Source organism: Canis lupus, chromosome 16 (genome assembly GCF_003254725.2).
Source record: "Canis lupus dingo isolate Sandy chromosome 16, ASM325472v2, whole genome shotgun sequence".
NCBI classification, from domain to species: domain Eukaryota; kingdom Metazoa; phylum Chordata; class Mammalia; order Carnivora; family Canidae; genus Canis; species Canis lupus.
Genome location: NC_064258.1, coordinates 46,141,858 through 46,609,678, shown reverse-complemented (window position 1 = coordinate 46,609,678; position 467,821 = coordinate 46,141,858). Strand labels below are relative to the sequence as shown.

The 467,821-nt window shown below is 39.5% G+C and overlaps 9 protein-coding genes, 4 long non-coding RNA genes and 1 other non-coding gene across 44 annotated transcripts; 7 read left to right on the top strand and 7 right to left on the bottom strand.

The window, feature by feature from the left end:
* The first annotated feature begins 18,691 nt into the window (after positions 1 to 18,691).
* Positions 18,692 to 20,341, top strand: LOC112675219 (uncharacterized). Of its 2 annotated transcripts, none has more exons than XR_007402792.1 (2): positions 18,692 to 19,448; positions 19,625 to 20,341. It is a non-coding gene; the product is annotated as an uncharacterized LOC112675219 (long non-coding RNA). The 2 variants fall into 2 exon arrangements; XR_003145819.3 differs by having other exon boundaries at positions 18,692 to 19,484.
* A 38,409-nt stretch (positions 20,342 to 58,750) lies between these two features.
* LOC112675218 (uncharacterized) lies at positions 58,751 to 68,913 on the top strand. 2 transcript variants are annotated; one of them, XR_003145817.3, is made up of 3 exons: positions 58,751 to 59,039; positions 59,503 to 59,625; positions 68,528 to 68,913. It is a non-coding gene; the product is annotated as an uncharacterized LOC112675218 (long non-coding RNA). The 2 variants fall into 2 exon arrangements; XR_003145816.3 differs by having other exon boundaries at positions 58,753 to 59,039; positions 59,523 to 59,625.
* A 1,988-nt stretch (positions 68,914 to 70,901) lies between these two features.
* On the top strand, positions 70,902 to 74,842 carry SLC25A4 (solute carrier family 25 member 4). 2 transcript variants are annotated; one of them, XM_025471812.3, is made up of 4 exons: positions 70,902 to 71,111; positions 72,405 to 72,891; positions 73,425 to 73,565; positions 74,399 to 74,842. In XM_025471812.3, exons 1-4 carry the CDS (start codon positions 71,001 to 71,003, stop codon positions 74,554 to 74,556), a joined length of 897 nt encoding a protein of 298 aa, XP_025327597.1. In that variant the 5' UTR covers positions 70,902 to 71,000; the 3' UTR covers positions 74,557 to 74,842. The 2 variants fall into 2 exon arrangements, with proteins under 2 accessions (XP_025327597.1, XP_048951146.1); XM_049095189.1 differs by having other exon boundaries at positions 70,906 to 71,111; positions 72,411 to 72,891.
* LOC125752686 (uncharacterized) lies at positions 74,694 to 77,258 on the bottom strand. Its single transcript, XR_007402791.1, has 2 exons — positions 76,858 to 77,258; positions 74,694 to 76,265 (listed from the first exon to the last, which is right to left on the bottom strand). It is a non-coding gene; the product is annotated as an uncharacterized LOC125752686 (long non-coding RNA).
* A 6,055-nt stretch (positions 77,259 to 83,313) lies between these two features.
* CFAP97 (cilia and flagella associated protein 97) lies at positions 83,314 to 117,265 on the bottom strand. Of its 3 annotated transcripts, none has more exons than XM_025471810.3 (5): positions 117,149 to 117,265; positions 109,538 to 110,574; positions 94,498 to 94,766; positions 87,277 to 87,427; positions 83,314 to 86,167 (listed from the first exon to the last, which is right to left on the bottom strand). In XM_025471810.3, the coding sequence occupies exons 2-5, from the start codon at positions 110,556 to 110,558 to the stop codon at positions 86,040 to 86,042; spliced, it is 1,569 nt and encodes a 522-aa protein (XP_025327595.1). In that variant the 5' UTR covers positions 110,559 to 110,574; positions 117,149 to 117,265; the 3' UTR covers positions 83,314 to 86,039. The 3 variants fall into 3 exon arrangements, with proteins under 3 accessions (XP_025327595.1, XP_025327594.1, XP_025327596.1); XM_025471809.3 differs by having other exon boundaries at positions 117,029 to 117,206; XM_025471811.3 differs by lacking the exon at positions 117,149 to 117,265 and adding an exon at positions 117,002 to 117,134.
* A 193-nt stretch (positions 117,266 to 117,458) lies between these two features.
* SNX25 (sorting nexin 25) lies at positions 117,459 to 259,709 on the top strand. Of its 6 annotated transcripts, XM_049095184.1 has the most exons (20): positions 125,235 to 125,368; positions 125,818 to 125,917; positions 151,532 to 151,616; positions 162,131 to 162,347; positions 167,927 to 168,099; positions 170,049 to 170,235; positions 193,624 to 193,694; positions 216,346 to 216,527; positions 228,749 to 228,880; positions 231,300 to 231,572; positions 234,202 to 234,366; positions 237,438 to 237,569; positions 240,263 to 240,403; positions 243,405 to 243,518; positions 248,250 to 248,414; positions 250,709 to 250,826; positions 254,457 to 254,523; positions 257,755 to 257,936; positions 258,436 to 258,536; positions 259,113 to 259,709. In XM_049095184.1, the coding sequence occupies exons 2-20, from the start codon at positions 125,825 to 125,827 to the stop codon at positions 259,191 to 259,193; spliced, it is 2,679 nt and encodes an 892-aa protein (XP_048951141.1). In that variant the 5' UTR covers positions 125,235 to 125,368; positions 125,818 to 125,824; the 3' UTR covers positions 259,194 to 259,709. The 6 variants fall into 6 exon arrangements, 4 of the variants coding, with proteins under 4 accessions (XP_025327589.1, XP_025327590.2, XP_048951141.1 ...); XM_025471804.3 differs by lacking the exons at positions 125,235 to 125,368; positions 125,818 to 125,917 and adding an exon at positions 117,459 to 117,706; XM_025471805.3 differs by lacking the exon at positions 125,818 to 125,917 and having other exon boundaries at positions 124,946 to 125,368.
* Positions 150,320 to 150,422, bottom strand: LOC112675272 (U6 spliceosomal RNA). The gene has a single exon (XR_003145850.1). It is a non-coding gene; the product is annotated as a U6 spliceosomal RNA (small nuclear RNA).
* On the bottom strand, positions 257,664 to 285,651 carry LOC112675214 (LRP2 binding protein). 3 transcript variants are annotated; one of them, XR_003145815.3, is made up of 11 exons: positions 285,444 to 285,651; positions 284,887 to 285,013; positions 283,884 to 283,996; positions 280,886 to 280,999; positions 268,527 to 268,669; positions 268,336 to 268,441; positions 267,021 to 267,244; positions 265,400 to 265,574; positions 262,724 to 262,836; positions 260,343 to 260,372; positions 257,664 to 257,956 (listed from the first exon to the last, which is right to left on the bottom strand). XR_003145815.3 is itself a non-coding variant. In XM_025471808.3 (10 exons), exons 2-9 carry the CDS (start codon positions 284,990 to 284,992, stop codon positions 262,771 to 262,773), a joined length of 1,047 nt encoding a protein of 348 aa, XP_025327593.1. In that variant the 5' UTR covers positions 284,993 to 285,013; positions 285,444 to 285,651; the 3' UTR covers positions 257,664 to 257,956; positions 262,724 to 262,770. The 3 variants fall into 3 exon arrangements, 2 of the variants coding, with proteins under 2 accessions (XP_025327593.1, XP_025327591.1); XM_025471808.3 differs by lacking the exon at positions 260,343 to 260,372; XM_025471806.3 differs by lacking the exons at positions 257,664 to 257,956; positions 260,343 to 260,372 and having other exon boundaries at positions 262,380 to 262,836.
* Positions 285,652 to 295,599: 9,948 nt separating this feature from the next.
* On the top strand, positions 295,600 to 298,929 carry ANKRD37 (ankyrin repeat domain 37). Its single transcript, XM_025471801.3, has 5 exons — positions 295,600 to 295,779; positions 295,985 to 296,137; positions 297,389 to 297,480; positions 298,028 to 298,231; positions 298,692 to 298,929. Coding segments are annotated over exons 1-5 (477 nt in total). The 5' UTR covers positions 295,600 to 295,752; the 3' UTR covers positions 298,693 to 298,929.
* A 70-nt stretch (positions 298,930 to 298,999) lies between these two features.
* On the bottom strand, positions 299,000 to 320,340 carry UFSP2 (UFM1 specific peptidase 2). Of its 5 annotated transcripts, XR_004805837.2 has the most exons (14): positions 320,212 to 320,340; positions 316,879 to 316,947; positions 313,999 to 314,182; positions 313,616 to 313,682; positions 311,160 to 311,317; positions 310,594 to 310,786; positions 308,582 to 308,728; positions 305,605 to 305,769; positions 305,275 to 305,399; positions 303,643 to 303,719; positions 302,628 to 302,752; positions 301,442 to 301,497; positions 299,853 to 300,000; positions 299,000 to 299,163 (listed from the first exon to the last, which is right to left on the bottom strand). XR_004805837.2 is itself a non-coding variant. In XM_035700099.2 (13 exons), exons 2-13 carry the CDS (start codon positions 316,940 to 316,942, stop codon positions 299,940 to 299,942), a joined length of 1,422 nt encoding a protein of 473 aa, XP_035555992.1. In that variant the 5' UTR covers positions 316,943 to 316,947; positions 320,212 to 320,340; the 3' UTR covers positions 299,000 to 299,939. The 5 variants fall into 5 exon arrangements, 3 of the variants coding, with proteins under 3 accessions (XP_035555992.1, XP_025327571.1, XP_025327570.1); XR_003145811.3 differs by lacking the exon at positions 301,442 to 301,497; XM_035700099.2 differs by having other exon boundaries at positions 299,000 to 300,000.
* A 236-nt stretch (positions 320,341 to 320,576) lies between these two features.
* On the top strand, positions 320,577 to 356,081 carry C16H4orf47 (chromosome 16 C4orf47 homolog). Of its 11 annotated transcripts, none has more exons than XM_025471799.3 (9): positions 320,577 to 320,716; positions 321,143 to 321,170; positions 323,415 to 323,592; positions 325,557 to 325,776; positions 326,786 to 326,923; positions 327,029 to 327,104; positions 327,213 to 327,392; positions 334,644 to 334,813; positions 336,834 to 337,072. In XM_025471799.3, exons 3-9 carry the CDS (start codon positions 323,493 to 323,495, stop codon positions 336,880 to 336,882), a joined length of 933 nt encoding a protein of 310 aa, XP_025327584.1. In that variant the 5' UTR covers positions 320,577 to 320,716; positions 321,143 to 321,170; positions 323,415 to 323,492; the 3' UTR covers positions 336,883 to 337,072. The 11 variants fall into 11 exon arrangements, 10 of the variants coding, with proteins under 10 accessions (XP_025327584.1, XP_025327582.1, XP_025327580.1 ...); XM_025471797.3 differs by having other exon boundaries at positions 321,143 to 321,236; XM_025471795.3 differs by having other exon boundaries at positions 320,579 to 320,716; positions 321,116 to 321,170.
* Positions 351,207 to 372,234, bottom strand: CCDC110 (coiled-coil domain containing 110). Of its 2 annotated transcripts, XM_025471783.2 has the most exons (7): positions 372,097 to 372,234; positions 371,674 to 371,778; positions 356,305 to 356,360; positions 355,976 to 356,041; positions 354,637 to 354,747; positions 351,624 to 353,718; positions 351,207 to 351,280 (listed from the first exon to the last, which is right to left on the bottom strand). In XM_025471783.2, exons 1-7 carry the CDS (start codon positions 372,104 to 372,106, stop codon positions 351,231 to 351,233), a joined length of 2,493 nt encoding a protein of 830 aa, XP_025327568.1. In that variant the 5' UTR covers positions 372,107 to 372,234; the 3' UTR covers positions 351,207 to 351,230. The 2 variants fall into 2 exon arrangements, with proteins under 2 accessions (XP_025327568.1, XP_025327569.1); XM_025471784.3 differs by lacking the exons at positions 356,305 to 356,360; positions 372,097 to 372,234 and having other exon boundaries at positions 371,674 to 372,067.
* A 17,875-nt stretch (positions 372,235 to 390,109) lies between these two features.
* Positions 390,110 to 420,090, bottom strand: PDLIM3 (PDZ and LIM domain 3). 3 transcript variants are annotated; one of them, XM_025471780.3, is made up of 8 exons: positions 419,834 to 420,053; positions 410,755 to 410,906; positions 409,123 to 409,207; positions 400,973 to 401,040; positions 396,016 to 396,279; positions 394,257 to 394,390; positions 392,429 to 392,540; positions 390,110 to 391,159 (listed from the first exon to the last, which is right to left on the bottom strand). In XM_025471780.3, exons 1-8 carry the CDS (start codon positions 419,924 to 419,926, stop codon positions 390,970 to 390,972), a joined length of 1,098 nt encoding a protein of 365 aa, XP_025327565.1. In that variant the 5' UTR covers positions 419,927 to 420,053; the 3' UTR covers positions 390,110 to 390,969. The 3 variants fall into 3 exon arrangements, with proteins under 3 accessions (XP_025327565.1, XP_025327566.1, XP_025327567.1); XM_025471781.3 differs by lacking the exons at positions 396,016 to 396,279; positions 400,973 to 401,040 and adding an exon at positions 401,413 to 401,600 and having other exon boundaries at positions 419,834 to 420,090; XM_025471782.3 differs by lacking the exon at positions 396,016 to 396,279.
* On the top strand, positions 397,228 to 408,876 carry LOC118351044 (uncharacterized). 2 transcript variants are annotated; one of them, XR_004805835.2, is made up of 4 exons: positions 397,230 to 398,470; positions 399,645 to 399,883; positions 401,106 to 401,371; positions 403,135 to 408,876. It is a non-coding gene; the product is annotated as an uncharacterized LOC118351044 (long non-coding RNA). The 2 variants fall into 2 exon arrangements; XR_004805834.2 differs by lacking the exon at positions 403,135 to 408,876 and having other exon boundaries at positions 397,228 to 398,470; positions 401,106 to 402,573.
* Positions 420,091 to 467,821: the final 47,731 nt, after the last annotated feature.

Sequence of the window (467,821 nt, the reverse complement as noted above, 5' to 3'; positions counted from 1 at the left end):
AGAACTGCCATCCTTAAGGTATATGAGATATACACATACAATCAATATATGGCTATAAAGGATAAACAACAAACTGTATACCTATAGTATTTTTAAAGGATATTTTCTATTCAATATAATATTCAGTATGAACTGAATACTATGCCAACTTATGAAAAATTATGAAATTTTGAAAAATTATGAAAAATTCAGAACCATGAAATTAAAGTACATGCTTCTTCCATATTAAAATTAATAATCAACTGGTTGTTTTTGAAGCTGAATTTGGGGGGAAGATGGTAAGGGCATCACATCTCTTGACTTTGTATACACTTCTGTAGTATTTGGATATTTTCAGTAAGAATGTACTGCTTTTCTAATTAAAAAAAATAACAAGTGGCCCCAAAACATGGATTTCTTGCAATATCTGAACCTCTTCTCCTCTTTAAGTAGCTATATTTTGTGAACTTATTCACATGAAGATGCCTTCACAGTCTCAGCAAATTGCAGAGTCAAGATTCCAAAATTCCAGTGTATGCCAAAATTGGCTACACACATTCACATGTCATGTCAAATAAAAGCATAGAGGCTCTAACCTCACCTCATTTACCTACTTCCCTCTTCCATTCCATTCACAGCTAAACATCGCCATGTCTAAAACTTAAGCATAATTTTCATTACCTGGAAAGTATAATGAGAAAAATATTGACCTTAAAGCCAAGAATGCCAGATATACATCTTAACCTCTCTGTTTTTAAATCTGTAAAAGGGAGAGAACATCACCTGCCCTTGCCACCTCATAGACCTCTACTAAAGTAAATGATCATTATTAAAATAAAACTGTAGAGCCAGAAATGACAGTGAACCTCCATACCACACAAATATTTTATGTATCTGGAGTTCAATGTTAGCACATCAATTCGCTAAAAGAAAGTAAGTAAATACTTCGGACTCATATTTAATCTAGATTAGCTATTTATTTATATAATTCCTGGTTTATTGGATAATTATCTAGTCTTCTGTAAACATTGGATAAAACAATCCATAATTAATTTTGTTTTATTTGTTAATGAAATTAAATTTGTGAGGAAGGTTTAGGTTTTCTATCACATTTACAGATAGAGAAACTAATAAGCACAATCTTTAAGAACTGACTTACCTGTGTTCGGCCAATGACTTAAATAATTCCTTCTTTCCATTATGTTGCCCACTCTAATTAGAAAGATTTGCTGTCTGATTGTACACTATCCAACAAGAATACCACGTAATTGCAATGCATGTGCAAAAAAGTTAATTTAAAATTTTCTAGTACCTTTTAAAAGATTTAATAAAAGGTAAAATTTTAATATCTTATGTAACCTGATATATGCAAAGTATTGCCATTTAAAGATGTAATCAATATAAAAATCACTTTTGAGATGCTTTCACTTTTTAAAAAAAAATACTAAGTCTTAGAAACACATGACTTTGATTCAAGTCTAAATGATAGTAAGTAACCAGAAAACATGACTTCCTTGGAATCTTTGATTCTTTTATTTCATGTGCTGCTATTAAGCACCTGTGGCTGCGACATGTAACCCGGCTGGTTAGTGCAGACAGCATTGCTCTTACTTTCTGTCCAGAGGAGGGTAGTTATTAGTCTTGTGGGCTCTGGAGTCAGCCAGTGTGGATTTGGTCCTGGTTCCACTACTGCTGAGTGACAATGGGCAACTCACTTTCTATGCTGTAGTTTTCTTACACACCAAGTCTTTAATAGAGTTGTAAAAATAAAATGAGCTAATATTTAGTGCCTGACAAGTACCAGGTGTTAAGTGTTAGCTATTGTTATTCCTATTGTCAGTCAATGCACTGATCCAAACTTATTTGTATCCTCCCCCCAGTGAAATTTATAAGAAACCGAACACATTAGATCTGTAAGAGGGTTTATTATGTGTTGAACTGCATCCCTTCCCTTAAGATATCTAAGTCCTTATATCCGCTAGCCCCAGAATAGGATCTTATTTGGAAATAGGTTAGTTTGAGTTAGAGTTGGTTAAGAGAAGGTCATATTGGCTTTTTAGACTTTGGTCCTTAATCCATTCTGACTTGTTTCCTCATAAGAAAAAATGTGGAAACAGAGATGTACAGGGAGACCATGTGATGACAGATCCAGAGACTGGGGTGATGCAGCTCTAAGACAAGGAATGTCAAGGACTGCCAGGCCCAGCAGAAGCTAGGAAGAAGCAAGGTAGGATTCCACTCAGAGTCTCAGAGAGAGTGTCCCTGCAGATACCATGATTCTGAACCTCTAGCTTTCAAGATTATGAGAGAACAAACTTTTGTTGTTTTATGTCACCCAGTTTGTGGTACCTTGTTATAGCAGCCTCAGGAAACTAATATAGGGCTCTTCACCTGAAAGGATGAAGGGTGAACCCTTCCAGCCAAGGGTTGGAAGACGACAACCTGGCAACTGCAGTGTCTCCCAGAGTCAATGGAGGCTTTTATAAAGTCTGCACAGTCCCATTTTCTCAAGGGCTGTTAGGCTGGTCCTTAACTCCACACATATACTTCAGAAGGAGAATCCTACTCTTGGAGATGGTATCTTGGTGGGACAGCAGCTTCCGAAATGATTGAGCTAAGTTATAAACCTAGAGAAACAATTCCCTTGGTTCCTTGGGCATTACATTGATGCGAGCACGTCCTAAAGGCTACCATTGTTTTGTTTTTGTTTTTGTTTTTTTAAAAATTAATTCATTCATGAGAGATACAGAGAGAGAGAGAGAGAGAGAGAGGCAGAGACACAGGCAGAGGGAGAAGCAGGTTCCCTGCAGGGAACATGACCTGAGCCAAAGGCTCAACTACTGAGCCCCGCAGGTGCCCTAAGGCTACCCTTGGTTTTAAACTGAACTATAGTTGACATACAGTGTTACATTAGTTTCAGGCGTACAACACAGTGATTCAATAATTCTATTCACTACTCACTGATCACCATGATAGTGTAGTCACCATACAATGTTATTACAATACTATGGACTATGGTCTCCATGCTGTACTTTTAATCTCTGTGACTTATTTTGTAACTGGAAGTCTCTACCATTTGTTTTTAATGGACTTGGTCATTTTTTTTGGCCACATTTTTTTCCTCAAACATGCTATTACAAACAAAACATACTAATTTTAATTGGGCTAAGAAGTTTTTCTGTACATCCTTAAAAACTAGGTTCTAAAGGTGGAGCACACAAAGAAGTAAACACAGTCTCAAGTGAATTTTTTTATTTTTAATACTCCTGGCACTGTTAACTATTCTACGTACTGTTTTCTACAGTTCTTCCTTCTCCTAAATTGACAGCTATGTTCCTTTTCTCTCTAAACACATGTTAAAAAATGAAGTTCTCAATCACATACCCAGAATTTGTGACAAATTTAGCAAAGAAATAATTTCTCTAGGGATGTCTGGGTGACTCAATGGTTGAGCATCTGCCTTTGGCTCAGGGCCTGATCCTGGAGACCTGGGATCGAGTCCCATGTCAGGCTCCCTGCATGGAGCCTGCTTCTCCCTCTGCCTGTGTCTCTGCCTCTCTCTGTGTGTCTCTCATTAATAAATAAATAAAATATTTTTAAAAAAGAATAATTTCTCTAAGAGAAATACTGTCAATTTCACAAATGCTTGGCTGACTGAAAACAGAAAATACTCAATATGTGTATATATTACACTGATTTTAATCAGATGATTCTAAAATGCTTTATTTCAGTTCTATGATTTGTTAATTCTTCATAACTGCCAGGAAAACATGTTACTATTGTAGCATTCTTTAAGTATGTTAGATGTCCCCTTCGAATCTCTATTAATATTTATAAGAATGTAAGCTGCTTCAAGTAGAACTTTAGACCTAGAAAGAATCTTGGGAGACCTTTTGTCCTAAACTTTTCATTTTACAAATGAAATAATCAGAGCAAAAAAATGTTAAAGACTTGACCAAGGGGGTGCCTGGCTGGCTCAGTCGGTAGAGAATTACTCTTGATGTCGGGGTCATGAGTTTAAGACCCACACTGGGCATGGAGCCTACTTTAAAAAAAAAAAAAAAGAAAGAAAGAAAGAAAGAAAAAGACTTAATCAAGGTCATGGAGTTATCAAGTGGAAGTCCAAACTACAACTCTTGTCACCCAAGTTACCTGAAAACCCAGGCCAGGAGCTTTTACCCCACACCACCAAGTAATTCATATGATCATCCTATCTGACAGATGAGCTGGACGGTTAGCAATTAATCAGTGAATTTAAGAAGAATTTAGAAAAACAGCCTTTACCATTAAAGGAAATAACGCATGTAAAGTTCTTAGCATGATGTGGGCACATTTTAAATACTTGTTAAATGGAACTACTCTTGCTATTATATAATTCAGAGCTGCAATGTGGAGTAGTAGAAAGCCTGTGAATTTTCAAATCAGAGGGTCCTGGGTTTAACTGGCAGTGTTCACTCATGGGCTTATGTAATCTGGGCAAGTTACTTAAACTTTCTATACATCAGTTTTCTCACAAGCGAAATGGGAATAATAAAGAGATAAGGCATGTCAAATATCAGATAAGTAGAGGTATTTGTTAATATTAATAATGAAGTTACAGTCTGTTATTTGGTAACCTGAATCAAGAATATAAAGAATTAAAAGAGCTGTCTCCTGTCATTAATGTACGCACCTAAAATCGAAGGGAGTAGGCCAGGCTCACATCAACTCTATCTTCAGTACCCCTCCACCTCGTTTGTTGGCCACCTCACACTGTCACCTCACCCCATTGCTCTGGTGCTAATGACTCAGCCTAAGAGCCCTGATGCTGCTGCCTTCTGGGCATTCAGGAAACCCCCTGCTGCTGTTTCTATTTCTCAGTAGGCTCCCCTATTTTTAATAACTCTCCTGTCCTTCACTTCATTCTCTCAAACATCTGATCCTGACTTTATAAGGTAAAGAATACTTAGTAAGATTAACTTATCTAACTAAGGCACCACTCCCAAATCATTTTCTGTGGAACACTAGCCTCTAAGATGCCTCTTGAATAAGTTAGAGCAATGCTATAGACTAAATTCCACTACAGCAGATGCCCACTTTGGATAAGGCCTACAAGTATCTCCTCAGCACTCATGGTTCCCTTTTACACTGAGGGCTTTCTAGTGCAAGCACCTCTGACTCAGCCAGAGGACATTCTGACCGGAAGCTTACTCTGGCAGCTTCGGTGCACAGCCAGAGTGTTTACAAGGCTAAGAGTAGCAATCAACCAATGGCAGGGGGGAGCTGATGGGTAGGTCTACCCTAGCTTCCTTGTCCTCAATTGGCACAGCCTTGAGATGGGTTCTATGCAGTTTTCCAGAGGTCCTTGTCAGGAGAACATCCAGATGCCCACACCAATAACTCGCTCATTAATGCGTCCCATCTATATTGGCTTTCTCCTCTTCTCTGGCTCATTTCCCTGATACCTCACCAGTATTTCATGGGACCATCTTTGAAATAAACTACTTGTTTTAGGATCTGTTTTTCTTTCTTCAAAGTTTGTGACACATGCTAGCAATACTAAAGGCTATGTGAAATCTTTTGGGAAAAGAATTTATTTAGCCATATTTAATCAGAAACTTTATTTAATAAGTTTCTCAAACTTATTTGGCCATGGGAACCTTTTTAAGGGTAAGAGTTCTATTCCAATGAAACCAGTGTTCCTCTCAGAGATATACTTTAGGAAATACTAAATGGGGCAGCCCTGGTGGCGCAGCGGTTTAGCGCCGCCTGAAGCCCGGGGTGTGATCCTGGAGACCCGGGATTGAGTCCCACATCAGGTTCCCTGCATGGGGCCTTCTTCTCCCTCTCCCTGTCTCTCTCTCTCTCTCTCTCTCTCATTCTCTATGTCTCTATGAATAAATAAATAAAATCTTAAAAAAAAAAAGGAAATACTAAATGAAGCATTAATGACTGACAAAGTATTATCCTTCTCAGTGATATCAGTATCTTAACAGCTTCTGCAAATCAGTACTTTCTGACTCAAAGAACTGGGTGCCTTTAGATGAGAAATTCAGGCTCTAAGATAGATGTGATGGAAAATAATTTTAGAAGGGTGTGTCTTGTCAAGCCCTTCAAACCAAATCAGATTGGTAATGGTCTACTCTGTAATTAAGAACTAAAAGGAAATTATGGATGGGTGTCTTGGTTCAAGAGTATAGTCCTGAGACTTGGAGGACAGAGGACGCTACAGGCAGGAGGTATATGGGATAAAGGCAGTTATTTCTTAAAATTGCTCTGGAGAAAATAAGTATCATTAGAAAGAAGGAGTCCACTTTTCAGTGGTCACAGCTCAAAACATCAGATGCCTAGGACTGCAATATCCTTTAAGATATTTCAGGAACAAAACAGTCAATATTGGTCAAAATTTTAAATACTTAAGCCTTGAACTACTTTGTAAACTCCATAAAAAGAGGTTCCATGATAGAGAAATACAGATTGGGAATGTTCTGGAAAGTGGTCTTGCTCTGACTTTAGCACAACCACTGGCAACAGCCACGTACTCACTCTACTGTCCAGGATGTACCCCACTGGAAGGAAGTGGTAAGAAGCCTTGTGAATGGATAGTACTTGGGAGGTAAGTGAGGAGGTAAAAGGCCAGTGTGTGCGGGAGCGTTTCAGCACGAATTGGGGTAGTTCCTCTCCATAGTCTGACTTCTGCCACTCACAGCAGCTTTCTTCCCAACTCTGCAACATGATTTACACTCTCTTTGTCATTTCAGTCACACTACCCCCTATCATGGCCATTTTCCAGATGTTGAGATATTAAATATTTTTAAATGACCTGCCATGGATCGACGTTAAAACATGTCACTTTTTTTGGTCAACACTGTTGGGCCGAAAATCCCTCTCGCTTATAAAACATGAATAAGTGAGCTACAGATCAATAAAGAGAAATTTCAAATAATCCTAATTCTTCTAGGGCTCCATTCCCTGTACTGAAAAAAACCAAACCAAACCAAAACAAACAACAACAACAAAAAAAAAAAAAAACAAAAACAAACCAAGAAGAGACTACTGCACAGTGAGAAAATGTGGAAAAGGAGTCCCAAGAGTCCAAGATGGCCACGCACCAGAGGTGTCTGACATTTCCATCTTCATCAAGGGCGTTTCTGTCAAGTAGCAACTCAGACTCTTCACCAGTAATCTCCAGACCAAACCTGAAATGAACAGCAGTTAGCATCAGTCACCCCCGAGTTCACATCTGGGTCACCCGCACCCACAATACCCGAAGCATATGGCTGCCATTACCGCTTTGTTACTGCTGCAGTCCTCAAGATCAAGAGCACCACGTGAATATCAGAGGTTAATCAGGGTGTTGATCGCCTCAGCCTTCTCAAAGAAAGAGATTCTAGCACAGAATCCCCGCATTGGTGGTGCACAGAAATAGAAATACCGGCATGTGGAATTGTGTGTGATTGTCCTCTATAAAAAGTTATTCATTACACTAAAACACTGGTATTGCTTCAACAAGTTAACTCTGAAAGGCCTTTCAATTGGACTGCTTAGCATGAAAGAAAAGGTAGAGGAAAAAAAGTGCCTTTCGAAAAACAGCTTCCTAATGCTCTTGCAAAGCATTCCATAATGGCTTTAAAGACATTTTGCATACAAATATTTAAAAAGTGGCAGTGTTTATTCATCAGCAAGAAAGTGTTTTCATCTCTCAAGAACAATCAAAACATAATCCTTGAATTACTGGCATAAATAAGAATGACTTAAGCAATAATAATGAACAAGGCATTCATTCATCATTTTGCAAAGCTGATAAGACCCAGCTGACTTTTGGAAAAGAGGGGGAATAGATTTGCTTTCAGCAATGCAATGAAAGAATAACACAAGAAAGGGGTTCCCCCTCCCATTTTCATGATTACTTCCTTGATAATTATAAAACAAAACATCTACACCATGAAGAATAAAACAAAAATCACTTTTCCACAGGGTACAAAGAATGAAGTTATCACATATGTGTATTTCAAGAGTACTTGAATGTGAATAGTGCCTCAGAGGCTTTGCAGTTGGATGTCCTTTTTTCATTTGCATAAAATTAGGAAAAAAGGAATGGAATCAATTATTTAATGAGACATCTAACACTTTTTCTCTTCTTCCCTGTTATTCTCTTTTCTTTTTCATTTCCTAGTAATGAAGTTATCAGTACTAATGAATAAATCTTTGGCGTTTTCCTGAGAAGTTAAAACTAATTCTCAGGTTTTATTTGCACTTAAATCCTTAAACACAGAACTTAAAAAAATAAACAAACAGGTTTTTTCCAGGCATACTGGAAAAAATGCCAGACAAAAAGTCAAGAGAATTGGTATATCTACCATTATACAGCTATGTAATCACAGTACAATCACTTGTCAGATTTCAGTTTTCTCAATTCTCAAGGGGTCTATAAGTTCTCTGCATCTTACGTAGTAGTCACAGGATTATGAGAGAATGAAAATAAAAGTGCCTTGAAAAACAGGAGAATATCATAAAAAATATCATGTATTGTGAAAAAATATTGTCTATTGTGTATTATTATCAATATAGAATACAGTTTTAAAAATCCTCAATAAAAGGGCTCCTTGGGGCAGCCCCAGTGGCTCAGCAGTTTAGCACTGCCTTCAGCCCAGGGCATGATCCTGGAGACCTGGGATCAAGTCCCATGTCAGGCTCCCTGCATGAAGACCGTTTCTCCCTCTGCCTGTGTCTGTGCCTCTCTCTCTCTCTCTCTGTGTCTCTCATGAGTAAATAAATAAAATCTTTTTAAAAAGGGGGGTGGTGGGGTCCTCAGTGGTGCAGTTGGTTAACCATCCAACTCTTGATTTTGGCTGAGGTCTTGAGATCAAGCTCTGCATGGGGCTCTGTGCTCAGTGAGGAGTCTGCTTGATGTTCTCTCTCCCTCTCCTGTTCATGCTCTCTCTCTAAAATAAATAAATCTTTTTAAAAAATCTTCAAAAAATACTAGAATTTATTGCTTAAACCTAACAGTGACAAGTAGCCATTTTTCTCCAGAGGCCTTCTGAGAAGAATATGACATTATTGGGTGCCTGAGTGACTCAGACGGTTAAGCGTCTGCCTTTGGCTTGGGTCATGGTTCTGGGATTGAGCTCCACATCAGGGTCCCTGCTCAGCCGGGACCCTGCTTCTCCCTCTCCTCTGCCTCTCCCCTGCTTATGCTGAATAAACAAAATCTTTAAAAAATTAAAAAAGAAAAAAAGAATATGACATTGTGGAGAAAGCATGGGTTTAGGATTAACTGGACCAACATTTGAATCCCAGCTCTGCCACTAAGCTGTATGTAGCCTTGGGCAAGTTATTTAATTCCCAGGGCCTCAGTTGCTCTATCCATAAAAAGAAAGGATATGAAGAAAGTTTTTAAAGTTAATATATATAATATGCACATACTCTCTTTAAAGATTTTATCTGACAGAGAGAAAGAGAACCAGAGCACAAGCAGGGGGAGTGGCAGGCAGAGGGAGAAGGAGAAGTGGACTCCCCATGGAGCAGGGAGCCTAATGCAGGTCACGATCCCAGGGTCCTGGGATCCCCAGAGACAGACACCTAACCAGCTGAGCCACCCAAGTACCTCACAATACTCTCTTTAATGGTAAATGTATTTGGGGGGGGGGGTGTATTTTCTTAACAGTTAAACTATCCTCCTTTCATTGATGGATGAAATGAGGCTTTCTCAAACCACTTTACTGCACTCTCCCTTCAGTGAGCTAGTTACTATCATGTTATTTTTATTATTATTTTCCTTATCATTGGAAATTATTCTTATTGCTTTATTGACTGCCAGGTATTGTCTGCCTTATGTCTGCACTTCTCATGTAAACTACATGAAAATAGGTACCTTACCTGTCATGCTGTATCCCTTGAACTTATAACAATGACCAGAAAGTGCTCAACATTTAATAAATGAATAACTCATGTCTCCTATAAGATGATATTTATTCATAGAAAGAAGAACCTTTAAAAGCTACTATTCCATTATCCATTCTAATAGAAGGTAGCTTGGTGACCCACAACAGTGAAAAATTAAAGTCAGACATGTTTGCCTTGGAAAACGTTTTACACTTCTAATTAAGTGTGGATATCCTATACTCTCAAATTTAACCAGATTTCTAATAAAATAACAAATCTATATTTATTCATCCTCTGATTATTCAACAAATACTTAGGGACCACCTACTATGTGTTAGGCAGTATATTAAATGCTTGGAATACAGGGATAAGACATACCTTCCAATAGAGCAAGGAAGACAACAAACAATTGCAATAAAATGTGAAGAATATTTTGATAGAAGAAATATAGGATTTTAAGAGAGCTTTTAACAACATGATCTAACTCAGACTAAAGGAGAGAAAAGGCCTCCTAAGAATGACCTGCGAGGTAGCTAGGTAGAGAAGAAAAGAGAAAGAGCATTATAGGTAGAGCTTAAGCACATTCCAGAAATGAAAGGACCTCAAACTCCCTAAAGCACAGGAAGATGAACACCAAGTTGTACAGGCATTACGGTAGCCCTCTCTTATCTGCAGGGGATGCACTCTAAGATCGCCAGTGGATGCCTTAAACGGCAGACAGTACTGAACCCTAGATACATGGTGTTTTTTCCATACGTACATCCCTATGATAAAGTTCAACTTACATATTAGGCATAGTGAGAGATTAACAATAATATAATAAAATAGAACAATTATAACAATATGCTGTAATAAAAGTTCTGTGATATTTTGCTCTCAAAATATCTTATTGTACTGTTCTCACCCTTCTACTTCTTGTGATGCTGTGAGGTAAGATGTCTATGTGATGAGAGGAAGTGAGGTGAAGGATGTAAGCACTGGGACATAGTGTTAGGCTACTACAGACCTTCTGACATAGGACCATGGCTGACACCTGGTAATTGAAACCAGGGAAAATAAAACCACAGATAAGGCGGGACTCCTGTCCATGCAGCCACTTTAAGTATGGGCTTTATTTGAAAGGTGTGAAAAACTATTTGTGATGGCCTTTTTGATGTGTCAGCTTGGGTAGGCTAATAGTCCCCAGTTATTCAATTAAACACTAAGTATTGCCGTGAAGGTATTTTGCAAATATAAATAACGTCCATAATCAGTTGACTTTAAGATTACCCCAGATAGTCTGGTTGGACTTGATTCAATCAGTTGAAAACCCTTAAAAGCAGAACCAACTACTCCCTGAAGAAGAAATTCTACCTATATACAGCAACTTCAGCCCATACCCAAGAATTCCAGCCAGCCCTTCCTGAGAGCCTGCCCTCATGGCATTTAGACTTGCCTCAACCAGTGTAAACCAATTCCTTGCAACAAATCTCTTGGTACATATCTATGGGTCTGTTTCTCTGATTGAACCCTAACTAAAATACTATTAAAGGATTTAAAGCTTACAGTAACAACCAAATTTGTGTTTTTAAATGCACACTTTCTGAAGTGAGAGGGATTTGACGGAGAGCAGTATTTAGACCCTTCAGAAGGAGGCTGTTGAAATAATTCACTTTAGAGAGCTGGTAGTTTGATTAAGACAATAAAAGTATGAATGAGAGAAACAGTGGGTTGGGGTTGGGGGTAATTTGGAAGTAAAAGATACAAGACTTGATTTTTTTAGTTGGATATAGAAAGTGAGAGAGAAGTCAAGGATAATTTCTAGATTTCTGGCTTGGATGTGGAAAGTGAGGGAGAAGTCAAGGATAATTTCTAGATTTCTGGCTTGGGTAGCTAATTGAGATGAAGGAACCCTGGAAGAGAAATAGGTTGTGATGGTGCAAGTGAAGATTATGAGTTCAGTTTTAAACATGTTGAGTTTGGGCTGTAAGACATCCAAGAGGTGTCCAATAGGCAGTTAGAGATATGGGTCCGAAGCTCAGGAGAGCCTCTGGCTGTAAATATAAATGCGGGAGTCACTGCTATATAAAGGTGATCTGAAATTATAGGATCAGATGAGATTAAAAAGGAAAATACATACAGTGAGTTGAGAAGAGGACACAGGACAGAGACCCTACTTAAGAAATGAACAGGGGATCCCTGGGCGGCGCAGCGGTTTAGCGCCTGCCTTTGGCCCAGGGCGCGATCCTGGAGACCCGGGATCGAATCCCACATCAGGCTCCCGGCATGGAGCCTGCTTCTCCCTCTGCCTGTGTCTCTGCCTCTCTCTCTCTCTCTCTCTGTGACTATCATAAGTAAATTAAAAAAAAAAAAAAAAAAAAAAAAAGAAATGAACAGGAAGAGGTGCTAGCAAGATAACCTAAGAAGTCATGAAAAAAATGGCAGAAAGGAAGTCAAGAACACAGAGGGCTGTGAAAAGGAGGCAGCGGTCAGTCATTTCAAAGCTGCCAAGAGGTCAAGCAAACTGTGCATTTCTACTGCATTTAGAAATAAAAAGCCAAAGACCCTTGTGAGAGCAGTTTTAGTAGAGTGATGGGGTCCACAGCCTTATTGTAGTGGGTTGAAGAGTGAGTGGAACTTGAGGGAAGAGACACAGAATGTACATCTCTTTCAAGAACCTTAGATAGGGGGATCCCTGGGTGGCGCAGCGGTTTGGCGCCTGCCTTTGGCCCAGAGCGCGATCCTGGAGACCCGGGATCGAGTCCCACGTCGGGCTCCCGGTGTATGGAGCCTGTTTCTCCCTCTGCTTCTCCCTCTGCCTGTGTCTCTGCCTTTCTCTCTCTCTGTGTGACTATCATTAAAAAAAAAAAAAAAAAAGGAACCTTAGATAGGAAGGGAAAAGGAGAAAGAAAGCAAACAGGTAGGAAAAGGTGAATTCAAGGAAGCTTTTTTTTTAAAGATTAGTAATATGAGCACTGTTAAATACTGATGGGGGCAATATCAAGGCAGAGGTTGAAATCAGAGAAAGAGAGGAAACTACTGATAGATCCTATGAAAGAAAGATCAAGGGGCACTTGGATGGCACAGCTGATTGGATGTCTCGCTCTTGGTTTGGACTAGGGTCATGATCAGGGTCATGAGACTGAGCCCCACATCGGGCTCTAGGCTCAGCATGGAGTCTTTCAGATTCTCTCTTCCACTCGCTCTGCCCCTTCTACTAGTGCACATGCATATACCCTCTTTCTCACTCTCATAAATAAATAAATCAGAAGGAAGGAAGGAAGGAAGGCCGGCCAACTGACCATAGGTAGACAGGACAAAGAATACTGCTTTCACTGAAACAGGAGGAAATAAGGAAACAATGGGTTTATAGGATTTGAAATATCAGGAGCTCCCCCTTATCTAATTTGACTTTGAAGATGCAAGTCTATTTTACTAAGAGTGGGGCAAGGAGGAAGGTAAGTGAGAGGGCATGTGTTTGAAGACATTGGGAAAGCTTTGAAATATGCAGAGTGGAGATGGGATACCGAGTTGACCGAGAGAACACAGTAGGGAGTGAAAGAGAAAGCTGAGCCCACCTGAGGTTGGTGACAGTGAATTCATAATGATGCAAATCTACTCAGCAGTCTGATTTTCCCCAGTAACCTGGTACAGGTAAAGATAAGATGGACAGTTGGACTCATCTATGTCTGGGAATCTGCAGATGTGACTGGATGTGAATGAAAGAAAACAAGACAGTTTATGATCTTGGCAAGAAAACGTCAAACATGTGGGAGAACAGAGACTAAGCTGTGCTCTAGCTCAGAGGAGGAAAGCCAATGGACTAGAACAGATAGAAGATACTAGTCGGACGCCGAAAGTATGATTTCATAGGCGTAGTCATTTCAGATGATGACACACACTTTTGGGAGAGTCGGGTAGACATAAGAGTAAATAATATTTACTGAGAATTTAATATGTAGCACTGTGCTGAGCATTTTACATGCAATGTCCCTGTATATTCCCGACAACTATCAATTAAATATCACAATCACCCGCATCGTTCTGATGTATCAGTGAGACCTCTGAGGTGCCTGAAGAAGACAGGAGGGAAATGGTCTGGAAATGACACTGAAGAGTGAGGACAATGAGCTCCTGAAAGGGCTCCTGGGGAAGCAGTGTCCTCAGTGGAGAACCAGACTTGGTTAAATTAGATTGTAACGTTTCAAAGAAGTCAAGAACATAGTAGGGTTAATGCCTCCTGTATGGGAACTCCTGCCAGGCACAGTGGGAGGATATCAGAAGGAGAGGAGTGAGAGTCTGGAAGAAGGAAGAAGCCCAGATAAACATTAGGATAGGAGAACACTGAAAGGGCACATAGGGTTAGACAGTGGAGGGGTTTACATTTTGGGTAGTATAATAAAGAAAATGGGTATGAGCCACATGGGTTTAGACTCTAGAAGAAACCTTCAAACATAACCATCCAGTCCCTGTTTTTTAAGATTTTATTTTTAAGTAATCCCTACACCTAACGTGGAGCTTGAACTCACAACCCTGAGATCAGGAGTCACATGCTCCACCGACTAAGCTGGCCAGGTACCCCTACAGTCTCTATTTTCCTTTCATCACTCATTCTGTCCCTACAGGCAATAGGTAAGTAGCTTAAACTCTCAGACAGTAGTAGCCAATATTTATTGACCAATTGCTACATGTCAGAAGTTGCATGTATGGGGACCCCTGGGTGGCTCAGTGGTTTAGTGCCTGCCTTCAACCCAGGGTGTGATCCTGGAGTCCCGGGATCAGGTCCCACATCAGGCTCCCTGCATGGAGCCTGCTTCTCCCTCTGCCTGTGTCTCTGCCTCTCTCTCTCTCTCTCTCTGGGTCTCTCATGAATAATAAATAAAATCTTAAAAAAAAAAAAGAAGTTGCATGTATGAATTTCTTTCATCTTAATACTATTATCATCTCCATTGTACAGTGAAACCTTACATCATTAGTATCTGGTAGAGCTTGAACTTGAGCCAGGCTAGCTGACTCTGGAGCCCTAAAGCTGGCCGTTTTGCTATTCTTACCATTTGATAGGGCTGTCATTTCTCTCCCTACAATCATCTTTCCCACATTGTACACTTTCTCTAGCAGAAAAAGGTCTCTCCACGATCCTTCCAGAGAAACTTAAGTGCTAATATTTAATAAGATGATGATAATGTCAATACATCCATAGCCAACCTTTAACACTATGCTCCATAAGTGGATCTTGAAATAAGGACAGTTCATCTTGGACTTTATCCAAGAGAACTCACATTCTTAAGTACCCAAAAGACCTCCGTTACCTAGAAGGTAGTCCTGGGGCACCTGGGTGGCTCAGTCCGTTAAGCATCTGACTCTTGGTTTCATCTGCTGTGAGACTCAGCCCAGGCATCTGGCTCTGTGCTCAGCACGGAGTCTGCTGGAGATTATCTCCCATTTCCTCTTCCTCTCCCTCCCGCCTCCCATGCACTCCCCTCCCCCCACATGTGTCCCCACAAACTCTCTCTCTCTAAAGTAAATAAGTAAAATATTTTAAAAAGAAGGTAGTCTTAAGGCATATAGCCCAAAGATAGTATTTTAGTACCAAACTACTGTTTAAAAAAAAAAATACTTTTGTCACACAGTAACCTTATTTGGTCCTCAGGATGGAAACCAATCTCTGATATTTCTCCTTGAGGACAAAAAAAAAGTTACTGTCAGGCTTTTTTTTTTTTTTTAAGATTGATTGATTGATTGATTGATTGATTTATGATAGAGAGAGAGAGAGAGAGAGAGAGGCAGAGACACAGGAGGAGGGAGAAGCAGGCTCCATGCAGGGAGCCTGACGTGGGACTCAATCCCGGGACTCCAGGATCGCACCCTGGGCCATAGGCAAGCGCTAAACTGCTGAGCCACCCAGGGATTCCCTACTGTCAGGCTTATTACTTTCAATTCCATAACAGACAATATCTCAGTTATTCTTTTAGCTCCATACATTTTTTTCTGTGTATAATACAGAAACAATAATGTGATTTTCCTACATAGAAAGCAAGCAGAAATCTCATTTTGGAAATTCCCCCTTTCTGTTACTTAATGGTTTTGAAATATCAAAGCACAGTGTTTGTATATAGAATGCAAGAAGTAACAAAAAATAAAAACACAGCAAAGAGAAAAACCATAGTTGGATTCTATTTTAACTGATTTAGCAATCAGATTTTTTTTTTAATGGGCAATAGTTCCAAAACATCCAAAAGAATTAGAAAAAAAAAAAAAAAAGATGTGGTATAAGGCCTCACTTGTAATGAAGGTCTTTTATTTACTCCAACAGGAAACTACAATGAGAAAGCTTAAAGTTGAAGTGTTTATATATTAATTATTTTTTTAGCTCTTCACTAAGGACTTCGTAAATGGCATTCTTCAGAAACAAAAGAATACAATGTATATTAACTAAATACTGTTTCAAAACAGAGATAATACTATGTCCGCTATAATAAATTTGGGTCTGTTTCATTGAATTTTAGTACTGATTTTTCAGCCAAATCCCTGGAGATAGGACCATATATTTTCCTGATCAATCTATGTTTAGCTGGATACTTAGATTATTTTAATGTGTTATTAAATCATATTAAACATTCAAAAAGTGTTTAAGAATGATCTCTTTTCTCTAAAGAAGTATTTGGGGCTTGTTTTAAGACTTTCTTTAATATCCTGTATTAAGCTTTTTTCCCAACTAGACCACTTTATTTTTAAAATATAGACAAGGATATACAGTGCAGGCTAAACACTATTTTTCATCACCTCTGTTTGCTTCATTATTGTAGAAATCTTTACTACTATGCTCTCTCAGAAAACATCTGGGTACTATTAGAAAATAAATTCTCAGGCTCGGAAAAAAAGGGTTTTCTGCCTTTATTTCGGAATAGAGAAATAATTGAAGCTAATGTTTCAGGACTGTACATTTCTAACATCATTAGATGTTAAAAACAAAGAACAATTCCAAAAAACAAAAACAAAAACACACTGATCAAACCCAAGATGATGGAAAACCCACTAACCCAGATCACATTTGTCAGATCTCTTGGCAGATGACAAACCTGTGACCTGTCCTGAGTAACACGTCTTGTCTTGTCTTCATCCTGGGCTCCAAAGTCAGGCAGAAATTACCCTAGGAGATCCACAGGCTTGGGTTTGGAGGGTCCCAAAGGGGCCAGGTGGAGCCAAATCCAAGAAGGGAGACTTACAGTGTAACCCTGGTGAACCAGAGAGTAGTCCAGGGTCACTCCAGACTCCCAGCTGCCTTTTGGACCATATCGCGTGGAGATATCTGTACACATTTACACATATGAGATAAATATATACATATATATGTACACACACATAGAGATACATGCACACACATATGTAAATATATGTGCATATATGGCATCTTTGTTGTTTTATTTGTATTTTAATTAGTTACCCTTAAAAAGAGAAGGATATTATAGGGTAGTCATTCCCATATGCTAACCAAAACAAATGCAAGCAAAAGGCTTTGAATAGCGGTGTTTTTGTTTGTTTGTTTGTTTTAAGAAATTCTTAGCATGAGTAAAAAATGGGAGGTCCTGGATTTGAGTCCTCACTTCTGCCACAAGTCTTAAGATATAAAACTTAAGCAAGTCTCTTAAATCTCTCACAGATGGTTTCTTCATCTGTAAAACCAGCAAGATAATCACACTTCACCTACCAACCTACAGGATTATTTCTAGGGTTGAGGTGCTTAATAAACATATGAACTATTACATATAAATTCTAAAGCAGTCTCTTGATGTCAGGTGTTAGTAATATTAACAACTCAATTGGGTAAAGTTTGCATTCACATCAACGTTAACTGAAAAAAAAAAAAAAGTGCGTGGCTCGCTTCCTCACACTCCCTTTGCATTTTGTTCCTCCAGGCATAGTAAATTAAGTTTCTGCAGACTATGATTAAATTTGTTAGTGGGAAACAAAGCAATTAGACAATGAATAATAGCCCTGAGAGGATACAGCTGAAGATTTGTGCAAAAGACTCATGAGGGCAGGTTTGATGCTGAGCAGGTGTTCTCTCTAATTGTCTAACGTGAGGTTGATTGACTTTGGGGAACTACAGCTTATTCCCAGGTGGGTGAGACTTAGGGCCATTGGTTATTCGAGATTTGGAAGGACGCAGGAGATCCTGTGGGAGGAGGGTAGGGAGATTTTGCAAGCATTAAGGTAGAGAGCTTACCTTGAATAAGTCTTATTCCTGCACACAAGCCCCTTCCTTATCCCTGCTAGGGGATGCCAGCCTGCGCTGGAGCAGCCCGAGATGGTGAACCGACAGCCCCCGGGAGAGCCTGCTGTAGGTGTGGCAGGGGGCGTGCCAGGATGGGGAGGGGCGTGCCAGGTGGAGGGGGGCGTGCCCGGGGTGGAGAGGGGTGTGCCCGGGGCGGAGGGGGGCGTGCCTGGGGTGGAGAGGGGTGTGCCCAGGCTGGAGGGGGCGTGTCCGGGGTGGAGAGGGGTGTGCCCGGGGCGGAGGGGGCGTGTCTGGGGTGGAGAGGGGTGTGCCCAGGCTGGAGGGGGCGTGTGTGCCCGGGGCGGAGGGGGCGTGCCCGGGGCGGAGGGGGGCCCGTGTCCGGGCTGGAGGGGGCGTGTCCAGGGCGGAGGGGCGTGTCCTTGCTGGAGGGGGCGTGTCCAGGGCGGAGGGGCGTGTCCTTGCTGGTGGGGGCGTGTCCAGGGCGGAGGGGCGTGTCTTTGCTGGTGGGGGCGTGTCCAGGGCGGAGGGGCGTGTCCTTGCTGGAGGGGGCGTGTCCAGGGCGGAGGGGCGTGTCCTTGCTGGTGGGGGCGTGTCCAGGGCGGAGGGGCGTGTCCTTGCTGGTGGGGGCGTGTCCGGGGCGGAGGGGCGTGTCCTTGCTGGAGGGGGCGTGTCCGGGGCGGAGGGGCGTGTCCTTGCTGGAGGGGGCGTGTCCGGGCGGAGCGGGGCATGCTGGGAAGCCCCATGGCCGGCCCGGCGGCGGGCGCGTGGCGGCTTCCGAGGAGGAAGGTGGCGCCGGTGCCGCGTTGAGCTCTCCGGGAAGTGGCCTTGCCCGCTGGTGTCCACTGTGGAGCTGTTCCTACACGACAGGACAGCTTGGATCGTTTACAGCCGGCCTCTCTCCTCCAAAGAGGCGTTTCCTGGTTGGTGGCCGGGGCCTGCGCGACCTGGGCCGCCCCTGCTGGGCCCGAGCTCAGCGCCGCGGGGACGGAGCCCCCGAGGATGTACTTCCCTTCCCCGGGCGTACTGACCGGCCCCGCGAAGTGCCGAGGCCGTGTTTCCAGTCCCCGTGTTAACGGCGTTGCCTCTCCGACCGGCCCGAGGGATGCTTGCCTTGAGACCAAGCCTCAGCCCCGCGAGAGTGGATTATGGGCGAAGTCCTAGAAACCACACTCGGACCTGACCGCAGCACGCAAATTGGAACCTAGCTCCGTCATCTCCAACAACAAAGGGTTTACGCTTTTTCTTCTCTCTTTGATGTGACTGGCTGGGATTTGACGCTGCACTATTTAGATTCTTGGTCGGATCTCACACTGGAGGTTTTCCCACATGATAAGTGGAAAAATCTCCTAACTCCCAGGTGAAATGATCATTCCTGTGCATGTCATAGGTAACCTGATCCCGCTAGGCTCAAAATTGAGGGCAAGTAGGTCCATCTGTGCAAACTGTCACTTCCAAACTATTAGCTTCCAAATCCTGCTCTTTTCTGAAAGTCTGATTTTAAATATTCGGTGAAGTGCATTTCAGTGTATTTGTGAAATTTTCTTGTTCTCCCCTTCCTGTTAGGGCTTTGTGATCCTCTCGTGGGAAGGACCGTCCGTAAATCAAAAGCAATTGGGAGTTGCCTCAGGAGATTGACGAAATAGAAGAGCTGAAGGGAAGGATTCCAGTTACTCAAAAGAAAATACTTAATCGTTGGAAAAATACTTCTTCGATAGCCAAGGAATGTTGTTATTGTGGATCATGTCTAGTGTTCTAGGTCAGAGCAAATACAGTACAAAATTCAGAACCCGTTTACGACCAAAATCATCACCTGTTAAGGGTGTCAACTTGTGTCATTTTAAGCTAACGAACATTTTTAAATGAAATTAAGACTTTTGCTTTGGGAATCACTTCATAAAGATAGAGCTACAGACACAGGTACACATAGAGACACAGTTCTGTGTCGATCACTTCAATGTTACCTTTCAATGCAGAGAAATAAATTTTTCTTTTTTCGACTTTATTGTTTCTACTTGACAATATAACTCATTTCCATCCTTGTTATTGACTCTTTTTCCTTAAAACACAATGGAAATTATATGAGTTTTACCAAAAAAAAAGTGTTGAATAACATAAAAATGTGTAATATAAATCATAACCTCCTTCCACAATGACTGCTCCCTCCATCCCCCCAAAATAACTACCTTTGGATGCTTGATGCTTCATCCTTTAGATTTTTTTCATATATGCATACACTAACATGTATTATTATTTTACAATAAAGGGACATTTGAAAAGTTATTCTGTCATTTTACTTTTTCACTAAGTTGATCTTAGATAAGCTGTGCTAATATTTGTGTACTTAATTCTTTTTAAAAAGCTATATGAAAAAAGAAAAGCTATCTGGTAGTCCATCGTGTGGATGTACCATCATTCACATAACCAACCCTTACTAATGTATATATTGGTTTTGTCCAATTTCTCTTTACAGTTTTGCTTCTTGAACTCTTGAACTATCTTTTTTTTTTTTTCCTTTTCATTGCCTCTCTACCACTACCAATTTGGTGTTTTCTAGTGACCCAGGGCCACTTTACTCCTTTTTCATTTAGCCTATTTTCCAAAATGTTTTTCTGACTTTTAAGTCTTGTCCTTTCCTTTTGAATCTTCTCTTTTCATACTCTTTATTTCCCCCCCCCCCATAAAGGACAAAGGTCCTCTTACACAAAATCTCTCTTCTCTGGTACAAGTGTGAGCTCCTCACCCTCTTTCCAACCCCAGCGGTGAAGAGAAAGAGGCAGGGAGTATTACATTTCTGATAAGAAACAAGAGGAGAGGCTGCTACTGGCAGGGAGCCTTGTCAAGATCTCGCTCATTCTGAGCACTCCATTCCCACGTGAACAACAATGAATGGAGATTTCACCCGCCCACCCCACATTGTTCGAGCTGTCCTTTGCCCTTTCTGTCAAATCTTGGCACCCAGGAGACAGCAGAACATGTTCTGAATTCAACCCTGGGGAGCCACCGATCAATATCACTTGACTCTTCTTACCCATTAGTTGTTCTCTTTCTATGCCTGACGTGGAGTGATGCCTAAGCTATTCTTTGTCATGGCCCCTGCTCAGTTGGCCCAGCTAACCCCTATAGGGTGGGATGGCCTTCTCCATCCCCTAGGCAGAGTGCCACAGGCAGGGAGCAGAGCATGGACAAAGTCTTAGGACATAGGTTCTCTTACTGCTTCAGCTGCAGGCTCCGAGGCTGTGGAGAGTTACTATATTTTACCTCTTTCTGATCTTAATTACCAAATACCAAGAATATTAACTGTCCACTTAACTAATGGAATACTATAAAAATGAAAATTTATAAAAGCTTTGAAAGTCAGATTCCGCAGCCCCCCCCAAAAAATGAGGACCTGTCTGCATCCTCACAAGAAAAAAAAAGTTTACTATTTTACATGTCTCCGCTCCTTTTTTTGATACATATATTACAATTGACTTCCCTTTTCTTCCCTTTCCTCCTTTTCTGTTTTTCTCCATCACTTACCTATTCCTTCCCATGAATTAATTCTAATTTATGGAGCACTTACAATATATGTATACTTGTCTCCAATGAGACCTTCTTATGGCAGAGTTGTTTTTGTTTGTTTGTTTGTTTGTTTGTTTGTTTGTTTGTTTGTTTGAGGGGGTGGGGTGGGTTCAGAGAGGAAGAAAGACAGGACTGTTGTCATTTTTTTTAAATCCTAATTTTTTTTTTTAAGTTGCTCAAATTTCTTTTGTACCTGAAACATTCTCTGGAATGTTTTTATGATTATCAAGGCCTTCATTCTAAGCGGCAACATTCAAATAAGCAGAAAAATCCAAAGGGAGACTTAATTAATTCCCGTCTTATTTTAAGTACTTAGAAAATTACTTTCTTCCAAGCCATACATAACTTGGTAAGGAAACCAAATGAAATCCCTAAACCAACTCAGTGTTTGATTGACTCTGACCAATGTCTTTATTTCCATATATTTGAATCTTCCAACTTTACTATTCATGGAACTTTGATGCCAAATGCCCATTATCTTCTAATAATTAGATTATGGGTTGACCAAAACAAATCTGACCATGTCACTGAACTCCTCAAGAGAAAGGTGTTTTAGATATTTTCGAGTTTAAAGCTAAGAAATATTTTAGGAGCTTAAATAGGTCAAAATTTCAGAAAATTGCCGATCTCATCTCCTGTCATAGTTTATGGCAAAAGAAAAGCATGAGAAATTCTATTTTAATGGTTGTGAAGATATATTTTTCAATTATAAAAAGAACCTTGGCCTATGTATAGAAGTTTTTTTTCCTTGGTTGAAAATGGCCCATCTCTAAGCACATATTACTGTCTCTTCCTCTCCAGTTTAGTTCTTCCTTCCCAAATGCATTTTAATACCATACCAGTGAATTCCAAAATTAAGTTACTGTTTTGGCCCTTGGTTCCTGAAGAAGGAGAAAAAAACGCAAATTTCTCTTTTTATTAATTAGTGCATAACTTCAAATAGATTGTATACAATCTCATAACTCATGTCAGTCTGAATATTCAACATCATTTGGATTTTCAAATACAACACATAACTGAAATGAAAAAAAAGTCTGAAGACTCAGAATTCAGTAGAATTATACAATGGTGGACATCATATTGCTGTTTTTTTTTTTAATTATTTATTTACGATAGTCACAGAGAGAGAGAGAGAGAGAGAGGCAGAGACACAGGCAGAGGGAGAAGCAGGCTCCATGCAGGGAGCCTGACGTGGGACTCGATCCCGGGTCTCCAGGATCGCGCCCTGAGCCAAAGGCAGGCGCCAAACCGCTGCGCCACCCAGGGATCCCCATATTGCTGATTAAAGTGATATAATATAATGATCTCACTGGGCATTTCTTCTTTGCTGTACAAAGGACAGAGATTCAGGCCACCGAGTAGAAGGAAAGACCTTAGAATATGTAACTAGTAATGTGAGACTGCCAATGTCCCAAGCTTACAGCTTAACTTAACTAAAGGCACTTCACGCCTGCCAAGTTGAAACATAACAGATGGCTTTAATGACGAGATCTGACATAACAACAAAAGTATTGGTTAAATATAAAATTATAGATCAAGGCTTTGCATCATTGAGATTTGAGGAAGTCACTAACATTTTTTAACAAAAGGAGGATCTTATAAAATGCTGGCAGAGCCATTCGGTAAACCAAATGGTCTGCTAATTGTTAGATTATCTGATTTGTATTTAGGTTGGTCCAATTTGGCTTGATTACCCTAGACCCTCTATAAGTTACTCTGTATAAGGGATTAGGAAAGGGAAGTGTGAACAGCCACTGCCAAAATAAGCCCCAGACCTAGTCTCTTTCCCCCATGCCCTTCCCCTAGCCCCTGCTCTCTCCACAACCTGCCAAAATCTATATTCAATATATCTAAAATTGATGAATCCAGAACATGTACAGAGAATTAATGAAGAGCATGAATTTTAGAGTTAACTTGGAAGCCCACCTCAGCTGCTTACTAGCTATGTCATCTTGGTCAAGATATTTAATTTCTCTGAACCTCACTTTCTTCATCTGAATATCTAAGTAATGAGGACAAAAATATCTGCTTCACAGTCACAGTGAGGATTAGTTATCTTTAGCCCAGGGTCTGAATGTAGCAGCCAAAAGAAAGTACCAGTAGTAGTACCGTTAAGTTTCTTAACTAGTCTCTACATGTCTGCTATGTCAAGAAAAAACAAAATAGAAGATAGAATTAATACCTGATTCTCAGAAAATATCCACCCCTCCCACCAAAGAAGGACTTTGTGGATGATGACATTTGAGATACTGTGTAAAATTACTAGTAATACCACTTACTTCATTTTAGAAAAAGGCTTTGAAAGTGGACACATTCTCAAAACTCATCAGTTGCCAGTTGGATAGCATATGTAGAATGTTGGGATGGCAGCAAAATAGCCATAAAAATAGTTGGGGTTCACAACACAATTTAAAATGTGTTCTTCTCAGTTTCATGAAAATTAAAACTTCTACTTTTCAAAAGGTATCATTAAGAAATGAAAAAGCAGGGGTGCCTGGGTGGCTCAGTTGGCTAAGTGTCCGATTCTTGATTTCGGCTCAGGTCACCATCTCAGGGTTAGGGGATCAAGCCCATGATAGGCTCCCCACTCAGTGGGGAGTCTGTTTGAGATTCTTTCCCTCCGTCCTCCCCCCTGCTCACACACTCTCTCACTCTTAAATAAATCTTAAAAAGAAAAAGAAAAAGCAAGCCGCAAACATAAATGTTTGCAAAAGGACTTATATTAAAAATACATAAAGAAGGGGATCCCTGGGTGGCGCAGTGGTTTAGCGCCTGTCTTTGGCCCAGGGCGCGATCCTGGAGACCCGGGATCGAATCCCACGTCAGGCTCCCGGTGCATGGAGCCTGCTTCTCCCTCTGCCTGTGTCTCTGCCTCTCTCTCTCTCTCTGTGACTATCATAAATAAATAAAAATTTAAAAAAAATACTTAAAAGATAAAAAATAAAATGAGTAAATGAAGGGTCACAAAAACTATGAAAAAAAAGTACATAAAGAAGTCTTATACCTCAATAAGAATATAGACAATTCAATTAAAAATGGGCAAAAGAGTAACCAGATTCACAAAAGAAGACAGCTGAATGGCCAATAAACTTGTGAAAAGACTTCAGCTTCCTAAATCATTAGGAAAATGCAAATTAAAAACACAATGAGTAATGACTCTACACAACCATTAAAGTGGCTAAAATTGGAAAGACTGGCAATAACAAGTGTTGGAGAGGCCGCAAAGCTATGGATTCTCATACACTGCTGGTAGGAATGCAAAATATCACAACCATTCTGGAAAACAGCTTGGCAGTTTCTTTTAAGTCTCATCCAATCCAACAATTCTACTCTTAGGTTATTTATCCAGAAGATAGGAAAATACATGTCTCCACAGAGATCTATATACAGAAAGACCAGCAGATCTGTCCACAACAACTCTACACTGAGAACAACTCAAATGTTCATCAACAGGTGAATGGATAGACAAATTATGGCCTATGCATAAAGCGAAATAATATCCAGCCCCAACAAACTACTGACATGCTATGGGTAAATCTTAGGAACATGCCGAGTGAAAGAAGACAGACACCAAATAAAACATACTGTATGTTTCCATATACACGTATGAAATGCTAACAACAGGAAATCAGCTGGAGCATAGAGGGACTTGATGACAAGGGAACATGAAAGAACTTTCTAGAGAGACGGAAATGTCCTCTATCCTGACTGAGATGGTAGTTATACTGATGTACACATTTGTCAAAATTCAATAAACTCTATACTTCAAATGGGTGGATTTTATTGTATATATGTGTATCTGTGAGGTAAAGAATTTAACTTCACCCAAAAGGGGTCTAGCCTTGTCCTTCTGTTTCTGGGAGGTAACCTCTAAGCCCTTGGAATGTCACATGTGATAGGTGTGTCTTTGTTTACCTGGGGGCCTTGGATTATGTTCGTAGTCTAACAATGTGATATAGGGTTAGAGCTGGCCACATCAGATAGTATTTAGGGTGGACGCTGATCACACACAGAAAGACCAACAATTTGAAGTAGGGTGGGAGTTTGGGTTACACAGTATCAGTTTTAGGGGATGGAACCTATAGAATGAAATTAGCACACAGGCAACCAATCGTGCCTACCAAATGGAATCTCAATAAAATTCTGAACCCGGAGGTACAGGTGAACTTCTCTAGTGGTCAATATTCCATGTATTAGACACAGATAGAGGGAAAAGAACACATCTAAGACTCCGTGGGAGAAGACATTGGAAGTTCCATATTTAGTTCTTTTCCTGGGTTCTGCTCTGTGCAATTCTTCCCTTGGCTGATTGTAATCCGTATCCTTTCCCATAATAGAGGGTAGCTATGAGTAGAATAACGTTCAGTGTGTTCTGTGAGTCTGCTAGTAAATTATCAAACCTCCACATAGTTTGGGGAAGCCCCTGAACACGCAACTGGTCTCAGAAGTGAGGGTGGTCTTATAGAGTAACGGTGTTCCCATTAACTTTGCAGTTTCCTAAACTCCTTGAGACTGAGCTCTAAACTTTAGCAATATCATATCTCAATAAATATAATTTTTTTAAATTTTTATTTATTTATGATAGTCACAGAGAGAGAGAGAGAGGCAGAGACATAGGCAGAGGGAGAAGCAGGCTCCATGCACCGGGAGCCCGATGTGGGATTCGATTCCGGGTCTTCAGGATCACGCCCTGGGCCAAAGGCAGGCGCCAAACCGCTGCGCCACCCAGGGATCCCAATAAATATAATTTTTAACATATGTATATATGTGTGTCTGTACACACACATCCCCAGTGAAACACTGCTTTAAATGCTAGGAAAGAAAGAATCTCTTAAAAATTTTGAAGGTGCTTTAATATTTTGTGCCCCAAATTTTAAAGAAATAGATCTTTATAGGCTTAGGAAAAAATATGAAAGAATGGGCCTCAACTCACAGAAGTTATCTGGCCAAAGTGGGAAGAGATAAGCAAACCAGGGGTTGTCATTTATTATTCTCTATAAATATTACTCAGGTGGCACAATTAAGGGTCACTTTTTTCAAAAATTTTAATTTTTTAAAATTTATTCACGAAAGACACAGAGAGAGAGGCAGAGACATAGGCAGAGGGAGAAGCAGGCTCCCTGTGGGATACAGGACTCAATCCCAGGACCGGGGGATCACAACCTGAGCCACCCAGGTGCCCCAAGGGTCATTTTTATCTCTTAACATTTTTCAGGATTTTTCAAATTATTGAAAAAAATAAATGTATACTGGGCAAATTTATAAATATATACTAATATATGTAAGAAATTCAGAAATTTCAAAATATGACAGAGCCGTATGGTCACTGGAAATACAAAACATCTGACTTCATTTATACACAGACTTTTGTTGCAGAGAAGAAGAATAATGTGGTCAAAGCTTTTAAGCATAAAACATCTTATATTAATATAAAATTCTGTAGAGAAAAAAAATGGAAAATAAGATGTAATGGAGAAAAAAGGAGTGATGTAAAGTATCCAATGTAAAAGATGAGCTGGTTTTGGAATTTTTAAAAATAGATGATGTTTGTTATCAAAGCCCTACGGTGTTTTGCATTCAATTAGATTCGTTTAGAAGTGAGATAATTTTATTTTAAAATTTCGCTATTTATAGTATGCCAGAAGTTACATCTCTTCGATTACTTTTGTTGAATAATTTTATACATAAACTTAGGAGTTTGTGGCTCATGTGTATATTTTCAAAATTATTTTAGGGGTACATGAGTAAAAGGTTTAAGGGTGACTCGCATTAGCTGTAAACTCCATTTGGCAATCAGTGGAAAAATGTAATATTCCATCTAAGCCAAGGACACTCTGCCACCTGGTGGTTTAGAAATTTTCATGGTCACTAAGCAGAAATAAAAGACTGTTCTTAAATGAGACGTGATGACCAACTAATTCATAATATATAGAATCAAGGATGTGAATTACTTGATTACAAGACATATGGATACAAAGAAATAAAATGGTTAATTCTGAATATTATCATTGCAAATCCAGGAAATTATCATTGGTACTTTTTACAGGGTAGGAAAAATATCTAAAATTCCTCACCTAAGATCAATTAATTTCAGAAATTCTTAAAATGATAGAAATGTAGTTTTCTTTCTGAATTTATGTAAAAGCAGCTTTTAGTTGGCATTTTATTGTGCAAAAAAAGAAAAAAATTGATAGACTAGGTGCACTGTGTAAAAGTGAAATCACCAAAGATTCCATCATGCATAGTACTTTATTGAAAAGGTGTAATATGTAAATTCTTATTATCTGTTTTCAATACCTGTTTGAAATTCCTGTTGACTAGTGATTTTTTTAAATTTATCAACCTTTCTGTCAAAAAATAATCAAAAAATAAGAAAATGTGGACCTTGTCATAGTAAGCCTGGTAGCTATATTTCTAACTTACTGAAAATCATTCAACAACTCCTCAAACTTACAAGTAATAGAACTTAAAAACAGTCCCATTTCTAGGATGTGTGATTTGAACTCATATGTGTATTCTCTTACCACATTCTCTAGATAACTTGGGAAAAAAGGAGGAGAAAACATATTTTCAGGATGCAGCTTCACAATCTTCAGAGTTATTGATAACCTACAGATCAAACTGCAGACAACTTCAAAACTCTCGGTCCCTTTCATAGAAGCGCCAATGGAAGTATATTTCTCTCATACCCCTGTCCAAAAACATTTTCAGTTTAATTGTTACCATAACCAATGGCTGGTTTTGTAATTCCCTTAAGAGGAGAAAGTACCCAATAGAGAAATAAAGATAAAAACAAAAGTGGAACATCCACCTTGATTAAAGTCTTACTTGAAAGTGGTCAAAGGTGAGAGAAAATCAAATTGAAATAAATTTGCCAATTTGACTTCCATTCCAATTAAAGTGGAACTGATTCTTCTCTAAACACAAATCTATTTTAAAAATGTAACATAAAATTATCATCATGTCTTAGGTTGAAAAGTGGACATGGTGTCAGGAATTCTGTTACTCTTAATTTAAAACCTTGTGCTTTGTTTGTTTGTTTTCTTGTTTGGTTCCTTGCTTTACTTTGATTAGTTTTCCCACTGTTTGGATTTCTTAATGAAAACAAGAACTCTCTTCTAGAAGTTGGAGGGGTTCTTTTGTTTGGTTGGTTGGTTTTGGTTTTGGTTTCTATTATGGATGATCCTTAAAAGAAAAGGCCCAATTTATTTACATATATTATGTTAAAATGACATATGAATGTATGCGTATATGGGAGTAAGGGGGTGTAACAACCTGCATCCAGAGCAGGGCTTGTGTTGGTATTAGCCACTCTATCTGAGCATCAGCTATTAGACAGCCTACCCAAGGAAGGTATCATATCTTTTTTCTTTTGTTGTTCTTACTAAGCCTGTCACCACACCTTGAATTCAGTAGGTACTCAATAAACAAATATACTTAATAAAATGAATAAACAAGATTATGCCCAAACTAGCTGAAGAAGTTATTATATTTCATTTTGTTTGCCCTTGGTAATGTTACATTATCCAACAAAATTTTAAATATAGCTTTTTCTGAGCTGTCTTGCTTTATAGTGTGGAGGCCCGAGAAAAATTAAGGCCATCCCACCTAAAGTTTAGCATTAGCACAAGTACAGCCATCTTAGGCCCCTGTGAATAAGAGCTGAACTTTACAGGAAAAAATGCAGAATGTCCTCGGCAGGGAATCCCATATCAGAAAGACAACAGAGCTCAGAATTGCCCTAGGCAGAGAATCCTATATCAGAAAGACAACAGAGCCCACTCCCATGGTAGAAAGTCCCATATTAGAATGAGAACAGAGCTCAATGCCCTTGAAAGCTCCATATCAGAATGTAAACAGAACTTGAGAAATTCCTCCACCCCTTCTGAAAATCCCCTAGACAAGCCTATAAAAAACCCAGCTGTGACCCACTTCGGAGTCCAAGTTCCTGCTCCACTGTGTCGGGTATACTTGGACCCAAGCTCCAGCTTGCTAATAAACCCTCGTGTCCTTGGTGGTTTCTCGGGTTTGCAATCTTGGGCACAACAATAGCTATCTATTTTGCTTATCATTTGGTTTAGTCAACTGAAAATAATAGTCTACAGTAAAAAATATACAATAATTTAAATATAATAATTTTTAATGGTGACATATTAGGTTAATTCAGAGCCCACACTCATAACCTATGGGTGGCATCTGGCCTGCAGATATGTTTAATATTAACCTTTTTTTAATAAACAGATGCGAATTCTTTTTAATGAACTTTTTTTTTAAGGTTTTATTTACTTATTCATGAAAGACACAGAGAAAGGCAGAGACACAGTGAGAGGGAGAAGTAGGTTCCCTGTGGGGAGCCTGGTTTAAGACTCGATCCCAGGACCCCAGGATCACGCCCTGAGCCGAAGGCAGACTCTCAATCATTGAGCCACCCAGGTGCTTCCATCAACTCTTTTCTTAAGTATAATAGGCAAGTTCTGGATGTCAGCAAAATTGGAGTGATGTCTTCAGTTAGTCACAAATTGAGTGTGGCTTTGACCAAGAACTTAATTTTACCGATAAAAAACTGAAAAAGAATGATGAAGAGTCAGGTGAGAATCCTAAAGGGCTCTTCCCCATAACAAAAACAAAACCAAACCCTCCTTATTAAAACTTTTATTAATATTAACATTGTAAATAAAATTTCATATAAAATCTGGTTTCCTAGTTCTTCTGTAAAAGTCAAAAGATGTGTCAATATCTATAAATCCTTAGTAACAACAAAATTGGCTATGGCTGCATGGCCACTGCTCTCTTTAAAAGAAACATATTTGTCATGATCCACACTATTCTTTCCCTGAAACTGAGGCCGGTTTTCAGGTGCCACTTACCATCCACTTAGTAGTAGAGAAATATTTCTCTGTTGCCATTTTTCTATCAAAAGAAATTAAAAGGACCGCATAGTTCAAGAAAAAGAAAATACATGAAAGATTATTTCTTTGTGGAAATTAAGAATGTGCCCACCTGTTTAATCTTTGGACTATAGCCTGCTTTGTTTATAGGACTTGCCTGGCCTATGTGGGCATTTGAAATTGTGACCCCCTGTGATAGCTAATAAAAGGAATTTTGTCAACTGTCAAGCACATAATTCTAGATAAATGTATATGTGTGTTTAAATATGAATATAAACAAGCTTCTAAGGCATAGTTCAGGTCTAAATGGGGCTCACATTTCACAAATACACCTGCAAAAACAACTAAGCAAGTTTTGAAGAGTAGTAAAGATGACTAGCCCCACCGCATAGGGAAACAAAATTACAGTAATTAAAAGTATCAAATTGGGTATTATACTATATGCTGATGAATTAAATTTAAATAAAAAATTTTTTAAAGTGCCATACTTCACGTGACTAGCCACCTTAGCAACTCCAGAAATAGAGTGCAGGACATGTGGAATTTAGAGTATGATAAAGTTGGCCTTGTTGAGTGAAAAGAGCAAAGTGCAAAAAAAAATGTATTAGCACATATCCATTTGTGTATGTGCTGCTATATATAGGGGATATTTTTAAATTATGGGTGGGTTTTTCTTTTTTGGGTTTCTGAGTGCAAGGCTTGAGCACTTAAGGCATCAATCTGCTGAAGGAGAAAGACTGGAATGTGTTTCATGTGGTAGATGCTATCGCTGACTCAGTCAACAACCCTTACTGTTCCATGTCGGCAGATATTCCCACCAAAGATGCTGGGGAAATGCCTGACACCTTCTTTCCTTGTCTTCCTTCCAGCTGTGGCTATCCATGTGACACGGGTATGGATAAAGTGAAAACCAGACTCCTAAAGAGAGTCTGGGTTGGCTCCTGAAGAGATTTCTCACCCTGATACAAAGGACAGAGACCCAAAGAGATGTCTCTCTACCCCGAAATCTCCCCTTTGGGGTGAGCCTTTGAACAAGGCTGTCTGATGAAGTGAGGCCCAGAGCAGCGGTGACCCTGAGGTGAAGAGACAGAATGACAAGTCTTCCTACAAATGGCAGAGCGCAAGGGTCTGGGCCCCTGGTGGCATTATGGTGTTGCCAAAACAACTCTGGAGCCCTTCACTCCCAGAGTTGTTATCTTGCAAAAACATTAAATGTCCTTGTTGCTTAAGCCACATTTCGTTAGGTATCATCGCCAGGCCCCCAAATCATTCTAGCTGCTACATTACAGAAAGAATGTCTAAAGGAGGGTGGAGGTAATGTTGGGGTGCCTGGGTGGCTCAATGGTTGAGCGTCTGCCTTCGGCTGAGGGTGCAATCCCGGGGTCCTGGGGTCGAGTCCCACACCAGGCTCCCCACAGGGGCCTGCTTCTCCCTCTGCCTGTGTCTCTACCTCTGTCTCTGTGTCTCTCATGAATAGATAAATATTAAAAAAAAAAAAAAGAACAGCATTATCGAGAAAAGAATTATTCAAACCCCTGTGCATCCCTTGAATATATCAGCATCCAAACCAGAGAACCCACGCTCACTGGGTTCCCACATGGAGTAGAGAAGATGGCAACCTTGTGAGTGACAATCAGCCATGTTGTATTTGTCTTTCAATACATGACAGCTGGTGGGGGTGCAGGTGGCTGAGGGCTTTTGGAGAAGTGGACCCCCTCTGCAGCTGCTCTGTCTGGGTTCTGGGCTGGTGCCCTCTCAGGGGAAGTCCCGATACGGGCAGGATAAGCAGGTATGCACTGTGGTCAGCTGGAAGGTCTAACCCAGCTTTAGCTCTCGGCAGCCACATGTGCTGGGCTCCTGTTGACAGGCCCCAGAAGTAACTAAGAGCCCTGGCGAGCTCTTCACCAGAGGCAGCTGCATGGCAAGGGCAAACTGGCTCTGTGGAGAACAACCCCCTGGGCAAGGTCAACTGGGCATTTCAGCCAAATTCTGAAGGGTGACAGGGCCATCAGATGCCAGGCTGAGGTCACGTCAGCCAGGGAGAACCACCAGGAGCGTTGCACCAACAACGCACCCCTGGTCCTCCACACTCAATTTGTGCACCAGAGGTCTGCAGGGCATCCAAGACCTGACGGATGAAGAGTATTGCCCAGAGGCCGGTGGAGCCAGAGGGTAGCAGATGCACACCAAGTGGGCCTAAAAATTGTGGCTCAAGGTCACATAAACTGCACTCCTTCCCTCCCTCTGTTATTGAAAGGAGAGAGGCGAAGGACAGCATCTCTGGGAGACTGACCCTCTCATCCAAGTCAGCCTGAGTCCCGTCCCAAGAGACAACTGAACCTACCAGGTAGACTGAGGTTTATTTTATTTTATTTTTAATTTATTTTTATTTATTTATTTTTTAGACTGAGGTTTAAACGAGACTGGAAACTGGATTAATTGTTGCCATTAAGCCAGTGAGCAGGGGTGCTAGAGAGGTGGGGGGCGCAAGGGAGGCCTGATTCAGGGTAGACAGAAATAAAGAGCAGACATTTTTATCAGTTTGTGTAGGTCGTAACATGAGCTAAATTTATGACTTCGTTACACACGGTATTTCATCAAACAGACCCAAGAAAGTGACAGCCTTTGGCCCTGGGGGAGGGGAGCTGGGGCACCTGGAATCTGGAGAGGTAGGCTTGCTTTCCTGTGGGCGCCTTTGGTAGCCTGAACATCTTACCATGAGTGCAGATTACTTCTTCAACTAGAGAAAAAGGAGGGGTTACTAAAAACCAATGAAGGTAAATAGCATGAAAATTGTAAATAAATAAAAATTAACCAGGAGCACCTGGGTGGCTCAGTCGGTTAAGTGTCTGAATCCTGGGTTTGGCTCAGGTCATGACCTCAGGGTCTGCTTAGGATTCTCTCTCCTTCTCCCTCTGCCCCTCCCTCTACCCATGTTCTCTGAATAAATAAATGGGTAAATCTTTTTTTTTAAAGATGATTAGGGGCAGCCCGGGTGGCCCAGCGGTTTAGCGCCGCCTTCAGCCCAGGGTGTGATACTGGAGTCCCACAATCGAGTCCCACATGGGGCTCCCTGCATGCAGCCTGCTTCTCCCTCTGCCTGTGTCTCTGCCTCTGTGTCTCTCGTGAATAAATAAAATCTTTAAAAAAAATTTTTTTAAAGATAATTAATAATTGTTTTTTTTAAAGATTTTATTTATTTATTTTAGAGAGAGAGTGTGCGAGAGAGCACAAGCAGGGGGAGAAACAGAGGGAGAGGGAGAAGCAGACTCCCCACAGAGCAGGGAGCCTGATGGGTGGGCTGCCACTTACTAGCTGGTGACTGTGGTAAGTTACCCCCATCCCCTCCAGCGACCCTCAGTTTGTTTCCTATGATTAAGAGTCTTTTATGGTTTGTCTCTCTCTCTGATTTCATTTTGTTTTATTTTTCCCTCCCTACCCTTATGCTCCTCTGTTTTGTTTCTTAAATTCCACATATGAATGAAATCATATGATAATTGTCTTTCTCTGATTGACTTCTTTCACTTAGCATAATACTCTCCGGTTCTATCCACATCATTGCAAATGGCAAGATTTCATTTTTTTGATGGCTGAATAATATTCCATCGTATATACACCACATCTTTATCCATTCCTCTGTCGATGGACATCTGGGCTCTTTCCATAGTTTGGCTGCTGTGGACACTGCTACTATGAACATTGGGGTTCAGGTGTCCCTTTGAATCACTATGTTGGTATCTTCAGGGTAAATACCTAATCGCACAATTGCCAGGTTGTATGGGAGCTCTATTTTCAACTTTTTGAAGAACCTCCATACTGTTTTCTAGAGCGGCTGCACCAGCTGGCATTGCCCCCAACAATGTGAGGGTTCCCCTTTCTCTGCATCTTCACCAACATCGGTCGTTTCCTAACTTGTGAATTTTTGCCATTCTGACTGGTGTGAGGTGGCATCTCATTGTGGTTTTGATTTGTATTTTAATAGGAGCATTTTTCAAAAGTCATAGGGGGCCAGCCAAGAGATGTCATGACTTGAAAGCTGTATCTAGCAAGTAGCACTAAAGTAGGGGCAAAGGACCACGCCATCAGGCCTCCTCAGGTCGCCCAGGCATAGGCAAGGCCACGTGTTCCCCAAGCACTGAGTTGGAAAATCACTAGGTAGGAGAAACAAATCTAAAAGGGTGAGGTAATGGGCTGGTTACACAGGTGAGTCCTGACACCAGACTGGTTTGAATCCCAGTTGCCACTTACTAGCTGGTGAGTTCAGGGAAGTTACATAGCCTCTCTTTGCCTCAATTTCCTCATATGTCAGTCGAGAAGGTTTTCGTAAAGATTCAATGTAAACACTCAGAATTGTTCCTGGTATACAGTAAGCACTCAGCTATGACTTATTTCTGGAATTAACTGAAAGAAAAAAAGGCACTCAGTCTTTCGAGTTCTAAGCTCAGAGAACCACCATCTCTTGGAACCAGCCACCACCCCAAAGAGGCCAGTCTACACAACAGGCATAGACACTCTCCTCTTTCCTCAACTCTGGCCCCAGCCAATATGGCAGAACTTGATCAAGAAAAGCATAGTGTTCGCAAAGAAAGGCTATCCCTGTGACTCATCTCTCCTACCCTGCAGACAAGGGGCAGTGGCATGGGTGGGTGGCCAGGAAAATAACATGTCAAGCTGTGGAGGTCCAGAAGCAGGGGATCCTGACATCTCATTTCCTTGCGAGACAGCTGCTTGGCCCTGGAACTTGTGAGTGAAGGGAAGAGATGACGTGGTGGGACAATTTGGGAAAGGGAGCAGGACACACATTTCCCGGCCCTGAGGAATGAAAGATAGGTTATGCTCATGCCTCCAGACCCCATACCTAAGAGCTATAGAAAGTATGTAAAATTAGGAGCGTAATCACCCTGTGCTATAGATGAATATGAAACACTAATTGGAAAAATTAAAGAAAAATGTGTAAATCCAATATGAACACACCAGGCCAAAAATGCATTGTCTTTGAGGAGTTTATAATTCAAACACAGTTATAATGGGCTATATGATGGGTTTTATGAGAGAATTACAAGAACACAGAGGAGGCGATCTAAATCAGATAGGAGGAGCCAAAAAGGCTTCCTGGGGGAGGTGACACTTCAAGTGAAGTTAAAAAATGAATATTAACTAACTAGAAAAAAAGGGGATGGGGAAAGTATTTCAAGAACAGCACATGAAGAGAGGTGGAGGTAAGAAATCTTGGAACTTACCCATGCTATGGATTGGCCGAGACGGACGTGGATGTGGGGAGTGACAGCAGGTGAGGCAAGAGAGGAAGGCCATATCCAGATAATGCAAGACTTGGCCTGCAAAAACTACAAGGATTTAACTTTACTCTTAAGTTGGGGGGGGATGACAGATTGTACACAGGAGAGCGACATGATGACCTCCGCAGATTAGAAGGGCCATCCATGCAGCCGTGTGTGCTGGTCCAGGGAGAGGCGGGCAGCCTGGAGGCAGGTAGGCCAGCTCAGAGGACCTGCCACAGGCTGGGCGAGGGGAAACTGCCCTGTCAAAGGCACAGAGGACGGAGGGAGCAGATGGGAGAGACGATCAACAAGTAGCCTCTACACTCCTCGGTGACTGACTAAGTCTGAGATGAGAAAGAATGGGAGTCTGGGACGCTCTTTGGTTATCTGATTTGGACAGAGGCTGAGAGATAGCAGACCTAGGAGGTGGAGCAGATGTTCAATATGGTAAGTTTGAGGTGGAGCATATAGCAGTACATTGATGCATCTGATGCTCAAGCCAAAGAAGTCTGAGCTAGATAGGTAGATGTGAGAGTCATCCCCCCGGAGGTGATAGGGAAGCTGTGGGTGTGCAGGAACGTGACCCTAAGACCTACAAATGAGAATAGCATCTGGGCAGCGTTGGCACATAAGGAGTAAGAAACAAAGAACCCACCAAGGAACCCATCAAGGAGCAGCCAGAGAGAAGAGTGGAAAAGCAAACGAATGTGACATCATACAATAAAGCCAAGAATAAATACAGATTTAGGAAGCAGTGGGTGTTCAGTAGAGGTAAATGTTCCAGAGAAGTCAGATGAGCCAAGGACTGGAGAACGTGCATTTCGTTGGCACCGTGAAGGTCCCGAGAGGCCTCAGCAAGAGGAACTCCAAAGGCGAGGAGAGCCAACCAGCGGACTGCCCTGGGAACGAGCGAGTGGGAAGAGGAAAGGGCACTTCAGAAAGAGTTTGCCAGAAGTAGAAAGATGCCAGAAAAGAACATGTTTGCAGGCGAGGTTTTTGCAGTGTTTACCCAGAACCCTGGCACATAAGCAAACACAGCAGGGTGCAACCGCAGAAGCAAATTGTGCTGAAGTTGACTTCTGAATTAAAATCGAGAGTTAGACAGTAAATGCCGGCCAAGGCTCTCCCTCCTTTGAGGTCACCGATCAGAGCTCTGTGACCACTCATTTGTCTTCCGGGGACACTTATTAAAAGGGCCTTAGTCATTCGCTTCCTGTCCTCTTGCTCACCCACTGTAACTTGGTGGGTTGATTTTTCACTGAGTGTGCCTGACTGGGACACTGGGTTTCCCAGTCTCCACGTTGTAAGTGAGAAGTCCGTGTCAGCTTTTACCTCTGGAGAGAGGACAGTCCGGCAAACAGGGACCTGATGGGTACCTAATGCAGTATGGAATCCATCCGATGACCCCAAGACTGAGAAGCACAGGACTTCTGATCATCAACATTTCGGGAAGCAACACATAGAAAATTTCCGCCCAATGGAGAAGACTTTTAGGTGATTCTGAACCTATATCTGTTGAGGGATTGTGGAAGGTGACAGGGACCCCACAGCACTGAGGCCTGTCTCTGGCTTGCATTACTTTAAGTACCTGGATCCATAGCGCTAGCTACAGTATACATTTCCTTAAGATAATTTACATAAATGTAAACACATTCCACATTACTATGCATGCTCTGCATCCTAGTATTGGGGTATTTGTTGTTGTTGTTGTTGTTCAAAGAATAGTATTATTTGGGCTCTTGAAATGCTATAGAATAAAGCATCCTAATGATATAGTTTTTTCCTACATTCCGGAGAAATGCAATTATTTACTTACACATGTATTCACTAAGCTTCACATCCGTAATATAAACTTATAAAAAGTCATAAAGTAGTACAAAGTGCTAAGCATCCTACCATTTAGTAAAAACAAAGTTATTTTCACAGTGTTTTAGAATACTCTGAGGGCGAATCACAGTAAAGTATTTGGGAGTCTCTTTCCTCGCAAATCCTAACATAAAATGGGGTGTTTATGTTAGAAGGACTCCCAAAATGTACTGCAACCTCACACTTGGACACAAGCGACCTCCTATCTTCCAGTCATAAACAAAACCAAAAGCACCAAGGAAAAGATCCCTCCCAAAGCAGGTTTTTAGTCATTGTTTCCCATAAGCCAAGGCACATACATTATATATCACAGGGCGGCCCAGTCTCAGCTGGGGTTTGGAATTTCCTTTCTTGGTACTACCTATTGGAGGGAAGAAGAATAATCCCTTCAATGTCAGAACACACTGTCAAGCCATTCTAAATCACTAAGGGCTAGAAATCTCCCGAGTTTTCTCTTCATGATTCAACACCAGCGCAGATATTCAGACAAGGCTGAAAATCATGTTGACAATTTGGAAAAAAAGAATAAAATGTTAATAAAGAGCAAGCTGAGCAAGAGTCTCTGTGTCCTTCTTCAAAGCAAGCCTGCATAGGATCCAGGAGGTTTGTGATGTCCTCGTTGGCCCGGAGGTCAGAAGCAGGCATCCCAAATTCCAGTTTGACTCTAGCTGTTTGACTCTGGGTCCCTCTCTGAGCTTTGGTCTCTCACATATAAAATGAGGGGATGTGACTACAGGATTGCTAAGAACCCTCCCCCTTAGCTTTGAAAATCCCTGATTCTTTTTTTTTTTTTTTTCCCAATCAGAAAATATGTGTCTCCACATAACAACAAGGCGCATAGTGGACTCATAATACATGTGAACTAATTATAATTAACTAGTTTGGACACTGAGAACAAGAGGATCTTCTTCAGTGATTATTTGATAAGCTGTAGTTTATGAGATCTCTTTCAGAGTAGAAGGAGAGAATGTTACAGCAGGACTAAAATAATTCTGGTTCTTTCCTGGTGACTCCAGCCCTGTTAGATTTGCATGGCTCAAAAGTCAAAATCCTTCCAAAACCTAAGGAATCCTTTTATTCTCAATTCCAACAGGATCCCCATGCCCAGAATGCAAAATCTGGACCACCTGGGGAATGCATTTTGCAGCCCAAATTGCATAAGTGCAGTCCCTAACAAAAAGAACCACAGTGTACCTTCTGAACCAGAAATAACCTGGGCAGATGATTTTCATTTCAGATATGCAACGGAAAATAGGAAATAAAATTATATTTGAACAGATAACGTTGAGCAGAAAATAAAAGCATAGAACGTGCTGTAAATTGTGTGAGAGAAACATTGACTTCTATTACTTATTTTTATATTTGTGCAGCCCAATTTCACCATTATTAAACCTTTCACCTTGGACAAGTTAATTTTCTGTTTTTGGCGTTCTCATCTAGAAGAAAAGTTGGGGGTGGGGAAAATTGGTCCAGATAAATTCTAGAGTCATCCCTAGCTCTTATGATTCTAAATAATACTACTTTTCTAGTTAGAGAGGTCACAGAGTTCATATCACAAATTTGTTTTAACACGGATGAACCTCGAGGACATTACACTAAGCCAAAGAAGCCAGTCACCAAAGAACAAATACTGTATGATTCCTCTCATATGAAGTATCTAAAATCATAGCAACAAAAAGTAGAAAAGTGATTACCAAGGGTGGTGGAAAGGGGCGAGAGAATTAGTGCTCAGTGGTTATAGAGTTTTGGTTTTGCAAGATGAAAATGTTCTAGAGATTGGTAGCACGGCAATACAAACATACTTGACACTACCAAGTTGTACACTGAAAAATCGTTAAGATGGCAAATTTAAGGTTATGCATTTTTTTCCACAATAAAGAAAAATTTTGCCTTAATATGAAACAGAAGGAGAAATATAAAACCATCCCCAATTCGACCACTTAGAGAAAATTTCTATTAACTGGCTGATGCTTGTGGGCCAGATATGTTCACTATTTATGTTTCAACAGTTGATGAGTGCCTACCCCCATGATGCTGTCTGCTGGGAACAAAATAATGGACGTGACATAGACCTGGCTCTCATGGGTAAGGAAAGTAGCAATGAGGTCAAAGGGCAGTAAGTTCTAGAAGAAGGGGACACACAGAGAGTCATGGAAGCATAGAGAAGGAGCAAGCAAGGCAGAGTAGGGATGAGGAAGACCTTCCCATCTGAGATGTAAAGGATGACAAGATATCAAGGCAAAGAGAAGGTAACAGCATTCTAGTCAGAAAGCACCAGAGGTGGAAGTCCTGTCAGCGCCAAGAACAGTGCCTCAGACGGGGAAGAGGCCACCAGAGAGGAGGTGCTGAAGAGCACCAGCGGCAGGATTACCAAGGGCGCTGGACCCCGTGTTCATGAGCTGGAGCATTTTCTAGAGACTGTTGCCCCCCTCGTTGGTGAGCGTTAAGTGTGGAATGGACAAGAGTAGATTTGAATTTTGAAAAGACCTCTCTAGCTTTGATGAGGAGGATGGATTGCAGGGGTCATGCCTGGATGAGGGAGCCCAGTGGGGGAGCTGTCGAGCAAGCATGGTGACACGAAGGCACAGCCGCCATCTGCATTTGTAGTTTGGGACCTAAGTTTTCCTCACTTAATATTCCATAATTAGCATTTTCCCACTTCAATAAAAAATCTGAGCAATCCTTTCAACTGGCTGCATGGCGTTTCATTGTATGGAAATTCCATGATTGGCCTATTGGTCTTCTATTTTTGAATGCTGTTTCCAAGCTTTTGTTATTCTAAGACAATCGAGATGATTCTTTTGGTACAAGATCCTTATCCACATTTTTAAAATATTTTCATAAAGGGGCACCTGGGTGGCCCAGTCAGTTGAGTGTCTGACACTTGATTTCAGCTCAGGTCATGATCTCAGGGTCCTGTGATGAGGTCCTGGGTTGGACTCCATGCTCAGTGAGGAGTCTGCTTCTCTCTCCCTCCCTCCCCTGCTGCCCCTCCTCCTACTTGCACACACACTCTCTCTCTCAATCTTTCTATCTTTGATAAAGAAATATTTAAGAAAATATCTTTATAAATGTTGATTATATTAATCTCTTGTAGCAGATGGCAGAAGAGACACAAACAAAATGACTATAATCCAGGCATGCAAGGCAATGTTACGAAAGGGTGTGTGTGTGTGTGTGTGTGTGTGTGTGTGTGTGTACAGCTTCACTTTGTCCTAAAAGACCATTCAGGATTGCGATCTTCCAAAGAAGGTATAATCTAACATCCCCTGCGTTGCACAGGACAGGGAAGGCTGTGGGTTTGAGCTCCTGAGTACACTGCTCTATCCCGGCAAAAGGTCAAGTGCTGCAGAAGGCCAGAGCTAAAAATAAAGTGTGGCAGTGGGAACATTAAGGAGTTGTTTGGAACATCAAGGGGGAAGTGAGTCATACCAAATTAGAACTTCAGTATGCTCCCAAGACGCTGGGTAACCTCCTCAGCCAGGGAAGGTAGACCAATTCTTACATGAAAGTTTTTATTTTATTTTATTTTATTTTATTTTTTTATTTTTTAAAAGATTTTATTTATTTATTCATGAAAGACACACACACACACACACAGAGAGAGAGGGCAGAGACGCAGGCAGAGGGAGAAGCAGAATCCATGCAGGAAGCCCGATGTGGAACTCGATCCCAGGACTCCAGGACCACATCCTGGGCCGAAGACAGGGGCTAAACCGCTGAGCCACCCAGGGATCTCTATATGAAAGAAATTTTAATAATAATTGTAATAATTTTATTAACCACACAGAGGAGTTTCATTCCTGTAGCACCTTTGTTCCCAAAGGCCAAGTTCTCACGGACCACGTGTGAATCAGGCTGCCCCACGTCCATTGACACAGGTCTCCAGGGAGGCACAGCACCAGGAGGTGGGGAATCTGAGGAGGAATCTGAGTCTGCCTGCAAGTTTATCAGTGGTTAGTGGATTCGAATATCATAGCCACGTGGAGGGTCTGTACAGCCTGTGCATGGACCTGGAGAGGATTTTGTACATGGTCCCCTCATCATTGCAATCCTGGAAGTTTCTCAGGAAATCCAAATAACTAATACCGGTTGGACTGCTTATGAGATTGCATCTCTTCAGGAAATCACCAAATGATTCCTCCTCCAGGGGCACCGAGGTGGCTCAGTTGGTTAAGCTGTTGGGCGTCGGGGTCTAAATTTCGATTCAGGCCATGATCTCTGGGTGGTCAGCATGAGTTTCAAGTTGGGCTCTGTGCTGAGCGTGGAGCCTGCTTAAGATTCTCTCTCTTTCTCCCTCTGCCCCTCCCTCCCACTGCTTCAGTGCACACACTCCCTTCTCTAGTGCTCACTCTCTCTCTCATTCTCTCTCTCTCTCTCTAAAAAAAAAAAAGTAAAAGAGGGACACACCCGGTGGGCGGCTCAGAGCTTAGTGGTTGAGCGTCTGCCTTCAGCTCAGGGCGTGATCCGGGGCTCCTGGGATGGAGTCCTGCATCAGGCTCCCTGCAGGTAGCCTGCTTCTCCCTCTGCCCGTGTCTCTGCCTCTCTCTGTGTCTCTCATGAATAAATAAATAAATAAAATATTTTAAAAATTTATTCATAAAATGATAAAAGAATTTATAAAAACAAATGCTTCACATCTAGATCAAGTATCTTTTCTAATTAGATAACTTGATATGTTCATTCTCAGTCTTCATTACCTCAGCTGATTCATCCCTTTGGCAGAACCAAAAACCAAAGTGAATTAGGTTGACTTTGTATTTTGCTTACACTGTGTCCCCACCTTGTCTAGATATACTGGGATTTTTAGGAATCTGTGAAATGCTTTTCAGGGACTCATAGCAAAAGAAGAAAAAAAAAGCAGAAAGCCTTGATAAACTGCAAACTGGGTAATTCAGTCAGGGAATTACTTACATGAATGATAGCTACGTCCCTGACAAATTTCAAGATTAATAAAAACAACTTTAAAAAGTATTTTGGTAATAAGAGTTTTAACCAGGCAAAGCTGATAGAACCTATTGGCCTCTTTGTCTTCAAGTTGGTTTAAAAAATGCAATTCAAAAATAATTATTTACTAAATGTCAACTATGGTTTCCCAGTGGGGCTTACAACGATTAGTAAAACAAGGGCCCTAACTTCAAGAACTGCTGTCTAGTAGGGAAAAACAGACATCCCAACACAGGTCAAATGACATAAGATCATTTACAAACATTCAGTTGATTTTTAAAACCATCAAGATTTATAAACCCAAGTGTTGCTAAGTATTAGAGGCTGAACTGTGTCCCCCCAAATTCATATATTGATGTCGTAAGCCCCAGGACCTCAGAATATAACTGTATTTGGAAATAGGACCTTTAAAAAAGTAATTAAGGTGGGATGCCTGGGTGGCTCAGCGGTTGTGTCTGCCTTCGTCTCAGGGCATGATCCCAGGGTACTGAGATCAAGTCCCACATCAGACTCTCCGTCTGTGTTTCTGCCTCTCTCTCTGTGTCTCTCATGAATAAATAAATAAAATCTTAAAAAATTAATAAATAAAGGTGATTAAGCTAAAACGAGGTCGCATGAATGGGCTCTAATCCAATAAGACCAGTGTCCCTATAAGAGGAGATCAGGACACAGACACAGAGGCAAGACCATGTGAGGAGATGGGGAGAAGATGGTTCTCTATCAGCCAGTGAGAGAGGCCTCAGAAGAAACCAACCTACCAACACTTTGATCTTGAACTTCTAGTCTTCAGAATTATGAGAAAATAAATTTCTGTTGTTTAGGCCACCCGGTCTGTTACTCAGCAAAGGCAGTCCTAGCAAGTTCATAGCAAAAATATTGGCACCACAGAAATGCTCAACATTGTTGGCCAGTAGACTGCCATGACCATTTTGGAGAGGTATGAGCGCTGGTAGCCAACAACGTCACTTGAGGTGTCTACTCTAGAGAAATATGCCAAAGAAAACATGTAGAAGGCTGTTCAGTGTAGCATTACCTTTAATTGAGAAGAACTTGAAACCAAATAACTGTTTTTCATAGGAAAAGAAACTAGTTTATATCATTCCTACAATGGAATGCTACTGAGGAGTTAAGCTGAATTAATGTATGTGTATCTATCAACATGGAGAAAGCTCGAAGCCAGTGTTCAGTGAAAAAAAGAAAATTGTCAAATTATTTGTATGTATATCATTTGTGTCTAATTTTAGAACATCGTATATATTGTTTAGGGATACATACATATGTTTAAAGTACAAATATGTACATGGGCATAAGAGGCATATGAGATAAGATTATGGTTAAGAACATGGATTGTGGGGATCCCTGGGTGGCGCAGCGGTTTGGCGCCTGCCTTTGGCCCAGGGCGCGATCCTGGAGACCCGGGATCGAATCCCACGTCGGGCTCCCGGTGCATGGAGCCTGCTTCTCCCTCTGCCTGTGTCTCTGCCTCTCTCTCTCTCTCTGTGTGTGACTATCATAAATAAATAAAAATTAAAAAAAAAAATTTTTTAAAAAAAAGAACATGGATTGTGGGACTCCCTTGCTTACCAGTTATATAACCTTTGGTAACTTCAATCACCCTGTGCCTCAGTGTCCTCATCTGTAAAATGAGGTTAATAATAGTGCCTGCCTTATTGAGTTGTTGGGAAGACTACATGAGAAAATGTATATAAAATTCTTAGCTCGGTGCCCGGCTCATAGAAATGCTCAATACGTATTAGCTTACCAGATAAAATATTAACTTAGTAAACAAACACACGTTAAACTATACAGGTAACCAAATATAAACAAAGCAAAATAAAACTGAATGGTTACTTTTGGTCAAGCTTTATGTTGAAATGAAAACACTATGTAAGGCAATATGCTGTGATAAACAGTCTCTAGATCTTGGTATGAATGCCCTTGAATAATCCCCTCCCCCTGAGTGTGGCATGCACCTGCTCTAATAAAAAGAATATGGCAACATGATGGGACTTACTTTCAAAATGAAGTTATAGGGGCACCTGGGTGGCTCAGTCTGTTAAGCAACCAATTCTTGATCTCGACTGAAGTCTTGATCTCAGGGTCATGAGTTCAAGCCCCGCCCTGGGTTCCACATTGGGCGTGGAGTTCACTTAAAAAAAAAAAAAAAGATGTTATAAAAGACTGAGGCTTCCTTCTCGGGTACTCTCTTTCCCTTGCTTACTTGCTCTGAGGAAAGCCAGCTGCTTGCTATGTGGTGAACTGCCCTATTAAGTGGCCCATATGACAAGGAACAAATGTGTCTGGCCACCAGCCAGTGAGTGAACTTGGAAGTGGATCCTCCTCAAGTTGACCCTTGATTCATCAGTCCTGGCCAACAGCTGAACTGCAATCTCATGAGAACCCCTAAGTCAGAAACACCCAGCTCAGATCCCTGACCAGCAGAAACTGAGACAATATATGTTTATTGTTTTCAGCTGACAAATTTTAAGGGCTACTTTATTAACCTGCAATAGATAAGTAATATGCCCAATGTAGGCCAGGGTGAAAACTAATGCTATGTATATATACAGTGTTAGTGATATAGTGAATTGGTATAAATTTCTTGAGAGAAATTTTGGCAATATTCCTGAAGATATTTTTTAAAATTTTCACCCTAGGAAAAAAAGTACACAAAAATTGAGATGTATTCTTTAAAGTATTAAATGTAACAAATATAATAGTGAATAACTGGTAACAACACTGATTAGGAAATTGTGATATTGTGATATAATAAGAAATACATTAATTTTAGTCTTTAACCCTGGCTCCCAGCCAGAGTTCCTAAAGCCTTTAGAATTTCCTAAGTAATAAAGATTCTGGGAGAATCTTCTGATATTTGGTCTTTGACTCCAGTTCCTGATATAGAGCTTCAAATCCTTTAAAATTTCCTGAGTGATACAAGAGTTTCTTGTTCTAATGAGGCAAATCTCAGTGGGCTCCTGGAGCTTCAGGTCACTAGAAAGAACAAGCCATGGTTAGAAGCTTGGAATGTTCAGCCCCACCTCCTATCCTTAGGCTTGGGCCTGGAGATTAAGTTAATAATCTATCATGCCCGTATGATGAAGCCTCCATAAAATTCCTAAAGTATGGGGTTTGGAGAGCCTCTGAGTTGGTAAACACGGGGAGGTGCTGGGGGAGGTGGCATGTGCCCAGACAGAGCATGGAAGCTCTGAATCCCTTCTCCCCATTCCTTGTCTTATGCATTTCTTCCATCTGCCTGTTCCTGAGTCATATCCTTTTATAATAGACCAGTAAACTGGCAAGTAAACTGTTTTCCTAAGGCCTGTGAGCCATTCTAGCAATTACTAAACCCAAGGAGGGATCGTGAAAACCCGAGTTATAGCTGGTTGATCAGAAGCACGGGTGACAACCTGTGATTGGGGTCTGAAGCTGGGGGATTAGTCTTGGGAGACTGAGGCCTTAACCTGTGGGACCTGACGTTAACTCCAAGTAAGAGTATTGAATGAAATGGTAGGACACCCAGGTGGTGGTGCCCAAAGAGAATTAGATAATTGCTTGGTATGGGAAAAAACCCATATGCATTTGGTGACAGAAAGTGAAATATCGAGTGGAGAGTGTTGAGAGTAAAGCAGAAAAAAATGAAACTTTTTCCTTTCAGGGATGGTTAAATAAATTATGGTATATCATTTGATAAAATCTTAAGCAGACATTAAAATTCATGTTAAAGTTCTAGTTAATTATTTGTTGAAATACTCACAATATAATTACAATTATATATAGAAAATAAAAATAGGGGATCCCTAGGTGGCGCAGCGGTTTAGCGCCTGCCTTTGGCCCAGGGCGCGATCCTGGAGACCCGGGATCGAATCCCATATCGGGCTCCTGGTGCATGGAGCCTGTTTCTCCCTCTGCCTATGTCTCCGCCTCTCTCTCTCTTTCTCTGTGACTATCATAAATAAATAAAAATTTAAAAAAAAAAAAGAAAAGAAAAATAATTGAGGATGACCTTATAAATTTTTATCGTTTAATTTTTAAAAGACTAGATAGAACTATACCAACATGATCACAGTAATGATCTCCAAGTGATTTTTCAGTGATTTACATTTTCTCAGGTATATTTTTTTTTGTGGGTTCTAATTTTTATATAATGAATATGTATTACTTTTTATTTTGAAAAATCTTTAAGTATAAAATAATTAAATGTGGGCCTGCTAGATTCTTTTTGGAGAGAGAGAGAAAGAGAAAAAAAAGAGAGAGAGAGGGATCCCTGGGTGGCGCAGCGGTTTGGCGCCTGCCTTTGGCCCAGGGCGCGATCCTGGAGACCCGGGATCGAATCCCACATCGGGCTCCCGGTGCATGGAGCCTGCTTCTCCCTCTGCCTGTGTCTCTGCCTCTCTCTCTCTCTCTATGACTATCATAAATAAATAAAAATTAAAAAAAATAAAAGATCTTTCTTTAAAAAAAAAAAAAAAAAAAAAAAAAAAAGAGAGAGAGAACAGGCATGTATGTGTAAGAGGTGGGGAGGGGCAGAGGAGAGGAAGAGAATCCTAATCCCATTTAAAATTGCACCAAAAAATAAATAAGTAAATAAAATTGCACCAAAAAGAATGAAATATCTGGGAATTGGTTTAAACAAGGAGGTAAAAGACCTGTACCCAGAAAACTATAAAACACTGATCAAAGAAATGAAACTGACACAAACAAATGGGAAGATATACCATGCTCATGGATTGGATGAATTCATATTGTTAAAATGTCCATACTACTCAAAGCAATCTACAGATTCAATTCAATCTCTATTAAAATGTCAATAGTATTTTCCATAGAACTAGAACAAACAATCCAAAAATGTATATGGAACCACAAAAGACCCTGGATAACCAAGCCACCTTGAGAAAGAAAACAAAGATGGAGGTACTACAATTCCAGATTTCAAGATATGCTATAAAGCTTTTGTAAGCAAAAGATTTTGGCACTGGCACACAGACACATAAATCAAGAGAACAGAATAGTGAGCCCAGAAATGAACCCATGTATATATGGTCAATTAATCTATGGCAAAGGAGGCAAGAATATACAACAGGAAAAAGACAATCTCATGATACACAAAAATAAACTTTAACTGGACTGAAGACCTAACTGTGAAGCCTGAAACCATAAAACTCCTAAAAGAAAATACAGGCAGTAATCTCTTGGACATTGGCCTAAGCAACCTATTTATGCATCTGTCTCCTTAGGCAAGAGAAACAAAGGCAAAAATAAACTATTGGGACACACCAAAATAAAAGGCTTTTGCACAGTGAAGGAAACCATGAACACAACAAAAAAGCAATCTAGTGAATGGGAAAAGATAATTTGCAAATATCAGATATATCCAATAAGGAGTTCATATTCAAAGTATATTTTACAACACCAAAAAATATTTATTAAAGATAAGCAGAGCACCTGAGTGGACATTTTTCCAATGAAGACATACAGATGGCCAACAAACACATGAGAAGATACCCAACATCACTAACCATCAGGAAACCGCAAATCAAAACCACAGTAAGATACAACCACACACCAGTCAGAATGGCTACATCAAAAGGACAAAAAGTATCAAGTGTTGGTAAGAATGTGGAGAAAAAAGAACCCTTGTGCACTATCCGTAGGAATGTAAATTGGTGCAATCAGTGTGGAAACAGTATGGAGGCCCTCAAAAAATTAAAAATAGAAATGTCATATGATCCGGTAATTTCACTACTGTGTATTTTGCCACGGAAATTGAAAACATTGATTTAAAAAGATATATGTACCCCGATGTTTATTGCAGCATTAATGTACAATGGCCAAGATAAGGAAGCAACCCAAGTGTCCATTCATAGATGAGTGGATAAAGAAGAGGTAGTGTGTGTGTATATATATGTATATGTATATATATGAATATTACTCAGCCATAAAAAAGAATGAACTCTTGCCATTTGCAACGACATGTATCAACCTAGAAAGTATTAAACTAGGTGAAATAAAAATAAATAAGACAAAGACAAATATCGTATGATTTCACTTATATGTGGAATCTAAAAAACAAAACAAGTGAACAAACAAACAAATAGACACTTAAATACAGAGAAGGAACTGCTGGTTGCCAGAAAGGAAGGGAGTGGGGGGATGGGCATATAGGTGAAGGGAATTAAGAGGGATAAGCTTCTAGTCATAAAATAAGTAAGTCACTAAGATAAAAAGTACAGCATAAGGGATATAGTCCATAACCTTGTAATAATGTTGTATGGTGACAGATGGTAATTAAACTTATCAAGGTGAACAGTGAGTAATGTACAGAATTGTCCAATCACTACGTTGTGTATCTGAAACTAATATAACATTGCATACTTCAATATGCAATACTTCAATAGTAATTGTTTTCAATTATATAAAATCTCAAAAAAGGTAATTAGGATTGACTCTTTGCACAGAGAATCATTTTACTTTAGGAAATCAAGATTTAAGCTTACATAAAAATCCAAGATGAGGGCAGCCCGGGTGGCTCAGCAGTTTAGCGCCACCTTCAGTGATCCTGGAGACCCAGGATCGAGTCCCACGTCGGCTCCCTGCATGGAGCCTGCTTCTCCCTTTGCCTGTGTCTCTGCCTCTCTCTCTATGTGTGTGTCTCTATGAATAAATAAATAAATAAATAAATAATCTTTAAAAAATCCAAGTTGCATTTATTTAGGTCAGAATCTTTTAACCCAGGGTCCATGAACATCTGAGGCTCACAAATGTATTTCGAGTTGCAATTCATGAAATTGTATGCAAGATATCAAGTGTATGTGAATATTCCTAAAGAAAGAGTTCACAGTTAAATTAGGTTCCCATTTGGGTCTGTAATTAGGGTGACAACCATTCTGGCTCACCCAGTACTGTTCTTTTTAGCACAGAAAGCCCTGAGTCCTGGGAACTCCTCCATGCCAAAAAACTGGGATATGTGCTCACCCTTTCTTCAATCCAAGAAAGATCAATGAAAAATAATTCAAAAATTTAATTGAAACTCAATTAAAGGGATAAGTAAAAATTAGAAGATTACCTCTTAAGTCGTAGGATGCTGCTATTTCTTCTAATTTAACCTATGTCTTGAGAATTATTTTCTATATAAACTAAAGCTAACGGTATCTTTCCTAGTTTCTCAGCTAACTGCAATTTGTAAATGATTCCCTCGTTACAGTGAACGTTTACCTTTTGTCATGTGTATTTGGTGGCTGTTGCATTACTAGACTGAGATGTGACCACCCCAGCAAGATGACTCCTCATATCAGTCCAACAGGGAGGACGCATGTCACCCCGTAAGAATCCTGATTTGTGGCATGATAGGGAACTCAGGTGCTCTCACTTGGCTTTGGTGTCAGCGAGGGGACTTCCAAATGGTGTGCATTGAACTAATTTCTGCCCTCACTAGAGCAGGCTAGAAGTTAGAACAGCTGCAGGAGAGGCCTCTCCATTTTCCCAACATTCCGTGTGGAGAAGAATGAGGCCTGTGCACTCCTGGGAGAAGCCCTATCTCCTAAGGCAAGCTCAAATCATGGTATGTCGTTTGATTTCTATTTTTTAATCCCCTGGCCTTTGGTAAGGACTTGAAAAGCGTACTTTGTCTCAGCGGTGCCACAGAGCCTTGCAGGAGGACATTTAGGCCACCACTGGTGAGCAGTCCTCGTGCTGGGTGTGGTGGTCGCAGCAAGAATTCATGAGGCTCCAAGGCAAAAGTGCATCTCAGGGGAACAGAGAGGAAGGAAAAGGGGAAACATCGAGACATATTCAATATGCTAATAGAAGATCATAGTTCTATTCCAGCAAACATAACAACGAGATTCCCTTCCCAAAATGTTTACCCTTTTTAGCTCAGATATTATGTTTTAGCTTTTAAGATGTTTTGGGATCACCTGGTGGCTCAGTGGTTGAGCATCTGCCTTCGGCTCAGGTTGTGATCCTGGAGTCCTGGGATCGAGTCCCATGTTGGGCGTCCTGCTCAGTGGGGAGCCTGCTTCTCCCTCTGCCCCTCCCTGCTCGTGCTCTCTCTATCTCTCTCTCTCTCTCTAAAATAAAACAATAAAATCTTAAAAAAAAAAAAGATGTCTTGAATTTTACAATTTTATTCTGGTGGATGTGTAAATTAAATTACAATTTAATTTAAATTAAAATGTAAAGTGAAGACACCAGACTTTGAAACAAAGATTACCAGTCATTAAGTAATTTCTTCATAAACATATGTTGTGTGTATATGGAAAAGAGAGGAGAGAGAGAGAGAGAGAGACAGGGGACCAATTGTAACGCTGCTCGTCTATATGGCAGGGTTGGGGTTTGTGTTGTACTGTGGTAGGAGTCAGATTGTAGAAGACAGAAAGACAGATTGACAGCAGGGAAGCATTCCTGATTCCTCTGACGCCTGTGCTGCCAGCGGAGCCTGTCCCACCTGCACAGCCCCCAGCCCTCGCTTCCTTCGCTCTGACTCCGTGTGGACTCAGTACCAGGCCCCATGTCAGGTGACACACCTGTGCAGGGTTGTTGACGCTGCTTGAGACAGATATATTTTCTCATAACTTTAGACATCACCATGAGAAGCATGGGATTTAAGGAGCCATGGGAACGAAGAAAAGATATGGTGACAAGGAAAGAAGAATGGGGGGCACCTGAGGGGCTCAATAAGTTAAGCATCTGCCTTCGGCTCAGGTCATGATCCTGGGGTTCTGAGATCGAGCCTCGTGTTTGGCTCAGTGGGGAGTCTGCTTCTCCCTCTCTCCTCCTGCCTGCTGCTCCTCGTGCTTGTGCTCTCTCTCTCTCCGTGTGTGTCAAATAAATAAATAAAATCTTTAAAAGAGAGAGAGAAAAGAAGAATCGTTGGCATTATTGATCATTGATGGTACTGGGATTTATTTCCCATCATAGAAATGGCATGACCTTCCACCTTTGTCATCTTTCCCCCATCTTCTCCTTCTGGATCCTGTTTAATTAATTCACAAATTCAATAAAAATTGCATTGAGGAGCACTTACCAAACACTGGGATCCAAAGGTCATGAAGATATGGTGTCTGCTACCACAAATGTTGGTCTAGCTGGGGACAGCCAAGTAAATCATGATTAGTGCTGAGAGCAGGGTACAGAAGCTAGAAGGACCCGAAAACAGCCACTTGAATCAGGATGAAGGCTTAGGGAAGGAATGTGTGTCAGAGAAGATTACCCAGAAAAGGCAATGCTTGGGGTGAATTTTGAAGGATGAACAGCAGTTGAGTGGGCAAAAAGTGTGTGTGGGTGTGAGTGTGGGTGTGTATGTTTGTCGCGGGGGGGGGGGGTGAGCAGGAGGTGGGGAGTCGGACAGAAGCCATGTAAGCAAACAGCTGAAAAAGAAGGTGAGAGAAGGCTAGATGTGTGCTGGGGTGGGGGGTGCAGGTGTATCATAGGGCTGGGTGGCCGATGTGTGGAAGTGTGGGGAGACCCTGGAAAGACAGCAGGCCAGAGAGGTGAGTGGGGTCAGGCTGCTAGAGCCCTTAAGTAGCAGCTGCAGGAACAGAAACAGGTAAGGAACCACTTTGCACCCCAAGGGCTGTAGAGCACCACGGGAGGACTGTAAGCAGAGGAGAAGCCAAGTCACACTGATGTATGGGACGTGGCTTGGGTGGCAGGGAAGTCACTGGCCCAGCACAGGGCCAGGCTGGAGGCAGGGTAAAGAGCTGAGAGTTCTTTTTTTTTTTTTTTTTTTTTTTTAAGAGCTGAGAGTTCTTGATGGAATCTGGGTGAGGGCTGACAAGTGGTGGTGTAGACAGGAGGGGACGGGCAGGGCCAAGTAAAAATGTTTAAGGATTTCTCTCCACCCTCTTCACGGAGCCACCTCCAGCCCCATCCAGGAGCTCTGGCCCTCTTAGAATCTGAGAAACACACTCTGCAAACGGAACGGAGCCAGGTCCCCTAAACCCTTGAGTGTGACTTCAACTCCTGACTGTTTTTGTTGGTTTGCTGCTTTTTTTTTTTTTTTTTTTTTAATGATCAACATTAAGTTCAGGTTTCCGACTCTCCCCCTCCACCCCTCCACTAATCTCAGGAGGTTGGTCATCTTTCCTGGCATAAGAGCCAGGAGGACCTAGTCTGAATTTGTTTATTTGGTTTTTTTAAAAGATTTTATTTATTTATTCATGAGAGACCCAGAGGGAGAGGCAGAGACACAGGCAGAGAGAGAAGCAGGCTCCCTGCGGGAAGCCCGATGCGGGACTCGATCCCAGGACCCTGGGGTCACGCCCTGAGCCCAAGGCAGGTGCTCAACTGCTGAGCCCCCCAGCCGCCCCACCTGGTCTGAGTTTTGATGCTCTGAGTACCCCCTGGGAGTGTCAGCAGGACGCTGCAAGAGACAGGTCCCAGCCCTTTATGCTGTATATGATTTTGGAAGCTATTTCCTCTTAGCCAGGCCTGGACACAATAGGTAATCCTTACAGATAAAAGTTAAAATTTAAAAAATAAAAACCAATTCAATTAAAAGTCAAAGAAAAAAGTAATTAATATAATTATGCTGCCCAAAGATAATCGCTGCTAACGTTCTGGTGTTCGGCGTTCATGTTCTTTTTCTGTGTGTATTATTAACATAGCTGAGATTATTATTATATAGTTCTATACAGATAGATAGATCCTAATATCTTGTCCTTTTCACCTAACCTTATTATATGCATGTTTCTCATGGTATTACAAACTTTTGGGGACGGGTTATTTTACCAACTGTGTGCTATTCCATCATGTGAAAGTTCCACACTGCATTATCTACTTAGCCATTTCCCTCATGGTGGTTATTAGATTCGTTCCAGGTTCTATTATGAATAACTCCCTAAAGAAGAATTTTATGCAGCCAGCTTCTCTCCATATTTTCAATGATTTTCTTAACGTAACTTTCCATTAGTAGAATAATTGAGTCAAAGAAAATCAATATTTAACATCGATAGAATTACCTTTACCAGGTCTACCAATGGGTACTCTCTCCATCAGTGTGGAAGAGTGTCAAGGGGCGCCTGGGGGGCTCAGCCCGTGAGATGTCTGCCTTCTGCTCGGGTCATGATCTCAGGGTCCTGGGATCGAGCCCTGTGTTAGGGCTCCCTGCTCATGGGGGGGGGGGTCTGCTTCTCCCTCTCCCTCTGCTCATGCTCTCTCTCTCTCAGATACATAAATACAATCTTTTTTTTTTTTTTAAAGATTTTATTTATTTATTCATGAGAGGCAGAGACACAGGCAGAGGAAGAAGCAGGCTCCATGCAGGGAGCCCGACGGGGGACTCGATCCTGTGTCTCCAGGAGGAGGCCCTGGGCTGAAGACAGTGCTAAACCGCTGAGCCACCCAGGCTGCCCAATACAATCTTTTTTTTTTTTTTTTTTTTAAAGGGTGCCAAGATGTGAGTTTGAAGGTAATGCTGCCTCTTATTGACTGAATTATTTGGCTCAAGTGATTTAACCTCGCTGAGTCTCAGCTGCGTTATCTGTAAAATGGAGATGCCTACCTCCCAGAATTATGAAATCTAAAGGATGAAGCATGCAACTTGGCACAAGTTCTGGTGCACGCTAAGTGTTCCACCTCAGTATTAGTTCCTCTCCCCTTCCGCTATTCTTTTTTCCACTGGTGAGTAAAAAGGAAATCAACTTCAGGATTGTTCCAGTTCCTACTTGTCAGGCATTTAGATCACGGTTGAAACATCTTAACCGCAAGGCACGCGAAGCAGATAACCGCGCAGTACAGGCCCGTTGCTTTACTTGGCCTACAGAGCCCACTAGATAACACGTCATTGAATTGGTAGTAAATATTTGGTGTTTTGTTACTGTTTTGCTGCATTTCCAAACAGAGTTAGTGTTATATATTTTTTTTAAGATTTTATTTATTCATGAGAGACCCAGAGAGAGAGGCAGAGACACAGGCAGAGGGAGAAGCAGGCTCCATGCAGGGAGCCCAACTTGGGACTTGATCCTGAGTCCTCAATTATAGCCACATCCTGAGCCAAAGGCGGTGCTAAACCACTGAGCCACCTGGGCTGCCCAAACAGAGTTTTGTATATTTTTCTATTTTATCCTTATGCAAATTGTTTACCAACTCTGCTCTCGGCTTCCCCATCAGAAAAAAAATAAGGATAATATCTGTCCTATCTTTTTGTGTAATGAAAGCATTTCTTGCAAACTGTCAAGCGCTTTCCTCACAGACTAGCTACCTACTTACTGAGCAACATATAGCGAGAATTAGCCACACATGTCAGAGAGACATGGAAGGGAAGAGAAAAGAAGAAACTAGCCTTTACCCAAAGCCTCTATTTTACACACATTTATTACACACACACACGTGCACACCCAATCGTGAGAGGTGCTTCACAGGTACTCAGATTTTACAGACAGGGAAACAAATTCAGCAAGCCTCAGCAGCTTTGTCCAGTTGCCAAGACACAACACGAAACCATATCCTGAAATGGAGAAGGACACCTCTTCTGTTTTATTGGCTTAGTCATTATTAGCACTGCTGGGGAGTTGAACAATTAATTGTTTTACTAACTTGCACTCTGTTGCTTAGAGAGAAAAGCACAAGGTAATTTCATCTAGGAAATTTATTTTATTAATTCTGCTCAAAGGATCTCATTAAAGGATGCTGCATTGAGGGTGCCTGGGTGGCTCAGTCGGTTGAGTGTCTATCCTCAGTTCAGGTTATGATCCCAGGGTCCTGGAATCGAGTCCCGCAACCTGCTTCCTGCATAGTGGAGAGTCCGCTCCTCTCCCTGTTCCTCTACACCTCCCCCCTACTCGCTTTCTCTCTCTCTCTTTCAAATAAATACAACCTTTTTTTAAAAAAAGGAAGCTGCATTGATAACTACCACAAATCAGTGAACCCAGAAGAAATTGTGATATGTGTGTGGTGAGGGGCAGGAAGAGTTAAAGAGATTTCATGATCCCTTAGTTCCATTTGTTTTCAGATTATAAAATATCTGAGCAAATTCCATTGGAAAACAGGTCAATGAATATGCTAAGGGTTGAGTATGATCTCTGGGCAGGCGACATGTGCCTGTGACCGTGTGTAGCCAACACGAATCTCCTGCTGAGATGACGGTCATGTGCAATTCTTGGACAGGAGAGGCACAGAAGGTAAAGGCTTCTTGTGTCACTGAGAGCTCCCTCGCAGAAATATTCTTAGGACCAGTCAGAGTGATCTCCCCTCCCCACTCCCCAAAAGGAATAAAGATGCAGGCAAAAAATTGGCCAAGAGTGTAAACCAAAAAACTATTCTTTCTATTAGGTGAAACTACACAAAATTGCAGTTTTGTAGGCCCGAATCAGCCAATATCATTTTCATTCGTTTCAACAACATGTGCGACATGGTTCCGTAAGTCGAGAGAGCTGTTTCTGGGAACTGACTTCTAAAGTGCCCCTTGGTAGTTAGGGTTTTGGTGAGCTAGTGCCTTTAAATTATAGCCATCACTTTTTAAATGGAACTCGGAAATATTTTGACAGATATTTCAAACTCCGCAAAAGAAAAGTAACTTAATTTCAACTGAATCTGTCTTCCAAGTCCCATGCCTCTTTCATGTCCCCACCTAAAAAAAATGACATGTATAATAGGTAGAGGGGCTCTGCGTCTATTTTGGTGGCCAAACCTGTAATCCTGTATAGGAATATCTTCCTTACTCCAGCTATGGGAGGGAGCATTAACAGAAGGGGCTGGAAGCCCTGCAGCCTACTGATCATGTGCAAAGCTTGGGCAAAGCTGCTCACCCTATCTGGACTTCACTTTACATCTACCTAAAACAAAGATAATAACTTGCCTCATGGGGTAATTTGTGAGCATGACAGGAAATGTAATAAAGTGAGAGACCTTTATAATTATGAAGTGTTACAAAATTGTAAACGGTGACTGTATGTCAATAAAGAATAATGCTGCGGATCACTGAGCATTGTATCTCTGGTTCGAAAGAAGCTTAGATTGTTTTCAGTTGCCTTTTGCAGGGTAAGGGGAGAGCCACCTACAAAGACAGGCTTCTCTTGGTCCCCATCACCACCCCAAGGGCGATGATGAGTCTGTGCTCCTGTTGACCAATGTGGTTGCTGTCACAGGCTATCTCCCAGCTGGGGCCCTGTAAGATTATTCTGTGGGCCTAAATGATGCAAATAGGCTTCACACAGGGATCGGATTGATCGGGTGATTACGAAGTGCCCATTTTATGATTCCAGTTGAGGGGACAAACAGCTGAAAATCGGCTGGTTTCCTAGATTTTACCTATTTGCACATTCGGTGCACTCTGGCAATGCCACTTGAGCAAGTAGCAAGCAATCTCAGATGATGTGCCTGCGCACAGCCCCAGGCCAAAGACGTGGCCACTGCCTTCCGGGGCCTGCCCCCTGCACCTGGGCACCAGCCAGGTGACTTACAATGCCGTGGTAGACAGCAGAGAAGACTAGAAAGGCTGCAGGGAAAGGGTGTAGGGGGAGACCAACCCCAGCAGAGGCAGTTTATCAGGAAGCTTTGTCGAGAAGGAGGAACTAAGTAAAACTGGGTGGGTAGGAAGGAAAAATGTTCAAGTAGATGGACTGGTTGATGCAAGAAACCAGGTGTCCAGGTAGCAGTTCCGTGGAAGCTAAAGGGGGAAAGTGACTGGAGAAAGGGAGGAGTGAGAGAGCTCTGAAAGCCAGCCAGGAACTGGGGCTGCGGAGTTTATTCTGCAGGAAGCAGGGAGACACCGTAAAGGCTGCCAGGCGGAAGCAACACAAACCTGGAGGGAGGTCAGCTCTCTAATGCAAGGGCAGGTGGGGAGACTGAGGAACTTTCACTTCGCAGTGACACCGGAGGCCGAAAGGCTGACATCCCTCAAAGGAGACAAAGTAACCCAAACTGTAAGTTCTTTGAAGGGAGGAAGGGCCTCAGTCACATTTCCTTTTTTTTTTTTGAAATATTTATTTATTTATTTATTTATTTATTTATTCATTCATTCATTCATTCATGAGAGACAGAGACACAGGCAGAGGGAGAAGCAGGCTCCATGCAGGGAGCTCGATGTGGGAATCGATCCCAGGACCCCAGGATCATGACCTGAACCTGAGCCAGGGGCAGATGCTCAACCACTGAGCCACCCAGGGGCCCACCTTAGTTTCCTTGCTGTCAAGCACTCCGCCTGGTGATTAGAAAAGACAGGGAGGAGGGAGGGTGAGAGGAAGAAAATGTGCTGAATAAATGAATTCTCCCAGAGGTAGGAGTGGTGGCGCTTTCAAAAGCTGCTCTCCTGAGTGGGCTGAGGCCGCCCCAGCTGGGAGAAGTCAGACCCAGCCAGGGCCTCCTACCAGCCTCTCAAAATACGGAGGGGACATGGTGGGTTGGGCACTGGGTGTTATACTATATGTTGGCAAATTGAATTTAAATAAAATATTGTTTAAAATAAAATAAAATCTTTAAAAAACAATAAAAAAAAATAGGGGTTGGAGCAGACCTGGGTCCTACGGGGAGGTAGGAATGAAGGGTCGAGGAGGAGGCCCGGTTGGCATCCCAGGGAAGCAGGACCAGACCCCCAACCCCCCCAGCCCCCCAGACTCCCCAACCCCTCAGGGTCCCCAGGCCCCCAACTCCCCAGGCCCCCCAACCCCTCAGGGCCCCCCAACCCCCCAGGACCCCCAGCCCCCCCCAGTCCTCCAGCCACCCTAGGGCTCCCAGGCCCCCAGCACCCCCAGGACTCCCAGCCCCCGAGGCCCCTCCAGACGCCCCAGCCCCCCAGGTCCCCCAAGGGCTCCCAGCCTCCCAGGTCCCCGAGGTCCCCCAGGCACCCCCAGGCACCCCCAGGCACCCCAGCCCCCCAGCCCCCAGCCCCCTCAAGCCCCCCAGCCCCCCCAGCCCCTCCAGCCCCCTCAAGCCCCCCAGCCCCCCCAGCCCCTCCAGCCCCCCCAGGCTCCCCAGCCCCCCAGGCCCCCCAGCCCTCCAGGCCCCGCCACCCGGCCCCAGCGCACCCCGCGCCCTGCTCCCGGGTTCCTGCGGCTGCGGGGTGGGGGGCGCGGCCGACAAGGGGCGCGGAGGCTGCCGAGCGCGGCGGTCAGAGCCTCCCCCCCCCCCCCGCCCCTGCTCACTCCCGCCGCCGCGGCCTCGCCTCTGTCCCCGCAGCCCCCCTTCGCGGCCCGCGGGAGGCGCGTCCCGCTGGAGCCCCGAGCCCGGGCGCAGCAGGCGCTCCCCACGGCGCCTCTCCGGGACCCGCGGGGACAGCCGGGGACACCAGCCCAGCCGCACCCCGGGCGCCGCTGCCACCCCAGGGCCCGAGCTGCCCCCGGAGGCGCGGGGGGGGGGGGTGCGAGCCCGGGCCTGCGGGCGTGGAGATCCGTGGCGCAGCGCGGTCGGTGGCCCGGGTTGGAGACTGCGCCCGAGGCCCCTCCCTACGCCCGGAGGCCGGCGTCCCCTGAACCCCAGGAATGGGCCTCGCTGGAGAAGGTAACTGCAAGAAAGGAATGAATCTGAAGGTTGCTCCATCCTTGTTCCTTCTGTACTAAGCAGATCATCCCGCTGCGCTCCGGGTAAATCAGAAAACCACCAAGATTCACGGCCTTAGGCGGCAGGTCCCGCTTCAAACACCCTAGAACCTGCCTCCCTCGGTGTTTGCTCCCCACAGCCGCTCCCACACAGCTGTACCTGTGCACCTCGCTACACGGCCTCTCGGGGAAGTTGGGGTCCTTGAGCAGGTCCCTTACCAGGGCGTTCCACGAGCTTTCCGTGTTTTTTGCATTTCCACATCAACCTTAGAATTTGTCAATTCCTACCCCCCCCCCCGCCCCCAAAGAACTTGCAGAGATTTTGGACAGGGTTGCATTGAATCTATTTTGTCAAATTTATTCCTAAGTGTTTCATATTTTTGATGCTATTGTAAAAGCAATTTCTCTCTCTCTTTTTTTTAAAGATTTTATTTATTTAATTTAGACAGACTCCCAGATTTCCAGACTGAGCTGGAGCAGGACCATGAGATCAGGACCTGAGGGGGTCAAGAGGCTGTCCTTTAACCAGTGAGCCACCCAGGTGCCCCGTGTTACTTCTTAATTCAATTTCCCAGTGTTTAATAATAGTATTTAGAAATACAATTGATTTTTTGTACATTGATCTCTTATTCTACTAAATCTTGACATTGGATTTCTAGCTCCCAGAACTGGGAGAGAATAAAGTTTGGCCCTGTTAAACCACACATTTTGTGGAAATTTGTTACAGCAGCCCTTAGGGAATGAATACAAAGACACTGCAATCCCTAACTGTAATTGTGGATTTGTCTCTTTCTCCTGGCAATTATGTCAAATTTTTGCGTCGTGTATCTTAGAGCTCTGTTTTTAGATGAATAAACATATAGGATTGCCATGTCCTCTTGAGAAACCAACTCCTTTCTCTTTATAAAATGCCCTTCTTCACCCCTAATAACATTCTGTTAGAGCTTTTTTTTTTTTTAGTTTTTTTTTTTTTTTTTTTTTTTTTAGAGCTTTTTCTCTCTTTTTACTTTTAACCTATATGTGTCCTTTGTTTAAAGAGCATTTCTGGTGGCAGGCATGTCTTGCTTTCATATGACAGTCACTGCTTTGACCTCATTATTTTTGTCTAGTATTTTGAGGCTTCACTTGTATGTCTTTTTAAAAGTAAGGGGCTTTTTTTCCCCCTTAGTTTCATATCCTACTGACAGGTTTTTAGTAAAAATCAGAGACCCTGCATAGCTACATATGATCTCCCTCTAGTGGCCACGGTGAAGAATATTACGAAACTCCATTCCTCTAGAGCACAACCTCTCCGTGGCAAACTATGCCTACCGGACAGTTGTGTCACCCTCTTATTAATTTGGCTTTAGTGTTGCCGGCAGCAGTGAATAAACTCCTCATGGTCCCAAGAGATGCCCAGTGCTTAAACAGGCCAAGAAGAAAACTTGGCAATTTTGAAAACTGATAGTATTATAGCCACTCAAAATAATTAATTAATAGCCATTATGATGTTATTAACACCTTAACAAGTAATCAGAAAATATATAATGGTTGACATAGGGTAGTCACGGAAAATAAGGAATGAAAATGATGACTTTCAAAAACAGAAGGCAAATGGAAAGCATAAAATGAAGGGACAGAAATCAACATTTTAAATATATGTAGTAATTCCTTTGTAACTTCCTTTGAGTCTACAACTATTTCCACATAAAATTTAAAACATATCAGTGATCACAATAAGTGGAAATGGATTCAAACTCTCTAGCTAAAAGAATAAAAGCATCAACTTTTTTTTTTAAAAAAGGAAAACATAAAATATAGAAGTTTACAGGGAGCATACATAAAACATAGAGAATGGTTAAAAGTAGAAAGTTATAAAAAGATAAACTAGGAGAATACAGACCAAGTGACGGTAGGTATTGCTCTGTTCCTTTAGGGGAAAAGACTTTAAGGTGAAAGCATTACTGCAGATTAATAAGACCACGACTTAAGAATTAAAAGTCAGGGGAAGCTGGGTGGCTTGGTGGTTGAGAATCTGCCTTTGGCTCAGGTCGTGATCCGAGGTCCTGGGATCGAGTCCCACATCAGAGTCTGTGTCTCTGCCTCTCTCCGTGTCTCTTGTGAATAAATAAATAAAATCTTTTTTAAAAAATAATTAAAAGTTAAAATTACCAAGAAGGCATAACCATTCAAATCATATATTCCTTTAAAATTAAAGCCCTAAAACATGTAAAGGAAAAGTTGACAGAGCTGCAAGTAGAGATTGAGAAACCAACCATTAACGTGGCTACAATTCTATTGCTGCTAGTATAATTACTCCTACTTTATGTGATGAAATTCCAGATTTCATCCTGCTCCACCAAACCTATGGTGGGTTACCTGCGCTCCACTGTTGGAAAGAGCTGAGAACTATCGCACTAGAAATCGAAGCACGTTATTTCCTATTGATTCAGCAGCATTTACTACTGACTATTATGTTTAAGATATCATGGTATCTTTTATATGCTAAAAGATTAAGTTGCTGTACTTATTTATTTTAGCCATTTAAAAATTGCCTTAGCTGGGGGCTCCTGGGCGGCAGAGTGGGTTAAAGCAGTTAAGCATCCATCTCTTGATTTTGGCTCAGGTGGTGCAGCTCCGTGCTGAGGGTGGAGCCTGCTTAGGGTTCCGGCTCCCTCTGGTCTGCCCCCCCCACCCCTCCACCTCCTGCTCTCTTTCTCTCTCTCTCTCCCTCTCCAACAACAACAAAACAAAACAAAACAAAACAAAACGACAAACCATAAGCTGAAACTTCAAAGAGCACTATAGGGAAAATGATAGTTTTCTGTAACTTTACTTATAGCCCTAAAGTCCCTCCCTCCTCCATCTCTCATTGTCAAGTAAGTCTGTGTCTCCTTCTTAAATAAATAAATGTGCTTGATGGAACAAGCAACAGCAAAGAATTTCCAAGAATTTCCAAAATTATGATATGTCTTTGGCATATATATATATTTTAAGACTAAGAAAATGCTATAGCAAGTACAGATATTGGCCCAGAAACTCTACTGGGCGAGGCAACTTAATTTCCATTGAGAGACTTCCTTCTGCCACGTGGTGAAAACAATTTGGGTCCCTTTTCCTCTTTCCTTTTGGCAATGTTTACGTATAAATTCCAGGGATTTCTATAGTACTATGAATGGGAAGGGGCCTATGGTCTGGATCTTCACCTATCCATGCTGGCATCAGCTTGAGGTCCTAACCGTACCCTTCTGGTCTCCATCAAGGTCATTCTGGACATTGGCCTCATTTCCAACCATGAGGCTCCTCAGGTCTGGCTTGTTTTCAGCTAACTTGGTTGTCCTTGGATACAAAATTCTCTTCTGCTGCTCCTACGCCATGCTGGGGGCCCGAGAAACTAATGGGGGCTCCCCAGGGTCCTTCACACCAGTGGACTAACCTACAGGTACTGGACTTTGTCCTCCTGCTCCCTTATTAGACTGGGGTGGGCTCTGGAAGGCTGTCTCTGACCTGTGCACTAAAACATCACCTAGTCACTGACCTCCTGGCCTCCCGCTGCCTCCCTGAGCTGGGAGAGAGTACACCACCCCTGTTTCTCAAGAATCCACACTAACATCTCACTCCTCGCTTTTCCCGAACATACTTCCTTTCTCCCCAGTTTTGGAAAACTTTATGTAATCTTTGGAAATATGGGGTGGGCAGGAAAATTCGCTTTCCTTCAGGTACTCTACTAAATCTACTGCTGATACTCGAAATCTTTCTCTTCTGGAAATTCTCATGCCAGGAATAGTTTTTTTTTTTTCTCTACTTTCTGAATGTTTTCTTTTTCTGAAGCAATGACACAATGTCTATAAGGCATGAGAAAAGGGTCATGGGATAAAGGTAAGCGTATAGGGGATATATATATATATATATATATATATATACATATATAGCAAAATATTGTTATCTAACAGCATAGAGGAGCAAAGATGGTCTCATTGGTAACATTTATTAAACATTGATTTTTTTTCTTTTTTTTAATTTTTATTTATTTATGATAGTCACAGAGAGAGAGAGAGAGAGAGAGAGGCAGAGACATAGGCAGAGGGAGAAGCAGGCTCCATGCACTGGGAGCCCGATGTGGGATTCAATCCCAGGTCTCCAGGATCACGCCCTGGGCCAAAGGCAGGCGCCAAACCGCTGCGCCACCCAGGGATCCCTAAACATTGATTTTAATAGTTAACAGGGATTATCCTGTTGATGAAATGAAAGCAGAGGAGCCCCTGAATCATAAAAAAGGTGGTGTGGGGTTTTAGTATACAGGTCAGAGACAGATTTACAGCATTCATTGAAGTGTTTTTGAAAATGACTGGTAGGGGCACCTGGGTGGCCCAGTGGTTGACCGTCTGCCTTTGGCTCAGGTCATGATCCCGGGGTCCCGGGATGGATTCCCTCATCAGGCTCCTCACATGGAGCCTGCTTCTCCCTCTGCCTATGTCTTTGCCTCTCTCTGTGTGTCTCTCATGAATAAATAAATAAATAAATTTTTTAAAAAATAAAAATGATTGATAGGGGGGTACCTGGCTGGCTCAGTTGAAAGAGCCCGTGACTCTTAATCCTGGGTCATGAGTTCAAGCCCCACATTGGGTGTAGAGATTATTTAAATAGAACTTAAAATTTACTGGGAAGTTGTATGACGCACTAAATACTAGTGAAGTCAGTTCAAAAGATACTTAAAAATCAATCAAGTCAACTCCAGGTGATTAATGGCTTCATTCACAGAGAATGCAAGTCAGAGACCAGAAGTGTCAACATGGAAGGTAGATAGTTCAAAAAAAAAAAAAAAAAAAAAAAAAAAGGAAGGTAGATAGTTCTAGTCGGAGGCATTCTTACTACCCATAAAATTAAACTTAATTGTACAATAAAATACTGAATATGCTTGTTGAAGTCTTGGATAAAGTAAAGAGGAGATGCTAATATTATGAATGGCAGAGAAGTTATGAACTCTCTTCAGCAGGAGGGGGTCTACCTGGGTTAATTGGGGGCAGGCTGTAGGGGCTGGAGAGTGCCCTGGCTACCCTGCACCAGCCACCACTGAGCCAATGTCTCCAGGGATCAGAGCCTTTCAGAAGAAGTCTCTCTGACTTTCTCTCTTTCTTTCTTTCTTCTTTCTTTCTTTCTTTCTTTCTTTCTTTCTTTCTTTCTTTCTTTCTTCTTCCTTTCTTTCTTTCATGATTCAGGGGCTCCTTGGCCCCCAGAAATCACAGCCTTTAAATAAGTGACTAAAGTCTTTCCAACAAAACTTTGTTTCGTAAGCATGCATAAAATGTTAAAAATACAAACTCTGACTGACATATCACACCTAAAGCCATTCACCTGGGAGTACAACCGGAGCCCCAGTTGGACCCTGTCACACACACTGCACCAGGATAGCCATGTAGACACCAGAAGTAGGTGTGTTCCTACATAAGCGTCTCTAGGATGATAATCTTACCTTCCTGATCTTCCTATCACCAGTACCCTATGAAGTTTGCAGTGTCTAAACTGTGGATCCAATAATGCTTGTTGAAAGATGAAAAAGAAAAAAGTGAATGAATGAATGAATTGGGTATTAGCGGTTCAGAAAATTTCTGTTTCAGTATGGAAAAGTAAGAGGAAAATGCATACCCAAAGTAGCAGATCACTAAAGGTGAGAAGGGTCTAAAATGAACAATGGGTTTTTTAAAAAGACACATTTTGTAGTTTCATAGTTTTGCTTGGAATTAGCTAAAATAGGAACCAGTAGTTGGAGCATTTTGAAGGAATACTCCTGACTTCTGAAGGTATGTGGTGTGGATGTGCACTTTTCTACATATCATGGCACCTGATTATAAAGAATTTGTTATTAAGGTATTGTTCTTATTAGTAAGCTACTCTGAGCAAGGACTACGGAGAAATACTGCATTTATTTTGTTTCACCGTTTTGAAAGTGATGCATCAATGTGAGTGTGTCTATTAAATACCTTTGAATGAAATTCAGAAATTCATATGTGGTCTTGTGTGATCAAAAAATTTATGAAATTTTCAACCACTGGATGGCTCAGGGGTTAAGCATTTGCCTTCAGCTCAGGGCATGATCCCAGGTTCCAGCTTCTCCCTCTGCCTATGTCTCTGCTTCTCTCTCTCTCTCTCTCTCTGTGTCTTTCATGAAAAAATAAATAAAATCTTTAAAAAAATAAATTTTCAGGATTTATTCCTCTTCGCTTAATGATGACATTTAACCATGTGAACAAATAGTAATGGTATCTTCTTTTTTTTTTTTTAAACACTCCCTTTTATTTATTATAGTCACAGAGAGAGAGAGGCGCAGAGACACAGACAGAGGGAGAAGCAGGCTCCATGCACCGGGAGCCCGACGTGGGATTCGATCCCGGGTCTCCAGGATCGCGCCCTGGGCCAAAGGCAGGCGCCAAACCGCTGCGCCACCCAGGGATCTCAGTAATGGTATCTTCTAATTAGGAACAGTTTTAGGTCTATACCTATACACATTATCACCACTTTCAACAAATCCTTAAGTGTTTTTTTTTTCTTGTGCCTTTTACTCTTTTGCAGATCCCATTTTCTATTCTCAACTTGGTAAGAGATTTAGATTGTGTAAAAGTTTCTACTAAAAATAAAAAAGATTAGCTCAATACCCTCCTCTCATTTCTAGATAGCCCCCCCCCCGCCCCCCCCTAGCCTGCAGGATGCCATGCCACATCTGAAAGCAGAGTTTTCTCTCTGGGCTCCCAGATGCCTTGTCCATTCTCATGCTGGCAGGATGCCACTGAGTGCTGGGCACATGTAGACACTGTTCTGCTGAGCGCCTTTCTCTCCCCTGCCTGTAATTGATACCTGGATCTTGTGATCACAGGCAGCTCATGCTCTGGAGGGCATCTGAGGTCTCTTTTCTGAGAAAGTCCTTGGAGGGAGACGACTATGTATAGATTTCCGTGGAAAACCTCTTGTCAAGGATTCCAGCTATAGGGTGCCCTACGTGACAGGATAATTAGACAGAAGCCAAGGAGAAATACGATATCATCCATTTAGAAAATTTTTAAAAATTGTGATTAGTAAAATCAAGCGCAACAAAGATGATAACATTTCCTGGATTAATATGTTGATATTTAGTTTAATTTTAATATCTGTTCAAAAAATCTTCTAGTGACATTTAACTAATTGGGCAACTTGATAGTAAAAACAAATCCAGACGTCGAAGCAGACAAAACTTCTTGTTTTTTAAAGTAATTATAGAATCACATGTAAGTTATCCTTTTTTTAAAGATCAATGATCAAATAAATGAGTCATGGTATGGTGATTTCATTAATTAAAGCTATTATAAGAACTTAAAAATGACAAACTGGAATTAGGAATCCAAGACAAATAGCAGAGAAAAGAAAATATCTACTTAAGAATTAGAGTTGGGGGGTGTCTGGGTGGCTCGGTAGGTTAAGCATCCAACTCTTGGTTTTGGCTCAGATCATGAGTTTGGGGTCGTGAAATTGAGCCCTGCATTGGGCTCAGCACAAAGTCTATTTCAGATTCTCTCTCCCCCTACTCTGGTCTTCCCCCAATTCAAGCATGTACGGCCACACACTCTCTCTCAAATAAATAAATAAATAAAAACTTAAAAAAAAAAAAGAGTGTTAGGATACCTGAGAATGGTGTGGTATGAAATTAGATCAAAAGAAGTAGAAGGAAATAGGCTAGTAGGGCAAATGGACCATTATATCTACAAAAGGGATACATTTACACCAGAACATGGAGTATATCATCATATGGATCTGTTCATATGTAAATAAGTTACACTGTTAGAACAATGTGATAACAGTATCAAAAGAAAAATAACAAAATGACTGTATCCTTTGCTGTGCAAAAGCTTCTTATCTTGATGAAGTCCCAATAGTTCATTTTTGCTTTCGTTTCTTTTGCCTTCGTGGATGTATCTTGCAAGAAGTTACTGTGGCCGAGTTCAAAAAGGGTGTTGCCTGTGTTCTCCTCTAGGATTTTGATGGAATCTTGTCTCACATTTAGATCTTTCATCCATTTTGAGTTTATCTTTGTGTATGGTGAAAGAGAGTGGTGTAGTTCCATTCTTCTGCATGTGGATGTCCAATTTTCCCAGCACCATTTATTGAAGGGATTGTCTTTCTTCCAATGGATAGTCTTTCCTCCTTTATCGAATATTAGTTGACCATAAAGTTGAGGGTCCACTTCTGGGTTCTCTATTCTGTTCCATTGATCTATGTGTCTGTTTTTGTGCCAGGACCACACTGTCTTGATGACCACAGCTTTGTAGTACAACCTGAAATCTGGCATTGTGATGCCCCCAGATATGGTTTTCTTTTTAAAAATTCCCCTGGCTATTTGGAGTCTTTTCTGATTCCACACAAATCTTAAAATAATTTGTTCTAACTCTCTGAAGAAAGTCCATGGTATTTTGATAGGGATTGCATTGAACGTGTAAATTGCCCTGGGTAACAATGACATTTTCACAATATTAATTCTGCCAATCTTTGAGCATGGAATATTTTTCCATCTCTTTGTGTCTTCCTCAAATTCTTTCAAGAAGACACAAAACCTGTATGGAGGTTCCTCAAAGAGTTAAAAATAGACCTGCCCTACGACCCAGCAATTGCACTGTTGGGGATTTACCCCAAAGATACAGATGCAATGAAACGCCGGGACACCTGCACCCCGATGTTTATAGCAGCAATGGCCACGATAGCCAAACTGTGGAAGGAGCCTCGGTGTCCATCGAAAGACGAATGGATAAAGAAGATGTGGTCTATGTATACAATGGAATATTACTCAGCTATTAGAAATGACAAATACCCACCATTTGCTTCAACGTGGATGGAACTGGAGGGTATTATGCTGAGTGAAATCGGAGTCATCGGAGTCAATCGGAGAACAAACATTATATGGTCCCATTCATTTGGGGAATATAAATAATAGTGAAAGGGAATAGAAGGGAAGGGAGAAGAAATGTGTGGGAAATATCAGAAAGGGAGACAGAACATAAAGACTGCTAACTCTGGGAAACGAACTAGGGGTGGTGGAAGGGGAGGAGGGCGGGGGGTGGGGGTGACTGGGTGACGGGCACTGAGGGGGGCACTTGACGGGATGAGCACTGGGTGTTATTCTGTATGTTAGCAAATTGAACACCAATAAAAAATAAATTTATTATTAAAAAAAAGAAATCTTACCCCCCAAAAAAGAAAAATAACAAAATGAAAGTGCTTAACACCTACTTATTGCTCTAAACATATACAGAATTATAAATACTCTGCTTTCACAGCATAGGTAGTCAAGGAAGATTAAAAATTTATAACAAAAGAAAACCCTGACAAACTAAATTGAATTGCATGAGATACGTGCAGTTTGATAGCAATGAAAGAGGTGCAAATTAGAATCCACAAAATGGCACAAATAACTAAAAGATGCTTTTTTTTTTTTTTTTTTTTTTTAAGGCAGTGTTGGAGGAGGATCTATAGCCCATTTTACTGCTGGTGGGCTGCGTTATTTCTGAAGAGCAACTTCTCAGTGTGTAGCAAGAGCTAAAACGTCTTTAAAACATTTAATCTACCCTTTCCACTTTACAAAAGAGAAAAGAGAAGAAAATGTCAAAAAAGGGAAAAATGAAATTTATGCAAAGTATGTAGCAGCATTATTTTTTTGCAGTAGAAATATGAAACATCTCTAATGCACAAAAGAGAACGGCTTAGGGAACTGCTCAATATTAACAGAATGGAATACAGCGCACAATTATGTGGATTAGGTTAACTCATGGAAATCTATATGTGAAGCTGTAATAAATAAAGCTGAATAAGTGATGCATATGTCCACCGCTAAACAACTGGGTTTCTTGGGAGACTGACCCATCTTTTATTCATACTGAATCCGCAGGGCCAAACTTTGTTCCTGGTACACAACAAATGCTCAGAGTCCTTGTGCAATGAAAGCACAAATGGCTTTTCTCTTTTTTTTTTTTTTAAGATTTTATTTATCCACTCATGAGAGACACACACAGAGAGAGGCTGAGACACAGAGGGAGAAGCAGGCTCCATGCAGGGAGCCTGACTCTCGGGACTCAATCCAGGGTCCCCAGGATCACACCCTGGGCCGAAGGAGGCGCCAAACCGCTGAGCCACCCAGGCTGCCCACAAATGGCTTTGCTATTCATGCTGAATTCCTGACCTCCTGCCTGCTCTGACCTTGGTAAACTTGCATTTGCTAGCTTTCACACTGCTCACCTAGATTTCTGGACTCTGGCCTGCCCAACCTCAGATAAACGCATACCATTTGTGGTCCTGGCACCCGACTGACTAGTGACCTCTACTCTACTGAAGTTTCCATACCCAGGGCGGCAGACGGCTGCAGTTCAATCAACACCTAACACGAAGTCTGCATTCATCAGCAGGCTTGTGAATAAGATGCATAAACTGTCAAACGTACAAAACTCGGAAGAAACTTGAGTGAAGGGTTTGGAGTTAAAAACTACTTGCAGTCATTCTAGGGCATGGAACAGCTGTATTTGAAAACCTGCATGACTGTGTGAACTGCCTACACACACACACACACAAAAAAAAAAAAAAAAAAAGGAAAAGCAAAGTTCATAGGAATGCATAAAAGAAAAACAAAACCAATGCAGAGTTGCAATCACTTCCCTAAGAGTAGAGAGCATATGTCACCCCCATGCCCAGTGCCTATTAAGAAGAGGCAAATACAGACAAGGATTTGACCTTCCCTTGCTTGTAATCCCCATCACCCAGCTCCTCCGATGGGAAAGCTAACAGCACTGACCCTCCAGAAGCCGCCAGCTGCCAGAGAACATTCTGCCCAGAATATGCCCTGGGATTCCGCGGACGACAGAGTAGCACATGAAGCCCTTAAGGGGTTTGCAAAAGAAGTGTCCTAGGGACACCTGGGTGGCTCAGTGGGTTGAGCTGGTGACTTCAGCTCAGGTGCTGGGCCGGGGTCCTGGGATGCAGCCTGCATTAGGCTCCTGCTCAGCCGAGAGCCTGCTTCTCCGTCTCCCTCTGCCACTTTCCTGCTTGCAGGCGTGCTCTCTCTTCCTAAAATTTAAAAAAGAAAAAAAAGTGTCCTGTAAGGGCCCTATTGTTAGAGTCCCCTCTGCCCTGGAGCTCCCCCCTTTCCCGGTTGCACTGAATGCCAGCCACAGGGGTATCTCAGGGTAGAATAACGACTGAATGGAGGGAAGAGGAGGGGGTGGGGTGGGGGTGGGGGGATTCGGCAGGTTGCCAGATGATGACGTAATCACAGCATCCAGTGACGTTAGCATTTATTTTGGAGGATCTCCGTTTCTGTGCGGAGAGCGCACAACTCCGAAGAGGCCCCAGTCAACCCCAGCAGTGAGCGCGGTGAGGGACGCCGTTACACGGAGGGCGATGGGGAAAAAAAAAAAAAAAAAAAAAATCCCCAAACCCAAACGGAACCCCACGCACGGCCTGGGGCGGGCCCGGCGGCCCGAGGGTGAAGCCAGCCCCGCTCGAGGCGTCGGCCCCGGGTCGGCCCCGGGTCGGCCCCGGCCTCACCCTCCCTGTGCTATAAATACCGCGGCCCACATGCCGCGGAGACACCGTGTTCCCTCGGCTCGCCCGGACCGATAACACGCATTTGCCCTTTAAACGTCCCGAGGCGCGGGCACAGCCCCCGGCCCACCCGGCCTCCCGGAAGCGCCCTCGCCCCGGGTGCCCTCTGCCGCGGAGGGGGCGGGGCGGCGACGGGGAAGGGGGCGGGCCCCCGGCCCAGCCAATGGGCGCGGCGCGCGCGGCCCCGGGGCCCCGCCCCCTCTCGCGAGAGGCCGCGCGGGGCATATAAGGAGGGCTGCGGGGCGAGCCGAGCGGCCCCTTCGCGTCGCGCAGGGACGGAGAGCGGGTGGGCGAGTCTGGCCGCGCGGAGGCTGTGCGCCCGGCTGTCACCATGAGCGATCACGCCTTGAGCTTCCTGAAGGATTTCCTGGCCGGCGGCGTCGCCGCTGCCGTGTCCAAGACCGCGGTCGCCCCCATCGAGAGGGTGAAACTGCTGCTGCAGGTGAGGGCGGGGCGGGGCGCGGGCGGCGGGGGCGCGGGCGGGGGCGCGCGGGGGCGCGGGCGGGGGCGCGCGGGGGCGGCCCGGGGGCGGCCCGGGCCGCGGCGGCTCCGTGCTGCAGGCCACAGGCCCCGGGCGGCCTGCGCGAGCGGGAAGGTGCCCTCTGCGGAGAGGCAGGTCGAGCGTCAGTAGCGGATTCCTGGTGTCGGGTGGCGCCCTGCGTGCGGGTGTCTATATATGGAAACCCACCCCGAGTGGGGCGCAGCCAGCCAGATCCTGCTCCCGGGACGCCTCCGAGGTCGGCCTCACCTTCCGGCCGTCGGGGCCCCCCGCGCCCGCGCCCGCGCCCGCGCCCCCTGCCCCGGTGCGCACCTGCGGAGTCTCGCCGGCCGGGTGTCGCGCGCCGGGCGGTCGGCCCACCCGCATTTACCTCCGCACAGCCCCTGTAAGACGGAGGCGTTATTCCCCCAGTTTGACAGCAGAGCAACACCGGTTTTGAGAGATTAAGACTCCGTTCTCGGAATAGAGTCCGACGGTCTTGCCGCGTGTGTCCCCCGCATCCTTAACCCTGCAGTCTGGTCTCCGGTTTGTCATCATCATCCTAGGCGTCCCGTTTTTTCCTCTACTTGCTCCCAGAGGGCAAGGGCCCCTCAGTGAGAAACGGGGCCTCCTCGCTTCGGGAGTCAAGATTATCATAAAGGAAAACCCCAACATATTGCTCGCTCACAGCAACAAACCCCCAATAATCAATTACTTGGATAATCTACTTGAACATTTTCAGGCCCTAATACCTAGTGGATTTATTCTCCTCCTCCTGTGAGAGTATCTTCTCCGCAGAGATCCAGGTCTCCAGAAAGCGCGATCTCCTGCCTGCCCATCGGGTCTGTTAAATCAGAGCAGGTGCTTTAGGACAGGCCTCTCCCAACATCTCTACCTCCCGCTAAGCCCCTGGTGTAGTTCTGGCACCTACGGAAAAGGCGATGCATAAATGCCTCTTTGCAATGCAGTCTTTTCAGTTTATCTTTGGAAGAACCTTTTCTCTCAAGTGCCCTGATAATTGAGGCAAAGTGGAAGGTTTTTTTGGCTTTGTTATCCAAGTAGCCAACATACTTATTTAGATTTAGTTAACATCTGCTTGATATCCCATATAAATATATATATATAATTTTTTTTTTTTAAAGAAAGAAAACGAAGGAGTTGTAGACGTACATTTGCTCCCGTCCTCTTTCGGCCTCTTTCCTTCTCCCTCTGCTGCGGCCATCCTCACCAATTCCTCCCCCCCTCCAACCCCCACAGGTCCAGCATGCCAGCAAACAGATCAGTGCCGAGAAGCAGTACAAAGGGATCATTGATTGTGTGGTGAGAATCCCCAAGGAGCAGGGCTTTCTCTCCTTCTGGAGGGGTAACCTGGCCAACGTGATCCGTTACTTCCCCACCCAAGCTCTCAACTTCGCCTTCAAGGACAAATACAAGCAGATCTTCCTGGGGGGCGTGGACCGGCATAAGCAATTCTGGCGTTACTTTGCCGGTAACCTGGCTTCCGGTGGGGCAGCTGGGGCCACCTCTCTCTGCTTTGTCTACCCGCTGGACTTTGCTAGGACCAGGTTGGCCGCCGACGTGGGCAAGGGTGCTGCCCAGCGTGAGTTCAGTGGTCTGGGTGACTGTCTCACCAAGATCTTCAAGTCTGATGGCCTGAGGGGTCTCTACCAGGGATTCAGCGTCTCTGTCCAGGGCATCATTATCTACAGAGCTGCCTACTTTGGAGTCTATGATACTGCCAAGGGTGAGAGGGGCCTCAGGGGGAGCGGAGTGGGTTGGAGGATGGTCCCCGGGGGTCTGTAACTCACCAAGGACCTTCTCTTTATTAATCTTGGTTTTGTTCCTAGTCCCTGGGCTAACCTGATGCTTCGGAATGAGGAGGTGGTATGACATAGATAAATAGCTACAGGGCCCTCCTTGCCCCCTACTGAAATAAGCTCTGGCCTTGAGTTACTGAGAGAGGAGGAAGGGAAGCCCCTCCCACCCCCCATTGCCACAGCTCTGGCAGGGACTGAGCTGAACTTGGAGCCACTCCAACAGGCCCTGTGTCCTGGGCACAGCTCTGGCTTCCCTGGATCTAGACAGCAGCTCCCAGCCTTGGTTGGTTGCCTGGTTATTTGTGAGGCACCCACAGGGGGCAGGTCCTTTGAGGGGGGAGAAGGGCAGGGCCTGGAGTTGCAGGGATGGTAGCCTCTTCGCCATGCCTACTTTAGCTCCCAGCTGAGCTGCTGGGAGAAATCACTTCACAGCCACTTGGCTTCTTGCCTCTGCTCACAGGGATGTTGCCTGACCCCAAGAATGTGCACATTATTGTGAGCTGGATGATTGCCCAAAGCGTGACAGCGGTTGCAGGGCTGGTGTCCTACCCTTTTGACACTGTCCGCCGTAGGATGATGATGCAGTCTGGCCGGAAAGGGGGTAAGCCTGACACCTGCTGATCTCAGATCCCTCTGCCCAAGGAGAACACTGTTCAGCGCTCTTTCTAGTCTTCACTGTTAAAATTATGTGATAAGAACTTAGGAAAGACTTTACGGTCAGCCCCCCAACACTATCAGCTGTTCCTTTAGAGAAAGGAATGTGTTTCTATCAGAGATAAGAACGTCAAAAATGAGATCTTTAGAGGTGAACTTAATATAGAGGCTGCAGGTCCTTTTCCCCTAGAGTCTAGGTACAGAAATACAGGAAACAAATTAGCTAATTTACTTAAAAATAAGTCTTGCTTTTGTTATCTAGCTCTTACTACAAGTGTTAGTGGGAGAGGGTGCTTTTGTTGGGTGACATGGCCCGAAACTGTCTTGGTTTCTGTAGGTTGAAACATGAAATTGCCATTTTTTACCATCAAAATGTCAAATATTAGTTCCGTATGTTTCAACCTAATAGTTGTATCTCTTGGGCAGTATAATTTGAGACTCTGGCCATAAATTTTTTTCTTCTCTAGAAAAAGGGGGACTAACCCAGCTTATTAGTACTTCCGCTCCACCCCATCCCCTCCTGTTTCACAGTTTGACCATGTGTGTGAGAGTTAGCTGGTTAACTGCCCAAGTTCTTCATGTGATCTTGGGTGGAAGGAGTAGGATTGACAAGAGACGCTGCCTGACAGTTATGCAAGGAAGGTTTGTGTCTAGGTGGATCCCACATAGAGGTTGGGCTCAGAGCTCAAGTGACTGACTTTCTAACAGTGTGGAGAGGTCTTTCAGATGAAAAGCCTCTCCTCCAGAATTAGAGCCCTTAACCAACATTTGTTTCCACAGCTGATATTATGTACACCGGGACGGTGGACTGCTGGAGGAAGATTGCAAAAGATGAAGGAGCCAAGGCTTTCTTCAAAGGTGCCTGGTCCAATGTGTTGAGAGGCATGGGTGGAGCTTTTGTACTGGTGTTGTATGATGAGATCAAAAAATTCGTCTAATGTAGTTAAAACTCAAGATCATTGGTTCCAGATCCATTGTGTGGTTTAATAGACTTTTCCTATGGGAAGTAAAAAGAAAGATCTGGGATAAAACCAGACTGAAAGGAATACCTCAGAAAAAAAAGCTTCACTGAGTGTTCATTAAACCACAAATGTATTTTGTATTTATTTTACATTTAAATTCCCACGTCAGACATAAAATAACTTATCATACTTGTACAATTAACTGAAGAACTGATAATGACGATAACCGAATGTGAAATCTCAATAAAGACCACTTAATGCACCATGTTTTTTTGAATTCTTACTGCTACGTGGATTTAAACGTAAGACTAGAAATGCACGTTTTCTAGCAGGACTCATTTATAACTCACTGGCCCAGCTTCTGAATGTCAGATATTCTACTTTATATCATAGGAGTACCTACAATGCTTAAAGTCTTGGTTTTCAAACTCTGCAGCTTTTACCCATTTGTTTTTATCTTACCTCATGCCCTGGTGCTGGGGGCTCCAAAGTGGTGGCTTAGATCAACGCTTTCATAATCCCACCTGATTTTATGCACTTTCATGCAATCTTGAGGAACTCTGAGATTCCACTAAAGTTTCAGGAGTTTTGTGAGATTAGGAAATGTTCTGTTTTAGTGCCTGTAGAGAATTGATACTTAGAATCTTATGACAAGTGGGCAGTATTCATTGACAATCGGCCAGCAAGCTAGTATTTGGTACCTGTTAGGCTCTGTGGAAGTTACAGACAGACAGGAACCCATTCTGAAAGCTTGCATATGGTTAGGAGAGAGGACTGAAATGGCCATTATTATATAATGTAATGTCTAATATAATCTTGGTTGAGTAGGACTAGAAGGGGGACATGAAACGTGGGCAGTGGTAGGAGGTAGTCCTCAAAGAAAATAGCTAAAGTTAGACACATAGGCATAGAAAGTATCTGCCAGCACTTCTTTTTAGTAACAATTTATCCAAACCTAGAGGCAAAGTCAGTTTGGGATTTAACTCTCATAAATTAGTAAGAGAAGAGTAATTACAATTTCTAGTTGGAAACTACTTTTGGTCCAGAAGATCAAACAGTTCATGTAGCATAAGCCTGTTAGTGATTTGGGGGAAACCAGTCTTCTAGACCCCAGGCAAAGCTTAAAAGGCAGGCACATGCCTGTTATGTTTTTCCTGATGGGTGGTTTGAGGGGCACAGTGCCTCTGTGCCTCCTGTTCTTTACCCTCCTTCCTGAGCTCTTTCACCGACTCACTCTTACCTTGCCAGTAAAAAGATGGGCTGCTTTGTTTCATCACAATAACCAGAGTTCCCTCTGTCCTGGTGTAGAGGAGGTCTATGCCAATGGAAAAGGTTAAGGCGCTAAAACAAAGTTTCTCCGTCCCGTGGCAAGGCCAGGTCCCAAACATGTTGTGTTAGGGGCCTCCTGGATACATCATCTTCATGCTGCTTTCCATCCGCAGGATGATATGGATGGTCCAAATTCTGTTGCTGGTGGGGAGGAAAGACAAGCAGGGCAGACCAGTAGGGCAGACAATTTCGTGGAGTGGATCTTAAAGGCCAGCAGCCCGTTCAGGGTTTTGAAACCTAAGAGGTGAGGGAGGAGCCATGCAAAGCAGCTGGGAACCGAAAGCATGAATGGACCGTGGGTTCTTCCAGCCCAACCAAGAACCAGAACTGTCTTCCAGTCTTTGGGTCCTCCGTGGCTGGAACAGGAAATGGAGACGTCAACACTCATTAAATAGCACACATTATCTGCCTTGTGCGCATGACCCAGAGGTCAGCCTCCCCACTCTGCTAGGGTTACCTCGACCACACTGGGGAAAGGGCCCCGCTGACTCAGCTCCTCGCCACCTACTTCATTCACCAGCAGCTCTGACACCTAAGCCTCTGTCAGGGAGCCATCATCTGGCCAGGGACATCCTATCTTTACATCCTATCTTTCACGCGGGTGAGAGGCCATACACGTGACATCTGCCACAAGGCCTTCCAGAGGCAAGGTCATCTGCAGGATCTCAGGCATACCCATTCCAAAGAAGAACCTCTCGAATGTCAGGAGTGTGGGAAAGGATTTTGTCTGTCTAGAACTCTAGCGGTTCACAAAATTTTCCAAATGCAGACATCAAGCCCTATAGCCGGCAGTGCGGCAAAGTGTTCAGGCCAAACTGGGACCTGCGGCAGCACAGCCTGACTCCCTTCTAGAGAAGCCCAGGATGCGTCCTGTGCCGCCCCTGGTTCCCTCCCCAGACGCCGCTCCATGCCTCCCACCCAGGGTCGCACCCCCAACACCTTACTGACCACAGCCTCCCTGCTGCAGCCACACCTGCAGCTCCAGGGAGTTAACTCTTCTTGAGAACCGAGAACTGTAGAAGGACACACAAGTATATCCCTTCACAAAGAGCTTACGAATGCTGGTTTCAGGTAGATACAGCTCATTTTAGAGCTCTACATAATGTCGTGGGTCTTTGTTTTCTTGTTTTTGTATCTTGTTGGATGCACCTTAGGGAAAATGGAAGCCAAATTTACCTTTAAAGAGTATTTTCAAAATAAAACTTTTTGTTTCGGGAAAAAAAAAAAAAAGCTGTCACATTTGAAGGTCTGGGAAGATGGAAAAAGTTTACATAAAAACAACTGAGGACTGAGCAAGCATTCTGCCCTCAGGAATCTCTTACCAGCCCCCTCTCCTGGAAAGCTCTAAGTGCAGCCCTCCTCTTACCATGTCAACCCCCTACCCCCCCCCCCAAAAAAAAGTCCTTTTTCATTTTTTATGTTTTTCTCCCTTAAAGCCTCACCTAGAGGTTTCTTCTTTTTTAGCCATCTTATTTTATATTTTGAGTCTATGAGGAAAACCATGGAGAATGAGAGGTTAGCCCAGAATGGGAACTGAGCATTAAAACTGGTTTCAACTGTTTGTGTTTAAATCTCAACTATTTCCTTTCTCTTTTACTTTGTGTACAATACATGATATGGCTTGTGTGGAGGCAAAATTACAAACATCTACAAAGTGCAAGGCTGTGAAGTAAGGGAAGCTCTCGAGGGCAGTGGTTCTTATTTGTCACTGCCATGTGCCTGGAGCCCAGAACGGTGCCTAGGACACAGGCAGGGTTTAATGTTTACTGAATCAAGTGTAAGTGGGGAAAAAAACGTTCACTCACAACCCAGAGACAGAACCAGGAGGATATTTGGGGAAAGGCAAGTCCTCTAGTTTGGTGGAATCTTGAACATACAAAGGGTATTGAGTACTGAGGGGACAAGCATGTTGGGGCACAGAATGTAATGGATGAAAATTTTTGGCTGCTTTACATTCAAGTCTTTAAAAAGACAATTTTACAAAATCTATCATGCCATGAATTCCTTCTAGTTTTCTGCTTCTCTTGAATTACCAATTTTTCATCAACCCATGATGAAGCGGACCCTCACTGGTAGATTGCGTATTTGCAAACTGGGCTCCTCTTTTAAGATTTTATTTCTAACCCCTTTGTGTTCGTTCTTGAGTATGCACAGAGTGGTGAAAAAAGTTGCCTGATATACTACCTGAGGTCAAGCAAGGCCAGGCAGGATCTGCCCCCTTGTATCAGCTGTCATACTCTAAAAAAGAGGCCTTCAACTTTTTGTTGGTGGTTTCAGGGTTTAAAATGGCAACCCCCCCCACCCCCAGCACAGTGCTGAAGTGATGTCTATGGTGCCTAAATGCAAGAAGACAATGATGGGCCCTACGGAGAAAATATGTGTTAGATAAGCTTCAAGCATGAGATGCATACAACAACCTATATAAAGAGCTGCTGAAGGGGGGTACCTGGTGGCTCCATGGGTAGAGCATGTGACTCAACCTCAGGTTTGTAAGTTCAGGCCCCATGTTGGCCGTGGAGCCTACTTAAAGAGTCACTGAACTTTTTAAGCAGGGAAATGACATGATCAAATTCCCATTTTAGCACTTTGGCAGCAGTGTGGAGAATGGACTGGGGGCAAGGAGATAAGAGTGGAAACAGCAGTAGCAGCAGGACCACTTGAGAACTAAGGGACTTGGAGTGGGGTTAAAAGGGGCAGGAGACCAGGCTTACTCTCAGGCTTCTGTCTTTGGTGTGAAAAGACAAACGGATCACGTTAATCACCATCCCCAACCCTGGTAAGGACACAGTGGGGAAGAGAAAATTGGGTGGCTCCACTTGACAGCTGCCCAAACATGTACAGGTTCAAGATGAGCACAACTCATTTGGCAGTTTCACTGTAAGATCTAGGAATTCTCTTCAAAAACAAAGTGTATTTGTGGTTTATAAGGTATTTCCATATTGTCAGACTAGGTAATGCAAACCAATGCTCCCCCTGAAAAGAGCTAGGAAAGGGGTTCAAACTATTTAAAAAGAAATCTGCTTGAAGGCACTGGGAAGCTAATAAGACATGTGAAATTAAGGGGCCAAGGCTACGATTTGGAGGAAGACAACTCTGAGAAGTAAGCCTAGTATTTGAGGGTCAGTTTTCCCCATGAGGTATCTTCAATATGTGGAAAATATAGCTGCACAGCTGAGAAACTAGAAACAGTGTGAAAACCTCTTGGGGAAGATGTGACAAAAAAACAGAATCCAGGGCCTTTCAAGGAAGGGGAGCCCTGGTAAACATCCGTGTGTGGACTGGGACCCCAAAGGGCAACCCAAGGGTAACAATAAGACAGAAGTGGAAATATAGTCCTTGTGGTCACTGATGCCCACTCAATCTGTTTTCATACAATTTGAGACTCCAAGCACCCTCACTGCCTGCTAGAAGCAAAAGTAAATCCTTTCTGGAAGAAAACACTATCCATGGCAGGGGTGAACAAACTCCTTCTCCGAAGGACAAGACGGTAAATATTTTAGGCTTTGTTGGCCAGATGGTCTTTGACACAACACAGCTTTGCCATATTGCAAAAGCAGCCTTGGACAAGAAAAATGAAGGAGGCATGGCTGTTTTTGTAAAACATGTACAAACACTGAAATGCGAATTTCGTACTATAGTCACATGTCACAAATATTTCTTCTGATTTAAAAAAAAAAAAAAAAACATTTAAAGAGATAAAAGCCACAAAACAGACACTAGCTCCGGGCTGTAAACTCCTAATCTAGAGTTTTAAGTTTTTTTCTGCAATTTTTCATATAAACCAAAACACAATCATAACTTTAAGACATTCTTTTTTTTTAAGATTTTATTTATTCATAGAGACAGAGAGAGAGAGAGAGGGGGGGGGGGCAGAGACAGAAGCAGGCTTCATGCAGGGAGCCCAACGTGGGACTCAATCCCGGGTCTCCAGGATCACACCCCAGGCTACAGGCGGCGCCAAATCGCTGAGCCACCGGGGCTGCCCCCCGACTGCCCACTTTAAAACATTCTATTAACAATATATTCTAGGAGCACCTGGCTGACTCAGTTACACATCTAACTCAATTTCAGCTCAGGTCATGATTTTAGGGTTGTGTGATTGAGCCTCCTGTTGGGCTCCACACTGAGCGTGATGGAACCTTAAAATTCTCCCTCTCCTTGTCCCCACCTCCACCCATCTCCACCATGCTCACGGGCATGCTCTCTCTTAAGTATATATATTTTAAAGAGTCCACGGGTTAAAAGTGGAAATCATAGTGGAAACTTGAAAATATTTTGCACTTAATGAAAATAAAAATACCATGCTATTGAAACTGTGGGAAACAGCTAAAGCTATGCTCAGAAGAAATTTACAGCCTTCAATGCATCTACTGGAAAAGGAGAAAGGTTGGGGTCTGGGTGACGGGAGAGCATGCAACTCTCAATCTTGGGGTTGTGAGCTTGAGCCTCACATTGGGCACAGAGTTTACTTTAAAAAAAGCTCAAAATCAGTAAACACATCTATTTCAAGGAATTAGAAAAGTAATAGCAAATTAAGTCCGAAGAATAAAGCTGGAAGCCAGTAATTTAGGTAATGGCATCATTCATGAAAAAGAGACAATCAATAATATCAAGTGAATGGCCTAACTAAATGTGAAAGACAAAACTTCTGGAAAACAGCATAATAGAATATCATCATGCACTTTGTAAATGAAAATTTCATAAAATCCAATATTAGGGCAGCCCTGGTGGCTCAGCGGTTTAGCGCCGCCTTCAGCCCAGGGCGTGATCCTGGAGACCCAGGATCGAGTCCCATGTTGGGTTCCCTGCATGGAGCCTGCTTCTCCCTCTGCCTGTGTCTCTGCCTCTCTCTGTGTGTCTCTTGTGAATAAATAAATAAAATCTTTAAAAAAAGTACTATGATAAGATTGATAAAGTAGACTAAAGTAAAATTAAGCATTTCTGTTCACAGACATCATTGATAGTGAAAAAGCAAGCCAGACTGGGAGAAAATATTTCTAACACAACTCACACTGGGATTGTACTATATCCGTAACATGTACATGTTCCCACAAATCAATAAGAAAAGGACAGTCAACCCATAGGAAAATAGGCAAAAAGCTTGCAAAGGCACTTCCACAAAAGATATCCCAATGGCCAATAAACATGAAAAGGTGTTTGATCTCATTATTCATCAGAGGAATGTGACTAAATCACGAGATAACACGGTACACCCACCCAAATGGTTAACCTGAAACGACCAACACTGTTAATGAGGACATGGAGCAACAGGAACTAGTTAGTACACTTCTGTTGGGAGAGTACTCGTACACTTGTGCTGGAAAACTCTAACTACATGAACTCTATAACCCAACAATTCCATTCCTAAGTACGTGCCAACCAAATGCATGTACACGTAATTAAGACACATCTACAGAAAATCTTCATGTTAGCATTACTTGTAATAACCAAAAACCTGGAAACCGCCTCAAAGGTCCATCAACCACAGAATGGATAAATAAATACTGGTATAGTCATATGCTAGAATATTATACAGAAATGAAAGCAAATGAATTACAGCTACATGCAACACTTGAAAGAATGTCAGAAACAAGTATGTTCAGCAAAAGCAGGCAGACACAAATAATTCTATTTGTATGACAATAAAAAACAGGCAAAACTATACAAGAGTATTAGAAGTTTAGATAGTAGTTACCTTTTGGCAGACAAAAAGCGTTATGATGGGGAGGGAGCCCCCAGGGATCTTGTGAGTCCTGGCAATATTCCCACTCTGGATCTGGTTAGTGGTGACGCAGATGTTTGCTTTGTAACAATATATGAAGTGTACATTTATCTTTGGAAGGCCATTCTCATTTCCCTCTCACATTCCCCAAAATAAAATTAAATCTTCTCAAGTTAATGGTGGATTTAGGTTTTTCTAGTCAGTATACATAACTACATGCAAAGAAGATATATTTACTTAGTACTAGGTATTTACCTCATGAAATAAAACATTCTCAGAATGAAATAAAGAAAAAAAACCCACAAAGCATACTTCAAACTTGGAGTTCAGTTATAATTTCTAATACATGAAATAAATGTGATTTTTGGTGAAGACCATCACTGTAATAATATAAATTAGTGGAAGAATTTGGAACCATGGTTTTCAATAGTTTTTTTGGGGACTATCTTAATTTTTTTAATAGCAGATGTGAAACTAGGTTCCTAGGAAAAAACCCCATGTCTTGTTAAAGTAAACTAATGACATGTTACCTCTTAAGTTTTACTTTGTAAAATAGTAAATAAAACCTTAAAAACATCATCTAGAACAAATAGTGCAACTTACCCGAACTTACAAAGCAAACTTTGAAAGAGGCTCAGAATATGAAGACTGTATCATCCCAGAAATATCTCCCAGTGTCTTAAAAAATAGTCACCAGAATTTTAAAATCGAATAAAACTTTCTGCTATGATGTAATCTTATTTGCTCTAAGCATCCTTGAAGTTCGCAGTTGGGAGTTCAATATACTACTGCTGGAACTACTCAGTGATTTACTTCAATGGCATCATTATTAAATCCTCATCAAAAAATTTTCTAAACTGATGTTTAGCACAGAGTTTTAAAAAGGGTATTTCGTATCACTCATGATGCATATGAAATGCTCATGTGGACACTTGGAAAAAAAAGAAAACATTCCATGAGGCTGTAAGAGTATCCAACGCACCATCAAAGCAAGTTTGCAGAACAAATTAGATGGATATGGTTTGAAGAGATGATGACCAACAATGTAATTATAAGCAAACTCTTTCCCATATAAGTGTCATACTTTCAAAGATATAAATAGCTAATACCCTCCTTCCAACTTCATTCTAATTCTTAGGCTTGTGAGGCACATAAAATTATTATTCTAATTTTTAAAATGAGAAAAAGAAAATGCATTTGGCAGTTACGGGAAAATAAAGGAAAATTCATTTGAGAGATGGGGTATAGTATCAAAACTAAGTTATCTTTAATTCTTTTATTTCTTTCTTCACTATGTCAAGCTAATTCTTCAGGCCTAAAATACGTAACATATTGGGAAATTAAAAAAAAAAGATGTGGATTTTTAAGTTTATTACTAATTTTATTCATGGAAATAAAGTAGCCATTACCATTATAAACATTTTTTAGGATGGTATACAATAAGGCATAGCTTAAGATTTTTGGCATTTAAAATAGTAAACATTTAATGAATTTAATTAAAATATAATAAATTCAACTTGTATCTCCAACTTTATATTGGTCATACTTTTCATAGTGTGCAGTATTTGAATCTGAAGATGAGAAGCACACAAGCATCACAATGACCTCTTTTTAAAGTTGTCTAGATATCCACTTTTTGGACATTGGGGTTAATGGTTTGAAAACAACTACATTACACTACATTTAAAAGCAGACCAGAAAAATTTTATTTGTGGTAGCCAAGAATGCAGTTTTTTAATGGAGATTGAAAAAAGTAGGGAAAGTGTGAGATAACAGTTATCCCTTAGGAAATAAGAGTTCAAAATCCTTCATAAAATCTTATTAAAATGGAGGCAACATTAGTTTAGCATTTGACAGATATGAAAATAATTCTCAATAAGAATCTTGCCTAATAATTTTAGATCTTGGATTAGTATAATTTCTAGTTGCAGACGTAAATCTTCAAAGTATATCCATTAGGTCCAAGTGAACTAAATATATAGTAGTGCTAGATGATCCTTTACCTTTTTAAAGTTCTTGAAAATGAAAACAGTATACTTATGATTCCTTCATAAAAGCATCCCTTAAACCGTAACAACTTCCAAGTACCTTGACTTAATCAGAGAATAGCATATTCAACTCCTACTCTTCTATTTTTACTTATCATATAGAGTAATAATTACAACAGAATTGTAAATTTTGCTTTGAAAAGAATATTGTTGTTCTTCCCAATGCTTACTTCAAGTTGAATCCCTGCTATCAGCAATACTTAGATGAAACCCCCACCTTCCCCTGGTCAAAGCAGTAAAAACTAAAGGCATTAAATTAGTATCTAAAATCAAAGTATAGCTTTATCTATAAAATTATGTGTTATACACTGACATAGGACAGCAAAGGCTGTATAAAATATATTAAGAGACTAAAGTCATTATGAACATAAAAGGTTCTCAAGTTTTCATATATATATCTATTTCCCTAACAACTTAAACTCAATTTTTAAAAACTGGCTTACAGTATCAGGCAGGTGTCCAAATGCCGAGTTTTAAATTCAGCATTATCTTATCTCTTCTTAAAGATAAGCTATATTATACAAACATCAAAAGTGCAGTAAGCTAAAAACACAACCAAACAAAATACCCTTGGGTTTAGTATAACTAATGTTAATAAATAAAGCAGAGCACTAAAAGATCTAAGAACTTGGTCACAAGAACAGTGAATCAAATAACAATGAATGAACATCACAGCATAAAGAAAGCAGCAAAAAAAAAAAAAAAAAAAAAAAAAAAAAAAAACCCTCATAGCCAGGCTGTGTTCACATGAGTTTTCTGTAACAGCACTGTTCCCACACTTTACAGGCTCTATCCTAGACAAAAATCTATCAATATCAACTTAAGACCAAGAAATTCTGAACTGATAGTTAGCAAAATGCAGTTTGGTTTACTGCCCAAGGTGGTGAGAAAGGTAAGTTCAGCAAACATGCAATAAAGCTTGAGCTAACCTGGAAAAATAAACAACAAATATTGTGGCTACAGATCAAGAATTCCTATTAAAAAAAGATTCAGCATTTAATATGGAAACTTTCTGATACATTCTAAAGGTACAATGAAAAAGCCTTAATGAACAAGTGATGACTAAGACAACAGAAGCAATCACAACTGAGATACACTTTGTTGTACGAAATGAGAGCCCAGAGACTGACAGAAAAATACTCTAATTTCAGAAGTCAACTCTGACACCCTATTCACCATTACTAATTCCATGAAGATTAATTACTAGGATTTCAAAAATGGGATTGGCAAAAATGGTACTTCCAAGATTCAACCCAAAACCCCAAACCAAACAATAAAATTAGATGACATTTAAAGTAGCCTCAACAAATGTGTAATATTTCTCCCTTTACCATTCATATTTTAGTTTTCTTCCTCAGCCCTTAAAAACAGTAGTTGGAATCTCTAAAGCTTCAAGATCATTTCTTTCTTATTTATCTTCTCTCTTAATACAGTAAACACTAAACATAACACAACTGTTAACAGTATCACTTAAAACACTATTCTGACATAAATCAGGATTTGCTTCTTGGCTTTTCAAACTGGTGATGCTATTTTGCTCAACAAATATTTGCTTTTGCTTACGGTGATCTGGTCCTTGGCCAACCTATTTATAATGTAGTGGACTATAGCTCCAAAGTCTACCTCATTTCTCAGAATCATTAGTGGTATTTTACCTGAATGTGTAAGAATATGAAAGAGGGTCTTCCTAGTTGAACTTTCTAATACTCACAGTCTGAAATGGTCTGGAATGGCTGATCACATTTTTAAGATCTAACTCAGCACACTTATACAGAGGTAGTACATGCCTTTGGTGAATCACAAGGACTGCCCTAGTACAAGCTTCTTTCAATCTGCTCAACAAATCTAAATCAGTTCCACCAATGAAAACAAATTTCAAGTTTTGTTTCATAATAAGAAAGTGTATGATCAAGTCTTACAATCAAATTATGAGTTATACCACCTAAATTCTAGAGCAAAGTGAAAACAAAGTCAAATTTAGGAGCTATGCTCATGGTTTAAAGCTTATAAAAAAACACATAAAACAAGAATATAGTTAACTTCTTGGGTCCAAAGTGCAGTGATATTATCACAACTGTTTTGTCAGTTTCTATGATGTGCGTCAATTTCTATGCTGAGAAAATATACATGTATACTACCATTTCTCTATCAAATACATATATACCTCACAGAAATACATCCTCATTGGAAACACTGATTTTACATTAAATTGCCTTTTTGAAAACAATTTTGCACTGAATTACAATAAAATTACAACTCGTTGTAGATCTTAAATTAGAGATGTTTACACAGAGAATTATAGTAATATACAAGAGCACTTCAATAAGAACTGGATGAACAATGCCTAAAGTAAAAAGTTTTTATAACCAAGCCGTACGAACATTAGGGGGCTTAGGTCTTAGCAACAGGCCACTGGATGTGTCAAAAACTGGTCGCTCACTCTTACAACTGAGACCACTGGTAGCACTGGATGTTCTAGAAGCTCCTCCTGAAAAGATATGAAGAAATAACCTTATTTAAACTAAATACATACATCATCACCTGATAAACGTCCTCTCCTAATTTAAAGTCCAGGATAAAATTTTCTCCCCTATCTCACATGCATTTTTTACTAGTCTAATGTAATTCTCAACCAGGAATGCACCTCAGAATTCCTTGTGGAAATTAAAAATATTTTAATAAACATGCCCAGACCCTATAGTAGGGGATTTTGATTCAACAGGTTTGGGATGAGAATAAAGGTTTTAAAAAGCTGTTCAAATGATTCAAGTGAAAAAACAAATACATTTATAAATTTATTATACATTTATAAATTTATTCAACAAATAATTTACCACATTCAAGGCATAGTGCTAATAAGTATGAATTACTGGAACAAGACCATATCTTCGCCACTATACCAAGGAAGTGATGCTTGAAGAATGAAATGAATGAATGGAATTACCAGTCACATGAGCATGTAAGACTCACATGAGCACTGGGAAGTTGGGACATTTTAAGTGGCTCCAACTTTCCTCTAATATTGGCTTCTCTTTTTTGTAGTTTAGAATGCACACATGAAGTAACAGCACAGACTTCTGTACATGAGAATGTCTCGCCTTTCTGTGTGTCCGACACCCTAGCACTCAGTGGCCACTGCATATTACATTCTTTGGGATACATCACCAGCTGGGTGTGTGCTGATCAGAGATCAAATGTTAAGAGGGATTATATCTGAGAACTCAACAGATGAATTCCTGTTTTAGTTATCCAGTGAGGAAGACAAAGTACATATAAGGGCTGGAAGATACTACCAATAATCTTAACTGGTTGGGGGAATGTTTCAACAACTTTTAAACAGCATTATCTACTCATTTCTTCCTTTAATAAATGTAATGAAATTAAGTCTCTCTATTATTGAAGACACTACTGATATTTTCAATAGTTTTATCTCCTTCTTTCCTAAGTGGCCATTATAAGCTGTAAATGAAGACTGAAATTAAGTGAACAAGACAAAGCATGCCAATGAAAAATAACAGAATGCATTCCAGAAGTCATCTATTTTAAACTTTGTCCAAAACACAAACATAAGTACAAAATAATTCTGAATATGCTTACTCAAGGGGCTATACTGGCCAAGAGTTGATCTCACTCTTCTTGAGGACGGTAATGAACTGAGATAACCCATATTGCGATGATAGTCCATCAGCTGTTCAGAGCGTTTCATACCAACTGTTGGTTTCACAGCTTCAAGCCTTTTCAATAAAGCCTTCATTTAAAGACAATCAATTTGAAAGTCAATGTTAGGTAAGTATCAATAAACAGTAAGTTATAGTAATAACTTAGTAAATTAGCAGCAGGAAGTTTTTAAAAAGGCAAATACTTTTTTAAAAAATTTATTAATTCCTGTATAGTTAATACAGTGTTCTATTAATTTCAGGTGTACAATATAGTGATTCATCAATTTTATATGTTATTAATGTGCTCATCATGATAAATGTACTCTTAATCTCCTCTTCACCTATTTCATCCATCTCCCCACCTCCCTTCTGGTAGCCATCTGTTTTTTTGGTTCTTTTTTTTTTTTTTTAAGATTTTATTTATATATTCATGAGAGAGAGAGAGAGAGAGAGAGAGAGAGAGAGGCAGAGACACAGGCAGAGCGAGAAGCAGGCTCCATGCAAGGAGCCTGATGTGGGACTCGATCCCCAGACTCAAGGATCACTCCCTGAGCCGAAGGCAGGCACCAAACCGCTGAGCCACCCAGGGATCCCGCCATCTGTTTTTTTTCTTGTCTTTTTTTCCTTTGTTTATTTTCTTTCTTAAATTCCACATATGACTGAAATCATATAGTATTTTGTCTTTCTGACTTCACTTAGCAATATACTCTCTAGATCCATCTACATTGTTGCAAATGGCAAGATTTCATTCCTTTTAATGGCTGAATAATATTCCATTATATATACACCACATCTTTTTTATCCATTCAACTAACAGTGGACACTTGGGCTGCTTCTATAGTTTAGTTACTATAAATAATGCTGTGATAAACATAAGAATGCATACAGATATCCCTCCAAATTAGTGTTAAATTGGCAAATGCTTGATATAATTTGAAATTTATGAAATAAGGATTTTAAATCACTTTCTTAATACCATATGAAAACATATAAAGTAATTATGATCAAAATCACTTTTGAAATAATGTGACAATAAGGCAAAGAATAAACCCATTCTGTTGTCCTGATATGTGAGTCCCCAAGTTTACATGCAGAAACTTGGAAATAAGAGAGGTATCAATGCTACCCAAACCACATGAAACATATCATGTTATGTATCAGTTTGTGTGTCTCCTAGGACTGTAACAAGCTAAGCAAAAGCTAAGAGATGATGTCAAGTAGAAACAGCTCTTGCTTATAGACTATCAAAATATGAAGTACTGATTATAGTATAAACCTTAAAATAAATCAACATTTTCAGGATGCGTGGGTGGCTCAGTGGTTGAGCATCTGCCTTTAGCCCAAGGTGTGATCCTGGAGTCCTGGGATAGAATCCCACATCAGTTCCTTGCATGGGGCCTGCTTCTCTCTGCCTATGTCTCTGCCTCTCTCTCTGTCTCTGTCTCTCATGAATAAATAGAATCTTAAAGAAAAAAAAACATTTAAATTGAGTCAATAGTTAAGAACTTCTAGGTAAAACTTAAAAATGACAGTTCAAATATTTTAACACTTGTACTAGAGTGACCAAAAATGTAAGTTATCTGGTCAGAAAGACCTGGATTTAAACTTTGGCTCTGCCAGTGATTAGAGACAACATGACTTGATATGGATATTAACAACGAAATAATCTTCAAGCGTTAGTTTTAAGCAGTAAGTGAGATAATACATATAGATTGTTCACAGCAGTATCTGGCACACGGTTATTAAATACTGATGCTATCATTAAAACTGTTTTATTTTTTATTTTTTATTTTTTTAAAGATTTTATTTATTTATTCATGATAGTTACACAGAGAGAGACAGAGAGGCAGAGACACAGGCAGAGGGAGAAGCAGGCTCCATGCACCGGGAGCCCGACGTGGGATTCGATCCCAGGCCTCCAGGATCGCGCCCCGGGCCAAAGGCAGGCGCCAAACCGCTGCACCACCCAGGGATCCCTAAAAGTGTTTTATAAAAAAAAAACTGTTTTGTAGATTTTCCAGTTGACATGCAATAGAATTACCTTCCTAGCTAATTTATAAATTATATGACAGAGCAATATTTTATATATATTTTTATATTCCTTACAGCATCTTACATAGTTCATAGTAGACATTAAACAAATATCTCATCAATTGAGAAATGGTAAGAATTGTTACTTATATTCCAATTTGTGGCTTACAAAATCTTAGAACTGCTACTCAAATAAGATTCTAACAATGAATCCCAAAATAGTTTATCCGAATATTTCCTTTCTATTTGAGAAGTATTCTTTTTGGAAAGAAAGCTAACACAGCTTAAATCCTGTCCTCTTTGGAAATAGAAAAGTTAAGGCAAATGAATGAATAATATGTTAATTATTTCTGCAGTGGTCAACAGAGGAGAGGTGCTTTATTGTTTCTGAAGTGATAAAGCAAAGACCCTGAAGGACATTAAAGAGTAACAAGCCTTCTACAGTCAGGGAAAACCAGGACTGTTCTTATTTTTCTACAACTAAAGTCCTAATTAGTTATCATTAGGTTTTCCTCAATGAAAGGAGACACAGACAATAACCAGAGAAGGAGGAAAACCAGACTGAGTGAACTAGAAATTATTTCAAGATCTTAGAGCTAAAGTACTGACTAATGAACACACACACTTGAATCCTTACAATAGAGATGGGATATACTATAAATTTTCATCTTTTTGTGACAACGTATCACTCTCCGTTTAAATTGCTTTCTATTTAAGAAGTCTCAAGTTCCTCTTCTGGACTAGCAAAGAACAAAAGATGGAAGGGGGATTTTTTCATTTAATGTTTTTAAGAATGGTCTGAATTGGGCAGCCCTGGTGGCTCAGCGGTTTAGTGCCACCTTGGGCCCACGGTATGATCCTGGAGACCCAGGATCGAGTCCCATGTCAGGCTCCCTGCATGGAGCCTACTTCTCCCTCTGCCTGTGTCTCTGTCTCTCTCTCCTGTTTCTCATGAATAAATAAATAAAATCTTTAAAAAAAAAAAAAAAAAAAGAATGGTCTGATTCTTCTCAATTTATATATGCATTACTTTTATTTTTTTTAAAGATTTATTTATTTATTTATTCATGAGAGATAGAGAGAGAGAGAGGGAGAGAGAGAGGCAGAGACACAGGAGGAGGGAGAAGCAGGCTCCATGCCGGGAGCCCGACGCAGGACCCGATCCCGGGACTCTAGGATCGCGCGCCCTGGGTCAAAGGCAGGCGCCTAACCGCTGAGCCACCCAGGGATCCCCCATTACTTTTATTTTAAAAATATTTAAAAAAATAAATAAAAAATAAAAATATTGTAACAGAGGAACTCCTGAGTGGAAAGATTATGTTCTACTTTATTGTCTACATATTTTTATTTCTCTGAATTTAAAACTGACAAATTACATACATGTAATATGTGTATATGCATATATATTTTCAGAAAGTAAAAAAAAAAAATTTAAAACGTTAGCTCCATTTGAACTCTAGACTCTAAACAGATTCCTTCAGGAATCTTATGTCTCTTCCTGATCTTGCTTCAATTACTCTTCACTCTCTTCTTTCACAGCTCAGGAAACTGATGTACATTTAAAATAATTGAAATAATCTCATTTCTTTTAGACAGTAAAGTGAAATATAAACTAACTACCCTCACTGACCTGACCCCCTTGCCTTCTGCGAAGATTATTCTGGTGCTCTTTCATGAAAATAAGATTCATATTATATTGAAGTGAAGATAAGAAGTATGCTTTAACAAGAATATTTCAAAATTCATGAATTAAAGAATGAGTCCTCCTTTTGGAAATTAACAAATTCTGAGTCTTTATGTAGCAAGCACGCCCTCTATTGGATAAAACTTTTTCTTTATTCCTTATTTATTTCCCTTGTGAATGAGAAGGAAAGGTAATTATTTGCCTCTTGAAACATATAATGAAGATTGTGAACCTTACCAGAAAGAGCACAGCACATTCACTTCTTTACAGTATCTCTGCCCTCCTTTTCTACCTACCAATCATAGAACTATTTCTTTGTCTTGAGTTGTCATCTAAACAGCCCCTGGATAGCTTGTTAGCTATTATTAGTACTGAAACAGAACTGCTTTAGTCATCATGCCTGTCAGCCATCTGCACTGGTCTCTATCACTAGAGATGGAGTAAATGAAGGAATACAAATCATAAACATTTAAAGGAATGGACCCTGCTTGTATAGCACACCTGACACATAAAAAAATGCTTGTGTGTGTGTACGTGTGTGTGCATGCATGGGTAAGTTTATGAACAGGTCAGTACACATTAAAAGGAGTATCAGGGACGCCTGGGTGGCTCAGCAGTTGAGTATCTGCCTTTGGCTCAGGTCGTGATCCGGGATCTGGGATCGAATCCCATATCAGGCTACCTGCATGGAGCCTGCTTCTCCCTCTGCCTACGTCTCTGCTTCTCTTTGTGTCTCTCATGAATAAATAAATAAAATCTTAAAAAAAAATAAAAAAATAAAGAGTATCAGCTCATACAGAGGAACTATTAGAGTTAATGTGGATCTAAATAAGGATTTGGTAGGTTGACCTTCTTAATATGACTACCAGAAAATTATAAATCACACATGTGGGCTCACATTATATTTCTACTGGTCTCAAGTATACCAATTAAGATCTTACTATCAAATGGGAAAAATTATTGCTCACACACACAAACTACTAAGCATGCAAAGTAAAAAGAATAAAATAGTAGTAGTTTTCCACTGTTTATTTAAAGAGCTTAAATGTACACCTGATTTGAGGGATGACAGTAGCTGTAAACAGAAGCTGCTAACAGGTTTCATTCTAGTCATATAGGATAGCCACTACATATTAATGGTTTCAACTGTTCAAAAATAAACCCGGTTTCCTCAAAAAGACAAACACAGAATTACCATATGATCTGGCAATTTCACTCTTAGGTATGCACTCACAGGATCTGAAAGCAGGGACTTGAACAGATACTTATACATCAGTGTTCACTACAAAATTACTCACAAGTAGCCAAAAGGTGGAAATCACTCAAGTGTCCATCGACAGATGAATGCATGTTCAAAATGTGGTGCATACATATAATGGAATATTATTCAGCCAGAAAAAGGAACGAAGCTCGGATACAGGCTACAACATGGATGAACTGTGAAAACATTATGCTATGTGAAATAAGCCCAACATAAAACAACAAATATTGTTATTATCCCATTTATATGAAACCTAGAATAGGCAAATTCATAGACACAGAAAGCAGAGGTTACTTGAGGGGAAGGGGGAAAAGAGAGTTATTATTAATAGGTACAGGGTTTCTATATGGGTGATGAAAAGAGTTTTGGAAATACTGATGGTGCTACTGAACTAACTACTTACATCAGTTAAAATAGCAAATTTTACAACTTTTACAATTTTTATACGTTTTACTATAACTTAAATTAAGATTACACCAGAACCCACTGAATTTTATACCTTCTGTGGTTACAGTATGTGTATTAGATCTCAAAAAGCTGTTAAATAACAACAACAACAAAATAACCCCAAAGCTAGGTTACTTGCATATGCTTCTGCCACCTGCTAGTTGTCTGACCTGGAACAAGACCCTGTGTCCCACTCAGTGTCTCATTTTCTCCTCCGTTACAACAATAACTATGTTATCAGGTTGCTATGAGGATTAAATGACCTAAAATTTGTAAACTAGTATATACTATATAATTGCTTATTAAATAAAATAGGCTCCAGAGTCCTGTGGAAGAGTAAAAGTAGACAAGGTAAACCCAAATGTTTATGACATAATTTCAAATTTTCAAAAATCATGAATGAATTTTGAAAAAACTGCTATAGTCATAATATGCAGAAAGCTAGCCTGCTGCTCACTACCCACCAACCTCATTTCAACTTGCCTTGCTGTTTCCTACTCGTTGCCACATGCAGGGTAACCCTCCTGAAGGTTTAAGACTTTACTGTTTTTTTGTAAATAGGCCTTCCAGCTCCCCACCTCTTGAAATAGTGATGGCGATAACAACTTTTACAAGAGTTGGTGCAAGCTGGAGTAGGCACATGGTCAAACAGGACTGTACTAGTGATGAGAATGATGGGGACGAATTCTGGACACTGTTCCAGTCATCTTAATAAGAGTTTTACCAATTATTTCAGCTCTGAATTTATGTGTTCATTAGGGTCTGATTTTTTTTTAAGATTTTATTTATTTAGTCATGAGAGACAGAGTCAGAGAGAGAGAAGCAGAGACACAACACAGGCAGAGGGAGAAGCAAACTCCATGCAGGAAGGCCGATGTGGGACTCGATCCTGGGTCTCCAGGATCATGCCCTGGGCCGCAGGCAGCACTAAACCGCTGAGCCACCGATGCTGCCCATAGGGTCTGATTTTAATCTAAGGCACTACCACCTGTGTTTAAAGTCTTGGCTCAGCCCTTTACTCATGAGCTCTGTGTCCCTGGGCTCATTACCTGTCCCCTTCAGTCTGTTACTCCCTCAGGAAGACAGGGAAGAATAGCACCCATCAGAAAGAAGTACTGTCAGGATTCAATAAGCTAATATTTGGAGATGCTCAGGACAATGGCATTTAGTTTAGAGCCCAGTAAACACCAGCAATTATTATGAATGCAATTTTATGAAGAAAATGATATACTATGAAGAATAGTTCTTAATGTAAAGATTTTCAACAGTCCATATATATATATATATATATATATATATATATATCCCTTAGAAAACTGAAGAGTAGCTTTATGATTTTTAATAATCAATGTCTTTCATACATTCAAGTAGCAGACCAACAAAGATACAATACAGTGAAACAGATTAGCTAGTGACTGAATACCTCACAGAAGATACACATACCTGACCCTTGGCATTTCCTATACTATTGTCTGACTTAACACACCTAGCCAAATAAGAGAGTTTTCAGTGTCTTTATCTAATGTTCCCCTAAAATACAGTTTGATGATGAGAAAGGGCACATACTGTACTTCCAGCTCATAGCTCATTATGTATTTATTCCATACCATACATATCTATACTTACTTTTAAATAATTAAATTTGAAAAACTGACTGTATCTGGTTTCCTAGAAGTTGGCCTTACAAATCATTACAGTTCATTTTTTTGGATGACTAAAAAATTTTAGTTACTTACCAAATTTTCTCTTTCAATCCTTTGTTGTTCCCTCTGTCTGTTGAGGGCACTATGATATAACTTAGGGGGATGAACAATAGATCTTCTAGGAATCGTACTTTTGCTTCCTGATTTTTCAGCCTGTCTTGAGAGTTCTTTCAAAAGCCTCTGATTTTCCCTATCAATCTGTCTCACCTCCTCTCTTGTGAAAGAGTAGTTTTTCCTTGGTGCTACTGAAGGCTGATCAAAGTGATGTTTTTGTGGTCCTTTTTTATCTAATTGCAGAAAAGCTAAGAAGAGAACAAGAAAAGGAAAAATGACTAAATAAGAAACACAACAAAATGATGCTATGTGCTGACACTTTTAAAAACAGTATTAGTTCATGAAAAGGTATACATGAAATAGTGTTAATGACATCCAGACTACAACTGTGTAGAGAGAAAATCAGAGGCAGCTTAGAGTTTTATGTTCTGTCAGCTTCTTTGGGAAAAAAAGCTATATACTAAACAGTGAAAATATTTTAATAACAGATGTAGATGATACAAGTTCTAAAACAGGTATAATTTGTGGAAAATGTCCTTGTCACGTCCATTTTGTTTCCCTGAGGCAGCTTAGTAGTCGGGGAGGTTAGAAACCTCTGGTTGAGTGCATAAATACATTAATTCTTCAATTTAGATAGTTTTTGTTAGTTGGAAGGCATACCTAAAACATAAAATGTCCTCAACAATGACTGATGGAAACAAGGGTTAAAAACTGGCAAAAACAAATCTGGAATATTCTGAAACTTTCAACCTAATCTGAAAATACTTTATGGTCTTGGTATTAACATGAAACAAATACTTCTACAGTAAAGGTAAAATATTTTATTCCTAATTAAACATAAGCCAAAATGAATACATCATATAAAAATTAAAAAAACAATATTTTGCACATGATTATCAAATGAAATTTCATTAACATGCTTAATTTTTAAAGTTCTGTAATAATTTTTAGTAAGTCACAATTATTACTAAGCATTTGCTAAAAGTCTCTATAAATATTAATTAAGCCTGCTCAATGTTTCAGCTTAACTCTGTACTAAAGATGAGTACATAATATCAGATTAACTGACTAGAACATTTGTTTTTGACATATTTTTTAAAGTAACTGTTACTTGTTTTTACTTGAGCATCTTTAATTCTTTTACTTGTTTAGTGTTTTATGCTGTTAAAAGCACCGTGGTATAAGGGGAAGAGACATTTTTAACCACAATTTTAAAATGTAACTGGTGTAGAAAAGTTAAATCATTTGAACAAGGTTTAAAAGACTATCAAAGATAACAGAAACTTAAAAAAAAAAAAAAGATTAAAAGAGTTGCTGATAGGAAAAGTGAGGGAATTAATGGCTAGTAATTTGTTGAAAACCATACCAGTTAATGGTGAAACCTGAAGAACACCATTTAGAAAGATAGAGGTATCCTGTACAAAATTGCTTCCAAGAAATGCACATTTTATAGACTTCAGTAAAGTTTCTAGATTAAATTTAGTCGCAAATGAAAGCCTTTAAAACTAAATTTTAAAGGGAATTAAAAACTATTTTCCTAATGGTATTTTTAACAAAGTTTTTAGAAGTAAAATAAGGCAAAAGCAAAGAAATAAAGGAAGTTCAATCTAATTCATTTAAAAAAATAGGATTCTCCAAATCGAACTCCAATAGAAAAATATACCATAAAAAAAAAAAAAAAAAAAAAAGCTCTCTAACTTTCCATGACGTAAAAAGTATATGGAAGGCTTATATACTGATACCAAACATTGCTTTGCTTTGCTTCTAAAGTATGCTTTAGGGCAGCCTGGGTGGCTCAGCAGAAAGTGCCTGCCTTCCGCCCAGGGCATGATCCTGGAGTCTCAGGATGGAGTCTCACGTCAGACTCCCTGCATGGAGCCTGCTCCTCCCTCTGCCTGTGTCTCTGACTCTCTATCATGAATAAATAGATAAAATCTTAAAAAAAAAAAAAAAAGTATGCTTTAGTATGAGGCAACCTCAAATACTTGATCTATTATTTTTTTCAATTAAGATCTAAAAAAATTTTTAACTTGAGAAAACTTTCAGGAATACAAACATTTATATAAATACATACGTATACATTTAAATTCACATATTTAAGAAACATTGTTTTTCCTAATTTTCTTTAATGAAACAATTTTGTCCCAACTCTTTACAGTATTTCCGAGTCATGCCCATCATCACTAGAGCCACTTACTGAATCAGTCATCTAACACAAATCATTAGAGGTATCAGCCTTACTTTACCTAGGCTAGTGAGACAGACAGTATTTTAAACATTTACATGTTATGTTATCACAGGAAATTTTATTCCAGGCCATATTATGTCCTTATATTACGTCTCATATAATATTAGTTCTTTTAATAAAATCCATCCTGTAGGCATATTCATGATCCCTGTATATTAAAAAACAAAACAAAACAAAACAAAAATCAATGGGATCAGTTATTTTTTAAAGGTTTAAAGAAAAAAATCCAACATTTGTAGTTGAGAGGCTACAAATCAAGGAATAACAATCAAATTTACTAGATTTCTTTTCCTTCTTTATAAACAACCTATCAGATGAGAAATTCTGTGCCATTGTTCCGGACCCCTTTCTTTGCATCTGGGCAGGTTTGTGACTGTGTGGACCAAAATGACACAGCCAGAAGTGTGATTTTCTAGGCTGGGCAAAGGAGGAGATGCAGCCGCCCCCCACCGTCCCACCTGGTTTGCTGGAGGACTTGTGCTTGGGGCCCTGAGCCATCCTCTGTATTGGACTAGCTAGAGGCTGCCACGCCGTGAGGAGATCAAACCACATAAATGCCACGCCGTGAGGAGATCAAACCACATAAAAGGGCCATGTGTAGTAGGCATTACGATCCTAGTCTTCTGAGTAATCCTAGGTTGCTGCTTTACACATCTAAGTTTTATATTTTGTTATCGGAGCAATAGTAACTAATACAAAATCTGGTACCAGGAGTTAGGGTACTACTGTAACAAAAATCTAAAATACATGGTACTAGCTTTGAGACCAGGTGGCAGCAGAACTGGAAGGGTCTGGAGGAGACTACTGATATAGAGGATGAAATGGCAGCATTTTAGCAAAACTGTTAGCTGTGGTGACAAGGAAAATGGGAAAAACACCTGCCACCGGTAGATTTGGCTAAATAGATACCCATGCAGAATGCTGAAAGGATCAATGGCTTATTTTATCTATAATAATGAAAGAGGAGAACAATAAGCTTTAAAAAAAAAAGGGAACTGATCAGTTTTCAGTCAAAATATAGAGAACATAAAAGAACTAGGGCTTACATGGCTCAAAAATATATTACTCCTTCCTAATCTCTCCTTGCAGAAAACCATCCAAATACTCAAAGAGGTATGACTGAGAAACCATGAGTGAGGAGGTCCAGCTGTACTTGGACCTGGTTTAGACCCTGGACAGCAAGGTTGGGTGGGGCAGGGCCAGGCTGGCAATGGGATCTTTGGAAAGGGGGACTGTTTTTGCCTCTGAAGGAATGTAAATCAATGTGTGGTCACAGGTTGAAGAGGTTGTGAAACCTATCCATAAACTACGTGACAGTCCTTCCATTAGGATGGAGGATATGTGTCCCACCTTCTTAAATCTGGGAAGGTTTATTAACTGTTTAAACTAATATACTATGGAAGAAATGATGTTATGTGACTGACATGTCACATTCTGAGGCTAGGTCATAAAAGGTGATGAGGTTTCTACCTTGTATCCTTGAACACTGTACTTGGAGCCCTGGGCCATCCTGTTAAGAAATCTGGCTAAGGCAGCCATATGTGAAGAAGCCACAACACGTGGAAAAGCCACACATGGGCCCTCTGCTCAGCAGTCCTGGTCTTTAAGTCGCAATCCCAGACACCTGACAGATCAATAAACCAGCACTCAGGCGACTCCAGTCCGTGCTGTCAAGTCAGCCCTGTCTGAGTCTCTCCATACCCCAAATGTTGGGGTAATTTGTTTTGGAGGAACAGTAACTGGCATTTCATCACTAAAAAAATATTGTGTTAACAGACAAAATACCTATGGACCATGCATAGGCAGTTAATTTTGGTGTGTTTGATGTAATTATTGATCAGTTTTCTAGTGATTATGGCTTTACCCATTTCATGATCTAGTTCTGTTTTGCTTTTAATCGCACATTTCAAATCAATGGCTGTTCAATCATTTCGGTAGATTTGGTCAGCTTATTAAAGTAAAACAATTCTTTGCTCCTTTTGTGTTTTTCACATGTTGAATTCTACTTTGATACTTCTATTTTCTCCTTATTACCTGCATTGCTTATCTTTTTTCAAGCCTTTATTTTTGTTCTTCCTATACTATTTAAAGTGTCTTTTAAATTGATTTGATTTACATTCTTAAAGATGCTCTGATAGTATCTTCTAATAGGTTAAAACCATCTACTTATACTGTTTGACCTCCTTCTACAATTTTTCCTTTTTTTAAATTTTTTTTTGTTATTTTTTTCCCATTTTTACTCCTTTAGAAAGACTGATGTTATTAAACTTTTTATTTCTAATACACTGCAAATGAAATATTCTAATTCTACTCTCTTAGAAGTTCTTACATTTCTTGGTCTCAGGACCTAAAGATTACTGAGGACCCCAAAGAATGTTTATGTGAGTTACATTTATCAGTATTTACCATGTTAGAAATTAAAAGTAAAAAAAATTTAAAGATATTGGGCAGCCCTGGTGGCTCAGTGGTTTAGCGCCGCCTTTGGCCCAGGACATGATCCTGGAGACCCGGGATCAAATCCCACATCAGATTCCCTGCATGGAACCTGCTTCTCCCTCTACCTGTGTCTCTGCCTCTCTCTTTCTCTGTGTCTCTCATGAATAAATAAATAAAATCTTTTTTAAAAAAATTCAAAGATATTAATTCGTCTGAAAATAATAGACCAACGATATGTTAACATCATTTTTTTTATAAAAAAAACAAAAAATTAGAACAATGGCAGAGTTTAGTACTTTTTCAAGTATTTAATGCCTGGCTTAATAGAAGACTGATGGATCCTCACATCTGCTTCTGAATTCACTGTAGTGTGCTGTCATTATAGTGCAGCCTCTGGAAAATCCACTATGCACATGTGACAGGAGAATGTAAGAGGCAAATCATGCCTTAGTTTTATCAGTGAAAATAATGTTGTCCTTGCAGCTCCTCTCTAAAATCACTGAGCTCTATTTCAAGATTATGTTCTTTATCTGTAAGTCTGGTGCCTCTGTTGATTTTAGCTTTTCTCAAAAGTTGAGTAACACTTAGTAGTGAGTTGAGGATATCTGAGATTTCCTACTCACCTAATCGAATCCTGTTTGCTGTAGCCTGCCAGTAAAAGGATAGGATGTGCTGCTAGGAAGGATAGGGTAGGAGCCAATCTCAGGAAGGCAGCCTCTTCTTTATGGAGTAGAACAGGGTCCATACCCTCCCCTCGAATTAGGCACTTTGCTTCATGCCCTCCTGTATTGGTGGTGTCAGGTTAGTAGTTAAGTTTAATCACTTTCTTTACTCATCAGTGCTTCCTTAATCTAATTTCTTTCTCTTATATTAGTTTTTCTTCTCAGAATATGTCTCTAATGATGTGTCTATTTCATACAGAATCAAGGCTGTAAAATTTTAGGGGGTACATTTCTAAAATGCATCTATTTTGCCCTCTAGATTCTTCCTAAACTGACCTAATCGTACCTATACAATGAATGAGACATACCTTCAAATCTAGTCATGTCAATTTATTTCTCCAAATATGAGACTCATGACATAACCCAAGTAAAGTTTTGTTTACTCCACTACTCCATTTTTAAAACGTCCTCTCTGCTTGCCTATTCAGTGCTTTACAGCCCAAGGCTAAAGCACTAATTCTAACCACATCTTTTCAACATTTATATAGCAAAGGCAGGCTTGGGGTGGGGGTGGGAAGTCCCCCAAATCAGCCATCTTATTGAGCTAAAAGAGGCTACAATACTTAGAAATTCTACTAAACTTTCAAGATCTACTTGAAAGTCGGATATCAGATAAAGTTAAATACCTAATAATGCTAGTTTACACTAATCTTCAGACAATTTTCACAGAAGCCCAGAACTCTGAGTTTAGAATATACTTTAGCAACCTGTATCAGCTGCCTCATCCCACAGATGAAGAAACTGGGGCACAAAAGAGTTACTGTTTGTCTACAGTCACATGGATAGCAACCAGAAGCCAAAAGTCTTCTGATTCCACTTCTTGAATTTTCTTCAACTTACTATGTAAGTAACCAAGTTCAATACTCTGGCCTATAATTGGGATACCTGATTTTACATTCTTTGATTAACCTTTGTTTCAAAGGCTTAATGTTTTATAGTTCAAATTTACAAACTCGTTAACAAGTTATCTTAAACTGATAAATAACATTAACATTGTTAGCTGTACAATCATCCCTCACCATCTGAAATCTGGCCCAATACTTGCTCGAATAACTAAATTTTTTTACTCAAAACAATAAACTCTTCTAATGTATCTTTGCACTTAATCTGGTAACAGTGTTTAAGCTAAGAGGGTGTAGAGTATGCTGTATTCCTACCTTAGCTGTTTTCTGATAGGATCACATCTCCTGCTTATAATTTTTAAGATGTGTTATGCATTATCACCACTGTCTTCTTCACGTTGTGGAAAAGGTTGTGAAGAGATTAGTTGAGCCAAAGAGGCCTACAACGGCCCATAGAGAAGTTGAAAGTGATAAAGTGTATTGAGAAATGAATGCAAAAAACGAATGGCTTGGCCAAGCACCCATCTCCCTCTCACCAGGTCCAGTGGTTTAATTTTTGGGGGAAAACAATGAAAACTTACAAAAATATTCTTTGATTTGAAAACCAGTGGGTCAATCAAGCAAGAACAATTTTGAAAAACTAAACAAAGAAATGCTTTATGCAATAAACCAATAGCTATAATTAGTGTTTAAAATCTTTTGCTGTTATAAAGAAACTTTTATGGATTGTTATATTAAGGACTCCAGTAACAGATGAACAAAATGCCACCTTTGTTCCTATGCCTTTAAAAGCTCTGAGCAAAAAAACAAAAAAACAAAAAAACCCAAGCTCTGAGCAGTACTTACAATCAGGTCACTCAGATCAGATCAGGGCTCCCTAGTGTGCAGCAATACGAATAAATTTTCCTTCTGTATTTGGCTTGGTTTGTGTTGAAACAGTATTTCAGTACTTCAATTAGACTTGGACAAACTGTTTAGGGATTTTTGGATGGGAAAAATATTTAGGCTTTCCATATCCAACTAATTTTCAAAAATGAATTAGGATAATGAGGGATACCTGTATTTATTTTCAGTCAAACAAAATAGATACTTAGTGTCTTGAAACTCAACACTATGGTTCTTGAATCAGCATTAGTATCACCACCGGGCTGACTAGAAATGTAGCTCCTAGAGCTCTGGATTTAATGAACTAGAATCTGCATTTTAAGAGGCTAAGCGACTTGTATGCAATTTTTTTTTTTTTTTGAAAGAGAGGGAAATGGACATATAGTATCTTAAGCAGGCTCCTTGCTCAGCACAGAGCTAGATGTGGGGCTTGATGACATGACCGAGATCCTGACCTGACCCAAAATTGAGTCTTATGCTTAACAACCAACTGAGCCACCCAGGTGTTCCTATATGCAATGCAGTTTGAGAAACTCTGGCCTAGTAGACAAAGTTGGTTGCTCAATTAACATACATTTCTATTTTCCTCCTTCCTATTTCTTAACAAATCTCCCCACTCTCTTTTAAAAACACCTACTTATCTCTTTCCCATGAAGCCCTGTCCTTAAGGGGAACCTGAACTCCCTTCTCCTGATTTCCACCTCTAACTTCAGGGTGAGTTTGACTGGCCCATAATAATCCTATTCTTCTTGCACTGAGCATCATACAAGTAGGAATATAACTCAATTCTGGGCAATGAGACATACGGGAGTCAGTTGAGAGTGCTTCTTCAAAGTTTCCTCCATTCTGAGAGAGCCAAGGGAAGAGATGGTTTCCCTTTCTCTGGACATTCTCATGTCTGGATGTGAATACTAAAAATTGCTGCAGCCATCTCCTACTGGCATAAGAATGACGTCAACACCATAGCTGGGGGAACACAGTGGTAGAACCTGGGTCCCTGAGGATATTTTTGAGCCATTGAAGTGGTCAGCCCTCAAGCCTGGTCTACCTCTGGAATTCTTGTTAGGTGAGAAACATTGTTTCATTAGGAATGCATCCAAAATCATCCTAATCCAAAGAGATGATCATTAAGAGTCCTAAACAAAAAACTCAGATATCACAAACTATTTTCCATTAGATGGCTTTTTAAAATCTGACAATTCCAAAAGAGTCAGGTGTTCTCTTCCTAAAAGAAGCTTTTTATTGGATGTGTCCCCTCACACCCTCATTCCTAGATAGAGTGGCCCTTATAATGGAATCAAAAAGTACTTACAAAAATAAAAAACGGAGGGTGGACCCTTAAATGCAAATTATAATTTAGTCAAATAGTATTAAAAAAACACAAAACTTGCAAGTCTTATTATGCATTTTCATTAATTTTCTGTATATTTTTCAATATCCATTTGTACTTGCTTTCAACCTAATTTTGAAGAAAAAAATTTTAAAGATTTTAATTTATTTATTTGAGAGAGAGCGCTCACGTGCACATGTGGGGGTCGGGTGGGTAGGAGCAGAGAAAAGGACAAGCAGACTCCACACTGAGGGCTCCAAATCATTCATAACCTTAAGATGGTACCTGGAACCAAAATCAAGAAGCTAATGCTTAATAAACTGAGCCACCTAGGTGCACCCTTAAAGAAAATCTTATGATATTTAATATGTGAAATGTTAGGCTGCTACTTTTATTTTTTGTTTTTATTATTTTTTAAAAGATTTTATTTATTTATTCATGAGAAACGGGGGGAGAGAGAGGCAGAGACACAGGCAGAGGGAGAAACAGGCTCTATGCAGGGAGCCCAACGTGGGACTTGATCCCGGGTCTCCAGGATCACATCCTGGGCTGAAGGCGGTGCTAAACCACTGAGCCACCCGGGCTGCCCAGGCTGCTACTTTTAAACACGTATAAATCATATTAGAAATTAAGAACAATGAAGCACTAGAAATAACACAGAAGGAAAAAAGCAAATATATTAAGATGTACATTATTAATATAAAGCATTAGTCTACACTATCTCATCAGATAAATTTTCATGACTTAATTTCAAATACTTTGCAATTTTGTATTACAAATATAATTTTTAAAAACAATTCTGTCAGGGTGTCTGGCTGGCTCAGTTTATAGAGCTGTGACTCTTGATCTCAGGGTTGTGAGTTCAAGTTCCACATTGGGTACAGAGAGATTCCTTTAAAAATTAAAAAAATAAAATTAAATAAATCATTTCTGTCAATTTCAAGGAAAACAACTGACAGTATTTTTTGGTGATAATAAAATCTGAGTGTTTTAGTAAAAATTTTAAGTTTTGGTAAACTTGAGTTTGAAAGCTCAAAAGCCTTCTGATGAGACTGGTAATGATATTAACAACTATAATTTCTATATAATGCATTATGAAATACGTCATTTGTAAGCTCAATGGACCAGTATTTTCCAAATAACCTACACATCCTTTACAAAACCATACAAGAGTAAAAGACACATTCAAAATGTAAAATTAGGGACACCTGGGTGGTGCAGCAGTTGAGAGTCCACCTTTGGCTCCTGGCATGATCCCGGGGTCTGAGATCGAGTCCCACATCAGGCTCCTGGCAGGTAGCCTGCTTCTCCCTCTACCTGTGTCTCTACCTCTCTCTCAATCTGCGTCTCTCATGAATAAATAAATAAAATCTTAAAAAAAAAATCAGTTATAAAATAAATCAAGTTATAAAATAATAGACTATGAATCAATTAGTCTCAAATTTCACATTGTAACTAACATTTAAGAAACTAATACCTGTGGAATCTTGGTGTGGCATCAAAGAATATCTAAAATTAACTGAAAAGGGCATAAAATACTCCTCCATTTTCTAAACATATCTGTGTGAGGCCGGTTTTTCTTCATGTACTTTAACCAAATAACAAATCACAACAGTTGTATGCAGAAGCTGATATAAGAATCCAGCTATCTTCTAGTGCCAGGCATTACCCCGGGATGCCTGGGTGACCCAGTGGTTGAGTGTCTGCCTTCAGCTCAGGGCATGATCCCAAGATCCGGGATCAAGTCCCACATTGGGCTCCTTGCAGGAAGCCTGCTTCTCCCTCTGCCTGTGTCTCTGCCATTCTCTCTCTTGAATAAATAAAATCTTAAAAAAAAAAAAAAGGAAAAACTACCTCTCAGGAGGTGATATAAAAACCAAGACTTGAGAAACAGAAGCTGCCTATGAAAAGAAAAAGAGCTGAGCAAATGGAAATGCACGGTCACTGGAGCAAGGTAATAAGAGATTAAAAAAAAAAAAGGAGATGCAGGCAATATCCACATGATGTAGAGTAATGGTTTTCATCAACTTTATAGCCTATTAAATTAACTGTACCAATATTCTTGTGCAGCCCAGGCATCAATATTTGTTTTGTATTTAATAATTTAATAGTCTTCCAGGTGACACTAATATACTGCCTTATATGGCATCATTGATTGAGTTTGTTAGACTACAATAAGGAATTTGGTTTTTATTTTTAACATAAGAGTAAACTCACTGAAGAGTTAAGAAGGCAACTAGTAAGGTTGATTTTTTAAAAAAGATCACTCTGGTTGTTAGGAGAAGCAACAAAGGGGCAAGAATAAAAAAACTCAATCCTATAAGTTTTAAGAGACTGAATGGAAGGTTAACAACCAGATGGTGATGGCCAATTCCAAGAACCTGATTTTTCAGACACACTAAACAATCAATGGGTACAATTAGAGCAAAGAAAAAATCTACAAAAAGGGGACAAGTGCAAACTCCTCCAAAATATTTTATCCATCTGTGAATCATCTGATTACACAAGGGATTTGTCCTTACTCCTACATTACCACCATATGTAAATTATGTACCTAAAGACTTATTCTTTCAATTGCATTTCATACAAAGAATACTATTTACAGTCTAAAAATGTTATCTTCAACTGCCCTAACCTGCAAACCTAGCATTTACAATTATATTAACTAGTGTAAAGATAAAGTTTCAAGTTGTTTTTATTTCATCTGGAAAAAATAGTTTCTTTCTCACTAAATAATAAATTGATATGTCAAAAATAATAAATTGATATGGAAATACAGCAATAAAGATTTTTTCTAATTAAAAAAATTATATGACAAGATATGTGATGTTCATGGATTAGAAGATTAATATTCTTTTTTTTTTAATTTTTTTATTTTTTATTTATGATAGGCACACAGTGAGAGAGAGAGAGAGAGAGAGCAGAGACACAGGCAGAGGGAGAAGCAGGCTCCATGCACCGGAGCCCGACGTGGGATTCGATCCCGGGTCTCCAGGATCACGCCCTGGGCCAAAGGCAGGCGCCAAACCGCTGCGCCACCCAGGGATCCCAGAAGATTAATATTCTTAAAATGTCATACTACCCAAAATAATCTATAGATTCAGTGCACTCCCCATCAAAATACCAATGACATTTTTCACAGAGCTGGAACAAAGCATCCTAAAATTTGTATGAAATAACAAAAGGCCCCAAATAGCAAAAACAATATTGAGAAAGAATTTTAAAAATGAGGTATTACACTTCCCCATTTCAAACTATACTACAAAGCTATAGTAATCAAAACAGTATGGACTGGCACAAAAACAGACACACAGATCAAGGGAATAGAACAGAGAGCCCAGAAATAAGCACATATCTACAACAAAGAACACAAGATTATACAATGGGGTAAAGACAATCTCTTCAATAAATAGTGTTAGAAAAACTGGACAGTTACATGCAAAAAAATGAAACTGGACCATCTCAAAACACATCCAAAAATAAACTCAAAATGGATTAAAGATTTGAATGTAAGATCTGAAACCATAAACTCCTAGAAGAAAACATAGGAATAAGCTCTCTGACATCAGTCTTTGCAATAGTTTTTGGACAAGTCACCTCAGGGAAGGGTAATAAAAGCTAAAATAAACAAATAGGATTATATCAAACTAAGAAGATTTTGCAGTGGAGAAAATCATCAACAAAATGAAAAGGCAATCTACTGAATGGGAGAAGATATTTGGATCATACATCTGATAAGGAGTTAATATCCAAAATACATAAAGAACTTATACTTTCAAAAACTATCAAAAAATAACCTGATTAATAAATGGGCAGCGGAGCTAAGCAGATCACAATGAAATATTATACCTCATACCTGTCAGAATGGCAAAAATCAAAAAGACAAGAAATAACAAGTGTTGGATGAGGACGTGGAGAAAAAGAATCCCTCATGCAGTGTTGATGGGGATGCAAACTGGTGTAGCCAATGTAGGAAACAGTAGGAGGTTCCTCAAAAAATTGAAAATAGAAATAGCATATAATCTAGTAATTCCACTACTAAGTATTTATCAAAGAAATAAAAAAACACGAATTCATGGGGTGCCTGGGTGGATCAGTCAGTTAAACTTCCAAATCTTGATCTCAGCTCAGGTCTTTTTTTTTTTTTTTTTTTTAAGATTTTATTTATTTATTATTCCCACGGGGAGCCTGATCCTGGACCTGATCCAAGGACCCTGGGATCACAACCTGAGCCAAGGGCAGACACTCAACCATTGAGCCATCCAAGTGCCCCTCAGCTCAGGTCTTGATCTCAGTCAGGATCATGAGTTCAAGCCCAGCATTGGGCTCCATGCTGGGTGTGGAATCTACTTAAAAACAAACAAACACACACTAATTTGAAAAGATACATGCACCCCTATGTTTACTGATTATTTACAGCAACCCAAGTGCCCATAATAGATGAATAAAGAAGATGTGCCATATATGTACAATGGAATATTACTCAGCCATAAAAACAAATGAGATCTTGTCATTTGCAACAACTTGGATGGACCTAGAGGGTATAATGATAAGAAATAAGTCAGAGAAAGACAAACGTTGTATGGTTTCTAAAATTCCACGTGAGTGAAATCAAACAAAGACAAAAAGAGACCAACAACAACAAAAAAAAGGACTCTTAAATACAGAAAACAAACTGGTGGTTGCCAGAGGGGAGGTGGGTAGGGGGATGAGTGAAATAACTAAACGGGATTAAGAATACACTTGTCATGAAGAACACTGAGTACTGTATAGAACTGCTGAATCATGGGCAGCCTGGGTGGCTCAGCGGTTTAGCACCTGCCTTCGGCCCAGAGCCTGATCCTAGGGATCCAGGATCGAGTCCCACGTTGGGCTCCCTGTGGGGGGCCTGCTTCTCCCTCTGCCTGTGTCTCTGCCCCTCTCTATCTCATGAATAAATAAATAAAATCTTAAAAAAAAAAGAATTGTTGAATCATTACATTGTACAATTGAAAGTAGTAACAGTTATTAGTACTTTAATTAAAAACAAAGGCAGAGACCTGAATAGACATTTTTCTGAAGTTGACCAAACAAAGATGACCAACAGGTACATTAAAAGATGCTTAAAGAGCCCGGATAGCTCAGTCGGTAGAGCATCAGACTTTAAAAGATGCTTAACATAATCCTCAAGGAAACACAAATCAAAACACAAAGAAGTATCACCTCACACCTATCTGAATGGCTAATATCAACAACACAAAAATACAGCAGGTATTGGTGAGGATATAGAAAAAAAGGGAATCTTCTTATACTGTTGGGAATGTAAATGGTGCAGCCACTACAGAAAACAGAATGAAAGTTCCTCAAAAAATTAAAAACAGGAATGCCATATGATCCAGCAATCTACTTTTGGGTATTTATCCAAAGAAAATGAAAACACCAATTTGAAGAGATACATGCACCCCTATGTTCACTGCAGCATTATTTACTATAACCAAGATATAGAAGCAATCTAAGTATCCATCAACAGATGAATGCATAAAGATGTGTATATATACAATGGAATATTATTCAGTCATCAAAAAGATCTTATCATTTGTGGCAACATGGACCTAGAGGGTATGATGCTAAGTGAAATAAGTAAGATGCAGACAAACATACCATATTTGTCTTTCCCTCATATCTGGAGCCTAAAAATCAAAACAAATGAACAAACAAAACAGACTCACAGATATAGGAAACAAACTGCTGTTGACCAGAGGGGGGGAAGGGTGATGAAATAGGTGAAGAGGATTAAGAGGTACAAAGTTCGAGTTATAAAATAAATTAAGTCACAGGGATGTAATGTACAGCACAAGGAATACAGTCAATATTGTAATAATTTTGTATGGTGACAGATGGTAACTAGCCTTATCATGGGGATCTTTTAATTATATATAAAAGTATCAAATCACGGTTATATATACCTGAAACCAACAGAATACTCTGTCAATTACACTTCAAAAACAACTGTATCTTGAAGAAACTGAGACTTGAATTCTATTATTTCATAGCTTGCTAATTATTTTCAAGTAATCCTCTTTAACCTTTAACTTTCCTTAGAATTTGTTCTGAAATTTCATTTGCCAGCATTCTTGCCACTTTCTCTAATATGAAGACAACAGTTCAGGTTATTTTTAACTTTAGTGCTGTTGTCTTTCTTTAAGAAGTAAGTAAAATATATCTTCTGCCCACATCTCTCATATATGAAAAACATCTGGCTCTACTTCTCTCATTTATGTTATCTGGTCCCTCTAGACTTCATGACTTTGTAAGACACTAAAATAAAATTATGGTGAAGTAGTTTCTAGTCCTAGTTAATTAGCTTTTCAATATTATAAGTAACAATATTCCAGATATTTTTAAGGTAAAATAGGGTATCTGGTAAAGTTACTACATCATTTATCTCAAACAATAAAATACAGCTAATAGAAAAATCAATCCAAACTCATAGCATTTGATATTTAAGCTCAATATACCATAAAGTTGAATATTTAAGTTCAAATATATACAGCTTTTAAAAAGAAAAGAAAATTACCTTTCAAAAGATGATTGAGGTCCATTGTGTCATGTAAGGCTTTTTGTTTATATCTGTGGTCTAAATTGGAATCTAACCCTGAAGATTCTGAAGTGAGATCAGGCCCATGTTTTTCTTGCCCTTTTTTGGTTGATTTCAAAGATTTTGAATTATTTTTTAAATCCTCAACATTTCCATATACTTCTTGACTCACGTTTTCTTGCCTTTTAACTTTTACTTTTTGATCATTTGATGTTCCCAGTTCAAAAGACTGAACCGGGCTGATGTCTGGAGTTGACAGAGGAGTGACATCTGTCACAGTATCTTCAGATTCCTCAGGGTAGTCACTGACTTTTGGTTTAGTACTTGAAGGCTGTGTTCCTGTCGATTTCATTCCTGTTTTATATTTCTGTTTTGGTGACAAGTGGGTTACACCAGATAGATGTTTCTTTATTGATGGAGATGAATCAGAAATACAGATATCAGACCCTGCATCTGAACAATCTGTACCTGAACTTGAAGATGAGGAGGACAAAGAGGAAGAGGAGGATGATGAATTACTTTTGGAATACTTTTTACCTATGTTTTTTTTAAAGTTATTAGATGGTTTAGCAGACTTGGATCTGATGTGATTTTTCCCATCATCACTGCTTTCCTCTCCATCTGTATAATAATCATCTTCACCTTCTTTTATAATTTTGGGAATTCTACTTGGAGTGGGTAAGTGTATTTTATGCCCTATTGTAGCATCCCACAATTTTTTTGATCTTGAAGTGGTCAACGATAAAGGATTTCTGGTTCGCGTATTATCATCTTCTATAGGGTGTTCTTCTGGGAGAATTTTCTCCTTTATTTCATTTTCCTTTCTTTGTATTCCAAATTTCAAGTTTTCATTTTCTGTAGCTTTATCTATTCTCTCTTCTTGCTCATCATTTTGCTTATCAAAAACTGACTTACTTTCACATTTCTTTGTTTCTTCAAAGTCACTATCAAAGAAGGAATGGTCCACTTCACCTTCTGATATATCTCCAAACCGATCCATGATGGTAAAAATATATCTGAAAAAGAGGCCAGTGTTACCGTTAAACTAAAGAATAATTTCCCAATACTTCTCACTTTTTACAGTAATTGCATATCCCAAACTGAGAAGTTTGATTATAGAGAAACATGTAATAATAAATTGTATCAGTGATTTGAAACATATCTAATAGTTCAGCTCACAAGAGTACTCAAGGCAAGCATACCACAAATGTGTATCTAATTAAATATGCATACACCTAGGTGAACCCTAAGGAAAATCTGCCTTCTATAAGTACAGTTAGGATTTAGAATAAGAAGAGATAATGTTAAAACATCCCCAAATCAGTTAAGCCATCCTGAATTTAGAATTTGACCTTTAATACTATTCTCCACAAAAAAAAAAAAAAAAAACAACAACAACAATCAAAAAAACATAATGACTTGGAAGGCAGCTGATTCTATTTCTGGAGGTAAAGAAAAACAAGGGCCTAAGGTATCTTACTGTTACCAGAAGGCACAATATTCAAATATGCTTGATATAGTGGTAATACAACAAAGGCCCCAATTTAAAGGGGCTTCCACCATACAAGTCAGACAATTTAGTACTGCAAAACAAAACACACAAAATATACTTAAAAATGAAAAAGTACTTCTGTGGAAAGCTATTAGTCCATAATGATATTCAAGAGGGCAAATAATATGAGATACGTTAAAGGAATTTCTAATAATATATAGCTAACAATCCAATTATGCATTCAGTACATTCAAATTATGATTAATTCTATTATATCAAACCAAACAACAAAAGATTATGTAATCTGTATTCTAAATCAATCATGATACTCTGGAGCCTTTAATTGATAAAGTGATCCTGCAACCTATAAAAACAAGTACAAACGTGATTTAAAAACCAGCGAAACTTATACTATTAACACTAATGCAACAGATTAATAAGATGGATTAGAAATAAGGGTGGTAATACATTTTATTATCACTGGGTAGCTTTTTTGCCTTTAAAGAATTTAAGAGATTCTGACATATTAAACATAAAAATTTAACTATTCACAATCAACTTTTAAATGCTTAAGGAAGGGCAGCCCAGGTGGCTCGGCTGTTTAGTGCTGCCTTCAGTCCAGGGCATGATCCTGGAGACCCGGGATCAAGTCCCATGTCAGGCTCCCTGCATGGAGCCTGCTCCTCCCTCTGCCTGTGTCTCTGCCTCTCTTTCTCTGTCTCTCATGAATAAATAAATAAAATCTTTAAAAAACAAAAAAATAAATAAATGCTTAAGGGAATCTGGTTAATGAAATTAGTAAATTAAGACTAGATTTATTAAAAATGTCTAAGTGCTAAGTTAGACTTCTTTTATTAGATACGTGTATTCCTTGTCAGGTATTCAAGGCATTTAAGAAAATCAAATATGCTAAAATTGTAATTGTGCTGTTAATTACAAATTACATTTGCAAGTCTGCAAATGGTATACAATATTCAGGGAAATTTAAGCTAAGTGAGGATTAATCAAAGAACAAATGGGTTTCAAAATTCAAACACTTTTTTTTAAAGAATTTATTTATTTATTTATTTGACACACAGAGAGAGAGGCAGAGACACAGGCAGAGGGAGAAGCAGGCTCCATGCAGGGAGCCCGATGAGGGACTCGATCCTGGGTCTCCAGGATCACACTCTGGGCTGAAGGTAGGCACTAAACCACTGAGCCACCCGGGCTGCCCTGAAAAAACTTTTTAACAGAAGAATATTATAAGTCTATTAAAATAATTATTTATATCAGGGGTTACCAAACTACTGTGCATGAGCCAAATTTGGCTACCATTTATTCTTATAAATAAAGTTTTACTGGAACATAGCCACAGGTTTAGGTATCGTCACTGACAGCTATTACACTGTAGCTGCAGAATTGAGTAGCTGTGACAGGGATCATACAGCCCACAGAGCCTAAAATATTTAACCACTGACCCTTTACTGAAAAAGTCTGTGGACCCCGATTCAGGTGCTATGTCAGCATGAAAACTGCACAGTACAAAACTGTAATCCATACTGGATTATTAATACAATGTACACATTTAAACAAAAACTATGGGGGAAAAGAGCAAAATTAAGTTGACCTGTTAGAAGAAAACCAATGGTCCCACTGCATTTTTTAGTATTTCCATTACTGTTATTATAATAGCTTCCTGCAAATAAATTAAGCAAGTAAGTGATAACTGGGAGGATGCACAATGGAAAAGAATGAACAGAGTCCGATACACTCAGGCTCAAACTCGGTTCTGCCACTTCCCAATTATGTTTCTGGGCACATACACAGGGATGTTCATCACAGCACTACTGTTTGTAACAGCAATGAGTTAGAAAAAAATTCAACACCTAGCAAGAGGAAAATGGATAAGCAAAATGTTGCATAGGATACATCAAAAAGGATAAGCTGAGATCTACAAAAATGTTTACTAAAAGAGCAGAATTAAATGAACAATTACATGAAACTTAAAATATATGCTACTGAATTCCTCATGGGCACAGAGTTAACATAGCATGAACTGGAAGGACACCATTAAACAACTAAGAGTACAAGTCTGTGAGGGGAGAGGAGGAATGAGGTTGAGGAAGCCCACAAGGGGGCAAAATAAAGCTGAATATCCAGAGGGCAGAGGCCTGTGATCAGGGGTCACCACAGACTTAGAGTATGACTGAGGGGCACCTGGTTGGCTCAACACGTAGGGCATGTGACTCTTGATCTCAGGGTTGTCGAGTTGGAGCCCCACACTGGACCTAGTTTCCTCAAATTTTAAAAACAAATGGTTTCACGGCATAGCCCAGAGCATAAATTTCCCTAGTCGGTTTTAAAAATCACTCTTTCAGAGATGCCTGGGTGGCTCAGTGGTTGAGCATCTGCCTTTGGCTCAGGGCGTGATCCTGGAGTCCCGGGATAGAGTCCCCCATCAGGCTCCCTGCATGGAGCCTGCCTCTCCCTCTGCCTGTGTCTCCTGCCCCTTTGTGTCCCTCATGAATAAATAAAATCTTAAAAACAAAACACCTCTTTCAAAACATCCTAATCACGTTATTAATCACTGCTTCAAAGTAAAGTCCTTAACTAACATCTGGTTTTTTTGAAGTCACTGCTGTGATATCCATACATTGTTGTGATATCTATTATTTATCTGATAGTAAACTGTCAGCAAGATAACAAGATCTTATCATTGGGATTTTTAAAGGAGAATGGGACCTGTTTAGCAGTATGTTTAGCAGAACTGTTTTAGGAATAGGTCTTTGCAAAAAGATGGTCTCAACAGTTAAAATTAGATAGAAACGCTAGTGAATGCCAAATATGCTGGGATTTATCTACTATGTAGCAGTTTTTCTCTAACAAATTAATTTGGAAGAAACCTCACTGGCATCACAAATTAAATAAACCAGGGGCCCTTAGTAAATTAAAAAGTGTTAACCTAGGTAGCAAGAATTCGGAACTTTTTCGGAACTTTTTTTTTTAATTTTTTTTTATTTATTTATGATAGACAGAGAGAGAGAGAGAGAGAGAGGCAGAGACACAGGCAGAGGGAGAAGCAGGCTCCATGCTGGGAACCCGACACGAGACTCGATCCCGGGACCCCAGGATCACGCCCTGGGCCAAAGGCAGGCGCGAAACCGCTGAGCCACCCAGGGATCCCCAAGAATTCTGAACTTTGAATTAACTTACGACCTTCTCCATCCTAAGCTGTGTCTGTGACCAAAACCCCTTTCCAAAGGGAGCAGTGAATTCCAAAAGTATTTCTGACACGGAGAGTAACAACTCTGGAAGTCACTAAACTTGAAATGTTTCCAGCATGACTCCTCTTTATTTGGCATATCAAGGCAAATTTTGTGATCCCTGATAACCTTGAGTGAGATCTATGTAAAGTTCCCTATGATAGTGCAGCAAAATAATGCAAGTGAGAGCTAATACCCTTCCCATACCATCACAATTCCACAACAATCCTCAAAGGAAAAATCTTACACCCTTACATTAGGGTTAAGACCAGCAATTTAATGGCTTGACAAAGTAGTTTATATCAAGTATGCCCCTTATGACTTCAAGCTTTAACAAATTTGTGAATTAAAAAAAAAAAAAGATGGACAGTTTAAAATAAGAATTCAAAAGGTTCTGGATAAATGGAAAAGCAGCTAACATTCATATAGATTTTATTATGTGCCAAGCACTTTTCTAAGCACTTTTTCACTGATCAACTCGTTTACTGGTAACAACTTTGAAGTTAGAGACAAAGAAAGTGAAGCAGAGGTTTACTATATTCACGACCACATGGCTAGAAAGCAGTAGAGTCAGGATTTGAATCCAGTCAGCAAGCAGTCTGATTACCCTATATTGAAACAAGCAGAGGAAGATATGCCAAGAACCTAAATGGGGAGGTATACTCTGAAAAAGCTAAATAATAATACAATAATAGTGCAGACATGGAATGAGGGAAAGTGAGGAGGGAAGGTGCACTGAGGATCCCCGCTTAAAAGAAGGTTCACTGAAAAAAAGACTCAGGGCTTACCAAGTAGCAAAAGCATGGCTTAAAAATCAAAAGATTAAAATGCTCTTAAGTCACACCAGGATAGCAATATGCTGTCTTAAGGTAACATCAGCTTAGTCAAACTACTTCTTGAATGAAGCATTTAGTTCTAGGTGTTACGGTGAAGAGTCTAGAATCTAAGTCATGACCAATGGTTTACAGAACAAGGGATTCATTTATATAACAAGAGATTCGAGGCATTCATAGCAAAAGTAATGGCTAAAAAAAAAGGGTGTACTCAGATATTCAAAGGATTGTGATACAAAAAAAAAAAAAAAAAATTAGAACTGTTATTTGTAGTTCCAGAGGTAGAACTTGCATCAACAGATACAACATATATGAAGGCTGTTCTTAAATTAACATGAGAATTGAACAAAACGGAATGGGGCTACTTCCTCATGTTGGGGCAAAAACTGAACGTCCACTTCCTGGGATGCTAGAGAGGGAGTTCACGCATTAGGAGGATAAGATTTCCCAAGCATAACATTTTACAAACTAGGTCTAAATCCCTGTTGGGATTTGACTATTTGTAAACCAAATGATTTCACATCCTTTCTTTGAAATCCATTTTTCAGAGTGAACGGTTTTGTGCCTAATCTCCTCACCAACTGGAACTCCTGGGATCTTGCTCATCTTCATATCCCCAGTGCCTAAAGTAGGATCTGACAAATACTAGACACTCAAAGAATGTTTACCTGATGCAGGAGTTTGGAGTTCAGGAGTTTGGCGTTCAGAGAGACTGAACTCTGGTTCTACTCTTTGCGCTATGTAAGCAGAAAAATCACTGCTTTTTCCTGAGCTAGTTTCTTTGACAGCTTCCCACAACTGTCCCCCACCGACCCCCCACTCCCACCCTCACCAGAATTAGCTATCCCCTTATCTGTATTTACATGGTTTGTGTAGTCCTCAACAGTTGTTAAGGACCCACTTCTCCTGTGGTGCCTAACACCTGGGAGACGTTTCAGGCATACTATCCGACAGACAGGGTTATTCTAAATATTTATGCACCCCAGTGCTTTAACCCAACTTAGGAAAAAATTATCCAACGATCCCATCCACTAAAGCAACCCTTCTGATAATTATTTCAAAGTCAGTGAGATCCAATTCACACTGGAAAATAAAAATAGGGACTTAATAAGAGCGTAAAGATTCTCTTCACAACCTATTGGGAAAGGGTAAACACTAAGCGGTAGTTCCTTTAAGAACCCTTCTGGGGGCTCGACGAAAACGGGTATTTGTCAAAGCTGCCCCGGCGGCCCTTGGACACTCACCGTTTGGAGAGCTCCTGCACAGCCAGCAACAGAAACACTAACGCTTTTTTATGATACACCGGGGGTAACACACAAATAAGACTCTGGCTTTTTTTTTTTTTTTTTAACTGTCAGTCCATTACAGTGACACTGCATCACTTCTGTAATCAGGCGCATAATACGGTTCGAACAAGGTAACTGGTTGGGTACCCGGAAATCTGGGCCCAAAATACACGTTTTCTCAGGAACTTGAGTCGAGGGTCGGTCCACCACTTCGTCCTGTCCTCGTCCCCATCACCACCCCCAGCTACACACACACACACACACACACACACACACACACACACACACACCCGAGGTCGAGGTCACGAGTCAAGTCCGCGGACGCGGCGGCGCCACCACCTCCTGACCCCGGCCCGACCCCGGCCGCAGGCCCTGCGGGAACGCATCCCGGGGGTAGGCCGGGCGGGTCCCGCGGCGGCGGCAGGGGCTGCGGGCGGCCCCACGGCCCGGGACCCCACCCTAGGCCGCGGGCTCCGCCGCCTCGGGTGGTCACTCACACCCGCCCCCACTCCCCGCCGCCCCCGGCGCGCTGACTGGGCCTCACAGCGGGCGGAGCCAGGGGCTGGGGTCCCGCCCGCCTCCCTCACCTCCCGCGCGGGCTTCCTCATACCGACCCCGAGTGCCCGCCGCCGCTGGGCTCCGGAGAAGGGGAAACGGATCCCGAAGCAGGCGAGGGTGGCGGCGGGCGCGGCGCGGGCGGGCGGGCCCCGGGGGGTTGCTCGCGCGCCGCTTACCTGGGCGCAGTGGCCGCCGCCGCCGCCTCCTCGCGCGCCGCCCGCAGCGTTCCAGGCGCACGCGCAGGCGCAGGCGCAGGCGCACTCAGTCTCTGCACGCGGCTCCCAGCGGCGCCGGGCTCGGGCTTCCGGGGGCGGGGAGAGCGGAGCGGGAGAGCCGGGCGCAGAGGGCGCGGGGGCCTGGCGCGCCGGCTCGGTGCGGCTCCGCGGGCTCCGCGCGGCGGGCGTCATAGAGCGCGGGGGGCTGCCGGCGGCCTGGAGCGCCTGCGGCGGGCCGGGAGCGGAAGGCGGAGGCCGGCGACGCCGGGGCGGGTGGGGTCGCGCGGAGAAGCGGGCCCCCGGGCCCTCGGATGCCCAGGGCACCGTCCACGCCTTCCTGCGACGGTCCCCGCCACTAGGGCAGTGACGGGGGCCCGGGACACTGGCGTTCAGCAGCTGGTGATTCCTTCCCCCAAACCACGACACTAGTGAGCGGGGCGGCTGTGACTGTGGTTCTGTCAGCAAAGATCGGATCCACGAGCCGGTCACACCCTAGTCCTCCGACCCCTGGCAAAGGAGGTGGGTGGTTAAGGCAACAAAGTGAACCTTAATACTGGAGATGCGATAAGGCTCTGGGCGGGGGGGGCGCCTGGGTGGCTCGGCCGGTTAAGCACCCTCCCCTCCCCTCCCCCATCCCTCCCCCCCGCCTCCGACTCAGGACTTGGTCTCAGGTCAGGATCCCAGGGTCATGAGGTGGAGCCCCGGGGAGGCTCTGTGCGCCGAGAGTGGAAGCCTCCGCTTAGGATTCTCTCTAACTCCTCCTCCCTCTGCCCCTCTCTCACTTTCTCTCTCTTTCAAAAACAAACAAACCCCAAAACCAAAAGTTCCCAGCACTAGGGGAAAAACTGTAACTGTAAGGTGATGGACGTTCATTAGACTTACTGTGGTGTACATGTTAAGTTTACCTAGATCATGTACATCCTAAATTTATATGCTGTTATATAGAAATCAATAAAGCTGTAGATTTTTTTTTAATTTTTTTAATTAAGAAAAGCAAGAGGTCAGAGTGATACAAGACGCCTTCAGCCAAGGACAGCAGGTGCCTTTGAAAGCCGACAAAGGCGAGAAAAGGTATTCTCCCTTGAAGCCTCCAGGAGAAATGGCAGCCCTGTCCATACCTTAATTTTAGACTTCTGACCTCCAGAACACAGAATAAGTTTGTGTTGTTTTAAACCACTGAGTTTGTAGTAATCTGTTATAGCAGCCATGGAAAACTAATACAATGGGTACTCAATACAGTTTTTACATGAAAGTACAAAGAAAGATAGGAACTAAGGTTTATCCATATCCTAGGGAGTGTCACTAAGGAATTGACTTTTTTGTTCTTGACAATATATTGTGTACTGTTTGCTTGTAACTACCAACAGGTACTCAGAATCATTTTGTTCTTTTTGTAGGCTAAAAGGATTTTACTAGATTCTGCTTAACTGCTGGCACCGTTTCCCAGGGATGATTGTCTACTCTGTGGTCAAAAGTTTGTTGTATGGGGACTCCCTGGGTGGGTCAGCAGTTCAGCATCTGCCTTTGGCCCAGGGCGTGATCCTGGAGACCCGGGATCCCTGCATGGAGCCTGCTTCTCCCTCTGCCTGTGTCTCTGCCTCTCTCTCTCCTCTGGGTCTTTCATGAATAAATAAATAAAATCTTTTTTTAAAAGTTGGTTATATGAAGGGTCTCAATAGACATTTCTCCAAAGAATATATGCAAATAGCCAAGAAGTGTATGAAAAGATGTTCAACATTACTAATCATTAGGGAGATGCAAACAAATGAGACCACTTTACACACATTAAGATGGCTATAATAAAAAGGCAGAAAATAAGAAAGATTGGCAAAAATGTGGAGAGATTGGAAACCTTGTGTATTGCTCGTGAGAATGTGAAATGGTACTACTTCTGTGGAAAACTATAGCAGTTCCTCAAATTGAACACAGAACTACCATATGACCCAGCAATTTCACTTCTGGGTATGTACCCAAAAGAATTGAAAGCAAAGTGTCAAAAAGGTATTTATACACTCATGTTAGTAGTAGCATTATTCGCCAAAGCCGAAAGATGGAAACAACTTAAATGTCTATCAACAGATGGACAAAGAAAATGTATATTCATACAGGAATATTATTTAGCCATAAACAGGAATGAAGTTCTGATACATCATGCTACAACATGGATGAATCTTGAAAACATTATGCTAAGTGAAATAAGCCAGGCAAAAAGGGACAAATATGAGTTGATAAATAAGAAGTACCTAAAATAGACAAGTCATAGTAACAGAAGCTAAAAGTGTGGTGCCAGACTAGGTCAGCTGGAGGAATATGCAACTTTGATTTCAGGGTTGTGAGTTTGAGCCCTGCCTTGGGTGTAGAGATGGCTTAAAAGTGAAATCCTTAAAAAAAAAAAAAAAGAAAAAAAGAAAAAGAAAAGAACAGAGGTTACCATGGGCTGGGGGATGGAGAAGAAAGGGGGAGTTCTTGTTTAATGCATACAGAGTTTTGGTATAGGATGATGAAAACGATCTGGATATGGATATTGGTGATGGATATACACAATGTGAATGTACCTAATGCCACTGAACTGTACATTTAATTTTTCTTAAAGATTTTATTTATTTATTCATAGAGAGAGAGAGAGCCAGAGACACAGGCAGAGGGAGAAGCAGGCTCCATGCAGGGAGCCCGACATGGGACTCGATCCTGGGTCTCCAGGATCACACCCCAGGCTGCAGGTGGCGCTAAACCGCTGCACCACCGGGCTGCCCTGAACTGTACACTTAAAATGCTTAAAATACTAAATTTTGTGTATGTTTTATAATGATAAAAATAAAATAATCTTATATTTTAAACTTTAATTTTGTTTTTTTCCTGGACTATGAATATGTGAAAATTTGCCTTTTCCCTGACTTTCTTTTCCTGCAGAGAACACATCCTCAGTAGTCTATATTGAATAAATGAATCAATGAACATATGAAATGGATTGTAAATAAGCTTCTTCAGATCAGAGATTTAGAGATTTTATTTGCTTTATGCCTCTTCATAATTCTAGTCATAGAGGGTCATCAAAAGTGAAAAAAAGCTTTTTCCCAAATTCATTGAATATGGACTCTTTTATCAGAAAAGATGAAAATAATATCCCCTGGGTCCTTTTTAAAAATTGTTTCTCGCTTATCATAAACCTCCTGAAACAGAACGTAGGCTTGACTATTTCTGCAGAGAGCTATTAAAGACCTTTGCATAATAGCTGGAGGTTTTTTCATCTATGCTAAACTATGTTATGAGCAAATGGATTTTTCTTTTAATTTAGGAATTAAGTTTTGAAGGATGAAATCTTGCCTGGGTTGAAGTTTATAAAACCAAATTTAAATTAAGTGTAGTTAGGTTTCATATTTTTTTTAAGTACCCAAGGCGGGGAGGGGGGTACTTCAAAATACCTAAATGCTGTTAGTGGAAATTGAGAAAGCAAAATGACTTAGACTCACATTTGAATTTCCTGAACTTCCATCAAGCAGGATTGGTAGCTCTCTTCTTGTTACCATTGAGCTTTGTAATACCTTACTAACATATATTACATTGCTTTATGCTTCCCCCACACCCCAGTTAGAATATGAGCTCTTCAAGGACAGAGACCATATATATTTTTTAAAGATAGGTTTATTTGTTTGAGAGAGACAGAAGGGGCAGAGGGAAAGAGAATCTCAAGCAGATCTCGCTGAAGGGCCAGCCTGATGTGGGGCTCATTCCCACAACCCTGAGATCATGACATGAGCTGAAATCACAAGTCAGAGGCTTAACTGACTGAGCCACCAGGGTGCTCCCAGAGACTATATTTTATATTGTTTTCTAACAAAGTACCTAACTAACATTTTTGGACTGAATGAAAGAATGAATAGAAGTCACACAATATCTTCCAGAAGATTATATCTATTTAAAAGCTGGATGGATGCTATTATAATTGTATTAGTTTTGTAAGGACATTATTTGTATAATACAAATACAAATTTGTAGCAGTTTGTTCTTTGACATTACTTTTAACTATTGTTTTTGAAGATGGTATCACGGAGGCGGATCCTAGAATTTAGGTCCGCCACCTACTAGCTGTGTGATTTTGAGCAAGTCATTTAACTTCACTGAGACTGTTTCCTAATCTGGAAAATGGGATTGTAATATTTACCTTATGTTCTTTATAGCGTTATAATGAGGAACTATGCATTTAAAAGGATTTCCAGAAATTGAAGTTTCCATTAAAATATGAGATTAGGGGATCCCTGGGTGGCTCAGCGGTTTAGCGCCTGCCTTTGGCCCAGGGCACGAACCTGGAGTCCCGGGATTGAGTCCCACATCGGGCTCCCAGCGTGGAGCCTGCTTCTCCCTCCTCCAGTTTCTCTGCCTCTCTCTCTCTATGTCTATCATAAATAAATAAATAAATAAATAAATAAATAAATAAATAAATAAATAAATAAATCTTTACGAAAAAAACATAAATAAATTATGACATTATTTTTATGACTTTTTTTGGTCAATTTAGTTATTCTAGATATAATATCATGGAAGACTATCAGATTTATTATTCAAAAGTATTTATTAAGGACCTACTCTGTGCAACCCTGTTCAGGACTCATTAATACTCTATTACTAATTTTTACTTTCCATAGGTATGGTCTCTTTCCTAAAGTGAATAAATGTCAAATGAGAAACATTGGCTTTTTTTTTTTTTTAAAGATTTTATTTATTCATGAGAGAGAGAGAGAGAAGCAGGCTCCATGCAGGGAGCCCAACATGGGACTCAATTCCAGGTCCCCAGGATCATGCCCTGGGCCAAAGGCTGCGCTAAACCACTGAGCCACCCAGGCTGCCCAAAACACTGGTTTTGGGTAGTATATAAAAGCTTTATATAACACTAAACATGTAATGTTAATCTGAAAATATTCAAGATCTTTTCCTAATTTATGCAAGTACATTTAATCAGTATTGTGCCCTGCCTACTTTATATTTTACTCTGCTCATAATATATATCATGAAACAATAGCACATAGAGCAGTTCAAAAAGTTTTTTGGCCCACGTGCATCTTGGAGAAATTAGATAAGAAGTAAACACAATTTATCTTCTTTATAATCTGCTGCCCAATAATAACTGGATATCAAATCTAAGAGAGTAAAGAATTTTTTCACTGTTTCATAACTTGAAAATAAAGTTAGATGATACAGCTTTATCACCAAACTCCTTACTGACAAACATAGCTGTGTACTGTCTTCCTTCCCTCATCCTTCCCTAGGTCCTTTTGTTCATTTTATAGATAAATAGGATTAGATCATGAAGAACTATCAATTCTAGGAACAACAAATAGGAACTTGAACATCTTTGCAGTGAGAAGTCATTGGATACCACTGATTTGGGTGAGCTGTCAGATGATCCACAAAAAACTGATTAGTGTACTCTGTCAAAGCTAATTGTGGTAGGTTGTTGAAATAACACAACCAATGAAGTATACCTCCCTCTATTTAAGCCCATTCTAGACCCCTCCCTGTTTAATTACCCCTTGGGCCACATGATTTGCCTTAGCCAGTGGGACATTAGCGAATGTAATGCAAGCAAAAGCGTAGAAAGAACTTGCACATGGCATCCCTGAGACTGTCATGTGAAGAAGGCCAAGCTGACCTTTTGAAGTGTGAGTACACAGGGAGCAGAGACAAGCCATCTCAACAGAGACTCCATAGATCAAACAGCCCCAGCCTATGCATCAGGAGACCATAGTTTCATTAGTGACCCCAGGCAAGAAGAGCAAAATTGCCCAACTGACCCGCAAAATCATAAGCAAATAAAATGGTTATGACTTGGTGGTAGCTTGTTATGCAACAATAGGTAATTGACACATCATATTTCCAGTATGTCTTCTTTTGGATAATAACCTTTTGGCTAATACTTCATTGTTTTTTTGTTGTTGTTGATTTTTAAGATTTTATTTATTTATTTGAGAGAGAGAGCACAAGTAGGGTGGAAGGGCAGAGGCAGAGGGAGAAGCAGACGCCCCACTGAGCAGAGATCCCAATGAAGTTGGATCCCAGGACCCCGAGATCATGACCCCAGTGGAAGGGAGAGGCTCAACGGACTGGGCCATCCAGGCACCCCAATACTTAAGTTTTAAAAGAAAAACTAACTGGAATTTAAATAAAAACTTGAAACAAGCAAAAATATCTGTCAGATAAAAAATCAAATTGCAAGGCTCATTGTATATAAATCATTCTTCATGAAACAACAATTACAGAAAAGAGAATTAAAAATAATAAAAATCAAGAAAATAAATATCCAACAAATATTTTACCTCACGTTGTATTTTTTTTGTTGTTGAAATAATGACACAGATGATTTCCTCTAGAAAAGCAGTATAGTCATAGTAATTTGAAAATACATTTTAATGCTTACTTTTCTAAACCATGCTCCCTGGGAAGCAGGACATAACTCATTTTATTGGACAACAACAGTGCTGTTAAACTGTTGAAATTCCTCAGGATTGCTACGCAAAGAGAGTTCTGAGACTTTCCTTTTGCTTCCCCCAGTATCCTTTACTTCTGTTTCTCTCATCTACTCACTTCTTACCTTTCTTCTTTCTATTCCTGACTGGCCCTATCACCCAGCCTTTTTAAATCATTAATCTCTTTAGAATTCCTTCATTTCCGTTTACAATTCTTTTCATCTATTAGAGATACAGCTGCTGCTTTATTGGTGTTGGTAGTAATTACTAGTATTTAGCATATTAGCATCCTTTCAGTGAACAGTATCTGTATATTAATGATAGGATCATGATAGAACAGGAAAATACGTCCTCTGAAAACTATTCGGACCACTGTCCCTTGCGTAGGTGATAACTAATCTGTACTGATAACAACAATACAGGGACTTGGAGCCCCAGTGATGGTGGCAGCTGTGGACACGCGCTGGCACTAGGCCGGCTCTTGGGGCCTTTCCCTAACTAGCAACCGCAGGCTTCATTACACTTCCACGTCGGTCGGATTCCTTCCCCGAGGCGTCTGGCTGGGGGAAAAAGGAAGGTTATTGCGGGGAAACTGTAGGAAAAGTGAGGATCGGGAAGGGTTTGCCTATTGTACCTAAACAGCAGGTGACAGCAAAGCTGAAATTTGGGGAGCCCTAAGCGCGGGAGGCGGTGGCTCGTCGGCGTAGAGCCGAGGGCGAGGATTAAGGGATCACCTGAGCCGGAGAATTACAAACGCTTGACACCTGCGGCAAAATTTTCCACCAGGGACGGCCCCCCGGGGGCGGGGGGGCGGAGCGCAGGACCGAGCAGCGTCCCGGCGATTGGTGGCGCCCCCTCCCCGTGGGTCCCCGCCCCCGCGGGTGGGCGCCTCCCACCTGCCACTCAGCGGGCCGCCCCCGCCCCGCCCGCCCCGCCCCCGCCCGCCGCGCACCCCGGCCGCCCCCGCCCCGCCCCGCCCCGCCCGCCCCGCCCCGCCCGGGGCTTCCGCGGCTTAAGTCACCGCAGGGTCCGGCCACCTGGGCGCGCCGGGCCGGCCGGCTGCGGGGCGGGCGCCGGGTGGCGGCGCTCGGGGCTCGCTCGGAGGAGCTCGGCGGCGTCTGTTGGAGCCGTTCCTCGGGGGCCGCCGGCGAGGGCATGAGCGCCGGCTGCCCGTGCCTCCGGGGCGGCGGCGGCGGCGGCGGCGGCGGGAGCGGCGAGGGGAGGAGGCGCCGCGCGGAGGCCGCCGTCCAGGGCAGCGCCGGGGGGCAGCAGGGCGGGAGATGTGCGTGTCCTTAGCGGCGCAGCGAGCAGCATGCACCCCGATGCCACCGACAGCAGCGGCGCCGGCCTCCACCGCGCGCCGGCCGCGGCCACTGGCGGCCGCTCCGCCCCGGGCGCCCCGGGCCAGCGGCGGCCGGACCCCCGGGAGGACGCGGCGGCGGCGGCGGCGGGGGCCCCCGGCGGCGGGGGCTGGCGAGTGCCGGGGGCCGTGGCCGCCCTCGCCGCCGTGTGCCTCTCCTGCCTGGGGCCCGGCTGCTGGCTGGCGGCGGGAGGCGCGGGGCCGTGCACCGTCCTGCTCGGGCTCAGCCTGCACCTGGGCTGCGCCGCGGCCGCCTTCCTCCTGGGGACCCTGTTCTCTCTGCTCTGCCGCAGCCGGCGAGCCCCGCCGCCCGACTTCGTCGCCGCCTGGAGTCGGCTGGCCGCCCGCCGCGGGCCGGGGGTGAGTACGGGGCTCCCCGCCGCCTCGCACGCCCGGGGCCTCGGCCCGCCCCGCTTCCGGGGCCCGCCGCCAGCTCTCGGAGCCCGGCTGGCGGCGGCGTGGCCCGTCCTCTCCGCCGCGGCTGCCCGGGAGGAAGGGGCTGCGGTCGGCCGGCCCGGCGGGTGGCTGCGAGCGGTCCCCGGGCGCCCCCGGGGGGGAGGGGAGGGGGGCGGCGGGCGGGCTCCGGGCTCCTCCGGGCTCCTCCGGGCTTGCGAGGTGCTCGCCGAGATGCACGCTTGGGGGGGGGGGGGCCTGTGTGGTTGCTCCCCGGGCGCCCCGGGGGGAGGTGGGGTGGCGGGCGGGCTCCTCCGGGCTTGCGAGGTGCTCGCCGAGATGCACGTTTCGGGGGGCTGTGTGCTTGCTCCCCGGGCACCCCGGGCACCCCCTTGATGGCTGAATAATCCTTGCAGATCGTGGATGTTGCTCCGCAGTCGGCGAGGGGAGCGCTCCCTGCACGCACGCGCTGCGCCCTGTATCGGTCATTGTATTTCTAACCGTTCTCTGGGGGAGGTAACTTCGTGACCTTTTACCTTTTACATGACCTTTTACAGACCTTTACGGGCGGAAACTTGCCCGGAGAGGCTCACTTGGCTGGGCTCGGCCCGCCAGCACCTCTTCCTTCCCCCACGCTGGGTTCGCTGCTTCACCGCACCGTCCTGCCCATCCACCGCGTGGATCAGTAACGCAGCCTCAGCTGGTTTCTGTGGTTTAGGAAAGGGATGTCAGAAATCACTTCGGTTTGCAACAGAAGGAAAAAGGAACCCTGCCTGGGGGTGTGGGACAGCAGGGAGGTGGTTAGGGCAGGTAGGAAATGAGAGTATTGTAAATGAGCTCCTCGCTTCCTTAATGCCAAACCGCTACTTGCTCGACCCCCCAGCTTCCTCTCGCGGCCCTCTAAGCGAAACTTGAGTCTTTTGTAGCTCGTGAGCTTGTTTTGTTCGGAGCATGTTATGCTGAGGCTGAGATTAGTTTCTGCCAGTAATTTATTTAACACGAGTTTACTAAGGGAATGATGATTTATATTTATAAGCCGGTAGGATACAGGGTAATAATGTCTCTGCACAAGCTAGTGAAGAAATAACATCCTCCACGAACCAGTGACAGATGGATATACACCGTTGTCACAGGCAATGGGGAAATAAAGTTAAGATTTATTTAAGGAGTACCTCGCTAGGAATGGATTCTTGGCAGAGTCTGCTTTCAACCAAAAGCTGGGTACTAGCTGCTGGGACCCACAGCTCGTGGACGATGGCACTGCTGTTGGCAGGCAAGACGAGCTGCTTTGAAGGGTAGTACTTTAGGGACAGTTACAGAGCTTGCCCCACTGCCTGTGAGAAATAGCCTCCCCAAGGCAGGAACACATGTCCCTTCCTCTTCTGAGACTGCTGCCCGAGTTTAACACCCTGCTGATCAAGAGTTATCTGACCACAGCAGGAGCAAATGTCTCAAGATCTACAGAGAGCTCAGATCAGCAATGAGTAGCTTTGCCCAGACTGAACACTCTGGGTAAGTCCACACAAATTACTAGTATTTAAAGTTTGTCCATTACATCATACTTATTTTTGCATATATTCAGATGGATAAGCTACTCAAGAGCAGAACAGTTCTGCAGATCTCATCTTGACTTGGCCTCTCAAATTCCCCCTCCGATCAAAACACTTAATTCAAAAACATGTGGATTTGAAATCATAGCCAATACACAGCATAATTTGGCACTCACTGCTTGATTGCATGATATTGTCATTAAACCGAAATTGCCTAATAAGCACTTTAGGGTAAGGGGATTGGCAGTGGTTCGATTTCATAAAAATATTTTGTTAGAGGGACCATTGCCCCCTGGGTTTTGTATTTGCTTATGATATGATCTGCTTACTCTTTTGTAAAAATCATCACACTCTTCACCAAAATTACCCTGTCTTGAGTTTGTCGCTTCTGAATGCAGCCCTGACCTGAGATAATGGCTGGAGGGTTGTAGGTAAGAGAGTCAGTCATCCTCACTCTGTAAATTAAGATTTCAGTATATTAAGGAATAGGACCTTCTGTTGTCCTAGGTAGTCTCAAAAATTAGTAATGTTCATTTCTTTTAAAAAGCCTTTATGTGACAGTCCGTTTTATTTCATATCTAGTTTAGCAAGAGTTGGTGGACAGGTGTATTTTTCCTCTTGATTTTTCTTTACAATATAGAAAATACAGACCCTGATTTTACTAGCTGGTTTATTGATTTATAAATGATGTTCCAATTCTTTTTTTTTTTTTTTTTAAGATTCTATTTATGAGAGACAGAGAAAGAGAGGCAGAGACATAGGCAGAGGGAGAAGCAGGCTCCCTGCAGGGAGCCTGATGCAGGACTTAATCCCAGGACCCTGGGATCACAACCTGAGCCAAATGTAGCACTCAAGCACTGAGCCACCCAGGCATCACTGATATTCCAATTCTTTAGAGTATTGTTAAAAATTACAATTCAGTCAGTATGTGTTTATCAAGTGTTTTATATGAACAAGGTATTATTCTGGAAGCTGGGGTTGAATCAGTGAGACATACAAGAGCCGTACTCTCTGGAGATTATATTCTTATGGGAGATCAGGCCATAAACAAATGAGATATTTTAGATAGTGATAAGTGCTTATGAAACAAAAAATAAGAGTTAAATGATTAAGAGTGCCTAGTAATGGGAGTAGGAGGTTTAGATGAGGTCAGGGTCAAACGCTGAATATTATATTTTGCCTCTGAAGGCCTAGAAGCCTCATGTAGATCACCACCCTATTTCCTGGAAAATACATTTCTCCTATCCACTCCTCCCAGCTTCATTTATACCTCTAGGCAGATAGAACTTGGATTAGCATCCAGAAAGATGGTGCCAGAAGTAGCATATGTAATCCTTCAAATATTCCACTGGAAGATTTCAGGATATAGAAGTGAAGTATAATCTTGAGGAAAGTAGATTATTGGTAGTTTTTTGGAACTTGGGTTCTTATAATAGTCTTAAATGAGAAAATAACATTACGAAAATGTAGTTTCTAAGCTCTATATTATAATTGAGATGCATATTTTTCACACAAAATTTTTTTGACAGTACTGGTGTTATTTACTTAAGCTTTTAGTTGTGCTGCATTGTTTGTTTATTTTACCCTTTCCCCTGCTTGTGCTGTGTTTCTAATTTGTACTTAAGGTGTTTTTTTTTTTTAATGTTCTATTCTTTATGAATGGAAGCATAAGCGTGTGGTATAGTATAAAATATGTCAGTTCTGTGGGGGTAGGAGCTGGACCACACAGGTCACCTAACATATGTGGAGGGGGAGGCTGTTTAGTAGTGAACCAAATGGTGCCTCTTGAGATACGGTTACTACTTCACTACAGAAATTTTGATTCACGAAGAAAAGAATCCTCATTGGTTCTTAACACATTTTGGATTCTTCTAGTGTCAACTAGACCAGTCAGATGCTGGGATCTATCCTTGTAACTGTCCATCCTTCCTCTTTTTGTTTTTTTTCTTGGTATCCTTCCATAGAGAAAAAAAAATGTATATACTGTTAAAAGTAAACAACCTCAAAGAAGCCTACACTAAAAGTGAAAAGGGGTTTTTGCATCTAGGAGTGTTTAAAATGCGTCTGCATGCATCACAGTGTCTTATTGGCTGTAAATTCCATGTGATTAGGATCCATGATTGACACTTTTTGTTATGCCATGTACCTAGCAGAAGCTCAAGGAGTGTTTGCAGATGATGATAAAGAAGATTGTTCTCTCATGCTTTTCCTCTCTTATTAATCCAGTATTAGTATTTATTGGGCATCTCTTATGTACAGGGATTTTTATTTGGGTGGGAATTACTATTTTTTTAAGATGTTTTTATTTATTTGAGAGAGAGGGAGAGAGCACATGAGCTCAGTCAGGTGAGGGCCTGGGGGAGAGGCAGAGGAAGAAGCAGACTGCCCCCTGAGCAGGGAGCCCAATATGGGACTTGATCCTGGGATCATGACTTGAGCTGAAGGGAGACACTTAACTGATGGAGCCACCCAGGTGCCCTGGGTGGGATTACTAATGATGAAAGTAGTAAAATTAATTTTCAACTCAAATAGAAATAATATCCAGTGGTACTAATATAAGTGGAAAGCTTTTCTGTAAGGTCGGGGAAGTCTTAACAATTGATATTTGAGTCCCACTTCAGAAAAACTTGGACTTTGTTACAGGCCAGCAGATTGGAGCTGTGATGCTCTGGGGCTGCCCTGCCGCTGGAGTAAGAGTTGTTAGTCTAGCTTTGCTGAGCAGGCTGTTATAGTAGTACAGTCTCGTGCCAGGCCAGTTAACTTACTTGGCCCAAGAGCCTCAGATTCACTGGCCATGCTTACTTGACACATCATCTAACCAAGGCAACAGAAAGAGAAATATGGCAAAAATGAATCAATAGTTTAGAAAACATATTTTCATTATTAGACCAGCAATACAAAGTACATCTTCATGTAATGGAAAAAAGGAAAATAATTTTCACATTTTGATGGTAGGAAGGTAAGAAAATAGTTTTCTTTGGCTGTCAGTTACTCACCTAGTCTATGGATTGATTTTTCTCTTTTACGTTGTAACTTATTAGATGTTTCTTGACTTATGGTCCATAAATTCATAAATCATGATGATCAGAAGTCTGATACAAGAAAGGCTACAAAAGTGAAGTGTTTAGTAGCATATGGGAAACCATAGTCCACTGCTCTATGAAGGATACATTAACGAAAGACTTTTCAAAGTTCAAGCAGATAGGAAAGTTCAAGTGGTTTATCAAATCCAATAAGCATTTACTGAATATCTGCTACATATCTGCTATTATGATCTTACTAGACCACTTTTTGCCTAGTTAGTTGCTGGGTGCCTGTGCCCAGCACATAGTCGGCTCTCACTAGATCAACTTTGCCTGAGTAAATGGATTATTGTTTGAGACATGAGACAAGAACAAACTTAAGTCTCCTGCTGACATCTTTTTTTTTTTTTTTAAGATTTTATTTATTCATGAGAGAGACAGAGAGAAGCAGAGACACAGGCAGAGGGAGAAACAGGTTCCATGTTTTGGAGCCTGAGGTGGGACTCGATCCAGGGACTTCAGGATCACACCCTGGACCAAAGGCAGGCACTAAACCGCTGAGCCACCCAGGCATCCCTCCTGCTGACATCTTTAATTGAAATTTTAACCACAGCATCCTAGAGAAGGGTCAGAGCCTTGCAGTAGGTGTCACCAAGAGCTTGGGAAATCGTTCTCTGGAAATGCAGGGCAATGTTCTTAGTGTTGGGGAGGATTCAAAGATGAACAAGAATCTCCCTGTCCGTGCCCTCTCAGGCTGAGTAGATGGGAATGATAGAGAAGACTGGATGGGAGGCCAGATGTTTATAGAGACAGTAAAATATTCACACAGCCATCCATGGTGCCAGTTGGCTTGGGTAGGACTTCTAGAATTCCTAAATGAGTTCTTTTATGAATACAAAAGTTCTTTGAGTAAAACAAACTTAATTTAGTTACTTGAGGGGGGAAAAAGAAAGAAACGGATTAGGGAGACTATGTACAACCTCTTTGTGACTTTCCTTTATTACGCTAATGTGATAAACTAATCCTCAATAATTTGATAATGGTCAATAGCATAATATACTTATTGTCTTCAGAATATTTTTTTGCATTTTAACTAGGATTTAAGTCATGGTGGCTAGTGGGGAAAAAAACATTCTTGAGGAAGATGGCTTTTTGAGAACCCCGTAAATCACAAGATCCTCCCTAGGTCCCTTTGTGGTCTAAAGGTTGTTTTCCTTTAAATTCACACTATTCATAATTTTTAAATATAATTTTTAAATATAATTTTTATGCAGATTATAAGTTCATATGTTTTTTCAAAAGCATATAAAGGAGTATACAGTGAAATTCTCTTCCCTATAGGTAGTTATCATTGATAGTTTATTTTTCCAGATATGTTATACAAGCAAATACAAATATGTATTCAAAGGGAGAAGTTTTTGATACTTGTAATTTCTTGATATAAAAACAAAGATTACACATAAAGGACAGTTATTTTTTATGTCTTCATTATGCAAGACATAATTCCTTAAGCTTAAGAAACACAAGAAATTATGTATGAATGACTTTAAAGTACTAAGATACATGGTTATACCTGGAATATAAAAAAAAATGCTCATCAAAAACAGGACATGTATGCTAAGAAATACAGAAAGTGTGATTTGAATTTAGCAGAACTGTCTAAAGGAAGCAATATTTATTTTCATAATTTGTACAAAAAATAAGCCAAGCAAACTGCTGACAGAGCACACATACCATTTAGGATTGGAGTTGTCACTGAGTATATGAGATGAATCACAGGAGCTAGGATTGGAAGGTAGTTTGGGCTGCATCGTGAACGTCTTCAGTAGAGAGAATAGAATTGGATTTTAGTGTGTAGGCTTGGCAGCTACTGACTAAGGAGGAGAAATACCAAGTTAAGTGTAGTGATAAAAAGTGAGAGTTAATGAAGCTGTGTGAATAGAGACAAGAGACAATCAATTCAGGAGTGAGATTTTTCCCTGATGTTTAAATGTCATTAGTTATCATTACAGATAGGTTTAAGAATCTTTTCTGGAGAGTGTTCCAACATTCTCTTTAAATAATAAATTCAGCCCCAAAACAAAGGGTCCTCCTGTTCACAAAATGAAGAGCACAGTTTCCAAGCTTGAATATTTGTTCTATTTGAGCCCAAATTTTGGTCATTTCCCAGGAGGTTTATTTCTCTCTTAAATTGCAAGCTGTTTTGTTTTTGATGTCACCTTTGTAATTGAATGATACCTCTTTGGAATTATCTTAGGTTTCATTTCCCAACCTTATTTTGGGGGTGGGGAGTACCCACAAGTTCCTGAAAATGTGAGTTCTTGTAGTCAGAATTGTACTAAAAAGGTGACTCAGCAAGTTTGGTGTGGAAGCCTTAGGCTTTAGAAAATGAATATTGCCTGTGGAAGGCTTTAAGTATTAAAATGATAGCATACAAACTAGTGGTTTTTTTTTTTTTTTTTTTTAAAGATTTATTTATTCATGAGAGACAGACAGGCAGAGATACAGGCAGAGGGAGAAGCAGGCTCCTCACAGGGAGCCTGAGGTGGGACTCGATCCTGGATCCCGGGATCATGACCGGAGCCACAGGCAGGCACCCAACCGCTGAGCCACCCAGGCATCCCCAACTTGTGGTTTAAAAAAAAAAAAATTGTACCTTTGCTTTCAGAAGAAAAAAATTGCAAACTTTGGAACTTAACGTTTTAGTTTTCCAAACCAGGGTTGGGTAGGTGGGTGGGAATGATAGGAGTGATGATCGTCAGCCCTTCTGAAAGGTGCTCCTGGATACCCTGAGCCCAGGACCAGGGCCTGTGTCCAGTTACTCATTTCTACATCTGTGTTAGTCCTGGGGTGTGTGCTTATATAGTTTCTCCATACACAGTGGAGCTTTCCAGAAAGCCCAGTGGGTTTGGTTGTATTTTGATGGGTTTCCCAGCTCAGGTCCTGCTTTGGGAGAATGCACTTAGGTGTGTTAGAAAGTGTGCTTGCTCTGTCCCTGGGGCTGACCTGTGCTGGTCTGCCACTGCAGGCACTGGCCAGTCCTGGTGCATTTGTCACCCAGCCTGCCGTTTCCATTGTATGAATAGCCACGAGCCGGATGTGAAGAAAAATTTCTATTATAATTCCAGATAAAATGTTCCTGGGGCCGAGGAGGAAAAAGAATGAATTGTGCATTTTTAGGATAAGAAACATGCACTTGTTTGGGCCCCTAGGATCTCTTGAATAAGCTTTCAGTTTCAGTGTAGACTACTCTTGGAAAAGTAGGTGCGTTTTTACAAATACTTATTTCTAAAGTAAGCTGCGTTTCTGTGGTTTCAACCATGTGTTTGTGTGAGTGACTTTACATTGATGATAGTACCTAAAATTTTATAGGCATTTGCTCCTGTCTGCTCGTGCAGAACCGTGGTCTGCAGTGACCCTCACCGCCCCTCCCCAGTATTTCTGAGTCTGTAGGCAGTGTCTTCTGTATTTGTGAATAAGCTCATTTTACGTTCTTCCATTCCTGGTGCCTGCAAAGCATTTGAGAGTGGCTCTTCTGCCATTGCCGCTGGCAGCGTGTGAAAAGGCACCTTTCTTGTTGGCCTACTAGTGTCTCAGTCCCCCCTGAAGCTGCATATCCAGGTGTATTTAGTCCTTTTTTCTTTTTTTCTTTTTTTTTTTTCCTGAGCTAAAACTACATTATGTACTTTATAGCATCTGAGGATGTAGGCCTGTTTCTTTCCGATATGCCTTTAAAATTTTTTTCACCTTCCTAGAAGCTGGGGAGTTTATGCCCTGTTTGCATTTCTTGTGAAGATAGCCCCTTCCCCTTTGTCCACCTGACCAGGAGCAGCCCTGGAGTCCAGCTAGAGCTTTCTCTATCTCCACCCTGGAACCCATACAAACAAGCCATCTCCCAAAAGACCTCTTTGCCCTGTGCACATTAGCTCTTACAAATACCTGAGGGCTGCACGCAGCCTTTGCCAATTTGTTAGATGTGAAATTAACATCTTAACTATTCCAGAAATTTCATTGTGTTTTTTTTTTTTTTTTTCTGAGGCAGTTAATCTTTTTCCTTCTGATTTTTCCCCCCCATTTCACTAAACCTTTCTGAGATTACAATCTGTAGATAAACTCAGGAAGTTGCTTTGTTTTCCAGATTTGAATTATGGTTGTTCTTGAAGTCTCTTTTTTATTTTCTCACTCTTAGTCTTATCCTTGAACCCCCTGTAATAACCATCTTTAGACTCAGGATTAGAGATCTATTCCTCCTTTTGGGCCTCAGTCTTATTTATTCAACTGCTTGACTTGACATTTCTACTTGGCATTTGCAGTGGTGCCTGAAATTCAACTAGTCCAAGTGTCCCCATCCCTCTTCCGTTGTCTTTTATGTCCATGACTAGCACCTCCTAAAGTCCAATCCCACAGCCAGAAGCCTTCGAGTTCCCTGGACATCTCCTTCTCCTCACTCTTCATATGCCATCTATCATCAAGTCCTGCTTTCTTACCTCTTGAGTATCTTCAACCCATCCACTTCTTTCCACCTCTCCTGCTTTGTCCCACCTGCCATCATGTCCCACTTAGATGACCGCAATAGCCTCTAAACTGGTCTGTCTCCTTGTTGGCATTTTAAAATGCAAATGTAATCCAGTCTATCTTCAGCAACATGTTTGATTGAAATCCACCAGTAGCTTCGTGTTCTTCCCAGCTCTTCTAGCCTCATCTGTCTTCACTACCTTCATCCTCACGTTCCATCCTTAGTCCTCAAATGGTTGTGCTCCCTCTATCACTGGCGACTTTGTATACTGCTTCTTCTGCCTGGAGCAGCCCACTACTACCTTACCTGGTTAAACTTTCTTCCCCCAGACCTCAGCCATCACTTCTGCAGAGATGGTCTCTCTATCTCCTGTGTATATTCTTGTGGCACCACATACCTTTTCTTTGTTGTACCTACCACAATTGCGATTTTATACTCAGATGATTCCTTATCTTTCTTGATTTCCATAAAGGCAGAAACTCCCTTGTATCTTTAACATTTAGCATAATTTAATAGGTAAGCAGTAAATCTTTCTTGACTGAGTCACTGGGACTTAACAGAGCATTGGCAATAAGATAATGGTTTTGGAACAAGTCATCTGAATTTGAATCATGGCTCTGCCCTAATAACTGTAACTATGGGCAACCAGCTTAAGATTTCTAGACCCCATTCTTTTTATCTGAGAAATGGAGATAATAAATAATTTCAAGGGTTTGTTGTTTGTTACAGTATTTTACAAATACTAGAATTTGTATTTTTTAACTGATTTTTATTTTTAAGATTTTATTCATGAGAGACACCCACAGAGAGAGAGGGGCAGAGACACAAGCAGAGGGAGAAGCAGGCTCCATGCAGGGAGCCTGACGTGGGACTCGATCCTGGATCTCCAGGATCATGCTCTGGGCCAAAGGCGGTGCTAAACTGCTGGGCCACCGGGGCTGCCCTAGAATTTGTATTTTCAAGGTGCCTTGAATATAGGAAGTGTTAAATAGTAGACTTTACACAATTACTTTTGAAAAGAACTTTTTATTATAAAAAGTGCAGATCCCAAAAGTCATGCAAAATAAATGTATAGTTGGATGAATGATCATAAAGAGAATATCCCTTGTAACCTCCAAAAACTCCAAAAGCCCCTCTGTATCTCCATCTCCTGTCATCCCATTTTCTTGCACAGAAGTAACTGTCTTGACTTTATAGGGATCATTTCCTTACATGTCATTATAGTTTTATCTCAAATGTATATCAGTGAACATTATAGTTTTTTCTTGCTCATTTAAAAAAATTAGTTTCCCCTCTATCCTTTTCTTTCATTTACAATTTATCTGTGAAGAACCTGGTGCATCTGTCCTATGGTATGTGTATGATTGTGGTATTTGCTGATTGTGTATGAATAACGCAGGGTAGCATGTTCCTCTCCTTTGTATGTCCTGCAAATTGACAGCTGGATCCAGAGGCTTGATCAAACTTGTGTTCGATCCCTATGGCAGACTAGGTGGCAGGGTGACCTTTCATCAGGAGACACATAACATGTCTTTCTTTTTGTTATATTAGCAGCTGTTGATGCCTGATACCTAGATCCACTAATTTGTAGGGGGTGACAAAATGGTAATGTTTTAATTCTGTCATGGAGTCTGTCTGCAGTTGAAGCTACCGAAACCTGTTCTACTTCTGAGCATGGAGGAGCAATTTGCCTGGGTGGATATCCAGGTTCGAGGGAAGGGTGGTGATCATGTGGCCTAGATTTATGCAATCCACCAGCCCATTTCCAAATCCCTGGTGACCTATTATCAGAAATATGTGGATGAGGCTTCCAAGAAAATCATTTTCATTTTCATTTCATCCTTTAGTTTTCATTTATTGGTTTGAACACTTTTTTAGAAGAAACCTGTTTCCCTCATCTATTTGGTTACACAGTAGTACATCCACAAAGAAAAGCAAGGCAAATGCTAGATATTTCCCCCCTATTATTAGTTTCTGAAATAATGAGTTGATTCCCCATCATCCTCTGAAGGTCATCAATTAGTTTTGTGTTTTGAAAAAAAAATTACACTTTCAGATTTGAACATAAAAGGTAGGTTTCAATCAGTTGTAATTAATCTTTTTTGAAGCTTATATAACTCCATCTTTGGCTAGTGGGAGCTTTTTGAAATTGGTTCCTGAGACCTTTCAATAGGACCCTACCTTTTGATATGACCCTAATTAGTTTTTGAGAGTTTTCTTACTATCTGGTATAAAGGGGTATTTCAGGTTCATCTTGAGCATTTTTTGCTCACACCTAGAATTAGTCATTTCTCCAAAAAAAGCCCTGATTTCTTTTAGAGGGGAATGGTATTTCAAGAACCCATTCTGGCTCAGCTCTGAGCAGCACAGCCAGACCCAGATCTAGCTGTTGAGACTTCATTTATTTGTTTATAGGGTTACCAATGGACCTGATTTGCTTAGAACTATCTTGATTTTAGCACTGAAAGTTCTGTGCCCTAGGAGAAAAAAATGAAGCCAAAAAACTAATTCTAGGAGTTAGGGAGGCTCATTGCTATTGATTTCATCGTTTCTTGGCTTTTTCTATGGAAAGATCTTGAAAAATATGTGCGGTTTGTCTTTTGCAGGGAATTCACCCCGTTGTTAGATTTATATATTCTGTATGTCTTGTTAAAGGCAGATAATACTTATTTTGAACAGTGCTTTGTAATTTTTGCTATTTGCTTATCATAGCCTATATTGGCATTGTTCATGGGTTCAGGGAAATAGTTTCTATGGTCTCCATTTAATTCATTGCACTCCAATCCATGGTTGTGAATACATTTATTGCACGTACTTTATGCAGGTGGATGTATGTATTGCCACATTTAATTTTTATACCTATAATGTAAGGTAGGACTGTTAATCTCATTTTGCAAATGGGAAAACAGGTTTAGGGTAGCTGACTAATGTATTCAGGCTATGTAGCAAGTGGAGAAACTGAGTTAAACCCAGGTCTCTCTTACTCTGGAGTCTATACACTTAACCACTTTATTGCCCTTTTAATTATTAAGGATTTGTGTCACCTAACTCAGATTTAAAAAAAAAAACTTGGGATCCCTGGGTGGCGCAGTGGTTTGGCGCCTGCCTTTGCCCCAGGGCGTGATCCTGGAGACCCGGGATCAAATCCCACATCGGGCTCCCGGTGCATGGAGCCTGCTTCTCCCTCTGCCTGTGTCTCTGCCTCTCTCTCTCTCTGTATCTGTCATAAATAAATAAAATATTAAAAAAAAAAAAAGACAAAAAAAAAAAAAACTTAATTCTTTGGGATGGTTCTAGCATCTGTTTAAGAATAAGTGTCATTTTAGAGGTCTCAAGATGAATAGGATGAAGTCCCAAATCCCCCTTCTATGCTCATGACGATCATTACTAATCAAGTAAGACCCTTTTTTTTTTCTGTTGGATCTGGATAAGGTCTCAGAATACCTTTTAATATAGTATTCCAGACAACCACTAAATATTTACTAGAGTTGGCACATAATGTGAAACCCATCTGCCATTCTGATTGAGAGCTTCTTAGAAGGGGAGTGACTCCTTTGGATTCCCATAGCACATTTCTGTGTCTATTACTGTCATCACTGTACTATATCATAACGGTCAGTCATACAGTCTTCTCATCTGCTCTGGTAAAAGCCAGTTCTCTAAACTATGATCCATAAATACTTAACTCTGGGAGATGCTTTTAGGTAAATTGCAAAAACAAGAGGCAGAATGAGAGGCTTTTTTTGGTTACATAAATTTGAAAACCTAAGTTCTCGAAGCTCTATGACTTGCATTATTGTGTTAACCTTCTCAGAAATCCTATCGTAAAGGAATTTGTTAAACTGTTCTTAATCCTGTGTTTTCTACACATGATGGATCCCTCTATCCCCCTCTTGTTTTTTTTTTTTTAAACAATAAAGAGATATATTAAGAAATAATACATAATCTAGAGGCAGGGCAGGCCCCTTATGGGGACTGGCAAGCCTCCAGCACCATTTCTTTGTATTTTTCTGCCCTCCTTTGAGGCATAAACTCTAAGACTAGTGGCCAGATGACTCTTACAGGCTCATGTACCACAGCCATACAAGATGATATCCAGAGGAAGAAAGTCCCTTTTTAGAACAAAGAAAAAATTATTAGAAATGAATCTGGCAATGTTCCTTCACTTCTTGTTGGCTGGATTTGGGCAGGTATTCATTCCTAATGAATTGTTGGCAAGGGGGACAGGATTTCTGTGCATGACCTGAGTGGATCCTTTAGGAAGGAAAGAAGTAATAGAGTCAAAACAATGAGCACTTTACCTTGCCTCACAGGTCTTCATGACTAGGGCTACCCTCTCTATGTAGCCTTTCTTCCACTCATTCTTTAAAGACATCTGCTCCTGAATTTACCTTTGTGTGGTGTATGTGTGAGCACCCACATGCCCCTGGGAAGGCCACTGCCCCTATTTCTACATGTTCACTTCTGCTTTTGTTAAAGGTCCACCTTAATTGCCCTTCTGTCAAGTCAGCTTTCCCTGCCCTTTGGCTCTACCCAGTAAACATTTATTGCAAGAAGGAGAGGGAAAAGTCTAGGTTAATTCCAGGGTCTGGCATGGGAGGATGAATGGCTTCAAGGGGCTGGTTGTACAGGTTTGGAGTAGTGGAGGGTAATGCGATTTTGCCATGTAGATCTTGAGAGGCCCATAGATACGTTGAGTCTGCGGTTGGGTATGAAGGCGGGCAATTCCAGGGAGAGGCCAGGATGAAGCAAGTAGTTTTAGCTACAAGGCTGGTCAAGGTAGCCTGTTTTGGTTGAAACAAGGGAGCCAAAGTGTGGGCGGTAGAGCTGATTACTGAGATGTGAGAGGAAATATTCTGGGACAGTAAGCAGAAGAGAAAAGCCCAGAGAAGCAGAGAATCAATGGCAAAAAGCATCAGGTGTAACAGAGAAATCCAGAAGGAAGACCAAGAGGTGTCCACTGGCTTTGGCAACTGTGAGAGGTCTTTGGAGATTTATGTCAGTGACGTTTGGGGGAGCAAAGGTGGATGGGGCAGAAATGATATTCTTGTGGGTGAAGAGTGAGCAGGAAGTGAGAAAGGAGAGACAGTATGTGAACAGTGCTCTCTATAAGCTTGGTTGGGTAGGAAAGGAGAAGGCAGCATTTATAGGATAGTGTGTGTTTGTGTTTGGGGAACTTGTTGTTGAGTGGAGAGATGTAAACACTTTTCAGGTTAAAGGGGAATCTGGAAAAGTAGAGACGAAGGGCCTAAAAGTCTCAGAGCTAGAGGAGGATGGATAGGATGATGTCCAGGCAGACCAGGACCAGAGGACAGGTGATGGGTAAGAGGGTGACACATGGAGAGGGTAATTTTAAGGGAGGTGGTAAAGGTTTGGGTGGGGAAAAAAAACCTATTGGAGAAAATAACAGCAAAAACATGTGTTGAGCCCTTACTGTTGTACCAGGCCCAATACTATGTACATTCTCATTCAGCCCTCACAGTGACCCCATGAGATAGTTACTGTCATGGCCATGTTGTGGATCAGGAAACCGTTTTTAAAGAGATTAGATGACTTGCCGAAGGTGTCAGGTTGTGAACCAGGGATCCAGGCTTTTTTCTGTTACTGGAGCCAGCCTCTCAATTTTATGCTGTACTGACACACAGGGGAGAGGAAGCCTAGCAAAAATAAGTGGGCATATTGTTTTAGAATTAAGGGCAAGATGTGGGTTGGAGGCCAGGAGAATGTGGTGACATCCATTGGCATGGTTGTGATATTTTTTGTAGGAGGACCACTCAGCTCCTGCGGTGGAGCCAAGGAGCCAGGCGGCAGGACAGGCCAGGGTACGGGATTCCTTGGTGAGAGTTCCTCCCGTGTCAGCTAAGCCAACGAAGGAACTGGGGTCAGGAGGCAGCTTAGAGAAAGGGGAAGAGTTGGAGAGATTGTAAGTGTCCAAAGGGTCATGCCAGAACCTTCCGTGTGGCCACAAGGGAGGGGGAGTGGAGAGGAGGGTCTTGGAGCTGAGAAGCCAAGGTACCATCATGGATGTGATGTGCCTGGATGTTTCACTTTGTTCATCTTCCTGTTTCTTGTGACTGAAGGAATTGCCTTCAGAAGCTCTCTGAAATGTTGTCTAAGAAGAAACATTATACGTTATGAAGTCAGAGACAACGGGGGAGCCTAAGGGTGGGGAGAGGGAATTGCTGTCTCTTGATTGTTTTTCCCCCAAGTCCAGCTTTGGCAATACCAGTGTCCTTGATGGCATTTGCTTGGAGCTATATTTTGGCGATTTTACCAATTACATGCAATAGAAGTTAGGTATTAATAGAATTGTTGTTTGTTTTTTTTTTTTTTTTAGAGGAATATATTTTAGCCAAGTTAAATTTCCAAGAATGTTTTCATTCAGTGCCTCTACTCCGTGTAGGCCATTCTAGGAATACAAATAATTTTTGAGGGATCCCTGGGTGGCGCAGTGGTTTAGCGCCTGCCTTTGGCCCAGGGCGCGATCCTGGAGACCTGGGATCGAATCCCACGTCGGGCTCCTGGTGCATGGAGCCTGCTTCTCCCTCTGCCTATGTCTCTGCCTCTCTCTCTCTCTCTCTCTCTGTGTGTGATTATCATAAATAAATAAAAATTAAAAAAAAACAAATAATTTTTGATTCAAGCAGTGCATTTAAAACTACCTCTTGGGGATCCCTGGGTGGCTCAGTGGTTTAGCACCTGCCTTCGGCTCTGATCCTGGAGTCCCAGAATCAAGTCCAATGTCAGGCTTCTGCATGGAGCCTGCTTCTCCCTCTGTCTGTGTCTCTGCCTCTCTCTCTCTCATGAATAAACATACAAAACCCAAAAAACAATTTCTTATTAATTTAACTGATTTTTCTTGTCTCAAAGTGATTAATGGTTTGTTAATATTGTGGAAGAAATTCTTTGGAGAAAGAATTCTTTAATGAGAATGCAAATGAAATATTATAATATTTAAATTAACTGAGCAAAATTGAAGGTAGGAGTAAATCTTTTGTGATTCTGCCCCCAATTAATGGAAAGTCATTGCTAAACTCTTACATTAAAATCATTTGAATAGTAAAACATGTCTCAGTTTTTTTTCAGGGGTCATAACTTCTGTTCTCATGATCATTTAGCCTTTCTCAAAGTGTGGTTGAAGGGTCCATAAGTAATTTAGGATTTTTTGTTAAAAATATTGTACTTATTTCAAGGACACACACTTTCTGAATTAAGAATCTTAGGGGATGGGATCTAGAAATCTGCATTTGAGCAAATTCCCCAAATGAAAACTGAGTTGGTATGTTTTTAAGCAATGGATAGTGGCTTCTGGGTGTCACCAGGAGCAAAGGAAACTCAGAGCTACATCTGGTATTCATATATGTTGGTGTAGCCACATGCACTGGCATGTCCCTCTTCTGAGAGATGGAATGGCTGCTGCACAAAGGCCTATCTTTAATACTATGTTTCCTTTCAGAAGAAGTTTTATTCTCTGAATTTCAACATTTTAGACAGAAATGGAAGAAATAATTTGTATGATGTAGATCTAGGCTGTGTGTTATCTTGGCTACTCAACATGGAGCTTAGCCTTTTGCTTTAAGGCAACTTTGGAAATAGAGCTCCTACTGAATCAAATTACCAGTGTGGTATTTTTCTAACTAGGTATGTACTAAATATTTAATCATCGGTTTTTATTTAAAAGCTAGCCAACAAGTTAATAATGGTATTATGGCATTTCAGGGCAGTAATGGAATATTTTAAAAAAACTGATTGCTTTCATTACTAAAGGTCTCTGTGAAAAAAGCAATTCTATGTGACTCATGTATTTGTTGAGTTACATGAAAGCCTTGAAGCAGAGATAACCACTCTGGCTCCTTTGTCATTTGTACTAAAAGAGAGCTCTGATGAGATGAAAGTAATTCTTGTAATATACTTCAATATGTATGAACTTCAAAATTCTTATGAAATCTTGTAGGTTGATTGTATGTTCAGTAACTTTTCTTCCATGACCTGGGCTAGAGAGCAAAATGTAGAGAAGATAGATACCAGCCTAGGAAAAATATTAGAATTAGAATATTAGAATTCCTCAGCACAGCCTTCCTCTTTAAAAACAGTTTCCTGATCTATAAAACGGGGATACCAGTAACTATATCATGGGGTTACTGTGAAGCCTGATGAGGATATACCTAGTATAGGGCCCAGAGAACAACAGTAAGGGCCCAATAAGTGTTTTTGCTGTTATTTTCTCTAATAGTTTTTCCCTCCATACGTTTTGCCATTTCTCTTATTTGATTATGAACTTGCACCAAGAATAGATTAAGGCCCATGAGCCCAGAGAATGTAATTTTTTTTTTACCTGTGTCTCTGCAGTACTCAACTAAGTGGCAGCAGACACATAGAATCCTCAGTAAATGTTAGATGATTGAGTGAATGGCTGGAAATGTGATTCATATCATGGAACCCGGTGATTTCCCTCATGAACTCTAAATTACAATGGAAGCCAGCGATAAAATGGTTACAGAAATTTTATTACACGAACCTTTTCAGGAATGCACAAAACTAATGTCAGTTTTCAATTACCTTTCCTAAGCCAATTTGCTTTTCCTCATTCTCCTTCCAGCCCTAGTATCTGTTCTACACTTGCCATTTTAGGCAAACTGCTGTGTGTGTGTACTTTCAAGTGCATGTTAGGATTTCAGTTTCCAAATCTGTATCTGATTTGAAATATGCTTACATTTCTCTTAAAATCAAGTGAAGTGTGTTTTCTAAGGATCTTCAGATTTGAGTCCTTGACATTAGAAATGAAACACATTTTTCTTCCCATTAGTCTAATTCTTCCAACTGAGTGGAAAAACAATCCTAAGTATATTAACCTACCTCATAATCTACCTCTGTTGACCAGTTAATAGAGAAATACTAATTTCTTTCCTGGAAAGCAGATTATTAACCAAGAAATCTGGTTGGGATAGTAGATGTGAAAGCATCAAAAGTAGTAATACTAAAAAAAAAAAAAAAGTAGTACTACTAATGATGTGTACTAGAACTCATAATTATTTTTGGGAGAAGGAAATTAACATAGTAAAAATATTGGACCGTGACTCTTAGAACCATAATAACCTGTATTTGTAAACTGCTTGATGATTGTTAAAGCACTTTCACATGCATTATCCTTCTTGAAATACAGACTAGTCCTTTAATAGAAGTAGAGCAGAAATTATTTAAATTGAAGTGAATCTCAGGTGGATATGTTCACTATAACTCAGCAAGAAAATGGCAAAGAACCAACTACGGCCTCCATTTTCTGGATCTTAATTTAGTGCTCTTGCCACTATAATGTAATGTCATATACTTTTGCCATAGTAGTAATAGGGGGATTGTGGCTCAGCATACAACACACTTGAATTTCATATTTTTTCAGGGAAAAGACCTGATTTTGTACACCTTCGTTGGATCTAGTCTCAGTTCTATCCTAACTGAAGATCTTTGATTATAGAAATATAGACAGAACCCCTATTCCTACATTTGATGCATGCATGCAGGATTGGCCTTTGGCCTGACACCATAATATTTTGACAAATGAAGTAATAAGCTACAGAAGCTACTGGTAGTCTAATCTACCATTCATCTCTTGCCAAGTTCATTTTAGGTAAAATCATGATAGAAATTTATATTTCTGGAGGCCAAGTTGGCTTTACTGCCTAAGTATTCCTCAGGCTGGAGAAGTCCCTGACCTGCTCCTGTCTGGGTGTCTGTTACTCATTTCCCTGTCTGGAAGTGCCCTGCAGCATTGGGCTTTCAAGGTACATTGTTTAGGGTTGGCTGAAGAGGCTGGAAGGGGATATTTCCAGTTTGCGTTGCATACTTTGTGCTTCAGAACATCCCCTACACCCTCCCACTGTGCCTTGTTGTTTGTTCAGTGATAAAAGGCTCTCCCTGAAGCACAAAATCAGTGTCCAAATCCAATTATATATTTAGTAGACACTTAGTATTTTTTTTAGAATGTTTTTTGTGGTACTAAGATCAATAGCGTAGAAATGAAAATATTTTTTTCATGTAAAATAGGAAGAAAATGGGGACAAAGTAAATAAGTAAATAAGAATAGTTATATTGTAGTATGTCATTGAAAACAATATATTCCAAATCTTTTTTCATCAAAGATGCTAATAATATAATGAGTAGGAAAAGCTAGTTGCAGAGCTGTGTGAATACTATGATCCTAATTTCTTTTAAAAAGTATGAGTGAGGGGATCCCTGGGTGGCGCAGCAGTTTGGCGCCTGCCTTTGGCCCAGGGCGCGATCCTGGAGACCCGGGATCGAATCCCATGTCAGGCTCCCGGTGCATGGAGCCTGCTTCTCCCTCTGCCTGTGTCTCTGCCTCTCTCTCTCTCTCTCTCTCTCTCTCTCTCTCTCTGTGTGTGACTATCATAAAAAAAAAAAAAGTATGAGAGTATGAGTGAAAAAAGTACCAATAATCATGTGTAATTATTATTGTGTTACCAGGCACTGTTGTGCTTCATGTGTGTATTAACTCATTTAATGCTCTCGTCAACCCAAAAAGTACTCTTGTTATCTTTTTTTTTAGAGATGAAGAAATTGAGGTACAGAAAAGTAAGTTGCCCAAAGTTACATACGAAGTTTGGGAGTCACCACTAAGTGAAAAGACACCAGAACATCATTAATGATTATCTCTGGATTAATGGTGTTATAGGTCGACTTAATTCTTTATATCTCCAATGCATGTCTCTGCTCTTTATATTATTGGAAATAGCACTTAAAAAAGAAATGAAAGTATGTTTGGGATCTAGAAAAACAGTGAGAACATTTGTAGGTTTGAATTTCAAGGATGCTTTCTTTCTCCCTTATATCTGAAATAGAGATTATACTTTATTAAGAGGGGGAAAAGACACAAATACCACCACTTTCTATCAGTACACTCTCCCTGAATGATAACCTAGGAGTATATGTGTTTAACAATTTTCTTTTATCAATAAAGAAAATGAGACTTTTTTAGTTAATAATTAAACACAACAAAGCCCAATCCAGGAAACTGGCTTCTGATCAGACCCGGTTTTGTTTGAATACTCAAATCCTTCACTGGTAATAGAGAGTGTAAAGGCACATACGCAGTAGAACATCTCCAGGAGATGTACACTTTCCTCTCTGGCAAATAGAGCCTCAAAGGCAAAAATATTTCAAGAACAATATATTTTATTATGTTGTATATTATTTTCTGGTTACTTAACTTTTCAGCCCTTCTTTCTTGCTTTCGTTTCTGCTCTATCTTTCCCTTCAAAAAACAACCAACTTCTCCCTCTGCCTGTGTCTCTGCTTCTCTCTCTCTCTCTCTGTGACTATCATAAATAAAATAAAAATTAAAAAAAAAAAAACAAAAAAAAAACAACCAACCAGCCATGCAACCAACCCACTGATTAGCTTCAATTTGTTGAAAGTTGGTAACATTTTTAGTTTTATTAGTGATAATAGCTCTACTTTGGCTCCTAGGTGCCAGGTACTCTGCTAAGTGCTTTGTGTGAGCCAGCGATTACAGAGCAGAGGCCCATGGTCCGCATGTGGCTCATGGTTTGGTCAAAACAGTGTAAGCCCACAGTGTTTGGAATAAGATTGAATTACTTGGAGATAAGATCAGAAAATTTTGATTTCCGGTTTTTTTGTTGAAAAGAATTGGAATACGTCACAGCACAGCACTGGTAACCCCCTTAATTATATTCCTTACCAGGCTCCTGTTGTCTCTTTTCATTATGGACCTCTGATATTAGTTATGTAATCTTCTGAGGTATTGAAAGCCCACTTAGGGACACCTGGGTGGCTCTTTGGTTGAGTGTCTGCCTTTGGCTCAGGTCATGATCCAGGGGTCCTGGGATAGAGTCCTGCAAAGGGCTCCCCATGGAGAGCCTGCTTCTCCCTCTGCCTGTGTCTCTGCCTCTCTCTCTCTATCTCTGTGTCTCTCATGAATAAATAAATAAAATCTTTAAAAAAAAAAAAGTCTGCTTAAGCTAGAGAGAGAAGTGGCTGGGTCAAAGATCTACCATTAGTAAAAAGCACTATTGGATGGACATCATCATCGCTGTTAGGCACGAATTTTATTGTTCATGCCATGATCTTTTGTCAGCATCTTAGCCAAATGAGATAGATTTTTAAGTTTTTTAGTCCCTTATCTTCTGAGGAAGGCTCTGTCTGGTACCTGCATTTCTTTGGAAATTTGGAGAAATTTCTGCCTCTTGAGGCTGAGGCAGAAAATGATTGGCTTGAAAGGAGCCATGGTTTTGAGAATAACATAGTTTGAGAGTGAGAATATCAGTTATGGGATCCCAGTGGTTGTCAGATGCTGAGAGTACTTGGGAAGTCTCAGCCATGTTACTGTTCCATGTGGTTAATGGTATGGTAATGAGCAGGGGTCTGTGTTTGTTCTCCTAAGATAAGTCACTATTTCAGGACTTTTAGAAGTAAGAAATTCTACCCATTACTCTTTCAACTCTGTGCAACTGTTTTTCTTTTTAAAATAGACCAAAATACATTAATTTTTCCCCCCACTGTATAAACATATACTAAAGAACAAGGAGGGTGGCCCTTGTTTATTTGAGCAGCCCAGGTAGTGGGCGTGAAAGCATTTCCCAGTCATGGGCTGGCAAGGCCTGGCCTCATTTGTGCTCCCACGGGAAGCAACACAGTAAGCAATGTTGTGCTTATAAACAACAGACAGTGAGGTACACGTCTTGGCTGGATTCCAGGTGGTTTCTGGTTGTTTAGTTGCTAATGATGTCAGAGTACCTAGGTCTCTCCACATGCATGCATCCTCTCTGGATGTTGCTTCCTCAGGAGAGGGTGTGTCTTGTAGCTCTGACACAAAGACAATTTGAGTGTATTTTGGCTATAGACCAAAAGCTGATATTCAGAAGTGAACAAAAAGCCAATATGTACTCAACAAAGGGTTTATTGATATAGTATCTGCTCCTTGATGCTTGAAGATTTAGTTACATATACTAGATAAAAGCTTTCTGGTTTTTCCCTGTCTTTGGAAAACATTTTCAAAATGAGCAATTATGTTGGGACCTCATTTTTCTCTCCATAGAACTCACCAAGTGATTAAAAATTATCTCCAGTTGGTTTTAAACTAAAAATAAGGTATATTTTTTCCTTTTTTTTTTTTTTTTTTTTTTTTTAACATGACGGGGATACTGGTTAACCAAAAGCTTTTATGAGTTGGTAGTGTCATAGGGATATGGAAAACTTTAATGAGAATCGAGTGGTCAGACTACATTCAAAGTCCTAATTTCTGGATTTAAAATCTTACTGAAGATTTCTAGTACTTACCCTTTGTTACAGTGGGAAATGCATAGATGTTTTAAATATTCTTTTTCCTAATATTGGCATTTTAGGCAAGTGGCTGTTAGGAAGAGGTAGGCTTTCCTTGAGGAAGGAGGCCTGTGCCAGAGCAGATAGGGCAAGTTAGGATTTGCCTTAATAAGTCTTTTGGGGAACGTCTCTGCCATGTGGAGTTTGTTTTTTCGGACCTATAAATAGAAAGGAAACGAAGACAATTTTGGCTCAACTGTCCTCTGAGCCACAGGAATTTATTCAAATTTTGTGTTTGTTGCAGCTAGCTAGCTAGCTTTCTCTCTTCCCCTTCCCTTTCTGTCTTTTATTTGCTTCCTTTCTTTTTTCCACCTTGGGATAAGGATGAGTAAATTCCATCTTTGTGATCTAAAAGAGAGTATATGTGATGGTGTGACTCACTTGTGTAGTAATATAAAGATGAGATTCTGGCTCCATAAATATTAAATACTTAAGGAATTTTCATGCACGGTTCCCCAGTTATTTTGATTCCATGATGGATTTTTTGTTTTGTTTTGTTTTTAAATCTTCTTGTTCCTCTTACTTAGAGATTCTCCATCAGGCTGCAGGATGGCATAGGGATGAAGAAATTTTTTCTTTCCAGTAAGGGGCAGTGACCCCTGGAGGATAGGGTGTGGGGAAATCCAGAATCCCAGATTGGAAAAAATAGATTGAAAAAATAATAGAGCTTTTACCTAAAGAGTCAAAATAGAGAACATTATTCTCATAAGCTTTTTAAATTAAAGAAAGTAAAAAAAAAAAAAAAAGAAAGTAAAGGACTTTCTCAGATTACAGTCAGTAGTGACCGACATCTTTATATACGTATTACATCTAAGTATGAAGCAGAGAGAGAAGAGTATGTGGACAGATGGCAGGAAGTAATAAAGCCATAATTACAGACAAAAGAGAGTAAAGGGAAGAAAGAAAAAAAAATTAAGTTTTGGAGGAATTTGTAAAGCTAGCACAGAATATGCTTAAATATGTGTGTGCTGCCTCACTCACGTTCATACCTGCTTCTCTCCCAGCTCTTAAAGATCGTTTCTGTTTTAAGAACCTAGATTTAGAAAAAAAAAAAAAACAAAACCCAGATTTAGGAACGTCTGAAATAAGTGTTGCTTGGCTTTGGTTTTTATCGTCCAACTAGTATTATGTACTAAAACTACCACACCTATACTTGGGAAGCCAAAGGTTTGAGAAATTAGGATTAAAATGGTTTATTAGAATAGTGCTCTAAAAGTGTTAACTCAAAAACGCCGTCCCAAGAAATGTGTAAGTTCTTAAATATCTGTCTGATGTTTTAAGAATTGCTAGAATATAAAAATTCCTTTTGTTTCCTCATTTTTTCCCTCAAACTGAAATAAATTTAAAAATTACAATAAAGTATACTTACATTTAATTTTATAGCAAGCTACTGAGAGACTAAAAAATAGTTTTAAGTGAGTATATTTCTTTTGTACAATAATGGCTTCTGTCTATAAAATTATTTAAGGTTTTGTTTTTTTTAATTTCTTGGAGTATTGAATGTTATGTAAATTTGTAGCACAAAACGATTCTTCTTTCATCAGTGTAACACATGCGTATTTTTTTAAGTTTTTTTTTTTTAATTATTTCAGAGAGAGAAGGAGGGAGGAAGGGAGAAAAGTGAGAGCAGAGGGAGAGGCAGAGCAAGAAGAAGAAAAGCAGACTCGCCACTGAGCACAGAGCCTCAGGCTTCATCTCTTGACCTAGACAGCAGGACCTGAGGCAAAACCAGAAGTCAGACGCTCACCTGACTGAGCCACCTAGGCCCCCCCTCATGAGTGCAACGCATACATCTTCAGGCTTTTAAAATAGTGCCACTAAGGAATCTTAAAACTGTGGCTCTTTGTTTTAATAACAACAAAAATGGATGACACTCTTGGCACTTGACCCCAGATAGTGTGAAACTAAGCCAAGGACTAGAAGTTCTCTACTTTCAGGTTGAGTGGCCTAGGGCCATGGGGTTGATTGTAGTCGTGTTGGGGTGGCCTGCCTTGAGAACAAAGTGGTTTCCTCGCGCTTGTTTGTTGGTTGAGCTTGATAGTTGCTCTTAGCCACTTGGATCTCCTTGGTGATGTGGTGATGCTCGTTAAGCAGTTGTAGTATTTCCCATGCATAGAGAAGTATTTTGCATTTTACTAAGCTTTTTTTTTTTAATCCTCCAAAACCAGTAAGTGATCCTAATCACATATACATGTTTTCGATCACTTTGATATGTGACCAGTTAAAAAAATTTCCTCTTTAATAAAGTCTTACTAGCCAGATAGTAGGAATTTAATTCTTTACGTTGTTACCCCTCTCCCCCTTTTTTGGCCACGTAGTTTCTTTGTACAGTGAAAAATTTTCAAGCTTACATTAAAATCTTATGCCTCTCCCTAGAGGAAACTACTTTTAAAAGTTTGATGTATATGCTCCCAAGCATTTCCCATCATGGAAGACTTTCCGTGAAGGTACATGCATCCCTAATTCTTTTTTTTTTTTTTTAATAGAACACTTCACAGATTTGCCAGTCATTCTTGTACAGGGGCCATGCTAATCTTTTCTGTATCATTTCAGCTAATTCATTGTTTTTCATGGCTATATTATTATTCTAAAATATGGCTGTACCATAATTGAATTCTGACTATTGATATTTGTTTTTTTTTTCTAATTTTTTGCCCTTAAAGTCAATAGAGCAGTCAGATTCTTTGTATATATAGTTTTTGGTATATGTGCAAGTATTTCCATTTGGTTGGATTCCTAGGAATAGAATTGCTAAATGATATTGTAGCTCATAGAAGTAGACATTTCCCCCAAGGATGTATGAAAATGAGCATTTTTCTATGTATCTTTGCCAATATTAGACATATGCATCTTTTCCCCTGGTTTGGCTGTTTGATGATACCTCATTGCTCTAATTGGTATATCTCCAACTAAAGTGGAGGTTGCATATTTTTTCATATATTTATTGTTTTTTTTTTTTTTTATCTTTTATGATTGCCCTTTTAGTATCTTTTCTAGTGGCTTTTAGTTGCTTTTCTGAGGAGCTCTGTATATGTTAAGTAATAATCCTTTGTTATATATGTTGCAGATATTATCTCCTACTCTATCATTTATATTTCTTGGTATCTTTTGCCAAACAGTTTTCTATTTTATATAGTCATATTTGTTTTTTTTCTTTAAAACTTTTGAATTTGGTGTCTTCTTTTAGGGAGGCCTTTTCCATCCCAAGATTATACACAGTTTCTCCCTTATTTCCTTTGAACACTTTTTTTAGTCCAAAAAAATAACTTGCTCTTTATCAATTTGGAATTAATGTGTTAAATAGGAGGCAGAACTCTAACCTTTTTTTAGACATGAACAAGTTATTCCAACACCATTTATTCAATACTCAGATTTTCTTATATTCTTAATTCTCATATGTAGATGCATTTGTTTTTGTACTTCTTATCATTCTATCGATGAGTTTATTCCTATTCTGGCATCATGTTTTGATATCTGGTAGGGAAAGTCCTTCCTTTCTTCTTTTTCGAAAATTTCTTAACCAACCTCAAGCATTTATTTATTTTTCCAGAAGAACTTTTATAATCTATTAAGCAATGGTTATTTAAATGGTATTTCATGCTTTGGTTTTATTTTAATATATGATTTATTCATTCAGTAATCTGTATCTTTTTTTCTTCCTTTTTTTTTCCTTTTTTTTACATTTCAGAGTCCTGTGTATGGAAACTCACATGAGTCAGTTCAGTCTAGAAGGGTAGTAATTTCTCATAATATGGACAAAGCTCTGAAAGAAGGTAAGGATTAAATGAGAGCATGTAATTACCATGTAAAACAATTCATTATGTTCTAATGGGAAAATTGTAATCTCTAACAAATTTATATATCCTTCTTGTCTGTGTATAGCATTAGGAATTTTTACGATGACTGAATAAATACATCTATGTTTTAGTTGAGTAGGTGGGATTAAAATATTTAAGTAGAATTTCCAGAATTTTATTTTTTCAATGTTATCATTGAGCAGAAATTTTTAATTTTGATGACATTTAATTTACTAATTGTTTTTACTTTCTGTTCTCTAGATAGGATACTTTTTATTTATCAAGTTCGCTGACTGTTTTTCCATCATTTTAAATCTGTAGTTAAGTGTATCCAGGTAATTTTCTAAGTTTCAAATATTGTACATCTTCTGTCTAGAATTTCTATTTGGCTCTCTGCTGAGATTTCTCCATTTGTCATTTATTATGGCCATCTTAATCTTTAATTTCTTGAACATATTTAATATAGTTGCTTTAAAGTCTGTATGCAAAGTCCAAAATATAGGCCATCTTGGAGCTGGTTTCTCTCCATTGGTTTTTCTCTTAAGTATGAGTTATTTTTGTTTGTTTCTTCTCAGGTCTTCCTGTTTTTGAGTGTATCCTGAACAATGTGGATGCTACTTTCTAGACATTCTAGTTTCTGTTACATTCCTCTGAAGAATGTTGATTTTTGGTCTAGTATGCAGCTTAATTTTTGACTGTTCACCTTGAGGGTACTTGGTTTTCCACATATTTTTCAGGCAGGTCTGCTTGGATTTTTGTCCTTAGTCTAAGGTGAATCCTTCAATCCTGGGACATTGGCTTAAGTCATCTGGTTCCCTTACACAATTTCAATGGGAAATCCATGGTTACACCTCTAAGTGGACAAGACTCCAGCTCCAGACTCTGGCTCTCCGTGTTGGACAGCAATCAAAGTATCTGCACAGCTCTTTAAGTTTTCTAGCTGTTGTTCTGAACTGGTCTCCTTGCAGTCTTACCTCCATACATGTGTAGGGCAGAGTCAGCAATGGGTTTGAAAGTTTGTAATCCGGGTGTTGTGGCTCCATCTTTTTTTGTATTTCCTGCCTTTATTTTCAGCTGCTTTGGCAGTTCCTAACTCTGTTTTCTGACATCTTAGGTTAAAAAAAGCATCAGATGTTCAGTCTAAGTTTGAACTGCCTTGTGCATCTAGGACTGTTGAGAGCTTCTGGGGAAAGTTAAATAAACATTTGTACCAGCACTAGTCTCTTCTATCAAGGGTGGATTTTCCCTTCAGTTTCTCTAACTTTGCTCTCCAGTGCCTTTAAATAGTTAATTAATTTTTTTTTTCTAGAATTCCTAATGGTTTTATGTAGGAAGGTTAGTCTGATATAAGCTATTCCACCATCCCTGGAATTGGATCTCTTTCTTTTAGTTGTGGTAAAATACACATAACGTAAAATTTATTATCTTAACCATTTTTAAGTATATCATTCAGTAGTTTAAGTACATTTATGTTGCTGTGTAAAGTCTTTAGAACTCTTTACATCTTACAAGACTGAAACTCTACCTATTGAGCTACAATACCCTCTCCACTCTTCCCCAGATCCTGGTAATCACCATTCTACTTCCTGTCTCCATGAATTTGACTGTAGGTGCTACATCTAGGTTAAGTCCTATAGTATTTGTCCTTCTGTGTTTAGCATATTTACTTAGCATAGTATTCTCAAGGTTAATCCATGTTTACAGGATATGTCAGAGTTTCCTTCCTTTTTAAGGTTGAATAACATTCCATTTTGTGTATAGAACTACATCTAAAAAAATATTTTTATTTTTTTAAGTAATCTCTCCATCCACCATGGGGCTTCAACTTAAGACTGTGATCAAGAGTCCCATGCTCTACTGACTGAGCCAGCCAAGGCCCCCTCATAACCACATTTTCTTTATCCATGCATTCATCAATGGATATCTGGGTTGCTTCCATCTTTTGGTTATAGTGAATGTGTTGCCATGAACATGGGTATATTTTAATTTTTTAAGACTGTGAAGTTTCTCTGCAATTGAGATAGCATGTTTATCTTCCATAGACCAATTTGTTTCAGAAATTGGGGGGGAAAAAAAGACAAGAGTTGAGGCCTGGTTGACAAAAACCAAAACAGAACAAAACCAAAAAACCTCCAAGTACGTTATCCTCAGGCTAATACTTGTGCAATATTTTCTTTTGAAAGAATAGTATTAGCCAAAGCCTTTGGGTAAGAGCTTTGGTTAATTATACTTTGGTACAATTATTTTTTATTTATTTTTTTCCCCTGCTATATTCTTAATGTTTACAATTTCCTCTCCTTTTGTTTTAAGCAAAATGATTTTCAGTGAAGTTGAACATTATATCATCTACCAAAAGAAGAGCTAAAGGCTGCTATAAAGTTGGTTATGAGGGACGCCTGGGTAGCTCAGCAGTAGGGCGTCTGCCTTTTGCTCAGGGCATGATCCCACCGTGCTGGAATCAAGTCCCACATCCGGCTCCCTGCATGGAGCCTGCTTTTCTCCCTCTGCCTCTGTCTCTTGCCTCTCTCTCTGTGTCTCTCATGGATGAATGAATAAAATCTTTTAAAAAATATACAAAAAAAAAATAAAGTTGGTTATGAGAGTAAACTGTATGCATCTGGCAGTTGTTAAAAACAACAATAAACTAAAACCAAAATTGTCTTCCAAAAAGTTTTGGACATTTTATTTAATGAAGAATTAGAATCTAGAAATACATATTGAGAAAGTTAAGAGGTTGCATAAATATTTAGAAAACTTGTAGTGATTATAATATGCATCTCTGGAGTATTTTAATTTGCATTTCTAAGCCCTGGCACCAGAATATTTAATTGAAATTCTGAATGTTATTAGCTAGCTATGGTAGACTTGTGTTGATAAAATTGAGAGTCTCTTGGTATGCTTGCAAAATGTAATAGCAGGTACACTTTTTAAGTAAGGCTGCAGTAACTTGAGTTCAGTTGACATGAAGTACTTATGAACTATTTAATGATTTCCCACTAAAGTTAGTTTGAAGTACATAACATAATTATTCCATTTTACCTTTATGTATTTGTTTTACTCTCTTCAGAATATGAATTTTAAAAATAAATTTATTCAATGAGTTGAGTAAAATACAAGGTGTGTATGTGTATGCATGTATAAATGTTTGTGTGTGGATTTTTTTGTTGTTGTTACTAATGTATTCTTTTGTTTTAGTTCAATATAAATAAGGATTTGTCCTAAATCTTTACAGATTGAATTACAAAGAAAAAAGGAGTAATATTTAAAAGTGCAGATCAAAATAATAGTTTGGCTTTCTGTGAAACAGTAAGAATTATTACTATCATTTTTTAAAGATTTTATTTATTCATGAGAGACAGGCAGAGACAGAGAGGGAAGCAGGCTCCCCACGGGGAACCTGATAGGGGTCTCCATCCCAGGACCCCAGGGTCACGATCTGAACCAAAGGCAAACACTCAACCACTAAGCCACCCTGATGCCCCAGTAATAAGAATTATTAAAGCTGCACGTTGTGCCTGGCTGGCTCAATTGGTGGAGCATGTGACTTTTAGTCTTGGGATTGTGAGGTCAAACCCCACATTGTATGTAGAGGTTACTTAAAAATTTTCCAAAAAAAAAAAAAAAAAATTACTGTTACAAATGCTGGAAGTTAAATGGCATACCCAGGGAAGATGATTGAAGTATATTATTGCTGTGCTTTGTTAGCCAATTTCAAGTGTAGGAACTGTATTTTAGGGGTTCAGATATAGTATGAATGAACCATGTTTGAGAAGTCAGAACAGGCACCTTTCTATACTACATGCTCTCAAAATTTTTTCCAAGTTATATTCCCAAGAAGACTGACAGGAGATAGAAAAAAAGACTTTAGAAAATCTTTATGAGAATTAAATCTCAGATATTATAGCCTAGTTTTTTACTAAGCTACCCTGAATTACCTCACTAATGTGGACCAGAGAATATAGTTTAGTAATGAGTACCTGCTATTTGCTCAGGAGAACTTTCAATTTAAATTCTTGAATTGAAAATACAGTTCTTTGTAAGATCTTATACTTTTCAAAGCAGTAAGGATACTGACCTCTGCACTTTGACTTGTAAAATGCTGTCCAAATGTCTTATAAATACTATTACTTCTATTACTTTTTGGGATGTCTTCACAAGTGCAATTAATTTTATATGTACATTTCCAAATGAACATATTTCTGTTACTTTTGATTGGCTTTTAATACTTTTTCTGAATTTCAAGGGTAAATGTGTCTATAAAACAGTGTCCAGGTTATACAAAAGGCCATAACTTGAGCAATCATGATAACAGAAGATATTACAAGGTCATTGTCCAAGTCTAACAGAGCTTTCAGTTTCTTTGGACCTTGCCCTAGATAAGGTGAACCTGATGTGGTGATCTCTTTTACTAGGTCCTCTGTGGCCATTTCCAGAGGATGTTAGACTGTAAGAATGAGATGGTGCACAGGAAGCAGAGCCTGCTCTTGAAAGACTGTGACTCTCCTACCTTCCCCTTATACCTCTAGCCTCTGTTAGGCTCAACCCTTCTAGTTGATGACTCTACCCAGTGGTGTGAAATGCGTATACATTTTTTTTTAATTTTTTTTAAATTTTTTTATTTATTTATGATAGTCACAGAGAGAGAGAGAGGCAGAGACACAGGCAGAGGGAGAAGCAGGCTCCATGCACCGGGAGCCCGACGTGGGATTCGATCCCGGGTCTCCAGGATCGCGCCCTGGGCCAAAGGCAGGCGCCAAACCGCTGCGCCACCCAGGGATCCCTGCGTATACATTTTTTATTGAATAAATGAACACATCAATCAGTGACATACACTAATAACCCCAATTTCCCCAGAAGTTGGCTTTCCTTCCACACGCAGATAGTAATTACTAATTGTATTTTGCAAACAGTAGAGTGCCATCTATATGAATGATGGAATTATTGTTATCCTTACTACCATTAGGCCAACTTCTGGTTGAATGAATACTCTTTTCTTTGTTCCAAGGGGCTCAGGTCATGGATGTTTATGACCCAAAGGGCCTTATCTCTTGAGCAGGGAAGAGACTATCTTAAATAGCTCTGGGGTAAAGGTGGAGGTAGAAAAATAGCTCTCATGGAACTCTCTCTCACACTATTTCCTTAGTTTGAGTCCTTCTTTGTTCTGAAAATTTATAGGTAGGGATTACCTAATATCACATTATCTAGACTAACATAGTAGCCCTTTTTTTTTTTTTTTTAGGATTTTATTTATTTATTCATGAGAGACACAAAGACAGAGAGAGAGGCAGAGACACAGGCAGAAGGAGAAGGTGGCTCCACGTAGGGTCCCAAGATGGACCTTGATCCCGGGTCGCCAGGATCGTGCCCTGGGCCGAAGGCGGTAAACCACTGAACCACCCGGGCTGCCCTCATGGTAGCCTTTTTAACTGGTCTTCTCACTTACAGTTCTTCCCTCCTTTGTGACCCTAAATCCTCTTTTTGCATTAATCTAGAATTAAAGTTCTAAACATGTTCCGTTCTCTGTAATCTTCAGTGATTCCTTTTTACCTGCTTGTTTTGAGAGCAGTCTAGAAAATAGATGTGATAATAGCACTTGAATTTTAGTTGGCTGCTGTAATGTGTTTAGAAGAAAGTCTTTGCTTGCCAGTGAGGATAAATGTTCTTTCATTTCTCATTGTGGTTTGTTTTATTATTTATGCTTGTTTCTTAGAAGAGATCATAAGATAATTTTATCATGAATTTCTGTGTCTCTTCAAGTTGACCCATTGGGTATATTTTAAATATTTTGTTCATATGTGTACTTGTATATAAATGAGTACATGTAGCCACATAATATATACTTAGAATCAAGGCTTTGTTTCATACTTTTCTTCCCCCTCACCCCCCAACATGGGGCTCAAACTCATGACCGGAGATCAAGAGTCACATGCTTTATGGACTGGGCCAGCCATGTGGCCCTGTTTCATACTTTATATATTTGTTACATTTTAATAATACTTAAAGGTGTACTGATAAGCTATTGACAGATTTGTTAGTCCCAGGTGTATTTTCTGTTACTGAGTTGAGACTTACCAGTATTCATTTTTATCAATTCCTAACTAAAATATAGTATCAGAGGAGTATTTTAGAGCTGTCTTAATTAGCATATGCAGTGTGGTTAACAAATGTAATGGGAAATTATGTAGATGAATATGCCCTTACATAAATCCTTTAGCATGCTAAGAAGATTTTAAAGATATTAAGTCTCTTATAATTCATTTTGATTTCCCTCCATAATTTGAAACTAAATTTTAACAAAAGGAAAAATGCTTCTACTTCCCAAAGGTTTTGGGTTGTAGATTTATTTGCTACTAGTTAAAAATTCTGTGGTATGAAAACTTTGCTTAATAAAAGAGTAAGGGAGAAAGAATTGCAAATGAATGATCAGCAGTGCTCTGTTGTAAGGGTGGCTCTTACCAGAAGAAGGATATAAAAGCCTTGCAGACAAGGGTCTGTGGAAGTTATGATTCAGCCCCTATCTCAGGAAGTAATTTTTTCTATGTCATCCTTGTCCATAGGATATTCAGCTTGTTAAAAGTTTCTTATGATGGAATATTCACTATCTACTGTGAATCTTGAACAGCTTTAATGTTTTTATTCAGTTCCTCCTAATGTTAAACAGAAAAAACAATTTTTCTTTTTTTTTTTTAATTTTTATTTATTTATGATAGTCACACACACACACAGAGAGAGAGAAAGAGAGGGAGAGGGAGAGAGGCAGAGGCAGAGACATAGGCAGAGGGAGAAGCAGGCTCCATGCACCGGGAGCCCGACATGGGATTCGATCCCGGGTCTCCAGGATCGCGCCCTGGGCCAAAGGCAGGCGCTAAACCACTGTGCCACCCAGGGATCCCAGAAAAAAACAATTTCTTATGATTTCTACCCATTGGTCCTATTATTGCCTTCTAGGGTAATTTTTTAAAGTACAACCATTTGCATATATTTTTTCTTTTTTTTTTTTTAAGATTTTATTTATCTATTCATGAGAGACACAGAAGAGAGAGACAGATTTATAGGCAGAGGGAGAAGCAGGCTCCCTGTGGGGAGTCTGATGTGGGACTTGATCCTGGGACCCCAGGATCATGACCTGAGCTGAAGGCAGAAGCTCAACTGCTGAGCCACCTAGGTGCATATATTTTTTATCATTTAAATATGTTTTAAACAAGCTGGATGTGTAATGGACAAAGACGGTTTTTCAGATTTCTCATGTCTTTCATTCATGTGACTTGATTAGTTCAACCTCCGTGCAGGACTACTGTGTGCTGAGTCGGAAGAGCCTTTGGCTGGCAGATATACCTATTTGACTTTGAGCAAGTTATTTCACTTCTTGGAGCCTCTATTTGTGCTCTGTTGTAAGGGTGAGAATTGAGAATATAACTCAATTACTGTGTAAGAACCATGGTCTATTTGTTGCCAACAAGTGAGATTATGGAATTAGCATATTCCTGTTTTTGTCCTAATTTCTTAAACATCCAGGTCAGAAACCACTTCTGCTTTCTCCTAAATGGAATAGTCCAATTAGGAATGAGATGTGGCTACTTTTTGTAAAATCTAGAGAATATAACAACCATTTATTTGTTCAAATTAATATCTGGGGCAGCCTCAGTGGCTCAGTGGTTTAGTGCCGCCTTCAGCCCAGAGTGTGATCCTGGAGACACGGGATCGAGTCCCACATCAGGCTCCCTGCATGGAGCCTGCTTCTTCTCCCTCTGCCTGTGTCTCTGCCTCTCTCTCTTTATGTCTCTCATGCATAAATAAATAAAATCTTCAAAAAAGAAAAAAAGACTTGCAAGTTAAAAAAAAAACCCAAAAAAACAAATTAATATCTGGAAATGAGCAGAAGATAGCCAAAAGGTTTAGGAGATGATTTACTTGCTGGTTTTGCTTTTGTTTTGCCTTTTTTTTTTTTTTTTTTTTTTGGTGTGTGTCTAGTGGATTCTATTCTATTCTGCATTACATATGGAAGCCTTACATATTAGAATTAAATGCTGCTTTAATGAAAAATGAAAGATTGAGGTAGTATCTTTTTTTTTTTTTTTTTTTTTTTTTGCCTTTTCAATGCCTGCCCCTTAGTCTTTGGCAGGTAATGGTTCTCTACTATAAGGCTTAGCTGTCTTAAGTGTCTTATCCCACTATGGAGTGGAATCACTCTGAAGATTTAGCTAAACCTTTGCACATATGTGTCTGTGAACAAAATTCTTGATACTCTGTTTTTGATCTATGGGATTTAAGATGCCGTTTTTTGAATTATTATAAAGCTGCAGTGCAGAAATTATAGAAATGTGGAAAAACATTGGATACACTTTCACACTTGATATTCTGAGGAAAAAAAAAACATCGCAGAATATCAGAACAAGAATGGTGCTATCTTTGACTTGTGGGCTTTTGTGCATGTATGGAATCCTCACATAGGATGAATACTAACCCTGAGCTGGAGGTTCCATTTGCTATTCAATTTTCTAACAAATATGATCTCCCTCCACCACCTCCCCAACTCCCCCCACCAAACCCATTTAAAATTGATGTGTAGCAGTCAAGGTGAATAAAATGAGCACCAAATCCTAGACTGCAGAATTATTTGAGAATTATGGGTTAGACATTTATGGACCAGGTGTGCAGTAATTCAGGATCCCAAGTTAATTTTGTTCCACAGGATTCCTGGGGACAAGGCAAAGCAAGAGGATAAACTATGATCTGAGATGATATATCATTATATCAAAATTAAGCCAAATCAAGTGGTTTTTGAAGAAGGAAAGAAAAAACCTTGAGAAATAAGCAGTGATTAAAAAATAGTATAGATATCCTTGTGCTGAAACACAGTGATGGGGAGATGAGTGTTTTGTTTTCCCCTGGTGGGGAATCACCACTTAAGTCCAGTAACATTTTCATTTTTCAGTGTTTATTTTCTATATGGTTTGAACTGCCCTGAGCAACTTGGTCACTACTATGTATAAGTAGCGATTGAGAAATGTGTCTAGTCCAAATTAAGATGTGCTGAAAGTGTAAAATACATACCAGATTGTGAAGACTTAGCATGGAAAAAGAATTTCAGTAATTGATAGTATTGATTATGTTTTGAAATAATAATATTCTGGATATATTAGTTGAAATAGATTATTAAAATTTAACCTCCTTTTTCCTATCGTAAGGTGGCTACTAGACGCTTAAAATCACATATGTGGCTCTCATATTTCTGTTGGATAGTACTGGCCTAGAGCTAAGGGTTTTTTATTTCCAGGACATAAAATTGATCTAGAATTAAGAAATACTAGAAATCTTCCAAAGAAGGTTGTCAGCCACAGATAATGCACCTGGTATGATATCTAACTTAATGGGATTCTTCCCACATTGATTGGGGTCTTTTTTTTTTTTTTTTAATGATAGTCACAGAGAGAGAGAGAGAGAGAGAGAGAGAGAGAGGGGCAGAGACACAGGCAGAGGGAGAAGCAGGCTCCATGCACCGGGAGCCTGACGTGGGATTCGATCCCGGGTCTCCAGGATCACGCCCTGGGCCAAAGGCAGGCGCTAAACCGCTGCGCCACCCAGGGATCCCGATTGGGGTCTTTTTAAGAGACACAAATCACCTCGTACTTGAACAAGAAAGTTTAATATAAAGAATTCTTAACTTGTAAAGGGACTTAACTACTGAGGAATAAAGAGAACTGCAAAAAATATAGGAAAAGCAGACAGTAGGAGCAGAGGAGACTCCTGGGGCCAAGGCAGAGCACTGTAAGGAGGGATATGTCTGGGAGAGGGTTCCTTCTTCACCCAGAGCTGAGATTCAGGCCTCACTGGAGAGGGCACATCCATGGCCCACGTGGTGGTGGAGAAGTCTGGGGAGATACCACAGGCTGCGGGAAGCTACTCCCAGAGTACTAGCAGAATTCTCTGGGAAGTTGCCCTTTGAGTGCCATCTGGTGCCCCACATGCTGGTGTCTGCTGCACGTTGCAGAAGCAATCAGAGAAGAGCACACAGGAACCAGGAGAAGTCCCTCTAGCATCCTGTCCCGACAGACCCTAACATGATATGAGTTGGCAAAGAAATGCTAACAGGTCCATCTCCAGTATCATAAAGCAGGGCAAAAAGGGGTGAATTTGGGGGGTGAGAGGCAATAAATTAATGATTGGCAGACTCCATAAGTGTGTAGCCACTGTGTAAGATGCTTTTTTTGAGAAATTTTAGATAGTCTGACCCCAGGATAGAATATTTAAAAATTGGGCTGTCCACAAAAATTTAGGACATATGGTCCTCACATTCCCAGAATTTTAGTTGGATGTGAATCTTTTATTTTGAGATATTTTAAGAAATACCATGTCTTGTTTTATTACCTACTTTCTTTATACTTTAAACAGTGAATATTAAATAGGTCATCCGCTTCCAGTAGAAATGCAGTCTTGATGTATGCTTGTTCCATCTAAGTTTTACTCATTGCTTTGTTTATTCCTGGTAGTGTTTGACTACAGTTACAGAGATTATGTTCTGTCCTGGTATGGAAATCTCAGCAGAGATGAGGGACAGCTTTACCATCTGCTCTTGGAAGACTTTTGGGAAATTGCCAGACAGCTGCGTCACAGACTGAGCCATGTGGATATAGTTAAAGTCGTCTGCAATGATGTTGTAAGAACTTTACTCACTCATTTCTGTGACCTGAAAGCTGCGAATGCCAGGTAACTGCCCTAACACAAACAACCTCCCCCTTTTCTTTTCCCCTACATTAAAATATTTTTCTTCTATAGAAAGAGGTCAAAGTCAAGATAAAACTCTAGAATTGTCTGCCTCTTGCTGGCAGTTGGCTTGAAATGTAGATATATTGGATGGGGGGGAACAATTATAGTGTTCTGGTAGAGTAGTTTTTTTTTTTTAAATACCTTTAATAGAAAGCCCCTTTATCGACTTCTTTAATTATGTGGAAAAACTTAAACAATGAAATGAACTTTACTGAGTCAGCACTATTATGAACTTATTTGTAGAATCATGAGTACCTAGAAGTAGAAAATTTAAACATGATGTTTTGTTTTGTAGTGTGAAGAGTGTCTGTGAACTTACAGCTTTTAGAAAGGTTTAGAATTCACGTTTCTTTTCGTGAGTCTCGTGTTGGGAGCTCTGTTACAACACAATATCCTGAAAATTGACTTTTAGAAGAAACTCAATATTGGAGTTTGTGGGCTGTAATTAGGAATGTTTCAATGTGAAAATTGTGAATATTTAGGCTTGTTAGCTCCTTGTACTGTTCCGTTGACAAGATGTGTGCCTATGCGGTGACTGCCATAGCTGTGCTAATAACAAATCCTTACTTTCAGAGGTTTGCTGTTTGGGATCTTAATTGTATGTCCTCCTCTGAGTGAATGTGAGAACGCCGAATTACAGCACTTCTAACCTTTGCACATAGGAGTTGTCTTACTGAAAGAAAGGAGTGGCCTTCTGTCTGCTTGGAGATGGACTCAGTAGGAAGGGGGCTCCTTATGGTTAACATAGCCTATTCTCACTAATGCTCTTCTACCTCTCAGAAGAGAGAGGGGGTATCAGAAAAATACAAATGAGGACAAAAATGCATTGGCATCCTTTGGGCAGATGATAACTCTCCTTTTCTTCTAAGAAGCCCTGCCGTGGGAGTTTATCATTGAGCATTCCCTGTTCTGCACTGTGCTATTATTGCTCAGTGGGGGCTACTTGCTAAATGGCATTGTGCAGTAGCATTTCCCAGTTCTCCCAGTATTGCCTCTTGCCATGAGTCGTTCTCTCTCCCAGAGTCTGTGTAGCACAGTCTTATGAGATCAAAATTTACAGAGCCATCATGTGGCTGATGTTTTCCAGCTTGCTCCCCCCAGTATTTTGCAATTTTTAAAAACTGTGACCCATAATAAGAAATACATTTTATATTGTGACCCAATTCATAAAATAATACCTTATTACCTGTGATAACTGATATTTTTGTGTTAACTTTTTTTTTAATTGTGTTTGAGACAAATAAAATTTTATTTTATTCCTTGTGGGTCAGCACCCATGATTTGAAAAAAATTACTGTGGAGTAGTGGTTTTCAGATTTATTTTGGTTTCAGGGATCCCTCTATACTCTTAAAAGTTATTGAAAACCTAAAAGCACTTTTTTTTTTTAAAAGCACTTTTAAAGATTATATTTTGAAGTAATCTCTACGCCCAATATAGGGCTCAAACTCATAAGCCTGAGATCAAGAGATGGATATTTTTCTGAATGACACAGCCAGGCACCCCCAAAAGCACTTTGTTTATGTGGGTTCCATCTTGTGGGGTGCTGGAGCTTGTACTGGCTCGTGAGCTGGCTGTGCACATATCTTCCCTACTTTGAATCAGTGGTATCACTTTGCTAGCTTGTAATTGGCCATGGTGGGAGTATTTACAGTGTGCAATGGCCAAATACTATAAATCAGAGCTGTTTTTCCCTTGGGGAGCCAGTTATTAAACATACCACCCGGGGATCCCTGGGTGGCGCAGTGGTTTAGCGCCTGCCTTTGGCCCAGGGCGTGATCCTGGAGACCCGGGATCGAATCCCACGTCAGGCTCCCGGTGCATGGAGACTGCCTATGTCTCTGCCTCTCTCTCTCTCTGTGTGACTATCATAAATAAATAATAATTAAAAAAGAAACACTAGAGTGAACAGATTTTGGGGAGAGGGCAGGAGTTGTATTAAAAAAAAACATACCACCCCATTTCTTTTTATACTATGGATATTTACCATGTAAGCTATTAAAACTAAGAGATTTTTTTAAAGTGCACGAATACACATTACATTTCCCATTAGCCAGTAGAGTGATGGTGTCAGCACACATCAGGTAGCCTCTGGAAACTCCACTGTGCTTGTGAGAACAGGTGTGAAAAAGACCAGTATCATTTTGTATTACATAGGGGTCCCTGGGCCTCCCTTTGAAGAATGCTGTTGGTAGAGAAAGTAACTTTCAGGAAGGGAATATGTGAACTAATAAGGAAAGTGAAAGGATGAGGACTCTAGGGTGATACCCCTGGTCTCTCAAGAGCTCCAACTGCTCCTTTCAAGTGTTCAGCAACTCCTGGGAGCTCCTTCTGGTTTGCTGTGATATCTGTTGTCTAAAGTGCACCTTACTTCTGCCTGCCAGATACTGTCCAAGACTTGTTTAAACTCAGTGGAAGCTCATTTTAAAATGTTTAAACCATGGTTCAATAAAGGACAGTATTTTTAAAATCCATGTTTTATTCCAGTGAGAAGACTGATGGATTTAGGTTTGGGAGAAAAGCAAGTGGTTAGAGAAATTTAGTATTTTTATGATTATCTAATTTGAACCTGAGCACATATTTTTCATGGAGACATTTACCAGCTTCTGAAATTACTGCTTTTGTGACTAATATAAAGATATTATGGGTGAAGCATCACAATAATAGAAACAGAGAATTGATTCCATTTTAGAAACGTCTTCTCTCTGGGCTTCTAGTTTTCTTATACCAACGGTAGATTTATTTTGCTGATATCTGGGCTATGCCCAGGAGCTCTAGTTGATGATTCTTATTAAAGAAAAAAATCTACCACTGTACTCTGGGATTATAGATATTTGACAAAGTGCCAGTAGGTCACTGGTATTTTGCATAGAGATGATTATGCCCTAGAAGTGAACCCTAGAGAACTAATATCTGATTATGCATTATCTTCTACAAATCACACAATGAGACTGGCAGACAATGTGTCTAGGTTTGGTGGCTGCCTCTGCCCTTGCCTGCCCCAGGTAAACAGAGAGCCCGTGTCCTAGAAATCTCCATTGGTGTGCAGATATCTATTGGCTGCAAAATGACTCTGGCAGCCTGGGAAGCACCCAATTGAATTGGCTACTGTCAGACAAGAGAATAATAAATTGCATTAATAAAAGCAACACATACACTGGTTGACTGTTAGGCAATTGTGTGAGGCAGCTTTCCAGTCAGCTCGTGTTTATCCCCAGGCCGACATTCTGTTGCTGCTTTAAACACTCCAGATCATATTTAAGTCTTGCTTCTGCTTCCTGTTCCTTTGTCCCATCTGTCTTGTTCTAGCATGTCTCAGGAAAATCTAAAACTGATTCTTTTTATACTGTTTAATCAGTAGCATCTTTAATTTCATAGTCATCTTCTTAAAATCTCTTTGTGTTTGATTTACTAGTCAAGCTCAGGCATGCTGTTTAAAGGGAAAAATAATGTTTTTATTCATGTAGTCCACCTTTATCTCTGAATCCTCCCCCCCTCATCTTTGCAGTCTTTGATTTGGAGCAGTGTAGAAAGTCTGGACTTTGAGAGTCAGGTAGACCATGGGAGTTATTTCTACTGTTTATTACCTCCGACTTTGGACTCTGCATAACCACTCAGATCTTCAGTGTTTTCATGCATGAAATGCCAATGATGATATCTGCTTCTCGGTGTCGGTGGGAAGATTAAAGTCATGTTGTACATGTGAAATTTACAAGAGGTGAATGTCCTTTCGCTCATTAAGGAATGAGGACCCAGATGCAAATAGTAGGAATTGCAGTAAACAAATGACCCATCCACACTGGCAGAAGGAGGATGCTACCTAGAGATAGGCACATGGACATCTCCTGACCCAGAAGCAGCCATATGCCTCGAGATCTTTTCTTGGGTTCTGAAGTAATACTTGATGCCCACTAACTAGAGGGCATCCTAGGAATGTCTGCTTGGAGTGAGCAGAGGGATTCCAGGGAAGCCTTGGCCTCTCTTTTTTCTTTAGATCGATCTTGTTTGGCCAGCTATCTGGCTTTTTATGCTCACTCAGAAAAATTTCCCCTAACTCAGTTCTAAGAGGGAGATGAACTTGTAGGAGTCTAACTCCCAAGCTCCTTCTATTATCTGCCTTCCATTGGAACAGAGAAGGGATTGTGTATACAATGAGAGGGATTTTGATAGTATAGAAAAAAGCTTCCTGTTATTTTGGAGCCAACTTACACCAATAATTGTTAACCAAATACATATTCTAAAGTAAAGCTTTTATCCTTAAAAGCGCTTGATGTGACAAAAGTAGCATCTAGATCTTAAATATTAAAAGATCATCTCAAGCTGGCAGCAAAGAATCTAAAATAATTGAAGATGCCATTTTAAGTTTATCTGTTTATTATTTTTTTAAGTAAACTCTACCACCAGTGGCTTGAACTTATACCCTCAAAATCAAAAGTCCCGTGTTCTACTAAGTGAGCCAGCCAGGTGCCTCTGAAAAAAGATGCCATTTTAAAATGTCAGCATATAGCAGCATATATGTAAAGGCTTATTCTTAAAATCTGTTTATTTTGTTGGCTTTGCACATTAGTATTGAACCTTTCTTGCTTGTCGTAGAAGACAAAGAAAAAATCCCTCTTTTTTAGAGTTACCTACCCTGGAAACTAATCTTCATTCTCTAGTCCAAAAATAAATTGCAAGAAACACTTCAGAGGTGCTAGTTCTAAGAGGCACCAGTATGCCTTTGTTTCATTCCTATGTAGTCCCTAGTATGATTCCTCTCACTCTGTGTAGTGTCCTCTTTACCCCCAGTATTGGCCACTAATTACTATAAGAGGTTCATAAATTTTGCTTCTTATCTGGAAGATATTAAAAAAAAACTATCTCCCAGTCTTTCTTGAGCTGCTACTATCAAGGTACTGTGGGCAAAGGGGGTATAGAAAGTTCTACTTTCTACTCCTCTTCACTCAGATCCTCCAAATTAATGGCCGTGGGATAAGGATAGGGTCAGTGCTTATAGGGAAGCCTGTGAACATGGTACTTGGGAACCTCCCAGAAGGCAACTTGCCACCAATTTATGTAGCATCAAGTCGTGGACCCTCTCCTCAGTAGAAAACCCATAGAATTTTTATCCCATAAGTACCTAGTCAGGAAAGCTGACTAGTGACTCTGGTTATGCTTTCTTTGACTTTTTTTTTTTTAATGAAGTTATAGATCATATTTAAGAAGACATCTGGGAGACTTAAAAATAATCCAGTTAAAAAAACACCCAATACTTTGCTGTATTGTTGCTGTGATTTGGGAGTTCTGTGTAATTGTTGATGCTACTTAAGGTTTGACATCCTGAAAGGGCACACATAAGCATTTTTCTAAATTAGTCTGTGATTGAGAAAATGATTGGCTGTTGATGTTTTTGAGGAGTGGACACAGTTATTAAAATTGATGTATTGTCCATTTGAGATATTTTATAATTAATGATACGTAACCAAATTGTTTCTAGAAATTTCTTTCCTTACTCTTCCTTCTCTTCATTAATTTCTTTTAGACATGAAGAACAACCAAGGCCTTTTGTGTTACATGCATGCTTGAGGAACTCATATGATGAAGTGAGATTCCTACAAATGTGTTCTCGGGTTCTGGTGTTTTGTCTCCTTCCCTCAAAGGATGTCCAGTCTCTCAGCTTACGTATAATGCTTGCAGAAATTCTCACAACAAAAGGTAGACTTTTATAAATGATTCATATTACTAATGTGATGATTATACAAATAAATGTATACATACTAATGTGATAACACTTGATACACACCTATGCCGACCTTGCATATTGTGGGACATGTGGGAGCTAAGATACTTTCAGATTTTCAAACTTGAAGTGTCACTCAGAGATGGCATTATTTGGCCACCCATGATAAACAAGTTTTTTATGTAACATGTTGCCAAATGCATGATCCATTCTGTTATTTTGACACAGGATAATCCATCCTTATGTTCTTCACAGGTAAACATCCATTTAGGATAGCTTTTGAATTATCCAGGTCAATAACATATACATCAATGAAAGAATATCTGTACTCAAACTCCAGTGTGCATTTACCTAAGATACTTTTAAGATAGAGGATTCAAAAAAAAATTTAAAAAAAGAGGATTCATTGATAATGCCTATACATAATTTTGTGAACCTGTAATAAATAAAAAGGAACAGTACTGCAATATAATTACTAGAGGAAGTATAGTGAGGAGGAAGGTTGGCCAGAATAAGAAAATTGGAAGAAAATATGACCTAAGAAAAATTTCTCTTACCTCAGAATCTCAAATAACATTATATTTGATATGCATTGATTGACTCTCATTTGTTATCTTTGGTCATTAGCAGATACCAAACACAGAGAAAAGGGAATTTTTAAATTTATTTTTGGACTTGACTACCCTGAGATCAACACCTGAGCTGAGATGAAGAGTTGGGACACCTAAACAACTGAGCCATTATTTATTTATTTTAGAGTGTATGAGCATATAGTGTGCTAGTGGTGGTGGAGCGGGGAGGAACAGAGGGAAAAGGAGAGAATCCTCAAGCTGACTGGATGCTGGACTCTATCCCAGGATCCTGAGATCATGACCTGAGCCAAAATCGAGTCCAGTACTTAACTGACTGAGCTACTCAGGCACCCCTGAAAAGGGGATTTTTTTTTTGGCAACTTTATTTTAATGAAGATTTGTGTTTTTTTGTATATTTTTTTTTGGAGTTTGATTTGCCAACATATAGCATAACACCCAGTGCTCATCCCGTCAGGTGCCCCCCTCAGTGCCCATCACCCAGTCACCCCGTCCCCCTGGCCACCTCCATTTCCACCACCCCTTGTTCGTTTCCCAGAGTTAGGAGTCTCTCATGTTCTGTCTCTTACTTTCTCTCCTTTCCCTTTATTCCCTTTCACTATTTTTTATATTCCCCAAATGAATGAGACCATATAATGTTTGTCCCTCTCCAATTGACTTACTTCACTCAGCATAATACCCTCCAGTTCCATCCACGTTGAAGCAAATGGTGGGTATTTGTCGTTTCTAATGGCTGAGGAATATTCCATTGTATACATAGACCACATCTTCTTTATCCATTCATCTTTCGATGGACACCGAGGCTCCTTCCACAGTTTGGCTATTGTGGACATTGCTGCTATGAACATTGGGGTGCAGATGTTGAAAAGAGAATTATTTAACGCAAAAGTTAGTAGGATGAATTTGTAGTAGTATCGTTGACTTTAATAATTTCTCCCCTGAGATCTGCTTTCACCAGTTGGGAGAACGTTCACTTTCATCTTTTGGCAGACCAAAGGTATTAAGCCTTATGAAAGAAATAAAAGAAAAAAATCAGTGTGCTTAATTTTGGTATCTTTGTTAGGAACTTGGGTTCCACATGACTTTCTTTCATTATTCCTTTAAACTTAACTTGTTAAAACAACCACTCGATCATAGCCATAGTTGCTAGCATACCCAGCACGAGCTGTTGTTTGTACATGCATACGTATTTTTGAATATTTGAGTTGTTTCTATTTTCCCCATTTGGGTAGTTTAAAAACGTATCCCAAGTGTGGTTTTAATTCTGTAGAAGAAAAACAATTTCTTCAAAGGACAATACCTTTTTCAGTGGTACTTTCTTTTTCTTCCCACAGTCTTGAAGCCAGTAGTGGAATTACTTAGTAATCCAGATTACATTAACCAGATGCTACTTGCCCAGTTGGAGCGCAGAGAACAGATGAATGAACATCACAAGAGAGCCTACACCTATGCTCCTTCTTATGAAGAGTTCATCAAGCTTATTAACAGCAACTCTGATGTTGAGTTCTTGAAGCAACTAAGGTATTTGATCTTTAATTATACCATGACAGTAGTTACTAATTATCATCCTCTGCCTAGTTAGGTACAAAAAAAAATGTGGTTGTCAGGGAGGCAGAAATAAAGGAAGTCCATAAATCTTACTATTCAGTGACTACTAAATTTATCCAGCTTCTCCTTTAGCAGGGGGATTAGTTCTTTTTTTTTTTTTTTTCTCCAAAGTACCATGTTTTTCAAGTAATTAGGTTATAATAGATTGAAAGCTGTTTACTTAAACGAGTAACTGCTTAGCCACTCAGATGCTTACCTTAAAAAAACATGAAAAGGAAATGATGTGTTTTTAAAATTATGTAACAGAACATTGCATCAGTTTTCATTTTTCTTAGAAAATGCAGGCCCAGGTTTGGGAATCATGGGTTCTTGACTAATTATTTTGAGAAAATACATCCCAGGAGTCTCTTTGATAGGGGACGTCAATCTTCATTATTGTTCTTGAAATGTCTTAGGGGTGACTGTGTGTTTTTGTAGATTTATTTTTTTATTTCCATAGTATATGCATATACAGAATGATTTTATAGCAATGTATAATTTCTGGATTTTCTAGGCTTCTGTTTTTTTTTATTTTAATTTTAATTTATTATATTTTTTAATTATTTTTTTTAGGCTTCTGTTTCTGTAGTTCTTCTTCTGTTTTAGTATCCCCAAGCAATAATACATGGGGAAGAGAGGCAACTCTGATATGTCAGTTTTACTTCTGATAAGTAATTTTGGTAAATTGTAGATGGAAAATAAAATGTTAGCTTAAAGGGTCTTTGAATTCTTTGAAGATTTTAGATTTGTCACATTTGCCTCTGAACTAGAGTGAACATTAAAGTGAGTTGTGCTGCACTAGCTTTTTAATCTGAATATATAAGAGTTATACATTCTAGAGGGTACCATGTTCTTGTAAACTATGTTGTGTATTAATTTAGGTCCTGTAAATGTATAATGATGGCTTCAATTGTATGATTGTGTTTACAGATAATTTAATTCTTAAGGGATATAATCTCTGGAGATTTATTTGTGCTTCTCTTTCCAGTGCATACTCATTTATTATAGATTTGTAATCATTTTTGTCTGAATCTAAAAATTTGTTTTTGATAATTGTGACACTTGAGCTGATTAGATAACCTAAGGACCCATGTCCCAGATTTGTTATGTGAGGTGTACAAGTTATAGCCACTCAAAGGTCATCCTCGTCATTACTTCCTTTGAAATTTAAAAGGAGTTTAAAGTGTTATTCCAGGGACACCTGGGTGGCTCAGTGGTTGAACATCTGCCTTTGGCTCAGATCATGATCCTGGGGTCCTGGGATCAAGACCTGCATTGGGCTCCCTGTAGGGAGCCTGCCTCTCACTCTGCCTGTGTCTCTGCCCCTCTCTCTCTCTCTCTGTCTCTCATGAATAAATAAATAAAATCTTAAAAAAAAAAAAGTATCATTCCATAGAAAATGAAAGAGCTCACAATGACAGAGCACCCTGTTGCCTCCTCTTCCCCTTAAAACTGCCATCACACATTCCAAGTACTGGTTCTAGAGATGCTGTTCAAACCTATATTCCCATATTGCTCTGCCAGGGTACTCTTATACCTGTTGATCCCAGATGTACTGCATGTGGTGTGACCAGAGTAATGTGATAACCACCCTCTGTGGAATTACTATTTTCTCTTAAGACCTGGTTTGTGAACAGATGGTACCTCATGTTGATAAACTGTGGAGGCACTGCATTCCTAAGTACTCTTTCCCTTTTAAGCAGTGTTTCCACAATACAGTCAGAAGTAGACCATTTGGTAACTTCAAGGAAGTTTAAGATAACAATTTACAATCAATAGTGGCAGATACTTAACTGTATCAGTATTCATTCTGGTTTTTTTTTTTTTTTTTTAAGATTTTTATTTACTTATTCGTGAGAGATACAGAGAGAGGCAGAGACATAGGCAGAGGGAGAGGCAGGTTCCCTGTAAGAAGCCCGATTCAGGACTCAATCCCGGGACTCAAGGATCACGACCTGAGCCAAAGGCAGACGCTCAACAACTGAGCCACCCAGGCGTCCCTCATTCTATCTCCAGACTTATGAATGAGTATTCTGTTTTGCATACCAAACAAAGGACCCCAGCACTGCCCACATGTTGACATAGATAATGGTGTAACAAAAAGGTACCAAAAGACTTTTTTCAACATCAGAAGTCATTATTTTGAGTCTTCAACCATTGGTTCTCTAAGCACAGTTCTGTAGTATGAGATGAATGAATCTTGATTAGAATTAATGGTTTCTCTTTCTCTCTCTCTTTTTTTTTTTTTTTTTAGCTTTTATTATTTATTTGACAGCGTACACAAGTAGGGGGAGCTGCAGGCAGAGGGAGGGAGAAGCAGGGCTCCCCTCTGAGCAGGGAGCCCAACTTGGGGCTCCATTCCAGGACCCTGGGATCATGACCTGAGCTGAAGGCAGATGTTTAATCAACTGAGCCACCTACGTGAGCCTGGTTTTCTTTTTCAAAAGGTACTAGTCAAAGGCTCAGGACTATTTGAAATTCTATAATTATCTTAATGTTAGCAGCTCATCATCTAGTAGGTAAAGAAGTAACTCAGTAAGACTTGACCTTTAGAAAACAAAAGCCCCAGGATGATTGGACAACCTGCTTTTGTCACAGTAGGAGCATTTTGGATTGCCTTTACCTGAGTGACTAAAGATTACACTAGGAATTCTGATTTGATATTTTCCCTTTAGAATGTGATGAAACAAAAATGGTATGAGCATTTAAATCTTTCTTAAGAGTACTTCCTCTTAATGTCACGAATAGGATGGTACTGAAGGATGCCGGGTGTCCTGAGAGGCAGACCCCCTGTTGAGCACGGAGAGAGGCTCAAGGAGCAGGAGAAATGCTGAATTAAAGAGTATTTTTTTTAACATTGAGATATGGTTTATAACCCATTAAATCCACCAATTTAAAATGTATGATTCAGTGCTTTTAGTATATTCAGACTGCAACCATTACTTCTAATTCCAGAATATTTTCATCATGTTAAAAAGAAGCCATGTGACCATTAGCAGTCACTCCCCATCACTTCTCCCTCCAGCCCTTGGCAACCACTAATTTACTTTCTGTCTCTGGGGGTTTGCCTGTTGTGGACATTTCATATAAATGGAATCATGCAATGTGTGGCCTCTGTGTCTGGCTTCTTATATTCAGAATAATATTTTCAAGGGTCATCCACGTTGTGGTGCATATCCATACTTTCATTTCTTTTTTTTTTTTTTTTGGCTGAACAATATTGCTTTGTATGATTATACCACATTTTGTTTATTCTTTTGTCAGTCAATGGACAGTTTGGATTGTTTGCATTTTAAAGAATGCCTTTTGAGTATCTTTAGTAGTATTATCAGTGACTTGATAAATCGAGTAAAATAAAATGTTGTGGATTCCTAATCTCTTCCTACCACCATCTCTCTGTGTAGTATATGTGCCACCAATAAGAAGTGATGGAATAGGATGCATAGGCGGCTCAGTGGTTGAGTGTCTGCCTTTGGCTCAGGGTGTCGGTATATATGGAAGACCCCTTCCTGGTGTCTTATATCCCATCAGTTCTTATTTATTTATTTTTTTAAGATTTTACTTATTTGTTCATGAGAGGCAGAGATACAGGCAGAAGCAGCTCCCTGCGGGGAGTCGGATGCGGGACTCGGTCCCAGGACCCTGGGATCATGCCCTGAGCCAAAGGCTCAACCACTGAACCACCCAGGCATCCTCCCAAGCATTCCCCCAAATATACTCCTATTCCGTATATTTCTGTTATCTTTTGTGTTCTTCACCTTACTCTTGGGTTTTGTTTCCAACAAAGTTCATAGAGTCCATGGGGATACTTGGAAGTACTTTGGTGATTAGACGATTAAACTCTTAAAGTGCCCACTCTATTAGAAATAGAAAGAATACATTGCAGATTTAGTTAAGTTGATGACTGAGTGCAACCAAAGTGATCTATTTCTCTGATCTTTTTTATAAGTTCTTGGTTCTTCATGTAAATCATGGGAATTATGGTGATAACTTCCTTTGGAAGAGCTGCAAATTTCTCTTATAACAAGGAGTGTAAACTTTCTGGAAGCATCATGTGCATTAGGCAACATCAGCTATGGGATCATGGTAGTCCTGAAGAATATATAGTCCCCTCAACAGTTTGGCAAAGAACCTTGGGAGAAAATACTGTGGAGGGCATTTTTCTCAATGATAGAAATGCACATCCAGACTTAGTTTCTGAATACTCTTGTAAATATTGCATTATCCTGAGGCATCTTCCCCGGATCTATGACTATGAGGCAATTCCTTGGGCTTTGCTGTATGATAAAATTTCAGGCAGTTCTGTTGATACAGTACTGGTATATCTTTTATCCTGGGATAGGGGCAGTGTCCTATTTATTGTATCTCAGGGTAACCTAAGGGCTAACCTTTATTCTCTGCTGCTCGCACTGATTGAACTAGAGAGGCTGCCAGGAGCAACTCTGCAGTGGCAGAGGTTGATTTCTTTTTTTTTTTTTTCCCCCTCAAAAAGGTGATGTTGCATAAATTATCTGGTTGCTGGGCTACTTATTGTTTATCTGATAGAAAAATTGCTCTCTATTTAAGGGTCAGGTCTACTTACTATTATTGACAGGCAAAATTGCTTTTTTATCAGACTCCTGTCTAAAGCCAGCATCGACGAAGCTTATCAGCTGCCTCACACTAATGGAACTGCTTTCTTCAATCATAGTCTGAACTATTTTGTTTTTCTTGTACAATTAGAGTACTCTGCTTTCTGACTTTATTAGTATTTTAGGTCACTATCTTTAAATTGCTCTTAGTAAGATTTTGAGGGATACGCTGCCTAGGGCAGGGAATGTGTCTTGTTTAAACTAAGCAGTTGATGAAACCATCCGCTTTTATTTCATACGTATTTGGGAGCTAGATGCTTATTTTCTAAAGGAAAAAATGTCATTAAACTCTCCTGGGTTTGAATGCATTAAAAACAAACAACCAAACCAAAAAACCCTTGAAGGTCATATTTGTAGTTGATTTTTTTTTTTTTTCCAAGTCAGCATGAGCTGCTTTTACAGTAGGATTATAGAGCTAGAAGCACTCCCTTCGAGTACACTAAACCAGTGGTTTTTGACCTTGGCTATTTATTAGAATCACTCAGGCTTTAAAAAAAATCACAGCTGGATATTTCACTGTGCTTTGTAGCTACTTCCTTTTTCTTCTTTTCTGGCCTCCAAGATGTCAAAGTGAGAATGTGGCAGCTGGACTGGTATAGCATTTTGAATTTTCCAGCATCTTCCAGTGGAAGCAGTGATCCACCTCAGAAATCTGAAGGTCCTGTTGATACAAGATATTAAAGGACAAGATATTAAAGGATTCCCACTGCCCTTCTGGGTGGTGAGATGATGACCACAGTCAAGGAAGGGGAAGCCAGAGGTCAGAGCAAAAGCACATCCGTTGGTGAAACTCAACAATTACAGCCATACTAGAGAAAGCGCTGTGTGTTCCTTTATTTTGAAGATAAAGAGGGAGTTGGAGTAAACATTAAACAGAGGGGAAATGAAAGGCTCTGCCCTTCCGGAACCTCCTAGAAAGGAGCAGACCGATTGTGGCTGGGAATATCCTCTGTTGCCTGTGTTGTGTAATTCCTCAGTGTGTTTGTAAAAAGTGCTCTATGAACGTGTTTTGCTCTTCCATGAGAAATACAGTTTCCCAGGCCTTACCCCCTCCCCACCCCCCCCGGCCAGGAATTTTTATATAACTGGCCTGAAGTGGACCCTGGGCATCAGTGTGTTTTTAAGCCCTCCAGGTGATTATAATACATGCAACTAGAATTGAGAATCTTTTTTTAAATGGAACATTCTTGTTATGAATCTGAAGTCTTGGCTAGATGTCTTATAATTCTTGTATCCTAATTCTTTGAAAACTATCACTGTTTGAGAGAGATAGTAACTATTGAGAAGAATATTGATTAATCCCAACACCTCATTCTTTTACCATGTTTATTGTAATGAATAAAAGACATTTTATCACTGGTGTTCCTGAGGGATGTCTTTAAGTCAAGGTTTCTCAACCTTAGTAAAAATGGCATTTTGGCCCAGATTATTCTATGTTGTAGGGGTGGTCCTATTTGTTGTAGAATATTAGCAGCATCACTAGCCTTACCCAGTAGTAACCCCATAGTTGTGACAACCAAACATGTCACAGATGTCCTCTGGAGGACAGAATTGCCCCTGATTAAAAACTATTACTTGAAAAAAAAAAAAAAAAACTATTACTTGAATCCCATGAAAAGATTGGAGATACTTCTATTAGGATGAGATTTAGATAAAGATGGTAGAAAACCCACAGAATAATGATTACTTACCAGAGTGCAGAGGGTTTTTTTCTTTCTTATATGAAAAAAATCTGTAAGAGTCAGTCCAGGACTGGTAGGAGGTCTCTATCATCCCCATGGATCCAGGCTCCTTCCAGCTCACTGCTCTGCCATCCTAGGAATGTTCCAGAGTCCTTATGGTTCAGGATGTAGTCTAGAATGCTATTCATCATATCCTAATCCCAGGAAGCAGAATGAAGGCAAGGAAAGATGTGGCAAAGGGTCATGCATTGGGTGTCTTTTAGAGAAATACCTGGAAGCTACTCATGACATTTCTGCTTATATTTTTTTCTGTCAGATATAATAGGTGGTCTTATTCTGGGAGGCCTTCGGTTCAGTTAAAAATGGTGGATTATATTACTAAGGGAAAAAACATAGATACAGAATGGACACATAGCCATTTTTGCTACAGTACTACATGTCCTATAGTTACGGCAAGGCAAGATAGCACTACTTCCCACACAGACATTGGACAAATACTACTTTCCTGGACTGGACATTTGCTAAAATTAGAGATGCTAAGCAAATGCCCAAGAAGGGGAAGTTCTTTGTTTTTAAGGAACCATTTGTTGAATAATGTTCATTAAGTGTAAGGAAGTGTCCAGTTCATACCATCTGATCATTTTAAGAACTATGTGAATTAAGTATTACTATTCTCATTGTATAGTTGAGGAAGGTAGAGTGACTTGCCCTGGATCACTTAGCTAATATATAACAGCTGAGATTTGAACCCCTGTCTATCTGACTTAAAATCCCACATATGAAGGTGGGTAACTGGCTAGCCAGGTGGGCAGAAAAGAGCAGTGACACAGGGGCTCAACCATGTGGGATTTCCTGCAAGTGTCAAGAGAAGATTCTGCTGTCTGGGAGCCTTTGCAGGCACTAATCCTTGCATAGAGAACAGTACTGTTCTCAGTACTTCTATGAGAAGTACCATCATCTGTTAGTGAGATAGGGATAGGCTGCCAGAGAAACAAGTCGTAAATAAAGAACATCAGGGCAGCCTGTCACTGCTGTAATTTCATTTGCTGCCAGTCTCATCTTTATTAGATTTTTCAGTTCTGGATATGTTTATTTCTGACCCTTGTTTAAAGAGTGGCATGGAGAATCTAAAAATAGTAGAGAGTCAATTCTAATAATGAATAAAAGATTTAAAATGAAAAAAGATTAAGTATTATTTAGCTTGGAGAAATGAAGGAAACCTTTTATCCAGTGTGGCCTGAGATCGATGTGTTTTCTGTTTTACTAGGATAAAGCAGTAGGGAATGGGTATAATGAATAGGTTAATTTAAGAGGTCATAATGAACGGTGGAGTGGGTTACTGAGGGAGTTTGCTAAATAGTTTTTCTTCAGATATTAAGGGGATGGATTTCATCTCTAAATTAGCTCAGTACATTCGCACATGAAGATTAATACACTAAAAATATTAACATTCCTGGAATCTCATGCCTCTTCGTAGAAGAATTTAAATATTTGGTGTTTTGAACAGTGATTCTGAAGATGCATTGTGAATCATGAGCAGTAAAATTGGGTTGTGTTATAGAGGAACATGAGAAAAGAAATGGAGCATACCTTCAGACAAACTGCTACACCATATCCGAAATCAGTAAGCATGTATAAACTGCGAAGGAAAGGTTAGCGTGGGTGGGCAAGGAGATGAGAAATCATGAAGTGTAAAACAAAGAGAAGCCTGGCAAATTTTTATGAAAAGAATAAATGAATATAAATTTAGTTTAAAAGTGCATTAAAATGCAAGGCTGCTTATGGAAAACATTCAAAAAGATCTTTCAGTTTTATAAAAAGTAAAAGTACATTGACTTCAGAATTTAATTCCTTCTCTTGGTGTCTGAGAAATAGCAGAGGGCACAGAGGTTAGAGTTCAACATATTGGAGAAAACAAAATATCTACATTTAGGAGGAAAGATAAGTATCGATAGCAATGGAAAATTTGATCTAAGAAGGCGAAATTTTTGGGATAAAGGGGTTTATGATCTCTCTAAAATTAAAGAATTTATGATGCGCTTGTAATTGAAGCACCACTGGTACTGTGGGTAAGATGTATTTGCTTTATGAATGACTATGAGAACCAGCCCAGGATCTGCATGTTCCTAGTTGTTAGCAAATACTGTTGTTGTTATGATCATCAGACCTAGGATTGCAAATAGATATAATTTCATCATGAACATTCATCAGTTAGTTGTGGCCCACTAGAATGCAATGCAGCATTTTATTTGGGGGTTTGAAGACGCCCAATAAATAACAATGCTCCTCTCTTAAGCCTGAGGTCTGAACCACGTTAGGCCTAAGAAATAAGCCAAGGGAAGACCAAATATTTTTCTCTAATTACAGATAGATGATGGAGAATGCAGTTTATATATGCAAGCAGTGACTCTATAAAATGGAGTCTCAGAATCAGACATTCTTTCCCACCTGGCTTTGTCCCTGATTCTCCCTCTCTCCCTATATTTCTGGCAGGTGCCAAGTCCATGTGCTGGCTGGCCTTGGAGGCAGAGAACACATTTTTTTTTTTTTTTTTTTTTTTTAGATTTTATTTATTTATTCATGAGAGACAGAGAGAGAGAGACAGAGACCTAGGTAGAGGGAAAAGCAGGCTCCCTGCAGGGAGCCTGATGTGGAACTCGATCCCAGGACCCTGGGATTGTGACCTAAGCCGAAGAGAGACGCTCAACCACTGAGCCACCCTGGTGTCCTGTGAGAACACATGTTCTTAAGTGGAGAACAGAAGGGCTGTGCTTCACATGCCAAGTTCCTCCTCCACTGTGGTCAGATTAAAGACCTCTTCTTTCTCTAGAGCATAGAGGAAAGGATGAAAGAGAGCTAGAGAGAGGCCGGGGATGGAGCCTCTTAGAATGAAACATCAAGAGGAGGTGGTGGGGTGGATGAGTAGTGCTCTTTAAAACAAACAAAAGTTGTGGTGCCTGTGTCCCTACTCAACAGAAAATAATTTTATGATTCACAAGATCCACAGAAGGAATGGTAGTGAAGAGTGTAGAAGTGGTGTGCTGGTAATTTTTAAAAACTGGCTTTTGCCGGGAGGGGTAAGAAACCCTGACTTGTAGCATTTGCTGGTTTCTGTGGTGTTCATACTAAGCTGCCAGGATGACATCCTTGAATGGGAAGTTGGGAAGAGATTTGCAGTAGCACACTACCATTTTATACCTGGTATCTCCACTATGCTGATAAACAATAGATGTGAATAACCTTGAACATAGATAATAATGAAATAAAATTATTAGGCAATAATGGGTTTTAAGTACTTTTGCCTTTAAAAAGCACAATTTAATAGCAAGTTTGTATAATTTTAATAATGGTAGCATTTTTTTTTTAAGATTTTATTTATTTATTCACGAGAGATACAGGCAGAGGGGGAAGCAGGCTCCATGCAGGGAGCCCAACATGGGACTCGATCCCGGGACTCCAGGATCATGCCCTGGGCCAAAGGCAGGCGCTAAACCGCTGAGCCACCCAGGGATCCCCAATAATGGTAGGTTTTAATTCCTGAACAGTTAATAGCCAGCTCTCATAAGCCGACATAAGCCTTATGAGGGGGCTCTAGTACAGTAGTTAGTGGCTTCACATGCTCTGCCTTTTGATGACCCTGCACTAGACATAAATGCAATTCTTCTAGAAGTAGATGAGGGTTAACAACATAATGGGGCATCTGGATGGCTCAGTGGTTAAGCATCTGCCTTTGGTTCAGGTCATGATCCTGTGGTCCTGGAATTGAGTCCTGCATCAGGCTCCCCACAGGGAGCCTGCTTTTCTCTACCTGTGTCTCTGCCTCTCTCTCTGTTTTTCATGAATAAATAAGTAAAATCTTTAAAAAAGAAACAACAGCAGCAACAAAACCCAAAAAACAACATAAGTCACCCTACAGCGACTAGTCTAGCATCTAAAGTACACTCTACCCACAGCCCTGGGCTCGAGTCAGGCCTGGATTTCACAGACCTGGCTTGTACTTGGCTCACCTGCTTACAGGCGGTGTGGCCTTGGCGAGTCACATAAACTCTGAGCCTCTGTTTTAACTGTAAAATGGAGAAAATAGTTCCTATTTCATAAGGCTATTGAGATAATTAAATGAGATGCATCAAAACAGTTCTGAGGACAGACATGCTAGGCTCCCAATAAAGAGCTAAAAATATACTGTGAGCAGCGGAAGGCAACAGAATTCTCAGATCCTGACTTGAATAGGGTTAGTGGATGAGATGAGGCAACACAATCTCTTACGTCAGAAAAACTTCACTTAAAGTATATAAGAAAGTCATTGGGACATTTTCAATACAGAACATAAAACCAGGCAACTAAAGATGATATTCAGTAAACATTCCGAATGAAAATGCTTTAGGCGAGAATTGAGAATGGAATATAACAGCATTGGTGGTACATATTGGCCTATAAATAAATAGTTTATGGTGATAATAATAGCTGATATAAAAATATGAGGAACACTAATAAAAATGAGGTGCAGGTAGCAGAGAGGAAAAATTTTGGCTTTCTTGAGGTTAGCTGAAGGACACCAGCTAGCTAGCTATCTAGTGGTGACACAGCTTTGATTGCTTTTGTAACATGTAATTTCCACGGACTTCTGGGAACTAGAAAATGAATATATGGTAACATGTTATTTTAGGAAAATTTAAAGATATAAACAAGATGGAGAAAATAGAAGACACATGGCAACTGTTAATACTTGGTGTTTTCCAGGTTATTTTTATTTTTATTTTTTTTAAATTTTATTTATGATAGTCACAGAGAGAGAGAGAGGCGCAGAGACACAGGCAGAGGGAGAAGCAGGCTCCATGCACCGGGAGCCCGATGTGGGATTCGATCCCGGGTCTCCAGGATCACGCCCTGGGCCAAAGGCAGGCGCCAAACCGCTGCGCCACCCAGGGATCCCTAGGTTATTTTTTTATATAAATAGCATGATTGTATATGTGAGTGTATGTAAGTTCGGTGTACCTCAGGCTGCTCTGGTCCAGAACTTACTGGTGTGACTCAAATATAGTGTGCAGGTGTGTAAAGATCGAGGCTTCCTCAGCCCTCTAGGTGGTTGGGTAGGACCTGGGATCTGATTACGTGTTCTGTTCAAATATATCATTTGCAGTATGTGCCAGAAATGGAAAAGGTTAGGAAGCCTGTGGAATCAGGTGCCTTCTATACACTAGAAAACTGGAACATTGGTCTAAAAGCCCTGTTAGTGGACAGAACCTCTGACGACTCTGAGTCCCAACAGAGTGATTCCCTGGTTTGTGCTACAGCTCCCTGGCACTTCCTGCTTAATAGCATTAAACACACCCCGTGAGAAGATAGCTCAGAACCTGTTGTTATCCTCAGTAATACTCAAACATAAAAACTAAAATGAAGGACTTTTTTTGGTCTACAATATTGGTGAAGATTAAAAATTTGACACCCAGGGTTGGCAAGGATGTAGGAAAACAGACAACTTCATGTCCCGCTGGGAGGGGTATGAATTACTGCCTTTCTGTAGCACAGATTTATAATATGGAGAGCAGAGCTCAAAATGTGCCTTCTTTTTGATAGTTATTATTCATAAGAGTTTATTTTAAGGAAATAATCATGAACATGTGAAGATTTCTCCACGAATGTTTCTTGCAATTTTATTTAAAATAGAGACAAACTTGGGGATCCCTGGGTGCCTCAGCGGTTTGGCGCCTGCCTTTGGCCCAGGGCGCGATTCTGGAGTCCTGGGATCGAGTCCCACCTCGGGCTCCCTGCATGGAGCCTGCTTTTCCCTCTGCCTGTGTCTCTGCCTCTCTCTCTTTCTTTCTCTGTGTCTATCATGAATAAATAAATGAAAATCTTTAAAAATATATATATAATAGAGATATATAAAATAGAGACAAGCTTGAAATAATGGAATGGCTAACAAATTAGGGTTTAGTGAAAAAAAGTGACACATCTGTACAATGGGGTGACACTTAACAATCGTGTTACATCAGAGTGTTTAATAATCCTGGAAGATGGTATACATTGAAAAGACTCTAAGGCCTTTTATAGCATAAATCTAGTCTTATGAAACAACAAAAAAAATTTGTTTGAAGATAAGTCCGGGGATCCCTGGGTGGCTCAGCGGTTTAGCGCCTACCTTCGGCCCAGGGCATGATCCTGGAGTCCCAGGATCGAATTCCATATCAGACTCCTTGCACAGAGCCTGCTTCTCCCTCTGCCTGTGTCTCTGCTTCCCTCCCTCTCTCTGTATCTCTCATGAATAAATAAATAAAAATATTTTTTAAAAGTCTGTAAATACTTACCAAAAGTTAATTGTGATTGACTTTGAATGTCATGCTGTGTGTATTTTCCCATTTTTTCAAAGAATGTAAGTTACTTTAGAGAAAGTAAAAATGGGTTCAGCCTGAGAAAATCTACCCAGCCTCTTATCAGGTTAGAATAACAGATAGTAAAGCCAGCTACAAAGATAACAGGAAACTATTTTTTTTCTAAGTATACATAACAGCTTTAAAATGTCATAATGATAGCCTTCTTTGAATGACTACTGCGTTCTTACTCACTAAGAAACTTTGCCTTCTAACATCTTAGGTTTTGCTCTTTGAAATTATGTTGTTAAAAGTGACATATCCTATTTCTTGCCTGGAGGGTTTCAATCACTTTGACACAGAGAAGCCTCCTCGTGTCTAAGTCAGATGTAGAGCTACAGATGACAGTATTCTGGACTAACCATTCCATGTTTATCGTAAGTGTGTACTTTCCGGGAAAATGAGACCCTGGATCTATGGGAAATTGACAGTTTACACAGCTCTGCTTTGAACCTGTCACCATGCTGCTTCATTTAAATTTCATCTACACTCCACTCTTCCCCAGAATCCCATAGAAACTGTCTTTTCCTTTGGAGAGATAACCCATGTTTCTTCATGCTTATTTAAATGAGTCAATAAGCCTGATTTTGTTGGACTTCAGTGACCTTGGTGGCCTTAGATTGATTAGGTTGAGACACTTTTACAATCGGGAGAGAAGTAAGGCTACTTTAAAATTTTGCATATATATTTACAAACACGCATACACATGATCTCATTAAATGCTGCATATCTAAAGGGTCAACCAACAGCGGTGTTGAGACAAATATGAGTTAATATTTATTAAACTCTCACTGGGTCAGGCACTATTCCAATTTTGAAGGTGCTATCTCATTTAATCTTCCTGGCAGTCCTATGTGGAACAACACTGTTACTCTTCTTTTTACAAATGAGGACTCTGGAGTTTTAGAAAGCTTAAGTAATTTTTTTCAGGGTGACACAGTAAGTGTTGGAAGCGGGATTTAAACACAGGCCACTTGGTGTCAGACCCCGCGTGCCTAACTACTCTGCTACACTTAGCTGGGAAACAGCTTTAGTGTACCCAGCTGAAATCACCCTGACTTTATATCTTTTCAAATGCTGTAACTAAAGTCCCTCTAAATGAAAACATTATCCCTAACCTAGCACACTGAAGACTGTAGCCACTTTGAAACCATTAGTTTTAAGTTTTAAATTTTTTAAAAACCTTTTTTATGTATGTGGTATTCTAATCTGTAATATATTATTACTAATTTTACTTATTTTTTAGAGAGTGTGTGTGAGTGGAGGAGGGACAGAGGGAGAGGGAGAGAATCTCAAGCACACTCTGTGCTGGATGTGGAGCCTGATGTGATACTTGATATCATGATCATGAGATCATGACCTGAGCCAAAATCAAGAGTCAGGACACTTAACCTGCCGAGCCACTCAGGCATCCCTATAATTGCTAATTTTAGTATAAAACCTATATTAAAATATTTACCATATTGTACACTTAAGACTAGGATTTATTCAGCTTTTGACTCTCCTAAGACATTCCAGCATGTGCACACCCAAGGCCAAGTCTAAGATAGTAATTTTTTTTAAAAAAATTTTTATTTATTCATGAGAGACACAGAGAGAGGCAGAGACATAGGTAGAGGAAAAAGTAGGCTTCCCACAGGGAACTCAATGTGAGACTTGATCCCAGGACCCTGGGATCACACCCTGAGCCGAAGGCAGACGCTAAACCACTGAGCCACCCAGGTACCCCTAAAATAGTGATTTTTAAAGAATTTGTGTAAGGTGTGTCTAGTGAAATGAGGAGGCTAATATTTGGGGGTGTTTGTATAAATAACTTAGAAGTCAATTCTAACAGAATTCCATATTGTTCTGAACAGTTGACAGTAAAAGGCGATAAATGTATATATTTCTGAGGTGATTATTTTGAAGACTAATTTTGTGGCATTTCAGGTGAGTTTGAGATAGTGGGAAGAATTCCAAAGTAAAAACCTGCTCTGAGTTTTTATTAACATAGTTAAGTGTTGAGAACTAAAGAGAAGTGAGGTGGTAACTTGTGCAAGAGACAATTATCTTCATGTGACCTTGCCCTGGGATAAGAGCTACTGGCAGTAAGATCTTGCCATAGCTGGAAAATAGGCAAATTCTTGTTAGTGGCTTCCTCTTAATATTGGAGTTTACATTATCATTTTGGAAGAACACATGTTATACCTGTGCACTTCGATCCGGAGAATGTTCACAAACATCAGTCCTTCAGGTTCTTGAACCCAACTCAGCACCAGCAATACCATGCACTCCTCTGGATGAAGAAAGCCGAGTGAGTGCTGATTATCCTTGAAGAGCTGGCTTCTGGAGAACTAGCAAGCTTGCTACGAAGGATAACCAGCATTTAGATGTACAGTCAACCTGATGAAAAACATTGGGTTGGGATGCTAATTCCCCGTGCCGTCAGAAATCCGCTTATAACTTGAACTCCCCTAAAACTTAATTATTAATGGCCTACTATTGACTGGCAGCTTTACCAATAGCTTCTACAGTTAACATATATTTTGTATGTGATATGTATTATGTACCATATTCTTACAAATGAGCTAAAGAGAAGAAAATATTAAAGTGATAAAGAAAAGAAAACACACTTATGATACTGTATCAAAAAAGATCTCCATACAGTTGGACCCACATAATTCAAACCCATTTTATTCAAAGGTCAGCTGTATGTTGTGAACTTTTATTGAGAATTAAAGTTGCTCATTTCCCATGTTGTCTTTTGGTATCAAGCAAAGTTGAATTTTACAAATTCAATTATCATCTTCAGATGCCTATTCTGTGCAAAGCACCATGAGGAGGGCTTGCATATGTAAAGATGAATTGGTGTCGGCACCTTAGATTTACTCTGCTGTCGAGGTAGTCCAACATAGGAGACTCATGTGGGTATAAATCGCTAAGTATGAAGCAAGAGATTAAGATCAGAAGTGGAGTGCAGATTGCTAAAGAAGTGGGTAGGAGCAAATACTTTATTTTGTAGAAGAGCGGAATCTGAGAACCCTGAGAGAGGAATGCTATGAACTAAGTATTTAGAAGTAAATACTATTTCAGCAGATAAGGGGCAGAGATTGTGTGTAAGAGGGAGAAGAAATAGAGCAGAGGCTGGGGGTCAGGAAAGAGCTGAGTGTGTGTTGGGGTATTGCATGTAGTCTGGTTTGGCAGGAAAATGGTATCCAAGAGGGATATAGAAGGCTGTGAGACTACAAAGATGATCTGGCATTGGCCATGCTTGTATCCTTGGAAGGGCCTGAGACAAGATAAACATTAATTCATATTGACTTTTTAGGGTAGCTGGAAAGTGTTTAAGAGCATGAACTTTAGAATCCAGCAGCCGAGGTTATCATTTTGTCTCAAGTACTTAAAAGCAGTGGGACTTTGTATAGATTTCTTAATCCACCTGGATAATTTCTTCTCCTGTAATGTGGGGATAATTACAATACCTATTATGAGGATTAAATGAGAGAAAGTATCTAGACAGTTCCCTGGTACTGAGTGAGAGGAATCTGTATAAAGGTTAACTGGGTATTTCATAATAATTTTTTGGATTCATTTAAGAAATTTAACCCTTCATTCGAATAGCGTGTTTCTTCAGTACCGTTAATGACTCATTTGTTTTGAGATCATGAATCACTAAGAGTATCAAAAGAACAGATTGTTCAGAATATTATTTGTACCTGTTTAGTTTTACAGATGTTCTTGTATATTAAGTTAGCTTCTTGTCTTAGTTCGGGCCATACTACAGGCTGGGTGGCTTAAACAACAGACGTTTATTACTCACAGTTCTGGAGGCTGACAAGTTCAAGACCAAGGAATTGGCTATTGGGTGTCTGGTGAGGGCCCACTTCCTGGTTTATAGAAGGCCTCCTTCTTGCTGTAACCTCACAAAATGGAAAGAGCTCTCTGAGATCTGTATTTTTAAAGGCAGTCTTAATCATTTTAAGGGCACTACCCACAAGGGCTAATCACCTTCCCAAGGTCTCATCTCCAAATATCATCACATTGGGGATTAGGCTTCAACATTCGGTCCATAGTACTGAGTGCCTCTTAAATGTTTAGTGCCAATCTAGATCCAGTAGGAGAATATAAGACACCATCCCAGTCTTCAAGAGGCTCATGATTTAGTTGGGGACAAAAAAGGTAGCATATCTTTCTATGGACAAAGCCACAAGCTTCTCTTAGGCTCAGGTGTTATTTCTTAGAGAAGTTTAGGCCCAAAGGACTGGACGTACCATTTCACAAGTGCACAGCACTCTGTGGAAATGTGACTCTTTAAAACAGCAATATAAAATAGTAGATAAATAGGTACTGCTGTGGAGCAGAAGTAATTTAGGATTTCAGAGAAGAGAAATATTAATGTGAACTAGAAGGAAGAAGTGTACTATATATAAGACCTCGTTAGGTGGACAAGTAGTGAGATTGTTTCCAGAGGGAAACAGCATGAGCAAAAGCCCAGAAAGTGGCTGTAGTTTTGGGAGGGGAGTATAGAAACTGCCCTGGTTGAATGGATAAAATTAACCCAGGAAACAAAAGGTGTTGGCCAAGATGCAGAGAAAGGAAACTCTTTTACACTGTTGCAAACTGGTACAGCCACTATAGAAAACAGTATGGAGGAGGTTCCTTAAAAAGTTAAAAATAGAACTACCATATGACCTAGCAATTGCACTACTAGGTATTTACCAAAGGATACAAAAATACAGGGACATAAGCCCCACGATGTTAATAGCAACATTATCTACATTATCTACAATAACCAAAATATGGTAAGAGCCCAAATGTCCATTGACTGATGAGTGGATAAATATATCCATATAACATATACATATATAATGGAATATTACTCAGCCACCAAAAGGAATGAAATCTTGTCATTCACAACCATGTGGATGGAGCTAGAGGGTATTATGCTAAGCAAAATAAGTCAGAGAAAGACAAATACCATATGATTTCAATTTTATGTGGAATTTATGAAATGAAACAAGTGAACATAGCAGGGGAAGAGAGAGGCAAACCAAGAAACAGACTCTTAACTATAGAAAACAAGCTAATAGCTACTGGAGGGGCAGTGGTTGGGTGGGGATGGTTAAATAGGTGATGGAGATTAAGGAGAGTACCTATTGTGTTAAGCACCAGGTGTTATATGTAAGTGATTATTCTATACCTGAAATTCTGCACTTGATACTAATATTACACTGTATGTTAACTAAGTGGAATTTAAATAAAAACTTAGAGTGGGGGAAAGAAGCTGACCTGGTTCAGTCCATGTTTATATGGAGGAGAAAAAGAAGTTGGGTTGGATAAGAGGGATGGTGCCAAGTTGCAGAGTTGACTGCAGGCTGGAATATAGAGTCATTGGTTTGGGGAGGTCACTGGAAGTGTTGAGCAATGGAGAGAGGAGATGACTGTGGTCTTTTAGGAATGTTTTGACAGGCATGCTCCTGGTGGTTTGGGAGGAAGGATTGAAGTCCAGAAGGCAATTAGGCTATCTAGCTAGTGCAGTGGCCTACATGTGAAAAGGTTTGGTGACAAATGGAAGAGTAAGAAAGGAACTTAGAGATTCAAAGGACAAGTCAATAGAGCTTTGAGACTGATATTTACTGTTGGGGAAGATCTCTAAGATAGGATTTTGAGCCTAGAAGAACAGAGGTTGGTGCAGAAATGGCGAGGTAAAGAAATCGTATGGTGTGTTGCACAAGGTAGGTTTAGTTTGGACAGGTAGAGATAGGTAGGCAGGCATGGGGGTAGATATATAGAAACAGTTTGGAAAATGTTTTAAAATGACTCCTAATTCTACCCTTTTAATAGGGTTGCCCTTCATTTTCCTTTGTCTCTATTTTGCACTGTAGCCCTGGTTCCTTTACCTACATATTTACATATCTGAATTCACGAGTGTATATACCATTTTGCATCTTAAAATCTATCATTAAAATCTATATTTATGTAGTTTTTATAATGATAAATATTATTGACTGTTTCCCCCTTAGTCTTCTGTATCCCCAGTGCTTTCTGAAAGCAGAGACCATTTTAGTGCTGTTCATTCCTAAGCGTCTAGAACATAGGAAATGATTAACAAACATTTCATGAAAGCATATTGATCACATAGATTATTGCTTTTCTTGGTAGAAGTTGCTATAATAAGCATGTATAAGTTTTTTTTGTTGTTGTTTCTATTAAACCTTATGATAAGTTCCTAAGATGGGGATTGCTGCATGAAAAGACATTGTTTATTTGCAGGTCATCCCAATGGCAATGACAAGGATGAGTTTGGACACAGGCATGTGCTGCACTTGAATGAAAGTCAGTACTTTCTGCTCATAGAACTGAATTCCAGGGTTAAATTTAAGACTCAGGGAGAGTTAGACTTTGATGGTCCCAGGTTTGTGTATGCTTCTTCTAAGCTGTTTCCTCATCCATTCAGTAACGAAAGAAAAAGCACTTAGGAAGCTATTGTGCTTTACCATTATTTGGAGGAATGAAGGCAGTTTCATCAGAAATCTTTATTTATCATATAATGTCCTAGCTAGATTCCCATTTGGAAAACATTGCTGAGGGTGTATTTAGCCATTCTTGATGTATGGAGTCTTCAGGGAGCTATCAGTTGGGATGGCACTTGGCCATGAGAAAAGTTGACTTACAATGTGTTAAACAAAGTTAGGGATTGATTTTCCTCATGTAATGAGACATCATAGGGTAGGTAACCTGGGGGTGTTATGATGGTTCAGTGATGTCACTGGAGATTTAAACTCCTGTCTACTAATGTCACCATCTTTGCTTGTGGCTTTCATCCTCTTGGCTGCTGTGACTTCATCCTGTTTCATGCAGGAAAATGGAGGAAAGGCAAGGACAAGAGATTGAAAGGGCTTTTTTGTGGAGCCTGTCCCTTTAGAATGCTTTCCTGGAATCCACAGCCAGCAATTCTGCTCTTTTCTCATTAGCTAAAACTACAATTGACCCTTGAACAACACAGATCTGAACTGTTGCAGGTTTTTTCGATAGGTACAATACTGCAAATGTATTTTCTCTTCCTTATGATTTGCTTAACATTTTCTTTTCTCTAGCTCTATTATAAGAATACAGCATATAATACAGTGTATGTGTGCCTCAACTGCTTATGTCATTATTAAGGCTGCTTGTCCACAGTAGGCTATTAGTAGTGAAGTTTTTGAGGAGTCAAAGTTATTTATGGATTTTCAAGGGCTTGAGGACACGGGCACCTCTAACCCTCACATTTTTTCAAGGGTCAAATGTTTATCAGGTTATCCCTAACTGCTAGGGAGAAGGTTAGCATTTTTAGCTGAGTGTGTTGCTTTCCCTGATAAAAATGATTTGGTTTGTGAGGAAGAAAGAGAAGAAGAATGTTGGCAACCAGCAATGTTGGCCACAATCTCCAGGTGACATGCTGACAATGCTTCTAACAGCCTTTTCTTTGAGGTGGTGAGAGGGGAGCATTGATATTTTTATCATACAAGTGGATGAATAAAAAGATGTGAATTTGTGAGGAGTCCATGAATAGCTACGACTATGATGAATTTATGTCTGTCCATCTGGGTTTTAGTTGAAAAGCAAAATAATGTATCAAGCCAGCCAAATATGGCATTAAACCTTAGGATGCTACAAAGTTAATGTTTAGCAGAGTATGAATTAATATTGAATAGCTTTATCATGGGCAGACTCTTAGTCAATATAATGAAGGGCTAAGAAACATTCAGGCTAGAGGATTTTGATTAGGGCAATACTTAATAACCATTGTATGGCTCTTAAGAACTTGGGTTTATAAAGCCCAGCTCAAAATAGCCATAACTCTAGGATTATACCCAGCACTTAGAATGTACACTTTTATTTTTCCTGACTCAGAGGTGGGTTTCTTATCTTTAAAGATTTTAATTTATTCATTTGACAGAGAGAACGAGCAGGGGAGGGGCAGAGGGAGAGGGAGAAGCAGACTCCCTGATGTGGGGCTCAGTTCCAGGACTCTGGGATCATGACCTGAACCGAAGGCAGACACTTAGACACTGAGCCACCCAGTCACCTCCCTCAGAGGTGTTTTCAGTTACACATACATATACGTGGTACTCTACTCCAGTGGGTTTTTTTTTTCTCATATTAAACTTTTAATAACTCTCAAAATTCTGTGACAGATTTTTGGTCAAATTGTTTCTTCTAAAAAGTACTGATGTTAAGAACTAATAACTTAAAACTGCCACACGCACACACACAAAGACAAATGGCCCACAAAACATTTTCCTTTCCTTCTGAAGGTTTTATGATGCATCGTTATTATTAACCAGTCTTTTACTATTAAATGACCAATTGACACATAGTTCTGAGACCAATTCTTCCACCGCTGATTAAGACTGGAGTGACAGGTATTAGGGATAATAATCATTTAGCCTTTGAGTTTTCTGGGCAGACTTGGTGACCTTGCCAGCTCCACCTGCCACCTTGTCCATTGCTTTTTAAAAAAAAAAAAAAAATTTATTTGTTCATGAGAGAGACACAGAGAGAGAGAGAGAGAGAGGCAGAGACACAGGCAGAGAGAGAAGCAGGCTCCATGCAGGGAGCCCGACGTGGGACTCGATTCTGGGTCTCCAGGATCACGCCCTGGGCCGAAGGTGGTGCTAAACTGCTGAGCCACCCGTGCTGCCCTTGTCCATTGCTTTGATGACACCCACAGCAACTGTCTCATGTCATGAACAGCAAAATGACCCAGAGGAAGATAGTTAGAGAATCTCTCAACACACACAGGCTTGTCAGGAACCATTTCAACAGCAGCATCACCAGATTTCAAGAACTTGGGACCATCTTCCAGCTTTTATCCAGAACAATGACCTATCTTCTCCTTCAGCTCAGCAGACTTGGAAGCAACGTGAGCTGGATGACAATCCAGCACAGGTGCATATCCAGCACTGATTTGGCTTGTGTGGTTCAGGATAATCACCTGAGCTGTGAAGGCAGCTGATTCCATTGATAGGTCATTTTTGCTGTCACCTGCCATGTTGTCACAATGAACATCTTTGACAGATACGTTCTTGACATGGAAGTCCACATTGTCCCCAGGAAGGACCTCACTCAAAGCTTCATGGTGCACTTCAACAGACTTCACTTCAGTTGTAACATGGACTGGAGTAGGGTGACCACCATGCCGCATTTAAGAACACCAGTCTTGACTCTGCCCACAGGGATGGTAACCAATACCACCAATTTTGTAGATGTCCTTGAGGGGCAGACACATGAGCTTATTATTTGGACAAGATGGTGGCAGGATGCAATCCAGAGCTTCAAGCAGTGTGGTTCCACTACAGTTTCATCTTTACAGGTGACTTTCCATCCCTTGAACCAAAACATGTCAACGCTTGGCTCCAGCATGTTGTCACCGTTCCAACTAGAAATTGGCACAAATGGTACTGTGTTGGGGTTGTAGCCAGCTTTCTTAATGTAGGTGCCGACTTCCTTAATGGTTTCCTCATATCTCTTCTGGCTGTAGGGTGGCTCAGTGGACTCCATTTGGCTAACACAAAAAGTTAGTTGTTTTCACCCAGTGTGCAAGCCAGAAGGGCATGCTCACAGGTCTGCCCATTCTTGGAGATACCTGCCTCAAATTCACCAGTACCAGCAGCAACAATCAGGACAGCACAGTCAGCCTGAGATGTGTCTGGAATCATGTTTTTGATAAAGTCTGTGTGTCCTGGGGCATCAATGATGGTCACATACTTGCTGGTCTTGAATTTCCACAGGGAGATATCAGTGGTGATACCACATTCATGTTCAGCTTTCAGTTTAGCCAGACCCAGACATCCTGGAAAGAGCCCTTTCCCATCTCAGTTGCCTCCTTCTCAAATCTCAATAGTTCTTTTGTCGATCCCACCACATTTGTAGATCAGATGACCAGTAGTGGGAGACCAGCCTGAACCTGCATGTTCAGCGATGACCATGTTGATTGAGTCTTTTCCTTTCCCATTTTGGTATAGATTTAGCAGTGGTTTTCACACCTGTGTTCTGGCAGCAAACCCGTTGCAAAAAAAGCTCTACTCCAGTGGTTCTTAACTCTTTCTGTGGATGGACAGAACCATCCAACAGAACTTTCTGCAAGGATGAAAGTGTTCTGTTTGCACTGGTCAGTATGGTCTGTGAAGTGCATCTGGCCGCTGAGCACTTCAAATGTAGGTAGTACACCTGAGGATCTAAAATTTTAGTTAGGTAGCTACATGTGGCTCAAGGTCACTCTTCCAGACAGTCCAGATTTAGAAGGTAGAATCAACAGGCTGTAGTTATCATGCAGGGAGAGGAGGGTGGTGGTGGTGGGGGGGTGGTGAAAGAGGAGGAAGAGTTGAGTGTAACCTTCAAGTTTTCTGTCTTCAGAGAAGGGGCAGGTGGTGATGCATCTGGTATAAGGGACAGAGTGGGGATGAGTTCATGGTTTTACACGAAGGCCTCAGCCCATGGCACAGCACCTGGCCTGTTGGAGGTACTTAATCCATGATAGATGGCTTTAATAATACTTTTGCAGGATTTATAGTTCCTGTGTTTTATTTGATTAGTACAATATGCAATCTAAAAGGTATCACTGAAAATAGTATTTTCTAACTATTCGATCTTTTCTTCTCTCTCTTTCAATATCAGGTATCAAATTGTAGTAGAAATAATCCAAGCAACTACAATTAGCAGTTTTCCCCAGCTGAAGAGGCACAAAGGTAAGAACCGATTTGTTTTCTTCACATACGTTCTAGAGATTCTGAGTCTGTCCTCAGTCAGTGTGTTAGCAAGTACGAGCATTCTTCTGGCTTATATTTAAATATTTTCATTTTATTAAACTAATAGTATAACAGCAGCATTAGAGAAAGTAAACATAAATTCATGCTAACAAAAACCTTTGTGTGTTTCTTTAAACTTTATTCATCTGTAGTCATAATTTTTCAAAGACTGAAATCATTGGGTACATAGTGCTGCTGTTTTTAAAGTAAGCATGATTTTACAGTTTTTTTCCTCATTAAAATTTAATCGTAATATTCATTAATATTTCTAACTTGAAACATCTTGATAAAGGACTCCAATTGAATCGATATTTCATAATCTTCTTAACCTTTCCCTTTAGTTAAGATTTGTGTTGTGAATAACTTCTTTCCTCCTTCTACATTAAAAAAAAGTTCTATTCCCCCCCCATTTGTTTCCTTCATTTTTTGTAAAAGATTTTATTTATTTAATTGACAGAAAAAAATAATTGACAGAGAGAGCATGCACATGCACACGTAGAGCGGCAGGGAGGAGAAGCAGGCTCCCCACTGAGCAGGGAGCCCAACAGAAGGCTTGATCCCAAGATCCTGGGATCACAGCCTGAACCAAAGGCAGATGCTTAACCAACTGAGCCACCCAGGCACCCCCATCTGTTACTCTTAAATTAAGACTTTTAACCAGGCATGATAATGAGGAATAATTAAGGTGTGAAGCTGCTCTCAACACACTCATAGTTGGCCTGGGGCTAGCATATATATCCCCCTCTCATATATGAAGTCGAAGGCCATATCATAGTCTAGATTGCAGGTCTTGCTTCATAGCTGAGAGGCAGTAAACACCTACCCTGTAGACTAGCCTTTCCATGAAAATCTCCAGGCCCATTCAAGTCCCATCAGAGTGTTAAAAAAAGGAAGAGTTGGGCTAGAGCCTCAAAATGTATCCACAGATTTCTAAATGATGCAAAGGCAAGAGGAAGCTTGGCCTGGGGACTATTCCTTGTGTCTGAGTCACTGACTGAGGTAGGAGCTGGGTATAAAGGAGGTGAAGGTACAGACTAGGGAGAGACACTAATTCTTAATCTCTGCCCAGTAAGGAAGATTGTACAAATTTGTTCATTAAAAAAATGGTCACTCAACACTGATGAGGCGATGATGATATAGGACTGGACAAAACAAAATCTCTGCATTCATGCCCCTAAATGAGATTGGGAGGCATTCAGACAAAGAACAAATCAAATAAACATTTTAGATGGTGATATGTACCCTGAAGAAAAACAAAGCTGTGAGATATGGGGTGTATGGAAGGGACAGCTGCTCACTGGAGGGGGAGGAAGATTTGCATTCAGATAGGGCCATTGGAGAAGACCTCACCTACGTGGTGACCTGGGAGCAAAGACCTAGGGGCTTGAGGGTGTTTGTGGAAGGACAGGTGTAAAACTCCGGGACAGAAGCATGCGGAGTTTGCTTGAGTTCCCTGTGTGGCTGGAAAGGGGTGAAATGGGGAAGATCAGAGGTGGCACAGGACCCCATTCTGAAGGGCCTTACTGGTACAGCTGGGACTTTGGCTTTTAGTCAGCATAAGGAAGGAAGTAACTTCAGAGGCTTTTGCGCAAAGGAGGTTGTGATCTTATTGATTCCTGCAAGACTGTGGGCTCTGTTTCTCTCCTTTTTTCTTACTCTTCCTGCAGAGAAGATGCTTCATTTGAGACATATTTTAAAGAGGATATTAGAGAATTCTAGTTGCCACCATTATCTTTCCTCAGTGTTCTTCCTTGTTATGTGAGTTTAGTCAGAGATCCCTTTCCTTATTTGTGGTGTATTAGTTCACTAGGGCTGTGATAACAAAGTAGCACAGACTAAGTGGCTGAGACAATAGAACTTTATTTTCACCCAATTCTGGAGCCTGGAAGTCTGAGATCAAGGTGTCCAAGGTGTTGGCAGGGTTGGTCCTTCCTGAGGACTGTGAGGGAGAGGTCTGTTTCAGCCTCTTTCCTTGGCTTATAGTTGGCTTTCTCTTTATGTCTTCATATTGTCTTCCCTCTGCCCAGGTCTTTGTCTAAATCTCCTGTTCTTGCAAGGGCACCAGTCATATTGGATGAGGGTCCACACTAATGGCCCCATTTTATTTATTTTTTAATTAAAAGTTTTTTTAAAGATTTACTTACTTCAGAGAGAGTGTATGCATGAGAGAGGCAGAGAGGGAGAGGCCAACTCCCTGTTGAACAAAGAGCCCAATGTGGGGCTTGATCACAGGACCCTGAGATCATGCCCTGAGCCCAAGGCAGATGCTTAACTGAACCACCCAGGTACCCCTAATGTCTCCATTTTAACTTAATCACCACTGTAAAGACCCCCGTCTCTAAGTACAGTCATTCCAAGGTACTGAAGGTTAGGACTTCATGAATTTGAGAATGGGAGGTGAGCTCAGATAAGCCCATATGTTGTTATTAAACATTGTCAGTGACACTTCTTCCTTTCATGCTTCCATTTGCCATTTGAGCTGCTCTCAACTGTCTTGAACATCCTGGCCTCCTCCTCCCAAGCATTGGGGAAAAGGCAGACAAGCTGAGCTCTCTTGGAGCCTTGGCGCTATTTTGCCTTGGGACAGAAAACAGAGGAGACTGATTTCCTTCTCTGAGGTCACTGGTTAGCAGTGATTATCATCATGTCCACAGAGTATAATACTGAAATGCATTTTAGTCTTCTTGCTTTTTGCAAAGATAAACTGTTAAGATTAGTCTTACTACATACTCGGTGTTTAACATGAACATTTAGCACAAGAATGTATGCATGTTTTAGGCATATAATGAGAAATTAACTACTAAGAATGTATTATTAATTTGATGTATTCTGGTTGCATTTTGATTATAACTTAAGTATTTAGATTATATTATATGTATTAGTTTCCTAGGGTTTCCATAGCAAGGTACCGCAAACTGGCTGGCTTAAATAAAAAAAGATGCGTCTGTCACAGTTCTGGAGGCTAGAAGTCCCAAGTCAAGGTGTCAGCAGGGCCATGCTCTTTCTGAATGCTCTAGGGAAGAAGCTCTCCCACTTTGTTCTCTTAGCTCTTGGTATTGTCAGCAGTCCTTGGGCTTGAAGACAGACATGTCACTCCAGTCCCTGCCTCTATCATTACATGGCATTCTCCCTGTGTCAGTGTCTCTTTTTTCTCATAAAGATACCAGTCATATTGGATTAAGGCCCACCTTAATTAAAATGAGCTCATCAAGGGCACAGTAGGTGGCTCAGTGGTGAGTGTCTGCCTTTGGCTCAGGTCTTCATCCCAAGGTCCTGGGATCAAGTCTTGCATTGGGCTCTCTGTGGGGAGCCTGCTTTTCCCTCTGCCTGTCTCTGTGTCTCTCATGAATAAATAAATAAAATCTTAAAAAAATAAAAATAAAATGAGCTCATCTAAACTTGAGTACATCTGCCAAGATCCTATTTCCAAATAAGGCCACATTCACAGGTACCAGGGTTTAGGACTTCTAACATATCTTTTGGGGGGACACAATTCAGCCCACAGCAGCATAACTGACATGTTCAAGATAGCATTGTAGTGACTTTTTTGTGAAAATGCTAGAAACATTTATTTTCCATAAGCTCTCTGGCCACGTTAAGGTTTGCTGCACTACTCCTCTTTTGAGTTAATTCTGGTACCAGTAGTTAGCTTTTCTAAAGTAGTCTCTTTGGGCACCTGAGTGGCTCAGTTGGTGGAGCATCTTGGACTCTTGATTTCAGTTCAGTCATGATCTCAGGGTCGTGAGATAGAGCCCCCCCATCAGGATCCATGCTCAGCAGGGAGTTTGCTTGAGATTCTCTCTCTCCTTCTCCCTCTGCCCACCCCCCTTTCTTTTTCTCTCTCTCTCTAAAATACATCTTAAAGAAATAAATTAGTCTCTTTTAAGTCTATAATAGGGCTCAAAGTAAGAAATAAAATCTCAGCAAAAAGTAGGATAGCTGAAACCATTAGGTGATTTTAGCCACAGTGTGTCTTCATGTCCACAACAGAGAGGTTCCATGGCATCAGCACTCTGGCAAAATGTGTGGGTCTGTATAAGAATGAAGGAAAGCATAGTAGGGGGAGGAGGGAGGTAAATTGGATTTCATCAAAAGTTAAAAACTTGTATGTATTATAAGAAAGTAAAGACTGAATGGGAGAATATATTTTCAAATCATATATCTGATTGTATCCAGAATATGTAAGGAACTCCTACAACTCAGTGATCAAAAGACCGTGCAATTGAAAAATGGGCCAAGGATTTGCATAGACATCTCCTCAGAGAACATATTCAAATGGCGAATAAGCACATGAAAATATGCCCTCCATCATTCGATACTAGGGAAATGCAAATTAAAGCTAATGGGAGATACCAGTTTACACCCACTAGAGTGGCTAACATAAAAAACTGATAATATGTGTTGGTAAGTATGTGGAGAAATTAGAACTTCTATATGTTGCTAGAGGAGATGAAGACAGTCTGGTAGGTCTCCAAAATGTTAAACATAGAATTACCAGGAGACCTAGGGTTTCCACTCCTAAGTACATACCTAAGAGAAATGAAAACCTGCATGCACAATGCTTGAATGTTTATATTTATAGTAGCATTATTTATAATAGCCCAAAAGTAGAAACAACTCAAATGGCCAATGAACATGAGGTGGTAATATCTGTACAATGACATATCGTTCAGCAATAAAAAGGAGTTGATTCAGGGATGCCTGGGTGGTTCAGCAGTTGAGCATCTGCCTTTGGTCCAGGGCATGATCCCGGGATCCGGTGAGTCCCACTTCAGGCTCCTTGCATGGAGCCTGCTTCTCCCTCAGCCTGTGTCTCTGCCTCTCTCTCTCTCGCTGTGTCTCTCATGAATAAATACATAAATATCTTTTAAAAAAGGAATTGATTCATAAAATTCATAGAAAAGTATTAATACCTGCTACAACATAGATGAACCTTGAAAACATTATGATAAGTGCAAGAAGCCAGTTTAAAAGGCCACATACTCTGTGATTCCCTTTATATGAAATGCTCAAAACAGGGACATCTATACTGACAAAGTAGATTATTGGTCACCTGGGCCATCAGCATAGAATGAGATGAGTTGGCATGGGAAATGAGTACAGGTTGGAGTCCACGGGCTAGTGGGCACAAGTTTTCTTTTGGGAGTGATGTAAATGTTCTGCATTTTGATTGTGGTGATGGTTGTACAACGCTGAATATCCTAAAACCATTGAATTGTATGGGGTAGATGGGTGAAGTTTATAGTGTGTGAATTGTATCTTAGTAAAGCTATTTTTTAAAAAAGGAATGAGAAGGTAGAGACTAAAAATTCAGCTCATGGCAAAACTAGTTTAAGTGTGTGGCTGCCATGCTAGACACTACAGAAAGTAATCAGGAATTTCTGGGAATTTTTAGCACTTACTCAGGAACTGAATGAAGCTGCATGTTCAAGTGTCTAGGCTGGTCTCTGGCAGGTAAGTGCTTAATAAAATTGAACCCAAATAATAAGTAAAGTTTTATATTTTTAAAAAAGATTTTTATTAATTTGACAGGGGGTAGGGAGAGAGAGGGAGAGAGCAAGCACAAGCCAGGGGAGCAACTGAGAGAGAAGGCTCCCAGCTGAGCTGGGAGACCAATGTGGAGCTCGATCCCAGGACCCTGGGATCATGACCTGAGCTGAATGCAGATGCCTACCCACTGAGCCACCCAGGCACCACATAAAGTCTTATTTTATAAGAGCACTTTAATCAAATATATTTCTTTTTTTAATTTAAATTCAATTTGCTAACATATAATTTAATACCCAGTGCTCATCATATGCATGCCCTCCTTAAGTTACCCCCCCCCCACTTCCCCTTCTGCACCTGTTGTTTTTTTTTTTTTCCCCAGAGTTAGGAGTCTCTCATGGTTTTCTTTCTAATTTTTTCCCCACTCAGTTCCCTCCCTTCCCCATACTCCTCTGCACTATTTCTTATATTGCATATATGAGTGAAACCATCTGATAATTGTATTTCTTTGATGGACTTATTTCTCTCAGCATAGTACCCTTAAATTCCATCCACATTGATATAAATGGTAGATATTCATCCTTTCTGATGGCTGAGTACTATTCCATTCTATATGTATACCACATCTTTATCCATTCATCTGTTGAAGGACATCGTGGCTCCCTCCATAGTTTGGCTATTGTGGACATTGCTGCTATGAACATTGGGGTGCAGGTGTCTTGTCATTTCACTACATCTCTATCTTTGGGTTAAATATACCTAGTAGTGCAATTGCTGGGTCATAGGGTAGCTCTATTTTTAGCTTCTTGAGGAATGTCCACACACACTTTTCCAGAGTGGCTGCACCAGCTTGCATTCCCACCAACAGTCTAAGTCTGGGTCATAGGGTAGCTCTATTTTAGCTTCTTCAGGAATGTCCACACACACTTTTCCAGAGTGGCTGCACCAGCTTGCATTCCCACCAACAGTTCCTCTTTCTCCACATTCTCGCCAATATTTGTTGTTTCTTATTGTTAATTTTAGCCATTCTCACCAGTGAAAGTGGTATCTCATTGTGGTTTTGATTTGTATTTCCCTGATGACAAATGATGTGGAGCATTTTTTCATGTGTCTGGTGGCCATTTGTGTTTTCTTTGGAGAAACGTCTTTTCATGTCTTCTGCCTATTTCTTGACTAGATTGTTGTTTTTTGGGTGTTGAGTTTGATGAGTTGTTTATAGATCTTGGATACTAGCCCTTTATCTGACATGCCATTTGCAAATATCTTCTCCCATTCTGTGGGTTGCCTTTTAGTTTTGTTGACTGTTTCCTTTGCTGTGCAGAAGCTTTTTATCTTGATGAAGTCCCAGTAGTTCATTTTTGCTTTTGTTTCCTTTGCCTTTATAGACATGTCTTTCAAGAAGCTGCTGTGGCCAAGTTCAAAAAGGTTGTTGCCTGTGTTCTCCCCTAGGGTTTTGATGGATTCCTGTCTCACATTTAGATCTTTCATCCATTTTGAATTTATATTTGTGTATGGTCTAAGAGAGTGGTCCAGTTTCATTCTTCTGTGTGTGGCTGTCCAATTTTCCCAACACCCATTTATTGAAGAGATTGTCTTTTTTTCCATTGGATATTCTTTCCTGCTTTGTTGAAAATTAGTTGACTATAGAGTTGAGAGTTCATTTCTGGATTTTCTATTTTGTTCCATTTATCTGTGTGTCTGTTTTTGTGCTAGTACCATATTGTCTAGATGATCACAGCTTTGTAATAATAGAGCTTGACCTCAGGTTTTGTGATGCCTCTAGCACTGGTTTTCTTTTTCAACATATCTTTGGCTATTTGGGGTCTTTTCTGGTTCCATAGAAATCTTAGGATTACTTGTTCCAATTCTGCGAAGAAAGTCCATGGTATTTTGATAGGGATTGCACTGAATGTATAAATTGCTCTAGGTAGCATAGACATTTTCACAATATTTGTTCTTCCAATCCATGAACATGAAATATTTTTCCATTTGTGTGTTCCTACAATTTCTTTTATGAGTATTCCACTGTTTTCTGAGTACAGATCTTTTCCCTCTTTGGTTAGGTTTATTCCTAGGTATCTTAGAAGTTTTGGTGCAATTGCAAATGGGATCGATTCCTTAAATTCTCTTTCTTTAGTCTCATTGTTAGTGTATAGAAATGCAACTTATTTCTGTGCATTGACTTTATATCCTGTCACATTGCTGAATTGCTGTATGAGTTCTAGCAATTTTGGAATGGAGTCTTTGGGTTCTCCGCATGTCATCTGCGAAGAGTGAGAGTTTGACTTCTTTTTTGCCAACTTGTTCTTTTTGTTCTCTGATGGCTGAGGGTAGGACTTCTAGTACTGTGTTGAACAACAGTGGTGAGAGTGGGCATCCCTTTCGTGTTCCTGACCTTAGGGGAAAGGCTCTCTCAGTTTTTCACCATTGAGAATGATATTCACTGTGGGCTTTTCGTAGATGGCTTTTGTGATATTGAGGTATGTTCCCTCTGTCCCTGCACTTTGAGAGTTTTAATCGAGAAAAGATGCTGTATTTTGTCAAATGCTTTCTGTATATCAATTGAGAGGATCATATGGTCCTTGTCTCTTATTAATGTGATCTTTCATATTGATTTATGAATGTTGAACCACCCTTGCATCCCAGGGATAAATCCCACTTAGTTGTGGTGAATAATTATTTTAACGTACTGTTGGATCCTCTTGGCTAGTAGCATCTTGGTGAATATTTTGACATCCATGTTCATCAGGAATATAGGTCTGTAATTCTCCTTTTTGTTGGGGTCGTTGTCTGGTTTTGGGATCAAAGTAATGCTGGCCTCATAGAATGAGTTTGGAGGTTTTCATTTCTGTCTTGATCAGATGTATTTCTGTTTCTAAGTTCTAATTGGATAGTTATGGTTTATCTGGTTTCACGTTAAGCCAGAGAATCTCTTCCTTTCTCAAAGTCTAGGACTCTGCTTCTTGTGTATGCAAAACTAGCCTGAGACAACTTTATAGGCTGAGTTTGGGAGAAGTGATCTCCATACGAGGGACATTTCACGTTGGTCTCAGAGGACAGAATGTATACCGGAGAACTTAGTGTGGAGAACCAACTTTGATATTGCTTCACAAAGCAAACTTTTACACTTACGTACCCACATGTAGCATATAAATGTGGGGAAGTCAATGTGACCAAAACAAAGATTTTTATAATTAATTTTTCAGTTTATATTCTGTATATCCCTAGAGTGTTTTGGTAGAATATTTACATTATATTTTTATGGGCTAATTCTACTAAAAAAGAGTGCTCAATATTTTTATAAGTTATTTGAATTATTACATTTTCTAAATCTTAAAAAATTAATTTTTGATTATATAATTAAACATTTTCTTCCTAATTTTATTCAGGCTATGGTAAACGACATGGTTAATGATTCAAGTCTATTTATGTTGGTATTTTTATAATAAAACATTTCAGTGTTAGTGCCTCCGGACATTATAGCCCTAGCATGATTAGAGAAACCATATAATGCACAATCACATATAAATGGTAATAGAAAAATGAAAGTTGATTATATATGAAATATTTTTTTAAAGATTTTATTTATTTATTTTGAGAGAGAGAGAGCATGCACCCAGGCAGGGGAAGGAGCAGAGAGAGAAAGAAAGAGAGAGAGAGAGAGAGAGAGAGAGAATTTCAAGCAGACTCCATACTGAGCTCTGAGCCTGACTTGGGCCTCAATCCCACAACCTCGAGATCATGATCTGAGCCAAAACCAAGAGCCAGATGCTCAACCTACCGAGCCACCCAGGAGCCCCTATTTATGAAATCTTTAAAAAGTATTTTTGGAATATTCCGACAAGGAGGGTGATGCAATGTCTGGGAATGAGGTATTCCAGTTTGGGACCCAGATAATCGCAGTACAGGGATAGGATTGGTAAGGAATATTATGAAGGAACAATAGCCTATGTGGTGACTGATTGGATATGAGGAAGAATCAGATGATGGGACATTATCATGCTAGTACAACCTGCTGACTTTACACACGAGGAAACAGCTATCTGGAGAAGTTGGAGATCTAACTTTACTCTGCAGCTGTTTCTATACTGTCCCATTGCCTCAGGTTGGTGAGGTGTCAGGGTAGAGGAGAAACAGTACTAGGGCAGCAGTTAGGAGACCTTGTTCAAGTGAGCATCTGTTGCTAGCTTCCTAATGAAACTTCAACACATCCTTCTATTCCTCTAGGACTTCATTGTTTCCGTCTTTAGATTGAGTGCTTGCAGATGGTCATTCAGGGTTTCTCAGTGAAGACATTGAAAGAGGGAATGTGTATAGTGGACTGGTCTTGGATGTTCTGGATTTGCAGGACAGGAGGATAGAAAAGTACCTGTTTGGCTGGCTTCACTTAGCATCAGTGAGAAAAAGACTAATATCATGATTTCACTCATATGTGGAATTTAAGAAACAAAACAGATGAACATAGGGGAAGGGAAAAAAAGTAAAATAAGAAGAAACCAAAAAGGGAGACAAACCATGTGACTCTTAACTCTAGGGAACAAATTAAGGGTCACTGGAAGGGAGAGTGGGGAAATGGGGTAACTGGGTGATTGGCATTAAAGGAGGGCATGTGAGCACTGGGTGTTAAATGCAAGGAATGAGTCCTTGACCTCTACCACTGAAGCTAATGATATGTTAATTAATTGATTTTAAGTAAATAAAAAAATAAAAAGTACCTGTTTGACATTTCTAAACCAAGATTCATGCTGTGGAGAAAGAATGCCACCCTGCAGAGAAATATTTGCATGTTACAGTGTGGAGATAATAATCTTCTATTTATGCTGTCTCCAAGTCATGTATATTTGCTGAACTGATGCTATGTTCTCCATTATTGGAGAACAGTGTATACCAGTTTGAAGTGACTTCTAACTCATAATATCATCTGCTGTCTCACTGTAGGTGGCTTCCATTTTAAATAATTAGGTTGTTAAATTTAAGTGCTCATACTTTTTTATAAAAGAGGAAGATCACATTTAGCATTCCCCATTGTCCTTACTTTTTCTTTTAATTGAATATTCAGTAACATATATTGAGTCTTACAGAAGTAGTTATTTGTGAGATTTGGGGTTTTGATGTGTGGCTGGCAAATACAAGGTGACTTTAAAAATTAGTTCTAGATAGCTACTATATCCTTCCTCAAATGGATTTTTTCAAACAAATGTGTGTGTTTATTTTTCTCCCTGTAAAAGTCATCAAGGAAAGTTAAGTTTTTATCATTAAAGGCTCCCCCAAACACAAATGTTGAGTTGTTTTTAGAGATCTCTGAATTTTAGGGATAGTGTGATCTAGAGAAAATACTCTTAGGCAAAGAATCAGGGAAAAGCCTCTTTATGTTAAATAGTCTTGCTACAAGCCCCACCTGTCTGCATTGGTTTCCTTAAACCTAGAAAATCCGGCTGTGCTCATTTATCTCAGAGTGACCATGTAGCAGTGCTACCTACCAGGTTGTGTTGTGCGATTATAAGCACTTTCATTTCCAGCACTGCTTCTCTTTATTTCCACATTATTTTTGTGAGTGGGAAACTGAAGAAGTTTTTAAAAAGAATGAACAGATGGAAGATCCTCAGAATATTTTAGGATTCAACCTAGAGATGGGGACTTTATTTATGAATGTAGTGATATATATGTACTATAAATATAGTTTTGTTGTTACATATAAAGATGTTTCTGGCAAGTATTTTTTTTTTTTTTTTTTTTTTTTTTTAAGATTTACTTATTTTAGAGAGAGAGAGAGCATGAGTGGGAGGGGCAGAGGGAGCAAGAATCTCAAGCAGATGTCACGCTGAGCATGGAGCCCGACACAGGGCTCCATCTCATGATCCTGAGATCATGACCTGAGCCAAAACCAAGAGTCAGACACCCAATCGACTTGCCACCCAGGTGCACTGTCCCCTTTTTAAAAATTTATTTATTTGAGAGAGAGAGAGAGAGAGAGCAAGCAAGCAGGGGGAGGGCAGAGGGAGAGAGAGAATCCTGAAGCAGACTCTCTATTGACCATGAGGCCTGACTCGGAGATTAATCCCAGGATTCCAAGATCTATGACCTTATTTGAAATCAAGAGGTGACTGCTTAACCAACTGAGCCACCAGGTGCCCCAAGTCTTTTTCAGTCAAAGTCATTGACAACTAAGAAATGTTATACAATCGTGAAAATAGTAGATTTAAGAAAAAAGTGTATATAACAGGTTGGGAGATTTAAGAAAAAAAGTATATAACAGGTTGGGAGAAATTACCTAATTGTGTGCCCTCTGAGACCTTAGAGAACAACCAGTTAACTCAGGATGACAGAGGAGGGCCTGGGGATATTCAGGAAAGGTTAAAATAAGGCTTTTTGAGGTTTCAGCAAACTGTAGCAAATCCCCATAAAACTCTACATGTGTTTTAGATTCACTGTAGATTAGTGTATCATAAATGAGGGAACAAATTACTCTCCCTAACAAGGTAGAAATTTTAATTTGATTTTTGATGGCTTTTTGGGGGTGAGATTTTTATCTTTTCAAGAAATAAGATATCAGATGATTTTTGACATTTTACAGAATTTCAGTTGTTTACTTTTTCCTTTTTAAAAAGTTTAAATTCAATTTTTTAAATTAAATTTAAAAATTTTTTTTAAATTTAATATAAAGTATATTATTATTTTCAGACGTAGAGTTCAGTGATTCATCAGTTGTATGTAACACCCAGTGCTCATTACATCACATAACTTCCTTAATGCCCATCACCCACTTAACCCATCTCCCCCACACCTCTCCCCTCCAACAACCCTCAGTTTGTTTCCTATGATTAGAACTAAAGTGGTTTAATTGCCGATATGATTCTAGAGGAAATATAGTCCTAGAAAAAAAAATCACATTATCAAACTCATCTCCTTGTCTTATGAGTAAGAAAATTAGGTATAATTAGGGGGAAAGGTCTTAGAGAAAACTTATAAATACTAAACAGTTTGAAACAATTAGTCTTAGAAGGTTTAGTTCTCAAAATTTTCTTGCCTCTGACCTTATTTTATCATTCCTCTTGGCCAAATATATTGATTAAGACCTGAATTTTAACCACTGATAGCCTCAGCTGCTGTTGGTCATGAAATTTGGGAGGTTTAGTCAAATTCATCTAACTAATTTCAGTGAACTTTTTTTCATTCTTCATCTTCTTTGACCATTCAGTTTACTTGACATTGTTGACTATCCTGGCTAACATTCTGGCTCATTCGTGTTTGTTTTTCTGCTTGCTTATTCTTTTCTGTTCAGCCTTTCAATGATGGAGTTCCTCAGATTTTGTTTCTAACTTTCTCATACCTATGTGATCCAATATAAGAGCTATTAATCATATATGGCTATTTAAATTTAAATTAATTAAAGGTAAATAGAAATTTAAAAGTGAGTTCTTCAGTCATACCAGCCACATTTCAGTTGTTCAGCAACCATATGTGCCCACCATATTGGATAGCACAGAATAAACATTTCCATCACCATGGAAGGTTTTTTTTTTTAGGTAGCGCTGCCTCTGTCCTTTCCCTGGCTAGTTTTCTCTTCCCCTTATCTGTATGCTGATAAGTCTCCAAATTTTTATCTACAGAACCTCTATGCTCTACTTTTTATTTACTGCTGCTTACTTAGTGTTGTGTGTGTGTGGTTTTTTTTTTAATATTTTCTTTATTCATGAGAGACAGAGAGGCACAGACACAGGCAAAGGGAGAAGCAGGCTCCATGCAGGGAACCCGATGTGGGACTCAATCCCGGGACCCCAGGATCACACCCCTGGCCTAAGGCAGACGCTAAACCACTGAGCCACCTGGGCTGCCCTTACTCAATATTTTTATTTGAATATCATAAAGGGACCTCCAAGTGAAAATGTCCAAATCATAGTACCACATAACTGATCACACTGTTTCTTATCCTGTTGAATAGGATCATCATCCATTCAAATGTCATAAACTAGGAGTCATTTCTGTTCATTCCTTCTACATCATGTACTATATTTAGTCCATTATTGTCACACAGATTGACCTCCTAAATACATCTCAACTCGTTCTCTTTCTCTACATGACCATCTTCTACTACCAGTCTCTTGAACTATGGTATAGCTCCTTCACTGAAGGAGTTCAGTCTACTCCTGCCCCTATATTTTTCATACTGAAGTCACAATGATTAAAAAATACAGATGTGCAGATGTCATCATGTTGTCTCCATGCTTAAAACCCTTCATTGTCTTCCCATTGTTCTTAGACATGAAACCTACAAGGTCCTGCTTACTCTGGCCCCTGTTTCTGTCTTCAGCTTCATCTCTTGCCATTCTACTCCTTTTTTCCACACTAATATTTCTTTTTCCTCAACTCACTGTGATTCATCCTGCCTCATATTCCTTGCCCATTTTGCTGCTTCTTCTTAGAATGCTACTCTACTCTCAATCTCACTCTGTCTAGGTAATTCCTACTTATTTTTATATTTTATTTCAAATGTCTCTTCTTTTATCACAACCCCACTTCCCCTGATTCTGAGTGGCTGAGAAAATTCTTGAGTTTTTAGGACCCCTCATATCAGTAGAGGATAATATACTCTGGAGGAAGTCTTAATCACCAGAAGTAGGTCTTTAGTCATTCAACACTTTTTTGAGTGCCGTTATATGTTAGATATAGCTGTACAGTGAAAAAAACAAACAAACAAACAAACAAACAAAAACCTGTTTCTGACCTTAAGGAGATCATAGTCTAACAAGGAGACAGGGAGACACACATACCAAATTCTAATACAGTTTGAAAATGTAGTGAGAGTTGCATGTTTATGATTTAGTAGTGGAACAGATGTGTGGGGCAGTCACCTCTACCCAGAACAGAGGTCAAGAAAGACTTTTTCTTAAGAGTAGCAGAGTTGAGTTGGAAAGATTGAATGGCCCTCATTTCCTTCTGGGCTTATCAGGTGGATATGGATAGATGGTACCACATGTCCACAAAGAAGATAGCTGTGGAATGGCCTCCTGTGTATAGCTGTCGGGTGAGACACTGTGCTGGTGCCTGGCATGTAATGAAAAGATAAAGTTTGATAGGAAGACAGAGGCTGGTACTACAGAGACTTATAAGCTATCCTAAGAACTTCGGATTTAATTCTATAGAGCAGAGGTTTTCAAACTATAGTGTGCGTCATGATCATCTGGAGGGCTTGTTACAATGCAGATTCCTGGACCCTGCCCCAAAGTTTCTGATTCTGTAGATCTGGAGTGGGCCCCCTAAGAGTTTGCATTACTTACAGGTTCCCCGGCAATGCTGATGCTACTCATCCAGGAACCACACTTTGAGAGCTACTATTATACATAGTGAAGAGCCATTAATGTATTAGTGTTTGTATTTTAGTAGCCAACTCCTTCGCTTTTTACTTACAATTCGAACAGCCAGAGTAGTTGAGCCATAGTCTATTGAAATAAGCTGACTGCTATGGTCTGAACGTTCATGTCTCCCGAAATTCTTACATTGAAATCCTAACACCTAAACAGGATGGTATTGGGCGGTGAGGCCTTTGGAAGGTACTTAAGTCATGAGAGTGGAGCTCTCATGAATGGGACTAGTGCTTTTATCAGAGAGGCTCCAGAGAGATCCCTACCTGCATCTAGCATGTAGACATGGCTAAAAGGTGGCCATCTGCACCATGGAAGAGGGCTTTCACCAGAACCTGATCATGCTGGCACACTAATCTTGAATTTCCAGTCTCCAGGACTATGAGAAATGAATTTCTGTTGTTTATAGCCACCCAGTCTGTGGTAATAGGCATCGGAGTGAACTAAGACACTGGCCAAGAATTCGTAGGAATTCTAAGTATTACTGGGACATAGGCTAAATTGTCCCTGCAGTTTGGTGGGAATAAGTCCAGTATTTTAGCTCCCTTTTTATTTATTTATTTTTTAATTTTTATGAGAGAGAGAGAGAGAGAGAGAGAGAGAGAGGGGCAGAGGGAGAAGCAGGCTCCATGTACCGGGAGCCTGACGTGGGATTCGATCCCGGTCTCCAGGATCGCGCCCTGGGCCAAAGGCAGGCGCTAAACCGCTGCGCCACCCAGGGATCCCATTTAGCTCCCTTTTTAAAGCCTTCCTTTCTGTTCTGAATCCTGAAATGTTATTAAGAATAGTTAAGGTGATTCAAGAGAAACATTTATTCAGCTGACTACAAAGGCCATGATGTTGATTTGAATCTGCTAGAAACTGCAAAGTATAAATAGTACACCTTGGGGAGTAACATGCTCATAGTATTGATGGGGAGGCTTTGGTCAAGTTGTGAATCTTCTTTAGAGTATAAGTAAGCAGCTTTGGAGTTGAATATATCAAGTAGAAGTGAAGAAGAATTTCAGAAAATATTACATGTGTATATGGACACAGTTGCTGATAAGAACCATAATGATTTCCATTAGGAATTATTTTAGTAAAGATAATATGTAGCTTCTTTGTCTGATCTGGTAAAGTTGTCCCTGCCTGAAAGAAGGGAGCCAATCTATAGACTCTAGTGGGCTTCTCCGGGTCCTTCCTTGTGCTTTGATGTGATCTGAGTTTCCAGCATTGCTGTAAACTGATACAAACAGTTCCTAATTTATGAATCACCTAAACTTAGAAGGCACTCCAGCCCATGGCCACAGGGGCCTTTCTAGGGTTTCTCTCTGCCCAGCCCTCCTGCTGTGAGGACTGCAGCTTCTGGCACCTGCTAGCTCTTCTCTGACATCCTACCTGGCTCCCTGGTCCCCATCTGTCCTCTGCCTTGAAGGGACTAAGGGCTCAAGGCACTTCCACTATTCTCTGTATAAGTGCTTAACATTATAGCCAGTCCTCCTCCCATCCCAGTACCCCAAGAAAACTTTAATCATCATACATTCTAACAAACACTTGCACTTATAGAAATGACGGTCCAGTCCAGAGATGTTAAGTAATATGCCTGTTGTAACTAGAACTAGTCAATCACACACAGATCTAGAATTTGAACCCAGGTATGATTTTTAGTCTTTTTTTTTAATTTAATTTAATTTAATTTAATTTAATTTAATTTAATTTATTTATGATAGGCACACAGTGAGAGAGAGAAAGAGGCAGAGACATAGGCAGAGGGAGAAGCAGGCTCCATGCACCGGGAGCCCGACGCGGGACTCGATCCCGGGTCTCCAGGATCGCGCCCTGGGCCAAAGGCAGGCGCCAAACCGCTGCGCCACCCAGGGATCCCCTGATTTTTAGTCTTGATCTCTTTGCACTGCACTGCTCATTCACATGGGTAGATGTTATGAAACTCTTGTTCAAAATTTACAAATTATTGGGCCAGATCTATGTTCTAAGTGTGTCTCATGCCTGTTCAGCTCATGGTTCCAGTTTGGGAGCAGGAGTCTCCTGGTAATTTATTGTGTGGATTTAGTTGATATGATATTATTACTTTAAAAATATATTGCAAGAAAAAAAAATATATTGCAAGCATGTTGGAGGGCCTTAAACCAGAGGAAGTGCTAAAAGTTTCAGTACTTGAGACATTTAAAGGAAGGAAGAAAAAGTGTGCCATAAGCATACCTGACCAGGCTAGGCAAGGTCAAACTACAAGATATCTGTAGTCTTCTCCATTGTAACATGAGTGCTTCCGCCATTAACTCCTGCTGTGATTTCTGCTTATTCCTCAAGTATGCTTTCTACTAAAGTGGAGTGACACTTTAGACTCTGAAATTCAGGTGTTTGATGTGGTAAGAAAATTCCATTTTTTCTTTTTGAAGAAAGAACATACTGGCCTCCAGTTGAAAAACAAGATAAATAAATACATATATTTTTTAATTCCTGGGCAACTTTTGAGGTGATCTTCAGATAATTTTGAAAAAATGTGTGGTAATGGGATTTGCTGTCAGTTTCACGTTGAGAAGTCAAGCACCATTTCTCATTTTGAAACTTGACCACTCCCTAGGTAAATACATACCCCATTCCTTGAACCCTCCTCTCAAGGGGGGTTTATTAAAACTTCTATTTGCACGTACAAGAAAGATTCAAAGGATTGTTAGTCTGTTGCTGTGAAGGCCCAACGTTCTCCAATGAGAAACTCCTTTAATTCCATACCTTGTGGGCTGGGCGGGGGCAAGAGAAGACCTTTGCATTCTATGGAGGAAAGCCACATGTTGGGGAGTCAGGGGACGGGGGCACGTGTGCAGCCCATCTCCTTAACTATCACAGAGTTTGTGGGGTGGGAGTGCAGGGCACAGTTTTGCTCCCCTAGGGTGTCGGGGTGTTTGAGGAAGTCCGGAAACCTTATTGGTTGTCCCATCTGGGGGAAGGGATGCTACTGGCATCTAGTGGTAGAGGCCAGGAGCGCTGCTCAGCATCCCCAAATACCCAGGACAAGCCCCTACAAGAAAAATGTATCCAGCCCAAAATGTCAGTAGTGCTGAGGATGAGAATCCCTGCTCTGTTATCTATTGACTCCCCCAATCAGCCTGCCGAGAGTGCTGCTATTAGGGGATGTCTTGGGATTTGGTAATGTGCTATGAGAGAAGAAAAAATACTGTGCTGGTGGCATTTTCTAGGACCTGAAAAAGAAAGTGGGGGCATGTTAACCACTTGTGCTATTTCTGGACTCCTTAGTTTACACTGTAAATTACTTCACCCTCGTTTGCCTCATTAGAAGTAGTACCCAACACTTCTCCCTGGCGTTTGTATTTTACTGCAAGACACCTCACTTGCTTGGGGGAGAACTGTATCATGGGCAGAAGTTTTAAAGCAAAAAGCTGTGCCATGATGTTGTCCCTGGGTCTACTGTAATGACTTTATAGTCAAAAGCGTTCACCCAGAGTCTAATCCGAATTTCTTTTTTCAGCAGAGGAACCCAGTGAACCCATTTTCTTTTGTTCCGATCTCAGTAGAATGTGGACTATACAGAAGGAAGAACAGTAAATATTTGTAATTAATTGCTTTAGAATATTCTATCACTTTGTGTGTTCATCTTGGCACCAGTTTCAAGAGCCACTGCCATCCAGTGTTTCACCTAGCACTGTTTATCTTCTTGGCCTTTGTTTTTTATAGCTAGGTCAGACCGTTTGTGTGATTAACCAGTTTGTAACAACACACACACTGTTACCTAACGCTCTGCCGAGAAACAGCCATTCGAGCCTGGCCTGAGCTGGGCCACCGTGTGTTGTCACGTACCCAGTTGCCCATACTTCTCTTGGCATGAATATTTCCTGACCGAATGGGTTTTTAGGTCACAAAGCATATTCATCTGCACTGCCAGATTTGGAAGGATTTTGGCACAACAGGACATAGGCTGCATGAGTTCCATGTTAGTCACTTAGCACTGAACATGGTATTAGTTTTCTGAGACAAAAATAAACAGAATTGCCTAAGCAACAAGCTGCTGTGGAGTTCGTTAGCAACAAGCTTTGTGATCAGACAATGGCATTGTATTGCCCTTTAACAAACAGAACGTATTCACGTGAGCAGGCGACGACATCCAAGTGGAACACGAGAATATTCTTCTCGGCCCTGCAGCTGGGTTTTAGATGAAGGTTCATTCTCTTTCTTCCTTCTTTTTGGAATTTGCTTCTAGTTTTTGTGCTTTTAGAAAAGGCTTTTACTCTTTCTTGAGAGAAGAATTTGGTTGTTGATCAATGTGTGTCAATTTCTTCCTATATGTATCTCTTTATTTTTAACCCCACATTAAAACTATTACCTAGAAAGAAAAAAAAAACTATTACCTAGATTTATTCTATAAAAAGGCAATTCTTTTGTTCCCAAAATTGAGAGTATTTTAAATATGCATAAAATTTAGATTTTAAAGCTATGTTTTAAAAATGAAACTTTTTTTTCCCCTGAAAAATTAGCCGTTACAAGCATGTATTTCTTTAGGCACACACACAAAGCACCCCAGTTTGTGAAAGACTAATTTGGGGGCAGATTTACCTTTACCTTCCCTCGAAGGGGACTCTGAAATGCTATTTTTCCTCTTGAGATTATCATCATTGTTATTATTATTAACATGGAGTTAATGAGCTCTTTGGTCAGGGCCTATCAGCCAAGGATAGGACAAGTTGGAAACTATTATCGAGGTCAAATGGAAGCGTCTCTTCAGCACACATAGAGAAAAGTCATCCTCTAACATCTGCCTGACCCGATGGAACATGGCTGTCTGTCTGTTAGCCTGAAGTCTACCTATTACCCTCTGTGCTAAGTACCAGAAAAAAACGCTTTTGAAAGATAGTGTTTTGTGGTGCTCACCTAAGTTTTTTCAGTTACTCTGTTGAGCCTGCCTAGATGCTGTTTTAAGGCATTTATACAAGTTGACTAAGTGGAACATGAACGAGGTAAGGATCATCCTAGGGAAGTGGTTGAGTTCTATAAAACATTGCTTAGGCTCCACCTTGAGGGGCCCCTTCTTTCATTATGGGTAGTTCTTACCTAAGCTGAGCACATTCTGACTCACCCCCAGAAGGTGTGATCTACCTGCATAGGTATATTCATATTTACTGGGTGGTCACCTAGGCCCTGGACATTGCCTAAAACAATCTTACTGTTTCTGAAGTGAGCTTGCTCTTCTGCTTTCTATAGAGGATTTCCCACTTTAAGGAGAATTGTATGGTCTGTGAAGAGTATCTCAGTAAAGCTGTTATTTAAAAAAAAAAGAAAGAGCCCATAAGGAAACCCATGTGGCTACTGTGGAGAGTCGGAGGAGATGAAGCTGGAGTATGTAGGGCCTTCTGGCTCCTCAAAAGAGCCTTGCAGTTTGCCATGAGTGAAATGGGGGTATTGGGGAGGGTTTTAAGCAAAGGAATGATGTGAGTGGGTCGATGTGTTAATGGGTTAACTTTGGCTGCTATGCTGAACAAAACCAAAGGGGAGGCAAAGGTGAAAGCTGGTGACCAGTTAGGTTGTGCAGTAGAACACACGATATGGTGTTGCTGAAATTCTTTCTTTGGCTTCTCTGTAAACTATACTCTCACATTCACCTTCTACCTCTCCTTCACTGTCTCCTTTGCCAGCTTCTCTTCTTTCTCACCAGTAAATGTGGGATTTATTTAGATTCTGTACTGGGACCATTTTATCTCTTCCTGGGTTGTCTCACCTACTCCTGTGACTTGAGTTACCATCAAGTGCTCAACACTTCTCAACTCCACACCTTGTATCTCTGCTCAGGGAAATGCCCTCAACTCTGTTTGCCTGTTCTTTTGCTGTGTAACAAACCATCCTAAAATTCAGTGTCTTAAACAGTCCTTTCTTTTGCACACAAATTGGCAGTTTGAGCAGGCAAGAATGACTCTTCTCTGCTTGACTGTGGCTGGACGCTTCACCTTCAAGGTGGTGTTTGCACATGGTGCCAAGTTGGTGCTGAATGTGGACTGAGGTCCCAGTCAGGTCTGTGGTCTGGGAGTTCTTTCTGTGTAGATCTCTCCAGTGATTGCTTAGGCCTCCTTAAAGCATGGAGGCCTCGTGGCTAGTAGAGACTTACCAGGTGGCTCAGGGCTCCAAGTCTGTGGCCTTTTACAATTTGGCTTTAGAAGTCATGGCATCACTTCCTCCATTATTACAAACTCACCTGGATTAAAAAAAAACAAAAAAAAAAACCACATACCCTACTTCTGAGTGGGAGATTGTCAAAAGTACATTGACAACAAGAGCAGTTGAACCGAGAGATCTTCTTGGGACCACCTTTGGCAAATATCATTTACTATATTGTCCACAGTTGAACTCAAGATCTTTCATAAACCTGCTTCTGTAATAATGTTCCCTGGTTCATAATTGGCCCCGCCACCTCCATGGCTGCTCATGGCAGAAACTTGGGAACATCTTGGATACTTCTGTTTTTTTTATATTCCTCAGCCATCTATCTTCTCCCCTGTCTGGTCAGTCACAGGGTCCTGTTGGTTCTCTTTATAAGTTACTCTCAGATCCTTCCAGTCTTCTTTCCTACTATTGCCACGGAGCTGGTTTAGGCCACCATCTGCCTCCTCAGTTACCGCAATGGTCTTCAACAGGTTTTTTACTTGCAGTCTTTTGCTTTCCAATTGCTTATTTTATCCTTCCTGTATAATTTTTTAAAATACAAATTCAGGGGTGCCTGGGTGGCTCAGTTAGTTAAGTGTCTGCCTTCAGCTCGGGTCATGATCCCGGGGTCCTGGGATCGAGCCCCATGTAGGGCTCCTTGCTGAGGGGGGAAGTTGCTTCTCCCTCTTCCTCCGCCTGCCGCTCCCCCTGGTTTGTGTTCTCTCTCTCTCTCTCTCTCTCTCTCTCTCTCTCTCTCTCTCTCAAGTAAAAACAAAACCAAACCACGAATCCATTTATGACATGCTGCTGCTTAAAACCCATTAGAAGCTTCTTAGTGCTATTGAGCTAAAGACCCAATGGACTAAACGGCTTTGTGTCTTCTGGCTCCTGCCTTCTCCTCATCCACTTTGGATCACTAGCTCCCCCATTACATCTGCTGCCCTGGCTCTTCCAGGCCTCCCAAGCTCTCCTTCCTGCCTCCAGGCTTTCACTTTCATACTTGTTGCTCTCTCTGTGTGTCACATCCCACTCCTCCTTCATTTTGTTCGAGTGTAATTTGCTCAGGGAAACCTGGGTCAGAAACACTGGTCAAGCAGCTCAAGGGTACCTGTACATTTTCATTATAGCCTGTATTATGTTCATAATTGCTAATACTATCTTTGGATTTCTCCCGTGCTAGACTTTAAGTCCCATGAGATTTAACAATTGGTCTTGAGTCCAAATGCCTAGCGCATGCCTGACACACAGTGAGAACTCACTGCATGCTTAGGAATGCCTCTGCATACATGACGTGTACATACGAAGATATTTAAGTACACATATACACAGGCACATCGATTGTGAGTATATGTGTGCAGAGGAGGTTTTTTAAAATGTTTTACACCTGAGTAGGATTTTTTAGTGGTTTATTTAGAAATTAATGGTACTTCTGTTTGAGAGTATAGGTATATATGTGTGTGTGTTTAGCATGAATTCTCTTCTTTAGTACCCACTGTTCAGAATGCACCACATTAGACATCAGTCTCATTCAGAGTTGTTACGTTCCCCTTTTTGTACCTTGTCCTCTGACTGGGTCCTGTCCATCCATCCCACTCAAGGTAAAGAAACTGCTGCAATGAAAGCTGATCTCCTAAGGGCCAGGAATATGAAAAGGTACATTAACCAACTGACTGTGGCAAAGAAGCAGTGTGAGAAGAGAATCCGAATCCTGGGAGGCCCTGCCTATGACCAGCAAGAGGACGGGGCCTTGGATGAGGGAGAAGGGCCTCCAAGCCAGAAGGTAGAACTTTGTGGTTTCTTGTTTTGACCATTTCATGTTCATTATAAACGTTCACGTAATCTCCCATCCATCTTTTAACTTTTTGGTATTTAACATAAGACATATGTTCCAGAACAGAGACCCTCATGTTTGCTTTTATGGGTCAAAGAGCTGTATTACTTGGTATCCCTGACTTCTGTGAACGGTAATAGGTAGGATGGATCAGCACAGGGTATATGTACGTGTACATGTATGTGCCTGTGTGTATTTTCCCATCCCGCACACCCTGAGGCACACACTTAGTTTACAAGGGCCCAGTCGAGTTACGCACTACCAGTTGAATAGAACAAACCACCTATGGAATAGAAGGTATCTTGTAAGTTATTTTACTTAGCTCTCACCACAATTCAATGAAATCTAAATTTCTTGATATTTCCATTTTAAGGTGAAGAAACAGAGTTGGTGTTACCAACTTGTAAGTTATTTTACTTAGTTCTTACTACAATTCAATGAAATTTGAATTTCTCGATATTTCCATTTTAAGGTGAAGAAACAGAGTTGGTGTTAGTAAATTACCTAAGGCAGGTGGGAAGAGGCAAAACTAGATAAAAACCGAGATCTAGTTGCTTCACAATCTGAGTGCTTTCTTACGAAGCCATAATATGTCAGCGCCTGTTTTTACAACAAAACTTTGGACTCTCTGATACTGGGTCCTGAAATCAGGGAGCTTAGGGAAGTGTCCTAGCCCTACCTCAGTACCTGCTCTTATTCTCAAGGATTCAAGTGTGTCTTCCAAGACCCAGTGAATGCGAAGACTGAGGGAAACAGCAGCAGCACTCCCTGAGGAGTTTGTTTGTACCACTTGGGAACAGGACTTCAAGGCAGTCTCCAAACTTCTCTTTTGTAAGATGGCATTTACTTACAACGAGGCTACCAAGAGTATAATTTGACTCTGGCTACAGCCCCTAACCTTACCTATTTGGATGTTTAGTTTCTTGATGTTTTCTCATTCAGTTCCTGGTTTGACTTCAGATGCCTGTGACTTTTCCCTTCCTCCTCATTCCGGTGATGAACTTTGATCTATTTTCTTGTTTGTGGCCCGTCTCCATGAGAGCCTCTTCAGCATAGTTTATGCTTGACCTTGGACCAACTCTAACACTAGCCAGAGTTGTTCTTTGGCAAACATCTTGTACAAGTGGCTCAAATGCTGCCCCGAGTAGCTCTTGTTTTATAGAGGGGTCCCCTTGCCGCTGGAGATCTGTTTATTTTGCTATTAGATCTGCAATTTTAACTTTGTGGTCCAAAGTGAACATTTTACAATTTTAACTTTGTGGTCCAAAGTGAATGGTGGAGAATGGATTTGGCAGGCTGTATATTGTCCTCCTTCCTCTTTCTTCTCAGCCTCTGGACTCTTAAATAGCTTTTCAGCCACATTTGTCATAGAAAAAGTTCTCTTCTTGTGTCCCATGTATTCATTCATTGAGTCAACAGACATTTAACGAAGGTCCGTAATCTCTCAGTTACAGTGCAAGGTACTAGAATACAAAAGGAATAAGAGGAGTCTTTGCTCTGAAAGAGTCCCATGTAATTATAAAATAGAAAAGTAAATGATCCAGTAGAGATGGGAGATAAATAAATACCTGGAAGACATACCCGATGGCTTATTGCCTAGTCAAAAGATGATGTGGTTTTAGATATTATGGTAGAAGAAAATCTTAGGAAACATAAAAGAAGATAATTTTAGAACTCAGTGTGATTTCAGTATGTTATCTGGCAGTATTTACTAGAAGTAGCCTTAATCTGGTTTTTGCTCCATTTCAACTTGTTTCTCCAGATATTTAGGAAAGGAGCAACCCATTGCTGTTCCAACAGTTTAACCTCAGAGTAAAATCATTTCCGTTAGGCTTCAGGCCAAAAGCCTCAGATAATACTACAGATTTCTAATGTCTATGGTGGTTTGCTAGACTAAAGGTAAGACTTTGGTTAGTTTGGGGCCATAAATGGGTAGTTTTGCTGTAGCCTAATCATATTTGATCCAGAGGAATCACCAACAAATTTTACTTCAGAACCTAGTCTTCAAAATTAGTTGAATCCCCCCAATTCAAAGAAAGAGATTGAATAAATAAATAAAAATAAATAATTATATGCTCTCTATAAGATACTAATATGATGGCACAGATTGGTTGAAAGTGAAAGGAGGGGAAAAGGCATGCTATGTAAACACAAAGCAAAGAAATCTAAAGTAGTTAATATTAACATTAGGTGAAATAGACACCAGAACAAGGAATGTAACCAGGGATGAAAAACATTTCATTATGATAGAGGGGTCAGTTCATGAAGAAGGCATGATAATCCTAAATATGTATGTGATCAAGGAGACCTTTAAGATAACGTGAAGCAGAGTGCCTGGGTGGCTCAGTTGGTTAAGCAACTGACTCTTGATTTTAGCTCAGGTCATGATCTCAGGGTCATGAGATGGAGCTCCATGGAGCTCCACATGCTGGGTGTGGAGCCTGCTTAAGATTCTCTCTCTCTCTCTCCCTCTCCCTGCATCCCCCTCCTTAACCACCTCCTGCTCACTGTGCTCTCGCTTGTTCTCTCTCTCTCTCTCTTTCTCTCAAAATAAATAAATAACTAAAATAAATGAAGCAAAAACTGACAGAACTGAAAGGAGAAAAAAAGATCCACAGTTATAATTGGAAATGTTAACACCTTTCTCTCAGTAATTGATAGAAGAAATAAAGCAGGATACAGAAGACATGAACAACAATAACAACCAATGGGAACTAAAGGACATTTGTAGACAGTTCCACCTAGCACCAACAGAATACACATTCTTCTCAAGTGTACATTGAACATTCGCCAAGAAAGAGTATATTTCTGGGCAATAAAACAAATTCCAACCAATTTAAAAGGTTTAAACACATATTATGTTCTCTGACCACATGGAATTGGAAAGCAATAATAAAAAGATCTGGAAAATTCTCAAATATTTCAAAGTTAAGCAACATATCTAAATAAGGCTTGAGTCAAGAAATTATAAGAAATTAGAAACTAGTTTGAATGGGATGAAAATGAAAATACATTAATTTTTGTGGGATTACAGTTAAAGCAGTACTTAGAAGGAAACACTTTTTTTTTTTTTTTTAAGATTTACTTAGCATGAAAGAGAGCTAGCACGAGCAGGGGAAAGGGGGGGAAAGACAGAGGATAGGGAGAAGCAGACTCCCCACTGAGTGGAGAGCCTCATGTGGGGCTCGATCCCAGGACCCAGGGATCATGACCTGAGATGAAGGCAAATGCTTAACTGACTGAGCCACCCAGATTCCTTAGAAGGAAACACCTTTTAATGCTTTTTTTTTTTTTAAAAGAAAGGTCTAAAATCAGTGATCTTCCTCCTTAAGAACCTACAAATGAAAACTGAAATAACTAGAAAGGCAGAAATAATATAACAGAAATCAGTGGAGTAGAGAACAGAAAAACAGTAGAGAAAAATCAATGAAAGCCAAAGATAGTTCTTGGAAAAGATCGATTATACACTCTAGTTAGACTGATGAAAAGAAGAGAGAAGGCACAGTTACCATTGTTAGGAATGAGAGAGGGCATCATTGTAGATCCTCTGTACATTAAAAGGAGAATAAAGAAGTATTGTGAACAATTTGAAGCCAATAAACTTCACAATATAAATAAAATAGAGAAATTTCTTTGGAAATACAAATTACTAGAACTGACTCAAAAAGAAATGGAAAATCTGAGTAGCCTAAGAGGTATTAAAGAAAATGAATTTATCGTTTAAAACCTTCCCACAAAGAAAACTTTAGGCTCAGATTATTTCACTGGTGAAATCTATTAAACATTCAAGACAAGGATAAGGTCAGTCTTAACCGTATTATTTCAGAAAATGGAAGAGAAGGATACTCTTCAACTCCTCATAGAAAACCAGCATAACTCTGATACTAAACCAGAGAAAAACATTTAGAAAAGTGAAAACTACTCACCAATATTCATCATGAACCTAAACAAAAATTTCCTTAACAGAATATTAGTAAATCACATCTAGCAATCTATAAATAGAAAAATTACTCCAATATGTGTTCTCCTGGCAGTGGGCCTTTCGTATAAAGATCATGTATGTCATTTATCTGCAGTTCCATTGCCAAGGCTTATTGTTTCTTAAACAGCTTTATTAAGGCATAATGACATATAATACACTGCACATATTTAGAGTATACAGTTTGATAGTTTGACTCATGAAACCATCATCACCGTAATCAAGATAGTAATCATATTCATTATCAACAGAAATTTTCTCAGCCCCTTTGTAGTCTCCGTCTTAACACCAGTTGATGCCTACTGGTCCAGTCCTTTAATCCATGTTTAATCATCTAGTAAGTGACTTTTTAACTACCCTGATTTTTAGCACCTGTCATTGTCTTTTCTTTCTTCTTGCCTTTCTTTCCCTTCCTCCCTCCCTCCCTCCCTCCCTTCCTCCCTCCCTTCCTTCCTTCCTACCTTCCTTCCTTGTATTTTATTTATTTACTCATGAGAGACACAGAGGCAGGCTCCCTGTGGGGAGCCAGATGCAGGACTCAAGGACCCAGGACCCCAGGATCAGGACTTGAGCGGAAGGCAGAAGCTCAACCACTGAGCCAACCAGGAACACTTTGTCTTTTCTTTCTTTGCCAAAATCTTGGTTCAGACTCTTCTGATGTGTTTTTATTGTATGTTGTCATTGACAACAGCTATGACAAGTCTCACAATAACCCATAAAGTAGGTGGTACTATCACCAATCTATAGAAGAAGAAACTGAGGCTCAGAGTATTGGAGCCAGGATTCCAACCTAGGTATGTCCAGTTCCAAAGCCTGAACTACTTTACCTGCACGTATTGCCTTGCTATTTGGCTCTGCTTTCATCTGGATATGGAAACACAAAATCTGTATTGCTTTTGCACAGTGGTAACCCGCTTCTTAAATGGCCCCCAAAATGGAAAGATGGAAAGAAGAATTTAAGAAAAATAATAGAAAAAATAAAGGGAGAAGAGGAAATGAAAATATAAGGGGTGTGAAAACCGATGGCACTAAGTGTCTGACCTCTTCTGTAAAATCAGGTTTTTTTTAAGTTTTAATTCCAGTTAGTTAACATACAGTGTTGGTTTCAGGTCTACAATATACTGATTCAGTGACTCTATACATCACTGGGTGCTCATCATCTATTTAACACATCCCTACACCTCCCTTCCTTGTGGTAGCCCTTAGTTCTGTGTAATTAAGAGCCTGTGTTTTGGTCTCTCTCTCTCCTTTTTTGTTTCTTCCCATTGCTCATTTTGTTTCTTAAATTCCACACAGGAGTGAAATCATACGTATTTGTCTTTCTCTGACTTCACTTAGCTTGACACTCTCTAGCACTATCCACGTCCTTGCAAATGGTAAAATTTCATTCTTTTTTTATGGCTGAATAATATTCCATTACACACGCGTGCGCGCACACTCATACACACATATTACTTTATCCATCAGTCGATAGACAGTTGGACTACTTTCATATTTTGACTATTTTAAGTAATGCTGCTATAAACATTGGGGTGCATGTACCCCTTTGAATTAGTGTTCTTAAAGTATCCAATAGCGCAATTGCTGAATTCTAAGGTAATTCTGTTTTTAACTTTTGAGGAACTTCCAAAATGTTTCCACAGTTAACATTCCCAATAACAGTGCAGGAGGATTGCTTTTTTCCCACATCCTCACCAACACATGTTGTTTCTTGTATTTTTGATTTTAGCCAATCAGATGTGAGGTGATGTCTCATTGTAGTTTGATTTGCATTTCCCTGATGATAAGTGATGATGAGCATCTTTTCATGTGTTTGTTGGTCATCTGGATGTCTTCTTTGGAGAAATGTCTTTTCATGTCTTTTGCCCACTTTTTAGTTGGATCATTTGTTTTTTGGGTGTTGAGTTGTATAAGCTCTTTATATATTTTAAATACTAACCCTTTATCAGATATGTCATTTGTAATTACCTTCCTCCATTCTGTAGATTGCTTTTTAGTTTTGTTGATGATTTCTTTTGCTGTGCAGAAGCTTTTTATTTTGATCTAGTCCCAGTAGTTTATTTTTTATTCTGTTTCCTTTACTACAGGAGACATATCTAGAAAGAAGTTGCTATAATTGATGTCAATGGAATTATAGCTGGTGTTCTCTTCTAGGATTTTTATGGTTTGGGGTCTCATATTTAGATCTTTAATCCATTTTGAATTTAATTTAATGCATGGCATAAGAAAATGATCCAGTTCTTTCTTTTGCGTGTTGCTGTCCAGTTTTTCCACCATTTGTTGAAAACATTAGACTGCCTTTTCCTATTGGATATTCTTTCCTGCTTTGACCATATAGTTGTGGGTTCATTTCTGTGTTTTCTACTTTGTTCCATTGATCATAATCTAACTTGGAGTCCAGAATTATGATGCCTCCAGGTTTGCTTTTCTATTTCAATATTGTTTTGGCTATTTTGAAGTCTTTTGTGGCTCTATATAAATTTTAGGATTGTTCTAGTTCTGTAAAAAATGCTGTTGGTATTTTGATAGGGATTGCATTAAATATGTAGATTGCTTGGGTAGTATAGACATTTTAACAATATTCTTCAAATCTATGCGCATGAAATGTCTTTCAGTTTCTTTGTGTGATCTTAATTTCTTTCATCACTGTTTTATAATTTTCAGAGTATAGGTCTTTCACCTCTTTGGTTAGATTTGTACCTAGATATCTTACTATTTTTGGTGCAATTGTAAATGGGATTGTTTTCTTAATTGCTCTTTCTGCTGCTTCATTATTGGTATATAGAAATGCAGCAGATTTCTGCACATTGATTTTGTATCCTGTAACTTAACTGAATTCATTTATCAGTTCTAGCAGTGTTTTGGTGGAGTCTTTTGGGTTTTCTGTGAATAGTATGTCATCTGCAAATAGTGAAGGTTTTACTTCTTCCTTACTGATTTGAACATCTTTTGTTTTCGTTTTCTGATTGCTGTAGCTAGAACTTCAAGTACGATGTCAAATTAAAGTGGTGAGAATGGGTTTCCTTTTCTTGTTCCTGACTTTAGGAAAACTGAGAGCTTTTCCTTATTAAGGATGTCAGCTGTGGATTTTTCATATATGGCCTTTATTATGTTGAGATATATTCCTTCTAAATCTACTATGTTGAGGGTTTTTATAACGAATGGTTGTTGTACTTTGTCAAATGCTTTTTCTACATCTACTGAAATGATCACATGGTTCTTATCCTTTTTCTATTGAAGTGATGTATCATATTGATTGATTTGTGAGTATCGAACCATTCTTGCAACTCAGGAAGAAATCCCATTTGATCATTTAGTGTTGTCTTTATCTAATTTTGGTGTCAGGGTAATGCTGGCCTCATAAAATGAATTTGGAATTTTCCTTCTCTATTTTTTGGAGCCCTTTGAAAAGAATAGGTATTAACTCTTCTTTAAATGTTTGGTAGAATTCACCTGTGATGCTATCAGGCCTTGGACTTTGTTTTTGGGGAGCTTTTTGATTACTGATTTAATCTCTTCGCTGGTCATTGGTCTGTTCAAATTTTCTAACTCTTCCTGTTTCGGTTTTGGTAGTTTGTATGTTTCTAGGAATTTATCCATTTCTTCTAGGTTGTCCAATTTGTTGGCATATAGTTTTCATAATTGTAATTGTAATTATTTGTAATTATTTATATTTCTGTGGTGTTGGTTATTTTTTTTCTCTCATTTGTGATTTTGAGTCCTTTCTCTTTTTTCCTTGTGAAGTCTAGGTAGAAGTTTGTCAATTTCATAGATTTTTTTTTTTTTTTCAAAGAAGTAGATCCTGGTTTTATTCAACTGTTCTATTGGTTTTGTTTGTGTTTTGGTTTTGTTTTATTTGTTTGTTTTAAAATTTTAAAATTTATATTCAATTTGCCAATATATAGTATAACACCCAGTGCTCATCCCATTGAGTGCCCTCCTTAGTGCCCACCACCCAGTTACCCTATGCCCCAACCCACCTCCCCTTCTGCTACCCTTTGTTTGTTTCCCAGAGTTGGTTTCTGTATAATTTATTTCTGCTCTAGTCTTTTTTATTTTCTTATTCTGGTTTTAGGTTTCATTTGTTGTTCTTTTTCTAGGTTCTTTAGATGTAAGTTTAGGTTGTTTATTTGAGATTTTTCTTGCTTCTTAAGGTAGGCTTATGTTGCTATATACTTCCCTCTTAGAATTGTTTTTGTTGCATCCCAAAGTTTTGGGCCATTGTGTTTTCATTTTCATTTATTTCCATATATTTTTGAATTTCTTCTTTGATTTCCTGGTTGACTCATTCATTGTTTAGTAGCATGTTATTTAACCTCCATGTAATTTTGATCTTTACAGATTTTTTCTTGTGGTTGATTTCTAGTTTTATAGCATTGTGGCCAAAAAGGATGCATGGTATGACTTTGATCTTTTTTTTAATTTATTGAGACCAATAAATGAGACCAATATATATGATCTGTTCTGGAGGATGTTCCATGTGCTCCTGAAAAGAATGTGTATTCTGCTGGTTTAGGATAAAATGTTCCAAATATATCTATTGAATCCACCCGGTTCAGTGTGTCACTCAAAGCCATTGTTTCCTTGTTGATTTTACGATTGGATGACCTGTTCCTTGATATAGGTAGGGTGTTAAAGTCCCCTACTATTATAGTATTATCATCAGTTCCTTTATGTTTGATATTAGTTGTTTATATATTTGAGTGCTCCCCTGTTGGGTGCATTAAATATTTATAATTGTTGTATCTTCTTTTTGGGTTGTCCCCTTTATTTATTATATAGTGTCCTTTCTTGTCTCTTGTTACAATTTTTGTTTTAAAGTCTAGTTTCCAAAAAAAAATAAATAAATAAAGTCTAGTTTCCCTGTCACTCACCCTTGTCTGTGACCCTGGCTCCCTCCTCATTGCAGCACTGGGATCCATTTCTCCCAAACCACATGTCCACACTTTCTGCCTTCATCAGTGTGGCTTCTTCTCTGTCTTTAGTTGTGGAGTGTGTTCTGACAGTCTTCAAGGCAGTTTCTGGGGCATTTAGGATGATTTGATGGTTATCTAGTTCTGTTTGTGGGACAAGGCAAGCCTGTGGTCCTCCTACTGGGCCGCCATCTTCCAACCCACTATAAGATCAATTTTCATATCAATTTATATTTGATCTGAGACCAGTCTAAAATGCACACCATCAAATGTAGCCCAGGAGTCTGCACTTGGATATGAAAAGATTCTCTGACTTTTTGTTTCTGCTGGAGTTCTTATAGAGCATCTTTTTAAAATGCATCTTTCCTTTCTGAGTTCCATACTATTTATAGTTTGCTACAAACGCAAAGCAGTAATTTCTTAAGGAGAGGAACTATTTAATTATGGTTAAGAAGCTGTGCTACAGAGTCGGAAAGCCTGGCTTCCAATCCCAAATCTACTGGGATTATCTTTGGACAAGTTAGTGTCTTTGTACTCTATTTGTAAAATTGAGTTAATTGTATGTACCTTTTGGGTGGCATCCATTAAATAATGCACATAATGGGATGAGTACACCACTTGGTATATGAGCACTCAATGAATATATGTTATTACTGGCATAGATTATTATTTTTAGTGATGATATAGATGTAAGAAAAATCCAATTGTAATTCTCAAAATCCTAATTCTACATATTGTTATGCTGGAGACAGTCTCATGAGTATATTGGGTATGTTTTGTAACTAGAGAATCCTATCACTCTTGGTAACATGTTGGGTATATTAGGAACACATTTGTTCCTCTAAGACCCTGAGGTACTTTTGAGTGCTTTTTCTCTTCCTGGAGAAAAATGAACTAGCTGGGTAAGAAGTAATTCACACAAAATATAAAACTAAGTTTACAAAATAAGCATCATGAAACCAGATCCAGTGGGACTGGAAAAGACTGAAACTGCTGTAAATAAAAATCCCTGAAGAGGAATAGAGAATGATCTGCCTTCCAGCCTGAAATGCTTCATGGCCTTTAGCACATGTAGCTTCTACTAGGTCAGTTTTTTGTCTCCTACCATGAGATCATTGATTGTGGTAGCCCTCCCTGCAAAATTACCAGGGGTCTTAGAACAGAAAGAAAAGAGCTGACCCAACAAATAAATTAAGAGCACAGTGTTGGCTGTATGGGATCCCTTAGTGAATGTTAATTGTTGTTACATCATCTATAGTTTTTAAAAAATGATTGTTTTAATAGTGGTCAACCTTGATCTACCTACCCTTCTCTTTGCACTTTCACACAAAAATCTCAGAATTAAAATTAGTTGGGATCCCTGGGTGGCTTAGTGGGATCCCTGGGTGGCTTAGTGGTTTAGCTTCTGCCTTCAGCCCAGGGTGTGATCCTGGAGACCTGGGATCGAGTCCCACATCAGGCTCCCTGCATGGAGCCTGCTTCTCCCTCTCCCTCTGCCTATGTCTCTGCCTCTCTCTCTCTCTCTCTCTCTCTCTGTGTGTGTGTGTGTCTCATGAATAAATAAATACAATATTTTAAAAAAATAAAAATAAAATAAAGTAAAATTAGTTAATCTCAGGTGAATTAGAATTAATTAATCTCAGATGAGTACATTTGACTCTGAAGTATACCATCTACTCATCCTGTTTACCCAAACCCATACCATTAGTGTAGATGTTACACAGTGAAATGCTCTTCTCTCTTCAAGAGAAGAAAAAAAAAAAATGGAGCAGAGAATTTGGTTAATCCATCAGTCAAAGTAAGAGATATATCAGATATTTGATTATACTTGAGATGTATTTGCTGTCATTTATTTATATATATCTGCACTTTTGGAGCAGAACATAGAATATTCATAAGTCAATAAAAATCCAAAAATGGCTAATATTTAGAAGACATTTTGAACTTGGTTTTGCAGATATGTGAATTTGTATCTAACTTGGAATTCACTTCGATCCAAGGAAAATCATACAGGGAAGAGTTCATTAGATTTCTTTGAATACTCTTTCTGCTCAGCTTCTCCCTATACTAAAAATCGGTAGCTGTCTGAGTGATCTTTATGCTGATCCAAAGTTGATGTGGATTCCTACAAATTTCTGTGGACAATATACAGATAGAACTTGTACTTTAAGATACTTTACTGGTAGGGTTTGTATAAAGATATGCTATGATCTTCCAAAGTTAGTTAACTAACTACTAATTGTCTGAAATACTTATGGACTCTACTTGTTAGTGATCCGTAGCATGGGATGACTGTCTCCTTTAATTAGTTACCAGAAGTTGTTAGAAAAATGCCTGCTCCTTTCTGCTCGCAAAACCTATTGAGGACCCACTGTCAGCAAAAGAGTTGAATTTATGTTGATCATATGCACTTGATTTTAGAAAGATCTTACTAGTAAAGTTTCCAAAAATTTCCAATTGCCATAATTAAAATTTTTGAAATCTTGAATGATAAATTCTTCTGTTAATTGCATTCGAATTATACTTACATGTCTTTTGTTTTTTTTTTAACCTAAGAGCTGAGGATATGGGGTTTCAATTCCTTCTGAATTAATTTGAGGCATTTCCCCTAATTAATTGAGTTATGAATAATTATGAAGGTGATCTGCTTTCTTCTACTTTGGCAGCCTTTGCTCAAGGTTGTGCCCATTGTGTCTCCAGATATGGTTTTTCTTTTCTTGTAAGCATGCAATATAGTAAACAAAGGAGTAATTTTGATACACTCATACAGTGTAATATTATGAACCAATTAAAATGGTATTTACAAAAGATTTTTAAAATGAATATGATACTGTAAACTAAAGAACAAGATATAAAATCAGTTTTCCTCAGCTGTATAAAAACAGAATGGAAGACAAAAATGACTCTAGCCTGGTCTTTTATGCATTTCTCTTTGATTTTTCTATTAGCATCTGTTGCTTTTAGCAGTATATCCCACAGGGCAGGGATTTCTGTCCATTTCATTTCCTAGAAATGTTCCTGAGACAGAGTAGATGGTAGATGCTAAGTAGATCTTTTGCTCAATATGTGGATGAATAATTGAAAATTGGTATTTAACTTTTTCCATTTAATATTTCAGAAGTAGAGAGAAATACCATATTACACTATGATCTTAAAAAATGAGACTTTTTTCCCTTCCTGAATGTAGAAACTAATCCATTAGAATTTAAAGGAAACTGATAATTAAAATTTGATTTTTAACTTCTTTCTTAATTTTTTGTCTTAAATTTCCTTAATAGATTCTTCAGTTTGAAGATATCTTGGCCAGTACTTCCTACCGAGAGCACTTTCGAATATACATGGAAAGGATGGACAAGAGAGCTCTGATTAGTTTTTGGGAGTCTGTGGAGTATTTAAAGAGTGCTAACAAGGTGTAGTATATACAGCATCAAAGGAATTTTAATCACTAGCTGATGAAAACTTGCATGTTAGGCAGTGTATGTGTGTTTCTCAGTGAAGCTTTAAGAGAAGTATACATTAAAGGACTATTTAAAACCAAAAATAGGGGATCCCTGGGTGGCTCAGCGGTTTAGGGCCTGCCTTCGGCTCAGGGCGTGATCCTGGAGTCCCAGGATCGAGTCCCACATGGGGCTCCCTTCATGGAGCCTGCTTCTCCCTCTGCCTATGTCTCTGTGCCTCTCTCTCTCCCCCCCCCCCATGAATAAATAAATAAAATCTTAAAAAGTTTACAGTTTCATAATTTTCAACAGTCTCTACTAATATTACCAAGGAAATGGAATAAAGAAAGTGAACATTAAAAAAATAATAATAATAATGGGATTATGTTCCAGCCTGTAATAGTAAATAAAATTAGATTTTATTTTTACAAAAAGATGCTTTTGAATGTGTAGTCAAGGGAAAAAATGACTTATAAATGTACCAAAATATTGAATTTGCCTACAGGCATTAATTTTTTTAATGCATTATAAAAAGGCTTAAATATATCCACATTGCTGTTACAATGAATTGATCTTCTCATCTACACTTTAGTCTCATAACCTTATTATTGTAATATTATCATGTGCAAATTTTATACTACCATTCTTCTTTTATTTCATTTAAAATATGATTGAATTAAAGGGGCACCTGGTCATGTAGTAGCTGGCTTAGGTCTTGATCTCAGGGTCCCTGGGATCAAGCCCCATGTGGGGCTCAGCACTCAGTGGAGCCTCTGCTGTGGATTCTCTTTCCCTCTCCCTCTGCCCCACCCCCAGCCCTCGCGCGCTCTCTCTCTCTCTCTCTCTCTCTCTCTCTCAAAAAAATAAATACATCTTTTTAAAAATAAATACATAAAATATGATTGAATTGAGAAACACAAAAGAACATTTTTGGTTATAGATGCCTCTTACAGTGAAAACCCCAACAATAACCATTGTGTTTTGCACTTGGCAAGTTCTCAATTTGTTTAATGTGAATTATATATGTTGATATGTGTCTATAACTATACATAACAATATTTATAACATATACAAGGCATATATTTTGAGAAGCTTATTAACATAAGCACAAAGAACAGTGAGTACATTAAATTATTATGTGCACTTTAGAACTGAACTTTAGAACTTTAAAATACATCATAAATTACATTAGTTAAGGAATGAAATTCATTCTCATAGTATTTTTAAATATTCTTAGAAATGCCTTTCTTTGTTAATTTGTAAGCCAGCAATTAACCTCATTTTATCAAATACTGTTTTTGGCCACTTTATTATATATTTTATTTATTTACTAGACTTGATTCTGAGTGACTTTTGGCTGCTCTCGAGGGAATGTTGCAAGAGCAATCTAAAGAATTTCCCTAAACTACTGAAGACAAATTTGAAAGATTTCAGTGGAATAAGAGCATGTAGCTTCGTCAAATGCAACACTAGCTATTTTGACCTACCAATACTGATTTGGATGTAAAACGTTCTGGGATGTTCGGTGAATTCACAGCCTTCATTCATGGAGCTTGTTTGTCTTTTTTTTTTCAAAGATGTTATTTACTTACTTTAGAGAAAGAGAGCTGAGCAGCAGGGAGGAGCAGAGACGGAGAAGGAGATAATCTCCAGCAGATTCCACAGGAGTGGCATAGCCATGTGACCCCAGAGATCTCCCCCTAAACTGCAACCAAGAGTTGGACACTCAACCAACTGAGCCAGCCAGGCGCCTCTGTCTTCATTTTTTGTTGAAGACTTTGTATAACATTCCTAGAGTTAATGAGATGTGTCTAGAGGAAATATAAATATTATGTTAACCAGAAGAGATTTGCATTTGCGAAGGCGGCTGGCTGTGACCTAAGTATAATGTTTAAGACTAAACTGTCTAATATAAGCTTGATTATAATGTAATAAATCATCATTCTGAAAAATTTTTTTCTTGTTTTCTTAAATTACACAATATTGACTTTTTTTTCTGGAGCGAGAAATGGCACTGCCAATTACTTATATTAGATTTTAAAAAGCCAAATCGAATTTAGCTGATATTTGAGCAGTGGAATTCAGATTTACGAGGAGTCCATTGCAAGAAGAGAGCTGTTGTCATTTTTCTCTTTCTGGCATTTAAAAGAAATTACATTTGTTAATTATTCAACTGAAGTGTTCATTTTAAGGAGGCCATGTCTTTTCAGGATCTGATTCTTGACTCTGATTCTTAATGTGCTACACAAAAGCCAAAGAGCCACACTGGTACTAGTGTACATTCCAAGCGTCTTGCTTCCAGCTTTAAAATGTAGAGAATTCAGAAGCTAATCCTTTTTGTCAGAGATGAGATTTCATGCCTTTTTTGTTCTTCATCTTCCTCTCTTTTCAGAATGAAATTCCACAATTAGTTGGTGAAATTTACCAGAATTTCTTTGTGGAAAGCAAAGAAATATCTGTGGAAAAATCACTTTACAAAGAAATCCAGCAGTGTCTTGTAGGAAATAAAGGTATTGAAGTGTTCTACAAAATCCAGGGAGATGTTTATGAGACCCTAAAAGATAGGTATTACCCATCATTTATTGTCAGTGACCTGTATGAGAAACTGATGATAAAAGAGGAAGAGAAACATGTCTCACAGTTGATTTCCAGCAAGGATGAACTGGTGAGTCACATTTAATTTTCTCCTCCCTTCTCAGTGGTTAAGCTTCAAAAATATAACTAGATGGGCCATTGTATAAGCTGAATTTGGTTTGCTTCTTGATCCATTAAGTATAGGACTTTAAGTAGAACTTACACGCTTCTTCCCTTGTTCTTGTGGACAACTGACTACCACCGCCTTGTGTTGAGTCCGAGACCTCACCACCCCCTCTCTACCTGAGACACACCCTGAAAACACAAAGGCAGAAAGTCTGCAGGGTGGGACATTTGTGGCTTAGGCCAGGTAAGAGAATCAGTAGGATTTAGAGCAGCATGAGAATAGACAAAGGATGGGGAAGTGAGAGAGGGAGAATGTGGAAGGAGTTACAGAAATATTTTGAAATTGAAAAAAATCAGATATAAGTAAGATGTTCCAAAGAAAACCTTGCTCAACTACACCTGAAGTCTAATTAAGTGCACGGTCATTTAATTGGAGAGCCTTAGTTGCCACCTATCATTTACTATTAATGATTTATATGAGTTTTAAGATTTGTGAAGGTGCAAAGAAAAATGTGTTTTATAGTTTCCCTACTTGGAAAGATTATAATTTATCTTGGATTTTTTTCTGCCCAGTTATATCTCAATCTCTGAGGAATCAAGTGCTTGTTCTTTTTTTTTTTAATTGGAGTTCAATTTGCCAACATATAGCATATCACCCAGTGCTCATCCCTTCAAGTGCCCCTCTCAGTGCCCATCACCCAGTCACCCCAACCCCCCATCCACCTCCCCTTCCACTAGCCCTTGTTCATTTCCCAGAGTTAGGAGTCTCTCATGTTCTGTCTCCCTCACTGATATTTTCTACTCATTTTCTCTCCTTTCCCCTTTATTCCCTTTCACTATTTTTTATATTCCCCAAATGAATGAGACCATATGTTTGTCCATCTCCAATTGACTTATTTCACTCAGCATAATACCCCCTCCCCAGTTCCATCCTCAAGTGCTTGTTCTTAATGGTGTTAGAAGTCAGTAACTCTGAAATTCATTCCTTCAGACTTTTTAAAATACTTATTACTTAGTTCTTTACACTTCAGTGTATAACACCACCAAAGTGGCCCAAAAGTCATTAACTCATTGCATCTGATTTTTAAGATAGGTCAATTTTTAAAATATTTTTAATTTTTTTTGGTCAGTTTAACTGTGTTATCTCTCTACTTCAAAAATTAAAATGGTTAATTTGCAAATGCTATAGAAGAGGATATTCAAATTAATTGAAATTGTCAGTACCCAACAGATAAATTGAATAAAATCTTAAACTGACAGTTAATATGAATGGTAATAGTAAACAAACCTGAAGAATTTTCCAATTTCACCTAGGACTCAAGGGAAATATGTATCATTGACCTTTTGAAAACTCCTACTCTTTGTAATGTAATCCCACTTCTAGAAATTTAAGACCATAACTAAAGGGTAGAAAAGCTTTTGTATAATGGAATTGGTTTTGGTCCTTTTGGGATTCCAAGTCCACAGAATCAACCCAGAACAGGAAGAGCAGTAGTAGGAGCAGTACGAGTATGCCTCAGTGTACTGTCAACTCCTAGGATACTAGACAGCCAAAAATTATAATTTTGAAGACTGTAATTAATACCCTCAAAATATGCGGCATCGTAAATTATATGGAAAAAACAGAATACCTGTCTGTGTACACAAGGTGTAGAATTATGTCATGATATGTAAACTCACAGACAAGGATTTAAAAGACCCTACGAAAATAAAAACAGCTTGGTTTTCTAGAATTATTAATACTTCAATTGTTTGGAAAAAAATTATGTTGTACTGTTTGTTACAATTAACTAAAAATTGGAGGAAAAAATTCTGGAAGAATGTGCAAGAGTATAAACACAGGAGAAGCCTGTTCTCAGCAGTTCTTTACAGTACCCCGCATAAATCTATTCTATACGCTGTTGGTGATCTCTTCCAGATTTTTCAGTGACACAGTTCTTTATGAATATTGTTGCTTTGAAATACTACCATTTTACTTGTAAAATGATCTGTTGATTTCTAAAATACATCTTCAAGAGAAGGACTGAACAAAGTGTATACTGGAAATACTTTCACTAATGGGAATTTGGAAATTTTATTTTAAAAGGACTTGTGTGAGTTTTCTATAATATTCTTTGGAGCTGGAAAGGAAACCGTAGTACCTCAGCGTCTTTGTCCCAGATTGGGCCCAGAACATTCGAGTTGAGCTGGGCAGAGAATTCAGTTGCCTTCCCTTGATCTAAGCAGATTCCCTTGGGTACCGTTTGGAAGATAGTGGTATAGAATCCACCTCCCCACCCCACACATCTCCACTTAAAAGGGCTATTAAATGTTTATTTTTTCAGGCTATTAAATATTTATTTTCAGGGTATTAAATGTTTATTTTTTCGCTGCAATCCTGAACACCAGTTACTTTGGTTCCAAATAACTTTGGTTTGTTACTTTGCTGAGGAAAAGCAGTGCTCCTGGGCTTTCTGCCATAGAGCCTTTCCTTAGTGGAATCCAGTACTTGGGGCACAGTGTGGTGTAATGATAGAGAACCTACACGCTAGGCAATGATCGCTGAACAGTCCAACGTTAGAAGATAGTGTGATTCATGTGACTTTGTCCCCCAGGGCCCGGCGAGCGAGACTGGCGAGGAAGCTGTAGAGGAAGGCACCAGTCGGATTAATGAACAAGCCAGCTTTGCTGTAAACAAACTACGAGAACTAAATGAGAAACTTGAATATAAAAGGCAAGCTCTAAATTCTATTCAAAATGCACCAAAACCTGACAAGAAGGTAACTCTTGCTTTCAAGGTTGTCTTTGAAAGTTTCCATTTTTCTGATTTGATGAAATAGTTTTCAGTTTATGTTGCAAAGCATCACGATTTCCCTAAAAAGAATTTTAAGCTGTGAGTTCCATTGTTTTGCTTCTAGTACGGAATGAGAAAAACACTTGTCATTAATCTTCCATCTGGGGTTTTCCCCCAGTCATCAGCGGTGAGTGGTTCTGTGTCTTCTCACCTGGCTCCCTGCAGGCCTTTTGCAGAAAAGGGCAAAGCATTTCTTTTTTTTTTTTTTTTTTGCCAGACTCATTTCTGGAAGTAAATTAACTCTGCGAGGACAATCTTTTTAATTTTATTTTTCTTTCAAATACTGCGAATCACAGTTTAGAGAACCTCACAGAATTACGCAAGAAATAAATTGGCTAAAAGCCAACAGAATTGGAAAGTTTAAAAATGTAAACAGCATCTCCCTAACTGGCATTTTGCAAACCCAAGCAGTGGAGTGGCTTTTTGCTTTGTGGTTATGCCTCTTCAGAGTCCAACAGGGAATGTCTCTAATATTGGCACAGCTGATGCTCTTCAGTCTGCCAGACTGAGCTCGTCTGGTAATTTCTGAGTGTGTGTTCAGCAACATAAGTTATGAGTAAATGTATGATGCTGTGCCGGTCACTGTGGGGAATCAGTGATACACAGAGCCTGACGTGCCTTTAGGGAGCAAACATGCTGTGGTCAAACCAAAGCCTGCTCACATGGAAATGAAGCAGATAGTTTACAGCCCTGGCTGATGATGAAATGCAGGGCACGGTTTAGGCCGGGAGGGCTTCCTGTAGGCTTTTTGAGCAAGGAAAGAGTCCTTGTAGCCTGCATGTTCAGGAGAGTTTTGGGGCAAAGCTTCTGCCCTCAAACCACAGAATTACATATCCTTATGGGTTTTCTCATGAAAGAGATCCAAGGGAATGATGAGCATAGCTTTTTTTTTTTAAATAAAATTACTTATTTTTTTTAAAAAAACTGTGGCAAAATATACATAACATAAAAGTTAACCATTGTAGGTGTAGAGTTCAGTGTCTGTATATTCACTCTGTTATGCAGACGTCACTACCATCCATCTATAGAACTCCTTTCATATGGCAAAACTGAAACCACCCTGTACCCAGGAAGTAGTATTTCCCATTCCTCCCTCCCCAGCCCCCTAGGAACCACCATTCTACTTTCTTTCTCTTATGGCTTTAACTCCTCTGAAATACATCATGAGTGGAGTCATACAGTATTCATTGTTTGTGACTGGCTTTTTTCACTTAGCATAATGTCTTCAAGGTTCATTCGTATACCGTGTGTCAAAATTTCCTTCCTTTTTAAGGCTGAGTAATTTTCCATTGTATGTATATACAGCATTGTGTTCATCCATTCACTCGTCAGTGGAAATTTGGTTTGCTTCCACCCTTTAAGTATTGTGAATAATGCTGCCTCAAACATGAGGGTGCAAATAGCTTTTCAAGATGTTGCTTTCAGCTCTTTTGAATATGTACCCAGAAGTGAATTGCTGGGTCATATGGTAATTCTGTTTTTAATTCTTAGAAGAGGGCGCCTGGTGGTGGCTCAGTGGTTGAGCCTCTTGCCTTTGGCTCAGGTCGTGATCCTGGGTTCCTGGGAGGGAGTCCCACATTGGGCTCCCTACGGGGAGCCTGCTTCTCCCTCTGCCTATGTCTCTGCGTCTCTCTCTGAGTCTCTCATGAATAAATAAATTTTTAAAATCTTTAAAAAAACATTCGTAGAGAAATCTCCATACTATTTTCTGTAATGGTGGCACCACTCGAAACCTTCTCACCAATAGTGCATACAGTTTCTAATTTCTGTATGTTTTCACCAGTAATTGTTGTTTTTCACTTTTTTGATAGTAACCATCCTAATGGGTGTATCATGGTATCTCATTGTGGTTTTGATTTGCATTTCACTAGTGATTAGTTATGTTGAGTATCTTTTCATGCGCTTTTTGGCCATTTATATATATTTTTTGGAGAAATGCTATTCAAGTCCTTTGCCCATTTTTGAATCAGACTGTTTGGTTTTTAAGTTTTAAGAGTTCTCTATATATTCTGGATGTTAATACCCTATCAGATACATGATTTGCAAATATTTTCTCCTATCCTGTGGGTTGCCTTTTTACTGTGTTGATAGTATTCTTTGCACAAAAGTTTTAAATTTTTATGAAGTCCAATTTTTCTATATTTTGCTGTCTGTGCCTTTGGTGTCATAGCCAAGAAACTTTTCCGCTGTTTTCTTCTAAGAATTTATAGTTTTAGCTCTTACGTTTGGGTTTTTTATCCAGTTTGAGTTGAATTGTTGTCTAGGATGTTAGGTAAGGGTCCAGCTTCATTATTTTGCATGTGGATATCCAGTTTTCTCAGCATTATTTGTTGAAGAGATCGTACTTTTCCCATTGTATGGTGATGGCACCCCTATGAAAAAACCCTTTGACCATATATGCAAAGGTTTATTTCTTGGCTGTCAATTCTGTTCCATTGGTCTACATGTCTGTCTTTATCCCAGTACCATACATTTGATTAGTGTAGCTTTGTAGTAAGTATTGACATCAAGAAGTGTGAGTCCTCCAACTTTGTTCTTTTTCAAGATAGTTTTTGGCTATTCTGTCTCCCTTGAGAGGCCATATATATTTTACAATGGATTTTTCTATTTTTGCAAAAACACACTGGATTTTTTAGAGATTGTGTTCAATCAGTATGTTGCTTTGTGTAGTACTGACATCTTAGCAATGTTTGTCTTATAATCCATGAACATTTGGAGATCATTCCATACCCATATTTCTTCTTTAATTTCTTTCATCAGTGTTTTGTAGTTTTCACTATAGAAGTTTTTCACTTCCTTATTTAATTTCTAAGTATTTTATTATTTTTAGGCTATTGTAAATGGAATTGTTTTCTTAATTTCCTTTTTGGATTGTCCATTGTTAGTGTATAGAAATGCAGCTGATTTTTGCCTGTTGATTTTATATCCTGCTACTTTGCTGAATTGTCTAGCATTTTAAGTGGTTTTATAATTCTCAGGATGTTTTTCCTTTGGCAGATTGTTTTCAAGTTGAAGGAGGAAATAATTCTAATAGAGAAAGAACGTACAGACCTACAGCTACACATGGCAAGAACAGATTGGTGGTGTGAGAACCTTGGAATGTGGAAAGCCTCCATCACCAGTGGAGAGGTAGGTCTGACTGCTTTTCCTCCCCATTTATTTTAAGAGTATGACTTTATAAGAGAAGATTCTGTCCCAGAGAATTACGGTTGAGGGTAGGACACCTATGTTTGTTCTCATAGACTACATTTATTCTCTTTCCTTCTCCACTGTTTTCACTGTCTCATCCATGACTGTGGACTTGGGGTAGATGTGATCTCACTCCACTTCAGGTTGTCCTTATTCACTGGAATTGTAAGCAACTTCCACAGAGAGACAGTTAATGCCTCTGAATTGCCATTTTATTTTTCCATTGAGGGCTAAAATAAAATGGAAGGCACTACTTGAAATTTGGTGGTGAAAAATTAAAAATTTAAGTGTTTCTGATTGCTCCATTCTCCTGACTTCATTTACAAATTTCAGTTGCTCTAAGATCTTTAATAATGAATATTTTTTCCTTTGAATTAGAAAATATTTTGCTATTCTTTGAGGGAGATGGGTAACAGTTTTCAGAATATACTAGATCTCTTTTGTCTGTAAAAATAATTTATTTTCAAGGAGAGATGTATATGGGCATTTACGTTGTTAATGTTTACAACTTCTTCATTACAACTTGCCCTACTCTGCGTCCTGTGGAAATCTGGAGATGAAGGTCAGGTCCACACGAATGACAAGATCACGAGTAACATAGAGTTAATGTCATACTATTTTTTTTTAATTTAATTGCCCAACATATAGTAAATCATTAGTTTCAGATATAGTTTTCAATAATTCATCCGTTGTATATAACACCCTGTGCTCACGTTCACACTCTTACTGTGGTATGGGAAATTCCAATTACTTGGAATTCACAGTCGTAATAAGTTCACCTCTAGGTTAGATAGCAGACAAAGCACATTCTCCAAGAGCTCCCATGAAAGCATCCATATTACGTGAGTGCTGAACCAAGTGCTTCACCATGGCTCTAGTACTTGTTAGCACTGCTATTAAGGTAAGCTGCCAGAGTTTGTTGTGACACCTTGGTCACAGAAAAGATCGTGGACATGGACATGGAGGAGTCTCCCGACTACCAGGGTTCACAAGGCAATCCCACAGGGGAATGTGTAGAAGAGGTGTCTGCATCATGCCAGATTCTCCTGAGTTCTGATCCTGGCTGACTCCCTTACTAGATGTGTGATCCTAGGATAACCCAGGGACCCTGTGCATGCCCTCACCTCCTGCATCCTCACAGTGGGACAATGGTCCTACCTCACAGGGCTCTGTGCATACTCCGGGAGTCTTGTGTATCTCCTTTGCCTTTCTTACTCTTTGTGTTTAATTCGATTTATGATGCTAGTTCAAGCTTAAATTCATATATGCATGTATTTTCTTTTTGCTTCTTCTCTTAATCTGTTTGTGTATAATAATGGTCTCTCCTGAATTGTGATACTGTGTGTATATGTGTATGTCTTAAGGAATTATAAGGTAGAGGAAAAAAAAAGTGTTTCAATGTAAAATTTCATGAAAATTGAAATCATGGTTTGGGGTTTTTTGTATAGTTTATTATTGAAGTTCAATTTGCCAACATTATAGCATAACACCCAGTGCTCATCCCATCAAGTGCCCCCCCTCAGTGCCCGTCGCCGAGTCACCCCAACCCCCCCACCCACCTCCCCTTCCACTACCCTTAGTTCGTTTCTCAGAGTTAGGAGTCTCTTGTGTTCTGTCTTCCCCTCTGATATTTCCCACTCATTTTCTCTCCTTTCCCCTTAAATCATAGTTTGTTGACTCCAGAAATTAAACTGGAGAAGGCTTTATCCTTTTCTGAGACAGGTTTTGGCATATCTTACATCTGTTTGCTTGCTGTTAATTTGTTTCTTCAAAGAAAATCACGTGATGTTAAGTCGGCTATATTAGTTTTCTTTTGATGTGTAACCAGTTACCACAAATTTCATGGCTTAAAACATACCCACTTATTAGCTCACAGTTCTGTAGGTTGAAAATCCAGCACTGCATGCCTGTGTCCTCTACTCATTGTATCATTAGACTGAAGTCAACATACTGGCCAGACTGAGTTCCTGTCCGGAGACTGGGGAAAAATCCACTTCTAGGCTCATCCAGGTTGTCGGAAGAATTCAGTTCCATGTGTTTCTAGAACCATCTCTGTTCTCTTTTGCTGTTGGTGGAAGCACTGCGGCATCCTTCCACGCGCCCCTCTCCTTCACGCTAGCACCACGTGTGGAATCTTTCTCGCACTTTGGGCCTTGGTGACTTCCTCTCCTCTTGCTACTAGCTGCTGCCAGCCCTTAGAGTCTCTGCTCTTAACGGGCTTGTGTGATTGGGTCAAGCCTTACCCGTGGAATCCCACCGTGTTACAGTCAGCCGTCAAAAAACATAACCTGGGATCCCTGGGTAGCGCCAGTGGTTTGGCACCTGCCTTTGGCTCAGGGCGCGATCCTGGAGACCTGGGATCGAATCCCACATCGGGCTCCCGGTGCATGGAGCCTGCTTCTCCCTCTGCCTCTCTCTCTCTCTCTCTCTCTCTCTCTCTGTGACTATTGTAAATAAATAAAAATTTAAAAAAAAATAACCTAATTGTGGGAATAGATTCCATCATATTCACCGTCCCAGGGATTATGCAGGACATGTACACTAGGGAGTAGGAAATCTTGGGGGATACTTAAAAATCTTGCCTACCACACATGCTCACCATGCTTTTTGTTGTTGTTTTTGTTTTTTCCAAGGTTACAGAAGAGAACGGTGAGCAAATGCCCTGTTACTTTGTCATGGTAAGCTTACAAGAAGTTGGAGGAGTTGAAACTAAGAACTGGACCGTCCCCAGAAGGCTTAGCGAGTTCCAGAATTTACACAGGAAACTTAGTGAGGTACGAATACTCATAAACACAAGGTGTAGTTACTAAGCACGAAGATGATTAAGAGCTCATTTCAATTTTTACATATAAGGAAACTGATTGACCTTTCTCCTTTGCTGTGGATACTGGCAAAATGGCATTTTCAGCTTGACATTTGGAAATTAACTCATAGACTAAACCATTTAGTGTAAATCCTTCAGGATGAAGAATTGTCTGATCTCTGTCGAGCCTCATAAAACTCCAGAGCTGAAAGAGAGCTAGGGATCATCTAGGGCCACTGATTTTTGTTTTTTTGTTTTTGTTTTTGTTTTTAAGATCTTACTTATTTATTATGAGAGAGAGAGGGGGGCAGAGATACAGGCAGAGGGAGAAGCAGGCTCCAGGCAGGGAGCCCAATGTGGGGCTCTATCCCTGGTCTCCAGGATCATGCCCTGGGCTGAAGGCAGTGCTAAACTGCTGGGCCACCGGGGCTGCCCTAGGGCCACTGATTTTTGAAGCTGCCAGTTGTGACACTTTAGTGGGAAGCGAAATCAATTAATGATGGCAGCGATGGAAAGAACACTGAGTAGGTTGGATTTCAGCACAAAGATAAAGGCAGTCATAAAGTGTGGTTGAAAGTACAGACTCAGGAGCCAGACTGCTTGAGTTGGGATCCTAGCTGTGCTATTTAGAAGCTGTATGACCTGGGTCTTGTCACTGCATCTCTTTCTCTCTCTCCTTCATCAATAAAATACAAACTTTGATGGCACCTAAGTCTCTCTCACAGAATTGGTGAGAATTAAGGGAATAAACGTATTCAAAGCATTCATTGTTTCATAGAACTTCTTAGTTTTATATGTGGGTTATGTTCTATATGTGGAAATGCATATATGCATGAGCGGACTGCAACATAGCATGCATTTCCTCTGTGAGTTTTAGTTAAAAATGTCAGCTTCTAATCTAGGTCAGTTGTTTTAAGATGAGAGGAACTGGCCCCAGAGAGTTTGATTGATTTATCACAGGATGTGTTCATAGTGGCCCAACCAGGATTGGAATCCAGGTCATCTTATTTTCCATTCCATCTTTTTATTCTTCCATCTTTCTCCCGAATAGCGTCTTCTCTAACTCTCCTCCTACTGGAGATGACAGCCCTCTTCCCCAGCAACTGTGAAAAGCTCTGGTCACTTCTACTTTTGTTTCTGTTTATTCTCTGGCTCAGAATGAACGGACACTGGTATAATCCTGTGGTCACCTATCAGACTGCTGTTCTGCAAATGAAATATGTCTATTTCCTTTAACATTTTCTCCTAAGGGGATTTTTTTTAAAAAACCTTTTAATAATAATTTAAAAAAACCTTTTAATCACTAACTTATGAATGCTAATAACTTCTTCAAGTGCTTTTAAAAGGATGGTGGCCAAAACTGAGTGTCCTACTAGTTAACCTCTCAGATGGACTGTGGTCACCCTGGTAGTGTGGAAAGCAAAATACCTATCTTAATAAGAAGACTACATTTTCCCAAAAATGTGTGAGTAAAACTGACCCTGCAGAAAAGTGTGTCCTTTGCCCCGTGACAAATCATTGTGAAGCCAAAGTTCAGTATCCGTCCAGTTGCTCATCAAAACAGAAGGAAGAAGAAAAGGGAATTTAGAGGAGATTTTGAAAATAAAATGTGGAAAATGGTCTTTGAAAATCCAAAACAAGTAGCCTGATGCCTTAGAGGGAAAAAACCTTATAAAATTCCAGGTCTTTCCTTTTGTCTCGTCGTCTCATTTTCCTTATCTGTAGCTGATCACTGGGGTTCTTTTCTTACCCTTAGAATTTACTATCATGTGACTTCATTTTTGTGTGTGAACCCTTCATGTTGACAGCTGGGACGGGAAGCACCTTTTCAGGTCCCTGGTGAATTTTAATCTTCCCTTCTGACTCTCACTGCCTGTTTCATTTCTTGAAAATTATACCCCAAATTTGAGCCCTGACTTATCCTTGGGCACATGCCATTGTACTCCTGGTTCTTTAGTGGGCTGTGTGGGAAGGGCTAGTTTTTTCCTTTTCCAGCACCCAAAGCACTTGCATGCCCTTGTTGTGACGGGTCCCATGCCTTCTCTTGCCATGGCCAACCCCATGGGGCACTACTGTGACCCTTCTGTGCATAGATGATGACAAGGGCAGTAGAAACCGTGTCAGGCAAAGTCTGTGCTCACTGACTTTTCAATGCCAGTTGATTTTATTAAATGTATTCATACGGCCCTAGTGCCTTCATAAAGGGCCAGTGTTTGAAAATGGAGGCAAAGTCTGGAACATTTGGAACCTGCTGCCCCCTTGGTGTCTGAGGAGCAGACCGGCAAGTCTGCATAAATCAGCATAAAGAACACAGACTTTGTGGTCAGATGGATCTGGGTTTTAATCCTGACCTTTAATTGTCTCATATGTGAAATAGGAATGATGATCGTTGCCAACTCTTGGAGCTGTCGTTACACGTGCCGTGCTCCTAGCACGATGTCTGGAGAATGTAGGACTCAATTCACAAGGTGGCTCTTATTATTAACATATCTTATTATGATTAATGTACTTCCACCGTGCAGTTTGCCACTGAAAGGCAGTAATAGCGCGACAAGCCAAGTGACTCTTTCTTTCCGTTGTTTCCTTTTGTCAACTTGGATCACTTCTCATGGAGACATTGTAAACAAAGTACAGTAGGAAGACCTTCTTCCTGGGAGCCAGGTGTCACGCCGAGAGCGTGGTGCTTCATGGGGATCACATGGATCCACGTGTGAGCCTGGCCTCGGGATTGCCCAGCCCAGACAGTCATGGGCCTAGGGACAAGCTGTAGCTTTTCTCATCACATGTCCTGTTCCTCTCGATCCCTTGAGCCTGATTAGAACAGGCAAGTTTTCAAGGTCTTAAACCTCAAAAAAAAAAAAAAAAAGTGCAGGAGGAAGGTACTTGGTTTGTTTTGATTATAATTGTAAACTTTTTTTTAAAAACATGAAAATGTGATTCAAGATGTTAATATTTAATGTTTTCTTTCACAGTGTTTCCCTTCTTTAAAAAAAGTCCAGTTGCCTTCTCTTAGCAAGCTGCCTTTCAAATCTATAGATCACAAGTTTATGGAAAAATCAAAGAATCAATTAAATAAATTTTTACAGGTAAGCAATTGAAAAGTTTTGGATATGAGAGGAAAATTTAGTTATTTGGGGTTAAACTGTCGTCATCCTAAGAGCTTGCTTGTTCACTTCCCATTCTCATACGTCATACCAGGTCCTCACAATATCGTTGTGGTTTGTTTATAATTAAATATACCCCCCACACACACAAAATGTAAAGTATAAAAAATATGAAATACGTACAGTACAGCTATCTTGTGTGCAGCTTTATCCTTTTCCCCTGAGCACACCCTGTAACTAGCACCCAGGCCAGGAAACAGTATCATCAGTACCGTCCTGCCACCTTCCCATCATTGCCCCTGGCCCAGGGGCGGTCACGATCCTGACAACTAGCCACACAGACGGACTTGTGTTTGAACTTCATATAAATGGAATCATGCAGTGTGGACGCCTTTGTGCCTGACGGCCTTCACTCAGCAGCTGCGTTCAGGGGATCCGTCCATAGAGCTTGTTCTGGTTGTAGATGATTTGTCTTCACTACTATGTAGGTTTGTCACTGTGCGGATACACTACAGTCCATTCATCCCATTGTTGACGAGCGTCTGGACAGTTTCCAGGTGAGGCCATCAGGGGCAGGCTGCTAGAAGCTTCCAGCATTTGTCTTTTGGTGAATATATGCTGTGTGATACTTACAGGTCTGGGTTTCTTAGTTGGTCCAAGTGGTTGTAGCTGGTTTTTCACTGTCACCACAGCGTGGAAGGGTTCCGATTGCTCCCCATGCTCACCTCCACCTCTTTCCTGCCGGTTTCTTAGTCATCCTGGTGGGTCTGTGTGCTTGCTGGTCCTTCCCTGATGGCTTAGGAAGTAGGGCACCAGTCTGGGTTGCGTTGGCCACATGGATGTTTCTCTTTGTGAAATGTTTGCTCAGGTTGAGTCTGCACCTCCGTTCCGTTGCCTGTCTCTTCCACAGTGCTTTGTGGGAGTTCTGCGTGTGATCCGGATGGGAGTCTCTCGTCAGACCACTTCTGGGGCAAATATCTTCTCCCTTTCTGTGGATGGCCTTTTCACTCTCATGATTTCTTTTCGTGAACAGATGTTCTCAGTTTTAATTTAGCCCAACATATCAATTTTATCTTTTATGGTTATGCCTTCGTGCTTGATGAGAAATCTTTGCCTGCTCTGAGACCCTAAAGATATTCTCCTAATTTCCTCTAAATGCTTTATTGTTTGCCTTCAGTCCATTTTAGATAATAAGGCCAAAGGTGTATTATCCTTCATAGCAACCACTATTTATTTTTCCTTAGTGGGGCCCTCTGTATTCGGAGTCTAGTTAAGTTACTCAGACCACAGACCCCAAAGCCCTTATGGTTTTTGGAGGCATGGAACTTGGCCTCATGAGACACTTTCTGCCTATGTAGTAGTAGCTAGAAGGCTTGGGATTCTAAATAATGGCTGTTGCCAAATTCTTAGTAAAGGCTTTATTAAAACGTAGTTGTCCAATCAGAAGTGTGGATCTTTGTTAAAGTAGGTATGCTTAGGTCAGAGTTGCTTTGAAAGCATTAGTTTCTTTTTTTCCATGTATTCCTATCTTCCTCTGTCTCTCTTTTTATTTATATATAGTTTTATAAATATCTTATATACATTATATATTTATATATGATATTTATTTAAATAAATATAATATGAATATTAATATAAACAATATATTATTTATATATAAATATATAGATATACATATTTGTATGTATATATGTATCCTAAAGTTTTTCTAAGGTGCAAATTATTTTATTTCCTGAGGGAAGCTTTTATTTTATGATATCATAAAATATAAATGTGTGTGTATATAATGTTTAATGTAATATAATATAAATTTCCCTGAGGAAATAAAATAATTTACACCTTACAAAAACTCTGTGAGTTTAATTATGGCAGAACTGGTTTGGAGAATCATCAGTGTTTAAGTGCTCTTACAAGAGCATTTGAAACTGAAATACTCCCATTTTGATGCCGATTCAGAATGTCTAGGAAATAAACCCACTCCAACACAGTACCTGATTAAGTCATTCGGATGAACTGAAGATCTTGTGTGTGAAACAGACGTGTGTTATTCAAAATCCAAGCTTTTTAAGCTTCAAGTGTGTAGCTTGGGAACGCTCCAGTTGACTCTCTTGTTGCCTTCCAGCCTCTGCTGTTGGGAGGGCCTCCGTTTGTTTGGCCTTCCCTGGTGTGCCGCAGACCCCACGCTCTGTGCCTGCCCTTTCGGGGGTGCAGGGGTGGGGGGGCGCACACGTGCCCTTATTGGATTGTTGGTGATGGAAGTGGGTTAGCGAGTTCTGCTGCTGTGTCAACAGAAACTGCACTCTGAGGCCCTGCTGTTAGGTCGTGGGGACCATAGCAAGGCGAGCTAAGCCAGATGAAACTGGTTTCTAGGGACCTTCTGTCTTTTAATCAAGAGGATTTTAAGTCAGAAAGTAATGTTTTGGACTATTTTTCATTTCCTCAGAGACTGTTAATAAAGTCCTAACCATCGAATAGATTTAGGTCCTACAGCAGACTGTAGTTTCAAAGTATTATCCCACCAGCCACAAACAGGAAAAGTAAGGTGCAGAATGTTTACTTAGTCTTTTATTGGGTGCACAGGACCTTCCAGGAAAAGGAATTCCACTGAGTGTATGTTTACTTGCATGTCTATTTATGAAAAATGGTTCCCTGGTGAAGCATACTCATTGCACAGATATTTAATAATCTAGCTCGTCATTCCTGGCCATACCACCGCTAGGTCTGTCTTCATTCCTGCTGCCACCTTCCCCTGTCCTATTCACAGACATGCACTCCCCTCCAGTGGCGCCCTGCCCTGCTGCTGGGTATGCGTGTGCTGTGCACTTGGCCTGGAACGCCTTACCCCTTTCCCCATCACCCACTCAGTGGTCATCTGAGATCTTCACTAGAATGGAATAACATCTTGTAAGTGTTTGGGGGGAAACGAGTTGGGAATGGCTTGCCATCCCCGGAGAGCTTGAAAAGGATTAGACCAATTACACCTTGCCCCACCAACATCGGTGAGAATTTCTTAAGTTTTCCTATGTACTTAAATTATTTTCCTTCATAATAGAATACAATTTAGGCCAAAGTCTTATCACCCTTAATGATTTCTTTATTTATGTTGATTGTATTAAGTTTGAGACTTATCCTTGTGATCATTTCGTACTATTTTATGAAATAGTGCTGGAGTATAGATTAGCTAAAGGTAATCAAGTTAGAGAATATCTCATGCCTTCTAATCCATCTGTATGAACCCTTCATACTCCTCAAAAGGAATAAAGGCCTATTTATTGGGCTCTGGGGCCAGGGAAGGCAGTAGTGACACCAGCTCCTCTTGCCCCGTAACCTTCGCTCCATCTGAGGCAGAGCTCGCCCATTTCCAGACCAGCCTTCCACAGGACAAAGGAAGCTAACACTCAGGGAATGTTGGTCTTCCCCCTCCCCTGTCCCCAGTGAGGGGAGAGTGGGATGTTCTCACAGGTGCGCGCCTATGGCAGGGAAGGTCATAGAGTTGATTGGATTTCAACCTTCGCCCGAACAAATGTAATATGACTGTCCTGGACCAAGTCCTCCAAGATTAGGTCTTAACCTCTCCTGCCACCCCAGGCTCTGACATCAGAGGTGCTGTGTGCTCCAGTGTCCCTCTCTCCCAAGGGGATTATGTCGTAAATGGGGCACTATTTCCCACTGGTCTTGTTATTCCTAAACCCTGTATCTTTCTTTTTTCTTCAAGTTTTTATTTAAATTCCAGTAGCTAACGTGCACTGTCCTATTGGTTTCTGGTGTACAGTGTAATGACTCAACACTCCCATACGACGCCCAGCGCTCATCACAGCGGGTGCACCCCTTCATCCCTATTCACCTACATCCATCCCCCCACCCCTCCCCTCTGGGAGCCACCAGCTGTCTAGAGTTAAGAGGCAGTTTTTTGGTTTGCCGCTCTCTTTTTATCCCATTGCTTGTTTGTTTTGTTTCTTAAGTTCCACATAGGAGTGAACTCACATTAAACCCTGACTCTTTTAATACTAGACATTTAGACATTCCTGTGGTCACATTGTTAATCTCCCTGTCCTGTCAGTAGCACTTGCTTGTACATAAACTTAATTTATGTTCTTTCCTATCTCCAAAGGCCGGACAAGCACATAAAGAACTTTAGGAAGTTTCTAGTTCAAGGGCTAATAAAAGCAGTTATGTAATTATGTAAACAAGGACTGCTTGGAAGATGGCAGCACCGTGAGAAAAGTCCTGCCTAGCAGACAGTGCCATGTGACAGCTCACAGTGCTCTTTTTCAGCTGATGTACAAAGTCTGAACACAGCCATGGGAGGGTGGTCGAGTGGGATCCTTGTCAAATATGTAAACAGTGTCAAAGATATAAACTGCTCCAACACCCCAGTGGTCCCTGGGTCTGCGAGCTGTGTGCAAAGCGGGAGTTGTTTGTTGCACTGAGCAGTGCAAACCGCAGTGAGTCCTGTTGTCCACATGGCATCTCCTGCAGGCAGGATGATAAGGGTGCTCCAGCTAACCTGGAGAGGGTTGCTTGCAATTAAGATCATTGGAATTAGTCTGATGTGTTCTGTTTCAGGGGCAGAGGGAAAAGGTTTGGGGTTCGGCATTATGAAAATAAACCCCCATTACAGTCATTTGCACCTTGCTTGCCTTTATTGGTGGTGGTTTCCAGCAGCACGCATCTATTCCTCCGTAAGAGTAATGGACCCTCTTTCCTCCGCAGAATCTGCTTTCAGATGAAAGACTGTGTCAGAGTGAAGCACTTTATGCCTTTTTGAGCCCTTCTCCTGACTACCTCAAGGTGATTGATGTGCAGGGGAAAAAACCCACTTTTTCATTATCCTCATTTTTGGAAAGACTTCCTCGCGACTTCTTCTCCCATCAAGAGGTGAGCTGTCGGGATGCCTGGGTGGCTCAATAGGTTAATTGTCTGCCTTTAGTTCTCATGATCCTAGGGTTCTGGGATCGAGTCCCATGTCAGGCTCCCAGCTCAGTGGGGACTCTGCTTCTCCCTCTCTCCATTGCTTAGGTGCCCTATCTCTCACTATCTCTTGCTCTCTCAAATAAATAAATAAAATCTTAAAAAAAGAGGTGAGCTGTCGAAAGGTTGTGCCATTTTTGCAGCAGATTTAGGGGAATGTCTTTTTGAAGGTTTTTTGAAGTACCGAATATTTGTTGAAAGCATGCTATTAATGAGGGAAAAGGCAAATACATTCATTGTCAGTTACAATCGCTGTTATGTTTTGGGGACACCCGCTTGTGCTCCCTTACAAGCTACTTGCAAGAGTTAAGATACAGAGAAGAGCAATAACAAGGCTGGTAAGTGAAATGTGGCTGGGAGGTTGTAGGGGAGCCCCTGTAAAAGCCGTAGGCCAGCAGTCCAGAGGTGGGGTCACCATGAGAGGCAGCTGGAGGTCGTATTGAAGGTCGGGATAGAGGGACAGTCAGGGGGTCGTTGGACTGGAAAGGAAGGCTTCTGGAGTGGGCTGATGGGATATTCTGAAGCAAGATGAGTTTGGAGTGACATACATGGGTAGAGAAGCGAGTAGAGGGAGAGACTGCAGACATTTGGCGATTCTGTGTTCTGGACCTCAGGCTTCCCTGCAGAGTAAGCTCCTCACTCAAGTTTGGGCCATTGAAGCCCCTTCTTGTGGCTCTTCAGCTAATTTCACAAGACCATCCTGGAAATTGGCGTCTCTTTATAGAGACATTCATTGCCTCCTTGGTGCTGGTTGCTAAAGGCCACTGCCTCTTCAGCAGGATTGGTTTAATGAATTTGGACAGAAGGAGCTGATGATGGAAAAGAATGTGCTGTTTCCCTGCCTTCTGAGCCAGGAGAAATCTGTGCACAGCGCAGAGCGCATCTGCACCGTGCTCGGGTCTCTGTGTGCAAACCTGCTTCCCTCACCAGCATCTCTCCCGCCTGGGCCCTTTGGCAGCCGTATTTGCAGGGTCTGGCCACACCCGCTTAGCTTGCCCGCATGACCTCTCCATTTATTCCTGAGCCTCTGGGAGTTTACATGTGGCTCAATCAGTCTATGAGATTGGTGTCTGAAGGTGAGTGCGGGGGCCACGTCCAGTGGCTTCCTCTCCCGTTTACCCTCCGTCCACCTGTCCAGCATCCGATGTTGCTGTGAGGTGACTTCCCAGCTCTCTGTGACTTCTCCGCCCTCTCACTGCTCATCGTCCCCACAGTGCTGTCATTAGCCCTCTGCTTGGGCCCCAGTTTCAGCTGTTGCCTCTCTGCCAACATCAGAAGGAACCTGCTTGGCCTTGCTTCTGTTTGCTCCTCCGTGACATGAGCCTGGTCCTTGGCATAGAATGAGTTTTGGATTGAAACTTGCTGATATGCAGATCAGGAAATGAGAGGAGCTGAAATACAGAATCAGAGCTTGGGTCAGAGCTTTAACATAATGACATTACTTTGAAATATACATGTGTTTAAAAAACAGTGAATTTATTTATTTATTTTTAAAGACTTTATTAATTCACAAGAAACAGAGACGTAGGCAGAGGGAGAAGCAGGCTCCCCATAGGGAGCCTGATGTGGGACTCGATCCCAGGACCCTGGGATCACGACCTGAGCCAAAGGCAGACGCTCAACCACTGAGCCACCCAGGAGTCCCTAAAAAAATAGTGAATTTAAAATCAGGCACCTGGGTGGCTTAGTTGGTTAAGTGTCCGACTCTTGATTTCAGGTCAGGTCATGATCTCAGGTTCCTGAGGTCGAGCCCTGTGTTTGGGCGCTGTGTTCAGTGGGGAGTCTGCTTGAGGATTCTCTCGCTCTCTCTCTCCCTTTACCCCTCTCCCCCCTGCCCCTCTCCCCACACACTTATGCACACTGTCCATAGATAAATCTTTTTAAAAAAATTTAAAGGTCTTTTAAAATTCAGTGGCTAGAACACTATTCTGTTACCTACTAATTCACTCCTTATTAATACAATGATAGAGGTTTTTAAAACTTACTTTAAACCTTGAATAAGGTTTTAACATCAAGCTTTCCCCTGAGGTTAGATACACATTTTGCCCTGCTGTAGAGAATGCACAGATTTCTGCATGTGGGAAAGTCGAAAGAGTTTTTAAGGTTGAAATGTGAGCACACAGTTTGGAATTTACCCTTGAGGACTCTACCGACTTTCTTGCGTAAGTGATCTGTTTCCTTTGACCTTCCTGTACCTGCAGGAGGAGGCAGAGGAGGACAGTGACCTGTCGGATTATGGTGATGATGTGGATGGGAGGAAAGACGCCTTGGCTGAACCGTGTTTCATGTTGATTGGGGAGATCTTTGAGCTTCGAGGAAGTAAGCTTCTTTGTTATTATTTAATGGTAGTTGCTGTTAAGTGGTTCCACACACCCACTCTTAATATCCCTTTATTCCCGAGTCAGATGTGTATTTATATCCATCCACTCGTCAGCAGGTACTTTTAAGAGCCAACCAGCTACCACAGTAGAATCTGAGGCCACAACCTGAAGACGTGATCATCTCTGTCCTTGTGGAATTTGGGGTCCGAGCTACCCTAGACCATGTTCCTCTGAATACAGATGAACAAATTCATCTTTGAATTTCCTTTGTGTGATTTAGCATAGCCTCATTGCTTTATCACCAAAATGTATACAAAAAATAATTCTGCATAGCCAAGGAAGGAGCCGTGATGCTCAAGGTGAGGCTCTGGTGCTGTTAGGGTGCAGCGTACTCTGGCCAGGGACGCAGGCATGCCTCAACCCTGCCCTTCAGCTACCTTTGTTCCCATAGAGGAGTGGTTATGCCTGGAAGGGTGAGGGGATTTTGTCCCTCAGGGGACCTTTGGTGATACCTGGAAACATGTTTGGTTGTTACAGCTTGGGGGAGTGGTGCTACTGGCACCTTGTGGGTAAGGGCCAGGGATGCTGCTCAGCTTCCTATCTGCGCAAGTGAGCCACCCGCAGCAGAGCTGGCCTGTGCAAGAGTTAGCACCAAGGTCGAGAAGTGTTTCCCTAGTAGTACTTGAGGGGGATGTCCTTAGAAGAAACAAGAGCATGAAGGGGATTAAAATACTCTTGTTAAGGGCAGCCCTGATGGCCCAGTGGTTTACCACCACCTGCAGCCTCGGGTATGATCCTGGAGACCCGGGATCGAGTCCCACGTCGGGCTCCCGGCATGGAGCCTGCTTCTCCCTCTGCCTGTGTCTCTGTCCCCCTCTCTCTCTGTGTCTGTCATGAATAAATGAATAAAATCTTTATAAAAAATACTCTTGTTAAGATCCACACAGGTGCTTCTCCCCCAAAATGGTACTTGGGTAAGAGGTCAGAGTGTGCTGCTTGGCCAAGTCTCGAGTCCTGAATAGGAGCCTCTGCCCACACACACGTTCCACAGCCCCCCAACACTCTAAACCAGGAGGCCAGTGTACTCCATGTACCTGGAGCCCCAGGCTGGCTAGATACAGGACAGGTGCCTAAAGGCACCCCTGACGGCTTAGGAAAGGACACACATGAGAGGAGTAAGGGTTAGCAAGGCACAGTCATGCCACCAACCAGGAATATGTTGCCCTGGGACTGTCCTATGCTGTGTGTGCTCAGATTAGCATCTTTTTCCATGGGGTGAGGAAGGTGGGCTGGGAGTTTTAAGTGCCAGAATTAATTATTTTGGTCATGAATAAGCCAAAGCTAAAACAGTCAGCCAACACTTCGGAAGCATATGCTTTAGATATCACTCTGTAGGAGAAACAGAGGTACAGGAGACGTAGATGCTTCCTCCAGTGAATTTACAACACAGGGCTTCCAAAAATGCAATTCACGTTAAGCAGTGGACTCACTTCTAAACTACAGGCAGAGATTGATACGTAAGGATGTTCATTTTAGCATAATTTCATTAACGAAAAGATAGAAGTAAGCTGAGCTTTAGAAATGGGGGGATAGGTAGATTAAGAGCTGTCCATGATAGACTACCATCCAAATGAAAAAAACATCCCTGTTCCATATTTTAGACACTCTCAGATGTATATGGACGTTTCACTTGGTTCACTGTAGGCAGAAACAGCTAGCTCTCCACCCCGACTTTGGGTGAAACCTGGCCCATTGAACCCTGAGGCCTCCCTGTTTCCCACAGAGTTGATAGGAATGAGGAAGCACCACATTCGCCTTTGGGCACGGGTGCAGTCTTAGCGATGCAGAGAGATGGGGAGACGCGGTGGACGGGAGCCGGGCTCAAAGTCTTGTCTTTGCAGCGTGGTTATCCTCCATCATATGCCTGCTCTTGGAAGCAAATTTGGTTTTGCTAGTGACATTTCAGAGGGGAATAAATAGAACATCACTTATAATGAGATGAGATATACTTGCCATCAGCAAAATCCTAGTGTCGCTGCAGCTGCTCTGTCTCTGAACAAATGAGTCCTTGAAGGAATACCAGGACTGTTTCCTGTGTGGCGTGGGGACGGGCAGCCGGGACGGGCTAGGAGGAAAGTGGTAAAGGCCCAGATCCATGACGGGAGAGAATTTGCACCAAAGACATTTATTATTTTTGGCTCCTGCTCTATTCAGTGTACAAAAGGGCGTAAGATAGTCTTTAAAAATTTTATACCTGTCACTTGTCCATCAGGCATTCTTCTGAGACCTGCCCCTGTCCTCAGACCCTCTGCATGTGAGCTGCCTCTCGCCTGCCCTAGAAAGCCAGGGTGAAGCTATCATCCCTGGCAAGCACGCTCCTCCCGGCCTAAATCCCAGCCTAACGAACAAGTCTGCATGCTCTCAGCGTGCTCTGAGGTCCATAAAAAATTAAAGGCACTTTGGAAGCAGAATTCTGATTCCAGGACTTGTCTCTCACTTGAAAGATGAATGACGCTACTTTAAATGGACACACTTAGATCCATCTAAAAAGTCAGAGATGACTTTAGAATGTTTTAAAGTCCAGTGCCAAGTCCGTGTTAACTGTTGATTTCGCCTGGGTGCTCTCCCTTGTACAGAGGTGCTTGTGAGTTTAGTCCTTTTAGGATTCCCTACTGGGGCAGGAGCCCTGAACTCTTACACCCAAGTCCGAATTTCTCATTTGCTTATGTGTGAGTAGCTAAATATTTCAACGAAGGGATGTGAATTTATCCAGATGGAAAATTTGGTTTAGATTCCAATTTGTAGACCTAAGATATCCTCATAGTATTCCTTTGCCTTCTTTTGGCTTATATTCATATCCTGTACCTATAAAAATGTGTCTCCATGTTAATAATAAAAATTTAGATCTGTAGAACCTTTCACGACACTCACATAAAATATCAACAAGATCCTTAAAGCAGAAAATCACACATTACTCTTGTCCTTGAACAGATGAGGAGGTGAGGCTCAGGGCACCTTGTCCGTGCCCAGCTGCTCTGTGAGACAGCCTAGAAGAGCACCTGATCCTCATCTCACTCAGGGTCCTGGCTCTTTGCAGGTCACCTTTCTCCCAGAGGCATAAAATATATAAAAATATGCAGTGATCTACAAACTACTATCCAAATGGGAAGATCAACCCACCAATTCATTAATATTTCAAAATATTTGTCAATATTTGACTACAGATGTTTCTCATTCAGAGCAGTGTGTGAGAAAATTGGGTTCGACAAGCCAGAGAGAAATCTAAAATAGGCATTGCACTGTCTGTTAGCAGAAAACAGACATGTAAGTAGCCTGGGGACGTGTAAAATGAAGTCTTATTTCTACTTGCTAGCTCAGCTGCTGTTCAGGCATTGAAAAGCTATAAAAATGAGGCTTTATCTCATCAGTTGCTGTGTAGAAAGTGAAAGCTTAGGGAGAATTTTTGGACAGAAGTTTGCTAGCCTAGACCCAAATTCTACATAGTCTTGACTTGGTGTCAGGACTCGGAGATTTGAGTCAAATGGTATGATTTATGCTTTTTGCAGCTGTAAAAATGCCATAATTGTGATATGCTCTGCTAATTCCTTTCCTCTGATTTCTATTTTAGTGTTTAAATGGGTGAGAAGAACATTAATTGCTCTTGTTCAGGTCACTTTTGGAAGAACTATCAACAAGTAAGTTGCTTGAAATTAGTATTTGAATTCATGCCTTACTCTTCGCCCTAAAAGTCCATTTCCTATACTTGTGGTGTAGTAGCCAGTGATCTCTCTAGCTGAAGATATTGTATTTTCTCATTTTTGTTTCTGCGGTGATTCTTTTTCTTTTTTTTTTTTTTCTGCTGTGATTCTAAGACTGGATAGGAAGACAGGTTTCTGAAAGAATTTCTTTCACAGAATGCACGGTGAGCTAAATGATCAAAGCTTAAGTTAGCTTCAGCGTTCTGGCTGCAAGGGTCAGAAAATGCTGTTCTGTGGGGGCAGCTGGCTGCTCCATTGGTGGACCGTGAGACTCTTGATCTCGGGGTTGTGAGTTCGAGCCCCATGTTGGGTGTATAGAGATTACTTAAAAGCATAAATCTGAAAAACAAAGGTGAAAACTGAAAAGTTCTGTAAAGTTCTCTTTGGATCATGATGTCCAGTTTGAATATCTTGGGTATAGCGTTTTTATGTTTAAGGCTTAGACTCTAAATCAAAATGAAAGTAGGATGAGCATCACATGGCAGGTATTTATTTGGAGGGAAAAGCAAATGATGTTTGTTTTTTTTTCCCCAGTTGGGATAAACATTAAAATGGTCATTGCTCTTACTAGTTAATATCCACCCATTGAGATATAGGTGTGTAGCCTGTAGCACTGTTGGAAGCCATGTGTATATCCTAAGCTATATCCATTATCCAGATACATAAGAGTTTAACTCCAGTTCTATATATGGAACTCTTCAAGAGATCAACATTGTGACTTCCTGCACAATAAAAATGTTGAGTCACTTGCTAAAAGACAAGGGGAAGAAATCACTTTTTTTGTAGAGCAAAATACGTTTCCAGATGAAATGATCAGATAGTCCCAAGTGATCAGATGGTAGTTGTTAAAACCATCATAGTAATCTTGTACTTATGTTTATCATGTAAATCATAAATATGTAAGGAAACATAGTGGAGAACAGGTTGTCTTCTTCTTCTTTCACAAATAGAATATATTTTCCTTGTAGTCATAAGGAAAAGTTTCCTTCGATTTCTGAGATTTTTAAAGAATGATATTAGTGGCTTATGTCATTGACTTAGTGTCCTAGGCTTTTGTTTTAATCAGAAACATGGCCTGCATAACTTACCATTTCAGTCTAATGCAAATCCCTTAACTATTATGTAGACAGGCCTTAGATAAAAAGAATTCTACAATGGCCCTATATTTCTCAGTACTCCAGACTTGCTAATTTATTTTCTTTTTCCGTTTCAGCAAATCATGCATACTTTCTTGCTCCTACCTGCGATACTGGCTCTCACTTAAAAGATGAGCAGCTGTGGTTTGTGAGCCACGAATACATTTGGCAGTTATTTTTGTGGGGCTTGGAGGAGAAGCATCATGTAGAGGGTTTTCAGGCTGTTCATTTCAATGGGCTTCTTATCAGGTAGACAAATGATGGAGCACCTGGCCCTTTGCTATTTTTGCCTTTAGCAGAGATGACACATCAGAAAATTAAGCAGCAGTACAATATGTGCCTCTTGCCTTGTACCAGCTATAATTTCACATACCAGAATTGATTCAGAAGCTTCCTATGGTTTTGGCTAATTGAGAGTCAGATTTAAATTGATAGAAAAATCCTAGGCTATGGCCTTTGGTAAGAGTCACTTACCTGATTTTAAATTGCAAATTGAAATTTTCTTACTTAATTTCTTCATGTGGTTCCAGTGAGTAACTCAAAACAAGACTACAGAAAAAACAAGGTGTCTGCAGTTACATGTAGATTTTTTTAGGTAGGCAGGTTGGTAGTTCTCTCTTAAAGCAGAAGTCCCATTAAATTAATAAAATTATTTGGTCTAGATATGAATTTGCCCGTTTTTTTTTTTTCTTTTTAAGATTTTCATTTATTCATTAGAGTGAGAGAGCGAGAGCATGAGCGGAGGGAAGAGCAGAGGGAGAGGAGACTCTGTGCTAAGCAGGGAGCCTGACATGAGGCTCGATTCCAGGACCCTGAGATCATGACCTGAGCCGAAGGCAGACACTTAACCCACTGAGCCACCCAGGGGCCCCCGAACTGCTCAGTTCTAAGCAGTATAGGGAAGTATCCTGGGAGACATGTAGTTACAAACAGAATTAACATATTTTTTTTTATTTTTTATTTTTTTTTTAGAATTAACATATTTTTGACCCATGATAGTTTAGACATCAGTTGTAATTGATTCCTGGGCAAAGTACTCAGGCTTGAAACCTCTATTTCAGATAGTTTCTGAAAATCTTCTATTGTCCCTTTACATGGTTGGAAAATCAAATTCTTGAAGGGCTTTTTGACTTACTATTATTCATGAATCGAGTTTGAAATTTCAGGTCTTTCTGGCACCGTCAAGATGATTTTTACCCCCCTTTCCCCTCCCAATCTCACAACTGCTCTTGGGCTCTTCGAACTGTGGGCATCCTGGAATGGGGTGGGCTGTTACCGCTGCCTAATGAGATAGGGTTATGTGGAAGAGCTGGACGACCAGAGGAAAGCCATTTATTTGTAACCTGTGCAAGTCAAATGTCTGCCCAACTTTCATTCCCAGGGAAACGCAGAACACTCTAGATAGCAGCGTATCTTTCCCAAGGCCTCTACTCGAGGATGGCAGGTAGCACCTTTCTTTCCTCTTGCCTAGTGAGCACATGAGATGCTTCAGCCTGGGTCACAGCACCCTGCCCAGCGTGCTTGCCACAGCAACCCCAAGAGACAGCTAGTGAAAGAGCCAGAGTCGTCCCCCTAAGACTTCGGGAGCTCAGGGGAGCTTTCCAGACTGCTTTTAACAGTGCAAAAGCGCATTTATGTTTTCCGTCTACATCACTTCATGGAGAAGTCAGTGTATCACGTACTGTGCACAGAGTAGCTGTAAGCTTCACACATGTGGGTCTCCTCGAGGTTCTTGTCTTTACAGATTGCAGGGTGCTGCCTGGCAGACATATGGAGAGGTCAGTACCAGCGGAAATGTGAGCTCCAGGAATGGATGGATGGTCACCCAGCACCACCAAAATAAAAAATATCTTTCGGAGCCAGAGTTTAAAAATCCAATTCCTAGTTTATTCATCAGACATTTAGATCAGGCCTGTATCTTAACCCACCCGTTGATAAATGCCTTTTGAGAATAAACAATTCTTAAAAACCTCATCCAAGAAGTTTTCTCTGTTTTTGTTTTTTTGTTTTCTTTGTTTTTTTTTTTTTAAAGACAAATCCGGGACACAGTGAGCTGGATTTTCAGTGAGCAAATGTTGGTTTACTACATCAATGTTTTCCGGGATGCTTTTTGGCCAAATGGGAAATTGGCACCACCGACCACAATCAGAAGCAAAGAACGAAGTCAGGAAACAAAACAGAGGGCACAGCAGAAGCTTCTTGAAAACATTCCAGGTGAGGCCTGGCTTCTGGTCCTGAAAAGCACACGGATAAAAAGGGAATGTTAACCCCACTTACCTCTCTCAGGAAACTTTATTACAGCAAGAAGAATGATCACACTTTTTCGTTTCTTTTAAAGCATGTCCTTTGCTAAGAAATTATACTGAGAATCTTAATAAGAACAGTAGTGGTTATAATGCTCTCTTTTAATTAAAAAAATGTATTAGGACAGATAATAAATTTTGTGCCTTAAAGTCCTGCTAACGTATACTGTTTAGAGAGGTTAATTTTTGGTTGGGTAGCTGTGTATTAAGTTTGTAGTTTGTATAAATGCCTTCTGAAAAATTCTAAACTTATTTTCTGTTTACACATTTGAAAGAACTGCTTGTTCTTGTGCCTTACGCCCCACCGCCTTTCTTTGTTGCGTATACATCATGTACTGTCTCCTTCACTGAATATGAACGGATTGTGCACTTTATCAGTAACAGCATAGAATGTAAACTTAATTTTTCAGATACGCTTCAGAGCCTTGTTGGACAGCAAAATGCCCGTCACGGTATAATAAAAATATTCAATGCGCTGCAAGAAACAAGAGCCAATAAGCATCTATTATACGTGAGTAATTTAAAGCCAACCAGAGGATCTATTGTCAATTCAATTTTACATTTCTGTTCACATACAGGGGTGATTTTAACCCTTCATATATTTAATTATTCTTGTTATTCGTTCTGAATCCATTTATTTACTCTGATTCACATTTATCTGTCTGACTGTTCAGTTGTTCAGTTTGGTAAAAGAAAAAGAAAAAGAGTGCCTCTAGTGTGTATGGCTTTCTCGTGCTCTCAGACCAGGTGTCCCTCCTGCCTTGATGCATATAACAGTTTTGCATGACTGCTTAATTTTCTTATTTCAGGAAAGCAGTCTCTTTCCCAGTCATCTGGTTATAATTAGCAATACTAAATATTGTCAATGGTGTGATGATGGCAGGGAGACCCTGAAACAAATCAATCTGATACTAAATGGAGTTTATATTAGTTCTAATCATTCGAGAATGACTTACGGAGAATCAACTCAGACCTAAAATTAGACTTTTCTCATAGACATCAATACTTTGAGTCAAGCCTTAGAGGGGAAAAAAAAAGAACACAAAACACCACTTTTTTCTACTTTTTTTCTTCTCTCTTGGTTCAGGTGCTGATGGAACTGCTGCTAATTGAGTTGTGTCCTGAGCTGAGAAGTCATTTAGATCAACTGAAAACTGGTCAAGTTTGAGACTGCACAAATAAACCACCAGAGAAATGTCTGTGTAACAATAGACATGAAATATTTTCCTCTTTTCCACAGAGGGCTTGATTGAGAACCATATTGATTTGTATGTTAGTTACCTCCCTCTAGTTTCGTGTGAAGTGAGCAGAGTTGGGGTGGGGCAGAGCTTAATGCTGTCATAGGCAACAGAAAAACCCATTTCTCTTATTGTTTTTATTTTAATAATAATATAAAGTTCAACACACTGATTGAAATACAAATGTTAATATGTGATAAGAACCTAGGAAATATTTTAAATACTTATGAAGACAGTTTTGTTTTAAAATGAAGAACTATGACTATTGTACAGTTAACTCTCCTCACTGAGGACTCCGAACATTCCTGTATTATTTCATGTGTATTGAAGAACATTGTTGTGCAATGCTTTGTGGAAAGTTATTGTGAAAATTTTATTGTCTTTATTTTTACCAAAGATTTCCCATAGTTTGAAGCATTTGAAGCAATAAAATACAAAAAAATGAATCACTGAGCTCTATGATGTTTAAGGTACTTATATCTCAAAAAATGAGGTTGAAACACTTTGAGCAGTTCCAATATTTATCAAATACCGTTTTTTTTTTTTTTTTTTTTTTTTTGTAGAAAGCACCATGCACATAAGTAAGTACTTCTGCAATGAAATACAAAGTTGGCTGCCTTTCTCCAGACACAGAATGAATATGTGAAAACTAGGATTTTTAGGGTGAATGAGAAGAGCCAAATTTGTGCTTGAAATGATGTGTTAGGGAGAGAGAGATAGGAGCCGAACTTTGAAGAATGGGCAGCAGTGGGGGAGACAGGGAATCCGAGGTGGGAATTTACTTCAGGGACGTAGGGGACATGATTTATCATCAAGTCTTGCGGACTTGTCAGGACGTTAGGTGAAATCCAGGGTAAGGTGTTTTGTTATTAATAGCAGGGCCATGAACAAGTCATTTAATCAGTTTTCACCACTATTATGCAGTGATAATAAAACACTTTTCCTTCTAGAACTGCCCCCCTACCTGGGAGCATTGAAAGCAAAATGATTAATAGGCAAAAATTCAGTCTGAATTCCATGAAAGAACAATACTGTTTCTATACTAAAGTGGTATTGATTATGGCATTGCTAGGTCCTACCTGCCAAGTTCTTGATATGAAATGTAAGTTCTGAAAGATAAATGATTAAAAATTAGTGAACCAAATTTTATCTTTGAGATTCTTTTCATCACAGCTCTTTGATCCTTTTTTTCAAACCAAGCTGATATTTGGCAGTTCAGAAAAAGATAAAAAACCTGAAGTTGGCTGTTTATATGAATAAGAATTATCCCTCACAGGGTTGCGGAAAAGACAGATGCAGAAAAGACACGTTCAGATAAAAGAAGCAACGTGAGATCACCAAACCCCGGGAACTCCTCATAACATAGTTACTGGTAATGCCCACCTTATGCATAATTAAGCCAAAGCTGTTAAAAGTTTATACTGCAAATGAGCAAAATAACCATTTTGAGTCCTCAGTCTTTCCTTAACATAAATTTTAGCTTTTTTTCATAACAGCTATAAGGAATCTTAGAAGTTTTGATTTTAAGGTTAATGATCTGAAAACCTCAATTCACTTGAGTTAAAGACTGCTTGGCCACTCACAGGGAGGGGGTCTGCTATGGTCTGCAGCAGTCGTAGTGTGCAAGGGCTTCCCCGTGCCAGAAGTACCAGCTGTAGGGTAGCTACAGTAAACTGAAATTTTACATTTTATATCGATTCACTGAAGACATTTAAGGGTAGCATATCACCACATACGACACATGTCAAGTTCCTACGACACATGATGCCTCAGACCTGTGTTTTAATGTTTCATTTAAAAAAGTGGCCTTGACTTTGGGATGAAAAACAATAGCTAATCTATTAAGTGTGCGGTTAAAGCGAACAAGTGCTGCCTTATTACATTTCTATTTTAGGATTCTTAAAGGCTTAAGGGACTGGATTAAGTGAGGAGAAAAGACTGGTTGGGAATTTAGATCTTCACATGGTTGAAGGAATATTACACATGATGGTATTAAGAGAACAAATACGAAGCAAGTGGGCTTATATATTGTAGAAAGAGATTTAAGCGAGGTATTGCAAAATATTATTGTGGACTTGATATATTGAAACATATTAGTGGGGGAAGATAGAGAGTCTTGAGTAGAGGTTTTAAAAGAAAAGGATTAGTTTTCAGGGATGGTTTAAGTTTATCTGTCTTCAGAGATTTAAGGGAGAAGTATGTGATCCTTTGAGGGTATCACACAGGCCTGAGTCTATGGAAATTGCTTTCTTTTATATAGAGACAAAACAAAGTTCAAGTAATACGGAAAAACCAGAGTGTAAAACAAGAACAAGTAATTTCCTCCCATACGATACTTCTTTAGTGACTGCGTATTAGTTATACTAATATGAGGTCTTGGTTAGATCCACTTTCAGAAAGGATGATTGTGATTTATAAAATAAAGTCACATCAGTCTAGTATGTTTACAGAGAAAGCATCATGAAGGTATCTTTACGACATTGTTTTCAGAGTATTTTTCACAGATGCACACCGCTGTACCATCTTCTCCATCTGGATCCCGCGGTTTTTATTATCAACTTTTGTCTTCATAGACTTCATTAATATAAGAAAAGCCTCCTGCTAATTTAAATTTTTAGCATATTTAATTGCAGTTCTTATATTGATAGATGATTTGAGACTCATATTTACTTGCTTTGACATACACTTAAGGTTTTTTAATTCTAAAAAATTAAGCACAAAGAAACATCTTACTTAACCAATTATCAGGAATATAGCCGTTATTTTACTCATTTAGATCTTTAAGGGAGATGTGGAGAGGCCAGATTCTAAGCAATTTCTTAAACTTTTTTCGAAGTTTATAACCAATTATTTATAAAAATATTTTTTAAGAATACAAGATATCCCAAAAGACTTAGTGCAGTTGTAACTTTAATTTCTTCAGAAGTATAAATGCTACACAAATTTATTTAACAACATTATTTGAAAGTTTCTTTAAATTTCTTTTTATTTCTTATTAGTTTTGTGAATCTTGAATTAAAAATTTTAAATGGCAACAAATTAAAATTAATAATCTACCCAGAATTCACAAAACTAAGGATCAAAGAAATTTAAGGAATTAAACTTTCAAATGGTGGTTGTTTTTTTTTTTTTTTTTTTATGTTTGTTGGCATTTATATTTCTGAAGGAATTACAGCTAAGACTGCACTAAGTCTTTTGGATGCTCTATTTAAAGAAAAGAAAAAGGTATTTGCTTTATGGAATGGTTTTCTGTATTTGATGTGACATAGGCCAGTCTGTAGGCCTAAGAGCTGGATCTTCTTTTGGGCCTCTCTTAGCAATTTGATCCTATAGCTGGGTTTTGAGTTGCAAAATTACAGATTTAAGAATGAAGGTAACATGTCATCAGCTTAAAATACCCAGGGTAATGTAACTTGGGCTGCAGAATATAACCAAACACAGCTCCTATGAAAATACACACATTCTAAGGTGTTAGGGTTGATGATCTTTGTTGAAATGCGTCATGGTCTAAATCCTTTGACGAATAAGTAAACAGTGAAGTTCCTCTGCCAGTGCAGGGTTCAGACGACAAGCCTTAAAAATCAAAGATAAAGCATCAGTTATTTAGATATACTTTGAATTGTTGTATCTTATTAAAACTTAAATGTTTTTGGTTTGTTTTTAATAACTACAGTGAATTTCAGGGGAATTTAGTTGAGATACATTTCTATTTTGATTTCTTGGTAAAGGAGGTTCATATTAGTCTATGCAAAAAAGATGACACTAAGAATAACTATGCTGCTGTGACTTGAAAGAGAAAATTTTATCAGTGCCGAGAATAAAGGCAATTTACACACTGATGATAGCATTCTGTGTTACAAATTATTAAAATAAGTAACATGGAAAGCATTAACATTTAGCCTCAAACTTGCTATTATCTTTTTTTTTAAGATTTATTTATTTATTCATGAGAGAGAGAGAGAGAGGGGTAGAGACACAGGCAGAGGGAGAAGCAGGCTCCATGCAGGGAGCCCAACGTGGGACTCGATCCAGGGTCTCCAGGATCACATCCTGGACTGAAGGCAGCGCTAAACCGCTGAGCCACCGGGGCTGCCCAAACTTGCTACTATCTTATATGAATAGCAGCATCTATGATAATCTTACTTTAAAATAACATTTTATTATGATAAAGTAAAAAGCGAGCAGTAATAATGCATGTAAAACGGCCTAGAACATCAAGAATTTGGAAGAGACATCAGAGGTTAGACACAGATCAGACCCAGATCAGATCCAGACACTTGGTCACTGGATACCTGCTTAGTTGCTAAGACACGTCTTCTAGGAAAAACTTCTGTTTCTTTCCTGAGCAGTTGTATTAGAAGATTTTTCTTTACACTAAGCTAAAATTTCCCTCCATATACTTTAGCTTCAGTGAAGAGGTCCTAGAAGAATATACGAAGCTGGTTTCGTGGAGACCCAGAGAGGCAAAGTAGCTGGCAGTCACCTATCCTGTTGGTGGCAGAGCTGAGAGCAGGCCTGGGTCTCCCGACCTTACACAGTCTCTGCACCCCCAGGACCTTACCTTTTTCACACTTAACACCTGCCTTTGGCTATGGTTCTGCTCCCTCCCCAGCTGTTCCTTTTCTGTAGGACAGCCTTTCAGTCTGGTGAAGACCACTGTCCACACCCTCTCCTGTCCTTTTTTTCCTGAATATAATACTCAGTTTCTCTTATCACAGCTCATATGACAGGATTCCAGACCCTTCCCTGGCCTGCTGCTCTTGAATTTTCTCCATTTTTAAAAGCATCTTCTGTAAAATACAGTAGTCAAAATTGAGTAATGGGGATCTTATCTCCCACCATGTGGAAAATAGTTTTAAGACTGCAGTCTGTTTGCTCTACTGTTGTATTTGGAATGAATATATACACATTTCAGGATATATTTGGCCCAGATTTTTCTCTGCTTGCATTTATTTAGAAAGGACATGATGGATGGCACAGAACCTGAAAATGACTTGGTTTGGAAATTGGTATAATTCAGAGAGCTTTTCGATTTTTTTAAAAGTTAAAGACAACTATTTTTCTTTTTTTTTTTTTTGACAACTATTTTTCTTACTAACAGGATGGTGTAGTGGTAAATATCTCAAACATCAGTTGTATTTGTGTACTGTGTTCCTATATTTATGTGTTGATGTGGACTTAATGCTCTGGAAATTCTAATCTCAAACAAAATAACGTAGGGTTTCCAAAGTTGCCTGCACATTGGAGCTCCCCTGAAAAGCTCGTGATTCATTTGTTCTGAAATAAGGTCTGGGCTTTGGAATTTTTAAAAGATCCCCGGGTGATTTTAAGATGGAGACAAGCTTGGGAACCACTGCTGTACTATTGTCAGATTCAGGCAAAGGATTTAGGAAATGGTTCTTTCTCTTGTTCCCTGCTCCAGCTAAACAACTTGTGCACCCCACAAATTGCTTTATAAATTTTAAGAAGATAATAATTCTAGTTTGGACTTCATGGATGTCATGGACCTAACTAAGGCATGTACAGTTTTTATCATATTCATTTTTTAAAAACCATACTTGCACTTATTCATAATGACTTCTCCTATCCCCAACCCCCTTCCCACTTTTTTAGTTGCTTGATTTTAGACATGAAATCCATTTGGGGTCTAAAGCACATGAATTGAAACATGAAAAGATTTATTTCCACTGATTAACTCAAACTCATGCATACTCCTCTGAAGTGTGGCAGATGTCATACATGACATTTTAAAACACTAGATTTCAAAAAAATAAAAAAATACAACACTAGATTTCATTAAGGTACTAGAATGAGAATAGATTCACACTTCCGGGTGGAAGAAGGCATCAGCATTCTGGCCTTAAGGTCTTGGTCCTGGGCCTGAGGCTGCAGAGTAGCAGGGTGCTGAGACAATAATTTGCATCAAAATGGGACTTTTTATCATCGGAGTTTGTAAGAATCTGGCCAAATTGTCTGCAGACAATCCCTGTGTCTGACAACCCCTCCCACACTGGTGATCTGCACAACAGTTCAGTAGGAAAAAGATGCTAACCCATAAAGATGTTCAAGGCTTAACTAAAAGCTCAGAAATTTTCTATTTGGGTCGATTTATATATGTTCTTAGGCTTTTACTTACTTTAGAATAGTAGAGTTTAGCTGTTGCTTCATCCTTTGTGACACCCAAGCCGAGCTGAAGACAGCGGGCGTGGTAGAAGGATGCCATGGCCATGCCCCTGATGATGAATTCCGGGAGACAGTCCGTGACCTGTGCTATCATGGGGATGTCATGAACCTCATCGTAGTCAGCAATCCTGTTGTGATGGTTAATTGTGAAGTTAAAAAGGACATGTTCAGAAATTGTCCTTGTACCCCAGTGATATCCCTTATTTCTCCCCGTTTGAGAACTGAGTTGTTTATTATGTGGTGAAGGGTAAATATAAAGTTAAAAACCAGGGGAAGAGGAACCACCAGAGTGGTTATATCACAGCCTCTCTGATACTACTTATATCGGGATTAACAACCACTGAAAAAGATGTATTTCTTTTTTTTTTCTTGTAACATTAATATTTTAAACTTAATATCACTTTGCAGATTTAAACAATGGGGGAAAGGCATTTTCTATTTCTTTGGGTCATTTATTCAAACATTGGCCTTAAATTTGGACTTTGGTCACATAGGGTCAGAAAACATACTGTAACTCACACATCTATCTTTGTTAAAAATGGGTAAGAAAAAGAAGTCCTCCTTTTTCACCCTGACACAAGTATGGAGAGTTGTGTGAGAATGAAATCTACTCAACCCCATGTTACCCATGATATTATGGGGAATAGGAATGTGGACAATGATGGAAAGTCTGAAAGATTTTAAGAACGATTTAAAGTCTTGGTGTTAACTTGAAGATTTGGGACTTTGGGGATCATACTTTTAAGTGGCCCACTGCCTGGAAGTCATGATACTGGGGGATAGAGGGTAGAACCAGCTCTTTCATCCTGTGTTGCAGATGGCTGCCCCACCCTGGGCTAGGGAAGAGGGGGACCTGGCAGCTCTGTGAGGCATTATTGGGAGGGAAACATCAGCAGGGCCTTATAGTGTCTCTAGAGGACATCAGGTTTGCTTTTCTTGGTACATTGCTTTTTTAAGTTATGAGCAAATAAATGTAGGAAAGTACATGGGCTCAGAGAAATCTCCATGTTATTTTATGAAATGTTAATGTTGACATCTTTTATTTTTTTTTGTTTTTTTGTTGACATCTTTTAACCATTATTCTCATTTTACAATCTTTATCAAGCTATCTTGCAATTGTGCAGTGATAGAACTTGTGCCTAAAGAGTCTAGGAAGAAATTAAAACATATTTAATAAGCATTTCTGTTATGCTAAACTATGTTAAGTACTTTATATACACCATTTTTATAATTCTGTAGAAGCATTTTCTTCTTTATAAAAAAGGAAATTGATGTCCCAAAAAAGTTAAACTAGATTAAGATCGCTCAGCTGGTATATAGAGCAAATAGCACTGAAATCCTGAAGACTAATGGCATAGAATTATACTATTCAATATGGCAGCTACTAAATACAGATGGCTATTTAAATTAATTAAAATCCAATGAAATGTAACAGTTCGGCCCTCAGAGGCACTAGCCCCATTTCAAGTGCTCAGTAGCCATCTTTTCTAATATTGCAGCAAGTTCTATGAACAGACCTGGGTGCAGAACATCTAGTAGGAGGTGTTGTAAATTCTTCCATGGAGCTTATTTACCTTTTGGAAAATGTAACACACTTGGTAAAAAATTTCATCTTATAGTAGTATTCCACAAGATTCCCTTGAGCATAGACATTTCCACGTTCTGCTGCTTCCCTTAAGCACTCCAGGGCAGCTTCAGTATCCTGGCGGATGCCTTGTCCATAAAAATACATTAGTCCAAGTGCACCTTGGGACTCCAGATTTCCATTGCCACATGCCTCCGAGTGCCAATAAAATGCCTAAGAAAAAACACAATTGCAACTTATTCACCAGGGGAAATTGTAAGGGAATACTAGAAAGAAAGATCTGTAATTAAAAGATGGCACTATTAATTAATGTCTAGGACACTGTTCTAGCACCTTGAGTGTGTTTCAGGTTAGCACTAGTTTCACATACCTAGGAGAGAATGCTAAGGTGAGCCCATCTGTTTTCTACCCACAGTGTAGGTTAGGTCACAGTCTAGACAGTGCAGCTGTCTTAGGATTCAAGAGTTTCACATTTCTCTGGAGGATCAGGAAGGTAGGAAGTAGGAACTAAGTGTCTGCTAGGCTTTGAGACACACCTGCAATGAGGCACAGCAGAGAGAGCAGAGCTGAGGCTGAGGGACAGTCAGAGCTCCAGGTGGATCTCAAGAGATGGTGCCCACTGAGATCAGAGGCAACCAAGATAAAAGCTGCAGGTGGTCGTGAGCACATTTGCCCAATATGCAGCTACAATGAATATGAATTAGTTCAAAAAATTATTTCCAAGTGGCTGTTCAGTTATCCGAAGAGGGTCTTGGTTGCTATGTGTTTCTTATACATTTGTCCTTAATGCCTTTTACAGTAGGACTTGGCTCTACATTTCCTTCTCCCCATAGGATTTCTTAGAAAATGTTTCAGTCATTAATGAATAAAGAGATTGTATTTCTGTAAAAACCTTACATGGATTTAATTTTTAGCTAGGGGTTTTTGGTGTATTTTACTTCTTAGCATCATTACTTTCTCAGAACAAATTAATTTTAATTTATTCACATGTGAAGGATTTGGGCTATATTTCAGGACTCTCTTAGCTTTCATGGTATTTTGTTTTTATTATTTTGTTTGTGTGACTTTTTATAGCATACGAAATGCTCTCACATCTGTGGACTCCTTTGGTAGAAGTGAGGATGAATAAAGGGTGAAATGAGCTTTGAGATGCTAAAATGTAAACTTTCTTTACATTTTAAAGAACTATAAGAAATCTTTAAAACTGAACATTCAGTCTTCACCACCCACCGTTCAAAAAAGAAATAGTGAAATAAATACTAATCTACATGTGCTAACATTAAAAACAAATAGATCAGTGTTACCTTTTCTAAGTCTTTAGGCTCTTTTGTTGAATAATACAATCCTAGGATACTTTGAGCCTTCACACTAGCTTTTGGATTTCCATTGTCTGCAGCAAAAAGCCACAGTCTAAAAGAGAAAGGCAAGGCAAGTTATTCTTTGTGTCAGCATTTGATTAAAAAAAAAGAAAATCTTGTTCTCAGCTAAAAACTACCTTTCAGCTTCCTCATCTGATCGTTTGACGCCTTTCCCTTCATAATAAGCTCTTCCAAGGTTGTAGGCAGCTGCAAATTGTAAGTGTCTTGCTTTGGGACATGGAGAATCAACAATTTTCTTCATATATTCCACTCCTTTTTCCTTCCACAAAGGAAAAGAACAACAACAACAAAAACCCTAGTTTTTAGTTTTACCCGGACTAAATTCTTTCTCCTAATAATATTGTAGTCTTCACCCTCTGACATGATGTTTGATGTCATGACTCTGTGCCCAGACAGGATGGTTGTGCTTTAGTCTGCAGAGCTGGAAATGATGGACAGAGGGAGAGAGGAGAGGGAGGAGGGGAGGATACATCTCCCAAGTAGGCATTTCCAGAGCTCCAGGATATAAGGCATTTCCCTCATTTTATAGCTTCCAGATTTGCTATATGTTTCAATATGGTTTTTTTTCTCTCCTCCCTCCCACTTTAGATCCTTTATTCTGCATGGGTACAGCTTTTAGAACTTATCAAAATACAAGAATAGCTGTAACCTCTTCCACATTTATAATTAGAGTACACTTGTGAGCCCCAAACACTGTCTTTTCCCTTCAAGCATAGTTAAGTGTGCTCAGTGATAATTTACATCTGATATGCTAATCTTCATATGACATCTGCATAGTCACAAGGAGCTCACAGAAGACACTGCCCCCTCCAAAAAAATCTGTCGACACAAACTTTCAAACATCACTCCAAATAAGAGAACACACGTTTTCTATGCACTACATTCTAGCTTTTATCCTTCACAGCTCTCTCCAAGTTCTGTTGCTGGCTGAATACCTCAGTAATAGCAGATAAAGGTGTTTGCCTTCTAGTGAGTCCCAATTTATAAGGATTTATTTTTGTGAATGTGTGACATGGGTTTCTGCCTTTTTCTTCCCAAACCTAATAGTAAGAGGGAGTTTACTGGTAGTCAAGTGATGTGATTGTATAAATCCTTCCACAGATAGCTAAATCTGGAGCAATTTTTTTGTTCTTGTTTGTTTGTTTGTTTGTTTTTTAAGTAGGCTACAAAAAACTCCCCAACTTTCTAGAGATGCTGGAAAACTTATCAGAGCCCAAAAGATGAAGGAGAGATTACTCTTAAAAACTGCAGATGAAAGGGATCCATGAAGTTCAGTGAACACCGGTCTGGATAAACACAAAGTAGCTTTCCTAGGCATACATCATAGTCAAACTGCTGAAAGCCAAAGAAATCTTCAAAGCAGCCAGAGAAAAATGACACATTAAATGCAGGAGAACAACCATATGATTAGTACTTCAGAAGAATGAAGCATACTGTGCATCTTTTCTGACTACAACAGTATGAAACTAGAAATAACAAAAGAAAAGGCGGGGGGGGGGGGGAACCACATGGAGGCTAAACAACATGATAGTGAACAACTATGAGTGAACAAAGCAAAGAGAAATCAACAAAATACATGGAGACAAATGAAAATGGAAACACAACATTCCCAAATATTGGGACATAGCAAAGGCAGTTCTAAGAGGGACATATGTAACAATAAGGCCTATCTCAAGAAACAATAAAAAGCTCAAACAATCTAACCTTACATCTAAAGGAAACAGAAAAGGAAGAACAAAGTCCAAGGTATGTAGAAGGAAGAAATAATAGATATCAGAGCAGAAATAAATGAGGACTGGAAAAAAAAATGAAACCAAGAACTAGTTCTTTGAAAAGATAAACATATGCTCACAAATTGGACAACCTTAAAGAAATGGATAAATTTTTAGAAGCATACAATCTTCTGAAACTGAATCAAGAAGAAATAAAAAAATGATCAGATTGATGACTAGTAACAAAACAGAATCAATAATAAAAAAACTAACAAAAAAGTCCAGGAACAGATGTCTTCATAGGTAAATTCTACCAAACATTTAAAGAAAAGTTAAAACCTATTTTCCTCAAACTATTCCAAAAAATAGAAGAAGGAAGGTTTCCATATACATTTAATGAGGCCAGCATTAACCTGATGTCAAAACCAAGACACCACAAAAACAGAAAACTGCAGGCTAATATTCCTGATGAACATAGATGCAAAAATACTCAACAAAATATTAGCAAACCAAATCCACCAATACATTAAAAGGATCATTCACCATAATCAAGTGGGATTTATTCCAGGGATGCAAGGATGGTTCAGTATTCACAATCAATCAGCGAGATACACCACATCAGCAAAACAAAGGATACAAATCATATGATCATCTCAATAGATGCAGAAAAAAAAATCTGATAAAATTCAACATCCATTCATGATAAAAACTCAACAAAATATGTTTAGAGAAAGCATACCTCAACACAATAAAGGCCATATATGAAAAACCCACAGCTAATATCTTACTGGTAAAAAATCGAGAACTTTTCCCCTAAGATGAGGAACAAGACAAAGATGTTCACTCTTACTACTTTTATTCAACATAATCCTGGAAGTCCTAGCCACAGCAATCAGACAAGAAAAAGAAGTATTCATTTTGATAAATAGGTTAAATGGTGACTGTATACAGATGACATAATACTATATGTAAAAAATCCTAAAGACTCCACAAAAAACTACTGGAAGTAGTAAATGAAGTCAATAAAGTTGAAGGATACAAAATTAATACTCAGAAATCAGTAGTATGTCTACACATTAACAAAAAAGTAGTAGAAAGAAATTAAGAGACTCCATTTACATGGGGCACTGTGTGGTTAAGTGTCTGCTTTCAGCTCAGGTCATGATCTCAGGGTCCTGGAGATAGAGTCCTGTGTCAGGCTCCCTGTTTAGCGGGAAGTTTGCTTTTCTGTCTCCCTCTGCCCCTCTCCCATTCATTCTCTGTCTCTCTCTAATAAAATCCTTAAAACAACAACAACAAACCTCCATTTACAGTTGCACCAAACAGAATAAAATACCTAGGAATAAACTTAACCAAAGAGTTGAAAGACCCATACTGTGAAAACTATAAAACACTGATGAAGGAAATTGAAGATGACACAAACAAATGGAAAGATATTCCATACTCCTGGATTGGAAGAATTACATTGTTAAAATGTCTGTACTACCCAAAGCAATGTACAGATTCAGTATAACCCCTATCAAAATACCAACAGCATTTTTCACAACAGGAGAACAAATATTACTGAAATTAGCTTGGAACCACAAAAGACTCTGAGTAGGCAAAGTAATCTTGGTAAAGAACAAAGCAAGAGGTATAACAATTCTAGATTTCAAGGTATACTATAAAGCTGTAGTAATAAAAACAGTATGGTCCTGGCACAAAAGCAATAGATTACTGGAACAGAAGAGAAAGCCCAGAAGTAAACCCAAAATTATATATAATCATGATGTATGTATGACCAAGGAGGCAAAAATATACAATTAGAGGAAGACAGTCTTTTCCAGCATAAATGGTGCTGGAAAAACTGGGCAGCTACATGTAAAAGAATGAAACTGGACCACTTTCTAATACCATACACAAAAATAAACTCAAAAGGGAATAAAGACTTAAATGTGAGACCAGAAACCATAAAATTCCTAAAAAACAGGTAGCGTTTCTCTGACATTGGCCATAGCAACATTTTTCTAGATGTGTCTCCTAAGGCAAGGGAAGCAAAAGCCAAAATAAACTATTGAGACTATGTCAAAAGTTTTTTGCAGCACAGTGAAGAAAACCACCACCAAAAGAAAAAGGCCAAAAACTGAGTGGGAGAAGATATTTGCAAATGATATATTTGATAAGCAGTTAATAACCAAAATATATAAATAACTTACTCAACTCCCTCTCACACACAAATAATCCAATTTAAAAATGGGCAGGAGACCTGAATTTTACCAAAGAACACCTACAGATGGCCAACAGACACATGGAAAGATATTCAACATCCCTTATCATCAGGGAAATGCAAATCAAAACCACAATGAGATATCACTTCATACCTGTCAGAATGGCTAAAATAAAAAAGACAAGAAATAACAAGTGTTGGGTGAGATATAGAGAAAATGGAACCCTTGTGCACTGTTGGTGGGAATGCAAACTGGTACAACCACTGCAAAAAACAGTATGGAAGTTCCTCAAAAAATTAAGAAATGAACTACCACATGTGATCCAGTAATTCCACTACTGGGTATTTACTCAAAGATAATGAAAATTGATAGATGAATGGATAAGGACGATGTGGTGTATATGTATGCACATGTACCTTAAATTAATATAGCATTATATGTTTATTATATCTCAATAAAACCGGCTTGGGGGGGGAACAATAGAAGAAGTAGTGACTGGCTTCTCATGGGAATTAATGAAGGCCAGAAGATTTGGGAATAGCATTTTTAAAATGTGGAAAAGAAAAACTCAACCAGCAAAACAATTCATCAAAAATGAAGGCAGATTAAAGACATTTTTAAATGATCAAAATCAGAAAGAATTCATCATCTGCAAGATGTACTGTAAGAAATACCCTTTAAAGGAAATTCTTCAGGTTGAAAGGAAATGAATATGGTGCCAGGTGGCTACTCAAGTTGATAGGAAGGAATGAAGAGTTCCAGAAATGGTAAATATATAACAAATATAAAAGGATATACATATATATACCTGTGTGCATAATTGTTTTCCTCTTAGTTTCTTCAAAAGATATGACTAAAGCAAAAATTACAGCAGTCTTTTTTTTTTTTTTACAGCAGTCTTCTATTTGGGGATTTATAATGTAGATTTAAGAAGTATAGTATGACAGCACTAAAGATTGGGGATGGGCAGGTAAATGAAAGCATACTATTCAAGGTTCCTAGATTTCACCTGAAGTAATTCATAAACTCCATGTAAATCATGGTAAGTTAAAAGTGCATATTGTAATTTCTAGAGCAACTATTTAAAAAGGTATATATAACTAGAAAATAAATTAAAAACGTAATCAAATTGTTCTACCACCATTTCTCACAGACTTAAATTAGCAATTTTATGATATGCTAAATACCCACATATCTATGCACATCTGTTTCTGGACTCTTGTTCTTTTGATCTTTGCCTTATTCCTGAACAAAAACCACATTGCTTTAAGTACTACAAATGTATATTTGGCTCCTTGCTCTTTCATACAAATTTTTATTTTTATGGTTTTTTTTAATTAAAAAAATATATTTTATTTATTTATTTGACAGAGATAGAGAACACAAGTGGGGGGGAGTAGCAGGCTGAGGGAGAGGGAGAAGCAGGCTCCCCTCAGAGCAGAGAGCTCAATGCAAGATACCTGGACCTTGGGATCATGACCTGAGCCAAAGTCAGCTGCTTAACTGACTGAGCCACCCAGGTGCCTTCATGTGGATTTTTAATCAGTTGGCCACATGCCATAAAATATCTTACAGGAAATTTGATTCTGATTGCATGTAATTTATGAATTTATGAAGTTAAATCTGGGGAGTGGTTAGAGGTAAGATTTAGAAAAATAGTGTCTCTGGAAAACAGAAGCCCCACTGCCTGATGAACCATAGACCATGAATTTCATAAGGTCAAATCTCCTGCTGTCTGGCACTAAATTACACTCAAATGTTTATTGCCTTATCCTAAAGAAAGTGTTTAAAAACCCTTTGTAGGAGTCTATGAGATAGGGAAAGAAAAGTTAAAACAGGTGAACTTGTCCTCACCACAATTTTGTCTCAGTCAAAATTTAGTGGCTTTACTCATTTTTTTCTCCAAGCACTATTTCCAGTTTCCATTTGTAGCTTCCCCATATGTTGGGGCTCACGTGTGATTGTTATCTCTGTGGGGTAATAATGACCTTTGAATGCTCCCTGAAGAATACAGTTCAAGTCTACCACACAAAGCATCATGGTTCAACCAGACTCTAAATGAAATTAGTATCAAGAACTTAGCAAAAGTTCTTTTTTCTAAAAGAAAGTGATAAAACTTAAGAGTTGGATCTTTGCCCCTGTACTGTGGGTTAAGAGTATGATCAAGCTAACACTGTAATTCTAGGTAAGGGGGTGGCCTGCAGAGGCGATCTTCTTTATGCTCCTCCGGCCTCCGTATGTAATTACATTCAAGCCATTCTATTATGGGGTTGCCATATGCCAGCCCTTGAATCTGCCAATCTTCTTCATGTTTTAAATTCCCACACTTTCAGCTTATTCTGTATCTGTGACCATACTCATTTCTTTGTTCCTCTTTCCCTCTTTGGTACTCCTTTATCTGGCAAATAAACCATTTCTCTGCCTACCTGGCTGCATTCAAGAACACAGCCGTGGTGGCAGGTCCTTCTTTAAATCTGTGATCACAGATTTCAGAGTGAGTGCTCAGCCCTGGCAAACAACACTACCAATTTGTCTCATCAATTCTCCCTCCCACTTGCCTGGTAGAGAAGATACTATTTTAGACCTTATCCTTCCTCTTCACGCTTCTACTGCTCACTGTCCTGGCCCTCATTCTCAGCTCATGGCTTCACCTTTTTAAAATTTTTATTTGTTTTTATATTAAAAAAAAAAAAGTGGTTCATGACTTTTGTGTGTCATCCTTGTACACAAGAACTAAGCTAATTTTCTGTCATTCCAGTTTTAGTATACGTACCGCTGATGTAAGCACATGGCTTCACTTTTATTTCACTGAGAAAAAGAGAAAATCAAAAGAAACAAATCTGTGAATTTACTCAATTCAGCATTTTTTCCCTCTGGACTAGATCTTGTGCATCGACTTACAAATATACTATGGTATCTCTGATCTGGGGGGGAACCCCCCTCGAGTCTATGATCCCCTCGTTATTGCACACGTATTTGTTCTGCTTTGTGACAAAACTCAGTGCTTACGTCCACCTCTTCACGTCCATACTACTCCTCAGTCCACCCTGACATTGGTCCCTTAGCACTCCACCACTGAGAAGGCTTGTCAGAGTCTCCAGTGAGATTCATCTAGTGTGCCTACTGGTAAGTGCTCAGTTTTCATGATACTCACTTCAGCAGATTTTTTTTTTTTTATAATAGTCATACATAGAGAGAGAGAGAGAGAGGCAGAGACACAGGCAGAGGGAGAAACAGGCTCCATGCAGGGAGCCCGACGCGGGATTCGATCCCGGGTCTCCAGGATCGTGCCCTGGGCCAAAGGCAGGCGCTAAACCGCTGTGCCACCCAGGGATCCCCCAGCAGAATTTGACATGATTGATCACTCCCTCTTGAACCAGTTTTATCATCTGACTTCCCCTTCACCACACACTCCTGATCTCCCTCCCTTCTCCCTGGCGGCTCCTCCCTATTCTCCTTTGCTGGCTGTCCTTTCCCTTCTATCTCCATCTTCACCTTTTCCTCTTCTCTACGTCCACTCATTCAACAACCATATCCAGTCTGGTGCCCTAACTGCCCCTGCTCAGATAGCCCCTTGCTGAGTTGACCAGTCCTAACAGCATCACTGATCTCCAGACTCTATTTGACATCTCTGTACAGGCGACTTCAGAGGTAACATGGAAACAAACATTTAGGTTTTCTTGTTACTTCCAAACCTGCTCCTCCCTCAGTTATCCCTTTGTTGTAAATGCCAACATCTTTCTTGATTCCTTCCCTTATTTATTATTATTTATTATTCCTACCGCTCTCCTAGTCCACCAGAAGACCTGTATCCTCTTAAAAGTATATCCTGGGATGCCTGGGTGGCTCAGGGGTTGAGTGTCTGCTTTCAGCTCAGGGCATGATCCCGGGGTCCTGGGATTGAGTCCCACATCAGGATCCCCACAGGGAGCCTGCTTCTCTCTCTGCCTGTATCTCTCATTAATAAATAAATAAAATCTTAAAAAAAGAAAAACATATCCTAAATCTGTCCCCTTTTCTCTATTTCCATGATGGTACTTTAGTTTAAGTGGTTTTATCTGAACTGCAGTGGCTTCCCAACTAGCTTCCTGCTTCTACTCCTGCCTCCATTCTATCCATTCTCCACACAACAGACAAAATGATTTTTTAAAAATAGAAATCCTATGAATTTGACTCCCTTTCAGTGTTTTCACACTACATTGATAACATAAGCCAAACTCTCAGCCCTAGTTTACCAAGTCCCCTGTGGTTTGACCCTGTCTCACTGATGTGACAACATTCCAGTTGTGCCTTCCTTCTTTCTCAGACCTTAACATATTTCCTTTGCCTGGAATGTGATTCCCCAGATCTGTATACAAGAGGGGTTTCTCCCTCTTGTTGCTTGGTTCTTAGTTCAAATATCAGATAAAATGATGATGGAACAACACACGGAGGAAAAGTAGAAACCCAAAATCAAGGTATTCAACTTAATGTTAGAGAATGACCAATGACTAGGAAACGGACAGAACTGGGAAAGTTGTTAAGTTGGTATGGATTTCGAAGTTGGTTCTTTGTGCATGGGGCGGAGGAGAGATAATAGCTGGAAAATGAAGCGGGAGATGAAAATGATGCCAGTTTCACCTTTGAGCGCTGTGGTACATAGCGATGTGGCAGGAGAGCCCTCGACCTACAGAGGGGTGGACGTGGGACAGCTAACTTTCTGATAAGGCAAGGAGGTGAATGAAATAGTCTGAGAAAAGGCTGAGGATTTGCCAGCTGGAATGTTTAGGAGGGAGAGCAGCTGTGAGAACAGGGGAGGAAGCAGAATGCAATACGGAGTCAAGAATGTGTAAGAAAACAAATGACCAGAAAGATATACAATGCGTGTGGTGGCCACAGATGATACAGCTGTGAGGCCTGGTGGGACCAAGTGAAGTTAGGGTTCTGAATGGAATTCTGATATCAAGTTCAGGTACAGTCACAGTGGGTTAGCCTCATGATACCTGGTAGGGACCCCTGTGGGCAGCAATCTGACAGATTCAGCAAACTTGGGACTAGTGTGAGGATTTACAGTGGGAATTATTTACCAAGACTTTGAATTTGAATTAACCAAGTAAATGTTATGTGGCCTCTTGTTGGCCAGCTGGCTGGCTGTCCATGGGAACACTCCAAATCATGCCCTTCTATTGATGTTCAGCATTGAAGTTTTTGAAAGATGGACAGGATGTCATCAGATTTGGATTTTGGTAAGATAACTTCGGTGGCAGTTTAAATAATGAATTTGGGACAAGGGCAAGAAGTTGGGGATCTGTTTCTGAAATAACCCAGGTAAGGGGTACTGTGAGGCTGAACTGGAAAAGAAGGAGTGGGCATAAAGGACTGGGGACAGATCTGAAAGATATTCAAGAGACGGTAGGAGTAGGTGCATGTGACCAATGGAAAAAAGACTCCCTAGTTTGGGCTTTGGCTACTCCTAAGTTATAAGGAAACACACTTCCTAGTACTGTTTTTTTTTTTTTTTTTTTTCCCTAGTACTGTTTTTTAAAAGTTTTCATTATGAGAAGTTCTGGGGTTTATGAAATGCTTTTTCAATACATGTTGTCTTTTATTCAACCTACTAAAGTGGTATATTCATAGATTTCCTTATATTGAATTGTTAAATATCTGGGCTAAATTTTGCTTGGTTATGATACCTCATTCTTCTAATGTATTATTGATTTTGTTTGTAACCATGGCAAATATTTTATCACCTTAACAGCTGCCACCATAATTTTTCTTAGATAGGATCTTTCTCTAGGAAAGTTCTCTGGAAAGGCCAAAGAGATTAGGTGGCAACTGCCTCAAAGAGTATGGTTAAATGGATGCAGAATTGGCATTGAGATTACTGTGCTGGCCCAAGTTTCTATATGGAGAACTTTTAAGTGCCTGGCTGCCTATGTCTATAGAGCATGGGTCATGGGTAGTTGTGCCAACACTAGTTGGGTTAGTAAACGTGCGAAGGGCTGGCTGAGGAAGTCAGGTCCAAGTTCCTGAATGAGGTGTCCTACCATTGCTCCCTCATCCATCTGCCATTCCTTACCTTACATGCTGTGCTTCCTTCTGAGAGTCAGTACATGGCAGCTGCTCTGTGAAGACTCCCCTGGCCTTGGCTCTGTGCCTAATACTGCATCTGCCCCAGCCCTGGACCCACAACTGCACTCACAGTCATTCTCAAGACTATGCCTTCCTTTTCACGCTCATCTTTGCTTCTCCAGCATCTCAGACTGTTCTGCCTCATAAATGTTTGTGAGATGAAAGAGTGAGTGAATAAGACAATGAATCAAAATAAACCAGAGCTGGATAAGTCACAAGAGTAGCAGGCACCTCGGGGATTGTAGAGGAGGTGCTCACACTGCATAAACACCACTTCTGTGTCCTTTAAGGCAATTCCAAGGATGACGATGACCCCTGTGAATGGTACCAGGGCACAAAGAAACTCCACTGCCTTAAATAGGATTTGTGTGTGTTTTAAGCAACAGACTTATAGGTGAACTAGATATGGACTCAGAGACCAGGAGACACTTACTAAACTATCTAGGGAGAGACAAGCAGTTGGCTGTATAGACGTCAGCATGAGGTTTTGGAGTGAAGACAACAATTTGGAAGTCTTTTAAAATTATATACAGGTAATGAGGGGGGCCTGGGTGGCTCAGTCAGTTAAGTGTCTGTCTTCAGCTCAGGTCATGATCTCAGGGTCCTGGGATTGAGCCCCATGTTGAACTCTCTGCTCAGCAGGGAGCCTGCTTCTCTCTCTGCCCCTCCCCTCACTTGTTGTGTACACTCTCTCTCTCTCTCAAATAAATAAAGTCTTTAAAAGATATAGGTAATGTTAGCCATGGGACTGGATGAGCTTAATATGGGAGAGAGAGACTAAAGGACAGAGGGGACCCAGGTTCTGGCACATTTCAACACTTAAAAGAGAAGCAACTAGCAAAGGGCACAGGGTGGCTGTGAAGAGGTGAACAGGGAGAATTGTATCACAAACACATAGAAGATGGTGGAAAGAGGTGTGTATAAAGCATGGGAGAGTATTTTAGAGGAAGATGTTTCAAGAAGGATGTGGTCAATTGTGTTCAATTAATAGGAGGGGCAATGTAGTCATGGATCCCACATGTTACTCTGCTTTTAACAGGTTAAACTATAAATAGGTTAAAATAAAACATTTAATGGAAATACTAATTTTTTAAATCATTTACTTATTTCACATGCTATGATAATAAAAGAGTAAAAGTGAAGAATTTCAGGAATTAAAGAACAGTCCTCATTGTTGACTCTATACAACATAAAGTCTGAAAAGAAAACACTGGATACTTACTACCTGTGTCTTACATTATTTTACTTGTGGTTCAATCTCATTAACAACTATGTGAGGTTAATGGGTTTTATTTTGTATGCTGCCTCCAGTGGATTGAATTGGTAATGTAACCTTAAAGCTTTGTACTGATTAAAATTCTGAGGCTATGTCTGGATTCAGCTAGAAAGGGGGCTCTGATCAATTACCCGGGATGGCCATGGCCAGAGGTATAGGGAAATGGCAGATGTATCTCTAACTTAGGTTCATTTATCCTCATTTTACAAATGAGGAAATTACAGACCAGAAATAATTTCCCTAAGATCATACTTCTTGTAAGTAGTGAAGAGAGGATTTGAAAGCATATGATTTTTCACAATTTTTTAATAGACCATTATGGAGAGAAGAGCTTTGCTAGTGAACACAGAGAAACAAACTTCTGAATATCTTTGACAATTTTTAAAGTAAATTCCTAATTTTTATTTGATAGTGTGTGAAATTCCCCTGTAAAATGAGACCAAAAAGAAAAACTAAAAAATAAAGCCCATAAGGAAGAGAGAAAACTGAAATACTGCTCTCCAAAACCTCATAGCTTAGTTTATTCTTTTAAAAGAATTTTCACAAGCAATTGCACAAGCAGATGAAGCCTAGGAATATTATTGATACATATTAATTATGTAGGTATTAAAATGATAATAGATTCTATTTATTGACAAGGAGAAAGATATTCAAAATTGTTAGGTGAAAAGGGATATTAAAAAACATTATGTATGGTATTGTCATCCTACATTGAAAAAATGTACACACACACACAATATATGTATATAGTGAAGACAAATGACCAGAAAGATGTACAATATATAAAATTATATATAAAATTTTTTGCCTGGTGTGATACATTGAAGGATATACTGTAGAATAATAACCAGATTCACATTTGATAGTAGAATTTGGTGATCCTATTTTTGCTCATTTTCTAACTTTTCTCCATGTAGTTTTGGAATAACTTTTAAAAATAAAGGAAAATGTTTTAAAATATAAGTGTTATTGACAGAGGTAGTGAGGAAGGGGCAAAAAGAAATTTTGTTTTTTTCACATAAATGTAAAAGTGAATACTGCTATCCTTGAAATGCTAAAAGGGTAGATATTAAAATTAAGCACAGAAATATATTATTAAAATATAAATAATTATATCAAATAATCCACTAACAATGAAATCTTAAACATTGAATGAAACAGCGACTTACAGTATCTATAGGTGTCCCCAGCCCATCGTAATACATTACTCCTAGCTGGTAAGTTGCTTGATGGTCTTTTTCCTTGATTTCTTCAAACTGTTCTAATGCTTCTTCATACCATCCCTAGAAGCTCAGGAAATATTGAGTTATTTTTACTATTACCTTAAAGTAATCCCAAATATTTAACTCCCACCCAAATCTAGCTAAAAAAACCAAATATAACAAAAGACAGCAACTAATTTATGGAATTTGCAAGTATGGCATTGACACCAGTAAACATGCTATAAAATCAATTAAAGAGACCTGGATATGGCACCTGGGGGAAGTGCCCAGGAAAAATTGGGGCAAGACTCTCTTTTGCTTATACTGGTACTTTTGGATATTGCCAAACTTCTCTCAAAATGGCAGCGAGCCCTCTGCTCAATCCGTCTTGCCATGTCCCCCACCACTCCTGAAGTTTAAGAAACTTCAGAGCTGGGACCAGAGAGTCAAGGGAAAATGTGAACATCAGGATGTATCCACTATTATTAGATATCCACTATTACTATGGCTCATGTCCTCCAGTACTGCAGTTCTCCAGTTAGGGAGAAGACATGGAAAAACAAATGTGATTCTCTAAAATTATCATTCTCCCATACTTCCTATAGAAACCTACATGTTTTAAGATTCCTTGGCAGTTATCTGATACTGAGGTGTGAGGCACTAATAGGGCTTATATCGTAATCCACCAAGGAAAATGCCTTACACTAAAGTATGAATCATGTGTAATTGTGGAAAGAAAGTGTGTTACTGAATTAGATGGCTATTACTTCGGTAGAGAAGACCAGAGAAAGACAACTTCTGGAAGATACAAAAACAACTGAATTCCTTTTTTCATAAACTATAATTAGTCAACAAATTAATAAAACTAATAAAAACTGTATTAAAATACTAACAAATACTAATTTTAAAGAACACATTATAATGAGTTAATGACCTAGTTGTTAAGACTCTTTCTCCTTTCTCCAATGTTTGGCTTAGATGGGAGAGAGCTGGAAAAGTGAGAATACTCAAGAGGAAGGAAAAGAAAGGAGACTGTGTTAGTTTTTTATGATTTTCAATGCTATCTACATGCTGGAAAATCTCAAATATATACTTTGAATCCAGACTTGAGATTTAGACTCTTAACATGTAAATTTCTACTTTGAAGCCTGTCTACGTGGATAACTAATGGACGTCAGAAACACAAGGTATATAAAACCTGAGCTCTTGATCGCCCTCTCAAAATTCACCCTCTTCACTTCTATATTTTTCGGTCAATGATGATATTATTTGTGTCTCCAAAATAAATCCAGGATCCAGCTTCCACTGCTGCCACTCTGGTCAAGACTACTATCCTCTGTTGCTGGGAGTAGTATAATTTCCCCCTAAACTGGTTCCATGCTTGCCTTCTAATCTGTTCTCATTAACAGACTCAAAACACTCCAATGTCTTCTGACTACAATTTACACGAAGCTCATCTAGAGTCATACTCTGCCTTGCTGATTACCAAGTTGGTCTCCATTCTCAGAGCTCACAGAGCCCCCTCTCTTCCCTGAAACACTGCATTTTCTCACCTCCACCTGGAATGCACTTCCACTTGGCTATTTGCGCTGCTCATTTCCTTTTCTTCAAATTAGTGTAAACCACAGGTCTTTCCACCCTATTTCTAAATTATTCTCTATCACAGTACCCAGTTAACTGCTCTTACAGTACTCCTCCTTATTTCTTCACTTATTTTCTTCCCCTGGTAGACTGTAAGTTTTATGAAATGGGGACCATTCTGGTTCCCTTGTCACCATATAGTCTTAGTTTAGCATAATAATGGTAAACACCTATAAAGCACTTATTCTATTAGTAAATACTTTTACAATGAATACAATCCTCACATAGTCCTAGGAAATGCACATTATTACCCCCCTTTTACAGATGAAAAAACTGAGACTCCAAGAGGTTAAGTATTTGTGCCCAAGGCTACACAGTTTATAAGTAGTAGGAATCATACCCTAATGATACCCAAAGCTAAGATATCTTGCTCTTAACCTATGCTATCCTCATGGTGCATGATGAGTCCTCAACAAATATTTGTTGCCAGAAGGGATGATGGAGCCATCAGATTTAAGAGTAAGTAGGATATAGGTTAAAAGCTGCCCAAATATTCAGTGAGTGGTCAAGGGATTGGGGCCACCTGGTGGTCCATTTCACATCACCCCGCAGGGGTCAATGAAAGACTGATGCTATATTATGGAAGTTTAAGTGATGGTTTTGCACAGTTCCTCCTACATCTGCTCCTTAGGATGCTTCAGCATAATGTGGAGAAAGAAGGCACTTCCCTCCTACCTCTAGAAAGGAACCTATAAAGCCTCTAAGTACTAGATAAGAAACAGGGTCTTTAGTTATTCATATGAAAAGATTTCGTAAATGATATTATTTGGGGCAAAAGTAAAAATTTTATTTTTAATTTTTAGTATGAGAATGGATTTTATACCAGAATGACTCCTATAAACGACTTGCATTAGAATGGCTTTTATGGAGGAAGGTCAAATATCTCCTTATCGGTGTACTTAAAGCCACAACCATAACCTATGGTATTTGCCAGAAATCCCTCTGCATAACAACCTAAGGGAACTCTATGGGAAATTTTGCTATGAGGATCCAACAATAGCATTATATGAAATGAAAACAGGAAAAAATAAAATAAAAACAGATAAGGAGGCAAACCATAAGAGACTCTTAACTCTAGGGAACAAACTGAGGGTGGCTATAGGGGAGAGGGGTGGGGGGATGGGGTAATTGGGTGATGGGCATTAAGGAGGGTACATGATGAAAAAAAAAAAAAAAGGAGGGTACATGATGGAGTGAGCACTGGGTGTTATACACAACAGATGAATCACTAAATTCTGCCCCTGAAACGAATAATACAGTAGTTAACAATGTTAACTAAACTGAATTTAAATACATTTTTAAAAAAGAAAACAGGAAATGATACCTCTTCAAAATATAGTTGGCCTCGGAGGAAATATGCCAGAGCGTCCCCTCTTCTTATTCTTTCCTTCAAGAGCTGCAATGCCTTATCCACCAAATTTAAATGGCTGTAATGATCTGGTTTTAAAAAGGTAAAGAATTCCATCTTTATCCATACGAAATGAATTTCCTCTCGAAGTCATGAATTATATAGAACTCATCTGGCACTGTTTATACTAGTTTTTTTTTTTTTTTTTAAGAGTTATTTATTTACTCATGAGAGACACAGAGAGAGAGGCAGAGACACAGGCAGAGGGAGAAGCAGGCTCCATGCAGGGAGCCCGATGCAGGACTTGATTCCAGATCCCAGGATCACAACCTGAGCTGAAGGCAGGTGCCCAACTGCTGAGCCACCCAGGTGACCCATTCATACTAGTTTCCTTCCTAGTTCTCATTCATAAAACTGGCCTCCTTAGCTCAAGGGAAAAACATGATCACAGCACCTAACCCCGTGCCTTGTAAAATCAAGTATGTATTGATTGGTTTCCAAACTAACCCAGTTGACTACTAGGCAGGAGCTCTAGCAATGCTGTGTAGTTCTTTAGGCAAAGCTACCTGTGGATGAGTGAAATTCTTAATTTGAGCTTTAATTAGGACTACTCTAACCAAATGAGCTAGTAACCATCCTCAATTTAATATTAGTAGGTCTACAGAAACAAAATGGCAGCTTTCAATGACAATTGGAAGTATGGCAATGTTTTCTTTAATAAAAGTGACATCTGGCTTTTCTTTTCCAGAAGGGTGTCCTAAAATCCTAAGAGTAAAACCAGGATTGGAATCTAATTATGAGACTTCTCCACTGATGATTTGGTACCAGATAAGCAGCAATTTCTCAGATTCTTACAGGAAAGCTAAAAAGAACAGTAAAGTTAACCACTTCCTTGACAGCAGTGAGACTCCTATGTCTTGTCTTTTTTGCTCTGGTGTACAGAATGGACTTTTAGTGAGAATATTATCAGAATTTGTACCAGTCTTTTCCTTCCTCCATTGGAAGAATTTTGGGTTCTTAGCTCCGTACTGGGATAGAGAGGTATAAAAGGGGTTCTTGGGCAACTTTTCACTGGTCAACTTCATCCTGTTTCCACAATGTGTATCCTGTAAACAAGAATAAAAAACAAGATGGTAAAAATATTTTCATCCAGAAAAGTGCAAAAAGACTCCACTCTCATTTGGCATTCATTATAAAAAGCAACCTCCCCGCATTAGCCTAGGGATAGGGCAGCAAACTACCAGCTCTGGGAGGTGCATATTCTTTCTGGGAAACCAGAGCCTTCCATAGGTACAAGAGGCACAATCATCCTCCATGTCTGTTTCCACAGCGAGGGATTCATGATGAGAGCCCTTTGCAAGTCCTCTCTGGCTGAGAGTTCACAACTGCAGTGCCTTGTGTCACCCACCATGCCTGCCACTAGTAGGAACTGGTGACACTGCCCATAGATAAGAGTTCTGGTGCCCTGGTACTTTGCCTTGCAACTCAAGCTCATGACACTTACTCATTTCAAATTAAAGCATTCGTCTATTTTACCTGGGAATACACTTTATTTTAGCTGTGTTGTTCAGTTTTATCTTCCCATCTGTGTTGGATCGCCATGTTAGAAGATGGATCACAGTTGAATGGAAAATCAAAGCCTTCATATAAAATGTAGAGGCCACCTCATTTGGGATGAAGGAGTCCAGGCTGGCCCAGGCTGAGGGTAGTGAGACAGCAAATTCAGTTGTTGCTATGCTTTTTTGTTTATTCCTCGGCATTCTACTGTTACAGCGACTTTAACCAATCAGGAACAAGCTTCCAGTAAAGATTCCTGATTGGTGGCGAGCAGAACAACTCAGGAGACCTTTAGTGTGATTGGAAAACTGCATTTATACTATTATGTGAAACTATTTTGGACAATAGATTGCTTCCTTAATAAGAATGAAGTGCAGAAAAGGGAGATAATTCAGTATATTAGGGAAAAGAAACCCACTGCAATATCTTTGTCATTTTGGAAGAGGTATTTAATTTTTTAAAAAGTCAATTTCTTGAATTGTGTGGACTGACTATAGGTAATTTGAACTAGAGGATTTCCAAATGTCTGTTGCTAGATATATAAAATTTTTTGATTATATGATTCCAAAAAACTTTTGTTTATGTTAGGGTAAAAGTCTCCAATGAGCTTTGAGGTGAAGCAATAATAGGTAAATCATTTAGACAGAACCCAATTCAGATAGGATGATACAGATAGCATTGTCAATTTACTGAGAAACTGGTTATAGAAGTTTTTATTTTACTGAAGACATTAACCTGTGTGCTATCATATCCAAGAGGGCTAAGAAAAAACTTGGCATATTCAGGAACAGCATCGGAAATGAAGCAAGTCAAAACACAATACCTCCTTTGAACTCATGTTGCTCTCTGTGGTTACAATGCTGCACCTGGTTTTTGTTGTAGCTTGAAAGAAGCATTGGAGAGAGTCTAGAAAACATAAGCAAAGATCGATTGAGCTCTTAAATGCCAGGTATTATTCTTTGTTCTAAGTGCTCAGGCAGTAGCTCCTCCAAAACTTTATGAAATAGGAGCTATTATAAGGCCCCTTTAACATATGGGGACACTGAGGGGGTTAAGTAACTTGCCTCAGGTTATAGCGCTAGGATGTGGGACAACTGGGACATCCCAGCACCTCTGCACCTCATCATTATTCTATACTGTTCTCCAAAAATTGAGAGTAATATGATTTTTCTAAATGGCAGGACTTCTGTTAGAGAATAAACCAAAATTTAGTACTTTTTAATTTTAGAAAATGAGATATAATAAGAATTTAGAAAGTATGAATTTATTTCTGTCAGATCTTGGGATTAGATATAAAATTATCATTCGAAACGACAACTTGCATAATATACTGGAAATTTAGAAAATTATCTAATAAAAATTATAGACATTAACTGATGATATAAAACCTGAAAGGAATCCACAATTTTAAAGGGAACTGTGGGTGTAGTGGACACTGATGGTGCCCTTCCCAGATCCTCTATACTAGTTAGCACCCAATTTCCAGCTGCTTTGTTAATTAAAAATGCCTCACAGCTGTTCCTTCTTGCCTGGTCCCCCTGCCAAACATGAGTCCCCTGACCCCTGACTCGTTCCCTCCTTCTTAGAGGCAGGTCACTGGCATGAGGGCTTGGAAGGCCAGTTCCTATTGAGAGACACAATTTGCCATGAGTCTTGAACATTCTGGCCCATCCTTGCTGGGTACCTCATGAACACAGGCCATGAATGCTTTTTACATGGGCCGTTTCTCAAGGTCGTTTGCAATGAGTTAACCTTTAGGGCTGGGGTAATATCTCCCCATAGATAAAGAATAGGCTTGTTTTTATAAGAAAGGACTGAATCCTTCCCCCTCTCCCAATTTGTAGTTCTGCTGTCTTATAATGCAGCCTACTGAATAAACAGGCATCCATCATGGGTCCTTTGTATGACCTCTGTGGGAAGTAGGGGTTAGCAGCGAACCAGCGTCAGCATCATGCTGACACTCTAGCTATTGCTCTTGCTGTGGGTGATAAGGTCATTGCTCTCTGACCCAAGAGTTTTGTGTGTTAAGCCAACATCCATGAAACAGGCCAGCTTGTCAGTTGTAAGTGGGGTAAATCCTCAGACCCTGCACAGTCCTTGTTACCCCTTTGCCTCAAGGTGAGATGAACTCAGATATGTTCTCCGTGAGGTCAGAATGAGGCCAGTTGCCATCTGAGCCCACATTCCTACTTAGCATTACCTCCTTGCTAGATTGTTCCTTTTTCATTTCCCTTCTCTGGAGAGTACCCCCCTCCCCGGCACATCACCTGAATAAAAATCCCTGGCTCAGAAGATGCTTCTAGGGAACCCGACCCAATACAACAGAGATGTACAGAGGAAGAGGTATTTTATTCCTATTTTTCTAAAGTTCTCATAATAAAGGATCACTTCCTTTCTAATGAATGTTAGACACAGTGTACTGTGGATGGTATGTACAGTTACAGTGTGTGAACTTTTTGATAAAATAATGCGTCATTGGTGAGAGGACTAAAATTAACCTAAGGATGAATAATAGCCTTATTGAAAATGCTGGATGACGGGAGGAGAGGAGGCTTTGACAGTAGGGGAAGTCTACAGAGACTGGAGATGTGAGTTACAGCCACTTCTCTAACAGCGAGCCAAGTCGTGCCAGACAGAACTGCAGGCCAGAGCTGCCTCCTGAAGACAAGATGAAGCTCAACGACCATTTCTTTAACAGTCAGGCGAGCTGGAACTCCTCCACGGTTATGCCCTGGCAGGGATTTGAATCAAAGTGGAAATAAAAAGAAATGATAAACGTGAAAAACCAGGGAAAAGAGGCAAGTGTCTATAACAGACTAGATTGTAGTACTACAAGTGAGAAATCATTAAGTAGGGCTAATTATAGTGCCAAAAGACTTAATTTTTAAAAATTTAAAACCTAAAAAATTGAATAGATAAAAAATAACTTTTGGATATATGTGTAAGGAATGAAGAAAAACAATACAATTAACATCCATTGCCTGTCATTTAATATTTAAAAATTACATTTCCTTTAAATCTCCTGTAGGCTCATTTTAGACTTCATCCTTCCTCCCACCTTCCACCTGCCTTACCCCAAAACACTCCCTATTCTCCCCTTAAGCTCCTTTTTCATGTTTCTTAGCTATTCATGTTTTTCTCTTCTGTTAAGTATCTGCCTTTGTGTTGTCTTGTGGAGTTGTAGTCGTCCTATGTCAGGCATGTCTCTTATAAATAGAATATATTTAGATTTGTTGATTCTTTTTTATACCCAGACTGATAATTTTTTATTATTACTGGTACATTTAGTTCTTTTACATTTATTTTAATCACTATTGAACTGGAATCATTTTGTAGTTTCAATCCATCTGCTTTATTCATGCTTCTTTTCCCTTTTATTGCCTGCTGTTGGGTTTATTGAAGTGACTAGGTATTTATTTTGCTTTGGGAATGTTGTACTTCCTGAGTCTTGGGTTGGTGTCTTTTAATAATTCTAAAAAATTCTCAGACATAATGTATTTGTGTTAGTTTCAGTTTCCTAAAGCTGTTTTACAAATTGCCACAAACTTTGTGGCTCAACAAAAATTTATTCTTCCATAGTTCTGGAGACCAGTCCAGGAGGAATGTGTTGTCAGGGAAATGGTCCCTTTGGTTCTAGGGAAGAAACCATCCCAAATTTCTTTTCTAGCTTCTGGTGGTTGCTGGCACTCTTTGGGGATCCTAGGCTTGTAAGCTGTGTCACTCCAATCTTTGCCTCTTTTTAAAAAAATATTCATTTGAAAGAGAGAGCATGTGCAAGAGAGTGAGTGAGTGAGCACAGGAGCAGAGAAAGAGGGAGAAGGAGAAGCAGGGCTTGATCCCAGGACTCCAGGATCATAACCTGAGCTGAAGGCAGATGCTTAACTGACTGAGCCACCCAAGCACTCCTCTGCCTCTGTCTTCACATGGCCTTCTCTATGTTTCTCCTCTGTCCCTGTGTGTCCTCTTATAAAGACACCAGCCACTGGATTTGGGGCCCACCCTAATCCAATATGACCTCAACTTCACTTGATTTTTCCATAAAGATCTTATTTTCAAATAAGATTACCTTCACAGCAATCAGGTTTTAAGACTTTGAATATATCTTTTTGGAGAACACAGTTCAACCCATTATATTCTTCAAATATGGCTTCTGCCCCATTCTCTCTTCTCTTTTTGGCATTCCAGAAATTAGACCTTCCTCCCATGTGTCTTATTCTGTTTTTCACATTTTCCATCTGGTTTATTTCTTTTTGCCACATTCTAAGTAATCTCTTCAGCACTCTCTCCCATTTTATTAATCCTTTCTTTAGCCACAACGAGTTTGCTGTTAATATTTAAAACTTTAATATTAAAATTTAAAAACTTTTTATTGAGGTGTAATATAAATACAGAAATGTATATGTAAGTTTACAGTTTGATGAATTTTCACTCAGATCAAGAAAGAGAAAATTAGCAGCACCCCAGAAGCCTCTCTAGCACTCCCTTGTAGTTACTACATAAACATAAATAAATGTAAATATTCCATAGGTGATTTTTGCATGCATACCATGGAAATGGTATTTTAGTAGTTGTTAGGCAGAGGATGCCTACGTGACCAGCTTCCAATAAAAACATTGGGTCCTGAGTCTGTAATGGGCTTCCTTACGCAGGAGCATTGCACATATGATCCTGCGTTATTTACTGCTGGAGAAAGGAGCACACTTATTTAAATTCTTTTAAAATGGAGGTACAACACTGAAGTTCCTGTCATACTAGATAAACAATGTTACTGGTACCCATGAAAATAGATTTAAATAAGTGTTCTGGGCAAAAAATGCAAATTCATTACTGTTCATTACTGTTGTGTAAGAGTCATTAAAAGAATAGTAGTGTTCATATATTAACTGGAAGCATAATCTGTACATATGGAAATTTAGAAAAGAGTTTTATAAATACTACTGAGATCTCGAGAGGCAATACTGAACCAGGCAGTGGACTTATGTTCTTTTTTTCCTTTATTACCCTTCCAGTTAGGTCTATTTGCTTATTTAAAACAAAAGTGCTTTTTTTCTATGCCCTTTCTTTTCATGCCTTGAAATGAGGGGGAAAAAATGTGGGAAAAGACAGGATGTCTTTTACTACCAGATAAGCACTGGGTGGGAGAGCCTAGTAGCTTTTTAATTTTTCTCCAATTTACCATGTCTTCTGTGAGCAAATAAACCAGTCCAGGAGAGATAGATTTGTTAATAATCTTGGTAATTACCTGGGATTCACATGCCTCACCTGTCTTGTTCCCACTGTGTGGAAACCTTTTTTGGCCAGTTAGGGCTACCAGGGCCTTTCCTGAGGGGATTCACTCAACATCAAAAGGTAAATGAGGGGGCCTGTTATAATGAGCTCTGGGTGTTATATGTAAGCGGTGAATCACTAAATATTAAACTACATGTTAACTAGAATTTAGATAAAAATTTGAAAAAATAGAATGCATTCTATTCAGCCACTCTCTTTATATTCCTTAAATGAAAGAGTTTGGTTAATTAAATAAGAATTGATGTAGAAATTAATAAAGAGTATACAATCATGCCATATACATTTTATCTTAGAACATGTAATGATTAGTAAGAACTTTCTAATCTTTTTATCTAGGGTCAGAAGCTATTTCCTCAAAAAGAGGTTGAAGGTTGAATGTGGGAATTTAGAGTTGTCTTTCATAAACTATAGGCATATGAATTCCATTTTGATTCTTTCAAATGAAGTAGGAGTTTAAAAATGCCCATGAACAGTTTGAATGTAGAGCTAGTTTTCATCTTTTACTGTTAATTTATCCTTATATACTTGGAAAGCATTTTTGAGACTTGATGATTTTGAAAGCACTGGGTTTAGTTTTCTTAGAAATCATAACTCTCACTGCTATTTTACATTGTATAATACTTAATATTATTAGATATTAAAATAATCTTTATAGGTGGTGGAAGGAAAATTTAAAGTGATGTAAGGCTAAGTAACTCAACATTCTAGAAACTGCCTGGTACGACCTCCTGGTGATCAATGCAATCCATGGGTTTTGCAGAGCAACTGAAGTATATTGGTCAATCAGAACAAAAAACTAAGACGTAACTGGTTTGGAATACTTTGTGAGATTTTTTTTTTTAATTTTTTAAAAAAATTTTATTTATTTATTCATGAGAGAGAGACACACACACACACACACAGAGGCAGAGACACAGGCAGTGAGAGAAGCAGGTTCCATGCAGGGAGCCCAATGTGGGACTCCATCCTGGGTCTCCAGGATCAGGCCCTGGGCTGAAGGCAGGCGCTAAACCACTGAGCTACCCAGGGATCCCACTTTGTGAGATTTTTTTGTTCCTTGTTTGATTAAAACTAGCTTCACAAGGTTTTAGGTATCTTCTGTCATTACTGTATTTGGAAAGAGAGTTACTTAAAATTGAAACTAAATATTTGTATGAAAACAAAAACTTAATAGCCCTGGTCTACAGAAAGGAATAGAATACATAATAGGTTAAGTTGCCGTAAGCCCTTTTCCTAAAATAAACTTTGTATTTTAGAATAACTTGAGATTTGCAGAAAATTGCAAAGATAGTACAGAGAATTGCCCCACTCAATTTTCACTTTTTTGTTTTTTTGCCAAATTTTTATTTGAATATAGTTGATCTTATGTTAGTTTCAGGTGTACCACTTAGTGATTCAACTTCACTCAATGTTCCGTTGAATGAGAGTTTTCTATGGACCTCTAAGGACTTTTCTTGCATTAAAGAAGCCGATCTTAGTAACTTCAAAGCTACCAATGATGGCCAAAATTCTTTAAAATTTAGTTATAAGAATGGGGTATCTGGAGTCAAAGGGTCTGAGTTCCAGCTCCACTTCTTTTTTTTTTTTTTTAAACATTTATTTTTATTTTTTTTATTTTATGATAGTCACAGAGAGAAAGAGAGAGGCAGAGACACAGGCAGAGGGAGAAGCAGGCTCCATGCACCGGGAGCCCGACGTGGGATTCGATCCTGGGTCTCCAGGATCGTGCCCTGGGCCAAAGGCAGGCGCCAAACCGCTGCGCCACCCAGGGATCCCTCCAGCTCCACTTCTTAATAATGACAGTACCTTAGAGAAGTTATTGAACCTCCCTAAGCCTCAATTTCCTTTCCTGTAACATGGAGATGGAGCAGATAATAATACCTATCTATATTAATCTTGGGGCATAGCAAGTACTCAATGTCAATTTATCAAAATAAACTGGAGGAGACATTTAATATAATTTCTTATTTATAAATCTTTATTTTACATCGCTGCTCTATGTGTATCATATTCTGCAACCAGACTAGATTACACATAGTTCTCTTATTTATTTTTTTCACCTAGTTCTCTTAACACTGGAAGGTATTTTATACTCCTTAGCAATACTCTTCCCTTCACGGACTACCTGGCAAACTTCTATTCACACTTCAAGACTCAGTTCACATTATCTTTCATTTATTTGGTCAGTCATCATCCAACATTTTTTTTTTTTTTAAACATTCACTCTAAATAGCATCCTCCTTCTGGAGATACATCTACCAGCAAATTAAACATAAATAGAATTAACACTGCTTAGAAGACTGCCCGTTGAATATGCATCTTAGATCATTTTCCTCTTTAGAAAATTTCCCACATGCTACATGTTCAGTAATAACTCCAGCTGCTTGCTCATAAGATAGTATTTCTTCCCCAAATGTAATACTTCTATTTTTGTGCTCCACCAGTTTTGTTGTTTTTAGAAAGCTTTTAGGCCCATTACTAAGAGTAAACCAGATACTTAGCTGAGACATAATTTTTCTGAAACATTTGAGCAATGGACAAGCAGGAAGTGATTAAAAGGAGAAAAGCTTTAACAACTACTCGCAAAATTCCCTTTCCTTGTGAAACTTACATATTTAACAAGAAGTCAACAGTAATTACCAGACTTAACACCTGCTGCATAGAATCTTGTTTTAAATAAATTTGTAATATGGAGGCAGATTCACTGCACCAATATCCCATTGCACATGTTAACTGCAATATACGCTTAGAATTCTAATAATTTCTCTGATAATATCTTGCATCATTTAAGAATTCCTAAAGATGAATTCTAAAATTCAGTTTCATCTGTGCAAACCTGAAAATTTCATTATATGCTTTTTAAAAAAGTGCTTACCTAACTGATACATAAAAGGGAAATTGGCCATGTGATCATGTGTTCTCACGTATCTCTGACATTCTGCAAATACCGTAAGTTTTTTGAATAGTTTCAACATAAAAAAAAAAAACCCTGAACACAAGCATGATTCTGTGTTTGAACCTAAATACACACACATACACTTATGTTCAGATATGCATACGAATAGGAATGTTGAAAACTACCCCTTGTACTTGAGGGCATGATCACTGGGTGTTATATGATGTTGGCAAATTGAAGTAAAAAAAAAAAAATGAGTGGGAAAAATCAGAGAGGGTGACAAACCATGAGAGACTCCTAACTCTAGGAAAGGAACAAGGGGTAGTGGAAGGGGAGGTGGGCGGGGGGTGGGGGTGACTGGGTGACGGGCACTGAGGGGGGCACTTGGCGGGATGAGCACTGGGTGTTATATGTTTGCAAATCGAATGCCAACAAAAAATATACATTAAAAAATAAAAAATAGATGACTAAGAAAAAAAAGAAAACTTGTTTCATGGCTTAATATGACATAAGCAAGATCCTGTAAGCAAAATTAGAACTAAAGGGCCAGTCACCCAGCTTGTCCCCTAAAAGCGTAATAATAGACACCCTCTCTTTATCAGTCCTGCTCTCAAAGGTATCAGGAGTCAGAAGTAAAGCACTGACGACGTTTAAATAAAGGTTGGAGCTTTTGGTTTTTTTTCGGCGGGATTAATCTGAAAAAAGCGTTTAGGCAAGGGCAGTGCAGGGGTGATGGATGCCGTGGACGCGGCGGCCTGAAGTGGTCCAGAAGCACTGGCTGGAGCAGACCAGCCGGGAGCTCCGGGGAGCCACTGCCCCGCCCGCGCTGTGCCCTCCGCGCCCCCCCCCCGGACCAGCCCCTTCGGTCACAGACGCCCGCGGCCCGGTCCTCCCCCCCGGGGGCTCCTGGGGCCCACAGGTCCCTTCCCAGGCGGCCGAGGGGCGCGCTTCCACCTGTCGCCAGGAGGGGACGCGGTACTAGGTCGGCTCATTTCTCCGGATTTCCCAACAGGGGCCCGGTGTCCCCGAAAGGGCCCGATTTGAAAAATCATTTAGTTTTTTGGGGGAGGGCGGGGGTGGTCGGAGCAGTCGCGGGGGGCAAACCCATCACCTCCGTTCACATTAGCCAACCTCCCCGCCCCTCGCCGCCCCACCCGGCAGCCCCCGCTTTGCTCCCTCCAAGCCCAGGGCGTCGGGGACACGGGGGGGAGGGGGGGCGGAGCGGTCCCGGGGTCAAGCCCATCCCCCCACCACGTTAGCCCCTCTCCCCTCCCCCCGTCCCCCAGCTCCCCCCCTCCAAGCCCAGGGCGTCGGGGACACGGGGGAGGGGGGGCCGAGCGGTCCCGGGGTCAAGCCCATCCCCCCACCACGTTAGCCCCTCTCCCCTCCCCCCGTCCCCCAGCTCCCCCCCCAGCTCCCCCCCTCCAAGCCCAGGGCGTCGGGGACAGGCGAGCGGTGGGGGGCGGGGGGAGATTTTGAACGTGACGCCAAAGCAGCTCTCCCTTCCTCGGGAGCCGGAGGGCGGGGGGCCCGGCGCCAGCTGCACGCTCGGCGGCTTCCCAAGGCGGCGCTGGCGCGGGGCTCTGGCTTCCTGGTTACGTGCGCGCCCGCGACTCCGGCTTCTCCGCGGGGACCAGAGGGCCGGGCCCGCTGCCGTGAGACGTGTCCAGCTCCGCGCGCCTCATGGCCGCCGCCCGACCCCGCCGCCCCGCGGCCTCGGCGGCGCACGCGCACGGGCGCCCCGCGGGGGTCACTCCGGGCCCCGCCCCGCGGTGGGCGGGGCTGCGCCTCCCGGCCGGCCAATCAGCGGGCGGCCCTGCGCCGGCCTCCCCCGCCGGCCTCCCCCGCCGGCCGGGCGGCGACACGTGCGGGTGTTTGCGTACGTGCGGCTCCCGCGGGGCGGGCAGGGCAGGGCTGGGCGCGCGGCGGGGCGCGGCGGGGCGCGGGCGGCGGCCGGGGGCGGGGGCGGGGGCGGCCCGCGGCCCGGGCAATCTAAATTCCCCGGCTCCGGGCGGGCCGCGCACTCGTACCTCCCGGCCCGCGGCGACCGCCCCGCCGCTCTGCACTGGCCCGGGGCCTCCGGTCCTCTGCGTCAGGCGGAAGATGCAGTTGCTGGACTGCAACCCGGAGGTGAGACGGCCCCTTCCCTGTCGGGCGGCCCGTGTGTCTGTCTGTCGGGGGCAGTAGCGAGGGGACTGGCGCCGAGCGCGGCCGGGTCAGGCCTCGGTTAGATCTGGGGCGTGGGGGCGTTCGTGCCGCCGCGGGCGAGGCGGGCGCGGGCGCGGGCGCGGGCGAGGCGGGCGCGGGAGCTGGAGCCGCGGTTCTGCCCCCGCAGGTGGATGGCGTGCAGCACCTGCTGGAGGCCGGGGCCTCGGTCAACGCGCCGCCGGACCCCTGCGAGCAGGCGCCTGTCCACTTGGCCGCGGGGGGCGGCCTTGCTTGCTTTCTTCTGTGGCAGCTGCAGAGCGGCGCTGACCTCAACCAGCAGGTAACTAGGGTACGGACCGAGGCCGCGAGCCCCCGCCCCCACGCACCGCCGCCCGGACGGCTGCCGGCGCCCCAGGGCTGCTGCCCTCGGCCTCCGTCAGCCCGTGGCCCAGGTGCCCGAGAGAAATACTCGAGCGAGACGCTTCCGTGGTGTGAGATTTTCTCGTGGCCACGTTAGGAAGGTGGAACAGGAAGCTAATGTTATGACTTAGCTCGATTTACCTAAATATTTCAATATGCAAGCAGTGTAAAAACCATTGCATATATCTTTTTTTTAATTTATTTATTCATTCATGAAAGAGAGAGAGAGAGAGGCAGGCAGAGACACAGGCAGGCTCCATGTCGGGAGCCTGATGTGGGACCCGATCCAGGGCTCCAGGATCACGACCTGGGCCAAAGGCAGGCGCCAAACCGCTGAGCCACCCTGGGATCCCCCATCTTCCGTTTTCTTCTCAGACCTGCCTGGTATGTATGTTGCATTTACAGCCCATTTCAGCTCGGTCTGGCCACATTGGTCTGGCCACATTTCAGGTGCTCATTAGGCATCGTACGGCTCCCGGCTGCCGCACTGCACAGCGCACACAGGTCTACAGTTATTTCAAAGGGAGCAGTTGCTACAGGACTAGGTTAAAAGGGTCAGTACAGTAATTACTTAAATAACGGTTGTGAGGCACACTCATAACCATGAGAGCTTTCTGCAGAACTTTATGATCTTATATTGAATTTAAAGTAGAGTGAATTTATTTACTTTTATTTTTTTTAAAGATTTTACTTATTTATTCATGAGACACACACAGAGGCAGACACTTAGGCAGAGGGAGAAGCAGGCTCCCTGCGGGGAGCCCGATGTGGGACTCCATCCCAGGACCCCCGGATCACGCCCTGAGCCGAAGGCAGACGCTCAGCCATTGAGCCACCAAGGCGACCCGTAAAGTAGGGTGAATCTAAATTGCAAACTGTTAAAAAAAATTTTTAAAAATCAATTGTAAACTGTTTTACCTCTGTAAAACTCTACTTCACTTTTATTCACTTAAATTTTAATGTATGGAGCTGTGGCTGCATGTGTTTTTATTTCTGGAAATTTTGCATTTGACAGAACACAAAGTGGACTTTATTAAAAATTTTTTTGAAGTAAAAACTTCAGTAGAATGTAGTTCTCACTGGCTTACTTAAACAGTCATTAGACTTCCCCTGCCACCTTCCACAGAAATTGTTTTGGGGAGAGCCTAGAATGTACTGTCTTATCTTTAAGGATGTTTTTGGAGAAGCACCACTACACAAGGCAGCAAAAGTTGGAAGTCTGGAATGCCTTAGCCTGCTTGTAGCCAGTGATGCCCAAATTGAGTAAGTATAAAATCAGTGGTTTCAAATTTCACATTTTCTTGGATTAAGCTAATCAGACTCCTGAAGTATAATTATGTACTTTTAAAAAAAATGATGCTTGCCTAATTGACCGTTTAGTTATTTAAATGTTAACTTAGGCTGTTAACAATACCTAATACTATTAAATTTTAGTAAAAAATGGATCCTTAGCAATCGGAGGTGGAGTTCTTTTTATCTGTTTTGACAGTATTACGTCTTAGGTTTGGTTTGGGATAATCCCTTCTATAAAAGTTCATATTGATTTCCTTTGTATTACTTATTAGATTGAGCACAGAACACACTTTTATCCATTCAGAAATGGAATGTTCACTGTGCTGAACTCTGTGCTAGCCACTGAGCATGCAATAGGAGGGGATATTGGAATTTCTTGGATTCCTTTACTGCTTGTATTCTGAAACCAACATTTGTATGAGTCCAAAGCTCTTTTGTAGAGAGAGATTATTAAAAAAAAAAAAAAAGCTAAACAATTGTCAATTTTTATGTAACTCAATTTTTGTCTTAAATTCAGTTTATGTAATAAGAATGGGCAAACAGCTGAAGATCTTGCGTGGGCATGTGGATTTCTAGAATGTGCCAAGTTTCTTACAACAATTAAATGTATGCAGACAATAAAATCGAGTGACCGATCCGATAGAGATCACTGTGTTCCAGTGCTTAGACAGAAACGAAGTTTTGGAAGTGCAGAAAATACAACTGGAAAAAGGAAATGTTGGTACGTAACTCAGTTGTTTTCTTCCTCCCTCGGGGATTGCTTATTCAGCACAGTTAATTTTTTTCATTTAGATATTGGCAGTCTTTTTTTTTTTTTTTTTTTTTATTAAAGATCTTATTTATTTATCCATGAGAGAACAGAGAGAGAGAGAGAGAGAGAGAGGCAGAGACACAGGCAGAGGGAAAAGCAGGCTCCATGCAGGGAGCCCAACGTGGGACTCGATCCGGAGTCTCCAGGATCAGGCCCTGGGCTGAAGGCGGCGCTAAACCGCTGAGCCACCAGGGCTGCCCCAATATTGGCAGTCTTATTTCAGTGTATCTTTTTATTTTCAAGAACACATTTTAATACTGGTTGTAGTAACTACTGCTGATTCTAGAAACAGGAAATCATCCTGCATGATGGAAGGATGGGGAGAAAGCCTTTTTAAAAAAGTTTTTAATGTCACTATGTTTTATCACAGATTCATGTTGGTTCTGAAAAGGTCTGAAGAAAGCCTTTACTCCGTGCAGATCTACTGCTCAGCTCTAAGCTATGGCTTTTGGCTCACCAGGTGTATCTCCCAACTCCTTCTAAGAAGGAGGAAAACTTTCTTCTAAGTGAAGATAACATTTAAGAATACATGTTTTTACATGCTTGTAATATTTTGGTTGTGTGTGCTTTTTGTCTTTTAAGTTATTAAAGAATGTCTAAAGAATAAACTTTTCTTTGTGGAGTATCTACAGCCTTTGAAAAAACTTGTACTTTAAACCATCAAGACTACACCCAGGATTTAACTGAAGTTAAACTTTGTCTTTATTAACAAATTTATAATACAACTTTACTACAGTATTTGAGTCTGAGATACTTTAAAAAATATTTGGTCGCTGAGGAAGACATAAATTATAGTAAGCATCTTTGTTCCAAAAGTCTGGGCCTTTCCATCCACACCAGCCCTAGATTTGGGAGAAGGGATAGGAAAACCTTTTACTAAATTATAGGATTACATGATCAAAATAGTAACATTTTACAATCCTGTTCCGTCAACTGGATCCCAGAAAAGACTCTATCTATATAACTCAAAGATCTGAACTCTATAAAGCACAGAAAAGTAACATACTTGGGTCCATTTCAGATAGAGTTAAAAAAAAAAGTCAATTCTATAGTATTTAACCAAAAAAATGATAAAAAAAAGAAAAAGCTTCGTTATGGTAACATTACTCCAGATACCACACTTTTATTAAGTTTTATGATTCTGGTAGCCAATGGCAGGTAATAGTTGAATGGGCAATCTGCTTTTGTGATCCATTAAAGGCTGTTCTAGGGATCATGATGTGCATCTCAGCTACGAGGAAATGTGGCAGGGAGAAATCTGCTGGCCTCTTGAATTGCCCTTCACTGTCCTTCCACTTTCCAATCTTTTCCATCCTTTTCCCCAGCAGAGAAAATTACTTTCAAACAAAAATCTCACTGTGAATACAAAAGTCCATCAAATTTTCTCTAGGGCCGTCAATTTTCTTAAAGACCCAGCTAATGACTAGTCTGAGTTCTAGCATTCTGAAATGAAATGCTTTGCTTGTGAGGAGGCCAGACAGAACTCTTAAAATAAATACCACCCAGTGAGTGACAAGTGCTGTGGTCTTACTCTTTCGCCTAACTCCGAAGCTGCTGTGTACTCTGCAGTGATCTAGAGCTGAAGTTTATGATTTCTACAGCAGATAGCGTGTTAGCTTTATTTTGTAGTGTGGAGATTGGAGGGCTGAGTAGAGCTGCTCTTTAGGTTTTCTGTTTTTCTGATTGCAAAAACAAGATACACATTATAAAAGTTCAAATGAAAGTAAAAGTCAAATCCTCCATCAGTCCTATTTCCTTGTTCCCACGTAACCACAAAATTTGTGTTTTTTTTTCCGTCTTTGAGACGTGTTTCTATACGTACTTTTTTTTTTTGTTATCTTTCTTAGCAAAAGCTTTTCTAATAAATTTAATGTGCTAAAATCTGTTTTCTTCCGGATGAATAAAGGCTTATACTATCTGTTTTAATCTTTTAGGTCTTTTCCACGTAACCAGACTCAAATTATTTTAAGGAGAAGTGAGTAGAGAGGGTGCCCAAACCAGAAACTGATGAGAATAGATAGAGGAGCCATGCTCTTTTTCTTGAGGCAACTAGTCTGGGAAATGGGAAAGTGGGAAACTTCAAATGGAAAAGTTCCACAAGACGGTAGACAGGTTGCTCAGAGGCAGAACTTTCCCTACGGGGCCCTTGCTAGACTGAATGTTTGTGTCCTTCCAAAATTCATGTTGAAACCTAATGGCTGATACCTAAGGTGATGGTATGTGGAAGCGGGGCCCTTAGGAGGTGACTAGGTCATGAGTGTGGAGCCCTCATGGATGGGATTAGTGCGTGCCTTCATTAAAGGAGGCCCCAGAAAGGTCCCTGATCCCTTCCACTTTGTGCAGACACAGTGAAAAAGACTGCTGTCTGTGAACTAGTAAGTGGGGCTCACCAGACCAAATCTGCTGGTGCCTTAGGTTTCCCCACCTCCAGAACTGTGAGGAATAAATTTCTATTGTTTCTAAGCCACCGGGGCTATGGTGTTATGTTATAGCAGCCCAGGCTATAAGACACTGCTCTAGATTCTTGAGTCAAGTGAGAGTCAATAGTTCTAGTGATGGCCAGGCCTTGGCTTCATGGTGCCTTATTATGTGCTAACAGGGCAAAGGGTTTTCTAACATTGAAAATTCTTCAGAAATAGAACTAGCAAAGAAGGACAGTACAATCCACAGAGAAAGTAATCCAGGACAATGCCTTATTCTATCCAACTGCTTCAGAAAACACTACCTACACACTTCTTGTACTGCAAAGTTCCTTAAACCAGCCAGAAAGCAGTAATTTTATTATCTATATCACACTTTTAATTAAAATGATTAAGGCTTCCCATTGCCTCTAAGATAAAATCTAAATGCTCTTTTTCTCTGCCTGGCTCACAATTTTAGTTCTTGCCTCTCCCTCCAGCCAAACCTCTTCGACAGCTCTAATCATGTTAAGACTGCTTAGTTCTGGGAACACGTCTGACGTCCTTTCACTGTCTCTAAGGGATCCCCCTACTGCATCAGCCTTGTTGTGAACTCCACCTTAGAGAACCATATGTTTTCTTGGGAATACTTTTTTAGATTGCTTCTGTCTTCTACACTAGACCGAGAGCTTCTTAAAGACCTTTGTAATGCCCCTATTACCTTGGACAGTGGATGGCACATATTAGGTACTTCATGCTGAATAGGTGGATACTTTGCTACATAAAGAGAATAAATACTGATCTCATTTTCATGTACCAGCCAAAAACATTTCATAGATTTAAAAGTCCAAATGTTTTGAAAGAAAAATGCAGGACACATTTATATCCTGTTAGTATTTATAGTCTTATCGCTGATAAAATACTAAACTGGCCTATAAAGAGTTCAGCTATACACACCCCAAAGCTCTTCACATACTCAAACCCCTTATCCTTAGGGCTTTGGTAACCTCATGCAGTTACATTCTTTTCAACTTCTGAAAGTGTCTCACCAATGAATTTCAATGCTAAACCACGTAATTTCTCAAGAATTGTGCTTTTTTTAAAAAAAGGACCTAATTAAATTATAACTTCAAAGTTTAGAGAAAGCTATTTCTTGGTATTAATGATATTGACTTAAGTGACAATATGAGAAAAATGAAGGGTAGTGGGTAAAAGTACGATATATTCCTTGGTTTGTGGCTGAAAAAGTTGTATGCATTTTTTTGTGATTTTAATATATTTGGCAAAGAATATAGAAGTTAAAATTCAAGTTAATTAAGTCTTATTATACTTGCCAATATGAGTTTTCACATGTAGAATTAGTTGCCTATAAATTAAGTTACATTTATAACTCCTTTCACTGATATTATTAGTATCAATGAATACTCTTAAATTTGTCTCAAATTCAAATATTTTATAGAATGAGATTAAACTACATGTAAATAAATTAGAAGTAGGTAAGCCTCCATAATATCTAACACACTGCTTAGTTTGTTTTTGGCTAATAATACAATTATAAGGTTATTTAATCCACTCTATTTTAATACATTTGTTTATGCAAAGCTGTAACATCTCCAGAGGAATATATGAACTCTTTGTTCCATTAAGTTTAATAACTAAGAAAGTCTTCATAAATCTAACCTAAATTTTGTTCTCTGCAATTCATGTTAGTTCCCTCTTATCCTATCTTCTTTTTTTTTTTTTGGTTTGTCCTCCCTATCTAGACGGATACTACTCACAGCCCTGGAAATACCTCGAGTGTGGCTCACAGCCCTTGCTTCATAATCTTTCTGTTAATGGCCATTTTGGTCTCCTTTTCTTCCAGGTTCTTTGCCATGCATCTAAATTTGTGTTAAACAGATACTTACCTTTTCCAAAATAACTTGCAGATCTTCAGCGCCTGTGTAATGTGGATCTAAAATCAGAAATTTTATCTGCCCTGTAATCTCATTCCATGCCACTCCTAGTATTGTGTGGGCCAAAACTCCTCCTCCTATAGCAAGGGAAATATGAAATATGAAAGGGCATATATGAAATATGAAAAGGCATATATGAATCTCAGCTTCCTATTCCAATTTCAATTTAAAAAGATTATTTTGCCAATTAATTGATCTAACACCTTAAAATAGACTAGCTTATATTACTAAAGACCACAGATAATGTCAAGTATACTCTGAGAAGATATTTTAAAGAATTATATCTTTAAAATCAGAAAAGATTCAATCATATTTGTAATCATAGCAGGTTTATATTCCACTGCCATATCCATGGAATTACCTAAACTGGATTTAGAAAGGGCTATGAGGATCACAGTCACTGCTGTGATGCCTCTCTCAGCATATGGACAATGCTGCCTCTGCTCTGAGTACCTCCAGTGGGACAGCCCACCTCCCTATTCAGGTCTTTCTGATATTCTGCTAAAATCTGTCTGCCTGCATATTTTATAGTCCAGTGTTTGTTTGCCCTCTGTCATCACAGATCAAGTCTTATTCTTCACAAAATCATCAGCGTTTAGATCAATGATTTATAAAGCCCAGAGAGGTGAAGCAATTTATATGATGTCACATAGCCAGCCAGGTTAGAGACAACACCATGACTTAACTGGCTCAATTGAGTGGCCTCTTTTCTATACTGCTCTTGACTCTAAGTATTTCAACAGTTAGCACTTCTTAGCTTTTACTTCTGTTTATTACAATCTTTTTTATAACTTTCCTCCCACCTTGCAAACTGAAAAATAAATATCCAGAGATCAGTATTAATGGTGTAAAAGCTAATTTTAAAATGTTTTAAAATGACTGATATTATGACATTATTTATATTAACAATAAATTTTATATATTCTCCCCTTTACTCAAAGAGCCCAAGATGTCCAAAACACCTTACCGATCATGACTGGAGTTCCTTCAGTCTGGAAATGATTAGCCAGCTCCCGTCCTTGAGAGGCCATTTCACAACCTTGGCTAGAAAGAAATCATTTTCCATCAGATGAATGATTTCTCACACTTATGTCAAATAAGGAGTTTGGGAGCCAGTGTTTTCTACTGTTTTTTTTGTTTTGTTTTTTTGGTTATTGAAAAAAAAAAAAACGGTATAAATTTAACTAACATTAAGTAGTAGGGAACTGACTTGAGAAGAACTTAAAACACCATAACCTCTCTAAGTATTTAAGGCCACTAAATGTGCTAGGCCACTAAAAGCAAGCTAGAAAACCTTGCTTCTTTGCTTGTTAACGGAAGACTGAAAGTGGTCACCTCAATGGCCACGGGGCTCTTATGTGTGGATTTAATTTCAGAAGAATGAGTTTTAAGTCCTGGGTTCTTCTTGTCTTCTTGCCATCAGACAGTCTATACTTCCTCTTCTTTAGACTGGGACCAATCAACCCTGTCCTGTCTACATGGACAGGACAGATTTGGGACTAAAATAGACACTATCTGTGACACCAAAGTGGAAACTGCAATATGTTTTCAAGTACAACATATTATTATTGGCATTTCAAGTACAATGTCCTACACAATTTGTACTCTTGAGAAGAGAGAAAGATAGCCAGATAACAGGAGATTATTTTTTAGATTGGAGGTGCTGGGTGGTACTAATCCTTAGTACCATACAAAATTTTAATGTGCCAAAATGTTCACTCTTTCATCACCATATGCTTCACTACTTAATCTATCATTTATTTGTTAGTTCTGGTTTCCACAGAAAATCCAAACTGCAATTGTGAAATCATATGTTCTTGGACATAATCACATGAACAAAAAAGGATAATGTTACTATATCTATTCAGATTATTATAATAGAAAACTTATTTAAAACATAAGGTTACTAACAAGGAATAAGCTAGCTATTGTCATAGAAATCAATATTATTTAGTTACTATTTGCTCATTTTTTAGTTTTATTTTTTTAAGGATGTATTTATTTAGAATACAGGGTGGGGGTGGGGTGGGGAGGAAGAGAGGGAGAGGGAGAGAAAATCTCAAGCAGACTCTACACTGAGTTTAGAGCCTGATGCAGGGCTCAATCCCAGGGCTCTGAGATCACATGTTCATATTTTAATACTAGAATTACGGTTAAACTGTATTGGGAAAAAATGACTATATTACTTTGACACATTATTAGCTTATTGACATCTTAAGAAGAAAAAGCAGTCACAGATCAAATTTGATTTTCTTCTTTCAAGACTTTCTAAGGACTTAAGGATAAAAAAAAAGTCGATTTTCTGTAACTCTAGTCAAAATTGACATATTTCCAAGTTTTCTTCTTCCTGGCTAAAATTAAGCCTACAACCTGCAAGTATATATCACAAAGTTTATTCATCAACTCAAAGTCTTCTAAAAAATAACCAAAAAATTTAGGGTTTAAAAATGAGATTTATAAAGCAATGAGGCAACATGGAGGAGAGGAAGTAAAAACAGCATGGAGGAAGAGAAAGAGAAATATGTAATTTTCCTCTTATTTTAATAAAATGACAAACTTGTTTTGAAAGGATTTCACTAATTTCTTAAAGTATCCTCACCTGACAAACAATATTTTTGAAGTTACACCAATCAGTTGGTTCAGTACCAGCTGTACCTCGATGGATCCAATCCATTGTCGTGATCCAACAAATGTTGCTGGTTTGTCCCCGGCATCAACTAGGGCCTTTGTGTATTTAAAAACACAAAAAGATCCATATACAAGACAGCTATTAAAAACTACAGTTAGGATCTCTTCCCTGATTACCAGTATATTTTTTTGCTTCAAAACAGAAATAAGTCTATACCATGAGGTAATAATAATTATTAATAGTATATTAAGGCTAATGAAATGTACAATTGATTATAACTTTAAGTGGCATGTTCTGTACCTGCTGAATTTCTCTGTGTGTTGGAATGGATCTCTCTGTGTAGCCTTGGTGTTTGAACCAAGAGCAGATTGTCTGCAGAGATCGGTAAGCACAGCCCCAGCCATTGTCATCTATCCGATCCTGCATATAGTGATGATAGCCATAGATACCCTGGACCATATAAATCTAGATAAAAAGAAGAAATATAGTAACATATTAACTTAGGATAGATACACATATTTTATACACACATCCAAGCCAAGTTTACTGTTCGCAGAGCTAGACAGTTACCTTAGTTCCTTACAAAAATGACTTCAGAAAACTATAGTTGAACATTATATTTTCTTGTTTTTTTATTAAATGTTCCAAGTCCTTACCATAGGCTATAAAGCCTGGCAAGTCCTGCCCTCTGGCCTCCTCTCCAGTTTCATCTTGTACCACTTTCCCTGTTGCTTGCTCTGCTTTAGGTTCAGGTATACCAGGGGCAATCTAATGTCAAAGCCTTATAGTTCCCTCTGCCTGGAACACTTTGTTCCCAAATAATTTGCAGCTCTGCCCCTTACTTCACTCAGGTCTCTGCTCAACCTTCTGTGATCACCCAGCCTAAAAATGGCACGCTTACCCCCTCACCACCCATCTCCTGCTCTGGTTGTCATTCTATCCTGCTTTATTTATTTTTCAGAGCACCACTTGACACTTACTACTGTTTAAATCTCTGCTTAACCACACTAATATGTGAGTTAAATAAGAGCAAATACTATCTTATTTATTTCTGGGCCCAAGCTTCTACAGTGGGTCTGGCAAACGGTTAATAGATAATAAACGTTTGTTGAATAAATGATGAAAGAAGGAAGGAATAAAAGAATGAAAGGAGCCATATGATGGGATATATGAAGAATATTTCTTCAATTTTGTAAATCTGCCATTGATTACAGCCCAGGAATGCTATTTAAGTATCCTTAAATAAAGGCCAAGGTCATATAACTTCTTTATTGTAGTATAAAGTTAAGAATATGTTTTTAAAATTTTTTTTCCCACAAACTGGTATTATTTTTTTAAAAAATTAGGTAAGAGGAGGCATGGACAGATATAGAATCCTTACCCAACAATTAGACAATATATTCTCAAGCACACACAGAAAATTTATATCTAGAACATTGTGGTAGGCTGAAAAATGGTCCCCAAATGGTATCTATGTCCTAATCCCTAGAACCTGTGGAGTCTACCTTATCTGATCAAAAGGCAAAAAAAAAAAAAAAAAAAAAAAAAGGGTGGGAGGGATTCCTTTGCAGATGTGGTTAAAGATCTTAACATGTGGGGAATTTTCCTGGACTATCCAAGGTGGGCCTGAAATGCAACCACAAAGTATCCTTGTGAGGGAGGAGAAAGGGAAATCTGACACAGGAGAAGAGGAGGCGAAGTGACCACAGAGGCTGATGGGAGTGATGCAGCCAAGGAGCACTGGCAGCTACCAGATGCTGGAAGAGGCAAGGGATGGATTCTCCCCAAAGCCTTTGGAGGGAGTGTGGCCCCCCTAACACCTTAGTTTCAGCCTACTGATAGAGATTTCAGACTTGTGGCCTCCATAACTGAGAGCATACATTTTTGTCATTTTAAATACCACATTTTTGGTTTCTATAGCATTCACAGGAAATGCCCATGTCTCAATGAATTTCAGAATCTGTATCATATAAAAATTGTTTCTGCCAGTCGGCAAAAGAGTCAGAAATTAGTAAAAATACATATACACATACCTACATAAATACACCTACCCTATCTAGAGGACTTCCAAATACAGTCTGAGAGAAGACATCTATGCAATCATCTACTAGAAAGCCATCAAGAGTTATGTTGTTAGAGACTCTACATTTTGCATTGCGTATTCTGTGACTCTAGGACTGTGACAGAGCAAGATTTTTAACCAGGAAGAGGTCTCCCAGGATTTCCTCCCACATAAGCAAAATATATGAAAGGATTTAGTATCATTGACGTGCTGACTAGAGACTCATCTGTCCACATGTAATGGTAAGTGCCCAGCCTGGGTCTCTCCGTGGGAAGCTGGTCTGTCCACAGCTCTTGCGGATACAGGTACTGTCCTCAGTGCACTCTGATGGCCAGGACTAGAAGTGAGCCCTTAAGTCCTCTAGGTAGACATGATATCATATATTTATTTTTTATTCTTAAGATTTCCTTACAAAGCACATAGAGACTCAGCAGATACTGAATAAATGCCATGACGTAACAGACAATTCCTCTTGGGAATGTAAGTTGAGAGGTACAGTGAATCAGGCAGTATGGGGTGGGAATGGAGCTGAAGTGATATGGGCAGTGAGCAGCTTTGAGGGTGGTAAGAAACAGTTGGAAACAATGAGGAAACAGGTTGAGAAAACACAGAGTAAAAGCAGGCCAGTCAGGATCAAAGCATTCCCCTGGAAAGCAGTAGAAATGTCACCAAAGAGTCAGTGGAGACCTGAGACAGGAGGCTGCCAGTTACAGGGCTGCTCTGCTCTAAGAGGCTGGGCTGAGCAAGTATTCCTGTTCTTGAATGCCTAGCAGATCCTTTCTTCCTGTCTAGAGATGTCCTTAAAGAACCCCTCCCCACGCTCCGCCAATCCACTTATTTGAGCTACCGTAAGTGAGGATCCACCACTTGCACCTGGGTACTTGCTGCGCAGTAACATGCTTTGGGGAGAAAATGCTCTTCAATTAGTGTGATTTCTCAGGATCAGAATGAAAATAAATGGGGATAAGCCTTTAAATAAATTAGGGAATGGGATTTTAGTAGGAAAAATGTGGTACATACTATCTATTCCCTATCTTTTTAGACTATTGTGAATACTGCTATTTTAGGCAATGATTATTAAAAGAAACGAATGGTAAATTTTGTTTTAGAGACGACATACATTCTGAATCGATCCTTAAAACTTCCACTGGATACAAACAAAAATACCACTGACATTGACGATCAGTTGACTCCATAAATAATTATTAAACTCACCATACCAGTCTCTATGTTAGGTGGATTGAGGTAAGTATGTGGATTTCTAATGTAACCATCTTTGTATGGTTCATCTGGAAAGTGATAGGCATTAGATCTTCTGAAATACGGTCTGTCATGAGGCAGATTGAAGAGGTCATGTAACTCCTAAATGAAATCAGAATCAATAGAAGAGGAAAAAGTTAAATGTTAGATTCCTCGCTCATCAGTAAAGAAACTCAAACTAAAGATATAAAAAAAAGATACCTATATATTGGTATAAAAGTTGTCAAACACTTATAATTCACAAAGGTCAAAGAGGGTGAGATTTAAACTAAAGCCAAATGAGAGTTATAAATGTTTTTCCACGGATATGGGTAGAAACTGGAAGGGAACACAGAAAAAATGAAAATGCAGTGAGCCTTCAACAATACAGGGAACAGAAGCACTGACCCCTCACACTGTCGAAAATCTACATTTAGCTTTTGACTCCTCAAAAGATGAATAGCCTAGTGTTGACTGGAAGCCTTCTGATAACATACACGTTAATGATTAATACATATTTTGTCGTCATTTATATTATATATTATATATTGTATTCTTATAATAAAGCAAGCTACAGAAGAAAATGTTATTAAGAAAATTATAAGGAAGGGAAAATACATTTACAGTGCTGTACTGTATTTATTGAAAGTAATCTGTGAATGAGTGGACTCTTGCAGTTCAAACCTGTATTATTCAAGGGTTGACTGTAATTTGTCCGAGTGAAAAATAACATGATTTCAAATTAATTATTTATTATAACACAGTCTGTTAAAAGACATTCAGGCTAAAGACTGGTTTTGAAACAGCCTTGTGAATGAGTAAATTATAATTAACAATGACAGAATTGCATGACAGTATTTTGAAAAGTCATGATTAGAGTACTTAACAAATACAAGTGGTGGGGATTAAATTAGGAGAAATTGGTGGTAGGAAACCAAAAATATGGCATCAAAATTAAAATGCACATACACGTTTAAAACGTGTAAAATTTTCCCAACTATATAAAAACATGACCGTTCCTTTGTAAAGCCTGACATTTTCTTTTTCATATCTCCTAAGTCCTCTCTCAGTTGGAATGGGACCATCTGGTGCCTTTGTAGGTCAATTCCACCAGCACTAACAGACGATGCTGAGGGATACAGTACTCCACCTCCTCCCAGGGACAGATGAGCAAGATGCTCCCATGGTATAATTTGATGGGTGCCAGGCAAAACCATACATCAAAGATATGTACTCCAATACCAGTCATTTCATTAATAAATCTCAGTTCTTTGAATGTTGACCATTCTTCTTTCAAAATGTCTCTAATAAAACCCAAATAATACTGGGAGGTGGGGGATGAAGTATTATTATAAGTCTGACACAGAATTAGCTATAAATTCTAAGTTTCCTTCTTTCTTTAAAAAATATTTTAAAATATTTTTTCAATTTATTTATTTATGATAGTCACAGAGAGAGAGAGAGAGAGAGAGAGGCAGAGACATAGGCAGAGGGAGAAGCAGGCTCCATGCACCGGGAGCCCGATGTGGGACTCGATCCCAGGTCTCCAAGATCGCGCCCTGGGCCAAAGGCAGGCACCAAACTGCTGCGCCACCCAGGGATCCCTAACTTTCCTTCTCTAACTGTAATCTTGTTTCTTTCACAAATCTGAAAGTAACAGAAGGGAAAAGGAATTTATTTATAAACACTCAGCAGCAGCTTCAGGCATGTAAGCATCTTTTCATTTCGGTATTTCATTATGGAAAAAGTTCACAGAACATATGAACTACACTGAATGTCTGAAATCAAAATGTTACATATGGCTTAGCATATTTTTTCATTAATATACTTTCTAAAAAGTTACATATCAACACAAATTAAGTAACATGTAAAAATAGTCTGATTCTACTTTCATATTAAATCACAAAAGAATTTCTATTTATTAGAAATGTTTAATAGAAAATGAATGATGGTCATAGTTTTTCTAAGGTTAAATGTATTGGTTTTACCTTTCTATAAGCCTGCAGCTGACCATCTGGAATTCCTGATGGATATGAAATTGTTACAAGATTGTTTTCCCCTGGCAATAGAAAGTGCAGTGGTTCAGGAACCACAATAGATGTTCCTTTCATATGTTTCAAAAGGCACTTTTCCATATCCCTTAGTTGGTTATGAATTGCATCAACTAGAAGTTTACGAACTCTGTGAAGGGAAATATTTGAGTGCATTAACAAAAGTTATAGTGGCCATGATAAATAAGAGTGGAGAGTTAAGATAACCCAAATACAGTAAAAAACTTGATTAGACCAAGATTATTAAATTATGCAAAGTTAAGTAAACTGTGTATTTCCTCTGTGTAGCTAAAGGGAAAACCCTATAGGTTTGTATACTACTCTACTTCCTCCAAATAAACATTTAATTACTAGATGACTCAGTTTAATAACAAACAAGGAATAAATCATAGTAAAAATAACAACAATTCTGGATATGCCTACATGATCTTTAAAAATGGGCTCTGAATACTCTGGGAAGGAGTGCTTATTTAAATGTGCCAGTAGAAGAACAAAACACTTACTTTCCCCATGTTTCTTCTGGAGCAACAGATAGAACTACGTCAACAGGTAAAGTCATACTAACATAGTGATGTCCTCCACTTTCTCTTTCAATGATGGGGGTTATAGCTCCCAGAGAGGTTGACATTTCCAGCATAAGATCTATATTTACTATTTGATGCTATAAAGACAAACAGTAATAGTCAACTTTTAGCACATTGAACATTAAATATAAAAGGCGAGTAAAAGGACTTTTTAAGGGCTACAGAAAGCTGTATTACAGTAAATTGCTTAAAAATACAAATCTTAAAAAAAACAACTCTTCTCTGCTTCAAAATAATCTGAGGAGAGGCAGAGGGTAAGTGAGGATGAAGTCAGATTGACCATGTGTTGATAAATATACTTTTAAACATTTGTGTGTGTGTGTGTGTGTGTGTGTGTGTGTGCGCTGTGAGAGAGAGAGAGAGAGCATGTGTGTGTTGATAAACATTAAAACTGGTATAAGTTCACCAGGATTCATATATTATTCTGCTTTTGTACAGACTTAAAAAAAATCAAAAACAAGATACAATAACCACAAACCAAAGGAACTTTAGAAAATACATTAGAATTATAAACCCATGGTCTAAAGAAAGAGAACCATAAACATACACTGAACACCATTAGTAGGTTTGATTTTGCTGTGGTACGTAGTAACCACTCAGAAAATACTTTCTATTTTGAACAAATAGAAATAGAACAAAATTTTTTGCTTTTTGCAAAACATTGAGAATACTGGAAGCCATGTTTCTCACTGGCAAAAAGTTATGAATTGTGTGAGGGAGAAGTAGAATTGGAAATATAATTTAGATAAATAAATAGGAATGTATTGTGTGTGTATGAATATACATATGGTATGTATGTATACATGTGCGTGCTCCTGGGAGAAATGGCTGATTTCTGAGCTGGAACATCGACAGTACATGATGTGCCTAGAACATCTTGTGGAAGAAAGTAGGAAGTACTCAAAAATACCATCAGAAGGACATTGGAGCCAGCTTGAAGAAGCTTTCATTGGCCAAATCTTGGAAAATGTGAGCATCCAAATAACCAGTAAGAGTAATAGATAGTAACTCATTGCATAAAATAGAAACCCATGCTTCCATGCCTATAATAAATAGGGAACAACAACTCTTCTTTATGGTGTAATGTCATCTAATAAATGTAGAAGGAAATGACAGAAAAATCACCACTTTGTAATCATCAGGTTAATGTTGGACTCAGGCAAAAATGATCAGTTGATACTGGAAGTGGTGGGTAAAACTTTGGTGAGGAATAGGAGATATACACACACACACACACATATACACACACACATATATATAGCTCAAAGTATCTTACCACGAGATACTTACTACTTACAAGGGAAAAGAATAGTGCCCTCACAGAGAAGGAAACCAGTAGACACCATGTTAAGAGATCAGAGTTAACATGATGACTACTAGGAGCAGACTGACAGCACACACCTCTTTAATATGATGTGAAGAGGACAGGATATTACTTCTTATTCCTACCAATAGAGTACTACCTGAACTAATGATGAGGAAACCTAAAACAAACCCCAACTGAGGAACATCCTACAAGATAACTGACCTGTATTCTTCAAAATGTCAAGCTCCAACTACTGGTAATTATGAAATCATTTGATGTACAGCCCACGTGTTTTTTCGTACGTTTCATATTTGTAAATCTAATAGGTCATGTGGATGTCTCATGATGGAAACTGACCTCATGCTTTCCCCATCATCTTTACCAGAGCAAGAAAATGGTCATTCCCCTATCCAGTTCATTTCCAAGTATCATCCATTTATCCCCTAAATATCTCTTGTATCCCTTCCCTCCTCTTCATGACCATAGCTACTGGCTTAGTTCCGCTTCCTCTGAAGAGGCCCCCACCTACGTCTCTAACATCATGTCCAGCCTATTTCCCCATAACAGTCTAAGAAAGCACTGTAGTCATATTAACTTCATACAACTTCCTCCTTTGAAGTAGCTCCATTTTTTACCTCCAGGATCTGCCAAGTTTGTGGCATCTGGCAGGTCCTCAATAACTGGTTAAAAAGCAGATCTAAGAACAATGTGAAGAAAAGTAAGTTCTGTATTATTTACTCTCTCACAGCATAATGTGTCACTGTCATGTTTCAGGATGATTCCTTTTTATTTATTTTTAAGTAATTTGTAAACATTCTCGAGCTGTGTATTTTTGTGGGAGCAAAGAAAGAATCCCCAAAAAGGTATGTACTGAGATACATATTAATATGGAACAAAATCTTAGACGAGTACAACAGAGATAGAACCTCTGACTAGTCATTTTCTGGACCTCAATAATCTGATCTGTAAAAAATAAGGGAGCTGCATTAAATAATCACTCAGTTATCACTCCAGTCCAAATTAAAGGATTATATATTTTTAACACCAAGAAGACAGGTGACTTGCTTACCATGTCTGGTACCTTTCTGTCTTTCTTTCTCATAAATTTTCGTTTTGTGTCTTCCTCCTGTTCAAAGCTAAACGTTTAATACACAAAGATGTTTATTTTTTTAAAAAGATTTTATTTACTTATTCATGAGAGAGAGAGGGGCAGAGACACAGGCAGAGGGAGAAGCAGGCAGAGGGAGAAGCAGGCAGAGGGAGAAGCAGGCAGAGGGAGAAGCAGGCTCCATGCAGGAAGCCCAACACGGGACTCGATCCCGGGTTTCCAGGATCACACCCTGGGCTGAAGGCAGTACTAAACCGCTGAGCCACCCGGGCTGCCCGACAAAGATGTTTACAGTAAGAAATGACATTTTGAAAACATTTCTAGCAATTTTCAAACATACTCACTGAATACAGCGCATTATGCTCTTACAAGGAGAACTATCAGCCAATTCTCCTGGGATGGTGTTAATATCACTGTTTGGCCATATGTACACTGAACTGTGGCAGATTTTGAACACAAGGGCATTTGAAGAAAGCTTGGTTGACAGGTCACTCAGCACATGTTTTAGTGCTTTCTTGATAAATATTTCTAAATTATAAAAATATAAATAGAAGTTAATATGAAAAATTTTAAACTTTTCAACATGAATGGTTCCAAACACATGAAAGTAGAACATAGTAAAATTGACTACCAATGAACTAGTCTCTGGATTCAATCATATGAAAAAACCATTTTGCCTTTCTTTTTAAAAAATTGAGATAAAATTCACAGACCACAAAATTCATCCTTTTAACGTATACAATTCAGTTGCTTTTAGCATATTGATAAGGTTTTACAATCATGATTATCTAATTTCAGAACAGTCATCAACCCAGAAGAACCTGACACTTATCAGCACTCACTCCCCATTCCTCTGACACTTACCCACAGCAACCACTAATCTACTGTCTGTCTCTACAAATTTGTCTATTCTGGACACTTCCTATAAATGTAATTACACAGTATGTGTCCTTTCATGTCTACCTTTCACTCTGTATAGTACTTTCAAGATTCATTCATATTGTTGCATAAATCAGTGCTTCATTTCTTTTTATGGCTGAATGATATTCCTTTGAATGGATACAACACACTTTGTTTATCCATTTATAAGCTGATATACACATGCATTGTTTCTTTGCTTTCTGGTTATCATGAATAATGCTATGAACATTTGTGTGCAAGTTACTGTGTGCATATTTGCTTTCAAGTCTTTTAGGTGATCACTTAGGAGTAGAATTGCTGGGTCACAGGGTAACTCTATGTTTAATCTTTTGAGGAACTGCCAAACTGTTTTCCAAAGGAGCTATGCCATTTTATAGTCACACCAGCAATGTATGAGGACACCAATTACTTTCAAAATACCATGTAACTTAGAGCAGTAAAACTGTTGAATGAAATTTAAATCTTTTTGGTGTTGTTTTTCTCTTTGGACTACATCTCACTAAGACTGTACAACCAAAGTACTGTATTCTAAAGTCACAGTTTTTTTTTTTGGTAATGTGTCATTAACCTGACACTTGTTTGACTTCATTTTCAGGGATTTCCTTTTAATTCACTGCAATTTTTGGAATATGCAAAACATTTTCATGGCTCAAGAGGATATATTAAAAAAAGACAATACATATATATTTATTTTCGCTTTATATTTTTGAATCTTAAACCTATTTAACCTTGTGGCTAAAATATTTATTTAACTATCACATTGATATCTTGATAAATAAATACCTCAGGGTTGTGGTAGAGAAAAGATTACTTATAACAGGTTAGATTTTAAGACATCTTGGTATGTTTTAGAAAGCCAAATTTAAAGATTCTTAGCTGCACTACAAAAGACAAACATAATTCCTGGATTATCTTCTGTATATCCTTGAAGAACCAAGAGGTAAAGTAATCTAAAAAAATTGTGATGTCTTTAAAGTTAAGCACCTCCTTTCTCTATATTTTCTCATTAATGATTTCCTTCATTGAGTGTTTGAAAGAGTTTAATATTGTAGGAGGAATATAATCAAGTCGGAAGACAAACTCATATAAATTAATTACTTGGTAGAAAGCATTGTAGGCCTTGCTTACATTTGAAATTACATTATTGTATCTACTAACTACTGGATTAATTATACTTTGCAATAAGGTCATATATAATAAAGTATATCTTCAATTTATATGAAGTTGTGAAATATAAGGCATTAACCACACAAGTAACGTATTACCGAACAACTACACTTTGCTGACAAGATAGACCTGAAAATGAGTTTTAGTCTTTGTAAGTTGGTTCTCATCTTGATGGCACATTACAAACACCCAGAAAGCTTAATAATGCCTGGGTCTCTGTCCCAGAGATATACTTTCATTCATCAGGAGTGGGGACTAGAATGGACCAAGACGGAGAACAAGTTATTTAGCATGAAGGGATGAGTCAGAAAGAACATTCTACATTCTTTCCCTTCCTATTTCCATGGGGCCAGGAAATGATGACCAGCTAGTGGAACTGGCACTTTTCATTCCTTATCCTTCTGAACTTCTCTGTGGTTTCTGACACCACTGATCATACTTTTCAGGAGTGATTTTATTATCACAGTGTTAACGATCATCCCTCAGAGATATTCTCTCTTTCTAGGCCTGACCACACTCCCCTAAGTTTCAGATTCAAGTTACCCGATGCCTGCTGGGAATCTGCACTTGATATACTCTGGCATCTCAAATGAAACACCTTTCAAACACAGTTCCTCATCTTCCTCCTCTGATATTCTTTACTTCTGTTTGTGGCCTTAGCCCAAGTCAGAAAGAGGAAGACATCCTAGAGTCTGCTTTATACAAACTCTGCTGATATTTCTCCCATAGAATTCATACATCATTCCAAAACAACATAACTTCCAACAGTGTAGGATCTGGGGACTCAGAGTTTTGTATAGGTGCAAGTGTGCAATGTACAAATCTACATGCCTCATTTACATTGTGCTCAGTGTGGATATTTATATATATTCTGACAATTTTCTGCCAGTGGGCAGTAAATTTTTTTTTAAGAAAGGGGACATCTTTTTCTAATTTGTACAGAGGAGCCTCACAGGCTAGTGGTGGTGCTGGAACACAGTGCCTAAGTTTAAATCCAATTTCTAGAGCTTACTAACTATGATTTTCATTTATTTATCCTATCTCTCACTCAGTTTCATTTGCAAAATGAAAAAGTTCCCAGTATATTTCATCATCAACTTTATAATAAAAAAGGAGAGTTTTCTGGTCAGACCTACCATTAGCAGTAGCTAGCTGAAAAGCTAGATCAAGGCCTCCTCTTATTCTGAAGAGTATATCCATAGCCTCTGAAATTACAGAGACAAACAGAATCAAAATTCCTTTGTAAAACAAAATAAATTTATCCTCATACAAATGAGACTCTACCTGAGTTTGGGTTAAGGCATTAGTTAATTCTGATTCTAAAAATTATTTCATGAGTTGATTTTGTTTTATGCAGAAAAATAAAACACCCTGAATTCAAAATCAGGGGTTCTCAATCTTTGTTCCTCATTGAAATCACCCGAGGAGCTTAAAATTACTTACACTTGGGCTGCAAGTGTAAGTATTCTTACATATCCTGCTTTAGGGATTCTGATCAATTGATCTGGGGAGAATCCAGGCATAGAGATATCTCAAAACTTCCCTATGCCAGTGATTCTAATGTGAAAAGGCTGAGGACCAAAGATTCTAAACAAATTTTGTTACAATCTTAGCAATGTGTTTAAGAATGACAGGAAAACATCAATGGTAAAGAACTAGTTTTAGAATGGGACAAGAACATTGAATCTAATAGGATGACACTGATGGTCAAGACAATGAGAGGAAACTAATGGTGGGAATATGAACTGTAGAAGTGGTCACAGGGCAATTATGGCCATAAGACTCAGAAGTCTTATATTCACATTCTTGGCTTAGTGATTCTGTATTTAGAAATGGAGTCTGAGGAAACCTGTGAAGGAAACAAAGATCCAGGTGAAAAGATGTTAAACTAAATGTCAGCAACAGGAGATTAGTAAAAATAATTATGAATATTATGCAGCTATGAAAAACACATATGCTTTAGAAGAATACTTAAAGGCAGAGGAAAATGCTTGCAACTTATAAAGGGAAAAAGCCCTTGTAAAATGGAATCTCTTAGTAGTTCTTAATGTGGGTTTATATGTTGAGTTTCAAGTAGTTGATGACATGGCAAATGACAGGAATCATTTTGTTGAGGGGAGAAAGAGAGAGGAAGGGAACATCTAAGAGGTTTCAAGACTTTATCAGATACTAAAAAAAGGTCTCAATCAGGCTGAAGAACCACACTACACAGTAAGAATCCTATTTTGAAATAAGTGAATAAGTAGTAACAATTACTGATCTCATAAAATGTAAAAGGTACCTTGATAAGGGATTGGACATTTATTAAAAATCCTCAGAACAGGGGCAGCCCGGGTGGCTCAGTGGTTTAGCGCCGCCTTCAGTCCAGGGCATGATCCTGGAGACCTGGGATCGAGTCCCATGTCAGGTTCCCTATGTGGAGCCTGTTTCTCCCTCTGCCTCAGAACATCATGAAGTAGGTACCATTACTATTTTTCTCTTTTCAATACCCTTGTCACTTTTCTTTTTTTTTTTTCAGAGAGAGACAGACAGACAGACAGACAGACACTAGAGGGAGGGAAAGAGCAGAGGGAGAGGGAGAAAATCCTAACCAGGCTCCATGCTTGATCTCACGACCTTAAGATCATGACTTGAGCTGAAATCAAGGTTGGATGCTTAACCAACTGAGCCACCCAGGTGCCTCCTGCCACATTTTTTAAAGGATGATTGCTTTTACTTATTCCAGAAATTCTAATCTGTTGAAAGGTCATACCCTTTGCCTCAATTCTATTTCTGTATGTTTGTTCTGAGGAAATAATCAAAGTTCCGTAAAAAATTAACTTCAATTTTGTCCACTGTTGTTCATCATAGCAAAAAAAAAAAAAAAAAAAAAGGAACCACCTAAATAATAGTTAATCAATAAGAAGTTGGTTAAATAAAGAACAATATTACCATACAAATATTAGGTATATTGGTATATACTATACAAATAATTAGTTTTTAAAATTTATTTATTCATGAGAGACACAGGCAGAGGGAGAAGCGGACTCCCTCGGGGAGGCGGGTGAGGGACTGGATCCCAGGACCCCGGGATCAGGCCCTGGGCCTAAGGCAGATGCTCATCCAATGAGCCGCCCAGGTTGTCTGGAGCAAAAAAATTTTAATGACCATGGAAAATACTGAGGACGACGACAAAAGTTAAAAAAGACAGGCAGGAGCAAATGTAACTGTGTATGATTTTGCACAACGGAACTGATCACCTTTGTATTCTTCTGTAAAATGGCAAAAATCTACTATTTCACAGAAATGTGAAGATTCCCACAAAAGATAGAAATAAAATTTAAATGTTTTTTTCCCAAGGTTTTTAATTTATTTATTAATGAGAGACACACACACACAGAGAGAGAGAGAGAGAGAGGCAGGCAGAGGGAGAAGCAGGCTCCATGCAGGGCGCCCGACATGGGACTCGATCCCGGGTCTCCAGGATCAGGCCCTGGGCCGAAGGCAGGTGCTAAACCACTGTGCCACCCGGGCTGCCCAAGATGGAAATAAAATTTAAACTGAGATGTGAAGGGTAAGTAGGTATCAGTATTAATTTCAAAGGGAAGACCGCGGGGGTGGGGTGGGGTGGGCGGTGGTGGTGGTGGTGGTGATGGAGAACCTGTTCTACTCAGGGGCACAGATTGGGGGAAGATCTGCTGGAAAGGATGCTAAGGATGCTTCAGACAACCCCCTCCCCTCCCCCCGCAGATGCTCGGATCTGATGCAGCAAGGACGGGGATGGCAGGGGCAGAGTCAGTGACCATTGCCGGCCACACAGAGAACAGAATGCACAGGGGCTGATTATCACTCAGATGTTCAGAAGTCTAGAAGAGGAAGAGCCAAGGATGATTTCGAGGGTTTCGGTCTGCACAACACGGTGGAGTCACGAAAAATGGGGCTCACTGGAGGAAGAGCGGGTGTGTGGGATGGGGGGGGGAGGAGAGGCGGGAAACAGGGAGTCAGTTTTGAACCTGCTGAGTTTGAAATACACACGAGTTCTCCAAAGTGAAGGTGCAATTAGTGGGAACAGACCTAGAGCTCGCAACACAGCTTTAAAAGCTGGAGATGTGAATTTGGGAGGAAGCGCAGGGTGCAAAGAAAAGCATCCCTGAAGGACACTACCTCCGCCATAGGGCTTGGAGGGCCCCGGCTGAGCAATTAGGAGAACCGGGCCGACACTTCTTCAAACCGTTGAGGAATCCAAATAGCCCCTGGTTCTCGAAGTGCTTTTGAGGAGGAGGAGGCGCGGGCCGCCCGGGTCACCGCCCCCGCCCCCCTCCCCGCTGAGCCGGGACATTTAGTCCAGCCTGTTTGGGGCCGACCGAGAGGAAGCCGGCCCAGACCACCGCGGGCCCCGCCAGCGCCAGCTCCTTCCAAGGGCTTGGCCCCACCGCTGCTACCAGAGTCCGAGGGGGAGCGCGGGGTCGCTGGCGAGCACAGGTACTCACCACGGTGGCTCCGCCGCGGGGATGATGGGGGCGCCCACGTCAGCCCAAGGGCTCAGCGCGCTGGCCCGGAAGTGGCGTTACGAGGGGCGGAGCCTGGGACGGCGGACTACAACTCCCGACATGCCCCGCGGAACGTCGAGGGACGAATCTTGCCACACCTCCTGGCGGATGGATAACGGGGCGGGGAGCCGAAGCCTTTGTTCAGTAAATTCTATTGGCGGACTCGTTCGAGGTCCGCTGCCAAGGCTTTTCCGTGTGTTCCTCGCCGCGGCTTGGAACTCTCTCCACGGCCCCGTACCCGAGGCGACGCGCCCCGATCGGCACCTGCGGTCACGGTCAGCGCCCGCTCTGCGCGGGGCGTGCGGAGGGCGCTCCGCGGCCAGGTGGCCTCGCTGTCCCCGCTGCCCCTGTCGCTCCTGCTGCTGCTGCTGCTCCTGCTGCCTGAACCCGGACCCGAGCTCTGACGACCCGGGCTCGCCTATCAGACCGCGTCCCCTTCTGAGAGGTGACTTGGTCCCCGGGGCCGCAGGGTGCTGTCCTATCCGATACCCACCCACCCCGAGCCCGTCTCCTTAATGCGAAATCCTTTTCCTGGCAGCTCAGCCAGTTTTCCGCCCCGTCTCCACCGCCGCCGCCCCCTCAGCGCTTTAGCACAGACTTGCCAACTTGCACTTGCGTTACCTTGAATTGCATACCCGCCTGGTGAGGTTGTAAGCTCCCCGGGGCCAGGACCCGTGCCCTTTTGAGATAAACATCCTAGCTTCTGTCTGCGAGCTTGACCCCCGAGGAGGGCTTTGCAAAGTGTTTGTAAAATGAACGAACGATTCTGCAGTGTGTTGCTCCAGATGAGCTAAGTGGTGGGAAAATTCAAGGCGGGAACTTCTTTCTTTTCCTCCCCCCGCAGGGGGTGGCTCGCTTTGTTGTGTGCCAGGCGCTGCGCAGACCGTGGAAATACCGTGGTGAGGAAGAACCAGACTCATCCCAGTTCCTGCCTTCGTGGAGCCAGCAGTTTATGGGAGGCGGGCGTGTGTGTGTGGGGGGGGGGCAGCTGTTAATTAAAGGATTCCCACGCATTGCATGTGAACTGATAACCCATTAGATAAACCATGGCCAGGGCGTGCAAAGAGAAGTACATGATATGAGGGAGTTAAAGAAGTGGCGAGTGGGCTACACAATCCAAAGGATCGGTGTTAATTGGGGGAACTAAAGTTCAGCACAGTGAAGCACTCGCATGAAGTAAAACAGGTCCTGTGGCTGGAGAGAGCCTGATTTGAGAACTGAAAGAAGACAAATGGAGCCCAGGTGCCGGGGAGTGTGGTTCCCATGGTGACAAATGTGGGTGCTGGCAGACCTTGTGAGCCATGTAAAGAATCGCAGCCCTTGGAACAGCACAGGAAGCCCTTGTGGTTGGGCAACGGGATGGAGCTTTGAAACAAGCTGCAAATGAAAGTAGTGCATCCCCAGCTAACTAAATTTGCTTTAAAACAGACTCGATCAGAGGAAGAGGTGGAATGGGAAAAAAATGAGAAGATCTTCTTATGCTTTAGTTTATTTTTTTTTTAAGATTTTATTTATTCATGAGAAACACATAGAAAGAGGCAGAGACACAGGCAGAGGGAGAAGCAAGCTTCCTGCAAGGAGCCCGAGGTGGGACTGGATCCTGGGACTCCAGGATCATGCCCTGAGCTGAAGGCAGACGCTCAACCGCTGAGCCACCCAGGCGTCCCTATGCTTTAGTTTAAAGGGAATCTTCACTTGCTCCTTTGATATTACACATTAGCAATGATTGATGCTCAGATGAGCCACAGTTCCAAATAGGCAAGCGTGTTTAGTGTCACTGAAATTCAAGGCAAAAGGTTCTTACCTTGGATTATAAACTGGGGAGCATAAACCAATGTTTGTTTTATTCAATGTGTGCCCAGTGCTTGGATCTAGTTGGTACTTAAAAAATACTGTGGGGGTGCTTGAGTGGCTCAATTGGTTAAGCTTCCCAGTCTTGATCTTAGGGTCCTGAGTTCAATTCCCCCCACTTTATTCCTATAATATACATATAATATTTCATTACTGTAGTGATGAAATAGAAGCAGATATTCTTTAGCTCTATGGTCTTCTTTTCTAGAACATTCTTTTTGTTTTGTTTTGTTTTTAAAGATTTTATTGGGCAACCTGGGTGGCTCAGTGGTTTAGTGCCTGCCTTCAGCCCACGGCGTGATCCTGGAGACCCGGATCGAGTCCCACATCGGGCTCCCTGCATGGGGCCTGCTTCTCCCTCTGCCTGTGTCTCTGCCTCTCTCTCTTTCTCTCTGTCTCTCAAATAAATAAATACAATCTTTAAAAAAATTATTTATTTATTTGAGAGAGAGATAGCAAGAGAGAGCAGAGCAGGAGGGGGGTGGGCAGAGAGAGAAGCAAACTTCCTGTTGAGTAGAGAGCTTGACCTGGGGCTTGATCCTAGGATCCTGGGATCATGACCTGAGCCAGAGGCAGATGATTAACGACTCAGCCACTCAGGGGCCCCTCCAGAACATGTCCAACAACAGAAGTAAATAAATAGCTGAATGTTTAATGTGATATATCAAAAGAAAATTGACAATTGGAGTTTGCCCTTGAACAAATACTCTTAATTCATTGTGGATTATTGTTTTTGTTGTTCTTCATTTTTTATCTTGCCTAGACAATTGTCCTTTCTCGTCCATCCCCTTAGTGAACTAATTTTGCCAGTGACACATCTCTTGTATTCATTTAAACTTGAAAAAACTCAAGAACTATAGGATAATAACAATTATATGTGTGGTGCATTCTGAAACACTGTTGTAATTTCCAGTAGGAGAGACAATGCAGTATGTTTAGGTCATTTGATCTCAACTGAAAGTGCCCCTCCACCTTATGTAATTATGATGTTTAAACCCACTTTGAACTTCTCAAAAGAAAGATGTTTGTTTACACAGTATTTATTCTGCACTATACAGTAACAATTTTATCATTTACAATAGGTGAATGGCAATGTAATAGATGTCATACACATTCCTTTGTAATTTGTGGACACTTCACCTGGCCCCACAAAGTAGATTCTTTCCCCACATAGTTTGGGACCATTGTTTTATAGTGAATGCTAACTCTGAGGCTGAAAGTAATTTGGACTGAAATTTAATAATCACCTTTTTTCTAAAGCTTTTTTTTCTGTATTTTTCAACATAAAGTAGGATTTTGCTATAAAAGAAATAGCCATAAGGAACCTTTTGAAGTTATCAATATAGAGAAAACCACCACAAGAAGCAACCATGCCTGCAGAAGGAGGGAAAACTGACATGGAGAGGATTGGCCTCTTCAGTGAGATGGAATATGTTACTGTTGGTGACAAATACTTGTCATCATTTAACCGTAAGTATGTCTGGTTTTCTTTACAAAAGCCTAATAGTGGATTTTTTCTATAGAAAATTTTGGATTTAATATTCAGGTTAAGTGATATTTTTTTTAATGCATTGTATTTTAAAGTGTTAAGTTTAAAGTTGAAGAAACTTATAAAATTTCAAGAAAGAGAGAACTTTCTATGAGCAGGAAGCTACTTTCACTGGGATACCCTACCTTTGTATATTCTCGTCATTGGTAATTTTACTTCTTTCCAAAGGTGCATGGCAGTGTTCTCTCAGAATATTTTGTTTTTAGCTGATGGTTTCTCAGATGGGACACTCTGCTATGCAAGCACCATTTATATTTGCATACCAAAAGGCCATCCATGATTAATTTCTTGAAAAATGAAATGCTAAGTGATAGCTGAGGGATTTTTAGAAGAGTTATAAATAAAGAGCTAAAGTCACTAAACATTTTAAGTGTCTCGGTTAAATTTTTGGCTATTCAATGACTCCTTTGTTATAAGAAGAGAGAATACGCTGACATTAAATATCTTCAAGGTATATTGTTAAGTAAAAAAAATCGAGGTGCAGAATAGTTATTATATATTATGCTAAGCAACAATGATAGAAATGGATATATATGAAAGTATTCATTGGGACATGTTTAAACATTCTCTGGAAAACAAAATAAATATCATGATTTCCTGTGAGAGAGGAACTGGATGGATGAATGTGGGAGGAAAATTTATTGTAATTTATTGTAAAATAAATTCAATTTATTGTAAAATAAATTTCAAATGTATTGACAATTTATTGTAAAAACATATTATTTGGAACCATGTGAATATATTAACTTTTTAAAACTTTAAGTTCAAAATCAATGATACAAATTTATATTTATTTGTTTATTTTTAAAGATTTTATTTGTTAGAGAGCACAAGCAGGAGGAGTGGCAGGCAAAGGGAGAGGGAGAAACAGGCTCTCTGCTGAGCACTGAGTCTGACTCTGGACTCCCTCCCAGGATCCTGGGATCTTGACCTGAGGTGAAGGCAGATGCTGAACTGACTGAGCTACCCAGGCACCTCACAAATTCATATTCAAATAACTGATTTAAGATTGTTTTACTTCAAAAAAATTTCACATTGCTGGACTTCCCAAATTGAGCTCTCCTAGATCTAAATTATATAAAAGGTTCTAAATACTTATAAAACTAGCCTTTTAAAAAATTACTGGGCTGCTAGTATTTTATTGTATAAATATATCACATTTATCTGTTCTCTTGTTGATGGACATTTGAATTGTTACTTGTTTTTGAATATTATGAATGAAACTGCTATGAAAATTCTTGTTCATGACTTTTAGTGAGTATAGACACTCATGTGTGTTGTGTATATATCCAGAAGGAGAATTACCTCGGTTTGAGTATGGAACACCTTTCACTTGGGCCTGAATACACACACCCATGCACACGTACTGATAACTCACACAGTGTTTTTCTAGTATATAGATGGGGAAGCATTGGATTAGATGACTTTCAGGGTCTCTTCCAGCTCTAAAATTCAGAGTCTATAACCAAGACCTAATGATTAAAATGAATTAATGGAAACCTCTTAGGTCTTTTTTTTTTTTTTTTTAAGATTTTTATTTATTCATGAGAGACACAGAGAGAGAGAGAGAAAGAGAGAGGCAGAGACACAGGCAGAGGGAGAAGCAGGCTCCATGCAGGGAGCGTGACATGGGACTCGATCCCCGGTCTCCAGGATCAGGCCCTGGGCTGATAGCAGCGGTAAACCACTGAGCCACCCCGGCTGCCCAGATCTTATTGTCAATGCAGTATGCAACACAGACCTTTCAGTGAATATCTTGAGATAGCATTTTAGAGCTCAAAACTCACTGGCTCCAATCACAGTTTGAAACTTTTCTCGGTTATTTTTCATGTTCTTTAATTATTAGTGAGCTCAAAATTATGATATTCTTAATTTATTTTTAAAGGACCCTTTAATGAGGCTGCAAGCAAAAATAAACAGATGCTACCTGGGGGATCCAAAGAAATGTCAAATCTCCAGGCAGGTTATTTTGATCCCCATTTTGTAAGGATATTTGAAGGTGAAGGCTATGTAAATCTGAATCAAGTGAGGAGACGGCATATGATGGAAGAAGCCAAAAAAAATCTAGGCAAAGCCTTCCTCCCTAGTAGTGGAGAAAAAAAGCCGTAAGTGTTTGGGGGAAAAGTCATAAATACATCTTCTGCACCTTTCTCTCCTCTAGCCCAAATTAGGTGTTTTTCTGGGTGACTTAAGTAGGATTCATTTATTAAAATAAAAGTTTTAGGATGAACTTGTCTTAGGTGGAGACAGTTATATTGGATGATATAGGTTGATCGGTAGTTTTGATTCTCATTTCATTAAATTTATGATTATGCCATTACTCTCTATTGGTTTATACAATAAAAGCCAACTAAGTAATGCAAATACCTAGTTTGTTTGAAAACCTTGAAAATACTGCCTTGGGTCATCATACTATGCCCTTCACTGTTTTATCTGCTTTGTAAAAACTTTTAAAAAGTATAAATAAAAATTATAAAATTAGGAGAAGCCTTTTTTGGATAAAGAAGATAATTCATCAAGATATATTATTTCAAAATCATTGCGAAGATACATGCAGGGAGTTTAACAATATTTAAGTTGTGACAATTGTCAATGTGAAGGTTCATTTTTTTTTCTTACCTTTAAACCATTAAACAAAGGAAATCAAATAGTAGGCTACATCATATTATAAAGCTCAGCTATATAATGCTGAGCTTTATATGCACACACTATAATATTGACTCTGTAGAATTTATGATAGATGAGGATTGCCTGAAGGCCAATTTTGTGCTTAATTGTGCTATTTTTTTCTTTTTGAGGTTAATAAAACTATCTTTTGAATTAATGGAAACTATTATCATTTCCTAGAGATTATGTAATTTTATGTGGAACATTTAAAATAAGCATTAAAAATTAAAAACAGTATCTCATCTGAAGATTTGTGACTTTGGAAAATGGGGGAAATTAGATTAGAAACTAAAAAAAATGTTTTTTTTCTTAGTGATATTAGGCAAGTCAATTCCATTGCATATATTTTGTTACCTTTTCAGTGATTTTTTATAAATTGTGATCCAATGTGAATAACCCAAAATTTGCTGTATTAATTTGCTTCCTTTTTAAAAAACTGAATTGAAGATGTGGTTTAGGAAGCTACTATGGAACAATAGGTGGTCCAGTGCCATTCTTCAGTGCACAGTCAAAACCCAGAGAAAAATATGAGGCACCTGGAAAGAATTTGTACACAAACCCGGGAAAGAAAGGAACTGGATATGGGTAAGATATTTTTCATACTTTCATATCATTTGTTTCAAACGTAAAAAAAATAAAATTTAAAATTTCTGAGTCCTAAAATCACCATTACTTAATTTCCTTCCTTAGCTATGCAAATGTTACCATAGGTAAACAGTTTTCACACTCTGCTGATTTCTATGATGCACCCAAACTTAATTTTAAGGTAAAATAATTTATTTTAACTTTCTTCAGTCTTTCTCTTAATTGACCTAGGGAATTCTTCTACTTGGAATAATTTATGTTACATAATTTCAAATTCTCTGATTGACAGAAGGAGAATGAAGAACACCATCGTTTAGTTAAAGGAACACCTTTCAAATTAAATCTTTACCCAAGGGAATATTTTGATACTAATCCTTATTTGTTTGAGAATCCTTTACCACCAATTAAAAAAATAGAGAAGAAAGAATTACTTACACACCCCTTTAAGCCCTCTTCTCCTGGTAAAAAGGTAAGTTAAAAATTTTAAAATTAAAAAATATTAAACATTATAAAGAACTATTGCTTCTTCCTATCAATTCATTTTGTTATCCATGTAAATAATAAACTTCTGTTTATTATTCACATTCTTATCATTCATATTAAGAATTGTGAGATTTATTTTTAAAAGATTATGAAAAATCACAAAGCCTGGCTAGTGTAGGGAATAACAAAGCTCTTGAAATGAAAGAATGTCACTTCAAGTGTATTTGAATTTACAATGGATTTTCTAAATACCTCTCTAGATCTTAGGCATAGTTTTTCACAAAACCATGAAAAGCCAGACCATCTTTTAGTTTTTGAAATAGTAGTTAAAATGAACTCTCTCCTACTGTGCTGAAGTTTACAGGTATGAATAAAAATAAAAATATTGTTGGAGAAGTCCAAGATGGTAGAGGAGTAGCAGACCTTAGCTTCATTGGTCCCAGGAATTCACCTAGATAGCTATCAGATCATTCAGAACACCTGTAAACTCAACTGGAGATCTAAGAAAATAGCTGCAACTCTACAATAGAAAAGCAGCCACTTTCTGCAAGATAGGAGGTGTGGAGAAGTGAATTGAGATGACATATGGGAAGATAGATCTTGGGGAAGGGAGCCTCCAGCTGCTGGCACTGGAAATTAATATAGCAGCAGACCACAAAATCAGAACTTACAGAAGTTTGTTCCGGTGAGGGACATTCTGGCCTGAAAGGCACTGAGGTGGCTAAGTGGGGTGGAATCCTAGGTGGGATAGTGTGGTTTCAGGATCCTTGGGGTCTCAGGAAGACTGGGGGTTACCTGAGTGCAACAGAGTTCCCAGACCTTGGACTGGGGAAGCCAGCTGCAATCAATGTGCCCTCGCAGCTCAGGGTTGCCTTAAACCATGAACCACAGCATGATCAGGCAGCTGCTGTCTGAGCAGGGCCCAGCAAGTGGCAGAACCACAGTGAGATCACCACCTCTTCCTCCCCGGGGAGGAACTGTGTGAGTATGTGCTGCAGGAGTCTGCAGGGTTTGGAGACTCAAAATGGGTTGTATGCCTGAGATAGAAATGCTCAGTCACAGACTGGGTGAGCACGCAGTATGGATGGAGACCAAGGAGGTGAGAATGATTGCTTTTCCTTGAGGACACATTGAGGAGTGGGTACTGAGCTCTTGGTTCTGGGGCTAGAAATTGGGAGGCTGCCATTTTATTCTCATCCCCTAAAGAAGTGTGGAAAGCCTTCAGGGAACAAAAACCACACAAAGCAATCCAGAGCAGATTACTTAGCCTGGCCCCCTGGTAGGGTGGTGTCATTCAGCTAGGGGCAAAGACACCTGAGAATCAGTGCAACAGGCTCCTCCCCGAGAAGACCAGCAAGAACATTGGCTAAGACCAAGTTTACTGATCACAGAGAACTGCAGAATTCCAGTGATAGGGGAAAATAGTATATAGAATTCATGGTTTTTTTCCCCCATGATTCTTTAGTTTTTCAATTTTAATTTTTTCTCTTTCCTTTTTCAATGAATTTATTTGATTGGCTTTTTAAAAAATCATTTTAAATCTTCATCTTTATAGTTACATTCTCTCTTTTCAATGTATTTAATTTTATTTTTGTATATATAAATTTTTATTTCTTTACAATTTTGAGGTATAGTTTGTTCTAACAAACCAACCAAAATACACTCAGGGTATCGTGTATTCCTCTGTTCTGTTCACTTGTCTGTTTATGTTCCTTTGTTTTTTTTTTTTGGTCTTGTAATTTTAATTTTTACAGTTATATTCTATCCTTTCATTGTATTTGATTTTATTTTTGTATATGTGTAAGTTTTTCTTTCTTTACAATTTTGAGATCTAGATTTCCAACAAACAGGCCAAAATACACACAAGATCAAGTATATTGCTCTGTTCTGTCGACCTGTCTGATTATATTCTCTCTCTTTTCAATTTTTTTGGTTTGGTTTTGAGTCTCTTCTCATATGTTTAGTGTATATTTATCTGATGTCGTTGCCATTTTAGCATTTTGTTCTCTACTTCATCTATTCTTCTCTGGACAGATGACAAGACAGAAAAACTCACCTCAAAAAAGAGAGCAAGAGGCAGTACTGATTGCCAGGGACTTAATCAGTATGGACATAAGTAAGATGTTGGAACTAGCATTTAGAATAATGATTATAAAGAGAACAGCTGGGCTTGAAAAAGGCACAGAAGACACTAGATAATCCCTTTCTGGAGAAATAAAAGAACTAAAATCCAATCAGGTTGAAATAAAAAAGACTATAAATGAGATACAATAAAAAAATTGAGGTTCTAACTGCTAGGATAAATGAGGCAGAACAGAGAATTAGTGATATAGAAAAGACAATGATGGAGAATAAAGAAGCTGATTAAAAAAAACCCAACTACTGGATCATGAGGGTAGAATTCAAGAGATAAGTAATACCATAAGGTGAAATAATATTAGAATAATTGGGATCCCATAGGAAGAGGAAAGAGAGAGGGGTAGAAGGTATAATGAAGCAAATTATAGCAGACAGCTTCCCTAATCTGGAGAAGGAAACAGGGATTCAAGTCCAGGAGGCACAGAGAACCCCCCCTTAAAATAAAAAAAATAAGTCAATACCCTGACATATAATAGTGAAACTTGCAAATATCAGAGACAAAGAGAAAATCCTGACAGCAGCTTGGGACAAAAGGTCCTTAACCTACAGGAGTAGAAACATTAGACTAGAAGCAGACCTATCCACAGAGACCTGGCAAGCCAGAAAGGACTGGCATCAAATATTCATGGTGCTAAATGAGAAGAACATGCAGCCAAGAATATTTTATCCATCTAGGATGTTATTCAAAATAGAAGGAAAGATGATAAGCTTCCAGGACAAATAGAGACTAAAAGAATTTGTGATCACCAAACCAGCCCTGCAAGAAATATTAAAAGGGATCCTTTAAATGAAGGGAGAGCCCAAAAGTAACTTATACCAGAAAGGAACAGAAACAATAAATGGAAACAGTGACTTCACAGGTAATACAATGGCACTAAATTCATGTCTTTTAATAATTACTCAATGTAAATGGACTAACTGCCCCAATCAAAAGACACAGGGTATAAGATTGGATAGAAATACAAGACCCATAGATATGCTGTCTGCAAGAGACTCATTTTAGACCCAAAGACACCTCCAGATTAAAAGTGAGGGGTGGAAAACCATTTGTCATGCTAATGGACATCAAAAGAAAGCTGAGGTGGCAATCCTTATATCAGAAAAATTAGATTTTAAGCCAAAAACTGTAATAAGAGATGAGGAAAGACACCAAATAATGATAAAAGGGTCTATGCAACAAGAAGATCTGACAAATGTAAATATTTATGCCCCTAACATGGGACCAGCCAATTATGTAAAGAAGTTAACAACAAAATTAAACACATTTATGATAAATCAATAATAGTAGGAGACTTTAGCACCCCATTCACTGCAATGGGCAGTTCATCTAAGCAGAAGAACAGCAAGAAAACAAGGACTTTGAATGACATACTGGACCTGATGGACTTCATAGATATATTGAGAGCATTCCATTCTAAAGCAACAATACACATTCTTCTCGAGTGCAAATGGAACATTCTCCAGAATGGATTACATACTAGGTCACAAATCAGTTCTCAACTGGTACCAAAGGATTAGGATCATTTTTAGGCCACAGTGCTTTGAAACTTGAATTCAATCACAAGAGGAAATTTGGAAAGAACTCAAATACATGAAGGCTAAAGAGCATCCTACTAAAGAATGAATGGGTCAACCAGAAATTAAAGAAGAATTAAGAAACTTCATGGAAACTAATGAAAATGAAAACACAACTGTTCCGCGCTTTTGGGATATGGCAAAGATGGTCATAAGAGGGAAGTATATAGCAATACAAGTCTTAAGAAACAGAAAGGTCTCAAATACACAGGCTAATCTTACACCTAAAGGAGCTGGAGAAAGGACAGCAAGTAAAGCCTAACTCAGCAGGAGAAGAGAATAAAGATTAGAGCAGAAATCAATGAAATAGAAACCAAAGGAACAGTACAACAGATCAATGAAACTAGGAACTGGTTCTTTCAAAGAATTAATAAGATAGATACCCCCCTGGCCAGACTTATGAAAAAGAAAAGAGAAAGAACCTAAATAAATAAAATCCTGAATGAAAGATCATAATCAACATCGAAGAATACAAACAATTATAAGAACATATTATAAAAAAAAATAAAAAAAGAAAAACAAAACAAAACAAAAAAGAACATATTATAAGCAACTATATGCCAACAAATTAGGCAATCTGGAAAAAAATGGATACATTCCTACAGACATATTAACTACCAAAACTGAAACAGGAAGAAATAGAAAATCAGAACAGATTCATAACCAGCAAGTAAATTGAAGTAGTAATAAAAAATCTCCAAACAAACAAGAGTCCAGGGCCAAATGGCTTCCCAGGGGAATTCTATCAAACATTTAAAGAATTAATACCTATTCTTCTGAAGCTGTTTCAGAAAATAGAAATGGAAGGAAAACTTCCAAACTCTTTCCATGAGGTCAGCATTACTTTGATCCCCAAACCAGACAAAGACTCCATCAAAAAGGAGATTTACAAACCAACATCCCTGACAAACATGGGTGCCAAGATACTAGCCAATAGGATCCAACAGTACATTTAAAGGATTATTCACCACAACCAAGTGAGATTTATTCCTGGGCTGCAAGAGTGGTTCAACATATGCAAATGAATCAATGTGATACACTACATTAATAAAGGAAAGGACAAAAACCATATGATCCTCTCAATAGATGCAGAAAAAACATTGACAAAGCACAACATCCTTTCTTGATTAAAACTCTTCACAGTGTAGGGATAGAGGGAACATATTTCAATATCATAGAAGCTATCTATGCAAAGCCCAACCTCTATGACCTTGGCTACAAATATCATTCTCAATGGAGAAAAACAGAGCTTTTCCCAAAGGTCAGGAACATGGGAGGAGGTCCACTATCACCACTGCTGTTCAACATGTACTAGAAATCCTAGCCTCAGCAATCAGTCAACAAAAGAAAAGGTATCCAAATTAGCAAAGAAGTCAAACTCTTGCTCTTTGCAGATGACATGATATGTGGAAAGCCCAAAGGACTCCCCCCCCCCCAAAGTTGCTAGAACTCATTTAGCAAAGTGGCAAAATCAATGCACAGATGAGTTGCATTTCTATACACTAACAATGAGACTGAAGAAAGAGAAATTAGGGATCCCATGTACAATGCACCCCAAACCATAAGATACCTAGGAATAACCTGACCAATGAGGCAAAAGATTTGTATTCCAAAACCAGTAGAATGCTCATAAAAAAAAATTGAGGAAGACACAAAGAAATGGAAAAACATTTCATGTTCATGGATTAGAAGAACAAATAGAGTTAAAATATCTTTACTACCTGGAGCAATCTAAACATTTAATGCAACCCCTATCAAAATACCATCAACTTTTTTCACAGAGCTGGAACAAATATCCTAAAATTTGTGTAGAACTAGAAAAGACCCCAAATACCAAAGGTATTTTGAAAAAGAAAACCAAAACTGATGGCATCACAATCCCAGACTTCATCAAGGCAGTATGGTACTGGTACAAAAACAGACACATAGATCAATGAAACAGGATAGAGAACCCAGAAATGGTCCCTCAACTCTATGGTCAATTAATATACAACAAAGCAGGAAAGAATATCCAATAAAAAGTCTCTTCAATAAATGGTATTGGGAAAATTGGATAGCCACATGCAGAAGAATGAAACTGGACCATCCTCTTACACCATACACAAAGATAAATTCAAAATGGATGAAAGATCTAAATGTGAGACAGGAATCTGTCAAAATCCTAGAGGAGAACACAAGCAGCAACCTCTGTGACCTTGGCTACAGCAACTTCTGGCTAGAAACATCTCCAAAGGCAAGGGAAACAAAGGTAAAAATGAGCTATTGGGACTTCATCAAGATGAAAAGCCTTTGCACAACAAAGTCGACAAAACCAAAAGACAACCAACAGAATGGCAGAAAATATTTACAAGTGACATATCAGGTAAAGGGCTAGTATCCAAAATGTATAAAGAATTTATCAAATTCAACATCTGAAGAACAAATAATTTAAGAAATGGGCATTCCCGGGTAGCTCAGCGGTTTAGCGCCGCCTTCAACCCAGGGCGTGATCCTGGAGACCCGGGTTCCAGTCCTGCGTCAGGCTCCCTGCATGGAGCCTGCTTCTCCCTCTGCCTGTGTCTCTGCCTCTCTCTCTCTCTCTCTCTCTCTCTCTCTCTCTCTGTATCTCTCATGAATAAATAAATAAAATCTTTTTAAAAAAAGAAAGGGGCATTCCTAGTGATGTTGCAGATTTATCTATTTAATTTATTTTGTAAGGCATCATCTGATGGTTTGTTTATATATTTTTCTATTTTTAATCCATCCATTTTAATGAACATGCTTTTTCTTAAGGTTATTTATTATTTGTTGCTCCTCAAAAGAATCTATGTGTCCTCAATCTGGAAAACTTGAAATATCATAATTATATCTTTAATTTTTATGTGTATTAGTCTCAGATACTGTAAGATATACTTAATTGATAAAGCAGCAGCAGGGCTTGAGAGGATGGACTCCAGTTTGAAAGAAGTTCTACTGTGGGTAAAATGTTATCAAACAGCATTGCATGCTACAGGGAAATCATTCATGAGAGAAAGACTCAATTGACATGGCAAACTTCATTTCTTATTTTAAGAAATTGCCATAGCCACACCAACATTCAGCAGTCATCATTTGGTCAGTAAGCAGCCATTAACATCAAGGCAAGAACTTCTACCAGCAAAAAATACGATTCACTGAAAGCTCAAATGATGTTTAGTATTTTTTTTAGCAATAAACTATTTTTAAATTAAAGTGTGAACATTGTTTTTTTAGACAGAGTGTGATTACATACTTAATAGACTACAGCATAGTATAAATATAACTTTTGTAAGTACTGGGAAACCAAACCAAAATATTCATTGGACTTTTTTGTGATATTCACTTTATTGCAATTGTCTGGAACTGAACCCACAATATCTCTGAGGTATGTTTGTATAGACAACTTCCTTTAAATGTAAAACCAGCTCTATAGACAATACACAAATATGTATCAACTTCTTCAAAATCTAATTTTGTTAGAAGCATTTTACCCAACTATGTTGAATTATCTCATTTTTATTTATAGGCAGGTGGAATGAAGGCAGGAACATTTGACCCTTATCCTTCACATTCTGCTGACCCTTATGTGGTTAAGTTGTCAAGCCAGATTTCCAGCAAAGGTGCTAAGATTTTCCATCCACCAAGTGGACCAAAGAGCAGACCAGTTGAAAGTATAATGACTTTGAATGTCAAAAGGTATCAGTATTATGTTACCTTAGCCTATAAACTAAGAAAATTTGTTTTTGACTTTCAAACTCTTCAAAATAATATTTCCTATTTGTACATACTTTAAACAATAACAAATCCGGGTGTCTTTGGAAATCTCAGCTCCTTCCATATAGAAGCTGTCCCTTGTAGAAGTTTTTTTTACCATCTTTTGAAATTTCTAATCAAAAAAGCTTAATTTATCTGTATGAACTGTTCTATTCCTAATTTTTCTTAAAGATTTTATTCATTTAGTCATGAGAGACACAGAGAGAGAGAGAGAGGCAGAGGGCAGGCCCCATGCAAGGAGCCCAACATAGGACTCGATCCCGGGACGCCAGGATCACATCCTGGGCTGAAGGCAGGTGCCAAACCGCTGGGTCACCCAGGGATCGCCCCATAATTTTTAAATCAGATCTATAGTACCTTATTATGATTTGTTGAGACTGTTTAGATATTTATAGTTCATTTAGCAGTACATGTTAACATTGTCTATTTATCAAGGGCTTTTTAAAAAAAATCTTGGTTAAATTATTATCTCCATGAGGGCTGGAGGCTCTCAGTAGTTGTGAGGAATCCTAATGACACTTGAGACTTTTCTCCTTAAGTTTGAAGTAATCTTTTACGAAATTGTCCAGGAAATATTTTGGTTAGTTAAAAAAAGCTATTAACATCACTTTATAAAGTATTATAATACTTTGAAGAAAATATTTTATTAAAGTATCTTAAAAGTTCCAATTTTACCCAGGTTTTGAGCATTCTGAAAACTGAGAAGTTCTCAAGAGTTCAGAATATAAATTAGAAAAAGACAGTCCATCATTCCTTTTTTGTGTGTGTGCAAGATCTGAATAAGTGAAAGAATTCATTTGATTACCTTTATGTTCATTGAAAAAGTTTTATTGCTGATGAAGCTAATTTACATCTTTCAAACTTCTGTGTAAACATATAATAGATTAGGTAAAGGACACCAAATTCACTTCTTTTCTTTTATAAAAACATTTCCATACATCTGGATCACTTCTGGGTGGTGATTTTAATGCCAGTCTTATTATTCTATCTCCAAAATAAGACTGTCTATCATTATTCATGTAATTTAACTGTTGTCTCCAGGCATAATATTCTAAGTGGTCTAGTTGGTGGAAGTGGAAATATATGGAGTCTTTTTTCATGTCCTTTGATCTTTCTCCTTTGGCAAGCCTCCTATCTATCAGTACTCTGCCCAACTTTATCTATGTAATATAGAACAGAGAGTAGAATTAGAATTTTCTTCACTACATTCACCCTCAAATAGATGGGATTCTTTTTTGGGTCAGGGGAGTGGGCAGATTAAGGTTTTCTCTGTGTCCTTTTCTATCCAGAGAGCAGACCTGAGAAACTGCTATGATATATATGTTTGGAGCAGAGAAAAGAAAATAATATCTGATTGCTCTTCTGGAAAATCAGAAGTTTATCTTCTGTTTGGTAATTTTTAGTTTATTGATACTTTTTATATTATCACAAATATTATCCTAAAGCAAGTTTTAGCTTCTTTTACCCTAATTTTACTTATTTATTACAATATTTTACTTAAATATTTACTTATTTTAGAGCATGCACATGAGTGGGGGAGGGGCAGAGAGTGAGGGAGAGAGAATTCCAAGCAGACTCTATGCCAAGTGCAGAACCTGACATAGGGCTTAATCCCACAACCCTGAGATCATGACTGCAGCCAAAATCAAGAGTCAGATGCTCAAGTGACTGAGCCACCTAAGCACCCCTTACCCTAAGTTAAAAAAAAAAATAAACCTTTTGGTTGTATCTAAAATTGGTCCTCAAATCCAATTTTTCCATCTTAAATTATATTTTAAGTGAAGCTTTTATTTTTTTTAATTTTTTAAGTGAAGCTTTTTAATGTGGTGAGAGAATTTGATTTTGAATTATTAATTTTTTATTGCAAAACTTTTTTTACAAGAATGTACAGATATATTACCTGTACCTTAAAACTAAATATGCATTTATTTTCCAATTTCAGGGCACTAAATATGAAGAACTACAAGACTGTTTCAGTCCAGTCCTATTAGCATGAGGAACACAAATAGCTTTCTAGGTCCCATCTACCAACAATTCATTATCAAATGCAAATTATTTGCAGAAAAACGTAAGATATGGAACAGGTATCTCAAGCATTTAAAATATATATACCCTGCAACTCTAATACTCTTCCTTGTTTTAGTACCATTGCTAATGAATAAATAGTATTTGTTAATAATATATGATTGCTAATCTTTGTTTAGGTCTCTGTTTCTGGGGAAAATAAACTGTTTAAACATTTCATAAAATCCTGAAGTATAGTCTATTGTTGGAAAGTTTACTTCTAATCTGCCAAACCTGTCCAAACCTGCCTTCCCTGAAACATCCCTGTGCCCCGCATCCCACCCTCCCACGCCGGGTCTTAATCTCTTATTCCCAGATTATCTCTTTTTCATTTGCCCTACCACTTAAAAAAATCAGTTCTTAAGAGATTTGATTTAAATACATTACTGTAATTCACAGTGAGGTCTTTTTTATTAACAGTCCCTATTCAATTGAGGGTAGGGGTAGTACTATTTAAAAAGGGAAATTTACAGTATCTATTAATATGATATATTGGGGAAGTTGTTTTTGAACATGGTGATTTCCTTAGTACTTGTCCCTTTGCCATTCTAGGCTTCTCAGAACTGGAAATCAAAGTGTTTAGAGGCTGCAGTACTCTTTTGATTTGCTTTTTATTCAGGGTGAGAGGTGGGAAGAACACTGTCAATTCAGATGTATCTGACTTTTAAAGGGATTGCAGATGGTATAGAGAATTTTTACTATTATAATATATATATGTATGTATAAAATTTTATTTATTCATTCCTGAGAGACAAGAGAGAGAGAGGTAGAGACATAGGCAGAAGAAGCACGCTCCCTGTGGGGAGCCAGTTGTCGGACTCAATCCCAGGACCTTAGGATCACACCCTAAACTAAAGGCAGATGCTCAACCATGAGCCACACCGGTGCCCCCTATTTATTTATTTTTATATCTCATGCTATTTACTTTTTTCTAAAAGAATATTTAAAATCTTTATTTCCTATCTGGAGGACAGTGTGGAATGAACATCTTAAAGACATTATCAAGGATATAATGTGACCCAAAGGAAATACATTTGTCTTTAGGAAAAGATTTACTAGATGCACATAACTGAATAAAAGTCATATATATTGATGTTACTAAATAAGCTGTATAGATATATGCATTCTTTTGGGATAGGAGGTTTATATTTTCAAATTTTATTAAAATCTAATTACATTTATGCCTTTGTTAGCTATAATTAATTTTTATTGATGGACCTCTAGTAGCAATTCACACTTCATGTAATATTCATAGATGGGAATGCTCATTTAATGTCTTACTAGGAGTTATAAGAAGCATTATGACAATTGGGAGAGCTCATTTAGAGTTTACATAAATGCATTGTGTCAATTTACAGAAAAGCAAATGCAGAAACCAGTCACAGAAATAGTGAAGCATGTAGAAAAACTAAGACTTTTGAAATAAAGCAGAGGAACACACACATACACACACATTTGATTTAAAGGGTATAAATTATTTATGATGTCCATTGATTTTTTTCTTTATAAGGATTTTATTTATTTAGAGAGAAAGTGTATATGTGCAGCAGAGAGAGAGGGGCAAAGGGAGAAGGAGAGAGAGAATCTCAAGCTGACTCTGTGCTGAGCATGGAGCCCAGCTTGGAGCTCCATCTCACAATCCTGAAATCATGACCTGAGCTGAAATCAAGAGTCAGACACTTAACCAACTGAGCCACCAAGGTGCTTCAACCTTTTGTTATTTAAATTGTCTTGGCCATAGAAAAATATGAAAAGAATTTCAATCTATTTTATGAGGCTAGCATAACTGGACAAGGATAGCTAAAAAGGAAAATAATATTTCTTTTTTGTTTGTTTTTTTTGAAAATAATATTTCTTTTTTTTTTGAAAATAATATTTCTAACTCATTGAAAAAACCCCAAATCAAGTATTAGCCAATGGAATTCACATTTTAAATGATCATAAAATAAGATTGATTGTTTATTTTATTTTTTTAGATTGATTGTTTAATGACCACTACAATAGCTTGACATTAGTAGATCTGTTATTTTAATTAGCTTAATCAATATATTAAAATGGAAAACGTACATATTCTCCCAATAGATGCTGGAAAGCTATTTGATAAAATTAAATACCCTTTTCACTTTAAGCCTCTTAGGACATGAGGATTAGGAAGAACCTTTCTTACTTTTTAAAGGATATCTATCAGAATCATAACAGACGTTAAGCTAGAGCCATCAACGACTCAAACACTGTGCTAGAAAATGCAGCTAATGCAGTAAGACAGGAAAAAGCCCTGAGGAGAATAAATGTCACACACACACAAAAATACATCATTCCTCCCAGGTGATATAGTTACTTACCTACAATGTAAAAAGAAACTATTGAACAGGGCAGCCCAGGTGGCCCAGTGGTTTAGCGCTGACTTCGGCCCAGGGCGTGATCCTGGAGACTCGGGATCGAGTCCCACATCTGGCTCCCTGCATGAAGCCTGCTTCTCCTGCTTGTGTCTCTGCCTCTCTCTCTGTCTTTCATGAATAAGTAAATTTAAAAACCTTAAAAAAACTCTATTGAACAATATTAGAAATAATAAAATAGTCTAATAAATGTAAAGATCTCCAAAAAAAGATATTTTTTATATGACAGGAAGTGTGAAAGTTGTCTATTTATAATAGAAAAAAGCTGTGGAAATTTAGGATTAAAATGTAAATATAAAAGAGTGGCCTGAATAATATAGCATGTTCCAGGGAAACTCAATATTGTAAACATGCAATTTCTCTACAGTATTAATAGATTTAATGCAATTTAACCAAAATCCCTACAGAATTAAAAATAATAAAACTTGATTAGCTACTTCTAAATTTTATTTTGAAGACAAAATATGAACATACTGATAGGAAAATTTGAAAGAAGATATTTGTCCCAACCAAAAATATACAAGGCTGTTTATAACATAATTACAACACTAATATGTTAGGAGATTCCAATTAAAACATCCAGGTAGAACACATTTATTTGCTGGCTTTCTCTGACACCAAAAACATAATACTAAAATAATGAGCCTAGAAAAATGTATAATGTAAGGGGATCACTAGAGAATAAGAAGTTTAAAAAGATACAATAGACTTAAAAGAAATAAATAATTTAAAAAAGTAAAAAGTAAGAATAGAGCTAGAAACATTTAATCGTGCTTAGGAAAGACTTTTCCTGTCTGTTTCTTTTTTATCTCCTACCTCCTTCCTATCCTCAGTGCTTTCCCAGTTTGGGCAGCCTAGAATTTTTACCCCTACATAAAAAATAAAAGATCTCACCTCTAAACATTTGGAAGATACACTTAGGGAAAATTAGGGCTATAAGAGTATGGTTCTTATTCTGGCATTATTCTCATAATAATACTTAACTGGTTAATTGTTTGGAGGGCTCCATAGCCTAAAGTGTGGCTCTCTACTTATACAGCTTAAAGTGAAGAATGGCTAGTCAATAGCCCTGTACATGGATACTCATAGTCACAGACAGCTTTCCTAGAGTTGGGGGAGATTCAGTGGAAAAACATTCCTATAGATACCAGCTACCTAGAAAAATTACTGCTATGTTTTATCCATTTATAGGACTTTCTAAACTTCCCAAACTTGACTATCCCAAAGATAGATTAAGAGGGGCTGGATTTATTCTCCTTCCTTAAACAATTGAAAACTGTACAAAACATACAGAACCCCTCTTCTTAGACATTAGACACAGTGCAGGACTGTAATCAATGAGAAAAAGGAAACAGCTGAGTAAATCCTACAATTGCTTTTTATTTGGAAGCACTTTCTGAAATGGAAGGGATGGAAGGGAATCTTTATAGCCTTGCTCAGATGAGACATAAATTGGTACTCAGGGAGTATAAAATGTCTTGAATTTGGGGTAGAGTTCTAGAGAGGAAAGAACTACATGGGAAAAGAGTTCAGAATTGTGCACTGGAGTCCCCTTAATCCTGCTAACTACTAAGGCACACATAGGGTTAAAATCCATGGAGGAAGGCAAAGTACAACTAGGAACCTGTCAGTTAACTGCTTCCCATAGCTTACTGAGGGCCAGGAATCATTTGAGGATAGGAAGTTCCTACCAGCCCACAGAGGGTCTTTGTCAGTCTCTCAGGGTATTCAGTGCAATCCCAGAGGATCTAGACTAAACTAGAGGTTGCACTAGACCCACCTAACAAAAAATTTAAAATAAGCCTCAAAAGGATCAAATTGAAACAGAAGTAACTAATCTCAACAGAACTACACCCTTTTCTTTAAAGGAAAACAAAAAAATCTGGACAATTAATATGAAATTTAGTGTTTGCCTTCCAATAAAAAACTAGTAGATTTGCCAAGAAGCAGGAAAATATGACCCATAACCAGAAAAAGATCATTAGAAACAAGTCCTCAAATGGCAGAGAAGATGGAATTAACATCAAGGACATTATAATAGTTATAACTATGTTTATTTAAAAGAAAAGATGAGGACAATGAGGAGAGATACTAAAGGCATAAATAAGACCAAATGGAAAATCTAGAGATGAAAAATAAAATAACTGAAATAAAAATTTTCAGTAAATGGGCATAATAGCACATTCAGCATTGCAAAAAAAAAAAAAAAAAAAAAAGCAAAAAAAAAAAACCCAACAAAAAAACAACAACAACAAAACAAACAAAACAAAAGAAAACAAAAACTAGGGAACTTGAAGATATAAAAATGGGAAGTATCCAAAGTGAAACACATAGAGAAAAAAGACTAGAAAGAAAATGAAAGGAACATCAGTGAGCTCTAGAACAGTATTAAGGTCTAATGTATGTCTAACCAAGTCTTAGAAAGCAGCAGAAGAAAAAGATTAAGAAATAGGGCAGTCCCGGTGGTTCAGCGGTTTAGCGCTGCCTTCAGCCCAGGGCATGATCCTGGAGACCCAGGATCGAGTCCCATGTTGGGCTCCCTGCATGGAGCCTGCTTCTCCCTCTGCCTGTGTCTCTATGCCTCTGTGTGTGTGTGTGTGTGTGTGTGTGTGTGTCTCATGAATAAATAAATAAAATCTTAAAAAATATATTAATGGCTGAAAATCCCCAAATATGAAGAAAGTTAAAAACCCCTAGTCTAAAATGTCCAAGGAATAATAAGTAGCATAAAGAAAGAAAATGCATACCAAGACACATCATAATAAAATTATAGGAAACCAGTGATAAAGAGAAAAATCTTAGTATCTACCAGAGAAAAAAAAAAGACTGTCTATGAGAATTCTTAGCAGAAATGATGTAAGTCAGAAAAAGGATATTTTCAAAAAATTCAAAGAAACTGCCAATTCAGAATTCCATAGTCACTGCAACATATTTTTCAAAAGATTAAGGTGAAATAAAGACTTTGTGAAAGAGAAAAGCTGGGACCTGCATTACAACTAATGTTAAGGAAGTTTTTAGGTAGAATACAAATGATCAGATGGAAACATGGGTTTTAAAGATGCTAGAGAGGCCCCTGGCTGGCTCAGTCAGTAGAGCATGCTGGGTGTGGAGCCTACTTAAAAAAATAAATAAAAATTTAAAAAATTTTTAAAAAGGATGCTAGAAATGATTAATAAAAAAACTTTTTTCGGGGATCCTTGGGTGACTCAGTGGTTTAGCACCTGCCTTTGGCCCAGGGCATGATCCTGGAGTCCCGGGATCGAGTCTCACGTTGGGCTCCCAGCATGGAGCCTGCTTCTCCCTCCTCCTGTGTCTCTGCCTCTCTCTCTATGTCTATCATAAATAAATAAATAAATAAATAAATAATAAATAAATAAATCTTTAAAAAAATAATTTAAAAAACCTTTTTTCTCCCTTCTGGTTTAATTTCTTTAATCAAAGATAACTTATTATTTATAGTAAAAATATTAAAAATCTGTTGGGTTTATAACACATTTAAAAGTAAAGGCTAAATTACAGTAGCATAAAAATGGGAATAGGGAAATAGAGATTTGTTATTGTAAGAATCTTCCATTGTATATGAGTTGGTATAATATCATTTGAAGAAAATCAAAGTAAGCTAAAAATATGCAACTCTAGAGCAGCATTTAAAGAGTAAACAGAGATTTCTGACAAATTGGAGAGAAAAATGTAATCCTAAATAATCCAAAAGAAGGCAGAAAAAGATAAAAGGAACAAAATATATGGGACAAATAGAAACCAAATACATAGAAATCAATTACATTAAACATATTGATAATTATATTAAATGTAAATAGCTAAATGCTGCAAGTTAAAGGCATAGATTGTCAGACTTGATAAAAAGAAAGTCATTTATATGCTTTCTAAAATAAATCCATGTTAAATGTAAACATATAGATTAAAAGTAAAAGGATGTACTTAGCTTGTGAGTTCAATTGTTTTTTACTGGCAGTGGTTTTAACACAAATACTCTATTTTGTAACCATAAGTCTCACAGTTCTTTAATCTTAGTTCTGTATATAAATGGATGCAATGCTCACCTCTACTTCTTTTTTCAATACCTGAATTCGTTCTTTTTTTTTTGCCATTTATATAATTTTATAATAAAGGAAAATATGAGACCATAGTTTTTCACATTGGTGAGCATCACTACTTATTTTTAAGTTTATTTTTTTTATTTAGTCCATTTTAAGATTTTTTTTGTGTGTGGTCCAGTTTCATTTTTTTGCATGTAGCTGTCCAATTTTCCCAGCATCATTTGTTGAAGAGACTGTCTTTCCCTTTATTTTATATTCTTGCCTTTTTTGAGATAGATAAATTGACTATATAATTGTGGGTTTATTTCCAAGCTTTCTACTCTGTTACATTGATCTGTGTGTCTTTATGCCAGTACCATACTGTTTTGATTACTATAGCTTTGTAGTATATCTAGAAATCTGGAATTTTAATACCTACAGCTTTGTTTTCCTTTCTCAAGATAACTTTTGTTTTTCAGGATCTTTTGGGATTCCACAAGATTTGAGTAATTTTTGTTCTAGTTTTGTAAAAAATGCTGTTGGTATTTTGTTAGGGATTGCATTCAGTCTGTAGGTTGCCTTGGGTAATATGAACATTTGAACAATATTAATTCTTTTAACCCAAGAGCATAGAATAGTTTTACATTTGTTTGTGTCATCTTCAGTTTCTTTCATCAATGTTTTATAGTTCTAAGAGTGTAGGTCTTTTACCTCTCTTGTTAGGTGCATTCCTAGGTATTTTATTCTTTTTGGTGTAATTGTGAATGGAATTATTTTCTTAATTGCTCTTTTTACTACTTTTTATTAGTATATAGAAAGGCCAATTTCTGAGTATTAATTTTGTACTTGTAAATTTACTGAATTCATTTATTACTTCTAGCATTTTTTTTGGTGAAGTTTTTAGAGTGTTCTATGTATAGTATCATGTCATTGGTAAATAGTGATGGCTAACTTCTTTACCAATATGGATGCTTCTTTCTTTTTCTTGTCTGATTGCTATAGCTAGAACTTCTAGTGCTATGTCGAGTAAAAGTGACAAGAGTGCACATTCTTGTCTTGTTCCTCATCTTAGAAGAAAAGCTCTCAGGTTTTTTCCATTGAGTAAGATGTTAGCTGTGGATTTTTAAAAAATAGCCTTTATTATGTTGAGGTATATTTCCTCTAAACCCAGTTTGTTGAGAGGTTTTTTTTTTTTTTTTTTTTTTTTTTTTTTTTTTTTTTTTTAGATCATGAGATGTTGAATTTTGTCAATGCTTTTTCTACATCTATTGAGATGATCATATGATTTTTATCCTTTGTTTTGTTGATGTGGTGTATTACATTGATTTGCAAATATTGAACCATTCTTGCATCCTCAGAATGAATCCCATTTGATTGGTGAATGATCCTTTTAATGTATTATTGAATGTGGTTTGATATTTTGTTGAGGATCTCTTTTTGAAAAAATATTTATTTGTGAGAGAGAGAAAGAGAGCACAAGCAAGGGAGGGGATGAGGGAAAGGGAGGTTCCCCACTAAGCAGGGACCCCAATGCAGGACTCAGTCCCAAGACACAGGGATCATGACCTGAGCTAAAGATAAATGCTTAACCAACTGAGCCACCCAGGTGCCCCTTTGTTGAGGATCTTTGTATCCATGTTTTCTTTTTTGTGATGTCTTTGTCTGCTTTTGGTATCAAGGTAATGCTGGCCTCATAGAGTGTATTTTGAAGCATTCCTTCTTCCTCTATTTTTTGGAATAGTTTGAAGGGAATAGGTTTTAACTCATCTTTAAATGTTTGGTAGAATTTACCTGTGAAATCTTCTGATCCTGTACTTTTATTTTTTGGTAGTTATTGATTACTGATAAAATTTTGTTACTAGTAATTGGCCTATTTGGATATTTTATTTCTTCCTGATTCAGTTTTGGAAGACTGTTTCTAGGAATCTATCCATTTTCTAGGTTGTCAAATTTGTTGGCATAATTTTTCATGGTATTCTTTTATAATCCTTTGTATTTCTGTAATGTCAATTATTCTTGTTTCTGATTTTATGTGGACTCTGTCTTTTTTCCCTTGATGAGTCTGGCCAAGAACCAGACTCTTGGGTTTCATTCGTGTGTGTGTGTGTGTGTGTGTGTGTGTGTGTGTGTCTGTCATTTATTTCTGCTCTGATCTTTATTATTTCCTTCTTTTTACTCACCTTGGGTTTTGTTTCTTTTTCTAATTCCTTTAGGTGAAGGTTATATTGTTTGAGCTTTTTCTTGTTTCTTGAGGTAGGCCTGTATAGCCATATATTCTCTCTTAGAACTCCTTTTACTGGGTCCCAAATATTTTGAACCATTGTGTTTTCATTTTCATTTGTATCTATGTACTTTTAAATTTATTGATTGCTTCATTGACACACTGGTCATTTAGTATCATGTTGTTTAGCCTTCACGTGTTTGTGTTTCTTCCAATTTTTTCTTTTGGTTTAGTTCTAATTTCATACCACTGTGCTCAGAAAAGATGTATGGTATGAATCCAAACTTAAATTTGTTGAGGCTTGTTTGGTGGCCTAACACGTGGTCTATTCTGGAGACTGTTCCATGTACATTTGAAAAGAATGTGTATTCTGTTGTTTTTGAATGGAATGTTCTGTGCATTTTATATCTATCTGGTCTAATATGTCATTACAAGACACTGTTTCCTTATGGATTTTCTGCCTGGATGATCTATCCATTGATATAAGTGAAGTGTTAAAATCCCTTACTGTTATTATATTACTGTCAGTTTTTCTCCATGTTAATATTTGCTTTATGTTTAGGTGTTCCTGTGCTGGATATGTAGATACTTGTAATTGTTATATCCTCTTGTTGATTTGATGCCCTTGTCTCTTGTTTTAAAGTCTATTTTATGTGATATAAATATTGTTACTCTGGCTTATTTCCTCCTCATACCCATTTGCATGGTAAATGTTTTTCCATTCCCTCACTTTCAGTTTGTATATGTCTTTAGGTCTGGCCAGGTAGCTAAAGCGGAAGTGGACACATGCCAAGGTGTCCGAAGATTCTGTGTTGATGGCAGCTGTCTGACATGACAGCTGAAGTTGATGTGGGATGCCACTGGGGTGCCCTGGGATGCTCTGAGCAAAGTGTGTCTCACTGAGGGGGGAGCTGGAGCTTAGGTGATATGCAGGCCCAGAGGTCCCTGAGCTCTCTACACAGAGGATGCTCTGATGGGACAGCTAAAACTGAGGTGGATGCACACCAGAGGGCCTGGGTCTCTATATACAGAGGGCACCTTGGCAGGTTAGTGGAGCTGAAGTAGATGTAAATGGGTGTCCCAGGACTATCTGTAAAGAGAGTACCCTGAAGGGACATCTGGAGCTGAGACAGGATACAAGGCAGGAGGTCCTGGGATGCTCTGTATAGGAGGTACCTTCATAGGACAGTTAAAGCTGAATTGGTTGCAAACCTGGGTGCACCAATGGTCTCAGTTCTGAGGGGCCTCCGGCCAGGCAACTGGAACTGAATCTGGTACAGTCAGGTGTGTTCTGCGGTGCTTTGCCTAGGGTATGCTCTGTGGGGTGGCTGAAACCAGTGCAAGCACCAGCCAAGGGTTTCCAGGGTACTTTCTGCAAGGCGTACCCTCTCAGACAGCTGGGTCTGAAGCAGACATCAACTGAAAGGTTCTGGAGCGCTTTGCACCAGGGGGGCCCTAAATGCTGTCTGAAGCGGTGTGGGCCTTTTGTGCTCTGGGGTGTTTTGCACCTGTGTCACATTGGTGTGAGGGGTGGAGCTGTAATGAACACTAACCTGGGGTGACCTGATGTGCACTGCCCTTTGGCTGCCTTGATGGGGTGGCTGTGGCTTATATGAGCTACGGGTCTAGGGCTCACTGAGGTGGCAGGTCAGCTGGGGTATCTGGACCATGCATGAGTCCATGCTTTCAAAGGGGAGCATAAACCATATCTGTCAGATCCTCCCACCCAGAAAGTGTTCCAGCAGCAACCCTAGCCATCTGGTGGAGTGCTAGTGCTGGCCTTTATATGCTAGTTGCAATTTTAAACTTCATCTTTTTATTTTATTTATTTTTTTAAATTTTTATTTATTTATGATAGTCACAGAGAGAGAGAGAGAGAGAGAGAGAGAGAGAGAGAGAGAGGCAGAGACACAGGCAGAGGGAGAAGCAGGCTCCATGCACTGGGAGCCCGACGTGGGATTCGATCCCGGTTCTCCAGGATCGCGCCCTGGGCCAAAGGCAGGCGCCAAACCGCTGCGCCACCCAGGGATCCCAAATTTCATCTTTTTAAAGGGAAAAGGAAAAAAAAGTGGGGAGGAGGGAAAAATAAAAAGCATAATAGAAATAAAAGGCAAAAACAAATATAAAAAGCCATTTATTTTTAAATTAAATTAAAAATTTCTCCCCATACCCAACTGCAACTGGGACTAGTGTTGGCTTGTGTTCCAGGGCTTGCTGAGGTGTTGAGCCAGTCCCTCTGATCCAGGGAGTGTTCCTGCAGTTCCTTTGCCCTTTTTTTAAAAAAAATTATCTTAAAGATTTATTTATTTGAGAGAGAGAGAAAGAAAGAGAGCTTGGGTGGGGAGGGGCATAGGGAGAGAGAGAGAAAGAATCTCAAGTAGACTCCTTGCTGAGTTTGGAACCCCACACAGGGCTTGATCCCAGGACCCTGAGATCATGACCTGAGCCAAAATCAAGAGCCAGTCGTTTTAACTGGCTGACTGGGCTACCCAGGGACCCCTCCTTTTCCCCTTTAAACCATAGCTTTTTTTTTTCTTCTGTGTCCCAGCACAACTGGGACTGGTGTGTGCTTGCAGTTCCAGGGCTTACTGAGGTGGCCAGTCAGTTATGGCAACCAGACTCTGCTCTCATCTGTGCTTTTAAGGTGGAGAGGGAATGTAAACCTGTCATTCTCCAGTTTCCTATGACCTGGAAAGCATTCCCTCAGCTCCTCCATAGTGTGACAGGGTTCTACAACTGTCTCTTTTATATGCTAGTTGCTCTTTTAAACTGTTAGGTTTCTTTTCCTTCCTTCCTTCTTCCCTTCCCTTCCCTTCCCTTCCCTTCCCTTCCCCCCCTCCGCTCCCCTCCCCTCCCCTCCCCTCTCCTCCCCTCCCCTTCTTCTTCTGTGCTTAAGGACAGAGGAATAAGTTCCCCATCCTTTAGCATTATCTCTCCTCATTGCAGTTTGCAACATCAGGGGTAGGGGTTCTCTTTGTTACCATGTCTCCATCTCTCTTGCTGTTATTCTATCTTATGTTGTGCAGAAGCTGTTCAGTTGACCCTCAGTTCCTCCTGACGCTCTTCAGGAGGAGCTGTCCTATAAATAGGTTTAATTTGGAGTGTTCCATGAAGGATGTGAGGTCAAGGTCTTTCTACATCACCATCTTGGACTGGAACCACCCTCATTATGATTGGTTTTCAGGATTTTGTCATCAATTTTTCATGGTATATATTTATGATTTGACTGTAAAAAAAATTCTACTGACTCACCATTACAAATATAATAGTAAAATGATGCAAAAATATATATTATGCAAACACTAGTCTAAAGACAACTGGAGAGCCTCTATTAATATCAGTCAAAGACATTAGAATGAGGAGAATCATTAGGGACAAATGAGCTCATTTTATAATAATAAAGGGATTAATTCACTAATGGAACATGAAAGTGTATACATAAAAGAATTTTAAAACATATGAAACAAAAACTGATAGGATGGACAAACATACTTCTCTATTCTTCTGTAGTAACTGTTGGGACAACTAGAAAATCAGTAAGGATATAGAAGATTTGATCAACACTGTCAACAACTTTTCCTTGGTTGACATTTATAGAACACCCTAACCAGTAACAGCAGAATGCACATTCTTTTCAAGTTAGTGTGAAACACTGACCAATATAGACCATATGCTGGACAGTAAAATAAGTTTCAATAAATGTAAAAAGATAAATTGTACTGAGTATGTTCTTTGATCACAATAGAATTAAAGGAGAACTAAGTAACAGAAAATATCTGAAAATCTCCAGTTGGTAATTTAGCAACTTATTTCTAAATAGTCCATTATTTCACAGAATAAATCACAAGGGAAGAGAAAATATTTTGAACTGAATGAAATTGAAAGCATTAAAATTTGTCTGATGCAACTAACATGGTGGTTGAAGGTTAAGTTATAGCTTTAAATGTATATAGTAGAGAAAAATAAATTTTCCAAACCAATGATGTGACCTTCCACCTTAAGAAACCAGGGAAATTACAAATAAGGAGCAAAATAAAAAGTAGGAAATTACTAAATAAGAACAGAAATCAATGGATTAAACATAGCAAACCTAAGAGAAAAATCAATAAAAAGCTCATTTTTGAAAAAAGCAATAAAAACAATTGAACTCTAGAAAAACTGTTCAAGAAAAGAGTACCCCTAACTTACCAATGTCAGAAATTAAAAATGGGATATCACTATATGCCCTCTGGACATTAAAAAAATAATAGAGTATTTTGACCAACTTTATGCCAGATAGATCTGAGAACATATATGATCTGAGAACATATATGAAATGTATGAATTCCTCAGAACATACAAATGATCAAAATAGAAAAAGATAGAAAAATCTCAATAGTTCTATCTCCATTAATGACATTGATTCTGCAATGTAAAACCTTACCATTTAGAAAACTCCAGGCTCTCCAGTGAATTCTATTATGTACTTAAGGAAAAAATAATATCAATAACCAATCCTACGCTAATTATTTTCAGAAAATGGAGGAGGAGGGAATATTTCCCAACACATTTTATAAACCCAGATTTTCCTGATTTCAAATCCAGATAAAGACATTAAAGAAAATAACATAGAGACTAATATTCTTCTAAACACAGAACAAAATATGGTTTAATTGAATCCAGGAGTATATATTATAAGGATAATACATGACCTGGTGGAGTTTATCCTAGGAATGCAAGATTGGTGTAATGTTTCAAAATTAATCAATGGAATTACCACATTTACAGATTAAAGGGAGAAACCCCCCCCCCCCCAACATGATCACTTCAATAAATGCAGAAAAAGAATTTGACAAAATTCAACCAGTTTATTTGTATCACAATCAGTCTTGGAAGCTAATGATAGTGTCTCCTTAGGAGCAAGGACGGGTATACGAACTGTTCTATCTAATAAAGGTAATGTTTCCACCAAGAAACATTAGGTATGCATAGGTATGCTTCGTGCGCTCATAAAAGATTTGAGTTTGAGTTCCCTAGGTTCAGAGTTCTCTCCTGTAATGCAAAGTGCTGTGTGACCCTTTTCGTGTTGCCTATAGGGACTAGGGCTTGGAAAATCAATGCAAAAGTGCTGGTGTTTTGGCTACTGCTATTGCTGTAACAAACTGCTCTTCATCTCTAACCCAGGACTCTCATGTCTTCCACTAGAACCCATGACACTGTGTCAGGCCAACATTAGCTTACAAGTTTAGCAAAATCTCAAGGATGTTCACAGTTTTGACAATATAAAAGTGTATACCTAATTCCAGTTTCTAATTAAAAATTAATTAAAGGTAATAATAATAATATATAAAAGTGAATTTAAAATAATTTTGTGGAGAGGGTGCCTGGGTGCCTCAGTCAGTTAAGCACCTGACTCTTGAATTCAGCTCAGGTCATGATCTCAGGGTCCTGAGATCAGGCCCCACATCAGGCCCTGTTCAGGATGGGGAGTCTGCTTGAGATTCTCTGTCTTCCTCTCCCTCTGTCCCTCCCCACCCCCTGCAGTGCTCTCTTTCTCTCTCTCAAATAAATAAATTAAAAAAAATGATTTTGTAGAGAAAAAAGTACTGGACAAAGCATTTTGAAATATTGATTTTAGAAATTTATTTACATATCTTAGATGGAAGCAATTGATGCAGTTGACTTGGAATTCCTGGGGGAAAAAAGAGAATTTTTTTAAGGTGGGAGTCCCAAGTATGCTTCAGAAAACAAAAACGAAAACCCCACTCCCTGCCAAAGTTGCTTTATGCATCTTCAACGTATAGAAGTAATATAAATAAAATAACAACATGAATTTTATCAAAAGAGCAAATTCCCTTTTTTAAAAGAGCAAAAGTATTAAGTAATTCCAGTATCTAATAAATTAGATACAAAACTTACAAGACTAAATTATATTCATCTTAAAAGTTTCCCTCTTTAATTGCTGTGCTCTGGCTTGTGCCCAATAGGTGAAAAATACCTTAAACACATCTCTATTAATCCACCAAATTGCATACCTTTCAAATCAGGAGCGAGAGGTTTACTCCTAGGACCAGAGGCGTCTTCATAAGTATCAAAATGGAATTTCTCTCTTCTTGAAATATAACCCATTTTTGATAGGTCACTCTGTGTACTACGTATTTTTTCACTTAGGTTTAAATAATCTCTTTGAAGATTCCGCATCTCAAATTCTAAGGTATCCCTTTCATTTTCTATACTTCTTACATAGTTTTCTAAAAGTATTTTGTCTTCTGAAAGTCTATTGATGCTGTTTTCAAATTTCATATTTTCTTTACTATGTTTTTTTAGTTCTTCTTTTAGAATCTGATTATCTGTTTTGATTTCCATTACCATTTTTGATAACATTTCACATTCATTGCCCATTTCTGACAAACTATTTTTATAAATACTTGCTTCTGATTTTGCATTTTTTATTTCTTTCAGAAAATTCTCTTCTGCAGTAGATTGGTATGTTTGAATATTCTCAATTTCTCTTTCCATCATTTGTCTAGCAGCAATAGATTCTTGTAATGCTGTTTCAAGATTAAGTTTTTCATTTTTAACTGTTTCTATTATTTGAAGAAGTGTCTCTTGTTCAGTTTTTGCCAACCTTTCTTTCTCTTTTAGTTGCATTATCTCTAGTTGGTTTTCCTTCAGTTCATTTTCAACTGAGCTTCTTTCCTTTAGAAGCTGGTATGTTTTTTTCTCTAGCATTTCCTTTTCATCTTGTATCAATAGAATATTTGTTTTCATTGATTCCATTTCTATACTCATTCGATTATTTTCATTATTGACAATGGCCATATCATTTTGAGTTTTGTGTTCCTTACTTTTTAGTTGATCTAATGTTTCTATCATTTGTTGCTTCTCCAAAGAAAGTTGACTGTTTTTTTCCTCTAGAGTTTTATTTTGTCCTACAAGAACATTATATTTGCTAATTATTTTTTTTAATTCTTTAAGACATTCTTTACCATCTTCTTCTGTTTTAATTAACTTGGACTGAATAGCATTCTTTTCTTCAACCAAATTCTTAAGTTGCTTTTCATAGGTTTCAATTTTCTGTATCAGAGATTGGGTAGTAAAGACAAGAGGTTTTATTTTGGTTTTAAGGGTTAGATTTTTATTCTCTAGTTCTGTGACTTTTTTCTGTACCTGCATAGATTCTTTTAGGTAATTCTGTAAGTACTGAATTTTTGCAACACACTGCTCAGTAACAGAACTGACTTTGGATGTTTTCTCATTTTCAAATATTGTTGGTCCTTGTTTTACTACCAATGGTTCTGTTTCTTTGTCTTTCATTTCATATTTTGTTGGGTCAAAGAATGACAGCGTATGTCTTGGAACTCCAGAATGGAATTTTAAATCTGTAATATTCTTGCAAGTGATAGGAATTTCTTTGCTGTTTTTCTCATTTCTCTTTCCCCTGTGTATTTCACTCTTAGATAGCCTTTTACATTTCCTGCAAAAGTTCACATGCAATTTTGACACTGTTTCCCTGAGTGGGAGTAATTTGTTTACTAATGCCTCTAATTCTGAAATTCTCTTTGATTTTATATCTTCATTTAAGTTACTTTCTATATTTTCTTTCTTAATAGAGTTAATTTTTTCCTTGTGACTGGGGGACAGGTCATATTTATCATTGCTTGGGACATTTGTATCAGTTTTTAAAGTCTGAAGTTCATTTGTAAGTGCCAGTTCTCTATCATGTGACTTTTGTAACTCTTCCTTCATTTGTTTGATAGAATTGCAGATATCATCTAAATTTTCACAAAATCCATGCTTGAGGAAAGGCTCAGTAATTTTGAGTTTATCCAGAATTACTGTATCAGCTTGAGACATCACATTTTGGGGTGCACGAGGTAGAAAACTATAAAGGTTATTATAATTCTTCAACATGTCAGAATTCTCTGAAAGGTTCATAGTTATGTTTGAAGCTTTATTATCTGTTGAAGTTCTCTGAGTTAATAGGTCCTTGAAATGTATCTGGGATGGAATATCAATACCTTGAGAGATATCACTGCTGAATTTTTCTTCTGTTGAATGAGTAGTATTAGACTCCTCAAAATGATGAATTTTCTCCATAGAAAGGATTCCTTCTTGATTCTTTATGGGCTAGTGACAATAAAAAGCATATTATAAATGTACTATCATTTGCCACATGACAAGAAAATCAAGAAAATATTTTGTGGAGCATTTATTTTTACAACTAAAATGAACATTCTATCCATTTCTTCTCTACAGTCAGAGAAGTCTAAAAATGTGATTCATTTTCTCCAGAAAAATCTAACAGATATTTTGAGATCTGTAACTTTGGTCTTCACAATTTGCTTAGAAATTATACTTATTTCTGCAGTAGGTGACCTACATGGACCAATCCTTTAATTGCAGACATAGAAATTTAGAATCCCCCAAGAGACCATCATATGTGGATGGGGGGAATTAGAAGCAATAGGTCAAATGCAATAGGAAGTTTAAGGAAAATGAGTATTCCACTTCTGGGCTGTTTGTCAACATTAGCTTGCATACCTATTTCAGATGATTCTAGGGCTGTGACTATTCTAAAAATGCGAGTTCTGATCAAGGTAGACAGAGTGAGTGACTCAGTTCCAACCTGTTTCTAGAGAATTCACCTCAGGTCTTGGTCAATCTTTTTTTTTTAAGATTAATTAATTAATTAATTTATGAGAGAGAGAGAGAGAGAGAGGGGCAGAGGGAGAAGCAGGCTCCATGCAGGGAGCCCGACGCGGGACTCGATTCCGAGACCCCAGGATCGCGCTCCGGGCCAAAGGCAGGCGCCAAACCCCTGAGCCACCCAGGGATCCCTTGGTCAATCTTAAAGTAGAAAAAATCCTAAGTGGATAGAGAGGCTAAGAAAAGCTGCCTTATATTTTAATTTACTTGGGAGTCTTTTAGGTATTCCTATGACAGCCGATTTGCCCCAGAAGAAGGTTTAGAATGTAAAGATAAACTGGTTGTAGTAACATTTTTGAAGTAACTAAATATAGAAATAGTTTGGAGAGAATAACATACCAAAGCTTTTTCAATGTGTGTGCCGAATACTAGATTTTTTTCTGAGCTAAATTGTGGGTTTTCTACATCAATAATGCTTTTGTTCAAGATTTCACTGATTTCAGACTGTACCTTTAAAAAATAAATTGATAATGTTAGAATTTAATTTCATATTTATAAACTTATGAATGTCTAGAAATAATAGATATTATTATTGAAAAATACCTTTAAATTTCCTGGACATAAAAATTCTTTTCCATCATATAGAATATAAATTAAATATTTAATTTATCATAATCTTTATCATTAAAGGAGTTTTTTAAAGAAAATTATGCCTTTATTATATGGTTTTAAAATCAGAAAAACTTAATTTCATAAAGCAATAAAATTTTAAGAACTATATTCAAGTAATTTTGGATGTTTGATTTTTATATTATTGAATAAAGCAGAGATTTTTTATCTCTGTCATCAGAATAAAATTTATTCTGTCATCCTCAGGAGGAGTTTGTCTTCTCTTGCATTTCCCTGCAGTTGCTTTTAGTATAAGAACATGACGATGAACTTTGTATTCGGGCTATAGTAAGTATGTGTTATGTTATGGATGACCAATACCCATACCCTATTCTGTTAATATTATCCCTTATTTGTTCTGGATAAAGTCCATGTGCTTTTGGTTATCCCATTTCCAGCTGCATGTGACTAAGAGTTAACCAGTCAGAACCCTGCCTTCCTTTCCACAGTGATTTGTTCAAGCACTGCATATAACCCAATCTTGGTCAGTCAGAATCAGGTCAAGAATTTCAGTATCAACTGTTACGGGAGAAAAGCATGGCCTCTTTTCTGACTGGGATCTGGAAGGATAAAAGCCTAGAGCTTCTAGCAGCCCTTTTGCTACCACATGGAGCTGAGAATCCAGGAACCAGTGAGACTGGTTCCTGATGATCTAAGTCCTGACCATATGGATTAAGCCATCCCAAAGTGAACTGACCCTAGGATTTTCAGTTACCTGAGCTAATAAAATACACTATTTCCCTAGGTCAATTTGAGTTAGATTTCATATCACTATAATGAGAGTTCCCATTTGTAGATCATACATAGGTAGCACTTTAAACATGCATTAAAAAGAAAAAAACAAAACAAAACAAAACAAAAAAAACCAGCGAGTGCTATTTCTTTTTGACTCATATCCAAATTCAACTATAATAGAATGTTTCCCCCAAACAAATTTTGATCCTGGAATATGTTGTGGCCTTATTTTATTACATTCTACATGAACTAATAAGTTGGCTAGTGATCATTAGCTTACAGGGTCATATCTTATGTTTGGATATTTCCCATATAGAGATCAAAAGAAACATACCATGCTAACATTCTGCAAAGTCTGTATTCGAAGAGCCTGAAATGATTCCAGTTGATGCTGAAGGGCCTATAAAAAAATTAAACATGGTATGAAATCAGACCATTTTGAAATTGCTATTATTTCTTTTTATATATATCCCCCAAAGTTGCCTATTACTAGAAAGGATCACATGAGGGTCAAAAGACTCAGATTCTTAGTCATTCTTGCTAATTCTTCTATGCATTTTCATGAAGATTTTTGTGGAAAATCCATGTTTATTTAGGAAGGATTTATTCTGAAAGAGATCAGCCTTTACACAAGCATTTGGAGAAAAATGAAAACGAACTTACTTTCAGTGCTGATTGTGGTTGGATTTGATTTTCTGATTCTGACATGCAGCCATATTCTAAAGAGCAAAATTGAAAAACCATGTGATCTAATTCTTAAGTTTTATTTTTAAACAACTGTAATAGAAAGTAGTCTCCTAACTTTCTTGGGTAGTGAGATAGTAAGAATTTTGATGTTCACATTAGGAAGAACTCAATGGAAGTCACATAATAAGGTCAAGATAAATTTTCATGTGGCTTAAAATACCTACTTGAGATTGTAATACTGGTTATACTTTTATAATAAACCATTAACTTGTAATGCCAAACTTGTAACTCTCAACTCGATTATCTTTATATTTGCAATATAAACTGCATTTAAAAAGAAAAAACAATCTAAAAAAAAACACAAAGCAATCTCATAATCCTGTTATGGGAGACCTTTGACAAAATACTGTATAGGTCTTAGTGTCTATGAAATGGCCATGTAATGCTTTTCCTCATCATGGAAAACAAATTGGATTAACAGAGCATGATTTTTGTTATGCCTTTAGGAAAAGTACTGTAAAGATCCATGTGTTCCTTCCTAGAAAATAGACTATAGATCTGTAACAGGGAAGAGACCATAAACCATTTGCAAATTTCCCGACGTACATCCCTCTTTGTCCAAATAGGCCTTTTGCTTGCTTTGTAAATTGTTATTAAAGAATTTAAAAAGCATTCTGTCCCAAATGAAATGAGATTTATGATGGAATTTCCCATAGGCTGACAATTTCTGCCCTGAGAGAAGTTTTTAAAAGAGGTCAGCACATCTCCCCTTTCGAATGACAGTCTGCCAGATGTTACAGGAGCTAGTTGCCAAGTACAGGAATCCCCCAACCCCATCTGCCATCTGGCTCTCATCATTGAGAGAGCAACTGTGGTTCAGAGAGTGGAGCTCTTTGGTCAATTGAAGAATCCCACCTTCATCAGAGGGCAGGGAGGGACAGTGAGTCTGTTTGGATATTGCTCAGCTTTGCATCTTCCTAGAAATAAAACAGTAGGCTGAAATGCTCATCTCGGAGAGATTAAAAAACAAAACAAAATGAACTCAAGTGAGATCTGGACAAATGCAACAAGGCATCCCAAAGTTTCTCAGACTCTCAGACAGCTTTTAATAAACTCAAATAAATCAAATTGCAAATCAAAACCAGTATCACCTAGAACTCCACCACCCAGAATTAACTGTTATGAATTTTAGGTACTCTCAGTCAGCTCTCTATGCATATATGCAGAAAAAAAGAAATTATTTTAGAATGGTCGGATCATATTATACATGTAACTTTTGATAAGTAGTATTAGATTTATGTTTATTTTAACAGAATAAAGAAAATCGCAATTAGTTGTTATCACTAGTATTCGGATTTTTTCACTACATGAAGGATTGTTTCCTATGAGATCCCTCTAAGCTAATGAAAGTATATCATGAAAGGAATAAGAGATTGGAACTTTTATGTTTTTAATGACATGCACTTCCATTGTATTCAGTGTTGATTTAGCCCCTGCCAAGAAGGGGAGTACATGATCAGAAAATTAGCATTACACTTGCTTTCACATTTACTCCCCACTTTTCATGATATTTGCTTATTACATTATTTTCATACTGTGATGTTTTATGGTGTATTACATTTTGTTATGTGATCATAATTTCCACAAAGCAATTTAAACACAAAGATAGGACATTATTATAAATATTTTCAGCCTTCAACTTTATTCTTATGGATTTACTGTTCAAAATTCCATCTCTTTTTTGAATCTGCAGCACCGGGCTCCCTTTTCTACACAGGTTTCCTTTGTCTCATTAGAAGGATTTGCAAGTTCAAGGCTAAGTACAGGATTTCTTTTGCTAAAACCAAGTACAAAATATGGGTCAAATTTAAAGACTTGGTAAAGGGCTATATATATACTGCTTCTACATATATTTCCCTCCTTCCATCGCTTTCTTCTTTTTTGACCATAGTATTATTGCAGTTACCATTATACTTCTTTTCATATGGCTCAGTGCAACCTGAGCAACTCTGCTCAGAATTTCTATTTTCTTTGAAATAGTGTAGATGTTTTCTCTTGACATCCTTCTCAGAGTCCGTTGGTCTGTTTCTCTGAGATATAGTTTCAAGGCCAGTATGTTTTCCTATCCATTTTCTATAGCCTTAAAATTAGGTGATGGGGTCTGGGGTAAGAGACATCACTTGGAGCTGTGTTAAGCCTCTGTTGGAGGAAGTGATTTCTGCTGTTTTATTGTTGTTCCTTCAGACTGGTTAGAAATCTAGAGGAGATATATCTTATTACTCTATGGAGAGAACTCTCTTGTTTGGGATCATTTCCTCAATTCAGTATGGAGTCCTGGGACTAGGACTGTCACTGTAAAGGTTGTTCTTTACACAAGGGCTCCTGGCCTAAAGATATGTGTGGCTGAGATGCTCCACCACACTCTGCTAATTGGTACCCTATGTCAGTTTGCATATATCTAGAGTTGGATTTACCTTTCTCTAATTCATGCAAAGTCAGAACTTCTTTCCTCAGAGCAAAGTAAGACCCTGTTGATCAGTGTCCAGGTTTACCTATCTATTCTCCCAGCTGCTCTTCTCTATTCATCCAAACCTCAATCAGCAGAAAGGAAGACAGGAGAGGCATTAATGAATATTTTCAGAATTTTGACTTGTTTTATTGCTTTGGAAAGTCAGAAGCAGTGTCAGAAGTCAGTCTGTAGTTTGCCTCGCCAGAATCTTCTGTTTTATTTTTGGCCTCTATTTTCCAATTTTTTGTTCTTTTTCAGGTGTTGCTGGTGAAGTTTTTGCTGGTCTTCTAGTTCTGTTTTTTTTTTTTTTCTTTTTCATTTCAGTTGGTACTAGAAGAAGGAGATCTGGGATCTTCCTTGGCTCTAAAATCTCTACCTGAAAGTCTAGAATAATTTTTATAGGTTAATGATTCAGATTTTTTTTGTTTGTTTGTTTCACATTTAGTAGTTCATTCCTTCAACATCATTCATTCAAATATTGAGTGTCTAGTATATGGTATGCCCAGTTGTAAGTACTAGAGACACAGCAATGAATAAGACAAACAAAACTCCTGTGGTACCTCTCTCAGTTCCTACATTCTGGAGAATGAACAGAAAAAAGCAGCAAAGACATAAACAAAATACTTTCACTTTTAAAAAAAGATTTTATTTATTTATTCGTGAGAGACAGAGACAGACAGAGAGAGAAAGAGAGAGAGAGAGAGAGGCAGAGACACAGGCAGAGGGAGAGCAGGCTTTCTGCAAGGAGCCCAATGTGGGACTTGATCCCGGATCCGAGGATCACGCCCTGAGCTGAAGGCAGATGGTCAACTGCTGAGCACCCAGGTGTCCCATGAAAATACTTTCAAATAGTGATAACACAAAGAGGATAGGCTATTGTGAAGCTGAAGATAACACTGAAGAGAGTGGTTAGCAGAGGCATATCCCTGGACTGAATGTGGCAAGTTTTAGCTAGATGTGCTCTGGACTGCTTGTGAAATGAAAATTGTCATCACCTCCAATAGAACCGAGGCCCTGTAAAACTCTGGTCAGGAGATATGATGTGGGCAGGGGTTTGTGCTGGTTTTCTGAGGGAGGAACCTGCCATGCTGAGATTGAAGCAAGCATGTTTGAGAAGGGCAATTCCACTGGGTTCAGCCAAGATTACTATATGATAAGAAGAGGCCAGCCAGGTGAACATCTGTAGGAAGATATTTGGAGCAGAGGACATGGCAGGGTCCTGAAGCAGAACATGCTTATCTGTGTTTGCTGAACAGAAAGTCAGTATGGCTGTGGCTTAATAAGCAGATGGAAGCCCATGATGATTAGAGGTCAGAGGAGGACACAGGGCTAGATTTTATTTAGGACCTTGTGGACCAACCTGAGGAATTTGGCTTTTATTTTAAGTGAAAGAGGACTTCAAACACAAGAATGATTTGAAAAAAAAAAAAAAAAGAAACATTTATAGGTCACTGTACTACATGATAATGGATTATACGGTGGAAATTGTGGGACTACTGCAGTAATCCAAGTGAGGGACAAAAGTATCTTGGACTAGAATGGCAGAGGTAAAGATGGAGAAAAATAGGTGCATTTAGAATAGATTTTATGAGATAAAGCATTACTAGGGGATTAAATGTGGCTGGAAGAGATGAAAGAAGGATGATTCCTGACTTTTTGGTGAGAGCAGATGGATGATGAATGATGATGTTATTTACTAAAATGGAAAAGAATGGAGTTGGAAGATGTTTTAGGGAAAACTTTTAGACATGTTAAAGTTTTCTGTTAGTTGTCAAAGTGAACATCAAAAGGCAGTGGGATATTCCCATCTCTCGTTCAGGGGAATGGTTATGAACACTGTATTGGAAAATACAGATGTTACTGCTGGCCTAGACAAGGGCAATTTCTATGTGGTGTCAGGCACAGAAGCTCAACTGAAGTAGCTGGAGAGAATGAAATGTAAAGATTTGTGGGCATTGAGTATACAGAGCTCTTTTGAGTTTTACTGTGGAAATAAATATTAGGGTGCATATTAGAAAAGACGTGCAGGTCAGGAAGAATTTTTTTAACCATGGGAGATTCTAACATGCCTGCTTCCTATTGGAATCATGTAGTAGAAAAGGAGAAGAGTAATTCTGGAGAATGAGGGAGGTTAATTGCAGAAGCTGAGTACTTGAGAATTCCAGAAGAGCTAGGATAAAGAGGAAATGAGCTTTGATTGAGCAGGGACAATTCTTCCATTGAAACTGGGGACAGCAGGAAGAGGAGCAGGAAGATGATGGCAGAGTAGGACCCTAGGCTCATTTTGTCCCATGAACACAACTAGATAACTATCAAATCATCCTAAATACCCCAGAAATTATCCTGAAAAGGATAAAAGACTGACAGAAAAAACTCCACAATTAAAGCAAGAAAGGAGGCCACGTTGAAGAAAATGGGAAGTGTGGAAACATGGTTTAGGGGAGATCACAGCTGCAGGAGAAGGAGCCATGGCTGCAGAGAAGAGAGAGAGAAAGAGGAGCACACAGGGGAATGCACAAGGAGAAGGTTGCCCCAAAGCCACTTGTTTAGAAAATGAGAGGGGCTGTATTCCATGAGGTTTTGAAACCACTGGGGCTTAAAGCCAGGAGTTTTAAATATCAGCAGGCTTGCCTGGGATAGAGCTAAGAGAGGACTATGCTGCTCCTAGAGAGAAGGCAGGCAAACAACCAGGGGCAGTCAGTATGGAAATTACAATCTGAAAAGCACCTAACGCACACAGTGAGGAGATTATTTGCTATTCTTAGAGTATGTTCCTGAGAAGCAGCATTCACAGGGACACCTCTGAAGGAACAAAGGAGTTTGCCAGTGCCATTTCCCTCCCCTATCCCTCAGCATAAACACACAGCCACCTGTGGGAAGCAGTGCAGCACAGGCACTGGTTGCCTAACTTGCTTACCCCAAGCCCCATCGCCCTGAGTTCCAGTGGAATAGCCCTTCTCAAACATGCACGACTCAGTTCCAGCATTGCATGTCCCTCCCCCAGAAGACCAGTGCAAACCCCTGCCCACACCATGACTCCTGACCAGAGAATTTTGCAGGGCCTCAGTTAGAGTGGAGGTGATGACAGGTCTCATTTCACAAGCAGTCCAGAGAATTCTAGCTAAAACTCACCACATTCAGGCCAGGGACCAAACACTGCCCAAAACATGCAAAGAAAGGCTCTGCAGATGAATGGCCTGAAGGACAGAGCAGCCAGGACACAACAGCAGAGTGCACACACTACAGATACTCTTTGAAGTGCTAAGCCTTGGGCACTACATGACCTCTTCTCTATAAGGGTATTAATTTCAGGAGGAGGAGGCATAACTGGTTTTTCTAACACAGAAAGAAGGCAGACTTAGATAAAATGTGAAGACAGAGGAATTTATTGCAAATGAAAGAGCAGGATAAGGCCAAGGCCAGAGATCTAAGCAAAACAGATATAAGTAACATGCCTGATGGATAATTTAAAGCAGTGATCATAAGGATACTCACTGGGCTTGAAAGAAGAATAGAAGACATCAGTGAGACCCTTACCACAGAGGTAAGAGTTAAAAAATAATCTGAAATGAAGAGTGCAACAAATGAGAACAGAAACACCCTTGATACAATGAACAGCAGGCTGGAAGAAGCAGAGGAATAAATTAATGACCTAGAACAGAGTAATGAAGAGTAATCAAGTTGAACAAAAGAGAAAAAAAAAAGAATTGTGCAAAATGAGAATAGATTTAGGGAACTGGGCAACTCCATCAAATGTAATAATATTCATATTATAGGAGTACCATAAGAAGAAGAGAGAGAAAAGGGACAAAATTTATTTGAAATAATAGCTGAAAAGTTGCCTAATCTAAGGAAGGAAACAACATCCAGATCCAGGAGGCACAGAGAACTCCCATCAAAATCAACAAAAGCAGTCCAACACCAAGACATATTATAATTAAATTTGTAAAATATAGTGATAAAGAAAAAATCTTAAAAGCAGCAAGACAAAGTGAAAATCCATAAGGCTAGTAGGAGATTTTTCAAAAGAAACTTGGCAAGTGAGAAGAGTGGCATGATATTTTCAATGTGCTGCATGAGAAAGATCTAGTCAAGAATACTCTATCCAGCAAGGATATCATTCAGAATAGAAGGAGAGGCAAAAGTTTCTCAGACAAACAAAAACTAAAGGAGTTCATGACCATCAAACCAGCCCTGCAATACTGAAAGGCATTCTTTGAGTGGAAAAGAGGACAAAAAATGACAGTATAAAGGCAGGAAACACAAAAGTAGTAAAAATAAATATTTCAGTAAAAACCAGGCCAGGAACTAACACACAAAAAAGGATATAAAATATAATAATGTATACCTAAAATGTGGGGAGGAGAGGAGAAAAGAATGGATTCAAACTTGAATGACAATCAACTTAATATAGACTATTTGCAGAAAAGGTTATATACAGGCCTAATGGTAACCATTTATCAACAAAAACTAATAAACATGCAAAGCATAAAGAGAAAGAAATACAAATATATCACTAAAGAAAATGAGCAAACCATGAAAAAGAGAAAGACAAGAGACGATTGAGAAAATCTCCAGAAACAAGCACAGAACAAGTAATAAAGTGGTAATAATACATATCTATTAATATTTACTTTGAGGGTAAATGAACTAAAGGCACTAATCAAAAGAAATAGGGTGTCAGATGGATAAAAAAACAACAACACAAGACTCATCTATATGTTGCCTACAAGAGGTCATTTTAGACCTAAAGACCCTTGCAGATTGAAAGTGAGGGGACAGAAAACCATTTATCAGCAAATGGATGTCAAAAGAAAGCTAGAGTAGCAATACTTACACTTTATACAAAGTTGACTTCAAAATGAAGACTGTAATAAGAGACAAATAAGGGTGCAATATAATAATAAAGTGGACAATGCAACAAGATACAATAATTTTAAGTATTTATGTACCCAAATATACAGAACAATTAATAATGATTAAACAACAGCAACAAAAACAATAACAAACATAAAGGAACTTACTGATAATACTACAATAATCAGAGGGGACTTTTACATCCCACTTACATAAAGGGACAGACCATCTAAACAGAAAATCAACAAGGAAACAATGGCTTTGCGGGATCCCTGGGTGGCGCAGCGGTTTGGCGCCTGCCTTTGGCCCAGGGCGCGATCCCGGAGACCCGGGATGGAATCCCACGTCGGGCTCCTGGTGCATGGAGCCTGCTTCTCCCTCTGCCTGTGTCTCTGCCTCTCTCTCTCTCTGTGACTATCATAAATAAATAAAAAAAAAAAAAAGGAAACAATGGCTTTGGCTTTGAATGATACACAGGATCAGATGGACTTAATAGATATATTCAGAACATCTATCCTGGGGTGCCCAATGGCTCAGTTGGTTAAGCATCCCACTCTTGGTTTCAGCTCAAGTCTTGATGTCAGCCAGGGTTATGAGATTGAGCCCCATGTTGGACTCCATGCTCAGTGTGGAGTCTGCTTAGGGTTCTCTCCTTATCCCTCTTTCTCCCCTGTGCCCCTCTCCCTTCTCTCTCTCTCTCTCCTCATCCCTGTCTCTAAAATAAAATCTTTAAAAAAATAACATTCCATCCTAAAACAACAGAATACATATCCTTTTCAAGTGTTCATGGAACATTCTCCAGAGTAGATTACATATTGGATCACAAAAGAAGTCTTAACAAATACAAAAAGACTGAAGTCACACTATACACCTTTTCTGGCAACAATGCTATGGAACTAGAAGTTAACCACAAGAAAAAAAATTGGAAAGACCACAAATACATGGAGGTTAAATAGCATGCTTCTAAACAATGAATGAGTCAACCAGGAAATCAAAGAAGAAATTAAAAAAATACACAAGAAGAAATGAAAATGAAAACACAACAGCCCAAAAGCTTTGGGAATGCAGCAAAAGTAGTTCTAAGAAGGAAGTATATAGCAATACAGGCCTACCTCAAGAAGCAAGAAAAATCTCAATTAACACCTAACCTTACACCTAAAGGAGCTAGAAAAAGAATAACAAATGAAGCCTAAAGCCAGCAGAAGGAAGGAAATAATAAAGATTAGAGCACACATAAATGATACAGAAACTAAAAAAACTTAATAGAACAGATCAAGGAAAACAGAGGCTGGTTCTTAGAAAAAAGTAATAAAATTGATACACCTCTAGCCAGACTTATCAAAAAGGAAAAGAGAAAGGACCCAAATAAATAAAATCACAAGTGAGAAAGGAGAAATAACCAACACTACAGAAATGCAAACAACTATAAGAGCATATTATGAAAAACTACATGCCAACAAATTGGACAACCTGGAAGAAATGGATGAATTTTCAGAAACATATAAACTACCAAAACCGAAAACAGGAAGAACTACAAAACTTGATCAGACTGATAACCAGCATTTTACTGAGTCAGAAAAAAAAAAAAACAAAAAACAAAAAACAAAAACTCCCAATGGACAAAAGTCTAGGACTAGATGGCTTCCCAGGAGAATTGTACCAAATATTTAAAGAAAAGTTAATATCTATTCTTCTCAAACTATTCCAATAACTAAAAAAGGAAGGGAAATTACAAATTCATTCCATGAGGCCAGTATTACTCTGATATCGAAACCAAATAAAGACAACACTCAGAAGGGAACTACAGGGGGATCCCTGGGTGGCTCAGTGGTTTACGCCTGCCTTAGGCCCAGGGCGTGATCCTGGAGACCCGGGATCGAGTCCCACATCAGGCTCCCTGCATGGAGCCTGCTTCTCCCTCTGCCTGTGTCTCTGCCTCTTGCTCTCTCTGTGTCTCTCATGAATAAATAAATAAAATCTTAAAAAGAAATTGAAAGAGAACTACAGGCCAATATCCCTGATGAACATAGATGCAAAAATTCTCAAATACTAGCAAACCAAATGCAACAATACATTAAACAAATCATTCACCAAGATCAAGTGGAATGTCTTCCTGGGTTGCAAAGGCAGTTTAATATTCTCAAATCAATTGATCTGATGTGATGTCACAATAATAAAAGAAAGGATAAAAATAATACAATCATTTCAATAGATGCAGAGAAAGCATCTGACAAAGTACAACATCCATTCATGGTAAAAACCATCAATAGTAGATTTAAAGCAAACATACCTCAACATAATAAAGTCCATATAAGAAAACCCCACAGCTAATATCAACCTAAATGGGGAAAAACTAAGAGCTTTTCCTCTATGGTCAGGAACAAGACAATGAAGTCTACTCAAACTACTTTTATTTAACATAGTACTGGAATCCAAGAAACAGCAATCTAATAACAACAACAACAACAACAAAAGTATCCAGATAGGCAAGGAAGAAATGAAACTTTCACTATTTGCAGAGGACATGATACTACATGTAGAAAACCTGAATAAATTCACCAAAAAAATGCTAGAACTGATAAACGAATTCAGTAAAGTTGCAGGATGCAAAATCAATGCACAGAAATCTGTTGCCTTTCTATATACCAATAATGAAGCAGCAGAAAGAGAAATTTAGGAATCAATCCATTTTACAATTGTACCCCAAACAATGAGACACCTAGGAATAAACCTAACTAAAGAGGTGAAAGACCTGTGCTCCAGAAACCATAAAACAGTGATGAAAGTAACTGAAGATGACACAAAGGAATAGAAAGGCATTCCATGATTATGGATTAGAGGAATAAATATTGTTAAAATATATATATATATATTATTATATATAATAATTATTATATATAATATTATTATATATAATATATATATATATATTACCCCCAAACAATACACATTTAATGCAATCCCTATTGAAATACCAACAGCATTTTTCATAGAGCTATACCAAACAATCCTAAAGTTTGTATGGAACCACAAAAGACCCTGAATAGCCAAAGCAATCTTGAAATAGAAAAGCAAAGCTGGAGACATCACAATTCTGGACTTCAAGTTATATTACAGAGCTGTAATCATCAAAATAGTATGGTACTTGCACAGAGATCAGTAGAACAGAATAGAATACTCAGAAATAAACCCCCAGGTATATGGCCAATTAATCTTCAACAAACCAGAAGAAATTATGCAATGGGGAAAAGATAGTCTCTTCAACAAATGGTGTTGGGAAAACTGGACAGCTACATGCAAATGAATGAAAATAGGCCAATTTCTTATACCATACATGGAAATAAATTCAAAATGGATTAAAGGCCTAAATGTGAGACCTGAAACCATAAAAATCCTAGAAGAGAACACAAGCGGTAACCTCTTTGACATCAGCCATAGCAGTTCTTTTTTAGGTATGTCTCCTGAGGCAAGTGAAACAAAAGCAAAAATAAACTATTACAACTACATTAAAATAAAAAGCTTCTGCGCAGCAAAGAAAACAAAACTAAAAGGCAGCCCTTCAGAATGGGAGAAGATATTTGCAGATGACATATCTGATAATGGATTAATATCAAAATATATAAAGAACCTATAAAATTCAATACCTCTAAAATAAATAATCTAATTAAAAATGGTCAGTTAACATGAATAGACATTTTTCCTAAAACAACATACAGATGGCCAACAGACACACGAAAAGATGCTCAACATCACTTATCATCAGGAAAATGGAAATCAAAACTACAATGAGACATCACCTCATAGCTGTCAGAACGGCTAAAATCAACAACACAAGAAACAACAGGTGTTGGTGGGGATGTGGAGAAAGGAGAACCTTCTTGCACTGTTAGTGAGAAGGCAAACCGGTGCAGCCATGGCAGAAAACAGTATGGAGTTTCCTCAACAGCTTGAAAATAGATTTACCCTATGATACAGCAATTGCACTACTAGGTATTTACTCCCAAAATAAAAAAGTACTAATTTGAAGGGATACATGTACCCCGATGTGTACAGTAGCATTATCTACAATATCCAAATTATGGAAATAGCCCAGGCTGTCCACTGATTGATAAATAGTTAAAGAAGAAGCAGTATATATGTGTATATATATATATATATATATATATATATATATATATATATATACATACACAATGGGATAGTTCTCAGCTATAAAAACAGATTGAAATCTTGCCACTTGCAATGACATGAATGGAGATAGTATTGTGCTAAGTGAAATGAGTCAGTCAGAGAAAGACAAACACCATATGATTGCACTCATGTGAAATTCAAGAAACAAAACGTAGGTGCAAAGGGGGGAAAAAGAGAGGCAAACCAAGAAACAGACTCTTAACTATAGAGAACAAACCGATGATTACCAGACGGGGTGAGGTGGGGGGATGGGGAAATAAGTGATGGGGATTGAGGAGGGCCCTTGTGATGAGCACCAGATGACATATGGAATTGTAGAATCACTATATTGTACACCTGAACTGGAATTAAAAAGAAACTTGACAAAAAAGAAATGGGGGACAGCAGATAATATGCTAAAAATATCTACACAAGTAGATGGGTTAGCAAATTTTAAGTTTGAGGGTCAGAGAGTTTGGGTCTGATTGTTTCCATTTCTTTTTAATATAGCGTGAGATTTTGTTAATGAGATGAGTGGTAGTGATGAAGGGTTTTGGAGATTGAGGAAACTATGAGCGTGAAGTAGTTATCTTGGAGAAGTTTTGAAGAAGCATTTGCTGGGGAAATAAAGTGTTCCAAGCAGCACTGAGATCCATGTTATATGACTTGGAAGTGAGTGGTTTTCTCCTGCAATGTTCAGATGATTCAGTGAAGGGATAGGAAGGCAGAGAGTCTGATTTACCAGTTTTTAAAGGACATTAAAATTAACTTTTTGGTTTTTTTATGAGTTTCAGAGACATTGGCTACTACTTATTCCCAAAGGACAGTTAATCTTAAAATTCAGCAATAGTTAACCACATAGAATTATGTGATTCTAGAATTGGAAGGGAAATTACCAAAGAGGCACAGGAGAGAGAACACAATCACAGGTTATCACTAATTATTAAGTCCTTGCTAAACATGCAATATTGAGAGGTGTGTAGAACTAAGTGGAAGATATGGTCCCAGCCCTGAAGAAGCTCATACTCTACGGAAAATGAAATGCAAGAAATAGTATTCATGTTAAATTCAATTAAATTCTCTGTCTCATATTTAAATGTGAGGAGTAAAAAACAGGATGGTTATCAGTGGGATGGCTTTTGAAGTAATTAAAAATATGGGAATTTACTATGAAACCTGCAGAAGATTATGTCATATTCAACGTACAGGCATACTTCGTTGTATTGTGCTTTGCAAAGATTGTGGTTTTTTTCACACACTGAAGGTTTTGGCAACCCTATATCAAGCAAGTCTATTGGTGCCATTTTCCCAACAGCATCAGCTTACTTTGTGTCTCTGTGTCACATTTTGGTAATTCTCACAGTATTTCAAAAATATTTGCTTTCATTATACTTGTTCTGGTGGCCTGAATCAGTAACTATAACTTGCTGAAAGCTCAGATGATGGTTAGTATTTTTTACCAAAAAAAGTATTTTTTAATTAGGGTATGTACATTGTTTTTTTATAGACATGATGCTATTGTATGCTTAATAGACTACAGTAATATAAGCATAACTTTTATATGCACTGGGAAACTAAAAAATTCATTTGACTCATTTTATTGTGACATTCTCTTTATTGCAATGGTCTGGAACCAAACCCTGATCTGGAACCAAACCCACAATATCTCTGCCTGTATTAAGTGCATCCCTGAAGCTAACAGACCAAGGAGTACAAATCAGACAAAGGAGAACAATGAGTTTTTAAAATGCAACATAGTAATGATTCAGTATAGGATTTTAGATACTGGGTAGTCAAAGCCTTATAATTCTCAGGTTCAAATGCAGAGTTTTGCTATGACAATTCAAATTAACTCCTAGAAGGAACTGTTTTACAAAGCCTAATGAGGTGTGACACTGTCTGCATGAGGCTCCATCATGGAAGCCACGAACCAGGCTGCCTGTGCTTGAATCCTGGCTTTGCTATACATTTGCCATGAGGGATAACTCTAGGTAGTTGCCCAGTTTGTAGAGAAAGCCCTTTGCAGAATGCATGGTGCAAACTAAATGCTCACTACTAATCACTACTGCGGAGACAAGGGTATTACTGATATGATGATGATTCGGTAAATTTAAAATTCCAATTGCGATGGAGGGTAGTGATGACTGCTCAAAACTCTTTGTTTTCCATTTTGTGCCAAATAACCCTCCAGGTCCTTACATGGAACTACCGTGCTCCCTACCCCCATTTCCTTTCTGATCCTTTCTCTTACCCTTCCCCTTACTCAATTCTGCTCCAGTCACACCAACTGTTCCTCAACTGTGCCAAGCTTCCCCCTCCCTCACGGCCCACGTTGTTTTTCTCTCTGGCTCTTTCCCTGGAAATCCATAGTGATTTCTCCTTTATCTCCTTCGGGTCTTTGCTCAGATGTGATCTGCCAAGTAAAGTTTCCTACCATCCTATTTAAAATAAAATCGCACAACTCATTCACCTCTGACACTCCATGTTCTCCCCCACGCCCTCTGTACCTTACTTTTCATCATGGGATTTACAAATCCCATCTTACACACAATCGCCTTTGTTCCTTCCAGTGGAAGGTAAGCTTCATGTGAATGGGGATTTTGCATATTTTGTTCACTGTTGGATCCCCAGCACCTAGGACAGCACTTGCTCAAAAATATTTGTTAGATGAATGAATGGATGAATGAATGAAGACTTGGTGGAACAGGGGTGCTAAAAACACCACACTGGGTATCTTGAAGATTCAGAGTATCCTTCACATCTCCATTCCAATCAACCAAGGGTTACATAGGCTAACTACTTATTCTTTTAAAATTAAAGAGACCTCAGAAATATTATAGTTTCTTTTAACTCAGAATTATTTATGCAAATGGGGTTAATAATCTGTTGGTTAGCGTCACATGGTGACAATGAAGTGTAGATAAGAGAATAGAAAAAGGAGAGGGAACGAAGTCATACCTCCTAATTTTGCAGTCCAAGGCAGTACCTGACTTCAAATCCATGGTCTTAAAAAGCTGCCCTTGCTACACTCTGTTGTAATCCCTCTGCTTTAGCAAGATGGACTGTAGCTCTTAAATAAGCGCATGTGCCATTTTGCAAGGAACTTCATTTTCTGTTATGCTGGCATCTTCCCCCAGGGCCCCAAATCTCACTCATGTTAGAGACCATGTGAAGCCTCCTTGGGCTTCTCTCAAGGAAGTGAGAGTCCAGCTTCAGGGTTCTCAGTATGATACCCCTAACTGGGACTTTACACACATCTTATTGATAGTTTAAGTGGAGCTTGAAATTGTAGCTTCTTGGTTATTTCAAATACCCTCCCTATACAATACCCTGTAGCCCACAAATATTTACTGTAAAAAGTAGTTTCTTTTGGGAAAAGTATATGTCTTTTCAGAATCTGCCCCAAATATCATTCTTATTGGTGTTCAGAGAAGCTGTACAGTATTGCATGGTGTTTAAGGCCTGGACTCTGGAGCCACCCTGCTGAACACTGGATTTTTCACTCCCCACCTATGTGACCTTGGGGAGTTAGCTAATCACTCTGTGCCTCAGTTTCCTTATAAAATGTGGATGATGGTAGCACCTACTTCATAGGGTGGTTGTGAAGATTCAATGAGTTGAAACACTTAAATGCTTGGAACAACATCTGGCACGAAGTAAGTGTGCTGTGTTAGCTATTTGGAGCGCCATAACAATAGTTACCCGAAGCACCTATGTGCTGGAAGCGCACCTGTCGGGCCAGTGGATTTAGGCAAGGTAGCCCTTGCCTATGGTAAAAGGCGGAAACATCACTGCCGTGGACAGTTTACCTGCTTCACTGCCACCACTTTCCTTTACCCCGTCAGAGGAATTTAGGATCTTGGACGCTGAAAGGAGAACGCAGTCCACTTCATCCTCTTCCTCGTGATGCTTCTCTGTAACAGAACCACAGGTGGCTTCAGCTTGGTTGGGAGGCGGCGGCCAAGCGTGCGAGTCGGGCCGCGGGCGCCCTAAGCAGCCACGGGAGGGCGCGCTGGGGCCACGCAGCGCGGCGGGCCCCGGGGCCGCAGGGGCTGGCAGCGGAGGCCGGGGCTGGAGGCGGCGCTCTTCTCCCCGCGCAGCGCAGGGTGCGCGGCTGGTGGGCGAGGGCGGCGCCACGGTGGGGACCCGCGCTGGGGGTGCGGGCGCCCTCCACTGCGCGCCCCCTCGCCAGGGCTCCCCGTCCACGGACAGCTCCCCGGCCAGGCCCTCACCCGGGCTCATTCCTGCAGCTCAGGGGCGCCTCCCAACTGTCTGCCCCACGCATTCCGCCCACTAGCTTCGCGCCGGCGCGGCCCGTTGCCTGGTAACCGGGTGGCCGGCCGCCCGGAGCGGCTGCGGGGTGCGCGCCGGGATGCGCGCGAGGTGCGGCGGGGGTGCGCGCGGGGTGCGGCGGGGATGCGCGCGGGGTGCGGCGGGGGTGCGCGCGCGGGTGCGGCGGGGGGTGCGCGCGGGGTGCGGCGGGGTGCGCGCCCGGGTGCGGCGGGGGTGCGCGCAGGGTGCGCGCGGGGTGCGGCGGGGGTGCGCGAGGGGGTGCGCGCGGGGTGCGGCGGGGGTGCGCGCGGGGTGCGCGCGCGGGTGCGGCGGGGGGTGCGCGCGGGGTGCGGCGGGGGTGCGCGCAGGGTGCGCGCGGGGTGCGGCGGGGGTACGCGCGGGGTGCGGGGAGGTGCGCGCCCGGGTGCGGCGGGGTGCGCGCGGGGTGCGGCGGGGGTGCGCGCAGGGTGCGCGCGGGGTGCGGCGGGGGTACGCGCGGGGTGCGGGGAGGTGCGCGCCCGGGTGCGGCGGGGTGCGCGCGGGGTGCGGCGGGGGTGCGCGAGGGGGTGCGCGCGGGGTGCGGCGGGGGTGCGCGCAGGGTGCGCGCGCGGGTGCGGCGGGGGGTGCGCGCGGGGTGCGGCGGGGGTGCGCGCAGGGTGCGCGCGGGGTGCGGCGGGGGCACGCGCGGGGTGCGGGGAGGTGCGCGCCCGGGTGCGGCGGGGTGCGCGCGGGGTGCGGCGGGGGTGCGCGCGGGTCTCCGGGTCCCGGGGGGCGCTGCTCGTCCCGCCCGCGCTGGCCCAGCTGCCTCGCGGCCCCCCGCCCCCCCCTCCGCGGACCAGGCCTCCATCTGGTTCGTAGGCTGACGCTTAAGACCGCACGTGTTGGACCGCAGCTGTGTGGACCAAGGGAGATGCTTGGAGAGCCCGCAAGCACCCAGGAACTTGCTCCGCTTTTCATTCCATTGTTTGTTTATTTTGCTTCCCTCTTCGTTTTTTTTTTTTTTTTTTTCTTTTTTCCCAGCCCATCTGCCGCCCGAGTAGGTTCAGGGTTTGGGTGTTTGACCGATCCAAAAGCAATACTGTGAAAGGACTTTAGTTTGCTGTGGTGAAAAGATGACCCCTATTTCTAATAAGGATCTTAAAATAATAATGAAATGTACGAAAATGTGCAAATTAAAGCTGTCGCACACTCACTGATCTCCTGATGTCAAAGCGCGCTAATTTCCTGTGCACCTGCGCAAACCACTTGCGGAAGATGAATGTGGCCTTGGAATCTGGAACTTGTTCAATGAAGGACCGGCTGGCGTGGCTGCGGTCCATACATTGTGCAGACCACAAACTTTAAGTAAAGGTTTTAATGAATATATATTACTTATTTTGCAATCGCAGCCGTTACAGATAGACTATAAAATAATTGAAAATTCAAATTTTAAGTCACAATAAGGGATTTAAAGTCATGACACAATGATTTATTATATCATGATTACATATTTTGGTTTTATGGAAATGAAACTCATCATGATAAGTCTCAATGTTGACTTGCTGTACTTTCTTGTTTCCTATAGGAATGGTCTCTAGAAGATTTGATAATCTTTCTTGTGGCATCATAGACAATTTCAATAAATTGTGTTTTGAGAATTTATGTTCGCCATTGATGACTGGTAGTGACAAAGCTAGCTTTTTCCCCTGATAGCTACACAAATTTTCAGCAATGTGTCTGTTAAATTATTACTCTAAATAATTCAGAGTACTTTGAAGTGAGAATGTAGATAAAACACTACTGCAGTTTAATAAGGTAATTTCTATACCAATGACATTTCCATAACAAATATTGTATTTCATGTAACAAATTAATATCTAACAATGTTAATATAATGTAAAGTTCTCTAATAACTCTAATTTGTCTATGTGATATATGTAGGTGATGATGGCAAGTAAATATTGGTTATTACACAGAAATTTCTTGGGGATAAATGGGAGGACTTTGGCACACCATTTAGTATAGAATATAAAAAGCAGATGGTGAGGGCAGCCCCGGTGGTTCAGCAGTTTAGTGCGGCCTTCAGCCCAGGGTGTGATCCTGGAGACCCGGAATCAAGTCCTGCGCGGAGCTCCCTGCATGGAGCCTGCTTCTCCCTCTGTGTGTCTCTGCCTCTCTCTCTCTCTCTCTCTCTCTCTGTGTCTCTCATGAATAAATAAAATCTTAAAAAAAAAATAAAAAGCAGATGGTGAGTTACAATGTCAAACTCAAATTTAGCCAGTGCTCTAATTTCAGTAGAGACATACTTTAAGATACTTCCTCATCAGTAAGAAAGGCAGTTCTTTACTTAGAAGGACAGTTTATTTTTTTTATTTTTTTTTAAATTTTTTTATTTATTCATGATAGTCACACACATAGAGAGAGGCAGAGACACAGGCAGAGGGAGAAGCAGGCTCCATGCACTGGAAGCCCGATGTGGGATTCGATCCTGGGTCTCCAGGATCGTGCCCTGGGCCAAAGGCAGGCGCTAAACCGCTGCGCCACCCAGGGATCCCGAAGGACAGTTTATTTTATTTTATTTTATTATTATTATTATTTTTTTTTATTTTTTTAGGACAGTTTATTTTAGAAGTTAGGTCAATAAGACCTTTGGTTTTCAAACTTTTTTTTTTTTGTAAACTAAGTCATATATATATTCTCAGAAGAAAAAATAATTCATCAGAAACTTCTTATAATTAACATAAAAAAGCCCATCTTTGAAGCCTACAAAATTATAAAAATTAATACATAAAAATGTTTTAAATAATAAAGATGTCTATGATATGAATGGCATCCTCTCCAAAGAGGCCCCTTGGGTAAGGCCTCACATCAAGACCCTCTTTGCTAAAAAAAAAAAAGACCCCCTTTGCTGATGACGGAGAACCTGCAAGTTGTAAGAAGAGAACATGTCCCTAAAAAATGAGGGTGGATGGTGGACATATCTCTCTGGGGAATGCCCCAATGCATTGGCGAATGTACATTGAGGAAGTCTTATCTGAATACTTGGTATCACTTAAAACCATTGTCACCTATCACAGCCTATACTTGAAATTCTAGTCTGAATCTAGCAGTGATTCAATGACTTCCCCGATCTGACCATGAGTTTACTTATCTGAACAACAGGGAACCAACAAGATTGTTCTGAGGATTAGTGGGATTCTGTGTGACGGGTAGGTACAGTAGCTACATAGGAGGCTGACTGTGAACCAGAGCTCTAGACCTCAGAGTCTATGGTGAGATTTCATGAACTGTTGATATCTTTTCCTTATTTAAAAAGATTCAAAACTTCAATTAAAAAAGATTCAACAATTCTAGCTCAAAAATAAGGAAAAATGTATATTTTAAGAAGCAGGCAGGTGTGTTGTCTAATTTGTATTGTATGTTAACTTTGTTGATGCATTTATCAAACTTCTAAAAATTTTACAAGCTTCTAAGTAAATGTAGATTTAGATGGCCTATAAAATGTAAAGTCTTCATTATGTTTTATTAAACTATTTTTGATAAGTTTTATAATATTGCTTCCATCTCCCAGAATTAACAATTATAACTCTATTGACATATTTGGTTTATATTTATTTAGAAAAATTAAAACATTACATAAAAGTAAACTCCCTACTACCTCCTATCCTGTTCCTCCTCCCCATGTTCTTCCCACAAGAAACCACTATAATGAATTTGGGGTATATAGCCTTATAGTCCATTCTTATATTTTTATAGTAATTACTTATGTATTCATGAGTAATGTAGATGATTGCACTTGTTTGTTTTAAAATTTTTCAGAAATGGTATGATAATTTATGTTTTATTCTGCAGTTTGCTCTTTTTACTCAAAGTTGTATGTTTTTTAGGTCTTTCAGTATTAAAAAAATAAGTCTTTGAGTTTTGAAAATGGGCTTGAAATATATTTGAGTTCCTTCAGCATTTTTGCCTTTTTGGTCTCCGTTTATTTATTTATTTAAATTTTTAAAAAAGATTTTGTTTATTTTTGAGAGAGATAAGAGTGAGAGAGTGCATGTGCACATGCGCGCGCGCGCACACACACACACACACACACACACACACACACCACAAGAGTGGGGTGGGGAGGGGCAGAGGGAGAGAGAGGCAGACTCCCTGACAAGCAGGGAGCCCAAAGCAGGGCTCAGTGCCAGGACCTCAGGATCATGACCTGTGCCGAAGGCAGGTGCTTAGCCGACTGAGCCACCCAGGTGCTCCAGTGTCCTTTTTTTTAAAAAAAAGTTTTTAAATTATCACCAACTTTTAGTAAAATTGGAGCTACATGTTTCATTTTTTCTTGAACCATTAAGAGGGAGTTGCTGACATCGTGTCCCATTACTCCTGAATATTTTGATACGTATCTTACAAGGACATTCCTCATTATGAGCACAATACAGCCATCAAAATCCAGAAATTGGCACTGACACATTAGTGCTATCTAATCTTCAGACTCCACTCAAGTCCCACCGATTCTCCCAATATTGTCCTTCTGAGCAAAAGGGTTCAGTCCAAATTCTTGCACTGCATGTATTTGTCATGACATGCATCCTTAATCAGAGTCTCATGGACTCGGAGTTTCCTATTTTATTTGGTGGATTGCAATTGATTATCTTCTTTTGCTAACGTGATCAATACTGTTGCTTAAATTGTCCTAGTTGGGTCAGTGGGCATTTCTTTAGCTGGCTTCTGTGTACTTTTGACATGTCTCCTTTATCACTGGAGCATTTTGTCTTTTTTTTTTTTTTTTTGGCTGGACAACCAGATGTTCCAGTCTCATCCCATACTTTCCCTACCCTCGCCTTGAAATCAGCCCTTTACCCAAGGCTTCAGCCTTGGTTTCTTTTAGAAGAGAATGGTATTTAGGAACTAGAATGTGAGTGTGAGGTGTGAGTGTTGGTATCTGGTTATAGCTGCTCCGGGGCCATCTTAGTGGATAGAGCTGGGGAATCTCTGTATGTGTGTGTGTATGTGTATTTACATAGATATGTGTGCCTATATTTGCATATCTGTGCACACATACATAGACACATCCATCTCCATACACATATACAAACACATGAACATTCCAACTATATTTAGTTCTCTATCTCTGTGTACTGAGAACCAAGAGTTCATGATACCTCCAATTCCAGTCCAACATCACAGTCTCCTTCTAGTCTTCTCTCTTTCCATATTTGTAATTTCCCTTGCCAACACTGAGAAAGTTGACTCCCATGATCTTTTATATGTTTATTTATGTGAGCAATACCTTTGTAAATATCCATTCTCTCAATGCCAGTCTCTCACCAAGTCCCCATGTGGAGGCTCTGACTACTTACTCTCCCCCACACATGGGTGCTCCCTGGTCCCTCTTTGGGAATGGATACCCAGTGTCTGCTTTTACAAGGTTGTGAAATGATTTCTCCATTTTTTTCCCTAAAAGCTGGATTGTTTTACCTTTCATATTTAGATTTACTAATTCATCTGGAATTGATATATTTTTAAAGGTTTTATTATTTATTTGGGAGAAAGAGAAAGTGGGGGGGGGCATGAGCAAGGGGAGAGGGAGAAGCAGACTCACCACTGAACAAGGAGCCAGATGTGGAGCTTGATCTCAGAACCCTAGGATCATGACCTGAGCCGAAGGCAGATGCTTAACCGACTCAGCCACTGAGGTGCCCCTGGAATTGATCTTTATATAGAGTGTGAGGTAGGTGTCAACATCTATTTTTAAAATTATGGCTATCTGTTTGACCCACCATTTATTGTAAAGAATATAATTACCCATAAAAGTTATATGCTTTATATTAAAATGTATTTTTCTTATATGTGCTCTCATTCTACCATTTTGACCCTAAATTTCTTCATTGCCAAGTTGCTCAAGTCAAGTAAGATGATTATTTGCTTACCTAGAACTTAGAATTAGGTAAAAGGGAGAGTATAACACAATTTCCTTTAGACTTCCAAAATGGGGAAAAGCTCATTCTCCTGGTCCTCTGAGATTCTTGCGGCTCTTCGGCTGCTGTTAAGCCTTCAGTGTCTTCTACAACACTCAGATTTTCAATATTTAGAAATGAAATGTCACTGATGAACAGAAAAATCTGGCAAATTATGCATTATACTTGCTGGAGCCTACCTGTCACTGTTCCTGCTCCTGTAACACTGAATGAATCATTATCTCATTTAAAATTGATAAACAAAGTTTATAATCAGAACACTGACTCTGAGGGATGTTAACTTTCCTCCCTCCCCAGTGTATTTATTTCTCCAATAATTAAGCTTTTGGTGAAGTATTTTTACTTATACTTACTGGTATTGAGAATTGTGGAATTTTATGAAGAAAATAATTTTCTAGATTGGTATAGGAGAAAACTGAAACATGGGAAGGTTTAGGAACTTTTGAAAAGCTCTGTAACTGGTCAGTGACAGACTTCCTGATTCTGACACACTGGTTTTGCCCAAATCAGTTTATTTTAATGTTTTTTCCCTCTATAATACATTATGGTTTTATGAGATAGGACAACATTTCATCTAAATTTTATAAAAGTATAGAAGAAGTATAAATATAATTAATGCTAGAACTCAAAGTTCCTATTTCCTGATGTGATATCACAGTTCACCTGTCCTTTCTCAGTGGGGTGAGACTGTTTCTATCTCATCTGACCTTATAGACAGTGGAGCATATTCTATCAGGAGATGTGCTATCTCGGGTCACATGTCTCTGTTGATTCAACAACTTTCCTGAAAATGTATGATTATTTTTTTTTTAATTGTGAAATTCATTGCTAAAGGACAGAATTAGAATCTGTACTGACAATGAAAAAAGTCTGTGAGTCACAGTATTTCAAAATCTTCAAATGGTAGCTCCTCCTAGAGGATCCGCTTTCACCTGTTGATTAACAGCTGAAGATTCAAGAATCTGGAACAGATTCAGGAGAACTGCACAAACACAAGCTAGTCAAATCTTTTCTTAGCAATCCATTACCAGACTAAAATACTTCTTGTTTTTTTTAGCCTTGGAAGATCTTGTTTTAAGCCTGAGATCACAAGGCTATCAACCATAGCTGAGATCTACAGTAGTGTGAAAAAGTGATCAAACTTCTCCCAAGATATAACACATTTGGGTAATTTCCATAGGACAAGCACGTTGGTCAGAGGGAGGAGACACCACAGAGGAGGTCTACTGTGTGGAGTGGGCCATTGACAGCTCAAGGGATTGCTCCAAATGTGAACACCTCCACTCTGCCTCCTCTAAGTTTCTTTTAGTGTTGATTTTAGCCTGATTTCATCTGTACAGAATGAAGCCCACAACTCACTAAGAATGGCCACTAGCTTCTGTTCTCAGGAAGTTGGTTGCCATTTTAAGAGGACTTATTGGTTGTGGTAAGCTGGGGACACTGTGGAAATGGGGTTGACCTAACTCTGAGAAGTTTGGTGTGCTAAAGGGGTAGACGTAGGTCACTATCAAGGTAGCTTGAGAAGGAATAGTTGTTAGGGAAAGAGATATTATTATATCTCGTATAGTACTTGAGCACCCTCACAGACTGGGAAGAGTCAGTGACAAGGGCAGCGTGGGAAGAATAAGTTGGGAAGACAACTTGAGGAATAAAGTAATGAGCATGATTTGGACCAAGAAGAAGACAGAAAACCAACAGTCTCTTTGAACATGGGAAGCTTTGGCCATTTTGTACAGATGATATGGAGATTTCCTCCTCCTGACAGAGGCCAATGATGGGGAATGAATGCCCTTTCTCTGGAAAAAGGCCCTGAGGGCAGATCAGCCCTCTGTGAAGCTTGCTGAGGATGAATAGGTATTTATTGGTTTGGGCAAATTTAGAGGTAGCGGTCTCTGTATCCTGCTCTAGACTGAGGAGTCTGATTCAGCCTGTACAACTCTGAATATACTAAGAACCACTGAATATACTAAGAAACTTCACAGGGGTGGATTATGTGGTATGTAAACTATATATCAATAAGGCTATTATTTTTTAAAAGAACACAACATAAATATGTATTTGTCACAAGTCTGTTAAATAGATTCTTAAGATTAGAAATGGTTAGGACCAAAAGAAACAACATGGGTAAGAAGGGGCGCCAGGGTGGCTCAGTCAGATAAGCATCTGACTCGGGTTCAGCTCAGGTTGTAATTTCAGGGTCATGATCTCAGGGTTGTGAGATGGAGCCCTATGTAGGGCTCATGCTGGGTGTGTAGCTTGCTTAAGATTCCTTTCTCTCTCTCTGCCTCTTTGTCCCCTCTCTCTCTTAAAAAAATAACATAAATAGAAATGTTCCTCCTTGTTCAGATGATTCATAAATTCCTTTTCTGGAAAGTGCTTGATCAATGCTAAAATAATAGCAATATCCAATGCTCTTGCTATGTACCAAGCAATAACCCCAGTGTTTTACATGTATGAACTCATTCGATCTTCACAGCTGCCCTGCGAGGAAAGGATTATTTTTCTTCCCATTTTACAGACAAGGAAACTGAAACACCAAGAGGTTTCTCCTATAGTTAACGGTGGAGACAGAATTTGAAGCTGAGTCATCTGGTTTTAGAATCCATGCTCTTGAATACCTGTCTCTGCTGCTTCATGTGATTTCTGCACAAGGGATGTAATAGCTTTTAAGTTTAGGATGATTATAAAGCTTTCATGAGGGACGCCTGGGTGGCTCAGTGGTTGAGTGTCTGCCTTTGACCCAGGGCATGATCCCGGAATCTGGGATCGAGTCCCATATCGGGCTCCTTGCAGGGAGCCTGCTTCTCCCTTGGCCTGTGTCTCTGCCTCTCTCTCTCTGTCTCTCATGAATACATAAATAAAATCTTAAAAAAAAAAATAAAGCTTTCATGGGACAACAGAGCCCTCAGTAAGCTTTGTAAAAATTATCTCCTAGATTTCACTTCAATATAACTGACTCCAGGTATTAGAACTTGGTGATTATGAAAATGAGCTCTGGACACTGGCAAAGCTGAACCCAAACTAGCTCTGCTATCTTCTAGATGTAAGCTATAGAGAAATCATAAAATCTTGCCAGACCACAGTTTTGTCAACCATGAAATGAGGATGATTATCCCTACTTTACAGGGTTGTTCTAAGGCTTAAATTAAAATAACTCATAAAAAATATCTGACACATTTCCAACTAAGTAATGTGTAAACCCCTAAAAACTATTATGATGTATACTTTTCACTATTTAATCCCAGGTTCAAAATGGTGTTTTATGCCTTTTAAATATTCTTTGGTGTCAAAAATCAAGAGCCAATTAAATGAGCACAGCTATATCAAGCCAGAAGATTCAAGAACTAGATACCTATTCCTGATGGTCCCAGGAGAGTTGACATTTCACACTGAGATGGATCAAATACATGAAGTTCGTTGGAACTTCTCTTCATGTGAAGAGGGTAAATTTATTTTTTTAAAGATTTACTGGGATGCCTGTGTGGCTCAGCAGTTGGGCGTCTGCCTTTGGCTCAGGGCATGATCCTGGAGTCTCGGGATCCAGTCCCACGTTGGGCTCCCTGCATGGAGCCTGCTTCTCCTTCTGTCTGTGTCTCTGCCTCTGTCTCTGTGTCTCTCATGAATAAATAAATAAAATATTTTTAAAAAATTTACTTATTTATTTAAGAGAGAGGAGTGTATGTATGTGTGTATGAGAGAGTGGAAGGGCAGAGGAAGAGAGCAGATTCTCCACAGAGTGGGGAGCCAGATAAGGGGTTCAATTCTAGGACCCTGAGATCATGATCTGAGCTAAAGATGCTTAACTGACTGAGCCAGCCAGGTGCCCCTGAGGAAGGTAATTTTATTTATTTATTTTTATTTTATTTAATTAAATTCAATTTGCTAATATATAGTATAATCCCCAGTGCTCATCACGTCATACCTCCTTAATGCCTGTCACCCAGTTATCCCATCCCCTTACCCACCTCCCTTTCTGCAACTCTTTGTTTCCCAGAGCCAGGAGTCTCATGATTTGTCTTCCTCTAATTTTTCCCCATTCAGTTTCCCCGCCTTCCCTTATGGTTCACTTACTATTTCTTATATTCTATATATGAGTGAAACCATATGATAATTATCTTTCTCTGATTGACTTATTTCACTCAGCATAATACCTTCCAGTTCCATCCATGTTGATGTAAATGGTAGATGTTCATCCTTTCTGATGGCTGAGTAATATTCCATTGTGTGTGCATTTATTTATATACTTATTTAAATATATATAATTTATTTATAAAAATTACATACGTATTACATTACATATATGTAATAATGTATAATAGATTACATTATATATATAAATATAAATTACACCTTCTTTATCCATTCATCTGTCGAAGGACATCTTGGCTTGAGGAGGGTAATTTTAAAAGCTTGAGTTCATGCAACCTGACTGCACCAAAGACTCATGGCAATATTTGTTACACCCAATGGTAAGTTCAAAGCAGTTCTTATATATTTTAAGAATTTAGAAGACTAACAGAATTAAGGTTGACCCTAAGTAAAAATTTTGGTTTCTCAATCATAGGCAAAGAATGACAGCAACGACTAAAACTTTAGTTATAATTTTGTAGCTATAGAGAGGACGAAGGTCCCATTATTGACTATATGCATTTTATTTGAGTGTGTAGATTTTTAACTGAATGCTTATAAAGTTCATGACATAATACCAGTCACATTTATACATTATTTCTAATTCTTATGATTATGCCAAATAAATATTTTACAGATGAGGTGAAGTATCAGAGAACTTAACTTTTGTACAAGACCACACAATTAGAAAAGAAAAATTTAAACTCACTAATATTCCCTAGTAATAAGTAATATGTTTTGGAAATCTTTAAATCTATGAATTCTAAACACTATTATAATTCTTTCTCTCTGTAATTTTATTTATATCAGAATTAACTTGTAGTCCATGTTTGTTCTCTTTATAATAAAAATCATCTCTCACATAAGTACTAGGTAATGTGGAATAATAAAAATATTAAGTAATGATTTTATTAAGTAATGAGTAAATAAGGAGATTGTCACAGAATGTGCTCTGAATAAGGATCTAGATTCTTTTTTTAAAAAAAAGATTTTATTTATTTGTTTGAGAGAGAGAGAGCATGCAAGCGAGAGAGCACAAGTGGAGTGAGGGGCAGAGGGAGGAGCAGGCTCCCCTGCCAAGCAGGGATCAAGTGAGACTTGATCCCAGGACTCCAGGATCATGACCTGAGCCAAAAGCAGATGCCCAATCGATTGAGCCACCAGTGCCCCAGGATCTGGATTCTAACTGCAGGTCTGCCGCAGGGCTTTAACACCTTAATCTTCAGAACAAGGGAGATAGACTGGACAATCTTTGGGACTTTACCAGGCCAAACAGTCCAGACTTGCACTTGACATTGTGTTTATCATGTTAACCAGCTGGCTATCCCATTCAGTGAGAGCATGCTATCCACGTGGCTAGGTTCTTGATTCAATTTAGAAGTTTCATTCTGTTCCAAGGGTCATGGACACCACCTCTGACTCATGTCATAGCTTCTAGCTGAAGGCAAGCAAGGAATGTGGATTTCTTATGGCAAATTCGGGGGGTGGGGCAAAATGGCAGAAGAGTAGGGTCCCCAGGTCACCTGTTCCCACCAACTTACCTAGATAACTTTCAAATCATCCTGAAAACCTATGAATTCGGCCTGAGATTTAAAGAGAGAACAGCTGGAATGCTACAGAGAGAAGAGTTTGTGCTTCTAACAAGGTAGGGAGACGGAAAAAAAAAATAAAAAAGAATCCAGTGGGGGATGGACCCCCAAGAGGAGCCGGGCTAAGGCCGGGCAGCGAGATCCTCCAGGACAGGAAAGCCCAGTCCCGGAGAAGCAGGAACTTTAACAGTCTTCTTATGGCAAATTCATTTGCTCTGTTGAAAGTACACATTAATGGTATCTTCACATAGCAAAGGAAACATACTATTTTTAAAGTGGTCCTTGCCAATGCAGCTCCTTTAGTGTGCAAGAACCAGAAGGAGTCTAGCATCAGAAAGAAGGGGGTCACATACTTTCAGGAATGAAAAGTTTTGTAACATGAAGTAGTGCTCTGCAAGGGTCATGGTTGGGAGCTTCGGGAACTCAGCAGCAACTGGAGCCCAGATGCATAAAAAGGCAGGCCTGAGCCACTAGTGCATCCATGGGCATGATTGTGCCTAAAGCAGGCTCTTCTTCTATGTGACATTAGTTGCATCGCCTCAGTGGTTTTGTGAACCAGAGATATGTGCACACCTTGGCACATACACATATGATGGCCAATACACACTCCTGTGTTTTTCAACCCCTATCCTGCAGACAAAGAGACAGAATGGGGATTTATCCTCATGAGAGGTAGTTCTCAAACTCACAACATGGTTTTGCTTTTGGTGCAGAAATAATAACTTGCCTATACTCTCTCACCACTGAAATATTGAATAAATGAATGAATGGAATAATTTTTATCTCCAAGTATTTGGCATTTTGTATGATCTTAATTTAAAATCCATTTGTGCTTAATATTTATGATATAGGTAGCAATTAGGTTTTGAGAGCAGATATTGCATTCATCTTTGAATAATGGACAAGGGAATTGTGCCTTGGATTTTCATAAATTAAAACATGCTGACATGCCTTATTTCTAGAGAAAGGAAAACATGCTGTTGGACATTCTCTGCATATTTAGACAAAGTTTTCAATTAATTAAAAAGGTAATGTTGGTATCTGATTTTATGTTCTTCTGAAATGAGTGTTTGATAATATTACTAGAAAATTTGAAAGGAAATAATTATAAGCAACCACTTCTTCTAAGTGCTTTGTTTTAAAATGAAGCCCACGAAGCATTCTAGTTGGCTTTAAAACATCCATTTGTAAATGTACACAAATGTAAATGTATTCAAAAGTCCTATAAAACATCTCTTACTTGGTAGGTTTTCAAGTAAATATTTACTGAGTGCTCTCCAAAATGAATAAACTTGAGAGGATTGTCTTGAAATGGTCATTTAGAGAAGATAAATGGTTTATTTACTTGAATTATCTAAACATTCTTTTTTTGAATCGCCCATTTTATGCTTATGGTTCAGATGGCGCAGCATAAATAGTAAAAGAACATCAGGTTCTGATGGCATGATCATTAAGAGTAACGGTTAAAGTTGCAGTTATCTAGGATGGAAATAAAATCCGTTCAAAGGTCAACTTGACAAATTTTGGCGACTACAGTTGTTAATAGAAGAGACCCAGAGTCACATTCTGTTTATCTTGGAGTGTTCCCATGTTGGACAAACTGGAGATTATCTTACGTAGAGATGAGTAAACTGTCCGTGTGTCACATTAACCACTGTTTTACTCTGCTTACACAGGTGCAAGCATATGTGAAAACTAGGACTGGTTTTTATTCAATCATTCATCTTATTGATAGAGAGCGTAGCAACCCTATCCTGTGTTTACTCTGAAAACAAACAAACAAACAAACAAACTTGCAATTTAGTTAATCATGAGTCCAAAGTTCATAGATGCCCAGTTTTTAATCTTAGTGGATAATTTCATTGATCATTGTTGACTTTAATAAGCTTGTAAATAGGAACACAGTGATTAGTTTTTTTACTAAGAAAATATGTTATTCTGTGAGCTAAATCAAAACTGGTCGGCACTCTTTCTTCATGGCATGAATTCCTATGTAGAATCTGGTGTGAACTATTGAGAGACAAAATACTGATATAGGGGGACATATTGCTGTCTCATTTTTTAAAAGTTTTAATTCCTTTTCATTTTAACAATGCTATTCTTATTTTGTACTATATGTATTTAAAAAAATTTCCAATTGCATTCATTTCTTTTTTATCTAGGTTTTATTTTAATTTTAGTTAACATATAGTGTTATATCAGTTTCAGGTGTACACTATAGTCATTCAACAATTCCGTACATCACCCAGTGCTCATCATGATAGGTGAACTCCTTAATTCCCCGTCACCTATTTAACCCATCCCCTACTTGCTCCCTTCAGATTGTACTCTATAATTAAGAGTTTGTTTCTTACTTTCTCTCTGTCTCCCATTTTTTCCATTTGCTTGCTTGCTTTTTTTAATTTTATTTATTCATGAGAGAAACAGAGAGAGAGAGGCAGAGACACAGGCAGAAGGAGAAGCAGGTTCCCTATGGGAACCTGATGCAAGTCCTGCATCAGGTTCATGACCCCGGGTTCATGACCTGAGCCAAAGGCAGACATTCAACCACCGAGCCACCCAGGTGTCCCTGCTTGTTTGTTTTGTTTCTTAAGTTCCACATATGTGTGAAATCATATAGTATTTGTCTCTCTCTGACTGACTTATTTTGTCTAGCATTATACTCTCTAGTTCTATCCATGTCATTGCTGATGCAAGATTTCATTCTTTTTTTTAAGGCTGAATAGTATTACATAATATAATATAATATAATATAATATAATATAATATAATATAATCACATCTTCTTTATCCATTCATCAGTCTATGTGTATTTGGGCTCTTTCCATAATTTGGCTATAGTTGATAATGCTGCTATAAGGCTTGGGGTGCATGTATCCCTTCAAATCAGTATTTTTGTGTCCTTTGGGTAAATATCTAGTAGTGTAATTGCTGGGTTATAGGGTAGCTCTATTTTTAACTTTGTGAGGAAACTCCATACTGTTTTCCACAGTGGCAGCATCAGTTTGCATTCCCACCAACAGTGTAAGAGGGTTCCCCTTTCTCTTCATCCTGGCCAACACCTGTTGTTTCCTGTCTTGTTAATTTTAGCCATTCTGACTGGTGTAAGGTGATATTTCAGGGTAGTTTTGATTTGTGTTTCCTTGATGGTGAGTGATGTTGAGCATCTTTTCTTGTGTCTGTTAGCCATCTGTGTATCTTCTTTGTAAAAATGTCTATTCGTGTCTTCTGCCCATTTTTAAACTGGATTATTTGTTTTTTGGCGTGTTCAGTTTTAGAAGTTCTTTATATATTTTGGATTCTAGCACTTTATCAGATATTTTATTTGTAAATATCTCTTCCCATTCCAAAGGCTGCCATTTAGTTTTGTTGATTGTTTCCTATGCTGTGCAGGAGCTTTTTATTCTGATGTAGTCCCAATAGTTTAAGTTTGCTTTTGTTTCTCTTGCCTCAGGAGATGTATCTAGTAGGAAGTTGTTCCACCCAATGTCAAAGAGGTTACTACCTTGTTCTCCTGGTTTGATGGTTTGAGTTCTCAAATTTAGGTCTTTCATCCATTTTGAGTTCATTTTTGTGTATGGTGTAAGAAAGTAGTCTAGTTTCACTCTTTTGCATGTTGCTGCCCAGTTTCCCCAACACCATTTGTTAAAGAGACTGTCTTTTTCCCATTGAATATTCTTTCCTGCTTTGTCAAAGATTACTTGACCATATAATTGTGGGTTTATTTTTGAGTTTTCTATTCTGTTCTATTGATCTATGTATGAGTACTGTCCTGTTTTGATGATCACAGCTTTGTAATATATCTTGAAGTCCAGAATTGTGATGCCTTCTCCTATGCTTTTCTATTTCAAGATTGCTTTGGCTATTAGGGGTTTTTTTGTGGTTCCATAAAAATTTTAGGATGGTTTGTTTTTGCTCTGTGAAAACTGCTGTTGGTGTTTTGATAGGGATTGCATTAAATGTGTAGATTGTTTTGGGTAGTATAGATATTGTTAAAATATGTGTTAAAATATGTGTTCTTCCAATCCATGAGCATGGAATGTCTTTCCATTCCTTTGTGTCATCTTCAATCTCTTCTGTCAGTGTTTTATAGTTTTCAGAGTATAGGTCTTTCACCTCCTTGGTTAGGTTTATCCCTAGGTATCTTACTATTTTTGGTGCAATTATAAATGGGATTGTTTTCTTAATTTCTTTTTCTGCTGCTTCATTATTGGTGTACAGAAATGCAACAGATTTCTGTGCTTTGATTTTGTATCCTTTGACTTCACTGAATTCATTTATCAGTGCTAGCAGTTTTTGGTGGAGTCTTTAGGAGTTTATCTATATGTATATTATTGCATTCATTTCTTTTTTTTAATATTTTATTTATTTATTTATTCATGAGAAACACACAGAGAGAGAGAGGCAGAGACACAGGCAGAGGGAGAAGCAGGCCCCACACAGGGAGCCCGACGTGGGACTCGATCCTGGGTCTCTAGGATCAGGCTCTGGGCTGAAGGCGGCACCAAACTGCTGAGCCATCCAGGCTGCCCTGCATTCATTTCTTTTTTAAAAGATTTTATTTATTTATTCATGAGAGATAGAGAAAGAGGCAGAGACACAGGCAGAGGGAGAAGCAGGCTCCCTGTAGGAGCCCAATGTGGGACCTGATCCCAGACACCCTAAACCGAAGGCAGACACTCAACTACTGAACCACCCAGGTGTCCCTATTACATTCATTTCTATTTATTAATTCTCTACATGTTGAAATTTCTAGATTTAATTGTCGAAAGAATAATTTTTATGAAATATAATGAACTTACAACTTCAGGGCATGCTTCCCAAGCCTTGGTCACATAGTCTGAATTACCAGATTTAAGCCATATCTCTCTCAAATTTCAGATTAGGACTATACTATTTTTTTTAAACTGCACTACCCTTTTTCAAGTTCATTATTAAACATGTGAACTTAAGCTGTTCATTATTATTCTACTATATACTAAAATACAGCCTAATTAATGTACAACATAATGTTTAATGTACACTTTTATCATGAATCTTTCATTCTTAATTTAATCACTTTTTAGTACAATACGCATATCCTTAGCTGTGCTTCCTGACCCTGGTTGAGATGTTGTTTTATCTTTTACAGATAATCCCTAGCAGACTTCCACTGGAAAGGGCTGTGAGATGTGAGAGAGGGAACAGCTCTGGAGATTAAATACTTCTTGAACAGTTTATACTTGCTTCTCCCAATCGTCACTCCACCCTTATCCTCTCGCCCAGAAATGCTGGTGCTGTTAATTTCCACACCTTTGCAAGATTCCAGAGGGTGGATTGGGTTGGTTTTCAGTTTTCCCCACTGCTGCTTTGGCTTTCAGTGTTTTTGTGTTTTCTAAATCAGTTACCATTTATTTTCTCTCTGGCTTCCAAACCTTTAATTTTATGTCCTTCCCAGAACAAAATATTTTGAAATAACATCTGAACAAAAATTATAATCTATTTTTGGTACACCCATATCTTTGATCCTAAGTTTTTTCTTTATTTTATTTTAATGCCTCTGTTAATGAATCTGTTCTGGTGCAAGGGGCTCCAGTTGCAATCTATAACGCCTAAGGGGCCAGGTAGGTGTTGTGGCTCCTCTCACTAGATCAAATGCTTATACAGGTCAGAAATAATTACTTAAGTTTGGGGGAATCCCAGAGCAATACAATGTGTGCCCTATTTTCCATTTGGGACAATGGGAGATTACCTGCTTCAGGCCCATAGGGGAGGGTATAGATGTAGAGGGTAGGGTAATAGGGTAGAGATGATGTTGTGACCAGGGGGTGAGACCAAGGGCCTGAGACAGGCCCTACCTCCCCACCTCCACACCCTCCCAATTTCCCATGGTCTCTATGTGGAGGGGACAGTTTCAGAATTTTCCCATGTACCCCCAGTGAGGAGCCCCGGAAGTAGGTAAGACATGCAAGGTAGGGGCATTGCCACGTGGCCACTAAAGTGAGAGGTGAAGTGACAAGACAGAGCCAGGGGCCAGACGGAGTTCAGGTCTGAGATGCAAAGGACCCTTGAGTCCAGGGGAGGCTGAGCTGAGACTTCTGGAGATGATGCTGGAGGTGGGTTTGTTGCCTGCTTCCAACCATGTGGAAAAAATAGACCACAAGTGAAGCCATGGATTTTAGCAGTGGATACAGTAGGATCCAGGGAGACTAGCAGCCCCTCTCTTTCTCGGAAGGGCCCTAAGACTGTCTCCTCTTGGAGATGCTATCTTGAGAGGGAAGAGGCAGCAGTGGTGAAATTTTGAGCATAAAGAAACACCCGTGAGCGAGGTCTGAGCCTTGTATTGATTGAATATTTTGTCTGAAAGAAACATTTATAAAATGCAAGAGACCATTTCAAAGCACAAGAAACTGTTTTTATGGGAAAGGGACTGAATTATCTTTAATTAGCAAATTTAAATGTCCCTCCTATCAGCAGAAATTGTGGGCTCAAAAGAAAGAGTGAAGGAATTATAAAAACTAAAGAAGCCACATTTTTTCTTAAAATACCTAAGTTGTTAATGTACATGTCGAGATATGGTTGGGCCCTCTTGTTGGAATGTTGATTTTCTTTGAATTCATCGAGTGCCACTTCATTAGGTATTTTAAAAATATTTTATGTGTTTATTATGTATGTTGCATCTGGTGGTATAATTGTTTGAATATGAAACTAGAGCAACCTAGGGAATTTCTTTCTGACATGCAGTATAGTAGTTAAAACAGGTAACAGACAATTGCAGGTTGTGTTAGAATATAAGATTGTCATTTGGTATTTACTACATTCGCAAAATCAGCTTGTTAAGGAAAGATCATGAGACTCCCCCAAATATCTCGATGTCATAGCATAAATATAAATGGTGGAGTATGACATACAAAAAAAATATTGCTTTAAATGTCATTAAGTTATTGCTAGCCCCAGAGAGAAAAAGAGCTGTAAAAAAAACATAGCTAAATGAATGTTTCCACATACATTTATAGCAGGCATTTGTCTCGCACTCCTTTTCTTCAGTAACAATAAGATAAATGTCTAAAAGCCTTGGTTTTAGATTTGGAGTCAACAGATTGCTCTACGTCTGCCCAAAGCCATCGATGTGTTCCTGTGTACGTGCATGTGAGTGTGCGCGTGCTCAGGGGTGTGTAAGGCTTCATTAAGCTTTGGGATAAAGAGTAACTGTGTCGTAGCCCTCTGGGGGCCTCGTGCGAGCTCTTGCATGAGTTTCGCAGTACAGCTCCCCCTCCACGAAGAAGTAGCCCTTTTGTTTGAGGTTGAGGTTGCAATCAGCACACACGAAGCACTCCGGATGCCGGTACTTATCCCGCGCCTTCACAACAGCACCACTGTTGAGAAAGAGGAGATGAAGTGAAAAAACACAAAGCCCCAAACATGATACAGGGGGAGACAACACTGCAGATAAGGCAGGTGTTATCTGTTTCACACTCAGGAAACAGGCTCCAGCTGTAAACCCAGCACAGCTGTGAAATCAATGCAATTGTCAGGGAGACCCCGGGACAACCATAGTAACACATCTGGTGTCGCTCTCTGATGTCACCCTGTGAATATGTCTCAGAATTTTCAAACAAGTCGTTTCTATAAAAGTTATAGGATCTTCCTTCATGATCTTTGCCCATTGTTTCTTTGAAAGAGGAAAACATGGTATAGACAAGGCAAAACCTCTGCAAAGGATTTTGATTTTGACCAAGCTTGCCTACATGACCAAACAGCCCTCTGATTGCCTTCTGTCTTGGTGGTACTAGCCTCTATTCTTTGGAGCACAGAGAAAACAGGTCAAAGAGCAGAGATGGAATTTCCATGGGTGGGTGGACTCGCCTCTACTGTCAAAGCAGTTCACCCCAACATAGAGGCAGTGATTGCTTTGGGTACCATCATGAACAATTGTGTTTTATGAGATCCTCTTTGCTTCTGAGCTTGCTGTCCTCATTCTTTCTTTCTGTGTCACATTCCCCTCCTTGCTCTAACCAGGCCTATCTCCCCTGCCCTTCTGGGATAAATCCTGGATAATTGGACAGCTGGTGCCTCAGTGCGTGAGCTAATCGTAGAGGAACAGAGTAAAGGCTGGAAGAAGTGGCCATGTGGGGCATTTGCAGTAGAGAGATTGAAACGATCTAGTTCACTTGAAGATTCAAACTAGCAAGGGTGGCTTTTCAAACATAAGGGCCCTTGAAATGTAAGCTGACTGTATTTAAAAAAAATTATATTTCAATATTTGTGCAGCTTAAGAAACCAAGTAAAGATAACGTGTTTTAACTAACAACCTTATGGCCTCTGTGTTTGGTTTCCTCAATTTATACAAAAAAGGAAGTATTTAAAGACTATACATTAACAAAGGGAGCACTTTTTAAAGTGAAGTTATGTTTTTTGGAAGCAATTTTAAAAATACACTTCTAGGACAGTTTTTTTAAATGGGACTATATCTGAAATTATAAGTCCAGGTTGCTGACTCACATTATATGCCAATTTTAGGTTACATTGAAGGCATTCTGGTCAAAATGTGCTAAATGTTGTGGATATATTTCAAGTCACTGAATAGAAATAGAGAACAGATACAGGGATTTGTAGTGAATTCTCAGGTTATAAGTGAAACTTACACAATGCCACTCCCACATTTGTCGCAGAGTGGCATCTTCTGTGTGCTGCCAGCACCACCATGGACTTTTGTAACTGGAGCTCTCACACTCCGTGTTCCAGCAGGACGATCATCTGAAAAACAAAGTGTTTCCATTTATGGCAAGGGAACAGCTGGCTACGGTTTGTATTCGGCTTCTATTTTAAGGTAGGCACTTTATAACCTAAGGAATTCTTAAGTTGCCCCAGTACTATCATTTCAAAAGGAGTAGGACCGGTTCAAGCATAACTTGTTCTGAAATCGGGCCTTTCAAAAAAGAATCCATTAAAATTTGTTATTGTCATCGTTGTTGGAGGGAGCTGTTATAAAATGCTGAAAGAAGTGGAGAGCATTTTGCATCTGTTTCTGATGGTGGCAAAATATACATAACATAAAATTGACCATCTTAACCATTTTTAAACGTGTATTTCATTCAGTAGCAGTAAATACACTGACAAGGTTGTGCAATCATCGCCAACAGTTCTTTCCAGAACTCTTTCATCATCCCAAACAAAAACTCTGTATCCATTAAACAGTAATTCCCCATCCCAACTTCCTCCAGGGTCCTGGTAACCTCTATTTCTTTGTGACTTGCCTATTCCAGGTGCCTCACGTAAGTGGTTGTACACAATACTTATCTTTCCGTGTCTAGCCTATTTCCCTCAGCAGGTTTTTAAGGTTTATCCATGTTGAAGCCTGTATCAGAATGTCACTCCTTTTTGAGGCTGAATTATATTCCATTGGGTGGATAGACCTCATTTTGTGTACCCATCGATCAGTTGATAGACATATGTGTTGTTTTCACTCTCTGGCTACTGTGGATAGTGCTGCTGAATATTGGTGTACGAGTATCTACTTGAGTCCCTGCTTTCAATTCTTTGGGTATATACCCCAGAGTGCAATTGTTGGATCATACAGTAATTTCTCTGTTTAACTTTTTTTTTTCTGTTTAACTTTTTGAGGAATCATTATATTGGTTTTCATAGTGGCTGCACCATTTTACATTCCCGTCAACAATGAACAAGAGTTCCAATTTTTCTACATGCTCACCAACGCTTGTAAATTTCTTTTTTTAAAAAAATAGCCATCATGGTGGGGCATTTTGCATTTTTGTGCAACTTTGAAATGACTGCATATATATTTTTGGGGTAGAAAAACATTGATAAGAGTATGAGCTCTGAGGATAACAGGAGTGGGCTAGAGAATCAGCCCTGCTTCTTACTGGCTGTGTCTCTTTGTACAAATCCATTCTTTCTGTGTGTCTGTTTCTTAATTGTTAAAAGACAAAAAACAAGTTCCTATCTTCACAGGTTATTGTGAGGACTAAGTGATCAAGTATGCAAAGTATTTAGCACAGGGTTTGGAACATAGAAAGGGTTCATTTATTTCAGTGTTATTTTACATTTGATGATGATGATACCCTGGACGGGGCAGGTGCTGAGAAGTTTTGCAATATCCGCTTAAAATTCTAACTTAAAGCTTTTGAGCCAAATTAGTCCCTCCACTGCTATGGATGGAATTTGCCTTTGGTGTCCTTTTGTCACCAGGTTGGTGGCTACTTGGATACATTCTGGAAGCTCCTTTCCTAAACCAAGCACCACCAAAATCCTTCTGAGGAAAGACTCATTTGATCACTGAATCCTGTTCATATGAACACTGAATTCATGTGATCACCAATCACAAATCAGTTTTTAGATTTTCATTCCCAGTATGTTTATCCCAGTATATATACACAACGTTTAGCTCCCCTTCCTTGACTTTTCCAACAGCCTCCATCAGTACTGTTACAGCAGACAGTCATGGCTGCTCACCAGGCCCATCATTCACTAATTCCTGGAGCACTCTGAAAGAGCCCGACTGGCGAGGCTGAGTAGGTTCATTCCGATTGTCATGGAGCATCCGGTACACATCCGACTGGGGGGGCACCGAGGTGGTTGTGGGTTCACTGAAACACAGGATGGCACGTAAAGCAGTGTCAGGAGTGTTGTGAGGCATGGAATGTGCAAGAAGACACAAGACAGGAATAAGCAATAATCACTATATTTGCAGTTACTCCTCAACAAAGATTCAGCATTTTCAAGTTAATCTCTATTACAGTTAAAAAAATATGATATGAGTTCACATGAGTTACCTTAATGATGTCATTCATTAACCTGGGAGTCACATCAGCACTTCTCCATCTGGCACAATATGTCAGAGGGCAACTAAAATGTGATTGTTAGGGAATAGCAATTAAAAAAAAAATAACACTCGTGCCTGATGGATATATAATTATAATGTGAACAAAATTATTTTCTCAGAAGAGTCAACATACACATTGTAGGAAGTGCAAGAGTGAGCCCAGTTTGATTATTCTCAGTCATAAAATTGTGAGTAAAAATCAGATTCATTATTGATATTAATCTGAAAGATATGGTTTAATTTTATTTTTAAGGTTAATTTAACTACTGAAAGTGATAAAGTTATCTTTTTACTTATAAATTAAATAAACGCAACTTGTATGGGGAAGTACATAATGTCAAAACTTTCATATATATGTCAGTTATATTGGCTAGATTGTTTTTTAATAATACATTATAATTTATTTATAACAATGACAGCAGCTTTATTTTAATATTCTTCAAATAGAATTCATGATTAACAATAAGAAAATACCTCAATAATGCTACATGTCAGGCACTAAATGCTTTATTATTCTATGTCATTTAGTTGCATTATCTAGGAAAGTTAGTTGCTATCTGCATATTTTTACTACCTATATCATATTTTAAAATCATCATCTTATATATCTGAAATTCCTTGCAAAAACCCTTTGAGATACATCACACAATTATTATCTCATTGTATTCATCCCAAGAGATATGTTGGACTATTGTTACACAGTACTCTAAAACATTAAAAAAAACTTTAATTTGTAAAAAGTGGTTATGTAACACTGAAAGAAGTAATAAGATTTTGTTTTATAATAAGTCTTTTTTGAAGCAACTGATGGCAAAAGTACTTTGAACAAATGTTCCTAGTAAAGAAGCAATTAGTCAAAATAGGGACCAATAGAAATTAAATATTTACGTTAATAGCTTGAGCTTATAAAACCTTATTCATGGTAAAAATTCTAAATGAAAACATGGTTACCTCTCCACAAGCTACCATTAAAAGAGAGAAGAGGTGTCATCCCTCAAAATTCCTCTGAACTTCCCATTCCTTTCCCAATTTTTGACCCCCAAAGAAGAAACATAGAATGTAAATATACATATAATGTAAATCACTTTGAGAAGCATTGTACCGCACATTTGTAAAGAATGCTGTAGCTTTCCTAAAGACATAGACATTTGTTCCTTTCCTGATTGCATTTTACTGTGATTTGTCACATAAAATTCTATTTAGTTAATTCTTGAAATCACTTTTCTCTATAGGTCTAGATATTTGCAATACACCCCTAGTCTTTTTTTCTCTTTAAATCTTTCCCCATAGCTTTCCTTCAATGAAGACAACCTTAAAAGACACCCAGTAAAGTTGACATTGCCCATGTGTTTAGTTAATACGCCCATGGTTCAAAAAGACTCATATTACCTCATTGAGGGTGCTTCCCCTAGCGCTGTTGAAACCTGACCCTGAAGTGTTTCCATTATATTGTCATCTGAGTACAACTGCATAGGTGTATTAAACTGAGCATGTACAATCTTCACACCGGGAAGTTCCATTTCCAAAGGAATGTTAGGGGCCATCTTAGCAGCAACTTTCAAGTCACCTGGGCAAATTGTACTAAGAGTACTGACAGAAGAAGGGGTGCTACGTCCACTGCCACCGTCAATACCGGACGGAGTACTGCATCCACTGTGTTAATGACCACGTGACACAGACATGACACAGGAATCAGAAAATCCAGACAGAAGAACACAGAGAACAAGTATAGAAAGGTTAAAAGGAATTGAAGACAGAAAGTAAGAAGTGAATTAAACCAAATTCAAATGAAATACTTATTTCTGGCTAGCATGTATTTTACAAAGGCAAGACATTTCAAAATTTGTGATTGCAGAAAGTTCAAGAAAATGAAAAAGTACAGGTGATACTGCATTTTTTGGCTCTGTTCTACTAGGCAATATGTTGAGGGTTACACACAGAGTTGTATGTGAAGTAGAAAAGATGCAACAATCTTTGCTTTTTAAAAAATAGGCCAAATAATTTTAAGCTTGCCCACGTCACAAATAATGCAGGGGCAGGACATTGGCTGGATGTCCTTTTACATTTATGGGCTGTGGTATTTAAAATTAAAATATTACTGAATGATCCTTCATAAATATAAGGAACTATGCAGCCTGAAGATCCCATAAAAAATTTAGGCTAAACATTTCAAAATAAGAAGTATGTTTCAACAATGCAGTTATGCTTTTATTGAAAAGTAACTAGCAATTTAAAGGTTCCATGATAAACATTATGTTTTAAAGCTATTTTGTAAATGTCTTATAGTTGCCATTTTAACTTTCTCTACTTTCATTCTTTAACTTTGTGAAAATACACTTTAATAAATTGTTCAGTGATTTGATACAGGCTTTAGAAAGAGCCAATAAATGCTTGTCACCTTGAAATTAATTGATTAGAGTGCAAATAAGGTGGTCTTAGACTCTTTGGATATTACCTAGGGCTAAGCTATATTTCTTTCATAGCTATTTCATGTAACATTTTGGAGGCACACGTGTATTTACATGCATATTTCTCATTTCCTTTTAAAGATCAATTGGGGAGACTTATTATTAAAACATAAGAAAGGCCAATCATGCAATTGCAAGAATAATTAGAGATATTTCATATTCTCTATGAATCTAGATAGAAATCTAGTCACAGCTGGCACACCAATGACTAAAATGTCACTTTTCTACATGCATTTTAAGTGCAGAATAAGAAGTTCATTTTACAAGAAGAATATGCTAAGATTTCTTTTTTAAGCACAGTCATTTAAGACTAAGCCAAAAGAAATGTTAGTATTTGTAAATTTCTATCATGCTTGCAGGTTAGTGTTGCTATAAACCCCAGTCAGAGAACAGTTTGTATGACGTGTTTATGTCAAAGTTCTTTTTCTCTTAGGGCTGAAGTATGGCTGTTACATTTACTTTCTAGGGCTACTTATGCTAACCTGAACGCCATATAGACAGCAAAACCTGAAAGGATATTGGACATTGATTTTGTTGACTTCATCAATGTTGTAGCCTGTTTAGTCTACACAACCCATGCCACTAATGGATTTTTAAAATTTTTGTCTTGTGTTATCCAGTTAAACCACCTTGATGACCTAAATGAGGCAAGTACATACATATGGATGTGCTCCTTCACTTCCTGGCTGTTGAGAGCCTATTTAAAACCCAATCTGTAAATTAGCTAATCACATATAAAATGCAGAGTGGTTTATTTACCATTTTTGTAGGCTCAACACTGTCCTAGCTCCTGACCTTGACCTCAGTTGGTAAAAGATTAAAAGTGAATTTTCAGTTATAGTGCAGTTTACTCAGGCTTATATTGACTTGACCTAAGTAAAATGAAGCATATTAAATTGTGATTTTTAGGACTTGAAACACTGAGTTGTATCTTGGGAGAGTGGGCTTAAAATAGTGAACCTTGTCAGCTAGCATTTATAGCTCCTCTGACCCTACGGTGTGCCAGGCATAGAGCTAGACATAGGGTAGATAAACTATGAGCAATCAGAACCTACTGATAGACCTTATTTTATAATTGTAATTAGTAATCTTTTTCTATTACTAGTGTTCTTGTATATAGCATGCTTGTGTATGTAATTTTATTCAAGTAAGGATTGTGCCTTCTATTGCCTTGTTTCTTTATTATTCTATTCAGGGGCCCATGGTTATTGAAATGATAAGAAATAAACCCTAAGTAAATAAGAACAATCTTTATATGAATTTCTGAGACAATTTCTCAAGATCTCTTGAACTGATTCTTTAAATAGTTTTCATTGACCTCATTCACTGTGGGCAGTATCATGGGTCACCATGACCTATTCCTGTGACCTGGAAAGGTAAGTACTAATGAGATTCTTGACTTTGACTTTGACTTAGTGACTTAGCAAGACCACCTGTAAGCTTGATGATACACTCAATTACTTCTCGCCTCCATAGATCATCAGACAGAGAACTAACTAATTTCCCTGGCCTTTTTTGGGGGATAAGCTTCTGGAAGTGACCTGTCCAAAACCACTCACAGGATTCTATTTTATCATTTGGATCTGTAAAATAAAAATTTTAAATGTACATATTTGCCTATGAAAATACTGAATTTTGAATATGCTTCAATTATGAAATAATTAAAAGAACCATAACTAGCAGTATGGCCCTGAGGAGATTAACACAGTAACAATTTAGCATCTCCCATTTACTTCTGATTAAAAACTTGTTCATTGATGGTTGGGTGTAGCCACCTAAAGTTCCACTTTGACAAAGAATCATTTGGTAAAGAGCAAGAAATTCAGAAGCTAGGGCAAATAGTGAGGGGACACAGGAAGAAAGGAAAGGTAGTAGAGGTATTTTTACAATTCTTTAAGATTTGTGTTCTGGTGCCTGTCTTAAAGCAAACCTTTTCATCCCTGTTCCTCCTCTCTCCTCTCCCAATTCAGCAGTATTGAAAAATACCTTTCAATGACAAAAGTATGAGTGGCTTGTCACCATATTAAAATTAAAGTGAAAAGTATAAAAGAAGGCCATGAGCTACCTGAATCTCTCAGACTTCCCCTGAATTTTTATAGAATTCAAAGTGTTACTGGTCTTTAGCAAAGGCAACATCTTGTGTGACTCTAACCATGAAGTCCTATAGTTCAGATTAGTGAACTTATAGTTAAACCAATCTCAAAAGAATGCAAGTGTATTAATTCTACTGTGCTTCTTTAGAAAGTTGTATATATATTTATTGAATAGTAACATAGCATTTTAGCTCTTAATCTAGTGTTATGATTTTGACGGCGGGGCTGGGAAGCTGTTGAATGTGGACAAATAGGGAAGAAGATTCAGAGGAAAAGGGAATGGGAACCAGAACACAAAAGAAGGGAAGTAAAAAAAGGCTTGTGCAGAGTTGCATGTATGAGGGAGAGCGGGGGATAGTTCTTGATTCTTCTTGCCACTCAGAAAATATTATCAGGTACTCTTGGGATTTTGTTCCTTTATCTAATGAACATTTATGGAGCATTTGATCTGTCCCAGCCTTGTTTCTAGGTGCTGGGAAGACATAAGGTGCTCCATTCTAGTGGGAGAAGATGTACTTGGTAGCCACTACTTTTTTAGCATCGTCTCCTCCTCTTCGACTCTATTGCTCCTGTCTGAGTCTGATATGACAAAATTGTCCAGCTTATTTTGAGATAATCCTCTGGCCCTGACTCTAGCTATGGAAGGGTCTGAACAAGGAGATCATCTATCAGTTGATGACTGACCATCTAGACCAGGTATCATAACTTGGATACCACTAGAGGCTAGCAGGGTTACACATGTATGAAAATGAGCCAGGTATCAGGAGTGATGGGCATCTTGACAGGATGGGGAGTAGATATTTCAGCTTATGGCATTTACTTAAGTTCATTTTTTTTTAAACAACAGGAAGATTACACAAAACACTGTCTGTAAATTGGATGGGTCACTAGCTTGGGACACTGGATATAGATCATTAGTCAATAATCCTAACCACCAACGTCCTTCCTTTGAGCTGACTAATGTAGCTGAAGTCAGAGGAATGGGTTTAAGATTTCCTAAAGTCACTCTTTTCCAATGTGCCAACACAGGGCATTAGTTTCTCCCCCCTTGGGTTAGGAGTACAATTTCTAGAGAAGATATTTATTTTGAAAAGTGTCACCTGAAGATTATCTGTTTCTCTGATTGACAGCCAGGAAGAGCTTGCTCATTCTTACTGCAGTGAGTACAGTTATCTGTGAGGGTAACCAACATACCCCCTTTCTCCCAGCTCTCTCCTTATACTTATTTTCCCCCACATGGAAAAGTACCTTTTCAAGTGGCCTCTCTTTCTTGTCAAGTATCCATAAGATGTTTATATAAGAGCTAGAATGAGTGGGATTCCCCAGCGGGCTGGTGGTGCAGGGAGAGGCAGGTGTTTAGGTGGGCTACTGCACCAGTGCTCCCACAGGGCCCCATCTGCTTCCTTACTCCTGACCGGGGGCTGATTTCCAGATTTGTTTCTGCTGGCTGAGTCTTCCTGACCTGGGAATGGGGTACACCTGCCTTCCTCAAAGGTCACTGTGTTCTGGATGGGATCCTCAGAACAGCAGGGGTATTAGTTATAAATATACGAGGTGATTGCCTAACTTTTCACAGCTCTATAATCTTGTCAGTATTTACTCTCATAAATGGAGGTGAGTCGCCTCCTATGCTGTGTGAAGTGAGTTTGTTTTTTTTTGCTTTTGAAATAAGCTTCAAGATGAACAGAATCACTCCAAACACCTACGTGTTACTCTTTTAACTGATTAGTAAGGATTTATTAAAGAAACATGCACTCCAGATATCACAATCTCAGAGCTTATGACCTGCTTCGGCTAGGGATTATGAAAGGTTTGGGCCGAACATTGTGCTTGTGTTCAAAGTAGTTCACATCCTGTAACAACAAAGGGTTAAAAAGTTCCTCAGTGGAAGACAGTTGTTTTTGTTTTTTTTTTTTAGATAAAAGTAAATGAATGATAATTGTACAGAGAGGATTATTTACCACCAAACATGGACATAACTAAAAGGGTGACAATGGAACCAGAGCAATTTCTTCGTTTTAAGCATCTGTTCACTAAAGATGTTCAGGAACCAGCAGATTGGACTCCAGAACATTACCCATGTTCTAGATGCTTGTCTTTAAAAATCTGATGTGCCTTCAGGAAAGTAAAAATAAAACAGCAAGAGCTGGACTTTTGAAAGAAAAAGAAACCGCACTGTCACTGGTAAGAGCATGGTGGCCAGAAGTACTGGGTTGGGTACTTACTTTTGAGGTGAGCTAGGAATGAGACCCCGCAGCTGTCCATGAAGCGCATCTTGTATATTGCTAGTTGAATAGAGCCCAATTGGTGAGTTATAGGAAGCGCTCACTACCTGTCTTTTGTCATCAATGTTTGCTGCTGCAACAAAAGGCTGGGCCCTTCTGTTGTGCGCGGTACCAATGGGTTTGAACTCCTGTACAATGGCAGACAAAATACACAGAGCCACAGAATGCACAATAAAGCCGTTAATGAGCAAACCAACCGCAACGCTATTGTTAATCAAGGCTTCTTCCCCTACTGCAAGATTCATGGTGAGGTTAAAGGCGGAGGGAAGTGTAAACCTTTCTACATTTTCCATGAACTTTCCATGTGCTGGACTCAGCCACCAAACGGTGCAAAGGAACTGACCTTGTTTAAATATTCTGAAATAATTCGAACCTTATACCTTTCACCTGGCCCTGCTGACTTTGACATCAATAGCTTTTAAGCGAGTCTCCTATGACTCATTTGAATACAGAAATTCTGTGTCAGAAATGAGATTCGGGGCTCAGAATAATTATTATACTTAACATTTTCTCAAGTAGGACTTACATATGCTTTCTCTTCTATTAATATCTTAATAAAACTTCCTCCATTTTAGGAAATGGAAGAGCAAAACACAGAAAGAGAGGGAGCATTTATGAATAAATATACTAACTCATTTTAACTAACCCAAGTAAAAGTGCTGTTTTTTTCTTAATACCTACCACAAAACACAAAATTCTTGATTTGCACTAAGGTCTAACCTTAAATTTAGAACAAGTAATAAGAATTAAAAGACTGTTTTTCCTCACAAGAGGTTTTCCAGTTTTTATATATAGATTTATAATTTTGTAAAGTCATTAAATATGTTTTTCTTTTAAGCAACAGAAGAAAACCAAATGGGAAGGCTAAAATACACACAAACTGATTCTCTTTCCAATTTTTTTTTCATTTGGCAGCATCAGGAAGATAAATCTTTCCAATATTTTCACTCACACACTCACATTGACTTCGTTTAATTTTGTGAATGTGCCACCAGCTTTTCACACAGATTTCAACTAGTACAAACATTTATGATTCTTTGAAAGGTTACTGAAAAGAGGCTGTTTTTATTAAAAAAAATAAAAAGGTCTTGTGATATTCTGCTCATGTCACTTTTTTCTCTTCTTGTCATCACAAATGAAGATGTCGTGGGATGATGCTTTTTTGTTAGAAAAAGAGGTTGTCTTCCTTTCTTTGGGATAGAACCAGAGTTTTGCACAGAGTCTTGTGCTTGAGAACAACAACTTCCTTTAGGGACCCATGCCACAAATTGCTTTGTTTTGGTTCTTAGCAAGCAATCACACGTCTCGTCCCTTTTCCCCCATCTAGCTAGGTCTATTGGCAGAGCTCACTTAAAAGAATAGTTATAACAGGCAAATGAGGTGCAGCTCCAATACTAGTTGAGTTTTTGACTCCAGTGCCTCAAATCTCATGGTACCTGAAAAATCTGTGAGGTGGTAAAGAGTAGATTTTCTCCCATCACCTTGAACAGCATAGTATACAACAGCCTCTTGAACCTGAAAAGTCTGAATCGAATACAGTAGCCTGTGATCCTATAGTGTGGTTGGATTGACTAATATCTTACTGATTCATTATTTTTACCTCCAGAATAGTGGCTCACTGCCTAGGAGTTGGTTGGGTGACAATATAGTTTCTGTTCTTAGGTTGCAGAAAAAATGAAACAACCAAATGTGGCTTTAGAAAAATGCTGATCCCTCAACATGTGAAAACGTGTGTCATCAAACATTGATATGGTGGTACCATCTGATTGTTTTGGCTGATTTAATAATGAATTTTGATTGGCTTTTTATGATTAACCATTCTGATTAGTCATTATTATCGCATGAAGAAAGTGAACTGGAAATAATTGTAAGTAATTACAGTGGCCATGACTCAAACTTTTGTTCCTCTTTTTGATATGAAAATAGACAGAAAGCTAACTGCCTCATTTAGTTTTGGTGTATTATAAATTTCTCAAGCTAATTAAAAGAGTGACTCAGGCACAACCGAAGGACTCAAGCTTTGTGGATTTTTTTTTTTTTAACTAAGTGTGTTTAAGTATGCCTTAAAGACCTTGGTAAAGAGAATTAAATTTAAAAATTAGCTAATGTAATATGACGGTTTTGTGGTGAAAAAAGTCTCTGCCCTTATCACTTGTTAGTCTTAAAATGATAAATAAACATGGATGGTGACTGTCCTGTAAATGAGGCAACTTCTTTGGAAATATTTGTGCACTAATAATATCTAGTAGTGCTTCCAAAAAGCAGCATCTGAGTTAATGAGCGCCAAGCTTTTTCTTTGCTGTTTTCAGTTTCAGTTACATATTGTAAAAGTTGCAAATGTGTAATTTGTTAAAATAAAAAAAAACCCTTCTATTTTCTGCACATAATCATAAAAGGATCATGAAAGGAAGTGCTTCTCATACAGCCTTCAAACATTTGTATTTAGGCTTTGCAAAGCATTAGTTTATGGGCTGCTAGAGTCATTCCAAAAAAAAAAAAAAAAAAGCAGGATGAAGTGGATACATCAAAGGTAAACAAATTTGAGTATGGCACAGAGAGGGAACATTCTATCCAAGTGTTACATCATTGTTGATGGTCAAATAGAATCAAGAGACAAAACCAATGAGAAATTTGCTATTCCCCTTCAATTCCTTTTCACTTTTTCTGGAAAATCATTAGTAATAGAAAATTCCCATAAAAAATTATATACCAGTCAATATAGTCCAGCTCTTGTGTTTATTTTACCCTGACAAAAGCATCCGAATGATTCTCAGCGCTTAGGAATTCAATAATTAATTCTTAATTAATGCATTCTCAATAGTATTTTTAAATGTTAGGAGCTTATCTTAAGGAATAATAGCTTGAATTCATAAAATTCTAGAGCTGCCAGAGAAAAGTTAGGCAACTGGATAGGGATTTGCTGATCCCGGGGAGAATGCGGGTCATGACAGCCATCTCCTAAGCCCTTAAAATGACCTTAGCAGTGACAGCATTCACAGACACTTCCACCTTTCAACTTACTTGAAGAAGTGGTCCAGAGATGGAGATTCAGGCCAAGAACTGAGGCAATTACCAGCTCCAACAGAAACATGGTTTGATAATGTGCATATATGTATTATTTACTTATAAAAAAAGTGGTGGGGAAATAACACAAACTATATCAAGTGACTGTATACTTGATCAAGCCATACTGAGAAACTGACAGTATTTTATCATTTTATCATGTTTGTAATGTATGAACAATTATGATTGTAATTGAACAATCGTAATTGTTCATAAATTATGCTCATGCTCAGCCCTCAAATGAAAAATAAAGTCACCGTTATCATTTTTTTTTTTAACGATCTGTTTCAGGTGTTTCCCATATATAATAGGGGAAGAGTTTGGGGAAATGGGGATTAAGAAACCTTGTTTTGTGTAGTCAGTCCACTTTCCAGTTCATCAACAAATTGTAGAATAAAGGTATCCTTTGAAAATATAAGCAACTTCAACTCGTATCTCACTTGATTCTATGTGTAGTTTTAAAACATTTTGATTATCAAATCTTCTATGGCAAGGATGCAGTCCTTTTATGGAAATAGAAACAGCTATCTTCTCATTTAGAAAAGAATGATTTTTGTTTCTGAAAAGTATCTTTCTTGTATGTGATAGCTACATTGTAATTTTGAGTTGTTCAACTTACATTAAACAAAGATGGGGGTAATGTTTTATTTGAGAATGTCAGCTTTGGAGAAGGACACAGAGCTCTAAAAATATCCCTTTAGTGTAGAGCAATAATGCTTTGTATGGGAAAATGCATATGTCTGCTCATAGGCCACAGTTAGGATTATATGGAAGGCATTCATTCAGCGGTTGGAACTAGCTCTTTATATATAAATATATAACTTTTTATAAATAAATAACATTTATTCAATGGCTTAGAATAGCATCTAAGGCTTTTCAAGCCTAAGATTCAAGTCTAAATTGCTAAAACAAAATGTATTAAATCATTAAAACGAAGTTTAACAATTTAATAATAGCATGGATAAAAAAGAACTTCAGTATTTAAATTTCATGTCAGTTATTACTGTACCTGTGTATGAAAAAGTCCTCAAGACCTAAAGCTAGACATAGAGAAAACACTGAAAAGAAATACATTAACTTTTTGTTATTTGTGGCTGGGTTTGGATGGTAGGATATAATGTTCTTTCCCCTAATGGATATATATTACTTTTAAAATGAAAGAGTCTTATATTCTAATAGCAGAGTTCACAAAACTTACAGTAAACATTTCACTTGGGTTGAGAAACAAGAACTCAAATATTGTATTATTGCTCAATGACCTTTTCTATTAATCTACAGTAGCATCTGAAAGCATGATATATTAATAGCATTTGTTTCTCAGATGACACATCTTTGTTGTCCAGAAAGTTGTTTTATTTGCAGAGGTCCCATTTTTAGAGGGTGGAGGGAAGACCTCTCTTTGCAAGACCTCTTTTTGCATGGAGTGTGTTAACTAAAAAGATAAAATAAGACAAACATAACCTCAGTTTAGCTTTTCTCCACTCTCATGCTACAAGTTAAATTCACTGCTTTTTCTTTTTTTATCACTACATTTTGTTAAGTTTCTGCTTTGGCATTTCAGATAGCAAGGATTACGCTGAAATTTAGCTATGTTTGTAGGGAATGTCCATCCTGAAGTGCCAAGTTATATGAACGGATCATGCAGAAATCTGGCCTGAGGATCAGAAGGACAGGAATCCTTTGGCCCATTAGGGGAAGGATTGAAATGGTTCTTATCTCTGAGACCTTCAAACACTGGCCTCTTGGAGGGAGTGCCAGTAAGAATTAGTCATGACTCAAAGTAAAGGAACGTTCAAAGGCTCCATCTGACTGGCTTCTAGAGTCTTTAACCTAATCTTGACCTTTTCTTTTTTTAAACTATTTCATTTTCTATCTTTTCCCCATTTCATATCTTAAATGTCCATATTGCCAAACCCCAAAATGTAGGACGTGTGGGCTAATACATGACTGACGAGAGGGTAGAGTATTTAAAATTAGGGCTATTTTAAAAAATCCAGTTCTTAGGATAATCATGGTCATAAATTAGTACTTGCAGATTTATAAAAGGGGGTTCTTCTAGAAGGAAACTCAAACAATTTCCCTTAAACTCCAATTGTGGAGAGATGTTAGCAAAACACAGGCTCCCATCTTGATCTAAGCTCAGCCTCGTGCTTAATAAATATTTGCTGAGTCACCCACATGCTAGAGCAGGCCCTGCAATATGATCAGGGATCACTGGAGATTTGGTACTTTGGTCAGATCTCATTTAACCCATATCTTAGCATCTCATACTGGTGAAATTGGATTTTAAAAATTAGGAGAAATTTTGAATACGTGAATGCATAATTTGCAGAAGAGTTTTGGATGTGTACTATATATGGAGAGGAAATTCAGAATTTTATGCATTTTTTCCTGGTGATAATGAGATTGGGTGGTCAGTAAATGCATATATGTGAGCCTTAAACTTTGCTTTCTGTTGTTTTTTAAGACACCACATGACGATCTCTTTTTTTCATGTGCTGCTTGTAAGTGATGAATTGATGAAGGTGGGAGGAAGCTGGTGGGCTTGGGCATTACTGCAAAGGACTATCTATAAGTGACAGCTCTGCCTGGAGAGCTTTGCTTTTTCTTCTTACAATCTTTCCTTCTATCAAAGATAATGCTGATTAGAAGTATTGTTATTATTCACCAATCCCCGTCCGATGCCAGGGGGTAAGCCACCACCAGCATTCAGATCCCTTCTCTCCACATTTATTTTTTTATTTATTTATATTTATTTATTTATTTTTCTCTCCACATTTATTACCTATCTCATCCATTTCATCTTTTGCTCTCTCTTCCTGAAGAGCTGAGCTCTTACCTGAACTAAATCCCACTTAACCTGCATGACCACTCTTAGCCTGCAGCAGCTGGGGCTCGAGGCAGCTGAGCACCGTTCTGAGAACTGGTTCCCAGATGTGCTCCTGGGCAGGGTTAGAAAAGGCACTGCATTGGCAGAGCCTCACCTCCAGATCCTTTCACTCATGAGTCAGCTGTTTATTGAGTGCTTGCTGTGTGTCATACCTGGGAGACTCTGAGGAAAGAGAACAGACACAGCAGTTCCCATCTTCGTGGATATTCCATATCCTGCTCCCTCAGTTTGGGGGCCTGTCTTTTCCTCTTTTAGGCCCAGGCTCTTCCTTTCTTCCAGCTAGAAGTCTAGGTCAAGGACCTAATAAACTCATACCTTCTAAAGACTAAGCTACTGAGGATGCTTCTTCTCCTGGAGGAGATTGTATCTGAACTGAATATAAAGTTTCAATCCAAAGTAATCTGTAACGACCCTTGCAATAGTAATGTGGAAGGCATTCCTGGTGTCCAGGAAGTCCTATCACATGCCAGAGGCCTGCCCATCAAGGCCTGGTGGGAGGGGGTAGGAACTAGAATGGTATCACCGCGAGCTCCCATTAAATTGAATACCTCTATGAACAATTCTATGTACCAAGTTCTTTTTCTACAGTGTTTTATTTAAAAATTATTTTATTTCAAATTTTAAAAATTTACATTAGTTTAAATATTTTAAATTTAATTTAAATATAATTTAAATCTTTGCGAAGCCCTGTGAGAAACAGGTACCTGTTACGCTAAATGTGTTTTATCAAGGAGAAAGTGGAGGCTTATGGAGAGGATGAAAAACTGGAAGCACGAATTCAGGAGTTGGTGATCCTGGAAAGGGAAGTGCTGCTGAAGCATAAGTGACAAATATGTCTTCAATGCATTTTCAGGAGATATATAGGGAAACTACAGCTTGGGGATATTTAATCCATTTAGCATGAATACTTGTTTAAAAAAGGTTACCCAATTTATATTTCTGTCTCTCTAAACTTGGGAAACCTCTGGCTAACGAGAGGTTCTAAAATCCTTTTCTTAATTACATTTTCCCATACAGCATAACTGAGGGTTGGCTTAATTTCAGTTCTTTTGGAGCTCTTGAAAGCAGACATAATCAGATAAGCATCAGATTATTAGATTAATGTAGCTCATTAGAATTGCCTCAAGGGAAAATCCTCTATCTTTTGTGATTCTACTGCATGGATAGAATTTCACCATCATTACATAATGTGAAGCCCTTTTTTGTAGAGCAAACTTAATCACAGATTGCCAGAACTGGGAATTTAAAAAGGATGTAGAATAAGATCTGAATGAAGACCTCGAAGAATTGAAGTTCACAATAATTATTAGATTAGAGACACCTGTTTCAAATGGTAGACCCTAATTTCATTTTGCTTTGTTTTCACATTTTAAACTTCTTGGATTATGTCATAGTCCTTTGGGGGAAGTCCATCATAAAGAATGAAAAAAATAAGTGAACTATAGGTAGACATAGCCAAATTTATCCCGAGAACCTATTTGTCTTTTAACAAGGCACTTGCCTGGGGATACTTCTCTTTTTTCTTGATGTAAAAAGACATGGATAATATAAAGTAATCTCACAGGGTAAAGATGGATAATGGCTCCATCATGTGGCTTATTCCAATTTTTTATATTTGCCACTTCTGTCTCTTGGAAGGCATCCACATGATTTAAATGGGAATACAATATGAATATCATTTACTCTAAAATTCATACCTGTGGTTCTGATTCTAAATTGATTTTGAAAGGATGAGCCTTTCCATCTTCAGATACCTGTGGAGACCATAGGCGAGTTTCTCCCCTGTAAATAAAAGAAATTTTGTAAACTCCAAATTCTAATGATACTTCCAGTTTTAGTATACTCTAATCTCCCATAGCATTTATGAGAATTTTATCAAACCTTGATAATTTAAGCAAAAGCAATACTCCTTGCTCAATTATTCTGTATTCTCCCAACTAATTAGTTTTTTTTGGTACTTTTGGGGAAACTCGAATGAATAAACATTGCACGGGGGACTCCTATACACTGAAGTTTGTGTCCCCCTCCCCACCAAGTTCTGAAGCTGCAACTCTACCCCTCAATGTATTTGGAGGTGAGGTCTCTGGGAGGTAATTAGGATTAGATTAGGTCCTGAGGGTGGAGCTGTCATGATAGGATTAATGTCCTTATATAAAAGGAAGAGACAGGAGATCTTGGTCTCTGTGTCCATACACCAAGAAAAGGCCAAGTGAGGAAATAATCTGGAACCTAACCATGCTGGAACCCTGATCTCAGACTTTCAGCCTCCAGGACTGTGAGAAATAAATTTTTGTTTAAGCCACTCAGTCTATGGTATTTTTGTTATAGGAGCCCAAACTGACTAAGGCAAAGACATTGCACAGTCTCGGTAATACCTGCAGGGAACAGCCCAGGAGAGGAAGATTCTGGAAGCAGACTCCCTAGGTTTCCTCTGTTTCCTTCCTATCCTACCCAGGCCACCACAGGAGTGGTGAGTGGTTTGCCAGAGGGATTTGCTGTTGGCATCAAGGAAATGAGCTTTAGTCAATCTCATGTCCTTCTCATGTATCTGTTTGGGACCATGAGCTTCTAAAGGACTGTGCACTTGGCAGGAACCCTAGTTATACAGAAATAGGGAAAGAGTCCATTTTACTCCTGAAATGGTAGATTGGCTGATTGATTGTGCCTTCTGAACCACAGCCATTATTTTCACAATTCTGTTTCAGATCAGGGTTATGATGGCAAAGGATCAGTTTCAATTTCCTAATATATTCATATATATAATATATATTTATATATATATATTAAGGTCTCATTTCTAACACTTTTACTGCATGTGCACTCTTATACACCTTGTCAGATTCTTCTGGACTGAATTCTGTACAAAACAGCCAATGGCATACAGGGTATTAGCCACCAATTTTCAATATGATCATGTTTTGGCAAATCAAGAAATTCTTTTAAGAGACTCTTTAAATTCCATTCCATTCTCTACCACATTTAAAACAGCAGTACCAGTAGCTATGCTGTGCAGTGTTTCTGTGGCCAGTAACTTTAGTGGTTCTATTTTCATAGTCACTTAATAGGAAAAAGAATTCTTTTAGCTTCTTTGCTTATGCTGACATTCCAGGGAATCCTTTTCAGAAATAGTTTGTTAACAATTACTAGATTGGCAGGCATTTGTGAAAAGCAGACCAAAGTGGTCAATACATTAAAAAAAAAAAAAAAACAGTCAAAATCCTGGTTCCTGTGACATTCCTTCTTACTGGGAGGATAAAATCATTTATAGTTCTGGTTTAGGTTCTCCTGCAAAACAGATCACATTTTTAACACCATTAATTAAAGAGCACCTGTCAATTTTGAGACACAGCTGGTGTGCTGCTGCTTTAATCCTGTCCTGTGCATCAGCATGAGTCATGGACTCTGTACCAAAGCCATCAATAGCCAGGATGACATCTCCAGGACACAGGTTGGCAGCTGCTGCCTTGCTTCCTGGAGTAATCTGGAAGAAATCATGGCATCATTTAAAAACCAACATTCTGCAATATCTTGAATTTTGTGCCTGAAATTTGTATTTCAGTTTGGTAACACTTTAAATGTTTCACTGGGCAGGGAATTTTAAATCTTACTTAAAATAACTCTTCTAAGACATCTTCCTTAACACCCTGTTTGAATCATATTTTCTTTGCTTTAAACAAAATAATTTGTTCTTTAGGTTTTTTTCACCCATAACTCTCTATTTGGGAGTACAATTTCACACCAAATTTAGGGAGCTTTTATATTTGAATTGAAACTACTGTAGCATCCCTGTAAGTAATGATCTTTAAAATTCACATGAAGGAGCATCTAGGATGTAGAAAGCTGGAAAGAGACTTACTCTTGCAGTAATAAGAGCCATATAATATACAAAATTATAACTTTTCATGAACGATTCAGAGAGCTGAAGCTTCAGGGCAACCAACTAAGCCTGGATCAAAGGAAAGACAGGTGCCTCCAAGGAAAGCCAAGATGTAAGCAACTTGTATTACTTGTATCAGAGCACAGAGGAAGATGGGGGGCACCATTCTAGCCATAAAGAAGAATTCAGCTAAAATGATGACAAAATAGTAAAGTTTACATTGAGAGTCTAGAGCCCCTGGGCATTGTAAACACAAGAAAAGTTTATTTTCACACACAGCCTCTTCTCCATGAATGAAAAACAGATTGAACAAATAAAAAGCAACTAACAAGACACTAAATTGTAATTAAACCTTATCAGAAATTCCATTAAATGTAAATGGTCTAACCACATCATATTCTGTGTTTTAACAGAGATTGTCAAACTAGGTTAAAAAAACAAAAACAAAACCAAGATCCAATTTTATGCTGTCTACATGAAACCCACATGGATTTCTTTTCTTTTCTTTTCTTTCCTTTCCTTTCCTTTCCTTTCCTTTCCTTTCCTTTCCTTTCCTTTCCTTTCCTTTCCTTTCCTTTCCTTTCCTTTCCTTTTCTTTCTTTTCTTTCTTTCTTTCTTTCTTTCTTTCTTTCTTTCTTTCTTTTTTTGTTGACAAGGTATGTGGGGGGATGAAAGGAATACTTAAGAATATTGGAAACATAGTTATTAAATGTTTAAAAATACTTAAGAATATGGGAAACATATAGCTATGAAATGTTTAAAAGAAAAAATGTGAAATTATTAATTACTATGTTGAGTATCCAGTTTTTGATTGCTATACCTACTCCTAATTTTTCTGGGTAAATCTCAATTATTTACAACTGCCTAATTGTCCTTACCTGGTCTTACCTTCCCTACACCATCTTACACTATTCCTGCTGCCCTCAACCCACTGTGCTGTAACTATTTCAATTTCCTTCCAGTTCCTCAAACAGACCAAGTGTATACCCTCACCCTCTTCACGGTTCTACATGTTATTTTGGCCTGAAATGTTTCCCCTACTCTTCACCCAGTTGCTCCTCCTCATCCTTTAGGTCTAGACTTAAATGTCACATTTTCAAAGAGACTTCCCCAAACATCTGGAGTAGCTTCTCCAGACCCTCTACCATTATTTTCCCACCATTACATTTTGTTCATTTCCTTCCTGAAGACAAGTTGTACTTGTTAATTTACTTGTGTGTTGTTTGTCTTTGCAAGTAGACTGGAAGTTCTTGAGGATATGTATAGTATTATGTATATTTCTAATGTGTAGGAGCGTATATTCCAGTGTTTGGAATTAATGGATAACTGACAATAAAAGAAAAGGTTATTTAAAGCAGAGCTCATGAAAGAAAAAGAGCTAGTCCGTACATATTCAAAGATTATAGCTATTAATCAATGCATCATTGTTACATTTGCAAGTTCCAACTGTTTAGAGCAAAAGAATGCACAGGACTTGACTTAAACCTCAAACTGCTTCAGGAATAAACTAGATTGTTCCTGATATTTTACTTGAGGATCAGTCATTCAATCCTTTTTTTTCTATTTACTTAATTGATCTAGCTATCAATTCTATTTAACTTTGTGGCTCCAAGGGATAGCCATGATTCATAGAAGTTAATAAAATTGTGAAGGTAATAAATTCTTACATGTCTGAGACCTTCAGTCTCATCACTAAAATGTTTATTGTACTCACTTCATTTCTGTGATCATCTCATTGTAGTGATCATGATTATTTTTCAATAGGAACCGTTGATAGAAGCTTAGTGAAGACAATGGGGATTATTATATCCCAGACTTTGGAGGTATTTCATAGCTGTTTTCCATTTGGAAATTCTCCCAGACCCAGAACTGTTAGGAGAATAAAAGTTTCCATCCCCATGTGACTTGCAGGGATAAAAATAATCTTAAACTTTTAATTTTCTCTAGCTATAGTTTGTCAAAATCAGTACTATCTTTAAACTTTTGAGACCAGAAGTCTTTTCTTTGAATTAAAAAATAAGAAAGAATGGCTCAATGTGTTTGTTTTTTAAAGCTTCACATAGTTTTTCTAATATACTTACATAGATTTGTTATATAATGTTCAATCTTGATTTAGAAAAGCCTAACATTATTTTTTAGGTCTGGTTGGGATAAGTGGAAGGCAGGATTATGTGTGTATCTGTCTATATAAATTTTAAACTGAGACATCTGGTGTGTGTTGAACCTCAATACTGAACATTACTAAGTTTCACTGAGTATTAATACGTAAGTATTAACACTGTTTTATATTTACTCCAAATATCATATTTGTAAATATGCACTTTCCAATAACTTTGACCATCACAACAACTTTAAGACAGAGTGGACAAAGAAGACTATTTTTCAGAGGAGGATAAACGTCCAAGTAACCTGTGGCTTCCTACTAAGATGGGAACAGCTGTTTGGTTATATCAGCAGTGGTTTAAGAAGTCAAATAAGAAAGACGGTTGATGGTGATGCCAGAACCCACTTCTGACTTTGCATTCAACCTAGTGATTGATGTTTTGGGATCTCTATGGGGGGAGTTGATAAGAAAAAAAAAAAGGATGGAGAAGAGAGGGATGGGAGAGAGGGAGAACACATGGTCCTCTCACTTTTAGTTCTTTAGTTCAACTAGGCTAGTGATGAGAAAATGACCATTAAATTGGCCCGGTTTTAGCAAGTAAAACTATCTTTTTAGACATAAAAGTATGTTATTTTCCAGCATTACATTATAGTATTACTTTATTATATTATTAGTTTATGTTATTGCTCATAGTTTATTATTAACATTTCCCCCTAAAACAGGAGAAGAGAGAACTAAAATGAAGCAAAGAGTTTCTCAATGGATTATTTATTATTAGGTTCATTACAGTCTCAAATATCAAATGCATTAGAGAAATCATTGAAAATAGTACTGCCATCAGTCATGTAGCACATGTTTTCAAACTTGTCTAATTAGAAGAATCGCCTGGGGTCCTTGTTGGACATAAAGACTCCCATTCCACTCCAGATGCTTGGAATCACAAATCATAAGCTCTAGGAAAGGAACTAGGGAATTTAAGTTTTAACAAGTGCCTTGGATGTTCCTTATTGTTCATATCAACCTATTATATAGGTCCTTTTGGAAAAAACTAATTTAAATCACAGATAAAGCATCTATAGTATTCTACTTACTATAGGAAACATAAGGGAAACACAAGATATGGCCCTGGTGAGGCTTTTAAAAAAAGATTTACTTATTTATCTATTTATTTGTTTGAGAGAGAGGGCAGGAGGAGGGGCAGAAGGAGAAGGCAAGAGAGGATCTCAAGTAGACTCCCTGCTGAGCATGGAGCCCGATGTGGGGCTTGGCTCAATTTCAAGACCCTGAGATTATGACCTGAGCTGAAATCAAGAGTCGGACACTTGACTGACTCAGCCACCCATGCATCCCCTCTGGTGAGACCTTTATGTTAAGAATAAAAGCGAGATAGTTATGGGCAAGACAAGTATACACTGAAGGACTATGCTGTGGGCCATGGACCAAAATAGTGAGAAAGCTCATTCAGTTGTTCTCTGTTGCCTACCAATAAACTCCATTGCCCCACTGTATTCTGGATTTCTAGGCCCATACTTCATACCAGTTACATCAGAACCTCTGCAAGTAGCACCTGGTCATGGATGTTTCATAAGTTATCTGGATGGATCTAATGTGCAGCCAGGGTTGAGAACCATTGTGGTATTGTTATTATTACCCGCATTGTATTACTGAGGACCGTTATCTCACTGAATTCTCAAGACATTCTTTTAAGATGAGAAAACCGATGCTCTCAGAGTATAAGAAACTGGCTTAGGCTCACACATCCAGTAAAAATTTGCAATTCCTCATAGGGCTAACTCTGTTGTTCAAACTCTTCCACTATTCTACAAGGACACTCCTGCAGGTTCATCTCTGCCCTGACTCCTCCTATCTCTTTTGCCATGCTTTTCTCATGGAATCCTGAACAGGATGTGTCATGGTAGTTTATGTACATATATGTCCCTTCTCTTCTCATATTGGAGCATCTCAGGGAGTACAAACCTATTAAGTTATCATTGTATCCCCCAAAGTGCCTTCCACATACAGTACATTCTGCACTTCAGAGATATTTGTGGGACGTAGGACTGTTATGAACATATGACCCAGCATCTCCATTCAGCTATATCTTTGGTAGAATTAAAATTAAATAGGTTTTCCCATCAACCTTCCTACTACACTTGAATCCTGGTAAAGGATTGCATTCACCTGTGAAGACTTCTTTCTAAAAAGTCGAATTTCAAATTGTTTATAGTAAAGTAAAATATTTTTCTATGCTCAAGCCTGCAAAAGTTAAGACTATAGTAAAGTTTTCTATATTGATACCCAAGTCCATGTAGTGTTCTCAGTTACAGTGATGTTGGCTCCGAGTGTGCTCTGAATAGGAAGGAGGGAGGAAGAAGGGGAGGAGGCTTTGAGTGGGAAAGGACACACCAGCATCAGATGTATATAATAATCTTACGTCATACACACAAAAGAAACTTGTACTTTATTCCAAATTGGACCATTTGTGAAAACAAACCATCTGTAACTTGGCTGTGATAGTAGATCCACCTTCTGGGTGGTCCAAACGCTTAAAAAAGAGACTCCTTAGAATCTTCTTGCCAGAAAAAGAAAAGCTGCTCACTTAGAGATGTGAACCTCAGATTTATTCTGTGAAAAGCAGAGGCCAGTTATATACGGTGTTTGCAGTAACAACCCTTTCACATCTACGAGCCAAGTTTATATTGCACAAAGGATAGCACACCTATTGCCTAGAAACTATTTTCCTACAAAATATGTATATCACAATGCATTGCTAATTTTTTTTGAGAATGTCTGGTGTTTGGTTTACCTTACTTCTGATGTCTTTTATGATACAAATTCACCCAGCTGATTAATTGTATTGTAAATTATTTCTAGGGTGGAGACCCTTTGTCCTAATTTTGTGAATTGTAATTTCAATTGCTGGAGAGAGTTAATTTGTAAACCCTTCCCCCAACTCTGGTGGAGTAGAGACCCATTGCCTAGGATCATTTGCATTTGCAAAGTGTGAGGTAGGTAGGGAAGGTGATAGCTTGTAGGAAGGAAGACAAAAATTGATTTGACTTGAGAAATGTATCTCATTTATAGGAATTTTTGTGTGGTAATAAGTGCAGGCATTGGTTTCTTTATTCTTTGCATATATAAGAACTTATCCAAAACAGATTAATTAATAAGAAAGCAATTCTCACTTTTGTCTTGGAGAATATCTTTGAGGATATACTCTGCACCAATTATGGCAATAGTTACATTTAAGGGATCCCTGGGTGGCGCAGTGGTTTAGCGCCTGCCTTTGGCCCAGGGCGCGATCCTGGAGACCCGGGATCGAATCCCACGTCAGGCTCCCGGTGCATGGAGCCTGCTTCTCCCTCTGCCTGTGTCTCTGCCTTTCTCTCTCTCTCTCTGTGACTATCATAAATAAATAAAAATTAAAAAAGAAAAGTTCCTGCATGCAATTTGTGGGATACAGATGTATTCAAACATCTGTGGTACAAGGCATGATGTAAAAAGAGGTTGTAGGCAAGAGCTATGGTAACCAAGTGGATGAAATGCTTATTATGAGTAGAAGGCTAGGGGAGTGGTGTTTGATTGAGTTTCCTTAGAGAGAGGACAGTGAGGTAGGGCAGAGGGGAAAAATCTGGAGAAAAATGATAGCAGCTGTGAACAGATAGAGGAATCATAAGTTGTCCAGAGTAGTGACATGACTACCTAATCTAGGGGAAGAAGAGAGAGGAAATGAAGTTGGAAACTTGAGTTTGGAAGGGAGTGAAGGCCGTGAATGTGCTCAGAGAACACGTATTTTATTCTCTCTAAACTGGCATTGCATTGAAGGGTTTCTAAGAATGAGGAGGATACAACCTAGCATTTCCTGAAGATGGCTGGTCAGACAAATGCAGAGTGAATTGGAGAGAGGAGACAAAGACCTAGGTGTGAATTTATGGAAGCTTGAATAAGGACAGAGGTAAGGGAAAAGGCAAGTGGTAGATCCTAAGGACAAAGAATCAATAGAACCAGGGGATGATGAAGTGGATGGCGCAAAACATCTATTTGGAAAGATCTGTACAATAAACTGTTTTGTTTTTGTTCATTTGTTTGTTCTACATGTGCAGACTTTAGAATGCAGCCTGCAGAGGCAAGTAGAACTAGTGTCAAGTTCTGTCCCACCATTTGTGATCTTCAGCAGGTTGGTGAAACTCTTGAAGCCTCATCTCTCATCTGCAAAAAGAATAGTAGTAACTACTCTTACAGGATTATTGTGAAGTTTAAGTGAGTTAGTATAAAGGGCTAAGAGATGTGCATGGCAAGCATCGAAGTACAATAATACACATAAGATCTTATTCACTACCATTTAATAAAATACAAAAATTATAAAAGTAATAAAATTTTACCATTTTATTACAACACTGATAATTAGTTTCATGTAATATCTTTTACTCTTCTTACAAGTGATTTTTACTGTTCTTATGATTTCAGTGGGAACATTCTCAATTAGGTTTTCACTAAGGCAAAAAGGTTGAAGTGAATAAGCTTTCATTTATTCAACATACATCTGCTATGTGCGTGGTTTGGGGAACACTTGGAATAGAAAATAGTTGAATTTAACCTGCTATTCTTAAGTTAAATTAATTGAAATTAAATGAGATAATCATTTATAGTCATGCATTGTTATTGAAAATAACAAAATGAAGGATACAAATTAGTAATGAATTAGAAATTCAAAAAAGAATTGGTTTCCCAGATAATAATTGTCATATCAAATACATTTGCCAATAGCTCCTGTAGTTCAACTGGGATATATAAGCACTGCTTTAAAATAAACATTGTTTGTAATGTCAACAACTCAACATTTCAAACATAGGATTAATCATATTGACATGTTACATAGTAATAGCAAGATATTTCTTTTATAAATCACTTAAAAGGTTTTGGTGACAAAATTATTTCTTTAGGATTTACTAGAAATGTGATTTATCCTTTGTTAGGATTCAACAGTGTATTTTCCTTTAATCTAAACAAATGAAAACTATACTTCAGAAACTTTAAAAATATTTCTTAGTAGAGATAATGGAAACTGTTTTGGTTGGTAGTTCCATAAAAGGCATTCATTGCTTGGCCCAGATCACTAAACCATTTTCTGCTAAATTTACTTAGGAACAATTTGGGGGGTATGTTAAGTTTTCATGTCTCATACAAAAACACATGTCAGATGTGTTTATATGTTTTTGAAAAATGTAAAACAAAGCTTGAAATGTTCCATGGTATGTGTATGTGTGGCACATGCTTTGAGATATTTACGAAAAGACATTGGTTCCCAAATCTCATAGATATATAAGTAGAACAGAATTTAAAAGATATTACCTTGTTCAAAAATCTATATGAGTAAATCCAATTACAAGGCATACATTTATAAAATACAACATAAGAAGTAAGGAACGAAAGAAAACATAAGAAAAGTATAATATTCTGAAAGTTTTTGCTTTTAGATGTGCTTAAAAATGCCTTTTAGTGGTAACAAATAATTTTCTAGTAAGACAAACACTTGTGTTAGAAAAAAATCAACTAGACCAACTAGAAATTTCCTAACAGGCCAGAAATCCCTAAATTTCCCTTTTCTTTCTTTTCTTTTTTTTTATTTTTATCTTTCTTTTTTTTTTTTTTTCTAATTAGACAATACTCTGGGGGAATATTAAGTAAGGCAAACTTGACTCTGACAGTCAAGTATTACTTTTCAAAGTCATTAGGCTGACCGGTGACTTTCCATCAGGTAAACTAAACTATCTGCTCGCATTTTCTTTGTAGTTTGAGTTATAGGAGAGGATTCCTAAGCCAAATTCCCAGCTTTGGAGACTTTTTTTTTTTTTTTTCCCAAAATGCTTGGAAACCTAGGAAAACACATTAGTAATAGTTTCCCGGTCTGGGCTGATAGGAGCGGCCCCAAGTCGGCCCGCCCGGCTGCGCCCTGAGCTCCCCCTCGCCGCAGCTCCGTGCGCAGGTGAAGCGCGCTCAGGTGCGCATCTAGGTCCCAGGAACCCCCCAACCCCCGCCGAGGTCGACCACTCCTCCCTCCTCCCGGCCCTCATTTCTTTTGTTCCAGAAAGGACCCCGGGGTGGCTGGGGCTGAGGGCAGAAGCCCCCACCCTAGCCTCCTCTGGGCCGAGGCGCAGTCGCGCTGTCAGTGCACCCCTCCTGGGCAGTTGCTGGGGACCCAGGGCTGCGGACGGAGAGCCCTGGAGCAGGACTTGGTGAAGTCTCGGAACACCGCTCTGCATCCCCAGCTTCGGCTCGCCAGGTGGCTGCCGCCCCGCAAGCTCTGAGCCGGTGCCGGGGGACCGACCCAGCGCAGCGCACCCGGGGCTCGCGGGCCACCTCGGATCCCGGGGGACCCGCGCGCGCCAGCGCCCCGCCCCGCAGCCGAAGAACGGAAAGCACCTACCCTGGTGATGACCAAAGGCTGGTTGAAGTCTATGCCCCCCGAGAGCCTGAAGCCCCAGGGCGCGGGGCCCGGGAGGACCACGTTCTGCGGCATGGTGCTCTTGGCGCGGCCCGGAGCCGGAGCGAGCGCCTGGGGCTCCCCGAGCGGGGCGCAGCGAGGGGCGGCCCTGCCCGCGCCCAGGGTCCCCGAGCCGGACGGCCGCTCGGCTCCCCAGAAAGTGCCCTCGCCCCGAGCGCGGCCGGGGAGCTTTATCCCCGCTCCCGAGTGACGTCACCCGCCTGCCCTCCTCCCCACCCCCTCCCACCAAGGAGAGCTCCAACTTTGGAAGAAAGAGCCGCGCCAGGCCCGCGGGAGTTTGCAGCCGAGCCCGGGCTGGGTGCAGCCTCCGACCTCCGGGCGGCGGCCCTGGAGGAGGCTTCGGGTTGCAACGTCCCCTGGTCTCCTAAAGGGGCACCTGTCCTCCTGCTTCTCTCCTGGCGGCTCAGCGGCGCGCTCCGTGCAAAGCTCAACGCACTTAAACCACAGCTTCTCTGCTGCCCGTTAAAAGAAAACCCAAAGCCTCCTAAATGCAGCTGGTTATTTAGCAATTTTGAGCGCTTTTGAGATATTTACTTATTAGCTGTGCGACCTTCACGTTAGGCGAAGTTACCCAACGTCCTTAGGTCTCAGTGTCTCCATCTGTAAGAGGGGAGCAAGAACTGCGCTCCTCTCGTGGGGTTACCTTGAGAATGAGGTGAGCTGCTTTTCTGCACAGGGCCTGGCACAGCGTCACGAATTATTCAGCGTTTCTGCAGTTAAGCACCTACAGCCGCACGTATTTATGGGCCTAGGTAATATACATGAATACATCCACGAATATACTCAAAATGTAGTTTTTTTGAAAACAGAGAAACGGAAAAGTGAAAAGTGTCATGCAAACGTCCTCAATGCCACGAACCATTTAAAAGTACACACGGGAAGATGATTCATCACTATACTCAAAATACAGTTTAATCGTGATTGGAGCAATCGTCACCTCCCTCAAATTCAGTCTCTAAACTTAGTTTTTGACACATGAGGGGTGAGTGTGACAGACACTAGGAGTTGAGAGTGTCCTATGTGGGTCTATGTGGGTGCTACGGCCAGAGTGAGGGTGCTGAGTGGAGCAAGGTGAACCAAGGGGCCCCTAAACTGGATGAAACTGCATGGAGGAAAAAGAGGGGTCCAAGCATTCACTGAGTATCTCTAGGGTCCAGATGCTGTAGTGATTGCTGTGCTGGTGTCACCTTACTTCATCCCCAGGACAAGTCCCTTAGAATGCTATTATTATTCCAATTTTTTTTTTCAGGTAAGGAAATAGTTTCTTAGCAGTTGAGTAATTTGTGTAAGATCCACACCCAGGTTCACCTGACTCCACTGTCTGCCTGATGTAGGCATAAACGTTAGGAGAGTCTGGGGAGGGTCCTGTCATGGTTCCATTCCGCAGTGTGGAATCCAGTGTTTCTGGCATTACCCCCCAGGATGTCCTGATTCACAAGGCAGGGGAGAGTGGGGAGGGTAGAGAAGTAGGAAATGCTTTAAAAATGTGAAAATGTGAAAATGAGGCTCTAGGACTTCATGCCCAATATGATGGCCCCGTAGCAGTCCAGGAGAGCAGAGCTGTAACACACTTTTAATAGTGTGGTCTCTTTGGAAGTTGGTTTGGAAACTGATAAAAGAGCTTCAGGAAGCTATAAGCAAAGTGCCAGCCTGGAGTAGTGTAAATCCCACAGCCAGGCTTGGTACTACTTTGCCCATTGTGGTGAATTATGTAAAAGTCCCAGGGGATAGCTGTTTTCTGATCTTAAAACATTTTCCAGCGCTCCACCTACATTGGGTTAGCACGGAAACAAGCATCATATATTCTTGTTGATTTTACCTGTTTGGGCTGGCTGTATCACTGCAAATCACACTTCCCCTGTCCGTTACTGGCTGTTTCTGTGTGGTATACACACACCTCCAGAGGTCAATTCAGAAAGAAAAAATCAGACTAGATATTCGGCGTAGTGTAATTGCACTAATCAATCATTCATACCTCATCTCAAGTTGGCTTATATAACCAGTTGACTATATGCTTTTTGTTTTTTGCCTTTTTACATACCATTTTGGTGTCATTTAGATATAAATACCACCTATACACCATCAGTATAATCCCTGATGAGTTCTTCAGGCTTTGCAGAGGGAATGGAAAGCAGGGACATGAAATGGGCAGTTTTTCTATATCCTACTGTTCCCTGAGGTCAGCCGGAAAGTGTTCAGAGGAGATTGTCAGGGTAGGGGTGGGCATTGCTATGAGGGAAAATTCTAGAGAAGAAGCAACGGCCCAGCCCTAATCACTCCCAGAGGTTTCTGCCTCTGGTTTGGGTACTATTCTAAGAAAAAGTACTTTCTGGATGACCCTTCCACATATTTTCTCTTAGTACTTCCCTTTTTAGAGAGTATGATAATAGAGATGAAAAAGTAAGGACCAACTGAAAAAAATGAATTATGATAAACCGTGATTCTGTTAAATGTGACATTCATGATTATTGTTTTAAATTATCTTTAGAAAGTTCTTTAACATTTTCTTTCTAGAAGAAAGTCAGCAAAAATTGTTTGTTCTATTCTCATTTAATTGGAAAATGCTTTTCTTGGTAAAAAGAAAATCATCTCTCTTAGTTTAGTTCTCAAACTTACAATTTTAACCTTGAACTCTCATCTATTTACTGATCTTGTTTTTCTAACCATCTACTGGTACTATACAATCCAACCTGTTCAAACCCAAAACCATCATTTTCTTTTCTCACCTCAAGCTGATTTCCTGGTCCCCATGCTTTTCAGTTTCCTCATTTCTGTTCATTTTTCTGCTACTGTTCCAGGTTTTAAGGATAGATACTGTAAGTTTTGCCTCTTATTTATTTCCTATATGTCAAATGTCACTGTGTATTGTGGTTTATTTATTCATTTGTGCGTTCATTCCACAAGCATTCACTGGGCATCTCTGACATGCCGGATGCTGGGAATGAGATGGTGAATAAGGCCCCCTTTCTGTCCTTTAGGAGCCAGTAATAAAACAAGGGAGATGGAGATGTAAAACATGACCGCATTATGGGTTGAGTGCTGGGCCAGCATTCCATACATGGATGAAGAGTGAAATATTCAACTCTTCTTGGGGACGGTGTCAAGGAGTGTTTCCAGAAGAAGGGATATTAGAGCTGGATTTGAAGGGTAAGTAAGACTTTTCCAGGTGACTGGGAATTGAAAGGGGGGAAAAAAGAAGGAGGCTGTTCAAGGTAGAGAAAACTGTATGGGATATGCAGTGGCAGGGAGGAAACAGCAAATTAAAAAATGTCAGGTAACCTGGTGTGGATAGACCCTAGCATTCTGGCAAGGGACAGGACACAAGGGTCATAGTAGTCAGGGACCATATCAGAGGGATATTGTGTATTCCACTGACACTTGGATTTTTTTCTTATTGGGAGCCTTTGAAGAGTTTTAAGCAACATGTACAATAACCAGATTTGCATTTTGCAAGCATCATTTTGGACATTGGGAAGACGAATCACAGTTGCAAGAGATAGGAAGCAGAGAGTTCAGTTAAAACTTACAGAGGAAGATGTGGATATGGGCAGTGAGGTTGAAGACAAATGGGCAGATATGGGAATCATTAAGAAGGTTAATTGACATAATCTGAGGACAGATCTCACATGGGGAATTCGTGAGGTTAGGAGATTTGGATGGCCCCCAGACTTCTTCATTTGGGTATTATGTGAAAGTTGGAATTATTAACAAGAAGGAAATATATAAGAAGCACAGCAAGGTATCTTTATTTTAATGAGAATGTGGCAGATGAATGCAGAGTTTTGGCAATGTTAGATTTGAAATACCTGTAGAATATCTGCTGTATAATATACTGGTTAAAAAACTACAAGTTGGAGCCAGACTACCTGAATGATATCCTTGCTGCATGATCTTAGGCAGATTATTTAACATCTTTATTAAAAAGATGATTACCAGGAAGCCTGGGTGGCTCAGCGGTTGAGTGCTTGCCTTCATCCTTGGGCATGATCCTGGAGTCCCAGGATCGAGTCCCACATCGGGCTTCCTGCATGGAGCCTGCTTCTCTCTCTTCCTATGTCTCTGCCTCTCTCTCTCTCTCTCTCTCTCTTTATCTCTCTGTATCTCATGAGTAAATAAATAAAATCTTAAAAAAAACATGATGATTACCATAGTACTTGTCTCTTAGAGTTATTATGAGGTTTATATAAGTTAACAAATACAAAATACTTAGAATTGTGCCTGGCACATGCTAAATGAGTATATAATAATTTGCTGTTATTGGGTCTTTACAAGGTTATGTATGGACTGGTTGATGAAAATATAGTGAAAAGAAGCTCATAGGAACTGAACCTTGTATTTCCCCTAGGAGCAATGGTTCAGCATTTGCTAATTTGGTGTTTGTGGCAGCTTAATAACATAACTAATGTGAATGATGAGATCTGACTACATAAGAGAAGTATGATGTGTATCATGTCACAACTGTAGCCGTGTGTTGCAGCCCTTTTCTGATGATAATTAAGGACATTCCACAGCATCCTCAGCTCAGCTAAATTCCCAATATCACTATTTGGAGCCCAGGGTGAAGAGATTCATGCATTTATCCTTCCATCTCTTTAGTTTATTGGTCTTGATTGTTGGGAAGTTTAGGTGCAAGTCCATCTCTAACACTTGCTTTTATTTTATTAATTATTTTTAAACTTAAAAAAAAAAAGACAAACCAAACCAGTTCATTCATTCTGTCTTACCTCCCTACTCCTTGCCTCTGGCAATCACCAATTTGAGCTTGGTTTTCTTTTATTTTTCTTTCTTTCCTTTTTGTTTTATTTTTGATTCTAAATAGAAGATAGATCATATGGTATTTGTCTTTCTTAGTCTGACTTATTTAACTTAGCACAAAGCTCTTAAGGTCCAGCCACATTGTTATAAATGGGAAGATTTCATTATTTTTTATGGCTGAATAATATTCCATATATGTCTATATGCATACACACACACACACACACGTCACAATTTCTTTTTTCATTCACCCATTGATGGACACTTGCGTTGTTTCCATATGTTGGTGATTGCAATCATTGAGGAACATATATCTTTTCAAATTAGTGCAATCATTGAGGAACATATATCTTTTCAAATTAGTGCTTTTGTTTTCTTCAGATAAATGCCCAGAAGTGGAATTTCTGGATCATAAGGTAGTTTTATTTTCAACTTTTTGAGGAATCTCCATATTGAGTAGTTGTGCCAATTTATATTCCACCAATAGTGCCCAAAGGTTTACTTCCTCTATATTCTCACCAACACTTGTTATTTCTTGCCTTTTTTATTCTACCCATTCTGAATGGTGTAATGTGATATTTCACTGTGGTTTTAATTTGCATTTCCCTGATGATTATTGATGTTGAGCATCTTTTCATGGAATTGTTGACCATCTATCTGTATGTCTTCTTTGAAAAAGTGTCTTTTCAGTTCTGCCCACTTGTAATTGGATGACTTTTTTTTTTTTTTTTTGCTGTTGAGTTGTGTGAATTCCTTATATATTTTGAATGTTAGCTTCTTATCACATATATAATTTGTAGTTACTTTCTCCCATTCAGTAGGTTGCCTTTTCATTTTGTGGATGGCTTCTTTCACTGTACAGAAGCTTTTTGATTTGATGTAGTCCCACTTGTTTATTTTTACTTTTGTTGCTTTGGCTTTTGGTGTCAGATTAAGAATCATTGCCAAGATCTATGTCAAGGATCTTACTGCCTGTATTTTCTTCTGGGGGTTTTATGGTTTCAGATCTTATGTTCAAGTTTTTAATCCACTTTGAGTTAATTTTTGTATATGGTGTAAGGTAGTGGTCCAGTTTTTTTTTTCTTTTATGTGTCACTGTCTCATTTTCTCAGCACTGTTTATTGAAGAGAGTGTCCTTTCATCATTGTACGTTTTTGGCTCCTATGTTATAAATTCATTAGCTGTATATATGTGGGTTTATTTCTGGACTCTCTATTCTGCTCCAACGATCTCTATCTGCTTTTATGCCAATACTATATTGTTTTAATTACTATAGCTTTGCAATACAGTTTGAAATTGCGGAGTGTGATGCTTCCTTGCTTTGTTCTTCTTTCTCAAGATTGATTTGGCAATTCAGGTTCTTCTGTGGTTCCATACAAATTTAAAGATTGTTTGTTTTATTTCTGTGAAAAATACCATTGGAAGTATGATAGAGATTTCATTGAATCTGCTGATTGTTTTGGGTAGTATGGACATTTTCACAGTATTAATTCTTCTAATCCATGAACATGGAATATCTTTCCATTTATTTGCATCTTCCTCAATTTCTGTCATTATTGTCTTGTGGTTCTCAGCACTTAGTTCTCTTACTTCCTTGGTTAAATTTACTCCCAGGTATTTTTTATGCAATAGTAAATGAAATTATTCTCTTAAGTTCTTTTTTCTGATACTCCATTATTAGCATAACTAAATACAGATTTTTGTGTATTGATTTTATATTCTGTAACCTTACTGAATTTGCTTATTAGTTCTAACAATTTTTTGATGCAGTCTTTAGGGTTTTCTGTATGTAGCATCATGCCATCTATAAATAATGACAGCTTTACCTCTTTATTTGCTGTTATTAGTAGTGTTAATAGTACACTAAGCAATCTGATATATAAATATAGAGCAGTTAGATATAAAAGTCTAGAGATAAATATTTTGGAGCTATAGCAGAATCTGTTGTGAGTGCCAGACATTTTTTGGACATCCTTCGTTTTGAGAGGTGGAGTTTGTATCCCAACCTCTTGAGCTTGTGCACACATATGACTCTTATATTTCCAATAAAATATGGTGGAAATAATATTGCATGCCTTTTGATGGTAAGTTAAGAAAGGCGATGTAATTTCTCTCTTACTGATTTTAACACTTGGGACAGAAGTCTCCAGCTGCCATGTGAAGGCTCTGAGGTGCCATGCTCTGAGGAAGGCCAGGCTACATGGAGAGGTCCCATTGGCACTATTATTGGTGGCCCCCAAACAGACACTAGATATGTGAGTAAAGAGTCCATCTTCCAAAATGGATTTCCAGAGACACACAACCTATCAAAATTGAGCCAGGAAGAAATAGAACATCTGAACAGACTAATTACTAGTAATGAAATTAAATCAGTAATCAAAAACTACCAAAAAAAAAATCCAGGACCAGTTGTATTCACAAAGCTAATATATATTCTCCTCAAATTATTCCAAAAAATAAAAGGAAGGAAAGCTTCCAAATACATTCTACAAGGCCAGCATTACCCTGACACCAAATCCAGATAAAGACATCACATAAGAAGAAAACTACAGGCCAGTATCCTTGATGAAAATAGATTCAAAAATCTGCAACAAAATATTAGCAAACTGCATTCAACAATAATTTAAAAGGATCATTCACCATAATCAAGTGGGATTTATTCTGGGGATACAAGGATGGCTCAATATTCACAAATCAATCAACTTGATACACCACATTAAAAACAAAGGCTAAAAATCTTTTAATCATCTCAATAGATGCAGAAAAAGCATTTGACAAAACTCAAATTCATGATTAAAAAAAAAAAAAACCAAAGTGGTCCAGAAGGGAACATACCTCAACATAATAAAGGCCATTTATGAACACCCACAGATAACATCATCCATAATAGGGAAAAACTGAGAGATTTTCCCCTAAGGTCAGGAACAAGACAAGAATGTCACTCTCACCACTCTATTCAACATAGTACTAGAACTCCTAGCCACTGCAATAAGACAAAAAAAAAAAAAAAAGTAAGAGACATTTATAATGGTAAAGAAGAAATTAAACTGTCATTATTTGCAGATGACCATGATACTATACATAGTAAACTTAAAGACTTCATCAAAAACCTGTTGGAGCTAATAAGCAAATTCAGTAAATTTGCACGATACAAAACTAATACTCAGAAATTGGTAGTATTTGTATGGACTAATAAAAAATAGCAGAAAAAGAAATTAAGAAAGCAATTAAATTTTTTCTAAAGATTTTATTTATTTGACAGAGAGAGAGAGCATAAGCAGGGGAAGGGAAGGCAGAGGGAGAGAAGCAGGCTTCTCACTGAGCAGAGAGCCCAACATGGGGCTCAATTCCAGAACCCTGGGATCATGAGATCATGACCTGAGCCAAAGGCAGACACTTAGCTAGCTGAGCCACTCAGGTGCTCCAACAATTCCATTTAAAGCACACCAAAAGTACAGGTGAAAAGACCTGTACTCTGACAACCATAAAACAATGATGGAAGAAATTGAAAATTGCACACAAAAAATGGAAAGATATTCTGTGCTCATGGACTGGAAGAATTTATATTGTTAAAAGGTCTATACTACTCAAAACAACCTATGGATTCAATACAATCTCTATTAAATAAACACCAACAGCATTTTTCACAGAGCTATAAAAAAATAATAAAATTTGTATGGAACCACCGAAGACCGTGAATAGCCATACCATCTTGAGAAAGAAAAACAAAACTGGAAGTATCACAATTCCAGATTTTAAGGCATACTCTAAAGCTGTAGTAATCAAAATAGTATGTTACTGGTACAAAAATAGACACATAGGTCAATGGAACAGAGTAGAGAGCCCAGAAATAAACCTACACTTAAATGGTCAGTTGATCTATGATGAAGGGGGCAAGAATATACAGTGAGAGAAAGACAGTCTCTTCAATAAATTGTGCTGGGAAAACTTTTGCTACTTGAAAAAGAATGAGATTAGATCACTTTTCTAACACCATACACAAAAATAAACTAAGAATGGAATAAAGACCTAAATGTGAGATCTGAAATAATAAAAATCCTAGAAGAGAGCACAGGCAGCCATTTCTATGACATTGGCCGTAGCAACATTTTTTTTTTTTTTTTTAGATATGTCTCCTAAGGCAAAGGAAGAAAAAGCCAAAATAAGCTATTGGGACTACATCAAACCAAAAAGCTTCTGCATAGCAAAGTAAACCATCAAAAAACAAACAAACAAACAAACAAACAAAAACAAAAACGGCAACCTACTGAATGGAAGAAGATATTTGCAAATGATATATCTGATAAAGAGTTAAGATCCCAAATATAAATAACACATACAACTCAACACCAACCTCCCCCGCCATACAAGCAATTTGATTACAAAATGAGCAGAAGACTTGAATGGACATTTTTCCAATTTAGACATACAGATGGCCAACAGACACATGAAAGGATGCTCAACATCACTAATCATCAGGGAGATTCACATCAAAACCAAAATAAGATATCACCTTATACCTGTGGAATGGCTAAAATAAAAAAGACAAGAAATAAAGCACTGGTGAGGATGTAGAGAGAAAGGAACCCTCGTGTACTGTTGGTGGGAATATAAACTGGTATAGCCACTGTGGGAAACAGTATGGAAGCTCCTCAAAAAAAAAACTAAAAATAGGTTAATCATACAATCCAATAATTTCACTATGAAATATTTACCCAGAGAAAACAAAAACACTGATTTGAAGAAATCAGTTTATTCCCACTACATTTATTGCAGCATTATTTACAATAGCCAAGATGTGGAAGTCATCTAAGTGTGCACTGATAGACAAATGGATAAGAAAAAAATGGTGTGGGGCATCCTGGGTGGCTCAGCGGTTTAGCTCCGCCTTCAGCCCAGGGCCTGATCCTGGAGACCCAGGATCAAGTCCCACATTGGGCTCCCTGCATGGAGCCTGCTTCTCCCTCTGCTTGTGTTTCTGCCTCTCTCTCTGCATCTCTCTGTGTCTCTCATGGATAAATAAATAAAAATATTTTAAAAATGGTGTGTGTATACATATACATGCATACATATGTATACACACACCAATATACCACACAGGCACATGTGTACAATGGAGTATTATGCAGTCATAGGATGAGATCATGCCATTTGTGACAACATGGATAGACCTAGAAGATATCATGATAAGTGAAAAAAGTCAGGCTGTGTAAGACAAACACTGTATGATTTCCCTAAGTGGAATCTAAAAAACCCAAATGAACAGACAAATAAAAAGCAGAACCAGACCTATAAGTATAGAAAACAAATAGATGATTTGCAGAGGGGAGGGAAGGAGGGAGGGAAGACAAAGTGGGTGAAGGGAAGTGGCAAATACAGGCTTCCAGTTATGGAATGAATACATCATGGGAATATAAGGCTTGGTTGGTATGAGGAATATAGTCAATGATGCTGTAAATGAGGAATTAGCACAGATGGTAGCTACACTTGAAGAGAGCTTACCATAATGGATACAGAAGTGGAAACACTATGTTGTACACCTGAAACTAATGTACCGTTGTGTGTCAACTATACTCAAAAAAAGATTCCTCCTTCCAGTCGCCAGCCTTTACGTCACTCTCAGCTTCTGAGTCCTCCCGGCTCAGGCCATAGACATTGTGGAGCAGAGGGGAGTCAGCCTCACCTGTACACTTTCCAAATTGTTGACCACAGATTCTGTGATAAGCATAATAGAATGGTTGTCTTAAGCCCTTAAACTTTAGGATAATTTGCTAGCTACACAGCAATAAGTAACTGATACGGGATGAAATCACCCAAGGAAATTAGGTGTGTGAAGCAACACGAAGATGATTAATGATTAAACTTCGAGGATCAGCAGAGACAGCAACATTTCCAGGGCAGGAGTAGAAGAAGATGTTTTTCCTCTTATAAAACATTTAAAGAAACCATTTAAAGGTGGCATGGAAGACACACGAGAATTCAGGGAGAGACGGCAAATATCACAGGGAGGTGGAGAGAACGTGGCTATGATGATCATAACGTTCTAGGTCTCAGAGAGGGGTCAGAAATGGTGAGACAGAGGCCGACTGTGTGGTTCGAAGAATAACAGGAGGAGGGGTGAACACAGACTATCTTCTCGAGGACTTGGTAAGTGAAAGGGAAGTGGAGACCTAGGCTGGTCAGTGGAGGGAATACAGGCCAAGAGAAAGAATTTTCTTTTTTTCCAAATGGGAAGCTTACTGATGTTTGCTGAAGTCAGAGGGAAGATGATTTGGAAGAACTGAGGGGAGCGATGCTGGTGAAGAGCCATCGGGGGATGGACACAAGAGGTGGAGGTCTACGTCTTGAAGAGGACAGACCTCTTTTCTTCTGAGAGTAGACATAGTTTCCATAACTTGGGGTGTGTGAGCAGTACAATTGATGATCCAGTTGTCTTCATTTTATTTTTTGAAGATTTTATTTATTTATTCATGAGAGACACAGAGAGAGGCAGAGACACAGTCAGGGGGAGAAGCAGGCTCTCTGCAGGGGGCCCGATGCAGGACTTGATCCCAGGACCCCGGGATCATGACCTGAGCCCAAGACAGACGCTTAACCACTGAGCCACCCAGGTGTCCCTAGCTGTCTTCATTTTAAATTCTGTGTGTTTCAGGCACTCTCAGTGCCTTCACCTCTTGATGGTGGTAAGTGTTCTGAGATGGATTCCTTGCCAAAAATCTCTCCCTCTCTACCTCCCAGACTTCTGTCAGATTGAAATACTGTCACTGTCTTGGTTAGGAACCTGCAAGAGCACTTTCTTATCCCTAGGAGAGAGGCCAACTTTGCTAAGGAAGCGCTTCCAGGTGCCCTTTACCCGAGGATGCCTGTGTGGTTCTATTCAGGTTTGGTTTCTTCATTACACAGCAGTGACTACAGAACCTGGCAAGTAGACTCTGATTCCACTTCCCATTTGGTTCCTACATTTTGGTGTTTTCTCTTTCTTTTTCTTTCTTCCGTTCTTCCTTACTCTTTTCCTTCCTTACCTCTCTTCCTCTCTGCCTGTCTTTGAGTCTGAGATCACCTTAGCTAGTGGTTCTGCATTTTGATGAGCATTAGAAGAGCCTAGGTGCTTATCAGAAATGCAAAATTCTGGGCTCCACTCATAAAATATTTGAATTCAGTTTCTGGGGTCAAATCCATTGTGGGTGGTCTATGGACCACACATTTAGAAAAAGGAATTAAATGCTATATCCTTATATGTGCTGTTCTTCCTTTCTGGAATGTTCTCTTTTCTCTATCACATCCCACTCCCTTTTCACATTTTGTGGAAAGACATGATTGACCACCTGCATCTACATCAAAGTTTGTTTTTATTGAATTCTTCTTTCTAGCCAATATATCACATTTTTACACTCAGCTATTCTCCAATTTAACTGAGCACCTGGCAGGGAGGTGGGTGCTGGGGTTACATGAAGCCACAGGGCATGGATCTGAACTTTGAGAGGCACGTAATCTCAAAAGGATGACGTGCTCATGGAGCTATTTTTGCATTGCCAACCAGACAATAGGCTCCTCTAGGACATGGGCTATATTTATTTAGAATCTACCACAACTGCCATCCAGGGCTGGGCACTGAGGAGGTGCTCAGTAATTATTGGCAGGTAGAAACAGGTTTTGGTCTTGAAGCTCTGTTGGCTGGGGAAGCTAGCTCTTCCTTCTAAATTGTTTCCTCCAAGTAGTCCTACCGGGAAGCTCCTTCCTTGACAATTGCCATTATGTCCATTGTTTACTGTTTCATCTCCCTCAGCTTCACCTTGCTGTTGCTGTAATTGCACGCACTTGCTGGTCTGGCTGTGCAGAGCAACGCATCCAGGGGCCTGGGCAGTCAGCCAGCGCTCCCAAGCCCTTCCATGCATTGTGTCTGACTTCCTCTTTGGTAGGAGTCTGTGTGATTTTCATGCTTTGGAGGATTTGGGCCCTTGTGAAATCTCTTCTGCGGAATTAGCCACACCGAATTCCATGCTTTGTGTCTGCCTTCAGGGCTGGCAGGAGCCTATATTGTTTCATTCCCACGTCGTCACACTCCTTGGGACGATGTGATGGTTCAGCTCAAGTTCATTTGGTATTCCCCTCTGAAATGTCACTGAGTTTTTCCACTGTTTGCACTGAATTAACTAATAACAATCAAGGGAATCATTAGTATGCTGGAAACATGAACTGAGGCAGTGTGGGCTGAGCATCAAATAAAGGCCTCTCCTGGGCACTTGCCTCTGTTACTGCTGGTGGCTGCCATTCAGTGCTAGCACTTTTGCAAATTGCAGAGTCATGGAGACAGAGAGAGAGAGAGAGAGAGAGAGAGAGAGTTGGTCAGAGTAGGGAAATCTTGAATGTTTTCCCATTGAAGCATCTTCATCCTTACTGGATTGTCTTCTGGGTGGACTTTAAGCTGAATGAGGGCATGTTGCTTCCTGCCAGTTGGCTGGTTGAGTAAGATGCTTCTTTCTTCGTGCACTAATTACCTGTTTCCGATCCTGGGAAAGTGAACTTGATCGGGAGAGCTACCATGATGTGTCAGGCGCCCTGCTGAACATTTAACATGCTAATTATTTCTAACCCTGCAAAGCAGGTATGATTATCCGAGGCTGTTGACTCTGGGAGAGGATAAGGAATCTGAGACCTTACATCCAGTAAGTGGCAGAACTGGATTCAAACCTGGGTCGCCTCTTTCTGCCTCTTCCTGATTTTTCTCCTATTCCATGTTGCCTTTTAAGGCACATTTGCTAGGGATTATTGCCCCCAGTGCACTTCCGACAGCCTCTGTAGATTGTCTGGTGCAGTTTTGAGGTCGCTGAAAGGCCAGCAGCTCTGTTCACGCTGAAGTTTCATTTTCCGTGGGGACTAAGGAAGCATCACAAAACATCGTGGAAAAGGGCTCCCCAGGAACCTCTGGGTGGCTCAGGGCGTGATCCTGGGGTCCTGGGATCGAGTCCTGCATCAGGCTCCCCACAGGGAGCCTGCTTCTCCCTCTGCCTCTCTTTCTCTGTGTCTCTCATGAATAAATAAAGAAAATCTTCCAAAAAAAAGGACTCCCCAGAAAGCTGAAGTCCATCTCACTGCAGCCTGCTGCTCACAGATCCTAGAAATTCCTGCTTAGAGGTGTCTCAGGAAATCAAAGACCTAATTTTCAGTTGAATGGTATTTTACTCGATGGGGTTAATTGCCCTCAGTTTCTCTGTGGATGTACCTTCACATTTTTAATGACACTGGAGAGCAATCAGAAGAGCCAGGATGCATATTTATAATAAAACCACATCTGAACCCATTCTTGAGTAACAGGGAACATGTGTTTTGGGGCTTTTCTATTTGGAGTCAGTTTATCATCACTATAAAAACATTTCAGTTGAGAACGGAGTCAGTGGAAACCCTGGGGACTGTACAGGGAGCTCTAGATGCGGATGGCTGGATGCCTGGCCTGGGTTTAGTCACTCAGGAGGCTTGAAGTGAAGCATTAATGCTAGAATATAATCTCTCACAGACGCCCTGGCCATCTCCTTGAGCATTTCCACCTGTTTCACCACTGGGAGTCATGGCTGGTCTCCTAACAAATAAAATGTGTGTGTTCTGTACTCGATGTGTCAATTAAATCGAGAGAGAGCTGGGTTCCATATCCAGTCATCTTAACAGTGTCTAGTTTTCTTTTAAAAAAGAATTCTTTAACATAAGATGAAAAACAGAAATAAGTAACGAATGAATAATTTAAATAGTGTATAAAGTACGTGGAAAATATTATCCTGATTGTAAAATAATGGGTTCAGCTTTCTTTTATGTGGGAGACACATTGTGGAGTGGAGGAAAATTAGTACTTCTGTCCTTTTCCCCCCCAGTTTTCTGGTGACATTGTGAAGGAAAAGAACATTGTAGGGCCCAGGTACTGGCCCAGGTGATAATGGTTGGAGGGAAAGTCTTTACAGGAAAGCCATCTGCAAGGAAATTACACTTGTGTTCCCCTAGAATGATGAAATCATTAAGTCTTAGACATGGACTTGACTGTGTTGTTCATGGTAAATTAAATTCAAACTCAGTGAAGTTTCTAGGCCTGGGCATTCTTTTAAATCGTACGTCCCTTGGATCCTTCCATATCACAATATTCTGGCTTTTCTCTCACATGTTTATCAGTGGATGCTCCTTCTTAGTTATTTCAAGAGGCCTCTTCTCCTCCTCTTTTTTTTTTTCTTTTTTTCAGGAGGCCTCTTCTATAACTGCTTCTTAAATGTCAGTGATTCACAGGCTCCTCTGCAATGTTTTGGAGTCTCATTAAGGGTTTTCATTAAAACCCATAGCTTTTCAGCTTAAAAATTGAAGCCTACCTCCCTCAATCAAATTTATATCCGATTACTACTATTTTTTTTGTGAAGACGAGATCCAGATATTGAAGTGTCTATTCAATTTTTTCTCTCAGAGAAACTCAAACTCAATTTGTCCAACATTCAAATCTTTTGCTCCTTTCCCCATCTCTTCCCTCTGCTCTGATGAAAGGCAGCACCACCACCATGATAGTGATTCCAGGCTCAAATCTGAGCTTTGCCTTTCACTCCTGCCCTAATATATGACTGCTTACCAGTCTCATGGATCGCTTCAGTACATTACTAGCTCTCGTATCAGACCCCTTGTCTCCAGGTCTGTTCCTTTAATTCAGGCACCTCACATTCTTCCTGAGATGACTGGAAAACTCTCTTCACTTCTTTCCTTGTCCTTGGTTTCATAACCTCCAATTCACTCTGCAGAATGCTGCTGAAGTGATCTTTTCTAAAATGTAAGAGTAATCATGTCTCTTATTTAGCTGTTTAAAATGGCTCATGGACCCCCCCAGTACCTTCCAGGATAAATATCAGACTCCTTAGCTTAGCCCACAGAGCCTAGATGCTCTGCCTCTACCCAGATCTCTGGCTTCCACTTTCACACTCCTGACCAGACATTCTTTCTCCAGCTGAATAACACTCCTTGTGTCTAACAGAACTCACTAAATTGCTTAGTGTTGATAAATCTTTGACAGTGATGCTTCTTTGGCCTAGAATTCATCTATTTATTCATATATTAAGTAATTTATTCAATAAATATTTGTCGAGTGTTTGTTCTGTACCAGACGCCATGACGCTCACTGGGGACACAGCAGTGAACATGAACATGACAGACAAAGATCTTGCTCTAATGAAACTCTACATTCTACAGGGAGAAGACAGTGTAAAGCAGACAATGAATTGCAGATGGTTTTGAAGGTTATGAAGGCAATGAACCAAAGTAATGAGATAGCAAGTACTAAAAGGTGTATAGGAACGTGTGGAACTTCTTTAGTTGGGGTTCTCTGGGAAGGTTCTCCTGAGGAGGGCTATTTGAAAACATCTTTACTGGGCAGGAACAGCCATCAGGTCTGGGCAACAGCATGTGTAAAGGCCCTGAGTTGAGAATGCCCTTGGCATTTTCAAGGAATAGTAAGAAGCCCAGTGTGGCTATAGTTCAGAGATTGAGAAAGAGAGTGGTAAGAGATGCAGGTGAAGAGGCAGGCAGACGCAAAATAGTGTTGGACTTCGTAGACCATGATGGAGAATTTAGTGTTTATTTTAAAGAGAGGAGTGATATGATCAGGTTTATATTTTAAAAATATTATTCTAAAAATAAGTGTTGGTTGAATGTAGAAAAACTGGAAACCTCATACACGGCTGGTGGGAATGTAAAATGGTGCAGCCATTGTGAAAAACATCTTCATGTTTCCTCAGTAAGTTACTTCACAGAGTTACCATATGATCCAGCAATTTTATTCCTAGGTATACCCCAAATAATTGAAAGTTAGTGTTCAAACAAAAACTTGGACATGAAGGTTTATAATATTACTATTTAAATAGTCAAAAGATAGAAACAACCCAGATACCCACCAATTAATGAATGAATAAACAAAATATGGTATATCTAAACAATGGAATATTATTCAGTCTTAAAAAGGAAGGCTGTACTGAATAAAGGCTACAATATAGACGAACCTTGAGAATATGCTGAGTAAAGAAAGCTAGACACAGATGATCACATATTGTATGATTCCATTTATATGAAAGTTTAGAATAAGTAAATCCATAGAGAAGGAAGGCAGATTAGTTGTTGCTAGGGGCTTGAGGGATAGGAAAGGCAGATTAATTGTTGACAGGGGCTTGAGACTACTTAATGGGATTTCCTTTTGGGGTCACAGAAAGATTCTGAAACTAGACAATGGTGACGGTTGTGCAACATGGTGAATGTATTCCATGCCACTGAGTTGTATACTTGAAAATGATTAAAGTGGTATGTGTTGTGTCATGTGTATCAGCTTGGGCTACCATAACAGAATGCCACAGACTGCGTGGCTTAAACAACAGAAATTTATTTTCTCACAATCCTGGGGACCAGGGAATCTAAAATCAAGGTTCCAACAGGGTTGATACCTGGTGGTCTCCTCTTGGGTTGCAGGCAGCTGCCTTCCTTCTATGGGCTCAAGTGGCCTTTCCTCAGTTGCCTTGGAGAGAGAGTGAGTGGGCTTTCTGATATATTCACTTATGAGGACACTAATCCTATCAGATCAAGATCTCACCTTTATGATCTCATTTAACCTTAATTACTTCTTTACTTCAAATACAGTCACATTACAGGGTTAGCACTTCAAGATATAAACATGGGGCAGGGGGACACAATTCAGTCCATTATGTATATTTACAATGAAAAAAAATATCCTGGAGACTATGTGGAGTTTGGATTGTAGTGAAACAGGGAGACTAGTTAAGAAGCTAGTACAGTAATCCAAGTGAGAGATGATAGTTTGCTCTTTTCGTGGTGGTGGAGATATAGACCGTTGCATGGTCTATATCCTCCTTATTTTCATGTGGAGAGATTATCTATTATTCTTGTCTTCCTACCCCACCCCTTATTCCTCCTTTTCCCTTAATGGTATTTCAAAGCCATTGGTCCACATTTCTTAATTAGATGGAGTTATTCTATTAACAAACTTCAAGGATTGGGGATTCTATACCTTTTGTTTTCTCTGTTGTCGGGCCCAGTGTGAGATAGTAATTCTTATCTGTAGATCATGTTTTCTCCCTGGAAATTGTTGGTGCCTAATTTGGGTGGGGTGGAGTGTGGGGCAGAGAGTATTAGCAAGTTCACTTGACTACAAACCAATCTGTTTCTCCAATGAGCTTCATCATAATGCGGGTGATATTTTTGTTTCTATCTTCATGGCTCATTTAGCCTATTCCACGTAGCCTTCAAATCTGAGTATTACTTTCTCTGGGAGGCATTCCCTGATCATCCCCACTGTTCAGGATAGTTTATATGCCTCTCTGCTGTTTTTCTGTAGGACCATGTACATTCCCCTGGTTTAGCACATACCAACCATATTACAATCACTTATTAAGTGTCCCCTCTGGGAGAGACAAAGCCACTGCATTCCAAATACACATTGTATTTCATACTATTGCAATGCAGGGCTTCTAAAGACATTAAGCTTTTTAAAGGTGAGGCTAATCTTAATCACTTTCCATTTCCCACGTCTGATACAATGTCTGACCCATAGTACTTAATAAATGTATTAATAAAGGTATTAATAAATAAATACAGCTTCAGCAGAATAGTGGTCCTACTTCACCTTTCTTTATAAAAGAGTCAGAGAATATAAGAAAATCTTTAAATCTTCCTTGTTATCAAAAGTTGACTTACTATCAAATAGTTGACATTATAAAAAAAAATAGGAAAAAGTTGAGTGTTGGAGAAGAATGTGGAGAAACTGGAGCTATTGTGCACTATTGCTGAGAAGGTAAAATGGTGCTGCCTTTATGGAAAGTAATATGGTGGTTGCTCCAAAAATTAAAAAAGAGCTGCAATATGATCTAACAATCTCGCTTCTGAATATATGTCTAAAATAATAAAATCAGGATCTCAAAGAGGTGAGACATCCATGTTCACTGCAGTGTTACTTGCAATATCCAAGTTATGGAAACCATCTAAATGTCCACTGACAGCTAAATGTATAAATAAAATGTGGTACATACATGTGACAAAATGTTATTCAGCCTTTAAAGAAAAAGGAAATCCTACCATATGTGACAACTTCAATGAACCTGGAGGACATTATGCTAAGTGAAATAAACCAGTCATAGAAGGACAAATACTGCATAATTCCATTTATATGAGGTATCAAAAATAATCAAACTCATAGAAACAGAGCAAAATGGTCATTGCCAGGGGCTGTGGGGAGGAGGAAGTGAGATACTTCTCTTCAATGGGTATAAAATTTTAGTTTAAAAAAAAAATAAAGTTTTAGTTTTGCAAGATGCATAAGTTCACTAATTTAACAACGATGTATTATTTATTGTACACCTAAAAATTTGTTAAGAGGGTGGATCTCATATTAAGTGTTCTTACCACAATAAAAAAAAATTAGCTTCAATCATGGAAGAAATTGGATCCCTAATTCACATATAGCTATTCAACGTATAGAATATGTCTAGTAAGGCAACTAGAGTTCTTTCACGTTTTGATAAACTTGTGACTGATATTCAATTGGAATTTGTTGTCTTTTCTGAATTCCTACAGTCATGGAGTAATATCTTCTTGGAGCTTATTGCGTGAAGGTCATCTGGGGACAGGAAGCTGGTATGTGTTTTCAATTCTTGAGATAGTGCAATGTTCTTTGGGTCATCTCTCTTCTCAGAAAATTGGAAAAGGTAGATATAAATTATACATTTCTTTAGATGCAAAAATGAATGCCTGTCAAGAGGTCATGGACTTTGGAGAGTTTTCTACCAATGGTTACGTGTTTTTGCTGTTGTCTACGTGTGTTTTTATCTGCTTTCTCTATAACTAGGGACCTCCATCCTTTTGGTGGTTGTCTGGTCTCAGGGCTGTGGTCTGGGGGCATGAAAAGGGTTGAAGGCTGTTTGTTAATACGGCAATTGAATCTTTTGACTTGCATTTTTAAATTTCCATTCTCTAGGTGGAAAATAGACCTGCAGATTACAAATTTCCTGAAAGTTAAACTGTAAAATGCTTTAAAACCTATTTTAAGGTATCTCAAATATCTTGAAAAATGTTAGTTATGTATTTCTTAAGATAGTGTGCTGTCTAAAATTATAAGCAAAATAGTTTGAACGTTATGCTAGTTGGCAAGTAAAACATAGTAAGTTGTACATTTACCTGGCAGCATGATATTTAAAAGAAGCCAAGATTAAAAAGAAAGATTTGTGTCTATGAGTGTCACCGAGAAGTGACAATAAAGACTGCCTGCCATTCATGTGCCATGTGTGAATCTATTTAGTGGAGATATGCTCCTTTGTCCTAGGAAAATACTATATGGTCTTTCTCTCATGGGTTAAATTTAGATCCCCACCCGACTTACACATTGTACTTTGAATAACACAAGGCCTCATTGGAAGCAAGATATCTTTTTACCTAAATATTTTTTGAAGGTGGATGAGTTGGTGATTGACTCAAGAGGTTGGTGGGAGGCCTAACAGGCATTCCTAGAATTGCAGACATGTTCAATTTCATTTTACAAAGCAGTTTAAAATAGAAGACACAGAATTAGTCTGTCTAGGAGCTTTGATATTGCTTGGTCATCCAGCTGTGATGTGGAGGCCAGAGCAATGGCAACCCAGGCATTTAGAATCCTCGGTGGTATGTCTTCTTAGGAGTTTTTTGCCGAGGTCCTCAAATTAGAAAAGCGGTCTTTGTTATGGAAATGTCTAGAGAGTCTTCAGATGTTTATGTGGCTATGTTTTCTACCTGGAAATTCAAGTTTCATTGATTACTGCAATTTTAAATGAATTATCAGGAATAGGGAACCTCTTTTGTTGATGTTGGGTTTCTTTACCATCTTCTATTGTGGTTTTAATGGGCTGTCTCTCAGGATTAGGACACAGATTTTAAGTTATTTAAAGAAGATCATGGGGTTGCTTAGGGACACAAACAAAGAAAACAAAGAAAAACAAAGCAACCAAGTAGTTCAAATAGTGCAGATAGTCTATGCTTTTTGCATTTAAGTTTTGAATTTCCAGGTTTCTTTGCCATTTGGCATAAATAAAAATAAGTCCAGTTCTCATTGTGTTTGAAGTAAATACTCTCAATAAAAGAAAACACATATTTGGAGCAGGCATGGCTTGGAATTCAAGATTATCTGGGCATGAGTAAGGTCTTGTGAACCCACCAGGTACTAACTGGATTTTTTTTTTTAATTTTTTATTTATTTATTTATGATAGTCACACACACACAGAGAGAGAGAGGCAGAGACATAGGCAGAGGGAGAAGCAGGCTCCATGCACCGGGAGCCCGACATGGGATTCGATCCCGGGTCCCCAGGATCGCGCCCTGGGCCAAAGGCAGGCACCAAACCGCTGCGCCACCCAGGGATCCCCTAACTAGATATTTAAACCAGAAGTAACCCCTTCTAAAGAGAGACTAAGGGGCTGGATAAATACTCAAAAGTTGGTGCAAGTCCATGGACTGCTTTTTTTTTTTTTTAAGATTTTATTTATTTATTCATGAGAGACACAGAGAGAAAGGCAGAGACACAGAGGGAGAAGCAGGCTCCATGCAGGGAGCCCAATGTAGGACTCGATCCCAGGACCATGGGATCACACCGCTGAGCCACCCAGACATCCCCATGGACTGCTTTAAAAGGAGAGGAGTATATCATTCCAGTAGTTATCATTCCAGATCAGTCATATCAGTGTATTTCTAAGCCCTAAAATGAGGAGAAAATTCATGAAAATATCTATACGATTTAAGAACACACACTGCAGTTAGCCTAGTGTTAGTGATTGATATTTTAGGAGGGTCACTTTCTTAGCCAGTAGCACCCTCAACAGTGGGCATGGCTAGCTGCTAGGGATTGGCGGCCCTGGAACACAAATAGATATTAGCAGCAATATCATTCCCTCTGGGAGGGAGCACATTGGTGTAGTCCCATTTCCCACTCCCTTGGGAACTATTCTCAGGATCGGGGACTTCACTGGACTTTGGCAGAAGTGATGGCAGCTTCTCAGGATGCTGGCTTGACTTCATCAAGCTTCATTGGCATACATTGCCACTTTCAGTGTAAACAGGTATAGGAGCTGGACCATGCAAGAAGGCACAGTGGAGTACGTGTGTGACACCCCTGGGGAGGTAGAGGAGAATTGGGGAACTCAAGGGAAGTTGGAGGTCCCATAGAACTGTGGGGGCAGAGCCAGGATTGTAGTTCTTCAGCCTTTAATTGTGACCTTCTTTTATCTCAAATTAGAAGGACCTGAGAATGAGATTGGATTAGTCTGGGCCAGATATTTAGCTTGAATTTTAATGAGTTGAAATGGTAGGTGTTTAGAGGAAACCGATGAATAACTGAGAAAGGAGAATTAACGAAGGACTCCTTTCCTTTCTGTTTTCTTTCCATCTGTCTTCTATTCATGTTAAGATTTTTAAAAACTCCCTTAATTTCAAGATTTCCAGCTTAATTTTTCATTAAGAGAAGCTTTTGTAAAAGTAAACATTCCGTTTCCATTCATCCCACAAATGTAAAAGAATACAAGGGAGGATGAGTTTTATTGAAGCCCTACAGGCTGGAGCCAACTGGACAGGTCCTTTAAAAATCCACGATGGCTGGTAACTCTGGAAATTGAGCATCATTATTTTCCATCCTGTCATTTACTCCTCAGTGGCTCAGCTCCATGTTGATCATTAGAATCAAACGTCATCTCCGAGTTTGGCAAACAGCTGCCCTATTTGGTTTAGGGCTAAAGCTTGTTCTGGCAAAGATGGATCTACTCATTCCAGACAAGAAAGTTTGGATGGGAGCGGTGTGGCTGTCCGCCAGGCTGCAGGGATCAGAATGAAGGCTGCAGTACGTGTACCTCGTGAGCTGGACCCAGGAGTGCAGATGAAACCTATAGACTGGGAGCCCATGTGCTAAAGCAACAAGTTCTGACTCTTGAGCCAGAAAAATCCAATCATGGAACAATTGCACAGTCTCGGATCTAGGTATGTTGCATCATATCCCCTGAAAATCCTTACACGTGGTAAAGGTCAGTTATATCATAGTTCTCTTACCAGAGGATATATTAGCCTGGTCCCTCATAAAACTCCCTGTCCATATGTCATGGAAATAGTAATTTAGTATCACTGCGAGGAATATTCTGGATGATATTGTATTGGAATAGCCCTTAAGCAGTCATTATGCATCTATTAGCTTCTCGCTTATTTGTTTAATAAACTTCCGTGTGTCCAGCATTGTGGATAGGCAGATAAAAATGAAACAAAAATGATACTCCCTGACTTGGAGAAGACAAGATATGCTTGTATAAAATAACTTGCAGGGAATACACAGATAGAATGAGGTGTTAAGAGTTTCAAAAGTTAAAGACAATTCTGGAAAAAAAATTTTGCAGGGGTGAGAAATAGTCTGGGCAGGATACCTGGATGTTCTGCGCATCACGAAGGAAATGTTTGCTCTTAGTCGAGCAGAGAAGAGAGGATTTAGCTTTGCAGGCTGGTAAACATTAGCAAAACTATAGAGGTAGAAAAAAAGCATCTTGGATGGACTGCAGGTAAAGGAAGAGGCAGTCAGGAGCTCAGATAACTGTTGGAGTGTTAGAGGAAAGGCTGAGTAAAGATAAGACCCACCTAAAAGAGTTCTTGTTAAGTTGTTGGAAGGAAACATTGGACGGGTTGCATGGATCCATCTGATGCAGGCTCTTAAACATCTGGCACAGGTTTTGGGGCTATCATTCATTCATTTACTTGTTCATTTATTTATCACATGTTTATGTGTTTGGCACCAGACTAGACATTGAGAATGGACAGGGCTGTTGCCTGAAGGGATTAGCACCAGGGAGAAGAGGCACACCAACAGCCATAGAACATGATGGCTCTAAATACGTACGTAGAAAGTAGCCTGGTTACAAAGCAGAAAGATTAATTTTGCCTAGAATGGAAGCCAGGATAATAATAGTAATAATAATAATAATAATAATAATAATAATAATAAACCCCAACAAACAAACAAAAAAACAAAAAAAACCTTGGGAAAATATATGTTCTTTAGCAGATGGAACTGATGAAAAAAATCAGAAGCATATGGAACTGATGGAGCAGGTTCTAGAAGCTTCTGCGGAACCATCCAGAGCCACAAGAAGAGAGTAAGTATGGTAAAGAAAACTGCAGTGGGCTCAGTTTGAGTGAACAAGGACGCAGAAGTACTATAAAGATGCAGTGAAGCTAAGGCCTGCCCTCGACCTAGGTTGGGGCTGCTGGGAACGGGCAGTGATGCAGAGCAGTGTGGTGCTCACCGCGAGGACCGCCTGCTGATGTGGGAACCCTTGCAAGTCACACCACCATGTACGGGCAGGTGGCTGGACTCCCCCCGAGTTCCCTTCCATGGGACAGCATTCTTGGTCACTCTCTTTGCTGGTCCGATAATACCTCGTGCATTTTTGTTGTGCCTCTGAAGCTATTCCCGCCCCCCATCTTCTTGCACCACCCTCTCCCCAAATGCCCTTATTCTCCTGGAGAAATCTTGTCCATCCTTCACGTGTCACTTCTCTTGTACCCCAGGGAATTACTCCTGTAGGTAAATTCCTCCACTTGGTACATAACATGACATGGACACTTAACGTATCTGGTCCTCTACATGCGGATTTCCTCTAGAGATGGTTCATTCCTTGGGTCTTATTTATGGCAAAAGCAAAATTGGGCCTAGTCTTGGCTTTGAATCCTTGCTTTGCCACTTACAGCCTTGTGGACTTTAGCAACTTGGCTAATCTCTCTTTACCCACATTCTTCATTTATAAAACAGGGCAAATGACGTCTACCTGATAAGGTCACTAAGTTAAAAACTAAGATAATATATCTAAAACATCTGTCAGAGTGACTTGTTCATAAGGACTCAATAAACATTCGTCTTTTTCTTCTTCCCTTCTCACCATTCATACTCACAATGCTCAGCATTGCGCCTGGTATATTCTAGGAACTCGATGACTTTGGTTGAATATACAAACTTTAAAATTCACTGAGTGTAAAAAAAATAAAATAAAATAAAATAAAATTCACTGAGTGTGCGTCACATTCCAGGCACTGTTCTGAGCACTGTGGATGTAATGAACTCTCCATAACACCATGAAAGCATCCTTAGTATCTTCATTTTACTTACAAGGAAACCAGGACACAATCAGGTAAATCCTAACTTAGGGAAGCCCTGAGTGTGTGCAACATCGAAGTCCAAGCTCTTGTCTTAAACTTTTCTTCTACAGGCTGATTCTATGAAGTTTACATGTGATGTTGAACCTTCTGGTAATTTTCTGCTGGTGATGATTTAGCCCATTCCGGGAGTTTTATTTTTTAATTTTTGAAGGATTGTATTTATTTATTTATTTGACAGAGAGAGTGAGCACAGCAGGAAGAGGGGCAGCGGGAGAGGGAGAAGCAGACTCCCCTCGGAGCAGGGAGCCGATGCAGATCCATGGATCATGACCTGAGTTGAAGGCAGATGCTTATCTGACGGGGCCACCCAGGCGCCCCTCATTCTGAGAGTTTTAAAAAGCAGGATTGCCATATGTCTTGAATAAATCCATTCCTAGTATACTTCTGCAGGGATCTCTGAATGCTTTTAAATTCTTCAGAAATTATTTTCTGTAAGAAAGAGGAGCCAGTTCTTTTTTTCACGGAATCTCCTCCACTAGTATGGGCATCTGTTCAAATTAGTCTGTGAGTTAACTAAGGAACCTATTTGTCTGAGTCCTACATATGGGTTGCTCAGCTGTCAAGATATAGAGTTATAAGACATCAGAGTTGCCCTTGGTGAATAACTGCTTTCACCACCACCACAACTACCATTTTGTGAGTTTCTATATGGCAACCCTAGGAGTAAATTATGACTTTACTGCCCTACCTCCCTTTTGCAGCTGAAAACTGAAGCTTATAGAGGTAACTAATCTGCCCAAGGTCAGAGAGCCAGCAGGTTTGTGCTCAAGACTTCCTGATCCAGGTTTTACTTGAAGAAACAAGAGCAGCATAATTGGAGAAGCAGGTGACGGCTTCATAGTGGTTTGTCTAAGGAGGAAAGAATCGAATATATATTATCAGTGCTTTCCAGGGTAGAGTTTTCATCATCTGTGTGGCATTCATGAGAACCTCCTGTTATTTCAAGCTAGCAACAGTGCAGAAGAGGAGAAAAAAGCCAAAGACACAACACAGGATGTCTTGGGTTCGAGGCTGGCTTCCTCAGTCAAGTCACTTAACTCCTCTATTTATTTCAAAACTAAGAATAATAATGGTACTCACCTCAAAGCATTGTTGTGAGGATTAGCCATGAGTATGAGGCGCCAAAAACAGAGAAGGGAAGATGTGGGATGTTTATTACCAGAATGGTGAGAATGGCCACCTTTTATTTATTTATTTATTTATTTATTTATTTATTTATTTATTTTAAATATTTTATTTATTTATTCAGGGACACACACACACACAGAGGCAGAGACACAGGCAGAGGGAGAAGCAGGCTCCATGCAGGGAGCCCAATGTGGGACTCGATCCCGGGTCTCTAGAGTCATGCCCTGGGCTGAAGGCGGCGCTAATCCGCTGAGCCACCCCGGCTACCCAATTGCCACCTTTTTATACCTGAGAGGCAAGAAGGTAACCCAGCGTATTACTTTTCTACTGCTGGATAACAATGACCATAAACTTAGTGGCTTCAAACAACTTTATCATTTCACAATTTTGTGGGTCAGAAGTCCAGGAGTAGCTTTGCTTGTTCCTCTGCTCAAGGCCAGCAGAGGAGATCTCATTCTACTTTTCCACTGTGGTGTCTTCCATCCCAATGTAATCAAGGAGCGACTACTCCACCATACTCATAGTCTCTCCATGTTCATGAGGAGGGGTTATACAAGGTGTGTACACCAGTGGTGTTAATCTGGGAAGCATCTTCGAATCTACCTGCCACACCCAGGCCTATGGGGGCACCAGAATCTTCCATTTCTTGAGTTCTATTCTAGCTTCCCGGACTCTGCACAATTCCTAACTCCCTCATTGCTAAATGCTGTAATTCCTTGAGTAAACCAAAAAAACTCTATTTAATACACATAAAGAGGGAAACATGAGAAAAACTATTCTGACCAGAGAAGTGAACATTTTTAGTGGAAAAAAAAAAACAAACTTTAGACATTTTCTTTTAATTATTTCTGATAAGTAAATTAGCCTTGAATTTTGACTTGAGCAAAAGTGTGATTACCTGGCCTAAAAACTATAGTTACTCTAAAGTCAGATCTTTTTCTTTAAGAAAAGCAGAAAGCTTCAAAATCAGTTCATTTTCTGACTAGTTAGATGGAAGAACCTTTTTCTAGAATAAATTTCACTTTAGAATTAGTCAATGAGGGTACAATGGTTTTTGTCCTCACTCACCATGTAATTTTTCAACTTGTGGGGGAAGTCAGAAAATGAATTTCTTTGTAGGAAATGAAACATTGTAGACACATTTTCTCAGAAGAGGCCCACACAGACAATAGTAATTACCAGTGATGAAATGGTATAACCTTATGACATCTAATTTTGGTTGTGTTTTAGTGTGTTGACTGATGGAATTCAATTTCCTTTTTACTTTACTTAAACCCATCTTATGGTTGAAAAGCTTAGAACTGAGCAAACATGATAAATAAGACTAATGTGCACGAAGCACACATTCCTTTCCAAACTGGAAAGTACATACATTCCTTTTCTCCACTAGTTGGCCGGCTAAGCACAGACTGTACTTGTGATTAAATCAAGAATAAAGTCATAAACTCCAAGTATGCAATATTAAAAATTAACTGATATATGTGACTTTTTTACTTAGACAAGATTCCTTGGGAAGTCAGTATTGATGCTAAGCATGGGAATGACTGTGGCTCTGTTCCCTGGTTTAGGTCTCCTTGGGATCCTTCTTTCCTGTTGCCACTAAAGTGCTACGGGAAGGAGTCAACCAGATGGAAATGCCAGCAACTCTCTGTCACTGGGGGAATGTAGGGCAGGATGGGCTGTTTTCCAGTGTTATTGGTGTTGCTTGCAATTGGTCTAGGTCTCTTTGCCTCAAATACTAACTCTCAACGTGAGAGGACCAATCTGCCCAATTTGCTCTTTTGTGGTCTCTTCCTTTCAGCCTAAAGGCAGTCCAGGTACAGGTGATGAGAGCACACCTGCTTCTGTTTTACTCCTAGTGGGATAGTGGTACTTAGATGACACATTTGCACAACACGTAAGCCCATAGGGTTTCTGGAAAGAGGGGGCCTCGGAGCCAGATGTGAGCACTTCTGGCTTTTATAAGGCTGGCTCTGAACCTTCAGGTCTCCCTGGTTACCAGCATCTCGGCCTCCCTGTGGGAGGCCAACAGCACTGAGTGAACTTTCTACTCCTGGTGGTCCCCCATGCTCATGTTCAGCCAAGAACATTCCATAACAAAACTCCTGCATCCCAAACCTATAGCTCTTGGTGACACATCTCTTTCCATTACCATGTAAAGCTATTTGCCTTTTAGCATGCACACTGTGATAGAGTGACCAGAGTTGTTTGCCCAAACTCTTCCTTTAGCTCTTTATTTTTCATGCTAAGGAGTGTTCTCTCTCTCTTTTTTTAAAGATTTATTTATTTATTTATTTATTTACTTATTTATTTATTTATTTATTATAGACAGAGAGAGAGAGAGAGAGAAAGTGAGAGGCAAAGACACAGGAGGAGGGAGAAGCAGGCTCCATGCCAGGAGCCCGACATGGGACTCGATCCTGAGACTCCAGGATTGCACCCTGGGCCAAAGGCAGGCGCTAAACCCCTGAGCCACACAGAAATCCCCAGGACTGTTCTATCCACAGTTTGCTTTTCCATACCTGTTGATGAATATTTGGGTTGTTACAGGTTTTGGTTATCATGAATCATGCTGCTGTGAACATTTCTGTGTAACTCTTCATGCAAACTTACGTTTTCATTTCTTCTGGGTAAACACCTAAGTTTGGACTGACTGGATCCTGTGGAAGGCGTATATATTTAATCTTTTAAGAGACTGTCAAATGGTTTTTCTGAGTGGTTGTACCATTTGCATTCCTACCAGCAGCGCATGAAAGTTCCAGTTGCTCCACGTCCTTTCCAACATTTGGCATTGTCAGTATATACGCATTTTCTTAAAGTGTAACTTCATGTAAACTAATAGTTGCAAATGTATACAATTATGTGTGATATAAATAATTGTGGAGAATATTTTGTTTTTTAGTGACTGAAGAAGTTTTGGGACCTCTCTCTTCCTTTAATTTTCCTATGTTATATTAAGTTGGATACTTAGGAAAGAAAACTCATATATTTTTTTAAGATTTTATTTATTTATTCATGAGAGACACACAGAGAGAGGCACAGACATAGGCAGAGGGAGAAGCAGGCTCCCTCTGGGGAGCCCGATGAGGGACTTGATCCCAGGACCCCGGGATCATGACCTGAGCCAAAGGCAGACGCTCAACCACTAAGCCACCCAGGTACCCTGAAAATTCGTATTCTTCAAGACATCAGCAGACCCTCTATCCCACTGTAGCTGAGGTTATCAAAAGGCACCATTTTTTAGTATTCTGACAGGAAGAATTTTTTTATTTCTTAACTTTCTAAATTACAATTGGGAAGAATGGAGAAGAAAAAAAATGATTAAAAACTGTGGGAAAGGGGGAAATAAGATGGAATATGGTGATTTCCACAGTTGTTCCGGTTATATATGGTCATTATGATGTCTTCAAACCATAGCTTTACCTATAGATTCCAAAGGCTGGGTAGCCAATTTGGGCCTTACCACATCCTTTAAGCTCTAGTATGCTTTCTCCTCAATTATCCACTTTCTGCTGTTCCTCTAGCCATGTTAATAGGGCCTCCTAAGAGACCATAGGTTGTGAGAAGTTAGAAGATGCCTTGACTCATTCTCCAGTTCGCTCTGTAGGCCATTTCTGCCTTACAGTTACAAGCCCACAGAGCAGCTGGAGTCAGGTAAAGGGGTTGAAGTCCTAGGTGAGTAGGAGGACATGGGTGGGGTGGTCACTGAAGTACCATCTGGCCATAGTGAGTACTTTACGAGCTCTCCTGGACATGGCAATGGTGTATAAGAATGTCTGGGGCTCCAGTGTAAGGGGGGTGGCCAAAAGTGGAGAGAGAAAGGAGAAAAGAGGAAGAAGGAGAAGAAGACAAAACAGAAAAAAAATTTGTGACCAAAGAAAAGAGTTTTTAATTTTTAAAATTTATTTATTTGTATTTTTAAGAGCCTTCTAAAAATATAAGAACAATATATACCAAATTTTCCCATTTTTACATTAAAAACACCCACTGTAACCACCTCTGCCTTCTCCTGCAGTGGCGTTTGGTGAGAGAGTACGAGTACCTTCTATGGTTAGAAGGGAGCTGTTATGCCTGGATGTGTCACTGCCTTTTTACCTAAATCACAGCCTGTGCAGGATGGAGGATGGGGGGAGGGACAGATGAATCCTGGCATGAGATCAGAAGCCTGGCTCTGGGGCTAACCAGCCTCAATTCTTCTGGGCCTCAGTTTCCTCATCTGTAATGCAGCAATTAATACCCTTATCAAAGGGCCACTGTGAAGATCAGAATGAGATAACTGACACTCAGGGAATACTGTGTGAAAACTGACACTCAGTGAATACTGAGCCATGATTCTTTCACATTTTCCAGATTAAAAATAAAGACTTTATTTATTTATTTTAGAGAGAGAGAGAGAGAGGATGAGTGAGAGGGGTGGGGAAGAGGAAGAGAGAGAAGCTCAAGCAGACTCTGCACTTAGCATGGAGCCCAATGTGGGGCTCGATCCCATGACCCTGAGATCATGACCAGAGATGAAACCATGAATCAGTCACTTGACCAACTGAGCCACCCAGGCGCCCCTCATGTTTTCCAGTTCTGAAGCAGTATTTGTGAGAGCTCAGTTCTGAACAATCTCTTGTCATGTGTCTTCAGTGGCATATCATGGGAATATAGAATTGAGAAAAGGTTCTTCTGGGTGTCTTCTACTTTTACTGTTGTGATTATTAGCAATGCTGAAACTTGCAGACAGGCAGCACTAGAAAGATCATGGCTTACACAAGTTTAATTCTTTCCACTTAATTCCTGAGGCTTAGCATACTTTAGTGATCCTCGGTGTAGATTTCATACTCTCTCGCCTCATAGAATTGGACCCAATCTGTCCTTCCCTCTTGAGGATTCTCCACAATTTTTTCTCCAGTAAACTCTGTAATGAGTTTCATTACCAAGATGCCTGCTGTTTCCATGCCTACGAGTCCTGTTTTCCAAACTGGCTGTTCTCAGGCTGGCAGGAGTGAACTGACTTAACTCCAGAAACATTTTAAACTTCCTGAAAGCTTAAATGGCCCAGGGGTGCTCCCACAGATCCTCCTCTGCAGTATTCGTTTTTAAGGTCAAGGTTCATGCTTTCTTTAAAAATATGATTTTCTGTAGTTGTCCGAACTGTGAACAGCCATCAGAGATTGTTGGGCAGCTGTCCTCAAAAAAGGCTGTCTTCCCACTGCCCCTCCTTTCCAGAATCTCTTTGAATGCTTTGATCTCTAGCTGCTTTTTTTGATGAGTTTGGTTTCCAGAACTTGTACCTGTCCTGGATGAGCATGTGATCCTCGAGCTGCCTTGGCCATGGCTTCCCATGGCGTCTGACTCTGAAGGCTAAAAATAGCAAGATGAAGCCCAAAGCATTCTCTAAGGAAATAAAATCGAGCAGCGTAACTGGATTATTCTTGGTTATCTTGCAGAGACATCCGTGTGACCAGACATCTGCAAATGGCGGTGAGATCATTTCTAGTCGCCTCTTAATCTGCTGGCAGCTGGCTTCTGAAAGCTCCTCCAGAGTTTTTTTTTTTTTTTTCCTTCTTTCCCCCAAGCCAAAGGCAGCCAGCAGTTTGGAAACTTTCCACGTTGGTTTGTCATTTTTGACTTTGACCAGTCACTTTGTAAGGTTCATTTTCCTTTCTTCCTTCATGTCGGGCTGGTTTTCTTGAGGGGGTGGGGGAGGGGCAGGCAGGGTTCTTGTTCACTGTGGTTGCTAAGAAAGAATCTTCTCTGTTTATAGGCCCCTAACAAATAGTGACAGCTGAGAGACAAATATGGTGCTGTGTTTGCCCGAGGAGGATGGAAGGGGGCCAGCAATTAGCAGCCTCTGAGCCCAAACGCTCACAATGAGGCCTTTGAGAGGGTTGGCTGGCATCTCGCTTCCACAGATTGCTTGAAATAATTCAAAAAGGTGTTTGCCTCATGCTTTCAACGACAGATTCATTTCCAGAAATCGGGGCTGTATAACTTGATCGGATTGTAAAAAGGACATAGTCCTTTCTTTCTCAAAGAAGCTTTTTGCTTTAATCAGAGCCAAATCTCAGCAGGATTTGTAGCCATTTGCAGAGCAGGAGTCTTCCACCTTTGGGTCAGAGGCGGGAGTGTCACAAACGAACCAAGGGAAGCCAGGAGTACTTCATCCATGCTCACCTTTCTTGACTCTTTGGGGGGATTTACTCTATTCTGGTGCTGCTGCCCTGGAGCAGGATGATGTGGGTTGGGCTGGAGTTTGGAAAAGTGTTATGTAAAGAGAAAACAAAGGTGTCTTTCTGTCTAACACTAATATATAAGTGGGTACTTGGGTCCTTCATTTCATAATTACAGTGTAAAAGGAACAGTTACCTGGGATGAAATAGAAGGCTGTGAAATGATGCTTATGGAAAAGGAGGTCTCGTGGGAGTAGGATGGGCATTTCGTCCTTCCTCAGGGATACTGCTGAGGGGTTAGAGTAGCAACGGCTGACGCTGGGGAAACGTGGGGCACTTATGTTCTCTACACAGTGTCAGCTCATTTCGTCCCCAGCACAGCCCCAGAAGGTAGGTACTATTATAATTTCAACTTAGAAGGAAAGAGGGCATAAATAATTTGTCCAAAATATGCAGTAAGTGGTGGAACTTTGGTCTGAATCCAGAAAGCTCGGTTCAGAACCAGTGCTCACAACCGCTGCCCTGTATGATGTCTATTGGGTTGCCAGTGGTTCTCAGAGTCTCAACTTCATTCCCCATCTCTCAACAGTGGATCAACAGCTCTCCTGGCTCTGGGGAAGCTGCCCTGAAAAAGCTTTTTCAGTGACTTAGTAGGGAGAAAACCTGGCTTGCCTCCCTTCCTTTCCCTTCCACTTCCCCTAAGGGAGCGTTATGCACGGAAAATCCTGAAATGGCTTTGAAAGAAACACATGGAACTTTGATGTGAAAAGAATGGCAAAGGTTGAATGTTCATTTTTTTTCCCACTTCAGTACACAGTACAAAATCTGAACTTTTCAGTTGAGTACCACTATTCCACATTTTCTGTTTTAACTCAGAATTGCTTGGATTTATTTAGTCTGGGGTCCAGAGTGTGTCAGAAACTATTCATAAGAACATGGCATCAGGGGATCAACCAGTCATCAGTGGAGAAAAATTCAAGTTCCTGTTGGAGAGATTTCAATCCCGTTGAAGAGCTGAGATACACTATGTCAACAGAAAACTGATGAAGTAGGGGTTGTCATTGCCTTTGGGGTGAAATTCAAACTGCCATTCCCAAGTCACCTATCCATCCTTCTACAGGTGATTCTGCAAATGAGATTTTTCTCTGCTTTTAATTCCTTCTGCAGAAGGTTATAAGAACAGGTTCTGAATGAACCAAGCTGCCTAGAGTCAGAACAGATCCACCTTTTACTGGAAACTTCTAGTGTAAACTTTCTCTCTTACTAACTCAAGTGACCACACGATACCTACTTGTTGAAAAACAAATTTGAGAGGTGCCTGGGATGGCTTGGCTGGTTAAGCAACAGACTCGATTTCGGCTCAGGTCATGATCTCAGGGTTGTGAGATGGAGCTCCGAGTCGGGCTCTGTGCTGAGTGAGGAGCCTGCTTAAGAGTCTCTCTCTCTCTCTCTCCCTCTGCCCCTCCTCCTCATGCACACCCTTGCATGTGCATGCACTCTCTCTCAAAAAAAAAATCAAAATAAACTTAAAGAAAAAATGAAAAATGAAACAATTTTGAAGAGCAAAGTGCTCAAAACGTCTACATTTCTATAAACAGGAGCCTACTTAAAAGTGGTGGGGGAATGGAGACTTTGTTTTCTTTTTATACTCACTTGTGTCATATTTTTTAAAAGATTTTACTTATTCATGACAGAGAATAACAATTTATTCATGAGAGAGATTTTATTTATTCATGAGAGAGAAGGCAGAGACATAGAGGGAGAAGCAGACTCCTCGCAGGGAGCCCGATGTGGGACTCGATCCCAGAACTCTGGGATCATGTCCTGGGCTGAAAGCAGATGCTCAACTGCTAAGCCACCCAGGCATCCCGCCATATGTTATTGGTAAAATTTGTATGTTATTTTTTTTTTAAAAAGAGATCTAGCTAATTAGAAATAACAAAGCTTCAATGACTTTTACTATTTACTAATTAATGAATGAATGCTGAGTAACACTGATTAATCAATATTTACCAATTGATAGATTAACAATATTGTTTATGTGGCAGGAGTCTGAGGGAGGCCTTGAAAAAGTTCCTCACCTGGACAGTGAGGGAGAGATGGGATTTATCATGTATGAGAGATGACATGTGTACAGTGGGTTATAATGTAGCTCGCAAATGCTCCACTGGCAGCAAAATTCACTTATTATGGGTGCACGGAGCAAGCAGTTGGGGGTGGGAAAGGGTCAGTGTATTGAGGGAAGGTTTACAGAGGAGACAATATTTTGACTGAATTTTGAAGGATTTATTCAACCATTCAAAAAAATATTGTTGAATGTTCACTATACGCTAGATTCTATGACAGGTGCAGGGTGTACAGTGGGGGGAAAACGGCCCAGGTTCACCCTCAGAGTGGACACAAAGGTGCTGGGAGGACTGTGAGCTGGCAAAAATCTGGAGTTGGCAAGAGAAGGCTGTCATGGGCAGTGGTCTGGACTGGCAGGAGACGGTGTAGGGCTCAGGTGTCAGCAGCAAGAGAAGTCGTCATCTGCCAAAAGTCCTGTTGGGACCAGTTGTCCTGAAGGGCACTGATCCAGAGCCCAGCATTGTCAGGCCACCACCTTGCAGAGGCCAGCACAGGAGGGCAGCCCGCCCTCCCACCATTACTGGGAAGGCTCATAAAGTTTCCCCTGTGCCCAGGTCAGCTTGGAAAGGAGGAAGGAAAGGGAGAAAAAATCTTGTTAGCGGGTGTACTGTGAGCTTCCTGAGTCTTTACCAATATTAAATAGTCTTAACCTAGAAACATCTGAGGTATTATTGATTGCTAAATTTGAGCTAATGTAAATTTTTGCTGCCACCCAACAAAGTTGGAGTCCATTGGGGCAATTTGGTTGGTTATACAGTATATGATTCAATTGGTATGAAATATTTAAAATAGGCAAAAGCATAGACACAAAAAGTGGATTAGAGGTTATCGAGGGCTGAGGGGAATGGAGAGTAGGGAGTGACTGCTAAGGGGTGTGATGTTTCTTCCTGGAGTGACAAAAATGTTCTAGAATTAGATAGCGGTGATGGTTATACAACTTTGTGAATACACTCAAAACCACTAGATTATACACTTTAAAGGGATCCAGCATATGAATTCTATCTCCACAACAACAAAAAAATACATGGAAAAGATTAGGTTGGATAGAGAAAATGAGGAAGCTGTGATTTTTCTCCACACATCTAAGCAGTGATATAAGTGAAGTGCCTTCTGTATGAGAACTGTTATTCAAACGTGGGTTTTCCAAACATCCTAATCTGATGCCATGTTGAATAATAGTTTATATAGAGCTTTATATTATTTTACCAAAATAATAAAATTCATAAAATACTCAACTGGGGGTCAGAATTCAACTCAGCTACCATTTGAAATTCTTCTTAGATAACGATGCAAAAATAAAGCAATTCATAACATGTATGAACTCAATATGAGATGATATATGTAAGCTCAGATACTTTTAGTTAAGTGGGTTTTTTAAAAAAGTTTTTTTTTCTTAATTTATTCATGAGAGACACACAGAGAGAGAGAGAGAGAGAGGCAGAGACGTAGGCAGAGGGAGAAGAAGGCTTCATGCAGGGAGCCTGACGTGGGACTCGATCCTGGGTCTCTAGGATCAGACCCTGGGCCGAAGGCAGGCACTAAACTGTTGAGCCACCTGGGCTGCCCTAGTTAAGTTTTTTTTTTTTTTTTTAATTTTATTAACCCTTTGAAGATAAGATAGACCTATGTTCTAAATCAGAATACTTGTTGAAAACATAGGCATTGTACTTCCTACTGACATAAAATATAGTTATTCAAAATGAGTTTTTGAATTTTAAAAAATTTCCTTCTTTACATTTTGGTCTACTTATGTTGCTACAACAGAAAACACATACATGGAAAATAAATTGCTGTCATTCTGTTTTAAGGGCAAGACTGAAAGTGGGCCATTGTAATGTTTCTTTCTTTTCTTTTCTTTTTTTTATTACTCCTCTGGTTGGCTTGGCTTGAGGTCTCATAGTCATAATGGACCCCACCATTTCCTCCAATCCCTAAATCCAAAAAGTGGCCAAATCATGCTTAATGTATTTTTGTAAACCTTCTCCCATGTATTCTGCAGCTCCCCAAATTCAGACTGTATTTCCCTCAACCTGGACCAGGATGGCTGCCGGCCTCTCAGTTTCCATTTTGTTTCTCCTAAAGCCTCCAGAGTCATCTTGGTAAGGCTTCAAGCAGCGCCAGTCACTCCCCTCAACCTTTCTCACTATGGATTCTTTGAACCATCACTTCCTTCCATACCTTGGTTTATCTTCTTCACTAAGCTATATCATTTCCAACATTTCTTTCTCTTCAAATTTTATTTTGTCTGTGTGAATGAGGAAGTTTACATCTTTAAGTGCATTTTTAGAAGAATTATTCTTTTTTCAGAAGCTCCCTGATCATTTTTATTGTAATCATTTTCCCTGTTAACTGCCTGAAATCTTTTCTGAAACAAAATGGTAGAGAAATGAACTATGGACTTCAGTGTCTTGATCATTTATCTTGCTCTCCCAAAAGTTTAATGTCCATGGCAGGAAGATTGTGTGTACCATAGCTAGTTCTCTTTGAAGCAACTCAAGAGAAAGATCAAATATTATAAATCATATTTTTCATTTGGACATTTTCATTTTTATCTCCCAAACCCTCTCTGTATCTTTTTAAAAGGATTTTATTTATTTATTCATGAGAGACACACAGAGAGAGGCAGAGACACAGGCAGAGGGAGAAGCAGGTTTCCTGTGGGGAGCCTGATGTGGGACTCGATCCCAGGACCCCAGGACCATGACCTGAGCCAACCTAGGTGCCCTGCCCTCTCTGTATCTTGCACTGTTTTTTCTGAATTCCCTTCCATAGGTTTCAACAGCCTCCAGGTGTCTGTTTAAGCCTTAGCAGGGGCTAACATGAGGCTGAGTCAGCCAGGAAGTGATCACCCTGACCAAACCAAGGGAGATCAGATCACCGGTTACGCCATCCTCAGATTTCAGCCCTGAAGGCCAGGAGACAACCAGAGGATAAGGGACACAGCCCAGAAGAGGCAGATGACATTGTGTCAAATACCCCAGATCTTTCCCACTACTATGAAGATGTTAAGTTCTCCTTCTTCCTGTTCACTTGGGAACTAGCTTGGTAGGAAGCATGGATGAAGAGGCTATTCTGAAAGACCAAGTGTTTTTACCCTGATGAGTGATTCTTTCCTAGTATGAGGCTTAAATCTTTGGAATGAATTACATTGAAACAGAATTACACATCTGGTTAATTACATACATATTATATCTTTATATGTATTATACTTGGTTAATTATATATATACGTAATACATAAATATAAGTAAATCATACATAAATTATCTGTAATATATATTTATGTTAACCAGAAGGTATGGATTAGGAAGCCAGAGTAGCTAAGAAATAACATATTTTAGGCTTATTTAACTTGGGTGTAAATATTTGACCTCACTATAACTTTCTCATATATAAAAAGAAGTATGTCTTAATTATAAAGCGTTTGGAAAATAAAAGTATCCATAATCACTAAGATATTGTCATAGTCTACATTTTTGTGAATATTTTTCTAGTCTCATTTCAATATCTATGCACTTGTATATTGAGCTGAACCCTATGAAATGATTGAATTGGACTGTTTTTGGCTTATAAAATTGTCAATTTCATAGGGCTAACCTATATATTTGTTCTAGGTACACACACACACACACACACACACAAATACACACACCCTTCTATTTTCTAGGTGCATATGCACTTAGGTAAAAATATATATACTTACAAAAATAAGATCATATTGCTCTATAACATTTTTTGCAATTAACAACGTATTGTGAACATGTTTATACATCATTAAGTATGGTCCCATGAGGTCTTTTAAAATAATTACATGGCATTTCATAGTAAGAAGTACCACAATTTATTTAACAATTTCTATAGATATTTAAGCTTCCAAAATTATTGATGTCAAGAAATGACAATGCATACTTGTAGTGAAATATTTGAACACAATTATTTCTGGTAAATATATATATATATATATATATATATATATATGGAATATGGAAAAAAATATATAAAGCTATATTGGAAATATATAAATATATGGAAATGACTTTGCTGGCAATAGATTTATAGTACTTTGAAGTTTTTGTTATGAAGTGTCAAATTGTCATCCAAAAATGTTATCAGTTTACGTTCCCACAAACGTGATATGGGGATAAACTTTTGCATAATTGCCAATTTACTAAATGGAGAATGATAACTTATTTATTTTACTTACTTTATTTTTCACTTCTAGGGTTGTTTAATTGTTCATATGCTTAGTACTTTCATGTTTCTTTTGTCTTTATTTTAAAGAATAGTCTCTTCATGCCCTTTGTTCTGTGCTGTACTCTTCACCGAACAGTAGGAGACTGAGCTCATAGTCTAACCTCTGGTCACCAATTTCCACTCTCACTCCATGGCAGGACTGCTAGACTCAGAACCAGTGTTTATGAATCTGCACTTCTTTGAGATCCATATTGAGTTGCCACTGAGTATTCTGGGCTTTTTCCTAAAATATTTCCCATAAAGACTTCATGGGCAGTGTAGAAATGAAAGGATCTTGGTGATTCTGTGGATTTTCTCCATTTCACAAATGAGGATATTGACATTTTGACCATTCCAGTAATTTCTTCATGTCACAGATCACATGAGGTTAGGGTTTGGAGCTTCATAGTGCCAGGCTCCAGTCTTCTGGTCTGGTTGCATAACTTATCACCCCTCAGTTCTACTACGGTTTCTGCTGCCTTTACCATAGACTAGCTCTGTGCATTGGAACCATCAAAAGAACCAATGGCTAATAGCACTTCATCTAGTTTTTCTGCTCTGTTCTCTATTTCTAGTTTTTAACTTCCTTTTTTTATGTCATTTCCTTCTTTAGAACTGATTAGCTTATGATGAAAAATTACAACACCTGTTTTATACAATATTTTCTTTGAAAATCTTATTGACTTAAGATGTATTTTTAGGGGCACCTAGTGGCTCAGTTGGTTAAGGGTTCGATTCTTGATTTTGGCTCAGGTCATGATCTTGAGTTGGGCTCTGTGCTCAGCAGGGGTCTGCTTGGGATTCTCTCTCCATCTACCCCTCTTCCTGCTCTCTCTCTCTCTGTAATATACATATTTTTTCTCTCTCAGATAAATCTTAAAATGTATTTTTAAGTTCTGTGTTCTGCTTGTCCTCTTCAAACACCTCCCTCGCCTCTGAAACTTGGTGGTATAGCCAAGAGGAGAATCTAATCAGTAAATCCAAATGTTTGATGCTAATTGGAATCAGCCAAAATGGTATCTTCAAAAGGAAAAAAGGTCATGAAATTAGTCTTTATTTAGTGCCAACTGTGTGTTAGATTCTGCTTTTATATTTTATCTCATTTACTTCTCAGAGAAATGTCATGTGATTTTTAAAAATTGTACCCATCGTACAAGCTAAATGAAATTGTCACCAGTCAGGGCCACTTCCTTAGAAACCCAAGTGAGCCTGCATTTGAAAAACATGTTTTCTGTTTTGCTAGGACTGGTATAGCAAAGCAAGATGTCCACTCTTACTCTTTCTGTAAACCGAATTCCATATGATCCTCTAATAACAGGTCATAATCAGCACCCATACACAATAAAAAAGGAAGCTTAGACACATTTGGATTGGAAGTTTACACCATGGCCCTTGCTGTTGCTTTGAATCTTTTCTTATGGGCAAGAATGTCTCCTGAGTTCAGAAGATTATTCATGACCCCATTTAGGAAATAGGGCATCTCATCTGTTCATCATCAGTGTTGAGAAGTATGTTGTGGTTTTCAATACAGCTGTCTAGCAATTTATCTTTGATACTGAAAGAAATACCATGCCCATTAATCCATGGGCAGATGTCTACTGAGCTTGTTTTCATATCATCTGACAGCTGACCAGAGGCATAACTATGTGTGTTGAGGGATGTTAGATGGGTGGGAGATCTAGATAGTACTAGCTCAGAGTTCATGAGCATTTTAAGAATCCTGCAGTAGGAGATAGAAGAAGAAAAAAGAGAGGGAGGGAGAAGGAGAGATGTTATTTTAGTGGCCTTGTAAATGCTTTGAACAAATAGTATCAGTGTTTTGCCAAGGGAGTAGATCAAAGATAAGCTTGTTAGTTCTAACTCATTTCTGTCTGCCAGTAGCTATCCTTCTTTGCTGAAGGCTTAGGAGGGAAAGTGTCAGTAGTTCTAGGGAGAAGCCTATGCTATCAACACCTCTGTAAGTAAGCAAATCTTACATTTCTGGTCTGGTCCATGGTGACATACACAGGTTCTGAATAGCTTGATATTTGCGTGTGTCTGTTTTTGAATTAAACATATTTTATTGATATTGAGTCACCAAGAGCAGTGCAGTGGAATTATCAGAAAGAGTCATGACTTGCTGTGTCAACAGCTTTGAGTGCCACCCCCCAGGGTGCTTAGTTGAGATGTAGGTGGCATTCAGTCAGGAATCTCCAAGCTGGAGTGCCTTGAGTGCCAAGTTTGTGTGGAATTTTGGTCTTGAAATCCTATTCCGTGTATCAGAGCTCATCTGCAGAAAAAACCAGTGGCATTGGCTCAAATATAGTCTAATGTCTTTGAGCAATGACAATAAAAATGTGCTACTGGTTGGTAAAGCATTAGAGACCCAATAACATCAATATTTATGCTAATGTAATTTTGAGACCAATTTTACTCAATATGATGAAGTCATTAGAAAAGGGATACTGACTCCTTGACATTTTGTCCAAGGGAATTTTTCTGAGATAAGTATCATCTACAAATTCTTGAGCTTATAACTCATCATGGCCTTAATACTCATACCCTAAGGAAGAACATTAATGTTTCATGATTATCCAATGAACAACTTCTGGTATTAATAGCTATAGTTTCTATCTTTTCATACTTTAATCCTCTCCATAAAGGTATATACATATATATTGAAAAATACATGTATTTACACATTTATAAATGTTTATGTACTTCTGTATATTTTATACTCAGTGGCAAATAGAAGTTGATGAAATGCTTCAATGCCGTCCTCCATTCCCATGGAAGGGAAACTAGCAGACTGCTGACACTTCCTCTGGAGGCTCTTCTGAGTATGTATTTGAGATGACTTCTTGAAGCATCATATGGAGAATATCTGGTGACACAAAATAGGTCAAATAGCCTGATCTTGTGACATTAACTGCCAGCCAGAGACCTCAAAAAAGTCTGAGGGCTGACAGGATCTAGGGACTCATTTATTGTTTTGTTGTTGTTGTTGTTTTGCCTCATCAGCTCACCTTTTCTGAGTTGCCCAGTTATCATTTATAAGTGTGGGTGTGCCTCACTGAGGGGGTAGCCATCATGGCAGCACCCTTGCAAAATCTGGGGACCCAGAGTTCTGAAAGGCTAACAAGAGAATAGTCCAGAAATCCCTGGAGTTTGTGGAGACATAAGCTTTTGTTAAGATGGCTCTGTGTGTGTGTGTGTGTGTGTGCGCGTGTGTGCATGCTCATGAGGGGAAGGGGGTCTCTTCTCTCTGTGAAGGCATAAGCCAGAACTACTCAATACTTAATCCTTTGTTATACATTGTTTTTTACATGAAAATTTCAAATTGAGGACAGGGTTAGAAGGAGGGGGAATTGTAGTCATCACTAGATCAAGATACGTGTTCTGCGTTTATTGCCCACCGAGAATTGGGGAGCACAGAAGGAGAGGCCCTGAGAGAAGACCTGAATTATTTTTGTGGTGCTGCCATCATAGAGTACCACGGACCCGGTGACTTAAGCAACAGAAATTTATTTTCTCACGACTTCTGGGGACTACAGGTCCAAGATCAAGGTGTCAACAGGTGTAGAGTCTTCAGGAAGCCTCTCTCCTTGGCTTGGTCTATTTTCTGTGTCTGAATCTCCCCTTAGTGTAATGACATCAGTTGTTTTGGATTAGGGACCACCCACATGATCTCATTTTACCTTCATTACCTCTTTAAAGGTCCCATCTCCAAATATAGTCACATTCTGATGTCCTGGTGTTTAGGGCTTCAATTTATGAATTCTGGGAGACATAATTCAGGCATACCAATGACTGGTTTTGTATTTTAAACAGTCACTATTACCAGATATGCTGACTAGAGATGAGAATATTCCCATCTCTTGTTCACTAGGAACATAGATATGACTCTCATTGCAGATGGTGTGGGTACTTAGAGGGGCGCAATTAGATGCCCCACATTAAGCCTAAGGTTCCCACTCAGAGCCCCAGGCTAGCCTTGTCATGAACTCCCTATGGTCTGCATGTCTTCTGGAAGAAGGTGGAATGTCTTTACCAACCATGAGACCTATAGACAGCTTATTAATAACTGAGCTCATCTCACCTCCCACACTCAGCCCTTGATAAAACTACACTGTCTGTGAGATCCTCTGTAGGAGAGAAGGTGCTCTGTCCTAGATGAGCTTGAGCAGCACAGATGCTTTCACAGATTAATGTTTATCTATAAGCTCCTGTTTGAGTTGCACCTCATCAAATCTCACCTATTTTCTTCCTCCATATGTTATTTTCTTTTTCTTTTCTTTTTTTTAAAGATTTTATTTATTTATTCATGAGAGAGACAGAGACACAGCAGAGGGAGAAGCAGGCTCCATGCGGGGAGCCCCATGTGAGACTCGATCTTGGGTCTCCAGGATCAGGTGCTGGGCTGATGGTGGTGCTAAACTGCTGAGCCACCTGGGCTGCCCTCCATATGTATTTTCATATGTATTTTGTTCTTACTTCCAAAATCTGAGAGGAGGGACTGCTTTCTGCCAAAGGACCTGGTATTGCCAGATGTAGGGAGAATATAAAAGACCATTAAGCTTCTGGCTCTTGACTCTAACTCTGGATTTTTTAAAAAAGGGGCTTGGCAAAATGAGTTATGGTATGATTCTCCTAAGTAGTATGGGTTCCCCTGGGCAGAGGTTCTGAACCTCAGCACTACAGACACCTTGAGCTGGCTAATTCTTCGTTGTGAGGACAGGCCTACATGTTGAAAGTTTGGCAGCATCCCTGGCCCCTACGCACTGGATGCCAGTAGCAATGCTCCCTGCCCCGAGTTATGACAAAGCACAAATATTTCCATATATTGCCTAACGTCTGCTGGGAGAAGAACAAAATTGTCCTTAGTGAGAAGAACTGTTCTAGTACATTATAAAAATGTTTTAGATCTAACCACCTGGAATATATCTACTTTCAAAATAAATTATCTTTTCTGTCAATGTGAGTTCAAAACCCGTGTGCTTTGCTAACCGCCAGGATGCTTTGGATGTTGTATCCCACCACGCTGCAGTTCACGTGCATGTCAGTTTGATATCTCTCTTCCTTTAGCCACTCCTTAGCTATAAAAATGCCCAACACCTGTGATGGCTTAGGGCAGGGAGATAATAAATATTATTTTCTTTTCCCTCTTCATCTTTTCTTTCCTTTTCATAGTAATTCCTTAGATTGCAATAGATTTTTCTAGCTTACTGGTAATTCTGTAATTCTTGCCTTCTTGGCTTTGAATTAATTACATGTTCAGAAATCCTGGGGATTGACTTTGACTTTTTCTCACTCTTCTTATAAACCTTGGTAATGTCAAATTGACTTGAAAACCTGATTTATTCTTTTCCCCCAGAGTCTTGCTCAGTGTTAAGTGTGGGTTATAAAATGGTATCTTCAGTATGATCCCATTTTTGCCTACATATTTTGTACCACAAATGCGCTAATATGCGTACGCAGAAAACACTCTGGAGGGATATATTCCAAAGTATACTTTTACCCTAACTGGGACTGTTAGTGATTCTTTATTTCTTCTTTTTGCTCATTTATATTTTCTGATTTTTTTTCTATAATAAGCACCTGTTGCTTATGTAATTAAAAAGGAAAAAAAAATGTCTTAAGAAGCCATTCTCAAGCTTCCAGTAAAGTCAGAGCAAGATCTGACACTGGTCTACTGGGGTTGTTAATGGTAACAAGAGTTTTATTTGAAACGGCACTTATTTTTAGAAGACACTGGGGCTACTGAGTCACCCATCATATTTTAGGGGAAAGGATGAAACAAGAAACCCCAAAAGAACAGGTGAAGATTTGCTAGGCAGATTTCTGTCTTGTACTGAAAGTTTTTTGGGTCAAGATATATGTATGTGCATGAGCTCAGATGGAATTTTTCTGAGCTGAGTGGCTGAAATTAGCAGTGAGCTAAGGCTTAGCGAGTCATCCAGTGGAGGATGGCTAGTGCACCCTGGGACTTGGTAGACTGAAAAGATGTCCAGTGAGCACACGGTGTTCCTAGAGCATGCCGGGCAGGTCTGTATCCAAGTGGCTCAACAATACCAAGCACTTCCCAAAGCTCCTACCCGTTGCTGAGCTGGCTTACAAGCCATAAGAACCTCTAGGCCATCATGAATCACAGCTCATGGACAGGCTTATTATGCTCAATTAAAGCATGCCAGTAATCGAAGTTACATCCTTGCTGGTTACTGTGTGTTTTAGAAACCAAAGTTAGCTTTGCTCAGGGAAACACTATTATGCTGGACTGAGCACATACCTCTCCCTCATTATCCTGTGCACAACAAGGTGCTGTTATGGGTGGCTGGCTTCTCCTGATGGCAGAGTTTGTGAGCATGGTGGGGAGGAAGGAGGTAAGCGGATGCAGCGGTTTAACTTTGAGCGCACAGTTTGATCAACAGTGTTTAGCACCATGGTTGGATAATTTAGAAGAAAGAGCACAGGCTTGGGAGATAGACTAACCAGATCCTGACTTTAATTTCCATCACAGATTTTGTATCAACTTCTTGGAGTCTCCACTTCCTCACCTATAAAATGGGCACAACGCGTATTTCCTCTTAGATTTATTTGAGGATAAGTGGAACACATGTAAGTTACCGTGTGGTAATAGAGCAGATGTTCAATATTCCTTCCCCTCTAGTCAGTTTTTCAGGTTTGTTGCTGGCAATTGGCATAGATCAGGGGTTCACAGGCTTTTTCTGTAGAGAGACAGATAGTAAATATTTTAGGTTTTGTGGCCCTAGAGGCAAAATTGAAGATATAACATATTTACATAATAAAGAAAAAGACAATTTTCTCCCAATTAATTGATGAAATCAAAATATAACATATTAGGGTAAAGTTTTTATAATATAGATCCACCAGTGAAAAGGAAGATTCTTTTTCTGGGGAGACAGCATTTCATTTAACTAGGGTTCAAAATTTGTGTTCCCTATCATCAGATTGATAGCCAATGTGTATCTGTACAAGCCATGGGAATAACAAGCCATAAAAAGACAGGTAGGAAGCTGACTCTTGTCCACAGGCCTTAGGTTGCCAATCCCTGGTGTAGACTATTTATTGATAATGCCAATCTCTGCTTAGTACTCTGACCCAGCCACTCATGATGAGGAAATAATTTGAAACCATAACTGATATATAAACAACCATTAGGAGGCACAATCTGGAAAGGAGGATGAAATGGTTCAATCTTTAAATAAACAGGCTTTTGGAAGCTGAAAGAGTCCTTAGTCTTCTTGATCAAGTCGTCCTCTAAAGAGTATCTCCTTTTGTGGCTGAAATCTGGAAAGCAGTAGGGAGGAATTGTCAGGCCACATAAACTGACCACCTACACAGACAGATCAAGCAAGTGAAAGCTCACGGAAACAGTTACTCAAATAAGTTCTTTTTGCTTTCCATCCAATAAGAAATGGACATGCCTGCTTATAGTGAGAGCATTGCTAAAGAAGGGATTAAAATTTGACTGCATAAAACACTAGAAGGTCCTTTACTGCTACTCTTCCACTGACCTGGATGACCAGTTAGCACACAGATGTGAGTCCACAGCAGACAGAGGTGGATAAGCAGGCAGTGCTTTACAGGCCTGGCTGTAGGGGGTTCCCAACACTGAATCCTACTCCACCTACAGGGGGTGTTGGGGGGGGGCTTCAGTAGCATAAATGAGATGCCTTAAGTAATTTCTGGTATATGTCAGTGAGTGTGTATTGGCATAAAATCAAGTAAAAATGCTTTACTAAGGATTAAACAATTCTAAAGAAAAAAAAATCAATATTCTATCCAGAATCCTGACCTCCACATTGAGAAAGCATGGCAAGCAGGTCACACTGTGGCTTCAGCTGTTCTGGACCTCACAGCAGTACCTGAGTGGCTATGACGGAAGCCTGGGAAAACCACAAAGGTATTTAGGGGTTCCTGAGCACAGGGCTTTGATAAAGCTGCTGGGGCAGCTCAGCAGATTTTACAGGGAAACACAAATGATTAATTCTCAAGTAGTAAGAGGTAATCTAGATTTTGATGCACATGTTTTTAAAATTCCAGATTTGTCTTTTTAGAATGTTGATCATTTGGCAAGAGATTCACTTGAGGAGAGCAATGGGAAACAACCTGAGTACATAAACAAGCATTGCAATCTTATCAGATTCAGGTTTACCTATTAAATTGCCCATAAATGCTTTGATGGAAACTGGTACAAAAGAATATTCTTGGGCATATTCTTCACACAAAGGGAACACATTTTAGTGAAAAGCTAATATACAGTGGAAATAGAAGGGATCAAAGTGGGCATTAAGGTGAAGCAACATGGCAAAACACCTCTGATAACTGAATTGCCAACAGATGGGGCATCTGGGTGACTCAGTGGTTGAGCGTCCGCCTTCGCCTCAGGTTGTGATCCTAGGGCCTGGGATCGAGTCCTACATCAGGGTCCTGCAGGGAGCCTGCTTCTCCCTCTGCCTGTGTCTCTGCCTCTCTCTCTGTGTCTCTCATGAATAAATAAGTAAAACTTTTAAAAAAATGAATTGGGAATGAAGTGGTGTCTGTGTATGTTTATATATATATATTTATATATAATTTATATAATATTTATATAAATATATAATAATATATAATAGTTTATATATTTATATAATATAATTTATATAATATTTATAAATATATATATAAATATATACATATAGTGGGATATTACTCAGCTATCAAAAAGAATGAGATATTGCCATTTGCAATGATGGAACTTGAGGGTATTATGCTAAGAGAATTAAGTCAGTCAGAGAAAGACAAATACCATATGATTTCAGTCATGTGGAATTTAAGAAACAAAACAGATGGACATAGGGGAAGGGAAAGGAAAAAATAAGATAAAAACAGGTAAGGAGGCAAACCATAAGATACGCTGAACTCTAGGGAACAAACTGAGGGTCGCTGGATGGGAGGGAGGTAGGGGACAGGGTAACTGGGTGGTAGGCATTAAGAAGGGTGCGTGATGTAATGAGCATTGGGTGTTATATGCAACTAATGAATCACTAAATTCTACCCCTGAAACTAATAACATTCTATATGTTAACTAAATTGAATTTAAATAAAACATTTTTTAAAAAGGAAAAAAAACCAAAAAAACAAAAGAAGAAAGGATCAAAGTAGGAAAGCTAGCTACTTACTATTTATGTGAGAGAAAAGCACTTAATTTGAAGTCCACTAAAAGCTTGTGGGTATTACCAGAGATTGCCATGCTGGTGGTGATAAAGCTTTTTAGGGCAAGATTTTTAAAATTTAAAGTAGT

Coding starts and splice junctions, on each gene's coding strand:
- ANKRD37 (XM_025471801.3), top strand. CDS start 295,753: ATGCAGTTGCTGGACTGCAACCCGGAG. Junction 295,780..295,984: donor TGCTGGACTGCAACCCGGAG/GTGAGACGGCCC, acceptor CTGCCCCCGCAG/GTGGATGGCGTGCAGCACCT. Junction 297,481..298,027: donor GCCAGTGATGCCCAAATTGA/GTAAGTATAAAA, acceptor TCTTAAATTCAG/TTTATGTAATAAGAATGGGC.
- C16H4orf47 (XM_025471799.3), top strand. CDS start 323,493: ATGCCTGCAGAAGGAGGGAAAACTGACATGGAGAGGATTGGCCTCTTC. Junction 323,593..325,556: donor ATACTTGTCATCATTTAACC/GTAAGTATGTCT, acceptor TTATTTTTAAAG/GACCCTTTAATGAGGCTGCA. Junction 325,777..326,785: donor AGTAGTGGAGAAAAAAAGCC/GTAAGTGTTTGG, acceptor ACTGAATTGAAG/ATGTGGTTTAGGAAGCTACT.
- SLC25A4 (XM_025471812.3), top strand. CDS start 71,001: ATGAGCGATCACGCCTTGAGCTTCCTGAAGGATTTCCTGGCCGGCGGC. Junction 71,112..72,404: donor GGGTGAAACTGCTGCTGCAG/GTGAGGGCGGGG, acceptor CAACCCCCACAG/GTCCAGCATGCCAGCAAACA. Junction 72,892..73,424: donor AGTCTATGATACTGCCAAGG/GTGAGAGGGGCC, acceptor CTCTGCTCACAG/GGATGTTGCCTGACCCCAAG.
- UFSP2 (XM_035700099.2), bottom strand. CDS start 316,942: ATGGATATACTCTTCAGAATAAGAGGAGGCCTTGATCTAGCTTTTCAG. Junction 310,787..311,159: donor CCAGAAGAAACATGGGGAAA/GTAAGTGTTTTG, acceptor TTCCCTTCACAG/AGTTCGTAAACTTCTAGTTG. Junction 308,729..310,593: donor AGCTGCAGGCTTATAGAAAG/GTAAAACCAATA, acceptor GATTTCATTTAG/GAGTTACATGACCTCTTCAA.
- SNX25 (XM_025471805.3), top strand. CDS start 124,961: ATGCACCCCGATGCCACCGACAGCAGCGGCGCCGGCCTCCACCGCGCG. Junction 237,570..240,262: donor CCTCCATCACCAGTGGAGAG/GTAGGTCTGACT, acceptor GTTTTTTCCAAG/GTTACAGAAGAGAACGGTGA. Junction 240,404..243,404: donor TACACAGGAAACTTAGTGAG/GTACGAATACTC, acceptor TTTCTTTCACAG/TGTTTCCCTTCTTTAAAAAA.
- CFAP97 (XM_025471810.3), bottom strand. CDS start 110,558: ATGGATCGGTTTGGAGATATATCAGAAGGTGAAGTGGACCATTCCTTC. Junction 94,767..109,537: donor CCTCAATCATCTTTTGAAAG/GTAATTTTCTTT, acceptor TTCTCTTCTTAG/CTTTTCTGCAATTAGATAAA. Junction 87,428..94,497: donor GGATTGAAAGAGAAAATTTG/GTAAGTAACTAA, acceptor CTTTAAATGAAG/GCTTTATTGAAAAGGCTTGA.
- PDLIM3 (XM_025471780.3), bottom strand. CDS start 419,926: ATGCCGCAGAACGTGGTCCTCCCGGGCCCCGCGCCCTGGGGCTTCAGG. Junction 394,391..396,015: donor GGGGAAGCACCCTCAATGAG/GTAATATGAGTC, acceptor CCTGTGTTTCAG/TGAACCCACAACCACCTCGG. Junction 391,160..392,428: donor AAATGTGGGAGTGGCATTGT/GTAAGTTTCACT, acceptor CTTTCTCAACAG/TGGTGCTGTTGTGAAGGCGC.
- CCDC110 (XM_025471783.2), bottom strand. Junction 356,042..356,304: donor AACCACAATCAGCACTGAAA/GTAAGTTCGTTT, acceptor ATTTTTTTATAG/GCCCTTCAGCATCAACTGGA. Junction 354,748..355,975: donor CTTTGCAGAATGTTAGCATG/GTATGTTTCTTT, acceptor TATTTTTTAAAG/GTACAGTCTGAAATCAGTGA.
- LOC112675214 (XM_025471808.3), bottom strand. CDS start 284,992: ATGAAGTTGACCAGTGAAAAGTTGCCCAAGAACCCCTTTTATACCTCT. Junction 265,575..267,020: donor TGTGTTACATTTTCCAAAAG/GTAAATAAGCTC, acceptor CCATCACAACAG/GATTGCTGACTACGATGAGG. Junction 262,837..265,399: donor CTAAACTCTACTATTCTAAA/GTAAGTAAAAGC, acceptor TTGATTTTTAAG/GCTTGTCGTCTGAACCCTGC.